The sequence below is a fragment of the Lemur catta genome, chromosome 1 (assembly GCF_020740605.2).
Source record: "Lemur catta isolate mLemCat1 chromosome 1, mLemCat1.pri, whole genome shotgun sequence".
Lineage (NCBI taxonomy): Eukaryota > Metazoa > Chordata > Mammalia > Primates > Lemuridae > Lemur > Lemur catta.
Genome location: NC_059128.1, coordinates 134,573,042 through 134,999,712, shown reverse-complemented (window position 1 = coordinate 134,999,712; position 426,671 = coordinate 134,573,042). Strand labels below are relative to the sequence as shown.

The window sequence follows — 426,671 nt, the reverse complement described above, 5'->3', positions numbered from 1 at the left end:
CTTGATAGGGAAGTTTCCTTTCTTGTTTTTCCTTATCCAGGTCATTCTGGGTCCTATGAGCTTCCACATGAATTTTATAATTCAATATTATGTCTTTAATTTTTTCTTTCTATTGGGGAGATTCTTCTGGTCTCATTTTAATTTCTCAAGTTGGATGTTTAGGCTAAGTATCTTAGTTCATTTATTTTCAGTCTTTCCTCTTTTCTAATATTTAAGATTATATATTTCCCTGCAAATTGTCTAAGCTGTATCAAACAAGTTGTAATGCTAAGTAGTTTCATATTTCTTTTGTCTTGACACATGGGTTGTTTAGAAGGATATTTTAAATTTTCCAAAGATATGGGGTTTTTCTAGTTTATCTTTTTGTAATTTTTTTTTCTGAACTTAACTGCATTGTGGTAGAGTATGTGGTGTACATGAGCTTAGTTCTTTGCAATTTGTTGAGGCTAGGATACAGTCAGTTCCAGTTAATGTTCTATGTGTGTTTGAAAAAGGTGTGTACTCACCAGTTGCAAGGCATACACCATTCTGGGTCTGTCCATTGTGATTTCAAATATTAATATATACCCTTTCTCCTTTGGGGTGAGGTCTGTCAGTTACTGAGATGGCTGCCCCCTTGCAGGCATGGATGATGAATTTGTCACTTTCTACTTGTTTTGTTTTGTTTTTTTCTTTTTCTTTTCCCTTTTCCTTCTTCTTGCTTTTATACATTTAGAATGGCTAGAACTTCCTGTTTCTCTTTTATAGGATGATTGTGATTACCCAATAATTAAACCTTTATCATTTTTCTAGTGATTCTTTTCTATTTTTTACTTAACATCTACTTTGTATTTTGTTTAATTTAGCTACACTAACTTTGTTTTGGTTTATGTATTTTCCATCCTTCGTATATTTTTTCCATCCTTTAATCTTTAACCTTTGTCCCTCTATATTAAATTTGTCTTTATAAATACCACATAAGCCGCATTTCATTTTTATTCCTCCTGTCTATTAATTAGTCTTACAAACTATAGCATTTAAATTCCATGATTAGTATTTTTCCATTGATAGTACCCATTTGTTTTCATCATCTGTTGAATTGCCTAATTTGTTGTTGTTTTATTTTTCCTTTTTCACTCTTACTTTATTTGGATTTTTTTCTTCACTTTCCATTTTCCCCATGCCTAATATCTCTATCCTTTTAGTGGATACCCAAGAAAATTGCATATGCATACTAAACAAGTTTAATCAACAGCTATACCTTTCCCACAAGCAATACGAAGATCTAAGCATACTTTAATTCTAGTTTTCCTCTCTATTAATTCTATTATATACTATCATTTTCCAGAATTTAACCCCATAAATTATTGTTTTATATAGTCAATGTCAGTGCTTACATTTACAGATTTACAATTTTCATTGATCACTCTTCCTTCTTGCACTCCAGGCTACCTTCTAGGATCATTTTCCTTCTACCTAAATTATATCTTTCAGAGGTTCCTTTAATAAGTCATTGGGGATAAACATTCTCAGCTTTTATTTATCTTTAAATGTAATTATTTTGCTTTCATTCTTGATTTCATTCTTTTTGCTGGGTACACAATTGTAGGTTGACAGCAAGATTTTCCTTCAATGTTTTGGAAATATTAATTCATTTTCTTGGCTTCTGTTGCTGTTACAAATCGGTAGTCAGTCTGGATCTGTGTAGGTAATCTGTATTTTTATTCTCAGACTGTTTTAAGATTGTTTTGTCTTTGGTGTTTTGAGGCTTTGCTACAATGTGTCTAGATATGAGTTTTTCTTTATTATTCTGCTTAGGATTTGTTTGGCTTGCTGAAACTGAGGCGTGGTATCTTTTTATCAATTCTGTAAAAATTTCTCAGTCACTTTTAGTATTTCCTCTTCCCCTGCTTTGTTCTCTTATCTCCTTAAAGAGTTTCTATGAAACGTATGTTGAATAAACAAACTCTGTCCCTCCACGTTTCTTATCTCACTGTTTCTATTTTGCTTCTCATTTTCGGTGCTACATCTGGGTAAGTTCTTCAGAGCTACTTTCCAGTTCACTATTTCACTTTCAGCCATGTCTAACCTGTAGATTAATCTATTCAGTAAGTTTTAAATTTCACTTATTTTACCTCTCATTTCTAGAAGTTCTATCTCATTGTTTTCCAAAACAGCCTAGTCCATTTTGCAATCTCTTTTGCTTGTATCACATTTTATATCTTCTTTTATTTCTATAAAATATTAAAACATTTATATGAATTATAGAACCAGACTGCTTGGCCCCAAATCTAGATTCTGCCATTTACAAAGTAGGTGAGTTTGGACAAGCTACCTAATTTTTCTATGTCTCAGTTTCCACATATGTAAAATGAGAGAAATAATAATCCCTATCTCATACTTATTATGTGTTTTCTGTTATTTTTATATTTTAGATCCAATAATGACCATACCTTCAGTTTTAACAGGTCTGATTCTTTAACCTGATATTTTTACACACTCCTGCCTATGCTGATCTTTCTCACACATAAAGCATGTGTTCAGTTTCTATTCATATAAATCAGAATAATAGACTTATAATTTTATAATCATCTTTGAGCCAGAAGATGGTGTACATAGTAGATATTTGTCATGGTGTACATAGTTGAACATACCCAGCAGTGTTTTCATTTTTCTCTATATTCTAGAATACCTGAAGTCTGCTTTCTAAAGACTGAGGGGGAGGAGTCGTCGGGGCGGCGTTGTGAGGCACACCCTGACACACGTCTACACTGTGAGGTCCACACAGGAGTCTCAGCACAGTTTCTTAGAGGAGCTCTTAAGAATCAGAGAATCAAAGTCTAACAATAACCAAAACCAGCCAAAGCTATTGCAAAGCCAGGTGACCTTATAATATTTTACTCTCCTGTGGATAATCTCAGATACTAAAAACTCAAAAGCTGTTCACCTGGGCAATAAGCATTGACGTGTTCAGACTGTATTCTTGACCAAATATCAGTCTCCCTCATTTCAGTTTTTCAAGCAGCCAGAGCGAGCCTTAAATGTGTAACTTACTTATTCATTATCTCTATCCATTTTGGCCAAAGTGACTGACTTGAAGAAGCCGATTAGAGATTCTCTTAGGCTATGTTGACTTCTTATGTTACAGCATCCTTAATTTTTCCATCTCATGAATCCTTAGAAGGAGAAATATCCAATTATTTCCTTCCCACTTGCCATGAGCGACCTGCTCTGCAAACCTGCACATGTCCCCGCAGGACTCGAGCCGTGGAATGACGCAGAAGCCGGAGCTTTGATTACAGGCCCTGGTGGTTGATTATTGACTCGCAGACATTTCCCGTCCCCACCCTGGGAAGACATTGTTCAAACAGAGAGGGATTCACCCTCCAAGAAGAGATGAGTGAAATAATCTCCTTGTGCTTGTTTGTAGACCTCTCACAGGGCGGGGGGTGGGACAGAACTCCAAAGACTCAAACTTCACATGAGCCAACCCCCAAAACAGAAATATGACTTTCTTCTTTACTCTAATGAGTGCCGTATTGTATTTCTAGTAGAGATAGCATTTTCAATATCAGAAAATAGTAATCTTCCCATTCCTCCAGCCCACTGTACCAGACATTATGCAGACAAAACCATTCAATCATTAAACTGTGGCTTAAACATTTCTTCCTTCCTCGTGTTCCTTACGCAGCTGAGGGGAGGCTGCAGGCAGCAGGACCACGACAGCCCAAACTTGCTAAGCTCAAGACCGCACGTCTTCTCCTGCGTGCCCTGCTCTGGGTCATTTTACAGTCACGCCCTCCAGCTACAGCTCCTGATTGCTTGTCTCCAGCCTACCCCTTACCTAATTATGTTCATCTCTGTGGTCTTAGTGAACTGCTTGCTGACCCGTGGCCACAATGAGAAGACAGAGTGGTTCAAGGCAAACAAAAAGATGTCTCCAAAAAATCTGGATTTTTTAAAACCTGGAAGCTCTAGCAGCACTAGTCCCACACAGGACGGTGGCAGGGTAGCAGCCGCCTCTTAGAGCGTGTGTGCCCTCCCGTTCGCTCAGTCCCCGCAACCTGTGTCACCCACCTGCCGGGGCTGCTGCACATGGGTATTGAAATCTTTGCTTTAAGCCCCAGATTACTACCCGACTCCCGGTGCGAAGGCGGGTCCCTGAACAAACAGTACAACACTGCAACATCTTGGCCTCTCCACCCATCCCCACTCCCAGTCTGATCAGGGCAATTGAGGGGAAGTTCGTCTTTTGATACATGCATCTCCACCACTTCATGTACGATGGCAACAGTAATGCTAAATGCACAGACACTGTGCCGACTGCCATCCCGAGTGTCTGATATGCATCCACACACCGAGTTCTCACAACCACCCGGTGAAACAGATCGTGGCCCAGAATCCTGGTTATTTTCCTAGTTCCCATTCTGAAAGACGACACTTCTGAGCCTCTGTCACAGCTGCGTGTGGACATGTGACTAAGTTCTCACCTACTGTCTAGAAGTGGTTCATGCAATTTCTAGCCAGTGCGTGTAACAGGCAGGGGACAGGGGCTTCTACACGATTGCTTCTTTCCGTGGATTGAACGCAGCCGGGAGCTCTAGAACCCTCTTGAACCATGAGGGAACCTCAGAATGGGAGCCTTGGACAGTGTATCCCGAGTCCCTGACACCGTGGACTGCCACACCAGCTAGGGAGCGCCTACCTCTGGGCTGCTTGGACATGAGAAAGAGACTTCTCTTTGTTTAAGCCATTATTATGTTGGATTTTCCATCATATGCAGCTGAAGCTATCCCTAGATGATACAGAAGTATGATATTTCTATCTTATAGATGCAGAAACTCAGACACAGAGACATTGAGCCATCTGTCCAAGGTCATGCAGGTGGGAATGACAACTCTGAGATCTGTACCTGGGTCAGATGTCCTAGCCTGCATGATCTCACGCCTAGTGATGGTGTTAGGATCTGTCGAATGGACTGCAGTGGTTTTAGTTTCTGTTTTGGTAACATAGAAATTTAGAATTTATAAACTTTAGATAGTTCTATCCCCTTTATATTAATAATATGCTAAGAACACAAAAGTAGGCCGGGTGCAGTGGCTCACACCTGTAATCCTAGCACTCTGGGAGGCCGAGGGGGGTGGATAGTTTGAGCTCATGAGTTCGAGACGAGCCTGAGCAAGAGCGAGACCCCATCTCTACTAAAAAAATGGAAAGAAATTATATGGACAACTAAAAACATATATAGAAAAAATTAGCCAGGCATGGTGGTACGTGCCTGTAGTCTCAGCTATTCGGGGAGGCTGAGGCAGGAGGATCGCTTGAGCCCAGGAGTTTGAGGTTGCTGTGAGTGAGGCCGATGCCACAGCACTGTAGCCTGAGCAACAGAGTGAGACTCTGTCTTAAAAAAAAAAAAAATAGTAAATGAAAACTTCAGGTAAGTATTGTATATGTGTATCTGAATAAAATCTAGTCACTTGAGGATTTTAGGTGGTGATATATGTTATGTCACTTGGAAATGAGGTTTTCCTAAATTGAGAGGATTTTCTTGGGTGAAATATATCAAGAAGAAAAAAGAATGTGGAACTTTAATAGTTTAAACACTTAATTTCTCTTACATGTATAATTGAAATATGCTTTTACTTGCTAACTCTGGGCCATTTTTATAAGCAATCTCAGTTTTTCATAGGAAAGCTAAATTCAGAGTAAGGGCTCTGAGAAATAAAATTCCCTTAGGAAAAATGCTTTGATTTAAATTTATTTCATTGTCTGATGTGAAAAAATCATTTCCTAGGGAGGTAAAATACTTATTTGCAATGATTCGAGCTGAACATAGCCTACAACTCAATTCCTACATGAAATTCAAACAATAGCTTGGTGCATACAAATTCTTTCCTTAAAAACAAAATATATTAATACAGGTATGTAAAGATTAGAAGTGAGCCTGACAGCTAGGACAGTTCTCATTTTATCCCCCAAGGCTTTCCTACTGATGACACTGGCTTTGTAGACATCGTCTGGATTCTTCCTGACTCAACCTCTTTGGTGGTTCCAGCTTCTGGAAGCTGCTCATGGACATCGCTGCCACCCCCCCTCCTTTCTCTCCGCCTTGTCCCAGGCAACAGTGGCACCCCTCCCATCTCCTGCTGGGAAAGACACCAGGGGAGGTCTGGGAGAACGCGCTTCCTCAGAGCAATGCCTGGTCCTTTCTACCTCTGCAGCAGGAAGCCAGCCTGGCAGAAGGCCATTGTTCTTTCCTGGGGCTCCAGCAGGGGACACTAAGGTGGGCAAGGGGACCCTAACATCAGACGGGCCTGGAGCCAACTGGCATGTGTGAGAGCTCACTGGTCGGGGGGGGCCACGAGCCACTTAGGTCTCTATCTGAGGGGACTATGCTTTTCTTCCCAGGGGAAGCTCGCTGTCACCACCCTAGGGGGTATAAGCACTGGGGTGGCATTCTCCCCAAAAGTGAAAGGGACAGTTAAAGCCCAGGGCTGGTCGATGGTGTAGCTGCACCCAGGAGAGTGGGAGATGATCAAGGCATTTGTCAGGAGATGGCCTTTTAGACTTTGGCGTGACTGACCTTGAGAGCAATTGAGCTAATTTTTAAAAACCCTGGTCTCCAATTAAAAAAGCCAAAATTGTCAAGATCTTGTCAATTTTTCTCAATGCTTCCATCTTGCCAGAAGCCTCTGACATCACTATGGCAAAGGAGTCAGGGAACTGTGCGCGGCTGCCGGGAGGGATTCAGACCCTTCCTCCCCCAGCGTCACCCCTGGGCAGGCAGCACGTGCCACGTTGCGGGCGGTGGAGGTGGAAGGAAGAGGAAAGTGCAGCCCTGAGCCAACTGCAGCCACACAGCCACCCCCGCGTCCCATCAGGCGCCAGGTGGGGTCATTCCCTCCTTGTCAGCCTCTGTGCTCCGTCCCCTAAGCTCCTGCACAGCCACGATTCACTCGGGGACCCTCTCGTTCCCGCACTGCTTCCAAAATGCTTTCTAAGATGCAAGTCATGACGTCTTTCTGCTTAACATCCACGCGTATTTGCCTTTTGCCCGCACAGCCGGTCACTAAGTGCGTTGCCCAGCGCGCAAGGCCCCTCATTTAGTTCCGACAGCTGTGGCCGTGACCCTCTGCCCTGCGGCCAGACCACCCGGGTCCTGGCTTGCTCTAGGCTCCCGCCAGCAGCCCCACGACGCGTGTCCATGTGCCGCCCTGCCTTTCCTGACACAGTCTGAATTCTTGAGGACGGGGCTGTGTGGTCCCCACACTGTTGGATGCCGAGGCTCACAGTGGGCCTGGGACCCTCGAGGCGGGTCAGCAGTGAAGACCACAGACACTGAGGAGTCCAGGCCGGGACAGCTGGAGCCGGGCCGGGCGCAGGGAGTCACTGGGCAAAACCCCTTCGCCACACGGGGGCCGCTCCTCCTGCGCCCCGCGGGCACTCCCAGGGGCCAGACCCCGGTAGTTAGTTCCCAGGGCGGCCAGACGGCCGCATCCTCGGCTTGGACACTTTCCCACCTCTCTGCCTCCTTCTCCTCCTGTCGCCGTGGAGCTCCCGCCCAGGGGACAGCTAGCTCCCCCTTGCGGTTCCCTTTCCTGCCCCACCTCCCAGAGCACGGCTTCTCCATCTGGGGGTTCCTGCAGCATTTCTCGTGCCCTTTATCGGGACGGGGGTAGGTGACAGATTTCGAGACCCCAGGTCATGCCTTCTAGATGACACCCTCACTTTTCAGGGAACGGGCCTCTGGGAAGTCAGGGACGGTCAGGCAGGAGTCCCACAGGGGCCCTTAGTGCTTGCGGGACGGTGTCGCGTCTGCTCAGAAGCAAGAGCCCCCGACCGTCTCAAGAACAAGGGAGAAGGTGCCTCAGACCCAGGCCTGGGCCCCGAAAGCTGCCAGGGAGGGGACAGCACCAGGCCTCAGCCCCGCCGGTCACCACGGCCCTTCTCCTGGGGTGCAAAGGACACACCTGCTCCTTCCCCTCCCCCCTGCCCCCTCCGGCCCCGCCCCAGCTGCAGCCCCTCCAAGCAGCGAGGGGGGAGAACGCCCTCCCCTTGTGGAATGAAACCGAGTTCTCTGTCCCCAGCAGGCACCAGAGGCCCAAACAGAAGAGCATCTGCAGCGGTCCCTTTGGGGCGGCCTCACCCTTGGGGATCAGATTGATTGTGTTATTGAAGTTTAAGACTATTTAGCGCTTACAGGCCGGGGCTGTGTGACACACACACACACACGTGTCATTGCTCAGGCAGGGGGAGAGCAGGGGCCTGTTATCCAGACAGGCCTGTGTCGGGTCCAGGGCGTCACCCACACAGGCCTCCCTTGGAGCCTCGCACTGAGCCTAAAGCAGGAGCCAGACCTCGGGCGGGAGAGGCGCCGGGTCCTTATCTCTGGCCACCAGCCGGTGCAGCACAGTACAGGCAGTGGTGACCAGGGAACTGAGCCCTGCTCCTGGCATGAAAAAAGTAAACTTATATTTAAACATGGATGCCAAGGCCACGTCCGATCAAAAGCATCCCCTGCGCTACCTCGTTTCCCACTGCCGCCTGTCAGCATCTGCCCTGCTGCAGAGGGAACATTCTTAGGTCAACCGCCCCTAACCTCCAGCCCTGCCCGACTCAGAAAAGCAGGTCACGTAGTCTCGAGCTGGTGAGGAGGCCACCAAGGGTCTGGGCACCTAAGACTCCCTTTCTTGATCTCGCCTGAATTAACCCTTTGTGCGGTCTACTTCCTGGTCACGTCCCGGCCCCTGTCCCCGCAGGAGGGCTGCACCCTGGCCCCTCCCGCATGGCAGAGCCACCCAAAGGCTCCCTGGCTGCAGTGCTCGTGGAGGGCCCCTCATGGCTGTCCCCAGGAAGACCCCTTCCCAGGACTACTCTCAACCCTGTCCTCCTGCTTCTTGAGCAGTGAATCAAGACATGAGGAAGCATCAGGGCTTTGCCTGGGGATAAGGATGTGTATTTCACACTCCTGGGCCAAGGGAAGGCTGCAGGATGAACTCTGCAAATTAAGAGGACCTGGTATCCGAGTGTGGCCGGGAACCCCACATTTGCAGGGCTCAGGATGACGGTACAATTGGAGGCACATATATGTCTAAATATGTAAAAGATATACATCAAGCTAATGAACTGCTGAGTAGAATCTATTTTATGCCTCTGCCCTGATAAACCTGTTTTGATAAACTCCAGTGACATTCCACCCCAAACAGCCATCCCTTGGTGACTGCTCCAGCCTAGTAGTCCATACCCCAGAGCCCTCTACCATCTGGACCTTGGACCTAGGGCAGAAGCCCTCGCAGGCCTTGGGTGCAGGCTTGAAGCATTTGGGCAGAGAATTCCAGGGTCCCCAGCACTTGCCTCATGGCCTGGTGTGAAAGGACACAGCTCTAGACTGTCATGTCCTTTTGGCTCTGCAGATGGCTTGTCTGCGAAGAGAGTGCCACCATAGTAGGACCACAGTTAAACCCTCTAAAGTAGAGGCCTGGGCCCTTCTTGCTCGGATCGCAAGGCGGTTATTTTTGCTGGGTTAGAATTAGGTTTTAGTAATGTGAGCCAGGATCCAGTAATAAGAATAGCCAATATTATTGAACACTAACTGTATCCTGCACATTTTAAGTATTTTGCACATGACCTGATTCAATTCTAACAATTTTATGAGATGGGTGTACTATTTACATCCTCTTTAGAGAAGACTTAGGAACAGAGATTAAGAAAGTACCCACGGCCTCAAAGCTAGTAAGTGGCATAACCACATTAAAACCCAGGCAGCTGTCACTGGAGTTCTGTGTTCTTAACCAGTACAGTCTACACTGCTTTGTCAGTGTACCCTATTAATAATAATTACACCCGATCATGTCATTAGCCACATTAACAGAATAAAAGGAAAAAAACAAGCAGTCATCTCAATACAGAAAAAGCATTTACTTAAATTCAATATCCATTCATGACTAAAGAACTCTGAGCAAACTAGGAAGAGCATGTAATCTGATAACAGAATATAATTTCATGAAGATTATTTTACTAAAAACCTACAGTAAACCTTATACTTAATGATAAAATGTTGAAAGCTTTACCCTTGAGAGCTGTAACAAAAAAAGGATAACTGCTAATGCTGATGCTATTCAGGAAAAAAGAAGACATACCAATTTTCAACATCAGGAATGAGAGAGTTGCTATCACTACAGATTCTACAGATATTAAAAGGACAGAGAATATTATGACCAACTTTATGCCACTAAATTTTATAATTTAGGGGAAATAAAAATGGCTTAAAAGACAGAATCTACTACAGCTCACTCAAGAAGCAGCAGATAACCTGAGTAGCCCTGTATCTATAGAGAAATTGAAGCTGTAGTTAAAAACCTTTCCGCAGAAACCTCCAGGTCCAGTCAGTTTCACTGGTGAATTCTACCAACCATTTAAGAAAGTAATACTAATTTGACACAAATTCTTTCAGAAAGCAGAAAAAAGGAGGGATATTCCTTTAAAAAGATATTACAAGAAAACTACAGACCATTTCTCATGAACATATACTCCAAAATTTTCAACAAAGTACTAGTACATTAAATCTAGCAATGTATGAAAAGAATTATACACCATGATCAAGTGGGGTTTATCCCAGGAATGCAACATGGGTTTAAGACTAAACAAAAAACACAAAAAATAAAAACAAACAAACAAACAAAAAAACCCACAATGTAACTTATCATATTAACAAATCAAAAGAGAAAAATCATATGATCATTTCAAGAGATGTTGAAAAATTATTTGGCACAAGCCAAGCCAACATCCATTTCTATTAAAATATCTTAGCAAGCTAACAGTATAAGGGAACAGTCTCATCCGATAAAGGACATCTACGAAAAACTTACAGCTAACATTATACTTAATGGTGAAAGACTGAATACTTTCTCCTTTAGATCAGGAGCAAGATAGAAATGTCCACTCACACCACTTCTAATTAATAAGATACTGAAGGTTCTAGTTGTTGCAATATGGTAAGGGAAAAAAAAAAATCCAGCTTGGAAAGGAAGTAAAAAAAAGAGTCTTTGTTTGCAAAAAACACAATTGGCTATGTAGAAAATCTACAAAATGCAACTAAAACTAAGAAATTAGTTGAAAATTTTAAAATACCATTTATGATAGCATCAATACACATGAAATACTTATGAATAAATCTGAAAATACTATGAAAACTACTACTGAGAGAAATTAAAGAGCACCTAAATAAATGAAGAAATGTATACCTCAGAGTTGAAAAAATGTTAAGATGTCAACTCTCACCAAATTGATCTATACAGTCAATATAATCCCAATAAAAATCCCAGTAGACTTTATCATATAAATTGTCAAAGTAATTCTAAAATTCATGTGGAAATGCAAAAGACCTAGAATTGCCAAAGCAACTTTTGAAAAGAGCAAAACATTGGGAGAATACACACTAGTGAATTTCAAGGACTTATTATAAAGCTACAGGAAACAAGAGTGCAGCCTCAATGTAAAGATAGACAAATACAGCAATGGAAGAATCTGTTGACTCTTACAGGTGGCAATGTGGCAGGGATACACATAAATTCATCCTTGCATACAGAGTATCAATTGCACAGGCACGAACAGTGGCGGTGCAGCTTAGCATTTGCACGGTGGAAAAGGCTAGGGGAAGCTTTTGGCGACCGCCTTCACTGAGCGGACAGTGGGGTGTCGCTGCTCAGAATTTAACTTGGTCGGGGGAGCTTGAACGGAAACACAATGTTCAGGCTAAGAGAGGGGACACTCCTAGTAGGCCCTGCCCAGAGAGTTTTTTCAGATTTTGATATAATATATCATCATCTGTCTCTTGACTACCTTTTATGAGTTAAACCATTGCTTTGATTAGCACACCTGAGTCAGGCCCCCCCCTCAGTTTGTGCCTGTTAATCCATGTGTATGCAGCTTCTAGCACCTTCATCCCCATGGTGGACAGCAAGACTTCTTCCAGAAATTCCACAGGTAGGAATGAAGGAACAGCAAATTCGTGGTGAGCAAAGTGAAACGTACCATAGGCAGGACAGAGGGCTGCCTCACCGGGACTCTGTTTCTGGCCATGGGATTTGAGTTCCCAGAAGATGCCACCTTGGATCTGCCCTCTGACACCTGGAATTCTACCGCTGGACACGAGACCCTTTCATTAAATGCTGCCCTCCTCCTATAGGCCTAATATGCTTGGAAGGGAACATCAGTTTTCTAGTACCTTAGTTTATGTTTTCATTCTCCCTCAGAATAGGAATGATGGGACATAGTCAGTAGTCATGAAAGGTAGCCCTGACCTGAGGACAAATGCCACCTGCCTCATGGTTTCATCCAATGTTACAGCTGCATATGGCTGGTCAGTTGTGCATTTAAATTTTTTTAAAACTGACAAATAACAATTGTACATATTCATGGGGGCATATAGTGATATTTAAATCAGTGTAATGTATAGGATCAGGGGAATTAGCGTTTCCATCATGTCAATTTCATCATGTAGCTATCTGAAACTACGTGTCATAGCTGCAGCAAAAACTGAGAAGGAAATTGAGATTTAATGGGGAGCAGGGCTTCCCATAGTTTAGAGGAAGTTCCATAAGTGACCACTAGATGGCAGAAGATAAACAATCTTTTCCTAAAATGCTGTTGCCTCTTAAGTCTTAAAAGTTTGCCTCCAAAGTGGATGATGCAAAAGGTAGAACCCGCACAGGCCCAGCCACGTCCCGTCCGCCAGCCTAGGGACCCCATAGAAGGGCATGGTGGTCCTTGATCTTTGGCAGGCCCTGCTATGGGCCACTCCATGTGTATGTGTACACATTAATTCCTGTGCTTACTGATGATTTACTGACCATTCCGCACCCCACTGTCTATTTCTGTTTCCCCAAGTGATATGAAGAGGGGGTGCTCATGGGGGAGACCCTGATCCAGGCTTCCTGGAGGGAACAGTGCAAGAGCTGAGATCAGAAGGATGAGGAGGTGGTGTGGTGAGGGTAGAGGTCAGAGGAATATTCCAGAAAGAGGAAGCACATTGTGGCTGAGGCTTGCCAGAAGCTGAGAACAAGGTAGGGTGGCTGGGCCGGAGGGGGCCATGGGGCAGCCACCCTACCTTGTGGGCAGGGAGACGCCAGACCCCTTGGGGCAAGGATGCTGTGCTTGGCCTTGGAGCGGCTCCTTGGAGGAATTTTGGACAGAAGGGGCTGAAGGAGGTCATGGCCCCTGGCCCCTTTCTCTGGAATGGCTCACTCAGTGAAAGGACATTCCTTTTCCAAGATGGGCAAGGCCCCTTCCACTGTGCAATCGATTCCATTCATACTTGAGAATGAAGAACAGTGATCACAGTCACCGTGCAGGGATCTATTTATTCCTGAAAGTTTTCTTCCCTGACTCCATGTCCAGGGGAGTGAACTCTTTCTTGTGAGTCAAATATACCTTCTCGGCCGAGTGGATGTCGGGTGCAAACAAGCACTTCTCAGGAAGAGCAGGGACCTTGCCCAGACTGTCCTGGCCCAGAGGAAACCGGGGACGTGGCAGAAGGAGGTGCCGGAGGCACCAGATTCAGACCCTGGTGTGTGCAGTCGGACGAGAACGGGGAAAAGACACCCAAGAAAGGAGACGAACAGGTCCAAGACAAACTCCACTTTCCCTGCAGATCTAAGAAATCTTAGAAATCTTCTACAATCTTAAATCTAACCTATCTATAACCTTAATCTATAACCTTAGATCTAACCTCTTTACAGGACAATACTGAATACCAGTTTTAATACTGGCTCAAAGAGAATATGATGAAGTAAACATGCCTCAGAGAGTGACCTAATGCCTCCCACAGACAGGATGGCATGACTGTCACTTGCCAACGCTGTGAACCTTCAGGGTCCCTGTCACCCCACACAGGAGTGTTGACCAGTGCGGGTTCAAGTTTTATCAACATAAAGGGGCCTTAATGACATTTGTTTCATATGGAATACTTGTAGGTAAAGGCTTTATTTATTTATTTATTTATTTTTGAGACAGAGTCTCACTCTGTTGCCCGGGCTAGAGTGCCGTGGCATCAGCCTAGCTCACAGCAACCTCAAACTCCTGGGCTTAAGCAATCCTCCTGCCTCAGCCTCCCGAGCAGCTGGGACTACAGGCATGCGCCAGCATGCCCGGCTAATTTTTTCTGTATATATTTTTAGTTGTCCAGATAATTTCTTTCTATTTTTAGTAGAGATGGGGTCTCACTTTTGCTCAGGCTGGTCTTGAACTCCTGACCTCGAGCGATCCACCCGCCTCAGCCTCCCAGAGTGGTAGGACTACAGGTGTGAGCCACCGCACCCAGCTAAGGCTTTTTATTTTTATTTATTTATTTATTTATTTATTTTAAGAGACAGGGTCTCCCCGTCACCCAGGCTGGAGTGCAGTGGTGCAATCATAGCTCACTGTAGCCTCGAACTCCTGGGCTCAAGAGATCCTCCTGCCTCAGCCTCCTGAGTAGATGGGACTACCCTTGCCCAGCTAATTTTTAAATTTTTTGTAGAGATGAGGGTCTTGCTGTGCTGTTCAGGCTGGTAAAGGCTTTTATATAAAGCCAAAGATGGGGGACTAAAAAAATGTGCCCTGGGTTGGTGACACTAGAGGTGGCCGTTTCAGGATGTGGTGCCAGCAGAAGCCTGAGGAGCAGGGGGTTGGGGGGGTGGGGAGAGTAGAGACCTCAAGTGTAGACAAAAGAGAAACTGAGGAAGGGTTGGGGCCTATGAAGAAGCTGGAGCAAGCTGTCCACATGCTGATATGCAAGGCATGCCCGGGGCAGATGTTGACGGCATGGGGGAGCAGCTCACGGAAAGAACCAGACCTCTGACAAGTGAGGGAAGGAACTTGCTCTGCAAGGCTGAAGTCTGAGACTGGCGTTTCTTCTGCCTGGGACTCCTCTGGTCACCCTAAGCACCCCCAACTCTCCCCGGCCCTATCCCCAAATCATATCTACATAAGCCACCCTCCCTGAGTCCCCTTTCTAATGGAGTGGCTCAGCACTTGTGATTTTTTGCTTTATATATTCATACTGTGTCACACAGAGCAGCAGTCCCCAACCTTTTTGACACTAGGGACTGGTTTCATGGAAGACAATTTTTCCACGGATGGGGCGGGGGTGGGGCAAAGCTCAGGAGGTGATGCCAGTGATGGGGAACAGCTGTAAATACAGATGAAGCTTCATTCCCCACCACTCACCTCCTGCTGTGCAACCCCTCCCCTATCTCCTAAGTTGCATGGAAGACAATCTTTCCACCGATGTGGTGGTGGGGGGGTGGCATGTCAGAGCTCTGCAGCTGGTCCCTAGCAGGCCACTGACTGGTACCAGTCCAGTCCTCGGCCTGGTGGTTGGTGACCACAGACAGAGTCCCGGAGGCCACCTTTGCAATACATCACTAAGACAACATTCACTATCAAGTGGGGCGTCCGTAACAAATACGTGTGAAACGTCTCATTGAACCAAGAGTTAGGAACCATGTCTGGGACTTCCAGGATTTCCAGATGCTAAGGGAGAAGGTGCTCCTGTACTTCCTTAAAGTTCGGTCCTTAAATGACTCCAGCTCCAAAGGCAGCTGAACCCTGTAAACGTTAGCTCGCTGCAAGGAAAACAAGCTCCACGTTCAGGCAATACTGACAGATCCTCAGAGCACTGCGGGTGTCAAAACACAAGCCAAAAAGTGCAGCGAGTAGTATCTGCTGGAAAGACAAAAATATACCCACAAATTCCAACTATTTCTTTTAGAAACACAGTTGGAAAGTCTGGGGGGGTGGCGCAGGAAGCAAAGATAGTGGCTGAGCCATACTTTTCAAGTGTCAATCTGCTGTCGTGGGGTCACAGTCACCTTCAGTTTTGAAGGATAGCGTCTGCTCAGTACTCTTGGGCCCGCTGATTTCTGGGATGAGGCTGTGGTTCTCAAAGCCTGTCTCCCCACTAGGGTCACCTGGGAGGATTTAAAAAGCCTCCTCTTGCTAAGGCAGCACCTGTGAGGGCCTGGCCCAGGCCACAGTAGTTTATTAAAAGCTTTCCAGGTGACTGTGGTGTGCAGCCGGCTTCGAGAACCTGGAACACGAGCCACGCCTGTCCCAAATGTAAGATCGGGATTTCCTGGGCTCTTCTAGTGCTGGGGTGTATCCCACCGGCCACCACCCTGTTCCTTAGCTTTTCACGTTAGGTCAGAAAGGAGATGGTGTCTGGCAGGGTAGGGCCCTGGCTCTACATGATTAAGTCCCATTGCTAAGCCCAGAGTTTCCACATTCTACCCCAAGAGAAATCCACTCCCACTGCCTTTTCCGAGATTTTCTGTTCTTTCCTTCCTTAGCAGTTCGGGTCCTCCTGTGGTTAATCACTCGCCCTTCCAGACAGGAATGAGAAGGGCTTACAGGCTAATACAGATACAACTTCCTAGAAACCTCCCAGGAGTGGGCCACACGTGTCCCCCAAGTGCAGCTGTCAGGCAGAGAGCGGGTCGCCAGGCTGGATCCTTCTGCCCTTGGGGCTGGACCGACTCTCAACAATGAAGTGCGAGTTCTTTGTCACATGCCAGTGGTGCTCGGTCAGAGCAGTCCTGCCTCTGAGGGGCCATCTGGGGTATTGTGGAGCAGTTTTAGTTGTCACAGTGATGGAGGCAAAAGTGGCAGCTGGTGGGTGTGGGGCAGGGAAGCTAGATGTCTCACAGGGAGCTGCCCAGGAATAACTGTCCCCCCCCCCCCCATCCCCAGCAGGCCCTGGCGATGTCCCACTGGACATTTGCTTAAGTGAAAACTGTGTTTATATTAATAATTATCTGAGCCTAGAGGCCAATTCCATTTTATGTTTCAACTTTTTGGATCCTTCAAATATACGATAAAATTAACAGGAATGGGTAAAATGAGAATCATAATTTGCTTTGTTTAAAGTGTTAGAGTCGCTCACTATTTGGGAAAGGTCACAGCACCAGGTAACGTGCACGGCGTTTGAGTTCCCGGTACAACTTGCCTGAATGCGTCCACGTTTGTGGCTGAATTCCCCTAGTCGGTGGGGCGTGTTAGACCACAGCTCTGTTGCATTTCCATCAGGGTGTCACATTTTGTTCTTGAAACTAGGTGAGTAGGTAGATCATCAAGAATTTCATCTTGCACGAAACATTTGTACCTTAAAGCGGGGCTCAGGTCCGGTAGGATAGTCTCATCCTTGCGTCTCAAATGCCCTCTCTAGCGGCGCAGGGGCTCTTGCCTGTAATCCTAGCACTAAGGGAGGCCAAAGGGGGACCATCGCTTGAGGCCAGGAGCTCGAGACCAGCCTGAGCAACATAGGGAAATCCTGTTTCTACCAAAAAAAAAAGAACCCCAAAAAACTAGCCAAACAAAAAACCCCACACACAAACAAAAGGCTCTGAGGGGCCAAAGTGCCCACTCACAAGTCTATGCCTGGGAAGCCGAACCTCGAGAAATCCCTTTTAGGGGGCGCTTGGGAGCTGCTTACCCCAGCACCCCAGCAGGTGAAGTTCAGGAAGGTACCAGTCAGAAGATTGCAGAGAGAGGGCGTGGCCAGGCCAGGAGGGGCGTGGCCGGGCCGGGAGGGTGGGGTGGGACCCGGACATGGATTGGTTGGGGCGTGTCATGGGCGGGGTCTGGCCAGGCCGGGGGCGGGGCCTTCCTGCAGGTGAGGCGGTTTTCCCACAGCCCCAGCGGGGCGCTCCGGAGTTTTAGTTGCCCGCCTGGAGTTTAAAGGCAAAGGAGCCGCGATCCCAGGGCCCAATCCAGCGTCCTCCCTTGCAACAGTAATATTAGATGAGAATGACGCCCTCTGAGCAGAGCGCCTCTCTACCTACACACCTTTTGAAGGTGTGGCAGCCAAAATTTGCAGTCCAATAATCCCGTGGATGGGCGCGTTTGTGCCTTAGGCTCATTCGTTTGATCCAAGAGTGAAAAACCGCCTGTTAACGCCACTGTCTTTAAAGCGGCAACCTAAGCAGCCCCTACCCCGCGCAGAACGGTCCGCCCTCCACTTGTCCATCCCCGAACTGCGTCCCACAGACTCAGCGTTTTCTACAGCCAGGTGGGCAGGGATGACGACAGTAACTTTCTCAGTGTCTTTGTGAGGATTAAAAGGCAAAAGATGCAAAACACATTAGCATCACACCTGGCCCATGATAGGCAACAGACGGCAGTTGTTGATGTGTTCACAGAGACAGGGTTAAGGAGCTCCCCCATAAATGCAAGGCAATGAAAAAATTAAGCATCTTGTGTAGATCTAATGTGTGGACTGTAAGCTCCCCTGGCTTCTTGGCAGAGCGCATTGAGCATAACTTAACCTTCCTGCTTCCGGGTCAGCTGGGTGAGTGTTTGCTTCTAAGGTGGGCACCGGATCCGGACATGCCCCCCCCCCCCGGCAGGGCTTGGGGTTCTCTCCTGAAGAGTGCTCTTGGCATCACGTTATTGTTTTGGACATGACCTCCTGGAGAGCACAGATCAAGGAATGCATGACTGCCTGTGGCCAGTGGTGTGTTTTCCTGGACAGTGTCACCTGGTTACTTTTGCAAACTTACCTTTTGAATTTTCAATGGGAGCACTCATTCCTCTACTCCCTTGGAAAAACTTGCCTTTGCATTTGCAGAGCCTTGAGGAAGGGAGGAAGTTAATTAGAACTACGGAGTGGGGCATTTGGGAAGAGGCCCAGGTTTGTCTATGAATCTGGCTTTGGCGTAATGACCATACCTGCTCTCTGTGCCCAGTGTGTATGTCCCTGTTTCCTCATGGGTCTTGCCCCAAGCACTGAAGCCCAGGGATGGGCACCCTTTGGCAGCACCTTCTCCCAAGCCTGAGAATACAACTTCACAGAAGGACCATTCTGCAGATGCGAGTCCCAGAGCCTGGCTTTTCTGCGTGTGTGTAAACGTGTTTTACTTGAGAAGAAAGCCAGTTCCAAGCAGCATTCAAGGAAAAGCAGCTTCTTTAATGTGACACTATTAGAAGTTCTTTCTTACACCTGCAAGAACCAGGTGCCACCGCCTCCATGAAGCTCTGGACTCCTGGAGCCAACTGTGTGGCCTGCTCTTGCTCTCTCAAGTGAGACTCTTAGCAGTACTTTAACAAAATGTGAACATCTAGCAGCTCAGCTCAGCCTACCTAACATGGTCCACTGTCGATGTTAAACGACCTAAGGTTCTGCTGTAATTTTCATTGTCACAGTTTCTTTCTAACTTGGTCCTGAGGTCTCTCTGTCGAGGGCGGCTATAAGCCAAGATAGCCACTCCTAGCAGAGCCCTGATGTGGCAGGGTGGGGGTGTAGTTGGGTTTGGGTGTGTCAGGTCAAGTGAGGCACAATGAAAAGGTGAAACCAAACAGCATGAAACAGAAAAAAAAATTCTTACTTACAGATTCCAGAGAGCTCAGACGTGCTGCTGGAGGGTTGACGGGAGTGAGAGAGAACCCAGAGCTCTATGCCTTTATTAAGGTCTGTGCGTGCTAGCCCTTAAGCGTTCCCGTGAGGCTGGGGATTGGCTAGTTTGCAAAAACCGGTGCACACGTGCCAAGGGGCGGACCGCATTTGCACGACTCCGGTGTTGCCCGTTAGATTTTATCATGGTCAGCAGCTGCGGGCTTGCTGAGTTTGGGGTCAGTGAGATGAGGAACAGGTGGGCCGTACTGCAAACAGCCACACAGGGAAGGGATGTTTTAAGGAGGCCAACAGAGGACAGGAGACAGCTGGGTTTCAGACAACTTATGTCAGCCCTAAAGATGGGTGTTGGGGCAGCAACTATATGAAACAAATTTATGATGGGCATCTTTTTGGTAAGTGTTGTCATAGGCAGTCTACGCACACCTGGATTCGGTTCCTCCAATTATGCTTGTTTCTTCTCCGGTTTCCTGAAGAGGCAGGCAGAACTCTGCTAGATCTTGGTCATGGTAGAGGACAGATCTATGTTCATTTTTCCCTTACCTGGTGAACATGTTCTGTCCTTCATTCTACTGGCTGAAATTACCATTACCTATAGGATCTTGCCAGAATGCCAGGAAGTCTGAAGTTAAACTGAAAATGTGAGCCATGATCTGCTATTTAGCTGCTTACAAGGAATTTTCAGCTTGTCCATAAACAGAAACGAAAAAATGGGCACGAATTAGCTATTATGTATGAACGTAATGTAGGTGTTGAGATTATGACATATGATTGAAATGTTGGAACCTAAATAAAGATTTTCCTAAGTGCTATCTGAAACATGTGACTACATTAATAATAATGAGTCATCATGAAATATTTGTAGTAAAGCCAGCCCAGCTCAGTAAGCCAGATGCTTGCTAACACGAGCAACTGGGTTCTAATGTAGCAAGAACATCTGCATTACTACATCAAACTACCAAATTAAATATTTTGCAGGTGAAAAATGATAAGCACATTTCTGAGATTGTTCCTGTAGTCGATTCATAATCTTGGTATTATTCCTGCTAACTTTCCTCCCATTCTTTTTAAATGAAAACACATAGTGTAATATTAGCTAGCACTTTTTCCTCGACCAACAATATTTTTTTTAAATTGAGGACTCGGAAAAAAAAAAAAAAAAGCCCTAGAGATAAAGGTATTTTATTTCCATGTTATGTCTACTGGAAATGTTTTTAAAAGAAAGAGAAAAGAAATAAGAGCCCCTCCGGTAAATGAGGGTGCGAACTCTGTATCCGGGTTTGCTTTCTGGGAGCCCAACCTTGATAAGCCACAGAGAAGACGACAGTTAGCAGGTCACATCCAAGGCACCACACTTGCAATTAATTTATTAGCAACTCATCATTAGTCACCCCAGAGCTTTCAGGAAAGTAGCGTTTGTCTGAGTGGATGTGGTTACATCCCTCAAAGCCAAAAACATTGAACTTGGTAACAGTTACATTTTATTCTTTTGACTAGGAAGTGGTTATAGTGACAAGGTACAAAAAATAAGAAGCATGCAGCCCTTTATTTTATTTTTAGTTTTGCAAAGTCTCTGCTTATAGTTCTGTATATTACATGACTGTGTTATACAAATACATTTATTTACAAAAACACTCTAGCTGTGCAAACTTGTGGCTTTTTAAAAATGTGTGGATAGTCCGTACCCTATCTGCCCATCCCAATATATACTTTTAAAGCATGCGTAAAAATTAACTTTGGTGTGGGAAAACTACTCTATGTGCTGTCACATACAGTATTTTAATGTCTATTTGTATTTATATATTTACAAAGTTTATCAGTTTACAGAACCGTACAGAAGTGTACATTTTAAAATCCACAATGCAATAACGTGGGTTACCAGGTCTCAGAAAACAAAGGAAGGGGTTAGATACTGTAAAGAAAACAACTTGAGAACCTCGATATGTTAAGAAAAAGAAAAAAAAAAAAAAAAGAAAGAAGGAAAGGAAGGAAGAAAGAAAAAAAGCAAGCAAAGAAAATGAGCTTGCTTGGGCGAGCAAATTATTATACATACTTTTCATGGCAGTGCAATAGATTTGATAAATTGCCTTCTACATACACCCCCTGTTGGCCTGTGTAGAAGTTCATTGGCTTAGAGTCTAGCACACTACTTTCAAATGTACAATGCTATAGTATCAAAATGTTTTGGCAAAAAAGATTTGGAAAGGAACCATGAAGTTTTGACAAAAATAGAAATCTGTAATAAAGCTAAATAACACTAAAATAAAAGGAAATATTATAGTATCTGTTTTACAATTTGTATAGTCACACTTGTGTATTTCTCTGTTCACTTCTAGTCTCCGTAATGAAAAATATTTTTATACAAAACATACTAAAATTCTGGAATCGTACATGTTTTACATGCTTAATACAATTTTCCCGTCTCTCACACACCCGTTTCTCTCACCACACTCTCTTTTTGTAACACAAACTTACTGCATTGTACTAGATATTGAATATAGACAGTAAACACTATGTAGTTACAACAGCAACAAAGTAAAAAAAAAAAACAAAACAAACGAGCTTTACTGAAATCTATTCATCCAGTACTTAGCACATACTTAGCATTAAGTCTCAAACAACACAGCAATATGTTACATTCTCTTGTGAAAACAGTTATTGCAGACCGTTAAATTTGTTGTTGTTTGTTTGTTTGTTTTTTAATGTAACTCCAACTTGTGCCTAATAGGATTTGGCCTTTAAGAGGTTTCCTTTGCAGTGGATGGGGTGGCTTTGCTTGAACTTCCGTTCTGTGCCTTGTAGCTGGTGAAGCTAGGAGGAGGGATGGTTCTGACGCCCTTGGCACCTTGGCTCACTGAGGTGGGGGAGGCAGGGGAGGGGGGCGAGGAGGAGGAGGAGGAAGGAGGGACTGCTCGGCCGTTTTGAGTCTGCAGTGAGCATGAAAGATGGTGACCTTTCCCTGTGTGAGTGGGGCTCTGAAACTTTAAGGAGCCATTAGAAACAGAAGGGATGAGGGAGGCAGAGTGAGCGGGCCGTCCTGTTTGGGAGCTGAGAGGGTTAGAAGGAATTGCTGTTTTAGTAGCAGGTGGATTAGGGAGGTTAGGGCTGTCACCACTAGAAGAGGGCAGAGAGCTGCTTTTCCCAGAGCTGGGAGAAAGGGCTGGAATCTTAGAAGCAGGTAAGGAGGGGGAAGTAGGTTTATATTCCCCACCAGCTTTCTTAGCAGTTCCATTAGCCTGCAAACAAAGATGGCGGGAGACAGTTTGTCAGAAAGCTGGCAACACGATCGACCCTCAGGGCCTGGCAACACAGCCCTTCCAAGAATAATTCCATAAAAGAAAAACAACAAAACAGTTCAAGGCCTGAGCTAAGTCTTGCTGTGCTGTCCTGGACCTAGTAGGAACCCCCCGCCTACGCAGCCAAGGAGGGACAGGAGAAAAGGAAGAAGGTGTCTGGGAGAAGATCATGTCATTCCAACTACCATTCCCATGTGCCAGGTGGGCCGTGCCCCTGGGTGGTTACTGGAGTGGGGCCCCCCCGAGTTGTGATGGAGAGTTAATGTGCTCTAATGCAATGCAGTCAACACAGACGTTAGTACTGGTGGCTTTAAGGGCAGTTCAACGACAGGTTGATTTGTCTCTCTTCCCCAAGGTGTTCGGATGAAGCACTACATTCACCAAAGAAAAGTCACCTGGCCTGGCACCGTGTGTTAACAGTTAAAATGTGGAGTCACAAAGTAAAAGATGTTTTATTGCGAGCATGCAAAAAGCGTGGTGAAAAGTTTAACAAAGGTTTTTTAGGACTTTCTTCATGCCCCCAAGATCCGGGATGTCTACGTAAACCGTATCTTACAAAGAAAAACACAATATTTGGCATAACCTAAGTCAGCGACTCGATTCTTAACAGAGACAGTGTCCATCCAAAATTGGGTTTAAGGTAAAACTACCTGACGATATTGGCGGGGATCCTGCAGTTTGGACGGCTTGCTGGCTTTGTCCAGGCTCCCAGGTCTGTTCTTGGCGCTCATGGGGACGGGCATCCTGCTGGTCGTCTGTGGGGTCCCGCTGGAGCCCTGCGGGAAGGACCAGGGACAAGGGGAAGAGAAGGAGAGTCGCGTGAGCGGGTGACCCCCGAGGCTGCCCCACTGTGCGCAGAGAAGCTCGAGGTGAGAAGCCACAGCTCTACATGCAGGACAGATCTGGGAGACACCAACGGGGTTAATCAGAAGAATCAAACGGAACCAAACTGCTCACTACTGATCGAACGGATTTTAATGGGAGTGTCAGAGCAATCATCTCCTCGCGTTTACCCAACACCAGTCAGCAACAGAGGTCAACGACAGACTCAATTAGCTGTTAGGCACCTAGTTGTTGTTGTTTTGAAGGTGAGGGACAGAGGGTGGGAGGAGGGTATCACGCACCACCTCAGAGGAAGCGATTAAATCACAAGACACCTTTGCTAATGGTAATTATGGCAGATTTAAGAAAGCAGCTGCTCCTTGCATTTTTTCCAGCAGACCAAGATACCTTACGTGAAGCTGCAGGTACTGACGTGGGGGGCTCTAGGACAGTGGGGGCTTCATCCGGAACTAGCAAGGGTCGGGGAGAGGCCTCTGGGGCCACGAGGGAGGAGTTTGCAAGAGAATCTCTGTTGGAGGAACACGAGGTCTCAGCGAGGGCTTTGGGGCTCATTTCACTGATGGTGTTCTCGAGCTGCTTAATGGTCTGCTCCAGGCTGTCCAAGGTTCTATAGGTGTTTTTTCTAATTTCATCAGTTCTTGAGATCGGAGAGGAGCCCTCCAGAATGGGCTGCTCCTGTCTCCTGCCCATGCTCTTCGGGGCGTCGTCGGGCTGAGACCTCGTGATTTCAAAGCGCTTGGCCTCTTTGTGCTGCTTCAAAGTACCATCCTCTTCCTCCTCTTCGTAGACCACCACCTGCAACGTCTTCTTCCCCGTTTTGGTTCCCGTGCGAATAGCCTGAGTGAGAGCAGCGAGTTGCTTTTTAGGGAATTTGAATTTAAACTTTTTCTTGGGGCTTTCAAACTGGTCATCGGTCAGGTCATCACCCTTGCCGTCTGAGTTTGGAGAATCTGCGGGGCTCCACTTGCCCGGATCGGCTTTATGCGTTTCCTGTCCCCCTGGGCTTCTGGTGTCTGCCATCAGCCAGTGTGGCTGTGATTTTGTTTCCGCCTGCTGTCCTGTGCTAGGACTGTCCGAGGCAGCCTTCTTAGGAGACACGTGGGAAGTGTTATTCAGGACTCCGGGGTCTCCACTGTCCTCCTCTTCTTCCTCCTCTATCTTGTCCTCTGTCATCATTCTCTCCAACTCCTCATCACATTCCTCAAATATGGTGGAAAGTCTCTTATACGCAGACCGGATGTCCATGGGCTCGTCAAAGATGATGATCACTGGTTTCTTGTCGAGGCACACAACCGGCTCTTCGTTTTCAGGCCCTTCTTGCTGGGAGGTCCCCTCCTTTTTGGCATCAATGTTTACTGTCTGTACGTCTTCTCCCTTCCGGCTCACGATGTCGTGGACCTCCCCACTGGAGAGGACCTGGACGGCCGTCTTGGTGATCATGAAGGCGATGTTGTCGCTGGCTGCGCTTTCTTCAGTGGGAGAACTTGGACTTGACTCTCCGTCCTCATTAGGGTTCACACTGGCATGCCTAGCCCCCTTGGGTCTCAGAACCACTTGGCTCAAATCTGTCGCCGGAACCTCCTGATCTTGTGTTTTAACATCACGAACACTCGATTCCGTTGATCTAGCAGGAGAGGGAACATGACACTTGTCCGTATCTTTGTGTCCTTGCAGCTCCGTCTCCTTGGTCTTTCCATAATTCAACTTCGGATTCTCAGTGCTGGGTATGGGGTACTGCAGTCCTGAGACTTTAGGCCCTTTGTTTCTTTCATCTTCCAGTGAGCTAACGCCAGAGAAACTGAAATTAACCTTAGGCACATTTTTCTGGGAATAGTTTTTACTGTCTCTGAGTAAACTCATATTGGATACGGAATTTTCCTTCATTACAGTGTCAGTGTTGTATTCTGATGTTCTCGATGCATCAGAAATACTATTTTCCATTCTTCTTTCCCAGTTAGTAGGGTCACTAGGTCTTAGAGTCCCTGCGGGAACCTGAGAGGGAGAATGGAGGAGGGAAACCACACACACGTGATCAGAAATGGGTCTGCGAAGGAAGGAAATTAATCTGCGTGGTATCAGCTGGAACACAGATGAGGTGAACTCACCTTTCGGGATTCCATTTGGGGATTGCCATTTTCATACGCAACATCAGATTTCCGTACATCTTCATGGAAAAATTCCAAATTCTGGTAGAATAGCGTAGGACATGTTACTCCACACACCACATCCCCCCAGAGTGGACTATCACTACATTGTGCCTTTAATTACATTTCCAGAACATGCGGGCCAAGCACCTGTGTTACACACCAATCCAAAACCTATAGCTCTGTTTACCTTGGATTGCTTTGTTCGCCAACTTCCAAAAATGCCCTGTGTTTGCACAAGATGAAAATCTCGATTAGCAAAATATGTCAAGTATGTCAAACTTTGTGGGGGAGCAGTTAAGAGAATAAAAGGACAGATTCTGTAGCCATACGTCCTCCTTTCAAGATCTGATTGTGAGCTTAGCACAGTCTAAAGCCAGAAAGTACAATGCATGAGCAGGCAGAGGGTTTGGATGCTAATCCAGATCTGCTACTGAACCGTGTCGCTTTCGTTAAGTCCTTTCCCTTCTATGGGTCTCAGCTTTCTCACTTATAAAATGGGAACTAGACCAGGAGATTTTTAGTTTCCCTTACAGCCAGTTATTTCAGTCCTATCTCTGCTTCTTTTATGGAAATTGTCCTATAAGGACATCTGCACTGGTTGTTGGGTATGGCACTTTGGGATGAAAGACACATTATTTTCCCCTGGTCAAATGACAGATTGAAAATGTCCTTGCAGTTTGCACTGCAAGTGTTAAGTGTCCAAATAACCTTCAAACTGATAATAGCCAAGTCAAGCAAGTCCAAATTTATGGTGCTAACACTGTCAGAGTATGACCGTAACCTAAACGTTTACCAAGCAGATATCTGAGGCTAAAACAATGACTGTGACATCACGATTCACCTTTAAATCTCTATATTTTCCGGGGCAGACTGAAGATACGCTTCTGAGGGTCTCACCAAGATTCAGGGTTGAAAGATCCAACCGTGAGGACCCAGGTGTTCAGGTCCCTCCCCTGTGAGCGAGGCCTTTGTCAGCATGGGGTGTCAGTAGACCTGGCCCTGCCATGACACTAACGCTGGCAATGCCTGCTCGATTCAAGGCACTGCTGCCCCTGCTTCTTGCTGCAGAGGCTGAGGGGAAGAAGGGCTTGGTGACAGCAGGATGAAACACAGCCCCAGTGCAGGCTGCCTGGTTAAATGATGACAGCAATAAAGCACAATGCCCCAGGCCAAGCCCAAGTCAACCCAGGCTCATCCTGCTACCCCGGTTAGAAATGGAAAGCGTGTTCATACCCACCCCCGAATATCACACAAACACAGTCAGTGTTAATCACATGGAAAAACTGCACAAGGTAGGAGGTCCATGAGCCACCAGACACCCCCTGTTTAACTTCTGCTCACTCCCCACAAACCCACCAAACCAGTGTAATGATTCAGCCGCTGCAGCTGAAACACATCATTTCTTCTGTGGAATTTTAAGTCTAAAATATAAAACAACTAACACATTGAGTAAAAGGTTTTAAAGAAGACAAATAAATGAGGTTTCAGCCTAAGGTGTCAACTCCAAACATGGAATCAGCATATCATGCTAGGACCTGAGTGTGAATTCACTGTCTGCATGGAAGAAGGAATTGGCATGTGACCTAAAGAAGACACATGCGTGACAGATGTTCCGCTGGCCCCCCTTTTTGGGGGTGAGGGCTGGTGTCTGTCCTGGCTGGTCGGGGCCCATGCCATTCAATCGTTAAATATTTCCAATGTCCCTCTGCGATAAATGTGTTTTAAAAATGACTCAGTAGCAGGAATACCACTTTGGAAGGTCACTAAAATAAAGATGTCAAGTGTAGGTCTCACATGACCAGTAATACCTTTTTATCACTGGGCTAGAAATAAAAGGATGAATGTATCAAAGCAAATACACGAACTTGGTTATTACAACTGTCAAGTAAAGTCACAGTGATTTCTTAGTCTCAGCTGGTCAGGACTCTGCATGACAGCTAATTAAGCCTCTTTAATATCTGTTTATAGGCTCTGAGATTTGGATTGTTTAGACAACTAGAGCAGCACACTCAGGATGCATTTGGACAATGAACCAAAACGAGAGATACAGTTATAGGGAAAATTGCATAAAAGTCACATATTAGGCTGGAGCTTCATGAGAACAGGAGAAAAATGTTTAAGAAAACATTTGATTTATGGAATGATAAATGAATAGCACAGGAAGAGGTTAATAGTGACAAAAGTCTGGGTTTAAGTCTGATATTCCCAGTTATTGTGAAGGAGGTTGATCTACCGAGCATAATTATCTGGAATGAGCACCTGTGATTAAACCCAGCGTTGGGCACTCAATAAAGACATGCTTATTATCTGATGGGCCTGTGATTGAGATAATTAAATCAATGGGATATAAATTTCTAATTTTGCAGCGAGAAATCTCATGCAATTTTCTAGCCAATTAGAAAAATTCTACAATGAGACAATGATTGTCTCCAGGGAGATCTTCAAGAAGTTCCAAGTTCACAGTCAGTGTTCTAGACAGAAATGGTCACACTGGCTCCAACACAACATGCCATGCCATGCCAGGCCTTCCACGAGCTTGTTTTAATAAGGCCACATAAGGAAATTCCACGTACTGAAAAAGCAGTATATTTCTGATGTGATTTTACAGGTTCAATTCAAATCAGTAGAAGTTTTTCTTCATGAAGAAGATTTATCAATAATAATCTAATAGTTTTCTCCCCTGGTGGACAGTGAGATTCTCCTCCCCCGTTAATGGTTTCTTATGTCAGTTATGTGGCAGACAGAGTTCACACAAGGGCTTGTCCATGACGGTTATGAGCCTGGGAGACAGAGGTCGGCCTCCTTGGCTGGGCCTCTTGGCTGTGAGCTGCGAGCCCAGAACTGTGTTTCTCTGAGGGCTGTGTTGGAACAGCCCTCTGATCTTGTGATACTGTATCTTCCTCACTGAGCTTACTTGTACACAGACCCACGTGGAGTTGCTACTCGGTTATATTGCAGGTGATCTGTTTGACTTTAAGGGAGTCTTTGAATTCTGAAATAGGAGTTACTGGTGAAAAATGTTAGGACTTGAGTTGGTCATGACAAGCTTTTTATTTTGAAATTTAGACAGAAGCTTGATTCAAATAAGATCTAAGCCCTAAATGCAACTTAAAGGTGCAATTCAAACAAGCAGGCTAACATCGTCCCCCTAAAGTACTTATGCAATGACTGTGGACTTTGTTTCAGAGACTGCACATCTTTTTTGAAGTTGCAAGTATATTTTAGCATTAAAATTACACTACACTATTTTGGAAGGCACACTTTAAACACTGGTAACACTTTGCAAAAATTCTGATTGGCGTCCTTGGACGTATGTGCAAATATTTGCATGTCTCCAGGAGGACATGCCTGGGTATGGTGGCAGGTATTTTCTGCCATGCATTTTCTCCCCCAACTCTAAGGTTTACCTATTTTTAATGTAGATTTTTTTTTTTTTTTTGGTCCAGAAGACATGGTAAAAATTTAAAAAAGCTGCTATATATTTGGTTGCTGTTTCTATTTTTTCCTAGAGTTGTTCTAGAAAATCTTGAAAGGTGAATACTCTCGTTTGGGAGCATATTGTCTAAGTTCTGCGTGTGCTACTGTACGCTGTGCACGGGAACACAGCGTTCAACCTGAGCCAGGTATCTCTGATCTCAACCTAAACCTGTGTCTCCATTAGTTTAAAAAAAATTAGAGAAAAAGAGAGAGGGCAGAAGTTCAAGCCAAGAGAGCGGTGTTAGTGTCAGAGCAAGGAAGGGAGGGACTGTCCAGCCATGTGGCAAATGTGTCATTGCCACGTTACCTTCTTCTCCTTGGGTGGGACTGTGGTGCCCAGCCTAGTGTCTTTAAGGTGACTGTCAGCCCGGGACTGCTCAGCGTGACTGTTTGAATTTACATCCATAAAGGAACACTTCTGGAATGCCTAAGGAATTAAAATACTGAGGTTAATGGGGATCCGAGGGTACCAAGGAGAAAGGAAGGAAACAGGCAGGCAACGCAGAGGCATGGGGACCCCAGCCCCAGTCCTGCACACAGGCTCGAGCCGGGGAAGCAGCACCCCAAAATCCTGCTCCCCATTTGGCCTCATGTCGGTGAAGCTGGCTTAGGGGCTGAGCCTGGGGCAAAGACTTCCTTGCTTTCTTGGGCCGTGCCAAGATAAAATGGACAGATCTCTTACATTTAGGGACATTTTTCCTATCTGGGGTGAACATGATTTGCATTTAGTAGGGCTTCTTGCTTTGACCTTTTAAAAATCTTGACTATATAAATGAATTAAAACAAAAAGCTATCTTTCCTTTTCTTTCCTTTCTTTTTTTTTAAGAGTTTTATTGAAATTATATGAAAAAAGCTCACAAGCCATTTTAAACATTTAAACCTTCAAGTGAAAGAAATCCCTATCAATCCACTCTCTGAAATAGTAACCGGGGCTACTGTGTTCTGAGGCTCATTCAGAATAAAGTGATGCTCTTTAGCATCCATGTGATTCCGGTTGGCCCAGGAACTGCCTGAGCCCTGGAGATTTCTCTCTGAAAACTGACTATCACAGTTACGACACGCAACAGCTGGCTCGTGTGACGTCTGTGTCAAGGCGGCCAGTTCTCAGCCCGAGAGAGAAGTACAGACCGTGTGCAAGGCTGAAAGGCCACGGGGCATCCCGGAAGTGCCCAGACAATACGATCACAAGAGCAGGAGAGACAGATCCCCCAGGGACCCAAGTGTATGGACATCAGTGGTTCTCAACCAGGCTAAGTATCACCCACTTTAAACTAAAAATACTGTTGCCCAGACCCCACTCGGAGAGAAAGTAAATCAGAATCTCTGGGCTGTAGTATTTTTTTCCCCCAACTCCTCAAGTAATTTTAATGTGCAGCCAGGATTAAAACCTACTAATTTAAACAAATCATCTTAAATAATTGCCTGGTATTTTCCTTATGTTCAATGTTGTCATTTGGAAATAACCCTGCAGGCAGGAAGAACAACGCATGTCCCCCGCTAAGCGAACGTTTCAGCACTGGTGCTAAAATCTGAATGTAGCCAGTGACTAGTGATCTTCTCTGGTCTTTTCTTCCATGATTCTGCTTGTTCCCTCTGCACCTGGCCTCCTTGCTGTTCCTCAGACACGCGGGTCCTAGCTTGCCCTGGCCGTGTTTGGCTTATCTGTTTACTTGGACTTTGTTCACTAAAGGCTGATTGCTGTCTCCTTTGGACTGGCAGGCCCTGGATTTCAGAACCTGTGTCATGTCTGATGCCTGGTGTCATGGAGCACATGAAGTTGTTCCATGACTACTCTTACAAGGGGCTGTACCTGCTCCTTGTCCTACCTTGGTCAAAGTCCAGAGTGTGTAGAGACAGAGGAACCAGTGTGGCCACTGGTCATTGATGGACTCTCTGATCTACCAGGTTGGGTCCTTATCCCAGTAGGGGGCTAACAAGGTTTGGTTACGTTAGGGTCAGAGCACTTCATTCACCACTATTATCATCTAACCACCAATAACACTGCAAGACGCCAGATACTCCATCCTTTGTAAAGCGGTCAAAGAGGGCATCAAAGATTTAGAGTTCAGTGCAGGGAAATATCCTCGTGGCGGGCTGTAAGTGGCTGCAACAAACACATCACTTCTCTTAGAGGGCTAGCACTGGATTATTCACAAGCCTAAAAGGCACTGACTTTATAAATCTGTGGTTTCTATGAATAGGACTCTCCAACCACTCTAAAAACCTGTAAACAGTCTGATGTTCCAGGCCAGCTGTGAGTTTTATCGAGGGTGGAAAGAGCTCATGCAGGTGACAAATCAGCCGGCAGCTCTGTTTTCCCTGTAAACTCCAAGCTGCTCAATTTCGGCACATATTACCATGGAAACCAGAGTAGAACAAAAGCAGTAAAAATGGTCTTGGTTTGAAACTTCTTCCTACTCCGAATGAAAAATGAAAATTCATGGACCCACACAAAACCACTGGTACACTGTTGAAAAGGCAACATGTTTTGGGGCACCAACGTGCTTGTGGTCTATCTGATCGGTGGAAAAATTCAAGAATAAATGTGAGTCAAATGAAATACAGTAGGTGCAGAACCTCTGTATCTGTGGCTTCCACATCCATGGGTTAAACCAACATCAGATGAAAAATATTTGAGAAAAAATATTGCATCTGTACTAGACATGTGCAGACATTTTTTTCTTGTCATTATTCTCTAAACAATAGAGTATAACAACTATTTACATAGCATTTACATTGTATTAGGTATTATAAGTAATCTAGAGATGATTTAAAGTATACAGGAGGATGTGCACAGATTATATGCAAATATCATGCTCTTTTATGTCGGGGACTTGAGCATCTGTGGATTTTAGTATCTGAGAAAGGTCCTTGGACCAGTCTCCCTACAGGTACTGAGGGACGACTGTGCTCTACAAACAGACTTTAGTCTAGGAACCATGTACATGTTTCTGATTAGACAAGTTCTGAGAACATGAACGTAGGGCAGATTCACACCCATGACCTGAATGTGGGACCAGTTTGGGGTTCAGCCCCAGCACCCTGTCCTTAATCCTGAGAGTAGACTGTGTCAATTAGTTAAAAAATAAACATCTAAAACTAATAAAGTATCTTTTTCCCAATAGTCCAAGGAAAATGGAAAACAAAATCATTCAGCTTTTCAGAATGTTTGAAAAGATGACCTTGACACTGAACAGGAACCTGGTATGAACTATAGGAGGCCGGTCATTGGCCTTGAGTCCGTGATTCAAGGTCAGTCATTCTCAATGTTAAAGCTAAAGAACATGAAGCCACCTAAGGCATGGATTCGATCAGTCCTTATCCAGACAAGACAATGGCCAGTATTCCATCTCCATCTTACTGCTTCTGAGATGAAGCACAGACTACTAAGACTAAAAGAAAGGAAAGTGAATCCTACAGGCAGAAATGGGAAGGCGTGTATGTTTGGGTAGTTTCACTGAGTTGTATTGTGAGATGGTCATTCCTTGCACGTGTCTTACAGGCACGCTGAGGCCAAGGTCAGAGATGCATCTCCCATGGCCATGGTCCACAGGGCCCTGCGCCGCCCTCTCTGGCTAACAAACCTGCGAGCACCATGGCCGGAGAGTCCCCCGTGGCAAGGCAGGGGCCAACGTCAGTCACTGCAAACACATACCTGGAGTTCTGCCATTATTTTCTCTCCTTCTTCCTCCTCCTCCTCCTCGTTCTTTGAGGAGGTGGTGACAGGCGGTGGGGACGGAGTCCAGGCTGAAGCAGGCTCCTCTGGCGGACATTTGGTGGCTCTGGTCTGTGGGCTTGGTCCGGCATCGCCACTGCTTGCCTGCAGGAGATTCGAACCACAGATGTTGGCTCAATGCCTCCCAGGTGCTAGCAAAGAAAGGACAGATCACGTGGCCCCTCACTGCCTGGGCCCTGGCTTTTCTGCTCTTGCTGATAAAGTGGCCAAAAAGCCATTTTTGTCCCCTTGCATAGAGTTTGGGTTTTTGTTGGCACAGGCTGTCATTTCGATGCATGGACTGAAGAATTATAATGTAATTGTAACTCCTCAGTGCTCAGTGCCTTCAGGGAAGGGCCTTCCATACTAAGCTCCTTGGAAACTCTATTTTGCATTTAACATAAAAGATAAAACTTGCCTGGTTAAGTGGAATCTAAAGCTCATTGGAACATCTTTCCATATACACTCCCCCAACTGTGCCATTAATCACTGTTACCTCTTTCTTTCATTTCCCTCTCCTACCCCCATTTTTCAGTCATATGATGCCCTGCTTGGGAAGTAGCCAGTGATTTGCATTTCACATTGTCCCAGCTAAATGTCAAGTCAGGATAAAGCACAGTGCTGAGTCCAGACTAGGGGTGGGGAACCTGCCGCCTTAAGGCCACATGTGGCCTTCTAGGTCTTTAAATGCAGACTTTTGACTGAATCCAAATTTTACAGAACAAATCCTTTTATTTTTATTAATACATTTTTGTTCGTCTTTTATATTTTTAATTTTAAAAATGAATGTATTTAAAATGCTAAAGAATGAAATAAGCTACAACAAAATAATCCTCCTGATTGACTGGCATAATTAAAACATTAGTAGCCATAAGGGCTAATGATGGCTGCTCCACTCGTGATTTAGTTCTAACTTCCCCCACCTGACTGGCACCACTACCGCATGAAGCTGGCTGGTGAGAGTTTATGGGGGTCGAGTATGCCAGTCTGTTGTTAGCTTTTGACACCTGTACACTGTGTTTCTGTGTGAAGTGGAATTTGTGAATAGTTGCACAGCTTGATGGTATTTTTTAATTCCGTCTGCTTAACAGACCATCATGTCGAAGAAGACCAAGAGAACGCTGAAGGAAGAAAACTGATTTTTTAATGAGGATTGGGACTTGCAATATGATCTTGTTTCTGCTAAAGATCAGATGATTTGCTTGCTTTGTGGTACTGCAGTATCAACATTAAAGAAATTCAATGCTCATCAGCATTATTACACTCATAAGGACCACAAATATTTTAAATCAGAGGGAGAGGCGGGAAAGGTTGTATTGCAGAAATTAAAAGATGAAAAGCAAAAGCAAAGACAGTTCTTTCAAGCAGCAATAAGACCTGGAAATAATGTCACTGAAGCAACTTATAAAGTAGCTTATATACTCGGTGAAAAAAGGGCAGCCATTCAGTGATGTAGAAATTGTGAAAGAATGCATTGTTGAAGTTGTAGGATGCTTAGACCCTGATAACATTTCAAAGTACAAACAACTGCCTCTTTCAAGAAGAACCATAACCGATCGGCAGCATGAATTAGCCTTCAACTTCACAGGACAACTTCATGCAATACTTTAAAAGGAAAATATATATTCTTTAATCGCTTTGGATGAATCAACTGATACGACTGACACAGGTTTTATATTTCATTTGGGTTGTAACAGAAGATTTTCTTTGTTAGGAAGACTTACTCACTTTGGTCACTCTTGCAAACAGAACATGGGAAATAGATATCTTTAACCACTTTTAAGATCAACGTCGTGAAGTTGGACTGAATTTGGTAAATTTAGTGAGTGTATGTACAGACGGTGCACCTTCCATGACAGGAAAACATGAAGCGTTTATTGCACAGATTAAAAAAACTATTAAAAGATCCAGAAACTCTCATTTCTTTTCATTGTATCTTGCATCAGCAAAATCTTTGTCCTAAAGCTACTATTTTAAGTGAGACTTTGCAACAAGTTATAAGTATAATTAGCTATATTCATGCAAATGTAACACGCCATCCTCAGTTTTGTAACATGTTAAAGTTGAATGATGAGGTATTCAGTGTGGATTTGTTGTATCATTCTGAAGTGTGTTGTCTATCACAGGGACAGGTATTAGCTAAAATTTTATCTCTGTGAGAATAGATACATTTTATGAAGAACAGAATCAGTAATGTAAATTATTAAAAGACGACTTCTGTAGGAATGTAGCATTTCTGTGTGATATCATGTCAAATCAAAATGACTTGAATATTTCTTTGCAAGGTAAAACTATTTCTATATATGATATGTGGCAAAACCCCCAAGCATTTTAGAAAAAGCTATCTTTTTTCAAAACACTTCTTCAAAAGGAAATTTCAGACACACATTTTCGCTAGTTAGCAAAGGTCATTGATGAGCAGGATGATATATGCGAATCATTTGAAGAATATGCAGCTGTTATAGACCTATTAATTGGAGAATACAATGAAAGGTTCACTGACTTTGAGAATCATGACATCACACTCAAATTAGCATTTCAGCCTCACCTAGTTGATATCACCAAGGCACCTAAAGAACTACAGATGGAATTGATTGAGCTCTCAGTGGATGACATTTTAAAGTCATCGATGCTAAGAAAGATCCAACGGAAATATGGAGAAATGCAATAGAATACCCATGCCTTCAGCAACATGCCTGAAAAATGCTTTTTTGCTTTTCAACCACGTATTGCTGCAAATCTACATTCTTCTACCTGACCCAAATCAAGATGCCCTTAAGGTCACAAATGACTGACACCCATCTAGGGGATCAACTGAAACTGTCGACCTCCATGCTGCAACCAAATATTCAAATGCTTTCCAACAAAAAGCAGACACAACAAAGTCATCAAAAGGTTAGTTAACTTTAAAATTAACAAATGGTTTTCATTTTTTGAAATTAAGTAATAATATACATTTTTAAGTATATCTAATTGAAGTTTCTTGAATGCAGTCTTATTTGATTACAGCTAAATTAATGCAGCCTTCCAACATGAACATGTTCCCCACCCCTGCTCTAGTCCAATGACATTGGCCAACGTTTCCCAATCTGTGCCGCTCCCTGGAGATCTAGTGTGGTTGAGTCACTACTTCGCTTCTCTGCCTCGCTACTCTCTATGTCGGGACAGAGAGAACCTTGTCCAAGGGTATCATCTGAACCCAGAAACCAGTTTCCCAGGGCTTAACCCATCAGACCTTAGTGGTGGTGGTCTCCTTCCTGCCGGTGTAGACCACATCGCCCGACCTCGTGGTGGTGAGCCCCGATCCTGGCAGGTAGCTTCGCCGAGGGGGTGGGGGAGGAGGGGGGGGTGACTTTCCCCCCAGCTTGTCCACGTCCTGTTCTGAATTTGAAGAGTCTTCTAGAAAACAATATGCCATTGCAAAAATAATCGCTTTTCCAGATAATGCCCAGAAAGTCTAGTAGTATATTGCTACAAACTCATTGCAATCTGACTTAAAAATTCTCTGTTCTCTCCATAGAGCAATGATTAAGGGTATAGACCCTGAAGACTGAGTGGATTTAAATCCCAAAAAGACTCTGGACAAGTTATTTAACCTGTGTCTGTCTCAGTGTTCTCATCTGCTAAGTGGGTATTATACTAATATGCTTTCCAAAAAAAAAAAATATATATATATCCTTTCCCCAGGGTGTTGTGAGGATTAAATGATTTATTTACAGTGCTTGGCTTATTGTAACTGTTATGCAAAATATCAGCTATTATTATTAAACTAATTTCTTGTTATGCAGAAAAGCTGAATATTACCTGGAAGGATGAAAGATCAGAGCCTAGAGGCACATCCGGAGCCCCCTGCATGGCCTCCAAACAAACCTTCATCCCCCTAGTCTGAAAATACAGCTTCAGCAAGAGGGATTTGTGCAGGCGGATGCTAGAGCAGAATGAGGCCAAGAGAGGGCCAGCGAGAAAATAGGATGCAAATGGCAACAAAGAACAAAGCCAGAGAGGAAGTGGACGTTTTTTGGGCATGGTTATGTGGTTGGAAGAGATTCTTGGCTAACAAAAGAAGGCAGCAAATGCAAAAATAAGAGAATAGTGTGAATACCAAAGTCAGGAGGTGTGCGTATCTGCTCACGTTCCACCCAGGACATAGGGAAAGGCGTTCCTTACTCAAAGCTCAACAAAACAGCCACACTTCTGCCCTGTATCAACACTGTGCCCAGGGCTAACAGAGCATGAGAACCACCAATTCGAGACTGGGAGCTTTGTGCCAGCTCTCCCTAGGGACTGGTCTCCTAGGAGGGTGTGTTTCTTTTCTGGGGAACTGAGACAGAGGTGTTTCAAGGAGATTCTTGAGGATTTTCTGCTTAACGTTGTAATAAAGACCTGGCTATACCCTCAGGGTGAAGAGCAAGTGATTCTCATGCACGACGGTGTTGGGTGACAGGCTGCAGCCATTCATGGGGCCTTGGGAGGGCCGCCCCAGCTCTGGGGGTCCCTCTAGGGACTGGCTTGGGCTGACCTGAATAAGGTGATGAGTTCTCTCATCGGGTGGGTGACGACAGACTCTTTCCTTGACCAAACTTCAGTCAGGCTGCCTGGCGTCCAGTTGGTCACTGTGTCTAGGTTTAGCCAAGAGTCTTGCTAAGTCAGTTTAGGATGAATTCTTCCATTCTTAATGTGTGAGCAAGTTCCTCTCTCCCATCCATGCTATCTTAGCCCTAGGCCTGCCTTGAGCAAGAATCCGTCTACCCTTCATATTGAGTTCAATCTCTGTCCTCTATTGCAATACTCTTGAATAAACTCATCCTCGCTGTTTTTAACAAGAGTCCCAGTGAATAATTTTTCTTTGACAATGACTGAGGCTGCAATCCTGCAAATTCTCCATTGATTTTTGATAGCTAACCATCTTTTCCCATAGTCTAAGTAGTCGGACAATTCACACAAGAGGAAATACAAATGGTTTCTAAAACTCCAAGCTTAGAGTTTTGTGCCTTATTAGTAAACAAAAATAAATAAAAACAATAACATCCACGACAAATAAATTCAAAGGGTAGAAACCAATGTTTGGAAGATAATGGTAATGGAATGATACCCTTACACATTTCTGGTGGCCTGTCCATTAGTGGACGCTTTCTGAGAAGAAATCACAGCATGCATTAAAAAATAAAAATGAAAAAAAAAAAAACCCAATAAGAACATTTTAACTGAGTAAAAATACTCTGGGGTGTAATTTACAAAATAATTTATGTGAATTTTTCCAAATCTGAAAGAATAAAAAGCCAAAATGAGGTAAGTTAACAAAATGTAATGTTATATTTTTGTGGTGCAATCACAAGAAAGAACAGTTATGAGAACTATATAAAACATCAAAAGACTATATGACAAAATTTGTAATAGGGGGAACAGAATTAGGCAAGATAGACACGTAATGAGCGAGGTCACTGTGAAACATCAGAAGTTCTCCCTGGGGGCGGTGGGAAGAAACCCAGCCTTGGGAGGGAAGAGCTGCCCTTCCCAGGGCCCTAACCTCTCTGGGAAGCTTCTTGCCTGGTGACCCAGGGGCGCTACAGAGGCCTAACACAGCTGGCAGATGGGGAAGGACATGAGAAAAGCCTCTTAGCACAGACTGAGGGGGAAGAGTTTCAGTGAGTGGAGCGTCAGGGAAGAGAGAAGTCCAGTCGGTCCTCCTTATCTGTGGTTTCCACATCTGTGGATTCAATCAACCACAGATCGAAAACATTGAGAAAGAAAATCCACACAGTTCCCAAAAGCAAAACTTGAACTTGCCTCCTGCCAAGTACTATGTTGAAACCATAGAATGAAGTGATGGGAAGACACTGTATTAGGTATTGTAATTTATCTAGAGGTGATTTAAAGGATAGGGAGGATGTGCACAGGTAATATGCAAATACCATGTCATTTTATATCAGGGAGTTGAGCATCTTTGGATTTTGGTGTCTAAGGGGGGTCCTGGACCCAATCCCCCCCCATGGATACCAAGGAATAACTGTATAGTGGTTATAAATCAAATCCACTTTAATGTTCCTTGACATGCAAGCCAAGATGGTGACTCCCTTTCAAATTAATTCTAGCTGCTAAATGAGCATCGCTGAATGTGACACCGTGGAGACATCAGGCTGCAAGTAAAATAACGTCTGTGTATATGATTTTAAGATCAGAATAAGGCACATGGCTTGTAATTGGTGGGAGATATAGTAGGTTGAGTTTTTTTTAAAAGTTACATGAGTATTGACATGTTGATGTTTAAATTCCATGGTCCAGATAGTTAAACATACATTCTAATAATTTTGATGAAAAAACGACAATTTTGCCTGATGATCTAATATCCCCCAGGGGCTCCTAAAAGCTGCATTTTCCTTCTGCAAGGACACAGAAAGCTCTTGTTTTAAATGGAGGTCTCATACTCTCCCAGCTGGTGCTGTGAAGTGTCATAAATGCATAGGAAATGCGGAAGCTGGGGATTTAAATTCCCCCTTAGTGGGCATTGTTCTAGTATTCTAACACAGGACACGGCTTCCCTACCGTGGCCAGAGTTAAAAAGCAGTAAATGAAGATCTAGGGAACACTTGAGGATTTGCTCTTCCAACGGACATTTCTAAAGATGCTGACGAAGCGAGACATCGGAGCTGGTGTCCAGCACGTGTGCTGGGTGGCACTGCACTGGCCCACGCTCAGGAAGCCACACAGCTGGGTAACCAACTGCCACAGGCCCGGAACTTACCTGACAGTTCTGGCCTGTCCACCGGAGCCTCTCCCTTCGGCAGCGGGCCCGCGGTGGACGGCATCTCCAGGTTTGGAATTGACTTCATGATATTGGCCTGAGCTTCTTCTAGGAGCTTCTCAAACTCTTTCCCGTTATAATGGTCCAGGTTTTGTCTTTTTTCTTCCCATTTCCTTTCTGCTTTCTGAAGGAAAACAATAGGCGAAGAAAGCTTGAAAACTTGAAGGAAAAGCTAATGAACAGCTTAGAGATTTTACTTTAGGGTGGGGAGGGGACGTGACAAAGTTGAAGTGTTGGTGAAATGATGTCCTGGTTTCTGTGCACATCAGACAAGCTCTGCCAAGTCCAGGCCACCTGACCCTTCTGCTGTCTGCTGTATTGTCTACAGCGACATGAGCTGCCATTTAAGCCCCAGTGATACTCATTCACAGAGAAGCAAGCTTAGAAACCCCAAATCATTAAATGATTACTGAGCACCTACTGTGTACGTCTACCCATTCTAAACAGAAAGAGACACTGATAATGCTTTCAAAGGTATGCCTCCCACTACCAAGTGTTTGTTTTTCAAATTGAGTTTTCATTGCCGAAACAAAAACTAAACACAGAAAAACTAGTAGAAATAGAAACAAAAACTAAAACACTAAGAACAAAAAAATCCTGTGTCTTAACTTTGACTTCTATCAAAGAATTCCTATATGACCTTCTCGATCACACTGTTTCATTTATAAAATGTGGGAAGGGTATTATTTGTAAATGACCTGTAAGCTTCAAGTTCCACAACAAGGAAGATATAAATAAAATATATTTTCAAATACCTGTACACCTTTAATTTTTTGAGACAGGGTTTCACTCTGTCACCCAGGCTGGAGTGCAGTGGTACAACCATAGGTCACAGCAGCCTCAAACTCCTAAGATCAAGTGATCCTCCTGCCTCAGCCCCCCGAGTAGCTGGGACTACAGCTTCAGGTATGCACCACCACACCGGGCTAATTTTTTAAAAAAAAATTTTGTAGAGACAAAAAATAGAATGTTGCCCATTCTGGTCTGGAACTCCTAGCCTCAACTGACAGTCCTACTGTGGTCTCCCCCAAAGTTCAGGGATGACAGGTGTGAGCCACCATGCCCGGCAACCTGTATACTTTTCAAAAGAACATTGTCCTGTGAGTTTATAGATAGCACATTAATCATTCCAGGAGGGCAGAGTGGAAATTCACACCAGAAGAGTGGAACCCCATAATGTGAGAATTAGAAAATATCACTGAATCTGCACATTTTACATATGGGAACTTCAGGCGGGGCCCGGTGAGATGAAGAATTTGCCCAACATTCACTCTCTAGAAATAATATCCACCCCCTTCACCATCCTCATCTTCTTTGATTTTTCTTACTAGCATTTATTAACACCTGGCATGTACTTGTTCTCTCTCCCTACAAGTAGGTAAGTTTCTCAAGGACAGAGACTTTGTCTCTGCTGTTCTGTCTAGGAGGGCCCGGAGCCTAGTGGGGCTAAGTGATCTCTGTTGAATAAAGGTGGCCCCATTTGTTAGTGGCAGAGTTGGCAGAAAGACCCAGGCCTTCTCACTTTCAGATCAGGGCATTGTCAGACGTGACTCACCAGTCTCCTCTCAAAACTTAAAACATACACATCACAGTAATTATGCCCACTAGGTTCTTAATAGATATTTGTTAAATAAAAGTGTTGTCATACTGACATCCTTTAAATATAGAGATGGTTAAAGTGGTGAGTTGTCTTCTTTTTTTTTTTGAGACAGAGTCTCACTCTGTTGCCAGGGCTAGAGTGAGTGCCATGGCGTCATCCTAGCTCACAGCAACCTCAAACTCCTGGGCTCAAGCGATCCTCCTGCCTCAGCCTCCCGAGTAGCTGGGACTACAGGCATGCGCCACCATGCCCAACTAATTTTTCTCTATATATTTTTAGCTGTCCATATAATTTCTTTCTATTTTTAGTAGAGACGGGGTCTCGCTCTTGCTCAATCTGGTCTCGAACTCCTGACCTCAAGCGATCCACCCGCCTCGGCCTCCCAGAGTGCTAGGATTACAGGCATGAGCCACCGCACCCAGCTGGTGAGTTGTCTTAAGTGATGGATCCACTAATTTCCAGGAGGAAATGCATTTTCCTCCCTACTGTCCTAGGCACAGGGATAAAATCACACTCTGCCAATCACATTCCATCCCCTCCTGTGATGCGCATTTTTGAAATAGCTGACTCCGAGTAGGGGCTCAGCCACTGCCCCTGGAACAGAGAGAAACTACCTAGTGTTCAGAGGCCCAGCAGCTGTGGCTGAGACGGCGGCAGTCTTGTGAGGTCACCTCAATGTACCCAACCCGAGTTGCTCACTGGTGACTTTCAAGAGAGGCAGGAAGGGCCAGGATCAGGTTGCTGGGGGTAGAGCAGTGAGTGGAGGGAAAGTTATAGGGCCGCTGGGGAAGAAAAATGTGTTATTTGTGCATTGGCGCCAGCTCTTGATAAAAACATTTTAAATCATGGCGGGTCTTTTTCTTTACGTTGTTTGGGACTCAAGACCTAGCTTTCTCTTTCCATTCTGATTGCCTCCACCTTTCATTCTCAAGTGACTATAGTGACCTCTCATCCAGCTCCCTTAATCCTAGACCCACCACCTAAATCAGATCTGTATCCTGTATCTTGCTTTCAGATTAATTTCCTAAAGATGTTGTGTTAAAAAAATCACAGATTAAGCTGGGTGCGGTGGCTCACACCTGTAATCCTAGCACTCTGGGAGGCCGAGGCGGGAGGATCGATCAAGGTTAGGAGTTCGAGACCAGCCTGAGCAAAAGCAAGACCCTGTCTCTACTAAAAATAGAAAGTAATGATTTAGACAGCTAAAAATATATATAGAAAAAAATTAGCCGGGCATGGTGGCACACGCCTGTAGTCCCAGCTACTTGGGAGGCTGAGGCAGAAGGATCTCTTATGCCCAGGAGTTTGAGGTTGCTGTGAGCTAGGCTGACCCCACGGCACTCTAGCCAGGGCAAAAGAGGGAGACTCTGTCTCAAAAAAAAAAAAAAAGAAAAAAAAAAGAAAAAAATCACAGATTAAAACTGCAGCATTTCTCTGATACCTTCAGAGTAAACTTTAGACATCTTGGAATGGTTTGCAAGCTCTCTCAAATCGGACTCCAGCCTATTTCTCTCATCTTTTCTTCTCTTTCTTGTTCTACTTAGATAGGGTTACTCATGGTCCCGGCCTCCTGCAGCCTAGAATGCCCTCACCACCCTTCTCTGCTAACCTAAATTCCACTATCTTCCCAGATCAGTGGGACACCCTCCCCAGTCCTGCCTTCACTGCAGTGGAATGCTTGAGCCAGCTTGCCCTGGCTTAAGAGAGTTGATTGTCACATTTCTTCCCAACTTCATGTGCACTGATGTTACGGTGTAGTTTGAGATCAGCCACATGGGGGAATATTTATACCAGGGAAATTGGCAAACGCTACACATCAGGGCTTTCCCCCTCGGAGAGCCAGTTGTTAAACATTTACCAGCACACCACTGCCCCACCTTCCCACAAGTGAGGTGTTTCACCCTTCTTTAAAACTGGATGACTTAACTCTTAACCTGGCCATTGAATTTCATTTCTAGTTCCAAAAATATATCTCCAATCCATATATATATCATCTCCACAAACCAGACTGTAAACTCTTGGAGGGAAAGGACTGTGTGTCAGTCTCCTCGTGGGGTTATGAGAAGTGGAAATCGGACTCTACCTCAATAGACACTGCCCTGTTCTTGGCACCCACACCGTGGATTTCCTCGATGAACAAGCTCTGCATGGTGGACCCGTTCATGGGTGTCTGTGGGGACTGCGGAGCCTGGGCCGAGTGCAGTGTGGAGGCCGCTTCCTGGGTGCTGGCTGGGGGGCTGGCTGTGCGAGGCAAGTTCTGGGCAGGGTTCGGCAGGGCCAAGGAGTGCTGGGAGGGCTGGATGACCACCGGAGAGCTCTGCGCGTGGTGGACTGTCATGCCGGACACGGAGACCACTTCCGACTTCACGTCGCCAGGGACGCCTGTGCCGTGGAGGGGGTGGCCGGAGGTGTGGGCTGCCTCCTCCTGGTTCTTCAGGACTTGTGCAGCCATGGCCTTTTCCATAGCAACATACTGTGCGGCTTGGGCTGCGTCTGCGCCTTTCAGGAGTCCGTCGGTGACATGTCTAGGAGAAACCAGGCACCGCAGTGTTAACTGTCAGGATCCATCACCTCCTTGTCATCGCTGAGACACACCCGAGGGCTACGGCATCCCAAAGCCAGGTGAGATTCAGACACCCCAAAACTTGGAATAGCAGCTCAGGGATGTCTATCAGAATATCCCTTTTAGTGCGCACTGCTGTGCCCCGATTCTTGTGACTCCATCATTGTTTGGGTGGTGGTGGCAGGAAGTGAACAGTGTGAGTCTAACGACACTCTCTGTAACTCCTCCACCCCATCCTGGCCCGTGCAGCCCTCGAATAAGCCCAGTTCTAACCCAACAGCTTCCTCAAAGCCCTCTTGCTTCCCTCCGTCCTCTGCCAAGCATCCTGGGAGGGCAGCCTGCATCCCACTTCCTTCTGTTTGCTCTTCCTGTGTATCTCGGGAAAACTGAATTTAATGGGAAACCTGTTGCTAACTGGTTTCCCCATCTGGACTCAACCAAATCTTCGGCAAGGTCAGTAGTGACTCCATATCTAAAAGCTGTGTTTAGTCCTCATCCTCCTGTGATTTTTGGAGTCACTTGGATGCTATCTGTCCCTCTCCAGCCATGGTGCAGTGGAAGAGATAGGCCCTTTGGTGTCAGACAGACCTTGTGTTTGAGCATCAGTTCTACCATGTTCTAGCTGTATAATGCTGGGAATTTCACCTTTTTGAGCCTCACATACTTTTCTGTAAAATACAATGATGAAAATGACAACGGTGATGCCTTCCTGAGTGGCAGTTAGGATTAACATTGTAAAGTTATATGTAAGACAGTGTCAAACACAGTACTTGACCCATAATTTTTAATTAGTTCTTCATTCTCTTATTGCAATGCTTTTTTTTTTAATTTGAAAAAAGACATGACATGCTCTAACTCTTGTGCTCCTCACTTCTCTGTTTCTTTTGCTGTTTACTTTATCTACCCCAGCCCTTTAAATCCCTAAGGACTTTTGTTCTCTCCTTTCCCTATCTCTCTACCTTGGCCATTTCTTCCACTTTCAATAATCATCTCCATGAAGGTGACTTCCGATTCTAAATCAATCCCCCCGCCCTCCCTCCGTGTTAGGCAGGGGTCCGTCTCTAACTCTGTCTCTCGCACTTCAGTCTGCTGCTCTAAGCGCCTAGCGGGCAGCTGTGTTTAGACATCCTTCCGACACCCCAAATTCAACACGGGCCACATCCCTTCAGCCTCTTCCCAAGACCCTGAGTCTGCTCTGAACTGTGACGTGAGGGTCACCTGCTGCACCTTCCCTGCCGAGGCACGAGGACATATGCGCGTCCTTGGGGAGGGGCGTGCAAAATTCCTACCTTCTTCCTTCTGTCTGTGGTGCCAGGTACTGCACAGTAGACGCAGAAGGCGCTAAGACAAAGTTAACTATAATAAAGACTCATGAGGGGAAGTCTGATGGCAGCTAAAATTCCTTGTATTTATATTTTTAAAGTGACTTAACTGGCTTTATATATCACTCTCACCACCCATAATTTAATGGGACAAAGTGGCACATGACATTCAAAACACACAATCCCATCTTTTTTTTAGAACTTGCGTTCACTGGAGATAAGAAAAATACTGAGCTTCATTCCTCTGGCTGTAAAAGTATCTTTTTATTCTTTTTCTGGAAAGAGAGTGGGGAGTGGGGCTGCGTTACTTGCCATAGTTTACTTAATAAGGGCGGTTTGTTTCCAGGCTCCGTGGGTGGGTTACCACACTTAGGTAAGAGCTTAGTGAAGAATTCTTTTGACAGATTTTTCTCCCACTGGAAGAAAGAGTTCATTTTGGCAACTTAAAATGAGTGAACCCGTAAGAAAATTTAATATAGGTACAATTTCTTCCTGTACTGGGTTTGATAAGGACTCTGCAGGACGAGGCATTTTTTTGTTTTAATTCAGAATTCCTTTGGCATCCTGCAACTTACAGAGGTGACGGCACAGCTGTGCCAGTGTTACCAGCTCAAAGGGGCTCTTTCTTGACATTGTTCATTACTGGAAACATCTAACTCACTCCTTATGGCTCATAAGTCATCTTAAAGTTATCTGTACACTTAGTATATTTCTCTTACAAATCTGATCAAGTCATTACAGTTAGGGATTGAAATTCTCACAAGAAGGTTTCTTGTGTGTTACATCTGCCTGTGACCTGCTCTCAACTCTGGTCCAAGATTTGAGGGGCAAGTTCTTAGTTCTGATAAAAAACTAAAAACTCAGGGACTGCCACCTGCTGGGAAGGGCTGATTTTTGGTTATTGTTCAGTGTCTAGTTCTCATGTGAGAAAGTCAGTTTTACAAGGCAGGGGGCCCACCTGTCTTGTTTATTACTGGATTTGTGATACCCACAGTGGGGCTGGCACCAAGAGAATGTCTGTCACCGACTGCCTGGCTGTGGGATGAGAAGTATGAATTCTGGAGTCAAACTATGGGTTTCTGTCCAAGCTCCACCTTGGACTTGCAGGGAATATCCTGAGACCTCAGATTCTACCTCTAAAATGGGGTAACAGCGCCTTCCCTACAGGGTTTTAAATTAGGACCAAAAGAGCTAATAAATATAAAGGTATTAGTTCAGTGCCTGATACACAGACATGCTCACTGGGGTAAGTCACTGTCATCATGATGTTGGGAAGAAAGAAATCTAACTGCAACTCAACGACAGGGCGTGTGACAGTCTGGGATGTCATTTGCAGAGCTACTTACGCAAACACAAATCCCACATATGTATATGCCAGCAGTTTTTTAGTGGGTGAGGGGTTCTGGAATTTTCTTTTCAATGAAAGTCAGGGATGAGTCATGATTTCTTTTGTTCTTTCCCTCACTGTGACCTTGCCGATGAGCAGAGGTCCATGCCACTCAGCTGAGTTTGTTTCTCTTTCCTAGATGGGACCAACGGCCTCTCGGAGACTTTGAGTAGGCAATTTAAGAAAGGCTTTCTTAAGCTCTACTCAGTGTCTTCTAACTGAAGTCTCCTATGCCCCTGACGTGAAGGAGGTTAATAAACTATTTTGATCCACTCTTCCAACTTCAAAATGTTATTTAGAAAAAACCAGCTTACAATGATTTTTTAAAAATGTTTACTGTGCCTTCTGATTTTTAACTCTAGGATGGGCCCCCCACAGCAGGCCTGAGGTGAAGAATTAGAACCTGAAGCATCATGCACTCAATGGTCAAGGGCGGCACAGACTCATGGCTTCTCTCCAGGACACTAGCAAGAAGACTTGGTAAGTCACAAAAATGGGGACAGGTCCTGGAGCGTGGTGGGAGTCTGGAGTTCAAGGACTTCACCCCCAGCCTGCCTGGCCCCCCCTTCCCCCCCACCCCACAGGCCACCCCCAGCCCGGCGGGCGCCCAGTCACCTCCGCAGCATGGTCAGGACGTCGGTCATGCCACGCACGCGCTTCAGGAGACTGTCCAGCTTGTGCGGCTCCTCCTTCAGAAAGCGCACGGCCTCCACCTCGATGCGCAGGATGGCCCGCATCTTGTTTTGTAAGGTTGGAAATTCTCCTGCAGGCCCAAAGCAGCTGGTGAATTGCAGGAGCAAAAACCAGAACGACAACCCCCATCCCACACCCCAAGACAGCGGGCAGGGTTGTTGGGAAGCGCAGAGTTCTCGAGCCACAGGGCAGTTCAAACACCCTTGGGAGGTGGTGGGTTGAGAGCACAGAACAGTGTCCGGCAAAGTGACCCCGGGCAAGGGCAAAGCTCCGGGAGGCCCATTTCCTATCTGCATGTTTGGGGTGAGGCTACTGCACTCTTAGGGTTGTTTTTAATGAGTTGGAGGCCAGGGGAGGTAGCTCATATCTGTAATCCCAGCACTTTGGGAGGCTCAGGAGGGAGGATCACTTGAGCCCAGGAGGTTGAGACCAGACTGGGCAACATAGTGAGACCCCATCTCTACAAAAAATTTTAAAAAATTAGCTGGATGGAGGTGTGTGCCTGCAGTCCTAGCTGCTCGGGAGGCTGACGTGGGAGGATCACTTGAGCCTAGGAGTTCGAGGCTGCAGTGAGTTATGATGATGCCACTGCACTCCAGCCCAGGTGACGGAGACCCTGTCTCTAAAAAGAACAGAAAGAAAGAAAGAAAAGAGCTTGACACAGGTGTCCTGGCACACTGTGAGAGCCCAGTGACTACAAAGTGTCATTAGTACCATTTAGTCTGAAATCTTACAGCACTCACTACAATAGCTCCAAGAAGACAGGGATGTTTGTCGCCTTCATTCTGTGATGGGTCCCAAAGACCCAGGACAGCGAGTGGCACGTGTAGGTGTTCGATACATATTCGCACGCATGAACGAACTTGACAGATTCTCATTGTCACGACTTGACTGATTTTTAAACACCCCAGGAAAGCCACTTCAGACTCCTCCCCTCGAGCCAAAAGCTTACCTTTCAGGGTAGCTACGGCTTCTCCCACTTGTCGCAGGAGGAAAGCCCCGTCCTCCACGTCTTTCAGAGTCACCACCCGGACAGCTGACGTGGAGTCCTTCTTCAAGTCTTCGACGAAGTCTTCCAACTCCCTGCGGGGAGGAAGCAGAGTGGCCCGAGGAGCTGAGCATGGGTCCTCCCAGAGGGAGGTGCAGAAGCCGAGGGCTGGTCTGCACCTCCCCTGCCATCCATGTAGGGGCTGGGGGTGCATCATAGGTAGCAGCTCGGTTGGCTTGGAACATTCTGCAGAGGTCTGAGGCCGGTACAAGGAGGTTCCCCCAGGGTCTGTTCATGGGGAGGCCCAGGTCGGCTAGAGGGAAGAGATCGTGCCTGGCTGGTGGGGGACCCACTTGTCATTTCCAGTGGTGCTTATGTCAGCCAAGGGGGGGTGTAATTTGTGTGGTGGGGGAGAAGGCGGGGAGGTGAGGTGAGGGGAGGTGAGGTGAGGTGAGGAAAGAAAACCTATACTGGAGCAAAACAAGAAGCCCAGATTAGTTTCTGTCAAGCTTCTCAACTTTGGCATTTAACATTTTGGGCCAAATAATTCTTTGCTGGGGGAGGGGACTGTGCTGTGCATTGTCGGATGTTTAGCAGCATCCCTGGCCTATACCTGCTAGATGCCACCAGCAACCTCTCCCCACCACCCCATAACTTGTGACAACCAAGAATGTCTCCAGATATTGTCAAATGTCCCTGGGAGAAGTGAGAGCAAACTTGTCCCCTGAGTGAGCACCTCTGCTTTATACTGACTGTCTCATGGAGAAGCCTGGACTCTTTCCTGTCCAGTCTACGAAGGGAGGAGAGATGACTACAGATCTGATTTCTGGGGGGGGTGTGTGTGTTTGGGTAGAGGGACATGCCAGCCCCAGCAGAGCGAGGTTAAGGTTTTCCACATGAAACAACCACCACCACCTCCCTGCAGGCACATTACTAACCCCATCTAAACACCTGTCTGCACGGTTTCAGTTTGCCTGTAAATCCAAGGAGCGAAAACCTCTCAAAGCAAACAGGGAAAAAGAGCTTTGAGAAATGAAGAACCACTAGGTGGCAGTAAGTGACCAGCAGTTCTACCTCCTGGAGCCCCGCGTGTGACGAGTGTGGCTCTGCCCGTGGGAAGAGGAAAAGGCAGGCACAGTGTCATCTGTAGACAGATGGCCCACGAAGACCCTCTCCAAGAGGTGGGTGAGTGGACGGAGCTGTGGATTGCGTGGCTGCCATGGGAAGGATTCACGCAGGACGTGCCACGTGTTCAGCAAGAACCACGGGGCAACCGACAAATTTACCCATGTCTACGAAGTGGGATGGAGTTGTTGGTGATGCCTTTCATTCTGTTTGGAAAATGGACCAAAACTGCTTATGGCCATTTGAGAAGAAATGATGGTCTTTCAAGACCAAAGAGGAAAGCCTCACGTGCTCATTGTCCACGTTTGTGAGCTACAGAAAGGTGCCCGGTGTTCTGCGAACACACCCACTGGAAACTTCCTTACAGCTACTGCATCATCAGGGTGGAGAGCTCTTAAGAGCTCTAAATGTGGTGCCCTCATGTGCAAACGTTCTTTTCCATTGCACAAGCAGACTGTTTCCATGTTGCCTGGACACACTGTCCAGCCCTGCAAAGCTTTAATAGAAGAGCTAAGACCCAAATGTTATCATGGTTCTCTTAACAACTGACAAGGCTGCCAGTCTGCAATTAATACCACAAGGAGATGTCACCCGACCCAAAGTTAGTCTGCCTAAAATTCTATTTTCATCTCTTCCACACACTCCGTACACAGAGACCCTTAAACTTCACAGCTTTATGCGATGTACAGAAACACGCACTGATGTGATTGTACACAACAATGTCACTTCTGTGCGTATGTTTATGATACCTATTTTAGATCAAGCATTAAAAATCACACTTGTTAATTCAAAAATGTAAAAGAGATGACGGAAGTAAAACAAACGCTGAAATAAATTTTTGATATGGTAATCAATATGACTTTTAACAGATCAGCTTTGCTCAACAGAATGTCAGATGTTCACGGATGCTACAGTTGTTCGCATTCTATTTTAGCGGCTTTTCATTCTACCTTTGTTAAAAAGAAGCGTAGAGTTTGTGAAAATATATTTCATCTGTTATTAGAAGCCCAACTGTTATTTCCATGTAGAATGATTTGGACCCAATTTCTTTCCATAGTTCTACACCCAAATTTCATCTCTCTGCCTTATGAAGGGCTCACTAGTAACTCAGCCCAACAAGGGGACTCACTTTGTAGTGCAGGACAGGAGATGGAGGAAGACGAGGAAGAAGGGGAGGGGGAGGGAAAGAGAGAGATCACCTTCTTCCTAATGTTCCAGAGTTGAAATTTCCAGCTGCCTTTTATAACTTGCTCTCTTGCCTCTTAGACTTAGCCATCTAATCAGTTATTATTCATAGGAGATATATATATATATATATATATTTAAAAGCATCTTAAAGAACACTCTTGAGACACACTTTTAGGTGATTATACTTTAGTGCATTTTGCATGTAGTTTCTTTTCTATTCCTATTTCTACTGCTTGGTTCATGCCTTTTGACTGGACTAGACAGTAGGTTCCAATGTGGTTGCCTAGACACCGATCTCTTTTGCCCTGAATAAGCCCTGCACAAGATCACCAGAGGGACCTCTCTCAAATACAGCTCTGACTTTGCTAATTCCTTGACCAAGAAGACCTCGTTGACTTCCTCATCATGCTGGGCAGTAACTCCCAAATGTCAGGGTGCTTCAGAGTCACCCATGGTACTCTGTGAAGTGTAGATTCCTAAATTCCATCCAGAGAACTTGGGAATCTGGGCTTAGACACAGGAACATTCATAAAAAGCCAGAAATCCAGGTTTCCATTACACGATCTTCCGATCCCAGTAAGCACAGCCCGGACAGGCATCAAGCAGGTATCCAAGGCTGGAGCGTGGTCTAAGTATGGGAAGGCACCGTGCAAAAGGGAATGGCACAACCACAATAGGAGACGATATTAGTACCATGCACCCAACTTTCCCACCTAACGGACCACCCATCCATCCCCAATTCTCCAAGGACATCCTGTGCTTTCCGGGTCAAGAGACTTTTTGGGCTGTAGGGTTCCTCTGCCTGGAAGACCCTCTCTCTCTAGCATCTGCTGAGGAGATCCCCCATCTTCAAGGCCATTTTGGTTTGTTTAACAAACCATTTTTGAAATTACTATGTGCATGGTAGCGTGCGTGACCTCGGGAGCTTATGAGGAATGACCAAAGTCAGGCTACGTCTTCCTGATCGCTGGGGTCGGGAGCAGTCTCTCCTCTCTGTAAGGTTCACCTGGCACCTGTAAATCTCTCATTCTGTGCTGTACTCTTATTTATATGTTCTGCTTTGCTAGACTGTAGTTTCCCAAGGGCCTGTGTATCTTATTCATTTGTGGCCACCACACAAATCCAACCAGATAAAGTCCTCTTAGGACAAGCTTGTTCCATTACTTTTCCTGTCTCATTCCTGTGCTGGGCTCCTAGTCTTAGGGTATTATTGAGATTAAAGATGGCTTTTGTGGGCCAGGAGCAAGAGTTATCTCAGCTCGCCAATAAACACAACTCTTAAAGGAAGGAAAATTATTTTTCTTCATAATTTTATTGGAAAATTTACACAAATATTATTAAAAGGAAGTGTACTTTTAAAGGAGTTTTCAAGAAGAATTTTGAGACCTAGTTTTAGATAATTGGGCTGTCACAAAAACATTTCAGACAAATAATAGCTTTACTAACTCATGGTGGGGTGATTAATTCTGTCTATAAATGTGTGAACTAAGTAAAATTTTAGAAGCTATTTTGAGATGTGGATGAACAGCGGTCTAATTTAATTTCTTAGGAAAGGAATAACTCAAAATGTTTTTTTTTTTCCTCTTGACTACTGAGAGGAAAAATTCTAGTTTTAATCAAACACATTGGCTTGGCATCCAGGGTGTGATAAGCCACAGCTCCAACACAAGAGAGGTGACAGAACACAACACAACCCATCACGGAGACTTCTGGTCCTTCTAGTCACAGGAGTTGCTCTGTTACAATCCCAATTTGAGCAATTTAAGCTTTCCAAGAAACAAGAGAATTACCAACACTAGAGGAACCCCATAAAATTTCTATTTATTATTCTAAAAGGGGAAGTGGTTCTATGATAACTCTTCATTGCATAACAAAACATACATTAACTTAAAAGACGTGTCTGCCTCCAGGCGGGGGATTAACAACACTCTGCTCATTTCAATGGCGGGACTTGATAGATGCTTTCAATAAGAACCTTAAATAACCATCATAACGTGCACGGAAGCATCTTTCATTCTGGATCAGATTCGCTTTACATTTAAATGCTTCTTTTACGATTTTAACTACAGTTGAATAATAGGAGGATACGTTTAGCACTGTGTTATTTTGGCCATCAGTTTTAATTTTATGAGATTAAATACATACTGCCCATTTATCACTGGGTTTTGCCATTCACTCCTTTTAGTTTTATGTGTTGCTGATTCCCAGCAAAGAGTAAGATACTGCAACTTCTAAAGACACTAGCTCAGTCGTCTCTTTGACAGACAGAGGACCACTGAAATTCCTGGGCCTTGGGGGGGGTGCTTAAGTGTGCATGGATACCGGCGCCAGCAGAACTTGAACTTGTGCCTAATATTAATAGGTTTTCCATAAAGAGAGAAGCGCACCAACTGGGAAGGACTTCCTTGTTGGCAAAGACAATTTTCCTTTTCAGGTGAAATAGCTCAACATGCAACAAGTGACTGGGAACACTCACCCCAGCTTCTTGACGATCTTCTCTTCCTCGTGAAGGTACTTCTGTCTCTCTTGCTCCACCAGGACGCGCTGGCGTTGCACGGGATCCTCCAGCCGCTTCACGGTTTCCATCGCCTTGCCACTGATCTCCAGCTCCGCCTTCTTCATCATGGCCCTTAGCAGCTCCTGGTTCTGCAGCTGTTGAACAAAAGAAATCGCCCTCAGTGGGCTCTGCCTGCCCGATATCGTGGGGGACTGAACGCCTTGCAGGCTTTCAGAGGCAGCTTGGGGTGAACAGCCCTGCAGCTGAGCCTGTATTTATTTCGGTGAGAAAGGGAAGGGAACAGAGATGGTAGAGAATGCAGCTCCTTCAGCCAACATCTGAGTTTTAGCAGCTGAGCGACAACCAGACTTTGATGTCTCTGTCTGCAAAAAAATAGGATTATTTCTGCACTCTGGTCCGTGCATCCTGGACAACAGGCATAAACTCTCATTGACATTTTTTTATAGCAACAGCCAAGAGCCCCAGCTTTAGGGCCAAGAAGACTTTGGATGAAACACCTGCCCTCTCCCTAGATCACTGTGAGACTTTGGGTACGTTACTCAGACTCCCTGGGGAATGCACTTTCCTCGTCGGGGGCTATTGAGAGGGCTACAGGAAATACTGCTTGCCATAGAACAGGTCCTCAACACGTGGGGATTCGGCTATGGAATATTTCAGAGTATAAGTTATAAAAGAGGGTCTGTGTCCCTCTTGTTTGTTGGATTCCACGGACCAAATGCCATGGAATCACAGACCCTTAGGCTCTAGTGTGCGTGGACACCAGCATGGATATTGATGGTAGAAACCGTAATGATTCTAGATTAGCCCATGGCTCTTGACAATTTATTAATATCCCTGGATTTCAGGTAGGTTGCTTGTCATTACAGAAGCCCACAAGTTCCATATAGTTTCCAGAACATTCTTGTTTTTCATCCCAGAGAGTGCAGGATGTAGGAACTCGCATCCGGCTTCACAAGAATCTAGCCAAACGCTGGAGTCCTTGGGGCAGGACAATTTCCTAACAGCACATCTGTCAAGCGAATTCTTCCATCAGCCTCAATAACCGTAATTACATTCTGCCTGTTCTATTATCCCTCAAGATCCCCTGAAATGGCAATTAGCAAATTTCAATTGTTTCCTTTGTTTCCTGGTTTTGTGGACTGGTTTACAACGAGCACATATCACCTCGTGGGAGTGGTGATGTCTGTGTCGACTGTCCACTGCTGTGTACAGTGAAGGGAAACTCAATCTAACTGTGTCACCGCCTGCAGGTGACCACATCGTGCCTCCCACGTTCTCTGGATAAAGACAAAACATTGCAACACGGGCCACGAGCAGAGCTTCCGTTAAGTGCCAACATCAGCGCCGTGTGACGACGGCCTGGCCTCCAGAGAGACAGGTGGCCTAGGTTCAATGCCTACTTTTACCACTTCGTAGCTGTGTGACTTTGGGCAGGCTAGTAATCTGTGTCCATCCATTCCGGAAGGGGAGGAACAGCTCCTAGCTCATACGTTGGTCATAGATAGAGTCTCACGAGACAATAAAATAAAGCGGTTACGATAGTGTCTGGCGCCAATCTAGCCCTGAGCATACAGCAGCTGTTGTTACCAGGGAGCGTGAACCTGGGGGTAACGAAGGTGGTTTTGTCTGGGATGGAACCAATAAAACTGTGCCTCTCCCGGGTTACTGTCTCTGTATGACTCAGCATCACGCTCTCATACTGCTTTTGCTAATGTCTTTTTATTGTGGTCATAAAAACCACAGTCAGTCAATATTTTGCTAAACGGCCCCATTTTTGGAAACAGTATGCAGAGGATGACTTCCTCTAATTTTCTCTGCAGCTACAGCCTGTCCACCACGTGCTGGGCAGTCTGCTTCCTTTCCACACGGCTCACGCACCTGGCATTCTCTGCTCCAGCCACCCGCATCCGTTCAGTTCTACTGACTGGCCAGGCTTCTTTCTGCCACAGGGCCGTTGCACCTGCCCGTCCCACCTCTTAGAATGCTCTTCCCTCCACCTGGTTAATTTCTGCTCTCCACAGAATCTCCAAGACACCGTGCCTGGCACATAGTAGAAATTTAATAAATATCTGTGGAGTGAGTGAACTGAATTGAGCACTGATGTTGATCATAACAGGCAACAATGGAGAATCCAAAATGCTTTTCAAAATGGTAGAAATATGCGGTGACCCATGGGCCCAGATATGCCTTGGGCTCAGCTCTCAGGCCCCACTCCTTGCCCTGATGGGAAGGGGCTGTGGTAGGCCTACATGTCGGCACTGTACACATAGGTCAAACAAACACACGCAGCAACACCACCTGCTATCGAAACAGCACGCTCAAATTCAAGGCCATTATCAAATCCCACAGAGCTGCCGCCTTTGCAGGGAAAGGGGAATGAGTGATGACTCGTATAGAAGAGAAAATGAGTAGATAATTAACACATTGACCGCCACACTAGAAAAGAAAATGTTTCCGTGGAGCCACGGTGTTTTATTACAAAAATAAAACTTTGAAAACAAAATGATACTTTCTAATTTAATAAAAAATTTGTTATTTTTTTATTGTTTTCTGTGCGTGAGTTATATGCAACCTGAAAAATAGTTCACGCAGCTCCCAAGGTGAAGGGGTGTGTGAGTTACACATGCTTCACGAGGCCCCAGGCTCAAAGCTAGCGTGAGTTAAATACAACTGACATGGCAGTTAATGTGTTAAATGGGTTTAAAAGTTACAAACACCTGCATCCCACCCCTGAGAGATTCTGATTTAATTGGTCTGAGGTGCAGTCTGACCACTGGGAATTTCTAAAACTCCTCCGATGACTCTGATTTGCCACCTAGGATGGCATCATGAACTAAGAAAAGGGCTCTGGAATGGACAGGTGATGTCACTGTGCCATGCACGACCTGTGGGGCACAGTGGGACAATTAACCTCCTGCCCAAGTCCTACAAACAAGCTCATATAAAGCCGGGGTCTGGCTAGCAGTGGACATTAACAATGGCTATCAAGCTAGAAATCATTGCTGGAATACTTAACATTCTTAAAAGTGGAATTTGAAAGATGGGAAAAGGGAAGCCCTGAGAAGTCACGTGACTTGTTCAGGGTCACTCCACAATTATAGGGCACAGTCAGGACTAGAACCAGGTCTTTCGAATTCAACCCAGTCATCTTCCCACCACCTCAAGTTGCTTTTCTGTCAATGTTTAATTCCCAGCTACAGCACGGCGTCTGGCACACAGGCGGCGCCCCATGTATACAGCTGACCCTCAAACAACACAGGTTTGAACTGCACGGATCCACTTATGTGCAAATTTTCTTCCACCTCTGCCACCCCTGAGACAGCAAGACCCATCCCTCCTCTTCCTCCTCCTCCTCCTCCTCCTCTGTTATTCAATGTGACGATGATGAGGATGAAGACCTTTATGATGATCCACTTCCACTTAATGAATAGTAAATATATTTTCTCTTCCTTATGATTTTCTTAACATTTTCTTTTCTCTAGCTTACTTTATTATAAGGTAGTACAGAATACATTTAACATAAAATACATGTTACTTGGCTGGTTATGTTACTGGTGAGGCTTTTAGTCAACAGTAGGTTATTAATAGGCAAGTATTTAGAGGACTCTAAAGTTATAAATGGATTTTCTACTGCATGGGGGGGGGCAGTGCCCCTACCCGCCATGTTATTCAAGGTCAACTGTCTATACTGTATGAATGAATCTCAATATAACGTTTCTGAGAAGGCTACAAACATACTGTTAAGATACAACTGCAAGTAAAATCTAAATGTAACCCAACTTACTCTACTAGAAGCGGAGGAGAGCCTCTGTTGAATTCGAGGCTTTTGTATCGTCCTTTCTAGAAAGAGGGGCTTCACAGGATCCTGCTGAGGGTACCAAGGGAGGGATTTGTCGTGGCACACCAGCTGGCACATGAGCAATGAGGAGTGACTCATGAATGGATAGACGTTTGCACAGCTTTTTTGTCCACTTTCCTCCTGTTCCCTCAACCTCCCCGGCCTGGGGTTCCTGCCACTGCCTCTAGGGTGCAGGATGGTGTCCCCTGTCCACCCCAGCAGAGTGCAAGAAGCGCTGGAGCCAGGACTCCAACTGCTTTGAATCAACTAGTTAGTTATTGGCGGCTCAAATCATTGCGTTGATTTCTGCTTAGGAGGTGATACCTACATTTCAATTATTAAAATCCACTCTACGGAGGTATAGTTTACAAATGATAAAACATACCCACTTTAAGTACACAGTTAAGTGAGTTTTGACAAATGTATACACCAATGGACCCCTCACTGAAAAGACTGACAACATTGTTTTTTAATCAGTCTGAGAAGTTCCTTTGGGACCCTTTGCGATCAATCCCCAACCTCCAACCCAAAGAAGCCACCCGTGTGCTTTCTGTCACTAAAGATGAGTTCTTCCTGTTCTAGAACACTATATAAACGGAATCATACTATATGCGCTCCTTTATGTCTGGCTTCTTTTGTTCAGTGCATTGTTTTTGAGATCCAGTCATGTTGTTGAGTATTTCAGTAATTCATTCTTTTTATTGCTGAGTGGTATTCTGTTGTATATTTTTACATATTGACTTGATACTGGCAATTTTGCTAAGTTTACTTATTTCTGGGCACTTTTGCAGATTCTTTTTGATTTTATATGTACACAGTCATGTTATTCATGAATAAAGTCAAGTACATTTTTTACTTTCCCAATTGCATGCCTCTTTTTCTTTTTCTAGTCTTAGGAACATGCTAGGATCTTCAGCACGGTGTTAAGCAGAGGTGAGAGCAGGTTTCCTTGGCTTTGTTCCTGATTTTATGGGGAATTTCTTCAGTGTTCCCCTGTTAAGTATGATGTTTTCTGTGGGTTATTCACATATATCTTTTCTAAGGTTAAAGAAGTTCCTTCCACTCCTAAAGTAATAAGTGTTTCTATCCTTGAATCGTGCTTTTTCTGCACTTATTGAAACAATATGATTTTTCACCTTTATTCTGTTAATAAGGTCAAATACATTGATTATTTTCATATTAAAACAACCTTGAATTCTTGGGATAAAACCCTGGGATAATGTATTGTCCTTTTTATCTACTGCTAGGTTCAATTACCAATATTTTGTTAAGGATTTACGACATCTGTTTTCATGAGGGATATTGGTTTGTGGTTTTCTTTTCTTATAATATCTTTGTCTGGTTTTGCTCTTAGGGTAATACTGGCTTCATAAAATGAGTTGGGAAGTGTCCTGTTTTCTAAAAGAGTTTTTTCCTTTTAATACACTAAAGATGTCTTCCAATTTGCCTTTTGTTTCTGATATGAAGTCAGTGTTCTTTTGTTTCCCTGTATATAATGTGTCACCTCCTCCCCCAATGCTTTTAAGATTTTTCTGTGTATCCCTGTTTTGTGGGGTTTATTTTTTAGCATTTTGATTACAATGTCCTTTGGTGTGATTTCCTTTATCTTTACCATTCTAGGGGTTTACTGAGCTTTTTTGGTCTATAGGTTCACAGCTTTCATCAAATTTGGAAAAAATTTTAGCCATTATCTCTGAATATTTTTCTCTTCCTACATGAACACTTAATATTGTTTCACAAGTCACTAGATTTTAGCTCCTTTTCTTCAGTCTTTTGTCTCTCTGTACTTCAGTTTGGAAGTTTCTACTGCTGTGTTTTCACGTCAATTGATATTTTGTTTGGGCAGTGATAAATCTTCTGTTAAGTTCATTTGGATATTGTGTTTTTTAGCTCTTAAAAGTGCCACTTGGACATTTTTTTCTTCCTTTTTTTGCCTCATTATGTTCATGTTTTCCTTTAAATCCTTGAGAATAACTATAACAGCTGCTTTGAAGTCCTTGCTGCTGACTTCATGATCCCTGTCATTTCTCGTTGGTTTCTACTGACTGATTTTTCCTAAGGTAATAGGTCACATTTTTAAGCAACATCACATCTAGTAATTTTTTATTTTTAAGAGACAGGGTCTCGCTATGTTGCCCAGGCTGGTCTCGAACTCCTGGCCTCAAGCGACCCTCCTTCCTTGGCCTCCCAAAGTGCTGGGAGTACAGGCATGTGCCACTGTACCCGGACATATGTCTGGTAATTTTTGATTGGATGTTGGGCATAGAGTTTAGAATTATGTTGTTTTCCTTTACAGATTTTGGATTTTCTCTGGAAGACAGTTCAGTTACTTGTGAATCAACTTTGTCATTTAGAGGCTTATTTTTAAGCTGTTAGGGTGAATCTAGGGTAGTCTTTACTCTAGGGCTAGTTTAGTTCTAAGACTGAGGCATAGCCCTTCCCTGATCTTGACTAAATGCCCAGGTGCTCAGCAAGGCCTCTGCACTCTTGCTTGTCAAAACTGAACATATCCCAGGCCTGTGTGAGCTCTGGGATTTTATAGCTTATAGCCCCTCATTAGGTCTTTGCCTGCTTAGTGGTTTTTCGTAGTACACATGCTTGGCTTATTATTCAGTAACAGACCCACATATCTATATAGTTCTTTCTCTGCAGAGCTTTCTTCTATTTGGTACTCTAGTCCACACATTCTAGCTGTTTCCATTCTCCAAACTTTGATCTTATCTCAACTCAGTAAGACCATCAATGCCACACTTGGCTTATCTTTTTCCTGAATTAAGATCTGAAAAGTGCCTCCAGGCAGAAAGCTAGGTCAACTGTAGGCTGATTTTCATTCTCCTAAGCACCACAGTCCTGCGTTGTCTGTTGTCCAATTTCTGAAAATAGTCGTTTCAGACATTTATTTATTTTTCAGTTTTCTAGTTGTCAACAGTAGGAAGGCAAGTGGAGTTGCAGTTACTCCCTCCTAGCTGGAAACATAATTTATTGAAAATGTCTTGACATTTTTATAAACACACACAGACAGAAATAATGTTTTTGGCCATTAAAATTTTGATTGGACCAAACAAGTTATCCGTATCACTTCATGAAGAAACTAGGAGACGGCTAAACTTAATTCCATCCATCTGAGAATGGCCCACATCTCACAAACTCAATCTTGATTTCTTGGGTAAAATCTATGACTACTGGTCTTGCCAACAGCGGATAACATGATTGGGCTGATTTTGCTGGATAGTGGTGGCACTGAGCAGTGGTTATGCCACAAATCAGGAAGTTTCACGATGATAATCTGACCCTGGAGGGACCCCTGACCACCTGGACAAGCTCCCCGAGGCATCAGAGAACAAGGAAAATGATGCCTCGCCATAGCTTCATGTCATCAGGTGCTGTTTCCCCATCTGAGACAGCCTCTTGCTGTTTGAAACCCAGACTAGAGCTTGGTGCATCATACAGCAGCCTGATCATCGACCCTGTACCAGTTCCATTGATTATTTCTGCCTAGCAGAGGAAAGACAGTCTTTTCTCAGGGATCTGTGACCATTATGTCCAATGTCACAAGATAAATGAGCCTCTGGTACATTCCCATGAGGTCTATCTTATAAAAAGACACATTGAGCTAACTGTGTTGGATTTTATCATTTCGAATACAAGGGCTCTATGGACTACTGCATTTATGTTTTATTTTGATATTTTATCTCCTCTCTCTCTTGGGAAGAGATAGCAGACTCTAAGGAATCCTAAAAAATATAACACTAATTTCAGAATAACCCAATTTTTTTTTATCAGGAAGCAGAATAAGGAGATAAGTCCAAGAAAAAAATTGTGGGGATTAGAGAAGTAGGATGTATCCATTCTCTCTTTAGGCCAAGTCTTGTCAGACCTCCACAGAACCTGTTCCATCTCTTCCAGAAGCTTCTCTCCCCCCCCCAGCCACAGAGAGGGGCAGAAATGCAGTCACTTCTATAGATAGGGAATTACTTTGGTAATATCCAAGTACTATGGCATTTTGGGAAAAAGATGTCATTCATTATGTAGAAAAAGTGGGCCTTTTTCTAAATCCTATTAGGAAAGGTAGTGGACAAAGACGATCGTCTTCTGAAGAGAACATTTGTTAGGTGCAAGACCTTGACGAGATCCTTTTCCACGGTTGCCAGCTAATCACAGACCCGATTGTTACTTGGGGATGGGAACCTAACACTGCAGAAGCTCCATACAGCTCTTGTACCCATTGTTGCTAAGCAGAGAATATATCCAATTAGCCACTAGGAATGAGATGCTTTGTTTGAAGTCAGAGCTTTTAGTTGCTGGGGGTGTCTTTTGCACTCACGGGATGGTGGATACCTCGTCTGTTTCTGCTGCACCTTTTGTGACAGTTGACTGATCTCAACATTCCCAGGAGGGATCTCAATGGACTGAGCATCTGTCATACCTGACAGCAGTAGTTCTTATGCTGGAACATTCTAGAATCACCACTGCCTACCCTCCATTTGGTCCATACCAATGAAGTCAGACTCTGGCAGTGATATCTGGTACTGGTATTTTTGTTCAGGGCCTCAGGTAATTCCAATGAGTAGCCAGGACTGAGAACCATCCTTAGACTGATAATTTATGGGAAACTGGAGAGCAGAGGATGACATGAACAGGGTTTTCATGACCTTCTGCTTAGGCCCCTTTTGCCTCCCTGGACATTACTTTTGCCCCATTGAAATCTACCCCCCCCCACACTGTGTCTGCACCGAATTTCTATTCATGAGAATAATCCATCAATTCTGAAAATGAAATGTTCAAATGGGATATGCTATACAGTCTAGGATTTTCTGATGATTTAATTATCTAATTACTACAGCCGGCTGCCAAGCACAAACGATTTCATTCAGTGTCACTATTTTATCACACAATTCAAAGAACATTTGAATTTCTAATTCAATTTTTTGTTCTTTTGAGACTATTCTAGAGAGTTTCATATATCTCCAATGATAGATCCATTACCAGACTTATAATCACTCCAGGGTTGCGTTTCATTTTTGGTGTAAAATAATACATGTGCTGAAGGAACACTGGTGCTGAAATAGCTTAATTATAATAAACTGTTTTTATCTTAAATAGACTCCCCTGACTGAAAAGGCAGAAGTTTGAGAGGGAAGAAAGTTAATGGGACCCCGAGAATACGAAGACAGAGACAGAAACAATAGAATCAGGTTAGGAAGCTTTCCCTGCTTGTCTGCTACTTAGAACTGCAGAAACTCCCGAGCTCAAAAGCACATTTGTTCATTGTTCTTTATTCCCAGAAAGCCAGAAAAGTTGAACAATAAGGAAACTTGTGTGGTTAAGATAGCATTCCTAGACCTTGACCAAAGAACTTCTTTGTTTAAGAAAGCTACTCTTCTGCACTGAGCCACTACAGTTCAAGGGTTTTGCAAGGAGAGCCCAGTTGTGGGAAATCTCTCCAACCTAGTCGGAGGATGAAACAATGCCAGCCACCAACACGGTGATGCTATTGCCACAAACATAGCCTTGGTACCAAATTCACCTCTGACACCTATGAAGTATCCAGGGGGAAGTGTACTATTCATGCTAAAGCAATTCCGTCTTGTCCCCAAACCTCTCACTTTTGAGAGCAGTTAGGTACTTCCAGACAAATGATACATTTATTTTTCTTGTGAGCGTCCAATGAGGGCAGCACAATTTCCAAATGGCCAGCAGATGGCGCCAAAGGCAGGTGCAGCGGGAGGAGGGGCCTAACCGCTAGAAACCCCAGGTAAGCTGGGAGGTGACCTGCAGCCTCTGGCAGGCAGATGTGTCCTATGGCCTGCAGAGTACTAAGTAATTGGTTTTTAACTACTTTCCAACATTTTAAAATAGAGATAATTCATATAAAACCCATATTTCCAGATTTGCTTACAATACTGAAACAATCTATTAATAAAACGCTGGACTCTAATTCCGTCAGGTTGAGAGCTGGCTGGAACTGAGTGGCGACTGTCCTTTAAAGGGGCCAATTTCCCATTGTCCTTCTCCTGCTTCACTTGCTGTTACTGCCTGGACACCGAAGACATGTGACTTTGTCACCTCTGCATACAACCCCAGACCAACCTGTACATTGCATTTCATTGCAAAGTGTTTTTAAAATTGCAAAGCCATGAAGCGCTAATGCAAAACATGTGGAACTTCATTGATGACGTGACTCAGAAGAAGATTTAAATGAATTTGCATTGGATGTCCAAGTGTCAGGGATGTTGCCTGAGAGACAGCAGCTTTGGGAGATCTGAGCATTGGGCAGTGTGATGTTCTATCAACTCTTTCTTTTTCTTTTAATTTTTAGAGGCAGGGCCTCGCTCTGTCACCCAGGCTGGAGAGCAGTGGTGTGGTCATAGCTCACTGCAGCCTCGAACTCCGCCTCCCATTGCTGGGATTATAGCGTGAGCCACTGCGCCTGGCTCTTTATGAACTCTCAAGACCCAGGCTGGGGCCTCAGGGCAGGTCTCTCAAAGCAGCTGCCCTTGTGTTTGTTCTCTGGGAGGCAGAGTAAGGGGAAATCATTTTCTTAACCTTCATCGAGTGGTGAAAAAATGTAGGGCTCATGCCACCAGCACACTGGAGAGGGAGGAGAACTGTGACCTCATACAGAGATGCACAGACCCGCCTTCTTCTTAATGACCACGAGGAGATTGCTTATTCTGCTTTGGCACATTTATGGGATTTGTCGACCAAGATTCGTGACACGAAAGGTCATGTTCCCTCCCCTTTAACTCCCACGTAGCCCATATATTCCTTCCCAGCGGAAAAGGGCAAGGAAAAGATGGGTCTCACTCTCCAAATGAAATGCAGATGTTTTTCTTAACAAATAGTCATGGTGGCTTTTTTTCTTATGGTTTCATCTTCTATTCTAAACTCATCATTCTAAATACATCACATTTCCTTGCGGGGGGAAAAAAAAGGCTTGGGCGACTGTCCACCCTTGTGCCTGCTCACTGCGGAGGGGGACGGTGCCCACACGCTGTCAGCAGGCAGCCTTAACTGGCTGTTGGCATGTTCTAAGGGGGCTTCCCTGCATTCGACTCTTTTCCAGAAGCAGATGTTGAATAGTTTCTTCCTGGGAAAAGCATGCACAGTTTACAGAAGGTTTCCTAGACTGACTATAGTTACGGCAGGTGCGTCTGGCCCAGGGCTGTGCGTCCGAGAGAGGACACCAGGGGGCTAGGGTCCTACTCTCCAGGTCTTCAGTCAGCCCTGGGCAAAGGACGCTAGACAGAGTCCAGGGAAGGCGCAGGGGAGCTGGGGATGTGAAAGGAGGGGAAAGGGAGGAGGAGAAAGCTGAGCCAGGGCGGCTAAGTCAGCGCCTGTACCTGGAGCTGCCGCATCTGCTGCAGCTGGAGCCTGAGTTCAGCCACGCTCCGCCGCATGTCCAGCAGGCTCGCGTGGATGGTGGAGGTGCCTGCAGACGGGGGCTGGCTGGGTGGCACTGTGGCCTCCAGGGCGCCGAGGGTCTTCCCACCAGACACGTGGGGAGTTCCTAGGAGAAAAGAGCAGCAGAGTACCTCAGAAGGCCAGAAAGGAAAGCCCAAGCCACAAGTCCCATCCCCACGCAGATTACTGTGTAACTCTAAACACACCCATTTCTTTCATTTAAAAAAATGCTAAACTATGCAACATTATAGTGCACAGTCTGAAAAACTCTAGAAGTTCTAGAAGTTTGGTGCCAGAGGAAGGCAGGCCACGGAGCAGCAGGACAGCATGATGCCATGTCAAGGAAGCTGCCTATGTTCCCATCTACCCGTCTGTCTGTCTGTCTTGTATTTTTGACAGAGTCTTGTTCTTTCGCCCCAGCTAGAGTGCAGTGGTGTCATCATAGCTCACAGCAACCTCAAACTCCTGGGCTGGAGTGATCCTTCTACCTCAGTCTCTTGAGTAGCTGGGACTACAGGCATGTGCCATGACACCTGGCTAACTTTTCTATTTTTGGCAGAGATGGGTCTTGCTCTTGCTCAGGCTGATCTCAAACTCCTGACCTCAAGTGATCCTCCTGCCTTGGCCTCCCAGAGCGCTAGGATTACAGGCATGAACCACTGTGCCTGGTCCTAACTATCTACCTTTAAACACACAGGTTTGCACAGAAAAAAGTTTAGAAGTCTATATGAAAAGGTTTTAAGAGTATCTGTAGCTGTTTGTTGGTTTGCCAATATAAGTTTCACATTTTTTTATTACTATTTTTTTTGTATTTTTAAATGTGTATAATGAATACCTGTAATTTCATAGTAGAAAAAAATAATTTTTAAATTCTGAGACCTAATATAGACCGCTTATGTGACAATTTCCTGCATGGCCGATGCATTCTAAGGACATGCGCCTTCTTTCTGGGCAGAGATCGGGGATCGGCTGATGACCAAGGGGACACGAGTAAGAACTGGGTACCGTCCTGAATCCCTTCAGGTTTCCAAAACCCCAAGACGTAGGACCTCTCTGCACACATCCCCTTTGCTAAGAAAATAAGGCGTGATGCAGAAATTCTTCAGGACAGGAATCAAAAAAGGCAACAGACAGCAACTCTTCCTACATTGTTTTCTAGCTACCATAAATGTTTGCTCCTTGAATTCAACTTAAATAATCCTACTGTATTTCCTAATTCTATCCGGGAAGGGCCTGATGTCACCAAGTTTGCCTTTGAAATGGCTCAAAAAGAACCCCAGGTGGGCCGAAAGGATGAGCAGGGTTTAAGGTACAGGGATGAAAATGAAGTGCTGTGTTCTTCTTAGGACAATGCGATTCTATGGAACGGGCCCCTGGAGTAGGGGCTGAATCCGCATTGCTTAGACACACACACACGCACACACACACACGCACACACGTGCACACACGCTTCTGTTCCATTCTCCTTCCTGTGAAGGGAAGGTGGAATCTCTGTCCCAGCCCAGGCTGGTTATCTGCATACGCTGGAGTGGTTACAGCGTGGCAGCCTGCCTCTCCAACCTGGCGCAGCCACCGTGCGGTCCCTTCCCAGCACACACTCCCTGGCAGGGCGTCAGTGGAGCCTCGGCCTGGAGGTGGCGTGCCGGTGGGAGGGGAGGCTCCTCAAAACTGTCCTCTTCCTTGCTTGCCCTCAGCAACACTGATGGGGAGCTGATGGCTCAACACGCCCTTCACCCTCGGGTGACTGTCCAAACAGCTCCAGCGCCTCCAATGGCCCCCGTGGGGGAGTCAGCAGGGCCAAGGGAGCCCTGGCAGAGCAGACAGTGAGCTTTTTGTCATACGGTCACTCACACCATCACCAGCCATGGCTCTGATCAACTTTTGGTTGTTCTCCTACTGCCACCAACACCCCCCCCAAAGAAAAGTCACCCTCAAAAGAACAAGGTTGGCCATCTCTGCAACTGTTCAAAAGGATGTTGTCCAATTGCAAAGGTACTAAGAAAAGAATATCCAATCACATTTCCAATGACAGCTGCGTGTTAGAATTAACTTAGTGCCTTCCGATGTCAATTATTCTGAGATGGGACCATGATCAATTGCAAGTTTTCCTTTTACGATCTGTCACATTACTTTATCCCCACTCCCTATACAGAGAGGCACAGGCGTGTGTGTATGTGTGTGCACACATGCACACACACGCACACTCACAACATGCAATAGCATTTGTACAACAAATGATACCATCAAGGTATTTCTCCAACAAAGAGGACACTGCGCTAGCTAGCCCCTCTCTAGTAAGAAACACTCTAATACCTCAGCAAAACACAGGCACACATTCCTTCTTCATCCCTCTTTCTTCTTACACTTTCTGAAGGTACCAATACATCTCACCCATCTTTTATTGTTTTCTTTTTGAGACAGGATCTCACTCTATCACCCAGGCTGGAGTGCAGTGGCATCATGATAGCTCACTGCAGCCTCGAACTCCTAAGATCAAGCGATCCTTCTGCCTCGGCCTCCAGAGTAGCTGGGACTACAGGCATGCGCCACCACACCTGCCTAATTTTTTAATTTTTTGTAGAGATGGGGTCTTGCTATGTTGCCCAGGCTAGTCTTGAACTCTTGTCCTCAAGTGATCCTCCTGCCTCAGCCTCCTAAAGCACTGGGATTACAGGTGTGAGCCACCGCACCACGTCACCAATATTTTATTCCATGGAGGAGAGACTCGCGTCTACACACCAGCTGTGGCAGCTGAATGCCTGAATAACTGGTTTAAAAACTATCTTTCACGACCAAATTTCTATATGGAATCTGTACTTATTTTTAAAATGTCTTCATCTATAACCTCTTAATCCGTTATGTCTGGTTTCCAGCTCCATCATTTATGGAAATGGCTCTTCATAAGGGGATCAGTGAGATCCTAGTTGTCAACCCCAGGGATGCTCTCCAGGCCTGACATGACTTCGCTTCAATGTGACACTGAGCTTTGCCAGTCACTTCTTTCCTTTTTAGTCACTTTGAAACTTTCCTCTCCTTCATCTTCTGCCCTCTCTGCTGCTCCATATGAGTCAATCTCTTTTCTAGCTCCTTCCTCTGTCACCCTTTTAAATCCTGGCATCCTGGGTCTCTTATACTTTCTAGGGAGATCACTTCCGCTGCCGCCACCTGCCGAGGGCTCCCACGTCCTCATCTGCAGCGCACAGTTATTTTCAGATCCACACCCCAATAACTGCCCATCACGACTGGACTTTCCCAAGAGCAGGTCAAATTCGTTATTCCCACTCATCTTCCCCAAACCTCTTTCTGTCTCTGTGGTCCTAAATTTAGCACTATTATCCATTAAATTATTTAAACCAGACACCAGGGAATCATTCTCAGTGTCCACTTCTTAGTGTGTGACCTCAAGCAAGTAACAACCTCTCAGTTTCCAGATCTGTAAAATGGGTATAAGGGTCACTGGGTGGGCTAACAGAACACGCAGACTGCTCAGCCCAGGGTCTTGCAGAGATGAATTCCTCACTGCAGTTAGCTGTGATTATTATTTCTCCAAGCAGAGTGGGTGGGAGGACCCCCGGCCAGCTGGCCCCTCCTCACCGAGGGTCTCAGCAGGTGTAGAAGGCTGGGCTGGGAATTAGGGGGGCAGCTGGGCTGGGAGTTAGGGGGGCAGCTGGGCTGACAGGGGGCAGCTGGGCTGGGAGTTGGGGGGCAGCTGGGCTGGGAGTTAGGGGGGCAGCTGGGCTGGGAGTTAGGGGGGCAGCTGGGCTGGGAGTTGGGGGGCAGCTGGGCTGGGAGTTAGGGGGGCAGCTGTGGCAGGCTGAGCTTTCCAGGCAAGTGCCCTGGATTCTAGACTCATCATGGAGCTACATCTGGTGGGTGGGGACCCCAAGTGGCAAACGAGTTCCCATTCAAATTAGATCCACAGGACCTGGGATCCACCCTCCAGGCCCACGCATGGTGGGGGTCACATTCTGTTCCTCATGTGCCCAGCCGAGAAGGGACAGTCAACACACAGCTTGTCCCCAGAACCTCATTCCTTTCTGCATACTTCACTCCCTCCAGGCAATTTATCTTGGTCAGTTTTCTCTTAAGATGAATCTTATTAAACGCACATTTGATGTGGATCTAATGTGTCTTGTTGGGATAAGAAGAACACAGGCTCGGGGCTGGCCAGACTGTTACTCTTGAGAGCTGTGTGGCTTTGGATGAGTAACTTAACTTCTCTGAGCTTCCCTTTCCTTCCATGTAAAATATGAATAGTGACATCTTCCCTGTAGGGTCGTGTGTTAAATGATCTAACGCAGAGTATAAAACCCATGGAATGCCTTTGAGATGGGAGGTTCCTTCTGTTCTCTTATATCCACAGTAAAGTACATATTCCTAAAGTAACCAGGGAGTCTACGTTTCCCTCTTTCATTTAATCTTGGCCAATTCTTGACTTCTACAGCATTCCATTTCCTCCTCTACAGAACAGGGATAATACTTCTTGTCTTGTTGCTTACTTCCTAGGATTCTGGAAGAATTCTTATGTTTTGTGCACTGTATGAGGCTGCTATGGCAACCAAGCCCCTGTGGACAACATTGAGCCCTGATACAACAGAACGAGAAAGTCTGAGCTCAGCAGAGATGCGGGGAGTGAGGCTGCATGTGCGTTGCCGGCGGCATCACAGATCGGCTCAGCCTTTGGGAAGAGAAAACCGGCAGCGTGTTGCCAGTGCTACTAAACTGTCCTCTTTGGACTACTGATTCCCCTTTGGGAAACACAGCCAAGGAAATGACACTTGCTCCTGCCCCATGATCAAAGCAGAAATTTGCAAAATTTTTCAAAGCAAAGAAATGAAACAACTTACATGATCTTTAAAGGGATTGGGGTATCTTAACACAAAAGAATGAGGTAAAATGATGGCATGTGGACGATGTTGATGTGTGTCACACGTGCGTGGACATGTGTTCAGTTTCCTCCTCTGGAACACTGCAATAATAATTGCACCCTGGGCCGGGGGTGGTGGCTCGCGCCTGTAATCCTAGCATTCTGAGAGGCCAAAGCGGGAAGATCGTTTGAGCTCAGGAGTTCGAAACCAGCCTGAGCAAGAGTGAGACCCCGTCTCTACTAAAAAATAAAAAGAAATTAGCTGGACAATTAAAAATATACAGAAAAAATTAGCCAGGCATGGTGGCGCATGCCTGTAGTCCCAGCTACTTGGGAGGCTGAGGCAGGAGGATTTCTTGAGCCCAGGAGTTTGAGGTTGCTGTGAGCTAGGCTGACGCCACGGCACTCTAGCCAGGGTGACAGAGCAGGACTCTGCCTCAAAATAAAAAAAAAAGAATTGCACCCTGAAGCAACAGTCAGGAGTTCATGAGTGACTGTGTGAAAACACTGATCACGGTGCCTGGCACAGAGAAAGCACTTATCACATGTTTTCTGTCATTATTATTCCACAAAAAGCAAAAAGGAAGAAAATGAGAACCCCCAAACGGCTTGCACATACTGTTGAGAACCATGGTATCGGATGTTCATCAATTCTAGAATGGATTCCAGAGGGATGCAAGGTTTTAGCGTTTAGTAGGTTCCTTATATTCCCTTAAGTTCATAACACATTCAAAAAAATGAATGAATAAATATCTCCAAAACAAACTGGCAACTGCACTGAAGACAAGTTTAGCAATTTCCATGAAATAATTCTCTGGCTGCAGCCAAGGCCACTGATTGATTTCTCAGCAAAACAACAGATCTTGCCAGGGTCAGGAACACTGGCAAAGCAGTCCTGTTGGCTTTGCAGCTCCACTGTGCTCGGCTAGTGCAGAAGCAGGAATGCCAGGGGCCTCACTGAAGTCCCCAATTCGGTCCACCCTACCACGCTGCACAAAACTAAGCACGTGGCTTCCCTAAATGTGGGGTTCCACCCAACTTGCCATATGCTTCCTGTGTAATTTAGCATCTGAACATGTCCCTGCTACAGATTTCTATTTCTAACCCGATGGGAGGGAAGACCTCATCTTCTGGAAGGAGCTTCCCTTGAGACTGCAGGAGAAGACATTCGTCACCCAGACCTGGATTCTAGTGATGACACTGCTAATGGAAGTGGGTCCTCTTTTGGGGGAATGCTGGCATTTAAAAAGCAAGCCCTAGTCCAAGGATACCTTCAGATCCTGCCTGGACACCTGGTCACTCCCTGTTGGCTCTTGTTCCTCCTCGTCCATTCCCATATTGTTGCTGGGCTGACATCCTTCCCCAGTGTAGAACCTTCCAGTAGCTTTACTTAGAATAATATCTAAATTGGCCGGGCGCGGTGGCTCACGCCTGTAATCCTAGCACTCTGGGAGGCCGAGGTGGGTGGATCGTTTGAGCTCAGGAGTTCGAGACCAGCCTGAGAAAGAGCGAGACCCCCATCTCTACTAAAAATAGAAAGAAATTATATGGACAACTAAAAAAAAAATATATATATATATATAGAAAAAATTAGGCGGGTATGGTGGCGCATGTCTGTAGTCCCAGCTACTTGGGAGGCTGAGGCAGGAGGATTGTTTGAGCCCAGGAGTTTGAGGTTGCTGTGAGCTAGGCTGACGCCACAGCACTCTAGCCTGGGCAACAGAGTGAGACTCTGTCTCAAAAAAAAAAAAAAAAATAATAATATCTAAATGCCCTTGATCTGGATGGCTCTTCTCCCCTCTAAGTCCTATTCATCCTTCAGGCCCCAGTTTGTGTCACTTCTCAGTGACATACCCTCAGTGTAGCAAACGTTGTCGGTTAACACTTTGCACACTAGAAAAAAAAGTTTTTTCCTTTGGGGCCACGGTGTTTTATTACAAAAACAGAATAAAAACTTTGAAAACAAAATGATCCTTTCTAATTTAATGAAACATCTGTTATTTTTTATTGCTTTCTGTGTTTTTTTCCAATAAAAAAGTAATATAAAAACTTGAAAATTAGTAATGTAAAAAGTAGTGTGAAAACCTGAAAATAATTCGTATGGGTAAAGTGTTTTCCTTGACTTAAATTACACTTCCTTAAGTGTAATTTAAAGGTAAATATAAATAGAAAAATGAAATGTATTGACTTCTGTTTCTTTAATCCACGTTTTTAGAATTAAGCTGTCAATATTAATTGTAACAATAAGAACATCAACAAGTAGGAATTTCACGAACCAGCTGCAGGGTTTTGCCCAGGTTTTGATTCACGAGGTCCTGGGCTCAAAACTAGCGTGAGTTAAATGCAACTCACATGGCAGTTAATGTGTTAAACATATATCCTGCACTTCTTAATACTCAGCCCACGGAAAGTTACTGGTCTCATTATCCATCTTCCCCACAGGCAGCCCCGTGTCTCCATGAGGCCACCGCACAGCCCCAGAAATGGGTAAGCGAGTGACTAAGTGAAGGAATGAAGGAAGAGTGACAGGAGAAGACACTATTTCGCTTGTGCCATCAGTGACACAATCTGCAATGTCAGCATTATCTGAAAAGGTATGGAAGTGAGGGAGGCATCCAGAAAGCCACTGACTGCAGTCACACCAAGTAGGTGACTTAGGGACTTAGGAAGAAGGTTGAATACTTCTGAGACCAGCCAGCCCCGATCCAAGGCAGCCCGGGGCTCCGAGGAGCACTTACTTACCTGCACCATCTGCGTGGTTCCTGGCTGTGGTTTTCATCATTTTCTCACTGAATAAAAGAAAAAGAGAGTCAGCTATACGGTTTCCAAATGTCTTTTTTTTTTTGTCCCTTTCATTCACTATTCAAAGCGATTAGCAGTGATGGCATTAAGCGATGAAGGTATTTTAGCATCAGCACCACGACCGGCCGGATGGAACGACTTCCCAGGCGTACGCCTGACACTAGGGGGTGGAATGCAGCCCGGCACACACGTGACTTTCGGATGATGGTGACGTGGACACGCGAGGATGGCGGTTGCAGGCGCAGCGCAGTGAGTGGTCCATGGAGCCACATGCACTGGGAAGCCCATTCCCCCTTCTTGGGCCAAAGTGTGACATTTGACCAAGAATTACCAGAAGGAAAAAACAAAACAAAACAAAACAAAGCAAATAAAAAAAAAAAAACCACCCATGATTCATAGAGATGTGAATATTTTCAGCCTTGAAATGATTACAAGGAAACAGATTTGAATGAATGAATTATCTTAATGATTAAAGAGAAACAGATCGAATTATTTTTTCATTGGTTTGTTTTCTTCTTTTTTTTTACCTAGACGAATCTTTGCTATTACTTGCAATGGGCCCTTTAAAAAGTGCAGACTGCACCAGGCCAGTTAAACTGGCAATCTGTTTCTCCATGGCTTGCATCCTCTCTCTGCAAAACAAGAGAATTGTTTGTTAAAGCTCTATTGACTTTCAGACTGGTTTTTCTAGGTAAATGATCCACCTGAGGGTTATAAAACGTCCTACCTAGAAGGCCGCCAAAGTTCACCCAACCCGGCTCAGGAACGTGAACAGCCTGCAAATCCCTGGCTGAGGTCAAGATCTGAGGATCACAGTTTAGCATCAAGCCGGTGACCTCACTGCAAAGCCACCGTGCAAACCAGCGGAGGCCTCCCCGGAAACTGAAAAACATCTCCCTCGGAAACAGCTCTGCACGTCATGTGTTTTTGAGCCTTTCAGGTCTGCTTCCCTTATTTCTCTCTGCACAAAAGGGCCCCCGTCTGGCGCCAGTGATGTCCCAGGACAGGTGCTGCCTGGTTGCACACACGTCTAAGAGAGCTCCTCAGCTGGGAGGCTGCTGGGAGGTTTGGGGGAAAATGATGGCGATGTTTGTCGTGGGTACAGTCACATTTGCTTTACAGCTTGAGGGCAACACAAACACACGTCTGTTTTTAAGATTGTGGAAAAATATGACTGAAATCAATGTATGATTTGGGGGTAGGTGATTCTCAATCAAATGTCGTAGGAACTTTAGCCTGGAGGCTTCTATAGAATTAAGCGGGAAAACCAATATCCCTAACAACTTGGTCATCTTTATAAGACGTTAGTGAGTGAAAAATTACTTCAATGATTTACTCTGTGCAAATACTGTTTTTTTCTCTCTTCAGGGCTCTCTGATGCTACATTAGAGTTTGTGTCGCATTTGAAAGAGGCTCACATTTCTGGACCTCAGAAAATGCACGTTTCATAGAACCATCACCATTATTTTCAATATAGTATAAAAACGACATCACTTCATAGGAATTTAGTTATATGTACTTGGTAGTTCAAAACAGTCAAAGAAGAGAGGGGAGAATAGCGCTGTGTGTGTGAGTTTTTTTTGTTTTGTTTTGCTTTTGGTTTTTTGGAGACAGGCTCTTACTCTTGTCTCCTGGGCTCGAGTGCAGTGGCATCATCACAGCTCACTGCAACCTCCAACTCCTGGGCTCAAGTGATCCTCCTGCCTCGGCCTCCCAAAGTGCTGGGATTTCAGGCATGAGCCACTGTGCCTGGTGGAACAGTTTAAATACTGTGGGCATCTCACCTGCGATTGTCCTCGTGAGGCGGTGTCCCAGTGTGAGCCTGATATAAGAGAAGAGACCTCACTCCTCACCATGGGTCTCTGTCCCATGGACCTCTAGAGTGAGCAACAGGGATTTCTGTGCTACAAACAGCACATGTATACACTGTGGCTCTGAAATACAAGCCAACCACTTCATCTGTTCCCAGCGGAAACAGTACTCGGTGGTGGTCTGCTCTTTCACTACAAAAAACCAACTGGGTAAGTTGGGCTTGGTGAGAGATGGTACCATCTGTATCCTGAACTTTAAGGCAATCAAGAGCATTTTCAAGGGTAATTTTGTCCACCCACAGCTTTGTGGGCTTGAGTTTTGCCTCTGGAGTATAACCCTTACACCGTATGAAACACTGAACTTGGTTTTGCAATCACAAGCTTCTGACGTCAGAACTGTGTGCGTTTCCTTTAGTTTAAAATTGATGGTTCTGTCACTACACTGAGTTTCTTGACATACCGTCTGGATAGTTAATGATCTTGAACCCACCAAGGGGGAGGAAAAACACCGAACAATTTAAGTATTAGCAGTATGATCTCCCTGTCCTAATAGAGTGGGAAGAAGACATCTCACACGGTGAGCGTGGCAGTTTCTCCACGGACGGGCTTTGCAAATGTTTCCAGGCACATCGGTCAATGCTACACATGGGAGCCATAGAACATTTCATTCATACCTGTGTTCCTAGAGTCCTCTTTGCCATAGAACAGTTCATGTGCCAGAGAGAAAAATTAGTAAGAAATTCAAATAAGGAAAGCAGGTTAGTAAATGCCCATTGGAAATCGCAAGTTTATTGACCCAAGTCACAATGGCACCTCAGAAATGATGGGGGTGGTGATTGATCATGCTGCCTGCCCCATGGGAGACACCAACTCACATAAACCTTCGGGACATGAATGACTTCCCTGGGGATATGCTCAGTCCCAGGTGAAAGTCGTCCAGCACCCGTATCCATCTCACAGGGGCTCTGTTCATGGCAGAGCTGGAAGTCAAAAGAACGACCCTGAGAGCAGAGTTGCATTCAGAGCGACCCTGAGTTGCACTAGTTTATTACTCTTATTCAATCCTACGCAAATGCAAAGGCTATTTCTTTAAGAAAAAAAAAGTGGCATGACATTTTTAGGGTCTAGCCATCTTTGGTTAGGAAGTGGCTTAAAGGGTCCCATACAGCTGGTGTGTGGGATACGAAGGCGTGGTGACAACCTAAGTACATGCAGAAGACAGTAATATTAAGAAATGCAAGAAATAGGTAGGTCTCATTATGTAGAGACTAAAGAGGGAAGAGGCAGAAGACAGTCCCGGGATTCCAACAGTGGCCACGGGCACAATGCTGATCAGGGCTAAACCAGTGTCCTTTCTGATCCCTGTCTGGTCTGCAGGTTTCATTACCTCGTCCACCAAAGAAGAGCAGCAGCATTAAAAACGGAAACAAAGCACCCAAATTATTCCAGATAAAAGACATTGATCTTCAACTGATTCATCATTGTGGTTAGAATTCTAGAATGTTATAGCACAGTAGCCAGGCACGGTGGCTCACACCTGTAATCCCAGCACGTTGGGAGGCTGAAGCAGAAGGACTGCTTGAGGTCAGGAGTTCAAGACCAGCCTAGGCAACATAGCGAAACCCTGTCTCTACAGAAAAATTGAAAATGAGCTGGGTGTAGTGGCGCACGCCTGTAGTCCCAGCTACTCGGGAGGCTGAGTCATAGGATTGCTTGAGCCCAGGAGTCTGAGGTTGCAGTGAGCTATGACTGCACAACTGCACTCCAGGCCTGAGAGACAGAGTGAGACCCTGCCTCTAAAAATAACTGAAAAAGAAAAAGAAAAAGGATGTTATAGCACAGGGCAGGTCATCTCCACATGGGAGGGAGTCCATACGGCTTTATACATATACGCCTTTGGCATTTTTCCCTGGCTCAGTGGGTACTTGGTTTTTCCCAGATAATAGTTTTAGGGTGCAGAGAAACACATCCCCCCAAATAGCATCTCACTCTCCTTCTTCAGGGCTGATACTGACCGAGGTGCAGAACTGCCTGGGATGAGAGTTTGGATGTTTTGGAGCAAAAGTGCTGTATCCGGTGCAGGTGCCCACGTGCTTGGCTCTGTTTCCTGTGTCTGTGAGGAAGGGAGTGAACGCTCCCTGGGTGGCCTCTTGCAGCTACGTCACCAGCAGGGCCACCAGGAAAAAGACGTGATGCGTCAGAGATACTGAGTTAGGCAGCTGCTCATCTGACATCCTCCCTGGAGAGTTGAAACGCTTGAGTCTGAGAGTAGAGGGAGAGCCATCCTCTCCCCTTGCCCAGGAAATGAGGGTGAGACCCGAGTGCAGGGAAGGCCGCTGTACACTGAGCATGGCATACGTCACAGGCCCCACCATCTTGGCCAAGTCCACTTTGCAAAACTACAATTCTTTTGACACACGGTAATGAGAAAACTTTTTCCCTCCTATTTAATCATCAAACTGTTTCTGGTTTCCGGATTCATTTTCGGGAGATTATCTGATTTATAAATTCATAAATAAGATTGTATTTCCATTTCATGGTTGGTAATCTGGAAACAATTTTATGGTTTAACTCAATTACAGCAACTGGAAACCTACGCTGCCTTCTCCCATGACGAAACATTATGAAGTCTGTTTTAATGCGAAAGGGAAAGAAGTGAAACGCAGGGGAAGAAGGGACATGCACACAACCCTGTCATTTTATTGCAACAGCAATTTTCTGCGCTGATCATTAGAACAATAAACATGCTTAGGCTAATTCTTGCCAATGTCGCTCGGTTGAAGGTGTTACAGGACTGGTATAATAACTGTTGAAAAGATGGTTTAAAAATGATTTCATAAACCATTTTATATCATTCCATAAACCATATTTATGTGATTAGTATGTACAACTAGTCATTTAGTGCCGTAAGTCAGCCTGGCTGAATGAGTCTTCTCAGGGCCCAAACATAATATTAATACAAAATTCCAGTCAAATTCAGGAAAGTGCTGAGTCTAGTATTAGAAGTCCCGCTACTTCAACCAGCTTTCCTGCAAACTCCACGTCTGTCTGTGAAGACGACACAGAACCAAACTGCTGGTGGTCTCCTCTGAAGACAGAGAAAGAAAAAAATCTGTATTTGGGGGACTAGTTTTAGCCAGTGACTCCATTTATACAATTTTTTTTTTAAATTTAGTGACCAATCTGAAAACGTAGTATACAACTGTTTGATTCCAGTTTCAGCTTCAACATTTGGTTTTTGACTAGGGACTCATCTTTGTACTGACAGAGGCCTCATTAAGCCTGAATTAAGTCCTTATTTTATATCTAAGTCAATTAATGGCTGTTGGCCAGGCGCGGTGGCTCACGCCTGTAATCCTAGCACTCTGGAAGGCCGAGGCGGGAGGATCGCTCAAGGTCAGGAGTTCGAGATCAGCCTGAGCAAGAGGGAGATCCCGTCTCTACTAAAAATAGAAAGAAATGATCTGGACAGCTAAAAATGTATATATATATAAAAAAAATTAGCTGGGCGTGGTGGCGCATGCCTGTAGTCCCAGCTACTTGGGAGGCTGAGGCAGAGGATTGATTAAGCCCAGGAGTTTGAGGTTGCTGTGAGCTTGATGCCACGGCACTCTAGCCTGGGGAACAGAGCAAGACTCTGTCTCAAAAAAAAAAAAAAAATTAATGGCTATTAAGAAACAAGTCAACACCGTAACAAGTATGAGGCTGGCAATTCTCCTATAAAGATTCCAAAAGGATGTCTGAAAGAGGTACTAGAAGTGGCTAAAACCAGACAACCAAGCTGACGTGATTAAACCTCAGTCAGCAACATTAACCTTCCTAACCAGTGACTAATTTTGAAAACCACAGTGACCAGGACTGGCTTTCAGAGCGTACACGCTAGGTTGTACCTCAGTTTAATTCTAGCTCTAATACTTTGTGATTTTTTTCCCTGTTCTTGCTCATTTTCTCTCATCTTCCCCTCTAGAAAGGGATAAATTATCAATCAATCAATGAACAAATATTTTGGAGCACTTAACACATTGACTGCCACACTAGAAAAAAAGTTTTTGTCCTTGGGCCCATGGTGTTTTATTATGAAAATAGAATAAAAACTTCGAAAACAAAATGATCCTTTCTAATTTCATGAAAAATTCATTATTTTTTATTGCTTCCTGTGCTTGAGTTATATGCAACTTGAAAATAGTTCATGTGGCTCCCAAGGTGAAGAGACGTGCAAATTACATATGCTTCCTGAGGCCCTGGGCTCAAAACTAGCGTGAGTTAAATACAACTCCCATGGCAGTTAATGTGTTAGTATGTGCTAGGTAACATGCTAGCTGCTTTGGACACAGCAAAGAGCAAAATATCATCATTTCGAAACACTGCCTTCTTTTCACATTGTCAATTTTTTGTTTTCCTGGGAGAAATCTAACTGAACTAAAACCCTTTCATCTTGGCAGTGCTGCAGGCATTTTCCAGAATGGAATAGTGAACAGGTTTAAAGCTAGGCTATGCCCTTGTTTGTTCATGCCCTGATTCTTTGGTATGAGGGGGAAAAAAAACCCAAAGTAATTAAAGACACTGTTTTCAGATGAGTTCAACAAAACACTGGAATTCAAATCATCTGATTTTGTGGTTAAGCTTCAAATATGACTCTGAGCCATGAACTTTCTGTTTCTCCCCAAAGTTAACCTACTGGCAGAAAAGCTGTATAACTAAAGATGCTGTTTCAGAAACTGGTAAATTTAACTTCCCATAGAAATATGTAGATCTATTAAGGAGACGTTGATGTAGCTCATGGTAAATGCTGCTATTTCTTCCTGTGCCCTCTGCTCGTGGAGTGAGCATGACGGTGCATATGTTCTGTCGTCCCTAAAAGGCACTTCAATCCATTGTTCTGTCTGATGCCTCAACACCTGCCCTGCTTCTGAATTCTGAATTCGCCGTCCCTGAGTTCGCTACCAGCAGCCAGGACACTCCCTCACGTGCCTGGGTGACTCCAGCGTGGGAAGCTACACTCCTGTCTGTCCCACGCCAGCCACTATCTTCTGTGGCTTCAACGTCTGCACCGAGAACCCCTTCTGGTTTGGCCTTGTGGATCCTCAAACTCTTCTTTATGGCCATACTCTGCCCTTGAATTCTAACCTGGGATGGTTTTACTGTCTAGGTCTGAAATTCCAAAATCCCCTGCTAAGTATAGCAATCTTTTGTCACCTTTGGTTCCATTATTCATACACACTAGCCCTTTCCCTGCAGTCTGGCCTCACTTCCGTCCACCTTCAATACTATCTGCACGGTCCCCGGTGATTTTTCCTGTCCCTACTTGACAGGGACTTCACACATTTTCCACCCTATCCCAACTGGACTCTCTTGTTTCTGGGCTATTTCTCAGCCTTGCATTTCCCATGCTAGACTGACTCTGCTTTCTGACCGACTGAGGAGGGCAGTACATTAGAAGAAATGAGCCCTGTGCCCCTTATGTTTCCAAGTCAGGAAAGAGGCCATGACCAAACCGAAAGGGTTCATCCAAAATGCTCTGCATTTCACCTAGGATGCATGAAAACAGACACATTTAAGAACATCTGTTAAAAAAAAAAAAAAAAAAGGCAAAAATGAAGCTCCGTTTACAAGGATCTAGGAGGGAAAAGCTATTTCTAATTTTTCTCTGTAATTCACTGCGGCATCATGAGAATGAAAGTTTACAACGAGATGTGAAGAGGGACTGCCATGGAGATGATGGCATTCCCGCTAACAAACAGTTCTTCACACACTCGGAAGGGGTGCTGTTTATTTTCCTAAAGGCCCCGGGAGATGTTTGATTGTCAATGTCAACTGCAGTTCCCTTCCACAACCACTTTGAGTGTGAGCATCGTGACAGCACTGGGGGCCAACGATGCCAACATCTTCCTTCCAGACCCCAGACTTCAGATGACCTGGCGTGGGCGGGCACAGTGGCTCCACCCCAGCCGGGATCCTGTGGGGCTCCCACGCTCTCTGCTCTCGCAACAAAGTGCTCCAGGGTGATGGAGACAGAGCAGTGGGCTGGGGAAGAACAAATCCTCCTAAGAAGCGACATGTGAATGGAGCTGAAGAGAATGGTAGGATTTAGTTGGGGGAGCGGGGGGAGGAGAGTAGAACACAGTGTTCCAGGGTAGGGCAGAAGAACTAGACCAAATAAAATTTACTGGAAGCAAAAACACCGGGCCAGGAATTAACTTGGATTTGTGCTCTGACTCCACTAGTTATAGCAGCGTGATCTTTCTTTCACCCATTAATTCAACCATTTATTGAGTACCTACTGTATACTAGGCAGTGTTCCAGGCACTAAGAATATAGAAGTGAACAAAACAGATGAAAATCCTTGCCCACGGGGAGGTGATGTCCTACTGACCATAAGTAAAATGAGTAATAAACTCTGGATGCTAAAGAGTATGAAAGACATAAACAAAGTTAGGAAGAGAGAGAGGAAGAGGAGTTGAAATTTTAGACAGGTCGACCAGAGAGGGCCTCACTGAGAAAGTGACTGTTGAACAAGGACCTGAAGGAACTGAGAGAGCGAGCCATGCACATTATCTGGGGGAGGAACATTCCAGGCCACAGGGAGAGCAGGAGTGTGCCTGGTGGGGCTGAGGAGAGCTGGGGAGGCCCCTATGCCTGCAGGGAGTGAAGGAGGGTCACAGGGAGTGGTGCCAGACATGGAGCAGAGGGGTGACCTGGTCAGGGCTTGTGGGGAGGGGCCATATCATTTACCTTCCAAACCAGGATGCTTTGGAAAGAGAGAGGGGAGCTATTGATTATTGCAATGATAGTGTAGGGACAATAGGGATAAGTCAGAGCTGTCCCCGTCCAGGTGGGAAGTGCATTCTCCCTACTTGTGGGTCATCTTATTGACTCTTGCTTTGACTCTGAACATGACGGGAGCCCCCAGCAAGGGACAGGAAGGGACTTATGTTTTAACAGGGTCACTGTAGCTTCTGCACCGAGAACAGGCTGAAGGTGGGCAGGGACAGAGTGGGGAGACCTCTTAGGAGGCCATCGTAGCACATCAGGTGATACCTAGGGGTGACCTGGACTGGCGGTAGCTGTGAGGTCAAGATCAACAGCTCGAGGCAAGAAATCTTTGAGAATACATCAAAACGAATTCTCTGGGTGTCCAAACGTGGGGTGGGAGAGAGCAGTCAAGATGCCACCAAGGCTTCTGGCCTAAGCGACTGGGTGAATGAAGTCATTGGGGAAGGGAGGAGTTCACTTTTGGACATGCTGCATTCGAGCTGACTAACAGACGTCCTGGGTAAGACATAAATTTCTACTCATAAGTCACTTACTATCTCTGCATCTCAGTTTCCTCAGCCACACTGGGATAACAACTGCCTTACCTACCCCCAAGGTTGTCACCCTACAGAGACACTGGAAATGAGTGCAGATGAGAAAATGTGTGGGCAGCACACTGTAACCTGTAACACATTAGGGATGTGTAGGCCTTCACTGTATCCCTTCAAATTCATTCATTTAACACACACTTCTCGGGCATCAACCATGTGCCAGGCACAGTTCAAGATACTGGGGATACAGCGGTGAAAACAAAGGGCTTGTCCTCATGAAACTTATGTTCTAGGGGGTGGGGGTAATGGCTCAATAAACTAGATAAGTAAAGAAATATATATGTGTGTATACTCATATACAAATGCACATATATTGTTTATTTAATTATACTATTTATATATCTGTGTATGGCAGGGGAGAGGGATGTTGCAAGTTCAAATATCATGGTCAGGAAAGGTCTCCCTGAACTGGTGGCATTTGGGTAGAGCCCTGATGTTGGAGAGAAGCTAGACAGGTGGATGTTTGGTGGCATAATGCACAAGGCAGAAGAACAGCAAATGCAAAGCCCTGGAGGTAGGAAAGTTTCCAACAAGTTCAAACCCAGGAAGCTAATGACCATGGAGCTGAGTTCATGACAGAGAATGTAAAACACTGAGCAAACTCTTAGTATGCAGAGGAAACAGGGTGTCATAGGAACCCCGTGCCTTGTTAAATAGGGGTGCCCATTCTCTCATAAGATTCCCACCACCCAAAGAATGTCACGTCGGAATCCAACCCAACTTAGAATTCTAGAATGACAGAATGACCAAAGTTCCTGGTTGGCAGGGACTTATGTAGGCTCCATAGTTCTTTCTATTCTGGTTCTGTGAGCTTGACTGAAGTTAAAACGGAAAGGTGTGGCCAGCCGGTCACACCCAGGCCTGCTGTTCCCAACACGCGCTATCAATTTCTGAGGTTCCTGCAGTGCTCTGCCCAGCACAGCAGAACGGACTTGGGACTCACTCCAGGAAGCCTTTCATCTATTTCACAATCTACTTTCTGCTCAGGCTCCTCTGGTTGGCACCAGAAAACGGTCCCAAGTCAGGGATATGGACACAGTCGTCCCTTAGATCAAAAGAGTCAGCACAACTATATGATTTCACAGATTTATGTCAATAAGGCTCTTCTTTATAGAGAACATTCCAGTTTGCAAAGTGATCTTATAGCTATTTTCATTTAGATTGCACAGAACTCTTTTTTTTTATTTTTATTTCAGAGTTTTATGGGGGTACACACGTTTTGGTTACATAATTTGCTTTTGTACAGTCTGAGTCAAAGTTAAGTGCCCTTCACCCTGTTAGTGTGCACTGTAGCCATTAGGTATGAATTTACCCATCCCCTCCTTCCCACCTCCCACCTGCTTGATTTCCCTTGAGTTTTACTTCTTATATGTGCATGTAAGTGTGGATTGATTAATTCCAATCTAATAGTGAGTACATGTGGTGTTTGTTTTTCCATTCTTGCAAGGCTTTACTAAGAAGAATGGTCTCCAGTTCCACCCAGGTTGTTACAAAAGATACTAGATCACCATGTTTTTAATGTCTGAGTAGTGCCCCATCAACAACAGATGCTGGTGTGGATGCGGAGAGAAAGGAACACTTACACACCGTTGGTGGGACTGCAAACTAGCACAACCTCTGTGCAAAGTAGTTTGGAGATTGCTCAAAGAACTAGAAGTAGACCTACCATTTGATCCAGTGATCCCAGTACTGGGGATCTGCAGAGAACTCCTGAGTAGCAGTTATCGTCCCTTTGTTGGGGCAAAGGATGCTGCGGCTTGGGGAGGCAGAGATTTTCCTGGGGAAACCGAGCTAATTAGCTCGCAGACTCTCCCAGAGCCGTGCTCCCCCCGCATGGCTCTGAGCTGCCTCCCGGTGACTCACTCTCTGGGGTGAGGCCCTTCACTTCCTGCTGGCTCTGTGCTGGGTGACGAGGGCCCCCACTCCCCAGGGCAAGCCTACACCCTGCTTTAAGAAATCGCCTATTTTGCATTTTCTTTCTCTTCCCTGAGGGGAATCTGTAATATTCATGCTCTGGAAGTGACATCTCATTTTTTGAACAGGTACAAACCGGTAGGAATAGCCGTTGGTTCATGTTCCGGGCAACCTGAACACGGGCCTCCCATCTGGCCTCAAAGGAGAGATGGTGTCAGAAGATACGGCAAGGGATGGTCCCCTGAGTGGTCCTCAGGTGGCTGCGGGAATAAGCCCGAACTCTCACCTGCTTGTGAGCTGTAAAATCATAGGGCAGCCCCCAAAGAAATAAGATAATGACTCAGGAAAAAGAAGGAAGACAGCTCCTATATTTGGCCTCTCTAGTGTGTGTCTGTTTTTGTTTTGTCTTCATAGTTACTTGTGCTTGTTGGGGGACGTAGGGACATGCTACTTTCATGACAAAGACAAAAATCACTGACACAGCATGACAGTGGAACAATCATTTGACTAGAGCAACCCTAGTTGCTGGACTTTCAGGAAGTCTCCTGGCTGTTCCCCAACCTGTAAAGTCAGGGGTGAGGACATGGTGTTCTCTGAGCTCTCTTTAGCTCTGAGGACGGACAATGGGGGAGAGGAGGTATTTACTGGAAATATGCTTTGGCTCAACACGAGTGTAGTGGGCAATACAGACTTTTAAAGACCTACCATTTTGGAAAGTTGGAATGAATGCTTAGACCTGGCTATATTTTTGAGCCACTTCATTCATGAAAAATAAAGTCTGGAATGAAATCAGGACAAGTGTAATCTCCATGGAATCCACCAGCGAGAAGGACAACCAATCACTAGAGAGGCTAAGTGTGGCTGGGGTGTCAGGAGAGACCAGGAGCTCTGTCTTGGCTACTTAGACTCGCCCAAGACCTTTGGGCTTGGTGGCACCACACTGGTTCCACATCAAGTCAATCCTACCATCTTTTAAGGAGACCGAATCTGCACCTACACCATTCAAAGGAAGAGAGTTTTCTGAATCTCAGCATTTAGGTTCTTCTGGTTTCTTTTCTGGTGTCAGACTTCTGATTGACAGCATCTTGTGAATATTCAAAGGAGATACAGAGGCGCATTTCATTTGGTCTAATTAGGGACAGATGATGGCTCTTCCCTTTGAGAGACTGGTTTGTTTAAAGTAGCACAGCCCTTGTGGCAGTCATTCCACTGGTATTTTTGACAGAATCTCCCTGGTGGAAGAGGACGGCTGGCTTCATACATTTGTCAGTTGGTCAAGTATGTTTATCAAACATCTGTCGCCTGAACTAAGCAGTCTAAGGAATCGCTCACAAATATTACTTAATCATGAAGTTACATGCCCGTGAATGAAGTAATAATTCAATTTATTGGCACTTGATTTCTAAGAGTGGCAAAACATCATATCGAGATGTCATGTTTATAGGCACCGTGATGGTAGCAGTACAGCACATTTTGGATAAAGACCAGTCTGCCTTCCCAAATGACATCTTTCCATTTCCGTACGTACGTGCCCTACATTCTAGATCCTCTTGCTGTTCTCATGAAGACTCTCAGACCAGCATAACTTCAGGAAAGTGCTCCCTTTTCTGAATTCATAGCAATTACTGCCTGTATCACTTCTTTGGAATTAATTACGTACAAGCAGTCTCCAAATTATGGCAGGCTTGTAATTGAAAAGTTTCCTTGTACTTTCATTGTTTAGAACTTGGAATAAATGGTGGTTGGGTTTCCAGCTGGCCCACGGAAGCCTCTTGAACCTACAACGTATTATTAGTCCCGTCATTGTTCCGCATTGTTTTCAAGGAAAACGTGTCCTGACTTCCCAACTGGACTTGGAGAAGTTGGGAAGAGATCTCCCCCCTACAAACTCAAGCCTCCAGGAGAAGCATTTGCCTTGGCATTTTCTCTTCCCTCCTCCCTGATTCACTAGGAGACATTGTCACTCTCAGGCTGACAAGAAGAGCATCCCTGGGCATTACCAAAGCCAAAAGAAATGTCAAGAATGCAAACCTGTTGTGGTTGTTCCTCTAAAACAGGTCTTAATAGGCATTTCTAACTCAGAAGTTTCGGGCAGTTAACTGTGGCACAGCTTTTATGTTTATATTAAACTTTTAATGTTTTACGACTGTCTTCACAGTTAATGTTCCTAGCGTATGGGGACCACATCTGAGCTTCTTTGTATCCAGCAAAGCATCTAGTCCACGGCTAAGCACATAAGAGGAGCTCAATAAACATTTATTGATCCATAATTAGAGGTGCATGAAAAAGCAATTCAGACAAGAGCTGAGGTCAGGTACCCTTAAGCATCAAAACACATAACCTAATAATTTCGACCATCCCTGGTTAGGTGTCTTTATCATCAGACATGTAGCTCAGAAGCAATTGTAAAAGGATGCCCCAAACCTGGTTTGTCTTTTTGCCCCTGGACCCAGGCAGATATGCAAGTCTGACCACTCTCCTGAAATGCACTTCAGAGCGTTCTGATTTAGATCTGTCAACTCAGCTAATTCCATTCCCTCTTCATACTTAGTTTTACTCTCTCAACCCCACTCCTTTATGTGCTTTCTGATATGTTCAAAAATGTCTTCCCCTGATTCTTCCCGCTGCCCCTGGTCTTAGCTCTGTGCATTTATATCCTTGTTTAACAGTCTACTAGCCTTTACTGGAGGGCTTTCCTCAGAGCAGAAACTCTTGACCACTTACTATATTCCAGGATGGCGCAAGGCATTTAACTGTAATGAGCTGTTCCATCCTATGAGGAAGACACACTTATTATCTCTATTTCACAGATGAGCAAACGGAGGCAGAGCAAGACTCAGGTCCCAGCTGGTAGCAAGTGTCAGAACTGGGATCTGAACCAGGCAGTCCAGTTTGGGAGCCCACTACAACTTACTGTCTCTCAATAAGTGGTGGACAGGCAGATTGACTGACCTGCAGGTAGCAATAGCGAATTCTATCAATAATGAGCTGCTTTACCAAAGATGCAAGGTAATAACTGTCATGATCCTTTTCTTATGAATGCTGAAATTTACATTGCTTGAAGATGGGGCAATTCTTTCTTTTCTCTACTCCGTTAAGTAGAAAAAGTTCAAATTTCCTTGAGAGCAGTGTTTCTGAGCCAGTGGTATTTTGCCCTCCTTCTGCCAGGGCACTGGTCTGGACATGTCTTTGATTGTCATGACTAGGGCAGGATTGGGGGTCATTTGCTGCTGGCACCCAGTGCGCAGAGGCTGGGGATGCTGCGGGTTGGATATGGTTTGTTTGTCCCCCATCAAAACTCAAGTTAAAATTGGATCCCACATGTGGCAGTGTTGGAAGGTTGGGGTTATGGGGGTGGACTCCCCATGATTGGCTTGGTGCCGTTCTTGCAGTAGTGAATTCTCACTCATGGGAGGCTGCATCGATTTCTTGGAAATGAATTAGTTCCTGTGAGGGGGGTTTGTTAAGAAGCCAGATGCCCCTCAGACTTCCCCCTCTTTGCATGGGTCCACTTCCCCTTTGATCTCCTCTGCCATCTGATGACACAGCATGAAAGCCCTCGCCACGTCCTTGAACTTCTCAGCCTGCAGAACCGTGAGCTAAATAAATCTCTTTTCTCTATAAATTACCCAGTTTTAGATGACCTTTTATGGCAACACAAAAGAGACTAAGAGAACATCCTGCAATGCATAGGACAGCCTTCTACAGCAAATTATCAGGCCCAGACTGTCAACAGCACCGAGGTTAAGAAACCCTGCTTTAGAGAGATGCGAGTCTAACTACTTAGGAGATCTCTCATGTGACTTGCCTTTGACTGCACAAGCAAGAAACGAAAAAAACTTAATCATTCTTTTCCCATCATTCAGACTCACTGCCCTCCAGCCGGATAAAGCATAGTTTAGAAAATCTTCAAAGGTCTGCCAGTCACAATGAACATTTTAAAATGATATAGGTCTGAATTTACACTTTCATTCCATCAACTGTTAAACCAAGGCTCCATCCCATCACTCCAAGCTACCAACACAATAAGATTGAATCCTCATGAAATGAGAAAGTGATGTAAAATGATTAAAAACAGACACAAGCTACCAGTTAGCGTGCAGGCTTCCCCCTGTACATGGAAGTTTCTGCTCTCTAAGTCTACACTGACACAGAAATCATAACAGGAACTCATACGGCTTTTCTTTCTCCAGATACAGGTGCCCAGACAGGGCAGGAATTTGCCCCCCGGTGTTACTCTTTATTAGTTTGTTGGATTTAGCTGCTCTAGGTGCAGAGTGAGGTAAAAATATGACCTCAGTTCAAGTTTACTATGTCTTGAAAAGTCATATTCCATTTGGAGGAATCTATGATACATTTGCAAGGAGAGCTAGTCACTTTGCAAGGAGCACTCTTGAAATTTTGCGTGTTATTTCAATAAAGATATTTTACATTACAGTATATGATCCAAACTACAAATAGAAAATAGCAAAACATAAATGTCATAGAATTTTACAATTCTTAAGGGCCGTTTTATGTGCCATGAATAGAAATAATGATGCTGTTTAATGAAGTAATTTTATAACCTAGGAAAGACAGAGCCTCACATGCTAAGCCATCTGTCACACATGGTCTCCCTGGACAATCTCTGATACTTGCTTGGACTTATCTTCTTTCTGGAGTCCCAGCTAAGGGGAAGTCATTTGGGTAATGCCACTGCATCACTCAAGATTGCTTTCTTTCTAGAAGCTCAGACACGAGAATGGCTATTCTGAAAGTCAAGTCAACTGTGGTCTATTACTCTACCCTGAAGCCCATGGCCTCATTGGAGGACATGCCTAGCATCACACATGGTATACTAGAGACACTGTATTTTCGAGATCTTCTAGATACAATTTGTCATTACTAGATGCTTACTGACGCATCTTAAAAAAGAGAGATGACAAATTCATTAGAACAAGGCACACGATGAAATACGAGAATCAAGTTCAAATTACTTAGTCTCAAGCTCTTCATTTTCAAGTCAATAGAGCTGTTATAAAATCATGTGCCTACCAAAAAAAAAAGCTACCATTGGATGTCTCCTGAGTCTGGATGTGAAAGAAAGAATTTTTCTCTCTGATTCTTAACATCCTGCAGATTTTGGGGCTATTACATTGAAGTGCTCTTCGGAACAGCATATGAACCCAGCAGAGACACAAGAAAGCACAGCCACGGATTTCTCAGCCTCCCTCCTGTGTTTTTCTAGCTTCACATCTCAGATGTAAAATCTCACTTGAGAGTCTCATCTAAAAAGTACTCTCAAGATTTATTTGCTTTTTAATATTATAAAATTGCAGCAGAAATTGGTTTGATACTTTATAGGACCCTGTACTCATGAAGTTAGGCTTTAAGGGGTTGAAGATTCTTTAACAATACTTATCCAGATTAAATATTTCTAAATAATATCATGGTATGGGTGAGACAATGGACTATAATTTTGTGCTCCAGTAATTGTTTCTGGTATTCTTATTTTTAAAATTTTCTTTGACATAATATTCAGATGCATTTTTTCAAAACAAAATCTACCAAGGATGTTCTCTTCTTTCTTTCCCTATTTCTGCATAATTGTGCTAATATACTAGCTAGGGCAGTTATATTTTAAATGGCATGTATATATTTAGCAGCATAATTATGCAAATTACATGTGTTTATGATTGTAAATATCTTTTAGGAGCAGTTACTTAGCATCTAGTCCTAAAACAATTTTTGAAGAATTCTGGTTGAAATGCTTAGAGTTTACGCCTGAATTTACTTCCCTGCTGTGTGAAGGTGGGTCTCATAATTCTCCCTCACCGGGCAGGATAGTGCACAGTGGCAAAAAAAGTATCGATTCGTTAGTGGACCTGGACATTTGATACCACTTACTGGCTTTGTGACCTTAGGAAAGTTACTTAACCTCTCTGAGCCTCAGTTTCTGCATCTGTGAAATAGGGATGATGACAGCACATACCTCACTGGGCTGTTGTGACAATGACTTCATATGATGTATCAGAACTGCTCAGCATAGTGCCTGGCTCGTAAAAGGCTCAATAATTGCTAGCTGCCACCCACATCCTCCTCCTCCTCCTTACACATATCCCAGCAGCAGGACATGGCAGCCCAGTCACTGAGTTCTCCAAAACTGAGCTCCGGGCAGACTGTGAGCTGTAGCTGGGGAGGAGGAAGGATGGTGTGAGCCCCACAATTCACTGTTGAGGGCAAGATGCGGGGACAGGTGGGGTTGCTGCAGGCAGTTCTAGACTCAAGTTCTTTTTTTTTTTTTTTTGAGACAGAGTCTCACTCTGTTGCCCAGGCTCCAGGCTAGAGTGTCATGGCGTCAGCCTAGCTCACAGCAACCTCAAACTCCTGGGCTCAAGCGATCCTCCTGCCTCAGCCTCCTGAGTAGCTGGGACTACAGGCATGTGCCACCATGCCTGGCTAATTTTTTCTATATATATTTTTAGCTGTCCATATAATTTCTTTCTATTTTTAGTAGAGATGGGGTCTCGCTCTTACTCAGGCTGGTCTTGAACTCCTGACTTCGAGCCATCCTCCTGCCTCGGCCTCCCAGAGTGCTAGGATTATAGGCATGAGCCACTGCGCCTGGCCTCAAGTTCTTTTTACTAGAGAATCATTCTTCACTTTTGTCATGTGCCTCGAGGAATAAGTGGGGGTGTCTAGATCTTTCTTAAGAGTGACTCTAAATGTAGAGGGTAGGGTGTGTGTGTCTGCATGTGTCGGCGTGGGGTGTATGTGTCTGCGTGTGTGTCTGTATAGTATGTCCTCTATGGTATGTTTGTCTGTGTGTGTCTGTATAATGTGCATGTCTGTGTCTCTGTGGTATATGTGTCTGTCTGTGTTATGTGTGTACATGTCTGTGTGATGCACGTGTGTGTGTCTGTGTGTATCTGTGCATATGTGTGGGGCTTCAGGAGAAGGAATCTAGCCAGCCTACATACACACAAGCATTCCAGTTCTACCCTCCAGAGATGAGCTGGTTAACAGGTGAGGAGTCACCTTGGCAAGTGTGTGAGATAAAATTCTTCCTCGGCTATTTCACATTTTGGAAAATGAAAAATGTGAAAATGTAAAATTATATTCATAATTACAATCGTATGTCAGAATATGATAGTGATAATGACAGTGTGTTTTAGGTGAACATTAATCTTTTTTAGTCAGCTTTTCTAAAATTTGTTATTCTGGAAACATGATAATTTTGATTTTCTATGAAGGTTTTCTAACATGGAAAAGAGAAATCCATAGAATTTTCTGAGGTTTGGTAAAATGGTAATCTCTGATGCTGGCAAATCCTTTTTAAAGAGGAAGTGGAGGCCCTAAAAGAATACTGGTGGTTGGCTGGGCGCGGTGGCTCACGCCTGTAATCCCAACACTCTGGGAGGCCGAGGCAGGAGGATTGCTTGAGGCCAGGAGTTCAAGCCCAGCCTGAGCAAGACAGTGACACCCCAAGTCTACTAAAAATTAAAAAATTAGCTGGGCAGGGTGGCATGTGCCTGTCGTCCCAGCTGCTTGGGAGGCTGAGGCAGGAGGATCGCTTTAGCTCAGGAGTTGGAGGCTGCAGTGAACTATGATGATGCCACTGCACTCTAGCCAGGGCAACAGGTGAGACCATGTCTCAAAAAAAATAATAAAATAAAAAAGAATATCGATGGTACTGAAAGCTAAAATCCTTCAAGACTTTGATCAGGGATCCGTACAGAGAAGCCTCCACAGATCAGCAGAAGCTTTCTTCATATTTGTTCTCTCTCATAACTAAATCCCTGGAAACATGGGGCTCAATAATGCTCACTAAGTTGCATATGTGTGGTAATTACATGGTGACACCAGACTAGGTTCTGGGACGAAAGCAGACAAAATCCCCCAAACCCAGAGAGGTGGAAATAGTTTAATATGATCACGGCAGACTCCAGCTCTCGATCCTTTTCTACCCACAAAGCGGGGCAGTGTGTGTTGGGGGGATGGTGGGATGGTGGGATTCAGGTTCCCAACATTATCTCCTAGAGATGGACTGTCTTTTATTGTTTCTTGGACTCAATTCTTACAGCTCTAAGTCCCATCCCCTCAGCGACACACCATTTCCCACCCAGTGCCTCACAGCCTGCTTCGGGGGACCAGTGTGTTACCCTTTCTGTGAAGCCCACAGCACAAGCTTCCAAGCCTTCCAGCACATCTTAGTAGATTCCTCTCTCGTTGTGACATTGGTTGGCTTTAACGAGCCACTATGAGTGTTTATCCCATACCCCTTGGCTGTCCATGGTTATGAGAAGAGTCCCTTTCATGGATGCTTAGAATTTCACTTCCTAAAGACTTTGGAAAGGAGAGAATAAATACTATTTTGCAATTCTTAATTTTTCTCAGTCCTGCTTAATCAAGCCAGTCACCGTTGCTGTTGTTCTAACTCCAGGAGAGAATTAGAATTTGTTGTTCCATGCATGACTCCAAAACTTTCACATTCATTCTCTTTCCATCCTCCTAAAATCTTTCTGTTGTGACATTCCCTATGATTGAAGAAATAAGGAGGGAAAGACCTTTCATGATAAAACTCTGCTAAAGGGGACAGGGCTTTCTGACTTGTGTGTGAAAATGGTAAAGTAGTTCACATTCCACTTACAATTTTGGTCTTCCTTTTATACAGTTATGTAAGAATAAATGATATTGCCATTTTCAGGTAGGAGCAATGGTTCTAATAAGGTACTGAGTAACTTGACATCTGATTTTATTTTTTATACCTTTTCTGATCCATATATGAGGACAGGTAACGTCCTTAACCTCTTTTGGACTCAATTTCTTTGAATAGATTTTTATAATTATAATTATTATGTTGACTTCCTTCAACCAATTCAGGCTAGGGAAATTCCCTTTATCCAAATGAGCTTTTCTATTACTAGATGAATTTTGGAGGATTTTCAAGATACAATAGGAAGGCTCTGGACTGTTAAATTATAAAATATACATCTATTTAAGAAGAAATTTAGATACCCAAAAGTGTCTCATTCACTAGCAAAATTCTGATTTCAACACCACCCCTGAACAAGTCTTAAATCCAAACCATTTTATGTTCACGCAAGTTCAATTTTTATCATCCTAGAAGATAGATTGTGACACATTCTTTCTATTTTCCCACCACCAGATGAGAAAACAAAATTGCATTCCACAAGGAAAAACACAAACTGCCATGTCAAACAGGTAAAACTGGAACCACTCGCTCCTTAGTTTCAATGGTAGATCAATTATTAGGCCCTTTTGATCTATCTGTCTGAATGGTTTCCGTTAATCGCAATTTTCTTCCAAATTATGCTGATTTATAGGAATAATAACGCTGTTAGAACCACGCTCCAGTGGCTGCTGTTGGCGTACCTGTCCTCTATGAACAAGGCTGTCAGTGTGTCTAACAGTCCCCACCGATTTAGAAACTCTTTGCAAAAAAGGACAACTGTGACACCACTCTGCTCTCCACAGCACCCGCTGGGCACCCTGCATTTGTGCTCTTATTTGACCTCTGCAGAGCGGCCCCCAGGGGCACAGACCACCCTGGGCCACCTTCACCCCCCCCCCCCTTACCTGGTCTCTCTGTCTTTGGGGATCGTAGCAGTGCTGTAAGCAAAAACTTGCTTCTCCACTAGAGGAGGGCCAAGGTCCACGATGCCGGGTAATCCCGGGGCGTTCCGCGGTTTTTCTATGTACACCAAGGTGCCCGGCTCCTTCTTAAAGGACTGGCGGCTCGGCGAGGCCCGGTCCGGCTGCAGGGTGTGAGCGGGCCCGTGGGCGTTATAGTGAGCGTGCACGTCTATCATTCGCAGGTCACCGACCCGGTGCGGCGAGGCGGGCGGCGTTTTGGAGCCCAGCGTCGGCAAGTGGCTGTCTGGATACTTCCTGGACTTCTGTCTGTACAGCGACTGCTCCATGTGCATCTCCGCTTGCAAAGACGGGTTGCAGTAAGCGCTGGCGGAGCGGATGGCCGTGCGGTGGTACGCGATGATGTGGTCGGGGACGTCCAGCGGGTGCCCGCCGTGGGACGAGGCTATGCTCATGCGGCCCTCGTGATAAAGGTACGGATCGGCGTAGAAACCCTCGTTCCTGTACATCGCGATGTTCTTGCCGCCCAGGTCTTCGTCGGGCTTGACGTCCCTCCTTTCCAGAATGGCGCTCGGGCTTGGCGAGATGGGTCTGGAGACCGGGAGGCTGGAGAGTCTGTCCCTGGGGATGGTGGCATTGCCGGGCACGACCACGGGGCGGGTGGCCCCGTAAGGAATTCTGGATGGGGAGGGCGGCATGGAATGCGGGACGGGAGTGGGCGGCGGGGAGTTGGGGATCCCGTGGGGTGGGTGGGCTGTGGGTCCAGGCCGGGAGGCGCCCAGGCCGTCTCCTCTCGCATACGCAATTTCTCTCTGCATCTGAAAAGAAAGCAAGGAATTAGAACGTCTATTTGGATATTCACGTTTTTAAAGAAGTCTCTATTTGTGACCACGTGGCTTCCTGGATGTGGGAGTCTGAATAATGCCTGTCCCCTGCAAGATGTCCACACCCTCGTCGCTGGAACCTGTGAACATATTCCTTTACGTGGCAAGAGGGACTTTACAGATGGAATGAAGTTAAGGATGGTGAGGTGGCAGAACAGAATCCAGGTGGCTCCAGTGCAGTCACAGGGGTCTTTGCATGTGGAAGAGGAGGCAGGAAAGGCGGGGTGGGGGGAGCTATGATGTCAGAAATAGAGAGAGAAGCTGGAAGGTGCCAAGAGGCGGGCCTGTGAGCCAAGGAATGAAGGCGGCCAGGGAACAGGCAAGGGGACAGGCAGCTGGGACAGGCAGGGAGACCAATCGTCCCCTACAGCCTCCAGAGCAAGTGTGGCCCTGCCAACACATAGCTGGTGGCCCCTGAAACCCATTTTGGACTTCTGACCTCCACACTTGTAAGATAATAAATTTCTGGTGTTTTCAGCCACGACTTTTGCTGTAATTTGTGGCAGCAACTATAAGAAATGAATACTCCCATGTAGAGCTCAACCTTGTGGGGTTTGAACGAAAAATACTGCCACGGTTTAAATTTTGAGGTCATAGTGCTTAATAAATGTAGAGCTCCTGTATCCACAGTGCTGCACTTATGTCTTCTAAAACTTGTCTCGAGTGCATTTTCCTACCGTTAGCTCTGGGGAACAGTTAGTAACCACGTTTCCCATCTGTGACAGCTGATACAATCTGAGGACATGACCAGTGAGGAAGAGGAGATGCACGAGGAACAACACAGAGGGAAGTTCCATTCATTCACCAGTTCTTTATCTGAGCCCGTGAGAAACTAGCAACCAGAGGCTGGGAGGAAGTGAAAATTCAGGAGGTCAGAGTGCAATTACAGCTGACCCTTGGACAACACGGGTTTGAACTACACGTGTGTGTGTAGCTTTTCTTCGCATCTGCCACCCCGGAGACAGCAAAACCAAGCTGCCCTCCCCCTCCCCCTCTTCCTATTCAACATGAAGAGGATGAGGATGAAGACCTTTATGGGGATCCACTTCCACTCAACGAATAGCAAATATATTTCTCTTCTGTATGATCTTCTAAACAACATTTTCTTTTCTCTAGCTTACTTGGTTGTAAGAATGCAGTATCTAATATATGTAACATACAAAATCTGTGGTAATTAACTGTTTCTATTATCAGTAAGGTTTGCAGTCAACAGCAGGCTGTTAGTAGTGAAGCTTTGGGGGAGTCAAGAGTTATGCGTGGATTTCTGACTGCCCAGGGGGTCAGCGCCCCTAACCACTGCACTGTTCAAGTGTCAACTGTAATCTGCAACCACACCCTGTGTTTGGCAGGGGGCAAGACTAAAAACTACGGATGCATGAACGATATGATTCTTTGATACATTTTTGCTTTGGTCAAGGCCCCAGAGGGAAATGCCCACTAAGATTCTCTGAATGGCTGTGAGGGAAAGGACAGGCAGCCTCGGCCCGTCCTCCACGTTCTAGTTGTGTCATCATAGGAACCCACATTCCCTGTCCTGACTTCCAGGACATGTGACGAACAAAAAGGGTATAAATGGTTGGGAAGTGCATGAGGAGAGATGAGGGGGGTAAGACCAAGATGAGCAGCTGAGACCCACGGTGTGGGTGACAATGTGGGTGACAGTGTGGGTGACAGTGTGGGTGACAGGGGAAAGACAGTAGAAAAGGTTGTAAAGGAAGTAGAACCCAATGCCCTGAATACAAATCAACTGATTCCTTATCATAAAATGCATTTGTTTAGTAAACACTACTTACTGAGCACTACTTGCTAAGAGCCCGCATTACTCTAGGACACAGTTCTGAACAAGCCCCCAAGTCCAAGTCCCTGCCATGGAGAGGGTACATTCTTTTGTATGTCTCTCTCATAGATGACAATGCAGAGGAAGAACCAGCAGGGACTGAGACTTCCTTATCTTGTTCCAGCCCTGCAAAATCCCCGACCTGGGAGTTTTACATATGACGGTGGATTTCATAAGGCAAGTGACCAATTAGAAGTGCAAACAGTTATGTGCACATATGGAAGTAACATTCACCAGGTGTCGGGCAGGTGGAGGCGGGGGGAGGAGGAGATGCGTAAATTCACCCCTAATGGGTACGGTGTGCACTTTCTAGGGGATGGGCACGGTTGTAGCTCTGACTTGGGCAGTGCAAAGGCAATATAGGTAACCAAAGTGTTTGCACCCCCATAAAATTCTGGGAAAAAAGTGCAAACAAGGTGCAAACGTGTGGCAACAAAATGAAGCCTATTGAGTGTACATTAATTAAGCACCATTAAATTGGCCTCTGGGCTCCTGCTTCTGGGGCCCAGACTGTTTCTGGGGCCCGCAGAGTTGCAGTCTCCTCCTTACAATTTCAATTTTATCTCCACTGCCCCCACAACACACACACACACACACACACACACACACACACACACACACACAGTTCCTACCACAATAGGCTAGTCTGTTCTCTAAATATAACTTGCGACATCCTCAAGCTGTCCTCACCCTGAAACTCTCTCCCCACGTCCTGGCCCTTGTGGGTCCACACCTAGGCCTGGGCTTGAAGCTGGACTCCAGGTGCATCTGCTCCACCTGGTCCCTTCCGGGACAGTCCTCCCTGCCTGCTCAACACCCTCGTGACTCAGGTGTTCGTTGCCTTGGACCGAGAGGGACAGTCCCAAGGTCACTGTGTGATAATATACGAGATTGATTCTCATTCCAGAATGGCTGGAGCAACCACGTGACAGAGGTTTTGCGGGAGAACAACAAAGAACCTCCACGCCTACCTCTCCCACTCTGAGTTCCACCATTCAGAGCTCAATCAGAAGAAAGGTGTGGCTCGGCCGTAAGCAACACAGGGCTTCACAGGTCAGAAAATACAAGAGGTACTGGCTCAGCGAGCAGCGAGTATCTGGGCAAATTCCCCATTTAATCAGATCACGCAACACAACAATCAACCAACACAAACATCAAGATAAATTCATCACATCGACTCAAACATGCCACTGTGTATAAAGCATCACACGGCGCCCGGGGCAAATCAGGTACAACAGATGGTAGGTCCTATTGCCATTACTCTTATTAATTCCCCCCCCAAAAAGACTGAAAACATCTAGAACTCACTTGGGATGTACAATAGTCCTAAATGGATTAGTCGCTACTCCCTGTTTTTTTTCCTCCCTTAGCTGGCTTCAGATGACATCATGATTTGAGGGACCTTGACCCCAATTAACACAAAGCAGAAACCTCCCTCTTTCTGGCAAGAGAGTAAAAGGAGATATTATGATTCTAAGGTGTATAGAACCATCTAGAAGGATAAAGAATATGAATAAAAGGAATATGTAAAATTAATTTTAATTAATGAAATCTTGAGTAAATATCCTTTAAAACAGCAGAAGTATCTGCACAGATATTTTGAAAACATGTTTGGTGATGTGCAAAAAAAAAAATGGTCAGGAGGTACATTATATAAATAGCTTTTAAAATGAAACATTAAAAAAAATCTCATTAGAAAAAAAACTCATTGGACTTCCTGGTAGCATGTATAGATGAGATCCCAAAGAAATATAATAATTAATTAAAGATAATTCTGATACATTGTGTTAGGCATTCACATGGGGGATGTCAATGATATTGAAAATATTTAATAGGCAACATCCAGTATGGCACAGGGAGCAGCCAACCAGGATGGGACCTCGGCCAGTGAGGATGGATCTGGGCCATGAGCAATTGGCATCGTGGGTCTGGCGGCAATGGCGCGTATCAAAATAATCTTGCCACCATCCAACAGGGTCACTGAAAGAATCACTGTCAACCTTAGTTATCCACAGTGGAGCTGAGTACAAGGATTCGGTTGTGATAAAACAGGTAAGCTGAGGTCGAATGTCTCCATCAATACAGGCGACTTAGAGGTTGAAAGCCTTTGGCAGAATCTTCATGTTGGTTTGCCAAGCTATGACTGACTTCCCAAGACCGAGTTTTAAAAAGAACCCTGATCATTTCATCCTCGCCTCTAAATAGAGCCCAAGAAGAGAATGACATAATGATCCCATTTTACAGTGGGAATTTTTTTTAAACCCACAACTAGAATGAACCCTTGAAACTGGATAAGTTGGGTTCATACACTAAAGGATACGGACCAACCAAAGGCACTCACTCTTAGGATGTGGCGGACGGTAAGAGGAAATCAGAAGAGAGAATCGTTTTCAACTCTTCAGTGTGATCTGCCAAGGAGACCACTTGCCATTGGAATAAAAAGTAGACTTTAGAGACTCCAGAAGATGCTTATCCGAGTGACTCAGACAAGGTGATGATTCAGATTCTGTAATTCATAATTTAAAATGATCCCAGCCTTTCATGCTAGTGGTCTTTTCCATGGAGAGATCTTCCTGGAATCAGGCACCTACACAATTTCATTTTGTTTTGTTTTTAAACTGTTATTTGGCGAATGAGTAAAGACATGGTATGAAATACATACTGGGTTTTGTCTACACTGGGGCTCAAAGTCAGGCCTTCTAGGAGAAAATTATATTAAACTTGCAAAATGAAATAAACAAAACACCACATACACACACATACACAATTGCCATTCGCCTTAATATGTCTGAATCCTTTGTTCTACCAACAATATCTCTGATGCTTAATCTTCTCTATCATCTCATTTCTCCTAGTAAAATTATCTGGATATGTTATAGCATTGACAGTTTTTCCCCGGAAGATTTTAACACTCATGTCTTTCAAGAATTTCATTTTATAGCAAGAAAGAGACAACCTACAGACAAAAATAAAGGTTCTTCTAACACCTTATCCAAATATAACACAGAGACTTATTTGTCTGCACCTAAGCCCAGACACAGAAAATGTTACTTTATCTGCACGAGAGATGCTGGCAATGTTATGAACGAGAATGTTCTCCCCCATTTATCTGCTCTGTTGGGTGATGTCCCTCCCTCTTTCCATTACTGCCCAAACCACTATTGTGTCTTGGTTGTTTGAGTCCTTCCAGCTCTTGGAAACAAGTTGGTTTCTTCCAGAACCTCATTACCATGGTCCCAGCTGAGAGGCTGGTGTCCCTGCCCACGGCACGGCAGCCCAAGATGCTGTTTGCCTCATTCTCCTGGAAGACCAGAAAATATCTGGGGTGGTTCCAAATTAATTATCTGAAGTTCGAGTTAGGAATCCTTACATATAGCTATATTCCATTTCCCAAAAGCCCAGTAAGTCAAATCAAATATCCCTCATTCGGAAGTTTCAGTAAGATAAGAAGGAACGTCTTAAAATTATTTCTGGGGGGAAAAAAATCTAGCATGAAAAATGTTTATTTAAAATCATTTTGGGAAACTGTCTCATGTAATCATGTCTCTCTGTGGAGCACTTAAAATACATATATTCTTTGCAGAAAGGGAATATTATCCTCAGTTTATTGTATTTCAAACCCCACCCTTCCCAAGTCTAGAATTTGTAAACATAGCACTCAAACAGACCACACAATGAAGTAACCGAAGAAAATCGTACAGGATTCTCAAGACGCTTTCACCCTCAAAGAATTAAAGCCACTTACTTTTTCTTAAGGAAAATCACCTGTATAACTAGCGCCGTGAACAAGCACATTGGCTCAGCTCCCGGCTACACAATTCTTTTGTTTGCTGGCTTCATCTAAATCGTCGCTTCCATACTTGGGTATTTTAAAAAACAGCTCTCTCTTCAGAGACAAAAAGCATCACAAAAGACTCAGAGGTCCTAAGAAGTTTCCCAGCTTGAGCGTTCACAAGATCATTCTGTGTTACCCAGTTTTCTCAGCGAAGCTGCCACGGGCATGGATACAAAGTAGCCCTCCCTATGATAAGGCAATTTCTCCTCCCCTTGGAAATTAGTCACTGAATAACCTCAGCCAACCCACATCCAACCACAGGCTAGCGCATGGGTGACTCAGTCCTTCAACAATTGCTTACAGGGAGAACACTCACCAGCTCCCAGAGGCCTAGGTGAATGGGTTAACAGTAAAGGAAATATTACAACAGAGATTCTTCCTAAGGCAAACGGGATCATTAAAACAAGCAAACAACCAGCCACCGAGAAATGAAACCATCAGAAAACCCAACCCCGAGGACCAACCCTCGGATCACTTTTCTGTTGAGTTGAGGGTGCTGTTCTAAAAACCCAGACCAGCACCCAACACTCATTCTGCTGCTGGACTTTTGAAGTCTGGGGATTGGCAACTGGAGGGAACGAGAGCCTCTTCCACTGGTTCATAACACGGGAGGGCGACAAGGAGGCTGTCTATTAATTAACCAGCCTGGTTTTATTTACCAAGCTGGACTTTGGGTGGCAGCCATTATCCGTCCTGCACAGCGCCGGGCAAGTGCGATCAATCAACCTGGAAAATATATCCGAGACGGGAAGAAAAGAGAGAGAGGGCAAGCCATGCTGTGCAAAGAGGAGATTTGAGAAAGGAAACGAGAGCCCTTCCGCCCCTCCCTAAACAGGATGAAGGAGGAGAAGGCCAGGTAGTCTCCAGAGACTCCCCCAAGCGCAGCTGCTGTCAGCACAGCTGTCCTCTTGCAGGGGAACAGGTACGAGGAGGTAGGTTCGTGTCCATAACACCAAGTGACTCCTGCCGAGGACAGGTGTTAACGCATTGCTAACAAAAGGCAAAGGCGAAAGCAAGCATCTCCTTTGCAGGCAGGTAGACTCTGGTTAATCACCGTCGTGCTTGCTGAGCCCTTGGGGACCGAGTGGAACCCAAAGCTATCCAAGTGGGAACCAGGCAACAAGGAAATCCACATGCCACACGCCGGGCTGGAAGCCCCACTGGCCTCATGCCACACCCAGCTACCACGCTCCGGGCAGCCTGTGCATTTTTAAAACATTTCAAGGCTTTTAGAGGCTGTTTTTGCTGACCAAAAGAATGCTATGACGTCTTTTAAGTTCAAATTCAGTCACCATTGCAGATTTCTAAAAAAACTGTTTACTGCTATCAAATCACTTTCTAAGTTATTTAAAAGAGGGGAAAACGGGGCACGTGACATTGCCACCCTCCTAAGATGTCTCATGAGAAACAATATTTGGATGAGGTGGTTGTAACGGATGCCACCTAAGAGGTCGGAAAAGAGCAGAAGGAATTCAAAAGCTCTTGTTTTGGTTTTTAATCAAATCAGCAAGGGTTTGTTATTTCTCTCCAGAGTAGGGGAAACACACACCATCAGCCCCTGATGCATCTGGTAGACATTTGGCAGGTTTTGTTCCTTCGGTCAAACACGTGCTTTCCAGGAAGGGGGATGTGGGATCGGTTTCTCTTGTCTGATTAAGCCACGACCCCTCCCCTACCACATCCCCCAAAGACTCCTGTTTTATGGCGTGAGACGTGCTAACACACACGGCTCTTTATTGTCATTTACCTACGTATTATGTGCAGGGCTGCTTGTTCCAGTGGCTGCATGGGAAGTGTCCTGGGCCAGGCTGCCCCCCAGGAAGCAGAAGCAGCGAACTCTCCCTGCTCTTTGGCTAAGTGACTCACGCCCTGTTCAACATGTCATTCCATGTCAGCTACCTTCCAGAGAGGTGGCTTCTGTTGACCTTGGTATAATGTAAGTCGGTGGGTTCAATCAATGCAAGAGGAGGTCTGGTTTACCTCTCCCATCCCTTCCTTCCGGCCGTGTTCACAGCAATTTCCTTTCACTTTCAGAATGCTCCGGGGCACCGTCTGCAGCGTGCACGCATGGCTTCGTCATTAGCAGAGGAGTCACTCACTGTCAGGAGTTTGCAAGCCAAACCCATCCTGCGGTGAATCAGGATGAGTTAAATGCTCTCTAGCAAGCATGGAGCTCACCCAAGAGAGAGGGGGAGTTCAGCATCCTAAGGCCCCAAGAGTACCAGCTAATGAACCAGGCAAGCCAATTTCCTAAACAATATTCTGGTGCCCTGTAGGTCCCACTGGCGTCGCCTGAGTGGGTGACGCTCTGCAGAGGAGGGCTCGTTCAGGTGAACTGGCCACAGGGTTTGGTTCAGTGTGAGAGCACCCAACCCCTAACACCCCCACGCTGTGGTCTGATGACTTCACCAGATCCTTCTCAGCCTGCGCTACCTTGGGATGCTACAGCCCTTGTTAAATTACTCTTCCCAGCAATGTATGAAGAGTCGCACTCATTTTCCCTCTCCCTCTCCTTACTGGGGCTACAAGCAAAGTGGAAACAATTTATTCCTTTTGAGTTAGTGTTACAAACGGAAATGCCAGTAAATATTCAGAATTGCCTCCCCAGGAAATAATTTTCATGCTCTGGTAAGGCCAATAGTATTGTGAAATTTAATCCTATTTTCCCTTTCTTATTCATTTATTGGCTTTTCAAAAAAAAAAAAACACATGCTAAAAATACTCTAAACTGTGCCTATACACATGAAGGTGTTATCATGAAGTGGTTATGATGTTGGAAAAAGTTCAAATTCCTCTTGTTTGCATGGTTAAAATGGAAAAGATTGTCATTTGCAAAGTCTTAAGGTCTTAGTGAACCTATTAATGCTTGATCATAAATGGAACGTCTCCTAGACATGAGACAGACTACTGCCCACATTTAATTCTCAGGGAAGCAAAGGGCCACTCAGCGGTTAGCTTATGGCTATATTTAAGACGAGCATAATTTCCATAAATATTTTGACACGAGGAACTCCGCTGAGCCCTCTAGTGCCAGCCCAGGTTGGCCGGTACTGTATCCAACAGTGATGAAAGATCGCAGTCTGCAGCGGAATAAAGAAGTCATGTTAAATAAATCATTTAACTTGTAAGCCACAATCGATAACTGTGCAGAGCTGTAGGATGGATAAAAGAAAAATGCCCTTCTCGCACTGATACTCAATCTTCTGTGAGGCCACTCCCCTGCCACCCAGGCCAAGGACAAGCTCCTTTTGTACCTAAAATAGTTACAGTTTGTAAAACAATACCTTCTTTCTACCACTTGCAACAGACAGTACAAATAATTCCTTCTCATGATTTATCTCTATCTGTGCACATCCACCCATTTCTTGGATGGATACTTCTTTTATGCACGACTCCCTTTTGTTGTTTTCTAGATTTGTTGCTAGTAAGTTGTCTGTGTCACCCAACCATAACTTTTCAATGCTTTAGACTTTATTTTTCTGACAGTTCTTGAAACTCCTATTTAACTTGTCAACCTACATCCTGCAATGTGTGATATATTGTTTTATTTGCTCATAACACTTCTTATTCTAACAAAGGCTTTTTATTAGTATGTTTTAAGACAGGATCTTCCCTCTGTTGCTCAGGCTGGGGTGCAGCGGCACAATCACAGCTCACTGCAACCTTGAACTCCTGGGCTGATGCAATCCTCCCACCTCAGCCTCTCAAGTAACTAGAACTACAGGTATGCACCACTAGGCTCAGCTAATTTTCATTTGCTTGTTTTAATTTTTTGTAGATGGGTCTCGCTATGTTGCCCAGGCTGGTCTCAAACTCCTGGCCTCAAACAATGCTACTGCTTCAGCCTCCCAAAGTGCTGGGATTCCAGGTGTGGGCCACCGCACCTGGCCGCTCCCCAACTCCAGCCACCCGGCAGTTTGCAGTTTACAAAGTGCTCTCAACTGTGACCTTATTTCATGAGCCCCAGAACTCAGTGCAAGACACAGAACAGGTGTTACTATCCCCATTTGAACGGGTAGGAAACAGAAGTGCAGAGAGTTAAGAACTTCGCCCAACTTCACATAGCTAGTAAGCAGAGCAGCAGCAAGAACCCCCGTTTCAGGCAGCTGCAGCTTCACCGCTCCCTCTACTATGTGAGTATGAAATGACGTGTCCTCCTGGACAGTGGGAGCCGTTCTGCGAGAAATCATGCTCCTAATGCCATCCCAACCGGGATCGCTGAGAGGTTACTGGCTTGATTCTTGGCCTTTGGGGTCCAACATGGAGAACTCCATCTGAGAAGTAGCTCGTTGGTTTCTCTCCCAGGTCCAGAGTTTCACAGCAAAGGAAACGAATCACTGCAACATCTCTGTGGGCTTGGGATCCAATTGTCTAGGTACTCTCGACTTACTATTAGGTCTTCTCTACTTGCATCAAAAGTAGTAATATTAATTATATGATTAATTATATATGTTGTATTTAACTAACAGACATAACAGTATGTATTACACTTATATATTATACTTACATATATTTATATATTATATATCACTCATTAGTTATCACTATATAGATATCACATATTAGTTATATATGTGCATATATCTACATATACACATATATGAGTATGTACACACTGACATTCGTATTTCATTATCAGTCACAAACACCAGATTATTTATGGAATGAAATATCTGGGTCTTATCTGATTAAAATTCATTGCCATTATGACCCGAATTCCCCCACTGGGTGACATTCCTGAGACCACACCTCTCAGAGAGGCACGTGCCGCTGACAGAAGCATTGGGTCTTCCTTTTCAATGGGGGAAACTGACCACGTTGATTAGGCTGTGAGCAAAAAAAGTTAGATACAGCATTATATAGCTCTAGGATGACTATAACAATGTGAGAATTATTAAGTATATATATTTTAGTTTGATGGTGTGATATATCCAAACTTAAACAGTATGATGATGATCTGTATAGAATTTCATGCTATACAACTGCAGCCTACAGGAGGGTTTTCAGGGCCCAGGAGAGAACATGGCGGTGGACACGCTGGGGAATGGTAGGTGCTGACTTGGAAACCAAATGGTCCTTAATTCTTGGTCTGTCACTGTCTTCTCACAATGGAGCTACTTTAATCTCAGGACGCCTATGCTTTCAATAGTCCCTTTCTCATGGGCTCACGCAGCCCCAGTCTCTTACCACCGAGTGTTCCCTGGTAGATTTAACCCCTTCACACCTGCCTCGGGTATCCTTTCATTTCTCCTTCTTTGCTCACAGCTTTTCTGGAACCACCTCCACGGACCTGGGTTACAATCTGAGCCCTTCTGCTGGAATCATCCCAGTGCCTGCCTTCTGCTGTTTTCACATCGATCGCAGCAGGGTATGTGTTTGTTCTATTACCGAGTTTGAGAACAAACACATAACACAAGGTGAGCCATGTCAGCAGGGCCGATTTTACAGGGAGGGTTATAGATGACTTCTGATGAAAGGTGTTTTAGCTGTGCCATTATTTTGATCCTCAGCTGAACAATATCAGCCCAGATGTCATGAGAAGAAAAGACTGTGTGAGGGAAGAGCCCCGGAGGATAATAACGACGGACAATAATTCACAAATCCGCCAAGTTCAATTTCTCCTCAAAATAAACATGGAAAGACAAGGACGGAGATCAGAATCAGAACAGCCCCTGTGCCAATTCTTCCTCGGTTCAGAAGAGCCACTTGCTGTACTGTCAACAGTGACTTTCAAAACCAAAAGCAGTCCCGTGGGGTATCCTAGGCCTACTGAGTACATGAGCTGGGAAAATCCTCATGTGTAAGGCTGAAAACTGAGGCCGTTTGTTATACAATTCTACAGGCTCATGAGTGGAAAATGTTGCATTTTTCCAGTTTTCATTAGTTATTTAAGAATCTAAGAGGTTCCAGGTTTATAAATGAAATGAATATACCTTTGAAAACCCATCTGTTTTCCTTGGGTTTATTTGGAGTCTGTGGCAGAGAACATAAGAGCACCTGCTAGTTTTGGGGCCAGGCCAGTGGCCCTGAATGTCCCCAGGTGTGTCTCTCAGCAGTCAGCACAGCGTGGAGAAGGGCGAAAAACACCAAATAAGGAATCATAGAACTTTCCTTCTGGTCCAGGTGTTCACACGTGGTCTCAGTTTCTTCATCTGTAAATAAGTCTGATCTAGACTTTCTCTAAAGCCCATTCCAATAAGATTCGGTGGGTCCATGATTGAGCAGCTACCATATATTCAAAGCCCAGGGTTAAGACATAAGTCCCAATTTTGAAGAAGTTACATTCCAGTGGAAAAAATAAAGCATGTCCATGAATGTTAACAACATGACAGAGCAAGAATGACTTTGCCAAGTGTCAAATGAGTATGACAGACAAATCCTCTTGAAGTCCATAGAAGAACGAGATCCTTCTGGCTGCAGCACTTGAGGAACACTTCTCTGAAGAGGTGAGACTGAAGTGGGTCCGAGAGGTTTCTTTTGTAGGTATTCCAGGCAGGAAGTAAGGCATGGTCAGAGACAAGAGGTAGGGAAGGCCAGGTGCCCTGAGAGATTCGATAGACTACTGACCCAACCAGAAAGTTACTCTAGGAACTTTAGTGTGTGGCAGAATCACCTAGAGCAGCGGTCTCCAACCTTTTTGGCACCAGGGACCGGTTTCATGGAAGACAATTTTCCCACTGACCAGGGTTGGGGGATGGTTTTGGGATGATTCAAGCACATTACGTTTATTGTGCAGTCAAACCTCTCTGCTAATGATAATCTGTATTTGCAGCCGCTCCCCAGAGCTAGGATCACTGCCTCAGCTCCACCTCAGATCATCAGGATTCAGATTCTCATAAGGAGCTATAACCTAGATCCCTCGCATGTGCCGTTTATAGTAGGGTTCGTGCTCCTGTGAGAATCTAATGCGCTACTGGTCTGACAGGAGGCGGAGCTCAGGCAGTGATGCTGGCCATGGGGAGCGGCTGTAAATACAGATGAAGCCTCACTGGCTCGCTCACCTGCTGCTCCCCTCCTGCTGTGCGGCCCAGTTCCTAACAGGCCACAGACCAGTACTGGTCCGCAGCCTGGGGGTTGGGACCACAGACCTAGAGGGTTTGTTAATACAGATCACTGGGTTTTACATCCATTGTGTCTGATGTAGTAGGTCTAGGTGGTGCCCAAGAACTTGCAATTCTAACAGGTCCCTGGTGACACTGACCTGCTGTTCCAGGGACGACTCTTTGAGAGCCACCATTCTGGTGAGTAGAAGGACGTGGTAATACAGGGTCACGGAACATTCATATCACAGTCTCTGTTCTACTGTGGGCTTGGTTAAACCCTACTTCAGAAACCCTAAAGCACTTTGGATGGTGATCATAATTACCTAAAGTTTCTCTCTCGGTAAATATTTTCAACTAAATCTGCCAGGAGAAGATGGAAATATGGAAGGAAATGAACATTTTTGGAGATTTCCTACTTATCAAATGCTTTCCAGAATGACCTCATTTCATTCCCACATCATTCCCATCAGATAAACACTATGATCCCACTTCACAGATGAACAAACTGGGGCCCAGAGACTCTGAATGCCTTACCCAAAGTCCAATAACAGGGCTGGGATCTATGAAGTGCCAGAACAATCTTGCACTCTAGCATTAAGAAGTCAGTGTGGAGATCTGACTGCCTTTGAATGCTCTTCAAAGGAGGGCAATGGGTCAAGGACCTCTGGAGATGAGTATTATTCTGTCTAAAATCAGGTCCAGAGGTACATGAACAAAGTCACCTGTACTGAGTGTTGCAAGAGTCACAGGAGAAGGGTAAAACAGACCAGACCAGGTTAATGTTATCTACAAATGGTGGGGGAAAAAACATCTTCCAAACAATGACTGCAGGATATTCACGTGCCCCACAAGAGTGCTCCATTTCAAAGGAATACCTTCGTGTTTGCAGTTCAAATATCAAGTCAGCCAGCTAGCCAGTGAGCGTGGCTCGGAAATCTGAGATGATCAGCAAAACCACTGCTTCTCCTTATTTGGATAAATAACAGCCTCAAAGACAACCAGTTTGGGAGCTGTGCGTGCCCTCAGGCTGGGCTTGGCGGGCGTCTCCGCCCACACCCTGCCAGGCCTTGCGCTGCACCAACAGCTGGAGGAGTTTACCCAAACATCAGCCAGTCCCTTCTTCCCCACAGGGTCCGATATCAACAGGAGCTTCCTCCTCAGAGACAGGATCTGCTTCCCTGTGTCCCAACAACAAACATCCAGGTCTTTGAGCACTCCTACACTCAAGGGAAGCCCTGCACACCTGAGTCTGAGTAGCTCATGAGAAACCAACAGATAGCTACTGGCCCAGCAACTCCACACAAAGAAGTCGTGCTCCATGGGACAAAATGCCACGCCAGGCAGGCTGTAGACACTGTCTAGTTGCTCCCCTATACACTGTCCCCAGAAAGGAAAGCCTTCTGTGCCACACAGGAGGTAAGGCATGTGAAGAAAATGCTCTGTAATCCATGGAGCGCTTTGCAAAGTTCATGATTAGTACCAAGAGTTTTCAACTCACTTTAAAGAGAAACAAGCTCTAGGCTGAACCAAAAGTGGCTTATATTCCCCCGATGCCCCACCCAACCTCTTGCCCATTATTACCCTTATTCTCTTTCCAAAAAGTAATCTTGGGGCAAAATTTCTCCTAGAGAGGGCAGGAATATAAAGGTCAATAAACAGAAGATGCCTTCTTAAAATTAGGGTAAGACATTGGCTCTATTTGGATGACTTCTCCTCGGATGCACTGAAGTATACAAATTAGTTTCCAAATATTTTTTTTAAAAAGGTTTAATCGTCCTCATCAATCAGCACTCCTCTGTACCATCCTACTGGAGGAAGGCAGTAGGGTGTGGTGAAGTGAGCACTGGATTATGACTCAAAAGCCTTGGTTTCTCCTCCTGAGAATGTCTTGTCAGCTATGGTCTCATGACAGTGACTGTGGTCCTGACACTGAACTCTGAGCCCCGATTCTGCTGCTAACCTGGCTCAGGAACACCTTCCACGCTTACTCTTCTGGTGCTGTGAATATCTAGTGAGCGCAGTCATTGCTACCATATTTGCATGCAAAAAAGTGTGATTCACATGCATTATTACCAACATCGCCAACGAACATTCATGGGCCCGCTCCATGAGTTGTGGGACAGGGCAAAAGGAATAAAATGGATTATACTCACTTAATGTATTCATAGGAGGATGAAGAGAATGATACATTCTTTTCTGAAACACAAGAACTCACAGAAGGATGGAGATTCTGATGCAGCCAGTGTAAGAACACAGAGCTGTGTTGTATCCCAAAGACATCATCCAATATACACCGTAGACTCGCATTCAAGAAGGTACTTTTCCTTATTCCCATTCCCAAATTAATTGATGATTTGCAAGCCCGATCAGGCTATGTAAAAGACTCCTCATTCATTTCACCCTGGTCTGACAACAAGTAGGCTCAAATTTCAGTGCCTTATCATCATTATGAGACGGATGATTACCTACATCTTGCTTTGGATTGTTCTCATTCCCTTCTCATCTTGTCACCTGTGAGCACATCTTTCGGGGAACCATGTCATTACCTGCCTGCCGCCAGAATAAAAGTTTTGGTTGGTGAGGAGGAGGCTGAACCAGTTAGCTCAAGATAAGTTTTTGGATGTTCTCAGAATTTCAACCATATTATCTATTCTAGTCCTGTTCTACATTTATATTAAAAACAGGGATCTGGAGGCTCTAGGATAGTTCTTGATAGGAAAACATTTATCCTGCAATATAACTCAAAATTAATTTTTGGCATTTTTTTTGGCATAGCCAAGAATGGTGATTTAATGCAAATGTAGAGATGTTTTGTTATTGCATATATATGCCAAGACAGCTTCGCACATATACTCACTGTAGCTATATTTAAGATATAAAATTATATTTGGGTAGTTTTTATATTAAGATCCTCTCTCTATATATATGAGTACATATCTGTCGATAAAAATTCTGTGCCAAAATTAAAAATATCAAAATTCCACATCTGACTCATTTTTCTGCTTTAGTCTCAAAGTGATACTGAATAGAAACTTATTAGCATTTCACTAAATTTCCTCAGATCATTGTTACGAATAATAAAAATACAGAAACATTTTAAAACAACATATTTCAGTCTTAAAATGGTCAGATTAACATAATTATAGCCTTAGGTTGCCAAGAGTGGCACATTTTTCATTTTCATGAGAATGCAGAGGTTCTCGCAGATCACAAGCTAATAGGCTCCTTGGTCTAAATATATACGGTAAAATCTGCAGCAAATTTCTGAAGCATTAAGGTCTGAACCCTGTAGATATCTGGTGAGTAAATTACGCTGCAGTGGAGATTTTTTTTTGTTTTGTTTTGCAGTTACACAGCTGCTAGGAAATATATTTTTAGATTTGCTTCTAAAAGCAAGCAAAAATGGCATCCAGTTTGTGGATCTGTGTCCATGATGTTCCATCAGTGCCTACTGCACGGGGTCAACCGTCTACAAAGTGTTCTATCCAGTGCCCCTTGTTCCTTGCACGTGAGTACAGGGAACGGCACTCGATGCACATTCTAGAAGGAGCTCTCAGACCCTGACCACAAATACCATGCTGCAGAGGTGGCAACTTTCATGAAAAACACGCATGGAAGTTTAAGTCCCCCAGTAGATCAGGCCCCTGCTATTTCTAAATTAGGTGTCACCATTGCTGACATCATTATGATTTCTTATTGTTGTCTGGGTTTTTGTGTCGTGGCTCTTCCTACTCTATCCAGGGCAAACGAAAAAGAACAGGTTCAAAGAGTGAAATCAGAGCAAGGCAAAGCATGACCTTTGATGTCACCAGAAAAGAAAAAAAGAAAGAAGTCATGTACACGTGTCGATAGACCGAGCCAAACATATTTTGTGTATTTCGGGAATACGGAGTGAGCTGCCTGCACAATCGGAAGGGATCCTCTAGCTTCAGTGACAAGCTAGAAATTCACACCTCTTATCTGGGGAGGACTTGAATAAATAAACCTGCGCAAAAATGATTGAATGAACAGCTCTTCTTTTGGGCTAAATAATAAGATGCTGAAGGTCTTGAAAATTCTTTTTTTTTTTTTTTTTTTGAGACAGAGTCTCACTTTGTTGCCTAGGCTAGAGTGAGTGCCGTGGCATCAGCCTAGCTCACAGCAACCTCAAACTCCTGGGCTCAAGCGATCCTCCTGCCTCAGCCTCCCCAGTAGCTGGGACTACAGGCATGTGCCACAATGCCCGGCTAATTTTTTCTATATATATATATTTTTTAGTTGGCCAGAAAATTTATTTCTATTTTTAGTAGAGACGGGGTCTCGTACTCCTGACCTCGAGCGATCCACCTGCCTCGGCCTCCCAGAGGGCTAGGATTACAGGCGTGAGCCACCACGCCTGGCCATTGAAAATTCTTAAAGAAGAATTAGATTTGATTCTGACGTTAAAATGGTTCATTTTTTTTCAACCCTATAATCTATAAAGAAGTTTTACTCTTTCCCTTTATGAATCCCCTATTTGAACTTCATTTTAAAGCCTTGGTGTCTACACTTCCTGCATTAACGAGACACGGGCACCATTGTGGCTGCGTCCTTACACTGTAGCTGTATTAGTACCAATTTAATAATTGTCTTTAAGTCAGTTTTAAATTGACTTTTTTTCCTCCTTCGTTGTGACCTTAGCAATAATATTAACTCTCAGGTTCTTCGTGCTACCTATCTTTCCAACATTCATGAAAAATATTACATGATTATTAAAATTTAAAAACCTGCCTTTATAGGTGCTGCCTAAAATCACTGGCTCCAGTGAAGAATAACATTAGAAATAGTTTAAGTAGTATTATATACAAGTTTCAAATAGAGCGATTGTAGGAGCTATTTGTCATGGCAAAGAGGCTGATTTTTAAAATAATGCTACAATACTGTACAACATTTTTGAGTCAATATCGCTTTACTCAAAGTATCTCATAATTCGAAGCAGCTGCTATTTTTCAGTTGACCTGATGGCCTATTCTCCTTGCATAAAAATATTGGTTAATCTAAATCTGGTTAGTTCAAAATCCATTTATTTTTGGTCCAGGCTCATGCATTTCTGATTAATGAGCTCTGGCCCTACGACATGATCTCTGGTTCTTTTTTAGTAAGATCATCTAGACGAGAGAGAGCTGTCGCTCTTTCTGGAGGGTAAGTGAAAGCTGGCTATGCCCAACTACCATAATGGATGGCTAAGAGAAGTCAATTAAATATATAGTGTTTTCCTAAATCAATCAAGAAAACAAAACTTTCAAGCCCAGAGGACAACAAACCCAGAGGGATCGGCTTGATAGGGCTCCAGATACAGACAAGAGTCTGGTCTAGGGCAGTGGTCCCCAACCTTTCGGGCACCAGGGACCGGTTTCATGGAAGACAATTTTTCCACAGACTGGGGCTGGGGTGGGGCAGAGCTCTGCAGCCTGGTTCCTAACAGGCCATGGACTGGTACCAGTCTGTAACCTGGGGGTTGGGGACCCCTGGTCTAGGGGGCAGGTGGCTTGAGTGCCACCCTATTTTTGTCACTTCCTTCTTTTGTGATCTCAACCAAGTCACTCCAGCTACTCTGGGTTTCTTAGGTCTCAACTTCCAGGTGAATGGGTTACTAAAGAGGATGCCTAGGACGCTCTTTCTACCTCGAAAACCCTACAACTCCAAATAAGTCAAGCCTGTTCCTCAAAAGCAGACAGAGAATCTATCACTCCTGCAAATTACACGGAAGCAAAGGAATCACCTACCCCACGGGAAAAAGTAGGACAGAGAGGAAATGTGCTACCAGCAGGCAACATGTATCTTAAAAACATTTTTCCTCTTTCAAAGATTCACATGTGCTTCCCCCACCCCTAAATTTATATAAAAGTAACACATGTTCACTTGAGAAATTTTGGAAAAAGCATAAAGTGAAGAATGGTCACCTGGAAGCCCTCTACGGGGTGGGATCTTGGAGTATGGGAGCCTAGGCTGATGTGGTAGGGAACATTCTGGTACAGTCTGGGCTGCTCTGATGGGGACCCATGAAGAACACAGGAAGGCAAAACCCCAGCACGACAAGAACAAGTAGGTGCAAGAGACACAACCTGAAAACTCAAGGATACACACCCCCAGTCAAAGGCAGTTTCTGCTACCATCTATATTTATAAGGGCAAAGAGAAGAGATGTGGCTCGGGTTGCAAAGAGGAGAGGGATGTGGCGAAAACCTCTCATGTGCACTCCAGCCAGCGGCGGCTCAGGATCCTTCAGGAGCTACCCCTGGCACCCCCTGAAGGAGGAGGAGCCTCTGCTCCAATCGCCTTTCAGGTGCGTTGCTTGTGCAGCCAACCCTGAGCTCCATGCTGAAATGGGGCTGGAAGCCAGCTGCCTGGATCCCCAAGCCCAAACTCTGTGTTGTGATGAGCAGCTGCATCCCCTGTGGATGCTGGTACTTTGCATAACAAATCACCAGGATATTTTTGCTGCTGCCAGGAGGAAGTAGGAAGAGCAATGTCCAAGGTGAAGTTCAACGTCCAAGGTGAAGTGCAATGTCCAAGATGAAGTTCCAGCTTGGAGGTGGCTGAGCCAGCCACCCTGACCCCAGACCCCCTCACCCCAGACCCCCTCCCCTTCAGCCTTTTTAAACATTATTCCTGTTTCCCTGCTCTGCCAGCAGCCTAGAGGGGCAGGCACTGTTGGCCAGTCTCCATTCAAAGACATTTTCTTGCTCCCAAATCAAACTCACTAATGAGCTCCCTGCCCTGTCCCATGAAAACATTTCTTTTTTTTTAATGAGTGACACAGCACAGGAAGCAAAGAAGAAAGCAGGAAAGGTGTCTGCAGTGAAGAGGAAAGAGTCGTTTATCCAAAAATGCTTGTTTGCTGTTGCCGCACTATCTAATGGTCACTGTGTTTATTTTACCCTGGTAAGTTTTCACCAGGTCCCTGGATAAACATCCAGTCTGATACTAAGTTTTGCATGGCATAGTTCTTAAAAAAAAAATACACACACAATCCAGAATAGTGTAAGATAATTTATCTCGAAGCCAAATAAACATTACTTAATTATTGTTATTGTTTTCAAGATAAGTTATCTGTATTTGACTCCAAGCTCCAAGCTACTAAGGCTGCAGTGCATGACCTAAAAACAAGGAGTGTGGAGACAGCCTGTCTTTAAAGCCAGCTGTGCTACTTACTAGTGTGTGACCTTGTTACTTAATCCCTCTTGGCCTCAGTTTTCCAGTCTTAAAATGGGTATAATAGGACCTATGCTGTAGGGTGATTACAATGAACAAATGAAATAATATATATTATTGAGACCATGTTAGATAACAACTTCTCACATATATTAACTCATCCATTGACTAGGATAAAGATATTCACAGGAATATGGATAAGTAGCTCCATGTACCTTTAAAGGAATCAGTCTGACTTAAAAGGACATCACTCTTATTAAATTCCTTTAAAAGAAATCAATGCAAAATATTGTGTTGAACTATTGCAAGAGTGAGTGAGACAGAATAGTTATCTCAAGTAAATAAGATTTCTGTCAAAGATTTTTTCAGGTAACCATTAAACCTGATATAATGAGCTTGTATCAGTTATTTAAAAACTGTAGGAGTTTTTAACGTTATATCATAAAGCTTACACTGGTAGCTCTTTAAAAACAATTTTTTTTCAAAACCCCGATCAAAGCTATTTTTATTTTAAGATTTAAAGTGATTTTCACAAGAACCAAAACACCAAATCATTTTTCCCTAGAATGCTGAAGGATACATACTAATTCCCTCCCTTATTTGTACCATGCTTTCAAATTTCCTACATTTCCTCAGAAACGGAATGCAAGTCAACAGCTTTGCAAAAACCCTGCAAACTGTCACAAGACACATAAATCAATGAGACCTGTACAAGCAAACTATGTTGACACTTGAAATCCTTTTCTAAATTATAAGGTTAAACAGAAACTAGATCATAAGATTTATAGATTGGAGACAGCCCACTGTAATTTAAGTGGATTTTAAAAAACCGACTAATGCCAGTAACAAAGAGGTTTCCTGCTAAGCAGCGTGCAAGAAGTTAAAATAAAACCTGAAACTGTAATTCCTTATTGCATTGAACTTGACTACGGAAGGCAGCTCCATTGAATGTCAATGTGCCAGGGTGTGACCGAAAAAATTCTGAAGATTATATTTTATTATAAAGGCACAGTTCTTACCTTACATTTTCCGTGAACCTTTCTTTTCTAGAAGAAACTTTCTAGACTTGCAGAGACCTCGAAACCACTCATCTCTCGCATGCTTCCAGCTCTGCCTGTCTTCACGGTGACTAACTGCAAGGCTTGGGGGTTTTTTTACAGAAGGAAGCTTTTAGTCAAAATATGTGGTTTAAAGGAGCGGTATCCACCCTTGTTAAAACTATTTCACGGACACTCAGAGGTTTTGTTTCTACTCTATGAAAGTTAAATCTGAGTAGGAAGGCATTTTTCCTGTCCCGGAAATCAGCATAACTAAAACCAATGCTGAGCTAACGAGAAATGTTTCTTCCATGTGTTCTGTCTGGCAGAATCTGCAAGCCATATCAAGGAAGCACGTGATGTTTATAAATACAATATGGCTCATGTTGTCATAACCTCTCAATGACAAAAAAAAAAAAAAAAAAAGTACAAGGAAAAGCAAGCAGCCACGCAGGAAAGATGAGATTTGTATTGCTTGGAAGCTGTGTACGAGATATGCATATATTACCCTTTCTTGCTTCTTAAAAAATAAGACTTTATAACTGGAAGCAGGGAGGGAAGAAAAAAATATCTACCATATCTGGATAGCCACTGTATTCAAATGTGTCTGCCTAGCTAATCATGTCAGTAAGAGAACTTCCTTATCAATTGCAAGAGAAACATCTTTTTGCCTCCCAGAAAGGCACAATGTATTAATAAAAGATACATTATTTGGTACATCACTCATAAGAAAGTTCCATAGTGTTAACTCAGGCAAATAATAGAACAAAAGCAAGGATTTCACATAGCCTGAACTGATGCAAAAAATTATAGATGTCTGTATATTATTGATTGAGTTATTGATTATTGACTTTTCATCACTGTATCTTCAGAATCTTGCAGGAGAGCCCAGGTCAGAGGAGGGTCTCCACTTGGGTGGGTGAAATCAGTGAACCTTTACAATAATGAAGTTAGGTCAACTGTTCTCAAATCAGCATCCCTATTTTATATTAAATAAGTTTGGAGTTATTTGAAATACTAACCACCAACTCAATCTAAAAGCAAGATCTGCCTTAGCAAGTTACAATATAAACGCAGCAAAACAAGATCTGTCTTGTTGCAATTTGTTATCTAGAGATTTACCTTACTTTCTACCTTAGGTGAATTTAACCCTTGAAAACCACCCCCTCCCCAAATAAAAGGGCAGATAAGTATGTATTTCTGACAATTGCTTATTTTAATCTGACAAAGCTAGACTTTTTTATTGTTATTCACATCTTGAACTTCAGCATTATGAACTGCTATCAGATTATATCGATGGAAGGGGGAATTCTGTTAGGACAAATAGACATTCTTATTTCTCGTTTTGTGCAGCAAACAATACCAGGATAAACTAGGAAATGTACTGTAAACCTCGAACGTTTACATTTACAAATCACTGTATTGATCGTAGAAGATAAGGCACTGGCTGAAGGTCTGTGATAGGAAAGTGCTGACGTCAGTATCTTTTTCCATCCAGATATTTAACAAGAATCTACCCAGGGAAGGACATTGTCCGAGAGAGCCGCAGGGAGTGTGAAGATGAATGAAATGGAAACCTTGCTACCAAAAGCCTTGAGTTGAAAAAGGATTTTAAGACGTGTACATCACTAACTACAATGCAGGCAGGAGAAGGGGCGTGTGCAAAGAGAGGAGGGCAGGGAGGTGGAATTCTATGGAAGTTCCAAGAAGGGACAGACATGAGGTTTGGAGAAGAGCGGCTGGATGAAGATAGTGGCTTTTGAGTTTGGTCTTCGGAAATGGGTGACCCAGAGACACAAATGATGAAGACAGTAGTGAGAGAGGACAATAGTGACCCCAGGTGTGATTAAGAAGGGCCAATTCGAGAGTCGGCCTGCCTAGCTGCATGGCTTGGAGCATGTTCACTAACCTCTCTAAGCCTTGGCCTCCACGTTGGAAACCGGAGACTAATAAGAATTCCTCGCACATTGCGTAATTGTGAAAATCAAATGAGAGTGAATACAAGCAAAATGCGTAGCACGGTGCCTGGCGCAGTGTATTTGACGAGTGTTAGTTATTAATACGACTGTCGCTGTGTGAGTGGAGGGCATGCTATGGTTGGCCAAGGAAGATCTCGAACAAATAAAAGAAAATTAGCTAGGAGGGTTTTCTCTAACTTCCATTTCTATGGGATTACTTCACCACCCCCGCAAATCCCAACCCCTTCTTTTCGACCAGAGCACTGCCCTGTGGAAAAAAGAGCTTTGAGTTCTGTGGCCACTGAAGACACATGTACTGCATAGGCACATCTTTTCTATTTTTTGGGGGGTCATGGGGTGGTGGGTATCTTTTTAATGCAGTCAGAAAAGAACAGAATGAAACAAAGTTAAATATAAAAAGATGCCATGAAATAGACGTGTAATAGAATTAAGGAGTGAAACAAATATTAATAAATGATATTTTGTGTGTTTTTATTAAGAGCATCATTTCAACACTTGCAAAACTTACATGGAAATATCAAGAAGGGAGGTTGTGGACTGAATGCAAAGAAACAGAAAGAAGTGAGTTCATATCTGATGTCTGACGTGTATCAGCTGTGGGAGCTTGGGAAAGACCTCTGAGGCCTCAGTTTTACCGTCTGTAAAAATGGAGTCGGTGCATGTACTCTGCGGAGTTGCTGACTAATTTAAATAATATTAACATGTAAAGTACTTAACACATTACCTACTACAAGTACAGACACAAAAAGGTCTGTTATCTTATGGTTAGATTAACAATGGTATAGAAAGAATACTATTTATATCCCGACAGATTCTGCAAAGAAATTAATAGAATTCACATAAATTTTTACGATTTTGCAAAAAAAAAAAAAAAAAAAAAGATGAAGAAGTCAAAGTGAAATGTGCGACAAAAGGAAGATGAAAGTAGGAAAATTAAAAAGAGAGCCCAGGAATGAAGCCAACACACAAAATACACACCACAAATGCCTGTATCTCCGCAGTGGGTGGGCCACAAATTTAATTCTAAGCTTTAGAGTAGCAGCACAAAGACGGAAAATGATCACTTACATGATTCAAAGATTTGTCCACATGATAAAAATAAACCGAGAGAAGCACAACTATTTTGGGGATGAGAAGAGAAAGTTTTACAGTGGGTCTTCATTAATGACAGAAAATGAATAATATGGCATTTGTAGCACCATCATTAAAGTACTCAATGCATCCTGTTTACCAAGCTTTTACATTCACCATGGGTTAAGATGCCCCCACTGGCTTTCGGAGGGATACAAAGTTAAACATAGTATGGTCTGTGCCTTTGAAGAACTTACAATCTTGCGGATGAGAAGAACATGCACCTAAACGATTATAACACCAGGAGCATGTACCACATGCGCCCAAAACGGAAAAATTAAATCTAACAGAGCATTCAGGAAAGCTTCGTGGAGTAGGCAGTCTTTTATTTGAGCTCTAAAAGCAAGTTTTTATTTTTTAACGTTTTATTATGGGATTTTCAAAACAGAAAAAAGTAGAAAAAAACAACATAAGGAACTCCTATCATCTAGCTTTCACATTTTCAACATTTTACCATTTTCTTTCATCTACTTCCACCTTTTTTTTTTCTTTTTTGGTTTGCTGCAGTATTTGAAAGCAAATCCCATTCATCATATTGTTTAACCTGTAAATACTTTAGTATGTCTTGTTTTTTAAAACATAACCACCAACCTATTATTATGCCCAACAGAATTACCAGTGATCCCTTAATATCCTCTGACTCCGAACACATGTTCCAATTTCCCGAATAGTTTCAAAGACGTCTTTTACAGTCGCTTCGTTCCACTTCGGATCCACACGTGGTGCACGTGTCGCATTTGGTTGTTAGAGTACAGTGGACCCTTGAGAAACTTAACCGGGCTCCCTCCCACATTTCTTTATGCCAATAATTTGTTGAAGGAATGGGACAATTGTCCTGTAATAAATATGTTAGATGCGTGGAATTTTGTAAGGCAGATATATGGGGAGGGAGAAGGCATTTCAGACACTTGGAAGGGGAGAATAGGAGAATGCAATGAGGGGTAAAAACCGTGAGTGGCTCAGTAAAGAAACAACCAATGCTGTTAACTACAGCTGCAGAGCTGTAGCTAAGAGCCTGGGATGTGGGGCCACACTGCCCGGGTTCAAATCTCAGCCCTGCCACTCTCTAGCTTTGGGGGTTTGGGAAAATTTCTTAACATAAGCAGTTGTTTCATCAGCTGTAAATATGGAGGTTTATACCAATACCTGCCTCGGAAATTTTATCTTGTGGATTAAATACAATTATGCTTGATAAATGCTCAGATAAGTGAGCTATTATAAGAGTAGAGGATCATCTGTAACAGCCCTTGCAGAGAGCAGTAGATGAGCTCTGGTGATTAGCTGGATGCATTGAAGAACACATGTCAGGCAAGAGAAGAATTATTGATAATGCAATGTTTGAAATACCTCCTCCTGCACTCCCAAAACATGCATGGGTGCACACACATGCACACAAACATACCAGCACAGCCCCTCCATCCTTCAAAAGACAGAGAATCAAGAAGGAAAAAGACTTGGTGGGAAAAGATTAGAAATTTATTCTTCAAAAGGATACATTGGAAACACTGAAAGCACATCCATGTGAAGACAGCCACTGAGAAACTGGACATTGGTGGGAGGCTGAGGCAGAGAGGATCATTTGACTCTAGGAGTTTGAGATCAGCCTGGACAACACAGTGAGACCCTGTATCTACAAAACATAAAAATCAGCCAGGCCTGGTGGTGTGTGCCTGCAGTGCCAGCTACATGGGAGGCTGAGGTGGGAGGATTGCGTGAGGCCAGGAGTTCAAGGCTGCAATGAACTATGATCACACCACTGCACTCCAGCCTGGAGGACAGAGCAAGACCCTGTCTCTTAAAAAAAAAAAGAAAGAAAGAAGGGGGACATTTGGGTCTTGAATTCTAGATATGCGAGAGCTAAGGATATACTTTTAAGCATCATCCACATTAATATAATAGTTAAATTAGCAGTAAGGTAAAAATCACAAGTGCAAATGTTCAGATAAAAAAAGAACAAACCGAAAAAAAAAAAAAAAGAAGAAAGAAAACCAAACCCTAAACTGGTAAAGCCAGCTTGAACACACTGCAGACCATTTAGAGGACAAGAGAAAGCAGTTAGTGATGGAGGCTGAGGCGTGTTTGAATGTAGGCAAGAAATGTGGACACGCGGTGTGGTGCAAACCAATGGCTTCAAAGGAGACCATTCATAGCGTCAAGCACAGAGCTCCACGGGAGGGGGCTGGGAGGCAGCCGCTGACGGTGCCGGGGAGTAATTTGAGAAGCAGGGCCAATTCAGGGAGTGTGTTCAAAATGCCAATCTGGCAGTTGTCTGCATACAAGTAAAAATTAAAGACATACAAGTGAAATTAAGGGGAGGAGAGAAGAGGAAGAGTATTCAATGAAGAGAACAGAGATTCTTGGGAAGTAATCTCAAAGCACACAAGAAGGTGGAGAAGCCCCCAAACTGTGAAAAACTCACTGGGTTTGGTGCAAACGAAGGCACCCTTAAAACAAGCAACTGTCCAAGTCCTTCAACAAACTTGGTATGAGAAAAGTATACCCTTTGAGAGCCACAAAATGCAATGGTTCATCTTTGAGTTGTACATTTGGGAATTAGAAACCCCGTGAGTGCACACATCAATTTTGCAAAAGGGCCCATTCCATATGGTGAGCTCCATCCCTCGAGAAGTGAATTATCAAAGCTACTATCTGATGTAAGGAAACAAAAGCCATGTGATTAAATTAGACCAGGGTGATATGTAGAGAACCAGGAACCTGGTGTGCTGAGTTCCAGCCGAGAACCACAAGTCTCATCAGACAGATGAGCCTCAAAAAAAAAAAATGCTCAGCTAGATGCTAAGTGCAAAACCAGACACACGTCCTGCCCACCACGCACGCATTCCACGCACACCCGGAGGCCCAGTCCAGCACCACTCCCATCTTAAAACCGCTCTGGGAGGACTGCCTGTTTTAGATGCAGAGTCTTACATTTTCTTTTCTTTCCAAGGCAAGATATTAAATGCATTGTTTAAAGGGAGTCTCAGAGGGTTCTGGTGTGGCTGTTGTTGCCACGCTGCTAGTTCCAGCCAGTGTTTTTCACACTATGCATGTTTACTGGTAGTGAGTGCGCAGCTGTGCGGCCTGCCCCAGGTGTTCTCTGGAGGCTGAGGAGTGAGGTTTGACATCAGGGGCAGTGACCAGCTCATGCACGTAGTTAACGTTGAATTCTTCCATGGCCACGTTCACTGCAAACACACAGGAGGCCGCAGCTCCTCTAAACCCACCACGCCACATGGTTTAGTCTGCAGCAGTTGATCCTTGCTGTGGTCTCTATGCCTGTTCCTCGCTGCCAACAACAGACTCGTGCGGCTGCGCTCCAGGCAGAGATCACCCAAACTTCCTGGCCTTTAATGGCAATGCAGCCACAGTCACCAGGAAAGGAGAAAAAATTCCAAACTCCAGAGCCAAAAGGTGAGGCCAAGTGAATTCCACGCCTTTTAGTGTCTGGAATCCGCAAATACGGACCAAGCTGCAAACTGCAGGCAGGATCACACCTAGTCGATTTTGAAACCACTATGTATTTCTAAGTCCTCTACACTGAGACTTGAAAGCTTTTCTGTTGGTTACGTGGTGACCATTTGTTGTCCCCTCATCTGGGGACAACAGTTGCTTTTCTCACACAGAAAAACTGGTGGGCTATGGGGAACTCAGAAAGCGACCACGAGGGTCTCATCTGAAAGTAACAACAGAACGACTTTGCTGAAACCCACAGCACAAGCTCTGCATTCTTTTTTTTTTGGGGGGACAGAGTCTTGCTCTGTTGCCCAGGCTAGAGTGCCGTGGCGTCAGCCTAGCTCACAGCAACCTCAAACTCCTGGGCTCAAGTGATCCTCCTGCCTCAGCCTCCCAAGTAGCTGGGACTACAGGCATGCGCCACCATGCCCTGCTAATTTTTTCTATATATATTTTTAGCTGTCTATAATTTCTTTCTATTTTTAGTAGAGACGGGGTCTCTCTCTTGCTCAGGCTGGTCTCGAACTCCTGACCTTGAGTGATCCTCCTGCCTTGGCCTCCCAGAGTGCTAGGATTACAGGCGTGAGCCACTGCACCCGGCCAAGCTCTGCATTCTGACTGGCTTTGTTCATGGGGTTAATATTTGATTCTCTCAATCCTCACTGCCAGTCTCTGTGGAGGCGCCACACCTGCGTGAGAGCTAAAGCAGGTGCCCTTCCCAGCCACAAACAGGATCCTCAGAGGCAGTGCTGGGCACCTGTGTGGAAATGGCTCCGTGTGACAGAAACAAAGCTCTGAGCACCACGGAACTCCAGCCCGAAGGAGGGACGTATCCAAAAATAAAGACATCCCAGGGAGCGAAGACTCTCACAAAAGCCACTGAGAAAAAGGATAACCAAGTAATAAAAGGCAGAGGGTACCATGATTATTTAGTCCCTGCTCCATGACTGGCATGACCCGATCTGTCTGCACGTGGCTTTGGTTTGCATTTGGAGGGTAACCAGATAAATAAGACTCCAAACCCTAGATGTTTTTGAAGTGGCAACACAGCCGTCACTTCAAATCACGTTACTTCTGACATAAAAAATCGGCAGTTGAGTACGTGAGAGGCCTCTTCCTCCAAAGTGTGGGCTTGGAGCCCACAAGGTCATCACAGCTATTCCCATCCAGAGTTACACAAAGATCCTTCTAGCACATTCCAGTGGACCTCCTGGCCTCTTCCTTGGTCCTAAACTCCCACGCCCTGGGTAGAAGGCAGGGCGGTGGTCCCCTAAAGATGTCTGCATCATAATCCCCTAAACCTGTGAGTGCATTACAGGTTACGTGGAAAAGGGAGATTAAAGATTGCTAATCCACTGGCCTTCAAATGGGGAGATTTTTCTTGAATGTTGGGTAGGCCCAATGTAATCACAAGTGTCCTTAAAAGTGTATAAGGGAGGCTTAGAGATGTGACCGTAGAAGCAGGGTCAGAGGGATGCTATTTTATTGGGTTTGAAGACAGAGGAAGGAAACCAAACCAAGAAATGTGGTCACCTCTAGAGCCGGGGGAGGGGAGGGGAAGGAAACAGATTATCTCTAGAAGCCTCCAGAAGAGAAACGCAGCCCAGCCAGTGACCCCTTATTTCAGACCAGTGAGACTTGTGACAGTCTAGAGACTCTAGAACCATAAGATAGTAAACTTGTGTTGTTTTGAGCCACTAAATTCATTCTAATTTGTTACAGGAGCAATAGGAAACTTATACATGCTGTCAGGAAACAGAGATAGCCTCACTCAGGAATAATACAATTCCAGGGCACAATAGTGCCTTGTTTCTTTGGCAATAAAACCTATTATTTATTTTTCTTTCTAGTTAAACTTGAGCATTCAGTCGAGTGCTAATCCACAGAAAAGACGAGGGAAAATGGTGCAGAAGCTTCTAAATTGGTGTGTGTGTGTGTGTGTGTGTGTGTGTGTGTGTGTGTGTGTGTGTGTGTGTGTGTGTGTAGAGGATGTACAACTGAGAAGCTAATCTTTTACCTCCCGTTTTTGCTACGTGGGAATGCAGCATTAATTTTAGAAACTCAATCCCTTTCTAGTGGCCCTGCATTAATGTGATCTTAAAATCTGCTTTTTCAATGTCCTCTTCTTTTTCCTTCCAAACATCCCTCTATCCTTTGAATGTTCAGATAGTCTGCTGAGATGACCTAAATCTAGAGACTTGAACTCCCAGATCATGCAGATTTTTGTACTCTGCCCTCAACGTGGTTCAGTGAAGATTTGGTAATATTTAGTACAGTGCCATAGCAAAAGTCCAGAATTAGAAGGTGAGAAATTGAATTAGAAAGCTAGGACTCGGAATCACTAATGTGAGAACGTGAGTAGATTTCCCGTGCAATTGGACACTTTTTTGTTTGTATGTTAGCTTTGTTTTAACAGGAGAAAAAAATGCAAAAGATCTTCTGAGCAGGTTAATGTATTATGGACCATGGACCCTTTTATGTGAACATTTTCAGGATTTCCTTGGCATGAGGACCTAACGAGCTCCCACTTAAAGATGAAGCAGGATGTGGCCAGCCCTGTGTCAGTGCCTTTCCCCCAAGTGACCAGGAACTCTTACTTTTCCACCATGGAGAGAGATGAGTGGAGAGAAGCCCCCCAAACCGGGTTGCAGAGCATGATATGATTACATCAGGAGTATAAGAAAGAAGAAGAGATGGTTTGACCCACGGAATAAAATAAAAAATAGGACAGAAACACTTACCCTCATGTCTCCATTCACAGTTTTTGGTGTGTGATTAAACGCATGGGCGGGGTCTTTGTTGTACACTTTGAGGAGCGATCTGTCTTGAATGTTCCTGGAATCAAAAACATCAATAACTATAGCAGACGAAAGGAGCTTCACTCTGGCCATGTCTTTCGCCTGCCCTTAAGGACCCTTAACAGACAATCCAGGGGTGCCTACAATAAGCCAGTTGAAAGTTCTTTTGCCATAAAATAGGCAAACACGAATAAGGAAAAAAAGAAGAAAAATGACTTCGGCTTTCCTTTCCTTTTCTCGTTCCTCAGAAAAGAATTATACTTTCAGGGCAGCTCTCCACCCACATATATTGGGTGGCATGAACTAACTTTGAAGGTCCCGAGCATGGACCGCTAACGCTTTCAAAAACAATAAAGCACCAATATTTACAATCCATTCAAAGAGATTTGGTTAATATTTAAATATTTGATGGTTTACTTTTCCCAAACACCTGCTTTGCTGCTTATCTAATGAATGCACACAAAAGAAAAATGCTTTTTTTGTTTCTTTTTTTTTTGGCCTTCAAACACTTTCAGCAAGGGAAAGAAATTTAGCTGCAGCACAGAAAAAAACAAAGGACCACAAAGATCAAAACTAATATCTTTACCATGCTTTTTTTTTTCTTCCATAGTGGATTAAAAAAAAAAAAAACTTTCTACATATAAACTGAATTACTGCTCATGAAGGAATAAAAGCAGATAGATTCTTCTCTCCCCTTCTGAGCGCAGCTCTTACAGCCAAGGAGTCAGACTGCAACAAAAGAAAGGAGTCCCACCTTTGCTCAGAGTTTACCTTAAAATTATTGAAGAGCACGTGAATGTCTAGGAAGTCCTTCTCTCTCCACGTTCAGCTTTCGCCAGCAGAAGGGCCACCCACGTCCCTTTCAACTCCATCTACACTGTGATCCCTTTCAATGTGGCTCAGAGAAACATGTGCAGGAGGCGGAATTCCTTTCCTCCAGGTGCGACCACGTTTAGTGGGCCGACCCAATTGCTGGGATTATTAGGTGTGTTTTTGTTTTAAAAGAAGTGGAGGATTCTTAGACTCGTCTTGTTTCTCTCCTTTAAGTAACTGCCAGTAATTGCTTTGAAGGAACGACTAGCCCAAGCTTGTGCAGTGGCTGTAGATTTCAGGCAGCTCGTTAGAAGTCTGCTCGAGGGGGGACCCGCAGCCCTTGTTATTAAAAGGGGTTGGGTTGATAGGAAGGGGAAACTCCCAGAGGTAAAGATGTGGGGATTCACTAAAGGAACTCACCCTTTGGCTACAGGAAGAAGTCACAGGTGAGGACTGGAAAAAACAAAACTTCACTGAAGCCATGAAAAAGACTTACTGTGACTTTAAAGGTATTTAGAATGCAGGAGGTTGGTTTATGATTTCTTTAGAGACATGTTCATCTGAGATGAACTAACAATAAAGGCCGGGATTGCTATTACCCTGGTAACATTTACAACACACTGTAGCATTTCCCTAAAGGAAGTTCGAGGAACCCAGCACAATGATGAGATAGCCAAATGTTTAGCAAATAGCCTCTCAATTCAACAACACTGAAGGATGGGAAATGAAATTTGTCTCTGAATTTAGAAGATTAAAGCCATTGTCTTCAGTTAAAACCTACACGATACTTATTTTTCTCCTATAGAATACTGGTGGTGAGAACTTTTTCTACCACTCAAATAAAATACAATTGAGGCATTTTATGCATAAAAGCAAAGACATAGAACAATTCTTTGGAAAGGACGTGAGCTTGCTCACTGGGCACAAACATTATATTCATGACCGAATAAAAGCATTTTCTCCATCTGAACATTTTTAGCTACATTTTTTTTTTAGATTTGAATCAAAGTAACTGAAAACTAAAATTACAGACAAATGTATAAATCAATGACTTTCCACTTACATATTTTAAATCACATTTTACAAAATAAGGCTACCAGCACTACATCTTATGGATCAATAAGATCATCATTTTTGCAAATATAAGCACATCAACTGAAAATTGCTAGTGTGTAAAGTGATCATCTCTTCTCTCGAGTGTTGCTTTCAACTATTTGATCAACTGGATTTCCACGAAGGAGAACTCTGGCCTCTCCTCCTTGTCCCACCTCCCAATTTTCTCTTTGGGACTACTTTTTAATATTCCCAAAGAAGGCAAAAAGGAAGTCAAGGGAGTCATACTTTGAAGTTTGGGAAAGACTCTAGAAACAGGTGATTCATTGTAATATGAAAATCCTAGCACAGGCTGCAAGACAGTGGGGTCCAATTATTCATAATAACCTCGTCAGCCTTGAGCTCCGTAATCAACTGTGGCTTTGCTTAGTGTCGTGCTTACTTATTATCACTGTGTCTCTCACTTCCTCTAACTGCAAATGCAGAAATGTAAGATGACTGCTGTAAAATAGCATCTCCACGTAAAAATGCTATGTGGGGATTATACTACTGCAAACATGCTCTTTAAATATAATGTGATTATTTCATGTTTCACGTTTACGCTTTGTATTATTATAAAAGCAAAAAAAATTTCCTTTGGTGACAGCTTGATTAATAATTTATTTCAAAAACAAACATGAATTTTCTGATACCCATGAATATTTAAACATGTTTTTAAGGAGCATGAAGGTTGTGCAACAGATGTAGCAACTGTACCTTGGGGCATGTGTCAAACTTTGAAAGCTCTAAATTACTCATACACCTGGACACATGCCTAAATATGTCATTTGTGATCATTGGTAGATATGTATCGGTTTACATTTATTATGCACTGGAGGCACATTTTAAAAAAGCAGGACCTATTAATTCCACAATGAAGAAACAGGGCAGCTTGCTGTCCCCACAGGGCAGGGACCCAGAAACCCCAAGTCTTTTCCTTGATGATTTGGTGAAGGAACATTTGAAGGTCTTGACCGGTTTGGGGCTAGGCTTGGTACTGAATTGGCTGTGTGCTTTTGGATAAGTCCCTTAACTTTTATGCACTTGAGAGTCTAGTTCCATAAAATGAAAGGGCTGGATTAGCCACTAAACAATCTTCGGAGTTCTAAAATGTTTGGAGGCTAAACTATGTGTTGATTTAAGTCCTGTTTCACAGGTTGTTTGTTGGGACAGATCAAATGAATCCCTTCTTCTCTGTACACGACACCACACCAGTCAACAAAAATGCTTTTGTTTCTATGCCAATCCCAATAGCATGAGTCCATTTAGCTTAATTTTAGCGGACATTCAATAGGAAGCCCTGGAGAAAGTCCACCTGGACAGTGAGATCCTTGGGTAAAGAACAACTATTTAAGAAACAAATGGAAAGTGAGAATGCTTCTCAGTCACTTTTCTTATAGAAAATAATAGAGTCCCCCGCTTTTATTCTAACTGGTTGGGTATAAATAATGACCCAGTAGGATCATGACCTAAAATGTCCACGGGCCCCGTCTATGGGGAAAGAACACTTGAGAGGGAGGAGGGAAAGTTCCAGTATGAAGTACTGCCTTCGACTCTCATGACCTTGACTGAGTCTCTCCCCTACCTCTCTGGGCCTTAGTTTCCCGAACTCTTAGATAAAACGGTGGACTGAATTATTTTTAATGTTCTTTTCAGATGTAACATTCAAAGACCTGTGTGGGAGAAGTCTGGCCTCATCTTTATAAACTACATCTTGTAAACAAAGTGTAGAAAACCAGACAGTGAATTCACACCTGGTCCAGATAAGCCTGCCTATCAGGATAATGACACGGTTTTTTTCCCTGGGACCCAGATAATTTAGGACTCAGTACAAACTCCAACAAAACAATATGGTGGACCAAAAACACCCTCTAAATGCAATACAGTGAATGCTCCACCCCCCACCAAAAAAAAGTTCTAAATGCAATATGATGGACCAAAAAAAAAAAAAAAAAAGACTTACCTTACATCATTTAACTCATAATAGACATTTCTGCTTTCATCTTTGATGTAAATGGCGACACTGGGTGACTCCAGCATTTTCATGGTGAGCTGCTGCGGAAAGGCACTTACGAAGAGAGCACGGATTGTGTCTGCGCTTGTGATTTCATTCGGCATCCTGAGCTGCTTGGTTTCATCTCCATACTGGAGATAGAGAACCCCTGTGTGCAAAACAAATGAAGTTGTATCAGCCGCAAGTCAAGACTCACAAGGACATGCACGGCAAGCTGAGCCACTTCCTTCCAGCCACACTTAGGAAGGTTAGGACAAGCTTGGAACAAGAGACCTGTGGGTTTGGAATTTCCAAGGAATGCACAGTCTGGTTAGCATGTAAATATGCACTTTTATTCTTTGAAGTCCAGGCAGGTGTTAAAGAGGCTGATTTCCAGCTATTTTAAAATCAAAAGGAAAAGAAGCTAACTTCTGGTAGCCTAAAGGAAAAGACAATACTTAATTCTTTGGAAAGGTCTATTTAGAAATCTGACCCTGTAGGGTGATTTTTGTTCATGGCTTTCATTACCTAGGAACACAATCATCAGAGCCATGGGTAAGCTACACAGCTTAAATCTTCATAGGCCATTCGGAAACATTCAAATTGGAAATGCTACAGTATTTTCCACGGTCCTAATACATGTTTATTGAATGTTTACACCATATTAAACTGTGTTCAAGAAAAGAGTCCCGGCACCCTGATGTTTCAGAAATAAGATGGAACAAGTCAGTTACCAAGCACAGGATCACAGAATTTTAGAGTCCCAAGGGGTGTGGGGCCCCAAAAGCAGCACACCCCTGTGTACTCACGCCCCTACAGAAGAGAGTCTCTTCCCACATTGATGTTGGGCTTGGTCACGTGACTTGCCAATAGGATGTTAGCGAGCGGGATGCAGAAGGAACCCGTGATATACGCTTGCGCACTGGATTTTGTCCTCTTGGCGAGCTAGGTCTCGCATGTTCCCTCACGTGGAGAAGAACTGAAGCCCCACTAAGCACCCATTCTACAGCTGGAACCACTGGCCAGTAACGTGGATGAACCATCTGCGGGGTGGACTCCCCAACTCCAGGCGAGCAACCCCAGCTGATGTCACATGGAACAGAAATAAGCCCCTCCAAGCACTGCCCAGGTGCATAACCATAAGCAAATTAATGGCAGTAGTTATTTTAAGTGACTATGCTTAGGGTCACTCGTTACTCTGAAACAGATACCTAAAACAGGGTGCTACGATCCTGACACTGAATTTGAATCTGACTTTTTTTGAGAATCTGCTGGGGGTGAACTACCACCACTAGGGTAAGCTTTAGCAAGAGAGGCTCAAAAGACAATAGAATGAATTCTGGTTAAAAAAATGACAATAAAGAATAACAAAAGCACACATCAACGAATTAAAGGAATGAGAGAGGAAGCAATAACAGATAAAAGGAAGCTGACACCTAAGTTTTCAAGAGAAGAACTCAACATAAAACACACAGCCTGAGCAAGAGCGAGACCCCAAGCTTTACCAAAAATAGAAAAAATTGGCCGGGTGTTGGGGCGCACACCTGTAGTCCCTGCTACTTGTGAGGCTGAGGTAGGATCGCTTGAGCCGAGGAGTTTGAGGCTGTAGTGAGCTGCGATGATGCCACTGCACTCTACCTGGGGTGAAAGAGTGAGGCTCTGTCTCAAAATCAAACAAACACGCAGGGCCAGGGAAGCTCAGGAAATGAGGCACCAGAACCTTGTGAAGGTCGGAATGCACCGAGTTGAAGCACGAGGCTGAATTGAACTTTTCTTTTTTTAAGCGGTGCAGCGAGATCTACATTTCTCCCTTTACATCCCGCTCAGCCAAGTAGCCTCGTAGCATCCACAGGGGCCACAGAAGAGCACACACCAAACACATCAGATTCTGGCTGACCAGGCACAGGGGAGGGGGTCAGGTGCCCTCGGACACAGTCCCCTCATTCAGGACACTGGAGGTCCCCTCTAGGGAAGCTGACTGGCCTATGAGGAGAGACCAACAGATTTTGAGGGGAATGTCAGGTTCTGTCCGGCCACCCCACAGTGAAGCAGCCCAGCCACGTAGAAAAGCTTCCAGCTAGTATGATCGTGCCTCGTTCGTCCGTGAACACACTCCCAAGGATTCACAGACAGTGTATAAAAGCCTCCAACATGAAAGAAAACACCCAAATACACGGGAAACAGAAACTCAGAGGAGACGAGATGGTCCAGAGAAAGGGGAACATTTGCAGAACAAGAGCCAGCTCCGGGAACCATGAGAACAGAATTAAAAATTCAGTGAAGAAGCAAAAACTGATGAAACTCAGAAAGCGGAGCAAAAAGACTGAGGGGTAGGAAGAGAGAGAGAGAGGGAGAGAAGAGAAATAAGAAAAACAGAGAATGACATCAGAACATCCAGACTCCTAGTAATGGAGATTTGGGTAAAAGAGATCAGAAAACACAGATTAGTTTCCCCCCAAAATATTATAAGGATGAAGAATATTCTCTCCCCTCCCCCCCAAACTGAGGGACGGGAGACTGCAGAGTGAAAAGGTTCATGAAATGCTCGACACACTCAAGCTTGTCACTGAGACATTCTAGAAAACAGGAACAACGGAAGTTCCCGAAAGCTCCCAGAAGGGGTTAAAAAAGTCACAGCACACATCAGAAGAGCATTCGCTTTCTCAGTAGCAGCCCCAGAAACCAAAAGACAATGAACAACATCTTTGAAAATCTGGAGGGAAATACGAATATTTTCAATCTAGGTCTATACCCATTCAAACCATTGGCCAGGTCTCTATTCAGGTCAGCTTCTCAGTAGAGTCTTCCCTGGCCACCTGCCTAGACTTTCAGCACCCATCCTTGCTTTATTTCTGTTCCTTAGCATTTTCACTAGATGTTATAATTCATATTTTAATTCTTGGTATTGCTTATTATCAGTTTCTCTCACTAAAATCTAAGTTGCATGAGCTCAGGGATTTTTTTTTTTTAATGTTTTTGTTGTCGTTGTTTGCCACTGTTATCCTTAGTACCTATGATAGCACCCGTCACGTAGTAGGTCCTCAATAAATATTTGTTGAATGAATGAATGATTTATTAGTCATCCAAAAGGAATGTCTCATTTGAGGGGTCAACTGAGCTGTAATGGCTTTTGCTGGATGACGTAAACAGTCCAGTAACCTCACCCCCGGTTTGTATACATGTTAGAAATACATTCTGAAGCGGCTGTTTACTTGGCCAGAATAGTCCCTTTGTGTTGGGCACAAGCAGTCCCCTTCCCCTCTCCACGGGGCCCGGTTCTGACCCTCAGCTTCCTCAGGGAGCTAGCTGTCCAGAGAAAACCTTCAGAGCTTGTCTGATCACAGATCATGCAATGTTCTGGCCCCAAACGGGAGGGGTGGACTCTGTCCCACGTGATTGCTAATGCTATACCAAAAGGCCAAAACCACTCTTGAGGTCTGGGCTCCAGCGATGCCTGGGCAAGGCCACTGCAGACAGGCCACTTGCAGCCTCCCCATGGTTAAGTATCACAGCCTACAGTGCTGTCCCAAGGGGCCTGGTTTTCATCTGACATCTGCATTCGGTACGTGCGTGTGCCTTAAATAGAATGTGTGGGCTCTGGAGTGGGGTGGAAAAATTGGGCCCAAACACCAGTTACGTTGGGGTCTGGCTGGTGCAGCTGGCAGCTGGGTACACAAGTCCAGTCGCAGAGCATGGAAATCCGGATGGGACGGGAAAGATGCCTTCACACACAGAGAACGGTCTTTTCACGCTTGACTTTTCCACCGTTTGTTTTCTTGATCCAGGAAAGGCATTTAGAAATGCTTAAACTCAGAAAACATTCTCTTAACAGACGATGGTGTTTTATTGGCACCTTAATGAACTAAAGCCCATGTGGTTTCTAGAGACTCTGCGTGCCCTGGCCCACACTCCCTGGCTCCGAGTTACTGCTGGCTGCCCCAGACTCACAGAAGACGTCAGGGGCTTTGCATCATAAACGAAGGGATAAGGACGAGAGAAATGCATTTGTAGGATGCCTGCTGTATATCAGAAACCATGTGCCTGTATTTCATCTCAGCAGCACAGCTCTTGTTGAGTTGGTATTAGGACCTCGTTTTACAGATAAAAAGTAGATGCTCAAAAGTTCCAAGTAACTTGCCTAAAAGTTACAGCTAGTAACTAAGACGTATGTCCCCTTCTGTCAATTCCCAGAACCCACACTCTCTCCCTTGAAGCAACTGTGGCTGAAATTCTGCATTTAGCTTTTTCCATTCACTCAGGACGACCTGAGCTGTCCCCAAGCTTTTAAGATGTGGAAGCATGCTGGGACAAAAAATTCCTGTCTGTACCTCACCTGAAGGAAATGCTGACACATGGCAAGAAACAATCGACATGCTGGGGGCTGGGGGTGGGATTGGGGGGCAGGTACAGAGCTCTGAAAGCTGCACAGTGTTGAAATGAACCTTGCAACGTGTGGAGTTTTCCTGAACAGTTGAATATTGAATATTGAAGAGTTCTCTTACCTCATGGGGTCTGCAGAAGCAATGTGGATTTGAACCAAGAACTCTTAGTCACATTTTACAAAAAAAAAAAAAAGCAAGGTGCACTTGGAGAGTCCTATTTATGCATACAGATCTTTATTATCTTTCTTTTTCTCTTTTTGAATGATGGTAATGAGTTTTTTACTCATTTTGTTCAGATTTTCCAAGGCATGTTTTTATAGGGGATGCCTTAGCAATGGATCATTATCTTTTGAATCTCAGAATCAGTTCCAGAAGGTGGGACATCTTCTACAGTATCTTTATCTTAATAGGGTATCCAAGGATTTTCACAATGTGACCTCACCCTCCTACTCCTGCCTTATTTTTCTAAATCCTCCCACCTTCCTGGGGCACCACAGTGACAGAGGACATGTCACCGGGCACAGTGCACACTCACACCTCATGCTGCACTGCTGGCCTGCAGTGGCCTGCACGCTACTTCTTTGCTTCAATCGCACTTGACCTCCTCTGAATGGTCTTCCCCAGCCACTGTACCATCGCTTCTCCATTAAAAACAGAGGAATTCACTTACCCCACCTACGTGCTCACATTGTGCTTTGTTGAAATTGCAAGCACGGCTTTCAATTCTGCAGTATGGTTTGCTACATACATGTCAGTTTCTCTCATCAGGTGGGAATGTGTAGTAGAGTGATGGGCACCTAGTAAATGTTCAAATATCTTTAATCAAAATGACTTAAATTCTCCCTGGAGTGTACCAAGTTAATATGATGTGTGCGTGTCTTCTGGAATGGCAATACAATTTCCCCTAAAGGGTACCTTCTGCAGGCAGATCATAGTGACAATCCCGAATGAACTAAATCCCTCCGTTTCTCCAAATCCAGTTTGAGATCATGCAGATCACAAGATGCTTTACCAATGGCAAATGGCTAATGCCTTAAATATAAAAAGAGCCCTGTAGTACTTTCTGATGGGAAATAAGTTTTCAACTTAAGAAAACTTACAATTAAAATAACATTTTACACTAATGAAATTGGCAAAGGTTTTTACAATAAAATAAACAGTGTTGAAAAGGGTTGGGAAAATATGTGCTTTCACATACCATTGTAGGGAAAGTAAATGGATACCACTTCTCTGGAAGGCTATTTGTCAATGTGTCAAAAGCCCCCAAAATACACATATGGTTTGAGGCAGTTAATTCAACTTTTATATATTTAGGCACAAAGATGTTCTTACCAGGATGCTCAATGAAGCATCATTTGTAAGAATAATATTGGGGAACCAGGGGCGGATGGGGAATGTTCAAAATAGGGGATTAATTTAATAAGTCAATTCACTGGAACACTAAACTTTTATTAAAAGGAATTATAAAAGAATATGGCAAAGTGAAAAAATACGTATTTCATTAAGTGACAAAGTATATTACAAAATAGGAAGGCACTAGATTTATAAAAATCTGTTAATCACCTTGATGACAGTGACGGATCCAGGCATTGTGGGCCCTGAAACTTACACAATTTCGAGGGGCCTCTTTAAGAACAAGGATACAAGGTCAGGACATAAGATTAGGTATGAAAGTGAATATTTATTCAGAAGCAACTGAACCTTGGTTTCATGAATGACTATACACCAAAATGTTACATACGGCAGTCTTTGTATGGTACGTTCACCCAAACTTCTTTATAATTTTCTAAAATAAGCATGCTTTGGTTTGATCATCTTCAAAGATAATTTCCACCCATCTAAAAAGACTGGCCAAATAGGAATCCTACTTGGGTACTTTTTTGAGCCGGAAGACGTTAAGCCAAGGGAGAGGGCTCAAATACAAACTTTCAGTAGAGTTGGAAGAATGTAAATTGGCATCTGAAATGGGGAAGACATTGGTATTTAAGATCAGCAGAAGATTCCAGTGTAGTTAATGCAGTAAATATAGTCTCTGAAGCTTCAGAGACAATATTGAAGAGTCTTATGATTTAAAACCAAAAAGAGTGTAATGTACTTACAGGTACCTTAGAGCTACCTGTAAAATTAGAGGTACCTGTAGAAATGGCTTCGTTCATTCACTAGACAAGCCCCCATCTTGTGCCAGGAACTGGGGTGGGGGGGGAGGGTACAAAGGCAGTCAAAAGAGTCACAATCCCTTTCTTCTTGGAGGTGTTTTCTGATCTCCCTCTGTGTTCTAACCCTTACAGTGGTTCCATAAATGACACTATTCTTTAGAAGTCAGCACTTCCTACCTAACACCAGCTGACATTTTGTTTGAAACACAGCAGCAATGTGAACAAGGCTGTGTGTGTTCCTTCAACGGCTCTAGCGTGCCCACCGATGTCAGTAACTTCTCACATCCCAGGGAGGACCTCACACAGCTAAGTCCCTTCCTATGGGATAGCTTTTCAAGTAGGTGACAAAGAAGAATGATGACAGCTGCCTTACAAAGAAGAAAAAGATAATAGGAAATTTATACTCCATGGAAAGTCTGAATGCCCTTTATTTTTGGAATAAATTTACCCTTAGAGTTCACTGTCTTTATCTTGAGTTGGGTAAACATCAAACTTCTGCGGCATCCAAGAAGGGTCATATCAATCAGTTATTTTCTTATTTCACTGAAAGACCTGACATTTAAAGACAGTATAAGACTTCAAAAATTTCTAAAGGAGCTTTTACGAAGGACCAAGAAACTCTAGGCCATGGCAATTTTAAGCCAACTTCTAACTTAGAGTGTGCTTTAAAGAGTCATGATTGTGGGGCAACCTATGTTAGCATCATGGAAGAATATGTTAAAAAATAAAATTTTGTAGGAAGTTAAATATGATAGAGTCTTGCCCCACCTGACAGACAGCAGTCACGGGACACAGATCCTATTAGGAGGCACTAATTGTTAATGCCAAGTCTTGGGGCTCAACCCCTTAACTTAATTTTGTTCTAGACTAACTGATACAGTTGGGATTCAAGTGAAATGATAATATTATTGAAATGAGCATCCCAAGGCATTTCTCTAAAAAATGTCTCAAAGAATGGGTGGATAACTTCTGGAATTCAGGCTGTGTTAAAGATGTGACCGTCTACATGCTGATTTCCAGTGTTGCGACCCTGTTCATTCCCAGTGGGTCTTATTGCCTTTTTACCTGGATATTTAGAAACACGTCCATGAAGAAGCTACAATGCAAAGTCACAACAGAATTTGTACCAACATTGACCAAGTCCATATTTTAATCTTAAAGATTACTCAACAATTAGGGCAGAAAATAATGATAAGAAAATGCTATGAGAAACACTATTCTAATTATGGATATACTACAACTGTAACTGACTTCTCTTATATGTAAGGTAAACAGTAGGTTAAATTAAATATTGCAATATCAATTCATTTTATAAGGCTAGTATTAACCTGGATACTAGACAAATAGTATAAAAAGGGACTTTAAATTTAAATGCAACCCCCAAAATAAAATATTAGCAAAGCAGATATAGCAATGTATGAAAAAACACATCATGACCAAAGAGAGTTTATCTCAAGAATGTAAGGATGGTTTAATCTTAGACAGTCTAGTCCTAATACTTCCCGCAATCTAAATAAGTAGAAAAACTATACACTAATTTAATAGAGTCAGGTAACTGTTAAGAAAAATCCAACATACATTCATAATTTTTAAAAATCCAATAATTTAAGAATTAAAGAGAACTTCCTTAACTTGATGAAAGATATCCATCAAAAACCTCAAATAAGTATAAGGCTTAATGGTGAAATGTGAGAAGTATCATCTTTAAATTCAGAATTTTTGGCCGGGCGCGGTGGCTCACACCTGTAATCCTAGCACTCTGGGAGGCTGAGGCAGGTGGATCGCTCGAGGTCAGGAGTTTGAGACCAGCCTCAGCAAGAGCGAGACCCCGTCTCTACTAAAAAATAGAAAGAAATTATCTGGCCAACTAAAATATATATACAGAAAAAAATTAGCCGGGCATGGTGGTGCATGCCTGTAGTCCCAGCTACTCGGGAGGCTGAGGCAGTAGGATTGCTTAAGCCCAGGAGTTTGAGGTTGCTGTGAGCTAGGCTGATGCCACGGCACTCACTCCAGCCCGGGCAACACAGTGAGACTCTGTCTCAAAAAAAGAGAGAGAATTTTTGCTATCACCGTATCTGAAGAACTCACTAACATGGTTAATGTAAGAAAAAGAATTCAAAGGTATATGGATTAAAAAGGGATAACCAAGATGGTACTTGCTGTAGATGATAAAACAGGGAATTTAAGGAAATCTACAGACTCATTATTAGAATTATTCAATATTACTGAATAGTATAAGATTAGTATATAGGATCAACAGTAACCTCAAATACTAGATAAAAGTAACAGAATGTGGTTTAATAAAAATATGCCATTTATAAAAATAATCTGGCAACTTCAAGCCACAATAGTAAGAGGCATGCTTGGTCTGCCAGATATCGGCACTATTAAAACAGTGTGGGGTTTGGCACAGGGATAGAACAAGTAAGAGTATGGAATATAAAACAAAGGCCCCAGCAAAAGACACAGGTTTTATGAAAGCTTGATATATGACAGATGTGGCCATACAAATCCATGGGTAAATGACTATTCAATAAATAGCGTCAGGAAAATTGGTTCTCCATATGGAAAAAGTAAAAAAATATGTCGCTTTCTTATACCGTAAGTAAAATCAATTCCTGATGGACTAAAGACTTATACATAAGCAGCTCAATTATGAAACTTAAAAATAAAACAAAACAAAACAAAACACATGATGTTTTTTCCCAGTATACTGGTATAGGGAAAGATTTTTAAAAAATTTTTAATTATTATGGCTGCATAATAGTTGTATATATTTATAGGGTCCATGTGATGTTTCAATACAGGCATCGATGTATATTAATCAAATAAGGGTAATGGGGTATCCATCATCTCAGGCATTTATCATTTCTTTGTGTTGGGAACATTCCAATTCCACTCTTTCAGTTATTGTTGATTACAGTCCCTTTGTTGTGCTATCAAATATTGTTCATTCTATCTGCCTATCTAACTATATTTTTATACCCATTAACCATCCCCACTTTATCTCCCCTCTCCTCTTTCTAAAAGGAAAAAAGATCATAAACCTCAATATTTGCCAATATTGCTTAATCATACTACATTAAAATGAATATTTTGTACCACAAAAAAAAAAAACATTGCAAAGTAAAGAAGACAAACCACAGACTGAAAGAAGATATTTACAATTTATATGCTCTACTAAGGATTAGTATGCAGAAAAATTTAAGAACCTTTATAAACCAATAAGAAAATAGCAACGTAGAAAATGGGCAATAATTGATATCCAAAAATGAATATAAATAGGCAATTCAAACAGAATGAAACCTAGTGGCTAAAAAACATAAAAATGCTCATTAGTAATTACAGAAATAAAAATGAAAATGGCAACATACTGTTTTATATCCAACACATAGCCAAAAGTCAGTAGATCTAACAGCCTCATGTTTTGGCAAGGACGTAGGAAAAGGGAGCCTGTTATTCATTGCTGGTAAGAGTGTAAATTTGCCCAATTGCCATGAGACACCTGAAAAAGTTAAAGATTTGCATCCCATACCTGGTGTTCATCACAGAGAAAACCTCACGTGTGGGCATTTGTTCTGGATGCTTATTGTAGCACCATTTCTTATTGATTTATTCTCAGTGGTTTATTTGTATAATGGGATAGTAAACAGCAGTTACAATAATTAAAATAGAACCATATCTACCAACATGGATAAATCTCAAAAATATAATATTGAGTGAGCACAGAAACTTTCAACATTTAATTCTTTTTCTAAGAGTCAGGGTCTTGCACTGTTGCCTAGGATGGGATGCAGTGGCGTGACCATAGCTCACTGCAGCCTCGAACTCCTGGTCTCAAGCCACCCTTCTGCCTCAGCCTCCCAAGCAGCTAGGACTACAGGCATATGCCCAGCTATTTTTTTAAATTTACTTTTTTATAGAGACTTGGTCTTGCTATGTTGCCCAGGCTGGTCTTGAACTCCTGGGCTCAAGCCATCCTCCCATCTCAGCCTCCCAAAGTACGAGGATTACAGGCATGAGCCATCATGCCAAGCCAACATTTTACTTCTTTAACAATATAAGAGGGCTGAACCAATTTTGGAAACATGTTTTTCTTTTTAAAATTTGACAAAAATGTATATAGCCCTTGATGTATACCAGGTAGTGATCTAAACTCTTTCCAAATATTAACTCACTTAATCTTCTCTGTGAGGTCGGTACTATTATCCCCATTTCACAGATGAGGAACATTGAGGCAAAGATTAGTAAGTTATGTGACTAATCCAGCTAATCATTTTAACTATTGTGCTATGCTGCCTCTCAGATGTTAAACAGATGCCAACTTTGTTTAATTTCAATAACATCTATTATATTGTTATGTTTTCTATATTTTTTCCATTCAAAAAATTAAAGAAAAATCATTTTTTAAAAAAAGAATGACATGGTACCAGCATTAAAAAAAAGACACGTATAGACCAAGGGAACAGAACAGAGAACCCAGAAATAAATCCACACATCTATAGTGAACTTATCTTCAACAAAGTGCCAAGAAGATACAGTGGGGAAAGGACAGTCTCTTCAGTAAATGGTGCTGAGAAAACTGGACATCCATATGCAGAAGAATGAAACTAGACCCTTATCTCTTGCCATATATAAAAATCAAATCAAAATGGATTAAAAACTTAAATCTCAGGCCTAAAACTATGAAACTACTAAAAGAAACATTGGGGAAATGCTTTATGACATTGGTCTGGGCAAGGACTTCTTGACTAACACCCCCAAAGCACAGGCAACCAAAGCAAAATTGGACAAATGGGATCACATCAAGCTAAAAAGCTTCTGCACAGCAAAGGCAACAATCAACAAAGTAAAAAGGCAACCCACAGAACAGGAGAAAATATTTGCAAACTACCCATTTGACAAGGGATTAATAACTGGAATATATAATGAGCTCTAACAACTCAATAGGAAAAAATCAAATAATCCGATTAAAAAATGGGCAAAGATCCGAATAGACATTTCTAAAAAGAAGACATACGAATGGCCAACAGGCATATTTTAAAAAATGTTCAATATCATTAGTTATCAGAGAAATGCAAATCAAAACTACAATGAGTTATCATCTCACCCCAGTTAGAATGGCTTTTATCAAAAAGGCAGTAAGAAACGCCCGTAAGGATGTGGAGAAAGGGGAGGCCTAGTACACTGTTGGTGGGAATGTAAATTAGTGCAACCACCATGCAGAACAGTATGGAGGTTCCTCACAAAACTAAAAATGGAACCTCCATATGACCCAGAAATCCCACTGCTGGGTATATATCCAAAAGAAGGGAATTCAGTATATTGAAAAGATACCTGCACTCCCATGTTTAATGCAGCACTATTCACAATAGCCAAGATAAGTTACCAACCTAAGTGTCCATCAATGGATGAATGGGTAAAGAAACTGCGGTACATGTTTATAATGGAGTATTATATAGCCACTAAAAATGAAATCCTGCCATTTGTAATAACATGGATGGAACCAGATAAAATTAGGTTAAGTGCAATAACGCAGGCACAGAAAGACAAATCTCACGTGTTCTCACTCACGTGTGGGAGCTAAATGTTAAAAACAATTGATGTCATGGAGACAGAGAGTAGAATGATGGTTACCAGAGGCTGACAAGGGTACTAGGGAGGCGGCAATAAAGTGGGGATGGTTCATGGGTACAAATATATAGTCAGGTACTTAGACAGAATGAACAATATTTGATAGCACAACAAAGTGACTATAATCAACAATAAGTCAGGATATACTTCCAAATAACTAAAAGAGTAGAACTGGAATGTTTCTAACACAAAGAAATGATAAATACCTGCGGTGATGGATACCCCAGTTTAATTAATTCACATTGTATGGGTGTATCAAAACATCACATGTACCCTATAAAGATATACAACTATTATGTACCCATAATAGTTAAAAATAATTTTTTTAAAACAAATGACAAAATAGTATTGTCTTAATAATGCCCCTTTCACAGAGCACCAGATCTGACTGAGACCTCTAACCTGAACGTAGTTAATGGGAATTTGGAAGTTTCCCTTGGCTTGTGATAAGAGTGGGCGTAGAAATTCTATCACAAAGCAAAGATTAAAGACCACAAAGGGAAGAATGAGATTTTCTTAAAGATAAAAGCAAAAATCTAAAAGTACAATAATCATGGCCTTTTAAGGATATGAAAAGCGCAACTTTTACAGTTTCCAATTCATGTCTTCGTGAATTGGAAAGACTCTGGCTGTAATTTATAAAAAGGTTGTAACCACTCCCCTAGGAGATCTATACAGCCTGCATTTTCTTCAGTCACACCGACTAGGAGCTTTGGGCACAGAGATTATGGACATTAGTGAAAAACTGAGTTAATCTAACATGTTTCTCCTCTGCTTAAGTATTAGTATTTCACACAGTGATAACCAGTAATTAATACAGATGATTAATTATATCTTTAGAAAAGTTTTCAGTATGAAACACTAGTTTTTATATAATTTACATGTAGTTTTTTTTAAACCACCTATATGTAGTGTTATGAATTTTATTATTTAGGATTTCTCTTATTTTCTTCTACTGGGAAAAAAAGACTCTCCTTGAAAAGATACAACCTGTTTGGTCCTAAAGTTGGGGGAGGAAGACATTGGGAAGTGTTAACATCATGAACTTTCCTACCCTGGTAAACAAAACTCAGGATCACTAAGAATTTCTAGAGGAAACTTGCGGGGTAAAGGGGAACAGGCATGCTTCTTTATACTTTTATTCCACTAAGTCATGCTGATGACAAAAAAAATAAAGCCACCTGTTGACAGCAAATATTGGAAACAGCTGTCAGCAGACCTGCACCTGTGGGATTCCATTTCCCAGGACAGACACCTACTTTTTCAGGCTCATTTTTTAAAAGTAGCAAATGTGGGATGCTTAGACCCCAGAGAGCCTTGCCCTGTGGCACCATCTCTTCCCACCTCTTCGTTTTTCTCACTGTCACACCTAGACTCCACATCTTGGCATCCTTCCTCTCTACCGCGTCTCAACGCCCAGCCCTCCCAGGGGTCCCTGTCCCCAGCAACACTAGTCCTTATCTGTCTGTTACTCTCATGACACTCATCCCCTCTCTAGCAGCTCAGGGAAGTATTTTGGGGAAACAATTACCATCAGTCTGTGAACGGCTGGCCTTCGCCACCCTTAGGCTTAGGGGTACACCCATTCATGTCACTGGGCCCTAAGAAGGGGGTGTTTCAATCAAAGGGTGACACTGGTCACAGGCAGCCACTGGGAGCTATTCGGGGACACTCCAATGTCACTCCTCGCTTTCTCAATCCCCAAACCCACAGAAGAAGGCGGTAAAGTTGGAAAGACGGCCGGCCAGGGAGGGTGAGGCATGCTCTGAGCATCTGCTCCTCTTCTGGGTGGATTTTTCTCAGCTTCTTCTTAGGTGTCTGAGGGGGAGGTTCAGAGTTTTTTCCAGAGGATGGTGAGAAAGAGCGTGTGGGCAGTTTGGGGAAATTCATATCTAGCTGGCCTTCATCTTGGAGCTCTTAAAAAAAAAATAGACTTGGTGTACTTCCCACGTGACCTGAAAACATAAAATAAGCTGAAGCATGCAATGCAGGATTTCGCAGGAATGGTCGGCTTGCCCAGATCCTTGTGATTGGACATGATGGAGATGCAGGGCTTCTGTGTGTGCGTCCGATGGGATAAGGGTCAAAGTGCGTGATGGAGGAGGGAGTCTGGGAAAGGGACCCCCCCATCCGTCACCCGACATTGGCATATGCACTGCTGATATTCTGGGGTGACCAAAACTGTCTGCAGGGCGTGTGGGGTGAGCCTGCCCACTAGGCAGGTTGGGGACATCACTTGCATGTGCCTGAGAGCCCCGTGCTATTTGGAAGGGAGTTGGAAGGAGGAAGAGGAGGGAGGACAGCTGCTGCAGGTCGGGATGGGGGAGGGGACACCTCTTGACCACATGATCCAGCACAGAACTCTGAGGGACCAGAGAATTCTAAACTCAAATCTGGGCCAGGCGCGTGGCTCACACCTGTAATCCCAGCACTTTGGGAGGCCGGGGCAGGAGGATCTCTTGAGGCCAGGAGTTCCAGACCAGCCTGGACAATATAGGAGACCCAGTCTCTATAAAAATATAAAAAATAAAATCTGGCTTTCTAGGTCATTTTGATGGTATAGTCATCAAAATAGGATAGAACTTAGCTTATTAGTTAGCTTGATTTTGGCCTTTAGGAATATTTAGACACATGGTACATGAGCCTCTGTCGGGCTTGTGTGTGTGACACAGAAAGACTAGGGGTGTTTTCCAGATGCCAGCATCAAACCTAGGGATAGAACCTTCTTCACCTTTTGACACTCAAGTTGGTGTGCTGTCCACTCCATCAACAGGTTATTTTACTTTTATTTTTATTTTTAAAGTAGTGCTCTGGAGGCGGGTACCTGAGCGTCCCGACTTCTGCGGGGATGTGACTGCTTTATTTCTGGTTTTCTGCTAGTAGCAAACGCTGAGTCATGCTGAGCCGATTTTAGCGCACCCACATTTTATATAGCGGTGAACTACTTTTGTGATAATTTAAGCTCTAAAATTTTCCTGTTACTATTATGTGCTAATTATTTTGTTATTTGTTCCCTCTCTGATTCCCTTGAGCTTTCAGTAGCGCTTCCTGGGGCTGTGATAAAAATTCCCTCCTCCATGACAGGTCGCAGCTGCCCTGGGGACATTTGCAGACAGATCCAGCCGGACTCCAGCCTGACGCCGGGGGTGACGGAGCGCCGGCCGGCTGGTCATCCCTTCTGAGGCTCGTCCCTGGCTGTCCTCCCGGTCCCCCTCCCTGGTCTCGCCTGCTGTTCCCAGTACCGCTCCTCCCCCGTCCTCAGGCCCAGGCCAGAGGGCGTGGAGCCACTGGCAGCTCTGTGGGTGTCTTCTGTCTCTGCCCCTCTACACGCCCTGTTCCTGTGGGAGAAATGGAATGTCCTCCTTCAGCCCTGGCCAGAGGAACAAAGGGGTTCCCGAGGGAGCTACTGTTTCTGAGGACCCAGCAGCAGAAAGGGCCCCGATTCTCTAAGGCTCGGGATGGGTGCTCAGATTACGGTTGGGTGTGTGGGTGTGCAAGAGTGTGTTCACGTGCAGAGAAGGGAGAATGGCGGTTGAGACCAACCTGTTGGTCAAGTGTTCAGATCTGGGCTATTTGGTGGCACCTGTCCTGGTAGAGAAGGGGGCTTTTACAAAGTGTCTGTAAGGCTTATCTAATTTTTGTAAGGGGTATCTTTGAATGCCATTTCTTGCTCCAAGAGCAAGTAGGAAAGAAAAAAGTTGCTGCTAGTGGAAGTCCAAGTGCAAGGAGGTAACAAGAGACCAGGCTCCAACATTCCCCCAAACCGCCCAGCCCCCAGCACGCAGGGACTTTAAGGAATGGCCAGCTTGGGGTGGGGAGGCGCTCATCCCCATGATGTAAATCTCTAAGGCTGGGCTTGACAAACCTAATTTTCTAATCTGCCCTCACAAGCCCCCCCAAAGACATTTTCTTGTACCTTTCCCTTTTGTTCCCCTCTAGTACTTTCTGTCTTCAGACATTTAAGAGACATCACACATGGCTACTTCCTCCTCTCCGTTTCCCTTTGAAGTTTCCAAATGGCCTTTTAAGAATAGCTTCTGTTCCCAACGACAAGATCGCAATAAAGAACAAACGTCTGCAGGTGGCTGAAGCACACAGGGCCCCATCTGAACAGCTCTGGGAGTGGTGGGAGGGAGGGACCGCAAGGACAGAGTGTCCCTGCGCGGATCCACGTCCCCAGGTCTCCCCAACACTGCTTGTGAAACACAAACCCTGCTTCCAGATTCACCATCCTTCTCTCTTTTTCACTACTTTCTCCTGTAAATGCCTCATGATCAAAATGACAACTGTTGGCATTCCCACTAAAAGCACTGGAAAAGCAGCAATAAGCCCTGGACGTACCTCTGTCTGCTTTGTCACCTAAGGGTTTATCAGGCAAAGTCATTGCAGTGGGCTACTCCCATGATAACATGCATTGACCAAGGTGAGCACCTACTCGGGGGGGTGGAGAGGTACCTAGAGAGACTAGATTCAACTCCAACCGCCATCGCTCACCGGCATCTGCCCATTCTCTTGGCTTTACCTTAGGTGATAGCAGTTTAGCTCCTATATAAACATTATGCTTATGTAACAAGCATAACAAAAGGGAGAATAATAGTCTATGTCCCTTTTCCATGGGACGGGATAATGCAACCTACACAGTGTGCTTATGCAAGGAAGAGCAACTAAAGCAAAGCAGACTGAACTATGATTTGCATCCTTAAATTCCTTAGGAATAGAGAACTGTTGATGACACTTAGGACTGTTTTAGATTTACAGAGCAGCAGCACTGCACTCACTTAAACAGAATGGGTGCGATCAAAGATGGATTTCATTTACTCCAGAAGTATTTCTTGAGTTCCTACATGTGCCACATAGTCTTCTAAAGGCTGGGGCTACAACAGGAAGTTCAGAGATCGAGATCGTAGCTTCTGCGGATATACGATAGACAATAAACTCATAGCAAGTAAGTGTAGGGTGTGCCAAGTTACAGGGAGAAAAATAAAACAGGGTGTGGGGAAGGGAGAGCAGCGGGGTGGGCGTGGGTGGATTGCTATTTTATTCACAGTAGCTGGACATCCTGCCGATGTGAAGGTATTTGAGAGGAGTGTGGGAGAGAGCCTCGCAGATATCTGGGGGCAGAAGGATCCAGGCAAAGGGAAGAGCAAGTTTTCTGGAGACAAAAGCATGCTCAATGTGCTCCAGAAACAGCCAAGAGTACTGTGCTTGGAGGAAAATAAGAGAGAGGGCTCATGGAAGGAGGTGAGGTTAGACAGGTCGCAGGTGGTCAAGACCGTGGATGTCCTTGTACCTCCACTGAGCTGGGAAGCCGACAGAGGATTATGAGCAGAGGCGTGGCGAGATGAGAGTGATTTCCAGGGCTGCTTTGCTCAGAACCACCTGCAGTGGACAAGGTCTAAAATCAAGACACCATAAGAAGCCAAAGCAATAAACCAGGAGAGAGATTATGGTGGGTCAGGGCTAGAGAGGGTGAGAAGTGGGCATATTTCTGGACATATTTTGGTAGTAGAATGAATAGCATTTCCTATCGGATTGGATATGAAATGAGATCAAAAGAGGAGTTAAAGATCATGGCAAGGTTTTGTTGATGGGGTTGCAATGTACCGAGATGGGGAAGACTGCAGGAGGAGATGGTTTTGTTGGGGGGAATTAGAAGTTCATTCCTGGACCTGTTGAGGTTGAGATGTCAAGTAGATGATTTGAACTGTTAATATTAATCTGGACTTGAGGGGAGATGTCCAGGCCAGAGGGGTCATCACATAGCTGACATTTGGCACCATGGGACTAGACCAGGTCACCGACAGCGTGAGTAGAGAGAGGTGCTGAGGTCCAGGGCAGAGGCTAATGTCCATGGGTGAGAACATGAGAAACCACCAACCAGGGAGATCCCAGAGGAGCAGCCAGTAAGGTCGTAAGAAAGCGACAGGAAGAAGCATCCAGGAAGCCAAGGAAAAGGTGTGTCTTAAGGGTGGGACATGCCGCAGTCTAGAGAAATGAGCACCGATCAACATGCGGAGTCAGCCATGACCGCGATCAGAGCTGTTTCTGTGCAATGACAGAACTGATGGCCCCAACAGACGGGTTCAAGAGGTGACAGGAGGGGACCTGGATGGAGCTAGGGCTTCCAGAAAACCCTTTCCAGTCACTTGGTTACAATGGGACAGTAGCTGGAGGGGGCTGAGTAAAACTTGTGGAGCTAAAGGTAAAACACTGGGTCACCCAGTCTCAAGATAGTCCCAAATGATTGCTGCACACTGACAAGCAAGTCAGATGAGCCACAGCTCGATGCCACCAGTAATAACAGAAATATTTTTAGAAGATTCAAATTTCTTTTCTTTTTTTTTTTTTTTTTGGCCAAACATTTTTGTGGTATTGTTGCAATCTTAATGGAAAATTATAACAAACATAAAAATCGCCTAGGATCTTTCTTGTAGAATTCTGCCGACACAAACAACTTTTGGTCACAGTGATACGTCCGGCCATATGGCTAGAGTCGTCCCCATGCAGGTGTCCCTGACCCGCCCTTGGCAACGATGGCTCTTGCTGTATAAGGCGTGTTTCAGGTACAAGTCGGATGTTACCTCTCTGATCTTTGTGGGCTGGCTGGCTAGAGTCAAAGGGATCAAATGTCCATTAGCAACTTGATACTGATGATATCTAGTCTCTAAACGCCAAAGAAAAGCTAAACATTTTCCATGTTCACAGCAAGACCCAAGGAAACATACTAGTGTTCATTTAGATGTCAGGCATGACAAAAATGCAAAAAAAGCACACAGGAATTTCAATTTTCCATTGTTTTCTTTCTCTCTGCCAGAATAGGTTTGCCTCAGATTGCTTAGTAGTGCTGACAAATATAATAGAAAAGTGTATCTCAATTTAAGAAAATGTATGTGTGTGTATATTCATATATATGATACCTACAGATAATATGCATATATGAATACACACACAATTTCTCATAACAGGTAAACCAGGAAGTAATATTAATATTATGAAAGAATTCGCCAAGCATATCCTGTAAAGTAGCAGTTAGTATCAAAATGCACTTAAAATCATAATTATAAATTAATTGACCAAGAGTCTTGGGAGTATAAGTGTAATAAAGGGTATAAACCAATAAATTAAAGCTAAAGGGTGAAGACCCATTAATCGTTTTTTTTTTTTAAACCCACATCTCAAGTATCTCAAACAGTATGCTTTCCTTGCAATTGCAAAACACTTGTCTACTTGAGAGTTAGTGAGGCTGACTCATCTTTGAATCCTTTTGTCAGTGAGTATTAAGTAAGTGCTCAGTAACACACAGCAGTAAAGCCAAAAATTAAAAAAGCGTCTGTCTGAATAGGAAAATACTGATTAACTGAAGAGCAATTGCTTTGTCAGGAACAAATTTATTAAGCTCAGTGTGGCCTATTTAAATGCCACAGTTGGAATTTCAGCCTTAATCTGACATGCACAGTTTACTATGCTACCTTGGCTGACTTGGGTTTTATTAATATTGTTTTTAATAGGCAGTGCCCTCGTACATGGTGAATGGGGGGGGGGCGGGAAGAATGTAACAGCGGATCCTGTACGTGCCAGGAGGCATTTAGAATGCCTCCTTCACAAGAGAGAAAAAGAAGACATGCACAAAGGATTGTGAGAAACAGGTATTTTAGGTACTTTGGAAACCAGTTACAACTTGCCAATAAAGAATGGAAGAAAATGGGGCTTTTACGCTGAAAAACCAAATGCAGGGTTATCTTGTCTCCAATTCCTGTGCCAAAGTGCTGCTCTAAGGTGACCTTGGGCAAATCCCTTCATTCTCTCCATTTGCTCATATAAAAGTTCTATTAACCTGCAATTCCTCACATACTAGCCAATCAGTGCTGGGTATTGGATTTTCACTTCGTTTAAGGGATAGAGCCTGATAAAAGTGATAGAAAACACCCCCAAACTGTAAAATCAAAGTTCTCCTCCCAGCTCAGAGGAATACGTAAATAAATGTTATTCTAAATGGGGCGGTGTTACTGTTAAAACCCTGAGCGTCATTAGTCACTGGGTGGGCACTGCTGGAAATGGGAGAACACACCAAGAATCCAAGAATCCAGACACGGGCTGTAGTCGGGATTTGCAGAAATATGCCATATGACCTTGGGCAAATTATTTTTCTTCAAAAAATACATCTTTATTGAGCAAAATAATATGCAATAAATTGCACATATTTAAAGTATACAATTTAAGTTTTGATATATGCATATACTTATAAAACTGTGACTAAATGAAGATAATGAACATCTGTGTTACCCCAAAATGTTCTCTTGGGCCCTTTATAATGCGTCCCCCTGTCCCTTGGGCAACGAGTGATCTGCCTTCTGTCACTGTACATTTGTTTGCATTTCCTAGAATTTTATATACATAAAGTCATATAACATATACTCTTTGGGCCTGGTTTCTTTCATCCATCATAATTATTCTGGGATTCATCCATGTTGTTGTTTGTGTAAAAGTACATTAAGTCATTTAACTTATTGAAAATATAATAAAATAGCAATACTCAACATAAGAACGAAGGTAAAGTTGTGGCAGGCTGCTTAGGTCTGGGAATAGTAGAACCCTCTTTGGGATCTAGCTAATTTTTTTTGTTGTTGTTGTTTTTTCCAAGTAGTGGAAGGAGACTGAGCCAATCTTTATAGGTGCAGGGGCAAGAACTTTGTCCCTCTGTGATACTTACCTCATGGGATTAAATCAGACTACACATGTGAAAGGGCTTTGAAAATATGATATAAACTACTCTATCGTGCACTCCAGTTCATTAATTTATGCAATACATATTTATTGAGCATCTACTATGTGCAGGCACTGTACTAGGAGTTTGTAATACAGTGGTGAACAAAACAAGATAGCTGTTCTCATGGATCTTTAATGCTAACTGGGGAGAGACAGGCCATGTGTTAGTAAATGAATGAAGCAAGTCAGGAATAAACTTAACAGGGAAGGAAAGGATATTTTAGAAAGTGTGCCCAGAAAAGCCTTCTTCGGATAAGATGATGTTTGAATAAAGATTGAATGAAAGAGAAGCTACCTTCCCATAGATGTCTAGGAGAAGAATATTTCAGGCAAAAGGAACAGTAAGTACAAAGGCCTTAGGGTTGCTGGCAATAAACTAGGCTGTCATAGGAACTGTCAAGATGCCAGTAGCTGGAGCAGAGAGGTGAGGAAAGGGTGGCAGGGAGGCAAGGGTGTGTACTTTGCCTTTTATTCTGAATGAAATGATGGGCCATGCAGTGTACTGAACAGAGGACTGGTGTGATGTGACTTAGGAGTTGGAACGACCACTCAGGCTGCCCTATGGAGCAAGAGGGAAAGCAGGGGAACCAGTTAGGAGGCTACTGCAATAGTCCTAGCAAGAGGTAGTGGTGGACCAGGAGTGGAGCAGATCGGAAGTGGTCAGATTCTAGATACATTTTAAAGGTGGGATGATAGTTCATGATTTATTTTCCCACAGTGGTTTTATGAAATGCTTAATAATAACAATACCCCCAATTTATGTAGTACTTATTATGGTTCAGTACTACAGTTCAGTTATGCTGAAGAATTAATATAGATTATCTAATTTAGTCATCACAACAATACTATGCAGTAGGTTCTACTATTTATATCCATTTACTGATGAGGAAATTGAGGCAAAGATGAGTACTTAGATGACTTGACCAACATCACACATGGCATTGAGCTGTGATCCCAGGTGGTTTCTGGCTTCAGAGTTTATGATGTTAATCACAATGCTAAATGACCTCTCAAAGTTAATGTGTAAAAGAAATAATAATATTAAATATTTTGTTCAAGGTATACCTAGACCAATCAAACAACTGAAAAATATATTATAGTGACCATTCATTTAAAACTTAGGGTCTCAAATAAAAAATTCAGAAACAATCTCCTTATCTTTTGTTAAGAACATGACAAACCAATTTTTCAGTGGGGCCACTTTTCCTGGTCTACCTGAATAAGGTAGGGTACCTGGCCACTATTCATGACCATGGCCACATGGCTGTGAAGGACTGTCCTAAGGTGACCCTTTGGAAACCACTGATTCTGAAATGGAACTGGACACAAACAGTTCAGAGCATTATGGCCATGTTTGCCTTCTTTTTGGTGAAATCTTTCTTGCTGGTACTTTCCTTTTGGCTTTACCTTGGTAAAGGAATGGCTATCCGGACTTTATCAAGGGCACAAAATAATTTTATTGCTAATGATAAAATATTGCTGGGAGACATCCTGTTGTTCAGAAACATTTCCATAAAGCCAATCTTCCTCTCAAATTTCTTGGGAAATGTGTCAGGATTTTACGGATGAGGAAATTGAAGTCTAGAAAAGATAGGAGCTTTGCCCAGGGTCTCTGGCTGATTCCATGACAGAGCTGCGGTGGCAGTTCTGAGATCAGAATGTTCCTGAGGTTTTTATAGCAGGCTGCGCGCTCCCGCTGTGACAGGTGCTTTTGTTGTTTCATCAGATGAAACTATTATGAAAGAGCTGGGCAAACTCCTCCTGAAGTCTGCTCACAAACGGGTGGGCAAGCGCACATGTTTCTAGAGTGTGCAGCTACATTTTGCTTAATGTTCTATTTGGGTTTACTTCAATCCTTCCTGTCAATGCTGAAATCCGCACACATTAAGGAAGGCAGGACTGTTCAATAATACACCTGATTATAATTCTAACTTCAGGAGGAAACACATTTCCAATCTTTTTCTAGTACATTCTCTATAGTCATCTTAAGCACAACAGATGAGGCATAAAATCTTTTATGAGTCAGTAAATAGACACTTTTGCTGCACAGTGGTTCAGGTAAGATAAAAGCACTCCCTCTTTTCATCCTATAAACTGGAAACTTTTAGCCATTTATTCCAGGCTAAAAGGAGAAAAAGTCTGATAGACCAGAGAGGAATGTTCAGATTTCTTTTATTTAAACCTGTCAACAAACACATGCAACTAAACCTGATCACCTCTTTTTTAGGATCCACTCTGTGTGTGTGTGTGTGTGTGTATGTATACGAGAATGTACCTCAGCACAATTGGGCTTCAAGATCATTCTGACATCAGGAGAAACAGAAACAAAATTTACAAATAGGAAATCAATAGATTTGTGGGTTTTTTTTTTTTTTTTTGAGACAGAGTCTCACTTTGTTGCCCGGGCTAGAGTGAGTGCCGTGGCATCAGCCTAGCTCACAGCAACCTCAAACTCCTGGGCTCAAGCGATCCTACTGCCTCAGCCTCCCGTGTAGCTGGGACTACAGGCATGCGCCACCATGCCCGGCTAATTTTTTCTATATATATTTTAGTTGGCCAGATGATTTCTTTCTGTTTTTAGTAGAGACAGGGTCTCACTCTTGCTCAGGCTGGTCTCAAACTCCTGACCTCGAGCGATCCACCCGCCTCTGCCTCCCAGAGTGCTAGGATTACAGGCATGAGCCACCGCGCCCGGCCTGTGGGGTTTTTTTGATCTTCAAAATACCACTTCCCTTTTCTCACCCATACAGGATAATATCAAACATTTCATTTCTATGCTCGTAGCTTTATCGAGTGAATACTAAGCCTAAGCGTGAATGGGTCTCCCCCTTCTTCCAGGAAACACGACTGGCTGAATGGTGGCTGTTGGGACACACAGCTGCACGACTGCTTCGAGCTGACGAGACAAAGGACAGGTGTGAACGCTCTCTGCTGTGCCCATGGTTTTGAGATGATTCCTATTTCATTCCATCAAAGGGGAAACTATGTCAGCTTCAAAACACTGCGGGTACGTCTTTTAGGAAATTAGTTTATCTCTGTATTCATTATGGCCAGGAGGGCATAAGTGGGGTTCAAAGAACATACGCATGGGAGTTAGAGAGCCCCAGGTTCAAGTTCTGACTTTGCCACTTACTGCTCTGATCTGTCCATAATTTACCCCTGTTTAGCCTTTGTTTCTTATCCATAAAAAGAGGAGAAAGCCACATCCTTTTAGGGTTATAACAAGGCTCGTGGTGTCAGGAGGTTTCCGGACACAGAGCAGACGCTCAGTAAATGATACCTCATATTAAAATAGCATCGATCCGTTTAGATGCCATTCTACCTTTTTATCATAAAAATATTTCAAAGGCATGCATATCAATCGCCTTCTAGAAAACATGAAGATCTTAGAATGTTTTCACCCTCATCACCTGCCCTGGTCTTTTATTATTTCTCTTTGGGATTTTTATTTTGTCTTACTTTTAACCTCTTTAAATGATTGGTTACGGCTTATGCTAATTCAGGTTTTCCCAAAACATGTTTCCCATTTTATTTTCCCACCATCACATCACACTTTCCATTCCTTCCTTCTACGTTTATCATCCTTCTTAGTAAAGTATATATTCTTTAACGTTTTACTTTGAAATAATTATAAAAGGAAAGTTGCAAAGACATGTACAGGGAGGTCTCATGCACTCTTCCTCTCTTAATCATATAAATACGGGACAACAGCAAAATCAGGTTGTCAACATTGGTGTGACCCGCAGACCCCAGACTTACACATATACTCCTGTGTGTGTTGCTCTATGCAATTTTATCACACGTGAAGCTGTGTGTAACTACTACTATAATCAAGATACTCAATTGTACCACTGGTAAGATGCCTTTTATTCAAACTCCCTTCCCCCACCTACATCTCGAACCCCCAGCAACCACTGATCTGTCCCCCATCTCTATAATTTTATTTCAGGAGTATTACATGTAAATGAAATGGCACTGTATGTAACCTTTTGAGACTGGCTTTTTTTTCCGCTGAGCATAATTCCCTTGAGGTCCATCCAATTCACTGCATATATTGACAGTTTGTCACTTGTTGCTGGGTGGTATCCACGCATGGATGTATCATAGTTTAACCATTCGCCCACTGAAGGACACTTGGGTAAGCTCTGGCTTTTGTCTATTACAGACAAAGCTGCTGTGCACATTCATATACAAGTTTCTGGGTAAATATTAAGTTTTCATTTTTCCTGAGATAAATGCAAAAGAGTGCAATTGCCAGGTCCTATGGTAAGTCCATTTTTAGTTTTAAAAGGAACCATAAAACTATTTTCCAGAGTGGCTGTGCCATTCTACACTCCCACCAACAATGTAGGAGTGATCCAGTTTCTCTGAATCCTTGCCTGCATTTGGTGTGATCGCTATTTTTTTCTTTTTGAGACAGAGTCTCACTTTGTTGCCCGGGCTAGAGTGAGTGCCGTGGCGTCAGCCTAGCTCACAGCAACCTCAGACTCCTGGGCTTAAGCGATCCTTCTACCTCAGCCTCCCGAGTAGCTGGGACTACAGGCATGCCCCACCATGCCCAGCTAATTTTTTCTATATATACTTTTGGTTGTCCAGATAATTTATTTCTATTTTTAGTAGAGATGGGGTCTCGCTCAGGTTGGTCTCGAACTCCTGACCTCGAGTGATCCACCCGCCTCGGCCTCCCAGAGGGCTAGGATTACAGGCGTGAGCCACCGCGCCCAGCTGATTGCTATTTTTTATTTTAACTATTCTGATACGTGTGCAGCAATATCTTGTGGTGGTTTTCATGGACATTTTCCTACAGGCTAATGATGTCCAACATCTTTTCATGCACTTATTTACCATCCACACCTCCTCTTTAGTGAATGTCTCTTTCTGTAATTCATCCAATTTCTAACTGGACTGTTGGCTTTTTACTATTGAGTTTTGAGAGTTCTTTATATATTCTAGATATTGGTCCTTTGTCAGATATGCGGTTTACAAATACTGCTGCTCAGACTGCAGCTTGTCTTTTCTTTCATTCTTTTAACAGGGTCTTTTAAAAAATGAGATGCAATTTATCGATTTTTCCTTTTAAGGATCATGGTTTTGGTGTCCTGCTAAAAAATCTTTACAAAGCCCTAAGTCCTGACAAATAGGTCCTGCTTTTTTAATCTAAATTTTTACAGTTTTACATTTAAGTCTATGATCTATTTTGAGTTAGTTTTTGTATAAGGTGAGACTTAGGTTGAAGCTTTTTTTTTTTTTTTTTTTGCCTATAGATAGATATCCCATTGATCCAGCACCATTTGTTGAAAAATATATCTTTCCTCCAGTAAATTGCTTTTGCAATTTTGTAAAAAATCAAGTGGGCATATTTTTGAGAGTCTATTTCTGGGTTCTTTATTCTGTTTCATTGACTTGTGTGTCTGTCCTTCTGCCAGGGCCACAGTCTTGATTACTGTAGCTCTTTAGTAAGCCCGGAAATCAGGTAGACTAATTCCTCCCACTTTACTCTTCTTTGTCAAAGTAGTTGTAACTATTCTAGCTCCTTTGCCTTTTTAAAGAAAATACTAAATTTTAGAATAAGCTTGTTTATGCTTACTAAAATACCCCTTGCTTTGTAACTCATTGTTTTAAATCTATTTGGGAAGAACTGATGTTTTTACTTGGCCGAGTCTTCCAATCTATGAACATAGTATGTCTCTTCGGTTATTAGGTCTTCAATTTCCTTCATTGGCATGTTGTAGTTTTCAGCATGTGGACTGTATATGTGTTTTGTTTTATTTATACCTAAGTATTTCACTTTTCTTGAGCAACTGGAAATGGTGGCATGCTTTTCATTTTAGCTTCCATTTGTTCATTGTTAGTATATAGAAATGCAATTGATTTTGTGTGTTGATCTCAAATTCTGTTGACTTCACTGAACTCATGTATTACTTCTAAGAGAGTTTTGTTTTGTTTTGTTTGGTATATTCATGGAGGTTTTCTACATAATGTCATCTTCAAACAGAACAGTTTTATTTCTTCCTTTCCAAACTGTATGCCTTTTATTTCTTTTTCCTGCTTATTGCACTGGCTAGCATGTCCAGAATTAGGTTGAGTGACAGTCATGAGATCAGACACTCTTGGTTGCCCCCAATTATAGAGGGAAAGTGTTTAGTCTTTCAACATTAAGTATAATGTTAGCTGTAGTTTTTTTTTTTTTTTTAGTGCTCTTTATGAAGTGAGAAAGTTCTCCTCTATTCCTAGTTTAGTGAAGTTTTTTTATTTCAATCATGAAATTTTGTTGGATTTTGTCAAATGTTTTCTACATGTCAATTGACATGATCATATGATTTTCCTTCTTTAGCCTATTGATATGGGGGAAAATCAACTACTTTAATTGATTTTCAAATATTGAACCAGCTTCTCATACCTGGAACAAATCTCACTTGGTTGTGATGTATTATAGCTTATATACATTGATGGATTTGATTTGCTAATATTTTATTGAGGATTTTTCTGTGAAATGCACATGTTACTAGTGCTTTCAATGAATTTGTGAATAGTAAATATCCCTAATTTTATTTCTCTGATTATGGCTTTTTTGCTCTCATTCTCAAATAATTTTGCTGGATAAATAAATATTGGTTGATGGTAATTTTTTCCCCTTGGATTTTGAAGATGCTGCTTCATTGCTTTCTGACTTCTTGGCTTATAAACTCATGTTCTTGTAGAGTTTTCTTTTCTTTGTAAGTAACCTATCACTTCTTTCTGACAGCTTTTTAAGGTTTTCTTTTGATCTTTGATGTCTTACAGTTTCTCCACAATGGGCCTATGTGTTAATATTTTTATTATTCTTATTCTTGCTTGGAATTTTGTTTGCTTTTTCAATCTTAAGACTCAAGCTTGTCTTCAGTTCTAGAAAATGTCTCATCCATTCTCTTAACCACTATTGTCTTTTCCCAACTTTTTTCTAGTCTTCCAGCATTCCTATTAGATACAGGGGGTCTCAAGTCATTTTATCCTGTCTCTGAGGTGCCCTCTCCTATCTTCTTTATGTCTCCTCAGACTGTGAGATTTCCTCACATTTATATTTTAGTTGACTGTTTCTCTCTTCAGCTGAATAATCTGCATTAGAGGTTTCAATGATCCTGATTATGTTTATGCAAATTTATAGGCTTGGTGTGGTCATCACTAATATTGTTCACAAAGATTCTAGGACCATTGTTGGACTGCACTTCCTTGTCCTCTTTGCAGGGAAGCATGGCCTTGTGACTTCTTTTAACTCAAGCATCACTTCTTGCAGAAGCTTTATGAGCCAAAGCGAGATTCATTACACTCCCTTTATCCTGCTTCGGTGATGTGTTACGATGGGGCCTCCAACAGCAATGGGACCCCATGGCTGTGACAGGCAGGAGCTCCTGCCAACCTGCACTGGACACGCAGCTTCAGCAAAGAACAAACAGTGGTTGTGATACATGCCACTGAGATTTGGGGGTTGTTTCTTACTGCGGATCACCTTGCCTATCCTGACTGATACTCTTGGGGAGTCCCTGGAATGCAGGTGGTGAAAGTTCAGGCTCCATCCCTGTGCATGGTTCCAGTCTAGAGCTTTTTGTTTCTCCCAGATTTTTTCTTTTCTGCCCCAATGCCCAGGTCAGAGGCAAACTTCTTTCCTTCTTTCCTGGGCTGTGAGCAGAGTCCTCCCCTCCCTCTGCTGATTTTTTTAATTTATTTACTTTATCTGAACCTCTAGGCTATTTATGTGGAAGCCATCAGTCCACCTTTCTGTTCATTTTTCTGTTATGTAAGTGTCAGGGTCCTACTAGCTCAAGGGCCTGGTACCCATCTCAGAAATATCCACATTCATAGTCATTTCCACTTTGATATTCTTCTGCACTTCTGGAATCTGGAGATTTCCTGTCCTTTCTTTCAAACTTACCAAGTATTAATTTTTTGTTGCTGCTATATTTCATCCTGTGTGTTTGTAGTCATAGGGTACTATTAGTACTCTGAGCTCCCTCATGCTGCCATGTTGCTAGAAATTCTCCTAAGATCATCTTCACTACTATCATAATTCCTGTATCTTCCAGACTCCTTCTGAAGCATTATCCACGTTCACCTTAACATTAACTGTCTCCCTCCTAGGATGCCTTGGTCACACTCTTAGAGCTGATGAACCCAGGACCCAAGAGACAGGGATCCACGAAAACAATGCAACGTGCAATGGCCTTTAGAACCTAGAGATGATGTCTAATGTAACCCAAAATGTAATTTAAAGACAGGTTATTTATGAGAATAAAGACTATCAGAATTCAACCAACCAACCTAAAATGTCAATTACCATAAAATAACTTATAAACTTAGCAAATGAAATGTAGTGTGAAAGGACAATGATAAACACTCGTTTTGAACTGGGGGAAAGATGAGGTGATCTGTGTGAATTAACTTCATAGATAAAAAGGACAAAAGCGAACATATCTCAAACAGGAAATGTCTTGATTTTATCCATTCTCATGTAAACATTTCTAAATGAAATTCATAATGTCTTATCTTAGAAAACAGAATGTAATGGACGTTTTTTTTCTTTGTAACTCAGGTCATCATTCTGACCATCAGCTAATTCACAGAGCACTTACTATGCACTAAGGCACTCTATTAGGAACATTAACTACACGATCTCACTTGCTCCTTACAACTATGGTTGGGCTGACCCTTCAACAACATGGCTCCAATTGTGGGCATCCACTTATATGTGGCTTTTCTTCTGCCACCCCTGTGACAGGAAGACCAACCCCTCCACTTCCACCTCCTCCTCAGCCTACTCAATGTGAAGATGATGAGGATGAAGACCTTTATGATGATCCACTTCCCCTTAATGAATAGAAAACATATCTTCTCTTCCTTATGATTTTCTTTTTCTTTTTTTTTTTTTTTTTTTGAGACAGAGTCTCACTTTGTTGCCCGGGCTAGAGTGCCATGGCATCAGCCTAGCTCACAGCAACCTCAAACTCCTGGGCTCAAGCGATCCTCCTGCCTCAGCCTCCCGAGCAGCTGGGACTACAGGCATGCGCCACCATGCCTGGCTAATTTTTCTATATATATATTTAGCTGTCCATGTAATTTCTTTCTATTTTTAGCAGAGACGGGGTCTCACTCTTGCTCATGCTGGTCTCAAACTCCTGAGCTCAAATGATCCTCCCGCCTCGGCCTCCCAGAGTGCTCAGATTACAGGTGTGAGTCACCGCAGCTGGCCTGATTTTCTGAATAACATTCTCTTTTCTGTAGCTCACTTTTTTGTAAGAATACAGTATAGAATACATATAACATACAAAGTATGTGTTCATCAACTGTTTATGTTATTGGTGAGGTCAACAGTAGGCTATTAGTAGTCAAGTTTTGGGGAGTCAAAAGTTATATATACAGGTAGAACACAGGGTAGAATAACTTCCATGGAGAGAAATATACCACTGTGGATCCAGCTCAACTTCAGGGGAGTTTGAGTGATCACTACATGGTCATTTATACACTATTTGTAGAAACTTCTTATTATAGTTACGGCCCTCATGAGAGATCTTCCCCTTTCCAAACTGTCAAATTCTATTCATCCTTCAAAACCCAAATTGAATGCCACTTTTCATTAAAAACTCCCCAAGTTATCCCAGTCAGAATTTCTTTCTTTCTCTTTTTCACTTTTAGTACAATGCAGTGCTTAAGTATATAGGCTCTGGAGACAGACCACCTGGGTTCCAATCCTGGCTTTGCTGCTTGACGTGTTAGACGCTGCCTGGTATACAGTAAGGGCTTAGTAAACATTAGCTACTACTGTGTCATTTGCATTCATACCTTGGGTTAGAGTTTCTTACATATACACCCTCTCCATTAGAGCACAAACTCCTGTGTGGCAGAAACCAACCTTACTTTAATGTCAAAACACCTACAGAACCCAAATTCTGCTTATGGCCTATTCTGCTAACATTCTCATCACCTCTGGATTATTGCAAGATTTGGAACTGATCTCCCAACTTTTGCCCATGCTACCTTGAGTCTGCTCCAAAGTTGGCAGCCAGAATACAACCTTTAAATCTAAAGTGGCCCCACTGATCCTAACCGGGCAATGTAGCCGTTTTCATTCCAGTGTGGCCAACGGAGCCAGAGTCTTTGCTGTTGGAAATGTCACATTATTCAGCCCGTTACCTCTCTGACCTCATCACTGGCCGCTCCATCTGCCTTGAATTCTCTTCCCTTGATATCTGCGTGGCTTACACATTCACACGCTCCGGGTCAGGGCTCAAATGCCACGTTCCTAGTGAGGCTTTCCCCGTCTGCCCTTTGTAAAATTACAACTCCCCCATGATCATCTCTTTGGCACACCCCGTATCCCTTCTCCTGTTTTGTTTTCCTCCACAGCACTTATACTATCTATTGTATATTTTATTTATTGTCTACCTCCTCTAACAGAATAGAAGCTCCAAAAGTTCAGAGGTTTGCGGCTCTTTTATCGATTGCACTCAAGGTTGCCTAGCACTCTGGGTGCCTAGTAGGTACTGGGTATTTCTTAAAAGAATGATTTTCCTTCTTCCTACCTAATAGAGCACCATGTACATTGCAGGCATATAATACATATTTTTAGTTGAACTTTAACTCTGAAAAAGGCTCCTGTATTATGTGACTCTTTTTATGAATGCAAATAGAAGCACAAGAAAGCGCCTAACCCTGGAGTCACGGAAGACCAGTTACTGAACCAAAGCATAAAGCATCTTGTCCCAGGGGAACTTTATTCCCCGGTATAATCTTCAGGCGCACTGGCCTTACCCATTTGTCCTCTGCCTTGTCCACTCCACGAACAGTATTGATGTCTGGGTGCTAAACTGACCATGCTTGGGGCCAGGGGGCCCGTGGAGCAGGTCAAGGGCAAGACACTGTATAGGAAATCCCTCAGTTAGGTAACTCGGGATGTGTGCAAAGTGGCTTGAAGTCACTTGAAAAGATTGCCACCCAACACCCAAGAAACGGGTCAGAGGTAGGATGGTGAGTCTAAGCACATTTCTAAGGGTATCAAGCTGGGAGATGATGAGGCAGATAAAGTTGGTTCCCAGATCAAGTATGGAGCAAAAATGGGAACAGCAAGGAGCAGAGGAAGAGACAGAGCTAGGTCAGCAGGATGGCTCCAAGCTTCACCACGGGAAGGACGCGGATCCCCAAACCTCTTGTGAGGGCCATGCTAGTCGTGTGTGCTGAGACTGAGTATGTCTAGTTTAAGGACATGATTCAGGCCAGACCTCTGCATTTCCCCTGTAGGAAGGCCTCTGTATTTTCCTGCCAAAGTATAGTGACAACGTTCTATCCTCTACTGGGGACTGATTAAAGCGCCCTCGTGTGGTGCTGCATTGTAACAACACTTTCATTCTTTCCCAGGCACACTGTCACCCTACACAAGGGGTCCCCTGGCCTGCAGTGTCAGTGCCACCTGGGAACTGAGATGCAAATTCTCAGGTCCCACTCCAGATCTCCTGAATCAGAAACTCAAGGAGGTAGAGCTAGAAATCCGTGTTTTAACAAGTTCTCTGCTAAAGTTTGAGAACCACTGTTCTAAATAAGTGTCATGAAAAGAGAAGACAACAGGTTAGGAGACAGGCCGGCAGGGTGGGCGCTATTTCTGAACGCAGATGTGGGAAACTGTGGCTGGGGGTGAATCTCATCAGCGCGGGCAGCAGGGATGAGGATCTGAGGGGAGAAACTGCTGGAACAGCCAGGCCAGGGTGGCTGGGTGTAATCACAGCTTCATCTGTGAAGTCTTTGATTTATGGCTATTTTAAAGCTGGTCCTTACATGGCTACCATGTGGCTTTAGTTATACTGGAAATTCCTTAAATACAAGAACCAGATTTCATGGTTTTTTGTTTTTAAATAACTCACCCTGGCACCTTTACCAGTGCCAGAAACCGAGCTGATTCTTAATAAATACATGAATGAAGACAAAGATTAAGAGTGGGCAAAACTTGGGGTGGAGGGAAGGAGCGAAGGATTTATTTTTATCATATTCAGCTTTCTATTACTGGGTGACGTTTAGCCAGAGATGTCTGAAAGCCAATTAACACCTTAGAAAATTCTGCAAATGAGAAGTTGGTAGGAATATCATTTTTAATGACATGACCAAACTTTTCAGAAGCCAAACTCAGCATGATGAAGATACAAGCTTTTCTTGATGGGACACAGTTAAATCAGTGGCATGTCAAACAAGCACTGTTTGCTAAACTTGAGAATTGCCACAAAGAAAAGTAGTCAGAGAAGTCGAGTCTGTATCTCAACTTTTCGAATTTCCCCTCGTGATGCTAAGAAAGCGAGTTGATGTGCTGGGATAAAAACAAAATTAAAACAAACAGACAACTTGACAAACAGAATGTTAATGTCTTGAAGAAAGACACACAATATGTTTGTGACAACTGGCATAAGCCCGACTTTCCCCGCAAAGGAGAAAGAAGTGGCATTTGTTCAGGCTGCCACATCAACGTCCCGCAGGCTGTGGGGCTTACACAACAGACATTTATTTTGTCACTATTCAAGAGCAAGTGTGGGCATGGTTGGTTTCTTCTGAGGCCGCTGTCCTTGGCTTGTGGATGGCTTCCTTCTTCCTGTGGGTCTTTGTACGTGTCTGTGTCTGAATCTGCTCTTCTTATAAGGACACCAGTCATATTGGATTAGGACACACCCTCATGACCTCATTTTAACTGACTCACCTCTTTAAAGATCCTACCTCCAAAAATACAGCCAGAGTTCTGAAGTATTGGGAGTTAGGACTTCAAAATGGGAATCCGGGAGGGGCAGACACAATTCAGCCCATAATAGCCCCTTAGAGAGTGACACATTCTCCCAAGAAACTAAATACCAGCATGATGCTGCGTCTAGGGCTCACCTGCTGTGCTGCACAAAAGCAGCTTTCCCAGTTGGAAAGTCTGGTCCCCCCCTGCTCCAGACAGGACCTTGACCCCAGCCCTGCTAAGTCTCAACCCCACATCAGGAGTGAACTTGAGAAATCTGGACTGCAGTGGACCAGAAACCTTCACCAACTCCTTTGCCTAAGGAGACATACGTCTAGTCTCTAGCAATGCAGAATGTGCCTTTCCATGCTCTTATACTCCACCTGAAATGGGGGAAACTGCCAGAAGTCTCAGTTTATGGTTATCAGCAGGCAGCCTTCTGAAGGTCACTGCTAGGATGAGAACACCAAGAATGAAGTTCTACTTGGGTGTACGGCATAAGACTCGCTTGCATCTTAATTTTATTTCTAGTATGTCATAGAATATTCTTTAAAATCTGGTGCAAAAAAAATGTAGGAGTACTCATATAGAATTAAATAAACATAAAGGATCATATTTGTAAGTTAGCTTTTTAAAAACAAATTAACTTGGCAAGAAACTTTTCATTTATAAAAAATGGTGTGTGCAATGAATCCTGCATTTACCAAAACAGCAAGGCACAGTGAACAGATTTTAAGAAAGAGTTTTTGTGGCAGAGGGAAGCAAAAGAGACTGACAAACTAAATGTTTTCCCTCAGAACTAGTTAGGCAATGTTTTTTAATGTCTCATCTCTTGTTCCAACCAAACCACTGCAGAGTATCTGAGGGTATACTTCCAATCTCATTCCTGGAGAGAATGTAGAGTAGTAGCTAGTATTATTAGAACATATTAAAATTTTGGAATTTTGTCACTGTGGGAGAGATTCCTTCTCCAACTCTCTTTAGCCATTCAAGCCTTCAACAATGACCTGGCCCTCAAATACTCCTTGCCAACTGAACTTACCCACCCAGACAATTAATAGCCAAGGGCCAATCACCTGAGGGCTAAATTAATTATCAAGACTGTATCCCCACAGAATGGGAAAAAGTATTTACAAACTACTCCTCTGACAAGAGATTAGCAACCAGAATATAAAATGGGCTGAAACAACTCAACAGGAAAAAACTAAGTAATCTGATTTTTAAAAAGTGAAGGATCTGAATAGACATTTCTCAAAAGAAGACATACACATGGCCAACAGGTATACGAAAGATGCTCAACATCACTAATCCTCAGAGAAATGCAAATCTACAATGAGATATCATCTTACCCTGGTTAAAATGGCTTTTATCCAAAACACAGGCAATAACGACATGCTGGCGGGAATGTGGAGAGAGGGAAGCCTCCTACACTGTGGGTGGGAATGGAGAGTATTGCAACAACTATAGGGAACAGTATGGAGCTTCCTCAAAAAACTAAAAAACAATGCAGATGATGTGCACTCGCTAAAATGAAATAAAAATAAAAAAATTTAAAAAAGCCTAAAAGAGATAAATAAATTAATAAAAAAATAAATAAATAAAAATAAAAATAAAACCCTAAAAAACAAAACTACCATGTGACCCAGCAATCCCACTGCTGGGTATATATCTAAAAGAAAGGAATTCAGCGTATTGAAAAGATATCTGCACCCCATGTTTACTGCAGCACTATTCAGAACAGCCAAGGTATGGAATCAACCTAAGTCTCCATGTATGGATGAATGGACAAAGAAAAAGTGGTACAAATACAATATGGAATATTATTTGGCCATAAACAAGAATGAAATCCTGCCATTTGCAACAACATGGATGGAACTGGAGGACATTATGTTAAGTGAAATAAACCAGACACAGAAAGACAAATCTCTCATGTTCTCACTCATATGTGGGAGCTTTAAAGAAATATTAAATTCATGGAGATAAAAAGGAGAATGAAGGCTGGGCACGGTGGCTCACGCCTGTAATCTTAGCACTCTGGGAGGCTGAGGTGGGTGGATTGTTTGAGCTCAGGAGTTCGAGACCAGCCTGAGCAAGAGCAAGACCCCATCTCTACTAAAAATGGAAAGAAATTATATGGACAACTAAAAATATACATAGAAAAAATTAGCCGAGCATGGTGGCGCACGCCTGTAGTCCCAGCTTCTCGGGAGGCTGAGGCAGGAGGATCGCTTGAGCCCAGGAGTTTGAGGTTGCTGTGAGCTAGGCTGACACCATGGCACTCTAGCCTGGGTAACAGAGTGAGACTCTGTCTCAAAAAAAAAAAAAAAAAAAAGGAGAATGATGGTTACCAGAGGCTGGGAAGTAGGAAGGGTGGTGGGGAGGGGGATAAAGAGGAGGATGATTAGTCGGTGCAAAAATACACTTAGATAGAATGAATAAGGTCTAGTATTCAGTAGCACGATAGGGTCACTAAAGTTAACAATAATTTATTGTATATTTTTAAATAACTAAAAGAGTGGAATTGGAATGTTCTAACACAAAGAAACGATAAATGCTTGCACTGATGGATACTCCAATTACCCTGCTTTAATAATTATACATTGCATGCCTGTATCAAAATATCACATGTATCCCATAAATATGTACAGCTATTATGTATCCATAATTAAAAATAAAAAATTTTAAAAAGACTGTATCAACTCTTTCCATGTATCAAATTAGATCCCTAGAAATCAGATTCCAGATATGCCCTTCTGACAGCATGACTTAATATCATACTATGTTATTGGAGTTTTATGGTAAAGATGCAACTATATGAAAAACCTTTCATAAAACTGTTAAATATAACTGCTTATTACATAATAAGATGTCAAGAACATTAAGATATAGGAGTTCTTGGACTATAATGCTTTAAACTTTTTTTTCCTTATGAACTGGTATAAACCTCTTCTTAAATAATAAAACCCATTTAACTCCCTGCATTTCTTCTTTTTTCTTGTCTTAGCTGCAATTACAGAAATTCTCTTTATCTTAATTTTTCTGGGACCCGTATTTTATCCAACTTCTACTGTATTAATGGTTCTTATATATTTTTATTGGTTTCGATGAAGCCAAATCCAATCTATTTTAGATGTAGAGAGGTATCAACAGAAAACAGTTGCATTGTTTTTTAGTCTATGTTGTCTTTGAAGCTTGATGGAGAGTTCTTTTTAGAATTAGACTACTTTTCACATGAGAAAAAAAATTAGCTATATGTCTGGGTTAGGATGGAACATCACAGCTGTGACAGAGAGACGTATGGGAAGATTGAGTTTCTGAAATGGCTTTGGGAATATGTCACCCTTCCAGTAATTTAACCCTATGGCTCCGTCTTCAGCATTGTTTTATGTTTTAAGTTTTATGTTAACCTTGTAACGACCTGTACTCCAGGTTTAGCAACACCCTGGCTACAAAGGAAGAAAAAGAAAAAGGAGAACCCAATTCTTCTCTAAGATTCTTCTCAACGCTAAGGTGTCTCCTTCTTGTCCCCAACCACTGACAGACCCTGCAAGATAATGATGGCTCAGCAAAGGCTCAGACCCTTAGCATTGATCAAAACATCCCTTCTCCTCAGTCTGCAGAGAAATCCTAGAAGATATTGGTAATGGGCATAGAACCTCTCAGGTCCAAATGAACTAAACAATTTCTTCAAAGTTTCAGAAATCTACTCTAGAGTTTCAACCCAGGAATTTTAATAGCGAAAGATTTCTAAAGATATCCAACTAATAAGTACTTTATTTTTTAAAGTAAACACAAACGCATCATGAGTCTACACAATCTTTTACTAGAACATTCTTTCTCATGTGTGAATTGACAGCCAAGTGCGTAAATTTGGATCAGTACTCCCTTCTCACAGCAGAACTCATGTATGAAAATCCTGGTCTGTAAAGGACAAATCGGGGGTGATGACTTGCATCTCAAATGCATGTTTCGCTACGCTAAAGGGTTTCTTGACGTATTTCTTCCAATGGTTAATTGCCCGCCCCCAATCCATGTTGTATTTAAAGATTGATTCAGTTCACAAAGACATTCATTACATCAAATGCGAGAAAACTAAGAGGCAATCTGTGACTTACCCGACAGAGCCAAATGATAAGCACTTGAGGATTCCCGCTGTATAGAGGAAATTTCCTTATAATCCAACTGTCCTCCCTTCCTTCCTTCCTTCCTTCCTTCTTTCCTTCCTTCCTTCCTTCTACCACTGGCCTATTTAATTTCTTTTTCTTATTGTGTGTATGGGTTTGATTTTATTTACCAGCTTACCGTAAGCTTATTCTTCAGATGAAATATTACGCAAACTGCAATATTTATAGCAGAGAAAACTCCATAGAACTCGAGTGTTCTCTAGAACAGTTTGAAAACCACACCTTCGCTCACTGCCCGTCCTCCACAAGCCATCAGGCTATCCCTGCCAGCACTTGCTGTATTTCCCGAAACACACAGACGAGGCTGCACTACAACACGCACAAATACAGTAAATCAGACCCCTGTCAGCCAGGGTTCAGGTGCAGAGAACTGAACCGGCTCCAGCTAGTTAAAGAAAAAATGGATTTATTAAATGGCTCGCAGAATCACTGCGCTGGGTTTTCACGGTACAGCTGGGCCACCGCACAACCTGTTTGACAAAGAGGATGCTTCCTGCCACCCTGGTCAGGTGTGACTCCAAAGCCATGCTGCCTGGATCAGGAAGCTTCCAGTACTGTTGCAGAGATGGGCCACACTTGCACCCTCCTTGCTAGAAAAACCAGATGCTCCGGCCCTGGACTCTCAGCCCTATCTGGTTAGTGACTATGCCCTGGGGCCTTGGCAAATGATAATGAAGAAAACCCAAAAGCCTCCCAGCATGCCTTGCTTCCCACCTTCCAGAAACCAGTGCATTTGATATTCTAGAAAGTTCACTGTGGGGGAGGCTGGTGTAGGTGATTCCAGCTTATCACCCTGTCCACCCACTTGGGCCAGGGCGCTGGCATATTCTGGCATGTTCTTTCCTAGCACCCTAGAAAAGGTCAGGGATGTGCCCCAAACCTACTGACCTGCTATGAAACCCTCCTCTGCAAATTTTTGTTTTTATATTATCTTTCCATTACTACCATTGCTTAGGAAAACAAACTTCATAAGCGTTTCACTTACTCTATGGAGCAATACCTTTTTTTCATTTGTAAAACATAAATAATAAATTTAAAAAAATATTAATTTTTAAATAATCAAGGGATAACTGAAACCATCTCATACTCAAGCAATCTAATACTAGTCTCACAGTCGTTGCACACACTTCCTCTGGGCTCTCCTCTTTGGAGACTGATATTTCCTCAATCCTTTGCCCTGACTTCCTACCCAGCCTCACACGTGCACCGGATGGCAGATTCTGGCAACCACAAACCTTCTTGTCCTTAAATCCCCATAGGGAATGATAACCATCAAAGTCACCACCTTGGCAAAAAAGACCAGCCACATAGCTACTAGGGAGCTTCTCCCACAATTAGTCTAAAATCCTCCCACGCCATTGACAATCATTTCTGCTTTTTCAGTCTGAGTGTTAAGAGGTAGTTTGTTCTAGAAACAGTAACACCTCCAGCTGCTGGGCAGTAAGGGAGGTCTCTTTCCTAAAGCCATCCATTCAGAATACGGTCGACAAAGGAATCTGGCTGTGTCTAGATTGTGCTTGTTTTCACATGAGTTTTATTTTCAAATTCCTGAGGGCACACAGAAGGGTGGGAACATCTTGTGGCTACCCTTTCCCGGAAGGCCGACTGCAGAGCAGCCAGACACCAGCCACGGCCCGGGGTCACATTCCAGACAGGCATTTATCAGACGGCAGCACCGTGATTAAAAGGAACCTACTCCATCATTAAGACACCAGATCTAATATCAGCTGGACAATTCTTCATGGAAATTATTTCTGAAAACCAAACTCTACTGGAAGGCAGTTTTCACTTTTATTTTTTAGGCCTCTTTTCTCCTTATCTTTTCCATTTTCACTGAAGACAGGGAAAGAGAAATGTCATAAATTCCACTGAAAGGATTTCTGCTGGACCCTGAATGGGTAGAATGAGCAGAGAACCCGCCACTCCGTAGAAGTAAAGATTTGGAGATAAAAGGTCATCAGAATCTGGTCATGGGATTAATCAGAGCCCTGAGCCAATTCCTTTCTTTATTTACCTTTCTGCTTTGTAAGTCTCCAAGACTGGTGAGTGGGCTCTCAGCCTCAGAAAGGACTTGTGTTTTGCTGTTATTTGGCCCTGCCTGCAGCAGCAGAATGCTTCTCCCGAAAAAGCAGTGCACACCCTGCATCCCAGGACAGCATCCGAGGGCCGGCTTACTGCTCCCCGTTCTCTCCCCGGCGTGTGTTCTGAAAGCATCTGCAAAATGCACCGTGCCCAGCCTCCCTGCGTTCCTCCGAGTCCCAAAATACACTGAAGCTAGACAAATGAGGGATTACTCAAGGGGAAGAATCATGAGGCCGGCAGGTTTATCTCTAAGCACAGCCAGCCTGAAGCGAGGGAAGGTGTCGTCCCTCCCACGAGGCGGATGGGTTGAGGATTCCGTGGGTCCAGGCTCCACCCTTGGGGTGCTCAAGCCTCCCCTCAGTGCTGTGCTGCCCGAGCCGGGGAAGGACTCAAGGGACAAACTGAGCCACGTGCAGAGGTGCAGCCCGAGGCCTGGGCTCTCTCCTGTCACTCTGGGCTCCATGGCTGGGGGCCGGCAGCAACTGCATCTGACGATCCCCGGGTGACATGCAGTGCCGGTGCTGAGGTGAGGCCTGTGCTTCCAGAGAAAGATATAAGGGGGCCCCAAAACTCAGTAATCATGATAAATAATATCTTACTGCACTGTTTTTAAAAATCAAAATTAATGCAAGAATCCATGATGGAACAAAACTAAACACCATCTTCCCATATAACCCAGCAATAGCGCTCCTTGGTGTCTATCCCAAAGGAGTGAAAAGTGACATCCACACAAAAACTTGTGCAGGGACATTTATAGCAACTTTATTTATAATTGCCAAGACTTGGCAGCAACCCTGATGTCCTTCAGTAAGTGAATAAATAAATAAACGGTGGTCCATCCAGACAACAGAATGTTATTCAGATGCTAAAATGAAATGAGCTATCAAGCCATGGAAATACAGGGAGGAAGCTTCAATGCATATTACTAAGTGAAAGAAGCTAATCTGAAAAGCCTACATACGGTAGGATTCCCACTATATGACATTCTGGAAACAGCAAAACTATGGAGACACTGTAAAGATCAGAGGTTGTCAGGGGTTGGCGGCAGGGAGGGTGGACAGGCAGAGCACAGAGGACTGTCAGGGCGGTGAACCCCTCCGTGTGACACTGCAATGGCAGAATCATGGCATTACATGTCTGTCCCTAGGAATGAACCCGAATATAAGCTACCGACTCTGGGTGACAACGACGTGTCCAGTAGCTTCATGGATTATAATACATGTGCCACTCTGGTGGGACATGTGGATAGCAGGGGAGGCTGTGCTTGTGTAGGGGCTGCAGCCATTTGGGGACTCTCTAAACTTTCCACTCAATCTTGTTGCAAACGCAAAATTGCTCTCAAAAAAACAAAGTCTTTAATTTAAAAAAAAAATCCCTCATGAACAGACCATCAAAAATTTAAGTACAGACAAGATGAACATGGCTTCATGGGAGATCTTAAAACTCTGTGGGTTAAGAGAAAATGACAACGTACAGATGCCGAAAGACACCCAGGGCTTCCAAATGGCACCAACAGTGGGTTTCCAGGAGGTCACAGCTCAGTGTCCAGTGTGCAGCCCCTGGGGGGTCACAGCTGTGCTTCTGGGCCACCCAGGTGCTGGGAGACACCGCTGCTCATGGCCCCGGCTCTCCAGGGACCGCCACTGGTCCCAGGGCACTGTGTGTCTGCGTGCTAAATAAGGCCAGACACGTGGAGAGTTTCCCAGAGAGGAGGCTGAGGAAGGCCCTTGGGAGGGAGATTGCATTTAGATTCCCCATGACTCACACTTTCCGCTTTATTTCCCACCCAGGCCCAGATGGATCACGCCATGAGGGCCAGGTGCAGTGGGGAGGACATTCCCAAATTCACCTCAAAGAGGCGGTCAAGGCCAGCACCAACCCCCCTGGCCCGGGGCCAGACTCATCTTCTGGGAACTGGGCTCCCCTTGCTTTGGCAAGAAGCGTCTCATTTCTCTCCTCTCTTCTCACTGGGTTCCTTTGTTTCTATCCAGGAGTTATGAAAGTCACAGGCCAAAAAGCCCCCCGAATCATGACAGCAGAATAAACAGCTCTGATATATTTTTTCTGCCAGCCACGACAGCAACCACCAGCACTTTACAGCAAGGGGTGCAGGGTACTCTGCAGAAGCTCAGCCGCCCCTGCATGAAAACAACCGCCACCCTCAGAATTCCTTGGGCAAGGCTGCCCCCAGCTCCAGCAGCCTCTATGCTCCGTCCCTGAACTTGGCCAGTATCTGCCAAACCCTCTTGGCTGCCAGAGGAAAATTCCTGCCTTCAAGACAAAGGCTCCATTATCCAACAGACCCAAGGTTGCCTAGGTATGGGGGAAGGTGAATAGGTATTTATTCTTATCTTCATCTTACTTTGCAAAGCAGAAGCTATCTTTCCAGAGACCTGAACTTCACTCATTTCCTGCAAAGCACAAAGGAGAAATTCCACTCCTTGCCCGGCTCCTGCATGAGTGTGATTGGTGTTGAGAAAGCGCAAATTCCTTTAATCCAGATGGAAAGTCCCAGCCTGGGGGCGGTGTGGCAGCCTCAGGCATCTTGACATTGTCCTGGCCCAGTGTGTTCCTGGGGTGGGTCTCACCCCTGCAGGTCCCTGTGCCTTCATTCTGCCTGCTGCCATTTAATTAACTATGTGAGCTCAAATACACACACATAAGCAGATTTTCTGTGGTTGCCTTCTTTCATTTGTAGAATAAGGCCCCTGGATTATAACCCAAGTATACAAAATTTAACGTTAAACATTAATATTGATAATGCAAATAATAATGAATGTGGGTTTTTTTTTTTTTTTTTGACAGCTGGGACAATGTCTGAACCCAGTCTGCTCGGGGTATCATCTGTGATCGAGGAGGCAAAATCAGGGCACCTTCTCACATCTAAATCCTTATGATTTATACACTCTGATAAAGGGCCAAAAATAGAAATACAAAAAGCAAAGCAAGATAGAAAGTGACTGTCCAGTGCAAAAAAGCAAATGATACGTGGTAAACGTAGAAAGAATCCTGCATTTTGGAAAAGCTGTGCACTGCACACACTGAGCCCCTCCCAAGGTGGCGGGAACAGCCACGGAGGTGTTTGGCTACATCATCCCGCCTTGACCTGGAGCCGTTCCTACCCTTCTCTGGGCTGCCAGACAGGCGGAGCGGAGCTGGTCACAGGGCACATCCCAACCGTCCTGGCTTCCGGGACTGGGGAGGAGGTTTGCCAGGTGAGACGTAGTTCATTCTGTTGCCACGTCCTACCTGCCTCTTGGCTCGAATCGCTAATCCCAGTCAGTTCTGAATGTGCCCAACCCCAAAGACAGCGTGGACTGCACGGACTCTTTAGCAAATCCTCGATGTTTGCTATTAAACCAGTGACGTTTCCCAGTCCTAGTGTTTTTACAAATCAAGACCGAATTAACACTGAATGCAGGGCAGATGTTCTGAGTATAAAAATATATACATGCAATAATAAAGGGGCATCAGAAACCGCCTTCCCAAGCTTACCCAGAGATCTTTCTTTCGTCTGGTTGGTCGACCTCACCACGGGAAGGCTCGCTCGGGTCCGGCTGCCTCTGGAAAAAGGGCTTGGAGCGTCCCCCTCAGACATGGCTTCCAGAGAATCACCGGACGTCTCTGATAAATGCTCGATCGGGTCGGGAGGTTGAGGACTGTGAGACAGTTTGGGGCTTCTTGTCTGCAAAAAGCATTTTAAAGAGAGTGAGAAAACAGATTATTTTTAATGACGCCGAAAACATTTTCAGTGCTATCTCTGCCAGTCTGGAAAAATAATATTGCAAAAGGGTAAAAAGTCTATCAGAAAATCTGGACAAAGAAGGACAGAAACTAAAGATCCAATGTTTCAAAGTACCAGTTGTGAAAGTTACTGAAAAAACATCATATTGTCCCTGCATAACCCATTAGGATTTTCATTGCTGGACTTCTATGGTACGAATGCCATTTCGAACGGGGAGTTGAGGACAAGTGACAGTATAAGAAAGAATGATGGCAAATCAATTCCTTTTGCCAGACAAATTCGAACAGTTGCTATCACAACAGATGGGTCCGTGCACTTTCTATGCACCCAAGAGGGATGATGGCCTCACAGCAGAGTAAACTGAACACAACCAGTCCTTCAACGTCTTATAACGAGACTGTTCCCATAATCAGTAAACTAAGATTGTGAAGGAGATATTTATATCACAGTTGAATTTTTTTTTAATTTTGAGGCAGAAATCCCATAAGTAAGATTGTGTCTAGCTTTGGTTATTACTTACCTTGCCAATCAGCAGAAAGCATCTATAATAACTTGAACCCACACAGACAACATATAATTGAATTTCTCTATTAGTTATCTAGCCTGTTAGGGCAGGGGTTGAATGTATAAAATCCACATAATCTATTAACCAATAATATTCCCTGAACATGACTATAAGTTGAGCACTGTGGGAGACTCAGAAAAACAGACACTATGTTGGCTGATGTCAAAGAGTTACTAAACTAATTGGTGAAATTCAGGAAACACAACAAATAATACAAGACAGTGCATACGTGCAAATTATGACCTGTGTGGCACATCCATTCATCTTTCAGCAAACACCTATTGGGCCCCTTCTGTGTTCCAGGCACTGTGCTAGGTACTGGGTACAGAATGATGCACAAAATAGACACGACTTCTGCCCTGATGGTGCGTGCTTACAACCTAGAAAAAGGACAGGCATCAAAGACAAATTAAAGGAGCAATAAGAGCGTGCAGCCCAGACTGGAGGTGGTGGGGTGTGTATGGGTGGAGAGTCGGGAAAGTACATCAACTCTGATCTCAAGGAAGACGAAAGTTGGGGGGAAGGAACAAGCCAGAGAGTAGGTGTGAAGAGAGAGAAAGGCATTCTAGGCACAGGAACGGCATGTGCAAAGCCCCTGAGGCAGAGAAAAGGGGCACGCATGGGAGGCCTGGTGGGGCAGAGACCAGATCACACATGACCTTGGAATCATCATAATTCTCAATTTGACTCTAGGGTCATAGAATGTCACTGAAGTATTCAGACAGGGAAAGGGGAAGGAAGGAGCAGAATCAGATACATAATTTAGACGATCACTTGGGCTACTGTGTGGAGACAGGAGATTATACATGTGGAAGAGCTGAGAAAGTGAGCTGGTGAAATTTTGATTAGGTTGAGTGAATGCATCATCTCAACTTTCTGTCCCCGTTCCCCAGCCCTGACTTGCACGACATGATCCCAGACACCTTCTGGGAGGCAAACTGGCCTGAATGCATCGGGCAGGTGAGTTTTACTAAGATGGCAACGGTGCTGCAGGGCTGGTGGTAAGATGTAGGCCATCTCTGTATCCCAGGAGCTGGGTTTGTGCGTTTGTTTGCATTTCTTAATTTCCTTTCAATCTTCCTAAGGCTGCCAAATGCACTTTGAAGTTAAGTGCCAAGGCACTTAGCTCTTCAGGCAGGGCCAGCTTCCTAGGGGAGCAACCAGTGTGCTCACACGGGGCCCTGTGCTTGAGAGGGTCTGTGCTTGGTTTCATGGTCTGCAGCCGCTTCTGGAACAAGGTACCCTGCAAAGTCTGTAGCGCATCCTGACTCAAGGCCCTGGCTACACGACTCTTTCAGGGATGCCCCAGGGGTACCTGATACTCCAGGGGAACTCTTGGAGCACGGAATGGTCAGCTTCTTCCCCTCTTTCTTGCTAAAAGCACAAGGAGACCAGACCCCTGCGGGCGCAGCACCATGGCACTATCCAGACACCGCACCTTGCTACGCCTCTCAGGATCTTCCCACAGAGGGAAGCGGAGTAAGCTCAGTACTTCCTCCCCTGTGTCCCTTTGGGGACGTGGCTCCAAGGAGATGCCTGGGTGGTTCCACAGGAAACTCAGCTCAGCTTACATGCCAATATCACAGCCAGAAAGGACACCCATGAACAGTCAAATTATCTCTTTGGGTTAATTTTTCTACGCAAGTCCCCAAAGTGGTTTATTCCCAGCTTATTTTTCATAAAGTCTGTTTCTGTTATGGGAATCTGGCTTTTGCACATGTTACAAGTATTATTTGACTAGGAAAATCAGCCCTGAATCACGGCCCAGTTCACCAAGATTTAGACAACTTCATGGGGTCCTCAGTGAAGCTTCCTAGTTCCTATGCTCAGCAGTATCAAGCTGCGATGTCCTCATCCCAGACTTAAAAAAAAGAAGATATATTCAGTTTGGCAAGATAGCCAAGGAATAATATTACTTTAAACAACATGGCTACATTTACAACCTCTGCTGTTCTGTCATCTTTTGCAGCCGAGGGCAGACACCACACGTCTGATGAGTTGTCATTTTCCATTGCAGAAGGCAATAATCCTTGAAGAAAATCAAAATCCAATCTCTATTTCTCGTTCAGGGTCATTGTGGTGGTGTGCAGAAAAACAGAGACGTAGGGCTAAACCTTGTTTTTCCCCCTAACTTCCTATACATAACTATTCAGCTCCAGATGTAAACTACTCTCGTTTTTTCTGTTATTCACTTTCTCCCTGAAAACCATCACTGCATATTAGCAATCTCCTCACATGCGGCATCCTCCCCTCTGATGCCAGCTCACCGCTGAGCCATCATTTAGTTCAGAGAAATGACAATGGAAATTGCTGACACTTGCTCCAGATACTCTGTGATTTAATATATCGGGAAAAAAAAGTCAGCAACCATTTGGGGCAGGACCCCTGCACTCAGGACTATACTAGGCACAAGGGGGTAAGTGCTATGCACGGTTCTTGAACTCACCAGGCAATTGAGGTACATTTGGGGCCAAGGACAATATACACACAACAGCTGGACAAAAAAAGCCAAGTGGGGCACACCCCGAGTGCAGATGGGGCTGCCATTAAAGGGTGGGCCAGGAGAGGAGGAAGAGTGTGGGTGGGGGGTGCTGGGGGTGGCCCTGGGCAGGGCGACAGAACATAAGGCCACCCACTCCTGGCCTGGTCTCCCTTGACTGGACAAAGCAGTAGCCTCTGATCATAGCTGGACCAATCAAATTCCCTTCCCTGGAAATGACCACCCGGGACACGGGATCTATCAGTCAGTGACTATGAAGAACTGGAAATGTGAGGTCATTTGAAGATGTGGCTGAAATGGGCAGAGAAAGTGACACAGAGAAAGAGTCTAGAGAGAGGACGGAGCCAGGCCCCCACTTCCTGTTTCCAGCAGCTGTGAGGCCCTTCCAGCAAATTCCTCTGACTAATTCCATTTTTGTTTGTACACGAGCTGGAGATGACTCTGCGCCTTGCAGGTGAACCGTCACCGACAGACACCCACCCCGACGGCTCCTCCAGCCCAGGCAGCTAAGGCGCCCACACATTTATAGTATCAGTGATGACCCTGGAGACAGCTACCTTCTTTGGAGCTGTAGTTCCTACTATTTCGTATTTCTTTTTTTCTTTTTTTTTTGAGACAAAGTCTCGCTCTGTTGCCCAGGCTAGAGTGAGTGCCGTGGTGTCAGCCTAGCTCACAGCAACCTCAAACTCCTGGGCTCAAGCAATCCTCCTGCCTCAGCCTCCCAAGTAGCTGGGACTACAGGCATGCGCCACCATGCCCGTCTAATTTTTTTTCCTATATATATTTTTAGTTGGCCAGATAATTTCTTTCTATTTTTAGTAGAGATGGGGTCTTGCTCTTGCTCAGGCTGGCTATGTCGTATTTCATGGACTAAAATTTCTTAAAAAAATACAACATGGGGGTTACAGTATAGGGATGTTGATTTCATTAGGGAAAGTGAGAGGCATTAAAAAAACCATTCTCTCTGTGGTATCATTATTATCATAAGAAAGGAAAGATATTTTAATACTAAAAAAAGGAGGCAGTATACTCGCACAATTTCAGATTTGACCTAATGAAAACTCTTTATGTTGGGGTTATGGTTCTCATTTTGCCCCCAGTGAGACCTTTCCTCCTTCGTGCATGGTCCACAGCGTGGGGTTTGAAGCCTCCACCCTGAGATGCCCTAACTGGGGGGGCCGGGGGGGGAGAGCAGGAGATGGGAGGAACGAATTCTGTGCCATGTGAGAGCAGGACTCAAGTGACCATAAGAATGGATTTCCCTCCAAGCTCCACGGAGACCCATGACGCCAATCTCCCTCTGTTTTCATCACAACCTTCGAGAGGGTTCCCCAAATCACTAGATAACCCCAAACTGGCCAGCCCAAATGGGAATTCCTTTGGGGTCATGCAGGGTGGGGGTGGGCTGTATAACCAGAACCCCACTTTGTCCTTTCTATTCTTCTCTTCTTGGAAGAGGACCTCCTACCACCAAGGGATGCTGGTGAGACAGGCTCCACGCGATTTCCATCTTCTTCATGTGCCACCTACACAACTGGCTCTCCAGGAAAATGGCCTTCCTAACTCGGGGCCATGGGAAGAGATGATGAACTAACGTATCAAGAGCCTGTCGTGCTGTGCCCAGTGACTGTCACGTGGTAATCTCATTTCATCCTCCCTACACCTTCCTAACACTGGCTACTATTGAGAAAACAGAGAAGCTACGCAGCTTGCCCCTGAAATTCTAGCAAATGAAGAAACTGAGATCAAGTGTGTAGGATTCCAGCTGACATCCGAGGATGCTGGCCCTAGCTCAGTTTCTACCAAAAACTGGTCAACGTATAGCCTCACTGAGTCACAGTTTTCTCATCTGTAAGGCCAGGCACTGAACTACTTGGTATCTAAGATCTCTTTCAGGACTAAAACTTCCTAATTCTATTAATAAGACACACATCGCACAAAGAAGAAAACATCATGTCACCCCCTAAAAATGAGTTTACTGCGATTTCCTTCCAATTATTTACCCTGTACTACTCTCTAGACGTATGTAGCTGGGCAGTGCTAAGATCTAGCTTTGTGCATTTACGTCCTCAAGTGTATGCAACATAGTTGCGCAGCATTAATTTTTAAATGACTGCCACGCTTGCACTTTATCATCATGAACAAATATTTGCTGAGATGTTCGCCACGTGCACTATACCTTATGAGGGGATCACATTTATTCTTACTCTTTGCAATGCTATTGGATTTGGAGACTAAAGCCAAAGAGAAGAGAAAATTAGAGCTAGAGGCATGGATGATGTTTTTTTTTCCTTCCCGCTTTCAGACCCTTTAAACTCTAAATTGAAATGCCAAGGTCCAGAAAACGATCCTGCAAATGTAGCTTTACGTAATATATTAATTGTCAGGAAACCGCGGGGTGTCTGCCTAGCCAAGGTATTCGCTTTGCTTCAGATTACATTCTATGGTGAAAAGAAAAATCAACATTGCCTTAATGAAGTTTTCCTTCATCCTAATTAGTGCCCAATTTGCCACAGAGAATTCAGAAATATAAAGAAGCTTCCCACATGCAAATGTGTCTGGAATGACTCATTCCTCGCGCTCTTTAATTGACCTGGTTAATTTAATCATGACATGCAGACACTTTTACCCCATTTCTTTTGCTTGCGAGACCTTAATTCAAGCCTAGTCAAAATTCTGATTTCTATTGATGAGAATTTTTAGTTGCTAGGTGCCCTTATTAAAGATTCAAGGAACAAAGTATTTAGTTAACAAACAATGGATCATCCATGGACATCAGCTTTTCTCTGTCATTCCTGCTCCATGATACTCTAGCCTCCAGGAGAATGAACTAACTGTCACTAGGTAAGGTCGAAGCTTCTCAGTTTGCTTACAGAGTCCTTTCTACAATCCACATCTTTCTCCCTTCTTTGCACCTCTTTCTAGTTTTCAGTTTTTGAGTCCTATGCTGAGAACCGGGGATGGAAAGACAAACAGCTCCACCAGGCACACCTGGCTTCCATCATGCCTGTGGTCCTTACGTAAACCCAGGTGGCAGCATCAGCTCAGATCCTCCCCCTTCAGGAGGGCCACCTGCCACTCTCGGGCAAGTCTTAGGAGCCACAGCCAGGTGTGCTCTTGGAATAGCGAACCCCGGTCTCTGCACGGCTGCATGGCTACTTCCCGCAGCTTGGTGGCTTATGGCCAGAAAAACAGAACCTGAGCCAATATCTCCCCAGCACCATTCTTAGCATGATGGCCACTCTGGGGAACTGAGGACAGTCACGGTTCTAGAATGTCAGCCGTGGAAATGGGAACTGCGGTACAAATATAGATGAGAACTGTAGTTAGTTTTATTACAAGCTTGTAACTTTGGAGTGGGCCTCACACCACCGCCCAGACATGGTGGTAGATGAGAATAAATCAGCTTTTAATAGAAAACCTGGGCACAAGCGCTAATGGGTCTTGCTGTTAATCAAGAACAGGCTATAGGCCGGGCGCGGTGGCTCACGCTTGTAATCCTAGCACTCTGGCAGCCAGAGGCGGGTGGATCACTTGAGGTCAGGAGTTCGAGACCAGCCTGAGTAAGAGCGAGACCCCGTCTCTACTAAAAATAGAAAGAAATTATCTGGCCAACTAAAACTATATATAGAAAAAATTAGCCGGGCATGGTGGCGCATGCCTGTAGTCCCAACTACTTGGGAGGTTGAGGCAGGAGGATCGCTTAAGCCCAGGAGTTTGAGGTTGCTGTGAGCTAGGCTGACACCACGGCACTCACTCTAGCCTGGGCAACAAAGCAAGACTCTGTCTCAAAAAAAAAAAAAAAAAAAGAACAGGATATAAACATGCACAAAATTGAGTGTTTAGTGCATATCTGGGTGCTTCATGTGAGCTGTCTGTGGACACATGCCAGGCTTACTAGTAACCAGGAACTCCTGGGCCTTGCAAGAGGATGAATCTATATGTACAAACCCCCATTTTAATGCCAACTTCCAACTCTGCATATCTGAGATGCTCACAAGCTTCTCCTACCTTAAGTTGAGTTCTGAAAATTAGCATTTCCCTCCCTCTTCTTGGGCGAAGGGGAAGCATTTTCTCTAGTATTTATTTTGATGAATTATCCTTGATAAACTCAGTTTATACCTTGCTTCTTCAAGGCTAATATTTCAACGCTTTCCTCCCTCTTCCACCAAAAGCGGTACCCAGGCCTTATTCATGGTTTTCACCTGTGAAAACAGAACGGTGTTTGGTCCTGGAGTAAAATCAGATGATTCAGCAGTTGAGCAAAGTACAACTATGCCTTTTGTTTCCACATTTTCCTTCCCTGTGTATATGATTTCATTATAGGACCAGAAAGATGAAAGAGCAATGATGCCACGTACCCACTGCCCATGGACGGCTCATCTAGAGCCAGCCACAGGCATTCACTGCACTGAGCAAAGTGAGGCAGGTGGGACTCCTCTGCCAACCCACTGTCACTGTGCAAAGTCCTTTCCCTACCTACAGTTGCAAACAAACAAATGACAAGGACCCCTCTGTGCAGAAAAGGACTCTCCCTCATTATTTAAAGAAGCACTGCATTATACTAATACTCCCCATAGAGTATTATTTGTGTGTCAGATTCAACTTTTGAGGTATTATTAATCTGTCTTGTCCTTGCAGTTGTCAGAAACAAACAAAAAAATTTATAGAACATCTACTCCTGGCCCTAACCTTCTGTCCAGCCTTTGAGTTCTAAGGTCTTCCCGGAGGAAGGGTTGTGAACAGTGTCTTCGTGCACCAGGGGCCACTCTGGAGACTGTCGCCCTAGAATGGGCTCAGAAGGTAAAAGCATTTGGGAAATGCACCTGGAGTTGCTTCTAGAAGGGAGAAGGAGGGATCCCTACCTGGGCAGGAAGAGGGAGTGGATGACTTTGCAGGGCTGGGAGAGGATGGCAGTTTTGCTGTCAATGGTGGTGATGGTTTTCTTCCAATTGGGAAGACCTGGATTCCATTTGCAATGAGTGGCCCCAGCTGGGAGCATGGACGGGTGCCATGCTTAGAGCGGCTGAAACCAGCGGCTTAGGAGCTTACAGGTCCCCTGCAAACAGGCTGCACGGGAGGCTATTTGCTCTGAGTCCCAGGAAACTCAGAGGCACTTGCCTACATTTATGGTGCCAGACAAACTTCCCAAGATTTCTTATGACTCCAAGCAAGGGGACAGGCTTCCCCTTCACACGACATGAATGAATTTCTCCATGATTGCTGAAGCCAAACCAGATTAGTTCAATTTGGGAAAATTAAGAAAAGGGATAGTTCCTGTATTGGAGTGTCAGGAAATCAATCTGTACACAAGACATCTTTAACAGAATAAATAAATCTAGAAACAACTTACAAGCCTGGTTAACAAATTGCAATGTAATCGTACTCTGGAATACTACGCAGTCATAATAAAGGTGTTTTTAAGGACTTTTGGGGGTATAATTTAGAAAATGGAAGGAATACGCTCAAATATTAGCATTAGTTTTCCTTTGATGATGCTATTATGGATAATATACTTTCTTCATTTCTCCAAAAGAATATATTGCTTTTATAAATCAAAGAATTACTGACTAATAATATCTTTAGAGAACAGATCAGAAGGGACGAGAATTCTCACAAAACATTTAGAATCCAGAAGGATTCCTGTCAATGGCAACCTGAAGATATTCATGCCCGTTTCTGTCTTCTCTGGTGTATTCCATGCAATTGGATTCCAGGTTTAAGGACTTGTCCTTAGAGATGGTCCTTGAAATGAGGACACACATGCATGGAAAAAAACACAGGAAGGGAAATACATTTTCATTTTCATGCCATGTAAAACTCGGCAGTGATCCAGAATTGCAAGGAAGGACTTCAGTTCCAAAACAAGCTACAGTTAATTAGGAAAGAAGCGCCAAAGCCATCAGATCGATGTAGGACATGCAGATTGCACTTCACCGTTTACAGAGACAGACTTTCCTATCTGTAGTGCTGATGCTGTTGCAGGAAGGTGAGGCAGCCTTTTCACCCTCCTTGATCAGATGTCAACCTGCCACCTGCCTGCCTGGTGACACTACCTGTATCGTGACATAGACTCTCTTCTGAAATAGCACCCAGAACTGACTAGCTAAAGAAAATAAAGCTTAGCTTGCCCATCATCTCGATTTATTATCCTTCCACCAAGTTAGCAAATTACATCATCAGCAAGTTCTATGTCTGGATCTCATGAACGCAAACGCCCACCCCTTTCAGACATACGTTCATGCAATTATTATTTAGTACTGTGTTTTTCCTCTTTTATTTTGTTGATACGTTATCTTTTTATGAAGGCATGAACAACATTGCTTTTAGAATTTCAAACAAAGAAAATGATTTTGCCTCATGAAGAATGAACAAGTATTACTTTGTCACATAACGAGAAGTATGTAAAGTATCGTGTATGTCAGGAAGCTTGAAGCTAAATTTAATGTTCGAACTAATCATAGTACCTGTATTTGAAAATTTGCTTCCTTCGAGGTTTTGCCTTTTAATTTTTTAGTATATCTACCTTAGGGTAGAAGTCTTTATTGCAAGCTGCCTTGAATCAAATAATTAATTTATTCATTCTGCCCTTTCTTTCTGGAACAAGAAAAGTATACAGTATAAACAAGCAAAAAAGTTGACTAAGCTTTGGCTCCCACAGTCCTCATTGGCTGGGGTCTGAGCGAGGCAGCAGATGCCTTTGCAATTCAGAGAGTCAAGAATGCGCTTTCAAAGGCTTCGGGATAAAAGGTGTCTGCGTGAGGATTGCTGTTATTCCGGTGATGAAAGGCAAAGGACCTGCTTGTAGCCTTTGAAATTTCAAGTAAAATAAAACCAGCGTAAGGCAGAGTGCTAAACACATACCTTAGAAGACCTCCTAACAAAAGCCATTATTAGACCCCTCCTTGCAGCCTAGGATTCAGTGCTTTCTGGAAAGATGTGGGGCCCCAAGCCCAGGAGTGGTACCCCGAAAGTTTAACTGCATTATTGGCAAATCAAAGAGGCTTTCCAGACAGCACAGGCCCTCAACCTCAGCAAGAGGCTGGGCCCCATCAAGGGAGAACTTACAATGTCTTCACCACCCCCAGTGCAGAGGGCCACCAAGCCTGCAGCACTGTGGCCAGACCCTCTCTGTACCTCCTGGGAATAGAGTTCACTGTGACTTTCACACACACACACACACACACACACACACACACCCCATCCACCACCTGCCCAATTGCATCTCACTGGAATGATTTTCAAATGAAAAAAAAAAACAAACACCTTGTGAAAGTTCTAGATTTTCAGGCCAAAGATTCTTCTCTTCCTCCAGTACTGATACAGGAAAAGAAGACCATGGTTTGCAGAGATGGACAGAATACAAGATTGAGAACGAAAGGACTTAGTGCTTTCTATCATGTTATTTTACGAAATGCCAAGTCCAGTCCTGTCACGTACTAGCAGCGTGATGCTATGTGAAGCCTTTCTGAACCTCAGTTCTCGCTTATATAACATAATCAGATAGAGTTGTAGTGAGGAGTAACTGAGAAAAATGTACAGGACAGCAACTTATAAACCATAAATGATGCAAAGCTTTTAGCTATGCGTACGCAGTAATGCAGTATTCCTCTCGTTAGGGTGGTGCTAGATGGCTCAGCTCCCTGCCACGCTCGGGCTGTCCCACGGCCTGTGGGGTCCCACGTGAGAGGAGGATACAACCCACCCTTTACTGGGTCCACCATGTCTTGGTCTTGTGAGATTGGCAAATGGTCACATCCAACTTCAAAACAGATAATTAGACATCAGTAGAGGATCTGAGAGTTACTCATTCATTATAGGAGGAAGAACATCTTCAGTTTCCAACCTGAACCTTCCTTGTATTCCATCTCCAAAAAACACCACTATAATTGTAACTTGTTTATAAATGCTAAAAAAAAAAACTTCGAAAAAGTTCCTAGAAATCCAAATATTTGCTGTTATGTTAAAAAACAAAAAAAAGGAAAAGGAAAAAGACAGAAAAGTCAGTACTAAGGAGTTGTTTGTTTCAAGCATAAGACAAAAAGAAGAGTGGGAGGGGGTCCCACACTCTGGACGATTTAGGATGGAAGAATCCCATATGGGGTGTCAAATGTCTGTTCTGGAAGGAGGAGGATGGTTGATGGCAGGGCATGACGTTGTAGGGAAGAGCTCTCACCACACTATTCTTTTCTGTCTCTGCATATATATCTATTTAGTGTACCATACGTGTGCAAGGAAGTCATAGAGATGCCTGTATTCTGCATGAATTATAGAAATGTGAAAATGATTAAGAACTGGTGGAGAAATTTCAGATGAACACCCATCAGAATTAGGATGCTGTAGGGCGTGACAATGATTCTCTTTAGAATGTCTGAACATGAACTTCTGTGTTTATTTGTTTGGGCGGGAACTTTCTAATTTGAGCTTGTTACCCTAAAAAAAGATCAAAGAGGCTGATTAGGACGGGGAGGTGACGAGGTCAGCGTGGTCACTGGGGACTGACCGATGGGCAGGGGGTCACCTTTGTAGACAGACCAGACATCTGGCCGTTTCCTAGGCACAGTGTGTCTCGGGCCTCACTATGAAGACCGAATGGTTCCAGCCTGAATGTGTTCAGGGGACAACAGAGAAACAGTCCATGTCCGGAGGACAAAAAGGATGTGGGTGGCTACGTGGCACAGCATGAGTGGGCAGAGTTACCCAACGCTGAGCCAAATGGTTAGAAACTCCCCATTCCCTTCCTCCCAGTTGTAACACTTTCAACTGACCCAACCTAAAATAGAGGACATGGAGGTTTATGGGCAAATAAACCCAGACTCTGGGCCCTGAAGTCAAATCCCAACTCTACCACTACCTAGCTGTGTGACCTTGGGCAAGTTACTTAACGTCTCTGTGCCTCAGTTTCCTCATTTGTAAAATGGAGTTCATAGTACACCTGCCCCCACAGGGTTGCTGTGAGAAGTTGATCCTTCTAAAGCACTTAGAATAGTGCCTGCTACATAGTAAGGTCTACAGAAATGTATTTGTTCCCATCATCATCATTATTAAAAAGTATATAAGTAGAATGATCTGGACCAAATATTGGATATATTGGAACTGAGTGAAGGAGAGTTATAGAGCTCTGGGATTTTATAATGATGCTGCTTTCTGCTTTTCTTCCCCGAGTATTCTGCCTGAGTAAGCCAACAAGGATGGAGTCTCTTGTTATGGAGGCCCCCACTTTTCAAACGATTGTTCAAAGATCCCTGACTTGCTGTCGCATATTACTGCTGATTCCACAATCCAATCTGTGGAAAGCGAATTAAACATTTCCGAGCAAGCATGCAATTAGTGTTCATTTTAATATCAACGCCCATAATTTTAAAAAAAATGCACACGTTTCAGAATGCTGCAAGCACTTGGCTTTGAACGTTTTGAATCAGGGCTTGGGGTAAACAGAAAAGAAGTCCAGGCATCTGGTTTAGTCGCTGACGCTGATTAGAATGCCACACACAGTTGAGTCAAAAGGCGCACGAGGAGGTACAAGTCAGTGCAGAAAAAGAAAAGGGAGAGTACTAACTCGCTGAGATGATTCAATTTTCATCAAGTACCTTTGAATGTCAAGTTCTGCCTGAAGAGAGATCAGCATGCACTTCAAAGCCTGTGGACCAGGAGAAAAAGAGAGAGAAAAAAATAGAAAAGAAAAGGGGTGAAAACACGAAGAGAAAAAGAACAGGTTGACTACACGGACCAGCTATTTGTTTGCGATGAATACATAGCACGGTTAACCCCTCTCCCCCAGACAGAAAGAAAAACTTGTGGCAGTTCCATCCTTATATTTTAGAAAGAAATGTTGAAAGCAAGCCCTAACTAGCAATGAATTTTCCCCAAAATCTCCCGCCATGGGTGCATCTGAATTCACCTTGGATCATTAGAGAAATGTGTCATGTTGACCCACTGTCCCTGAGGTTGTCCCAGCGCTGCAGAGGACTCATCAGAGCCTGCCCAACCCAAGTGAAACACCTTCCTTAGGCAGAATGCGGGACAGTGGTGAGGCCCAAGGCTGCCATCTTGATTGTCACTGGCCTTGGGGATACTGGCCACAGAGCTGCTCTACGAAAGCAGGCGTGTGAGTGCAGTGCTGTAAGTCAGGGCACAAACTCTACTGTCTGAACCCGGTGGACCCTGGAGTGTGCATTATTTAATATTTAAATACTGTGCCTATATTTAAATACTTTAATTTTCTTTGATCCCACTGACTCATTTTTGGACGACTTCATTTGTTAAAAAAACATGACAGCAGAATATATTTTTTGTGTTTTTAAAAAATGAAAATTTCTATAATCCTCATGCAGGAAGAATGACTTCCTCTTGTACCCACAATCAGCCAATGGGGTATCACAGCTGAGTCTATAATATTATTGCATGTGCCTACAGATAGGTCCATCTGGACCACCAACATATAGGAGCTTCTAAATGCCATCAGAATTGAATCATGCAACATCCAAGATCCACATCACCATCGTATATCTATAATATATATGTGCGCATTTCTGAATAACTGTATTATTTTAACCTAGTCCCACATATATTAGAGATAAATGTCCACAAGAAGAAAAAGAACATTTGAATACAGATGGCTATACTCAAAAGCTAAAAGACAGGTTTCCAGACAAGAACTATACTAAAATATTCTGCCCAGAATGCACTTCTGTATTAAAAAAAAAAAAAAAAGTAAAGAACTTGAAGAGAAAAAGGGAGTGACACGATTAGAAGAACTATTAGCTACTGTGACCTCATAAAAGCCCTTTTCCAGGGAAATATATTCTTGCCAGGAAGGTGAGCGTTGCTGTAGGGCCCTCTCATTCTCTGCTGTGAAGTTTACAGGCTTTGTGAACTATGAAAGGAATATCCTGAAGTGGAACCACAAATCATAAAGCCCCGGAGGGGGATGGTAAATAAAAGCGCAAGATAAAAACAGGATGATGGCTTTGAAGAGCTGCTAAGGACAGGCAACAGGAAAAAGGGTACCAAAAAATCACAGAGAGTTTCCATTACAAGATGAGGAGTAACATCGGCTGGGGGCAGAGACAACCAGGACAGCCACAGCCATGCACAGAGATGACCCAACATGGAAGGGGGTCCCAGAGGAACCCAGAGCCCCAGTGAAGCTATCAGGAGGGACAGAGACCCCAACCACTCTCTGCAAGGCGACTCTCACCAGAAGGTCTGGCAACAAAGAAAATGGGATACTCGCAGAAAAGGGGACGGGGAAAGTCACTACAGTGGCTGTTTTAGGCAAATATCATTTGAAGTCCAAGACAGTAGGGGCAAGGGAAACACGTGAGTGGTCAAAGGCTGCAGACTTTGGAGCAGACCCCAACTCTACTGGTTGTATCTTTTCTTGCCATCACCGATGGAGGTCAAGGAAGCTTAGAAGCTGGAAGAGTCTCCCAGCATCAGAGCAAGGAAGGCCCCATGGGGTGCTGGAAAAACAGGAAGCCCTTCTTGGAAGATTCAGTGGACCCTTAAGAAGAAGCTCAAGAACTTTTGGCCTCAGGAACTTCAGTCTCTGCAATCCCAGATAAGTTTTCTCAGGATTACAGAATGAAGCTCACAGAGAACCTTTGTTCACTTCTCAGTGTGGAAAACATTTTGAGCCCTATAAGTTTTGAGCCTGACAGTAAGAAAGCAGAGAAAAAATAAAAAATTGGATTTTATTAGGCCTCTCACATACACCAGCTAAATCAAGTGTGTAGAATCTAGAAGCCTGATTTATGGCTTTGACTATAAAATGGAAAATTGTTCCTAAAAAATAAGAGTGGGTGAGAAAAGAGCTGAGTGCTTTGGATGAACCACTAAACTATCAATTAGAATGCTAATCCAGTGGTTTATCAAACAGGAAGAAGTTATATCAAGATTACGTGAAGGTAACTGGGAAAACAGGAAGGCTCAACCACCTCAAGGAAATGGCTAGAACAGCAAAAATATTAATGCTGTAAAAATTAAACAGAAGGGCATTTATTATTTCAAAGACTCCTAATCAATTCAACAGCTATCATACGAGGAAAATGGTAAAAGAAGGTAGATGTTGCTGTCATAAGGAATGACTCGTGAGTGCTCTTTGAAAGGCTAAGTGTGGCAGGAAGAAAAGGGGTTGGAAGTTTCTTTCCTAAGACTAGACAGTGACTCTGAGTCCGAGAAGAGTCGATCACCAACGGCAAATATTGTGTAAATGCCTAAGGCACAGATGTAGCAGATAGAACCAAAAATGAATAACACACATATAGTAGTTACAACAGTCTGAACAGTGAGCACTATTTATTTTCCTTCTTTTGCTGTATCTATTTTTTGGGTTTTCTAGGACAAAGATGATTATTTAACAAGGTAAAAAGAAAAGTATAAGTAAAGTTGGCAAAAAGTAAAATGTCTCCAGTGAGCAACAACAAGGAACTTTGGAGGCTGCTAAAAATTTAAACGTGCACCCAAAGTTCTGGTTTTGTTCAGAAATTGAAGATTTTTCTGACGTCACTTTCCGTAGAGGCAACTTTTGACTCTTTGGAAGCAATCTAACAAGTTAGAGGACTAACCGTGGTGAGGGAAAAATGTACTCATGAAAAAAAAAAAAAAAACAACTATAAGATCCTGTGAAAACATTTCTGTATTAGAGTCTTTCCAGAGTTTGTATAATAATTACAGAGTGATCGCTGAGTCATCTGCCATATATGCCAAGATAAAGATCTAATTGCCAGAGACTTAACTTAGATTTTCATTCATGTTTCTAACTCTATGGCAGCATATTGCCTTTTTCTCCTCTGAACTTTTATTGTTAACATCCTTGTTCTCTATTTGGCCAGGGGAGAAGTTTTAGGGTAATATTAGTTTCCACTTAGTTCAAGATTCAAGAATGCAAAGTTCTTTTTTTATCCAATTTCTGGAACCCTACTGTCTTCCCAGCTTTGGAAGTCTCATAACAGCTATTTAATTTCCATAAGCCCAACTTTCCTCATCAGTAAAAGCAGGGATAACAATAGATCATAATAGGATGTTGGGAAGATTAAATGAAACTGAGGTCTGTAAAACACTATGCATAAATCCTAACATATTCTAAGAATGCACATGTTAGGAATTTGAAGGCTTTTAAAAAACATATGCATTATCAAAAAGATGTTTTCCTTTAACAAATAAACCACAATAAATATCAAAAGTCTTCAAATTTTGCATACCCTTTTGATTTAGCCATTCTATTTCTAGCAAATGATCTTACAGGAATAATCTACAATAACCCACAAGGAAGCCTCATGTGGCATTGTGTTTGCAGCACACAGTGAAACTAGCAGGCCTAGCAACTTCTAGCAAAGATTGCAGGGGCCAAATCTACAACAACAGGGAAAGAAGTTCACACATATAATTAAGTGGATAAAATCATATTAGAAAAAATGGCATGTGCTTTTGGTTGTCTTTGAGTCTATATGCCTAGGAAAAAATAACAGAAGGACAGACATCAAAATTTTTTTCTTTCATTTTTTAAATTTCTATGTATTCATGGGGTACAAGTGCAATTTTGCTACATTGATAAATTGCATTGTGTACACCAAAATATTAATAGAGGTATTCTATGTGGATCGTGGGATTGTAAATGATTCGTCTACTCTTAATCTATTCTTCCTAACATTGCTAGAATATACAAGTATTACTTTTGTAATAAATAAGAAAATATCTTAAAAAGCCACCTGGGATTTAGCATCAAATTATTTGTGCTTGCTTTTCTGATTTGTTCCTATCTGCAAAAAACTTAGCACTGAATATGCTAGAAATAGCTACAGATGAATTTGAAACAAAGGGAGAAAACAAGCTTTTATTCATCTGAGAGCTTTAAAAATGGAATAACAGTAAGATCATAGCTAATGCATAACCTCTTCCTTCCTTGTCATCTTGCCATCGGTTAGTGTGCTCTCATGGAGTTTGTATCAGTTGCACCACGAGGGGGCGCCCTGAACTTAGCAAGTGCAATGCAGCCTCCAGTAGGATGGGAGGAGGCAGAGAAAATCCCAAACATAGGAAAAGAGACACACTCCACACTGATTGCTCTGGGTCAGTCTTTAGCCTTTCCTATATGCCCCCCAGAGCCCCTCGCCCAAACCCACTTCGGCTGCAGCCAGACTATGAAAAAGCTACAGTGAGCAGACTGGTTTCGTCACCACCCATGACAGAAGGGAGACAGTTGATTGCTGCAAGTCTAATAGATTCAATAAAGTTGCCACTGAAGAATCAAAAATTAATAGCCCCTGTGACATAAAACTAAAGAACGCAGGAGCAAATGTTGGGGAAATCCTCTTAGAAATAATTCTATCCTAAAGATTCAGTCTATCCACATTAAGAAAAAAGAAAAAGAAAAGTTACTATAGGAATTGGTTCATATAAAAAAACTTCCTTAAAAAAAGATACAGCCTATCAGTAACTTGGGGACCAAAGCAATTTCTAGTTATTTGGGGTTTAAAAAAAGTTACTCAATTGAGAAATTCAATTGTAATATAATTCCTTTTGTAAATATTTAGAATATTAAAGATGGAATAAAATTGTGTAAACTTGTGAGACTCTGTAAGTTATGCTCAGATTTATAACGGATATAACAATAATCTTCAGATATAACAAAGTCGGAGGGACGTCGAAGGGCACACAAAGAAAGCAGCAACATCTAACAGGAAAGAATTCAGGGCAGGTATCCTAGGAATATCTAATCCTAAAAATTTCCAATTTCCTAAGAAATCTCAGGAATCTTCAGTAACCCTATAGAGAAGAGAGGGTAGTGGTTGAGAGTATAACTTTTGGAAAGAGCCAGAATCGGGTTTAAGCCTCAATTTCAGCACTTGCTGTCTTTGAGACCTTGGGCACATTGCCATAGGCATGTTGTGTGTGGTTTCCTCATCCATGAGACAGCAATAAGAGTATTAATAATAATAATAATGTTTATATTGCCATTTGTTGTATGAAATGAGATAAGAAAAATGCTAAAGCCGCACATGGCAGACAGTGACACAGCACTTGGCTTAATAAGAGGCTGATAAATATCGTGACTCCTGGGGCAGTAGGTGGCCAGTGGCAACATCTGAAGCCCTGTGTGCTCCTGTTCCCATGAGTCAAAGTAAGAAGTCTGATTAAAAAAAAACAAGTATACTTTACATATATATTTGTGTATACAATGGAGTGCTGGCTTTCAGAGTAGTGGGTTTGAAGGATTACACAATTATTTCTATGACCCTGCCATTACATGCAAAAAAAAAAAGATTGCAAAGTAAACCTGTCCTAGGCAGGGTGGACATTCAGCCAGTTGTCATTATGGCCACACCACTTTGTATGGTCACTGTTCTGCTTGGACAACCCCAGGCCACAGCAGCTGTTAAATATTTAGTATTAACCCTGGTTGTTCATCTTCCATTCTGCGTCTCAATATTCTGCGCTGGGAACTTAATCCCTGATGCAACAGTGTGGAAAGGTGGGATGTCTAACAGGCTCTGCCCCCATGAAAGGGTTAATATCTCAGGAATGGGTTTTAGATTGAAGGATGACTTTAGGCCCCTTCCACTCTCATGCAGACTGAGACAGAGGCCCTCTGTGTCTCGAGCAACGTAAAGTTCAAATTTGCCATAAATGTTCAACCCAATTCCTCACATTAACACACGTGGAGATCAGAGGCCAGAGGACACCTGAGTTTCACTGAGTTCCAGGCAGGGCCTGGACTGGATCCTGGTCCCCGACTCTCAGCCCAGTGCTCTCACTGCTGAGCATCAGAGTGTCCTCAGGGGTCATCCCACAGACGCCCCGTTGGGACCACACCAGCCATGACGGAAGCTTCCAGAGTGGCCGTTGTATGAAGGCCAGCCCCTCCCCACTGCAGGAATAGCTTCATCAGTGCTCAGATTTCACATCCAGAATGAATGAATGGAAGGCCGGAAGAAGCCTCCGGAAGGCTTGGCACTGCACAGCTTGCTTGATTTGGGGGTTTCCCTCCTGACGATAAACTCCCTGTCCGGGGAGTTGAGACGCGTGTCCCAGGCAGGGCACCCACAGCCCTGCAAGCTCCGCAGGCCTGGGCCCAGCCCTCACCAGCCCACCTGCTGGGACCCCCTCCCAGACACTAATCACGCTCCAGCCTCGAGCATCCCAATCCAGCCCCCAACTCCCCGGTGCCTCCTGCTTCTTGGCTGCTTTCAAACCTTCTTGAAAGGAGGAAAATATCCATCCAATACGGAATTTCTGTTTGGCAGAGTTTTCCTTCAGTTTTCACCAAAACCCTCCTGCCCTGGGACACGAAGCTAAAGCTAAATAAAAATACTCAGAACCACTCAAGAAGGAAAAAGAGCTTCCAAACTCCAGGTTTCTGTCTCCCTCTCGCTATGACAAAGGCTCTGTACTATAAGACGTTGCATCTTGGCTTCGAGAGCTGCCCGCGGGTGCAGGAACCGAGCTCTGTGCCGGTTGACAAGTGCCAGCTGACACTGGCCAGGCCACGCAGCACGGGCCTTGCTTCCGGGGCAGGTTTCTCACACTTGGGTCTGGGCTAAAGGTAAGAACTTTAAGAGGGAGGAGAGGTAGGGTGCGACATGGGGTCACTCATGGAAGCCAGTCAGGAACGCACTTCTGATTCTCTCTTTTCACCCACAGAAATAGGCTCCATGTTCTAGAACCACACAGATTCCAACCAACCTGCATCAGAAGGGGGAGACGTGAGGGGAGTGGGGACACTGTACCCCAGCCAGAGGTGGCCAGCTTGGGGGTGCTTCCGAGTGCCCTGCCTTCCTCCACCTGTAGTGGGGAGGGGCTGGCCTTCACCCAACAGCCACTCTGCAAGCTTCCGTCATGGCTGGTGTGGTCTCAACGGGGCGTCTGTGGGATGACCCCTGAGGACACTCTGATGCTCAGCAGTGAGAGCACTGGGCTGAGAGTCGGGGACCAGGATCCAGTCCAGGCCCTGCCTGGAACTCAGTGAAACTCAGGTGTCCTCTGGCCTCTGATTTCCACATGTGTTAATGTGAGGAGTTGGGTTGAACATTTATGGCAAATTTGAACTTTGCGTTGCTCGAGACACAGATGGCCTCTGTCTCAGTCTGCATGAGAGTGGAAGGGGCCTAAAGTCATCCTTCAATCTAAAACCCATTCCCAAGATATTAACCCTTTCATGGGGGCAGAGGCTGTTAGAGATCTCACCTTTCCACACTGTTGCATCAGGAACTAAGTTCCCAGCACAGAAATTCGGGCGGGGTGGGGGGCACATTCAATGCACAGCAGCCTCCCAGTGACTCCTCTCCCCTCACACGCCATTATCAAGGACGTGCCAAAGCTGGAGGGCAGGTGCCCTGAGGGCTCTCGGAAAGCTCTGAACACCCTTGGGAAGGACCTGCCGTCAGAATGACCTGAGTCCCAGACCTCGGTTCAGCACTCGTTTGCTGTTTTACTTTGAATAAATGACTAAACCCAACATCAGGCTTTGTATTGGGCTCATTAAATCACAGAGCTTCACTTTCCACATCTGCAGAATGACAGTGACCATCCCACCTACCGCCCGGAGTCACCAAGAAGCACAAATGAGGTAAACTGGATGAAAGCACTGTTCACTATAAAGCTCTAAATGTAACAAAGCAATGACGTTATTATCAACAAGAAGGACCTTAGAGCATACACAAAAGAAAGAGTCCCTAAAGTGTTTTGCTGCTAAAGCACGAGGACTTGTTATGCCCACCCCAATCCACTCAGTGCAGGGACAGAAGACCTCCAGCGCTGGCCTCAGTTCACAAGTGCTATGGATTAAATGTTTGTGTCCCCCCCCAATTCCTGTGTTGAAGCCCTAATCCTCAATGTGATGGTGTTTGGAGTGTGACCCTTGGGAGGTGATTAGGTCATGAGGGTGGGGCCCTCATGATGGGATTAGTGCCCTTTTACAAAGACAGGATCTCTCTCTCTCTGCCATGTAAGGATACATTTGCAAACTAGGAAGAAAACCCTCACCAGAACCTGACCACGTTGGCACCCTGACCTTGGACTCTCAGCCTCTAGAACTGTAAGAAATAAATTTCTGTTGTTTAAGCCACCCGGTCTACAGTGTTTTGTTATGACAGCCCAAACTAAGATCATGAAAACTATGGTGCCAGATGTTAGCATTTGCATCCCCAGCTGGGGACCTTGCCATGAGACTTGCTAATCTGGGGCCCTGCGGCCCACATGCCCACAAAGCTGCAATTTCCTCTGACCCCAAGTCCCGTGCACCGGGCTCAGCCAGCCTGGCCACCCTCACCAGCCTGCGTCACGTGGAGAGTTCAGTGCTGGTCTCTGGCCTCACTTCCCGGCATCTGGCCTGGTAACCTACAGAGATAGCCAGAAATACTTCTGAGGCTGTGATTATTCTGTGAAAGCTGATAAGGTTTATTGAGAGGAAAATACCTTCTTGTACAAATACTATTCTTGACAGTTTCATTTCACTGCTAAGAGCAATCAAATAAGAGAGTGATACCATTTCTCTTAAAGTCAAAGATGGGTCGATATTATTTAAACAGATAAGGAACACGTGCTGTCATCAACTGCCAGTTTGTTTGACCAAACATCATTATAATACACACAACATAACTGAGGGCCATAGTTACACATTGCTATTTTTAACACTGTATTGTTGGAAGATCGTCTATGGAACAACAACAACAATAGCAACACCACCACCACCACCCAGCTATAGCTCTCTAGCATGATTTGGAAGTCACTGGAGTGAAGGTTATATATTCTGCTAGCTGGGTGAATACTACTGGTTGTCATTGTTCATATCCAGTCAAAGCTTTCATTCATAAAATAAGTAAAGGCCAGGCATAGTAGCTCATGCCTGTAATCCTAGCACTCTGGGAGGCCAAGGTGGGAGGAATGCTTGAAGCCAGGAGTTTGAGACTGCCCTGTCTCTACAAAAAATAGAAAAACTAGCCAGGCAGGGTGTGCACCTGTAGTTCTAGCTACTTGGGAGGCTGAGGCAGGAGGATCACATGAGCCAGGAGTTGGAGGTTGCAGTGAGCTATGATGACGTCACTGCACTCTAACCTAGGCAAGATCCTGTCTCAAAAAAATAATAATAATGAAATAAAATAAAAATAAGAAAAGATTTCAATCCTTGGAAATCAGATGATTGGATTCCAGGAGTTCTTGAAGAAGTTTAATGGTCATTCCCCTGATTGCAAAGAATTAAAATAGAATGTACGCACATGACAATTCAACTCTAAACAGCCTTCGCTAATTGCTTGGAAATATCAAGTTGCAAAAAGTTAAAAGCAGTCTCTGAGCACACAAACAGCCTCTGGCCATACACAGAAAAACCGAGAGAGTCAGATCAAGAGAGAGAAACAGCCCCTTAGCAAAATTAAGTCTTACAGCTCCCTTTATCATTATAAATATGCAACTTCTGGAGCTGGTGCACATCTGCCGTTCACAAGTGATCAGCAGGGCACTGAGTAGTGTCATCAAAAGGCTTTTGAAAAACATTTAAGAAGATTACCAAGGGCCCTTCCAGTAGGACAAGAAAACATTACTGCGGAGCTTCCTGGACACTCTGCCCATCAGAACATCACGGAAATAAGCTGAAAATATGCGACGGAACCAATCTAATGAGAGATATGTTTTGGGAGAGAGAGAAGAGCAGAAATTATCACTCATAAATAGAATGCTGTTGTAAAGGTGGTGTAAGCCATAAATAAGGTCCAAATGGGCTTGGGGTGACCCTGTCATTTCATAGGCATTTCCATCCGAACCATCTGCCTGGTGTCCCCATCTCCCATCCTTTAGAGCAGCAGTCCCCAACCTTTTTGGCACCAGGGATCAGTTTCATGGAAGACAATGTTCCCACAGACCGGTGGGGTAGGAAAGGGATGGTTTGGGGGTGATTCAAGCACATTGCATTTATGGTGCAGTCAAACCTCTCTGCTAATGATGATCTGTGTTTACAGCCGCTCCCCAGCACTAGCATCACCACCTCAGCTCCACCTCAGATCATCAGGCATTAGACTCTCATAGGGAGCACAACCTAGATCCCTCGGATGCATGGTTTATAGTAGGGTTAGTGCATCTTTAGGGTGCAGGCAGGGGAAGAGGGACCTTGAAGTCAGGTGGCAAAGAGGAAACCATGTTACCAAGATGAGCGCTCTCGGTTGGTCTTGAACACCCTGCACAGAACACTTCTATCTCATCTTCCACCTAGAAGACCCAGAAGGCTGCAGCGGGCCTGAGGCTGATGTGGAGGGATGTGGGGGTCATTCTAGGGCTCCCAGGGAGGGCTCAACGCTCTTTTCACCCTCCAGCACTGCCTTGGGGAACCCCACGAGGAACTGGCCAGCCAACCCCCACCAATGCCCAAGTCCCTACAAAGCCACACTCTCTCCTTCGGTTTGCAATCCCAGGCGAGAGGGTTTAGGACAAAGTTGAGAAGGTGGCTCATAATTTTCAGACTATTTGCTCCATGGTCATTCACCTCTTAGCCAGGAACGTCTGGCAAGGAATCACCTTCTTTTTGATGCCCCAGCCTCTCTCATAATTTGCCAAGTATCACGGTGACCTCCCACCCCCTTCACAAAGCCAATAAATCCACTTGCGTGTCATCAAGCAGCAGTTCCTTTGCCTCTGGGAACAGTAACCCACTCTTTCAAGGCAAGATTGCTGAGCAAGAACAACCTTGACGCTCCGTCTAGTCCTAGTTTGACATTGACCTTCTCAGTAAGGGACTGGCTTGGGGCTGTGACCAAGCAGCCTGGAAATCCAGAGTAGAGGGCAGAGTTTAAACAGACAGAGCATATGATGGGTCGGCATAAAAACGATGATACTTTTTAATAGCATGGTGGTGCTCTGGCCACTAAACTCTCTGTTAGGCAGATCAGTATGCCCATTTACGAGAAGGATAGAGCAAGGTTTTCAAGTTTAAACCTACAGTAAACACATACACCTTGCAACTGGTTGCATGTCAATGGAAACATATTGCACTACCCATGACTATTCCATGCGGGACACTTCAAAGAAGGTCAACTTTCGGTGGACTCAGTCTCTCTTTAAAGGACTGTCTAGTGAGTCTCTCTTCCTCCCCATTCACAATGCAGTTCTCGGGTCAGCTGAAAAGATTAGGGATGAAGTGTAAGCCAACCCTCAGCTCTGTCGCGGAGTTGTCTGCTGACTTTTTTCCCACCCTGGTGGAGCCTGCAACGTGGCAGAGGGGAATGTAGGCTTTCACTGGGTGTGCAGAGTCTCACGCTGGTGGCCAGCAAAGATGAAGAAGAAAAACAGCTGGCTGGACAAGCGACCCTGCGAGAGGCGTCTCTGCTGGGTTCCCCATTGTGTTACCAGACACTGGGGTGTGCAGAGTCTCGTCCTGTCCATCAACCACGGGATGGGGTTAGACCTGTGAGGAGGCAGGATGAACGCTGGAAGGGTGAGGGTGGCTTTAGGGGAACCAGGAGCCATCGTCGTCCAGGAATGCCTTACCAACCTGCCCGCTGCACCCTGCAAATCCACAGCTGCCTGGTGCGCTAAGCAGGGGCTGTGACCTTCATTGTTAAAAGTGCAAACACAACTGGGAGAGATGCAACAGCAGCCCCATCAGACAGTTAGATTTTACTATCAATAAGTTCAGTAAGAACGCTTTTTGAGCGGAGATTTTGCTAAGATGCAGGTAAAGGGGTCCAGAAATGAAATAACTGGTGCAAAAGGCAATTATTCCTCACTTCATTGTGAGTAGATGGAGAAAATCCTGTGTCGTCCCTGGCTCCCTAGTTCCCTTGTCCCGTGGGACTGGGACCTCCCCGTCGCACAGCGGACAACAGGTTCAGACAGTAGCACAGCTACACCCGCCCATTCTGCCGAATGGAAGACGTGTATGGACGCCGACCTTGAACGCGCGGTGAAGGGCACCGTCGCGAAGACTGGCAGCATCCCTAGAGAAGAATGAAGCCCAGGACAAGATAAAGACGCTCAGTGGGGAAGAAAGGAAACTAGATAGGAATTTTGGAAAAGTTAGATTCCAACAATCTACTGACAATGCACAAATTCACTCTTCCAAGAAAAGCGACAGCTGAAATACATGACCCGTTAAATATGACCAACTATGAAAATGACCCTTACAATTAAGACACCATCAGTTTTCTGGTTTTGTCCCCACGCATCACTTCCTCATCCCTCCTGCCTGCGGGGTATATATCAGCCAGCTCCAATGGCTGCGGGAAGGTGGTTCACACACAATCTGTTTCATGACGTTTTTTTGGTTTTATCACTTAACCTCATGCTAATGAGACTAAAACTGAGACTGACTTATAGACTCCAGAGGAAAGACATACCTACCCTAGTTCAAGGTCAATTACTAATGGGTAAAAAGAGTTTACCGTGACCCTCCAGAGATGTCAAAAATTAAATAAAGGAAGGAGAATTTCCTTGATTCTTCTCCAAAGGGAGAGTTTTTCTTAATTACTAATATTTTATGGGTTGCGTAGTCTCAACTGATTATGAAAACACACCAAAAATAGGTTATCACACAAAGACCTTTCAAAATACAAACAGGCAATATAGGTTATCTACGATACTGTCTCAGAAGTAGAACACAATCAAAAATTTATCTTCACATACAATCAAAGTCATGCTAAATAACTTTCCCTTGAGGAGTTCATGATCTAAAGTGTCAGACTGCCTGCCCTCCCCCTACTTTGATAAAGGCTACCCCACGGCTGCTACTGGCATTACACAATGTGGAAGAATGTTAGCCCTCAACGCTGATGTCATCGTGGTTTAGGAGACAGGTCACAGCTTTCAAACCAGGGAGCATCTGCAGCAGATAAAACAGAAAATTACTTTCAACTTCTGAGGTTTCTAGGCCTAAAGCCAGAAGGTAATAAGTTATCATAGCTCAAAAATAATTTTTTTTATCCTTTCTTTGAAAAGAAAAAAAGATTTGGGGGGATAGGAATAAAACAAAAGCAATTTATACCACCTTCCCCAGGGGTGAAGAGTAACCGCGTATCATGCCTGCTTTTAATCTCCGTGCTCTCTAGTCCCTGTCTTTCCCTCCAAGGCGGGACTCTTCTCATGTCCCCAACTCCACTTCCTTCTAGCACCATTCCCCCAAAGGCCTGTTCTTCGGCTCTCTGGGTTAAAGGCATTCCGAGTACACAAGCTTTTCATTATTGCTTAGGTTTCTTTTCTGCTGACCATGATTATACAAGACCTTGCCAACAATCTCTATTGGGGAGAGAGATTCAGTTCTTTTTAAGAAGAAATATCATTTCTATACTTTATTTCTCCATGAAGCTCTCACAACCTAAAGACATTTAACGTCTCCAGCAAGTGACTCATTTTCCTTAATGGCTTTCAGGGCTTGGCATGGATTTTCCAGTGTTTACAATCCTGCCCCTGGAAGTGGAGAAGATAAAACAGCCTCAGGTTAGAAGAAGAAGGTTCCACCTCGGTGTGTCTGGTGACATTGAGCGGGCCAGGCACGGGACGGTGTTTTGCAAAGGGCACGGGCTTGGAAACACACTGTCCTAGATGTGTTGTCTGCCAAATGACTTAGCCTGACTGAGCTTCAGTCTTCCGGTCTGTAAAATGCCAATGCTGTAATATCATGTAGCATAAGCGAAGCTGCAGTCAGTGGTAAATGAAATAACGTCAGCATCTGGCACTTGGTTATAGCTCAACAAATACCTTCGCTTTGCTATTCTCCAACCTCTATTCAAAAACCTTGCCAGGAGACACACAGATGTTAGAGGATCCAAACCAGGACACTGTTTCCTATATTACACATCGACTGATTCTGGTCGCCATTTTTTTTTTCTTCTTTCAAATGACCCAGGTACATGTTCTTCACAAACAAAATCACTAAGTGAATATACATTCATTGACAATAAATGTAGCCTCCTACAAAAATACAAGATCCCAGCTCTGTCCGAATCCTTGGGCCTACACTTGGGAGGAGCAATTTGTGCAAAGCTCTATCCACTCTTTACTGGGCCCCCAAATTTCTCCCCAAAGTGAATCACCAATGACTTCGCTGAAATCACTGCTCGGGGAATTGGTGTGAAAATTTAACCTGCTTAGTCTGGAAATCCATTGTTTACAAGATCCTATGGAATGTGCAGGAGTGGGCTTTCCTAGTACGTACACATCTTTCTTCTTTTCTCAAGATCTCACTAATATCCCACTTTCAAGCAAATATAATAGCTTCCCTTTATTGTTAGGTAAATTTTACCAAAAACACAAAATAATTCTTTTAGAAAAATCTCTTAAACCACAAAGTAAAACGGAAAGAAATATCTGCTGTGAATTGATTGTGAGGACCAGTAAGTCGGTCCATTTGCTACACTACGCTAGATAAGCTGTTTTCAAGCCAATGCATCTGCTAGTCATAAAAATGACCACACACACACACTTCTAGCTATTTGTGTATGTGAGGTTACACGGCAGGTATGTTCCTGAAAAGTACATATATGTCAAACAAATTTTAATGAAATTATATTTTTCATTTTCTAATTGGTTACATATTAGGATTTATTTTCATTTATGAATTATTTTCATTTATATTTTATCTTCAGTTGAATTTTCAGCATTTAATGTATAGTTGTAAAATGAGTAGACTTTATTATGTGACTATTGGAATGAACTAGAGTAACTTGTATTTTAGAAGTAAATTTGCTGGTAGTCCTTTTAGGATAAGAATAATCATACCTTAAGGTCATTGGGTTAGTAATCATCTTTCAGTTACAAAACAATTTTCTTAAGACAAGGAATGATATGCAAATCATACAGATACTAGTCTGTTCATTCACCTCAAAACTCATTTTTCTTTTCATCCTAAAATGCTCAAATGCAAACCTCAAAACTCAAAGCATGGGAACCATGTGTGGTGATGGATGTATTCATTAATTTGATTATAATAATCATTTTACAATGTATTCATATATGAAATTGTCACATTGGACAACTTGAATATATACAGTTTTTATTTGTCAATTATACCTTAATAAAGCTGGGAGGGAACCTCCAAGCATTTCTTCCCCAAACTGACATGGAATTTGTTGTATCTTGTTATGTGTATGTGCATTGTTGTCATTGTTTAATTAGTATTGCCTCCTTTCTCCTAGTATATTTTTTTTCATTCTCTCTCCCTCTAAGCCAACAGAAATCCCCAGCTATGAAAACAAAATATCTTAAAAAACAAAAATAGTGATAGAAGCCTTCCAGCTTTTTCCATGGGCATGATCCTAACCATTCATCTCTCACTCCCCTTGTGCCAAGAGTGGTCAAAGCTGGCACATATGTAAAACACAAATGAACTGAGTTTCCATTTCTTTCTTTGTCTGAGAAATGTGAGGACAGTGTTGAAGAAGCACTCCAGGGCAAGAGGAGGTGAAAAAAACTCAATGGCCCCTCTTGTCCCATTTCCTGCACCTCGGAGTGTTTATCTAGCGGAGTCTTCGAGAAAGTCTGGGGAGAAAGATCACGCACTGTGTCCTTGAGAAAATAAACCGACATCTCAGGCTTAGAGGTCTGAAAACATCCATGAAAAACACACCTTTCTGGACCCTGGGAAGAGGGATATTAATTCCAGAAGGCAAACATCCCTCAACAAGTGGCTGTCTCCTTTGTCTTTTGACTCTTTTATGAATCCTGCACCTGCCTAAACTTGATGTGAGGAAGGTACGAGGTATCGAGACTAGTGATCCGTCCCTGGAATGTATTTTGAAAGCAATCCGTTGGACTGCTATTGTGTGCCGTAACACTCACTAAGCCAGCTCTCAGTTATTAACAGCAGTGAAAGTTTAGCCAGGAAGTATCTTTAGATTCTATACCAGCTTTTTTGAGCTATATTCAGATGGACAAAGGCAGTGTTGGCATATTTTACTGATTCAGAGTGAACAAAACCCAAATGTCCTTTGACAGATGAATGAATAAACAGAATGTGGTATAGACATACAGTGGAATATCATTCAGCTTTAAAAAGGAAGGCCATTCTGACACATGCTACGACACGGATGAACCTTGAGGGCACTGAGCTAAGTAAAATAAACCAGCCACATACAAAACACCAGACACTATGTGATTAAACCTACACGAGTGTCTAGAGTAGTCAAACCCATAGAAACCAAGTAGAATGGTGGTTGGCAGGGGCTGGGGGCAGGGGGGATGGACAGCTCTTGTTGAATGGATACAGAGTTTCAGTTTTATAAGATGAAAAAGTTCTGGAGATTGGGTGCATAACAATATGAATATACTTAACAGCACTCAACTGTACACTTAAGAATGGTTAAGATGGTAAATCTTATGTTGTATGTATTTTACCAGAATTTAGAAAATTACTGTTGACAGTCAAAATAAATACATAAAATAAGAGAGAAAAAAAGTGAACCAATAAGCAAAAGAAAACAGAACAACTCCTACCCTGGGTTCTCTGCAAGTATCTAAGGAGAGCTCAAATGGCAAATTATTCTTAGCCTATCATTTTTTTTTTATTTCAGCATATTATGGGGGTACACATGTTTAGGTTACATATATAGCGTTTGCCCCATCCATGTCAGAGCTTCAAGTGTGTCCATCCCCCCAGATGGTGCTACCCATTAGGTGTGAATATGCCCATCCCCTCCTCCCCCCTCCCACCTGCCCAACACTCAATGATTTAACATTTTATACGTGCACATAAGTGTTGATCAGTTAATACCAATTTGTTGGTGAGTACATGTGGTGACTGTTTTTCCATTCTTGTGATACTTCACTTAGTAGAATGGGCTCCAGCTCTATCCAGGATAATACAAGACGTGCTAGATCACCATTGTTTTTGTGGCTGAGTAGAACTCCATGGTATACATATGCCACATTTTATTAATCCACTCATGTATTGATGGGCACTTGGGTTGTTTCCACATTTTTGCAATTGTGAATTGTGCTGCTATAGACATTCTAGTGTAGATGTCTTTTTTTACAGAATGTCTTTTTTTCCTTTGGGTAGATGCCCAGTAATGGGATTGCTGGATCAAATGGTAGGTCTACTCGTAGCTCTTTGAGGTATCTACATATTACTTTCCACAGAGGTTGCACTAGTTTGCAGTCCCACCAGCAGTGGGTGTTCCTATCTCTCCACATCCACACCAACATTTATTGTTTTGGAACTTTTTGATAAAAGCCATTCTCACTGGAGTTAAGTAATCTCTCATTGTGGTTTTGATTTGCATTTCCCTGATGATTAGAGATGTTGAACATTTTTTCATATTTGTTGGCCGTTAGTCTGTCTTCTTTTGAAAAGTTTCTGTTCATGTCCTTTGCCCACTTTTTAATGGGGTTATTTGATTTTTCTCTTGCTGATTTTCCCGAGTTCTATATAGATTCTAGTTATTAGCCCTTTACCAGATGTGTAACATGTGAATATTTTTTCCTACTCTGTATGTTGTCTGTTTGCTCTTGTGATAGTTTCCTTGACTGTGCAGAAGCTTTTTAATTTGATCAGGTCCCATGTATTTATTTTTGTTGTTGCTGTGATTGCCTTTGGGGTCTTCTTTATCAATTCTTTCTGTAGACCAATGTCTATAAGAGTTTTTCCAACATTTTCTTCTAGAATTCTTATAGTTTTGTCTGTTATCCACTATGGGTTGATTTTTGTGAGAGGTGAGAAGTACTAATACTGTTTCAGTCTTCTACATGTGGCTATCCAATTTTCCCAGCACCATTTATAGAATAAGGATTCTTTTCCCTGGTGTATGTTTTTGTCTGCTTTGTCAAAGATTAGATGACTATATGAAGACGGTTTTATATCTGGGTTCTCAGTTCTGTTCCATTGATCTATGTCTCTGTTCTTGTGCCAGAACCATGCTGTTTTAGTTACTACAGTCTTGCAGTATAGCTTGGAGCCTGGTAAATTGATGCCTCCCAATTTGTTCTTAGCCTATCATTTGTGTTGCAGAGGCAATTCCTTGCTTGTGGATTTAGTCAAAGTAAAGTCTTATTCTAACAGCTCTCTCCAGGGGGGGACTGGCTCTAGACTCAGTCAAGTTTGAATGAAGATCTTGGGCATATTTTATTTAGCCTAATGGACAGCTCCGCACTCCACACTGAGGGGAACTCAAGCCAAGCACTACAGCTGCCCCTAAGTGCCAACTGTCATGATCTGCCACAGCTTCTCACAGCCCCTTTTTGTGCATTGGGAAGAAGCAGTAGTTCCTTTTCAGTGTTAATTGTCAGTGAGGAAATTACCATGCTTGGTGTCTCAAGCTAGTTGGATTGTAAAAAGATTGTTCGATATTTGAAGCTAAGGCAATAGAATACATACCCCCTTTTCCACACCCCCATATTGCTTCTCTCATTGGGGTCTGGAACTAATAAGCACCTATGCCTGTTTGTTCAACTGAATAGAAACAACCAAACTGCCCATTCAGCTTATGATGTATTTACCACCTGGACACTTGATATTGGATTTTCTGAGATAGTCTGCAGAGCTGATTCTGAGATAAGAATGGTTCTTAATTGCATCGACTCACTGAATCCACAGTCTGTTTTAACTCCAGATCCAAGACACAATCCTACCATTAAACATATGGAAGACAGAGAGAAAGAAATCTCATTTATTTTCTCTCCACATAAATAGTCAGGGCTCTCCCTTAGACTACATGTACAAATAAGGAGATTTTAATGCAGGGGCCGCTTGCTGGCCATGTTTAAGTACAGATCTGTGCAAAATGCAAAGTTACATTCCTGCTATTAAAAGCTCATCCTCTTTTAGAAAATACCGAATCAGCTCAGAGGGAAAAAATCCTTCACTATTCACATTATTAACTAAAGAAAGGCTTTAGGTTTCCACATTCCCCAACAATAAGGTCAGAACTGACTCTTGGAATCTACCCCAAAACCTCAACTTCCTGCTCTGCAAGATTTACCTCGGAGAATGAATAGATCCCAACTGCTGCCAAAGCAAAGACCTTTATGTGAAATCAGTCAGATCAGGGCAACCCATAACTCTATGTGATGGGCCACATACTAAGAGACAAAGCACAAGAAATACTAATATTTTTCTGGCGGATTGCCTGCAAGTGTGTATGTGAACAGGTTAGAGTATATTTATTGAACACTGTCACAGAAGTGAGATTTCCAGATAAGACATTTAAAAAACGATCTTCCTAGATGCTATTTTAAAAACCATCTTATTTATTTTTAATTTTGTTTGCATTCAGTCTTCTTAAGCTTAATGTAATGGCCAAAGTTAATTCTTTATAGATAATACAATGGCAGCATGAACATTAATTCTGATATTAATAGAGAAAATGGAAACAAAGACGTCCCTTCATTAAATAGCCTCAAAACAGTGAACAGAGCAGAACAACAGCAAATCTCCTCCCTGCGTGACCCATAAATAAAAATTCTGTCACTCAAACATATTGGAATTGGAAAAGGAAAAAACAGCTCAGAGGAACCAAACATAGAGCTCAGAAACAGACCCAAACACAAGTAGAAATCTGGATCTCACAGATTTCAAATCAGTGGGGGAAAAGATTAATTATTCAGTCAGTACTGTTGACTAGCCATTTGGAAAAAGAAATAAAGCTAGATCCCTATCTAACTCCTTACCCCGAAATAAAACTTCAGGGGGATCAAACATTACAAGCGAAGAAAGCTGAACTCAAAAAGCACTAGAATAAAGCAAAAAATTTTATTACGTAATATTGGAGTGGGGAAGGCCTTTCTAAAGACACAATTCTAAGAAGAGAAGTAAGAAAGAAAAGATTGCTGAATTTGATTACTGGAAAAATTTAAATTTCTAGGGGAAAAAACATCTCCACAAACAAAATTTAAAAACTGGAAAAATAGTTGCATCAAATATGGTAGTTAATTCCTTAATTTATGAAGTGGTCTTGCAAACCAATACAAAAGAAATTAATCAATTAAAAATAGGCAAAAATATGAACTGGAATTTTATACATACACAATTGACTAACATAGGAAAATATGCTTCAACATCAATGATTTTAAAAATACAAGCCAAAACAGTGAATTTCTTTTTTCACTCATTGGGTTAGCAGAACTTTAAAAAAATCTGATATCCAGGGATAGCAAGCATAAACTAGCATTCTTACTTGTTGCAGGGATATCCAAATTGGTACAATCTTTCTGGTAAAATCTGTAAATATTTTGAACAATCAATTCCACTTTTAGAAATTTACTCTACGGGGGAAAAAAAAATAACACCCAGATGTAGGAACAGACTATCCCATGAAGCTTTGGGTTCCTAAGAAAGAGGATAAAGATGGAAATGGAGAACTTGCAGATTGGGAAATGTGGAAACAAGAGAAATTATCATTTGATTTGCATAGGAGACTGATTTAATAAATTATGATCATCACATGATAAACAATATAGTCATTAAAAACGGAGATGTGTTTGTCTAAGATGGTGTGGAGTACCTTAAAGATGCATCATTAAGCAAAGAAGCAAGGTACAGAATAATTATACATTATTATAACTTATATAAATGTAAAAATAAGCTATGCATCTATCTGTTGAAATGTGCATATGCCATTTTAGGAAAGGATCTAACAAAAACCTATGAACAATGGTTAATTTTAGAAAGGAAGATGGAGAATTGAGGGTAGAAGCTTTTAATTTGGTGAGTATATGCACAGCTTATTGTGGGATTTGAAGATTTTCCTGTGTACATATTATGGAAAAATTCATTTAAAATTTTTAATTGAAAAAAAATTAGTCCTCTTTTTGCTGTCAGCTGCTATCTTCTCTATTTTCAGAGTCTTCTACTAAACTGGTGTAGTATGTAAGGTAGGTCTCTCTAATGAAAACGCTTAGGCTTGGTGCCAATCACTTGATTGTAAATTTTTTCCCTGCATCTGAATTTATTGCTATGTTCCGATGTTTGAGGCTGTTGCTTTCTGTGATTGTGGTCTTGTGAGTATTGTACACAGAGCTCACCAGCTACTGTGATGTCTATGGTGTATTGTGCTTTTCCAACTCGAGCCGACTGGCTGCAAAGGACATAATGCTATACCTTCAAGCATAATTTCATGCTAACAAGGACAGTCTGGTAGACTTCCTTCAATTTTAATTATTTGTCCAACATCTGAATATCAGCTCTCTTTCCAAACATTTATTATAAAGGATAATACTGTAGGAACAAATATTCCTAGTCTATACAACTATCTTCCCCCCCCTCCCCAGCATCCTGGAATGTTAAACCTAAAAGGAATCTTCGAGGTGACCCAGTTCAACTCCCACATTTAAGGTATTAGAACTAGTCAAAGTTCCACAGCTTGTCTGAGTCACCAGTTAGCAACTGGCAAAGCCAGTGGGAAATCTGAAATCTCCTAAACACGAGTTTCGTGCTCTTTGCTCTACAATCCATACTGAGGAAATCTAAACTACAACCTCAGTTCATGAAAATAAATATGAATGGAGCCATAGGATGTGACACAGAGTACAAAAGGAAGTACGGGCTGGGCATGGTGGCTCACGCATGTAATCCTAGCACTGTGGGAGGCCGAGGTGGGAGGATCGCTCGAGATCAGGAGTTCGAGACCAGCCTGAGCAAGAGTGAGACCCTGTCTCTACTAAAAGTAGAAAGAAATAATTTGGACAGCTAAAAATATATATAGAAAAAATTAGCTGGGCATGGTGGCGCATGCCTGTAGTCCCAGCTACTCTGGAGGCTGAGGCAGGAGGATTGCTTGAGCCCAGGAGTTTGAGGTTGCTGTGAGCTGGGCTGACCCCACAGCACTCTAGCCCGGGCAACAGAGTGAGACTCTGTCTCAAAAAAAAGGAAGTACGCTTTGTTTCTCTGATTAAACTTCATAAAATTTTCCCAGGAACACTGGGTTCAGATAGGGGAAATGCTATACTTAACCCGGAAGCAGAAGTACTTTAAGTGTTCACTGAAGAGAAAAGCAAAAGGTGAACTCCCTCCACATAGAGACTAATGAAACTTCCAATTTAAATAAACACAACTTACGAGGCCTCTTTTTTAGGAGAAGGAATCATCTTGGCATGACAATCTTCCAGGCTGACCTCGTGACTGCCATCCCAGTGAGGGGCTTAATAAAGACTTTGCCTATACATATTAGACGTGGGAAACAGAATCCTATTACCTATGACTATGGAATGCTTCTAGAATAGAAAGAAATAAAAAAGAGTTCATTTGAAAGCTGGCCACTGCGTCCAGCTTCAGCCCAGGGAGGATGCGTTTCTTGGCTTTCCTTTTGCACCGTGATGGTTATTTTGACAGGAGTACTAGAAGGATAACAGGCAGCTCTAACCCATATGGACTTGGCAGGATATTGGGCATAACGCGGTATCTGCAGGGAAGGAAGAGCGCAGCAATCAGAGAGAAAAGGATTTGGATTTCTTAGGATTGCACGACAGAGAACCATCTCCACGTAACATGTGTCAGACACATTTACAGACACACACACATACACTCAAAGAATATTCCCACCCACTAGAAGGCTGGATCGGGTGCTGAGGCCTTTCTACTTACTTGAAAATAATTTCCAAGTGAACTTTATTATTCTTTATAAGGTTGATATCTCAGAAGGAAAGAACATGCCAGTAAATGTGAGGGTGTCAATGACACAGGGTAGCTGTCTAGATCGCCCTGTTTTGGGGTAGTTTGGGGCAAAAGAAAATTCTGAAGAATAGACTTCACAATGGATCGTTCTGCCTGGGCCAAGGGGGCCTTGCCTGGCTTCAGCCTGGTGACAGGTGCTACAGGGGTGGGAGGGGAGAGACGGGGCTGGAGGGAGCTGCGACAGTCCTAACCGGAAGAGGACAGAGAGTCTGTCCTGTGAGACAGACTTTGCCATTGGTTTTGGGGGATACTCAAGTTCTTTATGCTAAAAGATGACCACCCCCCATAATCACGACCCCTAAATGCAATTAGATGGTAGAAAATACTAACAGTCTGAAACAGGCCTAGGTGCGACACTGGCCCAGAACTTTCTTAGTTGTGCCATCCCAAGTGAGCATCACAATAATGATACCCATCAGAGAGCTGTGAAGATTCAACGTGGAGACGTATGTACAGCATCTGGCCCAGCTCCTGCCCTATGTCGTTATTAGACAAACACCAAAATTCCTATCGTCACACCTTTGAGGTTACCGGCTTCTAAACCTAACAATTTAACAGGTCCACGTGAGGGTGAAGCTAAGCTCAAACGTGTCACTTTCACATGGAGAAGTAAATCCTTTACAAGGGATGGCATGCGATTTTCTTCCACCTAGAAGGCTAAATTTCTTTAGATCGAAATTCGGTAATAACTAGTGAACTATAAATGAAGATCTATTAGAATGGCCAAAAATTGGGTGACAATGCCCCAAAGTGGAAAAATATATTCAATGACTTGAATAGCAAAGATTATAACCCCAAAGCAACATTTTCTGTGCTAATAAAGAGATATCCAAAAATGGAATAATACGTGGAAACAAAAAGAAAGAGATTAAGTAGAGATTTGAGAGGGTACTATGTTGCTACGTGTATCAGATACCTTTCAGGCTCTTTGACATGTAGTATTTTACTCAACCCACACATTAATAATGGGAAAAATACAGTATCTTCACCTCTACAGATAAGAAAACCAAGCTTCAGAGACTTGCTTTAAAAAGCTGGTTCATCCATTAAAGCAGGATTTAAATGTGAATCACTTAGACTCAAAGTTTTCCTTCTCCGTGTCAATAAAATTTATTCCTAAAATGTTAGTTTATATTTTTCTGAATGTCCTTCTATAAAATAGTTTCAACATAATTCTGTTAAGATGAACCTCCTCTTTCATAGAGTTATCTATGTTATAAGAATCAATTCTGTCTAGATTTCCCAGCCACAAAAAAAAGAACTAAAGGAAATAAACTTAAAATACCTCAAATTGACAATATTTTTAAAGGAACATGTATTGCTTCCAGAATGAGGGGAAAAAAAAAACACACACACACACACAAATAAGTTTGCATTATGTGAAAAGAAAACCTGTTTCAAACAAAGTTTTAGATTAGGCAGAAATTTCTTGAGCATCAAGGTCAAAATTATAAAATATGTTCAGCTTCATAAAAAGTTGACAGATGCCTCTCTTTGAAGGATTAAATTCAGCCCAGCTTGAACGCATGAATAATTTCATGAGGTGCTTTCCAGCGTATGCACATGCTATAGGGCGTGGAGAGCATCTGTAAGTCCTTCAGAAGCCAGGCGCAGTTGATGTCATTTGTTTCAGGGCCACTTGCCTGTCAACCTCCAGGACTGGGGGACTCGGGCTAAGAGGGTTGCTTAGGGTCCAGATGCCCCACACTGGGATGTTAAATATTCTGCCAAGGACAGACAAAGGCCCTGCTCTTCAGACACCAGAGAACTCATAAGCACAAGGGTAGGTGTGGGTTCCACCCCAGGTCTCTTTAGAATCACTGAACAAAGCCTCGGCAGAAGAACCTAGAAAGTCACCCACACTGGGACATAAACTACTCAGACCTTCTGGTGACAAAAGGACACACGGGGAACTGAGTGAGGCGGGTGGGACACTGAGACTGTCATGCTGGAATGGGCATTTGCTGGTTGCCTTCTAGACTATAGACTCACTTAAGTTAAATTTAGAAAACATTTTGAGAGATTGCAACATCCCATGTATTGCTGAAACTGGCAAAAAAAAAAAGACCAGGAAAAAGCAAACGCAACAAACATTTTAAGTCTTCAGATTAACAAAACGCTATTTGTCATGCTCCACGGGGTGAGGCATGTGTGGGCGGCCCAAGCCACCATGGGAAGCCACAGGTCACAGCAGAACCAGCGCATCCCAGGAGCAATTTCCCAGACTCGTTTCCAAGCACCCAAATTACACTCCATCACTATCAGAAAGTCTTTGGGTTTCTACTAGGAAATAGCTCATGAGACACAGTAGTATCTTGCAAAAATATAATGCAGGTATTTGTAAACATATTTTTAAAGAGCTGCAGCAAGTAAATTAGTAGGAAAAATTATTAGACCTCCAGTAACAACAGTAAAAACAACACCATGACATCTCATAGAGTTTGGCCCAGATGATGCCTAACACGTCCCGGGTTTTTCAATAGTGTTTTCAACACGGCCGTAAATTTGGTAAATGACCGTGTGGTTTACTTAGCAATCCTGAAGAGACTGTCCTCACTGTGTTCTAGTAGAAGCCATGGAGGAGACTTATGCTGGAACAAGCAGTATGCAACTTTTGTGGCCAACTTCTGCCTACATAAATAAACATCCTCAGTTTAAAATTATTTTTATACTGTGGTAAAAAAATACATTACATAAAATTTACCACTTCATTTTTAAGGGTACATTCACCTTGTTGTGCGACCATCACCACCGTCCATCTCCAGAACTCTTCATCTTGCAAAACTGAAACTCTGTATCCATTAAAGAATTCCCCATCCTCCTCCCTCCAGCCCTCAGCTTTCTGTCTCTGTGAATTTGACTACTGTAGGGACTTCATGTAAGTGAAAGCATAGGATATCTGTCCTTTTGTGATTGGCTTATTTCACTTAGCATAATGTGTTCGGGGTTCACCCATGTTGCACCATGTGTCAAAATTTTCTTCCTTTTTTAAGGCTGAATCATACTCTATCATACATACACACCACATTTTGTTTATTTATCTATCGATGGACCACTTGGGTTGATTCTACCTTGTATAATAGCTATTGTGAATAATGCTACTATGAACATGATATGTGTGAGTCCTTATTTTCACTTCTTTCAGATATATACCCAGAAGTGAAATTGCTAGATCACATAGTATAGCCTAGGTTTAATTTTTTGAGCCATCATCAAACTGTTTTCCATACTGTTTGCATTCCTATCAGCCTGTTCCAATGTCTCCAAATCCTGGCCAACACTGTTTGTTATTTCTCTCTCTTCCTCCCTCCCTCTCTTTGTCTCTCTGTCTCTCTCTTGCATATGCGCATGTCCCAACCTAAGTGTGCACTAGTATCTCATTGTGGTTTTCATTTGCATTTCCCTAGTGACTAGCAAAGTTGACCATCTTTTCACGTGCTTATTGGCTTTTTGTACATCTTCTTTGGAGAAATGTCTATTCAAGCCCTTTACCTGTTTTTTTAATTGGGTTTAAAAAAATCTGTTGTTGGCCGGGTGCAGTGGCTCATGTCTGCAATCCTAGTAGTCAGGAGGGCCAAGGCGGGAGGATCACTTGAGCTCAGGAGTTCGAGACCAGCCTGAGCAAAAGCAAGATCCCGTCTCTACTAAAAATAAAAAAAAATTAGCCAGGTACAGTGGCGCATGCCTATAGACCCAGCTGCTTGGAAGGCTAAGGCAGGAGGATCGCTTGAGCCCAGGAGTTTGAGGTTATAGTGAGCTATGAGCCACTCTAGTCAGGGTGACAGAGGGAGACCTTGACTCAAAAAAAAAAAAAAATTGTTGTTGTTATTGAGTTGTAGGAGTTCTTTGCATGTTCTGGGTGTCAATCCTTATCAGGTATCATATACCTGATTTTCAAATATTTACCCCCCTACTGTGAGTTACCTTTTCACTCTATTGACAGCATCCTTTGATGCAAAAAAGTTTTAAATTTTGATTAAGTCCAATTTATCCAGTTTTTCTTTGGTTGTCTTGTATTTCTTTGTTTATATTGTGCTTTGGTGTCATATTCATGAAATCACTGCCAAATTCAATGTCATGAAACTTTCCCCCTGTGTTTCCTTTTAAGAATTATATAAGAGTTTCTTTTAAGTGTCACATTTAGGTCTTTTGTCTATTTTGAGTTCATTTTTGTATACGGTATAAAGTAAGGGTCCAACTTATTTTTTTTTTTGCAGGTGAAGATCCAGTTTTCCCAGCACCATCTGTTGGAAAGACATTCCCTGCTGAATGTAATGGTCCTCGTGCCCTAGTTGAAAATCATTTGAGTATTAATGTTTTTAAAAGTATTTTCTAAGCAGGCAACTCTGTTAAGCTCGTACTAGAGTCTATGTCCTTTCTTAAAGCTAAATCTCCCCAGGCCTTTATATCTAAATACAGATGGCTCAGCGACATCCACAGTTCGCCCACCATGGCCGGGTCTTGGGATAACCAACGTGGGCAGAATGCTGAACAGGACAGGGTCACGGTACCCAATTTCATGTCCTGAAGCAGAGATAGACACAGAAACCCACACTTCAGCTCTAATGTGCTATGTGCAAGATTAGGTCTGCGAACATTCTAAGGGGAAACAGCAACACTCTACGATGCTTGTTTTGCAGAAAAGGTATTTGCCCACTGTAATTCCTGAGCACAGTTAGCCAAAGGCAAAACCGGAAAGCAGGAAACATTTTGAATTCTGTGTTGTCTGAACTCCATGTTTTTTGTGCTCTTTTTTCTTGTTGGAGCCCTGTCACCACGATGCTAGGTGTTCCCATGAATGGGTCCCACCCGTGACAGTGCGCAATCCACTGGCTTTCAGTACACTCACAGGCGTGTGCGCCACAGCAATGCATTTTAGAACATTTTTATCATCCTCGAATGAAACTCCATACCCAGCAGTGGTTATTCCCTCTCTGCTTCTAACTTCCTCAGCCCTAAGCAACTACCGGTCTACTTTCTATCTCGATGGATTTGCCTATTCTGGACATTTCATAGAAATGAAATCATGTAAGTGGTCCACTGTGACTGGCTTCCTTCACATGGCATACTGTTTTCAAGATTGATCCATGTCGTAGCATATACTAGCACCCTCGTTGGATATACCACCTTTTGTTTATCAATTCATCAGCTCATGGACATTTGGGTTGTTTCCACTTCTTTGGCAATTATGAACAGTGCTGCTGTGAATATTTTGTGTGGATTCCATTTGCATTTAAAAGAAGATGGTTAGAGAGGAAGCTCTTTAAGTCAAGTGACACATATTTCCAGCAGTGGGACTTCAACAGTATGACAAAGATTGGGAAATACATTTTAGCAATATTCCAGCCTCCACAAATCATTCTGAAAATGACAGCCTTCTAAGCCTGCAACCTTCTGCCCTGTGCTTCTTTAAACATCCGTTGTTCATGCTACAAATACTCTGTGCCGGACACTGTTGGAACTCAAGTCACAATGGGGAGCAGGATAGACATGTTCAGTTCACAGAACTGAGAGGCACCAGGAAGACTACTGATTAAGTAAGCAAATACAATAAAAATCTACAAACACTGCTCTAATAGAGCTACACGGCAATTAAAAGAGAGTTGAGCACACACAGTTGTGTTAGGAAGCGGAAAATGCCAATTAAAACTTTCTTACAAAACACTAAGTTCTTCAAAACAAGTACAAATTTTGACATATTGTTGAAAGAGATGAGAGGGCTCATCTCCTTCATTTTCTACTTTGAGTGCAAACTCAAACATTTTATAAATGTATGTATTCATCCCCAAAATATATTTGCTCATAATTTTAAAGATCTCTTGGAAGGAGACACCCACCCTCCCTCACTCACTTATCTCAATGTTTAGCAACAGTCTTCTATCTTCTTTTAAATCTATTCCAAATTTTCTATTCAGCTAAGCCTTTGCCCTCTTAGCGTGTCATTAAAAGAAATATGGAAAAGCTGTCACCAATGTGCTTTTAGGAGTTCTTCGCATACCTAACATGAATAACTTATCTCTCAACATTTTTCAGTATGAAATTCAAGTTTTGTTTGGCCTGGAAGCCTTATTTTTCCCAATCTTTTAACCATTTTTGTGGCTCTTTCAATGTGTCTGATCACTTCTTTACTTATAGAGCTAAGACCAGATTTCTGAGCCATGAAGGCTAAGACCTGAGCTTAGTACAACGTGCTTTGTTACTTGACCTTGTAGGTTGGCCTGTTGATTTTGAGCTTATACCTATAAGGCCTCCTCTTAACTCTACTTAGAGGAGAGTTGATCCTAAAAGGATCAACTTACAGGGCTCAGAAAGGAACCCACTCAATACTGCTTTTGGGGGAAAAATGCAGCTCTCAGATACACTCAACATGTATGCCTTCTAAGCACGCGTTCATCACCATGAACCTTGCACATAAAAGAGTATATGTCCTCTCTGTACGTCCTACCTTTCCGCCCTTGACGTCACCTTCTAGTACTTTGTTTTCAACCATGCCTCTAAATCTCCATAATCGCTTTGGCCAGTGATCCTAAACCTCTCCTCCCTGCCCCCATCCCCTCCCTGCCACCAGCCTGGTCATTTCCTGTGTTTCCTGCACACTTTACAGGTTATTGACCATGTTGAATAGGCACTGGATCCAGCCCCGATTGCCTTGGGACATTTCGTGATATGACCCTCTCTGCCCCTGTTAGGACCATTAACTCTGGCTGAAACACACTTCCGATGCGTTCTAATGAGGTAGCCCCTCGAAGAGTGGGACAGCGGGAAAATAGTCACTTCTTTGTGGCCCGATAGGTGTGACTTGTGGATGGACATTGGCAGCGTTCCTAAAATCAAACCAGATGACATCTTTCTCTCGCCCTCCATCTACACAGTGCCGCCACCGTGTCACAGAGAGAGACCGCACTGGTCTGACAGCACGTCCTCTCCTTCCAACCACACTGCTAAGACCTGCTACCTTCCGGCCTGCAAGTTACGTCCAAATCGATTTTGTGATGACAGCTGCCTGCCACCTGCCACCCTGCCCTGCCCCAGAGTTTCTTCCAGGTCATAAAAGCTTTCAGATTTGTCATTTCAAGGCTGTTCTGCAGCCCACGTTACGCAGAAATGACATGTTGCTCTTTCCCTCGTTCTATCTTCTCTCTACGACTGGTGCTCTGTGAGGATCTCATTGTAAACAAATATTTCAGCACCTTGATAGCCAGGCCGTGGGTGCCTACAGACTTTAATGTATAGAAGCAGTCTACTAAAACAGGCTTTTGTCAGCTCTTCTCATAATTTTGCTCACACCCCCAACTCTTAGCCAATACTACAAGACTCTTAAAACAAAGACGTTTTGCTTTGGGGGGAAAAAATAGACAACCTGACCTACCGTACCGATGTCATTCAAAACCCACTCCCCGCCTCTACCTAAGAGAAACTACATTTCCCTGTCCTGTTGTTTCTGATGTATTTAAAGAATCCTTCCCTTGATGTGTTTTGAAAGTTGCTTCTCATTTCCTGCTGCAGTTCTGTGCCTTTGTGTTCCTCCTTGGCCCTCTGCCACCTCCGACACTTTCTTGCAGCATTCTTGTCTCAGCTATTCAGGCAGCTCTTTGTTCCTCCCCTCGGGTTTCCAGCTCCCTTCCCCACCTTCATTAGAATAGCCTTGCATTGTTTCCTGAACTGGAATTTCATTAAGTCCCAGCTAGCACCCCTGGATTCCTGTGTCTTTCTCTATTCAATGCCCACACTCATGGCTTCCTCTTAAAGACCAGAAATCTACTATCATCAATTCCACTTCATTAATACTGCTGATTTTTAGTCCTGGAAGATCCTAAGAAATCCTAATATCTTTCATAACCAGACACTTATCCACCTCTTGTGTTTGTAATATGTAATTCTGGAGAGGGCACCCACCCTGGCTCATTCTTCTGCTTTCTCCTTGAAAATGTCCCTACTGTTTCTTTGTGAATTTATTTAACTCTATAAGGCAGAAGAGGGCCATGCCAAGGTCCATGGCTTTGGCCAGATGTTCGGGAAGCCTGTCCCCACAGCTTCTTTGAAAGGAGAGATCTACATCAAAAGTCCCCGAAAGGGTTCCCTTTGCTTTTTCTAAAATTTTACTTCCCAAACCTACAAATTTTGTGACGGATGATATCCTTTTATGCCCTCTTAAACGTCAAAAAAAAAAAAAATCGTGCAAAGGGTAACACAGGCTTACTTTTCAAGTCACTACCTATTCTTAAGCCACACTTTTGAAGTCTTAGGTAAATTATGCTTTAGACAAGACAAGCAAGGTTAAGTCAAGAATCGAGATTTCCTTGCCCCCATTTTGCCTGATTTCCTATATTTTAGGCAAACCCATGGGACAGTGCTGGCTTTGTGCATTTCCCCAGCCTCTTGCCATTATGATTTCTTTGCTAATGGCTGAGTCTCCAAAGCCATTCATGTTCCTTACAGCAGTCTACTTACTACCAATGCATGGTAGCTACTCCTTGTTGAGTGCCCACACTAGGCGGCGGGGAGGCACAGCGCTAAGCACATCACAGGACTATACTGCAATGTCAATAAACCTGGCAAGATAGGTATGCTTATTTCTGACAGATAGAAACATCAGGCTCAGGAAATTTCAGTAACTTCTGATTTACTAAATATAGGCTATTCATATTCGACTTCCCATTGATGTGCTCCATCAGAGGGCACACTGTCTGTCATTGCCCCTTAGGGTCTATAAAGGACTGATCACCCAATAAGAGATGGATTTATATCTTACAACAATTTGCCTTTCTCCTTTGGCTCTGAAGAAAGGGGAATTTATACATGGTTTTACCCATAGAACAGACTTTTTACTACTTCGATGTAAGCTAATAATTCTTATTTTCCTTTGAGCAGCAAGTACAATGGGAAATATATATATATATGTATATATACACACACACAAACACATATATATATAATAGAGTATAAATGTAACATGGTATAAATCATCACAATGCTGCTAGTGAACCCCATAAGCTTTGAAAACTGGGAAGACACATACAGGAGACTGATTTCATAGCCTGTGTTGCATGTTCAGTTACTAACACCGGGATCCCAGCTTCCATGGTAATAGCTATGGTGTTCATCTCAGTACACAGAATCAAGCTAATGCAAGTCACGGATAGAAAACTAAGCGTGGGTCTCGAAAATTAAGAGATGAAAATTTACCTCTTAATTATGTTGTTTCTGAGGACATTTTGTGGTTACAAAAAGGAGAGGAGAGGCCGGGCACGGTGGCTCAAGCCTGTAATCCTAGCACTCTGGGAGGCCGAGGCGGGAAGATTGTTTGAGCTCAGGAGTTCGAGACCAGCCTGAGCAAGAGCGAGACCCCGTCTCTACTAAAAAATAGAAAGAAATTATCTGAACAACTAAAAATATATAGAAAAAATTAGCCAGGCATGGTGGCGCATGCCTGTAGTCCCAGCTACTTGGGAGGCTGAGGCAGACGGTTGCTTAAGCCCAGGAGTTCGAGGTTGCTGTGAGCTAGGCTGATGCCACGGCACTCTAGCCTGGGCAACAGAGTGACACTCTGTCTCCTAAATAAATAAATAAATAAATAAATAAATAAATAAATAAAAATTAAAAATTAAAAAAAAAGGAGAGGAGAAAAAGAACACAGCCCTGAAAATTTGAAAACAACATATCAAGGACTCATTTATTACTAGTAAATAGAAAATAAATACATCGGGTCCCCATCAGGGAGTCACTAGGTCAGACGCAGAGATGACATTCACATTTAGCCTCTGGAATAAGGTACACGGTGACTGCACGTAGCAGGTGAACAACATTAGACCAGGAATCCCCGACCTGAAGGAAACAGATTAAAGATTCTGCTCTCCAGAACTAGGGTTTGAAGGGCCATTTGTTAGCTGTGATTTTGGGCAACCTACACCCATCCTCCGAGCCTTCATTCCCTGTCAGTGAAGTGGAAATAACACCAAAAACTATATTTCAAAGGGTATTGCAGAGGCATTAATACATATATAAAGCACACAGAACTCAATGAATGATTCCCTTAAATTTAAACTCATAAAGGACTTTACATTAATTAATAAAATGGCAAAAACACATGAAAATCAAAGAGGTACTCATGTTTTACATCTCAGTTAGGTAAGATGCCATGATTCGTCTGGGTGCCACAGTGATTAGCCCACTGAACTGACATTTCTGAAACATCTGTATTTGGCTCCTCACACCCTTCTCTGGGAAGGCAGCACCCAGGAAATGTTCTTCTAAAATGCTGACAACACCCAAGCTAGTTCTCAACAAAAGATATACCCATTTAGAAGACTGCACCTAGCTTGCATCCATCCTGATGTAAATCTGATGAGTTTGCACTTTACATCTTACCTTTCAGAAAACAAATCAAACCCAAATGTTTTATGCTATCTTTTGAAAATACCAAGAAGCAATAACTCAGCAAAAAGAAAACCAAAAGTGGTCTGCATAAAATACTTCCAATGTAGACAATAATTTACCACCTTTCTCTGCTTACATTATTAAGTGTCATTTACAAATCATTGGTAATTTCATGTCATTCTCTTCCCCAGTTATCATCAAAATACCATTCTACTGCCAACTATACCTTTCCTATGTGTAAGGGTTTTGAGGACCAGTGTTAATTCATATAATTGTGAAAGTGTCCAAAAGCAATTTGCATTTCCATTCTTCACTGGAAAAACAATAATGCCACAAAACTTCACTGGATAGCCCAGTTGAGAAAATGCAAAAGCTTAAGAATAGGAAAATCCATTTTTTTGAGATAAGACATGACAATCAGAAGCGTGACATTTAATAACACAGCACCTTTCACGTCTATTTGCTTTGGCAACCATATCTTCACACCTTCTGATTCAAGAAATGTTAGAGCACGCTGGAAAAAATGAATTCTGTAACTATGACACCTGTTTTATAAAAACATTTTTGTCAGTTACTCTCAAACTAGGCTACCATAAATATTTGTATTTCATGAAGTGGACCCAGGTATTCTTCCATGGACATTTTAAAAACAGCAATCTCTTTCATTCCTAGGGGGTGAGGGGGCCCGAGAATCAAATGGCATTTTTGTGATTTAAGGTTTTTCTCTGAAAGATGTTAATTTTAAGATCTTGGGTGAAATGAATGATCCCAGGAGATACAAGTAAGATGGTAGCTACAGAAACTTTTACAACGTGTAACATCTAACAATATTGATACAGGTATCGTGCTGATGGAAGAGCTTAACGAAAAAGTAAATAAAGAAGTAAAAACTTGTTATGAAGTATAGTTATTTTAGTTCCCCCAGAACCCAACGCTTTCATAATGGTACTTTCTTCCAGAAATGTGTCCTGGAACCTGATGAAATAGAAATATTGCTCCAAACCAGGCTTTACTGGGGCAGGCCAGGGTTCTGCCCTGACCTTGTAGGTATAGTTGGTACACCTACCACTTAAAATAGTCTCCTGCTGGGGCTCATTTCAAAGTTATTAATAATATTATATATAAGAAAATAATTCAGTAGTCTAATAAGAGAATAATAATTTTATATATTTAAAAAATTGACACAAATATCGTGCAACCATTAAAAAATACATTAAATAATAGAAGCTATTTTAATATATGTGAAAAAATGAAAAGACATTTCTATACGTAGGCACGGATTTTTTTTTTTTTTTTTTTAGACAGTCTTACTCTGTTGCCCAGGGTGGAGTGAGTGCTGTGGCATCATCCTAGCTCACAGCAACCTCAAACTCCTGGACTCAAGCAATCCTTCTGCCTCAGCCTCCCGAGTAGCTGGGACTACAGGCATGCACCACCATGCCCGGCTAATTTTTTCTATATATATTTTTAGCTGTCCATATAATTTCTTTCTATTTTTAGTAGAGATGGGGGTCTCGCTCTTGCTCAGGCTGGTCTCGAACTCCTGAGCTCAAACGATCCTCCTGCCTCGGCCTCCCAGAGTGCTAGGATTATAGGCGTGAACCACCACACCTGGCCTGGCATGGATTTTTTAAAACATTTTCTTAAACTTTCTGATTTTTCCATAATAAATGTGATTTCCCTTTTTTTTTTTAATTTCCAGAGGGCTGGATATTAATTTTTACCTCTATTTGTGATTTATTTGTAATTTATAAAATCAGAAAAAAAGCAACTTTAAGAGGGACAGATTTTTTAAAAATTATGAAAGAACAGCTGAGCTTTTTAAAAAATTAGTAAGTTAATCCTAAATTGAACAAAGGCTGATAAAATAAAACTTATCATCTTTCAAATGTTAACACCATCTATTAAATAAAAACCCTGATGTCAGAATTTGACTGTTGGACTTATAGACAACCCCACCCCTATGTGCCCTCAGGACAGCTGGCTAATTAGGGCATAATTTAGACAATGCACAAATCGAAGGCAAGAAGATTAAAGCAGTCAAAAACATCTACCCTAGCCCTTCCCAATAATTCCTGGACCCACAGGAATCTCATCCTTCCATTCTAATCCACCTTCATGTGCTCGCTGTCTTCCATGGTCAACTTAGACTTTGTGGTACAACTTCATGATCAACTCCTTACAAATATCTTTATCTGCCTTCCTTGCCTCTCTCTTCTGCCATTAGACGAGCCTGGTGATCAGTACAGGTTCAATCCATCTAACCATTTACAGCTGAGCAACTAAAATTACTAGAAGAAAAAGAAAAACCCACACAACTGTGCTCAATGGTCTTACCTTAAATTCATTACAGAAAATCTCAAATTGGCACTAGACATTGCTGAAGGATTCTTATATATGATCCTAGTCATTTTGCTTTTTTATCTTGCAGGATGACAATCCATTTTATAGTGTTTCCTCTCTCCTCCAACTTCCAATGTCCTCTTTCTTCTTCTGATCACCCCTCTTCATATGTCATTGACAGATAGGAACTTCCTTATCCCCCCACCCTCTGCTATGGTTTGAATCTGTCCCCAAATTCATGTCTGGAAACTTACTGCCCAAATTCATATACTGATGGTATTTGGAGGCAGGGCCTTTGGGAGGTAACTGGGATGAGACAAGGTCATCAGAGTGGTGTCCCCATGATGGGACTGGTGGCTTTTCAAGAAGAGGAAGAGAGACCTGAGCTGGCATGCTCTTGCCCTCTCGCCATGTTACAACTCAGCAAGAAAGCCCTTGCCAGATGCTGGCACCTGGCACCTTGATTTCAGACTTCCCACCCTCTAGAATGGAGAATAATTTAAGAAATAAATTTCTTTTCCTTATAAATTACCCAATCTGGGGTATTCTGTCATAGCAACAAGAAAAGGACAAAGATACTCTCAATTTTTGTGTACCCACGCACTGCGACTTTCCTACTCTTCAGGTAGAAAAGTCGTCTTGGGCTGGGCGCGGTGGCTCACGCCTGTAATCCTAGCCCTCTGGGAGGCCGAGGCGGGTGGATCGCTCGAGGTCGGGAGTTCGAGACCAGCCTGAGTGAGACCCCGTCTCTACTAAAAATAGAAATAAATTATCTGGATAACTAAAAATATATATACAAAAAATTAGCCGGGCATGGTGGCACATGCCTGTAGTCCCAGCTACTCGGGAGGCTGAGGCAGTAGGATCGCTTAAGCCCAGGAGTTTGAGGTTGCTGTGAGCTAGGCTGACGCCACGGCACTCACTCTAGCCCGGGCAACAAAGTGACACTCTGTCTCAAAAAAAAAAAAAAAAGAAAAGAAAAGTCGTCTCGCTCCTGAGGCCACCCTTTCACTGGGCACTAATTCCCAACCCTCAGGCCTGATCAGTATCTTCCCTCCTACACTCTTCCTCCTCCTTTCTCCACACCCCACCCATGGGATACAAGCTTGCCTTTGTATTGTTTATCATAAAAGCCAAAAATGATGGCTTTATGTTCACGTTTCCCTGTAATTATATAATGCGATGATATACAATAGATGATGGGAAACCAGGAAATTTTAGCTCTTAGCAAGTATCCTTTAGCTGAGTAGCCTTAAGCACGTGTAAACCATGTAATTTGCATGAAATTATTTAGTCGAAGAATATGCTATTTCATTAACAGTGTCATGCATAAATGGAACCAGACTGCCTGTAGTATGAACAAAACATACAAAACAAAAATACGAGTGTAATTATTTGGTATTTCCAAAGGAGGTTTTCCCCTACAAAGTCAATGAAGTGTTCATTTAGACAGAGGAGCTTCCCTATTGAACTCTGAAATTGAATTTAGGAGAGAATCTGGCAAATTATTTCCTCATTTTCTTCCTCTTGTCTCACCTCTGAAATGCACCTACATGTACACACATGTCCATACATACCCACATGCAAAGTAAAACTTCTACCCCATTGCCTGCTTTGTTTTCCACATTCTGCATTAAGAGCATATTTTTCTCTAATCTTATAGTAGGATCAACACATTGGTAAATTATAAGATCAACTGGATGCTTCTAATTAGTCTTGTCTGAAAGGTTTAGGATCATCTATCCATATTGTGGTTAAAAGGCAGTTGATAAGGGGGTTGAGAGCCCTGTGTTCTCTCTGAACTGTCATCTGTACACTGAAGGGCTGGAACTAAGATGACCGTCTCGCTTTCATTCTTAGATGCCCACCCAGGGACCACACACACTCTTCTTTGTCATCTCATCTTGTTTCCATAATTCCCCCTAGTAATTCTGCATTTCTCCAAAACTCCAGGAATTGCAGTCCTGCCTGAGCACTGAATTGCCACAGCCTGCCTCAGCTTTCCTCCTGGAAATCAAAGAGCTGAGCTCCAAACCCCAAAGGGAAAAGAAACTCCCCTAATGTAAAACACTACCGTCAAAGAACTTGCAAACCATTGTCCCACACTTCTGTAATGAGCAAATGTTGTAAAAACGAGGACGAGTCAGAAATCCGAGCCTCGACTTAAATACACTGCTCAGTTCCAGGTGGCTTTGGCATTGCTCCTGGATAAGTGGAAATGAGAATTTCTAGGACTGGTTCAAGTTGAGAAGGTGGCAATCGACCAGCACTTCATCGGTCACCTGCTTATACCTTCTCCAACTCAAGTTCTGCACTGCCAATATCTGAGAGGTCAAGTTCACAGCCAACCCAAGAAGGCCAGGCTCTTGCAAGCAGTCTTTAAACAAGAACAAGTTTAAGCACTATTATGAAAACAAAATAATCTTAGGCTCCTATCCAAGAAATTAGCACAACAGCCATACAAGTTTGCAAGACTTGACAAGACCAGCCCACAAACAAGTATCAACATCATCTTTAAAAAAAAAAAACAAAAACAGGGTCTAAGAGGCAGTACAAAGATTACAGAGGAAGCACGACTACAAAATAACTAACGAGCCACAGTTTGGGGAGAAAAGAAAATCCAAGAGTCTAATACTCCCACCCTGGGCGATTCATCCCTACTTTCTTGTCTGTATTTCCAGGGGTTGCTTAGCCCAAGATCTAATGTTTAACTTTGTAATATTTTATTATTAAAAGTATAATTCCAGGCCGGGTGTGGTGGCTCACATCTGTAATCCTAGCACTCTGGGAGGCCGAGGTGGGAGGACTGCTTGAGCTCAGGAGTTCGAGACCAGCCTGAGCAAGAGTGAGACCCTGTCTCTACTAAAAATAGAAAGAAATTAGCCAAACAACTAAAAATAGAAAAAATTAGCTGGGCATGGTGGTGCATGCCTGTAGTCCCAGCTACTCGGGAGGCTGAGGCAGGAGGATCGCTTGAGCCCAGGAGTTTGAGGTTGCTGTGAGCTAGGCTGACGCCACGGCACTCTAGCCCAGGCAAGAGAGTGAGACTCTGTCTCAAAAAAAAAAAAAAAAGTGTAATTCCTCCTTTGATATTTAGACACTTTTGTTCATAATTCCATCATTAACTAGGGAACATTAACTCTCAAGTATTAAGAAATAAAAAAAATTTTTTAAGTTAGCCAAACATACACACACACACACACACACACACAATCAAAAGAAGACGTTGCCCCTGTCTTCAAAGAGCACCTGACTTTGGTGCAAAGTTGATGCACACAAATTTTTCTTCCAGTGAAAAACATTCAGTCTATACTTTTTTCCTTCCTCGCACAGCTGGTTTTTACAATGACATTATAGAGCAGATGGAATGCCAGGAACCAAGAGCCAGAGGGCTGATTAGGCTGTCTGCAATCCACACTTCACAAATAAAGAACTATTACTGAAAAGTAAAGGTCACTCAAAATGAATTGTATTCAATAAGGAGCATGAATAGGAACACCAGAGCTTGCTATTGATTCCTATAAAATTCCCTGGGAAAGGAGACTGGATCACTGTCAGGGACATCTCATGGCACAGGGGGACTTACTCAAATGAACTGTGGTTCGCCTTGCTTGGTGAGCCACTGAGGCACGCAAAGAAAACTGTCTGCGCAGACGTGTAAATTACATGAACCATAGATCCACTCCATGAATCTAATGTTTGGGAAGGTGCCCCTGGACCAGGAGAAGTCCAGGCCCTTGAAGAAAGAAAAGGACCGAAGCCAGGTCCACTCCTTCACAGATTAAAGAAGGAACAATCACACGTAAACCATGTTATCAAATCGCTCTCTTGCGCTTCTAACATTGTTGTTTTATTTAGTCACAAATTGCTGAGATGAAACGTAGTATGGTCCATTCATTCTGAGCCTCCGTCCTTTTTCTTTCTGCCCCTAAGCAGATGGGTGTCTATCCTGCTCAAGATTCTGACGAGTGTCCTGCGAGGCGAGACCCAGCACAGAGGTGGCGCTTCTCGGAGGCGTGACAGACTGCCACCCGCACTGAGTGGTTCGAAAGGCAGTAGCTCACATGAGATTTAATGCCCTCTCTGGCCCACGTGCACCATGTCTGCAGTTTGTATCATTGGAAACATTCCATGGCCAAGTTCATGTGCACAGTCTTCCTTGCTGATGCCTCCCTGTTCGGCACATTGCCGTTCTCTCCTTCCTGGCGCCCGGTTCTCCCATCCCGACACTTGGACTTTACTACTCAAGAGATCACACCATACCTTGGACCAGAATTGCTGCAACCCAGACCCCCGCTGCTGACTACCTGGAACCGAATTTCTATGGTGGGGTCCACTCTTCTAGAGGTTTTTTTAAAAAAAAATTTTCAGTAAAACACACACACCATAAAATTTGCCATCTTAGCCATTTGAGTACATTCACATTGTTGTGAAATTGTCATTAATGGCACTATACCTTTCCAGAGCTCCTTTCGTTTTGCATAACACTAACACCCCATGTCTATGTCCCCCGGCCCCCGGCAACCACCGTTCTCATCTCTCTCTAAATTTGACCACTCTAAGTATGATGCCATCTAAGTGGCATCATACAGTATTTGTCTTTTTTTGTGTGAATAGCTTATATCACTGAGCACAATGTCTTCAAGGTTCAACCCCGTTATAGCATGTGTCAGAATTTCCTTCCCCATCTTGTCCAACCTTCCATTGAGAAACACACGGGTTGCTTCCACCCCTCGGCTACTATGAATAGCGCAGCGATGAATATGGGTGTACAAATATCTCTTTGAGCTGCTGCTTCCAATCCTTTTGGGTATATGCTGAGAAGTGGGATTGCTGGGTCATATGGTAATTCTATTTTTATTTTTTCTGAGGAACCACCACGCTCTTTTCCATAGCAGCTACCTCCTTTCTGTGCAGTCTTTAAGATGTTCCAAGGTGGCTCTGAAGAGAATGGGAAAGTAGAGAATCTTTAGAACCATCTCGATGGTATTAAATCAGTTAATGGAGATTGCTACTGAATGTCGTTTTGTTTTTACGCAGTAAACATGCTTGTGTTCTCTGAGCCACTGGCAGAGAGGGTTATTCTGATAAATGGATGGGTGCTACGGTGCCATGAAAACTTCCTTGAGGCAGTATTTATAGTTTATTATGCGCCTCCTGAAGATAACACTCTAACCAAAAAGGAATAGAAAGTGTACACCATGATTAGGAGAATTTAAGATGAATTTTATGCTTTGGAATCATACATCAAAAACAGCACTGCCAGCACAAGATCTAAATTCTTAATTGTTCACAATAGACTAAAGAGAAAGTAATCAGCACTGAGCATGCAATTTATATCTGCAATTTGCCATTCTAGGTCTGATTTGTGGCTTTTCGGTGAACGGGTGCCAATTTATTTTTCCTCTGCAGATCTCCAAGCATGAAGTGTAATTACAAATCTGTATGCATTTTCTGCGGTGTGGAATTAAAAAACATAACCTTCTTGGAGTCTCAGAATAGGATGCTTTCCTTGTTCTTTATTTTTTATTCAAAAAAAATGTAATAGACGCCAGATAGCATTTTTATATCATACATGTAAGCTCATGGATTCCAGCCACATGATTCTGTTGGAATCTCACTGCTTTTACCTGAGGAAACAACCAGTTAGGAGACCATAGCAATTGCAAAAAAAAATCTGGAGTTTTCTATGCTTAATGATGCCACCTTTCAGTTTTGCCACACTGTTGTATCATTAATATGGGTTTTAGTTACTGCATGGAAACATTTTACCCAAATGTATGGTTAACAAAGCTGGATGTATGAATTTTCTTGCAAGTAAATTAAATTTCAATGAATGCCAAGAGACTTAAAGTGCTCTGGCAAAAACTTGGGGATTTCACACTGGCCTGTTAAAACTAGGTCTCTGAATTCAAGTAGGGCCACGCACCCTTAGTTCAAGCCCCTTTCAAGGGCCAGTGGCTGGGGTCTTGCCCAAGTGCTGTGCTAAGTCTTACCCTGAGGGGGTGTTCTTCCAGCTTGGCCCACCTGTGCAATTCTCAAACCCGTCACCAGGGGCCGCTCTAGCCCCTTGGCCCCTTCTACCTGGGTACAGGTGGCTCCAGACTCCCCCAATCATGTAACTTTTATAGATTATTTCCTCCGGCCTTCTCTCCTATGCCAAATTCACTTCTTAGTTGTAATCATACTGTGATCATATTTTCTTGCTGTTTTCAGACAGTATGTCAAGTTTTCCCAATTTCTCTAGTCTCCCTTTAAAATCTCCTCTCAAAAGCTCTTTGGTTACTCTCTCCTTCCAGGTGTCCCCTGTGTAGCGCATTTGCTCCGCATGACCACGGCGAACACCTGCACCCGCAGGTCCCAAACTGTGCACCCAGCTGTCCTGGGGTGCCACAGGCATGAACTCACAGAGGCACTGAGGGATATTCCTAAATTTTTGAAGGAAGCACAGCAATATTTGTTGGACACTGTGCAAACTACTAGGTTCAGGTAGTTCAGTTTCAACATTAACTCATCTACATTCCTTTGGGTGATGTCATCTTTGCAAAGTGAGGTTTTCGGCCAGATAAAAAGTGAGTACTGCACAAAAATCAAAGCGGAATGAGAAATGGTGTCCAATTGGATTCCAAAGGTTGGTTAAGTTTGTGCAGTGCCCAACAGGAGCATACATCCCACTGGTAAATGTATCAGAGTTCTCCAGAGAAACAAATAATAGGGGGTGTGTATGAATATGTGTGTATTTAGAGAGAAAGAGAAAGAGAGAGACATTTATTTTAAGGAACTGGTTCACATGTAGGGGCTGGCAAATCCAAAATCTCCTGGGCAGGTTACCAGGATGCAGACCCAAGGCAGAGTTGATGTTGCAGCTCAAGTCTGAAGACAGTCTGAAGGCAGAATTCCCTCTTCCTCCCAGAAACCTCCATCTGTTTCCTCTTATGGCCTTCAACTGATTAAATGAGGCCCACCACATCATAGAGGGTAATAATCTACTCAAAGTCTACGATTTAAATGTTTATCTCATCTGAAAAATACCTTCACAGCAATATCTAGACCGATGCTTGACCAAATATCTGGGCACCAAGCCCTAGCTACGTTGACATGAAACTAACCATCACCTGAGAATGAAAAAATATATCTTTGCCTTTGAATTTATGTGATTATACTTTCAATCAGCCACCACATTGTTAGGTCATAAAAGTGTGCTAAATTGTTTGCACTTTACTACTTAATTTAATAAATGGAACTGTTAGCTATTTCTTTTGGCCTGCAGCACAGAGAATGCCACGAACAGAGAAAGTTTCAGAACCTTTGACTTTGATGGCTGCACCCGGATTGCAGCCTGGAGTTCCAGGCACGCATGTTCTAAATGCATGTCAACAGACAGGTACACTCTAAACAGGAGCCCTGACCCTGACCCTGACCTCAAAGATTTCACACTAAATTTCTTAGATCCTCCACCAAATCTATTGCCAATCTGGTTTCCAGCAATGCATTTTCCAATCCTCTCCCTCCTTCTTCATTTCTACCCCATCATTACACTTCCTTGAAGAGTCATGTAATGATTTTTACTTATGTCGTATTTTATCATAAAAGTAAAATGAAATACTGATAGATTAAAAGCCCTTTTCACCAATTATGGGTTTATAATTTTCCAAAGGAAAAATGTTAATTTTTAACTTCTCCCATTTCTTCCTATCCAGTAAAAGCAGTCCAGATAGGGTACCCGGCCTGGGAACAAATTAGGATGTTTTTATAAGGGAAATGCCACTTGATTTAGAAGAAGCAACACCTGAAAACGTTGCCTCTAATGAAATCTCATTAAAAGGAGCCTTGATACGTCTGGCCCCTCCTCAATAACAAACTTGCACCAGCCTCTGGGCCAGTGATGAGTCCAGCCCCACTCCAGCAGCTGAGTCTGTGGGTGGCTTAAAACACAAGTGCAACATGTGACCTTATAAAGCAAAAACCAAAGGCAGAAAACGCTAGGGAAAAAAAGTCCCAATTTCTCTATTTTCCCCTGAGAGTGTATATACCTCAGCCACTGGATCACGTGCAAAAAACTTATATTGTAAACTCTCTTTTTTTTTCCCACTTATTTCTCATCATTAAAGCTGGAAAACATTGGAAGTTATTTCCTTTATTATTTCGTGTTTGTCGGCAATATCTGCTCTGTTGAATAAAGATGCTATTCCATCATGCATGAGAATATTTAAGGAACTGCACTCCTAAGATACCAAGGCAATGTGATTTTTTTCTCTCGCAAGGAGGGGCACTTGTTATTCATAAAGGACAGGTGCTTTGCCATGAAAAGAAGTCATCCATTTAAATGGGGTCTCTAGCCCCAGCTGAGTGACTGGTGGCTGTCAGCAGCCCTGCACACATCTAAGGACGTCAGCAGCCCTGCAGAAAACTCAGTATTCTAGGGGAAATAAACATCAAAAGGCTAGAGGTGATTGACAGCTCAGAGAAAACTCGTGAAATATTTGGTTAACACTAAAAACTAGGAAGCATTACAATTCGAATGCATTTGTCTAACAGAAAAACAAATCCACACTGAGATTTGTAATGAAGGCAACATAAATAAATGAACTCAAAATTGGGGGTTTTGGGACAAGCAAGAAATCTAATACAAAAACACATTTGACCAAAAAAAAAAAAAAGGCATCGTTACACATATTTATATATCTCTGTGAAAAGCGCTTTCTTAGTTTATTCTCCTCAGCCAATGTATACATTTTTGGACAAGAAACTAGGTGAAAAATCTATAAGCTGACTTATATATTGTGGTATTTTTTGGTATATGAATTCCCCCACCTGGCCAAAGTTTATAATAATTTATAATTCTAGCATTTTCTAGACTACACACAATCTCACCAGTCTCCCCCAGACACTCAGAATAAATACAACCTGATTTTTTTCCAACACGATTACTAAAAATAAAAGGACCACACAGTGAGCATCTCTCACTGTCCTAAGAACCATCTGAACAGGCAGTTTTCTTTAAATTCAGTCCATTCGAAGCCTTTGGAAAATTAGCCGTTCTCTATAGAAGACCACAAAATGCTGGAGCTGGAAGGGATATGTAGGCGTCTAATCTCTGGCTTGGACAAACACTGTTATTATTATTAAATTTTAGCTGCAAAGCCCACCTCCTCATAGATAGAAGTGAATGATGAGGGAGTGGGCGGGCAGCGGACAGGGACGGGGTGGAGTACCCTGTCATCGGAGCCTACCCTCGGCTAGAACGCAGTCACCAAAGTGTCAGTGCCTGTGGACAAGTAGAACGAGATGCATTCTAAAGCTGTTCTAAATGGCTCTAAAACTGTCCTTCCTAGTAACGGCATGTCAAGAGTTGATTGAGTCCACTGGGGGACAAGTCCACTCTGCACGGCAGTATAGGTCCGGGGGCATCCAGAATGCGGATTTTATGCTTTGAGATGTCATGCTGACGTTTATGGCCAGATCTATTGGCCCCACACAGGGTGATGACTCATCCTGGTTTGTCCAGAACTTTCCCAGTTTTAAAACTGAAAGTCCCACATCTGGGGAAGCCCCTCAGGGCCAGCAAAATGGGACACGACACTCAGAGAACCCCGCACCACCCACGCACATGATACCATAAAACAGCTCCTGCTGCCAACGGATCTCACTTTGAAGGGACCCAGACCACAGTGATTCAGCAACTGGTGAACAGCCTGGATTGTGGAAGTCCTGTTGGCGTAGACACATCACCTGGAGCTTCTTACGTCATCGGGTTGATACTGAACATACCAAATTGCTAGCAGGTTGGGACCCACAAGGCGTCCCTTTGGTAGAAACAGATGCCTCAAGTGTTTAAGGAAAGGGTTTTCAGCTTAGCAGGTACCTACCCTTTATAATCTTAATTACACCAGCTATCTTTGATAAGCTGCTTTGATTCCCCCACTATTAGATAAGATCAAGATAAACTTCTGTCCAATCACTGATGAAATGATCAAAAGTTAAAGTCGACATGAATAACAAAAATATATGTAGTACACTGATACTGTTTCATTGTTGGCTCACATTTTAAAATATTTGACTCCCATCTGACAACAGATAAAAATCACAATCGTTTCCACCTGTGGATAGTTAGTGCATTTGAAAGCATCTTAAGGCTCAGAACCCAGTGGCGGGGGCTCTGGCTGCTGGGCTACGCCACGCAGTGACCTCGGGAAGGCAGCTCCTGGGGCACAGGAGCGAGGGAGTCCCTGCACTTGGCAAACACGACATTGCATTTGTGCGATTAGTCAAAGCTCTGCCTCCTTGCGGGCGGTCCCCACACTCAGCTTCACTCTGCGGGAAATGAGCAAGGAGGCCTGTGGTTTGTTTGCCCTGTGCTTCAATCTCCTCTAACTGGAGGGTTTCCACTTCCGAAGCAGGGGATCGAGCAAACACAGGGAGGAATACATAGTTGTCGTGACATGCCTGTGACACTCAGGCTCATTTTTCCCTTTGAAAAAGCTTCCTCTAGCCCTCAAATTCCACCCTCCCTTTGCGAGGCGCAGCCCTGTTTTTCCGCAGTTTTCCTGCACATCGGGGCAGCTGCAGCAACTTCTGCTGGTCGGTGCCACTTCCCAGAACCTCCTCCTCTTCGTGGGCTTCCTGTGTGTCACGCCCCACACTTTCCACACCCTCTCTGCCCCCTGCCTCAGCCTTCCAGATGCTCCCAGACACTGCTGGGTCTCTCAGAAGACTGTCAGCACCAAGACGAGATGGAGAGGCACCCAAAAGATGTGAGTGCGTCCTTGGGTCAACAGTGGGCTCATTTCGTAGAGAGTTAAGATCACTAAATTTCACATCTGAACCTCCATTAGCAACCAAGGGAACTAACTAGAACTATCGGGCAGTTTATAGGAACACGGGGCAAACCGCATACTTCCCTGCCTGTTTTCTGGAGAGTTACAACACACACGTGCACACAAACACACACACACAGATACCATACGTGCACACACACATGCGTGCTCTCCCCCACTTAGGAAACTCTTAAAAGTGCTACCCTGGACAGATTACATAACTTGCTGAGCTGAGGGTTTATTCCTCTGAGAAATGGCCCTTACCTGCCATGACCTAAGTCTTCACCACGTTGTCAAGATGCTTAAATTTCAGGCAGAAATGTGACCACGGGCTAATAGGGCCAGACTTCTTCAAACACATGCAGTTGGTTCTCTTGATTTTACAATATGTAAACAGAATTATAGTAGGAATCGGAGTAGAGTTAACAAGGCAATAGGGATTTCTTTGTTAAATGAAAGGACAGAATAACAGGTATTTTTGAAGTTCTCTTGCTGAGGATGAAGTTGTCTTTCAGAAGTAAATAAAGTTGACTCCTTCATTCCCAAGAAGGCCATTCACCAAAACCATGACCAGCAATTCTACAAATCAACAATCAGTGCTAAGATTATGGCCCATGACATTTAGCCTGACAGCAGTTCCAAGCTTGGTGTTGTCACAGGATGGGAAAACATCCACCCAAAACGCTCACCGCTCCCCAGGCGCTTTCACCAGCTCCGTGCAATACATAAAAGGTCAAAATAAACACATATCTGCAGGTGGCATCCCAAAGCGGCAAAACAATAATTATCTAAAACCATCCCCCTCTGCAGGAGGGCACCCCACACGCAAATACAAAAGAGCTCCCCAGCGACTTCATACCGAAAAGCCCCATTTGGCTGTAACAACACAGCCCACCCATACTTCCGCGGCCACAGCCCTTTCCTCCTACTTGGACCTTGTGCCCAGCTAATGGGTTCTTCTGAACACGGCCACACTGCGCACTCGGAAATAAGAACATTTAATCACCAGGCTACGTTCCTCGGGTCTACCGAGATGAGCACGTTGTCATGCATTTATGTCAGTGCCTGCGAACAAATACAGATACAACTTCACTGTTGTCTCTGCTGACAGTGAGGGCTCCCTAAAAATGAATTTAATAGCAAACTGCAAAATATGCCCCATTCTCCTGTCGAATCTCATGCAGAGGGTAACTGGAGAGATCGCAGCGAGGAGAGGGAAGGCCGGCTCGGTGACGGTACATTTCCCTGCGTATCTTATAAAACCAAAGTTATCAGTCACCGGTTTCAGCACCTGAGGTGCGTAATGATAGCATATTCTTAAATATTCATTTTTTTTAAATCTACGATTTAGAGTTCCACTTCAACCTTCCCACATCTGAAAAACCCACTCAACCTTCCAGACATTTCTATGCATGTCCATTTTTCCTGAATGACTTGTGGACTGGCTCCCCCTGGCTGGGCTCCTCTTCTTCTTGCTTTTGTGCTGAGAAGCTCAGAGGGTGAGCAGGGATCTTGGGCCTAAGCACTACCTGCTTTGGAGGCGGACGCCCAGATCCACAAATAAACCGGGACAGTATCATCGTTTCTCCTCCTGGCACCTTACGTACCCAGAGAACCTAACACTAGCCCAGGGAGGAAAATAAAATTCCACAGCAAGGAGAGTCCACTTTGTCAGGCAAACAGCTTCTCCTGCATGGGCCACAGGTCTTAAAACAAAGCCAGCTCTGCTCCTGTCCTCTCACTGCTGCCCCTGTGTCCAACAAAGTCCAGGTGACACCTGCAAGCCCTCTCTTATCTAATTTATATGAAGCCCTTACCTATCCTAACTGCATTTCTTTTTCACCCTCAGAGAGTAAAAGGGCAACCATTTTTTTCTAGAACAGCCTCTTTTTCTCCCCAGATGACAAAAAAGTCCCCAAGGGTCCCTGACCCTAGACCCTATGTGTCCATTAATGAGATACAAGAACCCCAACTCAAATGTCAAAGCCACCACTGCAGCACCACCCGGCCTGAGACCAGTCCTCAGGATCTGAGGGTGATTAATTCAGGCAATAAGGTAGGAAGAGTCGCACAGAGCTGGAGCCACTGGCTGAGAAAAAGTGACACAGTCAGTGTCACGGATTCACTCGGAGGGCAGCTCAGTCAATGCTCCTCCGGGTTCCCCCACATCACCGTATCCCAAGCAGGTATTACCGAGCACACAGCCGACATTCAGCCGATATTTACTACTTGACTCCCAGGTCAGGGTCAAGTGTGATGCTCAAAAATGGGCCCACGGAGGACCCATTCACTGCTCTCAAGATGCATAGAAGACAGCAGAGTAGCTGGCACAGGGCACAGGCTGAGACGTAACACATATCCCATCCTGGGGCTGGGCCATGCGTGCAGGGCACAAAGCTCCGGTTTTAGGGTCACCAGAGATCACTCCATCAGGCCTGGGGTCCACTGTTAGGATTTCTGGCATTAGGGAAAATTTTTGACTTCAAGGAGACCCCTGGTAAAAATTTAAATATTTAAATTAACAGTAACTGACATTTGGCTATCTGGCAATATTCAGTTATATATATGCCTTTATCCTTTATCGTATGAAAGGGGCTAAGTTTTGGCGAAGCTTTTGGAATGAGGTCCCTGAACTCCGTAGGATGTCCCTGGGTCCTGCTGATCCTGCTTAATACATAGCGGCTAGACAGGCAGATGCCTGAAGTGTGATTTAAACTTTGGAATACTGTACGTAACATTGCCTTCCTGAAAAATGAGGAATTTTCACCTAAACTTGGCAAGAAAATAAAAACTTCGAGGTTCTCCACCAGGTGGTTCTCCCATTTTCTTTCTTTTTTATTGGGAAACGGTTTCATTCTGTTACCCGGGCTACAGTGCAGTGGCATCGTCATAGCTCACTGTAACCTTGAACTCCTGGGCTCAAGCGATTCTCCTGCTTCAGCCTCCTGAGTGGCTGGGACTACAGGTATGTGCCATCACACCCAGCGTTTTTTTTTTTTTTTTTTAAGAGACGGGGTCTCACTATGTTGCCCAGCTGGTTTCAAACTCCTAGCCCTAAGTGATCCTCCTGCCTCAGCCTCGCCAAGTGCTAGGATTACAGCAGTGAGCCACCGCACCGGCTGGTTCTCCCATTTTCAACTCATCCTTGTCTGTGCTTATCTACAGCGGCTCTAGTCACTCAGAGTCACGGTTGTCGTTCCCTAGCTGGGTGGCCTCAGACGTGTTACTCCCCCAGCTACATGTCCTTATCTGCAATCATGCTCCCTTCATCGGGTTATTGTCAGGATGGCACAGAGCAGTGCCTGGCACATGGTAAAAGCAAAATGAACGTTAGTGGCTGTTATTCTTATCACATATAGTTGTTGGACAGCCATTTATTTGGTATGTTAATAAAAGATATTTCTAGAAAGACTTCTCCTTTTTAATATCCAATTTGGAAGAACCTGGGGGAGCTAAAACACGCACACATGCACACACACACACACACACACAAATGATGTTGCCAGAACTTAGGAGGCAAGAGCACCAACACATGCAGAAGTACTTAGGAGCACGAGCCCTTTGTCATACCTTTCCTTTGGGAGAGCAGTTTTTTAAAAAAGACTAATTATTCACATTTTATAAGTGCAAATAACATTATCTGCACTGGCCATAAAGATCAAAGACAAGAGGTTGTATCCTAAGAAGTCCCTCTTTGTGGGTAGCAGCATGGCACAGAGAAAAGCCACGCATTACAGTAGAAATTACCAAGTGGGGAAGATCCACCCTGTGCTGGTGACAAAACCTTTGCCTGCATCACCTGGCTCAGTCTCACATTTCAGGAGGGGACATTATCTTCATTGTACAGAAGGAGGGGACCAGAGCTTTTGTAATGTGACTCAGGATCACACACTATGTGGTAAACTGTGATTCGAACCCAGGTTGGCTGGACTTGAGCCTATGATGATGTTATAAATTTCGGCCACAGTGTGCTCAGAGGGTTCTGGAATGTGGAGAGGTAGTGCAGAGAGCTCCACGGTCAAATGCAATAGGGAAAAGCTGAGTCAAATCAAGGTTAATCAGGTTATCTTTATCGTAGGTCTTTTCAGAGACTTTGGTATACAAACACACACTGGGGATCCTGCAGTGTGAAATGGTGCACAACATTAGTCAGACCGTGGGAGCGTGTGTGTGTGTGTGTGTGTGTGTGTGTGTATGTGTGTGTGCACACGCGTGTGCGTGCACTTGCACGTAATCCACCACGGTCTACCGCTCCGTGGACTACAGTTTGTAAAACTTTCTACTCATCCCATATTTCCTCCCCCACAGCACTGAGGACATACCCTTGCCCTCAGAACGAGAACTTGTTGTTTTCAACCTTTCCTCCCCTAACATTTTCCTTGTTTATTTTTTTTTCTTGCCATTGCCATTCATTCATTCATCCACCCAACAACTAGGTTATGCTAGACATTATGTCAAGTGCAAGGGACAAAAGAAATGAAGGTGCCATGGACCTTGGCTGGCATTTATTAGATGCAACCAAGTACTTATTTCAGAGCCCTGTTTCCGAGAAGGACGAGGGAGATAAAAGAAGATCGTGTGGATGGTTATGATGGATAAGCACAGGTTTTTCTGTCTGGACTCAATATCTTTGTCCCATCCAGAGAACAAAAGACATAGCTCTGGACCCGTGTTTGGATTAAACCCTCAGAAACTGGATGGTCTGCCCCATTCCCCATGTGGCAGACCTCACCTCGTTCTGAAGGGGCAGAGGAGACTGCCTGTGATTTTGAACCTGGCCTTCGGCCAGTTGTCCAGACCACCCTATTACTGTTTAACTGCAGCCAATTATATTAGCTCCGCAAAGCCTTTGATTCCTTTCCAACCCAAATTCCCCCTTTCTGGGGTAACTTGGGACGGGTGAGCCAGCGTATTATCTAACGGCATATGGAATTTGGAATGGTATATCCATACGAGGGCCGTGCGCATTCCTTTTCCAGGTTCCATTCTGAAACACATGTGCTATCGGTTAGCACAGGAGGCTGCGAAGAGAGGAGGCTGGAAAAAGACGGGGAGGAAAAGCCCAGAGAATTCCACAGAAGGCTCCTTACACCACTCAGCAGTAAAAACCGTAGTATGCACACAACAGTTTTTATATGTAAGAACAGAGAAATCGGTTTATTGCATCTAATTATCTTAGGCTGTATTTTTCATTTACAATTTTAAATGTCATAGGTCCATTGGAGATGGCTGCAGAAATCAAGAAGAACTTTCCACGGCTCAGGCAGTCACCCTAAGATTCGAGCACTGACCTACCATTTCTTTGTTTCCTTCAAGAGCAAAGCGCCCAGTTATTTTAGCAGCTGCAACGGGAGTTTTTGCTCCACGGGGAGTGAGATGGCACAGCTGCTGCGGGGTGCTGGAGATGGACACCCTCCTGTCTCGCTGTGACGACAGCGTCGGGCCCAGCAGCGCGTGTGCGAAGGCGGTGCCCACGGCACTTCAGCACTCTGCCAGGTCTACGGTGGGAGGCTTGACACAGGAAGTAACACCGCTGGCAGCCACATCTTTCAATGATTAATAACACCCACCATCATTCCGTCTCTGCTCGCTCACGCAGGCTTTGTCGAGAGCTCTTGAGAAGTAGCTCAACGCAGAGCCAAGGGAAAAGGAGAAATCATATTCACAAGGCAATGAAGGTTTCCAAGAGGAGACTTACGAAAAACTCCAAAATCTACAAGCAGATCTGATATTTTGGAAGAAATACATCTATCTATTATCAGAATGGAAGACCCGAAAGAGCCTTCTGTGACCTGGCAATAAAATAAAGCAAGACCTTTAAGAGGATTCCTGACCTGAAAGCTGGTGCCCGCTCACGAAACAGCGAAGGTCTAAAAAAACTGGGAGAAAAATAGAAATCAAAGTATAAGCACCTCTGCTAACTAACTAGAGCCTGGCAGGCAGGCGGCTGTCAAATGCCTGCTGTAGGAATGCACAATAGACACGAGACTGTAAAATGCAAGTGATCAGGAGGTAAAGACCTTCAAAATACATGACAAGAGGAGAAGCAGACAGAAATTAAGATGGTTACATCAGCGAGAACAGAAACATCCCATTCCAAACCGCGGAAGACAAGATGTCCCTTTGGAGAATACCAACAGAGAACAGCAAGTCAAAGGGGACACTTGACTTCAGGGCTACTGACTACAGCTGAGTTATTTTTATCACTTGGAAGATGCCGCTGCTGGAAGCATGTTTCCCATGCACACATGTGATGTGTATCCAGTCTTCCCTGATGCACCGTACGGCTTCAGAGAATAGCTCCCGCTGAAGACCAGCAGCTGCCTGCAATCACTCAGACATGCCACGCGGCCAGAGAGGTGGCTTTAAATGCTATGTGTTCAAGGACCTGGAATTGCAAAGAGAATTCACAAATGTATGATTCATTATTATCCCAAGACATTGTTCAGGAACCCATACTGCTGGTAAGAGCAGCCTGTTTGTTTTTTTATTATGGTGTCTAGGTTTGGGGCAGAATGATGCTCTACTCCAACTCCTACAGATTCCCCGAGTCTCAAGTCCCACTGAGTGTTGTACAATACTAAGACAGAACAGCTATGCCCCAAACTGCAAATTTTTGGTGCTTGGGAAGCCAGAAGGTGCAGTCATCCTTGACGATGACTGACTTCAAAGTTGGTGGCCGGGGGATTGACAGAAGAAAGGACATTTGATTAAACTGTTTTCATTGACACCACTTGGCGCTGCCTGAAGAGTGATCGAATAGTTTGTATTCTTTTTTATTTTTTCATAAAACAAAAATAATGTAATATTTTCTTGGGATATTTACCAGTTGGTTAGTCAGCAAATGTTAATAAAAGACTAAATTAAGCAGAATTTGAAGATAACTCTCTTCTCTATTTTAACTCCAACATCAATCGTAAGACCATTGGCACCACAGGGATTCAATAGCACGTGATGGTTTCTATCTTTGACCATTTTTCCTTCTTGCTTTATTTCCTTTCCCGGGATGATCTCTTTCTCTTCCCTAACCAGATGCTGACAACTTCTAAACATGTTCTTCCAGGCTGAGGTCTCCGCTGAGCCCAAGACCTATATTTCCAGTTGCCTAATGGATGCTCCATGAGCTCCACACAGATGACATGTCCAGACAGAACTGTGACCCCTATTCAACCTCCACCTAACCCCACCTGCTCCTTGTCCTAGAATGACATCACCACTGATCCAAGTAGACACTGTAATCCTACATGTAAAATGTCTCTCCAATTTTGTGCTCTCCTCCCCATCTCGAATGTTTCTGCTTTCATTCATTTATGTTAGAAATGTCTACATCACACTGAATGCATGCCAGTTGCTGCTCTAAGGACTTTATAAGACCTTCATCACCTTTTACCTGCAACATCAAGAAATTTCTAACCGGTCTCCCTCACCTCCCATCTGCTCTTCCTATGCCAAAGTAGCTTTGCCTAAAAATGCAAATCTCATCATGGTACTCTTGAGTTCCACACTTTGGATGCTCCCCATATCTACACTCCTTGGTAAAGCCCATAAGGACCTTAATTACCTGCCTGTCATCTGTTCTCTGAGCCTTAGCTCTCTTCCCAGTTCCCATGAAGCCCATGTTCTAGCTACTCCTAACTACGCCTCTGCCCTCCTAGAGGCCACGTACCTTTGCACTGGGCTTTTCCTTCTGCCTGGGAGCTCTTTCTCCACCTGCAATCCCCACCACATACTAGGCTCAACCAGATGTAAGGAAGTTTCTTTACAGAAGCCCTCCCCAAACCATTAAAAAGAGGTGCCCAGAGGGCCTCAAAGGCAAATAATAAAACCCCAAGTGGATCTAAAACAAAACAGCAAGGCCAGGCGCAGTGGCTCATGCCTGTAATCCCAGCACTTTGGGAGGCAAAGTCAGGAGGATCCCTGGAGCCCATGAGTTTGAGACCAGCCTGGGCAACATAGCAAGACCCCATCTCTACAAAAATAATAATAAAAATTAGCCAGGCATGATGGTGCGCACCTGTAGTCCCAGCTACTCAGGAGGCTGAGGAGGGAGGATCGCTTGAGCCCAGGAGTTTGAGGTTGCAGTGAGCTATGATGACACCACTGCACTCTAGCCTAGGTGATAAAGAAAGATCTTGTCTCCAAAAAGAAAAAAAAAGTAATTAGTAAATAAATAAAACAAGATGCCAAGTGAAAACAAATGAAACAGATCAATAGAATGAAGGACAGTGGCAAGACTTTTCTTAACCATTATGGTCAGGCAAAAAAAAAAAAAAGAAACCTAATATAAAATTGCAAGTGATGAAGCAGTGACAAACTGGAATACTTTTTCCAGGCAAAAGGAAAACGTGGAAGAATTACACAGCTGTGGTCTTAGCAGCTGTTGAGTCAACCAACTCGGGTAAGTAGGCGTGGAAATCAGAGAATGATGATTTATGCTAATTTACTTATATTTGGTCTGAGCACTCTCTATTTTTCACTTCTAAACCTCCTGTCAGCATCATTTCTGGTTCTACCCATTTCCAGAAAGTTTCATGTGGCATTTCTTTCCAATTGTCTCTCCCTGATTATGATGAAAAAGAACATGAAGATGCGAGTGAAACTGGGAATCCATGAACTCAAACACGACTGTCAGGCATCCCAGGGGCCAGAACCTCGGTAAACTATTAATAAGTGGAGAATACAAAAATGGCCAAGATGTGACCTTGAATTTAAGGACTCAGAGATTTGGAAGAGAGCCTCACAGCCAACAGCCTTGGATGCCCAACAGAAACGTCAAATGTAGCCCGTCCAAAACTCAACTGGAGTTTGTCCCTCGAACTTGATGCTCCCTCATCGCAGTAAACAACAATAGGAACCTTCTAGCTGCTGAGGCCAGAAGCCTTGCTCACAATCCTTCCTGATGCCCCTTTTTCCCTCACAGCCCCCACAGTCAGACCAGCAGGCGATCCCATCAACTCTGCGAACCAGGCAGTTCTCACCCCTCCCGGCCACCACTCTAGTCTCCCCCTGTTGTCCCTCACTGAGCCACAGAGCTATGCAGGTGGCTCCTCATGGCTCTGTCTGCTTCCAGGTTTGCCCATCCCCTTAGAGATCACTTTTACCAAGTGTGTAGGTCCTCAGAACCCTCCAATGACTTCCTCTCTTGCTCAAAGTAAAATCTCATGTCTTCACCACAGCCTACAAGGCCCTACATGACCTTGACTTTGACCTTGACTGGCTGTGCCCCACCCCCACCCCACCCTCACTTGGGTCCCTCAGTGCTCTCTGGCCATGATGCCTCCCACATCCTAGTGCTCTTCAGACACCCGACCTGCAGGCCTTGGCCTTAACCCTCTAACTCGGCTTCTTTCCTCCGCCTTCGGGCTCTCCCACTGCACTTCGCCCACATGCCATTCATTATTTATTTATTCATCTCCTTTCCTCTCTGAAACGCTAGCACTAAGAAGGCGGGTACTCTGTGTGTTCACTGCAGTCTTCCCAGACCTAGCCAGGGGTGCACAGTATGCCCTTATGAAACATACGCTGAAGAAACGAAAGAATAAAAGAGAAGCAAAACATGGACATGAAGATCATAATGCCAAATCCAAGGTAATTCACTCATAAAAGGGCAACACATTAGGTTGTAACTTGTTAACACTAAAAAAAAAAAAAATCATTTGCTTCCCTGAATGTTTCTATTAAACGATGAGCTTTTCTCTCATAGGATTCTGTTTTAAAAAGCCAATTCCCATCCCATGCAACTCTAGGAATAGTTAGTGCGTGATGTGATATCTACGTGCTCACTCACTGAAAATGATCATGTAGTAACTGCAACAGGCTGTGTGTTGAGCACACTGTGGAACAAAGATCAGCTACTCCCCACTTGTCCTCAAGGTGCCTAGACTGTATTATGTTAAGAAAAATGAAGCATAAATTTGAAGGGTTGAATGTGGACACTGTATGATTGCAACGATATGACATTCTGGAAAAAGTGAAACTGTGCTGATAGTAAAAACGATCTGTAGTTGCCAGGGTTTGGAGGGAGGGAGGGGTGAACAGGCAGAGCACAGAGGGCTTTAGGGCAGTGAAACACTCTGTATGACACAGTAATGGTGGGTACTGGTCGTTATACATTTATCCAAACCCATACGTTGTACAGCCCCAAGAGTGAAGCCCAATGGAAACGATGGGCTCTGGGTGATGATGACACATCAACGTGGCTTCACCAATTGTAGCAAACGTGTCACTCTGGTGGGGGACCCGGACAGTAGGGGAGGCTGTGTGTGCAGGGGCAGGGGGTTGATGGGAACTAAGTACTTTCCACTTAATTTTACCACAAGCCCTAACCTGTTATAAAAAATAAACTATATTTTTTGAAAAAGATTAATTGTGGAACTTCTGTTACTTTTTTTTTTTTTTTAAGTTATTTTTTGCAAGCAAAGCCCTTCTTGGAATTCAGAAAAGGGAAAATCACTTTCAGCTGGAGTGATCAAGGGCTGGGGCTTTGTCAGCGGGTGGAGACGGCCGAGGTTTGTGGAACGGTGTGGAGGGAAGACCCATTGGGGATTGGCAGTTAGAAGGATCATGTGGCACTGAGAGCTGGGCAGGCATGGCACCTCGGTGACGTGGAAGAGACTGCAATTAAATTTCACTTTTCCAGATACCGAATACCTTGAGTCTGAAGTCACTCAACACGCTTTATAATAAATTTATACTTATAAAGAGATGTGAAAGGCTAACACCCTTAATATGAAATGCTTCAAGAAATGTTCTGGTCATTTTTAAGGCTTTTTTGGTGTTCTTAACACCTCATTACTTAGTGCATTACGAAAATGTCATTGATACAAAAATAATGACCTGGGTCTAACTTTAACATGCCAAGATCAAAGAGAAACGGCAGAGGGGGGAGGGGGGACGGGCGGCATTTATCCAGCCTAGATGCACTGAATTTTGCTGTCGGATGTCGCCAGGCTCAGAAGCAGCATTAAGAATGCAGAGGACACCCAAAACACACATGACAGCTTAAGGGAACCAGGCATGAAATTCTGAGGGAGGACACTTCATTAATAGGGACAGGAGAGGGATATTTATACCACTCTTAATTAAAGATGATCCTCCCAAAGACAAGAGCAGAAGGAACCTCTGCAAAAACCTTGTGACAAGTGTATCAAGAGGTGGGGAAGAGTTGAGACGGAAAATGGACCAAAATGTCAGAGCAGACACAATGGCTACAAGGCCACTCTTCTAATGAGCAGCATTCAACTTCCCAAAAAGAATCACAAATAGTTCTCCCAAAAGGCGACTGACTAAGCAGTGATCCCTCTGCACTACAGAGATTCATTTTGTTATCAACATTTAAAGGGTTTGAATGCAAAATCTGTAACTCACATTGTCTTACAAACATTTCTCGGAGAGTCTCCCCAAATGCCCCAGTGAAGGTGAGTAGCTGGCAAAGCGTCCTTATTTACACGGCCTTAGCATTGGTGTTTGAGCAAAAGGTCGGTGACTGTCCTCTGTGGCATCTTTTCTCTTTAAGAAGTCATTGTTAAAAAGATCTGAAACACGGGTGAAGTCTACACTTCTCGTATCTGAAAATTGAACGAGCCAGTAAGGAATCTAAAAGAGAAAAGTAGTTACCGAGTCACAACTTGCACAGGTTCTAAGGGTCCAAAGGGAAGGAAAAGGGTTTGGTCACAGAGTAAAGTTAGGTGGGAGGGAGACGCCACGCCAGTGAAATCTCACGAGAAGCCGACACAGCGGGTGGAACCCGGAGAGAAAGCGCTCGGGCTGCAGAGGCTTCTGGGAAGATGGAGGGAGGTGGGGGGGAGCCAGAGGAAATGTTTTTCTCATCTCCTCTTCCACATAAAATTGAACTTTTTTACTAAGTGCAAAAGTGACTATTAAGAAGGAAAAAACTCACATGCCGAAGCCACTTAAGTTGCCATGGGAAAGCCACAGGATTGCTTGAGAAGTCATATGATATTTCGTGTCATTGGAGGGAAGAGTCCTGTATGGGCAGGAGTCCAGGGGATTTTGGAGGAAGAGAGTGGTTTAAGTTAGGAGTTTGACCTACAGTTGAGTGGCAGGGTCAAAATCATCTAAAGATCCTGGATTTTGGAGTCTGGACCCAAAATCCAGCCATGAAGAACTGTCGAAAGCCCAGTCAACGTCTATGGAAGGCAGGGAGATAGCTTCTTTATTTTCCATTTTCGAAGAGCCACACAGCATTAGGGTTATTATATACATTATTTACAATTTGGGACATTTTTGTACCTCTGTGCCAGGTGTTTTAAGGCTATTATCTCTAATATTCATTCTGACGCCATCGGCACCCCCAGAAGCTGGAATTCAGGACAGTTACGGAGGCCACGTGGTAGAAAGTGGCAGGAAAGAGCTTCAGACTCAAGTGCATTAACCTCTGAGCCCAAGCTGACCAGCTGCCCAATATGTGAATTTCCTGCATGCTTCTTCCTGTGGAATGTGCCTGTCCCTATTTCTAACACCCAGATTAAACCTGAGCCTTTACCTTTTTTTACCCTCTGTCTTAAGGCAGGAACTAATGAGGCTGTCTATGCAAGCCTCATCAAACCCAGAGCTGCTTTTTATAGCCTGAGATGTAATTAATAAAAAACTTACTTAGTCATATACGTACTTAAAAAATCAATATAATGTCTTATTCTATAAAGGAGACATAAAAGAAATTGAGATGTATAAACAAATGCATTTCAATATACAAATGCTCAGGTACAATGACACCAGATGCTTGCATCTCTAAGGAGAATCAGTGTGAATTTAACAGCTATTAATACAAATGCAGACTGGTCAGAGCAGGGACATCATTGTATAGTCAAGGTCTAAACAAAACACAGGACAATATCCTCTTAATTTAAAAAGTGGTTGCATTCCTGAAAAATTCAGCATGTTTTTAAAATGCCTTTTGTTTATATATGTAATATGTTTAGATTCTAGTAATATAAATATTTTCTTACCCCAAAAATGTGTGGCCGGATGTTCTCAAGTTGCAGCCTCACATGAGGTAATTCTTCGTGGTGTGGGACTGTCCTATGCCTCGCAGGACATCTAACACCCTTGACCTGTGCCTGCTAAAATGTCACCCCTTCAATTATTGTGACAAAAGGGCCCCCAAAATCTTCACAATGTGCCACAGTGGGTGGCACTTTTGCCTGGTCTGAGCTGTAGGAAGATATTCTTCTCTACTTTATGTGTTTCTTCCCACTCTTGTTTTAGTCCCAGACAGCTAAGGAGACTTTAATACCAAACTCTTTAGCATTCTGAAAATCCAGTGTATTATACTGTCATATCCTTCTGTGGTTATTAGCAAGTTAAGTGTGAACTGGAACACTCGGCTCTAGACACGGTGACAGAGAACCCTCCTAGCCTAGAGTTTCCACTTACTTGGTCCTGAAGAACATCGCCAGTAAGATAATAAAATGATACACCCACATGAGTACTTATTTTTAGATGCCAGCAATTTTTTTTTCTGCACAGAGTCTATATTTAGACCCAATTAACAGAATCTCTCTCTATGCTTGTTCACATAAGGCCACATACTACTCTGGGAGGGTATTAACAAAAAAACAACTGCCAAAGGTGACCCAAAGTAACAAATCAAAGATTCCAAAGGAAGAAAAGGGGCTCCATGTTTTTAAGATTGAATATGGTGACAGGAAATGACACGTGCTGGCTTACATTTTCTGTATTTGCGAGATTATGAGATAATCTCCCTCTAAGTCATTGAGAACAACATCAGCTTCTAATGTAATTCATTCATTCGTCATTCAGTAGACATCCCCGGAGTCCCCCCAGGGTTCAGTGTGCGATGTACTATGCCAGAACGTGTGATCCAGGTGCCTGGGAATCACGTGGGGGCCCTTGTTAAAATGCGGATTTTGATTCGGCAGGTCTGGGATCAGGGGCTAAGATTCTGCCTTTCTGGCAAGTTCCCAGGTGATCCCGTGCTGCTGCTCATCAGATGACATTCTGGGCAATAAGGCACTTTAGGGAATAAAATAATTCATCATGAACCCTGCCTTCAAAGAACTTACAGTTTACATAGGGAGATATACTCCTTCCAAGTCAAACAGAAGAGCCAGTGCTGTAAGAGTAATACCACAGATAAAGCGCTATTAACAGGTCAAAGAATTACTCCCGGTTCTCAGGCCATGCAATGTCTGGGAAGACAGGATGACCAAGGTGGCCTTGAGGCTGGTTCGTAGTGAAGGTAGGATTGGGTGCATAGCAACAGGGAGGGGGAGGAAGGAGAACGTGCCTGGCAGAGGGGTCAATGTCAACAAAGGGACAGCATGTTTTTAAGATTAATCCATGTTATTTTGTGTATCAGTTGCTTGCTCATTTGTTTTTAATTTCCATCTCTTGGCTTTGTTGTCTTTCATTGTGTGTATAGACCACAAGTTATTTGTCCATTCACCTGTTTATAGATAGTTAGGTTGCTTCTGATATTTGGTTATTATAAATAAAACTGCCGTAAACATTCTTGAAAATAAATAAATAAATAATAAAAAGTATCAGCCATCTTTAAAAACAAAAAAAAGCGTGATGTGCTCAGGCGAAGAGGGACAAGTCTCTTGGGAGGGAATGACCACAGAAGGCCTGAATAAAACGGTGGGCGAGATGGCTGGGAAGTCATCTGAGAGTAGCTGGGGAAGTACTCCGGACACCCAGGCCAGAAGTTTCTTCCCGAGCTTTACGACAGCTGTCCTCAGGGCAGTGTGAGGGACAAACCGAAGAGGTGGAGGAAAAGAAAAAGGGGCTGACAGACCAAGGAAGAGGCTACTGAAATAGTACAGAAGAGAGAAAGAACATCGAGATAGACACAGCCATAAATCTTTGATAAGGAAAAAAAATGCTGAACTATTTATCCCTGAATTTCCTATATTGGGTTTTACTTTGAATAATGACCTGCCTTTTCCTGATTTGACAAGCAGTTTCAGGCATTTCTTTAAGGGTTTGGGAAAAACCAATATATTAATGAAAAGTTGTAAGAGGATGCTCTTGGAATGCTCACTCCTGGGCTACGTTGGAAATACTGAGATGCTGACTTTTTTTTTTTCCAGAGACTTAAGATTTAAGTTCTCTATTAACGAATAGTGTCTCACTTCACCCAAGATACTCAGTAATTTTTCATTCTCAGAAAAGGTGGTGTGAGTGCCACTACCAACATTTCCAATTACTCCAATTCCTGGCACTGTGTCGGTTTTAGGTCACCCCCAGAAAGAGATGTATTTCCAGAGAAAAGCATGTGGCTTTGAGATGAAGTGAGAGAGGCTACCCCCAAAGTATCAGTTTACAGAGTGGGAGAATGTGAGGTGTTCCACAGTAGAAAATGTTATCATTTTCAATTCCGCAATTCTTAGATCATCAGGCAGAGTATGTGTGATGTGACACCCTGGTAAAGGGGACAATGTCCGAATTGTGCTTACCTTTTGGATCTTAAAGTGCCAGACCCGTTTCCTTTCCTGTCCCAGTAGGAGACACGAGAAGCCCCTGAAGTATTCAACAGGCTAAGTGGAGACCTTAAAGTTTCCATGTTCCGTTCTAAATCCTAATTAAGCAAAAATTCTTCTAAGGAATAATCTTAGGTGGTCAAATTGTACAGTGCAACAGAAGCGTGGTCTGCTAAGAAAAGAGAGCCCCTGACTACATTTGTGTTTACTAAATAAAAATTCAGTAGTCGACCTTCTCCTCAGTGCGAATGCAGGTAACTACCATCAACTTGTGTAACAGAAGTAGCACGTGCACAGAGAACCCACGCCCCCTGACAGATGGACGCCTGGGGCATGTGCCACTTGTTCAGTCTCAGATTGCATGACTACAAAAAAAAAAAATCTGGAGTCTTTAAGTGATTGACTGCTAGAAGTTTATGTCTGAGTAGGCAATCCCATTAAGAATTTGAACTGAGGGAAGCTAGCAGGGGAAAAGAGGGAAACATACATGAAATGGGACAAATCTGCCTGAACCAAGCTGGGCAAAGGTAGAGCCCCAGGGTGGCCCAAGGAAGGGGACTATACCAATGACATTGGTGGGAGCCCTTCATGCCAGGACACCCGCAAAGATGGCAGAACAGATCCTGCAAGGGTTTTTGTGTTCCGGGTGTAAGTTTCATCAACGCAGGACCGAGAAACCTCATGTTTGCTCTAACAGGTGCAACAGCCAGTAAAGAGAAGCTATTAATTTAAGACACTGTTGCTAAAGGCTACCGGTGCCAGGCTACCTAAAGAATAGGCAACCAGGGGTGTCAGAGGTTGAAGCACACACTGAAGACATCCTAGAACTCTAAGTCCAATGGTGCATGCTCAGGGTGGAGACCAAAGATGAAAGCTTTTAAGCTGAGTCCCTTTAATCCTCATGACTGCCAAACCCAACAACAACAAAAAATATCCCTGGTTACAAACTAGAGGAAAAGTCCCTGAGCACATCTGTTGTTTCCTGGGTACAGAATGAAAGGTGCTAAATGCCAGGTGCTTTCCTCTGATGAGCGGCAGGGAAGGGGCAGGGCAATGCCTGCAAGGCCAGCAAGGGCAAGACAGAGTTCACTTGGTTACTGCCATTAATCATGACTTCCTGAACAAACACCTGAGTGCATTTCGAAGTGCAGCTTGCAGCAAGGAGGGGTCAGGCTTCTGGTTCACAGGATGCAGCAACCGAAGTACTAGATGTCTGTGTATTTCCAGACATACTTAGGTAAGAATATTTTGGACCACCTTTTTTTTCTTTTTTTCCCCCTAATCCAAGAATGTGCCCTGAATCCCTTCTCTACTCACTATGAAGAACTTCAAGAAGTGGCTAGACTTTGCAGTGTCTTCCTCCCACCCTGGCTGCAATATCCTAAGTGTTACAGTATCCTCAACTCTCTTGGGTCTCTCCAAACAGTGCACCTCAACCATGACTTGGTCGTCTTTCCTTACCAAGAGAACAGCAGTGCAATGGGGTTCCCCATTTTTGGAGTTGGCACATCAGCTATGCATGTAATTCTGCAGTAGCTACAAAGTGCGGCATAAATAGTCCAGGGTGAATTCTCCCAGGAATTTAAGAAGGTAACAGGAAATGTTTAACTCTAGGTGGAATGGGAGAATGCCCACTGCTTCCCCACTCTTCTGCCTAACCTGTATAACTAACTGTTTGCAGTTATGCAGAATACACCCCTCTTACTTCCGTTGAGTGAAGCAAATGGACTTCCTGTAGAGACAGAACCACAAGGATCTCCAGGAAAGTTTGCATGGCCAGCCTGAGTTACCATGGGAGAGGATGGGATTTGGATGGGCTGAGTGTGTGACTAGACAAATACCGTGGGTGATACTGACTCTAAGTTACTGCTCCAAATTGGTCCATTTCAGCTCCTGGACCCATCTTCTGGAGTTGTCCATTTCTTAAAGAACTTCCATAGTAAACTGTCGTGACAACTTACCCCTAGCTCCAAACTACATCAACTCAATTCTTTGGGGTCCCTTGTTTTTCATAATAATCTAGAATAATTTTGCATTGTTTTGATGGTGCTTTTTTTTTTCTCAATCATGTCTCCTTTAATTCTCTAATGAGATTTTCCCGATTAAGCCAGAAAATTCATCCAAGCATGTCAGTTAAAGACCTGGACAAAGCATTTCAAATATTACTGAATTTTTAAATCACCAAACAAAAAATCCTCCAATGTTATTTCATTTTATTTCAGGGTCTAGTTTCTCTAAACATCTACAAGGGCAGGGGCTACATATTTATTATGTTTTACCTATAACCCCATATGTGTATATGGGAGAATTTAATATACACAGGATGAGCCTGAATTCTCTAAAGTCTTAGATTTGGGGGATTTTCTCTATTTAAATAATGGCTCTTGATTTGAAAAATCTGCGAGGGAAACATAATCTTTAATGGAATTTTTTTCCAAATTGGGGTAGAATAGCAAGATGAAATGGGTTTGTCAGCCCTGGGGTGGTACATAGACACGCTGCAGTTTGATTACTTCTGATAAAAGCCCATTGACTAGACAGGACACAACCTAACAGTTACTATCTCCACAGACTGTCTTATAAGTGGCCCCCACACTCCAAAGAGCAGTGGGAGAAATAGAAGTGGAATGGTTGGTCAAAGTTTTCTAAGACAAAAGATATTATAAGACAGTATCTCTTGGGGTATCAGGCTCTGGGACTGCCCATGTGTATATTGCAAGAAAAGATATCTTGAGTTTTCTTGTACACAAGACAACCACTGTGGTCAACAGGAAGGAGGCATTTGAAAACTTGGTATCACGTAGAACAACCCAAATACAGGTGATGGATAGAAAACAAGCTCTGAAAAGCGAGGCCAACTTGCTATTCCTACCAGATTTATTTTAATCCCCCCAAAATAAAAGGTCTTAAGAAAGACACCTGTTCATTGTACACCTTGTTAAAACTTCCTTCCTATTTAATTATTATCGTGGTAAGGTGAAATGCAAAAAAACAGAAAGAGTTTTTTTATTGTTTTGTTTTTGGACCCTATACAACCTCATGTGACAGATGAATGAAAAGTAGAATTGCCAGGCATAGTTTGTAGGATACTTTTAAAATTCCAACAGATTTCTGCTTCAGGGCATTTTTGAATTTTTCCAAACCCCTAAAATCCACTCCAAGAAACTGTGATTAAAATCGATTTTAAGAGTTACCTTTAATATTTTTAATTCAAGTAAGAAGTTTCCTTCTCCCGAGGAGGGCCTTTCTCATAACATTAATGCTAACTTCTATTCGGGTAATGAGCCCATTGTTCACTGATGATTGATTCATTTGGAGTTCTACTCCCACTGTCTTTTCCCTCCAATTTCTGCCACCATCCTGGGAACCCCAGAGCCCTTAGGACAAGCCATTTGCCCCTCTGTCCCCAGGTTCCTTGGCCTCCTTATCTCTGAGGACGGCTGCCCGTACTCAGGCCACACTCACCGCTATGCCTTGGAGCTGAGTGTTGCTTGCAACTGTCGCTCCATGTCTGGAATCTTCAACTCTGTTACCCTCACTTCTGATCACAACCGATCAGTTCCCGCAACATCCTACTCTGACCGTACATTTCTTTCAGTCCCCTGCTGCTTACGTATCTGCCCCTAAACAGACTGGATGCCATGGTCTATCACGTCCTGACTCTTTTCTCAAAGCCGTCAGCTCTTCTCACCACTTACCCTCCCCCCTACCACACCTGCAAGGCCCAATCTCAATCCCAGTGGGTTCCAGTGTCCTCTGTCCCCAGCCTGGGCTGCTGATCACCACTGAGACTACCTTCCCGTGGGCCTCCACGCTGAGCAGAGCCCTAGTGATAGTCCCCGTCAACGTTCCCCTCTCCGTTCCATACGGACACTCATGCACACCTGCCCTTTCTCTCCCAGCCTCCTTCTGCGCCAGGCTTTCTCCCACTTGCAGTGGAGGATCTTTGTCGGAAAAACTGAAGGCAAGCAGTAGGCCTTCTCCAACTTTCTCCTCTTCCTCCTCCTCCTCCTTCCCCCCTCCCCCTCCTCCTCCCCCACCTCCTCCCTGGGACAACTTTATTTATATTCGGTCCCAACCACAGTCTTCCATTATTAACAGTGGAAAAAATACGTCCATCCTTTCTCCTCCTCCTCCTCTTTCTTCTACTGAAAGCCACCTCCCCACCAACTTTTTCCAGCCTTCTGGCTCTCTCCTCCAGGCCTCCACAGGGACACACACTTCTTACTCTTTCCTTTCACAGTCAAGCTTCCAGAAAGAGCATCTATATTCCCGCTTCAGCTCCCTGACCTCCCAGCCAGTCACTGCCCCATTGCCTCCGCTCCCACCAAACCAGCTCTTGGCTCTTCCCAAGGTCAGACCTCCTGACTGCTGAATCCAATAGAGACGGAAATGCCCTCACCTTCATGGCTTTGTATTATTATTTCATTGATAATATTGCACTTAGTCATGTTTGTAAACTTGGCATAAGATGAGGCAGGTAGGCGCCAGTAGAGACAAAAAGAGTAGAAAGTACAGGAGAAAGTGCATGGGCTGCCCAGGTACACAGGAGGTGATTAACACACCACAGCTGTCTGAGTGTAAAGGGCATCTAGAAGCAGATTTTCATAAGATGGAATGCAAACCCTTCTCACTGGACTTGCCTAACATGCAAATTTCGCCATGTCACTTCCCCAGTTACAATCTGCCAGTCGCTTCCCCTTGGCCACAGGATTAAGTCCGAACTTCTTACCCAGGAACTTCAGTGATCGGGCTCCAGCTCCAACTCCCTTTCCAGCACGTCCCCTACACATACTGTCCGTGCTCATGAAACTCTTCACAGGACGCATCATAATACCTTTGCTTCCGATGGACTCTGCTGTATTTGGCAAACTCTACCTCATTCTTGAAGACTCAGTTGAAGGGTCACCTCCTCTGGGCAGCCTTCGCCGATCCAAATCGCCTCTCATCTTCTTGCTCTGTCCTGTGTTCCATGCCCTGTGCCTCGGGTCCCACTGCATGCTCTGTCCCTTGAGCCAGCACTTACATCCCATATAGCAATCCTGTGCCATCTCCCCCACTAGGTTTGAGGACAAGAACTAAGCACCACCCACACCTGCAGTTCCATCGCCTGGCATGTGGGTGCTGCCCAATATGTAATTGTCAGAGGAATGGCAAACGGCAGTAAGACCCATACAATGCTCTATAGTGTAGCTGCCTTGTACGGACTGCACTGAATAGCAGAAGAGAAAGCTAAATGGATATCTAGCCCTGGAAGCTTAAGCCCACACAAATCACATATCTCAGTTTATTAATCTGTAAATTAGGACAATACCTGGTGATCTATTTTGCCACTTTCAAATTAAAATAATACATGAGGGCCGGGCGCAGTGGCTCATGCCTGTAATCCTAGCACTCTGGGAGGCCGAGGCGGGCGGATCGTTTGAGCTCAGGAGTTCGAGACCAGCCTGAGCAAGAGAGAGACTTCGTCTCTACTAAACATAGAGGGAAATTATACGGACAGCTAAAAATATATATAGAAAAATCAGCCGGGCATGGTGGCGCATGCCTGTAGTCCCAGCTACTCAGGAGGCTGAGGCAGGAGGATTGCCTGAGCCCAAGAGTCTGGGGTTGCTGTGAGCTAGGCTAACACCACGGCACTCTAGCCCGGGCAACAGAGTAAGACTCTGTCCCCCCCGTAAAAAAAAAAAAACACACGAGAAGAAAAGTAATCATAATCTATGTAGTCCAACCTCCATCACAATATCTTTCAAATAAACAATTCATCTTGGCAAATGAGTAATTAGAAGAACATTAGGGAGGAGGCTGCTAAGTAGCACATCTACTATGTTATTAAAAAATCCTGCAGTACTTTTCAGATTAAAATAAATTTCAAAGGCTGGCAAAGTTTCAACTAGTAAGATTATATTCTGCCAACTCAGTTCTTCTGCAGGCTTTTACGAGTTACCTAAGATGCCCTTCCCAACCCATGTGTTTCTCTGGCAGCTACTAAGAGCCAGGGTGAAATTTTAAAAAGAAAAACAAAAAAATCCTCCCATTATTAAGTGAGATATATTTTATACATTTGAATTCTAAACAGTTCGGAGAATCAAATTATGGTTTTATTTCATCAATTCTCACTAGTACAATTTAGGACAATTCAAGGGTCACAGAAAAAGGTATGGTACTTGACAGAGAATCAGAAGTCAGATGTCTAGTTCAGTAAAATCACAAGTAAAGCAAATATGCTTTAAAAACATTAAACCACAGGCCGGGCACGGTGGCTCACACCTATAATCCTAGCACTCTGGGAGGCTGAGGCAGGAGTATCACTTGAGGTCAGGAGTTCGAGACCAGCCTGACCAACAGTGAGACCCCATTTCTACCAAAAATAGAAAAAATTATCTGGCCAACTAAAAATAGAAACAAAAAAAAAAATTAGCCAGGTGTGGTGGTGCATGCCTGTAGTCCCAGCTACCTGGGAGTCTGAGGCAGGAGGATTGCTTGAGCCCAGGAGTTTGAGGTTGCTGTGAGCTAGCCTGATGCCATGGCACTCTAGCCCAGGCAACAGGCTTAAAAAAAAAAAAAAAAAAGACATTAAACCACTTCTACCAACGGGCTAAAAAATCCTATTAACTAATTTCTTTGATTTCAACAAAATTCATTTCCATATCCACAGCAGGAAGTTACAGAGTTCAGACCATAGGTATGAAAGAACATAGTATTTCTTATAATGAGCTTGAGGAGGAAAATATAAAAGACAAACAAGCTTCTCCCAAAGAAAAATGCCTTTAATTGCGTCTCCAGTAGTTTGTGATTATTTCCTGTAATTAAAAACTTGATTTGTGGGCCCAAGTCTTCTCAAATATGTTTTTGACTCGCAGAGGCTCTCACTGACCTAAGCATCGTGTTTCAAAGCACGTGAGAAAAGCTGGGAGGTAAAGGCAGGACGCTGTTAAATCCAAATCCATAGGCACTGACGGGAATTTTCCATTATTTGGTTAAATCCAACATAATTAGAATCCCCTATCTTGTGATGTGAAGTGAAATAAATGGACTGGCCAGGTTGCCCTTCCAATGAGTGCTAGGTAGGAAAGGCGAGAGATCACTGGTATTTTTGTTTGCCAAGTGTTTGTCTTCGTGGATGGGACAGAATGCTTTGGTGAGAAACTGCAGAACAGAATCTTAGCACCAAATGTCTGGAGTAAAAAGTATCCAGAATTAGGATTTTTACCATTCCTTTAGAAAATGCAAAAATGTCTCTGGAAGGCTTCTGAAGTCTCTATAGCCACAGTCAGCAAAGGGTGAAGAGGATATTAAGGGGATAATATCCTTGAAACTTTCTGCCTCGTTTCCCATCAAATTAATTATAATAATACCTCTCATTAAATTTTCCTTCCTGAACTGAAACTTGTAAAAGTAAGGTCCTTGTCTGGACCATTTAATGTATGTGCCTGTATGTTTGTTGAAACTAAACACATAAATCTCCCACCCAGTATTAATGGAAGAAGAGTAAACTTTATTATGAATTAATTTTTTTTTTTTTTTTGAGACAGAGTCTTGCTGTGTTGCCCGGGCTAGAGTGAGTGCCATGGCATCAGCCTAGCTCACAGCAACCTCAAACTCCTGGGCTTAAGTGATCCTACTGCCTCAGCCTCCCCAGTAGCTGGGACTACAGGCATGTACCACCATGCCCGGCTAACTTTTTCTATATGTATATATTTTAGTTGGCCAGATAATTTCTTTCTATTTTTAGTAGAGACAGGGTCTCGCTCTTGCTGAGGCTGGTCTCGAACACCTGACCTCAAGCGATCCACCCGCCTCGGCCTCCCAGAGTGCTAGGATTACAGGCGTGAGCCACTGCGCCTGGCCATGAATTAATTTTTAAAAATCTGTAAAGTTAAGAAGTTGATGATCGCATTTAAGGTCTCTTAGAATATGTAGAATATTTTGGCTGTGAAAAATAAGCAAAGTTAGACAAAGAATGCTTAAAACTCAATATGAAAACCACCCAGTTTAAAAATGGGCAAAAGGTCTGAACAAACACCTCACCAAAGAACATATACAGATGGAAAATAAGCATGTGAAAAGATGCTCAATGTCATTTGTCGTTAGAGAACTGCAAATAAAAACAACAACGAAATGCCACTACACACTTATTAGAATGGCTAAGAGCCAAAAAATCCTGACAACACCAAATGCTAACCTGGATGCAGAGCTTATTCCAGAAATTCCAGAGAAGCAAAAATGTAACAAACATTTTGTTTGTCTAAGGCTAGACAGGCTTCTAGCCTTACAACATGGAACCCCCCATTCCTTGTCAACTCTGATGTGTCTGGTCTTCTACCCATTTAGAATTCATTAGCACCAACCACATGGAACTATAGATATTTAACTGTTTTTGACATATGGAATTGTCAATTTCCTATGGCTCCATCTAAAAGACTTCAGCCTTCCTTTCCTGGAGAAGCATCAATCTGAGTATAAAAGAATAACATCAGCTTCTACCAATCCTATCTTCATGGGTCCAAGCACTCCATCCCATTATAAAGGATAAAGGGCCCATATGCTCATTTTATTACAGGGAGTCATTTTTTCAATAAGATGAGCCTCCACTGAGCCTTGCACACTCTGAATCTTCAAATTACTTTTTAAGAAAATCAAACATTAAACTTGGAGAATTAAATGGCAGAGAACCTCTTTAGAGCACCTTAGCGGCAACCATCAGATGAACCTGAGCCTTCTCAATGCCTCTCACTATTTTTTCTGTCTATTAGCCACATTATTTTCACTTTTTTACCGTCATGACATATTTAGGATGTATTTTTCTCCCTGTCAGTGCAAAAAGAAACAAAAAGCTTTACCTAATCGGTGAATCTGTGTTTCTATTTTCGACTTACTGCATTTTAGTTTTGTAAGTTTCCACGTAAATTCCAGATACTAAATGATAAGCTTTAATTTACTCTTTTTGATTATAATAAAATTGATATTTTAATAGCTATTTATATTTAATACGTGGAATTCACAAACCTTTGGTTTATAATATCATTCTCATATGCTCATCCACAAAAATCCTTTGGTCTCTTTCACAAAGTCTTTGTTTTCTAAAAGAAATTTTCCACATAGTCCTTAATCAGTAATATCTCCCAGTTACATGGTAATATCTTCACTTGAGTAACTGTAGATTTTATAGTGACTTATTAAAGACAATTATGACTGAGTCAGATGCCATCAGTGCTAAAGGATTTCAAAGTCAAGGATGCTACTAGACTCTTGGCTTTAGCAAAGCACCCAATGGATTCTGCAACTCTTTTTTTTTTTTGTGGGGGGGGGTGACTTGTGAAAAACACAGATATAAGAGACCCCAAGAAGAAAGCACGAGAATTCCTGCCCTGTCTGATCCTCAACCATCCCCATTAATATGGGTCCACCCACAGCCGATTCAACTGACCTAGCTCTTCCTTTTGTGATGTCTTCAGTAAACAATCTCCAACCCACCTCTTATTTAAAAACAAGGAGATGGGTGGCCATTTGAGGGAGGTAAATTTCTATCTAGCATGACACTGTAAAGCAAGCTACTGGTAACACCCAATTCATTTTGCAGGGAGTATCTGGCTGCTGGAATTAGCAGACTCAAAAACCATCATGCTTTGGTTCCACCCTGATTTTCCAGATCATACCTTATGGCTTGAGCTAACATCAGTGATTGACACTGGCCCACAACCACCTATGTGTAATGGAGCTCAGAGCAACTTTGGCTCCTGTTCTGCTAGGAGCCATATATTTGAAAGAGAAAAACTCAATTCATTCACCTACAGTGGTAAATCCTTGAAGGCAGGGATTGAGCAGTGTAGTTTTTCTGTTGATTATGGGACGTTCTGTAAATTCTGCGCTCAGTTAATGCTTTCTGATGGAGGTGGTGACAGTTATGACATGCTACATAGGCAACTGGGAGTTTCTCTAACTGAATGAAATAAATACTGGACTCGATTTGTCCATCACATATTTAAACTGACACCTCTGGTATAAGTGAGACAGAAGAATTATAATTATTCCTAAAGGTGTTATGACAAGGTAATTTGACATGTGCTGCTTGAAGACAGTGTCTAAGGTTGGAGCTTGCTGAGCAGAAGGAAAGAGATCAGAGAGTCGAAACGGGGTGGATTTTCAGTGTTTACAGGATATGAGTTAGTTTAAAAATGTATATTACTTCCTTGATGACTCGAGAACATCCTCATGAAATGTTCACAAATTGAAAAGATGAAAGTGTTCCAAGAGATCCTATTTTTGTCTAAAAATATTTATGCATAGATAAAATGCTGAAAATTATAAACAAAGGTGTTAAGAGGGATTATTTCTTGGGAATGGGAGTAGGAAAGACTGGTTTTCAGACTTTTCCAACTTTTTTTATCCAGAAAAAATAACATTTTAAAACATTCACATGGATGCTGCTTCACAAAACCCAATGATGTCTACCCTAAGAAAAATTATACAGCCAAAGCTCTCATTGTAAATCAGCAAGATTTTAAGTCCCTTCATGCTGCGATGCCATGAGCTTGTAACTTGAGGAGCAGTTGGAGATTCTGGCTCAGGGCACTGGCACACCCTCCTACCCTGAGTCACCTTGCTGAGAAATTAAAGCGTGCGCAGGACACCGCATTCGGTTTATATTCTTAGCTTTCCGTAAGATCTAGATCATTAACTCCATGCCAATTTCCTCTGCAGAAACTACTTTAAATAAAATGTCTCCAATAGAAATGCAATTTAGAGATAATGAGATAAAAGTTTTTCAAAGACAGAACGTAGGTTTCCCAATGTGCATTTTAGATCATTTTTGTGTTGCTTTTCTTGACCCTGAGACCGTGATATAGACTTTTAAAAAATATGGCTAAACTACACACTGAAATGCTAAGAGGTCTCCCTTCTGGTGCACACAGAGAACCTGTCCTCACTGCTATTGTACAGGAAATCCTAGCGAGACTGAACATACATGCCAAACAGCCCAAATGTTAATTTTGATTGCTGTATGCTTTCTGCTAACCTACAGAACTTCAGACGTTTAAATTAAAATATTTCCCATGTCATAGAAGGGGACAGTTATACAGTTAAAAACAACTGCATTCACCTGCGGGATAGAATTCTTACTGTTTTTATTTTATTTGCAAAGTAGCAGATGCAAGTGAGGCATATCTGTCTACAAGGGCTTAAATCCTGCATCCTGAGAGATAAACTTCATAATCCTCTAGAGAGCAATGTTTAATTGCAGTGTCCTTTAGCTCGTAGACATGGGTTTTGCTAATATTGGGCCTTGATCTATGTAAATAATCTCTCTCAGGAATGTCTTCCTTTCTTAGAACACTTTGCCTCTATGAAGTCCTTGTCACCATTTCTCTAAACTTGTTAAAATGTGCTTTGTTAAAATATAGTTTTGTTTTTTGCTATTACCCAACATAAAAATGTATAAAATTCTCTCACCCTTCTGTTTGCCCTTACTTGCTGATGGATGTATTAATAACTTATGGAAATTGGTAAAATGCAAAGAGGTTTCCAGGAAAGGATTCAACATTCTGGCCACACACCACTGTGTACAGGCTTGTCCTATGCACCCATCTTCTGGTTCTGCTCACAATCCTTTGTCATCTCATCTACACCCTAGCTTTCAAATATTCCACACGCCCCTCTGTCTCAAATCAATCCCTCTAGCTCACACCCATCATCGCCTGGCCTTAATTTATGTTGTTTCAACTGCCTAAGGGCAGTTGAATATCCTGTTAATATACAATCCCAAACCAAAACCAAACTTCTTATCTACTTCAGCCTCTCAAACTGCTCCCTGGTCTCATGAAAGATGCATCATCCACCTGATGTCCTTGCTAGAAACTGAAGAATCCCCTCCCTCCGCAACTCCTCTTTCTCCTTCCTCCCTCTCCTCCACTGACCAAGTTCCAGGACTTGGATCCTGAACACAATCTGATTCCACCCACTTCTCTGCATCCTCCTCCCAGCCACAACTTATACCCTGAAGTGGGCTCTGCTTGTCCTCTGCGTGGGTTACAGCAGCAACTGTCCCTGCCTGCTGTCTTACAACTGCCTCCCCCACCCCATGCTGCTGTCCTGTCTCCACCCTGCAAACAGTGGCCTTTCAAAGCAAATCTGATCATGTCACTCTGTGTCTAACACCTTTCATGGCTCCCTATTTCCCTTAATATTAATGCTAGGCTCTGATGTGGCCACCTGGTTCTGTGCATCCTCTCTCCACACCCTAAAGTCCAACACATCCCATTACACCTATGCTAAGATGCCTTGAACTTGGTTCATTTCCACTAAAGATCCATGTTGTCTTCTCCCCAGGCCTTTGCACACACTCCTGTGTGTATGTCTAGAAGCCCAATCCCTGCCCACTTCCTTGCCTGTCTAACTCATCTTTCAAGGCTCCATGTAGCTGATTCTTCCTCATGGAAAAGTTTTCTGACCCCACAAGCATTGGTTAAGAGCCACTTTTATGTGTTCTCATGTCACCGGCTTCTTATATCACAGAAATTATCACAGTCTGTTTTAACTACCTATTTATTTGCAGTCCCCACGGGACTGCACACACCAGTTTACACTGTCTCTCTTATTCCTTTTATCTCCCCAGTGCCTAACATAATGTTCAGACCAGAGTCAGTACCCAAACATTCCTTGAATGGATGAATGGGACTCAATGTAGGGGACCTGTCACTTCCCTAATGCCCACTTTGTGCCTGCCACCTGCCAGATGTTTGAATAGATTATCTCTTATCCACACAACTCTGCAAGCTCTATATTATTTTTGGACACTTTACAGATGCAGGTGAGTGGGATTAAATAGCTTTCCCTAAGTCACACAGTGCATAAGTGAATTCAAAACCAGGTCTGTGTAACTTCAAAATTCCTGTTTATCTCACTACAAACAGTGCCTCTCCCCACAGCCTGCACACAGTGACTGGAGTTCTAGGCATCGGGCCTTACGGGGTAATTCTCATCTGTCTTCTACCTGACAGTCTTTTCAAACATGAAGACTTTCCAGAAGCCGGTGGTTAGCCTGACCCTTGAGCCCCACCGGGGCTCAAATGTTCTCCCCACGGTGCGTGTAGCCCATTGGAAAGTTGCTCATGAGGACCATGCTGCTTCTTGCTAATTTCACACAGAGCCTAAGAGGTGGCGTCACCACGCTCTAAAGCCTCTCACCCGTGACAGCTTCGCCACGCTGCAGACCATGCAGCGACAGGCTCAAAGGACAAGAGGCACAAATCCATACAACTGCCATCCAAAAGTGTGACAAAGGGAAGCCAGTGAGCAGTGCTTTATACTATAGGGGGAAGTCCCCTGGCGGATGGCTGGCCATGCTGTGCTGTCTTTTGGCTGTCACCTGCCTCAGGTACTTGCAAGGGTGAATCAGAGAGAGGACATGGGAAAACCTAAACAGCAGGTGGCCTTCTGTCTGCCCTGCCAGCCCCCAACCCCATAGCAGCATCTCCCTCTTACAAAGCTTCCCCCTAAGACAGACACCTGCCATAGACCTACTTGCTCCACTCCGTGTGGAAGTCACACAGAGAAACATCTGAAGGATTGGAAGTAAATTCATCAAGCCAGAAAAAGCCACCCTTTGCAATCAGCAAATCCAGGCTGAGCTAGGCCATGGCCTGGATTTGACAAGCTGCCACCTTCTAATCGGGCTGGAGTTAAGACACGGTTTGAACGAGAACTTCCAACCGACACAACTAGGGATAAGAGTCTAAGAGGATAAAACATTTTAATATCGGTTTAAAAAGTTTTTGACAAATTCAAACCCAGATTTCCAAAGGATTCTTATTAGTGGCTGTCTCAGCAATAGCAAGGGATGCTCTCAAATCAGGCAGAACTAGATGGAATTTTAAGTCGTCATGTCTTTGGCATTTCTGAAAAGACCTTCATCTTTCAAAGGACATCAAAGCTGAAATGCCACGTAATTCCTTTTGTGTTTCTGCATTATGTTCAATGTCATCAATGAGACGGATGATCAGCAGATGGCATCAAACTCCATTTGTACCTTATTAGAATAATCACATGTAAAATAATATGAAATCAAACGGCACTGATGCCGATGACATTGCAGCCCAATTCAATCACTGTGTCACTAAATATCAGCAAAATCAACAGTCCTCAAGCTGCTGAATTTATGAATTAAATTCAACTTCTACGTTCTGGGCAGGACTGAGTAGGAGATACAGCCAGTCAAGACGGGCAGCAGCTTCCCTCCCCTCGGAGATTCACCGCAACAACACCAAGTCCTCCAGGGGGTCGAGTATGGAAAGACAGTCTAGAAAGGGATATCAAGGAAGCCACGAAGGTAGCAACAAAAGCCAGGACCCTTGTTCCTGCAGGGGAGAGACTACTTTGGAAAATTCTATCATTATCCAAATTGTACTGATGCTGAACATCAACAAATCCAGAAGCACCAATCTCACCTGCACCGTAAGAAAAGGCTCATTGAGAAAAAAAGTTCCTGGGAACTATTATATTGCTATACAGTTGATCCCCACTATTTGTACTTTCCGTATTTGTATATTTGTAAATTTACTTGTGACCTCCCCCAAATTCATGCTCCCAGCACTTTTGCAGTCACCATGGACACACACAGAGCAGCAAATGATGAGCTGGTTACCAAGCACGTTCCCAGGTGGAGGCTAAACAATGCTCTACTTTCTTGTTTCAGTTTTCATACTATAAAGAAGTGTTCTTTCCACAGTGTATTTAGTGCTACAGGTTTTTGCAGTTTGTGTGTGTGTGTGTGTGTGTGTGTGTGTGTGTGTGTGTGTGAGAGAGAGAGAGAGAGAAAGAGAGAGATTTTGCTATTTAAAATGGTCCCCAAGTGTCCAAGTACAATGGTGAAGTGGCGTCTGGTGTTCGTAAGCTCAAGAAGGCTGTGACGTGCCTTACAGAGAAAACACACAGTGCTAGACAAGCTTTGCTCAGGCATGGGTTATAGTGCTGCTGGCTTTGGTTTAAAGCTAATGAATCAACAATATATATTACATTAGGTGCCTTTAAACAACAACACACATAAAACAAGGATTTGTGTTGACTGGTTGACAAAAATGTTGTGACCGGAGGCTCACAGGAACCTAACCCTGTATTTCCCCTAGGAAATTCGGTATTCACCAAGTCAGCATTTAGAGCAACTTTATAGAACAAAGTTACCACAAATCACGAATATTGATTGTATTTTCAAACTATACTAAAAATGCAATAAACATGCAAACTAGGCCTTGTAGGAAAATAATAAAGGATATTTAAATGTGGTAGGTTCATCTTTTTAACTTTTTCACAGATTTGAGAATTTGACAATTTCTAATCACTGGACTTAGGTTGGAAAATATAGCTGGCTGCTACCTAGGTGGTCCTCTACATATTGTGATGTTTTGTTAGAAATCAGTCATAATTATTAGCATTAACTCCTAACCATGACGTATATTTTCACCTTAAGAAAAAAGAGATCATACATGGTAACCACCTGTTAATAAAAATGGGCTTCCCCAAAATGAGAATATTTATTTACTTATTTGTATGTGTGTGCATGTGTGTGTGTGCACGTGTGTGTGGAGAAGTGTTTTAAAGAGAATGGGATGCTACAAAATGGTGCCTATCTTAGGATTATAATTATCATAAATATTTATACATACTTGGCTTTTTCATTATGACAAGAGGCCTGTTTGCCTTTTTGTGGAGAATGTATCTTGCTCTTGCTCTGTAAAGGTATCTTGTCCTTCCTTAGTAAACTTCGTTTCATGCTTGCAAAATATATATATATTTATACATACAGGTAAAATTTGGAAGAGGACAGAGGCATGAATATTAAGGTGTGCTGGTAAGGTTATGAGTGAATATTTTACAAACCTTCCTGTCTTGATTTTTTTTAACCTTTCTCTTTTTTTTAATTTCAAAATATTAGGGGGGTACAAGTGTTTTTGTTACATGAATACCTTGTAATAATATAATACATAAGTCAGAGCTTTCAGTGTGCCCATCACCAGAACAGTGTTCACTGTACCCGATAGGTAGGATTTTACCCCTCCCCTCCCTGGTTTCCAGTGTCTTACATCTCTTTGTGCCTGTGTGTGTCCATTGTTTAGCTCCAAATTATTAGAAAGTATGCACGGTGTTTGTTTTTCTATTCCTGGAAAATGATGATATTAAAGGTGTACTACTCACGTTCATTGGGAAGTTAAGACTTCAAATCTGGTCTTACCTACCACTCTGCAAACTAAGACTAGCAATGTTCATGCTGCAAAGTTGATCTTTACCTACAGGAACATGAAACCTTAGCCACTGCTTCATCTCAGAAGCCGTGTGGTTATTCCATCTAAGTCACATTGCCAATGCTCTCCAGGGCCTATTTTTTACAGAAAGATAAATTTCAACAACCAAAGTGTTAGAATAAAAACAAATGGCGCATTTTTAGTATAGATAAGCCAAAGTTATCTAATGCAGTGTGAATGCCTTTGTAACGTTTTGCTTTTGTCTGATCTGGGTACCACTTCGTTAAATCCATTTCCACATTTTTAAAGCAAGCAATGTTTATGTTTTCTTACCACCAGCTCTCAGAAAGCATTCATTATTCTGTAGATCGGCCAGTAATTTTGGACCAATCTGCAAAGAAGCATCAGTCACTTTTCAGTGCATACACATGTGTCTGTTAGTAATTACTCCAGTCATATGTCAAACACAAATCACTACTTTTTTATTTACTGGATAACAGGCTGCTTATTGGTTTGAGGTCTGTATTTCTAAGTCATTGGTACAATATCAGAAAATTCACTACACCAAACATCTGCTCTGGGAGGGCTCTGGATCTTACATTTTTGTGTTTGGGAGTATTACTCATGATCTGAAATTAAGAGAGGTGAGGGCCCTGTCCAATTCCTTCTGCAATAACTCAGACTTCTAATTAATGATGTGTGCGACAGTTAGTTGCGCACAGGAGGAAAACAAAAGCCCTCTTATGTGAGACCCTCACGGGGCTGGAACAGTGAGCCGGAATGTGACAGCTTCTGCCCCACTGTCATTGGCCTCAAGTCCTCCAAGAGGCAGAACTTAAAAATAATAATGTAATGAAAGTAGCAAGAGTATATTTAACGTCAAAGACTGTTAATGCTTAGCATGGACTCCCTAAGAACTGTTTCTAGAGGAGGGAAATGAAGGAAAGAATAATACTTAATCTAGGCTTACTGTTCAAATATTCTTACACTTTGCAAATGTTAATAAGAGTCTGTTCTCCTGAGAGAAACCGCAGAGAACTTTATCAGACTCTAGACATAATTCTTCCCCATTCTCTTCCCTGAGTGTACGATGAGTTGGGCAAAACGAAGAGGTATCTCATGGGGAAAATGCCACATTCTCTCTCACATATTTAGAGTTGCTAAAATAACTCATAGAAAATTAACTAGTTTTTATTTATTTTTTCCCTCTCAAAGTCTCCTCTCCATAAATAGTCAACAGAGCAACTGTCTAAGGGGCAGAAGGGCATAGACTTTTATGCAGTGGGAGTCCCCACCATTCTGCCAGCCGTCTAAGGCTTAATTCACAGAGCAGGAAGTCCAGAGAAGGAACTAGGGTGGATGCTGTTCTCTTGTTTGTTCTTCTCGCTAAGACTTTTCAAAGACTTTATTCTAACATGCATTTAGAAAAAAAAGAAGGTAAAGAATTTTCCTCCAGGCAGATAACTCATAAGGAGAAAATACTTCAATATGATTTATTTCACAGGGATCACCGAAGAGTGCGTGAAAACCCATCTCTGCTGAAATCTAAGATGTCAATGTTACCTTGAAAGATATAAACATAGAATTTCAAACACAATTATTAAACAAATCCATTACAGCCTGGCACAGTGGCTAACACCTGGAATCCTAGTGCTTTGGGAGGCTGAGGCAGGAGGATCATTTGAGCCCAGGAATTTGAGAACAACCTGGGCAATAGCAAGACCCCCGTCTCTACAAAAAATAAAAAAAATTGCCAGGCGTGGTGGTGAGCACCTGTAGTCCCAGCTACTTGGGAGGCTGAGGCAGGAGGATCGCTTGAGCCCAGGAGTTTGAGGCTACAGTGAGCTTTGAGGATGCCACTGCACTCTAGCCCAGGCAATAGAGTGAGACCTTGTCTCAAAAAAAAAAAAAAAAAATCCATTACTATTTTAATAGCTATCTCAATTTCGTTGGAATGTGGCTAGAATTTGTGTACGTGCCCTCAATTAGATTAGAATGAGACTGACAATCCATCAACCTCAGTATTTTATTCTCAACAATGATGGAGTGTCTTGGTGACCTTAGGGCTGCCTAGAGCAGAGCTTTGGGAATGCCCGCTCTTCTTTCAACAGACTTCTTGATGGAGAAATTTTAGAGTTGAAAGAAAACTCAGATATCGTTTAGTTATCTATGAAACTTGAACATTTTTTCCAATAGGTAAGATCACCAAGGCCAAAAACATGAAGGGGCCAAGGTCACACATTGAGTTAGAAGAAACAGGAGGAGGCTGGATCCGAGCTCTCCTGGCTCCTGGTCCGGGGCTCTTATCACTAACCAGGATCTGTAGTGAGCATTACTGACACCCCTAACCCAGCAGTGGTTTTCCTGGTAATTCCCCCATCTAATTTTACTGCCTAACCACATTGCCACCTGTCACAGGAATGGGACCCTGGTCATAAGGAAAGAAGGGAGAAGGAGGCAAGAAGGACCTCCTAATCTCACTGCTAGGCTGCCCAGTAGAGAAATGCCAGCTCATGTCCCCAGTCCAGAGACCCTTGCACTGTATTTCTCACTCTTGCGGGTGTCTCGGCAGGCCTTGGTCTCTCTCTGTGCCCCTTGTGGAGGTGAGTTTGGTATGAACATGACAAGACGGCGATTTTATCTTGTATGAGATTATAAAACAATTTTCACTGGAAGAGGCTGGGGTCCAGGAATATGTAGGGTTAGAATGAGCTGTGCACAGGGAAAAGGTTTATTAAAAATTTTGTATGCACAATTTCATTATCTCTATTCTTTACTCCTTTAGTAAAAAGTAAGGATTAACTAGTGAACTGATTATAGTCCAAACTGAAATTAGCACTTACGATCTAGAATCTCAACCAAGACTCAGCTAGCATGTTGGCTATATTGGCTCTATTCCCCAATACCGATGTCCACTAAACTTCATTCCAAGGGAGGTGATTACTAAACTCAATATTCCTGAGTTCCTTACCCGCCCCCCCAAAAATGTGTTGATAGTATTCCTTTCAGAATGACATACTTCATGTCAATCAAAATAGAAAATAATCCTAAAATTAAATGGCATTTACAGAAAAATAACTTTGATGCCAAATTGGAAAAGAAAGCTTCAAAAGTGCTTTGAAAATGGAGCCAAAGTACCAATGAAAGGAAAAATTACAGGCAAATTAAGAATGTGCTTTTTTTTCCAATGACACTAAACCTCAATAATTTTCTGCATGATGATTTGAAAACCCTATAATTCTCATAGAAATCTGGCAATGTCACCCACCTTCCCTCAGCAGAATAAATAGGAAAGTATATGGTGCAGTTCAAAGAAATATCGCTTTACAATGGAGGCAGGGTGGGGGGAGACCAGCCAGGATCACTCGTGAGTACCATTAAAAGAAAGAAATCTAAGCCACACTTCATGATGCCACAGCTTAATTCATCGCCTTTATTTTTCATGCTTGCTAATTGGCAAAAAGATGAAACTAAGAAAGATGACATTATTCATGCAATTCAGTGACAATGCAGTTTGTGCACATAAATTGCCTTTATAGTGGTAGAGTGATGGGCTGCATTGTATCCAACAGCCTAAAACAACAGCATCACAGGAGCCTGGCAGGAGAATTCACGTGAGTGTCACAGAGCTGTGTTTTGTGACCAAACTGACTTTATGTCAACAATGGTCTTGGGTTTGGGTCCAGAATAATCATTCAGAATGGGAAAGGTTTACTGGGAGAGATGTCAAAAATTAATTACTCTTTTGAACATCAAAGGATGTATTAAGGCTTCTCCATTTCCAACACCTTCATTCTATAGTTAGGGAAACATGCCAGACTTGGGTGGACCCAGAACCAGGCTCAGCAAGCTCAGAGTTCCACCACTCACGCCCACTTCCGTGGTGGGAGGAGATGCTTCCATATCTGTGCTGTTCAGGTGTGGGCCTGCTGGAGATGATGGAATAGTAGGAGCAGACAAGAGGCCTTCTCATGGTCTTTTCCAACCACAGAATTGGAATTATTTCATATAGCATGGGCTCTAATACTTAGGTGGGGAAGGGGGTTGACACTACATGCCAATTTTAGTTCTTGGTACTCTGCTACTTCTAAAAGTACTTTTTGTTGGGCCTGGTGGCTCACACCTATAATCCCAGCACTTTGGGAGGCTGAGGCAGGAGGATCACGTGAGACCAGGGGGTTCGAAACCAGCCTGGGCAACATAGTGAGATCCTATCTCTACAAAAATTAAAAACCTTAGCTGGGCATGGTGGTGCATACCTATGGGCCAGCTACCCCAGAGGCTGAGGCCAGAGGATTGCTTAAGCCCAGGAATTCAAGGTTACGATGAGCTATGATGATGCCACTGCACTCCAGCCTAGGTGACAGAGCAAGACCTTGTCTCAAAAAAGAAAAAGAAAAGTTCTCCTTCATTGGAGAACTTGACTCATTGTCCCAGAGCAACATTTCTCAGGGAGAAAAACCAGTCCCACTCATGTTGCCTTCGTGTGGTAAGCCCTGAGGGAGTGAGAGCTCAGATCCAAATATTAGCCTTCATGTTTCTGCCAAAGTATAATTTGCTATATGCTTTTTGATGAATGTTTAAAGCAATCCTTTTTTAAAATGGACACATCTTGGCAGGAAATTAGCAAGTCAATTAATTGGCAGAGAGAAAGTATAGTTCAGTTTTACCCTTCCCATTTTAAAGATGAATTTCAAATATAATAGGCTGTTGATATATCGTGCATGGAGAACTATTAGTTTGCCCAGTTGCATGAAAATCCAATATGAGGAATCTGACTTTCTACCCAAATGAACTAAAGAGCAATGGCACCAGATCCTTTCTTGTTCCCCGACAGCTTGCGTGCGTGTGTGTGTGTGTGTGTGTGTGTGTGTGTGTGTTTTAATAGCAGCACCCCAAGTAGTTTACTGTTAGTCTCTGTGCACAGATGATTAACTAACTGCTGGAGAAGGCAGCTTCAGGGCAGGGAAGCCGAGTTTAAGGGTTAGTTACCACTGCCAATTACAGGGTAATCAGAAAGCATAGCACCTCTTTAATTAAATGTAAGATAATGGGAAACGGGATGTGATTTATGAAAATTCAACCCACACCCAAATTTCAATATTCCATTTATTGAGTAATCTTAGGCAAACCATGCAGCACTGTGAGCAGAATATCAAATTGCTTCTAAGCCAACTTATGCCAAGTATGATACCTAGGTGAAAAGAAAACAGGCTTGCTTCAGCTGCTGTTTTTTTCCTCTTTTTAAAGCATTATTGCTCATATTAAGCATTAACTACAAGAATAACTGGACTCTTTATAAAAATCTATTTAGCTACTTTAGTAGTCTATGATTCTTTTAGGATTGATTCAAATATCTCCTTTCTGAAAGTTTTTCCAGGTTCCCTCACTTTGGAAGAACTCTTTTCTCCTGTAGGTTCCTACCAGGCTTTACTCATATTCTTGGCAGAATATTCATTCCATGGGTTCTACGTATGCCAGGCTCTGCCAATAGACTCCTTAAGAGAACACAAATGGTCTTTATTAATCTTTATGTTCCCAGCAGCTACATGAATTCCTGGCTCTTAGGGATGGATGCTTAATGAGACTTAATTATATTTATGGAGAAAATTACAAAGCCAGACATAACTCAACTCCATTGTAACTAACAAATTTCGACTCCAAACTTTTCACCTCCAATTATAACTAGTAACATGATCACAGATACCACCCTGGCAGGTGTTTTTTGATTTCTGTCATCACTTTGGGAGGCCGAGGTGGGAGGATGGCTTGAGCCCAGGAGTTTGAGACCAGCCTGAGCAATAACAAGACCCCATCTCTGCAAAAGATAAAGAAAATGAGCTGGGTGTGGTGGTACGTGCCTGCAGTCCTAGCTACGAGGAAGGTTGAGGATGGAGGACTGCTGAACCCAGGAGCTGGAGGCTGTAGTGAGTTCTGATGACACCACGGCACTGTAGCCTGGGTGACACGGTAAGACCCTGACTCAAAAAAAAAAAAAAGTAATGGTATTGGAGTAAGAAAAAAAAATGAAATATTTGGATAACCACTAAAAAATGATCAGTGTTCACAGATACACAGATTTGGGCTTGACTATTATGTGGCCTCCAGTGTTCTGTATAAAACACAGCATTTTTCTGCCCTTTTCCCTTTAGAATTTTATTTCTTCCTCCTTCTCTTCTGAAGAGAAATTCTGGAATGTAGTTCTTTAATCTCTCCCGGAATTTACTTACTCAGACTTCCTAACTCCTCATCCCACTGCTAGACAATGTCATTCTCTCTATTAGACATTCCCTGTCTTCTCTGAATTCTCACCACCCTTACAACTATTTTTTTTTTTCTTTTTGAGACAGAGTCTTACTCTGTTGCCTGGGCTAGAGTGCCGTGGCATCAGCCTAGCTCACAGCAACCTCAAACTCCTGGGCTCAAGCGATCTTCCTGCCTCAGCCTCCCGAGTAGCTGGGACTACAGGCATGTGCCACCAAGCCCGGCTAATTTTTTCTGTATATATTTTTAGTTGTCCATATAATTTCTTTCTATTTTTAGTAGAGCCGGGGTCTTGCTCTTGCTCAGGCTGGTCTCAAACTCCTGACCATGAGCGATCCTCCCACCTCGGCCTCCCAGAGTGCTAGGATTACAGGCATGAGCCACCACACCTGGCCTATTTATTTCAATGTTTCATTCCCCTGAAGCTATAACATGCATGAAGATGGAAACCGTGTCCATCTTGTGCACGGTTGCACGTCCACTGACTACATAGTGCCTTGTTCAAAACAGATACTCTATTCAGCGAACGAGGGAAAGAAAGAAGCAGGAGGGAGGAAAACTTCCACGTGAAGCCAGGAGGGATGAATACACGAAGACAGGAAAGAGACAGCTGTGGCTGTTTGTGCAGCATCCCTTTGCCCTCAGCTCTTCCAACTCTGAGCTGCACCGAGGAGGAGGAGCCTTCGTTCACACACCATCCTGGGATACAGACAAGAGCCCAGAAAGCAAGCCCAAAGGAAGGCGGAGTATCTCTGTATCGGGTGGGGCAGTTCGTGTTGTGGGATTAAGGAGTGTGGGCCAAGATGAGGATGAAGGTCAAGTGGTGTCAGTTATAAAGGATTTCCTTTTTTTTTTTTAAAGACAGGGTGTCACTTTGCTGCCCAGGCTGGAGTGCAGTGATGCGATCATAGCTCACTGCAACCTTGAACTCCTGGGCTCAAGCGATCCTCCCACTTCAGCCTGCTGAGTAGCTGGGACTACAGGCATGCACCACCATGCTCAGCTAATTTTTTTTATTATATTTTGTAGAGATGGGGTACTACTAAGTGGCTTAGGCTGGTCTCGAACTCCTGGTCTCAAGTAATTCTCCCACCTTGGCCTCCCAAAGTGCTGGGATTACAGGCATGAGCTACCACACCTGGCAAAGGATTTTTTAATATTCTCTAAAGGCCCACACACATACATGGTGGCATTATCAAGAGGATTACTGTGTCCTGAATGACGTGTTGGTGGGTCTGGAACCATGTGCAAGACTAATTTAGGCATCACATATAGTCCACGGTATGAAGTCTTCAAGTCCAACTAAATATGAAGGCAATGGCCAATGTCTTTGAAATAGCAAGATGGCCACATTAGTAAATTCAGATTAAATTAACTTAAGACAAACTTTGGTGATAATAAATGCTGGGTCAAATAGTTCCCTTTCCTATTCTTTACAAATCTCCCATATTGTTTGTACAGTACAAGCTCTTATCTGGCCCTGCTCTGAAACAAATCTTCGAAGGAAAAGAAGGAAACACGTTACCGCTCACAGTCCAACGGCTTCCTGGAATGTTCTGTGCAACTCCCTTTTTGTGTGTGTGCTTTGCTTTTCCTCTTCTTCTTCTCTCTCTTTTTTTTTTTTAACCTTCAAAGCTGGTCTTACTAGTTCAACTCATTGTCACAGACTTCACCTTTCATCTGCTTACACAACTGTGTCGACCTGACAGCACCCGGACCTGCCTGCTGCTGTTTCATCTTGTCCTCCCTCTTCCCAAATTACTGCTCGGGTGTGTGTTCACTGGCAGCTTCTTTGCAAAGGCATCTTTTGCCTGTCCTGAGTGTCTCAGACATGAAACAAAAATAGGAAGAAACTGCACTTTGAGCTCTCCGAACACACTTTGGATCTTTGTTATGTATGTTCTACCCAACCTGCTGGCCTCAGAGCAGAGAGGGAAAATCACGCTGTACTTATACGGATTCGGGGTGTAGGATGGATAGAGCATATCCACCACTAAATCTATAATTATCCTAACAAAAGCTTCAGTACTCCTCCCAAACCTACTCCATAGAGAAGAAAAATTATTTTCGTAATAAAAATGTTAGAGGCTTCTCATAGCATGAAATGGAGACATAACTCTCTCCAATTGGGGAAAGACAGTCAGGGACAATGCAGCTCCTGGAAGGAAACAGCCTCTTAAACGAAATGCTCAGGGGTCAGTCTCCTAACATGCATGTGGGAGACAAGTATCAATAGCTGATTTATGTTTGGCTGGAAAACAGGGCATTAAGAGGTTAAAATGCCTTTCATTTTTTGGGGGGTGGGGGAGACTCCCACTCTGTCACCCTGGCTAGAGTGCCGTGGTGTCAGCCTAGCTCACAGCAACCTCAAACTCCTGGGCTCAAGTGATCCTCCTGCCTCAGCCTCCCGAGTAGCTGGGACTGCAGGCATGCGCCACCATGCCCTGCTAATTTTTTCTACATAGATTTTTAGTTGTCCATATAATTTCTTTCTATTTTTAGTAGAGATGGGGTCTCGCTGTTGCTCAGGCTGGTCTCGAACTCCTGACCTTGAGCGATCCTCCCGCCTCGGCCTCCCAGAGTGCCAGGATTACAGGCATGAGCCACCGTGCCCGACCTAAAATGCCTTTCTGAGAGTCAAGGTGAGGCAGAGAGGCAGGTGTTCAAGAACCCAGTGTCCCCTCTGTGAGGCACTAAAGGCGCCATCGCACTCTCCCATGGTGGGACAGAAACCCTGGCAGAAGACGGCATGACAGCGCGGCAAGCGTTTCCCGCAGAGCTAAGTGGGACGGAATGACCCCAGCCTTGACTCCCCAGCCTTCCCCCGCCCTGAAACGGCCTGGCGTTTCATACATATTCAGTTCTAAGCGCCTTCCACACAGACCCTTCCCTCCCAGCTACCAGCAAGGACAGCCGCAGTCTCTAGTGAGGAAGCACAGTTGGAAAGTTCATGAACAGCTGCTAATCTGTGCGTATTTCCATGCACAGACAGGGGACGGGGTGACACCCTGGCAGCCTCATGCACACACGCACGTATCAGCCCACGTCTGGAACAGAGAAGGAAAACTAGAATGAACAACCTCAGGGACTGTACAAAGTGGTGCCTGACAAACAGGAGTCTTCCTATTAGCATTTTCATGACACTAAAGTGACTTACAGTACTTTTATAAGGCATTTTATCTTGGAGAAAACCTTAGAAGGAACTCCCACTTTGTCTAGCTGCTTCAACTGGGACTTCTGCAAGTACTGACTCTTAAAGACAGTGGCCATCAAGCCCCTAAACCAGCACCATCCTCTCTGCCTAATTGGTGACACATGCCAGTGTTCTGTCACTTGGACCCTTAGGACTTCATCAACCTCTGTGTCATCTTGAAGACCGTTTCTCCTGTGTGGCTCTCCATGGGCAGGTGAAATGACATCTGGATGCTCCTCAGGGCAATCCGTCATAGACTTCCAAACACCAAATAAATCACCTTCGTTCTTCTCTTCAATAACAATCCAATGCCTTTAGCCTTTCTATTCCTTTATCATTTTTGTTGCCTTTTCCTCCCTGAATCCTCTGGAATAATAAAATGGGGACGGACACTGTGATATGGATCCAGTACATTCCATTGATCTTCTCCTACACACACAAGCGGAGAGGAAGTTCTTCTGTCAAACTGATCCTCGTTTGTCAAAACCCAAATTCGGAAAGGCCAAACCATTCTGTCTGCCGTGTCTTGGCTTAGTTGTTGCAAAGAGCTCAGGTATCTAAATTTAGATTTTTCCCCTGGCTGAGCTCAGGCAAATGTCCTTCCCATGCAAAATAAAATGCCCGGTAGCAGGACCTCCAAGCCTTCCCAGCCATCTCCTCCTGCCCTGCATCTGTCCTCAGGGTTGTGGTTATGGTAATTCCCCCCCAATCACTCCCCACCCTTTCTCCCCAGACCCTCCCCACCAGAGGGTCCTACTGCTGAAGCCATCACAGCCTAGGAGACACGTACTCACCAAGTCCCAAACACAGAAGGAGAAGGCAGGACCTGTTTCCCATACACACAGTGGGAAAATCCCAGTACAGCAGGTCAGCTCAGTAGCGGATTAAGTGCACTTCTGTAGGACAGTTTGGAAGCCGGGTGCCAAATTCCACACAACTAGCTTAGGTGACAAACTTTTACAGCAACAAACTGTCCTTTGGGGAAGGACAATTATGAATAACGGCAAAGACGTTTTAATATATAAAGTGCCTGTGGCGATGAGAATGACCACCTAGAATTGACATTCAGCGCTTACTTCATGCATCTTGTAACCAGGTCTCCTTCACAAAGCGGCATTCTGTCCCTCCTCCTCCAAAATTACGAATCCATTATTACTTCCCCTTTCCTTCAGATGGTCCCATAAACTCGGTCAGGAACAGACATCTCTATTCACAGTCGGAACAAGTGAGGCAAGACAATAACATAGCATTTCCAGTATTTAACCATTTTTGTCAAGTCCAAAGAAAAGGTTTGCATTCTAGATAAAGCTGTTAGTGCACTATATTATAGCTCAGATTTGTCCTTTTAAATATGTTTGTGCTTTTGATGGGGCAATTAATTACTATATAATTCAGATGTCAATTATGGCGCAATTGATTATAACTGGCTAACGAATACTTTGTGTTTTGTTTTTCACGGTGATTCTTTGAGGTCAGACGCTTCCTCACCACATTTAGAGTCTTTTTAAGGAACACGTATGAAAACATGCTTCCTGGGGCAGAACTGCCCGTTTTTGTGCCCCCTTCCTCATCCTTCAAAGAGACCCCACCGTCAACTTCATTTTTCAAGCTGGCACCGCACACACACAAACCCAAACTACTCATGGCTCTACAATGAGAGAGCTTTGATTTAAAGGATCTTTCCTTCCTACGGAGGCCCTCATCACGAAGGCCTAAAGCTCTGTGTTTTCTTGACATGGTGAGAAAAACAAACACGAGGAAGGCCACTCAGTTTCCTATGGAGGGACAGAGCCTCAGGACTGAATTTCAAGCCACGGGGAAATTACAGAGGTAGACACCTGAGTTCTCTTGAGCAACACAGCAAAAATGCAGCAGGTGAAGGGCTGACTCCAGCTGCTCAGGAGGAAGGAGAAAGAACCCCAACTCTGGTTGAGTGTGCTGGGGGTGAGGGAGGAGGTGGAGGTTTGCTGGCTTTTCCTGTCGCACCTTCTCTTTCTCCATCTGGGAGAGAAGGGGTGGGGGGAGGGGTCCCTGCAGGGCACAGGCTCCCCTGTGAGTCTCTCACCTCAGGGCTGCTCAGGCTGCCAGAGGGAGGGTGTGGGGGAACCACAGAGTTCAGCTCCAGCACCCAGGAGTTTCCCAAAGGGACCCCCGAGCAGGACCCATTTTTAGCACCAAGCATCTTGACAAAGCTATTAGGGTAATTCCAAATGATCTGGCAAACATGCTTCCAGGGAGGAAAGACTACCAGAAACCCCCAAAGTCTATTTTGTGAAAATCTGCACTCTCCTTTTCCTACTGAAAGACACACTCACAGACATAGACACACACAGATCCTTCTTCCTCTATTTTTTAAAAAATACCAGGGCTCCTTGCAAACAGAGTCCCTTGATTACCAATCTTCGCTGGAATCTCATCGCAGTTCAACAGAGGAGAAGTAGCTTAACTTCCCCCCACATGCATCTGCTGGAAGCAGACAGTGGTTCATCTTGGAAGGGCTGCCCCTGAGCCCTGGGCTTTGAGGCGAAAAGAGCTTGCTGGAAAAAGCTATCACCTCTGTGATGACACAGCGCTGAAAGGCATCTACAGGCTCATTAAAACTTAAGTCCCTGGATAACAGGGACTGCTTCTGTGTGCAGTTAGCACCAAGGGTTTGCTCCAGTATTAGGCACCGTAAGGCTTAGGCTCAGTGAACTGCAGTCCTACAGTTGCGGGCCCTGCTTCTCAGCATGTATCTTCTGCAACTTTGCTTTTTCACATTCACCTTTCACTTTGTACAACTGGTAGCCCCAGATTTTCAAAGCCAGTCCGGATTTCAAATATCCTGTCCCACTGTGGTGTGTATCTGCATCTGAGGTTTGGAGAACACAATAAATAATCCAGTGCAATATTCTCTCTTCCACCTACAGTCACACTCCTTTCTCCATGCAGAATCTGTCTGGCACATGACACTTGTAAGAGTCCTGATCATCAGGGTTTTAGGGGAGCGATGCATGAGCACTGGGAAACGGCACCCCTCTGCCTCCACGGCCACCCGCAAGGCCTACTCCAGGAAGAGAAAGGCGTCAGAGGCGGGACCTGAATCGGGTCTGATGTATTAATAGCAGAAATCAAAATACTGGCGTCTAGGGGAAGTGTCAGGCTGTGTGCCCAAGGCATCTGCTGAGTGATGCCGCCATTTCCATATCTTTCTGTCCTTCCTTAAGAAGGGGTTTAAACCAGAGGCAGGACCTGCTCCCAGAAAGCCAGAGTCTGGAATGCAGATCCCTGCCTAATGACTTGCAAGCCCCTGGACAAGTCACCCGAGCTTCCCAGCCACAGTGTCCTCACCTGCCATTTAGGGGAGGCTGGATGTACCTCCCAGCTCCTGTGTTCTTTCAGTCTCTGAGGTAGACGTTTCTGAGTTCATTTTGGTTCTCAGATCAAGACTAAGAGGACTTAAGTAGGTGGTGACAACTAGAAAAGGGTCTTAAGACAGTGTGGGGGAGTCAGGGACTCATTCCGATCCAGACTTAACATGAGAGAAAGAAAAGGAGGAAGGGGAAATTTCCCGGGTCTGATGTGGGCGAACTGTGTGGACCATGCCGTTCCGCTAGGGGAATTCGGAGTGTGATTCCAAGGCCCACTCTGCTCACCACGCCTCTCCGTCCTCCCTCGAGAGTAAGTTTGCGAGGATGGAACTGGAGAACATCACGTTAAGTGAAATAAGCCAGGCACAGAAAGACACATCTCGCACGGTCTCACTCATGTGTGGGAGCTAAATATTAAAACAATTGATCTGATGGAGACAGAGAGTAGAGTGACAGTTACCACAGGCTAGGGAGGGTAGCGGGGAGGGGAGGATAAGTGGGAATGGTTAATGGGTGCAAAAATACAGACAGTTAGAGTGAGCAATATTTGACTGCACAACAAAGTGACTACACTCAATAGTAAGTTAGGGTATACTTTAAAATAACTAAAAGAGTGGAACTGGAATGCTCCTAACACAAGGAAATGATGAATGCCTACGGTGATGGATACCCCAATTATCCTGATTTGTTTATTACACATACACATGCCCGTATCAAAACATCACATGGACCCTATAAAGATGTACAACTATTACGTACCCACACTAACAAAAAATAAAAAATTTTAAAAAGAAAAAAAGAATAAACCTGGCCCATCTTGCCAATCATGCTCTTATAAATATCTTCCTTTTCATTCCCTGAATACACCAACGTTTTAAAAAGCTGTAAGAAAACCAGGTAGAAACCAAAATACTCTTCAGTCCTCTACTACGGAATGAACGGAACTGAAGTTTCCGTGTAGAAGTCATTACACTGTCCTTTCCCATGAAGCAACACCAAGATCACGATCGTGGGTTTCCTTCCCTCACTCTGTTCATACTATCTCTGAAAAACATCTTTTTCTTGGCCATCTTGGTTTCATGCATTTATATTTACCTAAACTTCTTTGCTCTAACAGGTCCAAAATATCTTTAAAGGCCTTCGAAGTCCCTGGGCCTTTCTCCTCTCCTCCATAGAAATGAGAAGCATCTGCTTTCTCCTGCCTGTGACCTTACTATGTGTCTTGTTCTCAGTTATTTTCTCTGCTGACCCCCAATATTCCATACATTGTCCCCACGCCTTCTGCTGCACACCCAGTTATCACCTCAACCCAGAAACATCTGAACAAAACACAAAATCAACCTCTAAGACCAAGACAGCAGGAGTGTGAACCAAATATGTTGCAATGCTCTAAAACAAGACAAAACAGACACACATAAGTACAACACAAGACAAATCCTCATACTGCCAATCCTTTCTATGGAAATTTGAAACTCAGGCTTTTGAAAACCACAGTTGGGTTGGTTCCTTCAGGAAAATTATTTTTCCCCTCCATCCTATGCCTACTTCCAACATGGGATGTAGCTCCATTACCTAAGGTTTCTTTGCAGCACATCTTAATTCAGGCAGTGGGGAGTCAGAGGCATGAAAGGAGAGATCAGATGCAAAGCCTTATCAGCCGAATTCCAGTTTTAGGGCTTTTCCTTCTTGAAGGTTTACTTTTTTCTTTATATGGGCTTCAGCCAAAGTCCCTCCTCTGCCTCCATGGTCCCAAAATGGTTTCCCCGTGGGAAAGACAGTTGGTTAACTTCCCAAGCACTGGGGAAAGTTGAGAGTCCCACAGTCTAAGCTCTGAGGGCTGCCACTGTGGGCTCCAAGCCAGATCACAACGTCTGTGTGCAGGACTGAAGTCAGGCAGGGACAAGATGGGACACGCCAAGCCTCACTCGCACTCTGAAAAGGTGAAACATACCAGCCCAGAAGCAGCCGTGCCTGTTTTAAGAAAACCCCTAAGCAAAGTGTTAAGGCAGAACCAGAGGTAGAAGTGGAGGGAGAATAACTTTTTTTTTTGTTGTCTGAGAAAATTGTTAACGAGCTGGCAGCACTCGGTTTTCTAACCTTTGTGGCATTTCCAAACCGGGATCCCACAGACTCGTTATTTCCGAGACCGGCAAGGTAAGATGGATTGATTACATCTTACCTGGAAACATTCTGTATAATCAAAGAAAAATGCTTCCTGCCTTCGCACAGAAAATGAAGAAATTTTTCAAAGTAAAGAAAAGCAATTTAATTATCATTAAGTAAGGTTTAACTGCTGTGGGCAATCATCTTCCGCTTGAAGAAGCATAATTTAACTTAAAAGAAAGTATGGTGACCCCCAGCCCTCTCTGGCGGGCAGGCAGCAAGAAGCGGCCAGAAACAGCGCACTCCCAGGTAGTCAGGAATGCACCACACAGGAGTTTGGGGGCCACGGGGAGGGGAGAGGACCCCCAGAATCGTGTCACTTCGGTACCTTGCTCCTGTCTGCTGCACAGCAGGGCCCCGGACAGCAGAAACACGTGAAGCCTCCTTCCTTGCGTGGCTTTTCCGCAGGAGGGGACACAAGCGCCTCCATGTCCAGATCTTGTACGTTTCCGGAACTGTCAAGTGCGCGGCCCACGAACGCGGCCCCGGCCCCTCCACACCCCGCCGGCCTCGTGCCTGGCCCATTCATTCTCCGGGCAAGCTGGCCTGGCGCGCCCCTGACACAGGCGCTCGGGATTTGCAGTGTGATTCACGGATAGAAAGAAAATACCGGTTTTGCATTGCTGTGCAGCCTGGGTGGGGTTTAGGTAAATGCGGATGTGGACACCAAAAGTGAGGGCGAGAACGTGTCTGTTTTCCCTAGAGCCCACTCGGCCACGCGGACTCCGCCCAGCCACCGGTCACTAGAGAAAAGTAGAGCTGAACGTGGTGGGAAGGGGTCGTTTATCGTTCCCCAGTATGTACTGGGCAGTCCATGTTCACGTGCAGTCTGAGATTCCAGAGAGAGCTTCACTTAACTCCTGTCTGAATGTATGTATCATGTCTCCACCATCACGTGACAAAGCCCAGATTGCCAACTGTCTGGACACCAGTGTTTGGTCAGACTGCGTCACCCTGAAGGGAGGGCGGTCACGTGAACATGCTTCATCTGTGGCCACATATGCCTCAAATGCACACAAGGTTGGAACTTCTGGAACAATAGAATAAAGAACAGGGGTGTTGAGAACCACCCAGAGGGCATGCCACGCCCCCAACGTCCTGATGGCCCGGCCTGTCCCACCCACCCCGCCTGACTGCCCTTGTCACCACGTGGCCTCCGAAGAGCACGTCCTGCTAGGCGAGGGGCGCCCCGCGTCAGAAACCCCGGTCCCAGCCCTGGCAGGTGCGCTCAGCAGCTATGGACTGACCCACATCGCGGCGCGGCGCCGAGACTCGGTGTCCTCCCCCATAAAGTGAGGGAGCTGAATGTCCTCTACTAACCCTTCCAGCATCTCCCTAATTCTTACAAACGAGCCCAGATGGAACCCTGCCCCCTGTCTAGGCTGTCGCTGGGACTCCTAATATCTCCCTTCCTGGGTTCGGCCAATCTCCACCGGTGCGTTTTGAGTGCCCGGCCTGAGCTCAGAGATGGGAAACACTTAAAATCGGCATCTTGAAATATAAAGCAAAGATCTCTTTTTTTTGAGAGCAGATGAAAAGGCAAAGGTCAGATGTATCATTACGTCATGGGGAACCCCAAGCTCAGGAACAAATGGCACTCATATCCCGTTTCAGACATTATAGCATCGATGTACACCTTTTTGTGTGTGTGTGGTCAGGAGGAAAATTAGTAACCTAAGTAAATAACACTGGACTTGTTAAGAACTAAGAAACAAACAAACCAGCTTGGCTTTTGGGTAACTGACAAGAACACTGGATTGTGCTGTTTCTGGATCCCACGTCCAAGGCCCCAGTGGGCAAGTCACAGATCAAGATTCTGTAAACTGCATGGATTGGGCATCTCCACCGTGCGTCAGGTGGAGCCCTAGCGTCCCAAAGGCTCCTGCGAGGACAGCCGCAGCGACAGAGATGGAGACAGGCTTAGCTAGAAGTCTTCACTACCCCATCCTAAAAGCCTTCCATGAAAAATAGTGTTTGAGCAAAAGCTGAAAATACTCCATCATTCTTCTGCTTAAAACGCCCTGTACTGCACTGAGCATAAAATCCAAACTCCTAACTGCGGCTCACTAAGCCCCCAGCCACCTCTCCCAGGTCACCTGGGTCCTGCAGCAGACAAGCCCCTCCCTGCCTTGGGGTGTCAGCACTTGCCCTGCCTCTTCCCAAAACCCTCTTGCCCACTCCGCGCCTGGCTGTCTGCAAGACTGATTTCTTCTCACATAAACCTCTTCGTTTCCTTCGTGACATTTATCTCCAGCTAAAATTATCTGTGTATCTGTTTTCTCCTCTGCCTTCCCCTGTGAGATTCTAGACTCTCTGCAGGCAACGAGCGTCCTTGTCACTCCTGCCTAGCGCTGTCTTCCCAGCGCCCAGCACAAGACCCGTCCAAACAAGAGACTCCATCAGTGCCCAGAGAATGAATCAATGAACTATAGATGGATGGTTATTTTTTTCTAAATGGATGATCACACATAGCTGTCCCATCTTCGTGCTAATCCAAATTATCTTACTCTCACACTTCTTAATTCAAATAGTACTTTCCTATACTTATAGCCAAAGCTATACTCTGGGTCTTTCTTGTGGGTCAGTGGAAAGCCATTGGCTCTAGACCTGTTTGCCTTTAAGTAATTGAGTAATCTTGAACTAGTCAGTTTCTCCTGCTTTGAATTCCTTCTCCATAAAACCAGGGTGATTCTTATAGCAGCTTGAATAACCTATGAATGTTTCAGACGCGGACTGGCTAGAAACTGAGCCTTTCTCACAAAATGTGTTGTGAAATGTTTCCATTATAGCTGCTACCAGGTACTGAGCATCTACAGCATGCCAGGTGCTGGCTTAAATACTTCTCACACACTATCTCTGATCTAGAAAAAATGTTAGTTTAGGGTCAGGGTCTACAACAGGGCAGGTGTGAGACAGACTGGGGGGAGTGGGGCACCCTAGAACCTGCACCCCACCTTCATGGGGCAGCTGCCACTTAGCTCTAGGGAAGGTTGTAACAGAGGAATTTGAGCATAGTGTTTCCTGATCATCTGATATTTTTTCCCCCCTCAGAATGTAAGAAATTTGATTTTTATGTGAAAACTCCTGATTCTACAAAGTTTTGGTTGCTTTTCAAAATCTAGAGAAGCCATCATGCGGGCTTTTCTGGAGAACCTGGTCCCAGGCCGGGGCCTGTGATCTATTCTTATTCTGGCTGGCACAAATCATTGACCTGTGACAGTTGCCCAATGTGTCCCTTCAATTCCAGCGAACACTTTTGCAATCACACGTAAAAATATTGGCTGCCTGTGTGTGTGTGTGTGTGTGTGTGCGCGCGCGCGTGCGTGTGTGCGTGCGTGTTTGGGGGTTATTGTGCAAAATGTGTGGGCAATACCATTTTGTGAACCAAACTCTATCAACCACCCAGTATTCTTTCTCCGAGCTGAATTCTAAGGCTCTGTTCACAGAGCACAGCTTTCCAAAGGAAGGGATTTGATCTACATACGTGGATTTCTTTCTAGAATGCTGGGAAGGAGGTTGCTTAATAAATGCTTTTGACATGCCTGACAAGTAATCTCCAGGTTCTGCTTCAGGGGTAAGTTAAACCTCTCCCTCTTCAGGCCTTTTAGAGACTACTGCTAACAAGGAGCAAAACTGATGGCTGCTCCAACTCCAGAAGCTTCCTCAACTCCACCCTTTGGTGTGTCCTTGAAGTGGCAAAAAGGTAGGCGGTGCAGAGGAGAACTTCGGGCTGCAGAGGCAAGAAGTCAATGATGGCCAGCATGATGATAGCATTTGGAAATCCAACCTCATAAAAGGAGCCACAGTTTTGACAGCAGACACCTCAGGGGAACTCGGAAACACGCCCCAGGCTTGAGTCACCATAGCTGGCTGGGTTCACATCCCCACTCTGTTGCCTAAAGAATCAAGTCTCAGCCTTGGTCTTTTTTATTTGTATGTTCTTCATAGGGTTTTTTTAAAGAGAACTATATTTGAAATAATTTATGTGAAAGTTTCTGACATATAGTAATAATACTTGTGGGAATTCTGGTACTTACTTGCGGTGGTTTGAATGCATACAAGGAACATTTTTATTGTATTGTATTGGCACGCATAAAGGCATTGGAGATTTGGATGTATATGTCTTAAAAAGCCAGTGGTATTTCATATTTGGAGAAAGAAAATGTATTTACCCTATGATATAGGAACCTTGGCCCATTTTTCTAATGATATAAAAAAAGTGCAATTAGGCTTAAACGTGACCTACCACCACCCTGAGGCTACAGTAATTATATTCTCTTTAATCGACTTGCTTAAATTACAGCTTTCTCTTGATTTGCGCATTTATAGCCTCAGTTTTCTCCTTTTTCCTCTAAGCAGAGATGTTTCTTATTATTTTGGGGGTTAACCAACCAATGTCAGGCTTATGTTTATTCACACAACACTACATTAAGCAACATTTATTTTACATTTGTTCCCTTTTGCAAATATTTGCAGTTAGCTGCAGAAGTGTTTTTTTCAAAAATAATATATCTAGGGAAAACACGAAGTTTCAAAAGTAGCTTTTGAGAAGGAGAAAGAAAGAAAATTCTAATTACCGTGAAGATAGGTACTGATTTGTGCTTGTAGAACTTATAAATCACATCCACTACACTTGTGGTTTTAACGCATTCTGTGCATCTGAATTAAAAAGGAGTTAGAGTTTGAAATCATGTCTGAAGCTTTCTTCAGTGATTTGGGAATATAAAAAGTGTTGTTTCTTTTCTTTCAAAAGAAAATGTGAAAGGCACTCACAGTATGCCTTCTATTCTTGACTTGCTGTAGAAGAAAAAGCTCTCAAAGTCATTTCAAATCTAAATATTCTATATGTTAAAACAGGTTTTTCTTTCCATTTAGGAAACCGAATCAGTTATATAGTTACAAACTTAATATGAAAACCTAAATATTCTTTATCCAAAATTGACCCTCAGCAAATTGGCAAGGGATAAGGTTTAGTTAATTAAAGTATTTTTGTGTAAATCAGAAGTGAATATTTTATACGAGATGCTCTGACCTATGAAGGTGAATTTACTGCTTTTGTTGAAAAGTTTAGGCAGCTTAAAAAGATTTAAAACAAACACACCTGATATTCAGAACTCAAAATAGCATTTGTTTAGAAAAATGTGGGATCCTACCTGGAATAAACTTGTTTAGGGAAGATTCTGCAAGGAATGAGACTACTAATGCCCTTTGAAGTTGAATTCTAGCCTGGTGCAGTGGCTCACGCCTGTAATCCTAGCACTCCGGAAGGCTACAGCGGGAGGATCGCTTGAAGTCAGGAGTTTGAGACCAACCTGACCTAGAGTCAGAGTGAGAGTCTGTCCCTACTAAAAATAGAAAAGAAATTAGCAGGGCATGGTGGTGCATGCCTGGAATCCCAGCTACTAGGGAGGCTGAGGCAGGAGGATCGTTTGAGCCCAGGAGTTTGAGGTTGCTGTGAGCTATGAAGACGCCACTGCACTCTACCCTACCCAGGGTGACAAAGTAAGACTCTATCTCAAAAAAAAAAATAAAAAAGAAAAAGAAGTTGAATTCCTATAAAGGAGTTCCTATAAAGTTCCTTTAAAGTAAAAAGGAGAATTGCTTCCTTCTTCAAGGGACAATTAGAGCAAAGCATAAATAAACTCCTGCGTTGGTGTGTGAGATGAAGTCACTTTCTCAGCCTACCTGGAAAGTGTCGACCACCCTCGGAAGAACATAGGCCACACTCCAAGGCAACTATTTTTGCTTTAAACTAGTTTTTAAATGTTAAAGTACTATACGCATATGATAAAAATATACTAGTTAGCGAAGTAGAGAAGTTAAGAATAAAAGATCCTGTCCTCACTAGCCTGCTGGTGTGTCTCTTTCATTTATTCGATATCATTCTAGAAATTTTTAAAATCTAGATAAGTACAGAGAAAATGCATGTGCTTTTTCATACAAACAGGATTCAACTTATTTAAAATAAATGGGATCATCCTAACCATACTGCTCTGTCACCTGTACCGTTTATTAAATATAACTGGGTTATGTTTCCCTACCTGGGCACAGCGTCTATGTCATAGATTGTCATGACTGCAGTGAACTGTATTCTCTGAATGTACCAGAACATTCTCTGCAACACTCACATCGACAGGATAAATTGGTGAGTCTTTCTGAGATAAAATTGGTGACACACCTTTCAACAGTAGCAATCCAACTGGACATCTAGGAATTTGTCCTTCAGACAGGCTGACACGTGCACAGATACAAGGATGGTCACTGCAGCACTGCTCAGAACAGGGAAAGAATAAAGCAGCAATCTAAACAGCAATTAAAAGGGGTCAAGTTAATATATCATGGGGCCAGCATTATAATTGCTCTGAAGAGAGAGTGGTTTTAAATCAGAGTCTGCTGGCGCTATTCTCACCATCATTCACACACACACACTCTCCACAGAAAAGAAATTGAATATTGTCCTTTATAGGCAATGGACTGGGGCTGCTTTCTTCTTTAATCTTAAAATTTATCATGAAAAAAGATTTAAATAATAACACAGTAAAAGATGAAGGGAGCTCATGCAACCTTTTTTTGTGCAAAAATTCAAAGAGACAATTAAAAACCAAGTGTCCCCCTGGAACACAGGCCAAATGACAGCTGCCACATGTTTACCTGACGAAAGACTACTATGAAGGCCGGGCACGGTGGCTCACGCCTATAATCCTAACACTCTGGGAGGCTGAGGCGGGTGGATTTTTTGAGCTCAGGAATTCGAGACCAGCCTGAGCAAGAGTGAGACCCCGGCTCTACTAAAAATAGAAAGAAATTATATGAACAGCTAAAAAATATATATAGAGAAAAATTAGCTGGGCATGGTGGCACATGCCTATAGTCCCAGCTACTCAGGAGGCTGAGGCAGGAGGATTGGCTTGAGCCCAGGAGTTTGAGGTTGCTGTGAGCTAGGCTGATGCCACAGCACTCTAGCCTGGGCAACAGAGTGAGACTCTCTCTCAAAAAAAAAAAAAAAAAAAGGACTACTATGCAAACGAGATTTGATGTCCTCATGACCTTCTGAGGGTATTTGTAAACATTCTTAATGCCAAAGACAGAAAATGAGCAAGTTTACATTGAATCTCTGTTCTCTCCATCATTCCAAAAATGTACGAGGCAGCAGCCTGCTTTGCCTCTGAGTGGCAAGGAGAACGGCCAGAGAAAGCCCTTTCTGGAATGTCTGCCCTACCAGGTTGCAGGGCAATGAAAACCTCTCTCAGAAAGGGTCTCTGCTCTCCCCAGCTTGTGGGATCTGAGCAGAGCCCAGCGCAGGTGCACCCCACCAGGGAGGAGCCCACAGCTCTGAGGACTCTCCCTCTATCACTTTCATGGGGGCCCATGTGACGATCTGCATTTACTGACCCTAGACGAAGGCTGCATGGCTCCCTTCATCTTTAACTGTGTTATCATTCAAATCCCATGGAAACTGAGGGTGGGAAACACTGACCACTTCTGTTGCTTAACCGCAAGCAGCAGAAAGGAGTGGAAGTTAAGAGTCCTACGCAATGGCAAACAAGGGTGTGAAGTTAAACCACAATTTCAAACCCTGGGGCTCCAAGAGGCCACAAATGCCATCACCTGCCTTGACTTTGGACTGACCGTACTCATGCATCCCGTAAACTTAACTGTACATTCCCTACTGGAAGAGCTCTGGAGAAGGACTGCTCCAAATGGGTAATATTTTACACTTGTTCTTGTAATTCACACAACCAGGGAATTGAAAATTCTTCCTGTTGCTATTAGTCTGCTGTCCAGAAGCAAAAGCATCATTAGGATAAGCTGATCCCAGTCTCTCGCCTTCGTCCCTTCCTTGTTCCCTCCCCACCTAAGACTGTCCTGATTTCCATTCTTCCCACTCAGCCCACAGATCCCGTGGCTTCCAGCTGCCCAGATGCCACACGGTCGTCACCACAAACCAAGGAGGACGTGGTTTTTTGGTTATCAAACCAAAAGAGAGAACAGATTTGGTCAGTCGGAATCCCACCTTCCTGGAGCTTAAGCCTCCATAAAAAAGGAAAACAAAAATCATTCCCCGCCCATATTTTCTCTCCTCTACAGTTACAGGTTAAATACAAAAGCTGGGAAGTTTACAGGAAGGCAGTCAATGTTGGAACAACTTACGAGGAAATCCCACCCTGAAATAAGAAATGGCCAAAGTTCATAGGCAAGACCCTGCCGTGTGCTTCATAATTCACAGCAAAAACAGACCCCAAACTTGGGTCCCCCTCTGGAATTTCAGCTTCCGGTAGATTACGTTTTTACCTGTTTAAGGAAACGTTGAAAGAAAAGGAGAGGAAAGCTTGATTGTCCAAGGACGAAAACACCCTTCGCATTCTACCTGCTGCTCCCTGCCGTGGCCACACATCTAAAGACGAAAAGTGGAGTCATCTGGGATGATGCTATTTTTCAGGATGACTTTCTTTGAAATAGAGGGATTTTGGAAACTACTCTCCAACAGGCTCAAAATTGGATTATTTCTGATCAAGTTAAATGGATGAATAGCAATGAAAAGGGCCTCAGCTTCTAGAAGTAGCTTCTAGAAGCTTCTAGAAATAGCCTCCTTCCCACTCAGGAGCACTCTCTGCCCCCCACCCCCACAGCCCGCCTGAGAGGAACTTCTAGTTCCATTTCCTGCACTGGGAGACTCTAGTACCTTTCTGAAGAAATAACTTCCATAGAAATTCCAAAAAGGTTTTTAGAAGAGAATAATATAATACCTAAAGATCACTAATTCGTTTATTAAGAGGTTTTTTAAATTCAGATGCTCTATTTGGCATATGAACAGACCCAGGCATGTCCTTCAATGGAAAGCCTGTGCTACTACTAAGTTACAGAGGCAGGATTCAGACCCCAGCAGTCTGATTCTCCAATCACTGCACACAATTTCTCTGACTTAACAAAACTCTACTAAACCCCACTAGGCACAAAGCAATCACTACTCATTGATCAAAGATAATCTCTGAACACTCCAACAATTTAGTGTAATAAAAAGCTTCAATGGACTTCCAAATCAGGGTCTGCAGGTGGGAAAAAAAAAACATCTAAGAATATTCATTCGTGATTCCAAACCTATTTGGAATTTTGGCACCCTGATTTCAGGACTCTTCCTTTCTACCTTAAAATCGTTGCTTTGTGATTCATATTTGGAATTAAAACTTTGAATGAAATAAATATTTGCATTCATACTCATAGCTCTGCCCCGGAGATAAGATAAGCAGAGCTTTTCCCTGTGTCCCCAGACAGCTGGGACCTGGAGTCAGCAGAGCAGCCTAATTCTTCGAACCAGGAACATCGTCTGCCACTCAGCAGCTCAGACGTCCAAAGGCCTCTAGAATCCGGCTCCACGAGTCTACCCAACACTCCTGCCTTCTTCCTGGAGTGTGGAACCTGAACAATTCTGGATAGTCTAACATGGAAAAATTGGAAATGTTGGTAGGAAAACCCTGGAACGAATAGAGTGTTTTCCCTGGCTAGAAATACTACTGCTAAAAATAACACAATGAAAAACATATTTGTCTCTTACATACAATGGTTGCAGAATATAATTACGGGCTGTGTTTCTGTCTGGGCTGGAGACGAGGGAGGAGTTGCCAACATCTAGAATACAGAAGGAATAAAGGACGGTGTGTCCAACTCCCAGGTGGCTCCTGTACCCTGCGGGATCCACAGCCTCTTGGTGACTTGGGTTTTTGCTCAAGAAATACCTGCAACATCAAAACCTGACTATTCTTGTGGGGCCAAGGGAATTTTTGAGGCAGGTAAGATTGAAAATTCTAGGTCTGTGCAGTGACTACAGCGCCTATCAGTAGGTATCAACAAAAAGTAAATTAATACCACTTCTATAGCCTACCTGGAAAAAAGTGGCCAAAGCCTAATTAATGTAAAAATATAAATACCCTAGCTCCTTTGACATACTTAACAGCTCGTATTTTAATTAATTTATAGAAATAATTGCTGCTGCTGCTGGGAGTTATTTCAGTAACACATTGGTTTTTTTTCTATACCTCCTAAGATGAGAACAAATGCAGGGAATGTAGGAGAGGTTATGATGTTGTATTTTCTAGTATTTCTCTGAGCCAGTTTCTTCCTCTGCAAAGTAGGAATAAAAAGACTGCCAGCCTTACTCGGCTGTTAGTGGTAAGAGGAAGTAAAGGGTACAAAACCACTTTGACAGTCTAGTGCCATATAAATAGTAAATAAAAGCAATTGCTAACGTGGGACACCAATGCTTAGATGTGTGTGACCTGTGTTTTGTCCTTTAATCCTCACACCCCTGCTACTGTCATTTCCATTTTATGGAAATGAAAACTGAGGCTTAAGGATATGAGTTTACTCTTCCCAAGTTACACGGTAACTCGTAAATGATGAAGCCCAGAACTTCTGGTATTAGAGGCACGGTTGTTTGTCACTGGTTTGCAATAACTGTGGTTACGATTTAATACGGATGTCAGGTCTGGCATGAATCCACGTGATCTGACTGCGAAATTCCAGGAGGTCTCATTGTCACGCGTTAGACAGTTTTTAAAAGATTTGAAAAACCTGTCCACTTGCTCCTATGTTGTTTTTGTTTCGAAAGTCCAAATTCCCATTTCACAGGTGTCTTTAAAGTATTCTGATGTCTGTGCTTTCTTTAACCTTGTACACTGTTTGGAAGTAACAATGGGCTTGCTTTGTGTTCCCTTTAAGGTTGGTGGACTTAACCACTCACAGGGCAACCGATGCCCCTGAATTAACCCCTTTCAGCTAACCACCGTGAGTGTGTGAGTGTGGTCTTATCACATCCAAATGGCCGGCCAGACTGTTTACTTATCCTCACTGTGGCTGGTGCAAACAGAAAACCCCCTACTACCAAGTGACTAGGTTTCCTTTTTTTTTTTTAAGGGTTTTCTTTTTAAAGCATGCCTTAAAAACTACCTTTACCATCCACACCTCCCTCTTCCCCAAGAAGCCTTTATCTCTCTTCTTGGGATTTAGAAGTCCTGTTTTTCCTAAAAGTCCAGAAACTCTGATATCTCTAAGAGGATTTTTTTTCCCAGTCCCAGAAAATGCCGGTGAGAAAAGCACACAGATATATGCACTTAAAAAAAATGTGCAATGTTCATAAACTTGATTCAAAGACTATTTCTGTGATATTCCACAAATTTGATTTCTGGCATTTTATGATGTGAAAATACAGAAATATACACAGTCCTATTAATAATTTCAGATCTGTCTTAAGAGTAAAAAAAAAAAAACCACACACACATACACACAACATCTGGAAATAATCAACAAAAACATATAGTATCCCAATTCTTAGATCATCCTAACCCTTATCTGCGACATTTTTATAGCACTATTCGCAGGGCACACTCAGAATAATGCATAATGCATCACTTGTTTTCAGCTCTATTCAAAAATCTCAGTTCATTCAATTAAAAAAAAAAAAAGCTCTTAAAAACAGCCCTGAAGCACGAACATTTGTGTGGGAAAGCTCTATTTATTGATTCAGTCCTTCCTGCCAAGAGAACAATGCAGAGAAGCCGACCGTAATGTTTCCAAATAATTTTTGGCAATAACTCAGGGGAAAAAAAAAACGTATATTTACCTGTACCCAAAGCTCCACAGGTGAGGCAGTGAAAGCAGAAACTCTAAGTCGTCTTCTGGAAGTTTCCGTCTCTAATGGAGTCCAGGGTCATCCTTCCGAGCTGTCAGGTAAACCCCCCTCCATGTCTCTGCTATTTTCTTTTGCAGTTTTTCCCAGTGAAACTCTTGTAATTTGCATGAAACCTACTTGTAGCCTATAGGACTTTTTGAGTAGCTACTTGTTAAATCGGCTGTCTTGACATGCTCTTTCAAGCATGACATCAGAAATCTCCATGGAAACCCTAACCCCACCTACCTACATGCCAACGTTACCTGTTAGGGGAAGACTTAAACAATCGTCTGAAATTGTTCATTAATGAAACCTTTTTAGGGGCTTTGGATCTCTGCACTGTGTAATTTGTGCTGTTGGCAGGAACTTAAGCCAAGAACGATGGCTTCATTTTCAAAGCCTGAGCTGTTTTGCAAAAAACAATGATCAAAATTATAGGCATTCGTTAATCTGCCTCTCCCTGTCTAACAATGCACTTAATTGGTGGAAGGAAAACCTACAGCGGCCACGCATGCCTCTCTCGGCAGGATAAAGTTACACTGAAAACTCAGATCTTGAAAAAACCTCCAATTGATACTTCTAAGGCTTTTCCACTCAGTTCTCCACCAACCCCCTTCCTCCTTTTTACCAGCAAAACTTGCAAAACAGGTTCCCTGCCAGAGTGTGTGTGTGTGTGTGTGTGTGTGTGTGCATAAGTGTGTGCATTTTTCCCTTGGCCTCTGTGGTTGCAGATGGCAGGAGAAGGTGCGGAGAATTTTTAACTCTTTCCTCACACACTCGCATCTTTTACACGTCTATCCTAGTTCACTCTAATTACCAGAATAACACTGAAATCTATTCTAGGCTTTTGAGGAATAGTCACTAGGCTGTAAGGTATTCAATCCTTCTTTCATTCATTCACCTTTTCACTATCTCAAATGTTGTGGAATTCCTACTGTTTGCACACAGCTTTGGACAAACTTCTTCCAAATCTGTGCCCAAACCCTCTTGGTAAGGCTGGGCTCAGCCCTCTTTCTTCTCACCTCTAAATTCACTGTAGACACACCTCATACTCCTCACCTCTAAGACTGCTGACCCGAGGGCACCAGAAAGGTTTGAATGGGCCCAAGTTCAAACCCCGGGGAGTCTATCATAATGTTATCAAGTGACTGTCACATGCCAAAGCATAAAGCTCTTCAGTGGGACCGAGCAGGGAGTAGAATGAAGTTACACGCGCAGAATGAGCAGAGAAGCACTTTGAAGCAGGCTGGAGCAGAATGCATCTCTGCAGAGTGCTGGAAACAGCAGTAGCTGAAGAGCAGCCTGCTTGAACTTGCCACAGATCCTGCTGCAAACGGCAACAGGCTCAGCAGCATCTGTCTTTGAAGGTTAGAGAGCAAATATTAACCTCTCCACCTGGCTGAGCCTGCTCTGGTATTTGCAGAGAGAGACATCATAGGTTAAAAACAAAAAACAAAACATAACAAAACAAAAAACTCAGAATGACTCTTTCCATAGAGGGGAATTGTAAATGCTTTGGATCACCACCTCCCAGGATTCTGAGAGTTTTGCATTGCCATAGTTCAGGGTCAACAGATGGGACATTACCTTTGAAGGGAACCAAGAACTTCCCTGGTTTAATATAGCAGCCAGAGTTGGAACACTCCTCCCAGGCAAGACTATTGTCAGAGATTCAATTACTGCCTCTGCGAGGTGAAAATACATCCAGATGAAGCCCAAGCTTGTGCTTTACCCAGTGGGGCACAAACACAATGTGAAACAAACAAAAACAAGACAGAACCAGATCTAGGCTTTATTCAGTTAAATCTGAAGATAGGGGTGGACATATATTCAATTACAGTTATTCCTCAAAGTTCCATTAGAGAGAAGAGCATGTCCGAGTTGATTCAGTAGTCGGAGTGGTTATAAATTATGCCGATGCTTCCCTTTGGGTTATTGAGGAAATTACAATATCTCAGCTTTTGCTCACTGAATTCAAGCTCGAGAAAGAGAGTGAGAAGAGTCAGAATGTCACAGACAAATGGAAATAGTCACAGAAATAATTCAGATGTGAAAGCAACTTGATTAACCCCTTCATCTGCAGGCAGGGAAAGGTAAACGCTGACCTAAGAATTTGCAACTGACAATGACATCATTATGATGATGGGGGGATCTTCAACAACTCAGAGCTGGGAAAGTTTTGGCAACAACAATCTCAGCAGTGAGGACAAGACGTGAGGGCTGGGCAGAAATGCCAAGACTTGATTAGAGGTGACCGGTCCAATAACGATTTTTCCTACCATCCTCAAATAAGAACCTCATGCTGACTAAGCTTTAACGGGTCGTGATTTTGCTTGATAGCAACATAGCACCACACTGATCAAGTCGGAGCTCAATAAATGCAGGGAGATGAGCTAGTTTGTTTCTAAATTTAGCACCATCACAGGTATCTATAATTGACTTGGAGAGCAAATAAGAGTCTTTCTCTTGAATTTCAATGAACTTATTTTATAACAGAAGTAGAAAATTGCTCATTGAAAAAAACCATGAAAATATAAGAATACCAATAACTGGTGAAAGAGGGTAGATTTAACCATTTATGGCCTGAATTTTTTTTTTAAGAAACATGAGTTAAAAGTTGTTGGGTAGAAAAGGAATACTTCTTTGAAGAGAAATACCAATGCTTTTTAATCATTAAAATAACCAATCCTTATCTCATTTAAGCCTCACAGCAATAGTGTGATGTAGGATAGTATGATGTAACCCTATTTACAAATGGAAAAATTGAGCCTCAGAGAGGTTAGGTATTAATAATTTCAGTATGTTTACATGATCGTAAGTGTTGGAGTTTTGATTTAAACTCAGGTAGACCCAAGATTTGAACCCAAAATGCCTGTGCTTAACCAGCAGGTATCGTTACCCCTAGTTTAAGAAAATTGCTCCGTCTTGGGGATACCAAAATCCTAACTGAACTAAAAATCCTGCTGAAAGGATTTATTTAGCAGACAGACCTGAAAGTACATACTGGATTACAAAGGGTAAAAGCCCACCTTCTGCAGATCCTCCCAGAGATACCAAGTCAACAGATGGTTCTTTCTGGAATAGGCAGGGATATTACATCAGCACAGCAGCGGCAGTGGAGAAACAGCATTTATTTAGCTGCAGGCTGTGTATAGGCTTGTAAGCACCGCACAGAGCAGGGTTAATGCATTATGACTCAGGGCTCAGCCCTCAAAACTCCAGGGCAAACAGATCTCTGGATGCAGATAAGGCTAATGAAACAGAGACTCTCAAGACATATCTGCAACCTGAACTTCTGGTCTAAAGACAAACTGCCCAACATTAAAGGATAATAAAAACAGGTATAACATTTTGTAAGTCAAGAACACACTATAAGTATCACCAAGAGAATAAGGGTGCTTGAATTTTTGGATGAAACAATGGAACCCAACTGTGGTAATTCCCTAATGCTAAATCCTTGATCTTTGGCTCTGTTTTTGAATACAGTTGCTGTTTGTTTTAGAAATCACCCATTCACATTTTGCCAACTGTTGTTATGGTGCTGAGGGTGATGATTAATTTCATGGGTTGACTTGGCTGGGTTATGGTGCCCAATTGTTGGGTCAAGCGCCAGTCTAGATGTTCCTGTAAAAGTATTTTTTAGATGTGATTAACATTTAAATCAGTCGACTTTGAGTAAAGCAGATTGCCCACCATACTGTGGGTGGACCTCATTCAATCAATTGAATACCTTAAGAGCAAAGACTGAGGTCCCCCGAAGAAAAAGAAATTCTGCTATTGGTTCTGTTTTTTTAGAGAGCCCTGACTAATAAAGCTGATAACTCCAACATGTATGTGTCTTGTTTTCTGGCATAGGGTCTAGTCCTATTCTACGTCCAATTGTCTAACAGTCATTTTCACTTGGAACAACTGTCATTTCAGATACAGCTTGTCAAGACCTAAACTTAAGCAATTGTTTGGCATTTACCTAACATGAGTTGTATTTAATTGAGAAGACTAGACATACAATATCTGCTGTCAAGTTTAGATTAAGTCCACTGATTGTTATAGACTGAATTCTCTCATTAAAAGATACACTAACAAATTGGGCTTAAAAAAAAAGAGCAAAAGCAAGTTATAAGTAGTTTCTAATAAACATACTCATTACAGGTTGAGTACCTTTCATCCAAGATGGTTGAGACTGTGTTTTGGATTTCAGATTTTTTTTCAGATTTTGGAATACTTCAATTATATATTATACTTATCAGTCAAGCATCCCTAATCCAAGAATTCAAAATCCAAAATCCTTAATGCTCCAATAAGCATGACCTCTGAACATCATGTCAGCACTCAAAAAGTTTCAGATTTTGGAGCATTTCAGATTTCAAATTTTCAGATTAGGGATACTCAACCTGGATTAATACAGAAAAGTTGAAAATAAGTGGTAAGACATACCTGACAAATGCAAACAAATATAAAGCAAGAGTGATAATATTAAGAAAAGTTAAACACTAAACAGAATAAAGAGGTCAACTGGTAATGTTAAAGACACAATTTATGAAGAAGGCATAACCATTCTAAATTTGTTTGCAACAAACAACAAAGCAACTAAAAAACCATAAAGCAAAAATTCTTAGGAATGCAAGGAGAACAAGATAAAAACCCAATTATATGGGAGACTTTATCATACTTTGTTCGGAACAACATTAACTCTGACAAATAAAGGACTGAGAAGAAATGAACAATGCAATCAACAAACCTGACATATACGTGCCTGTCTGTGTGTGTAAGATAACTGTCCACACATTATCTATGGAACACTTATAAACATTGACTGCATATTTGGCTATTCAAAAAAACCTTTTTTAAACAAATCTTTAAGCAAAATTTAAAAGCAAGAGTTTTACAGACTGTCATCTCTGATCACATCCAATAAAATGATTAACGAATAACGATAATCTTAATTACTTGGAAATTAAATATTCCTGGACAACACTCTCACCACTGTCACTAGTGGTTCTTCACAGTTCTCTAGTCCTTGGCATTTCCACAAACCATGCGCGGGTGATACAGACAGTTGGGTGACTTATTCAAGCTCCTAGCACAGCGGAAGGCAGAGGGAGACCAGCACTCGGGTCTGGGGTGTCCCGTGGGTGGTCTTGCTCTCCCTGCTATACCTGCTGCAGCCTGTGTGTACCTTCATCCTTCCCCAATCACTCCCCAAGGTGCTCCCACTTTTCTTCCAAATATCTTGCGTGTCAGCAAGCTTTTGATATGTACACCACCATTTCCTAACGCACGTCCCATAAAATGTGACTCCTGAAAACAACAATTCTGTGGGTCTAATAGGTTTGGGAAGCACTGTGTATTTCATTCCTCACCCACCTACCCCCAAACCTCCCCCTGGAGATTCACAATGCCCATCAGCATATTCCAAGATCTGAACAGTCCTACAGTATAGAAATTCACTTCACTTTGGTTAACCGAGAACTTTCCCCCAATTAAAAACTTTCTCCCCATTCCTCAAACAGTTATTAACAGCCTGGGGGCCTAGGGTCCTGTAGAACACTGCAATTTGGAAGATGCACTCTTTCGGGATGCCCTAAGGTGTCCTGGCCTTGACCATCCAACCAGAATGCCTTCCCCTTAATGAAAAGGGTTTCAACATGTGTTTGACACCTGCTGCCCTGAAGATGTATTAATATCACCTCATCTGACCCTCACCACAACAGTACTGTTTATCTCATTCTGCAGTTTAAAAAATGCTTCAAGGCAATTGACTGATTTCTCCTGTAACCATGCAGCAAAGAGTGTGCCAAATAAATTCAATTATTTTTGTGAGACAGGGTCTCTCTCTGTTACCCAGGCTAGAGTGCAGTGGTGTCATCATAGCTCACTGCAACCTCAAACTCCCGGGCTCAAGCGATCCTCCTGCCTCAGCCTCCCAAGTATCTGGGACTATAGGCTCCTGCCACCATGCCTGGCTAATTTTTTCAACTTGTTGTAGACATGGGGTCTCACTCAGGCTGGTCTTGAACTCCTGGACTCAATTGATCCTCCCTCTTCGGCCTCCCAAAGTGCTAGGATTACAGGCATGAGCCACCGCACCCAGCCTAGAAATTGAATTTTATCAGACCCACTGCTCTTTCCACTAAAGAGACATATATCCTTGGGAGGACAAGCTATGGTTTGGATGTTTTATCTCTCCAAACCTCATGTTGAAATTTGATCCCCAGTGTTGGAGCTGGCATCTAATGGGAGGTGTTGGGTCACAGGGGCAGAGCCCTCGAGAATAGATTAGTGCCCTCCCTCGAGAGCTGATTGTTAAAAAGAGCCTGGCACCCCGCCCTTGCATCCTCTCTTGCCATGTGAGCTCTGCACACACTGGCTCCCCTTCGTCACCTGCCACAAGTGGAAGCAGCCTGAGGCCCTCGCCAGGGGCAGATGCCCAATCCGGAGCTTTCCAACCATCAGAATTGTAAGCCAAATAAACACTTTTTCTTCACAAGTTACCCAATTACCCAGTCACAGGTATTCCTTCATAGCAACACAGAATGCACTGAGACAGGGCAGGTACTGGGTTTTGTGCTTTTTATATAACACCCAATGCCGAGCTCGGAACGTAGGTCAGGTCCATGATAAACAACAATTCAATTGCATTCATCCAAGAACACACCTGCAGGAGGAGGAACGAATAAATGGCAAGGAAGTGAACCTGGTAAGAAAGGACAGGAAGGGAAATGTAGACACGTGCAGTAGGAGTTCTGCATCTACGTACTGGACTCAATCATGTTGGGCTATTTCAGATGCCTCAGTACCAAAAATGTCTGTCTAACACGGTGGCAATTTTCTCTAGGTTTTGCTGATCACTTTCCAGGTGTTTCCTGCCCCTGCACAGCTCCACTTTGGATTCCTGCTTCTCCTTACTTTGCCACCTACTCCCGGGCACTCTTTAACAGGTTTTCCAGTAAAATCTTATTTTGATTTTTTTGCAGAGCTCTTCTTAATATAGCACTGTTCTCAAGATACGTGCTCTTCTTGCTCTTCCACCACACTAATTAAAATGAAAGCTAACGCTGAGGTTGGTGGCACCCAATTAAACATGGATCAAAAGCCATGTGTTATGAATGATCCTCATTCAGGATTCTTCTTCTCTTTTTCTACATTCTTTATGATTAATGTGAACTCTACATCAGATCTGCAAGTAAATGCAACCCCCAAACGCAGGCTTTTTGATCACTGATTCCCCACTGCAAGATGTCCCGCTGTGTAATAGTGCAAATCTTCTGAGATGTATTTCCATAACCCTTTAAGTCTGCAGTCCCCAACGCCTGGGTGGCGACCCAGTAGTGGTCTGTGGCCTGTTAGGAAGCGGGCCACGCATCACCACCTGAGCTCTGCCTCCCTGCCACCTGCTCCCCGCCCAGTTTGTGGAAAAATTGTCTTCCATGAAACTTAGGAATGAGGCTGCACAGCAGGAGGTCAGCAGTGGGCAGGCCAGCGAAGCTTCATCTGTATTTACACTCGCTCCTCATCATTCGCATCACTGCCTGAGCTCTGCCTACCCCTCGACCCACTCCCACCCTGCCATGGAAAAATTAGCTTCCATGAAACCGGTCCCTGGTGCCAAAAAGGTTGGGGACCACCTCTTTAAGTCACCATTCCAAACAGCAGTCCTCTGGCAAACACTGGTAGGCTTGTACCTCACCTGTTCCCTGGAGGAGAATCACCTCTCCTATGTGTTACACTCTTCTTTCCGTCCATTGTTTTCACTACTGTGTTTCATCATATCCAGGTTTAGGTAACTGTTGTTTCTGACCACTGAACACATGCTGATTTCCCTTAGACGTATCCAAGATTATGTGGAATTTGAGGATAAGAAATGTTTTTATACCGGTTCTTTCAATCCTATCACATCCTTCGCTCACAGGCCTCTAGCATTTCATGCAACACACACTCACGCGTGCAAGAACATAAATTCTCCAAATATGACTTATGATTCTGTTATGACACCACGGTGTAGCAGCTGTTGCTCTGGCAACATTTTCTCAATTTTTAACCTTTTCTCAGATACCACTATTTATGCCACTGCTGCTTTAGTGCCAAATTCCTTTTTCCCCCCAAATTATTAAAGGCAGATCCAACCAGGAGGCTGGCATGTCAGACATGTTAGGATACCACTAAATCTCACTCACAGCTACTGACGCCGGGCAGCCGGGTTCTACCCATCCAGTTCTCCTTCATTTCTTCAGTGTTTCAGAACATCTTTCTGTTCTGTCACCCACTAGAGGGGTGGTGTGATCTAGGGGTTAAGAGCAAGGCCCCCCAGCCAGATAACAGCATTCGAATACAGGTGCTTGCCTGCTGTGTCACCTGGGACAACAATGAACTGCTTTGTGCCTCAGTTTCCCATTTTGTTAAATAAATCTAACGGCAGTGCCTACCCAACAGGGTTGTCGGGAAGACAGACTATACTACAGGATGAGCATCCCTAATCCAAAAATCCAAAAACTGAAATGCTCCAAAATCCAAGATTCTTTGAGCACCAACATGATGCTCCAAGGTCATGCTCGCTGGAGCATTTCCTGTTTCAAATTGTCAGATTAGGGATGCTCAACCAGTTAAGTATATAATGCAAATATTTCAAAATCTGAAAAAATCCAAAATCTACAACACTTCTGGGTCCCAAGCATTCCGGACAAGGGATACTCAACCTGCAATGTGTGCAAAAAGTATAATAATAGTGCCACAATTAACTGATGCCAATAATATGTTCTTCTAATAGTCTTTTCTACTGTTTCGCCATTAAAAATAGTTGTTGGAAAAGTAGTGCTAAAGAAATAATGAGCATTTAACTGACATTCTCCACGTTCTTGGTAATTTTCATAAAGGTATTTCTTCCCTCTTCCCATTGTGGTTGGTTATTATTACGTGCTTAGCACACATTATATGGGATTTCTTAATTGCCATGACGTTGTTTCCTTTTCCCTCAAAGTTTAGGTAAGCAATTTACAAAATATGTCTAGTTTTTCAAAACCTACATCTTCTATAACATTAGCCTTTCACCTAGACCTTCACCATGGCTGAGGCCTCCACTAACTGAACAGTCTGTGATATTAGTGCATCTTTAGTTCCAATTAGCCTCACCTTCCAGTCTTCACCGACAGGTTATCCATAAATATAGATGCACATATGTTAATTTTGAGCACACACAAAGGGCTAAGGCAAACGTGATAGGCAAAACTCTAATTGGAGTTTTTGATACATAACAGAGGGACTACATCTAGGGCACAAATTGATACCCTGAGATCTACAGCAAGCAGAGTAACCCAGTGTGATAGGGTTACACTGGATTGTGTCAATTAAATTCATCAAAAATAAATCATAAAAATAATGATGTCATTAAATTTAGATATAAATATGTTCATATATTTACATTATATATAAAAGCCATTGATGCTACTGTACAGAGAGCTATAAAGCACTACGTACAATGAAGCTGATGAAACGATTAGTTACATTTGGGAGAGCTGATAAAAAGAAATGAGGCAAGATGATTTTATTCTTAAAATGGATTCCACAGCCAATATCTGGATAAAACATTCCAGAAGGTGCTAGAACCAAGATGTTACAATGAAGGGAACTGACATACACCACTTCTGGGCCAATATATTTAAGAGCTTCTACACAACCAATCAGCTCTCACGCTCTCTCTCTCTCTCTCTCTCTCTCTCTCTCTCTCTGTCATAGTGACTTAGAATCCATATGTTGGCTGGGTACAGTGGCTCACACCTGTAATCCCAGCACTTTGGGAGGAGGATGGCTTGATCCCAGGAGTTCAGGGCGGCAGTGAGCTCTGACTGTCACTGCAGTCTAGCTTGGGCAACAGAGCGAGACCCTGTCTCTAAAAAAAAAAAAAAAATACATAAAAAGTTTCCATGTGCTGAGATGGCATCATCACAAGATGGAAGTAGCCAGAATTCCCAAGTCATTGCAAGAAGAGCTTCTCTGGACAGTTGTACAAGCAACAACAGACTGTGTGTGTGAGAAATAAAACATTTCTGTGCCACACCATAAATAAATCACAGGGTTTATTTGTTACACAGCATAATCTATGCCAGGGGTCCCCATCCTATATTGAGTTGTATAATTATTTCATTATATATTACAATGTAATAATAATAGAAACAAAGTGCACAATAAATGCAATGCACTTGAATCATCCAGAAACCATCCTCTCCTTCCCCATTCTATGAAAAATTGTCTTCTATGAAAACAGTCCCTGGTGTCAAAAAGGTTGGGGACCACTGATCTAGACTATCCTGATCAATACATCAGTTTTAAGGTACACTTCTCCCATTAGCACCTTTCCTGTGATAACTCATATTTGAATGGGGCCAACTGGCTACTGAAAATAGTCTGCGGAAGGAAGGAGTCTGCAGAGGCAGCCTGCACCCTTTCCTCTGGTGTGTGACATCAAATGCCCTCTCCACAAAAATATGACACTTTGCCCTGAAATCTCAACACCCCCAGTCTTCTGTCTGGGGCATTTCATGTCTGTGAGGCTCACAGCAAAGCTCTCTGTGACTGTACGTGTTGTTATCTGGCAATCACTGCCTCTCTCTTCTGTTAATATTAACCCTGCTCTTCACCCAGAAAGCTGCTTCTTTTTGAAGGCAAGACCAAGATCATCGGAATTGTCGGTAGCATATGTTCCTCCTTTGGCCGTGTTTACCCTTTCTGTGTTCCATACATACCGGGTCTCCACAAAGATCATCCTAGTTTCCCAAAGCCATTGCATAGGTCCTGATCATTTCCTTGTTTTATTCCAGGTGGAGGGGTGTTTGTTCCTCTCTCCACTGGAAATACTTCTCATTGTTTTCAGTGAATTTTGAGGAAACAGGAGTAAAATTGCTCTTTTCTACCAACTTGAAGTAGTTTTTGCTTCTTGAGACCTGCTCTTCTGATTCAAATGCAGTTACGACTCTTCTTATTCTCTGTCTTTAATTTCCCATAATTCTTGACAAAATCAAGCATATACCTTCTGGAAAGGAGAAGTCAGTCGAAGGAACAGGTAACGTGGAGACCAAATCAAAGCCACACAAGTTCTAGATTCCACAGGACAACTCTTCGCCAGTGAATAAAGTGCTTTAGAGGTCATTAAAAGAACACAGTGAACTACAGCTTGAGGGATGTATGAATAAATAGACTGATGGATATTTTCCTTATTTTCACTGTCACAATTATTAGCAGAGTTACATTTCATTGCCAAATACACTGGACTAGACATAGCAGAGAATGGTCAGAGGGGCCCAACTAGCTGGGCACAGAGAGCTCCAGCACTGTTTCCACGCAAACACTGCCAAAGGAGTGGCTGGTTGATGGGGGGCACCAGGAAGGTCTCAGAGGCACCTGGACAGCAGCACAGCCCTGGCCCGAGGGGAGGAGGTGGCCTTGGCCTCACTAACCCCATTTTGATGGTCACATTGCTCATGTTCTCATCTCCTGAATTTTGCCCTCCGTAATGTCCACGGTAAAGGATAATACCTTTATAACACTCTCACTCTTAGTACTCAACTGCAGAACACATCAGACTTTCATGTTAAAATGTATCACTAGTTCCTCCTAAGGGATGACCACATTAGATAGAAGACTCCACAAAGACTAGCCGGAACCCCAAAGGGGGTACCATATACTAGTGAGTTAAACACAACTTCTGAGAGCAACCAGGAATAAAGACTGAAAAATTATTTTCAGAAGGGTTTCCTAGACTAGGAGTGGAAAGTTGGTTTCTGCAGGTGAGAAGCCAGATGGTCATCTGTCTCTTTAGCAGTGAAGACATAAAGAATCCCATTTCCAAGCTGTACAGTCACACAGTGACCAGGACAGCGAGGGACTGTGAACTATAGACCTCCCTGAACTCAGAGCTACTTTGAAGCAGCAACTTTCTGTTAATGTAAAATATATATGGGAATCTATTTTCTATGGTTATTTAATATACTCTGGAACTGGGTAAGATTTACATTTATACAGAAGTGGCAATGGAAGTCATGTTTATATCTCTATTGCTCGACCCAATGTGATGTACATTATGTTACCAAATTTTGGAAAAATTAAAGGTGGAAAAAGCAAAAACTAAGGTCAGTAATGAATGGAAAGACCACAGACTAGAAATTCTGACCCTGGTTCAAGTGTTGATTTCTTAACCTGGGGAAAATTACTTAGCCTTTCTTAACTTCTTGGCCTCCAACACTTTCTTTCTGACTGTCTATGCCACAATCACTCATTCAATTCTTGGACTCCCTACCCATCTCTATCTGCACCACCTAGCACAGCCTGATTGTACTAGACACAGTGGCTCATTTCTTCATTCAACAGATTTCCTGATCTTGTCTAATCTAGGTTGTGTCCTCCCCTAAATGCCAAGTTTACAAAGGTGATTAAGACAAGGTCCCACAGGATTTGAAGCCCCGGATGTAAGTGCTACAAAATGTTACAACCAGCTCAGAAGGTGTGATATCTGGGCTGGATTGCTAAGGACTGTGCTTTGCAAATGAACACCTATTTATCTTACTGACTTGAAGACAGGGCCAAGTCTCAACACTGCCTTTACCGTGGTAGGTGCCAAATAAATACATATGGGGTAAACAAATGAAAGAAATCTGAATTTTAAGCTGCTATTGAAAGAAAAATACCAGTTTCAGAAACATAAAATTATTCCCTGACAATGGAAAAAAACAGACCTCTTCAGGTACTCAAACATTTGTTGATAAAAAAGTCTAACAATTTTAAATGCTAATTTTAAAACAAGAGCCTCCAAAACTCTTCTTCTGGACACCATACACCAGAATATTATAATGCTAAGTGCTGCCATTGAAACAGTAAGCGGTTCCACCATTTGCTTTCTCAATACTTTATGATGTAGATAACTAGTATCCGTTGACAAATGAGGAAATTGAGATAAAGAAAGACTAAGTCAGCAGCCCCAAATCACATAATTAGCATAGGGGGAAGGCTGGATTCCAATCTGTCCAGACTCCAAAGCCCAGCCCTTAGCTGTCCAGCCAATGGGGCCTCACAGTCTATTGGCCCTGGACAATGACTCATGCCTGTAATCCTAGCACTCTGGGAGGCTAAGGCAGGAGGACTGCTTGAGGCTAGTAATTCGAGACCAGCCTGAGCAAGAGCAAGATCCCATCTCTATTAAAAATAGAAACAATTAACTGGGCAGTGGTGGTGCATGCCAGCAGTCCCAGCTACTTGGGAGGCTAAGGCAGAAGGATCACTTGAGCCCAGGAGTTTGAGGTTACAGTGGCCTATGATGATGCCACTGCACTCTAGCCCAGACAACAGAGCAAGATTCCGTCTCAAAATAAATAAATTAATTAAAAGGACCTAGGTATGCGGGGGGAAATCAGGAATGATGACAGCTACTACCACGTAGATAACCATTTTGTTGCAATAATGGCCCACACTATAGAAGGGAGTTAAGGCGACTTCTTAGCCTTTCAGTAATTCAGACTCAAGAAAATTCTTGACCAACATATCTTTTTAAAGACTCAGATACACATTTTTCAACCACAAATCCTCCAATGTTTGACTTCAGATTTCAAAATGTAAGGCATGTGCTAATTCTCATTATGTCTAATACCAGGGCATTGGAACCTAGATTTTCCTAGTACCAAGAGATTTCATGCAAGGTGCCAGAGACATCATTTTCAACACCTTATTCTCTATCTTGCTCACTGGCTCTCTTCTCATTCAGGCCACTTTTCTGGGAGGCAGCCAGGAAAACAGCCACCAAAGAGCATCTGGTGTTTAGAACCTCGGTATCCAGAGAAGTGCATCAGACCTGTGTTGTTTGACTTCTTCCTTACAGCCGGTTGTGTCATCTTCCTGCACAGGAAGCCTGGAATAATCTATAGTCAGGAAGTCACAACGGAATAAAGGCATCACCGAGAAGAGGAAAGGAGAGAAGAAATAGGTGGTAGGAGAAAAAGACTGAAAAAGACAGAAGATGAGGTGATGTCTGTGGCAATTTCATAAGCTATGACTACACTGGTCTCTGCTGTTTACAATGCTGGTTGGGGTTTGCTTGCAGAAGCACAACAAGAAGATGGAAATGTACACACAGATACGCACATTGAAATTTCTTTACTTTTGCATGGCCAGCTCGGAATACAAAGGAGGCAGAGACAGAATGTGGCACTTGTCCATCTTGTGTTACCCAGAGAAAGGACCAGCTGACCTGTGGCAGAGATGTATGTAACAGGACATCAGAGCTTGAGGCCACCAAACCGCATTCATTATTCCCTTTCCTGGGCTACCACATACCCCTTGCAATCTTCTTATTACAATTGGACCCATCCTGTAATAGTTTTAGCCAAAGCCACGATCATCACAGAAGTAGCAATAATTATGACATCACAAATAATAATAGTAACAGTAATAATTGAGATATTTTTGACATGGAAAAATATACCATTTGGTGACAGGCTAATTTCTATAGTTTTCAGCAAAATTAATATATTTTAGCTTTTAGAGAAAAAAATATTCTCCCTCCTCACTCAACTTGTAACCAAATTTTTTGCCTTTTTCAGCCTCGCTTCTGTTCCCCCCCCCGCACCCCGGTCACACATATGGTCCTCAACGAGTCCCTTACCCCAAGTACTCAGACCACACTGTCTACTCTAACCTTATAACCAGTGATCTTCAACTTGTAGGATTAGTGGAATGAACAAGGATTCTGAGTTCAGACTTATCTGGGTTCAATGCAACCTTTTCTTTAGAAAATTACATTAATTGTAACTTCTCTGACTTTGAGTTTTCTCAATCTGAACAGCTTTGGATAAAACACAATGCCACCCAAAAACTAACATAGGGAGAGGCCCAGATCCCACTACTCAACTGCACAGGGACCCCACGATCAACAGAAATGAGGGGTATTTTTTGTGAACGCTTATAATGAAAAGATCACCTTCCTTTCTTAAGTACCAAAGAATGAATCATCAGCCCATCTTCACCCAAATCAGGATTCCTGTTTCTTCTCTTCTAGGTTTACTGCCTTCTGGAAAGTATGAACCCCAAAGTCCACAAAGCACATTGCATATTTTTAAGCACTCTGCTTCCCTAGAGGAAAAGGTCGGATTTAAGGAAGAATAGGAGATGGAGGACAAAGTATGGATTTAAATTATTCAGGCTGATGCCAATCTCCATTTCCGAGGGTAATGAAAAGCTGACTGAGTCAGGAATAATTTTTGCAACTAACTCGCAGGATGGCAGACTGAAAACACGGAGCTTGCCACCCCCCCACCCGGAATCAATAGCAGTCTGCCCTCCCTCCCCCACCCACCACACACGGTTAGCGCTGTCTGCCTTCTCCGCTGTGTTTCCACACCCAAAGGTCAATCTGATAACAGGCCGGTGAGGTCCACAGTGGAGGCCTCCCATCTCCTGTGACCCCAAGCCTGCTCTGTCTGCTAAAAAGTAATTGCACACAGCCAAGAAACAAAAGCATCCCAAAGCCCACACTTGGGTGATATCTCTGCAGCTGTCAAAATAACCAGAGAAAACAAGTAGCCGAAGACTGCTGAAATCAAGGCATTTAAAAAAAAAAAAAAAAAATCTGTGCTTAAAAAGGAACAAGAAGAGCAGAAATAAAACCCTAATGTCAGCTTCCTAAGGAAAAGGGGTTTATCGCGACTCTACACCTCTACGCTCCACCTTACTCTGAAAATGTATTTACGGATTCATTCATTCACTCATTCATTCATTCACTGTGCTAAGACTCAGTGCTTCCTGGGTGCACAGCAGCCGGTGCCACGCTGACTCAGCAAAGCAATACCCCTCCATTGCCTGCACTTCAGATGTGTCTGTGGTTGAACATAGAACAGTCCACTGCAAACTGTTTTTTCCCCTTTAAACGAAGGTCACTTTGCTTTCCCTCATGTTCATTAACGAATGAGCTCTCTAAGGGGAAACACTCATACCTGGTCTCTCAGCCTCTCCTGGTGGCCCATGATTGCTGAGGCATGGTGGGGGTATTTCTGCTTCAGATGTTCCAGGAATGCTTCTCTCTTCCTATCCATCTCAGATGTTTGCATTCCCAGTATTTCTCTGGAACTTCGGGGCCCACCTAGGGTGTGTCTCCTTGGGATATTGCGGGAGGACTTGGAAACCGAAACGCGGCTGTTCCCATTAGAAAGGCGGTCCTTGGTTCTGCGGCATTCTGCATCTTCTAACGACGTTACATGCAGATTGCTTTTTCCTTGTTCTGAAAGACAAAAAAAAAATTCAGTTCACCATTAATGATTTCACACTAGAAATCTCATTTATAGAACACCAAGAGGGTTTGTGGCAGTTGTTAACGTATGAATGTAACTTGGTAAATTTTTTTGCTTTCTTTCTTTCTTTTTTTTTTTTTTTTTGTGGCAAGGGAGGAAAAATTCACAATTAAATGAAATGTGAAAAAAATCATACTTTAGAAATAAAGATGTTGCAGCAAAACCTGCTATTTCTGACTCTCTTTCTCTGAAGTTATTCGAAACGAGAATACTTGGTTGGACTAGTTGTTTGCAAGCAACTAGGTAACCCCTTACCCTCATTTCTAATTATAGAAGAGTTAACTCTAGTGATTCTGATGATTTTTGTATTTTTCATTTCAGCTTTATCCTGGTAACAGGATTTTGATATTTTTATAATCTGAAAACGGTTTCTGAAACATTTGTTCCGCCACCAAGAACAAAAATAGCTATCACTCTACACATAAGTCATATAATCATTGACACATGTGACCCACTGGAAAATTCTATCTTCCCCTGCCAGCAAAAGCCAAGCAAGCATAAGAATATCATTAGAGGTAGTAACCGAGAGGATATAAAGCAAAGGCTGAGACACACAGTATTTGAAGTGGACTGGACCCAGAACACATGACGAAAGGGAAGAGCAATGCTACGTTCTGATAGCCTTGACCTAAAACACACTGCCTCTGAGCTGGCTTTTGGGGAACAAGTCGGTTTCTGCTAAGAACAGATCAACTAAAGCATGCAATCAATGTCCATGCTCAGTGTGCAGAACACGGATAGGGAATCTGTTCATTCTCAATGGTTGGGAAACAGGATGCCAGGTTTGAATATTCCAGTTAACTGAGAAAAGAGAGAGATTAAAGACCCAGATTAGGCCAGGCACGGTGGCTCACACCTGTAATCCTAGCACTCTGGGAGGCCAAGGTGGGAGGATCGCTCGAGGTCAGGAGTTCGAGACCAGCCTGAGCAACAGCAAGACCCCAGCTCTACTAAAAAATAGAAAGAAATTAACCGGACAACTAAAAATATATAGAAAAAGTTAGCTGGGCATGGTGGCGCGTGCCTATAGTCCTAGCTATTCAGGAGGCTGAGGCAGGAGGATCACTTGAGCCCAAGAGTTTGAGGTTGCTGTGAGCTAGGATGACGTCATGGCACTCTAGCCCGGGCAAGAGAGTGAGACTCTGTCTCAATAAATAAATAAATAAATAAAAAGACCCAGATTAGAGAGAGAAAGTTAAGAACATTCAGTTCAGGAGCTAGACAGGTTCTCTCTTCACAAAGCCAGGTTCTCTTCCCAGAGAACAGTTCTTATCACATAGTATTACGGATGCAGGCAGAATAATGTGTCCTTGTCCATTGAATTCCCTGGAAAAAGCACTAGGCTTGGGTCTCAGGAGTCCTGGCTTTAATCCTAGACTTAGAACAAACAATTTGACCTCTCTCCACCTTATTTTCTTCATTAATAAAATAAAGATGATTAGACCAGCAGTAGTTATGCAAAGAGCCTTCTATCTCCATATTAAATCTATTCTAAATTTTTTTAAAAAGTCAGTTGCTAATAAAAGCTTGTTTGCCAATTATTTATCTTTAAAAGGTAAGTGCAGAGGTTGGGCACGGTGGCTCATGCCTGTAATCCTAGCACTCTGGGAGGCCGAGGCAGGAGGATCACTTGAGGCCAGGAGTTGGAGACTGCAGTGAGCTATGATGACACCACTGCACTCTTGCTGGGCAACAGAGCAAGAATCTGTCTCAAAAAAATAAATAAAAATAAATTTTAAAAAAAACATTTAAGTGGAGAAAAATAGATTCACTATTTGTAAGGGGTTCTGCTCATTTGAATCTCAGATACACAGAGAACCAAACCTTCATACCAGGGATATAAAGTAACAGATGTCTAGAGTTGAGGCATAAACCAGTTTCCCAAAAGCAATGCCACCAATACTGTTTCCCTCTTCTTTGCCCAGAAAGGTCTGTGCATAGAATTCTAGCAGGGACACCTTCTGGTTAGGCATAGAAAATATTTCAGTCTCACTCTGGCTTTCCTGTTCCAGTCTTCTACCCCTTGATGTGTGTTCTGGGAATAATTCTGCTTGTTTATCCTTCACTTCTCATTACATTGCTAATTATAGCATCTCCATCAGACACTGATGAGGAAAGGGAGGAAAAACAGCCATATTAGTTAATTTTTGTACTTTTCGTTAATTTCAGTGGTATGTTTAGAAGGAGAAGAAGATGGAACTATTGGTTTAAAAGACATTGCGGGATTAACTGTAATTTCATTTATTTAGGTTACCCTACTCAGTCTCACATCACAGCTACCTTTTTTATAGTCTCTTCCTTAATAGTATAGAAGTAGCAGGCTCTGTTGATCAAAGCTAGATGCAGAAAATGTATATTTTAGGCTGATCAACATGTGTGCAGCCTGAAGAGGTTTACCTTCACATTGAGTGTGTTGTACAAACCTTGCTTGTTAGCCAAAATGTCAAGATTACTTTTGACATCATTAAAATAATACATTTTTAAAATTATCCAGGACAACTAGATTAATGAACAGGATTGAGTCTTTGGAAAGGCGATTTGTTTACAGAGTCACAACACACATCCATCCACACACACCCACATGCACTCGACCCCAACAACAGAAGCAGAAAGTCACATTTGGGCTTCCTGTGCCACACGGGCTCACGTGAACTATATAGTTTCATCCAAGGATCATCAGAAGAGGTCAAGACGGCCAGAACAGTCATCCCTCGGAGGCTGTAAGGAGTTTTCCATTTTCTTCTTTAAAAAAAATAGGGAAAGAAATGGAAAGGGGAGAGTCGTGGAGGTCACAGTCAGTTTGTCCATGTTAACCTTTGGGTGACCCCAACTTACCAGACTCTCTGAACGCCCATTCTTTTCTAATGCTTTTTGCTTTCTTGTTTTTTCCCTCTCTTGTGGATCTTTCTAAAATGTCTCTAGCTGCTTAACAAGGCTGGGTGTGATCTGGAGGAAAGTGCAAATAGCACCAATGGCTCACAGGGCTGGAAGGCTCCATGTGCAATCCCTGGGCAGACATCTGGTTGCCTTCAGAGCCCCCTTTGTCCCTTCGTGTCACCTTCCTGCCCAGCTCTCTAGCACCCGTCTGCCTCCCGTCCTGCCCGCAGGCTCCCGTTCCACTGTCACCAGCATCCAGGACAACCCAACACTGCTCTCCACACGAAGCCACTCTACACGCGTCTGTCATCCAAGCCACACCTGAGAGGGAAGTGACAACTCAACCACTGCAGCCCTTTGGGGAGAATGTGGTCTTTCAGCAGAGGAGAAAAACTAAGTCGGGTTATAAACAAAAAAGAGAGACCCAGCAAAGGACATTTAGTCCCAACTCCACAACCGTGGAGTCAGAAATCTGAGGCCTGCCAATTCCTCATCATCCACGTGAACAGAGAAAAGCTCCAGCGTGGATTACCCAAGCCACCAAAACAGAAACACAATGCTGTGTCTTGTTTGGAATGCGGTTTGGTGCAAACATTTAAATCTGGGTGTGTCTAGCTGTTTGCGACTCTGGGAATCCTTGTCTGACAAAATAATGAAGCCGGAACATGAAGGGAGGCTCAGACTTCCAGAAAGGCGGCCCTGTTTCTGCTTCCTGCCCCTCCCGGCCTCCGCAGAGCCCGGAGGCAACTCCCCCGGGAGCTCGCTTCAAGCAGGGCAAAGAGCAACAGAAGCACAAAGCCAGAATAACCCCCTTGAAGACATTCCCTTGAGAAGCCGGGACAAGGCAGGCAGGAACGCCAGAGAGACGCTCATCAGAGTTCCAAATGGCCTCCCCGCTGGGATGTGGGCATTCTGGAAAGAGAGGTGGAAAACTGGGGACGGGGACAGACACCAGACAGGCAGGGGACCATGGAAGACAGTACCCGCAGGGAGATCGCCACAAGGCAAGGCCTGCAGGCAGGCAACAGCAGCAGCGCAGAGGCCGGCTTCTGTGCCACAACTCGGGTTACTGTGCCTGTGTCAGCTGACGCACAGCAAAGGACTTGGAGCCTTGCATCCACCAGACATTCCACACGGACAGCCCCTCTGAGATTTTCTTCTTGGCAGCCCACGGCACTTAGGGAAGGTATCCGTCACTTCTTTATGGTGGCTTCTGGCTAGCTGTCTCTTAAAATTGCGATGAGACACTCTCTTGTCATACGGAAGTTTGTGGGGAGTTGTGTTCTGTCCCGCTGCACGACCTCTCTGGGCACACTGTGTCCGAGACAGCCCAGGCATTCAACCCATAACGCTCTCCTGCTGCACACACAGGCAGACAGAATTTTCCAGTCTCTCCCTCGCACTGATTCTGGTCAATGCCACATGGGCAGCAGTCATGTGGGCCACCTTTGGTCCTGGCTCCTGGACCTCCTGAAGAAACTTCCTGCTCTCTCTCTCTTTTTACTCTTTGGCCAACTGAATGCAAAGGACCCAGGAGGTCCACCCGGCCAGGACCATCACATTCTGCTGTGTGTGAGCGAGAAATTAACCTTGAGCAAAGCCTCCAAGAGTGGGGACGCCAGCCTATCTGACTAATACACATGTTCTGGTGGCAGCCCCCAGCTCTCTTGTTAATGTCATAAAGATCACCACCAAATACGCATAGGCACAGAAATCACACCTGAAACTAAGTCACTGTATTCCTCTAAAGAACCTTACAATTTTAAGTCAACGATGACGCGGACTTCTGGTATAGACCTTAGACAAAGTAGGGACAGCCCTTCCCGACCCAGAAAAGCATTTGTTTCAAGAATGGATTAACTGATTGACTGATTCATTCATTCATTCATTCACACACATATCTATTGAATGTCAGCTCCATACACTGAAAGGAGTGAGGAGGTAGAGCAGTGAAGTAGATCAAGGTAGATGTAATTCCCTTTCCTCATAGAGGAGTCTGTGTCATAATTCAGGATACAGACAATGAACAAATAGTTCATATACCATAAATGCCAAGTAGTGCTAAGTGCTTTGAAGACTAAAGCAGGATAAGGGTACAGAGGCTGATTTGGGCTATTTTAGAGGAGACTTCTGAGCCAAAACCTACATTTCTGTGATTCCTCAGGCTTGCAGTCCACTGGGGGCTGCGGATCAAAGGCTCCAGGGAAACTGACAACACTTCCCCTGCATGGATATTTCTAGACCTTAGGGGCCAGAGCAAAAGCAGACACCCCCGGGCTGCTGTGGCAGATAGAGCCATCCCAGGGAATGCCCACCCCCCAGGATGACACCGAGGAGCCCACGGCCTTCGAAGGGAGAATGATATAGTTAGATTCAAATTCCGCCAATAAATTATTGAGGTCCTGCTCTGCAAAATGCACTATCAGTCCACTTCCACACTGTTACTGACCTGGTAGCCTGGCTATTCAGCCATGGAAACCTCACTGATTACAGCTGTTCCTGGGGAGACCATATGCCCCAGTTTGACGGAACAGCTCTGGGTGACAACTGTTGTCCCCGTGAAATTATATATAGTGTCCCCTTTCACTCTCAATAGTGCCTCACTTGGACAATAAGTTATCTGATCACCCAACGGATCCTTATCTAGAGTAAAATGATAAACTCAAAAGTCCTGGGGTGGTATCATTAGCCTCTCATTCAACAAATATTTATTGAGTGCCTTCTGTATGCTTGGTGCTCTGCTACATGCTAGGAAGGCAAAGGGGAGTGAGAAGGGTATGGTCCTTGCCCTGGAATATCACATTGTAACTGGGCAAAACAGATACGTAGACACATGCAAGAGAGAGCGCAATGACAGCAATGGACGCTACTGGTGATGTTAACATCAGAGATGCCCTCTCTGGTGGTCCTCGTGCTGGAACTGAAGGAGAACTAGAATGAAGACACACACCTTTTCAGCATCATATTCGCCTAGAACGGAACGGGATCTTAAAAATCTAACCTGGAGTCTTGCCCTACTTTTGCAATTTTTCCAGCCACTCCTTCTGATCTCCCTGACCTCTAAATGCTAGAGTGCCTGGGGGCGGTGGGAGGGGGGAGGGATACTTTGGAACTTTCTTTCTGCACACAGACTCAATCCTAGGGCCCCTCTCACAGTTCCTAGGCCTCCTTCCTCAACTCCAGTCACGAATATCCAAATTGCAATCAACATCTCCACTCTGATGCCTGATAAACGTCTCAATCTTCACCCATCCAAAAGATTTTCGGCTCTTCCCACCCCCAAATCATAAACACTCTCTCATCTATTCCTCTTAAACACTTCTTCACTTAGATAAATGGCAACTCCATCCTTCTAGCAGTTCACGCCAAATTTTTGGAAGTCATCTCTCACTCCTCTTTTTTTTTCCTCTTACATCCCACATCCGATCCCTTAGCAAATTCTTTTGGCTTTACCTTTAATATACATCTAGAATCTGCCTTCCTATCGCCACATGCTTATCACCACCTGGTCCAAGCTAGCGCTGGTTCTTGTTGGAAGCCTCCTAACAGCCTCCCTGCCTTTCCCCACCCCTACGTGAGTTATGCCTAAAACAGAACCCAGTATTATTATTATTTTTTAGAGATAGAGTCTTGCTGTGTTTCCCAGGCTGGAGTGCAGTGGCATGATCACAGCTCACTGTAGCCTCAAACTCCTGGGCTCAAGCCATACTCCTACATCAGCCTCCCGAGTAGCTGAGACTACAGGCACATGTCAACATGCCTCGTTAATTTTTTTTTTTATAGAGATGGGGTCTTGCTATGTTGCCCAGGCTGGTCTCGAACTCCTGGGCTCAAGCAGTCCTCCTGCCTTGGCCTCCCAAACTACTGGAACTACAGGTATGAGCCACAGCACCTGGCCAGTTATTATCCTTTGAAAAGACAAGCCTGCCAGTGGCTCCCCACCTCGCTCAAAATAAAAGCCCAAGTCCTCACCATGGCTTCACAGGTCCTATGTGATCTGGCCTGGGATTACCTCTAAACCTCTTTTCCTCCCATCCTCCTCCCATGTTCTTGCATGTTCTTTAAACATGTTAGATCCTTGCTGTCCCCTCCCTCGCTTTTGCTCAAATATTGCCTCAGTGAAGGTCTCCCCATAATCCTGTTTACACCTTTGCTCCCCATCCCGCACTTCCTTTTCCTTTTCCCTGTCTTACTTTTCCCCATCACCTTAATACCATCAAATAGCATTGCTGGATTAAATGCAGGCTGCCCAGTTAAATGTGAATTTCAGATAAATAAGGGATAATTTTTAGCATAAGTATAGCCCAAATATTGCATGGGATATACTTATACTAAAATATTATTCACTGTTTACCTGAAGTTCACATTTAACTGGGCATCCTGTATTTTTGTTAAATGTGGCAACCCTGCCATCTAACAGGCTATATGTTTTACTTATTTGTTCACTGTCTGCCTCTACCACCGCCTCCCCCATCCCCCCCATGCTGCCACCCCACAAACTTGGCCCTTAGAAGTTCAATGAAGACAAGTAGTTTTAGCCTGCTTTGTTCCCTGCTGGGTCCCCAGCAGCTATAAGACTACCACATAACAGCTGCTGCTATCCGTTGAAGGAATGAATGGATGGACAGAGTGAGTACACTGTCTCGGGCTGACCATCCTAACCTCTGAAGCATCTCTGAATTGCTTCGGTTGTTTGCAAGTTATTTCTTAAATTGGTCCCATTCTAATTGCCCCTGTAAGAGAAGTTGGGTCATTTCTTTCAGGACAGGCCCAGGGGTTGAATTCCTGCTGCAGGATCCTGTCCTATCAAATAAGGGTCAGTAGGGGTGTGTGGGGGGAGGGGTCTTATCTCCCACTGGCCCCCACTGACCCTGGTGCCCTCAAGGAGACAGCCCTGTCTGGAAGCACAAACACAGACACCTAGACTGATGACTGTAAGACTTCAGGGACCCTCCAGGGTTTACTCAGCTTAAGGTTGTCTGCATTTCGTTGGGGGATTTCTATCTCTTGTAACTGTATTTTCTTCTGTCTGGCTTAGTTTTGCATTTTCAGAGTGGATGAGTCATGTGTTACTTCCCTTTCACATTTTTAAAAAACACACACCTTTTCCCCTGTGCACAATCCCTGCTCCCACGCACAATGCTGCACTCCGGCACATCTTTGTGCAGCTAACTGGCCCCTGCGTGAACCTGGGGAAGGAGGGTGGGATGGGCGCTCAGGACCCTGCGGCTGATGAACACGCTGCCTGTATGATCCTACTGATGGGCATCACAGCCCATCACACCGGGGAACAGAGACGCCCTCTGGCCACCCAACCCCACTGGGAAATTTCTTTGGAACAACATAAGCTTCTGGAAACTCCCTACGGAAAAGACAAGTCTATTATAAACACAATTAAAGGGAAACCGCCTGGAGAAAATTTACCAGAATTGTCTAACAACTCCCAACTTTTGAATGAAAACATAAAAGAAGACTCGGGAGTTCTACCTATCATCCAGCTGTACAAGTACTCCCCTGCTGTTCTGATCTGTAAAATAAAACTTCCCTAAACTCTGCGATTTAACTCTAAAATACTGCAAAACTTTGCATCTAGCATGCATTTGCCTCCTGGAATCCTCCAACCAATGAATGGAAGCTGGCGTCCCGCAGACAGTTTCACAAAAACAGCTCATTTCTCCCATGGCTGGAACTCGGGGGAAATGATTAAAAAGCTGCTTAGTGATTTATTTGTCATTGCCTGGAGATACGGCACATACTGACTGCTCACTGTGCCACTCATGTGACATCACCCCGCCACCTCTTTTGCAGCTTAAGATCGCGCCGGAGATAGTCAAGTCAAGCCCAAGAAATCACAGCTCTGGGCTCAGTTCGGGACACGCACCACCCCAAGAAAGAGGCTGTTCCTTTGCCAGGCGCCGGGGCTGCCGCGTTATAAAAAGCAGCGAGCGGCCGGGGACGCGCGTGCCTGTAACTCCATCTTTGAATGGGTCTGTCGCTTACCCTGCAACTGTCCGCTGTCTGCCGGGCGAGCAAGGCTCGGCTCACGTTTCTGGCTTTCGTTTTCTTCCATTGTCTCGGCGGCGCGAGCTCCCCGCTGCCGGGGAAGTTCCGAGCGCAGCTCCTAAAAGCTCCCAGCAAGCGCCTGGGAGGGGGCCCGGGGCCTGGGAGGAGGGGACGGGGCGAAACCCCACCCCGAACTAGTTTCCACTCCGGTGCAAAGTCTCCCTCGCCCGGGAAAACTGCATTCCAGCGCCGGGCCTCCGCGTCCCCCTCCCCGGCCCGCGGTCTGTCCCCTCGTCCAACCGCCCGGCGGGTCCCCGAGGACTGGGGGCCGCGCTCCGCCCCGGGGGAGGCCCCAACAGGTGACGAGGGCCTGGCCTCCCCGCCGCTCGGCCGGCCCGGCTCCTCCGAGCTCTGCAGGCGGGGAGGGGAGCATTTCACACATGATCAGGGCCGGGGACCTCTGCTGCAAGGCCAGGGCTCTGGTCTCTCTAATCTCAGGCAGAATGAGGCTCCCAGACCGGTTCACAGACATATTAAGAGACAGGGACCTGCTGAACCTTACAAATTTCAGTGAAATCCCTTAAAAAAAATCCCAAACAACTAGAAAGAAAGAGTGTGTATATATATATGTATATGTATATGTATATGTATATATATGTATATATATGCTGTGTTGTTAAGTATGCACTAACTTTTTAGGTTCTGATTAACATCTCTAAAGAGGTAGTGTAATTTCCACACAGTCGATTTCAATCACTTAATCTGGACTTTAAAGAGTTTATACTCACTTGCCTTCATTTTCCCAGACTCCTCTCTTCCCCCAACACACACACACACTCCCCCACTCCCCAACTCCCATTGCAAACTAGTAAATCAACCTTCTGAATCTCTGCAGTTAATGACTTTAAAACATCTGAAAGACAATTCAAACGCATTTCTTCCGATGGGCAGAGTTACAGCCAACATACTTACCCTCCTTTTAATCTACCTGCAAATATTTATTTTGTTCTTTACCCAGTCTTTGAAAAACTGGCAGGTGTCCCAGAAAGTGAAAATAGGAGGCAAGATGTCCACAAACAAGGATGGGAAAATAACCCCAAGTGACACGGGCTCTGCGATTCCAGCTATGGAACGGTAACACAATAACTAGGAGGCAGTGTGTGATATTGTCATCTGCAGTGGCCCCATCACTTGAGGGGAAAAAAAGACAATGATGCTGACGGGGTGACCATACCTTGACCCAATTTGCAAGGCATTCAGGCAAGGTGTTAGATGGACTTAGATCAAGAATGTGGGCAGAACAATGGCTGGCCGGTCCTCCAGATGATGACCTTGAGTGACCTGTGTGTTTTGGCAGCGTAGGGGACATATTTTGGCCATTTAGGACATAAAGATGCGGAAGCCCCTAAAGGACAAAGAATATAGAACAAAAGGAAAATATTCATGCCAGAGAGTGAGTTAATGCTCACGTCAGGAGAGCAGAAGAGAGAGCCCCTCAAATGCAAACAGGATTTTTCTTGAAATCCAAGAAGTGATGAATCTTTCAGAAAATGACAGCCCTGCCTTGGCGGCATGAATACGGGTAGTTGGGTTTTACAGGGCAGATAAGGCAGATCGCTTAAGGTCTCCAGGACTTTGCAACAGAATTACCTGCTAATCTGGCTTTAAGGAGGAACAAATCTTACACAATTTCTGTGCTGGTGGCCTTTGGGCAAACTGCAGGTGAATCTTGTTAATGGTCATGAAGGCAGGATCACCTGTGTTCAGCTCCTCCGGTATAGGTTATCCTGGTTCTTGTATAGCTATTATGTATTTGTCTTGAAATTATTAATGCTAGAAGGGGAGGGAGGGGAGAGTCAGGGGGGAGGTGGGGAGAGAGTGAGAGAAATATTGCACCATGTCAGAGTGGCAGCCTCAACTATATCTAAACTAGATGTCCCTCAGCCTTGGGCTCGGATGCCAACCAACTTGCTTTGGTGTGGGAAGAGCCCTCTTAAGGAGCTCCTACCTGTCACTTGACATAGTACAGAGGCAAAACCCCCAAGGCAAAGGACACAACAGCCCGCCTGCAATAGCAGCTGAGGAGGACAAACTGCACCCTGCCTGGGGCCCTCCTGGCTGGCTAAATCCAGGCAGAAAAAACCATTTGTAGATGCAGATTACATTCCCCTGAGGCTGCTGGGAAAGTACAGCCCTTGGGCCTCCGTTGATTCCCTGATGGGAACAATGCAGGAAGCTCTCCCACCTGGTCAGAACTCCCGGGTTCCAGGCAGCCTGAGGAGCTCCCCAGCCGACCTCGTGTTCCAGCTGCTAGGACCCTCCCCTCCCCCTCAGGCAAAGCAGACTGCTGATACGCCAGGAAGCAAAACTCTTTGTGACATGCACAAAAGAAAGAGGCATTAGGAGGAAGATAAATAACATACATCATTAAGGACCAGGAAATCTAGACATATATTTACAGTAAAATATGTCATCTTGCAGAGTCAAACTTTCCCATTCTATAGGGAAAAGCTTCTGTTGGACTATTCACCCATTGTTCCTCCCTCTTAATAAAACAATTTGAGAAGGCACTGTATTAATGCCACTGCACTGACTACTGCGTACATCTCTCCTCAAAGCACAGAGACCTTACTAACAATTTAGCACCAATTGTCAGTTTCTCTGGAAAGCAGCCTCTGTGTTCTGCAGCCTCCATAAACTTGGTAACTCGGATTTTCATGAAAAATTCTCTGCTGTCACTGCTGTTACTGTGGAGGTGTTCTTCTTTCTGGAAGAAAACACTATTGAACTGGAAGGAGGTGTAGTTCTTTTTGGTTTAATTTAATTTCTGGGTTTAAAAATTGCTATCACAATCCAATCTGCCTACCACTGTATTTTGAAATTTGCTGTGAAAGGCATCAGGAACTCCGGAAGAACTTGAAATTTGATTTTCTTCCAGTCATATAGAGAACTACAATAATGATACCAGGAGGCGAAATTTCCAACTCCGTTTCTGTTAACTGGGCAAGGTGCAAGACTATTTCCTGGTTAATGGCTCCATATGTTGCAATTTATGACTCAAAATGAGCTAACACATGAAAACAAGTGTCATTTAAAAGGAAAGACAAGTGATGACATAAAAGAGTGCTACAAAGACAAATGGTGATTTTACAGTCATAGCTAATCTATTACAGAACTGGGCCATCATTGGTTTTGATAATGCAGTGTAACTGGCATCCACCATGATGGGAATTAATCACAAGAATTATAAACAATTGCATACGATTTCTCGGCAGGCCTGTTTAATTACAGGGCTGTGGAAAGCAAGTCAACTTCCTTTGTGCAAGGTTTTCAAGGAAGAAATCATTGCTAGCACCAAGCCTAAGTGGAACTGCCCTGATACATGTTTTATTTCCCTTTAAATCCTAGTAGAGCAAGATAATTTAAAATGACTTGGCATCAGGACACAAAAGAAATAACGGCTTGCTGAATGAAGTCCTTAAAATGTATTTTTTCAGCTGACAACTGTGAGAGTCAAACAAAACAACATCAAGTGAAAAACAAACAAGTCAACAAAAATGTTTCAACCAGAGGCCTCAGGTGGGATGTGTTACCCAGCGCAGTTTCTAGGGGACAGGCTGCTGTGTGTCACCCTGTAAGTCAGAAAGGACTTTTGACAACTGGGAAAACATTTGCTTAAACGGAATGATCCAGTGAATGTGAAATGTAGGATCTCCAGTCCTAGTTTTGACAGCAACGTGTCAGGTGGTCAGGGTGACCTTATCCTTAAATATAAACCGGAGCACTTGTGAGAGGGAAAGGGGACACTATTAATAATTGCAACTGGGCAATAAGAAACCATGATTATCCCTGGCGAACCAGCACAGCTGGTCACCTATGGGTGATCCAAGATAAGGCAAGTGTTCCTCAGGTTTCCAAATGTGAAATGAGCATAATAATGCTGTTGGACTTCCCCAACAAGGACCCTTTAAAAGAATTTTAAGCAATAATTAAAGCAAAGTTGTGAGCTCATCAGAAATATAAGCCTCATCAACAATTTCACATTGGAAAACACAGATTCTACAATAGGATACATTTCTATGATTCATCCATCAAAACAGAATTTTCCCTTCTGCGTTAAGAGCAAGGACCTCACGGGTACAACTAGGTAATATCTCCAGAGGGTAACCGATCTTCCATTACTTGGAGTCCTTAAAAATCCCAGCAGCTCCAAGGAGACCCTGCCACACAAGAAGTGAGGTGGCCAAAAGCCAGCCCCCTGACACCCAAGTCTCCCTGTCTTGGACGCCCCTCCATGCAAATCCCTCACGTGGTTATACACTGTGAGACTACATTTAGAGCCAATGTGTTAATACTTTGAGCATACTTGATTTCTTTTCAAGAGAACCCATTGATGTTGATTTTTATTGGGGTTTCTTTTATCTATTTTAAGCTGGAAGATGCAGGGGTGCAAAGACCCGGGCTGTGCCACAGTGTAGACAGAGCTGCCACGTGCGTAGCTCACCATCTAGGATGCACAGCTCTGCTCTCCGGTCACCCCAGCAGGCCAAGTCTGGATTCCAGGTGGCAGCATTTAAGTCAAAATTGCAACATGTGTCTGCTCACCCCTTTTATCCCAGAGGGAGATAAACCCTGGCATGTTCTGCACAGTTACTGAAAGCCCAGGGTGGGGTACGTAGATACAAGCACCCCATTTTTCTACCTTGCTTTACCAGGTGGTGCCATCATTGTCAGCCCTTCCAACAGAGAGTATTTAGTGGAAGGGGACTTCCCTGGCCTGCTTTCTGGGCTCCTCCACCTGCTGTCTCTCAAAGCAGCAGTGAGACATGGAAGGGAACAAGAACAACAGCGAATCAATCACATTGCCAGAAAACTCGGATCCTGCAGTGCATTCTCACCGCCCCACTCTGCAGATGAGCAAACTGAGGCCTGCAGAGTTCATCTCGCCCATCTCTCCTGTCTCAGGGGTCCTACTCAGCCTTAGCTCTGTTACACTTGCTAAAGACGTTAGATCTTTTATCCTCTTATCTCACCACTGAAGTCAGAGACAATTGCCCTAGGTAACACCTCAATGCTTCTAATTCTTTTTGCTCTACTGAAATGGAGAATAAAATCAGGGTTGGTAAAGGGGAAGGTGTACCTATTTTCTAAAATCCCTGTCCCTTCCACTGTAGAACTGGGCCTGGTATTACTTGGGAGGCATCAGGCAGTTCCCTGCAGAAGAGCTCTGATCCTGGGCACCCTTAGTATGTGCTGGGACTGCCAGGCCAGGGACCCTCCCAGGTGGGGCAGGGCTTCCCTGAGGAGGCCCCGCGGGAAGCGTCCCTCAGACCCAGTGGGGAGGAGCCTGTGCGGTGTGGCCACCTGCAGGGGAGCACCTGGAGCATCTCTGGGCAGGGGTGTCGGTGAGGGCTCGGGGAGGGGAGTGCAGCGCAGGGTGGAAAGTGAGGGCTCTGCTAGCCGGGCCCTGGAGGTCACCCTGGTACAGCAGCAAGACAAGCCTGTGAAATGCGTCCTGGGGTCCTGGCAGGGGCTCTCTGGGCCCAGGGACAGTCTCCTTACTGTCCCCATCTTTGCAGTTCAGAGCTCCTCACCTTCCCCACCTGGGCGGGGGAAACGCATGAAACTGGGTCGATCACTTCCGCCGGCCTCTCCGCCAGAGACACACTGAAATAGACTTTGTTCCAACAATGCATCCGGTTTTGTTTTGGTTTTGTTCTCTTTTCCCTCAGGTCTCAGCTTCCGTGAGTGACAGCCGCACACACTTTGAAAGAGACACAGACCAGGGAGAATGACAGGGGCCGTGCAAAACACTCGCCCTTCCGAGTCACCTGGGGCTGGGGGAACGGTCCCACCCGGACCCTGGGCTGTGCCTCCTGCCTGCGGCGCTGCCTGCGCTCGCTCCGGGGCTCGGGGGGCTCCACGGGCAGGGGGTGCTCGAGGCGGGGGTGGGGGGCTCGGGGGTTCCAGCCCAGCCGCGCTCCCAGCTCCTGCAAGGCGCTGCACCCACGAGTTTTACAGACTCCTTGAAAGCCAATCACGTGCCTCAGAAGTTAAGTATTTTCACAGCGATCGTATTTTTCCCTCCCCGCCCCCGTCCGCAGAATTAAGGCGGGGCGGAAGGGGTGTGGGGTGGGGCGGGGGGTACTTCTGGAATTCTGTTCCTTGCAGATGGGAAAAACAGTTTTAATAGCGAAGGACTCCTCTCTGGAGCCAAGTGGGCAGAGGGGGTGCTGCGATTGGATTCGGGGCCGGGAGAAGCAGCCCTCCCGCCCTTACACACTACTCCGGCCTCAGCTGCTCCGCCCTAAGCCGGGGTGAATTTTGTGTTTGTCCCTAGGGCCGCTAGAGCTTGAAATTCTTCAACTGCCCGATGATACTGTTTTGTTTTTGAAACATTCCCCTTTTTGCAAATGTTACAGTCTCCCCACTGGACAGTAGTTAGTGGGATAAAATATTTAATCACAGGTTGGACCAGGGCTTCCCTAACACCGTATTAGGAACCTAAATTGTGTCACGTGATTGAATTCCTAAAAGTGAAAAGGGTGAAATGATTTTTAAAGGAAGATTATTTCTAATTGCCCCTCCCCAACATCACACACACACCTCCACCCAGCAGGCGCAGCCCTGGGACTGGGACCCAAACTCCTGGTGAAGGGACCAGAAGAACTAACTGACCATGTTCCCAGGCTGCTCTCACAGGCCCCTTCTGAGACCTTGGTCAGGTGGCCGGGGCTCAGCTGAGAGTGGCCTGGCCAGGGGCTGCCTGGTCTGGGCAAGGGACTAACAGACCCAGCCCGATCTTCCCTCTTCTCCTTTACAGAATTTCAATATGAAATGTGTAGAAAAGGGATCTGGGTAGAGTGACCAATAGTCCCAGTTTGCCCAGGACTTTGGGTGTTTCTAGGATGCAGAAACTCTGGTGCTAAAAATGGAAAAGGCCCAGGAAAACTGGGCTGAGTTGGTCAGCCCAGGTGCAGATAGTATGGTGGGCAAAAGCTGAGTCCTACAAACAAAAGCAGCATGAAAAAGCCATGAGGCAGTGCAAGCCAGGGACAGGGGGCAGGGGAGGAGAGAGACAGAAGAGCAGATAGAGAAATAAGCAGGAATGGAGAAGCTAAATGGGGGTTGAGGGGGCTTTGGGGTTAAGGACACATTCCTACTGGTCTCCCAGAGTTGCTGTCAACCTGATGCAGCTACTGCTGTATCCTAAATGTCAAAGAATTATGCCTTGCTGGGACGAAGTGGCTCACGCTTATAATCCCAGCACTCTGGGAGGCCAAAACTGGAGGATCTCCTGAGGTTAGGAGTTCGAGACCAGCCTGAGCAATAGCAAGACCCCATCTCTACAAAAAATAAAAAATTAGCTGGGTGTGGTGGTGCACACCTGTAGTCCCAGTTACCTGGGAGGCTGAGGCAGGAGGTTCAATCATTTGAGCCCAGGAGTTTGAGGTTGCAGTGAGCTATGATGACGCCATGGCATTCTACCTGGGGTGACAAGAGGGAGACTTTGTACCCACCTCAAAAAAAAAAAAACAAACAAACAAAAAACCATGTCCAGCTGCTCAGGAGGTCTGGGAAAGCCATTTCCTCTTCTTCCTTACTTTCATATATAAATAATAACCCACCCTATGGGTAGATCTAATCTTTGTCACCTAAATGAGTTACAATCTTTGAAAATCAGGAAATTCAAGTGGTCAGTTTACAGAATCGCTTCTGAAACAAAATAAATAATAAACATGGTTTGATTCATCTTAGAAACAGATACAATATGCATACAATGTTCTTTGTCCTATCTTTTTAAAGATTTCAGTTCAATAGTTAAAAATTGCCTTTGGCTGCACACTCTTACAGTCAAATGATTTCTTTTAAGAGATCCCAAAAATTCTAAAGGCAAATTTTTGTAGACTGAAGTCAGGAAGAGAATGAAACCTAAGGAAAAGAAACAGTGAAAATTACCTGGTTTAGGTTAGTGTTTCCTAAACTTCAACAATTTCTCCTCTGCTATGGTTTGAATGTCCCCTCCAAAACTCATGTTGAAACTTAATTTCCAAGGCAGCAGTGTTGAAAGGTGGGGGCCTTTAGGCAACAATGGAGTCAAATTGTTATTATTTTTGTTAGTATTGACTTTATGCTGACTTAAAACATTAAGCTTTTCAGCTGGGCTTGGTGGGAGGCTTAGGTGGGAGGATCACTTGAGGCCAAGAGTTCGAGACTAGCCTGGTCAATATAGCAAGACCCCATCTCTATGAAAAATATGAAAAATTAGCCAGGCATGATGGATGGCAAGTGCCTGTATTCCCAGGTACTTGGGAGACTGAGGCAGGAGGATCACTTGAGCCCAAGAGTTCAAGTTTGCAGTAGCTATGATCGTGCCACTGTACTCTAGCCTGGGCAACAGAGCAAGATCCTGTCTCTTAAAGAAAAAATGAGCCTTTCTCATCTATAATATTGTTAAGTTATAGGTTTGATAAAACAGTTATCTGTTTTCTTACACTCAGTGTAGTAAATGTATAACTATGAAAAAAGTAAAATGTTTTGTTCATATAATACTTCAAATTACCTCCTAAGACACTGTAATTTAGCGAGAACGGGTTTAGGCCATAAGTGACCAATTCATCTATCTTGTTGTTCACTCACACCTTCATTTGTTGAAGAAATTATTGAGCACAGTTTGCCAATGGTGAGTGCCAAGGATGCTGAAATTGACGAGACACCATAGAATTGTGAACATTTATCACACATTAATTGCTTATATGTGAGCTTCTCTCATGAAAGCATGAGGTCTTGAAGGAGTAAGACTAGCTTTAGTCACTGTTGCATCTCTAGCTCCTACCACACTCCTTGGCACATGTAGATGCTGAGTGAACTTATTTTGCATGATGGGATCAATGAAGGAATGATGAAGCCATGTAGACTAAGAAGATTATGTCTATGTTCTTAGAGAAAGAAGAGAAGACTTCTGCTAGAACCATAAACAGCATGGAAGAAGGAAGCACATTAGTCAATAAAAGGAAAGGTTTAGGAGAGAAGGTACCACGGTCTCAAAGAACGAATAGAATTTGACTGGGTGCCTCCCGCAGGCAAGCACATTTCAAGTCCAAGAATCCTATGTGCAAGAGCCAATGTCTTGACGGACTCTGAATGTGATGTGCTACATTGGGGAATGCAAGTAGGGGTGAACAATGGGAGGGAATAAAGGCATTTTTTAAAAAGTCATGGTGGGAGCAGAGATAGGCAGAAGACCAATAAGTAAGAGCCAATTTTGAGGGTTCTTGCATGTCAAGTGGGGAGTTTCAATTGCATCCAGTAGGCAATGAGAAATGAGTGGACCAACTCTGAGCTTTAGAAAGTGATTCTCTTGGCAGTGGAGGCTGGTTTGAAAGGGAGAGGTGAGCAGCAGGGCAGGAGCTATGACGAATGTGTCCTATTTCGTGGTGTGTGTCTATGGGGACACACTCACAGACACTGTTACTCTGTTACACCCTCCCCCATTCTCCATTGATTTGCTCACAAGGGAAAGTGCCCAGCAACCTGCCCGCCCTGTTTTAAATATTCTCCCAAGTTCAAGCCCATCCATTCAACACAAGTCTGTGTCACTGTTATACAGAAATTATGTCAACTATCAAACCAGCATCTGTGTTTATCCAGTAAGAAGAATAAGTCAACTACAAATGTGTCATGGTGAATGAAAAAATCAAAAGATAAAACAGAAGCAGAAAACACTATTAATTACCCAAGTGCTGTTTCATTCCAGTTCTCAGTTTATGCAGAAATACCTTCCTGTTCACTCTTTAGTTCTATGATCTTGGACAAGTAGCGACTTAACCTCTCTTAGCCCCAGGGTTTGTGATCTGTGAAATGAACTTTAGCCTAGATAAACTCAGAGATTCCTCTCAAAGATAACATTATGTTTTAATTCCTACCTCTAAAATGACAATAATAACAGTACCTGTCTCATAGCATTGTTGTAAGGATTAAAGGAGAACCGTGCTTGGCACGTTGCAAATGCCATTAAACTGTGTTAGGGGAATAATACATAGAATAATGTGATGGCAATTCTGTCAATATTGGCCATAAAAGACTGCCCTAATAAACCAACCTTTGTCACCCAAATGTGGATCAAGATCCCCAAGGAACCTGGACACGTGACATGTTGGGTCAAGGTGGAAGGTGACATTGCTGGACAGAAGAGCAAGGTCCCTTAGGATTCATGGGCTCACTCCTGCACAGTGGCATGGATAGCTGTTCCTTCTCTACTTCACAGGGAATTAATTTTGGCACTTTTCTCCAACGTCTGTAGTGCTCTGAATGAAAATAAAATGCAGTGGCCTCAGTAATCTGAACATAATAGAAATATCAAGAATAAATTTGGCTGAGGTGTGCCCAGCCATATTAAGTTGGCAAGCCTGGTTGGGAGAGTTAGAATACTCGGGACACGGTCAGCCAGGGAAGAACTTGCCCCCCACCCCCAGCTGGAAAGCCCGGGCTCCCCACCCTTGTTCTGAAATATAAAGAATGGGCCTTTATAACCAAAGCACTTCTGTTCTGTGTAGAGGTCAAAATCCAATTAACTCAACCCTGAGCACCTAAAGAGAATTAGCTGGATAATTCTATGCCACTGAGAGGTGGGGGAAGGGCGGGGCAGGAAGCCTCTGGAATCTGATAAACATATTCTCACTGACAATGGGATCCTTAGAACAATGGATCATAACATATATACAATGGGATTTGCTCACCTCAGGGCTGCCTGGTTTTCCAAGGAGAAAACCCATGAGCAGTATAGCACAAAACTAAGTGTGTGTGTTTGGATCCTCATTTAACAGGCCCACAAACCGATCCAGGGCAACTGCAAGACCCCCCCAGCAGGGCTGTGATGGGAAGAATGACAGAGTGACGGGGCAGGTGGACGTCCCATGCATTCAGGGACCAAAAAGCTCAAACTTTATCCTGTAAGTACTGTGGAGCTGTGCGCAGGATTAAAATGTAACGGTGACATAATCAGATTGTGTTTGAGATAAATCTGTAAGGAGAATGGATTTGAGAGAGGCAGGAAAAGAGACAACAATAAAGTTTCTGTTATATTAACAGTTCAGGAAAAAAGACGTGAGGCTTGGAACTGAGGGGGTAATAAGGATTAAAGAAAAAAAAAAGGACACAGAGTTGAGAAATACTCGGATTGGCAGGACACAGGGATGAATGGAACTCGGGGCAGGTGGCCCCTGCAGCTGAACCAACTCAGGTCACGTGTCAACATTCCTCCTGAGTTTTTACACTGATTCAGTTTGGTCAGTGCTACCCCAAATAGGCCCGACTATTTCCAAAACAACTTCATTGCTCTAATAGGTTTCTGTTGGCACATTCTTTCAATGTCAGCAACTCCACATTGGACATTCTAGAAAACGGGAAAAAGAAAATCAACATTCTGCCAGGACCCTCTTTTTTCATAAGTTAGGAATGGCCCTAGGCACATCACGTGCATTAATTTTGTACTATATGCAATTCTGATTGATTACTGTGTGCCAAATTATAAATAGTTGTCAAGAAGTCCAACGGCCATTTATCAAAAAGATGCTGAAACCCCATACGTATGAGTTATAAAGAAAGGATACGGCAGGAAAATTATAGCTTCACTAGAAAGGCATGAGTCACGTGGATCTTTTTATTACAATTCTGAAGTGCCCGCCTGCGCCTAGCTGTGTGTTCAGTTTGCTTTGGGTGTGATTCCTAGAATTCTGTGCACACTCTTTGGTTTTACTCCACGTAATGAAAGGTGTCAGGTGCTTCGTGTGGCACCCAGCACAGTGCCTGGCATATAGTAGGCATTCCAGAAATAGGCGTTGGGTAAATGCATGAAAATAAACGCAACCAACTCTGGGCAGATTCGATCCGCAGGGCCTGAAGCCAAATTCTCCCCTATTAGCCCAGGGGCCCCAGTGAAGTCGCAGGAGGTTGCTGGTGAGCAGCGCAGCGTTCTGCACCTCAGCCCTGGGCCCACACTCCTCCCAGGTGGTTTGGGGAGTAAGGATCTGCCTGGGCCTGCACCTGCCTGTCTTTTGTACTTGCTACAGCGTTGGCCAATGGAGGAGTCCAAGGATGAGACCTTCAGAGTAGGAACTCTGATCCCTGCTCACGCCTTTGACCGCTAGAGGGCAAGAGAGCCAAAAGCTGGCTTCCCCACGTCTGCGGTGCCCTCTTCAGGGTGTGAACTTCTTCCCAGCATCCTCAGATTTCTTTTTACTAATGGTCCCCAACACTCAGTACAGCAGGAACCAGGAATCAGAGTATGATTTCATCCCCGAGCAATTGGAAATAGCCACCCTTGGCAAGGCTTTCCTTTTTTCCCCAATAAAAATTAAAAAATGAAAGCAGAAAACAATCAGGAAAATTTCCCAAGATTGGCCACTGCTTTGGGCCACCTCCTGTGCAGCTGGCCAGAAGCTGTGAGGCATACATGCTCCTTCCATCCTGGGGCCAGGCCGTGTGGCCAAACACACTGCACGTTGGGCACAGTTGCCAGGGAAAATACAGGATGCCTAGTTAAATTCAAATTTCATATAAGCAATGAATAATTTTTCAATATAAGCATGCTCCAATTTGGGGGGCAATTTGATATTTCTATTTGCTAAGCCTAGCAGCCTATCTGCATGGGCCACTAGGACTGCTGGCTCTTCTTCCCCAAAATGCACCAGGTTACTTTCATGTCTCTACCTTGGCTCATGCCACATCCCCTGCCTGGAATATCCCTCTTCTCTACTCACTTTACTCACCTGCTCATGGAACCTACTCATAATTTGGCTTGTGTGTTATTATTGCTTCTTCTTCCATACCACATTTGCCTCCTGTGATGTGGTGTTTGTCACAGCCAGCCTGGGAGGAGGATCATTCATGTCCCCTCTATATTGGAGGAAAAGCAAGGGTGAAAAGCACCACACTAGATTACCTACTCCTGGAGGGCAGGGCCTGGATCTTCTCTGTTACTCATCTTTGTGTCCTCTGTACCTAGCACAGATACCAGCTCCTTGTAGAAACTCAATAGATAAGTGTTATTGTTATTATTATTATTGCCCAGGTTTGAGTGTGTAGAGGCGTGATCATAGCTCATTGCAGCCTTGAACCCCTGGGCTCAAGCGATCCTCCTGCCTCAGCCTCCAAGCTGCTAGGACCACAGGTGCTCACCACCACACCCAGTTAATTTTTTTTTGTAGAGACAGAGTCTGGCTATGTTGTCCAGGCTGGTCTCAAACTCCTGCCCTCAAGCGATCCTCCTGCCTCAACCTCCCACAATGCTGAGATTACAGGCGTGAGCCACCGCATCTGGCTGGGAAGTCAACAAACACTTTTAACATAATATAATCAGCAAAGTCCCAGTTCTTTGTAAAAACAAACAAACAAAACAAAACCTCCCTTAAATTCCCTCTCTTGACACATTTTATCTAAGAAATTTGCTCCTCTCTGGTTCCTGCAACCCCCACCCAGCCACTTCCTTCCTTGCCTGATGGAGAACACGCATTTGGTGACTTGCTGTCATCAGATCTTCCCACGTTCCCGCCTTCCTGGGAATACTGTCACGTGTCATCTTATCAGCTCTGTGGCCCTCAGATCCCAGCCTCCCTCTGTTTTTGCCCACTTTTCTGGAGGCAGAAGCCCTAAAACAGAAATGCTCACCCTAGTCCCAATAGTCAGTCCCCAGCGGGCCTTCTGGGCAGGGCAGGTTCGTGGCTGCTTGGTCTAAAGAGCCTCGTGCTCCGGGCTCCTTGGACTGTGCAACGTGTAGGCTCAGAGCCGTCATCGGTGGATGACTTGGGCTTCAGTGTGAACAAAGAGAAATTGCTCCTGGGTCATCTGCCTAATGGTTGGCTCGGGCGGGGTCCTGGGTAAGAGGACAAGACAGCCTGATGTGGGAAATAGAGGAAGCTTAATAAAGGGACTGCAGTATTTTCGTAGGAGGGGCAGGGCCCCAAAGATGCCACTGAAGATGCTACCAGGATGCTGGGGCTGGGGAGTTTTATCCCTCCTAGCCCTGAAGGAACAAGAGGAGAGAGGACCTACCCCAGCCTGGAGAGAGAGCTCGAGGGGACGGCTCCCTGGGCGAGGCGGTGGCCCAGCAGGGAGGGTCCACCAGAGGAGGGAGACAGCCTCATTCTCCTCTTGACTCCAGAACATGGACGGATAAGACTGGGGACAGGTTATCCACGTGGAGAGAAAAAACAGGCATGTCAAATAGAAATAAGAACACAGGTTGCCTATCCTATGGACCAAGTGAGCCGCACAGACACTTGGTGTGGGAGTTCAGCAGAGAGTTAAAGTAAAAGTCAGGGGTCAGGCATGGTGGCACAGTCCTATAGTTTCAGCTACTTGGGAGGCTGAGGTGGGGGGATCACTTGAGCCTGGGAGTTTGAGACCAGCCTGGGCAACACAGCAAGATCCCATCTCAAAAAAAAAAATCAAGATAAAGGCTTGGATTGGTGGGGAAGATTTGGCAAGTTACTCGTAAATTTTTGGAGATGATTTTTAATAAAAACAAACACAAAAGTACATAGCACTCCTCCATTCCTTCAGAAGCATTTATTGAGGACATCTTATGACCCAGCTCAATTACATAATGATGTGGATTAAGGCAGGCTGTGGGTTCTTTCTTTTTCTTTTTTTTTTTTTTTTTTTTTTCATAGAGACGGAGTCTTGCTCTTGCTCAGGCTGGTCTCTGAACTCCTGACCTCAAACAATTCTCCCACCTCGGCTTCTCAGAGTGCTAGGGTTACAAGCGTGAGCCACCATGCCTAGTCCAGGCTGTGGTTTAAGGCAGGCAGGCACTTCTTTCCACTCCTTGACTTTCCAGAAGGAAGGATTTTCCCCCAACCCTCTCGGCCCATCCTTACTCTTTCCTAGAGAGGAATAGATGCCCAGTCCATTGTCCATGCTTGTACTTCCCTGTTTTCTCTTTCTCTCTCTCTTTCTGGGCCCCATGTTGGGAAGCCGGGAGTAGTTCCAGCCGGGTATGGACCTGGTGGGAAAGTTAGCTTAATTCTGGGGTGCAGCCCACTGTCACCCTAACCCTAAACCCTACTTTTGCATCAGCTTTATTAGTAAGCACGCTGATGTATTAGTCTCCTTCTGTCTTACTGTTTTGTTTACTTCTTAGTTTGTTCAGAATCGGGGTAGGGAAAGTGGTGTTATATCTGGGGCCTTCCCAAACCACAAACTATGCTTTTGTACGTGTTAGTCATTGTTCTTTACATGTGCTTTCAAAGGTAATCCTCACAGTGACCCTGTGAAAAAGGTGCTGTTACTATTACTCCTACTTTGCAAAGGAAGAAATGGAGATGTTCATTAGCCTGACAAAGATCACACAGGAAGGGGAGGAGCCAGAACTCGAACTCAGAGTCTGGCTATAGAGAGAGATAGCCTATGCTGTCTCTCTTACAAATTCTTTTGTGGTTAATGCTCTGATTTGTTCTAGCCAAGTTATTTTATTACTATTATTTTTTTTTAGAGACAGGGTCTTCCTCTGTTGCCAAGGCTGGAGTGCAATGGCATCACCACAGCTCACTGCAGCCTCCAACTCCTGAGCTCGATCCATCCTCTCACGTCAGCCTCCTGAGTAGCTAGGACCATAGGCATGTGCCACTATGCCTAGGGTCATTTTTAAATTTTTTTTTTAGAGATGGGATCTTGCTATGTTGCCCAGGCTGGTCTCAAACTCATGGCCTGAAGTGATCCTCCTGCCACGGCCTCCCAAAGTGCTGGGATTACAGGTGTGAGGCACCACACTTGGCCTATTTTAAATTATTTTTAAATGAACAAACCAAAGTACATGTACATGACAGTTCTTTTTTTTTTTTTTGTAAAGAAAAAGCTGAAGAGGGAGATCACAACAAAAATACACAAACATCCTTGAGCTCTGAGATCTGTTGTCACTCATCAAATATTAAGAACCGAACACACTTTCCCCGTCTCCTGTGGACACAGAGGAGTTATCCGGATTAGTGTACAGTGCAGCATCTAGCAGCCCACTTATTTCCTCCAGGAGAAGCAATTTTAGCCACCGTTCATGTTCAGGTTAGAGCGCAACAATTTAGAGAGTTCTCCTCTGTAGATAAAGGAAGACAAGTATTATCTGACCCGACCGTGGGGAAGATGAAGAAGTGTATCTAATACTGTATTTATAACTCGCAGGACAGATGGCCAGCGATACGACCACAAAGACCCTACTGTCTACATAGGGTTACGGCTGGATCATGCCAAGCAGCTAGTTAAATTGGACACCAGTATAGAATCGGCTGTCAGACTACAGCTTCATGGCAATTGTCTCTCCAGATAAGTCCACAGGACTCCTATAAAACCGGAGCTATAGGATTTGTTTGCAACAAGTAAAAAGTTACCTGAGGGAGTTTAGAAACCAGAGCTTTTGAGCCATTAATAATCTAAGCTTCCCACGGTCTCGCTGTGAGCACTATGCCAGCCAGTGCAAATGTCGCCCCTGGTCAGAAACACGGAATGAACTGTCTGGGCCCTGAGCCTTCTCCAGTCTCTTAGGAATCTTGCTGCTCCTCCCTTGGGGGCGACCATTAGCTCAGGTTGGAGGGCCCTTACGTGACCCCAGGTGGTCTGTGCCTAATGTGCTTCTCTTAGAAGCCTGGGCTGTGAACAGGTGGGATGTGGGACACTTGACCTTGGGGATGGCACTGGGAAACAGGGTCACAAAGATTGTTTGATGGGGTTCAGGACATACTAGGGCAAAATATGACACCTTGGCAGTTGAGAAAACAGCAGAAGCAAGAAGGCCACCGACTTTCCCTTTGTCCTCCCCTGAAGCAGGTGGTGAGACCCTCGTATGAGAGGTGCCGTCCCTATACCTGGAAGGAAACAAAATCCTTATTGTTGAAGACACAGGGACACAGAAGAACCTGAACAAACAGGCCTGGCTAAGTGTCCCTGGTTTGTTTGTTTGTTTTTTTTTTTTTTTTTGAGAGAGAGTCTCACTTTGTTGCCCGGGCTAGAGTGAGTGCCGTGGCATCAGCCTGGCTCACAGCAACCTCAAACTCCTGGGCTCAAGCGATCCTCCTGCCTCAGCCTCCCGAGTAGCTGGGACTACAGGCATGCGCCACCATACCCGGCTAATTTTTCCATGTATATATATTTTTAGCTGTCCATATAATTTCTTTCTATTTTTAGTAGAGACGGGATCTCGCTCTTGCTCAGGCTGGTCTTGAACTCCTGACCTCAAGCGATCCTCCCGCCTCGGCCTCCCAGAGTGCTAGGATTACAGGTGTGAGCCACCGCACCCAGCCTAAGTGTCCCTGTTTTATTAGCATTAGATCACACACCCTTTTGTCCACACAACTGTCTACTCTTCATCAAACTTAAGCATAAACACACACAAGTTTACCTGTTTCTTTGGGTCTTCATGTCCAAAGCCTCTGTGTCATGTTAAATTTACATTAAATAAATGTCTGCGCTGTTCTCTTATTGATCTGTCTTTTGGGAAGACTCAGTGATGGCGCCTCAGCCGTGAACCCAGCCATGGGTAAGAACAGAAATCTTCCCCTCTGTACGGAGTTTTATCGACTCTGTCTCTGACCCTCATCTGGGATTTCTTTGGCAGAAATTTCACGACCATAAATAACTCTCCTCAATGGAGAACTTTCCTATTCTGCCCACTGAATGTCTCTTATTCCTGATCAGATTAATAGGGTAAAAATGCGGGTCTTTAAGTCACATTAAATAGAGTGAAACTGTGTTAGGATAAAAAAAATTGACTCTGTAACTTTTTAAGAGGACAGCATGAAACACCTTTGTCCTTGTCATCCTTTTCTCCCCATGAAATCATCTGCTCATCACAGCACTTCACTGATGTAGACCATACATTGTCTTCTTATAGATTCTACCCATATGGCAGCTAATTGGAGAGTTCTGGCTGGCATTTCTAGAGAAGGTGCCAAAGGATGGAAAGTTGTTAAGAAAATAACCGGTCAGCAGCCAGCCAACCCTTAAACACGGTATCCTCAATGGCTGATTCTAATTCTGGCATTCCTAGATAGCACGGGGCTCTCCCAGGACATATGGGGGAATCTGTGGGTTGGAGAAACTTCTGGACTCTGTGTTTGTCAACTGGGGCAATCCTGCTATGGGAAATCCCGAAAGCTAACTTGTCAAGCCCAGCGGGAGTCCAAGGCTGCTGACTGTTCTACCACGAGGTAAGCCCCGTACGTAGCAGCCTGTTCAGAGAAGTTCAAGAGAAGTTCAGGCTTTCCATATAAGGATGAGAAATGGCGACAGCATGCACGCGACCTATAAGCAACACCTCCGCCCACTTGCTACTGTGCTATTTCTGGATGTTGAGGCTTAAAACATGCTACCTCCAAATATGGTACCTGGCAGGTCACCCTCTGACTTTCTCCCACTTCTCTGTGTAAGAGCTGGCCGTACAGGAATTCTCTGACCTACCGCTCCTGAAAATAAGTCGTAAGACTGCCACATGACAGGTGTCTTGCCCTGTACCCACAGGAAAGGCATGCTACACAGAGAGGCCAATAAGAATCTGAGCAAACAGACCTTGCTAAATTTCTCCAATTTGTTACCATTAGATCACACCCTTTCTGTCCAATCACACTTCTACCAGGCTGTCCACCCTCCGGCAAACCTAAGCATAAACACACAGTTCTCCCTGGGTCTTCATTTCTAAAGGCTCCCATGTCCCATAAGACTTTGGTAAAAATACATTTGTCATGCTTCTCTCTTGTTAGTCTGTCTTTTGTTATAGGGGTGGCATCCAAGACTCTTGCAACAGGTAAGAAAAAGGTACTACTTTCTGTTGTCTACATGGGTAAAAATGTATGCACATGTGTTTGTGGGGGTGGGGGATGGGAAAATATTTTAAATTATTGTATTAATTGTAGAAATTATAGAATTTGATACTAAAGTAATTGTTGTCTAGAGCAGGTCCCCAGGCTCTGGGGTCACATTTTCAAAGTATTTTTAAACAAAATGATTTGGGCTCATCTTATGATCTCTCTACCCCTGCAGCCAAGCACTTAATAATACAGAAGCTATCATTTACTGAGTACATACTTTATGTCAGGTCGTATGTTAAGTATTTTCATAGGTGGCGTCATTTATTCCTCCCAAAGACCTGATGAGGTAGGTCTCATTATCATCCTCATATCACAGGTGAGGAAAATGAACAAGCCTGGTGAACTGACAAGCCTGGGGACACGAAGTTTAAGGACAGTGTCTAGTCTTCCCAGTGTTAGAAGGAATGACCAGAAAATGCCAATTTCAATAGCTGATTTCTGATGCTCAAAGTATAAACACATGCTATTCTTGATTCTCTTTTTTATTCTTATTTATTTTTTTAGAGTTGGGGTCTCGTTCTGTCACCCAGGCTGGAGTACAGTGGTACAATCACAGCTCACTGCAGCCTTGAACTTCCGAGCTCTGCCTATCCTCCCTCCTCAGTCCCCTGAGTAGTTGGGATTACAGGCATGAGCCACGATACCTGGCTAATTTTTCTATTTTACTTTTTTAGAGATGGGGTCTTGCTATGCTGCCCAGGCTGGTCTGGAACTCCTGGGCTCAAGCGATCCTTCCATCTCAGCCACCAGAGCAGCTGGTACTACAGGTGCACACCACCATGCCAGCCCCTGTATTTGATTCTTTAAAGTCCATCTTTCTTTCAGTACAAAGAATGATTCCATTTTATGTAGAATAACAGTAAGAACAAACTAAAATAGGCAGTAACTTATTGAATGTATCCAAGAAGAAAGCTTGCAACTTCAATTCCAGCTAATTCCACAATTACTGAATGCCAGGATGCCTCGTACTGTGCCAGAACCCCAGAGATTCACAGATGCAAGTGAGGGTCCTTTTACCATGTGGTTTGTGCAAGGCTGTGGTCCTTGTTCCCATAAGAATCCCCAGCGACACGATAGGAAGTACTTGAAACCTCATTACGATCATGGCTTATCTTTTTAAGGCTTCAATTTTACTCAAATTTCAAGGTGGGGTGGGGGATTGAAGTAATTTAAAAATGAAGTCATTTAAAACACTCCAAATAAAGATAGTTAAAACAAACACAGATATTACGGAGTTGAATCAAAATAGTGCCTTATTTTTTAAGATAAAATGCTGGACTTCAAAGAAATTGCATTTTTTTTGTGTGTGAGGTTGACCCCTCGGGGTTGCACCCTTGAATTCCCAAGAGTACTTGTTCTCTTTTCTCTGCTGATAGTTGTAATGCTTCAAAACTAGGGGTAAATGGTTTAAAAGCACAGAATGTATCAATTAATGAAGGGAGATGAAGTATAGACCAGTGACATGTTTTAGAAGCTGGGCTCTCTGGACTGAGGAAGGAAGGATGACCTGGGAGGCAGCAGAGAGAGAGGAGTTCTGAGAAGCTTAATTACCATCAGCTCTGTCAGCCACAAATGTCATATGAGCAAATACGACACAGGGAAGAATGAGAGAACGGGAGTTGGTGAACCTATGATGTTGTGACAAGAAAGAACACTCAGGTTAGGAAAATTGAGTAAAACATAGGGTCCTTCATCAGGTTTTCAGAAATTGTTTATGAACAGATCTTAAGGGCAATGGTGAGGGTGGCAGGTCAGGGCTTTCTGCGAGGAAGGCCTCCAGGACCGATTGATAAAGTTGTCTTGAAAATGGGACAACATTGGAAGAAGATTAGAGCAGAAGAGAAGTTTCTGCAAGCACAGTCTGAGTCACAGAGTGTACAGTTGGGGAAACTGAGTAAAATGAACTGGGGCAGGGGGAGGAAACAAAGGAGATCCAACTTCTACATAATAGGTATCTTGGGAGAAGATCAAGTAACTAGGAGAGAAAAGGGTATAATTATATCCAAAGAAACTTCAAGAAGCTTTCCTGAAATATAAGACTTGAATCTATGCATTGAAATACAGGCTAAGAAAAAATGGACACAGATCAAATCATAGGAAAGAAAAAAATGCAGTGGGTAATAGGCACAAAGTCTTCAGAGATGTAAAGTACGACTCAAGAATCTTATACTCAACACTGTCACCCAAGTGTAAAGGCAGAGAATTTTCATATTTAAGTACTCAGGTAAATAGCTCCTGTGAGCCCTTTTGAAGAAATACTGGAAGACCAAACCCCAGCCATCCAAGAGAGAACTCAAATAGTCAGGGCAGAAGGGCTGCTTTAAGGACAGATCCCACTTATGACTAAAACCAGAACTAAAGCAACTGTAGGAATTATGATTTCAGAACTTAAAATTTACAGACAATGACCACTGGAAAATAATAATATCGCTAACAAGTGTTGGGAAGTGGAGGGGAAGGAAGGATAAAAATTAGGATAAATATATTGATTTTCTTCATTTTTCAAATGGAGGGTCAAAAGTTCTTCTTGAAAGCTGGTAAATCAGGTCATAGGAGTATGATTTAGTAGTGTTTTAAAAAAAATCATGTGTATGGGTTAATAATTAAAATAAATTTAAAATAATAAAATAACAGACAGTGACATCAGAGGAAGAGCTCAAGGACTTGCAGGAAGAATGCTGAAGGGAATGTCTCAGAGAAGATTCTCATCAAGTCTTGAACAACCACACTGCAGAACCCAGTTGTGTCCTTGTATGTGTTCTTGTAACTTTGCTCAACTGGAATTCCTTACAATGCAGGATCCTTGGGTAAATGGTTATCCCAGGAGTTCACTCCTTAGCAAAGAATGTTTCTCCTCCTCTTAGGTCACCGGTAAATAGGGACCAGAGATTAGCAAGAGGAGCCTCTTTCTGAGGGTACCCTGTTTCATTTCAGGTTGAGCTTTTAGTCATTTGAAAAAAATATTTCAGCCTATCCATCTCTTTCTCTTTTTACTTATAGAAGCATATATTTTATAAGTGTTACACATATGTTATGAGAGAAATATATATATATTTTCTGAGATAATATAGATTTTTGTCTTTTGCATCAATAAGGAGCAGAGTTCACCAACATGTCTGTGATTTCCCTCTGGTTTCAGTGACTATCTATTTTTGGCCCAAGCCAAAAATCTAGCAGTACAGACAATTAGGAAAAAGAACAATCCTGTGCTCCTAGTTTTGAGTCTAATATTCCCAGCCATGGGGCCGCCTTTCCTGCCTCTTCTCACAGGGACCTCGGCATGAGCTGGACTCCTGCCTCCGGAGAACAATAGTGTGTTGAAAGTTTCTTGAGGCAAGGATGGGGCTTTAGTTTCATGGGACGTCCCCCACAACACATAAGTGAGGACTGTGCCCTTGGAAGGTGCTTGGTCAGTATGGGTGACAATCTGAAGATGCCATACAAATGCTAGCTTATTTTCACTAGAAAAAACTTTTGGGCTTTCATAAACATCTCTTCATCGAAAGGATTTTGCTAGGTGTACTGAAAAAAAAAAAAAAAGAAAGATACCATCTAAAACGAACATCTGTTACCACAGCTGTTCTTAAAAGCAGATTAAGGTACAACTGCCACATAAAAAGTGAAAAAGGGAAATATCGTCCCATTTTGCTCTGATGAAATTTAAAACCCCTCTCATTTATTACCCAGTGATTCCACTGGGATTCAGCACATTTCAAGTCCCACAAATGCAAAACCACTTCTGTTGTAAACCACGCATACATATTCTACCTACCTTGGAATGTCTCAGAGTTTTAAAAACAGCACACATCTTTAAATCTGCACTCATTGGCCTCTGCTGAACACTAAAGCCTTTGTCATTAAAAATAAACACAAGAACAACCAAGAGGCAGCAGTCCTACCTGCTGAATATGGCGCTGATCAGAGTGTAGGTGTGACTCAGGGGTGACTGCCCTTTGAAAGGGCCCAGAGGAGACATGTTTTTATAAAGATGATAAGAATGCAGAACCTGTGTCCTATCTGTTAAAAATGTATTTGAGGGAATTGGGGATATGTAGTTTGCAGAGGAGAAGGATTGAAGACACATGGTAGTTGTCTTAACATATTCGAAAGGCTGTCAAATACAGAATAGATTCATTCTGTGTCGCTGTGAGGTGCAGAACCAGCCAGCGAGGTAGGTTTATTTTGATTCATTTATAGGAAAAATATTCCATCTAATTAGATTTAGTAAAAAAAAAAAATGGTTGATTCCTAAAATAGAGAGGGAGCTCCCTGCTGCTAAGAATAACCACACAGAGGCTCACTGAGCATTGTTCAGGAATCGTGTGGAGGGGTTTCTCATACCAGAATGCACCAGAACCAAAGGACGTACTTTTACATTCTATCATTTCTGCTTCTGCTCAGTTATAAAGCCTTTTGTGTGATTGTTAATACATAGGGAATAATGATTTAGGGGAATTATTTTTAGGACACAAAGAGTAATTCAGCCCCACTGCCTTTGTATGCATTATTCTTTTTCCCGAAGATGAATGAGAAGAAGATGATGAACAGAAAGAGGGGAAGGAAAATCAGAGGAACAGAGGTAGAAGGGGAATTCACAGGTTTCCATGATCCTCTCTTTCTTGGAAATTCGGCCATATTGGAATAATTCTATGAAATGTAAACCTTTGTATCCCAGTCCATTTTGTGTTGCTGTAACAGGAGACCTTACACTGGGTAATTTATAAAGAAGAGAGGTTTATTTAGCTCACAATTCTGCAGGCTGGGAAGTTCAAGGGCACGGCCCTGGCTTCTGGTGAGGGCTTTTGGGCTTCATCACAACATGGCGGAGAAGGTCCAAGGGGAGGAAGCAGACATGTGCGAAGAGAGAAAACCCAAGGGGTTCCTGGCTTTAAAACAACCTGCTCTCATGGGAACTATAATAGTTCAGTCTCGCAGGAGTGAGAACTCATTCACTACCTTGAAAATGGCACCACGCCATTCTTGAGGGATCTGTCTCTATGATCCAAACTCCTCCCAGTAGGCTTCCCCTCCCAACACTGCCACATTGGGGATCACAGTTCCACATGAGTTTTGGTGGGGGTCAAGCAAGCCATATCCAAACCATAGCACCTTGCACAAGTACAGTGCTCTTTCATCAAAGACCAACTCGTTCCTGCAAATAATCTCCCTAAATCCCTAAGTGGACATGAATTTTCACCAGCAGTACTACAATTATAGTACAAAATGATATAGTTCTTAGTTTTTACTTGTTCTCTTCATGGAATTTCTCTTGTATCTTCAAGTATATCTGACCTCATCCATAACTGATTAATAGATTCCATAAAGAAAAATACAAATTGTGTTTACAGGTTAACTTCAGAGAATATGCGCTCCTACACTAAACCTGTCCCCAACCAAAGGAACAAATACAGTTCATGCAAAGTGCCTCACTAACACAACTCACTTGCTAACAAAACAAAATGAAAACAAACAAACAATGCCATCATTATCTCCTTGGCGTACACAGTCACTTTTGAAGGTGGATTAAAAAATATGGAACTATGAACTCAGCATATCAAGTAAGAAAAAAGACACAAAGACACCCCTTTGATGGAGAAGCACATCTGTGGTCTTCTAACTGGATTCCATTGGTGCTAATCTAAATTCCACGGTTCTCTCAGAGGCCACTTAAATTCCACAACTTCCATGGGGAATACGAAAAAGTATATAACATGTTCCACCTTAATGTTTCACAGGTACTTCAAAATCTGTGCACCTAGAATTGAACTTCTGTCCTTAAAACCTGGTCCTCGTCAAGTGTTCCATGGACCCACTGAATGCTTTCAAAACAAAAATCAGTGATATCTCTGACACTTTTCTCTTACCCAGAAAGGATTTAATAACTGCATCCCATCTAATCTATCTCCTAAGTGCCATTGGAATCCATCCTACCACCACCCTGAAAAAAACCATTATCTTCTCTTGCCTGGAAAATTGCAAATGCCGATCAGTTACTTTTCCAGGCACAAGTTGGTTCCATTCTAGAGATGAAATGATCTGAAAGGCAGCACTGACCATGCTGTTCTCCTTCAGTGGCTTGCCCTTAGGATAAGTTCCAAATTCCTTAGCCACTAGCTCGACCTCCTATCACTTTCTCCCTTTTGCCTGAGGGCTCAAGTCATGTTGATCTTGTTCATGTCCTTCCAAAGACGTCATGCTCTTTCCCATCTCGGAGACTTCATATGTGCTGTTCCTTCTGCCTCTCCTCCCCGCCTCTCTCCCTTCACCTAGCCAGGCCCTACTCCTGCCTTAGATCTCACTGTACATCCCCAGGGAAGTGTTCCCTGACACCTGCCACTGTTGGCTTAGGTTCCTCTCGTAGACCGTCCCATAGCTCATTACATCTTTTCTTTGTAACCACATCCTACTTTTATGTCCTTGTTCGTTGTCTGTTTTCCAAACTGGATCAGAAATTCGAAGATAACAGGCACCATGGCTGCCTGAATCCCAGGTACTCAGCACCTAATTTGTGCTTAAATGGTTGTTGCATAAATAAATGAATGAGTGACATGCACTGTCTGAATCAATGCTTCGTAAAGTTCACTTTGCAGAAGAACCACCTTGAAAGCCAGTTTAGCAGATCCATGATCAGCCCCAGGAATCTACCTTGTCAACAACTGTGAGGGTGGGGCTGGGAGGATTTTGACTCATATTGTCCTTGGCTCACACTTTGGAAAGCAGTGATACTCCAGGGTACAGAGAGCAAGGGAGAGAAACAGAACTGAGGTTGAGGAGACAAAAGGGAACAAAATGTGAGAAGTTAAGTAACAATAGAAGATTTACATAACTGTTAAAGCCACCACTGAAAACCTGCAGGGCTAAAGGACAGGTTGTCAGATTAATTCCTCAGACCATGGTAGTTCAAAATGCTTAGGATAAGAAGCCACTTGAGATAGCTAGAGGTCTGCGGAGGCATGAAAATATTAATATTAAAATAGGAAAATAAATTTGGGCTTGCATTGAAGGATGGGTAAGATCAGAAAGGAGAAGAGGGGCAAATGGTACCACAGACAGATAAGTGTGAGCGTGAATTCAGAGGAAGGGAAGTATAGAGCAAGAAGTGCAGCAATTTGCTGAAAAGAAGGTTCAGAAATTGGGTGGCTGGGGATATAGTTGGAAAGAGAGGGAAGGGTCTGATTGTAGAGGTCCTCAAAGTTAATGAAGTGGATCAGAATACACCCCCCTGAAATATGCCACTTTGGCATAAGGATTATTTTGAGCTAAAGGCAACTAAGTAACAGCACATCTAGGAAGAACTCTCTGACCTCCCCCTTTCTGTCTAAAAGCAGGGCATAAACTCTCTTTATAAAGGTATCCTCCCTCCCTTCTCTTGTACCGGGAGGAGGAGATGACTATCATTGGAGATGGCATTCACTTGAGTCTGCATAATAAAACTTACCAATATCTTCCATTAATTTTCTTGATATATTTACCTTCATACAACTCACTGCCCTTGGAAGCCCAAATCCCTTTTACTTTATCTTGTCACTTCTCCACAATTTATTGCCCTTTCTTAAAATGGTACATAAACTTCAGAGCCTAACTACTTTTTGAAGGTTTTCGCTACTTTCTGTGAGGCCATATGCATGCAAAATAAACCTTTGCTCCTATTAATCTGTCTTTTGTCAGTTTAATTCACAGCCCCCAGTCACTGAACTTAAGAGAGTAGAGGAGAAGTTTTTTCCCCCCTCCCCTATATCAAGTAAAGGAATGACAGGAAGAAATGCCTCAAAGTAACATTTGACTTGTGATTTATATAAAGGGCTAAAATTTGGGACACTTAACAGGAAATACTCTATTTTTTCATAAAATGCCCCATTTCCTTGAAACATTAAAAGACTTCTCCATAACATAGCCTTCCTGTATATTGTAAAAATATAGGACAAAAAAGAATCCAGGCTAAAGAAAATGGTGACATGTACGTCATATCACCGAGGCATTTAGTTCTAAGACCATGAGTGCTGAGAAATTTCAAAGAAAATGGAACAACTGAAATAAAAGTCTAACTTTGAACTCAGTTAATGTAAGAAAACTCCCTTTTCCCCTTTTACTTATTTTATGTCTGCTTTGATGAGCAGTGGAAAGGAAATTAAACAGCAGAAATTAAAATGGCTCAATCCAATATATGGTGTCTGAGTGCTATCAAAGGGTGTGTGTGTGTATGTGTGTGAGAAAAGGTACAAAGGAAAACTCCAGAATTTCACCCTGCCTAGATCCCATCAGAGTGCCCACAACCAACTCCTGAACTTCTACACATGGAATTTGCAGGCAGGGGTGGAGCTCAGAAGACCTGGCTGTATGTCCCGATTCCGCCATGTTGAAGCCAGATGGATTGACCTCAACTCAACTGGAGAGTCTTCACCTGTGACATGGGGACAGGACAGATTCCTTGCCATCTTTACAAAGTTGTGAAAATTCAGGCCGGGCGCGGTGGCTCATGCCTGTAATCCCAGCACTCCGGGAGGCCGAGGTGGGTGGATCCTTTGAGCTCAGGAGTTTGAGACCAGCCTGAGCAAGAGCAAGACCCCGTCTCTACTAAAAATAGAAAGAAATTATATGGACAGCTAAAAATATATATAGAAACAAAAAAAATTAGCTGGGCATGGTGACGCATGCCTGTAGTCCCAGCTACTCAGGAGGCTGAGGCAGGAGGATCGCTTGAGCCCAGGAGTTTGAGGTTGCTGTGAGCTAGGCTGACGCCACGGCACTCACTCTAGCCCGGGCAAGAGAGTGAGACTCTGTCTCAAAAAAAAAACAAAAAACAAAGTTGTGAAAATTCAACGTGAAATCATTTGTAAATTGTTAAGTCATTTTATAAAAGTCAGGCGTTATAAATTCTATCAATAGGCACTTCCCCGCCCCTTAAATTACTACACAAGTGACATTCAAGTAAACGTTAGTTGTAGTAGATGATGTCAGGTATAATGGCGAAACAATTCTGAATGATCTGTAATACTCTTGTGTGGACACTTATCTTTTTGTCTGGCCGTATTTCATTTGCTTTCCTCAGAATAAACATCTTAAACTCCAGCCGTACATCAGTGTTACTCTCGGAAGGCTAAATACTGCAGGAATTCATATCTGATATTTAGGAAGAGAGCCAAACCTGGTGATAGCTGTACACACATTAGATAAAGGATTCAGCAAACAGATGCTCCTTGCAATCAGCCAAGAACTTCTAATATTCTGACAACTTGTTAATCAACCAACATATGGTATCACTTTAGTAAACACAACACTCAGATTTTGCTTTTTACAGGGCATTTTCTGAGAGATGTAATGGTCCTGACTCATCAACACTATTCACTGGAAATCAAGTGAAGCTAGCCAGCCTCCCCACCACCTTCAATTTGTTTAATTACCCGGGGAAAAAAATAAATATAGGCATTGATTTAAATTTTTGTGTATTTTTTTTCTGAGCTGAGATTTTTAAAATGTCATCCATCGTAGACATTTGTGAAAGTTGTAGAATATCTTTATTATATAGATTTACCTATATCATAGGTCAAAAAGTGTCTACAGTTTTAATGTTAATTTCTTAGGGCTGCCATGACAAAGTCCCATCAACTGAGTGGTTTAAAACAAGAGAAATTTATTCTTTCACAGCTCTGGAGGCTGGAAGTCTGAAATTAAGTTGTTGGTGGGGCGATGTTTCCTCTGAATCCTCTAGGGGAGAATCCTTCCTTGCTTCTTTTAGTTTTTGGTAGCCACAAACTTTTCTTGGTTTATGGCAGTGTAACTCCAATCAGTATCTCATGCTCACATGACCATCTTACCTCTGTGCTTATCTGTGTCTGTTTTCCTCTTATCATAAGGACACTAGTCATATTGGATTAGACCTCCCCCTACTCTAATGTGGCCTCATCTTAACCTGATTATTACATCTACAAAGACCCTATTTCCAACTAGGGTCACATTCACAAGTATTAGAGGTAGGGACTTCAACATATCCTTTTGAGGAACACAGTACAACCCATAAAGTTCCAAAGAGCACAAATTTGAACCTATGAGATAATCCTATAAGGCTGTGGTTCCCAATCCCCCAGACCACGGACTGGTACTGGCCGATGGCCTGTTAGGAACTGGGCCACGCATCACCACCTGAGTTCTTCCTCCCCCGCCCCCCTATCCATGGAAATATTGTCTCCCATGAAACTTAGGAACCAGGCTGCACAGCAGGGGAATGGTGGGCAAGCGAGCGAAGCTTCATCTATATTTACAGCCACTCCTCATCGCTCACATAACCACCTGAGCTCCGCCTCCCACCCCCCAATCCCACCCTCATGGAAAAGTTATCTTCCATGGAACTGGTCCCTGGTTCCAAAAAGGCTGGGGACTGCTGCCATAGGCATGTGTGAGCTTTTTCTCCTGGTACTATTACTATAGGTGACCGTCTTTCCTGAGTCCCTTCAGATTGGCCCAGTTGGCTAATGTGATATGCAAATATGAACCCAGACTCTGTACATCTCCCTCTTGTCTTAGAAATCTTTTTCTCACCATCTCCCATTTTGTCCTTTTTCTTTCCTCGGGGTCCCCTTTTGATTTCACACTTTGTTTCCTGGTCCTAACCTCCATATTATGCCTCAAATATATCCTCACTCGTGCCCTCTGGCTCCACGTGACTGAGTCCCCAGACAAGGGACTCCCACCTCCAGTGCCAGTGCGCCAAGTTGTGCTAGGCACTCTGAGGACCATAAATCCACTTCCTTCCTACGCAAGGTGAGTGGCCGGGCCCTGATCAGGTGAGGGAGGCAGGCAGGGCACAGGTGGGGTGATTACCCTTCCAAGGGTTCCCCCCACCATCTGATTGCCCAATAGTTAAGCACACAGTGACTTGGGGTGACAGCATCCTCATCCCCATTCATCTAACTTCCACTTCTAAAATTTCAGTAACCATGTGCCCACCTGACATTCCGAGAAATCACCTATTTCATGGGCTTTAATGTCTGCAAAAGCATCTCTTCCATGAGACGTTAAAATGTTATACCCATTGGTGAGGACAACGTTTATGAAAAAATAAAGTTATGCCTATGTTAAAGATGATGGGGATTATGGGAAGTCTGTAAGAATTGGTGTGAATTCACCATCCTGACTTACAGTCGCAGCCTGTGGGGAAAACACCACTAAGAATGACACCGTAGGTCTGGGGTCCCCCTCCCTCGGGCTTTTATCCCCGTACCCCACCCCACTGAAACACTTCTGATCGACATAGGACTGATTTCAACTTGACAAATCCAACAGTCAATGCTCAGCCCTGATCCTACTCAGCCTCTCTCAGCATTCGAGACCACTCATTGCCTCGTTTCTCCAGAAACGCTCTCTTCACGTGGCTTCTGGGATGCCACCATCTCCTGGTTCTCCTCCTCCTTGCTAGTGGCCTTTGCTTGTCTCCTTTGCTCAATCCTCCACCTCTCCTTTGAGCTCCAGATGTGCACATCTGTCTCTCGGACATTTCCACTTGAGTCTCCAACAGACTCTTCAAAGTTAACATGCCCAGACCCGAACTTCTAACTTACCCCTCATACCTGTAATCCCAGCCCTCTGGAAGGCTAAGGCGGGAAGATAGCTTGAGGTCAGGAATTCGAGACCAGCCTGAGCAAGAGTGAGACCCATGTCTCTACTAAAAATGGAAAAATTAGCCCCAAGCACCATGATGTGCGTCTGTAGTCCCAACTACTCAGGAGGCTGAGGCAGGAAGATCACTTGAGCCCAGGAGTTGAGGTTACAATAAGCTATGATGACACCACTGACCAAGCAACAGAGAAAGAATCTGTCTCCAAAAAAAAGATACCATGTCAGATCATCAATATGCTCCATAATTTGCTCACTCCATGTTTGAGGGGGCAGGCAACTGTTTCCTTGAGATCTTCAACAAAGTTTATTCCATTGTGGGTACCAGTAATGGCCAACATTTACATAGTCTTCTATGCTAAGTATGCTTTTAACCACTGGACAAATATGGACTCAATTAATCCTCACAGTGGCTCAATGAATAGGTGTTATTATTATCTCAAATCTAGAGATTAGAAGTTAGAGGCACAGAGAGGCTAAGCAACCTTCCTGAGGTCACACAGCTAGTATATACTGGGGCCAGGACCTGAACCCAGAGAATTTGGCTCCAGGCTTTGTGCTCTTAAGCACTACACAGACTGCTTCTCAAAGTTGTGATTGAGATGTTTTTCTCCTTTCAGAATCCCAGAGCAGTTTGTTTATCCTGTCTCTATGAGTTTGGACACGGAAGAATATCTTCTTGGCGTAGTGGTAGTAGGAAAATGGTTCCTCTAGGAGCAACAAATTATTTGACAGTGTTTCCTGTAAATCTTTTCTCCTATTCTACAGTTCCAGGGCAAGACAGAACAAACTCTTAGCTCCCATTCAAATGGTGGCTGTCTCAACAGAAACCCAGAATTTCAAATTTATTCAATTCGTTTTTTTTTTTTTTCTTTGAGACAGAGTCTAACTCTATTGCCCGGGCTAGAGTGCCGTGGCGTCAGCCTAGCTCCTAGCAACCTCAAACTCCTGGGCTCAAGCGATCCTCCTGCCTCAGCCTCCCGAGTAGCTGGGACTACAGGCATGCGCCACCATGCCCAGCTAATTTTTCTATACATGTATTTTTAGCTGTCCATATAATTTCTTTCTATTTTTAGTAGAGACGGGGTCTCGCTCTTGCTCAGGCTGGTCTCGAACTGCTGAGCTCAAACAATCCACCCTCCTCGGCCTCCCAGAGTGCTAGGATTACAGGTGTGAGCCACCAAATTTATTCAATTCTTTTCTGTACCACCCTGTGTGAATTACATACAAGCCACCTGTTTGGGGCTTAAACTCTGGTTCCATCACATACCAGCTTATGACCTCTGTCAAGCCACTTGCTGCCCCTGAACATCAATTTCCTCTTTGGCAAAATGGGGATAGTAATAGTACCAGTCTCTGAGGATTACAGGAGGACGATGTGTACAAATTACTCACTCCACTGTCTAGCTTGCAGGAAGGTTTCAATAACTCCTAGCTATTTGCTATGATTTCGATGACAATGCTAATCATCATTATTATTGGAGGAAAAACAATACTATATTTGAAATATTTTCAATGCTTTTTATTACAATTATTCATTTAAAAAGATTTATGAAGTTCTGCTAAATATCTAGATAAGTGGCGCCCCTTCCAGGCATGCTATATTCCCTATTTACGAGATCTTTTCATTAAAAATGTTTCTTGCAACTTTTCTTGACAGAGATGTGTATTTTGGTGTCATAAATTCATTATAAACTGATGATATGATAATGATGATGATACTGACAATCACAAACCTTTCCACTTTGAGCCTTTGCATTTCAGCAGCATCTAATTCAACAGCTGAGGATGATTCTGACGACTTCTCTGCGCAAAGGAAGTGCCTGATGCCTTGTTTGTTCTTGGCCGAATCATCCTGCTAATCTACGCTTTTAGCTGTCCCCAGTGGGTTAGTAAGGCTGTTTTGCTGATGCCATTCAGAGAAAAGAGGGTGTTCAGAAAACTACATTGGGACTTTGCTTTTCTCGCAGGCATCATTGGGCAGATTACTGCCCGGGACAAAGCCGACCCTTCTGGGCCCCCATTCACAGGGATTTCACAGCCCAGAGCACCCAGAGGACATGGGACCTCTGCACCCATAAGGCAGTTGCAGAGAGGATCTCTTACAGCTACTGATAGTACTAATTTGTATGTTTCTAACTTTCAATCCATATAGACTTTTTTTTTTTGAGACAGGTTCTAACTCTGTCACCCTGGCTAGAGTGCCATGGTGTCATCAGAGCTCACTACAACCTCAGACTCTTGGGCTCAAGCGATCCTCCTGCCTCAGCCTCCTGAGTAGCTGGGACTACAGGCACTCACCATTATGCCTGGCTAACTTCTCTATTTTTGTAAAGATGGGGTCTTGCTGAGGCTGGTCTTGAACTCCTGACCTCAAGCAATCCTCCCGTTTCAGCCTCCCAGAGAGCTAGAGAGCTAGGATTACAGGCGTGAGCCACCGTGCCTGGCCCCATGCAGACTTTTCTTCAAGTTCATAGGGCCTCTATTTAGATTTGGAGAACGCCAGTCAACCCAGCATAGAAATGGATGATGCCAACCTAAATCTTTTGTTACACAGACAGTAGACGTGGTTGGGATGGAAACTGAGAGTCGGAAGTGGTGAGGGTCTTTTGGCCATCATACCCATTCGCCACCACCTTTGTCCTCACTCTGTCATGGAACTTGGACTTTGCTGAGCACCCGTCCACAGCCCGTTGTCCGAGGCAGAGGCAAGGGAGGTTGGCAGAGAAGAGCGTCCCCCTGGGACTGTCACCAGACAGCACATTCCTGCGATCCTCACTGACTCGATATTTCACAGCCAGGAAAATAATAGAGTCCCCACACAATGAACTCGGGGACAGAGAGGAGAGTGTCTCTGTTTCCTTTAAAAAACCAAACGATGGAGATACCAGAAAAGACTCATTCATCAAACACAAAGGCCAGCTTCTCCTGGGAGTCCTATCTCCCTCTTTTAGGAGCAACTCTATTTATTTCCCTATTCTAAAGCCCCAACTTGCCACCAGGCAAGGAGCAGTGAGTGTTGCAAAATACTGAACATAGAATAAAGTCTTTTCAACACTGCTGTATTTAGGACAGAAATGAACTCACCTTGGAAAATGTTACTCTTAATTTAATTTGGGTTTCTGTATAAAGCAGGGATGTATATGGATAATCACACCCAGCAGTCTCTTTAGTAGCATAAAATCTACATTTTCCATGGCTAGCAGAGAGATGCACTTGCAGAACATGTTACACTCTTGCTGTTAAATATAGCCTGTTTATGAAAAAAAATCCCTTAAAGCTTTTTGAATACTAATAAATTATCTTCTAAAATAGTCATTTAAGGAGCTTAGATTTTTTTTTTTTTTTTTTGCTATTTTATGAGTACAGGGTACTTTATTTCCCATAAATTTCTCAGGGTCAGAGGTGACTTTTATGGGTTGCTATGGAGACCAGATGATAACTGAGACGGGAGGAGGAATTCATCCCTGTCTAAAAGAAGCACCTTTTTCTTTCTTTCTTTTTTTTTTTTGACAGAGTCTCACTCCGTTGCCCAGGCTAGAGTGAGTGCCGTGGCATCAGCCTAGCTCACAGCAACCTCAAACTCCTGGGCTCAAGCGATCCTCCTGCCTCAGCCTCCCGAGTAGCTGGGACTACAGGCATGTGCCACCATGCCCGGCTAATTTTTTCTATATATATGTCTTGAGTTGGCCAGATAATTTCTTTCTATTTTTAGTAGAGACGGGGTCTCGCTCTTGCTCAGGCTGGTCTTGAACTCCTCACCTCGAGCGATCCTCCCGCTTCGGCCTCCCAGAGTGCTAGGATTACAGGCGTGAGCCACCTTGGCCAGCCAGAAGCACCCTTTTCCTTGGGAGAGTTCTGGCAACCTGGGATGCCTGAGGGCCATGCAGACCCAGGCACAGAGAACCCAGGACAGGTAGAATACTCAGTAAGTTTCACTGGACTTGCTGATTGAATACCGCCATCTTTTCTAGATCTACACTTCATTCATTCAGTCATCATGATTTTTTGACTTATTGAATAACTACTAGCCATTTGGATATGACAGGGAGCAAAACAAATTCTCTATCCTCAGAGAGTTAGCTTCCTGGTGGTGTAGACCACAGTAAACAAAGAGTGATCCATGCAGTGGAGAAAGGTGAGGTAGGACACAGGCTAGAGATGTTGGCAGTGTCATTTGTGGGGTGGGAAGAAAGGTGATTAGGGTGTTGCTGATGAAGTAACACTGATTCCCTAGGTACTGAAATGCAGTGGCAGAGGGAGTTGAACAGCCACTAGAGGAAAAATGTCCCAGGTAGGAAAAACAGCAACGTGCAAATGTTCTGGGGCCAACGATGTTTGATAACTATGCAGAGCCGGCATGGGACAAATCATTAGGGTCTTGTACATTTTTATGCTAAGTGGTATGAGAAGTGATGGTGTATTTACTGAGAACCCTACAGTTCTGAGTTTTAACACCCTTGGTAATGTAAAGATAATAGATAAATAATGAATGAAGATAAACACTGGCACAGCACAAAAATTCGCCATGTAGAAGGTTTCTGGAAATGTTGCTGTACCTCATGCTGCTGAAGGGTTAACCATACCCATCAGAGCAGCCAGCCTTCCTGCCTGGGTCCCAGGCCCCGCTGGCCGGGCAGCTGGCATCTCGTGGTTTATACACCTGAATGATCTCGCGGCCGCACCAGCACCTGGCTTGAGTGCTTGGCAAGCAGACCCGAGAGTGGACTTAAAGACACCTTCAGAGCCACTGCTTGATGATCTGATGAACAATGTCCCCTTCAGATCATGGAGTTTCCTTTGCTTAAAAGAAGAAAAACAATTTCTCCAGGAAGTGAGAGGCGGGTGCTCCGCCACGTGGGGCATCCTTTGAGGCTAATGCGTGTGAACACGGATAATGTCAGACGGTGGCCAGGAAGAGCCACAACCGGCTTCAGTGAACGGATGAAACAGGGGTGCCCCCTGCTTTTGCTCTTGGGGGGGCGGTGCCAGGAAATCCTTTGATGTGTCGGTGGGTCTGCTCTTTCTTCCCTCCCTCCTTCATCGTACAGAAAAGGACCCAATTCTTTAATAATCAGATTCAGGCTCTGTGGCATTTATCTTCAAAAAAATGTGGGTGTCCCATGTAGGGTGACAATGGCCGCACCGCCACCCAAAGTTCTTCACAGCACAGAGGTGATGTCCTATCACCCTTCAGTGTCTGCTTACGCGTTTTCTATGCAAAGAGGCCACACCCTAGTCGCACAAACTCAGGGCTGAACCCCGGTTCACCTACTCACTAGTCGTGTGTCCTTGGGCAAGACATTACATTCATCAAATTTCAGTTTCCTCATCTGAAAAAATAATAATTCCCTCCTTATAAGCCAGCTCTAGAATAGGAAATTATACTTACATTACCTGGAACCTAGTAGGTACTTAAAAATGGTCAGAATTTTTATTATCATTATGAATAATAATTCAAGTCTGATCATTTTTAGGTCCCTGTGTTACACATCCCCACTGACCCCCAGAATTCAAGTGCAGCAGCAATCAGACAGGGAAGAATCTTCCAGAATTAGACTCCTTGTGTCTCATCCATTAACAGAGGTCATGGATCATTTGAAACTTACCCCCCAATGCAACGGTGCCAGGAGGTGGCGCCTAGTGGGAAGTGTTTGGGTCACGATGGCTCTGCATTCACGAAAGGGTTAATGTTACGGCCTCAGGAGTGGGTTTGTTATAAAAGCGAGTTTGGCCCCCTCTTGCTCTCTCATGCTCACTCTCTTGCCTTCTGCCAGGGGATGACACAACACAGCAAGAAGACCCCTGCCAGATGCCACCCCCTCCATCTCAGACTTCCCAGCTTCTAGAATTGAGAGCCGATCAATTTCTGTTCATTATACATGACCCCGTCTGGGGTGTTCTGTCGCAGCAGAACAGCACGGACTACGACATTCCTCTCCTTGTTCTAAATGATGACAAGAAAACATTGGTTTCGTGTGAAGGAGTCGGGTCAGGGAGGAAAGAGTTTGTTGGTGACAATGAACATAATAATGGAACACCAATGGGTTCTTCATGGTTGTCCACACTGGGAAAATGTGGAGAAAGCCTCAGCTCTCTGGGGCCTGGGCCTGTCTCTTTACAAGACAACCCTCTCTCCTGCAGAGAGGTGTAGCCCTTCCATCTCGGGCTGCTGTAGAGAACTTCAGGTAAGAGGGACACCCCGAGTCTGGGCTGTTACCAACAAATGACTTCACCAATGCCATGACAACGTTTTTGAATTCCACAAAATTCTGAAATGGCACATATAGGGCACTGGTTTGCTTCACATTTTGTTACATCTAAAGTAACACACACACCCAAACACACATTACAAAACCTCTCTAATATTTCTAAGTAGGTGCTATTCTGCCATTCACTGTTTTTTATCGGGAAGATGAAAGGAATTTACAAGAGCAGAGCTACCTTGAAACAAAGGCGACAGAAGTCCAAGGAGGAAGGAATCTTACCAGTTGGCTGTCATTAGATCACTCTCTCTTTTTAAAGTGTGTTTTCTGGTTTTGTTTGTTTGTTTGTTTGTTTACCATTCAAGAAATATATTTTCCCTTTAAAAACAGATTATGGGAAACCCACAGCTATATGCATAACTTTTAACTCACTCAACTATCATTCCTTTCCCAAAAAGCTTTCTTCTCCAGCTGTCAACACTTGAACCGTGTTTCTTCTGACCGAGGTTATTCTTAACATCAATTTCATTCAGTCTTCCCTTGAAGGAGCTTTCAGCAGTCAAAGGACATGGCTCTCCAAGACACCCACCCATTGGGGACAGTCTCATGGCATTTCCTGGTGATTTCCTTATCAAGGAAGGAGGGAGTGAGGGGGTGTTTTTCTTTCAATGTAGCCACTTCGTTTTAGTAAAAAGTATCACTGAAATTTTAAAAACGCTTTGCCCAAAGGTCTAAAAAAATCCTTTGAAGCTGCAGAAAAATGATCGTCACAAAATTAGTTTTCAGTCCTTCCCTCTCTTGATTTGTAAAACTGGGGGTGGGGGAGGGGTAACACACAGAAGAAGAAAAGGCAACTGAGTCAGCAGTACGAAGGGTGTGTCTTGAACCTCGGATTTTATAAATTAGCTTGTCACCTCACCCTCTGACAAAAACCAGCAATAGTTCACCCAAAGATAAATCAAATGCCTGGGAAACTCATTGACTAAAAGTCCACCAAACTGCCTTTTTCCTGCTATAACTAGGAGATTGGATAGTTTGAACTCAACGTTGAAAACACGAAATGGTTTCATTTATTTTTTTTTTCCAGTTACTGCCTTCAACCGTGCCCTGTCAAATACCTTTTTCCTGACCCTTAATGATACCTGAGCAAAATCTTATAAACGTCTGGTCACTTTCAGTTATAAAAAGTCCAGGCTGGTTTAAAACTCCAATCTCATGCCCAACTGAAATCTCATCTCCTGCCCCTCCCTGGTGCAGGCTGGGCTGTAGCTCGAGGGCTACCCCGGGGGGACAGGCCGTGGTCTGCCTCTGGGTGCCTCCTCCTCAACGCCCACCCGAAATCTGGCACCTGGGGGTCTAGGGCAGTGAGAAGCATTGGGTGAATCCTCGCTGGGTGGTTTTCTTTGCTTCTTGAGCTAACACTGGTACGCTGTTAGCATCTCCTACGTGATAAACACCCGAAAGTGGCTCTTGGTTGCCTGACCGGATTTTCTGGCTATTTTTTGCAGGGTCTATACAGTTCCTGGAAGTGGGAGATCAGGCTCCTGGTTCAGCCTCCTCCCGGCCCCCACATGCATGCGTCCTCCAGGGAACTCAGGAGCCTTGTCCGCTGGTGGAGAATTGGCAAGAATCACCAGCCTGCCTGTGGCCCATGCAGGAGTCACCCCCACCCTGTCATTCATGCCACATGGTACAAGCTCAGTCAGCATGGCGGCGGGTTCTTCTCTCTGCTTTGCTCTGCTCCCTTCTCTTATTCCTTCTTCCCCACTAGCAAAGCTCAGGGGCTGAACTGCCGGTCTGCACCCTCTGCAGACGCCCAGCCAGCTCCTACTCCCGTCAGCACCCTCCTCTTCAAGGTGATCTTCACTTGGCTTCCAGAAGGGGAAGGCACTCCTCTGTCCCAGGGAAGAGATCCGCCCGTCACAACGAGCACAACATTCATCCAGCAGTTCCAAATACTCCAGGAATGCCCTCTGTCCTCTTCTTCCCTTCCAGGGGTGCAATTGATAGTTCTGGCAGCAGGGCCTGTTCCCCTGGAATTCCTAAAGGTGTCTGCTCCCAATTCTTGGGGTTATCTTCAATACATGGGATATACAAGCCTCTTTGTTCTCAGATTTTGTCCCTAGTTGCTGATTCCAAGGAAACAAGAAACAAACCCTTTTAATATTCTTTTATACGACTGTTCAGATGTCTCCTGAAACTCACCTCCATCAAACCACAAGCCTTTCCTGACCAATTCATTCATCCATTGAACAAATATTTTTCAAGTGCCCACTTTGCAACAGGGAACTGTTCCAGGCACAGATGGGGTTAACCTCTCTCAGACAGCTCCCCCTCTATCTATCATCTATTTATTTATTTATTTAAGAGATGAGGTCTCACTATGTTGTCCAGGCTAGACTTGAGCCGCTAGGCTCAAGCGATCCTCCTGCCTCAGCCTTCCAAGTACCTGGGACTATGGGTGTGCACTGCCCGGCCGCACTTGGCTTACACTTAGAGATTTTAGACATGAGGGAGCCTCTTCACTTATTTATTTGAGCTATGTGCCATGAAGTATCTGTATTAGGAGGCTACTATATAGCTCTGGCCAAACTGCCACCCATATATAAACATGAGCCACTATGCAATGAAAAAATAGAGCCAGAAATCATCCCCATGCCCAATACCTTCCTAATGGGGTTTATGATGAATTCACTTGCATATGTAAAATTTGTGTATTACACCTCAAAGCATTATACAAATAAAAATATGTTATTCTGAGACTTATTTATTAGAATAAAGTGTGAATAATGAATGGAAAAGACATAAATTCTAAGAAAACTCTAGGGTCCCATTTCTCCTGTTGGTTTATTACTTTGAAACAAGGGAAATCTCATCGGAGAATTGCCCATTTTGTTCAACAAAATCACCTTCATAACATTCATGCTTGAAATGGCATATTTCTTAATGACAGTTAAAAAAAATGAATTAAGAAATAGAATTTTAGGGTTGAGAGATATCTTTGAGATCATTAATGACAGTTTCATTTTATAGGTGAGATGACAGATATCCAAAAAGGTGACGTACCATTCCAAAGTCACACAGCACTCATAATTGTCAGCACTGAAGTTGAATCCAGACCTCTTTACTCCTAGTCTACTAGTCTTGCTCCTACATTGCAGTACCTCTATGCTAAGAAATGTGTTACCTGGTAAACACTATATTCAAGACCAGGGCCAACTGTGTTCTTAGCACAAGTAGATCAGAGGTGTTGTGGTCGGCAGCTTTCAAGATGGTCCCCAGTGAACCCATTTGTAGTCCCCTCCTACACTGTTCCAGGGTTGGTCTCTATGACCAATGGTAGAATGGGGTGGAAGTGATGGCATGTCATTTCCAAGATAGGTTATAAAAGACCATGGCTGCCATATTGGTCTCTCTCTTGGATCATATGCTCTGGATAAAGCCAGCTGCCATGTCCTGAGGTTGCTCAGGCAGCCTGTGGCAAGGCCCATGTGCTGACAGAGTGAGATACTCAACCAACAGCCAGCAAGAAACCGAGTCTGGCCCACAACGACGATGAGAGTGAGCTTGGAAACATCCTCCAGCCTCATGCGACTATGGCCCTAGCCAACAGCTTCACTGCAACCTCCCAAGAGACCCTGAGCTCATCTGAGTTGCTCCCGGATTCTTAACACCAGAAACTGTGTGATAATAAATATCTATGATTTAAGCTGCTATTTTGGGGGATAATTTTTTTTTGTGTGTGTACAGAATACTGGCATTGTGCTTTAATTCCTAGAAATCATCTTAGGTGCAGTGTGCTGGGCCACATTACTCAGTGACAAAGTCACCTTCTTTCTCTTTCTTGCACAGAGGAGAGACAGACACCTGCTTGCTCAGGCCGTGCAACAGAAGCACGGAAGTCGGAGGGTGGCTCTGCCAAATGCCACAACGCCTCCTCAAGGTCAACTCATGGCGGGGTTTAGCTGGTGCTCACTTTCCACTGGCAAACCTGGAACAGAGGCGCGGCCGTGGTTTGATGTTCACAGGGAGGAGTGAGCACAAAGCGTGGCTGCAGGCAGACTGCCTCTAAACACGCACGGTCTCTTGCTGCTCTTTTCATGCTCTGGGGAGGACTGGAAATTTCCAGAGGCTGTTCTTTCCCTGTCCTGTTACTAGTTGGCTCTGGATTCTGTAGAAAAGATTTTTGAAGCTGTCAGTGAGCCCAAATTTCATATTTTCTTCACCAGTTCCAGAGCTGTGGACACTTTAAAATATTTGCAGTTTAGGGAGTGGGGTTCACTTGCGCTTGTTTGGTTTGGGTCTGAAAAGCATCACCCAGCACCTGAGACATACTGTCCTTGTTTCTCTGCTGGAGTGCATCTCTTCCCTTCTTCAGAGTTAAACTTAAGCTCAGATTCTCCCTGGTTAGTATCATCTCTTACCCATCTCCTTCTCACCACCATGAGTAGCACTGAGCCTGGCTCTACGTCCCTCTTGTCTCTGTGGATGTCCTTCCTGGGTCCCCATATTGACTCTCAGAGATGACAGCCATTCAAGGCTTTAAACAGTAAGGGTTTAATAAATGTCACCACATAATGCCAGTGCCCGAGAGGCTGGTGTGGGAGGGAAGGGGTTGGGTGACAGTAATAACGCCAACTCCACCTGTGCACAGACTTTCTTCAGTGTGACTTTGAATATTGTGTTCTATCTTCTCAGTTTTCCTGTGGGCAACGTAAAACACAACAAAATAAAAATCCATGATCCATTGTTCCATTGTTGGGGATATAGGGACAGAAAATTCTCGTGTGCATTAGTGATGTATTTTAGGTCATTAAATATGAAATGTCCGATTTCGGATCAAAAGTTTAGTGTATTATATCTCAAACAAGAAGTACAATTAGTCAAAGTATATGTCTAAACTGTCGACACAGTTTTGCCATCTTAACAGCTTGTTTATGCCAGCAGCGAAGAAGCCTGGAGAGTGAGTGGTGATGAAATTGCGAAAGGCATTTTTCACAGCTTGTTGAGAATTGAATATTTTTTCTTGTAAGGAGTGGCCCAAAGCCTGGAAGAAGTGGTAGTCAGTTGGTGCAAGGTCTGGTGAATACGGTGGATGACAGAGAGTTTCCAAGTTCAGCTTCTGTAGTTTGAGCAGCATTGTTTGTGTGACATGTGGTCAAGTGCTGTCTTGTAAAAGGATAGCCTGTCTCTATTGACCAATCTCTGCTGTTTAATCACAAGCATCCTCATCATTTTGTCTGGTTGGTTGCAGTGGACACCTGCTGTAACGGACTGACCAGGTTCCATGAAGCTGTAGGGGATAATACCAGCGCTGGACCACCAAACAGACCCCACTAGCTTTTTTGGATGAATATTTGGTCTTGGACTGTGTTTCAGCACTTTATCTTTATCCAGTCACTGTGCCAAGCTCTTGTGATTGTCAAAAAGAATCTATTTTTTATCACACATAACAATATGGTGTAGAAATGGTTTGCTTTTATGTCATGACAGCAAAGAAAGGCAAGCTTCGAGACAATTTTTCTTTTGACATTTATTTAATTCATGTAGTACCCGTCTATTCAGCTTCTTTGTCAATTTGTTTTAAATGGTCTAATATTGTTGGAACAGTAATGTCAAATCCTGTTGCTAATTTATGCATAGATTGAGATGAATTCACTTGCACTGCTGTTTTTAATTTATCATTATCCATGTTGGTCTCAGGTTATCCATGTGGCTCATTTTAAGATTAAAATGACCAGAATGGAACTTTTTAAACCATCGACATACTTTGTATTCATTAACCACATTTTTTCCAAACACTTTGTTGATATTTTGAGCTGTCTGTATTGTACTGGTTTTATGATGGAACTCACATTTGAAAATAATACGAATTTTGGACTCATCTATGGTTGTACAGAAATTGTTCTAAAAAAAACGGGAAAGATAATCATAAGTCAAAATGTCCATCTGAAAGAACGAGAATGTACCTTTGCAATAACAATAAAATAAGAAGTGTCAAAGTGAAATGTCACAGGTAGTAACTGTCAAACTGAATACTTAAGGAAATCGGACATTTCATCCTTAATAACCTACACGTTAGTCGTTAGAGCCCAGGCTCGACATAGTCAGAGGGGAAGGTCAGACCAGATCTTACAAAGGGCATAACTAACGATGGGATACAGGGGTGACAGAAGGCTCTCTTGCTGCTTTTTCTTTCTCTCCCACAATGGCTGAAATCCACCATTACAATAAACGTGTCTGCATTAGACTTACAGTCTTGTGAAATGCAGGTTGTCTTAGAAGTGTTAACCTGCTCTCTGTTCTTAATATTTAATGCCGAAGGAGTTTACCAGAACACCCTTCCTCGAGGCTCTGAGAGCGTAAGAGTTTCATGGAACAGAAGGAGACAAGACCCAGCTAAATTTAGACCATGCGACCTCTCCCGAGTAGGGCCTTCTCTTTGGGCAGGTGGAGCCGCTCTCTCGCTCCTTGTAAGGACTCGATGGCAGAGGTGAGGCTGTTTGCTTTCTGAAAGGTTCACAGGTAGGAAACAAAAAGTGAAGTACTCCCAGAAAGTACAAATAGAGTAGCTGAATTTTTTTAAATAAGAATTTATAGCCTTGTGGGGATCCGGTAATTAGTGCTCTTAAATTCAAACACTTAGGGGAATACCACGTCGGTATTTCAATTTTAGCCATGGCAAAGTCAGGAAGTGCAAAAGTTGAAGTTCTCATGGCAAGAGTAATTCATCCTTGTTACACATTCTTAAAAAAATCCTCCCAAGTCCTAGAAATCTGTGTCTCTAATATACTCAGTTTGCTAACCAGCTTTTGTAAAAGAGGAAGGCAGAGTTAGTTTCCTCCAGGCAATACGGTTACATTTTCAGCCTTATTATAGGACTCTTGGCGTTTAGTTTGAAAGGCTGAGAGGAAAATCCACTTGTCAAACTTCTTTAGAGAGGTAAGGGCCAAAATAAAACATGGAAACCATTATTTTGCTGTTCTCTATGTATACACAGCATTTGAGTTTGAAGTAACAAGAGTTTTTCCAGTTGGAAATAGAAATTAAGAAAAGAATAGCATTTGTATAGCATAAACATTTTCAGATACTCGAGGGTACATTTCACAGAAGATGTGTAATACATGGACACCAAAAACTATACAAGATTGCTTAGAAAAGTTAAAGACCTAAATAAATGGAGAGATACATGCTGTGTTCTTAGGTTGGAAAAGTTAATATTAAGATGTCAGTTTTCCCCAAATTGATATATTCCTATGAACATTCCAGAAGTCTTTTTTTGTTTGGTAAAAATTAACAAGATGATTCTAAAACACTTATTAAATGGAGAGAACCTAGAATAGTCAAAACTATTCTGAAAAAGAAGAGCAGAGTTGGAGGACTAATGGTACCTGATTTCAGAATTTATTATAAATTCATAGCAATCAAGAAGATGTGCAATTAACAGAAAGATGGACAAATAAATCAATGAAACAGAGTAGAGAATCTGGAAGTAGCCTGTACTGATGTATGTGGACAATTGATTTTTTACCAGGGGACAAAGGCCATCCTACAGGAAAGAATAATCTCAACAAATGATTCTGGAACAATGAGATATCCACAGGCAAAAAAGGAAACAAACTTCAATTGGTATTTTACAACAGATAAAAAAACTAACACTATGTGTATCATAGACTAAATATAAACCTAAAACTACAAAACCTCTAAAAGAAAATCATTCTTGGGTCAAGGAATGATTTCTTAGATATGACACTAAAAACAGAATCCACAAAAGAACAAGTTGACAAAATTGACTTCATCAAAATTAAAAACTTCTGCTCTCCAAAAGACACTGTTAAGAGAACAAAAAGACAAGCCAGAGACTGGGGAAAAATCTTTTAAACCATACATCTGGCAAAAGGACTTATATCTAGAATATATAAAGAGCTCTCAAAACTCAACAATAAGAAAACAAACAACCCAATAAAAAAGTATACAAAAGATTTATTCAGATATACCCAAAAGAAGATATAAAGATGGCAAATTAGCACACACACAAAATGTTGAACATAATTATTCACTTAGGGTATGCAAATTAATGTGATTGTAGCTCTTAGAATGGCTAAAATAAAAAAGACTGATTACACCAAGTGTCGGTGAGGAACTGGAGCAACTGGTACTCTCATATGCTGCTGTTGAGAATGTAAAATGGTACAAACACTTTGGACAACAGTTAGGTAGTTTCTTAAAAGCTTAAAACACATACCTATCAGATGATCCAGCAATTCCACTCTTAGGATTTACTCAAGAAAAATGAATATTTAAAAACGTATGTGGGATTTATTTTAATCAGATCTGATAAGACATGCAGATACAGAAATGACTGCCATGGAGAAAGAAGTTTTACCCATAGGTTCTCTGGAAACAGAGGCCTTGCATGCCACTTGAGGGGCCACATGGGTTTAGTCAGGAGGCAGAGGGAGGCAGGGGACAACATGAGCAAGAGCCTTTATTGTGGTTTTTGCAGGAAAGAATGGGCAAGGCAGGGTAAGAAGGCTAAACAGGTTGAAGATTGCCTAGTTTGAATAATTTCAGCAGGTTCTGCGGTGGAAAGCCTGCCCCTAGTTGTTTGGTACCCAGCCCTGGGGGGATGAGGGAAGGCGGAGTGCAAGAGCCAGACAAAAGAGGCAGTCAGGGGTATGGGCTCTGGACTGGTTAGTTTCCATATAGAAGTTAGGCTGGCAGGTGAGTCTTTTGCTATCTCTAGGAACTGGCTAAACCTGGGAGGGCAATGTCTCCAAGCGCAGCAAGTCCCCAGATGTCAAAACATCAGAATCACGTGGTTAATATAGAAATCCTATCTCGTAAAAAAACTTTACATAAATGTCCATTTCAGCCTAATTTGCAATAGCCCCAAATGGGAAACAACCCAAATATATGTCAACAGTTAAATGCATAAACAGATCATGACATAGCCCAATAGTGGGCTATTACTCAACAATACAAGTGTGCAAAAACATAGATTAATCTTCAAATAATTATGCTGGTTGAAAGAAGGCAACAAAATGGAGTATATATGATTCCATTTATTCTGGAAAATGAAAATTGGTTTATAGCGATAGGACACAAATCAGTGATGGCCTGGTGATGGGGGGGATGGAGGGAAACATTAAAAAGAGTGATGGATACGTCACCATCGTCACTATGGGTGATGATTTCATGGTATATACATACGTCAAGGCTTGTCAATGGTACAATTTAAATGTGTGCAGTTACTAATAGTCACTTAGACCTCAATCAAGCTATTTAAAACAACTGGTTGTCAAGGGAATGTTTTATATCCCAGTTCCTGAAGTTATTTCATGAGAATATAGAAAATTCTTAGCCCAATTTGAGGTTCCCAAGGGGCCCAAATGATCCCCAGAGAAAGCTTCAGATCCAAGATTACTTGGGAAACAAACTGGACTGGTAGTTGGTAGTCTTGGGTTTTGGTTCCAACTCTGCCACTGATTTGCTGTGTCATTTTAGGCAAATCACTTAATTTCTCCAGGCCTCGGTTTTCTTGTATAGAATATGAATATATGCAACTTAGATGTTCTCTGAGCACTTGTAATTTCTGAACAGTGGCTCCCACACCACTAACTAGGGTTAGGTGGATCTCCCTAAGTTGCCCAGCTCAGAGAGTTCCAGGTAACCTCTGACCCCATCTCCAGGGGCTGTGAGCCATTTGTCAAGGGCAACTAGGAAGATGAGGAAAGGAGGCAGTAGCAGGGTTGACAGAATTGTCTGGCAGTACACTAATTGCTTTTTTAAAATGATTGTGGTAAAATCCACACACCATAAAATTTGCCATTTAATTCTCTTTAAGTGTATAGTTCAGTTTATTCATATTATTGTACACTAAGTTTATTCATATTATTGTGCAACCATCACCACCACCCATCTCCAGAACACTTTTCATCTTACAAAACTGAAACTCTGCATGTGTTAAACAGTAACGCCCCATTCCCTCTTCCCCCTACTTTGTCTGTATGAACTTGACTACTCTAGGTACCTCATGTAAGTGCACCATACAACGCACCAAGTGCTTTTATATTATCTCATTTAATGCTCCCAATAAGCCAGGAAGTAGGAATTATTCCTAAAAACAAAACAAGATGAACAAACGAAGGCTTCGAGTGGAGAGCTCTATGTCACACAACTGAGAAGTCACCGGCCTCGCATTGAATCACAGGTCAGCTGCTTCCAAAGTCCTGATCTTTCCATTACTCTAATCTGATAACAATGCATTTAATAAAAAGGCAGTGATCTAGCAAAGAGAGAACAGAAGTTCGAGAACAACATACAGGTCAGTGGAATTCATTCAACTCCCAGTCTTGATTGGATTATAAGGTTTTAAAACCTTAGTGGCTCATTCCCTGCATGTGTATAAATTGTGTGTGTGTTTGTTTAGATTACTTTATTCCTAAAGCCAAGGTGAGATAAAAATGAGTTAGATAAGATGTGGGAAGCTCCTGGCGCCTTGTGAAAGAAGTGTAGCACCATGTAACCACAGAATATGTTTTTATTATTTCCAGTGTTTGCAGTTAAATGTCTCTAGAAAACACAGAATGGGATTCCAGGCAGACATAACCACACGTGGTGTTCTTACCCTCAAAAGCATAAACTAACCCTTTCCCGGCTGCTGTCTCAGCTGTTGGTGAATCCTAGGGTGCAGGAATTTGCAACCCTTAGTGTGATATGAAGGGATGTTTGCCTCCAAGACCAGCTGTAGCCAATCAACCCCAGAGTGAACCAGACAGCCCCATGGCCAGACTGCATGGTAGAAGGTATAAAGTCCTGTGCTGGGCAAACTGACTTCAGGCGAGCAGTTCATGAATTCAACAATAAGCACCAAAGCCCGAGAAAAAAAGATTTGCACACAGCATGCTCATTCTGAATAAATTCGCCTTGTAGACATTCAAGGATTTTTTTTTTCCATACAAAACTGTTATTAGGTTTATTCTCAACTTCAAAATGAGTGAATTTTGTTCCTTTTCTACACTAATCATTTGAGACATTTATTCCTTATTAAAGAATTTTGCAAGCATTCCACAATATCAAGGCACAGATTGTTTTTAATGAAAAAAAATCCAATCTCAGAATCTTTCCTTCTTGGTTTACCAAGATTTAGCTTTGCTTTTAAAATAAATCAATGCAGTCATTCTTTATAAAGGGAACTTTTAATTTTTTTAAGGGAACAGAAAGTCCAAGATACTAAAGTTTATTTAAGTATTAAACAATGTATGGAAAAGGAATAATATGTTCTGCCTTATTTAGTCCGAAGAGAGAATTACCCGACAGAGAGGAGAATGTAAAAATCTCACAGAAGTAACATAATCTCTGCTTTGTAAAGACCATTATCACACTTAAAGCCACTGCCTCTTTCTGTGCACTTCATGCAGAAAGAGATATAAAATGCTATTTCACGAAATAAGAATTTTTTTGTAATTCATTAACTTTCAGTTTAGACATGTCACAAATATTTTACACACTGATTCGCATGGAAAAATTTTTAAAAGGCTAAGTACTTACGCAGTAAATGAGAAAGAAAGGAAACGGAGATGGAATGGGGGCTCATTCCGTGTCTGTGGATGTTTACTACAATAAGAACGTTTTATTTTTATAGCATCTCGCTACCATTTGCAATCTGGGCATTTACAGTAAATGTACGCTAGTCAAACCAGAGTTTAAAATACATAAAACCACATCAGAAAAAAAAATCATAAGCTCATTGCATGATATACTAAATGCTGAGAGAGAGAAACAAGGAGAGGTTATTGCCCACATCCAAGAACCAAAGCATTCCTGAAACAGTGGAGGATAAAAAGAAAAGAGAGAGAGAGAGGGAAGGAGGGAGGAAGGAAGGAAAACTATTCTAACCTACAATGTTAGATCTCACCTATGGTCATAAAACTTAACTACTTTGGCTAATAACAAGGAACTTCTATTTGGATATTTAAACATGAAACTTAAATGGTCGGGGTTAGCATGGAAAGAATACAGGATTTGGAATTAGAGCAGATTCAAGTTTTGCATGCCACTGACCAGTGGTGTGATCTTGAGTGAACGGTTCATCCCGTCTGACCTTCCGTTCCCTCCCCTATAAAACGAGGAGATTGGGTTAAATCCTTCCTTTGGGTAGCTGTAAGAGACTATGATTCTCTAGTTAAGCAACACAAAGAGCCAGTAGTCTATCCAGCAAGGGGCCTTCAGTTATACTTCACAAAATTTAGGGAGGAATTTAAGCAAGGAGAAAGGCAGACGTATTCTTTCCTGAGATAAAAGAGCATTCTCTCTTCCAGAGAGACCTAAAGTCCTCCTGAATTCTTACGAATCAACTCTGACACATGCACACCTAGACCACATCGCTCCCTGTAGTACTGTGTATGTCCCTCCACATAGCTGGGACATCTTTCTTCCAGCGTGTGTCACAGAAACTTGAATCACACCTGGCACATACTAGATGCTCAGTGAACAAGCTCCCGGGAAATCTCTCCTCTGGCCAGATTCCAACCCTGCCTAGGGCAAGTGACCTTGGGCAAGTTTCTTAGTCTCTTAAAGCCTCAATCTCCTTATCTTTAATCTTGACAGTTGCTAACTCTAAGGTTTTCATAAAGAGTCAAAGAGATAAAATATGTAAAATTCAGTCTGAGCAGCCCAGATGCCTGTGAAATTAAGTACGTGATGTCTGCCTTTAATAAGTTCTTCCCACACCCTCTACGACCAAAAAGTAAATGAACAACAGACAGAAGTGTGTGCATTCCTATACTTTTAGATGTGCCTGCCTCCTTCTGACTTTGTCATCCCTCCCTGCCCAGCTCCTGGTACACCTGGCCTCTGTCCTCCTGGCTTCATCTTCCAAAACTGGAGTCTGATCTCAGCTTCTGTAGCTTCCTACGTCTCACTCTCAGGCATATCTTACTGCTGGCCACATTGGATGTAACATGCTCTTCCATTTCACGTGTGAACTGGAATTTGCAAGGCTGCCAGCCAGGCCTGTGTTGCCTCTGTGTTCCCTGTGGAAGGGTGACCCTCTTCAGTTCCAATTATTGAGACTATGGGAAAAATTATGCCCTTTTAGAAACTTCAGCTCCATTAGATTCTTCAGTTACTGTGAATGAAGCCACCAGAAAGATACACAGAACCTAGAGAAGGTGGGAGGAGGGGAGATTCCTGATAAGGACTTCGGGGACCCTGGATGCAGCCATGCCTGATGCTGATGCTACTGCATAACCAATTGATTACCTTCGATTCCCTTCCCCAAGCCAATTTACTTTGATTTTGGGCCCTGGAAAGTGAGAGCTCTGATACCTGGACTCTATCCAGACAAAGAAAAGAACAGAAGAAGAGAGGGTAGGAAAGACAGGCCTGGAAATTAGCGGAACCTCCAGGATGAGTTCAAAACAAGCCCTCTGCTCCCACAGATCTCCCCAGTGAAACTACAATCAGGCCAGTTCCCAGAGGAAGGACCATTCTCTTAAAGGAATTCTCAGTGTTGGCTCTCTTCTTAAACATGGATGCACTAGGTGACAAGATCTTACTGCCTTCTACAAAAATGCTTATGAATATTTTAGAAAAATGCAGAAGGCTTTTTAGCTCCATTTTTTTCCCTAAGAGCTTTATTATTTTACTTTTCACATCTGGCTCCATTTTTTATTATTTAATTGTCTTCTGGATCCCACTGCTTATTTTTTTAAAAATCCAAATATACTAGTTGTACATGCTTTAGGGTACATGAAATGTTCTGATACATGTACACAATATATAGTGATCAAATCAGGGTCATTGGAATTCAAATATTTATCTCTGTGTTGGGGACATCATAAATCTTCTCTTGTAGCTATGTTGAAATATATAATAAATTATTTTTAACTATAATTTCTCTACCATACTATTGAGTATTAGAACTTATTCCTTCTATCTTAACTGTATTTTTGCACCCCTTAACCAACTTCTCTTCATCCTCCTCTCCCCCCTTTTTAGTTCTATTTAAACTAAGAATTTTTTTTTTTTTGAGACAGAGAGTCTCACTCTGTTGCCCAGGCTAGAGTGCCATGGCATCAGACTAGCTCACAGCAACCTCAAACTCTTGGGCTCAAGCGATCCTCCTGCCTCAGCCTCCCGAGTAGCTGGGACTACAGGCATGCGCCACCATGCCCGGCTAATGTTTTTCTATATATATTTTTAGCTGTCCAGATAATTTCTTTCTATTTTTAGTAGAGACGGGGTCTCGCTCTTGCTCAGGCTGGTCTCGAACTCCTGACCTTGAGCAATCCTCCCGCTTTTGCCTCCCATAGTGCTAGGATTACAGGCGTGAGCCACGGCACCCAGCCTCCTTGTCATTTTAAGATACATAAAATAGATTAAGGCCTGAGGGTCTGGCATGAATATTTCATAGAAACAAAAACATATATTCAGATAAAAGAATAGTATACATTTTTCCCCCAGAATCATTAAATACAAGTAAATGGGAAAAAATACTAAGTTTAACTTTAGATTATTTTCCTTTTTAGCTTTAGATAACTGTATCTTTCTATTTATATGTAAAAAATTAGCATCAGAAGGAGCAATTCTCCTACATAATACTACATAAGTGTTCTGTAAAACTTGGTTCAATTTGTGCAAGAAAAATTTTAAATCTATTCATAGAAATGAATGCTGTAGTTAAGAATGCAAAATAGTTTTGGTAATTTAAAACTAAGAAAGAAAAAAAGTCTCTTTTAGGGATAAATATTCCATATATGGTTTTTATTCAAAGGCAACTTATTTTTAGGAAATAGGAGAAAAAAACATTTTAGCTCTTTTGGACTTATATGCTCAAGAAACAATATTCTAACCTTATATTTTAAAAACCAGTGTTATGGTAATATGTTTCCTAAGTGTAGTAGCTTTTATTTTGTACTTTCTAAAATATATAATTGAAAATGTGAATCTAGGTACAGAGTACAAAGTTCATTTTTCAAATGACTAAGTGATTTTGCTCAATTCACATCTCTGACATTGTGACTATTTTACCACTATTTAAACACAGCACATCTGTTGTACAACCTTCTCTGTAAAACTCAGATATATTAACTGGGTCCTTCAACAAATTCCCCAAGTGATGTTTTCAGGGCTCAGAGAGGCTCTCTAAGAATTGACAATATAGATCACATTAAAGAGTTTTAATTCTCCTACAAAATGAAATGTGTTTAGGGATATCAAATCCACTCTTCATCCCCACTGAATCACAAACACAAAAATATTAAATTTTCAACCTGTCAAAAGAAAACAAGAGTGCTTCTTTGATCTCTGCAACGAAAACACCGGTTAGAAAAGAGCAATATGTTCCACATTTATCAACCGGCAGAAGCTATTACCCACACGGTTCCAGAACTACGGAGAATTTAACGTAATTAAAACTGGAAATCCTGGAGCTTTACCAAATCATTTGAATTTTGAAATGGAATCAGAATCTCTGGGAATTTTTGTTTAACATGCTCCCTGAATGATTCTTAGGAACACTGAAATTTGCAAGTCATCGAGTGCAATGTTGAAGAGTTGAGCAACCCTTAAATCCCTCCACAAACACCAAGTATTTTCTAAGACACTTTCTCATTTTACACATGTCTGTTTTGTGACTGCTTTCTCCCTCTTTTTTTGGAGAGATAGGGTGGAGGGACATATGGGAGGTAGAGAGGTGGGTCATCCTGACCTATTCCTTCCCATCAGTGGTGTGCATAAAAGTTGGATCTACTGTATTCTCCTTGTTCAATCAGGGTCCTAACAAATGCTTGATGACTTTGCGTCCATTTAAGGACTCAGTTCTCCACAGATTGACTTGATGGTTCCTGCGTCTGGATTCTCTTTAAGATATCAAATCCTAAAAAGAATATTATAAAGAATATTTCTTTATATACCTCGTATAACTTAGAATGAGCAACTTCTCATTACCAAATGCTTTGAGAGGACATAAAAAAAATATGAAGAAGTGTGTACAAGGGGATAATTTCTGTGACCCTTTTGTGTCTTGTATCTTTCTTGATCAAATGTTACAAATGGGTATATCATGGTTGATCCTTATTACAAGTAGATGTTTTTCTCCTTTTATCAGGTCAGTGTGAAATTTCTTACAAAGCCAAAAAAAAAATTATTTTGCTTGTTACTCAGTAAACACTTATTTTCTGGCTTTCCCTGTCTTGAGGTTTTGTTTATATAATTCTCTTATGACAATTAATTCCCAGACTAGCTCTTGTAAAAAGTACCTATGCATAGATGTGTACAATGCTTAATTATAACTGAAGCCTCTGATTAATCTCCACTAATCAACACCTGGATGTGTTTGTAAGCAAGGCCTCAAAGTCACAGTGACACAGACAATGAGGCATATGACAGAGTTGTCCTTGGCTCCATTGCCTGAAATTGTTACCCCAATTTTGAAGCAATTCAAGACCTGGTTGTGTAACTGCTGGAAAAGGGTCAGAGACAGACAATAAGTATGATCTGCAGGGGAGGGGTCTTGGCATACGAGCTAGCTCATGTGGAGGAAGACTTTGCTTGCATTCTCTCTGAGCAACTTCAAAATAGAACCTCTAAAAATTTAATCTCATACTAAAGCAAATTCCAAAGTGTTCTTTGATCTACAAGGAAAACCCAAGTAAGATGATCATCATTAACTCGAATAAATGCCCTGTTTACAAAACCACTGGGACCATTTGGTAGCAGTAAATAACTCTTTGTCTGGGATTGGAAAACTCAGCAGAGAAGCAGGATATATAAATTATAAAGAATGCGAGAGGGGAAGGAGAGAGGCGGAGCCCCCAAGAGAAAAGCAGATAGATAGGCTGAGTAACTTGGAGGTCACTAAAAGGCAGGCTGAGGAGACCTAAGGAAGAAGCCAGCACAAAACACCTAAAAATAGCAGGACCATAGGAAATGGTCCTAAAGATATTTGATCTGCCATTGTACTCCAGATCCTGCCAATTCAAGTTCAGACCTATAAAAAGGCATCTTTTAAAAATACATCATCTCCTTCCTATCTATTCAGCAAAGGTACTGATTACGCATCCTGCTTCAAGCTGGTGGTCCCTCTGCCAGGATTTCTTACTTTATAAAGTCAGTCAGATGTTTCATTGCTTTCTCTTTGGAAATTCACATGAGTCACAAAATTACGTCAACAATACTTGCCCCTCTTGTCTTTGCAATCAACTATGGAAGCATGAGGCAGAGCGGATGCAGGATTTGCAAACACATTTTAAAATATGCATCCCTCCTACCCCTGGCAGGGCTCACTCTACATCAGTTTTTGCTTGGGTCTTTCTTATTTTCCTTCCCTCTTTGCTTTACAAGCGATGTTATCTAAATATCCTTTTGCTCAGATTTCCTATCAATTAAAGGCTTCTGAATTACTGACATGTCTCAGATGATTGCTAAAATGAGAATCAAACTTTGAAACACTGAGTACTGAAAACTACTTTAAGATTTGAATGTCTATTTGAATAAAAATCCTTTGCGTAATAAAACTTTTTGTGATCAATTCAGTTCTATTTACCTTATTTATTGCCGAGATCTCTTTCCCCTTCACTTTTCTGCACAGATTATGTAGATTTCAGTCTAGTCTAATACTACAGATAGCAAACACGTGCATTACTTTTACAGAGTTGGCTTACAGACTTGCCTGTTGGCTGAGAAGTCCATGCCTCACTTAGTGTCTGCCATGCCCAGAACTCCCTTTCATGGAACCGGTTCTCTGGGTCAGATGCTTGGCACCACTTGATCCTGCTGCCCCGGCCAGAGCTGTTTTTATCAGGAATGAACTCCTGATCCAAAGGTTTGCTGGTGGCATAGGAGGAGGCCAGGCATGTCAACAAGGCTGCCTCATCTCGGTGGTGACCGGCAGCACCAATCAAGCCCTGGTGGTTCGTGAGACTGAGCATGGAACACATTGGGAGGGTTAGTGAGTTAGGAAGTTATAGCAGCAAAACAAGCAGAAGCAGAAGGTAGCTTGTCCCCAAAATGGTGGGGCACAGGTTTAGAAGAGACGGACATCCCCGCTGAGCGCATGACAGATGAGGGACATCACCACAGCTGTGGTGTCCAGGGGGCCTCCAGAGGTGCAGCTGCATCCTGAATGGCTTTCCTGTTCCAGGAGACTTCCATGCTGCTGCGGAGACACGCCCCTCCTCATTTCTCTATTTAACTTTAAACTCTCTTCAGCTAAAGTAAACTACACATCCCTCTGCTCCTTGCAACCTCAAAGAATCTACCCGAGACAACCAGTAAATTGCTCACTGATAGCTATTCTCTCTGGCCTACTTTTTAAAGGTATAAGAAAACAATTTCAACATAGTATGGATTAATGTTTTTGCCTCTGCTGTGGATTATTATAGTTCCGGTCTCTGACATTGGTAATAAATTCCTTTTCTCTAACACACACACATACACACACACACACACACACACACACACACACACACACACAAAACTTTTAGAATATACACGTGTCTTTTAGAATCAAGAACAGTACTCAGATATTTTTTTCAGTTACTTTTTATATTAAACCAACAGGACAACAGTGATGTTTTTCAGTAACATTTCTTGGTCATGTGACACCATGGGAAGCCAAGCTGGTTCATTCTTTCCAGATTCTCAACAGTGCTCCAGGTCGACAACCACCCCCTTCCTTCTTGTCTTTCTAAAAATAGTCCTTAGCATCTCCCTTGCCATCTTCATTCTTTCTCTAGCTCTTCTACACGTCCCATTTGTTCCTGTTCTTACCTGTCTAGACTCGGGGAAACCATTTCCTCTCCATCAAGGCACTGCCTTGACACTGTCTTACCTGTATGAAGATTGTGCCTAAGAATGTTGAATCATATAATTTAGCAAAACTAGAGCCCTGACTAATAGGCCAAGAAGAGAACATCTAGTCCAGGCTCTTCAATTTACAAATTTGAATTTAAAACCTGCTACTTGATTCAATTATTGGAAAACTTTTAGGTATGTTTGGAACAACTTGAGTACCTGTCTGTGAATTTACTTTTTTCAATGGTAAATTTTATGAAATCGAAAAACACATCAAGTATTTTTTTCTTTTCCTTTTTTTTCTTTTTTAAAGAGATGGGGTCTCACTTATGTTGCCCAGGCTGGACTTGAACTCCTGGGCTCAAGTGATCCTCCCACCTCAGCCTCCCGAGTAGCTAGGATTATAGGCACATACCAGGTATTCTTGATGAAAATTTAATGTCTGAATTGAACTGTGCTTTAAGTATAAAATATACACTGGATTTTGGAAACTTAGTAGAAGTAAAAGACTGGAAATATCTCATTCATATTTTTTTAATATTGATTACATCCTGAACTGATATTTTGGATATATTGGTGTCTTTGTTTGGGCTGCTATAACAAAATACCCTAGGCTGGGTAGCTTATAAACGACAGGAATTTATGTCTCACAGTTCTGGTGGCTGGGAATTCCAAGATCAAGGTATTGGCATATTTGGTATCTGGTGATGGCTCATTTCCTGGTTTATAAATGGTCCTTTCTCCCTGTGTCCTCACATGATGGAAGGGCCAAGGAAGCTCTCTGGGGCTTCTTTTATAAGGGCACTGATCACATTCATGAGGGCTCCTCCCATGACCTAATCACCTTCCAAATGCCCTGCCTCCCAATACTATCACATTGGTGATTAGATTTCAACACAAATTTTTGGGGACACAAACATTCAGACCATAGCAATTGGGTTAAATAAAATATGTTATTAAAATTAACTTCATTTGTTTTATTTTACTTTTTAGACATGGATGCCAGAAAATTTAATATTACATATATGGCTTATATTATATTCCTAATAGATAGCACTGGTCTACACATAACAGGGAAGTCAGTGTGTACACACAGGAGCAACCTGGTTCAGGAGGAAAATTCCCTCTGTCAGGTAAACTGACCCCAGTCATGAGAAATGGGGGAATATTCATTGTCACCCAATTTTAATTTCAATATAGTAAATAAATTGCCTCTTGCTCTGTTTTTTTCCTAATCTAACCTCTCTATCTTCAATAGGCTGGTTTCTAAACACTCCCCAAATAAAATCTTCGTTCTTGATCAAAGATCTAGCTTTTGGTTTATTTTATTTATTACTTTTCTGTTTTTAATTCTATTGATTTCTGTTCTTATTTTTATGATTTCCTTTTTTCCATATTTATTGGGTTTATTTTTGTTGTTCTTACAGTTTCTTGAGGCATAAGTTTAGATTATTGATTTGAGATCTTTCTTCTTTCCTTAATATGAGCACAAGATGCTATGAATTTCCCTTTAACACTCCTTTAGCTGAATTTTGCAAATTTTGAGTTACTTTCATTTTTGGTCAGTTCAAAAATTTTGTTCAGTTCAAGTTTAAATTCTCTTGAGACCTCCTCTTTCACTTTATAAAATTGTTGTTTAATTTTCAAGTGTTTGGAGGTTTTTCTGTTATTTGTTTCAAGAGTTTATACTTACTTGGAGCACTTTTATAATAGATCCTTTAAATTCTTTATCCTAGAATTCTAATATGTATCATCAAAATGTTATTGTTTGTTGATTATTTTTTCCCTGGTGAATTAGGATTTCCCTGAGGAATTTTGGTTTGGATCCTGAATTTGAATATTTGGTATATAAAGAAGAACCCTGGTTCTTCTTTAACTCCTATGGAGACGGCTGATCTTTTAGTTTTATCAGGCGATTGCCCTGGTTGGATTCAAGCTGCCAGTTCTGACGAACCTTATCTATGGGTTGTGTTTCCAACGTGAATTTAAGTTTTTATGCTTTCAAAGCCTTTGCAGTGCTATTTGGATCTGTCTTGCATGTGTGCCTTCCTATGTTCAGGGTGGGCCTTGCCTGGTTGCCACTTCCAGAGTTCAGTTCTCAGTATCTGGTATATGCTGCTCATACTGGAAACATGCACATGGAGTTTGGGAGTGAGCCCAGGAGTCCATAAACTACGTGGTTGCTTTCCCAAGCTTTCTCTTTCTGCAATATCTCTGTGACATGGTACTTACTAGTTTAGTTCTTTGAGGCTTCCCAAGAAATCTGGGACTTTATCCCGCTATTTGGGCATACTTCCTGCCACTACACTGCGTCTGGGTCCAAATGGTACAAGGAGAGTGAGAGAGCGAGAGAATAAAACCAACAGGTATTTGCCCCAGACTCTTGGAAGCACAGAGTTCCTCTGAATGGAGAGGAAAGTTTTTCTTCTTTAGAGTTTTAGGTTCCTGCCTCCATGGGTGCTACAGCCACCAGGAGGCTGTTGTGGGCTTGGATGCAAGAGAACAGAGAGAAGGAAAGAAAAAGAGAGGAACGGGGGATTCCACACTCTCTCGGAACATTGAGAGACTCTTTTCTTGCTCTTTGAGCCAGAAATAAGGAGATTCTTCTGCAACCATTTCTGTTGGCACCAGTGCCCTTTTGAGCTAAAGCTGGGAAATATTGGAGGAAACAAACAAGGTAAACTCATTGCCATTTCAGCAGTAGTTTGAATTTCAGTCTTGCACCCCGGAAGACTTTTAGTCTTCAAAAACTATTTCCTGCATTCTGTAGAGGTTTTACAGCTGCATTCAATGAAAGAGACAGGGTGACTTTGCTCCATCCTATCTAGAACAGGACTTGCACTACTATAATTATTTAATATTGTTTTAGAAGTTCTGGACGGTGCAATAAGACATGACACAGAAATGAGCTATAATGATTGTGAAGGAGACAACACGATCACTCTTTGCAAATTACAGTAAGCGCTAACATTCATTGACTCCATCCTGTGTGTCAAGCTCTACCTTCAGTAATTTATATACAGGAGTCCTTCTTTATCTATGGTTTTGCTTTCTGCAGTTTCAGTTACCCAGAGTCATACATCTGGATCAAAAATATTAAATGGAAAATTCCAGAAATAAACAATTCCTAAGTTGTACATTGCATGCCATTCTGAGGGGCATGAAGAAATCTCACGTGGTCCTGCTGTTTCACCCAGGGCACGAATCATCCCTTTTGCCCAGTGGATCCATGCTGTCTCACCTAGCCACCCCACAGTCACCCAGGAGCCATCTGGGTCATCAGGTCACTTGTCATGGTGTCGGTATTGCAGTGCTTGGGTTCAAGTCACTCTTATTTTACTTCATAATGGCCCCATAGCAAAAAAGTAGTGATGCTGGCAATTTGGACATACCAAAGAGAAGCAGGAAAGTGCTACCTTTAAGTGACAAGGTGAAATTTCTCAACTTAATAAGGAAAAAAGAATTGTATGCTGAGGTTGCTACGGTCTAGGGTAAGAACAAGTATTCTATCTGTGAAAATGTGAGCAGTATATTGTTATAATTGTTCTATTTTATTATTAGTTATTGTTAATCTCTTACTGTGCCTAATTAAAAATGAAATTTTATCATAGGTTTAAAGACACAGTATAGGAAAAAAACATAGTATATATAGGGTTTGGTACTATCTGTGGTTTCAGGTACCCGCTGGGGGTTTTGGAATGTATCCCCTGTGGATAATGGGGGACCACTGTATACACCACCTCACATGATCCTAATAATAAATCTGTGAAGTGGATATTGTTATTACTGTCTCCATTTTACAGATAGGAAAACTGAGGCCAAAATAAATTATGTAAGTTGCTCAAGATCCCATCATCAATTAGTGGGAGAGCCAGTGTATTAGCCCAGATAGACTAACTGTCAAACTTGTGCTATTAAATAAAGACAATCATTTGAAAAAAATATTGAAAAAATATAAGAATGAAGCAGGAAAACCCTAGCAAATATTGAGACATGCTATCAAGGTACAATAATTATAATATATTGGTACTGATTTAGAAAGACATATAGATACACGAGACAACAGAGAGAAGCCCAAAATAGAATTTATAACATAATATATAAGAAATTAATATGTACTAAATGAAGCACCATAAACCAACTAGGTAAGTAATTATTCCAAAATAATTACATATCACATATTATTATAAAATAATTACTTATCTAGTTGGAAAACAGTAATTTATAATTACATGTTATAGCATACAGCTAAACGAAATTCCAAATGGATATATATTAAAATATAAACATTCAATAAACTACATAAGTGGAAGTAAATATTATTAAATCTCTAAAGGATTTCCTAAAGGATTGCTTGAAAGTGATAATAGCAATCAATATATTTTGTTATGCTAAAAAAAATACAATACTCATACAGATAACTAAAATGAAATGAAAAGGCAAAGAACAGTTGGAAAAACTATTCACACAAATATAATGAAGGTTTAATATTATTAATACCATTGTTATATGAATTTTAAGAAAACATTCAGACCCTAAATAGATGAATAAAGGATACAAACACAATTCTTTCCTCATAAACAATTAGATATGAAAACTTTTCAGCATTAAAAAATGCACATTGAGGCCGGGCATGGTAGCTCACGCCTGTAATCGAATAGAAATAAAAATTATCTGGACAACTAAAAATATATATAGAAAAAATTAGCTGGGCATGGTGGCACATGCCTGTAGTCCCAGCTACTCAGGAGGCTGAGGCAGTAGGATCGCTTAAGCCCAGGAGTTTGAGGTTGCTGTGAGCTAGGCTGATGCCACGGCACTCACTCTAGCCCGGGCAACAAAGTGAGACTCTGTCTCAAAAAAAAAAAAAAAAAAATGCACATTGAAATGAGACCACAATGTCACCTATTAACTTTAAAAAGTGATAAAATCTCATGACACTGGGGCCCTTGCTATAAAACTAGAAAATGGTTAAAAAACAAAATAAAAAAGTTTTAGACACTGAATTTATAATATAATAGGTGTGAAGATCCTTAAAATGTGATTGCAATTTTTATAGGTAACATTTCTGAGAATATTGCTCAAGGAAATAATTCCAAATGTGGGGAGGTGGTGGCATATAAATGTCTACTGAAGTGTTTTTTTTAATAAATGGAAGAAATGTAAATTTAAAAACCATAGAATATTAGCTAAGTCAATTATGAAATATCCAGTTTATGGAAAATATAACCATTAAAATTATGTCTATAAATAGCTTATAGTAGCATAAAAACATTTAATCGTAAGAAAAAAATAGTCTGATCATATACATAATAGTACCTTAAAAAACAAATACAATCAAATACTGCAAACAAGAAGCTCAGAAGAAAACCACACATAATGCTAAGGTTGGGAAGAACCTAATGCTACTATACGTTAATAGCAGTCATCTTTCATTTTTCTTCTAAATTCCTTTCTATTTTTCTGCATTTTTAAAGTCAACATTAAAATACATTACTTTTATATTTTAAAATATGTTATTTAAAGCAAACAAACATCCTTTGTGATTAAGAAAATCCCAGCAAAATTCATTCGTGCATTTGAAAGAACTGCTGAATATGTACTGACATGTCTACCCAAACCCTTCCTTGTTTTTAAAGACCATGCATAGAAAAGGAGTGTTTTTAATACGATGTCATGACATCAGTTTAATAAGGGAATCAACAGATAATTAAGTCTTAATGCTCCACAGTCTTTAGGATGAATAGGATATTTGTGATGTTGAAACCTTCCAAATAAAACTGTCTTTAGTGTTTTCAAGTTGAGGCTTGGCACACCCTGGTGGAGTTATAAATGGCTTATAATACTTTATGGAATAATATGATTTGACTCTGTTTTTAAAGACACGTGCTTAACAAATGAACTCAGATGATAACAATTTAAAACAAAGTCTGGGCGAAGAGTTTTGGCTCTTGGCCCACCTTAGTGGTGCTAGACATCTCAAGAATAGCAGATTTGCTCAAATGTGTGTGACCTTACAAAGAGAGCACTGGTGCAACAGCAGAAAATGCTGTTTGCAAAGTGTTATTCTCTGCTCTGATGCACCACTGGGAGAGCACTGTCCTAAGGGTGTAGGAATGACCCCTGCAAACCCAGCATCTGGCTCTGAGCAGGTGATGACACGCTTACCTGCAGTTATGAGGTCTCTGCAGGATTCGGTCATCACCATACCAGGCTGCAGAGAGAACTACGGGTCCTACCAACAGCAGTGAAGGCTACCTGAGTTCGTGCAAGCTTCAGCCATCTAGGTAACCTCCAATGCGAGGATGATGACAACAATATTTTTACTTTTATAAAGGGATTAATAATTGCTAATGCTCTCTTAAATGTGATTCCACAGGATGTATTTTTTACACTAATATGCCAGAACTTACATATTAAATGAGTGTTGTCCGCTTCAAAGGAGTGACCTTATTTTAATGACATTGTCATCATTCGAACTCACATATTAAATGAGTGTTGTCCCCTTCAAAGGAGTGAACTTATTTTAATGACAGTCATCGTTCAAGCCATCTTTGATACTCTACTTTGGATCCTGACACCAGAGTGCACGGTACGTTCAATCTTTTCAGTGGTAGCAACATTTTGACCTTTAGGATAGGTTTAATGTTTCCGCAAGCAGTTAAAAAGAATAAACCTTGTGGATAATATGCATAATTCAGCTACACTCTGAGCTAATTTCCAGGACCATGCAGAGTCTCTCTCTCATGGCATAGGGTAGTTAAATAGTCAGCTAATGCTTACTAGAAGAACAAGGCTGAAAATATGTTGCTACTGGTGGTAGGTGTTCTCTTTGTAAATAACCAGGTGAGATTCTAAAGTAAGGAGGTTGTTGCCTTGTATTACTATAAACTCATTAAAAAGGCTATGTAAACAATAAATACTAATAAAAAAAATTTTCAGCAAATGTAGGCTCAACAGTGTAAGTATACACTCTCCAAGATGATCATTTGTTTCACTATATTCTGGTATGTCTCTTTCCTCTTTTTTATTATAGTCTTCACGTTTTATAGTCTCATTATTATTATTATTTTCTGAGACAGGGTCTCACCCTGTCACCCAGGCTGGAGTGTAGTGGCACAATCATAGCTCACTGTAACCTTCAACTCCTGAGCTTGGGCAATCCTCCTGCCTCAGCCTCCTGAAGAGCTAGAATTACAGGTTTACGCCACCATCCCTATATAATTTTTTAAAAAATTTTTTGTAGAGACAGAATCTTACTATGTTGCCCAGACTGGTCTTGAACTCCTGGCCTCAGGCGATTCTCCTGCCTTGGCCTCCCAAAGTGCTGGGATTACAGGTGTGAGCCACCGTGCCTGGCTAGTCCCATTATTGTAGTAAGAATAACGTGACTTATAAAAGACAAACACTGAATAAATGAATATTTACATAATGAAAACTTACCCCCCTTGAAAAGCCCTAATTTTAAAAAGTTTAGAATTTCCAGTAGAATTTAAAAAATGTCTTTCACTCCCCTCCTCTGCCTCTTTAGAAACAGAGGCTTCTGGATGCAATTTATCCATTTCCTGATGACTCAGAATTATCTTTGCAGACATCGATTACTCATTATGTTTGGAGCCTCTAGAAACCATAGCATAAATAGGGAGAGATCCCCAGAGCACAGGAAGATGTGGACATTCTTGGTCCCTGCATTGAATGGATCCACATTGCTATTTTGAAAATAATTCCTTTGCTCCTTTTTATCTCCTCCTTACAGGGGGCTTTTCACCCTTGTTTGTGCCTATTCGCATGCCTGAAGCTCATATTCTGTATTCCTCTTTAGTTGCAACTTCAGTTTTCTGGAAAGAGTAACTAGAACGTCAAATATATTAAAATTGTCTCCAAACTAAAGTATATAGCAGTGACGCAGAAGCTGGAAAGGAGAACCGTCACCTGTTTCAGCATGAAGCTCGTGATAATTGAACTCTTTGGCCTGCACACCTCCTCCCCATTATCTGTTTTATTTCTGCCTCCCTGAGGACGTGAAACACGGAAGACTCAGGACATGCAAACCCAGCCGCACCCAGTCCCCGCGCCAATGTCACCCAAGGCCAGTAGACTCAGAAATGGGACACAGTGGGTGCCTCTTGCCTAAGCTCAGTATTTAGGGGATGTGAAATCCACCGACCTAAAGCCTCCCCCCAGCTCCTGCTGATGGCTGGCTGGTTTGGTCCATGACGCAAAGCCTCTGCTTTGGCTGCCTGAAAAGACACTTTTCCTATCTCTACAGATTTGACTCCAAATCCTACTCTAAGCTGAGAGCACTACCTTCAAGCACAACTTACTGAATTTATCATCCCACTGCCTATAATTCCTTGTTTTCACACCCCAATGATTACATCAGCCCCCTCGGATGTCAACGTGGTCTAGATAAAAATGAGTGCCCATATCTCATTGGACACTGCAAACCAGACATTTGGTGACCTACTGCAAAGGTGACCCCAACTACATGGGTTCTCCTTGGGCCCTCATGACTGGGTCCCTGAAACCTTGCCTTTTCTGCAGATACCCTACTGAGGTTTCAAGCATGTCTTATGTCTCTTGCCCACGCTGGAAGCCAATACTTTTTACCATATTTTCCATTATTGCCCCACGCGTGGCTTCAGCCAAATGGAACTAATTGCTATTCTATCTGCATCTGCTGTGTTTTTCTGTCTCCTTGTCTTTTTTATGTTAGCTCTGCTAGAAATGTCCTTAACAAGGCCCCATCAGCCACCTCTCCTTCTCCAACCCCCCTCAAACCTCTGCACATCCAAATGCCTTTATCTTTAAGGTCTGGTGCGTATTTCCTCTTCTCCATGAAGCCTTTCCTGAAGCACACTTCTAGTGCAGCTAGAAACAAGCACTTTTTGTGTACTTCTCCCAGGGTACTTCACCAGAATTCAAACGTAACCGGCACGTTGAACAAATCAGCTGTGTCAGCTACAGTCAGAAAAGAAGGCTGTTTTTGCCTGTCGCTGTTCCCCAAGCCTGATCAGAGGGGTGAGCTCCTCCCCAACCCCTGGTGAAAACTCAGGCAAAACCATCATTTTCTGATCACTCCTAATTAAGAAGTTCTATGTTCATAATAGATTATAAAATACAGTCTGAACTCAGAAATTAGAACACCCAGCCCAGTACACATCAGCACTCGAATCACTGCTCAAACCTAACATTTTTTTACCATCCTACAGCCACGTGGCCTGCGGGGGTGCTGCTATTTTCAATATAAAGGGTATTTTTGGCTTCTTTCTGACTTCCGTTCTCTGTTACTGACTAACTGCCCTTTCTGATGAACCTCCAGTCCCAGGGTTGAAGTAAGGAAGAGAGATAAGTGGAACAGGAAATATCTTTGCTTTTTTTTTTTTTTTTTTGAGACAGAGTCTCATTCTGTCGCACTGGGTAGAGTGCAGTGGCATCATCATAGCTCACTGCAACCTCAAACTCCTGGGCTCAAGTGATCCTCCTGCCTCAGCCTCCCAAGTAGCTGGGACTACAGGCCCGAGCCACCACACCTCTCTAATTTTTCTATTTTTAGTAAACAACAGGTCTCACTCCTGCTCTGGCTGATCTCAAACTCCTGACCTCAAGTGATCCTCCTTCCTCAGCCTCCCAGAGTGCTGGGATTACAGGTGTGAGCCACCACACCCAGCCAGCAAACATCATTTTAATAAACAGAATCATAAGAGAGCTTGGCCAATGTTTAAAGCTGATTGTTTCTCTCTAAGACCACTTTTGAGGGTTCTTCAGAGATCCTCCCATTCTTCTCATTTGCTGACTCAAGCAGTGCAGCTTGAGTCCAGGTAGTTGCTTCTTTTTCAGCCCCTCGGGATCTAGCTGTCCACAGGTTTTCTCTGCTGAGGTCCCATTTCCCCTCTTGGGCCACATTAGATGCTTCCTCACCCTTTCATGGAACAAACTCCCGAGGGGAAGCCTGACTTCAACGCATCAACAGCTGTCCCTTGCTCTTGCCATGTGAACAGCGAACCAATCGGGGTGTAACCTCCTCCAGACTTCTCAGATTTGAGTCATCGATCCCTATGTCCCCTCTTCCAGCCCCCGGGGGCATGTGTCAAGTTCTCAAAAGGGTCCCGTTGAAGTCAGTCTTACTAGAACTTAGGTAAGGGGGCAGCCAGTCCTCCAGCCTTCACCCAGCATCTTTTAAAAAATAGAAATCTTCCTCATGAAGTCCTCTCTCAACCTTTACCCTTGGGGGCTATTTATAGCCTCTCTGTGGCTGAGAAATTTTTAGTGTATAGAACCCAATTTTGATTTTCCTTGTAAATTGGCATCTGCCTTCATCTGGCATCTCACTTTGGAATTCCATATCTGTTAAAACTAGGAGCCTCAGTAGAAATTTCCGACGTAACATCCTGTTGGACAGCTAGAAACCAGTCATGCAGACAGACTACTCCTTTAGAAGACTGTATGGAACCCAAAGGCAGAGACGTGATTCATCTTATATCCCTCACGGCCTCTAAAACTGAGCACGCTCCCTAAAAGGTAATGCACAGCTCTAGCTCCCTGGAATGGACATGCTTAGTCTTGTACGTTTTTATAGCTGCTACCATTCAGGACCAACCCCGTGGCTATTTTCAACCCCCCTGTTAATTAACCCCAACCCAAAGATATTGACCATGTAACAGAGACTGCTCTGCATTCAACAGATGCTTTTTCCCTTTCCTCTTTCAGCCAGCGGGGTTACATTTCCCGGCCTGCCTTGCGTGAGGTGGGGGCCATATGGCTGAGTTCCAGCCAATGGGATGAGGGCGGAAGTGATGTAATCATTGTCAGGTCTGGGCCCAGAAGACCTCCTGGGCAGTCCTCCATGATTTCCTTCCATTGGTGAGCTGCATGCTGAGAAGGTAGGGGTCCTACACATAGCAAAGCCAATCTCTTAAAAAAAAAAAAAAGAAAGAAAGAAAGAAGGAAAAAAAAAAAGCAAAAACACACATTGGAAGTAGTGCGGGTCCCTGAATGAGTACATGGAGCAGAGCCTTATGCCGTACTCATCCCCGCACACCACTGAGTTATGCTGAGTAATAACCACACCTTTTTAATAGTGAGAAGCCACTGAGATGTGCACACCGTTTATTACGGTTATGCCCACTAACACAGAGGACTAGATTCTAATAATATACTTTTTGAAATTTACTTTTTAGAGACTGGGGTCTCACTATGTTGCCCAGTTTGGACTCAAACTACTGGACTCAAGTGATCATCCCACCTCAGCCTCCTAACTATAGGTGCCTGGCCTTAATAATATGCCTTCTAAAGCAAGCCAATGAAATTCTCCTAGGACCATTTTTCTTACCTCCCCTGAGAAAATGCCAGAAGCGTATTTCCTTGGGTTCCAGGTAACATGATCTATTCCTTTCTGTGACAGCCCACATGCCCCCACCTAAAATATTTCTCACTGCTCTTTTTAGGTTAAGTGATTTCATTACCAGTTACCCTTCTTTTATCATATTCTGAGGCCTGTAGGCTTAGAATTAATTTTTAATTAAAAAATTGTTATGGGGTATGAAGGTATACAGTGAGTGTAATTATGGAATGCTAACTTAGTGGCTTGGCCTCTTTTCTGAGGGGCTGTGGTTCAAAATGTGGTGGGCTGGATTTCTGAAGTAGGAGAAAGACAAGTTCATTCATCCATGCAAATTAAATTATAAGACTTGGAATCATTATTTTTGTGAAAATGTGTTCTCTACACTGTGTTTGTTCTGACATTCTTTTCAGATTTTCACCATAACAGTTCCATTTGGCCTTTAAATAACACAGAATTGGTTACTGTTTCTCAGGAAAGAGATGAAACTCCAAGGTTGAATTTGAACATCTCTGCTTCAGTGTTCCAAAGTTTAAAAATACCTTGAAAGAAACACCAAGTAATCAAAGAACAGAAGAACTGTCACTGATAAATATAAAATATTAGGTCTATAGACTTAAAATAGTCTTCAAATCCACCTTGGATCTCAGTATGCTAATCCTATTTTTAATAAAATATAAGGGAGGCAATTCCATATCGTGCACTATTACATTTCAATATTCAACAACACTGAACTGTAATTATTCTTTGTTTTAACTAAATCATTCATGTAGCAATCTAAAGATAGGTATTCTTATTCCTCCACGAGGAAGAACTGTTACCATGGTCTCAACCAGTTTTGACAATCTTTAACTTTTTATCTTTTAGGTATACCAAGGGAAGATACAGAGTCTTGTATCTCTAGATTAAAGAACATCAGTTGAGAGAGTCCCGTCTACCAACTGCTGCTTAGATTTATAATGACTTTGGAGTTTTGAGGTAACCACGAAATAGCTAGAGATTTTACAAAAAAGTTGCTGGAAAAGATGATGGTGATGAATTATATGGTATTGAAAACATATTCCAGTTACATCAAATTTAATATTATTGAAAACTTACTATATGCTAGGCACTAGGTACATGAAAGGTAATTCTAATAGTTAGAGAGTTCCAATTTTTATGAGCAGCTAGCTGATTTGTCTGTTTTGGGTGGTTCTCAGGTATTTCTTTCTTTATAATTTTCAGGTTTTAAAGAATAACGCAGAAACTCCATGATACTTTGTCAACTCTATGTTCCAGGCATATATTCGCTGGAAGTTCATTGTACACAGGGAATTAGAAACCACCACCTTCATTAGCTGCTGTGATATAGATTATGCAAATAAAGGGTTTATGGATGCACAGAGATGCCACAGGACATGACACCTGATAACTGCCTTAAAATAGCCTATAACCTGGTTCTAGGAAAATACGAAAACATAGCTTTCCAATGCATGCCAATTGCACGTGTTTTTACATAGGAAACAAATGCTGCTCAAGTTGTATCGTATCTTTAAAGTTACTAACACCTCAAATAACCCCATTAAGCGCCAATCTAGGAAGTTTTCATGGAAAGGTTGAGTTATAACTTCTACACTGAGGGAGGAAGGGATATAAATAAAAACATTTTTGTGTGAGAGATGACAGAAGAGAATGGTCAACAAGTTTCTGCAAGCGTCTACAGATGCTAAAGATGCAGGTCTTAGTAGAAAGGAGAAAGGAGGCTGGAGGGGGTCAAAAGTAATGTGGGATGGAGTAAGTGTGCAGAGACACATGAGGCCCTAGATTGTGAATCTTAATCAAAGCAATAATAAGCCAATGGAATGGTACAAAAAGGGGACAGAAAAAAAATCTCCATGAAAAACCAATGACTGCATTGCTCATCTGGACAGGAGGGAAGGGAATTCAAATCGAGCTTCCATGATGGGTAAGAGGGAGGTATAAAATAAATAAGATAGATAAGTAGAAATGCCAGGATACAGCTTTATAGGACAAGAAATAGTAGAGTCATATGGTACAGAGATGAGTGTTTTAAATCAAGATCAACAATTAGAGTGGCAAACAGTCCTGTAGCCTATGGATTAGAATAGTTTTAGCTTAAAAAAATTAATGGTTACATACTTTAAAGACATTTGAAGTATTTTTATCAAATATGCATTCATACTCATGCCACTTGGAATTATGAAGTCTATCATATGCCAGTGACCAAATGACACCCACAAGTGTCCTTTCAAACATTAATGCTAAGATCTTAGGGAATGAGCATAACTCCTCTCCCTGGCCCTAGCAACTTGCTGATTTTAATGACTACATTTATCTGATGTCCTTGACTAACTATAATAAATAATAGGTAATGACCATGAGTTCTTCATTCTGATTCTCCTCTAATCCACTTAATTCCTCTATTACACTGCAGCAAGGCACATAATTGAAAGCATAAATCAAAAAACAAAAATGGCAAAAAATCTTAGGGCACAACTATCTGCATTGACATTTTGTGTATACAGTAGGAGTTTAGCGCCTTTCCCCCCAGTTCAGTGTGGCCCCTCTCCAGCCCACTTACGTCATCGCACGTGACCTCAGGCGGCAGAGGATCACTACCCTACACAAAGAGGGGGAGAATTTCTTTGCTGGGAACGATTTACTTACACACACTAAACTTTAGCTAAAGTAGGATTAATTCAGATTCTCTTGCAAAGAGGTACGTGCCTTTCACAGCCAGGCCCAGCGAGGGCCTCGGCTCTGATAGCTTAGGCAATGACACTGTAAGTGCAGCGTGATTTAGCTAAGAATTATTAATGCCAGTTTATGAAGCTAGATAATGAAACTATCAGTTGTTTATCTCAAGCCTTTGGCCCTGCCTTCTCCTGCTTCAAGCTTGATAAACCCTGAACTTGGAGCTCTTCTTAATGGGTGGTGGAAGACTGTGCTTCATTTCTCCTGGGACTTCATGCTCGTTAGTCACAGACGCCAATTAAAAGCTTTGTTAGGGAACTAGAGGAATGTGCCGCCGCACATGCAGAGGTCCGGAAGCCCCTTTCGCTTATAACATGGATGAATGAGTCTCCATGGCGCCCCAAGCCACACAGCACTAGGTCGTGTGCATTGGCAGCCGGGACCAACAAAAGCAGCACAAAAATGTCGAAGTCAGCAGTTTCTAGAGCCAGCCCTTTTCATTCCAACTGATAAGGCTTTAAACATTTTCATTAGCTTTGCTGATTCTGGTCAATTACAATGACAAACACGTTATAATTATTTTTAAAGCAAGTTACATAATCTAGGGTCCAGCCCAGGCTTGATAATGTTCTAGAAATGATTACTGACCCTTGTGTACCCTCCTCCTGCAACCATGAGGGGTCAAGCTGGGGTTAACGTTCTGGCAAACCACTTAGGATCTAGAGTAACAACTGTTTTGGAAGGAGTGATTGCCATTGTAAACCACTGATGAGGACTTGACATGGTAATTCTTAATTAAGAAAATAGAAATTTGCAGTGTCTGTGGTTTCATCATGCAGCTAACAGCTGACTCCACCTCAATCCAAACACGAAAAAATATTCAGCCAAGAGATGGATTTATTTTTGTAATCATTTGTTTTAGATATTTTATCTAAAATAATATGGTGGGGCTTCAGAAATAACTTTGGTATCGAGTGTCAAAAGAATATTTGCCACATTGTTGTTTTATGAATCCTTTGTTCTTATTTCAACTGTGTCTTATTGCTGACTAATTACTAACTTGTTGCTTCCAAAGAGAATTTTGGGGCAAAATATGTCAGAATTATAGCACGGAAGCAATAAAAGCTTCCAACAGTATATATTGTGAAATATGTCATATGTTTAGGTAACATTCAATAATTAATGTTCTTCTTAATCAACTAATTATTTTATTTGCTAATGTACTCTTTGAAATGTCATAAAAATTATGTGGCCAATCAGATCAGAGAAGTATTAACAGCAGAAAAAATGTTGAATACCATCCCTGTGGGATCTATGAACCCGCTGAGTGCTATGGAGAATGGTAGAAAGAACTGAAGTGCATTTTGAGAAGATTGGACTACTTTGATACATGGGATTTGGTTACAAAGCTGTACACAGGTTGGAAGAAGATTTGTCAGGAAAATGTCTCAAGGCAGTAGAAAAATAATAGAACTAGGATAAGAAAAAACTTTGGGTTTTTATTACAACCTTTAAAAAAATACATCCTCCTAGTCTTTCAGTAAAGAAAAGCAAAAGACATTCGCAACATTCCAGAAAGTATTATTAGTTCCTCTACAGTAAACTCCCTGAAAATTTTCTCAAGGTAGGATATATCCCTTCCCCAAACCCCACCCCATCTTTTCTCAGCACACCGGGCTGTGGCTGAGTTTATTCTAGAAGTTCAAAGGACTGCAGCTCCTCAGAGGTTATATAGTAAAACATTCAAGGTTACATTAGTTTAATACTTTTCAAGCTGATTTTTGGACAGTCTACAATTGGACAGATGCTAGCAAGAAAGTTTTGCAGGGAAAATATGATTTCTGAAATTCTTGGATTTTTTTTTTAACGTCAAAAAGGTCAAAAGTAGAATTTTTTGTCCTGCAATTTTTTCCTTGAGAAAACCTGAAAACTTTTTCACTACAAACATTTAGAAATAACAGTAAAAAGGCATTCTTTCTAATGCATTCTGAGCTTGCAAAAAGAAAGAGAGCAAGAGTGAACAAGAGAGAGAGACCTATGTGTAAGATACAGAGATCTAAAAGCAGTGTGGTAAGGACACGAACAGGTATTGATCTACATTAGGAGGACCTACAGGTCTCAGTAGCCAAGAAGCGTAGGTTTAGATTCTTATGTAGGGGTGGGGGACTGGTGAAAGTGTCCCAGCAAATGGTGTCTGTCTTTATCTAGATGCCAAGTGAAGGGAAAAGATAGCATCACTCAGAATTTATAATCTGGGCTATGTGGGTGGTCCAGGAATACCTGAGTCAAGAAATTAGCCTAAGGATTCATCTAGGACATGAATCAAAAACAAATGCAAAATGTCTCTGAAGGGCTGGCTATAACCACTCTGGCTACCTATTTTTATATGGTATTCCCCATTAAAGATAAATGCATTATCCCAAATTACAATCACATGAAGAAACAATCTACCATGAGAAGAATCACATCACCAGACACAATAAATATGAGAATCTGGATCCTAAGAACTTTGGATATATAAATGAACAAAATAACAGCTTATTTAACATAAATTTTAAATTATTAAGACAAGGGAATACATACTGTATAGAAAGAAAAAATACAGATTAAAATAATAGGTAGGTAAACCACATGGAAATAAAAACTATAGCAATTGAATGAAAAAGTCAATGAATAGGTAAAACAGCTCTTTAGACATAATTGAAGACATTACTGGTCTGAAAGACAGGTTTAAGGAAACAGTTCCAAATGCAGCACAGTGAGATAAAAGGGATACATATAAAGTTAAGAGACAGAAGGCACCAAATGAACAAAAAATTTCAACATGTCTAATGTGAATTTCAGAAAGAGAATAGAATTATGAAGTGGCAATATTCAAGGATATATGCCTATACATTTCCCAGAATTGATTAAATATATGATTCCTCTGAGTTAAGAAGAAATCAAGATAAAGACAGACAAATCCACAATGAGCTACATTGTAGTGAAATTAGAACAAAGGCAAGAGAGATCTTAAAAGCAACCAGAGAGAAAAGATAAATTAGCTATCAAGAGATAACAATTAGACAATAGTTGACTCCTTAACAGCAAAAATAAGTAACAGAAATCAGTGGACTATCTCAAAAGGAATGAGAGAATATAACTGCCAATATAGAATAATATACCCAGCTAAATTAGCAGTTGACTATTGAGGCTATTTGCTATTCATTGACTGAGATATTTTAGAAAACCAAAAATTGTTTCTTTGGGGAGAAAAAAAACCCTAATAGACAAAATTCTTGCAACACTGAATTTAAAAAGAGAGAGAAAGGGAAAGCAGAAATGATTATATTAGTATGAAAAAAAAGGTGGCATTAAGTGCAGAGAAGGTAGAGATTTTTAAAATAAGAACATCAGAAAGAACTTTATGTAAATGCATTTAAAAATCTAGCCAAAATGGTCAATTCACTATAAATTTAACTCTTAATTGTTCAAGAAGCAGGGGAAAAGACTGAATTGATCAATTATAATAAAAGAAAGTTAATCAATAAGGTCTATTCACACATACACCCTCTCCCAAGACCTAGGATTCTTTCAGACAACTTCTTACCAACTTTCAAAGTAAAAGTATTAAATAATTCTAACCTTGTAAACCGTGTCTCATAGAATAAACAGATAATCTTTCCTAACTCATTTTAAGAGGTAGAATAGACATAAAGGTTGAATAGACATGAAATACAATGAGCAAAAAAAAAAAAAAAAAGCCAGTCTTTTTTATGAATCTAAAAATTCTAAGTGAAATATTAGCCAATCAAGTTTAGAATGAATATTTTAAAAAATTGTAATCAAGTAGAGTTTATCCCGGAAAAGAATGGTTTAATTTTAGAAAATTTATTAATATAATTAATCAATTAACACATTAAAAGAGAAAAATTATAAACTCAATAAATGCAGAAAATATTTGATATAATTCAAAAACACTTTCTTGATAAAACCTTTGAGCAAACAAGGAATAGTAAGAAGCTTAATCAACCTGATAAAAGATATTTTACACTAAAACTCCAAGAAAATAACATACTTAATGGTGAAAAGTCAGAGGCATTTCATATAAAATCTGGAACAAGACAGGATGCCTGTTATGAAAGCCTGTATTCAACACTGGGCAAGAGGTCCTAATCATGATAGCAAGAAGGGAAAAAGAAATAATAAAAATATGTAAATATTACAAAAGAATGAACAGAACTGCCACCATTTGCATATATATTATTTTTTTAGAAAATGTAAAACGATATACATTTTAAAACTAGTAAGGAGTTCAACATGGTTGGAAATAAGATAGACTGATTAATAAGTTGTACTGTGGCAATTGCTCAACAGCACCATATAGAAATACAAATTTTAGATAGATTAAATATCTCACTGGGAACAAGTAACTGTAAAACTTTTCAGAGAAAAGAGAAACAGAAAAATAACTATTAAATCATGTGGGAAAGTATTTCTTAAGATCCCCAAAGTATAAACCGTAAGGGAAAATATTGACAGATTTCACTGATTAAAACTTTTAAACTTCTATATGATAAAAGATAACGAAAGTGAAAAGAAAAGTCATTTACTGGGGGTAAATATTTGTAAATCATATACCACCTTCTTCAAAATTACTGTCCAGAATATTTAAAAAGTGCCTACAAATCAACAATAGAGGACAATTAAAGGGGAAAAATGGGTGAGATACATAACACACAGTTCTCAATGGAAGGCAGTGGAATAGTCGATAACATTATAAAAATACACTAAACTTCACCGGTAATCACAAAGTCCTTACATCTAAGAGATTACCAAAAAAGAATGTCTGATAATCCCTAGTACTGGAAAAAATATCGGGAGACAGAAATGCTCATTCAGTGGATCTTAACCCTAGTTGTACATTAGAGTCAGCTGGGGAGCTTTAAAACAAATATCATTTTCGGGTCCCCTCTCTAGAAATTCTGATTTAATTGGTCTGGATTGGGACTTAGGTCTTGGTAATTTTTTAAAGCTCCCTGGGTAAGTCTCATCTGGACCTAGAGTTTGGAACTGCTGCTTAACCTGGTTGAGTATAGTAAATTAGTACAGTTTGTAGAGCAATTTGGCAACATCTATTAAAGAGATGTGCATTCCCTATGACCCAAAGATCCAACTTCTAGGTAACTCCCCTCAAGAAATTCTAGTGCACGTTTAAAAGGATCTGCATAAGGATCACAGCAGCATGGTTGTAATGACAAAACTGCAGAGACAAATGCAAATTTCCTTCAGTAGGAAAAATGGATAAATGAAACTTGAGTTTTTGATGCAACATAATACTATCCTGCACTTGCAATAAATGGACTAGATATCTGTGTACCAACATGGATACAGCTCTAAAACAACGTTGAATAAAAGTTGCAAAAGAGTGTGGATGATGCGTCATATATTTTAAATTTTCAACACAATAGTATCATCACAAATATAACTACATATAGATATAGTCATGTCTGTATCTAACACACAAACATGCACACAGAGTAAAAATGCCAAAATACCACAATATACATAGGAATGATATGCAGCAATTTCAGGATAATAATCTTGAGGAGAAAGGGGAAGAGAAAAAGGTAGTGTTTAGCTGCGTTTGTAATGAGCTTCGTTTCATTTTACAAGTTATCTGAACTAAAGATGGCAAAATAACATATATTCTTGATGGTAGGTTTGCAGATAATTATTATATATTTTTTGTATATTTGAGATATTTTTATTAAAAATATTTAAAAGGCAAAAGAGCAGAATATAAAAATATTTAAAAGGCAAAAGGTATGATAATGGGGGCATATCTTTATTATTTTTTAATCATTGTGAAAAAATAATATTTTTAAACATAAGAACTAAAAAATAAACAAAAAAGCATTGGATTTGGAGGCCAGAGGCTTGAATTCTCATCCTAGTTCTGCAGCTAATTAGTGAGGTTGTATAAGTCATTTTGCTACACTGGCTTCAGTTTCCTTAAACATAAAGCAAAGGAATTGAATAAGGTGACCCTAAATCCACTCTACAGGGTGTCACAAAAGTCACCATGCATAGGGAAAATGGAAAATTGTAGCTAAATGTACCTTTGTTTATAAAATATTTATTATAAAATTTTTCCTTTGTATGGAGACTTTTGGGATATCCTGTAGTTTCAAATTTCTATGAATCTAAAATTGCGAGAGGATAGTATTTCTAAATTCAGTTGTTCTCTCTCATTGGATGCCATCATCAAGGTATATACTCACCCGGTAGTAGGATATTTGTTCTCAAAAGTAACCATGAACTGTCCCTGATATATTTGAAAATTTGAAGACAAAGCAATGTATAATCACATATAGACATATTCATGTCTATATCTAATACGCACACACACCTCTTAGTGATGCCCTAAGAAATATTCAATAAATAATCATTGAATCGATGATATACTAAAGGTAGAAATTAGCCTGAAAATGTTCACAATAACCCAGATTAGGAACAATACGAAAACAAGGAAAAGTATTACCAACACCCCAATGACTTTGTTTCCCAAATTTATAAACTTTTTTCTTTATCATTTGCTCATTGATTATTTAATATGCCTTTTGTGCTGAATGATTGTTTACAGATCAGCTAATCACTATTTGTCACATACTAGTAAAATATTTATAACAGTAGATGTCATGGTAAGTTTTACTTAAAATATATGTTTTATGACAGCAAAAAATCTGACACCTCTCCTCCTCCTTTCTGGTAATTTGAAAGACTTCATTCTAAGTGTCTTATTTGCTTCCAGTCAAAACCTGCTTGACACCTGCACTTGAATGTTTATAGCAGCATAATTCACAATTGCAAAGAGGTGGAAACAACCCAAGTGCCCATCAATACATGAATGGCTTAATAAAATGTGGTAGATGTATACCATGGATACTCGGCCATTAAAAAATGTGGTGAACTAACTATCATATTATCCTGGATGGAGCTGGAGCCCATTCTTCTAAGTGAAGCATCCCAAGAATGGAAAAATAAACACCACATGTATTCACCATTAAATTGGTACTAATCGATCAACACTAATGTGCACATATGGGAATTACCATTCATAGGATATCAGGCGGGTGGGAGGGGGGAGAGGAGATGGGTAAATTCACATCTAACGGATGTGGTACACACTATTTGGGGGATGGACATGCTTGTAGCTCTGGTAGTGCAAAGGCAATTTAGGTAACCAAAGCGTTTGTGCCCCTGTAATACTCTGGAAAACAAACAAACAAACAAACAAACAAAAAAAAAAAAAAAACAACCAAAAAAAAAATGGTGGACTAATACCCCTTGTATTAACCTGGATGGAACATGAGACCATTCTTCTAAGTGAAATATCACAACTATGGAAAAAGAAACACCACATGTACTCACCATTAAATTGGAACTAATCGATCAACACTTGTATATACATATGGACATAACACCCATCAGAGATAAAGCAGGTGGTAGCGGGGAGAAGGGGATGGGTAAATTCACACCTAACGGGTACAATGCACACTATCTGGGGAATGGGCACACTTACAACTTAGACTCAAATGGTACAGAAGCAACTTATGTAACCAAAACATTTGCACCCCTGGAATATTCTGAAATTAAAAAAAATACATCACACACTCATACATACACACACACACACACACAAACCTGGTTCAATAGAAACACCTAAAGCACATTTACTCATTAATGTGCTGCTTTCTTCCAAGAATGTCAATGCTTTTAGCCAATAAGTTTTAATTATCCCCATAACCCTGCGGAAACTGAAGCCCAGAAAAGCATGACGTGGGGTGAAGTCACACTTTACATAGAGGTGAATGCAGAGCAGAGAGAACTGAAATCCATCTCTAATGCATGTAGCAAAAACTCACTGCTGAGGTCCCCATGTTTCCTGCCGCTCCACCCCCACCCCAGCCTGGTACCTGTTCTAGGCTACCTGTTTTCTGCTAGAAATGCCATCCAAGAATTAAAGTAATACACAAAGGAGCCTGGCCAATCCACAGCCCTGATAGCTAACAGATGCATGAAAGATATGACAACAAACAAAGAGAGTATAGAGTATTAGCTGATGGGAACATTCTTGGATCTCTGTTGTCACTTAGCCACTGAAATATGTGAATAAGGCCACCTATATTACCTGCATTACAGGTAAGGAAGATTTAATATGATTAAGTGTTACGGAATATTTAGTATCACATCTGGCAAAGGATGCCAGTCAATGCTTGTTAGATGTCATCATCATCATAATCTTCTTCCTTCTCGTCTTCTAGTACCACAAGACATCGCAGTTCAGATTTGTTCAGAACATAGGTTTATATATGAGCTACTCAATGCAAACCATTTTTTTTTTTTTTTTACAAAGGACAGCTGCCCAAGGTTGAGAGATGACCTGATGTCTTTTGAAACTCAGCAATATAATTTCCTTTGGGGGAGAAGGAAGTCATAAGGCCCATTCTTATTTAGCAGGTAGATAACAGGCCAGTTAAAGAAGGCAAAATCTACTGAGCATCTTCTTAATTGGTTAGGGAGGAACATGACAAATAGGAAAACTCACATACTTCATGATTCTCCTCTGTAAGGGTAGAAGACCAAGACCGCCATAGCTGATGGGTAGCTAGTACCCATAAGATGGGCTGTTGGGGAGCTCTATACCGTAAGGAAGCTCAAATCCTTAAGCACAACCAAATCAGAAGGCAAGCAATTTTTCTAAAAGCAACAACCATCCCATATGGTGAAGACCAGACTCTCATTTTGTTTCATTTTTCACAGTTCCTAGATTACCCCTTCCCCTCCCCCAAGGGCGGGTTTGTGGCCATCCAAGATTATACCATTGCCACTAACGCTCTCCAAAGTGGAACACTGATTCCCGTTGTTCACAACAGGACTTTACCCTTGGACTACATCTAGCTACTACCTAACATGTAGGGGAAATTTAAAGGACATCTATAGATCTGAAATAATACACTCTCCTCAAAGAAAATAACAGATGGCCTGGCAGATAATGATCTTTAACTGAAGGGCTAAACAGTAACATGATCGGTTCTGGGAGCCCTCAGCCATGGCAATGCGTGATGAATAGGAATCATGCTTCTCAGAGGGCGAGGCAGACAGTATCTGAAGACTAGAGGAAGTTGGATGGAAGAATGCAACACCCTCCTTCCATGGAAGTGGGATTCACCGATTGTCTTTCTTCTATAGTCTGTACAAGGCTTGGCACTGGTGATGGCTTTGTTGTGCAGTGGAGGCCCAGAGATCTGGAGGAAGCACAGATCATTCCTGTGTTCATTCTAGCCCAGACACCAACCAGACAGCACACTGCTACAGATATCTCTTTCCCTAAATTACTGCTGGGAGAGGTAGCACGACCACCCCACTAGCAAATTCTCAGGATTTACAGCTACCTACCACATAAAGACAAGAGGGCTGAGGGATGGGTGGTAGATGTTAGGAACCCCAAGGGGAAAAGGACATTTTGGCCCCTTCTAGATTTCTAGATTGCCTCCCTGATTACCTGTGCACCATTTAACCACACGCAGCTAGATCAGCGTCACAGCTCTACACTCCTGGAGTCTGGAAAAGGCTCCAACACACGCACAGCTATAGTTCAATTTAATAATGTGACCAAAGGCAATAGCAATTGAAATATTTTAATGTTTCAAAGCCCTTTTGCCACAGAGTTTTTTTTTCACATTTGCAATATGATGTCATGACATTTTTAAAAGGGGTTCACCAGAGTCATAGTTTTAGCTAACTCTACCCTGACAAGTCCTTCAGCAAAGTCTACCTAAATATTCCAGAGAAATTCTAGCACATGTGGAAGAGGTTGGTTTGCTTGCTAGAGAACAATGCTCTTTTCAGAAGAGATTTTTTTACTTGCTTATTTTCCAATTTAAAATATAGTTTATATTACTGGAGGAAATGAGGCAAAAGATACTCACATGAAATGTTAATGAAATTAAATGATTCTCAACATGAAAACATAAACATCACTATAAATATTACCTGCTACATGCTAAACAGGGTTAAGAGCAGAAAACTCCGTATCTCATCTTGTAATTAACTCATGAGTTGGCAAATTGTTGTATTTATATTTATAGTCCAACTGACAACTTCACTGAGATTACAATACAATACAATATGCAAAAAGAGGCAGATTAGGGGATTAAGAATGAAGAAAAGAGAAAAACAGAGACAAAGTACTTACAGTGATATTTTTAAAGTAATCCTGAATTTCAAATTAGGCTTTTTTGTTTAAAAAGAAAAACTGATCTAGCTATAATCCGTTGGTCCTTAGGGTGTACTCCGTCACTCCACGGGACAAGTCTTTGAGAAATCTTCCTTCTATATCTATTTCTACAAATGTCCAAGCTTTACTAGGAAGTAGTAAAAAAAAAAGACAGACTGCCCTTAAAAAAAAAAGCATGCAAATTCAAAATGTAAGCAACGAAGGAAAAATAAACACTCTCCCAAACTAGACTCTAATCCAGAGGGCAACCGTCTTTGCAATCTCCAACTGAAGGTGTCCTCTTGGAGTCCCGGTGACATTTCTCACCATTCAGCCCAACGCTGTCTCACAGCAACGCGAGGATGTTTGGAGAGAAATGAACTCATCCGCTGAAGTTCCTTGTGGTAAAGCAAAACAGATGGAGGATTTCCTGCTGAGGACTCCCTACCGTGGCACAAATTCGAGGGGGTGTGGAGTTGACTTGTTAAGGCACTGGGTTTTCTAGGCTCAGCAGAATCAGCTCAGCAACGAGCCCACATGCACTGCCTGTGTGCTAAAGAGAACTCTGTCATTCTGGGATAACCCCACCGGCAGCGATGACTGGGAGGAAGCCGGTCAATAGTATTTCAGGGCCCTGTTTGTTATCATTCCTGTTTCAATCACATCTCACCTCCAGGCCCAGAGAACTGTACTTAAAGACTTTTTGCTGTACACAGTCTACTTCCCATTCCTTTCCTCCCTGTCTCTTTGTGTTCATCTCCCAGGTTTCTCGCTTGATATAAGATGTTCCCAGGTACACGCACTTTGTATTAGCAAATGCATTCCCAAAAAGTAATTTAAAATGTTATCGTTTTCTCTCTCCTCCCACCCCTTCCCTGTAGGAATGTACACTTCTTCTAAGGGCAGTGCATTTTAAGATATATTACAAAGACACTGCTTTGCTTAGGCATATTAAATTGCACATATAAGGAAAGCAGGATTCTGTATAAGCCACTCATGGCTACAGAGCCCTGCCCACAGACTGATACCCTTTGGTTTGAAAAACAAAAGCAGAAACAGCTAATAGCCCAAAATTCACCTTTAAAAGTGCTATTTGGGGTTATTTCATTCTCCATCACCAAGAGTGAGGACACTACTGCCCATCAGAGGAGGTTTTCCCTTATTAATCTAACAATCCTATTAACAAAGCATTAACCACGTATTAATTTTAATTATTTGACAATTCACTCTAACTCCATATCCATCTTTCATATTACAAACTTGTGTTAAACATCCCTCTACAAATAAGTACTGCACCACCTTTCTTTCCATGTCAATGTCTTGGTACAAACATTTAGTTTTGTGGGACAAAGGTTTCCATCAGCCCCGCTGAGTGACAGAGTAAATGTCCGAGAGAGGTGAGAAGGGGTGTTAGGGAGCAGATGTGTGGAGCTATGGCCTATCTGGCTGGTTAGGACAAAGGAAACTTCTGTGGCCTTAATAAAAAATTTTCAGAATTATCTGAAAGGATGTTCTATGTCAGGGGTCCACAAACGATAGCCAAATTAGGTTCACTACCTGTATTTATAAATAAAGTTTTATTGGAACACAGTCACACCTACTTGTTGCCATATTATCTGCAGCTGCTTTCATTTTTTTTTTTTTTGAGACGGAATCTCACTCTGTCACCCAGGCTAGAGTGCAATGGCATCATCATAGCTCACTGCAACCTCAAACTCCTGGGCTCAAGCCATCCTCCTGCCTCAGCCTCCCAAGTAGCTGGGACTACAGATGCATACCACCACGCCCAGGTAATTTTTCTATTTTTAGTAGAGATGGGATCTTGCTCTTGCTCAGGCTGGTCTCGAACTCCTGACCTCAAGCGATCCTCCCGTCTTGGCCTCCCAGAGTGCTAGGATCACAGGCGTGAGCCACTGTGCCCAGCCTATAGTTGCTTTCATGCTATAACAGCAGAATTGTAGAGTTATGACATGTGTATGGTCTGCAAAGTCCAAAATAGTTACTCTCTGGCCCTAAAAACTTTGCAGACTCCTCTTCTTTATAATAGACTGTCACCAGGTAACCCTTGAATCCTGTGGCCTGTTTCTCTGGGCTGTGCAGTCAGAGCTGTACCATCATATAATCGTATTTAAGAATAGTGCCCATCAGTCATTGTCCTCCCACCACTCCTGGGGTAAATGGGACAAGAGGGCTTCTTGGGGGCCTGGGGTGGGGGTAGAATCCCAAGCTCCCAGGGGACAAGGTGGATCAGACCCTGTAGGGGTGTTGGAGGACGACACAGGCAGAGAAAGAACCCAGACAAGGAGGGAACCCAGAGAAGCAGGGCTGAGAGTGAGGGCTGAGAAGCACAATAAAGCCACAAATACAGGAAAAATACCAGGGATTGGGTACAAGTTGGTATGTGGAGTATGAAACCAGCTGAAGCAAGCTGGTAGGACTAGGGCCCTGAGCAAAAGTAAGAATGCTGGACACCGTCTTTCTGGTCACCCCGTAGAAGGTGACTAAATCATCCCGATTTGTCCCGTTGTCCTGTTCCAGTTTTAAAACTGAAGGCCCCGTAACCAGGGACCTCCTCGACCCCAAGGAATCCAGACACTTGGCCACCCTACCTGGTGGTGCCACGCAGGAAGCATGGAAGTCAGGCTGGAACGAGAAACCAGAAGTTTGCCAGCTTTTCCAGGACCTAGCACCTTCCGTCCTTCGAAAGCTTAGACAAGGAGCAGGAAGACACTCTGGTACTACTGAGGCAGAGGGGAACACTGCAGAAAGACAGGGTCCCTGTTCTCAGTAAGTGATCCCGCTGTGGGAACTCACACCATGGGAACAGGAAGAGAACAGCCTCAAAACAGCCCGTAAACAAATGTGAGATCATCTGTCCTATTGCACAGTTTTTGGCTTGGCCTTTTAACCCCAAAGCCAGCCTGCATTTTTTCTGGAATAGCTGACCTGCATGATTTGATGACTGCCGGTTGCCTTGAACTCTCTGCTTTCATTTCCCTAAACTCCACAACCACCCCGAATAATGCTCAGTTTTTAAGTTAGATTCCTTTCCCCTCAATAATGAACGCTGACCTACCTGACTCTCTGGGCTCTATGCATGTAGCTGATTTTTTCATTTCACCCATCGGTCAGTAAGCCAGCTCATCAACAGGATTTCCTGAGCTCCTGCCACGTGCCACGAGCTGTGCTGTGCTGGGTAAGGGACTGAACCAGGCAGGCGAGGACAGGAAAGGGAAACACACACACACACACACACACACACACACACACACACACACACACACACAGGATAACCCCGGGTTGGGATAAGTGCATGGGGAGAAATAAGCAAAGTGATCCGATGCAGAAGAACTGGGCTGATGTGGAGATTCTAACGCAGGTAGGATGGTCAGAGAGAACTTTCCTACGAAGGTGGCATCTTAGCCAAACGCCGGCTCCTGAGAAGCAGCCAGCTGTGCAACGAGCTGGAAAAGCTCAAGTTCAGAGACAGAGGTAGGAAGGAACTTGGCATGTCCCAAAAAGCAGGGAGGACACTGAGCTGACATATGGGCCGGTGGGGAAGGGTCAGAGGCAGGCAGAGCCCAGACTGTGTGTGGTCTTGTCAGGAACGATGAGAGGGTCTGGATTTTTTCCAAAAGCAAGGCGAAACTACCGAAAGGGTCCACGCAGGGGTGTGGTTTGATTTATGTTTTTCAAAGGCTTTCTCTAACCCTGCTGTTGGGAATGAACGGGAGGGAGGAAAGAGTGAGAATGTTCACTTGTTAACTTTTCATTTCTGTCCACTTGAGGGAAATCTGGGGGACAGGGACCTCGTCTTCCTTGGTCAGCACGTAGCACACGCCTGACGCAGAGCAGGAATGCACGTGACACCGGCAGCTGTGTGTTGGGTGCTGTGTACAAAAGCTCCAGCTACGGTGGGGTAGGTCTTTACAAGTGAGAAGAGAACCCAGTGCTTTGCAAAAGTTATCTTTGCTTCTGGTGCTTGAATAGTTGGGTGGATACAGTAGACCGGCTCACTCAGAATCTCTTGTAGCTTCTAGACTCTCTCAGATTTGAATTTGGTGCTACCCTAAGGGAAGGAAGAGTGACAGCACAGGATGCATCCATCCTGACCCGTTCTGCGGGTGCAGATTAGCAGGCCACCGTGGCTCTGAAGCCAACAGTCGGGGCCAGCTTCGTGGGCTGTCCCAGAGCAGTCACACAGGGCCCCATGTGTAGAAGGGCCCACACTTGGCTCAATGCTCTTTTGTTGCTGTCTCGACTCTTAATAAGTTTGAACACGGGGTCTGCATTTCCATTTTGCATTGGGCCACACAAATTACGTAGCTTGTCCCGCCAACAGTTCTGGTACCAGCTTCCCCATGCTGAAGGGAGTGGGGTGATGTGTTCTCAGCGGGCATGGCAGCAGCTCCCTGGGTACCGCCGAGGGCGTAGTTCCCCCGCAGGCCAGCTCTGCGTGGTGGTGTTGCTTTAGGAGGCATTTTTGGAATCTTAGCCTAGATCCCGATCTTCTAGCCTTTCCAGTGATTCTGTGAACAAAATTCCTTTTCTGTTTACAATAAAGTGAATGCTATTATCGTCTATAATACTTATCCCTAATTAAGGACACTCTAGCAGGGACAACCTGGCTTCCTTAAAAAGCTTTTCTACTGTTTTGTCATCAGACTTCGTGCTATTGGTAGCATTTAGCAGCACCTCTGAGATTCCATGTTCTAGACGTGCACCTTATCATGGAGAGAGCCTAGAGCCTGACCTGTTGTTCACACTTAACTAGGGAGAAACTTGGGCGTGTTAGTTACACCCTTTTTTTTCCTTACAGATATACTACTGATTTCCCACAGGTGGACCTAGAAGACTTAGTCTGTCTACAGTCTCACCTGGATGCTTATGCAACAGGTGGAGCGTGATCACACTGTCTATCCAGGTGTCGTGGTTACTCCTGGCCGCCATAACAAACTATCACAAACTGGTGGCTTAAAACAATGGGAATTTATTCTCTCACAGTTCTGAAATTTGAAATCAAGGTGTGGCTGGGTTGGTTCCTTCTAGAATCTCTGAGGGGGAATCTGTTCTATGCCCCTGCTGTAGCTTCTGGTGGCTGCAATCTCTGCCTTCACATGGCGTTCTCCTCTTCTTATAAGGACACCAGTCATTGGGTTTAGGGGCAACTCTAATGCAATATGACTTCATCTTAACCTAATTACATCTGCAAAGATCAATTTCTAAATAAGGTCATATTCTGAAGTTCTGGGCGGACATAAATTTGGGGGGACATTGTTCAATCCACTACACCAGGGTATCAGTTTGAACTTACGAAATAAAATAAAGCTGTCTGGTTTACACAGAAGCCAAACATCTGTCTGTTCCTGGCCAGCTGAACCAACTAGCTATAGACCTGTGACATTAGAAAGACTTAGAGGGAACCACACTGTCGTTGAAAAAGGTGAAGCTGATCCCTGTTTTACCTTTGAACATACCCTTCCATTGACAGTACCTCTGCACAGGTGGGGACATTTGACTTCCTTCCAATGCATTTGTTCTCAGAAAATCTTAACGTTACAGGGAAATGTCCATAATTAAATCAAACTAAGATATCTAAAAATGTAAATCACCTCATCCAAAATTTTTTCTCCATGAATATACCCCTCTGATTTCTATAGTACCACCAGCAAAGGACAAGTGTGTGTGCAGAGGAGAAAAAGGTTGGGCAAAGTCATCAAAATGTGGCTTCACTCATCCACAGTGAGGACATTTTACATTTCACAAATCAAAAAACAATTTAAGCTATTTTAGATGCTCTTTTTTTTCTAGTTCAATGAAATCTAATTTCTTAAAATTGAAGAAGCAAGGATTTTTTCCCCCAAAAAATAAATACCTAAAATGACACTATAACATATAGCCTTAGGATGGAAATATCTTTTTTTTATGGGCACAGAAGAGAAGACTGCATTATTCAACTAGACAAAAAGCCATTCCGTCAGAATTCCTTTATCATTTTTCACTGTATTTTTCTTGCCACGAGAGAATTACATTTATTAGGTGGCACTGAGGCTGTTTATTCCCTTTTTATTCCATTAATTAAACCATAACACAATCAGTTGGATTACCCACAGCCAATCTTTGCAAGATTAATACAGGATATTATTCTTTTGCTCGTATTTGGCTTCTACATGGTAATGAGACAGCAGTAAAGTTTATGTTCCCATAACGTGTAAGAATTGTATTTTGTACCAAATAGCTAACATCAAATATAACTACTGGCATAAACAAACCACAAAACACAATCATTCTTGGCATCCATTAATGTGTCACTGAAAATATTAATACAATGCCCACTGTAGCTAAAATCCAAATATTTAATGTACAAGAATGTATAAAGAAAAATTACTAAAAATATGTCACGTCTACAAAAGTAATTTGAAAATAGATTTTGGTGGTTAGCTATCAAATTACCTCATTTTTAATATGCACTTTGAGAAAACTCAAACCTGCATTGCTCTAACCTAAGCATTTGTCTCCATACAACTTAAAATCCAAATTTACAAAGCAGAAATATTACTGGCATAATGGACACTTAAAACCTGTGCCATTTTGCCTCCTGGCAACATTTCACATTTATTAATGAATTATTTCTCATTGCACTTCTCAACAAAGGTTTATAATCCATTTGCTTTAGGTAGAGAAATTAAAGACAAAAACATTTTAGATTTTTTTGGGGGCCCACAGAAGGAATAAGAGTCATAAGAAGAAAGGAAAGAAATTATTATTTAGGAGTTTGCATAAATATGCCTCAATCTACATATATTTTTCTTCTATGGCCACATAATTACAAAATTTCATTTCACCATTCAGGGGATGGCAAATACCTTAAATTGTATGTTTTTATTGTCTAATTATAACAATCATTAATGGTGCATACTAGCTCCTTTGAAAAATGCATCTGCATTTTTTACTATTTTAAGCTCTGTAAGGGCACTGAATAAAATCTCCAAATATACAACTTTTAATAGTTCTCTTATATGGATAAAAGAGAACTTTGAATATCTGTGCTGATACTTTACTCTCCTATAATTGATGCAAATATACAATTAGTTTGTCTTCAGATGAAGACAGAGGTTATCTAATTTACCAACATGAAAAAGTGAATTAGGAACCACAATCTCTTATACAAACTTAAGTTTTAAGACTATCTTAAAGTCCAACACTCATCTGTAGTTACACCAGCACCATTCTGCACTTTATGGGTATGTAAAACATTGTGAGTTAAAAAAAAAAAAAAAGCCAAACATACCATGAATCATCAGCAACAATTAAATGGAATTTTTATTTCATTTTTCATCCATTCCAAATTGATCTCAAACCAAATCCTTTAATTCTGTCCCTGGATCACTCTGACAGCTACTCCGTTCTTCCTGCATTTTTTATATCCCCCAAATATTTATTTTTTTTATTCCTAGTTCTTTTTGTATTGATTCCTGGATTAATCTTTCCTTTCATCATTTTCCCTTTCACTTTTAAGCATTTTCCCTCTTTTTTTTTTTTAGCCTCCTTCATTCTTCCCTGAATGTCCATCTGGATTTCTGTTGATTTCAGATCCCCGTTAACTGATGTTCTACTCTACCCTCCGGTTTCCATCTGTTCATTTCCCTGGTTCTCTCGAGCACAGTTAATCCACGTGGAGAATTATTGACAGAAGGTAGGAGCCATGCAAAGATCATAAAGCTGTAGCTCAATGTAAATACTGCTCAGCAATCTATTTAGCAAACTTAAACATGTTAATTTCACAAAGAGACCACAATTCAACTGAAAAGTTAATAAACTCACTTAACTATATAAAACAAGAGAGCTATCACAGTTTTAAAAAAAAGGCAACTGGGAAGACAGACAAAAGAGTTAGTGTCTTTCCATCTGTGACATTAAATAATTTAAGCACCCAGAGTGGAATTTTTTGTTTGTTTTATCATTACTCGTGGTGTCAATCCCACCTCTTTGATCGTTGGTGAAAGAAATGATAAAGTGAAGTTCAAATTACAGCCAGTTTGGAGAGCACATTCCTCCCTTGTAAGTCTCCCCCCATCATTCATCATTAGATGTTGCCTAAATTCCCATCCTCTTTACAATCTAGGGGACATACTTAGTAAATTTGAATCAACTTATCAAGTACAATTTGGTGATAGGACAATAATAGCTTCTTGAAAGTTCAAATATATTACATCGATTGCATCCCCTTCATCCATTAATTTTATCATTCCATAAAAAAGCCGTTGAGTTGGTAAAACATGATTTCTGCTCCTCATTTTTCTAATCTCTAGTTGGCTTAAAGGCTTATTTTCTCCTAATATGTGTTCAACTGTTTTACAAAGGATTTAAGCTAGACTTTTTGGGCAGTAAATTCTAAGATGTATTTTGTGAACATTTTTTAAAACTGCAAGTACCACACTTTTTTCTTTTCCCTCCAGCTCTTATTTACTATTCAACCTACAATGTCTTTTCAATCTTAAGAAGCCCCCAGTCACTGAATTCTGGTTGATAACATGACCATCAGGCATTCTTATCTGTTTTTGCCACCAAAATATTTTTGGCTGTGCGGTAATCCTAGCATTTTTGTCCCTGCCTCAAATGAGGTTAGTATTTTTCTGAAGATGTGTGATTTCCTTCTGTCATAAACAATCCTCTGGTTACACAGTTGCTCACACCTAGTGGATATAATAAAATAGCCTGCCATTGGAGGAAGATCAAATCTAACATGTGAAGGCTTCTGGAACCTTCTTGGCTGCTTCTTCCCTGCCTTGACATGTGATGCCTGTTGGGTACCCATGCATGCTCTTCCAGATGAACCCCCAGACCTGCTTTTTCCTGGGCAACCCCTTCCTACCACCTACTATGTTGCAGAGTAATGAGATCAGACCATTATTTTTTCATTATATACAATAGTTTCACAACTAACTGAAAGTAACTTATAAAAGATAACCCAGACAGCACCTTGCTGGCATTGTTATTCCCCTCTGCAACACTAAACAACAGTCTTCAACCCTTGTGTGAGTACCAGGGCCTTTTAAAAAGAAAAAGATTCTATTAATGCTGTTAACAATGGTTAGGAGATTTGATGAGGCAAGACATTCACTTTCAAGATATGCTATTCAAGAATTGGCGGTGAAATATGTCGTAAAGGCATTTGGTCCTATCTTCTACATTTAGGCAGAAAAAAATATATAAATTGATAAGAGCTGGTTGAGATGTATTCTCTTGTACATCTATTAATAGCATAGAATACTTGGTAACATAAGGTAGGATAAGCTGGGTACCCAATGACATCTGGTTTCCTGGCCTATTATTTATCGGTAGGTAACTGAGATTCCCCACTCTCATCATTGAAGCATAAACACACAAGTGTTTTATGCTATCATGTCAAAAAAGTCAGCTCACAGGCAATTAGGATTTGCGTAGGATAGCCACACAATCAGGGACCAAGTCCCCTTTTATTTTTATAATCTAGTCAATGAGATCTGATCTCCAGTCTCGATGTTGTTTCATGGTCCAAAGTGGCTGCTGAAGTGCCAGCCATTAACTCTGCATTCTAGGCAAGAGGGAGGAGAAAGGGAAGAAGATGTTCTCACCCTTTCTTTCTAAAGACATTTTTCTGAAGTCCTATACAACTGACCACATCATTCAATCTATAGCAACATGGCCACACCTAATTGCAAAGGAGGCTGAAAAATGCAATCTCTTTCTCCAGAGGGCATGGTGCCCAGCCAAGCATCAGGGTTCTGTTATCAAAGAGGCAAAATGCAATAGTAGGTAACCAACTGCCTCTGCCACCCTTGTGTACCAGAAGTTGTTACACAGAACATCTCACATAAATCACCACCATCTGATGGGTTGGCAGAGGGTTGTTAAAACTGCTGCACAAAGTCTGATTCCTTCACAGTGTTCCCTGTGCCTAGAATTGGTCTTCAACTTCCTAATAACTCCTACTCTTCCTTCAGGCCTCAGCCCCTCACTGCTTCCCTGGGTCAAAGCCCTCCTTCCATACTGCAGACCTCCACCTAGGGGAAGGTTCCACGTGCGTGCATGTTGCCTCCTGGACTGGTGATGGCAATGGCTTCCACCCTAGGCTGAAAGCCCCAGGAAGGCAGGCGCCTGGTGCTTCCATCTGCTTCCTCACCATTACGTCCTAGAAGAGCGGCTGGGCCGTAGCAGGTGCTCAGTAAAGACTTGTTGAGAAATGAATCAAACTATGCTGCACAAGGCAACACAGCCCCGCAGAGGACCTGCCCTGCTCAGAGAAGATGGGCAGATCTGCAGCCCCTGTCCTAGATGAGAACTGATACTTCGCATGGCTTGGGCAGAAGGAACTAGAAGCTTATCTAGGCCTGGTCCAGCTCACTTCTCTTGGGGGTTCCATCCTCACCTGTGGGATGGCTGAAAGAGGCAGCACTGAAAAGCCACCACCCTTGGTTCATGAACATCTCCCGACGGCTGAGTGTTTAGATTTCTGCTACTATTAGACTCGTGCTCTTTGGAACTTGGTGCTTGGTACCATCCAGGTGTTTCCTGAGTTGATTTTTCTGGAACTCTGTCTTAGTTTTTTTTTTCTTTCCCCTTTCTCCCTGCATTTTTTTTTTTTTTTTTTGACTCTATGAGCTTCTAGAATTTCTACCTGGACCCAATCCTAGGACTTCATAGGTGTATTCTTGTTACTAGGCCATGTACCTCTATGTTTACCTAACTATCAAATAAAATAGGCATAGTTATAATCTTGGGGTGGGAAGTTTAGTCATTTTTCAACATTTTCTTTGGTGTCTTCCCAAAATTCCAAGTAGAAAATTACCCTGAGAATTTAAACAGACAGGATGTGTTTCAGGGAAACCACCCTGATTATTCCAGGTGATAATGTTCACTGGGTAAAACCAGATACACAGCAACTTTAACAAAATTGTTGCTTTGTCAATTTTTAAAAACCAACTATTGCCATTTTTCTAAGTACGGATAAATATTGTTAAATAGATTTTATTTTTTAGAGTAGTTTTAGGTTCACAGAAAAATTGAACAGAAAAGTATAGAGATTTCTCAGATATCCCCATCCCTATACACGTACAACCTTTATTCCATAAACTGGAATATCTCTCCATTTATTTAGTTCTTTGATTTCTTTAATCAGAGTTTTATAGTCTTCCTTATATAGATTTCATACATGCTGTGTTAGATTTATACCCAAGTATTCAAATTTCTTGGCTAATGGTATTGTGTTTTGAATTTCAAATTTCAATTGTTTATTGCTGGTATATAAAAAAGCAACTGACTTTTGTGTATTAATCTTGTATCCTGCAACCTTGCTGTAATTGCTTCTTAGTTCCAGGATGTTTTTTGTTGGTTCTTTCGGATTTATTGCATAGATAATCATGTTGTCTGTGAACAAAGATTTCTTTTTATTTCTTCCTTCCCAAACTGTATACCTTTGGATTTTTTTGTTTTTTGAGACAGAGTCTTGCTCTATTGCCTGGGCTAGAGTGCTGTGGCATCAGCCTAGCTCACAGCAACCTCGAACTCCTGGACTCAAGCAATCCTCCTGCCTTAGCCTCCCAAGTAGCTGGGACTACAGGCATGCGCCACCATGCCCGGCAAATTTTTTCTATATATTTTTAGTTGTCCAGCCAATTTCTTTCTACTTTTAGTAGAGACAGGGTCTCACTGTTGCTCAGGTTACTCTTGAACTCCTGGGCTCAAACGATCCACCTGCCTCGGCCTCCCCGAGTGCTCGGATTACAGGCGTGAGCCACTGCGCCCAGCCTAGCCTTCAGTTTAACTCATTATCAGCTCCCAAGTAGAACAACAATACTGTGTAAGCAAATCACAAATAAATGAAAATTGCAAACATTTTTAAACAAATCACATTCAAATCCTCTATTTAAGCATCCAAGAGTGCTGACATATTTCTACAAGAATGGATGTTCTTTTTGGGTGGTTTCTAAGCATGCACAGAAAGGGGGTCAAAATACTTAAAAACTAATTTAAAAAACTTTTTTTAAACAGTATTTAAACTTGTTAGATGATTTTATGAATAATTTATAAACATTTGAAAACCCCACTCATACTCATTAGAGAAAAAACATGGAACTTGTGCCAATACCGTGTGCCTATTACTAACGATCTTCTCAGATGTCCCATCAGCTGGGTTCTGCAATAATATATGCTATTAACATAGGGGTGCTGTTTTCACCAAGCTGTGACTGTGTTTTGACCTTGACTGTTATTGTGAATTGACTGGACAAATTGCAGTTTGTTTTTTCAGGTCTTTGTAGTAATAGTAAATGGAACATTATATATATATATATTTTTTTTTTTTTTTGAGGAAAAGAAACACCATAGAAAACTTTAAAAATGTTTGTTAGCAGGGCTAAAATTTTCAGCAAAGTGGTTACAAAGTTCCTGATATTTTAACATCTATTCTAGACCCCTTGGACATATTCTTTCTATGTGTTTTCCTAAAGCATTTAATAAAAGGGTTATACAGCTACATTTTTTCTTTTCCTAGCCTAATCTATGAGGAAAATGTAAAAAAAAACCAGAAAAACAAAAACCCTATTTCTCTAAAACTGACACAAAAAGGAAGAAAATAGAGAAGAAAAATATCTGAGATAATTGAGATCTAAATAATAAAAATTGCACTAATGGTAGAAATGTATCCTTTTAGTATGAGAATTGATACCCTCGCAAAGTAGTTTGGGAAGGGAAAAGTTAATAACATCCCTTGCCTTTAAGGCAATCCTCTAAACTGGGCCAGGGCACAAACTAAATGATAGCTTTGCTAAAAGCAGTATTCACCTGATGTACTGAGTGCTTGCTTTACATAGACGCTGCGTGGAAAAGCATCCTAGTTACAGAGAACATTGAAGATCAGTAGATAGATTTGAGAAGGAACGACTGGGTGATGTTTAGTTATGCTGATTTTGTTGTCATTCTTTTGTGATAATTTTCATGCCAAAGTATTGGTTCTTTTAAAAATTCTTAGCTGAGACAAACATTGAAAGGTGGACATATTTGAGTGTACGTTACAAGCGCACTATTGCTGTCTCCTGGACTGAGCGTCCTGTCTGGGAACAACACCCAGTAGGCTGCTGTCTGCAGGGAAACCTTTTATTCTCAGCCAAACCCATTCTGAGCCTGCTGTGCTCAGAATTTATGGGCCAAGTAGAGCGACAGCTTTGAGCTTGTTACCAACTTAACTATCATAATGATCCCTGCTCTCTGGTGGGGTGATGGAAAACTACAAAACAAAAACCCCCAAACCTAGAAGGTTTGAAGACCTTGCAGTTGATCACTCCAGTGAAGGCAGAGGGTGAGGAGGGGGAGGACAAAGAAAGAAAGGGGTGGTCGGAATAATGTAGCTAAGGCCGCCCTTTTGTCAGGTACGGTATTATTGGCAGGCAAATGAAACATTGGGAAATAAAATTAATTCTCCCATTTAATGCAGGCAAAGCGAGGCAGCTTTTTAAAGTGGGAGTGATTTCCGCAGTGGCAGAACTAGTAGAACTAGTAAACGCGCCACCTCTGCAGTGTGTATGAAAGGGTCTTCCCTTCCTCCTCCCACGAGATGGGAAGTGGGTTTGCCCAAGCAGGGGTGGGATTCACGGGCAGGATTAGAAAGCGAGTCCGAGAACTTTCCTTGCCATTGTTTTCTCTACTGTAGTTGAAGCGAGTGGACTAAAGCGGGTGCAGAGTGGTCTTGAGCCCCTTCTAAGGTAGACACTGGCAAGTTCAAGTGCTCCGGCTGAGGCATTCTTAGTGTCTCTGTCTCCCCTCCTCTCCTGCACCGCGACACACCCACTCACACACACCCAGGCTGCCGTCTATGAGACAAACAGTGTGGGGTCTGAACAAAGACTGTCACCCTATGGAGCCCACCTTAAACCCACTTTCTCTCCCCTCAACTCAGAGCTCAGAGAAATTCTCCTACCCCCAGAGCTGCCAGAAAGTGGCCAGCGTGGATGGTTCTCTGCAGAGTGCTTGGGGGCTTCAACTTCTGGCCTCTGGTCTCTGGGCAGACCCTTCTCCACTCAGAGACCAGAGCAATCCGTTGAGAGCCCCAGTGAGCTTTTAGCGCTGAATGGTCCTGGTTTTGTACCTACTTGGGTTTTTGCAATCTTCAGTTCCGTATTTCAGGCATCCTTCTTTCTCTACACTTGGTAGTCTAAAACTACACTTTATTTTTTTCTCTAAGTTTATGTTAGGTAAAACAGTTGCATCCTCTACACCATAAGGTGAGAATCGCATCCCCTAAGCAGTGAATCTCTCAACTCTACCCCCACCCCAAGCCTACCCCCCTCCGAGGGCCCTCCAGCTTTCTGTAGAAGTTTCCGTAGAAGCCCCTGTGCCTTTTACTGACAGCCTCTCTTCCTCCCTTGCCTCCGAAAACCAAAGCCTACCAGCTCCACAACCCAAACACTCACAGGCCCTGTGGGTCTAGGGGTTAACTGGCCTTTCTTCTAGGTCACGTCTGCCAAAGATCAGTGGCAGCTCGCGGGCACACAGGCAGAAGGGGATGCCCCTGGAACGCAGAGATCTGCAGCTTGCAGTTCCAGGCAGTTCCCTGGAAGAATGCAAGTACCTTCCCCGTGGCGCTGTGGCCACTCCTGCGTGTGAAATGCGGTCTGGCCTCCGCACAGTCCCGCCCAGAGAAAAGGAGACCACCTGCAGAGAAAATTATCTGCACAAATAACGATTTCACTTGAGCCTTCCTTGCAGATGGTCCTGATTTGGAAGCGGTATGCAGACAGTCTTTGAAATATGACTTCTGTGTTTTGGGCCACTTGGAATTCTTCATAAATCTCGCCATCACCGTGACAATGTAGTGACCTGAAATCATTAGCTTCCTCCGAAACCCGGTTCTCTTTTCTTCATTTCTTATTATTTAAAAAATTACCAGGTCCTAATTTCTGAAGCTACGTTTTTCCTTTCTGCCTTTCAAATATGATTAGTCACCAAACCCTACATTTTTCCCTCCCTATTCCTTTGTCACTATTCTAACCCCAGGCCCTATCACTCCATGCCTGGCCTGTCACATTCTAATCTTCATGCTGATAGAATCCCCCAATCTCTCCTGCATGAGACCGCCAAGTTAATGCCGTTTAACATACTTCCCCTATGTCTTCTTATGCACTGATACCTTGAATGGCTCACTGTTACCTATATACAGTGCAGTGCACTGTGCATTATTCAATTTATTAACTTAATTTTTATTTCCGCCCAACAGATATTTGTTGAGTACCTGCAGGGTGTTGTATGTCATCCCTGGCTCTAGGGAGACAGCACTGAATAAGCCAGACCCCTTTCCTTCTTGCCTTTTAGAGAAGAGTGGTTGATATGAAAAATAAATGCTCAGAAAGAGAAACTAGGAAAACATGTCACAAGGGCAGGTAGGCAGAAGCGACAATTCAGCCGAGGCCTGAAGGGGGAACAAGGATGAATTAGTGAAGTGCACGTGAAGGAGACAGCATGTGCAAAGGGCCTGGGGTGAGAAGGAGCCTGCTGTAGGTGTGGAAGGAAGAAGGCTGGTGTGGCTGGATGCAGGGGGAGGTAGGAAAGCAGCAGAGGACAAAGGTGGGGAGGTCACCAGCAGCCAGACCACGCAGAGCCTGGCAGGACTTGTTCAGGAATTTGGGCTTTATTGTAAAAGCAATATGGGAAACTGCAGCAGGCTTGGAGCAGAGGCATGCAATGATTTATTGTGTTTAAGAAAGATCACCCCGGCTGCAGAGTGGAGGAGGTTTGAGGGAAAGGCTGCAGGGTGACCTCATAGGAGGAACAGGAGTGTAGATGAGAGATGGTGGCAGCGTGGACCAGTGTGGTGCCACTGAAGTGACAGAAAGGGAGAAAATACATGAATTCAAGAGGGAATGAGATTAGTGGTCGGCAGTGGGGGGAGGAGTGTGGTTTCTCGAAAACTGGTTTGGAGATGTGCAATGGGGCGGGGCGGAGGGGTGGGGCTGTCACAGTGTGGAGTGCGGCAGGCTGCAGCTAGTAAGTCCCCATCAAGGCATGGAGGTCATTAGTATCATTTAAAAAAAAATTCCTTAGTTTGTATTCCATTTTGGGGTGCCTCTACATCCTGGCTGATTTTTTAAAAATAGATACACATAGTAAAATTCACTCTGCTGTAGGATTCTGTGTGTTCTGAAAAATACAGAGGGTCACATATCTGTCACCTTAGTCATGATACAGAACAGTCCCATCACCCCCAACTTTCCCCATGCTATTCCTCTGTGACTCCATCTTTCTCCCCGACTCCTGGAAACCAGTGATTTGTTCTGCATTCCTAGGGCTTTGTCTTTTCCATAATGTCATGCATGGAATCCGACAGTATGTAACTTTTTGGGTCAGGGTCCTTTCACTTAGCAAAATATATTTAAGAATCATTTATGTTATTGCATGAGTCAATAGAACATTCCTTTTTATTGTCGAGTAGTGTTCCATTCTGTGAACATACTGCAATTTGTGTAGCCATTCATAGATGAAAGGATGTGTTGCTTATTTTTGTTTTTTGTGGATTATGAACAGAGCTGCTTAAAACACTCGCATACGGGTCTTGTCTGGACATTAGTTCGTTTCACTTGGGAATGAGATTGGGGGTTTGTGACAAGACTGTGTTTAGCTTTATGATCATCGGAAGCTGGAGGATTGCAGTAGTTTGGGAGGTCGTAGGGTCGAAGCAGGCATGTGGTTGGGGGTGTCCTTGAGGTTTAGGGAGGGAGGATTTGTCCAAGATAAAAGAGACTGGAGCACGTTTAATGACGACAGGAGGGAGGGAGCAGACAGCGGCGTGGGGAGGAGGTTGAAGATAAGGGAAGGGGAGGCTGTAGGGGCAGAAGGGGACAGCAAGGTCTCTAAGAGGGTGGGAGGGACTGGCTTTTGCACAAAAGAAGGTAGCGCCTCCATTTTCATGCAGGGACATGAATGCTGTGAGCCTTTCCGGTGATCTCTTAGGGGATGGCAGAAGACTAAGTTCAGCCCTTTCAAACTATGTGCCTGCGTAAACCCCGACCTCCAGCCAGACCCTCGCAGGACACACCACGTTCACTCTGTTCTTTAAGAGCCAATCAGTTTTTGGAGGAGGGAATCGATCACCTTTGCAGTAATGAAGCATTTGCCAAGGAAAAACAGAGTAGTACGTTCAGCAGACTGTTAATATTTATCCCCAGGGGTATGTTCTGCCTCATTTTCTACAAAAATACTCTTACGATGCTCAAAATTGGATCTTAATGTCACAATAATCACCCAGACTCCCAGTACCTGGGTTTGTATAGGACTTGGGGTAGGTGACATGGTCACAAAAATTCCCCTAACTTTGTACAATTTGGCATACGCGTTAACTTTCTTGGTAACATAAACACATTTCCTTGCTAAGGGTCTTGACATTGACCCTTGATAATTAGAAGCAGTGGCAACTTTTCCTCTGACTCCTTAATGAGTAAAACAGGCTGTAGTTTTTTCTCCCTGTGTTTCAACTCTTAGAAAGAAAATGGTATCAACAATAATGACACAATAAGAAAGATAACATTTGTATTCTCCAAAATGATGGCGATGCCAGTCGCTGGGAAGTTAAGACTTTCAGGGAAATATCTGGAATGACTCTAGTCAATCATTCAGATTCCATAAAACCTCATTCTGATATGTAGCAGAGCAATTTGTGAGCCAGGACTAATAATAACATAGACAGTTGTTAGATAGCAACTTTAACACCTTAAAAACTCATAGGAACCAATAAATGTTTATGGAATAGTTCTGTACAAAAGAACTCACTGTGGTCATCTCATCTTAATGTACCTGAAAATGCTAGGGGTTTTAAGTCAGGAAGCATGATTTCTCATTTCTGGAAAAGGCCTTGAGACAGTACTAAGACCAATATAGTCAGGCAGGAGTTCTGCAAATGGCAACTTCGGCTGTGAAACCAGACATAATCTACATGGGTGACTAATGGTTTAATGACTTTCAGCTATTGTTTTGATTTCCTCAGCTACAGCATTATATATTGCAGGGCTGCTGCTGTATTATAAATACAATAGCTGTTCTTTTGAGAAATTCCTTCTTGAATACTTAGCACCATTTATATCAGGGCTAGGAAGTTGCTTTGTGATTATAAGTTATTGCTTGATTTTGACTTCTACAGAGCAGTCACTACATGCCAGGGACAGGGAAACCACTGTGGATTAGAGACAGTCCCTCTCCACACATTCTCTTTGGGAAAGACCCAAAAGCAAAGACTATAATCCACTGTGATTTGTGTCACTGGGAGCACAGGAAAGGGAAGATTAGCTGTGTTTGGAAAAGCTGGAGATGTGTTTGAGAAAGCGTCTATATCTGCTGGATCCCAGCAAATGAGCAGGGTCTCCCAGATTTCGGAGGCAGAGGAGAGAGCAAGGCAAAGGCAGAGAGGTCAAGATATGTTGAAACAGACTTGGAGAACGTGGGTTTGGAAATGACTCCTTGAGCCTGGGCAGAGGACAGCCATGTGCCCTCAGGCATCTCTGACTTCCCAAAGTCATGAGCTTCTTCTCCAGGGAAAGAATCATCTACCTTCATCCTTAGAGCTTATCCTGCACCCTGTAGTTGTAGGCCACTGAGCGGTGCGCCTGGGAGCACAGAGAAAGGACTTCGCTAGGGCCACATTGTCAACAGCGGGAGCCTGATAGAGCTCTGATCTGACAAAGAGAAAGTCACTCACAAGGTACTCTTTCTAATACCTCTGCTAGCAGGAAGTGTACACACCTCCTGCTCCTTGCAGTAGATGTGTAAATGTGAAAAGAGTGCTGAGGTCTGTCACCCTGGGCAAGAAGACTGCATGACGGCATAAACACATGTCACATAGCAGTAATATGCCTTTCTTCATGGGCTACACTGTACAAATGGCCTTTGCAAGTGGCATCAAATGGGTGGTCAGAACTAGGCATTCTGTCTCTGCGCGTGGAGTAAAGTAAGGCTAACTCATGGCTGTGAGGGTTGAATCTATGGCCTTTTGCTATTCATTTATTTACTGATTAAGTCACTCAAACTTTTATTATGTTTGCCAAGCACTGCATAAGCAGAAAAAACGTGGGATAAAGGTTAAGAAAACCACAATAATAAAACCTTGTGTATTTGGACTTCTCTAGTTAAGAATTTGAGGAAGTATATAAAATTTAACGTTGAAATAAATTTTTAGTAAACTAATGAAAAGCATAAATATAGTCGTAGGAGAATGCTCATGAAGTAAGACAGTAGTTTTCAAGAATTCTTAGCCTAGAAGGAACTTTATAAGTACACAGAGACAATACATTAACAACACCATTCTTAAAGATGTGTCAATGTTGGCCGGGTGCAGTGGTTCACACCTGTGATCCTAGCACTTTGGGAGGCTGAGGCAGGAGGATTGCTTGAGGTCAGAAGCTGGAGGCTGCAGTGAGCTATGATGATGCCACTGTACTCTAGCCTGGGTGACAGAGCAAGACCCTGTCTCCATAAAAAACCAAAAAACCAAAAAACCAAAATCCCAAACAGATGTGTATCAAAGTAGTTTTTGGAAAACTTGCCAGTAGGCCAGGATTTAATCTGATCCTTGCTACTATAAATCTTTTAAAGTAATAAAACTGCATTCTATGATTCCATACTTCCAATTAAATCAGACTAGTGTTTTTTCTTCCACCCTAAGCTAAGTCATAGTTGGTGCTAAAGCTTTTCCTGCAGAGCAGCTTTCCTGTAAGGATTAGCAAGGTTGCTGAATTTGCACACCATCAGTGTCACACATAAGTCTCCAAATGAGACGAAGGCCTCTGCCCAGAGCCTTACTGGATAAGGTGGGGATGAGGATGACCTAAGGCCATGTCATCGCAGGACTGTTACAACCTCCCTGCAACAGCTGGAAACCTCAGTGTCACTTAGGCCAATGTGTATCCCAGTCCCCGCTGAACAAATTGCAGGAAACAGGCATGAGGTGGTAGACCTACTGGGTGAAGGTTACGCAGTAAGTCTCTCATGGGAAACTAGCAGCAAAGACCAGACTGTGTCTATTTTAATGTCTGTAACTATCTCTCTCCCATTCCTGGTGATAAGCCACTTCTATTTTTACTGCTAATTTTGATGTTTTTGAGCTTGAGATGGCATTTCTCAGTCATTCTCTCTCTTCTTCCCTTCATTAATGTTTGGCATATCTATTACATTAAAAAAAACACACTCCCCATTAAACAGCCAAATTATGACATTTATGGAACATTAGCCAGAAAATATGAAACTGAAGCTTTCTTCCAAGTTCACTTAGACTGCATCCTTGATAAGATTCAGGATTCGTACAACAACAGAAAAAAATCAAGCTGGAAATACTCCTTATTTAAAATGTTCCGCACATGGAAACTTCCAAAGGGGATATAAGAAATAATTAGGCCAACAATCATTCCCATGTCTTTGTTGACATTCAAATATTCTGGCTAATGTCAATCTGATAATGAATGAGTGTCTGTACTCTCAAAACATGAGGGAGGCTAACCCTCGTTTGAAATACTGTCAGAAGCAAAAGGAATGCTTAATTTGCTCCACTGCCCAAGGCAGAGCTGACCCTGGAAAAAAGCCTCCCTTTGTCAAAGCTCCTTTTCAGAGTCACTTCCACTCTGCTTTTAGTAATCTCTTTTTAAAGCTGTCCTCTGTTAACAACCAACACCAGGTGCCACATCACATAGAATCTCACCTGCCCAGTGGTGGTGCTCAGATTTCTACTCTGTGTGTGTGTGTGTGTGTGTGTGTGTATGTGTGTGTGTGTTTGTGTGTGTGTACACATGCACGTAGGGGAGCAGGGAGGGACAGTCAGGACACTTGACTTAAAGTGACAAAGCAAGCACATGATTTAATTGCGATTGTAAGACTGTATATTTATCAATGTCATTGGGGGGGCTTGATGGAGATTATTGGTTGTGGGCACTAAAGACTTTTCAGGCTACTTCTGGGCAACGCAATGGTGAATAAAAGCATCAAGGCAAACACACTGCCCACAGGGGAGCAAGTTTGGTGGCAAATGGCTGGAAGTCTTACCCTTTCCAAAAGGATTTCTGACTTGCACCGAAGACCAGAAGCTAATGAGAACCATCTAGACCGGGTTCTGTGCCTCCTAAATGATTCTCAACTGACTCGTTCCCTCTGGTCAGACTGTGCTATAGGAATTGAGCGGGATGACTCAGAGGTTTGGCAAGTTGGTCTAATATTTCAGTGATCTATTTTTTTTTTTCCCTTCAAATGTTATCAGTTCATGACATTCCAGAGTCTGGGAACCACTGAACTAGCTATCGTCATCTACATTTTGTTTAAAAGTAAACTCTGACATTGATAGTTTTGCGACATGCTCTGTCAGAGGAGACAGTAATAAAAACAATTCTACCCATTTTGGTAGGAGGCTTGTCAGCAGTAACTCCAAATCAGAGGAGGGCGAATGGAGTCTACTGGAACGTTCTCTCTCAATCACAGTTTGCTCCTTACCTAGGCCAACTTCTCCATAACAACCAACACCTCTGAGCACTTCCTCCCTCTTGCAATGTTCCCTCAGTTGATCTCCATTTAAGGATTACTAGAGTTGCTGACTTTGCATACCGTAAATGTCACACATGAGTCCCCAAGTGAGACGAAGGTGTCATTAACCTCACCATGACAGTCAGCCTTTCCTTCTGCTCCCCCAGAGGCTTTTCTTGGCTTCCTATGTGGAGTCCATCTCCCTTGCCTGCCTCAGAAGGGATGGTTTTCTTTAGAGCTCTGTTCTTAATCCTCTTCTCTTTTTTCATCAGACACTCTCCCTACAGATCTTATTCATTCCATGCCTCTCATTATTATTTATAAAGCCATGTGTCTACATTTACTCTCTCGCTCAGATTCAATAATACATGGAAAGCACTTAGCTTCAGGCACGTAAGAAGGACTCATTCTCTCATCCGACAAATATTTGTTGGGTGCTCCCGTGTGCCAGGCACCATCGTAGAGCTTACATTCTGACAGGTAGAACATCATAAACAAAATAAATAAGTAAAAGTAAGTAAAATATTGAGTAGGTTCGCTCGTGCTATGCACTATGGAAAAAGATCATGCCAAGAAGGTGGACAGGGAGTGCTTGGGTAGGAGGCATTTGCCATTTGAATTTGGCCAAGGGAACTTACTGCAAAGATGACATTTTGAACAAAGACCTGGAAGGGGATGGGGAGTGAAGCGTGCAGGTACCTAGAGAAACCATGTGCCAGGCAAGAGGGACAGCAAATGCAAAGACCTCACAACTCTCTATATTATCTTAGCTCTTAGGTTTCCTCTTGAGGTCCAGCCTCTTATCAGACATCTCCTTTCAGATGTTCTAAGGCCACCTGAAATGTGACATGCTCTTCAACAGACTGATCATGCACCTGCTTGACCTGCTGCTTCCGTGAGGTCCCTGCTTCCGTCAACAGTACCGTCGTCCACCCATTACTCCCTCCCTCCTCCCTTCCTCCCCCTCTCTTACCACTATAACTAGCTAGGTGCAAATTCTTAATGTAACAGCTTGAGATTTACATTTTACTTTAAACTTTACTCAATCCCCTCACCTATTAGGCCGCCATAATCTAATTAACATTCGATGGAAAAAATATTTAGAGATGTGTGTCCGAGTACTCCGGAATGCAAAGTGCTATTTCTCTACTGCAAAGAAGAGCTAGATGAGAACGTGGAGGTTCATTCTTTCCCAGGATATATAGAGACCCACCTATTACCCTAAATCTTAAGTTATAACTCGAGCTAGTGATCATCAAGCACTTTCCTCTTGTCTTACGTAATTGCATTTTTCATAAAACCAAAGCATTCACCAAGAGATGAAGTAGTTTGCTGGAGGGTATGCAAACATTATGGAAGGATCTGGATTCGAACTCAGGCAAGTGATGCCCAGGCACCAGCAATGTCCTCTGGGCCACGGAGCCCACTTTCATCAGGGGCCTGAGACTGCAGTGAGGCACCGGGACAGTCATCTGTGGCATCAAAGGTGGCAACAGCAGGGCAGCCCGAGGAAGGCTGGGCTCCTTAGCGGTTGCTCATTTCTTGTCCTTCTCCAGAAAAACTTGATTTTGGTATCTCTCACATGCTTTAATTTCATATAAAATGAAAAATTGTAGAAAGGCAGCAAAGATGCCAAACCAATAACAAACACTCTAAAACTCGTTGAAGACCAAAAAGAATTTGAACAAAAGCCCAGCTGGGATCCTGGGGAAGCACAGTGGATTAGTGGATTCCTCAGGGGTGAAGTTAACCCACAGCTTGTCCGTCATTCCAAACCGGAGGCTGAATTACAAGCGCAGACACAGCACTGTGGCCTTCAGGCACAGAAAGCTTCTTTTCATCTTCCTTTACGAACTCTGGCAACATGAATGTCACACTGGGTCCATCCTAACTGGCCGGGAGATCTGCCAAGGTCAGGCTGCCAGCAGACCTGACCTTGTGAAGTCAAAGATGCACTTCTGAGACCCGGTGGGCAAGGCTGCAGCCCCTACGGGAAGGGACGCTAGAATGTAGATAGTTTCCAACTCGTTCTAAAAATCTGCCTTAGTTTTCATGCTCTGTTCTATTAGACTGTACAGATAATTTTAGGGGCCCAGGTTAAATGCAAGGCAGGGAGCCAAGAGCAGCTAAAGTAACAGGACAAGGCGGGGAAAAGGATCCATCAGGCTCTCTCTGGCTCCCAGCAGGTGCCATGCCAATGCCAGCCCAAAAGCTGTGCCCACCTCTCTCACCCCAGCGTTTATCCATTTCCCCCCAGAAAACAATCAGCAACTCTGCCGTGGTAGCCCAATGCAACACACATCTGGTGTCCTGATGAGACATGAATTTAGTGTAGCGATTGATGACATCTCTATTCACAAAACCAGTCTTGGCTTCCAGGTTCATTTGCCTTAGACTTTATCAACAGCAAGTAAACCACTGGGAGAAATGATACGAGACACCGAACATCCCATTCTCAGGCTCATTTCCTTTTACCCTCGTCTCTTTGTAAATTGGGACCATGGTGGAAAGATCACAGCAGCATCAAACGTGTGGGAGGAAAGATCTGCAGCTCATGCAGGGCACCGCTGCTCCACCCTGCTCTTAACTAAAGCAGCTGCCTTTTCAGCTGCAACGTCAGACCCTGGGAAAGACCTAGAAAGCTTCAGAGCAGGTTTTCATGATGCTTTAACTCAAGTCATTCATTTCCCTAAACACTGTCATATTGACTCAGAAATATAATAATCTCTATAATTCAGGCCCTACTTATTTAAAAATGATTTTGACAAGTGCTAAGATTAAGTTAATCATTGTGTTTTCAATGGGGGGAAAAAAAGCACTTGCTAAACTGCTAATACCATAAGCGTGTAAGTAGAATGTTCAAATTGCCTGCCTAAAAGAACAAGCTGTTTCTTAAAGACCCTTTAGGACCAAAAATGCATATATTAAGTGGATGTGCTGTTTTAGAAATCATTTTTATTTATACGTTAAGTCAAAGATACTTGGTTAGCCTCATTTAAATCACTGTGCAAAACTGGAAGAAATTAAAATGTTGCCCCTTTTAGAATCTTAAAATTGAGACAGGTCTTTCCTCCTAATTATGGTTAATTAGTGAGGTTTTATTGTAATCATAAATCACAAGGGAAGTTTCTAGTTTCATGGGTGGTTGATACTGATTCTAATCAGGATTGCTGACCTAATGCTTGAGAAAGGATTGGCTGTTTCCGGAAGGATCCATTAATGACTTAGGAAAACAGATGTGCCACTGAACAATACTAGTTATGCCAAGGACAGACTGTCCCTCTTCCTCTTCCATCCTCTTAAATAAAACCAAGGACAAACATTGACCCAGACGTGCTGTATAAACAACCAAACAGCTCCTAGCATCCTCAGGCTTTGAAGGGCCCTGCTTAGGCCATTACCAACGGAGGGGACCTGCTTTCATGTCTCATTCTGCAAAGATGTCACCAGATCTGGCATACCTACAAGAAACCTTAAACAGAAACAAGAAAGGAAAAAAAAAGGCCTTGGAAATCGGGTATTTTAATCTGGGATCCTTTGGTGGTAAGTAACAGAGACAGAAAGTGGCTCAAACAGAAAGGAGGTTTTAAAGAATGTGAGAGTGGGAACACAGGAGGACCACAGAAGAGTCTGGACTCAGCCTTTTCCTCTGTCTCTGTTTCTCTCTGCATGTCTCTTTATTTTTTTTTTTTTCCTCCCTATAAACCATCTTTCTCTATCTGCACTGGGCCAAACTTGGATGTGCCAGGATGTTCTGGTTTAAGTACTAACAGCAACTCCCTGGAGTCTGTCAGATCCAATTCCAGAATTTTGGAAGAGGCTGTCTGTTACGCCAGCGTGTGAGCTCAGCTGTGCGTGGCATTGCGGATGCGAACGTCGCCACGGGGCCTCATCTGCGAGTGACGTGCCTGCAGACACATGCTGTGCCGTCACCCCAAAAGCTGTCTACAGCCATCGTTGGGGCGGCCCTCCCGTTTGCAAATGACCCATTTTCTGGGTACAAAAAAAATGTTGTGCTATGGAACGGATAATTTCTTATCCAAGATTGGCAATAGATGTTTTACAGCAAGCATGTTTCAATACTTCAAAGGAAGGGGAATAATCAGATACCATACTTATATTTAAATGGGCTTATCTTATTTCCTTTTTAGGACAATATAGTGCCATTAAGGGGCATATGGCATTATCCTATTTATTTTCTCAGGGAAACAGAGATTGCTATTCTGCTCATAGAGAGAATGGTAAGAGGTAGCCACTTGATTATGTATCAGTAAGGTATGGACAGAAAGTGCCCAAACTTAACTCTGGTGCTCTGATCTCTACAATAGCTTCATGTCCCCCCTTTGGGGGTACAGGTGACCACTGACCCCCATGGCCCTGACACTGTGTCTCCAATCCAAACCTCCCAGGAACACGCCACAGACTAGCTCCTCTTCTATTTCAGTGTTGGTTTTCCATACTCATGTATCTTTCATAGTTGTCTTTTCCCAAAATCTCTGCACATTGTGGACACTTGATAAATCCTTCTGTGAATCAAGCCACTCATGGAGGGGTCAAGTGGCTTAACACAAGTCTCCTACATGTGCCATTTGCAAGAGGAACTCAGCGTGCCACAGCAATGGTCACTCTCTCACGGAATAGGAATGCCGTGGAAATAAATTTAGAGAGTGATTAGCTATGGTGCCACCTTCATTTTATAAGAGAAAATGTAGGTTCAGAGAGGTAAATGGTCAACACACCTAGTTGGAGGAAACACAAAGATTCCAGCCCAAGTACCTGCCCACACATCAGCACTGCTGGTGGACGTACAATGTGATAATAATTCTCATTAAAGAGAAAAAGTGTGCAGTATAAAGCCAATGGATTTGAGCTCTGCTGGGGAGAAATCTTAGAATGTTGCCAGTCTAAGTTAGGGCTGTGTAATAGACAACGTCCCTCTCAGTTGCATCCTTCTCCAGATGCCCAACTTGTCAGAGACCCCAGGACACTGCTCCCTCCGGGCTTACCCTCTGCCGCAGCAGCCAAGCCCCCACGCCCCAAGGCCCAGTTCGAATCCTTGGGCCAAATCCTTCCCTGAATAATGTTTCTTGTCTTTATGTCTATAGTGCTTTGCATCTGAAACTCCTTTAAATTGTATTTTTATGACTAGTTTTTAAATAGTAGTTTGAGCGTATTAGATCGGAGAAGATAATAGCTTTCTTTTATTTTAAAAATTCCTGAACTCACAAGAATTTAAGCCTATCTCTTTTTCTAGTTTTCTCTTAGAGTGAAAAAGAGGACAGCCCTTTATTTTATTTATTAGGAAAGAGCAGAGCATGGACTTTAGAAACAGAGGAAGCTGAGTTTGGGTTGCAACTGGCGTTTCTGACACCCTAAGCTAAGACACTCACCTTTCTAGGCTTCAGTTTCCTCATTGTAAATGTTAAAAGGGAGACTCTGTGCACGTGGAAGCTAATGTGGTTCCTGGAATGGTCAGGAGGCAGCAGCATCTTCCTGCTCCTTAAGGAGTAAAGAAAGGATTCACCCACTACTATCCTGAGGTTCTTGGACTCTAAGTTATAGGAACCCAAGGACGGGCCAGCTGGGCTGCTCCAGGGAGCGGCACAGACAAACGCCAAGGGCAAGTGCCTTTTCTTCCTGGCCACAATGCAAAGGTGCCTGTTTATGTCCAAAATAAGCCACACCGCCAGGTCCTGGGACAGGCCCCGCACCTCTGTCCACTCTGTTTAATATCAGTGAGTTCTCCAAGCAGTAGACACTGGGTGTTCAGGATTAAACATGGCACAGTTGCTCAGTGTCAATCTTTAGGTTTGGCCAGCAGGAAAATAACTCCATGAGCTGGACACGCTACTTTGGAAGTGACTGAAGGCAGCCCATGCTGGCCATCGATCCCTGCCTCGGGTCTCCATGAAACCAATGCACTGATAAGGTCCCACTCGCTGTCCCTTGGCCCTTAGGGGCTCTACTTCCCACAAGTGATTCCTTGTAGAAAATTCCTCCAGTTGCCTGGATGACAGAAACATTTCCAGGCTTCTTTTAGAGGTTAGACTGTCTTCAGTAATGACCTCTTAGAATTAAAAAAAAAAATTAGGGTTCTTTAATAAGCATACTAATAATAGATAAAATGCTTTTAGATATGAGGACAGAACCAACATTTTCAGGTCACTGGCAAAGCCATGGATGAGACAATATCGTAAACATAAAATAATCAGATTGAAGACCTACATTGTTCAATAATGTAATATATCACTGACTGAAATGAATTGCCACTGTGACAATTACAGAGAGGAAGAAAAATCTAGAAAAGATAGACTCAAAATATGTGGTAAAAATACTGGTAATATGTCTTTCACAAGAGGCAAAAATCTTAAAAGACATCCTGGTGGCATTTGAAGACCAGATGGGAAGGAGCAGACAGAGTCCCCGTGTGTCGGCTGTGGCCGCCCCCTGTGTCTTACTGCAGGGGTTCCATTCCTCCCCTTCTCCTTAGGCTACAACCTCCTCCTATAACCTCCCACTTTGCAAATAGCTCTTAAAGAGTTGTCAGATTCACACGAGGTCTAGAAAACTAATACTAATTGGAGATGATATGTCTTCCAGGATGGGTTGTGGTTTTGCAGGGAGGACTGACTTAGTCCAGGGAATAAAGTGCCTACTTTGGCATTTCAGGCTATGACGAGCACATGAGGAACGTGTGTATGTGTGTGTGTGTGTGTTTAGGAAGAGCAGAAGGACTTTCTAAGCCTCCTTGAACCCACAGGAGGTTCTATCATATAGAGCAGCAAGGAATGCGTTGAGCACTACAGCACTAGGTGGTGGAGGAGATGAAATCCGAATTCCAGACCGTATGAACAGAAAGGACAAAAAGAAAAAGAAAGACATCAGACCTCAAAGAAATCCTATATGACTGGCCTCTCCTTTCTGTTCTCTTTTCTAGTTGGTTTCTTTGACATTTTTATGGGACAAAAGCTGAGTTACCGACATGTTCTTGTAGAGAACCAGACAGAAAAGGGAAGAATAAGAAAGGAATGGGTGATAGTGGTCAACGTAGATAGAAAATTAAAATGCCTGAAATCCCAAAAGCCTTTTTTAAAGTTAGTTTTTTTAAACATCTCTGTTGGGCCAGTCCGATTATCTTCTCTTATACTGCACTTCTGCTGCATTTCATCCTATGGCAGCACACGGCGTATCTGTTCTGCCCCTCACCCAAGGCAGCAACTCTGCCTTCTCTCAACTCGCACTTGGCCTGGTGATGGGAAACTCACTCCTTCTTGAGGCAGTCTATTTGCTTGCTGTGGCACTCCAGTGATTCATTTGTTCTCTTTTATATTAAGCTCAAGGTTGCCTCCACTGAACTTCCCCCAGCTTGCCCCAGCTCCAGAGGAAGGAGCCCAAGTCTTCATACAACACGCTTGTCTCAGCCCAGCCTTCACCTTGCAGTCCCCCAGCCCTGCTAACCAATTCCCATGTCTCAAGCTTGCTCCTGCCTCTTCCAATGTGTAGAATGAGACCATCTCAAATCCCAAGGCTCTAGTCATTAGCTATTGACATGTTTTCTTGGATAATTTTATCCTTATCCAAATCTTAAATAACTCTCCAAATTTATATATGCAGCTTAGAACCCTTGCATTTCAGCTCCATAACTATCCAGCTGTTTCCTGGACATTTACTTGGGTGTTCCTTGGATTCCTCAAGCTCAATATGCCCCTGACTATTTCTGGCACCTTCCTCTGCATGGCTGCTAGGAACCTCCTATTCTGTAGCTCTGTGAACAGCTCACTACCTACACAGCCATCCCAGGTCACCCAGGAAATCTAGGCCCTTTCCCCTCTTTCATCGCTCACAACCCCTTGTTGTCTATAGATGTCAGCTATGCTTCCTTCATAGTTCTCTTCCTCAACCCCACAGCACATTCCTTAATTCAGGCCCGACCAGGAGCTGAGACCAGCCTGAGCAACACTGTGAAACCCCATCGCTACAAAAAAATTTTATAAACTAGACCGGTGTGGTGGCACATGCTAGCTACTGAGTAGTCCCAGCTACTCGGGAGGCTAAGGTAGGAGGACCACTTGAGTCCGGGAGTTTGAGGCTGCAGTGAGCTATGATGATGTCACTTTATGTTAGCCCAGGTGACAGGGTAAGACTCTGTCTCAAAAAAAAAAAAAAAAAAAAAAAAATTCATGCCTAAGCTGAAGGTTTATAAAGTGAGTGTGCTTGATTTTGCTTGCACAATGGCTGCTGAGATGTTGGCAAAATCAGTCCTTCTTTCTGACGGGATTCTGTCTCCCCTTGTTAGGGACACCTCCTCTCTGCTGGTAACCTTCATCTTCACCCTGTCCTTCAAAGTGCTCCCAAAGTTACCTTGATAGTGCAAATTTGATCATGTCACTGTCTGTTCTCAACAGTCTTGACAGGTTTACCAGATGATCAGTGTTCTAAGCATAGTGTAGACTTCTGTGGCAGTGGCTGCCCAAGAATGACCCTTGTCATTTGACCCTTAAAGGACTTAATAATGGTCCTTAAAGCTACTTGATCACATTTGTTGGGCAGCACACACTGCCCTTCCTATAAAGGATCCTACAAAGTTAACACATTCTTGAGAGCCTGGGGGTAGAATCATCTCAATAGTGGCCTGAAAATAATCATGTTTATTATTTCTATTTCCCTTAGACATTTAGGAAAAAATGATATTTCTTTCTTCTTCCTTGATTAATTGGCCAATCTTAAATTTAGGACATCCACACTAAATTAGTGCTTCTCATCTCTCCTCTGGAACTTGGTTTCTATTGTTAAGTCAGAATAAAATTTTCCCATTTTGTTTTTAGGTAGCATTCATAAAAAATAATGCTGAGGAAGTACTTCTTAATCAAGGATTCTGTATGCTGAGTTAAAAAATGGGGAAATAAAAGGAAAAATAAGATTCTATCATTTTTGTCATTTTTCAAGTTTATATATATTTTTTCTCTCTCTTCTCTCTCTCCCTCTGTGCCGTACTTCCTCATTCTATCCTCAGTACTCACTGTATTTTTCTTCTCCTTTCTGACAGTGATGGGCAATATGCCTCTTCAGGGTCACTGCTGCAGTGACAGTTCATGTTACTGTCATCTGGTAACTGATGGCATTTAGTTAGGCATTCAGCCTCGTGCAGGTCTACTCTTCATCTGGGTGGTCCCTACTGGGGACCTAATCCTTCACTCACCATTTGGCATTATAATCACTGAAGCAGAAACGTGACTTCCCAAATCATGTACTTCAAAATCTGAAATCATTAAGCTTAGTGGCTATTTACTTAAATATTAAGTTATAAAGAAAGATTTAAAATTACTAACCCATTTTTTTTCTGATTTCAATGAGCAATTAAAGCTCAGATCAGGAGAAATATGGAGAATAACAGAGAACAAGTAGAAAGAGGAAAGCTAACATTAGCATGTCCAATGTTAAGTGCACCAACTTCAGCTGGATAAAGTTTTAGATGTACACATGGACCAGTAAGTACAAAGGTATTTCTCAAGCCATATTTTTCCCAATGAACGTTGTATAAACAAAACTTGTTAATATTTTGTCCACTTCTGAAGTACTCAGAGAGAAGACGATTACATAATTATCTGCACAGTGTTTAGAATTTCTAGCTGTTTAGATGGATAACTCAGAAAGAAGCTTTACATTATCTTCAGTAATTGGAAATTATCTATATAGGGAGATTCTAATTCCCTTGACGATTGCACAATGTTCTCTTTAATGGGTCTCATTAGGTATGCGAACAGTACAGTGATTTGTTTAGTAGATAACCTATCTACTTTTGTGAATATTCGAAAAATGATAATTATAGAAATACCCTTAAAAAAATAAAACAAGGCTACAATGTCATTCAAGCAACCTGAATACTCATTGAATCCCGTAGAGACAAGCTTTCAGTGATACATATGCATGTTCTGAATATAAAACAATGATCATCTAGAATTCTATTTTCTACCGTCCATTTGCATATTGTTCTCTAAATAGTTTTTCCTCTTTTTTCAACCTTTCTTTTAACTGATAATGTACAAATGAAAGTGAGTGGAAAACACTTTCAGCAAAAATTGAAAAAATTAGCGCTAATATTTATTCCCTCCTCTCCACACAACGGGAAAACAGGTTACAACTATTAAACCTGACCTTGAGAGTTTTAACTATTGGGTTTCTTGTTGGTTCAAGAAGCAAGATATGGTTGCAAAACACACTCCTCTCTCATATATTTGACACAATTATAATAGAGCCAGTAACTGATTCATGTATTCATGAATTATCCAAAGATATGTTTACAGAATACACATTTTTAATTAAAATTTATGAACTACTATATACCAATCTATTAACTACTATTTGATTCCATATAGATATAAAAATTGAATAGTAATTTTTAATTATTATATGTCTAGGTATGGGTTTTTTGCTTTATTCATTTTTTTGTTCAATGTATCTTGCTTGGGAATTGTTGGGCTTCCTGGGTGTAAATATTAACATCTTTTTATCAATTCTGGAATATCCTCAGCCATTAACTTTCAAATAATGCCTCTCTCCTGGTCTCTGTATGGCCTCTTTCTGGACATCCAATGAGACTTATATGAGACTGTCTCACTTTATTGTTTATATATTTTAAGCTCCCATATTTCTCATCACTTTGTCTCTCAGTGCCGCATTCTCAGAAATTTTATTTATTTATTTATTTAATTTCAGAATATTATGGGGGCACAAATGCTTTGGTTACATAAATTGTCTTTGTACCACCTGAGTCAGAGCTACAAGTGCTCCCATCCCCCAGACAGCACACACTGCAACTGTTAGGTTTGAGTTTACCCCTCCTCTTTTCCCCCTTCCCACCTGTCCAACACCCAATGAGTGTTACTTCCATGTGTGCACATAAGTTTTGATCAATTAGTACCAATTTAATGGTGAGTACGTGTGGTGCTTGTTTTTCCATTCTTGTGATATTTCACTTAGAAGAATGGGCTCCAGCTCCATTCAGGATAATAAAATAGGTAGTTCACTAATTTTTTTATGGCTGAGTAGTACTCCATAGTATACATACACCATATTTTATTAATCCACTTGTGTATTTATGGGCACTTGGGCTGTTTCCACATCTTTGCAATTATGAATTATGCTCCTAAAAACATTTCAGTACAAATGTCTTTTTTATAGAATGTTTTTTTCCTTTGGGTAGATACCCAGTAGTGGGATTGCTGGATCAAATGGTAGTTCTACTTTTAGTTCTTCGAGGTATCTCCATATTACTTTTCAT

General features: G+C 43.1%; 1 protein-coding gene and 2 long non-coding RNA genes across 17 annotated transcripts; 2 read left to right on the top strand and 1 right to left on the bottom strand.

The window, feature by feature from the left end:
• Positions 1-20,713: 20,713 nt before the first annotated feature.
• On the bottom strand, positions 20,714-314,500 carry KIAA1217 (KIAA1217 ortholog). 15 transcript variants are annotated; one of them, XM_045534861.1, is made up of 22 exons: positions 314,096-314,368; positions 304,865-305,148; positions 171,121-171,310; positions 127,662-127,860; positions 123,737-123,830; positions 92,610-93,442; positions 72,469-72,573; positions 71,882-71,928; positions 64,212-64,378; positions 52,989-53,164; positions 48,164-48,294; positions 47,134-47,281; positions 43,330-43,771; positions 39,587-39,770; positions 36,080-36,243; positions 32,785-32,949; positions 29,437-29,556; positions 25,840-25,875; positions 25,611-25,691; positions 23,893-25,497; positions 23,313-23,438; positions 20,714-22,602 (listed from the first exon to the last, which is right to left on the bottom strand). In XM_045534861.1, exons 1-22 carry the CDS (start codon positions 314,163-314,165, stop codon positions 22,105-22,107), a joined length of 5,865 nt encoding a protein of 1,954 aa, XP_045390817.1. In that variant the 5' UTR covers positions 314,166-314,368; the 3' UTR covers positions 20,714-22,104. The 15 variants fall into 15 exon arrangements, with proteins under 15 accessions (XP_045390817.1, XP_045390827.1, XP_045390846.1 ...); XM_045534871.1 differs by having other exon boundaries at positions 36,080-36,240; XM_045534890.1 differs by lacking the exon at positions 72,469-72,573 and having other exon boundaries at positions 314,096-314,500.
• Positions 100,056-101,462, top strand: LOC123626132. The gene is made up of 3 exons (XR_006730756.1): positions 100,056-100,102; positions 100,945-101,116; positions 101,215-101,462. It is a non-coding gene; the product is annotated as an uncharacterized LOC123626132 (long non-coding RNA).
• Positions 102,870-105,108, top strand: LOC123626131. The gene is made up of 3 exons (XR_006730747.1): positions 102,870-102,904; positions 104,446-104,597; positions 104,691-105,108. It is a non-coding gene; the product is annotated as an uncharacterized LOC123626131 (long non-coding RNA).
• Positions 314,501-426,671: the final 112,171 nt, after the last annotated feature.

Coding starts and splice junctions, on each gene's coding strand:
- KIAA1217 (XM_045534861.1), bottom strand. CDS start 314,165: ATGGAAGAAAACGAAAGCCAGAAACGTGAGCCGAGCCTTGCTCGCCCG. Junction 53,165..64,211: donor AGCAGATGCGGCAGCTCCAG/GTACAGGCGCTG, acceptor TTTGTTCAACAG/CTGCAGAACCAGGAGCTGCT. Junction 39,771..43,329: donor ACAGGGCAGTGTCTATTGAG/GTAGAGTCCGAT, acceptor GTTTTCCTTCAG/AAAGCAGAAAGGAAATGGGA.